The sequence below is a fragment of the Anolis sagrei genome, chromosome 3 (genome assembly GCF_037176765.1).
Source record: "Anolis sagrei isolate rAnoSag1 chromosome 3, rAnoSag1.mat, whole genome shotgun sequence".
NCBI classification, from domain to species: domain Eukaryota; kingdom Metazoa; phylum Chordata; class Lepidosauria; order Squamata; family Dactyloidae; genus Anolis; species Anolis sagrei.
Genome location: NC_090023.1, coordinates 15,886,319 through 16,382,890, shown reverse-complemented (window position 1 = coordinate 16,382,890; position 496,572 = coordinate 15,886,319). Strand labels below are relative to the sequence as shown.

Sequence of the window (496,572 nt, the reverse complement as noted above, 5' to 3'; positions counted from 1 at the left end):
CCCTGTACACCTCAGCATGGGGTAAAACTGAAAGGAGTTGCGGTCCAGCAGCAACAGGAAGCGCACACTTTGCCATCATCTACTTTAAAGGAAAGGAATTTCTCATATTATACATAGGATTTCTACCACACCTTTCTCTCAACTGGGATTTAATATAGTGATAAATGTTTCCAGGCAGAATCAGAGAATGTTAGAACCTTTTTGCTAAAATGAAAAAAAAAGCAGAAATCTTAAACATAAATGAATATATATGTGGCTGTCTTGAGGTTCCAGATTGAAAATCAAATGGGTTCACTCTATTACAGGATCCTATATTCTCTCATCTGAAACTAACCAAAGACTAAGACCCCATCTACACTGCCATATAATGCAGCTTGGAACTCATATGATGTGGTTTAATTAAGATGGATTTCTGACTATGCTTTGCATTGGAAGCTTTAAGAGCTGGTGAGAAAGCTGAAAATATTCTACAGTCAAAATATTCTACCACTTGCTCCCCCACTTACATGTTGGAATATAGGCTGCCTGAGCCAAACTCCAGAAATCAGCCCCCTCTTTAGGTAACAAATCTGGTGGGATGCCTGGCTGCATGCACTTCTCTTTACTAAGAATGGAGTTGTATTTCTTTCTCTGCTGAGAGAAGTGCAGCCTGGCGTCTGTTGCTTCTCTCAGCAGAGGAAGGAGACATACTTCTTCCTCAGCCAAAAGAAGAGCATCTGGACAAATTTGGCACCAATGGAGGGGTTGCTATCAGTTCTTCATGTTGGGCAAACTGATCTCCCATGGTCCTCATCTTCATGTATAACTGAACTTGTGTAATGCAAGCTTAAGTAAGTAATGCACAGATCTACTGTATTTAGGAGGAGCTCCCAGTGGTACAGTGGGTTAAAGCACTAAGCTGCTGAACCTGCGAACCAAAAGGTCGCAGTTTTGAATCTGGGAAACAGTGTGAGCTCCCGCTGTTAGCCCCAGCTTCTACCAACCTAGCAGTTCAAAAACATGCAGATGTGAGTAGTTTTTTTTTTTACGTAACTGCAAGTTGCTTCTGGTGTGAGAGAATTGGCCATCTGCAAGGATGTTGCCCAGGGGACACCCAGATGTTTTTGATGTTTTACCATTCTTGTGGGAGGCTTCTCTCATGTCCCCGCATGAGGAGATGGAGCTGATAGAGGGAGCTCATCTGCGCTCTCCCTGGATTTGAACCTGTGACCTGTCTTTAGTCCTGCTGGCACAGGGGTTTAACCCACTGTGCCACTGAGGGCTCCTATTGATGTGAGTAGATCAATAGGTACCACTTTGGTGGGAAGGTAATTGCACTTCATGCAGTCATGCCGGCCACATGACCTTAGAGGTATCTATGGACAATGCTGGCTCTTTGGCTTAGAAATAGAGATGAACACCAATCCCCAGACTTGGACACGACTGACTTAATGTCAGGGGAAAACCTTTACCTACTGTATTTAGGGGCTCTCATAACTTTACAATGGGCATCCATTGCACAAATGAATGCAAGACCTGATACAGTTCTCATTTGCCCCCCTTTAATGGTTATCTTATTGCATTATGGAACTGGAGAAACTGGTGGAGAGACTGATTCCCCAATGTGCACCATAATACCAGTTTGAAAATACCAGGGCATAAACAGAGTGCTTGAAGTGCATCAGAAGTTCCCAATGTGCATTGCTATATTCTTGCCAGCACCCATGTAGGCTTCTTCACAATTCACTAATAGAGCTTTTGTGGTATTTCTATGGCATGGCTATGGTTTCATAAAGTTACAAATCGAAGACTTTGATGTGACATCTCAGCCTTGCAACAACTGGTTTTTTTAAAATTGTTTTGCATAATAACAAAATGTCATAATGCAATAAGATAACCACTTTAATAAACAGGGCAAATGAGAAACAAATCTGGCCTAGTATTTATTTCACGCACACAATTTTTCACTTCCATCGTCCTTTTAGAGAGATACAGAAATGGCTGCTGTAACATCAGCTGATTCTTCCCAAATCGTTCTCCAGCTTGAACGAGATAGGAAAGCCCTGGGCTACCTCATCTCCTAGAAAGTGCTTACATACTTCACTGGGAAAACATTGCCTTTTTGGTGGCAATAAGAGGGCCGTCATATGATCCTGCTGAGAAACACGTGGAGCTTTAATCCTCTTGGCTTCGGGAAACCCAGACAGATTATCACAGGGTCTGTGTGCCTGCTTGGGGCTGCCTAAGCTATTTTGCTTCGGCTTCCCCCTCCTCTCCTTCTCTCTCACATCTTTGCCCTTTTAAAAGCTGACTCAAAAGTCACTCATGCATTCTCCATCACTTCTGTCTGCATATTCCAGGCTGAGCAGAGGCAGGTGATTCGTAACTGTATGTATGTCCTTGGATTTCCACTCTCATCATGCTTTGCTGTTGCTGGCTGGAGTTGATGGAGTTTCGGTCTGACAGCATTAAAAGAGCTGTAAGGTACTTAGCCTCAGATTCAAAAACACTTCTGTGGCCAGATAAATTCCAAACACAACTTAATATGGATGCAGAGAAGTAAAAGTGGAAAAAATATCAAGGGGTGCATCTGCACTGCAGAATTGATACAGTTTGACTACACTTCAATAGCCAAGGATCAATGCTATGAAATCATGATACCTGTAGTTTCACTTTGTTTCCTCTGCCAAAGAGTGTTGCTGCCTCCAAGGCATCGAGTACTAGAAGCTTAAAGTGGTGTCAAACTGCAATAATTCTAAGGAGTAGATGCACCCTGAGTCCTCCCTGTTCCAGAATAACCAATATAGTGAGCAGTGTTGAGGATCAGTGCAGTATAGTAGATTACGTGTTGAAGTAGGGCAGTATTTCTCAATCTGGGGGTCGGGACCCTTGGGGGGTCACCAGGGGGTGTCAGAGAGGTCACCAAAGACCATCAGAAAACACAGTATTTTCGGTTGGTCAATGGGGGTCTCTGTGTGGGAAGTCTGGCCCAATTTTATCATTGGTAAGGTTCAAAATATTCTTTGATTGTAGGTGAATTATAAACCCCAGCAACTACAATTCCCAAATATCAAGGTCAAATTTCCCCAAACTCCACCAGTGTTCACATTTGGGCATATTGAGTATTCATGCCAAGCTTGGTCTAGATCCATCACTGTTTGAGTCCACAGTACTCTCTAGATGTAGGAGGACTACATCTCCAAAACTCAAGGTCAGTGCCCACCGAACCCTTTCAGTATTTTCTGTTGGTCATGGGACTTCTGTGTACCAAGTTTGGTTCAATGCCGTTGTTGCTGTTCAGAATGCTATTTGATTGTAGGTGAACTATAAATCCCAGCAACCACAGCTCCCAAATGACAAAATTAATCCCCCCCAACACCACCAGTATTCCAATTTGGGTGTATCAGGTATTTGTGCCAAATTTGGTCCAGTGAATGAAAATACATTCTGCATATCCAATATTTACATGATGATTCATAACAGTTGCACAATTACAATTATGAAGTAGCAGCAAAAATAATTTTATAGTTGCGGGTCACCACAAAATGAGAAACTGTATTAAGGGGTCACAGCATTAGGAAGGTTGAGAAACACTGAACTAGGGTTATATTTTTTGCCCAAACTCAGAAACAGATTGAACCACTCACAACAGAGGAGTGAGGCTGTACCTACACTGCCCTATATCCCAGAATGTGATTCCCCATTAGCTGCTTTAAACTGGATTATATGTGTCTCCACTGTCATATAACTTGGGATAAGAAGATAATTTGATCAGATTTTGAGATATAGGGCAGTGTAGAAGGGCCCTGAGTTGTTAACATTGTGGACTTTAACCAAAGTTCATTTTTCTTTTTTGGCCGCAGGGTGGTGACCCCACTGGATGCGGCAGTCCAGTCAGGGATAAGAGAGGCATCAACTCCGCTGGACTGGCCACGTTGTCCGGATGCCCGACCACCGTCTCCCAAAGCAGTTGCTCTACTCCGAACTCAAGAATGGAAAATGGAATATTGGTGGGCACGAAAAGAGATTTAAAGATGGGCTCAAAGTCAACCTTAAAAACTCTGGCATAGACATTGAGAACTGGGAAGCCCTGGCACTTGGGCGCTCCAGCTGGAGGTCAGCTGTGACCAGCAGTGCTGCAGAATTTGAAGAGGCATGAATGGAGGGTGAAAGAGAGAAACGTGCCAAGAGGAAGGCATGTCAAGCCAACCCCGACCGGGACCGCCTCCCACCTGGAAACCAATGCTCCCACTGTGGGAGAAGATGCAGGTCAAGAATAGGGCTCCACAGCTACCTACAAACCCACCCCCAGGACACCGAACTTAGAGGACCATCATCCTCAGACTACGAGGGATCGCTTAATGCAATGAATTTTAACCAGATAAAAACAAAATTGGCTGTTTGCATTTATGGATTTGTAGTTTGTTAATACACTAGCACTCTTTGGCAAAGAAGGATAAAGGCCTTTCAAAATTACAACTCCCATGGCTTCATTGCATGGATCCAATGGCATCAAACTGCATGAATTCTACTGTGTAAATTCACCCCGTGTCTATATTTGGCATTTTCAACTATTGCATTTTGTGCAGGGAAATGTTATTTTATGTGCAGAAAGTGCTGTTTTTTGCACAAAAAGAATCTCATGCAAATTTTGTACAGAATGTGAAAACTCTTCATCAATTCAAGATTATTTCTGAATAATTAAAAAAATTAAAACATTTTCTCAATATATTTGAATTGTATTTCCATCCATATTCCCAAACCTGATCCCTTCTTTTCTAGATGTTATTTTATTTATGTAAATATTTATATTCTGCTCTTTATATCAGGATACTAGGACAGCATACAAATAAAATCAATTGTAAGGGGTTTTATGGGCTTCTTTGCTTCGTTCTGCTTTGTATACAAATATGCTGCCTTGATTATACATGTCACTGCAATATTTTCTTTTTAGCTCAGTGATGGGAATCAGGCATTTTTCCCAATGTTGCTCAACTGCAACTCCCAACATTCCTTACTATTAATTATGCTTATAGAACTGCTGGGATTAACAGATGGTGGCATGAATCACACCCCGGTTTTAGTGGATTCATTGTGCTGGATTGGAAAGTATTTTAGATGGTTGCTTTTGTTCTAATATTTTAAACTTGTTAGTTTTATATCCTAGCTTGTATTTTAATTGTCTATGTAAACTGCCTCGGGAGGACTTCTGGCTCTGAAAGGCCACATAGTAATACTGATAATAAATAAACATGTGAATATGTGAATGTGATTTTCCTGCTTCTTGGCAGGGGATTGGATTGGATGGCCCATGAGGTCTCTTCCAACTTTAGGATTCCAAGATTCTACATGCAATGAATTGTTGAAGGCTTTCATGGCCAGAATCACTGAGTTGTTGTAGATTTTTTGGGCTATATGGCCATATTCTAGAAGCATTTTTGCCTGGCATTTCGCCTGCATCTATGGCAGACATCCTCAGTGATTCCGGCCATGAAAGCCTTCAACAATACATTGCATTCAGGAGAGACGTTAGGAGAAAATGCGTCTAGAACATGGCCATATAGCCCAAAAAACCCACAACAACCCACTCTACATGTCATGTTTCTACATAGAAGTTTTCCTCAGGAAAGTGTTGGTATCATGCTCTGTGGTGGATGGACTTTGGAAATCAGTTTTTTTAGAAGTTATTGGAGTTGAATATTATTATTATATCCCCAAAGCCCCCAAAGTAGTTAGTGCCCTTGTACCCAAACAGTCCAAGTTTGGTGAGATCAATGCTAATTAATCCCCTGTCATCCTACTTTTTCTGTTCCTTTTAAAATGTCCCATTACCTCTCACCTCCGCCATCTTTCCCTTTTCACCCTTTCTTTCTTAAATCATTGTAAGAAAGAATCATTGTAGAATTAATGCAGTTTAAAAACACTTTAACTGCCATAGCTCAATGCTATGGGAGCTCTAGTTCTGTGAGGCACCAGCTAAAGACCATGTAAAACTACAACAGCTGTGATTGCATAGCATTGATCCATGGCAGCTAAAGTGGAGTCAAGCTGCATTAATTATACAGTGTAGATGCACCCTGAGTTGACAATGCAAAACTAATTTGCACTCATCTAACTACACAGTACCCACCATACAAAGTTAAAATCAATACCAACATCCAAATCAACAAGGCAAGCATGTGAAGCTGCTGCCTCATTCGGCAGCCCTTCAAATATGTAGAGCTATATTACAAACTATACATATACTGGGGAAGTACGGTTAGTCTATTGCAGAACAGAAAGAACCCTTGGAAAGTTTATCATGTCTCCTTATTTATTCCTAACATGCGTTGCACGACATTCCTATAACCCCCTCTATTTATATAGTTATCTGCTCAAACTGGCTGCAGGCAACATCTTCTTTTTTATCTTTTCCTCCCAATGACCATAATTAATACTGAATGAACGTATCACAAGTTATTTATTTATTTATTTATGGTATTTCTATCCCACCTTTCTCAGGCCAAAGGCGACTCAAGGCAGCTTACAAATTGGCAGCAGTTTGATGCCACAACAGTCATAAATACAATTAAACATTATAAATAAAACATTATAAAAATCCATACCAAAAAAACCAAACATTTTAAACTTATCATCGCCAATGTGCTTCAGTTAACTCATTTTCCAGTAGCATCATCTAAGCTGTTCCATCTTTCGTTCTTTCATAGTTCCATGTTTATCTATTACGCTTCATTTCCAAAAGCTTGTTTAAAGAGCCAGGGAGGGGCCTGATCTAATATCCCTAGAGAGGAAGTTCCACAGCCAAGGGACCACCACTGAGAAGGCCTTGTCTCTCATTCCCGCCAGACTCGCCTGCAAAGAAGGTGGGACCAAGAGCAGGGCCTCCCCAGGCAATCTCAAGTTCCTAGATGGTTCATAAGGAGAGATACATTCGAACAGGTAAGCTGGGTCAGAACCATTTAGGGCTTTATAGGCTAAAGCCAGCACTTTGAATTGTGCCCAGTAGCAAATTGGCAGCCAGTGGAGTTGGCGCAACAGAAGAGTAGTATGCTTCATGAGCGCTACTCCAGTTAGCAACCTGGCTGCCACCTGATGGACCATTTGAAGCTTCCGGACAGTATTCAAAGGCAACCCCATGTAGAGCGCCCTGCAGTAATCTAAATGGGATGTAACCAAAGCGTGGACTACCATGGTCAAGTCAGACTTCCCAAGGTATGGGCGCAGCTGGTGCACAAGCAAATGCTCCCCTGGTCACCCCCAAGACCGGTAAGCTAGGCTGGAACCTTTTAGGGCTTTATAGGCTAAAGGCAACACTTTGAATTATGCTTGATAGTAGACCGGCAGCCAGTGGAGTTGATGCAACAGGGGGTTGTATGCTCTCTGTACGCTGCTTCGGTGAGCAATTAAGCCTGTTTCCAAACAGTCTTCAAAGGCAACCCCACATAGAGCGCATTTCAGTAGTCTGTTTGGTATGTAATGAGAGTGTGGACCACTGTGACCAAGTCTTGACTTCCCAAGATATGGGCACAACTGGCACACAAGTTTTAATTGTGCAAAAGCTCCCCTGACCACCGTTGAAACCTGGGGTTCCAGGCTCAGCGATGAGTCCAGGTTCACACCCAAGCTGTGAACCTGTATCTTCAGGGGGAGTGTAACCCTACACAGGCTGTAACCCTATGTTTGTTGATTGCCATCTTGTGAGTCTGGACCAGATTTTTCCCTTTCTTCTCTTGCGGGTTTCTTCAATTGTCTTTCTGTGTGCTCACCTGCACAAGCGTATGTGTGCCAAAGGGAATACAGCTCTATTAGCACAATAACACCTTCATTCAATGTTCTGTTCCTTTCAATGGTGACTTGCATGACAATAGGATGGTGATTTTTTGTCTGAGATTTTTTTCTGATCTTCAGTGGAGCTATCCAATATGCTGAATCTATTTGGGTTTAGCTCTTTGAACTGTTATGACTGAAACCTAGAGTGACCTGGAATCCACGAGACCTGCCAAGACTCCTTTGCGCATACACACGCACCATACTCAGATGCCGTTGAAGTGTTTCAGATGGATTAATTGATCACTTAATCAGTCCCAACAGCTTGGCTAATCAGATAAAACATGAAGGCAGATGTAATTAAAATATTAGTATGTGTGATTATCATTAGAAACTGTGTGCTAAGCCTCCACTTCAAAGGGAAATTTAAGGTCAAGTGGCCAAATATACACCAGATACATCTTACTTCTTTGCTTTTTAAAAGTGGATATACTGTCTTGATTGGTTTATTTGGAAGGCAGCTCCCAAATTACCACAACTCATATTTGAAGAATAAGAAAGCTTGAGAAAGTTCCAGAATTCAGAAATGATTTGCCTCCTCCTATACTTTTATTATGTGTTGCAGGAAGGAGAAGACCATCTGGCACTGTGTCCTAAATAATCAAAATATCCCCTAAGACCAGTGGGTTTAATGTTCTCCAAAATGTTGCTGATGTCTTGATTGATGTAGCTGCAGGTGTGTTTCATAATGATAGTTGGCTAACCTCTGTTCAGATAGTCAAAGCAAAGGAGACCTGGCAGAGATTTGAGATGGAGATAAATTTGCCCATCTATTCAACCAAAGGAGACAGAAAAGCACTTGAGGGACAAAAGACATTAAAGGGACTGCAAATTATCTGAAATTGATATGTTTGCTTTCAAATGGAAGGATTTCCCAGAGACATAAATTTTAGCAAGTAGACTTGAAAATTGAGCCCAAGTTTATCTTCCAATAACTACCCACAAAGTGAAGACTATGTGCTATTGCAAAAAGACATCATGTGCTTCTATTATTTATTTATTTATTTATTTACTGTGCTTATACACCGCTGTTCTCAGCCCTGGGGCGACTCATAGCGGTGTACAACATATAGAGAATAAAGTACAATTACAAGACATAATCTAACAACAACTAGCAATATCAATATCTAGAACATGACCATACAACCTGAAAAACCTACAACAACCCAAGACATCAATTGCTACCTGAGGGAGAATTTCTTGTAAAACATGTTCAAGATTCGGGGTTCAATCTTATTGGCTACTTGGGATTTGAATATACAATTGACTCAACTGTTGAATAATTAGACATATATATATATATATATATATATATATATATATATATATATATATGGTAATTGGATATATACATACGTCCATGTCCATCCATGGTGGTCCACACTCTTGTTTCATTCAGGATAGACTACTGCAACATGCTCTATGTGGGGTTGCCTTTGAAGATGGTTTGGAAGCTTCAAATAGTCCAACAAGAGGCAGCCAGGTTAATAACTGGGGTGGCATACAGTGAACACAACTCTCATGTTTCGTCAGCTCCACTGTCTGCCTCTTTGCTAGCAGGCACAATTCAAAGTCCTGGCTTTGGCCTATAAAGCCCTAAATGACCCCAGCCCAGTTTACCTGTCTGAAAAAAAATCTTCCTTTACGAACCATCATGAAGACCAAGATCTTCTGGGGAGCCCTGCTCTTGATCCCGCCACCGTCACAAGCATGTTTGGGGGAGATGAGAAACAGGGCTTTCTCAGTGATTGCCCCCTGGCTGTGGAACTCCCTTCCTGGCAATGTTAGATCAGCCCCTCCCTCCTGTCCTTCAGAAGGGTGGTGAAGAACTCCTGTTGATTTCATAAACTGATGAAAATTCCCTTTACACATTCAGTTGTATTTTGGTGGTCACAGAACTGACATATCTGACTCATTGTTGCATAAGCAAAATCTCAACATTTCACAGGGGCCTAAAACCATTTGTCAGTCTGAACTAAAGTACAAATATTAAATTGGTTGGATTTACTTATGCACTGGCTTACTTTTCAACATAGGATTTGGATTTTTTTATTTATCTTATCAGAAGTGAACCAAGTGTACAGTTGTAATGTATTTTTTTTAAAAAAAACAACAACACAGTTTTTAAAACTTGGCATTATACTAAATGTCCTTTGACCAGTAGCTGGCCACTTGGAGTGCCTCTGGTGTTGCTATATGAGGGTCCTCCAGTGTGCATGTGGCAGGGCTTGGGTTGCATTGTAATAGATGGTCCTTAGATTGAATGGGTCCACGCTCCATGCTAGCCACATGACCTTGGAGGTGTCTATGGACAATGCCGGCTCTTCGGCTTTGAAATGGAGATGAGCACCAACCCTGTGAGTGGGACACGACTGGACTTAATGTCAGCCTTTACCTGACTCTAGTTGTTATCTAACTTTAAAGTTACATAACTTTAGAGGATGTAGTCATAGAAGCAGTTGAAGATTTTTCATACCTTGGCTTAGTAATGAATCAGAATGCAACTGCAGTAAGGAAATCAGAAGATTAGGACTTCAAAGGGCAGATATGAAGGATCTAGATAAGATCCTGGAGTGTAAAGATATAACATTGAACACTGAAGTTAGGATTATTCATGGTATCATATTTTCCATTTCTATGTGGAATAGTGAAAGTTGGACAAAGAAGTAAGCCGACAGTAAGGGAATCAACTCATTTGAGAAGTAGTGTGAGAGAATAGTGCTGTGGGTACCATGGTCTGCTAAAGAGATAAATAAATGGACCATAGAGCAAATAAAGCCTGAATGCTCTCTATAAGCCATGATGACTTAATTGAGGCTACTGGCCATATCCTGAAAAGTCATGATGTAAGACACTAATGCTTAGTAAGGTAGAAAGCAGCAGGGAAAAGATGAGTAGAATCTATGGACCTCATCACATGCTCCCACCTCCCCCCCACCCCCCCACTCCCCCACACACACTTGTGCCATCACCCAGTCGAGGCTGAAGTGTGCCCTTCCCATCTGCCAGAAGTTGAGGGATGTTGTGTCATGGGCTGCATGTCCATCCATCCCTCAACTGGCTAGCAAGTGTACTAGGATGCTTAAAGAGGTCCTATCATTCATGGTTCCTTGTTTAGCCAGATATGTAATGTAGAAGTATTTAGGATTTTGAGTTTCTAGTGCAGTAGATACATATGTTTATATATTGTGTTTTTGTTGTTTGATTGTTTGTCTACTGTTATATGTATTAGATCTTCTATGCAGTTTTATAAGGACTATTACTTTCTATATTTTTTTAAATAATAAGACAAAATTGCTTTCATCTTCCATTGACAGATAGCCTGAGAAGCCCTGATTCATGCCATACAGTTTTAGCTTCTTGTAAATCTGTTGTTTTCCCAATTCAGTCCTAGAAAATTAAATGAAATCTCTACGGTATTTCTGTATTCATGCCTCAAACTACTCTCCAATTTAGTAAAGTTAACCCTCCCACTTTTAAGCTGTTTTTTTCTAGGTTCCAGTTATTGCATTTTCAAAGATTGGGTGGCACAATCAGAATTTCAGTCTCCATCAAGAGAGGAACCAAGAGGGAGAGGAATTCATACATTAGCATTAATATTTGTCAAGCCTTGCTGCTGATGACCCTTGGAGCCATGTCAGACTGAATTATGAAAAGTTAATAAGTTTTTCAGAATGCAAACAAATCTGTCCCCCCCCCTTTTTCTTCTTTACTTACATATGCTGAGTGGCTTGTGGCAATAGCTGCATGTGTGATTATGCCTCTTTTTTGACCAAGGGTAATTTTCTTTTTCTTTCTTTCTTTTTTTTCTTGTCCTCATTACAGTTCAGAAATGGAAGAACACTGGTGTTTAGCATTAAGCTGAGAATGTTAAAACAAAGAGGATGATTTCATATATCAAGGGAATGTTTGGAACCCCAAAGGTTCCTTGATGCCTTGACTGGGACAGCAAATGGGGAAAAAATCCTTGCATTAAGATCTTCTGCAGATTTAACTTACACAATGCTTTCTTTAAAAAAAAAAAAAGGGTTCTGGAAAGATTTGGTCTCTAAGCTTCTCATCATTTTTGTTGCCCTGGGCATTTTAGTTCATTGAGATACTGGGACATGTTCTCCCACATTTAACAGATGAAAACTGGGACACTTGTGGCCAAATAACATTAGTCAAACATTAACAGAAATGACTACAAGTGGAGTATCTCTAATCCTCTAAAGTCCACATTTGCACTCACCAAACCCACTTATACAAAACTTGTTTCTTGTTCCAAAAGTATTTGAAATATTGTGTACAGAATTACATGCACGATAGTTGTAGAAGGTTTTAATGAAATATAAACTGATTTCATGTGTATCACCTTTGAACTAGTAGGGTGTCATTTTAAGGAGAAGTGTGATTGCACTAAGTTTTAAAGGGAGTGGACTAAGGGCCCTTCTACACAGGCCCTAAAATGTAGTAGAAACTGGGACAAAAGTGGGGGTCACTAAATAGTACACTTGGTTGATAAAAAATGTTTCAAAACTCATTTCAGATGTAGGGGACACTAGCAGTCCTCAAGTTATGAACAAGATTGTTTCTTTAAAGCCCTAAACGGTTCTGGCCCTACATACCTATCCGAACGTATCTCGGCCTATCAGCCCACCAGGACCCTAAGATCTTCAGGAGAAGCCCTTCTCTCCACCCCGCCTGCTTCACAAGTGCGGCTTGCGGGAACGAGAGATAGGGCCTTTTCTGTGGTGGCCCCCCGGCTTTGGAATGCCCTCCCTACTGAAATAAGATCAGCCACCTCGCTAATGGCATTTCGGAAAAAACTGAAAACTTGGATGTTCGAGCAAGTTTTCAACTAATTCCGATGTGATGATGTTTTGATCATGGACTAGCAATCAAGGATAACGAATTGGATTACGACTTTAACTATGAGATGTTCCGGTCTGTATTGGTGGCCCAATACTATGTATGTATATGTATGTATTTTTATATTTTATTTTATATTTTTAAAGTGAATATTGTATTTTTAAATATGTTGTAAACCGCAATGAGTCGCCGCACAGGCTGAGATATTAGCGGTATACAAGTGTACTAAATAAATAAATAAATAAATAATAAATAAGTTTGTTCTTTAATTGAATTTGTATGTAAGTCAGAACAGGTACATTTTCAAGTGTTAACTTGAGCTACACACAGACACACACATACATGCTTTGGATAGCATAGTGAAAGGTTGACACCCCTGTAACATTTGTTTTGCTGTCTGTGCCCCTGTTCAGTAGATTTTACCTCACTTTCTGTCCCTGTGAGAATTGGATTTTGAAAAATCAGTTTTGTTGTGAAAACAAGGATTGAAGGCAAAGCTTCAGTGAAGACATCGTTTCCCCCCGATAATAACTCTTTCAGCAGTGAATTTTCCTTCCAAGGGGTAGATTTCTCTCACTTCCCATTGTCTCACCCCCATTTTTCACCAGTAGTTGTTTGTTGTATGTTTATAACTCAGGGATTTCCTGTAGTTGTTAGTGTTGGTCGTTTTCTACCTCTAAAATGCCTAAGTGGGTTTTTTTTTCTTATTCCTGAATAAAGTTATTGGTGAAAAAGATTCTGTAGTCATGGATTTCACCATCCACAGCTTGAAAGTGTTTTTTAAAAACATCTCAAAAGCAAATGTTTATTTTGTCATTTTATACCAGGGACATGTTTTTTCACGAAAACAACCCCCAGCAGATACTAAGGTCCCACTGTGTCACGAGAAGATATGATTCATTAGAAAAGACACTAATGCTTCATAAGGTAGAAGGCAATAGGAGAAGAGTATAGGCAAAATTTCAGATGGATGGACTCAATGAAGAAACCCACAACCCTAAGTCTATAAGACTTCAGAAAGGCAGCTGATGGCAGGGTGACATGGAGGTCTCATTCATGGAACTATCACAAGTCAAAATTGATTTGATGGCAGTTAGAAACAGCAAAAGCTATCTGATACAAAAATAAACAAACAATTAACTAACCCATTCTTTTTAAAACACTAAATTAAAATACAGCCAGACTTCAATATTTGCTGGGATTAGGGGCACAGGACCCACACAAAACCAGGTCTGGCTAGTCTTTTGCTTACTTATTTCAAAAGCTGGCCTATCTCATCAAATTATCTTGAATCAAATAAAAATATCCTTTATCCAGCATTCAAAAACCCAAAATATTCCAATATTGTCTACATGGGTGGCTGTGATGGTGACACTTTTATTTTCTGGTGGTTCAGTACACACTTTTTATTGCACAAATCACAAATCTAGCATACAAAATACCTGGCAGGCTGTGTGTGTAAGGTGTATATGAAACCTAAATGAATTTGTGTTTGGACTTGGATCCCTCTCCAAAATATCTCATTATATATATAAACAGGTATTCCCAAACCTGGGGGGGGGGGGGGGGGGGGGGGAGGGATGTCTGAAATATGGAACACTTCTGTCCCCAAGCATTTTGGATAAGGGATGTTCAACCTGTAATTGCATTATTTTTTAATTTTTATTTCTCTTTTTTGAAGGGGTGTATGTGATCTAGAGTTAATAAACCATTTGAAGCACTGCAGAGTTCTTCTTTCATTTATGTGCCTTTAGATTAGGGAATGGAAAATGTAGGGCATTTTTAAGAGAGAGGGGTGGTGGGTGGGGGAGAGTTTTATGCCTGCAGTCAGAGATCTGTATATTGCTTGCACAGTGAATTCCTTTATGCAGAACAAATGCCATCTTAGTGAGGAAAAGCAAAGGATTTGGCTTTTCAGGGTTAAAACAAAAGGGGACAACTTTTTTTTTAAAAAGGGGGGGGGGTATCTGGAAATAATCCACCTGTCAATTCTATTCCTATTGGTGAATTATGTAACAGAGCTTCTCACAATATGGCCTCACAGGAGTACAGAGGAGCAGAAAACATAGTTATCTCTTTCAGGGTGGCCCATCTTTTTACTGGTTAGGTCTCTGAAACAGTCTTTTAGTCAGAGTTCAGAAAAGTTAGTTTTGGATGGCTGGTTTGGTGATGAAACTCTCTGGGTAAGTCCTACTGTCTCAATCCCAGAGGAAGGCAATAGAGTCACCTTAGGGTCATCATAGATTGAAAACTGTTGAAAGCAAACAACAGTTCCAAGGGACCTTTTCATAGAATCATAGAATCAAAGAATTGGAAGAGACCTCACGGGCCATCCAGTCCAACCCCCTGCCAAGAAGCAGGAACATTGCATTCAAATCACCCCTGACAGATGGCCATCCAGCCTCTGTTTAAAAGCTTCCAAAGAAGGAGCCTCCACCACACTCCAGGGCAGAGAGTTCCACTGCTGAACGGCTCTCACAGTCAGAAAGTTCTTCCTCGTGTTCAGATGGAATCTCCTTCCTTGTAAGGTTAATTCAGAAGATGTTTGCCTTCCATTTGCCTTCTGTCATCTGATGCTGAGAGAGCTTTACTTGCTCAAAGTGGGTTTCCATGCAGAATTTGAACTTTGAACTCCCAAGGTCCTAGTCCAACATTAGGACCTTAAACCATAGCTCTCTAAATATTGCTGAACTCCAACTCCCAGAATTCCTGATTGTAGTACCAAAGGCTGCCGAGAGCTGCTGTTCAAAAAAAGACTTTGAGGGCCATACAATTCCTATTCTCCCACTGTAGTGCAGAGGTTATTCTATCCAAGTCTGGTTTAAAGATAATGCCTGAAGTTGTGCAAAAGAGGCTATTACACACACATTTATTATAATGTAATTATGACCTTGACATGATACTCAACCCTTGCAACAATGAGTATTGGGGCACCTCACATAGTGACCATGAGCACTGGGGCCATGGTATGACGCCATTGCTTTATGATACCCATTGTGGATAGGAATTCATTGTGCAATGGGCACAGTGCTTGTTTTGTTCAAGCAATGGTCCTAGTATATCTTAGCTCCCCTCATGATAATACAAATGTTGCTCATTGTCATAGTTCACTTTTATATACCCACTAGCTGTGCCCTGCCACGCGTTGCTGTGGCCTTTAGTAAGAGTTTTGAAGTCTCTGCCTGGCCTCTCTTCCTTCCTTCCCTCGCTCTCTTTTCCTCTCTCTCTCTCACACACTCCTTCCTTTCCCCTCTTTCTCTCTTTCCCCCTTTCTCTCTCTCACACTCCTTCCTTTCCCCTCTTTCTCTCTCTCTCTCCCTCTTTCTCTCTCTCTCACTCCTTCCTTTCCCCTCTTTCTCTCTCTTTCCCTCTTTTTCTCTCTCTCACTCCTTCCTTTCCCCTCTTTCTCTCTCTCTTTCCCTCTTTCTCTCTCACACTCCTTCCTTTCCCCTCTTTCTCTCTCTCTTTCCCTCTTTCTCTCTCTCACACTCCTTCCTTTCCCCTCTTTCTCTCTCTCTTTCCCTCTTTCTCTCTCTCACACTCCTTCCTTTCCCCTCTTTCTCTCTCTCTTTCCCTCTTTCTCTCTCTCTCACACTCCTTCCTTTCCCCTCTTTCTCTCTCTCTTTCCCTCTTTCTCTCTCTCTCACACTCCTTCCTTTCCCCTCTTTCCCTCTCTCTTTGTGTGTAAACTTGAGTATTTTGGCCATAGTTGGCCATAGGGGTTCAGTGTGGCATGTTTGCCCTAATTCTGTCATTGGTGGGGTTCACGATGCTCTTTGAGTGTTGGTGAACTGTGAATTCCAGTGACTACAACTCCCAAATGTCAAGGTCTATTTTCCCCAAACTTCATCTGTGTTCATATTTGGGCGTATTGAATGCTTATGCTAAGTTTGGTCCGGATCCATCATTGTTTGAGTCCACAGTGCTGTCTGGATGTAGGTGAACTACAACTCCCAAACTCAAGGTCAATGCCCTCCAATCTTTTCCAGTGCTTTCTGTTGGTCATGGGAGTTCTGTGTGCCAAGTTTGGTTCATTTCCATCATTGGTGGAGTCCAGAATGCTCTTTGATTGTAGGTGAACTGTAAATCCCAGGAACTACATCTCGCAAATGACAAAATCATAATTGTTTGAGTGATGGTCACTCCTTCTGTTGTGAGACGTTGCGTTGTGTTGTGGAGCCTCCCCTTCCTCTCCCCCCCCCCCGCCTTTCCCTTCCCTTCCCTTCCCAGCACTCGCCTCTTTTGCTGTTCTTCCGTCGTCCCTCCCTCTGGCCGGAGTCGTCCAAAACGGCAAGAAGGAAGCGGGCGGCAGGGGCGCGGCTTAGGCAACAGAGGCTTTGTGCGGGGCCTAGCTTTGCACGAAGCCTCTCTCGCCTTGAGGGGAGGGGAGGAAGAAGGAGGGGGAGGAGGTGAGATTGGGGAAGAAGAAGGAGGAGGTAAGAAGGAGAAGGGAGGGGTGGTGAGTTAGCGGCGTGTGTGTTTGTGTGGAAGGCAGGGGGGTTTGTTACCGGCGTTTGGTTGTGTTGCGGAGAAGGGAGGGGGTGTGCGTTAGCGGCGTGTTTGTTTGTGTGTTGCAGGGAAGGGAGGGGTGGTGAGTTAGCAGCATGTGTGATTGTGTGGAAGGCAGGGGGGTTTGTTACCGGCGTTTGGTTGTGTTGCGGGGAAGGGATGGTGTGTGTGTTAGCGGCGTGTGTGTTTGTGTGTTGCAGGGAAGGCTGGGGGGTTTGTTACCGCCGTTTGGTTGTGTTGCGGGGAAGGGAGGGGGTGTGTGTTAGGGGCGTGTGTGTTTGTGTGTTGCAGGGAAGGGAGGGGTGGTGAGTTAGCGGCGTGTGTGTTTGTGTAGAAGGCTGGGGGGTTTGTTACCGGCGTTTGGTTGTGTTGCGGGGAAGGGAGGAGGTGTGCGTTAGCGGCGTGTGTGTTTGTGTGTTGCGGGGAAGGGAGGTGTGGTGAGTTAGCGGGGGGAGGGGTTGTTACCGGCGTTTGGTTGTGTTGCGGGGAAGGGAGGGGGCGTGTTTTACCAGAGCTGCGTTGGAGGAGGGAAGGAGTGTTTCAGGGCCGGAAGGGGTGGGAGGAAGTTGCGATGCGTGTGTGTGTGTTTGTGGCGGCGACGTGTTCGTGCTGGGCGAGGGAGGGAGGGAAGTGCCGTTCGGCCGTTCGGCCATGTGTGCGCGCGCGCTGGGGACTTTGCGGCAGTGCGCATGCTCAGTTGTTTTGCCACTTTGTGAGTGTGTTGTTGTGTTGTTTGTAATTGTGAGTGGATTAGTTTGTACCGAGTGGGTTGTCCTAGGGCCATGGCAATTTTGGTGCAGTTTCGTTGGGGGGGTTTAGAGTTTACCTGTCCGGTTGAACCAACCTAACAGATTTATATATATAGATAACTCAGGTTGTTCTTCTTGCTGTGTAGCTTTAAGTCATTTTTGATTTATGAGACCCTAAGGTGAATCTATGGAACACACGCAGCACCCTCTCTCCTGGCACCCATGCCATCATCTGCTCCTCACTTGCCATCCCACTCTTGCTTATTTACTTTGATTCTTATTTATTTATTTTTATCCCTCTTTTCTCCCATGAGTGGGTCTCAAAGTGGTGTACAAGGCTAAAACAGCAAATTAAACATAACATGAAAAATTCAACAAAAACTGCTCTGCTCATTAACTCATTTGCCCATCCCCTTGCTCTTTCCCTGCTTGCTCACTTGGCTCCTCCTTGCTCACCCGTCCCCACTTGCTCACTTGCCTGTCCCACACTCGTTCACTCCTCCACCCACCTGTTTGCTTGCTCACCCACCTTTCACTCACCCGTTCACTCACTCCCCACTCGCACACTCATTTGCCCATCCCCTCCCACTCACTCTTGTCCAAGTGGAACTCCATATCTAAGGTGAGCCTAAGAGCTGGCATGGTGTGGTGGTTGTTGAGTATTCAACTATGACTATGGAGACCAAAAATGGTTCCTTGCTTGGCCATGCAATCTTTTGAGTAACCGTGAGTCAAACCCTCTTGGCCCAAGAAATCCCCATGATAGGTTCACATCAGGGTTGTCATTAGTCAGAAATAATCTGAGGTTACCTAACAACAAACAAAAGTGAATGTATCAAATAGGCTTGGGTAACAATGGAAAAATTTGTTTCTAAACTCGTTTCGTTTTTAGGGGTCCATCGCGTTTCTTTTTTTAAAGAATTCCGAAATTTTCCTTTTAAAAATTTCTAAATTTACGAAATTTCGTAAAATTACGAATTGATTCGTTAATGGCGGAAGCAATTGCGCAATATGCTAAAAAAACCCTCCAAATGGGACAGGGGGAACTTCTGAAGCTTCCCTCTCCCTCTGTTGTTGACTGTTGGTGTGATAATTTATTTTTTATCACTGATAAAACAAACAACAACTATAAAACTTGCACCAGACATATGGAAATAATTACGAAACAATTACGAAACAATTTCGAAACAATTTTGGACCAATTACAAAACAATTATGAAACAATTACGAAACAATACGAAATAAATTGGAAAAATTGTTTCGATTTTTAATTACTCCTCACAGTAGTCCTGTATGGCCCAATATTGGATCGTAAGCTAATTTAAATACGAATTAATAACGAATTATGAAATTAACGAGCGAAACCGCCCAAGCCTAGTATCAAAGGTTTTCTTGGTACGTTTGGATCACATTGTGCATCCGACTTCACCAATGGGTTTCATGGCTAATTCAGAATTCTGACCCTGATATTCATGCTATCTCTTACCATACATTGGTTTTTCATGGTTGAAAGAGGATTCAAACCTCTTTCACACTTCAATGGAGTCATAGTTCAATGGACAAAACAATACACCACAGCGACTTCCAATGTCAGTTTACAATGATGCAAATACCTAGCCAGGGGCGGCTCAACCCGTTACGCAAAGTAAGCATTTGCAGTATAGTTGATTTTGCCCAGGGGTGCTCTTGAGGTAAAATGCACCTTGAAATATGCGAGTTGTAGTTACTGGGATGTATAGTTCACCTAAAATCAAAGAGCATTCTGAACTCCACCAATGATGGAATTGAACCAAATATGGCACACAGAACTCCCATGATGAACAGAAAATATATATATCAGTGATTGGTTGGGGAGGGGGGTGCCAAAATACTGTTTGCTTACCATTGAAAATTACCTAGGGCCACCTCTGTACCTAACTAGTTGTCAGCAAGAGAACCAACAGAAGGAGTATACCAGATTCCTTTATTGTGCCCATCAGCAGACTAAGGTGGCACACTCAGGCTCTGCTGGAGTTGTGGGTTCTGGAATCCAATACATCTGAAAGAATGGTGAGACAAGGTGAACCACCATTTTCTTGTTGCTACCTTCCTTTGGCTCTGGGGTGACATTTCAACTCATAGCTCTCATTCCCACAGTGTTGGTGATCGTTTCCCCTCTACGTGTGGGCACATGTTTTAGAACTTCTCGGACACCCACAAGGTTTTGTCAAAAATAAGATGCAAGCTCCCGTTGCCTAGGTGACAGGAGTGTTGGGCATGCATGCCATTCACCCTATATGCCTCCACACTCAGAAACATCTTTTTAACCAGTGTAAGTATATTTGTTGGATATCAATGGAATAAAACCTTCCCTGCGGGGCCATCACCTGCTGCTTACTATAGGCTAACAATGGCCATGCTGCTCTTACTTTGGTTCCCTGGAGATCTCTCAAAAGGCCAAATCGGGGCAACTTTCAGAAACATTGAGAGGTATTTTAGGTGAATCAAAAGGAAGCTTTTAGCTCATATATCAGAAGTATAACCTAGTCCTTGCTCTTTATGTTTTATTTCCTCCTTAGAGATGTCAATCTAGAAAGCTGTAATAAAGGCCACTACAAGTTCTTGAGGGTTTTTTCGGGCTATATGGCCATGTTCTAGAGGCATTTCTCCTGACCACTACAGTCAGGCCACTACAGTTTGAGTATCTTTAATCTGAATTTACCAGAAGTATTTTGAACTTCAGATTTTGGGGGGAATTCTGTGATACCTGAACAGGCAGCACTTTACATTTGCAGGTTTGGTTTTTGTGGATTGGATTCTTCACTGCTTGAATTGAAATATTCTCTCTGTGAATCTCTGGATCCTCCAGGGAAATGCTATGATCAACTTCCTCTGCTAGAGAACCAAGATATTTCTAGAGAGAACACCTCTCTGGGAATCTCTAGATTCTCCAAGGGCAACTTCCAGGGGAAAAAAAAATACTAGAGAGATATTCTCTCATATAAAAATAATTCTCAGCAATTTTACTGTTTGTATTTTTTCACTTTCATGGGCATGAGATCTATTTTTGTTTCATATACACCTTAAACTCATACCTTGAAACTAATTTTATACAATATGCATTAAACAAACTTTGTGCACATTGAACCACCAAAAAGCAAAAATGTCACCATCTCAGCCATTCATATGGACAATTTTGTATTTTGAATTTCAGAATTCAAAACAAGGAATGCTTAGTCTGTAGTAAGAATGTACAGAATGAGCACCCCTTATTTAGAATTCTGAAATGTTGGAGGGCAAGAAAATTGTATATTTAGCCACCCAGAGTGAGGACTTGTTTCAATTTCAAGTTTGAACTCTTGGATATGAAACCATTCTGAGTAGTGAGAGTCACTACTTCTTTTTTTTAACCATTCATTGTTTCTAATGCCAGTATGACAGGCAGATCTAACATGTGTCTCTTCATGCAAATAACAGTTATTGATCTGCACTGTTTTAAATGAGGGAAAGTTAATATAATTCTGAGTCAAAGTCTGTAAATTTATTCAGATTCAAGATAGAAATCCCTTAAGGTGGGTTTTTTTTTTTTTTTTAGATATGCAGGAGAATCCTTCACTTCCTAAATACCGGGGATGTTAGCCTAATATACCGTACATACTTGAGTATAAGCCGAGTTTTTCAGCCCTTTTTAAACTCAAGCCAAGGTTATTTCTTATCTTACTTTATTTTTAACATTATTTAATGTTATTTAACATTATTTAACATTTTATTACATTTATTATTTTACTCTGTTTATTATTATTATTATTACATTTATTATTTTACTCTATTATTGTTATTACATTTATTATTTTACCCCATTTTTATTATTATATTTATTATATTACTTTCTCTCTTTACTATTATTGGAAGGATTCGTGAGGACATTTACATTGAAGAAGGTTAGAATAATGGTTTATTCAGAATTGGACAGTTTTATCTCAAATTACACTTTTATGTAAATATTCAAAAAACATTTAACCTACTGATGCCTCAATTAATGTAATTTTATTGGTATCTGTTTTTATTTTGAAATTTAACAGTAGCTGCTGCATTTCCCACCCTTGACTTATACTCAAGTCAATACATTTTTCCAGTTTTTTGTGGTAAAATTAGGTGCTTCGGCTTATATTTGGGTCAGCTTATACTTGAGTATATACGGTAATCTAATGTTCTTCAGACTGTGTCTACACAGGTCAAATAAAGTGGTATCAACACTCATCTCCTGGGGAGAGTCCACATGATACATGGATGGATTTGCAGCAGAAATTCTTAGTACAAGTCAGTGGCCCAATCCGCTATCTACACCTCCATTTGACCCACTGTTGTGGTGCCACCAGCCCCTTGCCACAGGCATTCAAAAAGGCCACAGGGGAGAGAGTAGATGGGGCTTCTCCAAGGATGGACTACACAGAGAATGCGATGGTTCATTATTTGGTAAGAGTTAATGTATAGTACTTACATTGACCTGTGGATAAGTTGTTCCAAGATTTTTGGGTTGATTTTTTTTTACTTATACATGGGTATATAGGATAATGGTTGACTAACCATTCAACAATTGATGTAAGAAGTCTAAATGGTTAGAACTAACAAGCAGCATGCCTTTCAGCAATGGGAACCTTTTGAGCTCTCTTTATCGACTAGAAAATAAAAGTTAATATTACCAACATGAAATTCTCTCTGTTTCGGTAAATTTTTATTACTTCTCACAGTAACATGGCAGAAACCTATCTGTTGAATATATCTGCAATATTTCAGTAGCTCATGAGTTCAGGCACAGGCCTAGTGAAATGATTCCCTTTGTGTTCCCAAAGGCAATCTCCACTTGCCGTTTATCTCAAAAGCATTAAACTTGCTAGGAGGCTATAAAGTTTCATAGCCTTCTCATCCACCACAGGTTCCTTGTCATGGATTCCAAATCATTGTTGTTAATTTCTATCCTACGTTTCTTCCAAAATAGCAACAATGAAAGAACAGTTTGAATGTTCAGGGGTCTTTTGCCCATGAATGGCACATTAGACAATGGCCATTAAGGATCCATTGTTTTGTTTTGTTTTTTTTTTTGGGGGGGGGGGTTGTAACTAAAACCTAACAAAAGCCTCTTCTAAGCAAGTTTGAAATTGTGCCTTATTGGGAGGCATCCTCTCACCCCACTCAACCAGACCCTTTCTAGTTTATTTACTGCATTGATATCCTGCCCTTCTCACTTTGAAGGGGACTCAGGGCAGCTCACAACAAAGGTACAATTCGATGCCATGAATACATATATAGAATAAAACAACATATACTTTAAAATCACATAATTAAAACATATCAAACTTAAAACCACACAATTCAAAAGCATATTCCACAAGCCATTCCGGTTGTTACTTGCATTATTCATTACTTCACTGAGTAATCATTATTGCGCTGGAGATCAGTGTCCAAAGGCTTGCTCCCACAACCATGTCTTTAATTTCTTCCTGAAGGTAAGGAGGGAGGGGGCAGTTCTTATTTCACTGGGGAGGGAGTTCGATAACCAAGGGGCCACGACCAAGAAGGCCCTGTCTCTTGTTCCCACCAGTTGAGCCTGCGAAAGGGGTGGGACTGAGAGAACGGCCTCCTTGGACGATGTTAACCTCCATGATGGTTCATAGGGGGAGATACATTCGGACAGGTAAGCTGGGCCGGAACCATTTAGGGCTTTATCAACTAAAGCCAGCACTTTGAATTGTGCTCGGTAGCAGACTGGCAGCCAGTGGAGCTGGCGCAAAAGGGGGGTTGTGTGCTCCCTGTGCTTTGCTCCAGTAAGAAACCTGGCTGCCTCCCAGTTTTTGATTTATTTAATGAGCCATGGAGGGCAAGCAACGATGTGATGACTCTCAGCTGTCCAAGGATCCTGACACATCCTCAAGATCCACAAACTGAAAAGCACAAAATTACAAGGGACAATCAGCAGTTGAGGTTGCATCCACCAAAACTATATCAAGTATAGTATCTGTCAGATTGGTATCTGAGCAATTTTAATGTTTTAATTTACTTTCAAAAGGGTTTTCACTTATATACAATAATGTTCCAGTGTAACAAAAGCAGGAGTATAAGAACACAATAGTAGCGAGGAAATCACATTAGTCATAAGTGTCTAAAAAGGCTGAGTAAATGTCCAAATATGTGGACATGTGTAAATTTCATGAATACAATGCTCACAGCATTTCTTTCAGATGTTATGAGCATTGTTAGATCTTCTGTCCATTGTATCATGGGAGAAGGCAAACTATCTTTCCAGTCACAAAGTATAAATATTTTAGCAGTCAAAGAGTTGCAAAAAAAAATTCCACTTCTGTTAGCCACATTTTAATTTCCATGAAACTGATAAATAATTCAAAAGAGAATACACATTCATAAATATCAAGGAACTTTCTGATAAAGATCTCCTTTTGTAATTACTTCTTCCTTAATTGTAGCCACACTCAGACTCCACATTGTCTGGGTTACATTTTATGGTTTGGTTATTTGTGAATTTGAGTAATGCATTCTCTCTGAGAATCTCCCAGAATAACTCAAGGGTCAACTTCTGCTGGAAGTTAACTATATAATTATGCAGGAAGACCTAAAGATTTCTAGAGAAATGTTGTCTAAGGTTAAAACAAATCGAGTCTGTAAAAAATTCAGCTGTTCATTCACTTTCACTAGGATTCTTCACATCTAAATTCTGCATGAGTGGAAGACACCAAAAACATTAGCAGTATCACATCTTGAGGAATTTGCTGATTTAGAAAGCTCTTGAATAGACATTGTGAAAACCAATATACCCCCAAAAAAGCAAATTCTCAGGTGTAAAATGTAGTCTGAGATCTTTAGCCATAGCAGTTTGAGATGGCCATTGATTAGTTAGAATTTCCAATTTTCTGTTCCATCCTGCTATAAAACTCATGTTTTATATTTTTCTATAGATAACAGAAATGTATATATAGAGATTGTTGGCTTGGATATTTGGTTGGCCTCATTTAATGTTTCTAATAATATTCTGGGCACCACAATTCAAGAGAGATATTGACAAGCTGGAATGTGTCCAGAGGAGGGTGACTAAAATGATCAAGGGTCTGGAGAACAAGCCCTATGAGGAGCGGCTTAGGGAACTGGGCATGTTTAGCCTGAAGAAGAGAAGGCTGAGAGGAGATATGATAGCCATGTAAAAATATGTGAGAGGAAGCCACAGGGAGGAGGGAGCAAGCTTGTTTTCTGCTTCCCTGGAGACTAAGACATAGAACAATGGCTTCAAACTACAAGAGAGGAGATTCCATCTGAACATTAGGAAGAACTTCCTGACTGTGAGAGCCGTTCAGCAGTGGAACTCTCTGCCCCGGAGTGTGGTGGAGGCTCCTTCTTTGGAAGCTTTTAAACAGAGGCTGGATGGCCATTTGTCTGGGATGATTTGAATGCAATATTCCTGCTTCTTGGCAGGGGGTTGGACTGGATGGCCCATGATGTCTCTTCCAACTCTTTGATTCTATGATTCTATGATTCTATATTAAAGGAGCTTCAGATGTACTCCAAGCTACAAGACCAAATCTGGATTGCAGAAAATGTTTCTGTTGTAGATAAAGATATCACCATTTAGCTGACAGAAGCAGTTTAAACTGCTCTTTCAATGTGAAAAAGAAGCTGAGCAATTTCATCTGCAAAGTGCAGTGAAAATCCATCACAGTGGGCTATCAAGTTGACTTCATTTTCTCCTTGAGGACCAATGTGCAATAAGTCTCTGACCACTTGAAAGAGCTCTGTTGAATGGCTCCTCATAGAGTCAATAATGGCAGCTGGGAGAAAGGTAGGACATAAATTTAATTAACAAATTAAAATAACTAAAATGGATAACATGCCACTTGACAAGTCGCCACTATCAGGGCACAACATATATAAATATAATGGTCTCCAAAATGACAACCAAGTCACATAAAACCATATTTTTAATACTTTAGTTTAGCAGAGCATCACTAAGGACTTCATCACATTTAGTTGTCTAATGTGAGCAGCAGCAGGGGGATTCACCAGGCATCACAGCAAATCCATGGGGCAGCAGGGGAATTTCTTGTCCCACACCCTGCAGCTCCTGTAACACCACTTTCCTCATCATATGGGAGAAAGCATTGGTGCCCATCTTCCCCTTGCACTGTCCCTGTTGCTGGCAAGGAGAACACGGGAAGCCTCCCATGTTCTCCTTCCTCCATCGTAGGACACTGAGATCACAGTTCAGGGACAGAGTCTTATCAGAGGTAGCTGTGTGTCATGTGAAGGGATCTGGTGGGCTCCGTCCAGGAACTGTGCTCTTAGCATCCTATGATGGGTTAGAAAGCCTGTGTGAGGAAGTCATCAGTATGGATCTACACTTCATTGAACTGAAGTGTACATCTACACTAGCCATAGAAAACATACTCAGCCAAGGAAGTACAGCCTTAGATTTGCAGAACCTGAATAAGATTGATGGTGGCCAAAGCTCATGGAGATTTTCCATTTGTAGAGCTCCCACCCCCCCCCCCCCCCCCCAATAACTTTACAAAGATGTGATAGCAAATAGCAACAATCAAAGAACAGTCAGGTATTGTAAGGGTAGAATGATGGATGTCTCCCTCCCCACACCTGAACTACACAAGCACTATATTGTATTATTGTATTATATTATATTCTTCTAAAAAGACTAACATGCAGTTGAGCCAAAAGAAACTAAGTCATTTTTGGATCAATAAATGCAGTATTTGATACCCACGTAGTGTGTAGCAGCAGCAATAGACTTGCAGGACCTTTTTTTTTTTTTCATTTTTACGTCATTCCTAAATAGTCAGTATTTAGGAATTTTTAAAGACAGGAGGTGTTCATAAAGAGAAAGGGAGAAAAAGATTCTCATTAGAAGGCTGAGGATGACTTTAAGAGTTTGGATATTGTGAAACGCCATTGAGAAAGGCATGGGAAAAGTGTTTGAGATCTTCTGGCAGGCAATGATGTTTCTCTTGAATCAATGAAAAGGTTGTCCTGGTAAAACTCTATTGTTTCTTCAGTAAGTGAGGAAGGCTCAACTGGGTCAATGCGTTCAGGCATGGTTTGCTCTTCGGCAATGTATCTCTTGGAAATAAATGGGCATCAATGCATGTACTATCACATGAATGGGCATCAAGTGATCAGAGCAAGGGAGCAGTAGAAACCTAGATTGTCCCTGTTCTTTCTTTCCTTAGACCTGTGCCCTTGGGCCTTTTTCTTACACTACCTGTTGCCATGACTTCTTATTTTTTGAAAAAGGATAGCCAGTTCCCTTTGTCTTACCTAGTTATGTGGGATTCCAAATCCAGCAATGCTTAATACCTCAGTTCCATGGATAATAACCAGATTTAGGGTTTATTTATTTATAAATATTTATATATCACCTATATCCAAAAATTCAAAGCTGGGTGAATGAATGAAATGTAAAATAAACACATTGCCCAAATACATAGAATTCAATATATTCCTTTGAAGTTCAAACAAACAGGGAAGGTTTGGAATAGAAGGAAGGCTTATTTCCATAATGCAATTTTAATATGTGCCAAAAACTAAGGATAATTGGAGCACATTATGATGAAAGAGCATAACATGTGCCACTACAATAAATGGCTGCCCTCCCCCCAACCCATGTGACTTCAGCTCTACTAGATCTGCAGGTTCGAGGCCTGGAGTTCCAAGCTTCCAAAGGAGCAGATCTGACACAGATGGGTTGAAGGCAAAATTAGAGGCATTTATTCACCTTGGCCAAGATAGACACCAGTGGGGTCTGAATTCTAACAAAGGACACATCTCAATGCAAACATACAGAAATATTTATAGCACTTTGACAATTCTTCAAAACAAAGGTACATTGCCATCCAGATCGTTATTTTCGTTACTCGTTATTTATTCGTTATTTTTTAATAATTAGAAGTGATATTGAGGTGTTTCAGCAACCCGGAAGTGTTTTACCCATATCGAAGCCGCGTCACCCATCTTCCTTACGATCTGCCAGTGAATCGTAAATGCTGGGGGCGTGGCCTTCAGGAACAGCTGTTACTTCCTCCCTCTTTGCATCTGCGGCTTTGCGAGGCCACACCCACCTCATCCCCCAGCATCCATCGCCCTTTGCAGGCAGCCAGGGCAGGGGAACTGCAAGATTTCAAAAGTAATCTTACAGTTCCCTTGCCCTGGCTGCCTGCAAAGAGCGATGAATGGCTGGGGGATGAGGTGGGCGTGGCCTTGCCCGGCTCCTCCTGAAGGCCACGCCCACCTCATCCCTCTGTCATCCATCGCTCTTTGCAGGCAGCCAGGGCAGGGGAACTGTAAGATTACTTTTGAAATCTTACAGTTCCCCTGCCCTGGCTGCCTGCAAAGGGCGATGGATGGCTGGGGGATGAGGTGGGCATGGCCTTCAGGAGGAGCCGGGTGAGGCCATGCCCATCTTATTAACAAATCGATTCGTAATTAACGAAATTTCGTAAATTTCAAAATTTTGAAATTGGAAATTTCAGAACCCCCCCCAAAAAAAACCGAAACGCCAGTGCTCCCTAGAAACGAAATGAGTTTAGAACCAAATTTTTCCTTGATTGCCCAAGCCTAATTGCCACACTACTAGATTGGTCCAAAATGTTGCCAGATAGGATCTCTTCTCTGGCTGGTCTGAGACTTCATCCATTGTCATTGCTGATTGACTCCAGTAATGGCAGGAAATGTAATAAACTGTCATTGGATTCGCTTGAAGATTTTTGTCCACTTATTTATCTTCACTTCACTTCATTTCTTAATTAGTTACTCTCCACCAAGGTGCTCCGAGCAACTTACAATCTAAAATAGCATTTAAACAATATAAAAACATTCAACATAAAAACATTCAACAGTGCCCAGGAAAAGGGGTTAGAGCAGAAAGGAATGTGGTACAGCAAGAGAGAATGGGCTGAAATGGATTGTGATGTCTCTGTTTTGGTCAATACAATGGATGTCAGTCAGGTAGACAACAAAAATGTTCAGAGTGTTGGCATAGACAACGGAGATCTCATGGAAGGGGTTCTGGCACAACACTGTAGATGAGAAAATGTTCCCAGGATAACATTCCCTCTATGACTTTTCTAGAGTATTGTAAAGGGATTATGTTAAATATGTGACAATCTCTTGCGGTTTGGGGAAAGATTAGTCAAAATTCCAGGGAGAAGTTCACTGAAGGTTAGCTTAGAATTAAGGTAACCTTAATTCAAGGGTTTCATATTTTTGGGGTCCTATTTTCAGTAACACCCCAATTTGTGATATATGCAGGTGGAAGTCAGCCAGCCTGTGTATACCTTTTTTCATTACAGGGGTTGGTATTAACTTTTTCTCTCCAACTTACTGTACAGCCACTATGCCCACAATAGTGGAGACTGGAGAAGTATCAGACTGTATTACTCACTTTGCATTGGCAACTCTCCTGACATACTGTGTTTGTCACAATTTGCATCCCACCTGGTTCTTAAAATGCTTTAAAAAGAATGGGCTTTTAATCCTCATTCTGGTCAAAGATCCATATAAATTTTGGTTCTCTTTTTTTGTATAGTCATTTCCAAAAGATAGCTTCATGTGGCAACTGAAGGAGTTAGGGATGTCTTGAACTGATTGGTGGGAGGTAACCAAGACCAGCAGATCATGAGAGAGAATATATATCTGGATGAGTATTGAGTATACTAGTTTTTCACTATTTTGTTGTCTCAAGGCATTGAATAATTGCCATATGTAATGCTGCCTTGAATCCCCTTCAAGGTAGAGAAAGGTGGGATACAAATTGAGTAAATAAATAAATAAATATTAGTGCACTTTTGCATAACTGTGTTGTCCGAAATTTCAGATCCTCCCAGTGTGCTAGAGCTCCCAATTGAGCCAATGAAACACTCACATACCAAGGCAGATGATTACATAGGAAATCCTGGAACCAGTTTGAGGCCCAAAGGGTGATTACACAAACCACAGAGAACTGAGACATTTCTTTCGCATGCATTAAATGGTCAGTGTAGACAAGGTTGTATTTTGGCTGGTGGATGCTTAATCAACAGGCATCCTCCAGAATCTGCTAAGGTTGTTATGGCTGTGTATCCTGTGGAAAACAGATGGACTCTTCTTTCCTGTCTCCTTCCATTCTCTACTGGTATGGAAATGGAAATGGCTGTTTTCGGATAGGAGCTACATTGTCCTTACATCTCCTGAGCCAGGATGTGGCCACTATTTTAAAATTATTTAATACTCTAATTTTATTTGTTCTGTTTCACTGTAAGCCACCATGAGCCCCTCCCCCATGAAGAAAGTGGGGTTATAGAAATAATAAATGGACTATCATGGACTATCTTCAAAGAGATTGTGTGTGTGTGCAGGAAAACCCTTGCAAACCACACAGTTTTATTTGAACAATGGGGATGGTCTTCTGGGAAACTCCATGAGCTACAATAGTTGGGTTTTGAGGGCCACCCAAAGCCCTCAATCATACTTTCTTTACTCTGGGTTTCAAATCTAATATTTCACTTGTATTGGCAAAGCAAATGTCAGCAGCCTTCCTTTTTTTACAAGCTGTTTGATGAGAAGGTTAATAACACACATTAGGTAGCGAAGTGCCAGAGCTTTCCTCCTCCATTCGATTTTCCTGAGGCTTTAATCTTTGATCCAGCTGTTGCCAACATCTGGCAGGGGCACTCAAAGGGGAATCACTAAAGAGGATGAGACACACTTGGTAACCCCGATCCCATCTAAGGGTCTTCTTGAATTGAATGATTGTTAGGAGTTAAGTGTGGGTGGGTGTGTTGCGGAAATCCACATGAACTAGGCTGCATATATAATTGACATACACACACACTAGCCTTGTGCAGATGTACAAATTGTAGGCAGGTAAGCATAATGCAAGGAGGGTACATTGCCATATTAGGACAATGAGCCATGAACTTGTATCAATAAAGAGGAAAATGGTATGGATATATTTTGGGGTGAGGAAGCTAACTCGGTGGGATGATGAATCTGCTCTAGGTTTCAGTATGATGAAATGCAAAGGAAATATACAAAGCGCTGATTTACCCCCCAAAGAGATCCAGTTTGAAATAAGAAAAACCGGAATGGATTCTAAACTTGATATAGAGGTGACAGAGTTCCACCAATACATTCATGGTCTTGGTCTTGATTCCATTGCCTTTCTCCAATCCACATCTGCATTTCCTTCCAATTGCTTTGTTCATTTTGGGTTAATAGAGATATTTTTTCTTTCTTTCCATATGGACAAGTGTAAACATTATGTAGCCTTTCTCCACAAATTGTATTTTCATGTATGCATTTTAATCACATTTTTCTTTGGGGCTACAAAGTTCAGTCCACAACATGTGAGTGTGGAGAAGAGCAAACCACAGATAACGTATTACAATGCATGGCCTTATTTATCTTTTTAGCAGACCATGGTATCCACAGAACTATTCTCTCACACTACTTCTAAAATGAGTTGATTCCCTTATTGTCAGCTTTCTTCATTGTCCAGCTTTCATTACTCCACATAGAAATGGAAAATACGATACCATAAATAATCCTAACTTCAATGTTCAATGCTATATCTTCACACTTCAGGATCTTATCTAGATCCTTCATATCTGCCCTTTGAAGTCCTAATTTTCTTCTTGCATTTTGATTTATTACTATGAAAAGTCTTCAACTGCTTCTATGCCTACATCCTCTAAAGTTATGTAACTTTAAAGATATGTACCAAATAGAGTAGACCCACTCAATCCAATGACCACCTATTACAATGCATCCTGAGCCCTGCCACATGCACAATGGAGGACCTTCTTATAGCAACACCAGAGGCTCTCCAAGTGGCCAGCTATTGGTCAAAAGACATTTAGTATAATGCCAAGTTTTTAAACTTTTATTGTGTCTTTAAATACATTACAACTATACCCTCAATTCACTTCTGACACAATAAATAAATAAATAAACACCCACATTTTCCTATTGACTAAAGTATGCTTGTGCAAATTCAGTTTTATAGATTTTAAGCTCTTCACATGTTTTCCTAAAAGGAAGGATTGTTTTGTGTTTATGATGTCCCATGAATTAACACATTTCACCTTGAATACTTACTTCTTCCTGTCAGAATACAGCATGAAGAAGAGGGGGAAGGCGAGACACCTACAATGAGACACGGTTGTCAAAGCAAATGAAGTTGTTTTCCAATGTTATAACTGCAGTGCATGTGAAAAAACTCATGGCATGACAGAGTCATAGAACTGAAAGGGAACCCAAGACCCCTCTTGTCAATTTCTGGCCAATTCCTTATTATCAGCTATGTTACGTGGGGGGCAAAGGGCAGCCTTCGAGGTATACATGATCTCAAAGTGTATTTCTGTGGTCTCCAGTACACTTTGACTCCCTTGGACTACTGGTACATAAACGCAGAGTGAATCATAGAGTAGAAGAGGGAATATAACATCAAAGCACCCCTGAGAGATGACCACCCAGCCTCTGCCTAAAAGTTCTCTAGAGAAGGGGACTCTACCACACTCAAAGGTAGCGTACCCCACTGCCAAATAGCTCATACGATAAGGAAGTTCTCCCAAATGTTTAAGTGGAATCTTTTCTTCAATGTCTTGAATCCATTCCTCCATGCCCCAATCTTTAGAAGAGCAGAAGAAAAGCTTGCACCATCTTCAATATGACATTCCTTTGTTTATTTCAGTGATTCCCAACCTGTGGTCAGTGGGCCACCAGTGGTCCCCAAGAATGAAAATATGGTCCATGGCCTCACCATTGCAACACCGTTGCAACAGTGAGAGTGACTGGTCTCTGCAAAACCCTCTTATAGTGCTATTTATTTGTCGTGTCAGAGCAACCAGTCCATTATATTACATTTCTAACAGAACAAAGCAAACAAACAAACAGACAAAATACAAAACTTGTGAATTTGGTAGTTGGTTAAATGTCCTTTGACCAGTATCTGGCCACTTGGAGTGCCTCTGGTGTTGCTGCAAGAAGGTCCTCCATTGTGCATGTGGCAGGGCTCAGGTTGCATTGCAGCAGGTGGTCAGTGGTTTGCTCTTCTCCACACTCACATGTTGTGGATTCCACTTTGTAGCCCCATTTCTGAAGGTTGGTCTGCATCTCGTGGTGCCAGACCAAAGTCTGTTCAGTGCCTTCCAGGTCGTCCAGTCCTCTGTGTGCCCAGGAGGAAGTCTCTCATTTGGTATCAGCCATTGGTTGAGGTTCTGGGTTTGAGCCTGCCACTTTTGGACTCTCACTTGCTGAGATGTTCCAGCGAGTGTCTCTGTAGATCTTAGAAAATGATTTCTAGATTTAAGTCGTTGATGTGCTGGCTGATACCCGAAAGCTGACTGGCACAACCTGGGGATCACAACCAGATACAGTGAAGACATCTGCCCTTGAGCTGTGCTACTCTGCTGCTGAGTATGCATGCCCAGTGTGGAACACATCTCACCACACTAAAACAGTGGATGTGGCTCTTAATGAGACATGCCACATTATCACAGGGTGTCTGTGCCCTACACCACTGGAGAAATTACACTGCTTAGCTTGTATTGCACCACCTGACATCCGCTGGAAGGTAGCAGCCAATAGTGAAAGGACCAAGGCAGAGACATCTTATAGTGCTGAGGCTACAGGGATGCCGGGAGGGGAGACACTCACTATCCACCAAAGATTGCTACAACCACATCAGCTCTAGAATATTAAATATGATTTTCTGTGGGCAAACAGATGGCAACTCCTGGATGGCATATGTTCTGTATCAGAAACTAGAGCTGACGTAGTCTATCCAATGCAATTTCCTGAATCAGTACCACAAATAACCAAATCGAATCTAATGTTGACCAAAAGCTGATTCATAACCCTTTTGGTACTAATGTTGGAGCGTGGTCCCTGATCAAAGTGGTCACTGGTCAGAGTGGTCTTGGTCAAGGGGTCCCTGGTCAAAAGTCGTCCCTGGTCAAGTAATCCCTGGTCAAAAAAGGTATCATGTCCACTCCCAACCTTCTCTTCTCCAGGCTAAATACCTCCAGCCCCATAAACTGTTTTTCAGAGTTTCTAAGGCCTCTTCCACACAGCTATATAAAATCCACATTGAACTGGATTATATGTCAATGTGGACTACTAGGTTAACACAGTTCAAAGCCGATATTGTGGATTATCTGCCTTGATATTCTGAGTTACATGGCTGTTTGGAAGAGCCCATAGAGTTGTAGTTACACAAGGTTTCTAGCCTTCCTCACACAGAGGAAGAGTTTATAGCAAGCATGGGCAAACTTGGGCCCTCCAGTTGTTTTGGACTTCAACTCCCACAATTCCTCAGGTCCTTTCCTTTTCCCCCTCAGCCGCTTAAGCGGAAAGGACCGGAGGCTGTTAGGAATTGTGGGAGTTGAAGTCCAAAACACCTGGAGGGCCCAAGTTTGCCCATGCCTGGTTTATAGCATTGAGAGCCATGGCAATGAAATTGGTGTCAACCTGCATTAATTCTACAGTGTAGATACAACTTGAGAAAGAGAGAGAAAGAGAGGATCCATATGGCCGCAAGGGGGAGCCGTGTCACGTTTCCCACACCTTCGAGGCTCTTAATAGTAAGACAGCCACACAAGCACACACACATAAAATACACACACACTCACACAGGGAGAGAAAACCGGGGCGAGAGGCGGGCACTGCTTCCCTGGCACCGCTTTCCGCGTGGCTTTGGCTGAAGGACCCGCGTCCCAGGTTGCCAAGATGTGAAGAGGGCAAAGGAGGAGGCTGGTTGGAGTTCCTGGAGAAGGTCAAGCCTGGATCTTTTTGGAGGCGGGCAAGAAGGACTCTGCCTCCCCCCTCCTTCTGCCTCTCCTTTCTCCACCAGGGCCAGGTAAGCTGCTTCCAAACGGGAGGCGCCGTGTCTCCTCCTGCCACCCAAACCCTCATCCTTTGCAAGTTTGGAGAAAGTCACCTTGAGCGGATGGGGAGAGCGACGTGTTTCTGCAGAGAGAGACCTCCGCGTTTCCAAACCCGACTCAAGTCGCTTGGATGAATTCTGATGGAAAGATGTGGGCCAGCCTCCCTCTTTCCAGCCAGGAAGGAGGGAGGGGTGTGTGTGTGGATTTGGGGGTGGGGAAGAAATCGAAGGTTTGCATCGGAATAAATAATAATCGCTTCTCTAAAAGTCTGTTAATTCTCTAAAATGGATGTGCGCTGAGCGCTCGCTCTTTCTGGCTTAATCCTCTCTCCTTTTTGCAAATGCATGGAGGATGGGAGGGAGGGAGGGATGGACAGGCAAAGCCCCTCTCTGGCTTTTAAAAGCCAGATCAGCTCTTACTTAAAAAGGAGGTTGCTTCTCTCTGCTCTTTGGGGAAGGAAGAGATGTAATCTCTTGCCTCAGCTGGTTTACTCTGTGGTTGTTGTTCTTGTTGGTGTCCATGTCCAAGGCTTCCCAGCAACAGCTCCAACAACCTCTACTTGCAATGAAGACAAAGCAATGACCCCGCCTAACATCATGATCTGGTCCCAAAGCTAAGCCTGTTGAGCACCTGTTTGGGAGACCACCATAAAACACCAGAAATGCATGGACAGAGTAAGGAATGGGATTTTGGTGGGGGCCTGGCTGAGGTTAGGGCATTGTGTTGCTGTCAGGAAGCTTAATAAGGAAATCCTACTACTATTTTTTTTTTTACCAGGGAAGACTTTGACCAGAGACCACTTTGACCAGGGATCACTTTGACCAGGGACCTCTTCAGCAGGGATCACTTTGACCAGGGACCACTTTGACCAGGGACCACTTGACCAGGGATCACTTGGCCAGGGACCACTTTGACCAGGGACCTCTTGACCAGGGATCACTTTGACCAGGGACCTCTTGAGCAGGGACCAGTTGACCAGGGATCACTTTGACCAGGGACAACTTGAACAGGAACCAATTTAAGCAGGGGCCACTTGACCAGGGATCACTTTGACCAGGGACCTCTTGAGCAGGGATCACTTTGACCAGGGACTTCTTGACCAGGGACCACTTTGACCAGGGACCTCTTAACTAGGGATCACTTTGACCAGGGACCTCTTCAGCAGGGATCACTTTGACCAGGGACCACTTTGACCAGGGACCTCTTCAGCAGGGATCACTTTGACCAGGGACCACTTGACCAGGGATCACTTGGCCAGGGACCACTTTGACCAGGGACCTCTTGACCAGGGATCACTTTGACCAGGGACCTCTTGAGCAGGGACCAGTTGACCAGGGATCACTTTGACCAGGGACAACTTGAACAGGAACCAATTTGAGCAGGGGCCACTTGACCAGGGATCACTTTGACCAGGGACCTCTTGAGCAGGGATCACTTTGACCAGGGACCTCTTAACTAGGGATCACTTTGACCAGGGAACACTCTCCAACATTAGTCCCCAAAGGGTTGCAAATCTGTTTTTGTTCAGCTTTAGATTTGGTGTGGTTATTTGGGGTGCTGATTCAGAAAATGGCATTGGATCGATTACATCAGCTCTAGTTTCTGATACAGAGCATATGCCATCCAGTAGTTGCCATCTACTTGCCCACAGAAAACCATATTTAATAAGCCTTGGCAGTATTAGAAGGTTTGGTGAGACCAGTGACTCTCATTGCAATGGTGTAATAACAGTGAGGCTGAGGACTATATTTTAATGCTTGTGGACCACTGTTCAATGCTTGTGGACCTGTTCATGGACCACAGGTTGGGAACCACTGCTTTTGAGAAATGATAACATTCCAATACATGGCAAAACAATTTGGAAAGCAACAAGTTAGCCATTATCTTAATTCCCCAGGATCACCTTGAACACACCATGTTGTGTTTGATTTTGAAAGCTATCCAGGGTTAGGTCTGGTTAGTGTGTAGCAGAGATGTCCATGAAGACTAGAAAAGAAACTTGATCTTGGGTCAGAGTTGAGAGTGTTGGGCCAGATGGACAGTGTATAAGTCAAGACCCCTTTTCTCACTCTTCAACCCATCTGCTTCCCTACTGTTTACATTAAGGAGCTGAAGGTAAGGCTGAACTCCCTTGTAGGGCTCCTGCGAATCTGGTTGCAATTTCACTTCAGATTTTTGAATCATTTATTTTATTTTGTTTATAGGGTGATTGTGGTGCTTATTGTGAATTCAGAATTGGGATGCTAAACTGCTTTGTGATGGCTCTAAGATGTGAGAAAGCTGTTTTGGTCCTGAACAATAAAATAAAAATACCTTAAAGTGTGTGAAGATCGTCAACACAGAATGCTCTCTGAACATGGAATATGATTCATAAAACAGAGATGATGAAGATGAGGATGATAATGTTTTTATTTTAGGTGCACATGTATTCATTTAATGATTAGGTCCTAAGAATGGTCATAAAGATGGCCATAAAAGAAGCTCAAGCTGAGAGCCGATTGATGTGTGTGTGTTGAAACAGGCACTGTAAGAAAGAAGTATGTAAAGGGGTTGTCATTTAATGGCAGAGAACATATTTGGCATGTAAATTTCTTCTTCCAGAATCACTGTCATTTGCCTGTAGAAATTTCTTTCTAAGCCCCAGAAAGATGTTGCTAAGTGGTGTACAGAAACAGCAAGCAAGATCTAGATAACTAGGACTTGCTTGGGCTATATCAGCCCTCCTGAAACAGAACTCAAAGAAGCTGCAAGTCTGGTTTTGTCAAATACCTGGCGAAACAGGGAAGCTACATGTGAGCTACTTAGCTCACAAGTAATGCACCAGGGTATTATCTCAATAAAATCCCAACATTTAAACCAGTGGGTTGCTGTATGTTTTTCAGGTTGTATGGCTATGTTCCAGAAGCATTCTCTCCTGATGTTTTGCCTGCATCTATGGCAGGCATAGAATCATAGAATCATAGAGTTGGAAGAGACCATCCAGTCCAAACCCCTACCAAGAAGCAGGAAAATCGCATTCAATGCACCCCAGCAGATGGCCATCCAGCTTCTGTTTAAAAGCTTCCAAAGAAGGAGCCCCTACCACACTCTGGGGCAGAGAGTTCCACTGCTGAACAGCTCTCACAGTCAGGAATTGCTTCCTAATGTTCAGATGGAATCTCCTTTCTTGTAGTTTGAAGCCACTGTTCTGCATCCTAGTCTCCGGGGCAGTAGCAAACAAGCTTGCTCCCTCCTCCCTTGGACTTCCTCTCACATATTTATACATGGCCATCATCATGTCTCCTCTCAACCTTCTCTTCTTCAGGCTAAACATGCCCATCTCTTTAAGCCACTCCTCATAGGGCTTGTTCTCCAGACTCTTGATCATTTTAGTTGTCCTCCTCTGGACACATTCCAGCTTCTCAATATCTCTCTTCAATTGTGGTGCCCAGAATTGGACACAATATTCCAGGTGTGGTGTAACCAAGGCAGAGGTTGTGAGGTCAGGAGAGAATGCTTCTGGAACATGGCCACAGAGCTAGAAAACTTACAGTAACCCAGTGATTCCAGCCATGAAAGCCTTCGACAACACATATAAACCAGTCTTTCCCCCCGATGCAGTGTCCTCCAGATGTTTCAGTTGCAACTCCCACCCAGACCTATATCTGACATGATAAGAGTTGTAATCTACAGTAGTCACTCCTGGAGCTCCTCAGATTCTCCATTCCGGTGAAGACAGTAACAGACAAAAATGGACTATCTGTTTCTGATTTAGCATCAAAGAGAAGGAAACATTCTCTAGTACATTTAAGAACCTTTTTTTTTCCAGCCCACACTTTCATAGACTGGTTTAAGGAGGTTGTGCTCTATAGACGCCATCAAAACTTTGGTTGAAATAAACTGCCTGTTCTTAAAAGTGCCACAAGCCTTTTTCCTCCTCTTATGCAAACAGGGTAACTTGCTTTGAAAATTACTGCAAAATAGTTTCCTATATTCCCTCTTTTATCATTCTTGCAGTGGCTCATATTGACAGCAGATATATCGGGATGTGCAAGATATGTTATGGGAACTAGTGGTGCCCCCATGGATGTTCTGTGGACCTTGATCCCTTAAATATCCCAGATGTCCCTTTATTCAGCCAAATAGAAATGGGAAAGCCCAATGGGAAAGTTTTTCCTCTATGGCTGATCAGGGATTTTTCCTCTAAGGCCTTTAGTTCTGTTACTTTGGGGGTAATGTTTCCATCTGTCCTCTTTCCCATTTGTCACTGGGATGTGTTGTTGAAGGCTTTCATGGCTGGAATTACTGGGTTGGTGTGAGTTTTCTGGGCTGTATAGCCATGTTCCGGAAGCATTCTCTCCTGAAATTTTACCCACATCTATGGCAGGCATCTTCAGAGGCTGTGAGGTCTGTTGGAAACTAGGTAAGTGGGGTTTATATATCTCTGAAATGTCCATGGTGGGAGAAAAAGCTTTTGTCTGCTTGATGCAACTGTAAATGTTGCAATTGTTCACCTTGATTAGCATTTAATGGCCTTGCAGCTTCAAAGCCTGGTTGGTTGCTTCCTGGGGAAATCCTTTGTTGGGCGGTGTTAGCTGGCTCTGATTGATTCTTGTCTGGAATTGCTCTGCTTTTCTGAGTGTTGCTCTTTATTTACTGTCCTGATTTTACAGTACTACTAGCCAGATTTTGTTTATTTTCATAGTTTCCTCCTTTCTGTTGAAATTGTCCACATACTTGTGTATTTCTATGTGTACTTCATTGTGTAGCCTGACATGGTAGTTGTTAGAGGCTCCAGCGTTTTCTGTGTTTTCAAATAATATGTTGTGTCCAGGTTAGTTCATAAGGTGCTCTGCTATGTGCCTTTCATGTTCCTTGATTCAAGTTTGGGCACTGCTGTGTTTGGTGTTCCCTATGTAGACTTGTCCACAGCTGCATGAAATATGATAGATGTGCAAGGATCCCTCTTGTCACAGCCCAGAAAGCTCACAGCAATCCAGTGATTCCGGTCATAAAAGCCTTAGACAACACATCCTATACTCTGTTTAACCATTAATAAAAGAGTTAGAGAGTGAGAAATCCTTTTTTATTTCACATTTAGCAGTGGATTTCTGGCTGATTGTGAGTTTCTACCATTTGGGCCATTCAGGTTCAGGCCCTTGAGGGTCCTGCCAAAGCTGGCAAGCTGGATGAAACAGAAACACACATAAAGCTAGTTCCTCTGTGCAAAGCTGACACTCTGCCATTTGGCAGAAATCAGAAAGAGAGGCTTTAAAGGATGGGAACACCTTTTTTTGGGTGCCCTGATTTTCTGTGTGTATATGTGTTTGAGAAACAGCAAACAAGATTGTGTAACACTTCCATCTCCATTCATTCCTGCTCTCTCTCTCTCTCTCTCTCTCTCTCTCTCTCTCTCTTATTGTCTGTATTCTTGCTGGTAATTGCCATCATGTCAGCTTCAACTTATAAAGAGACCTATGGAAGAGAGATCTCCAAGTCACCCTGTCATCCAGAGCCCTGCTCAAGTCTTTTATACTCACAACTGTATCTTCCTTGACTGAGTGTTTCAACTGCCTGTACTGCTGTTTTTCTCATTTCCTTCTGCCTTTCACTTTACCAAGCATGATCATCATTTCTAATGAGTCATGTCATCTCATGAAATGTTCAAAATATGATAGGCTCAGTAATGGCATTTTGACTAGCAGTGAGAGTTCAGCAGTGGGTTGTTGTAAGTTTTCCAGACTGTATGGCCATGTTCCAGAAGCATTCTCTCCTGACGTTTTGCCCATATCTATTAGCCATCCTCACAGGTTGTGAGGTCTGTTGGAAACTAGGCAACTGAGGTTTATATATCTTAGGAATGTCCAGGGTGGGAGAAAGAACTCTTGTCTGTTGGATGCAAGTGTGAATGTTGCAATTGGCCATCTTAATTAGTTTTGAATGGCCTTTCAGCTTCAAAGCCCAGCTTCTTCCTGCTTCTCTACATTTTTTTATTGCCTCCTTTCTGTTGAAATTGTCCACATGCTTGTGGATTTCAGTGGCTTCTCTGTGTAGTCTGACATGGTGGTTGTTAGAGTGGTTCAGCATTCCTGTGAATTCCAGGCATGAAACAATCAGGGCCAGCTAACACTCCAGAGTGGGTGAAAGAACTCTCGTCTGTTTGAGTTCAGTGGTGGATTGTTCTAGGATCCATTTATTTCTCTTTTTGCAGTCTATGGCATCCATATAATTCTCCACCAGCTTATTGTTATGCGCCTTTACAATCTGAAGATGCCAGCCACAGATGCAGATGAAATGTCAGAATAAAATGCTGTTAGAGCACAGCCATGCAGCCTGGAAACCACACAACACCCCAGTGGTTCTGGTCATGAAAGCATTCGACAATGCTTTTACAATATTTCCAATTTATGACAATCCTGAAGTGATTGGTTTTATTATGAGGTTTTCTTGGCAAGGTTAGTTCAGAATTGAGTTTGCTTTTTGTCCTTTTGTCCTAGTTCAGTATTCAAGCCACAACACCAAGCTGGCTGTTCCTCAGCACCATTTCTCACATGAGCTGTTGGCTTTCTTATCAATCTTTCGTTGCTGTCCAACTTTCACAACCATACACTGACATTAAGAATATTATGTCAAAGAACAATAGTTCCTAATCTTTAGTCCTCCAAGTGTTTCAGACCTCAATAGAGAAGCTGCAGCCAGCTTGACCAGCTCTCTGAAAGTCTGGGAACTGAAGTCCAAATCCCTTGGAGGAGCAAAAGTTGGGAATGACTGTCATCGAAGATTGTGAATTTAGTATTCAATTGTATATCTTTAAACTTGGATATTGGTGCTGGATATTGATACTTCCCTTGGATATGAAATGTGTCAACAATGGCATTTCTTTCAATCTTTGAGGAGGAATGAACCTTGTTTGTAAGAGCTGTTCAGCAGTGGAACTCTCTGCCCCAAGGTGTGGTGGAGGCTCCTTCTTTGGAGACTTTTAAATAGAGGCTGGATGGCCATCTGTTGGGGGTGCTTTGTATTTTTCTGCTTCTTGGCAGGGGATTAGACTGGATGGCCCACAAGGTCTCTTCCAACTCTATAATTCTACGATTCTGTGATTCTGTATTAAGGTTTTGGAAGTTCTGGCTGTTTTATTATTTCAGGGAGGTTGTTGTTAACAAGCAGCGATTAATCAATTATTTTTGTTGCTATTATAAAAATAAACACATGAAGTGAATAATTTATAATATTATACATACTCTATTCTGATTATTTATTTATGCCCCACTTTTCTTTTGGTTTGGGGCCAGAATTAAAACAGAACACAGCTAAGGGCAATCAAAACACTATAACAATTCATACACTATCAGATTAACCAGTAATTGAAAAAGCATTTATGAACGAGTAATCAATCATTCCAAAAAAGCATATTATATTGAATGGAATAGCTGGCCTAGGCTGCTATGGCATCATTGTAGAATCAATATGGTTTGATGCCAGTTTAACTGCCATATTTCAATGCTATGGAGTCCTTGGAGTCATAGTTTGATGAAGCATCAGTAGACTTTGACAGAAAAGACTAAAGATCTTATAAAACTACAACTCCCAGAATTTTGTGGCATGACAGTTAAAGGGATGTCAACCTGCTTTCATTCTGCACCCATAGTGTTGTGATGACTTAGAATCAAACTGAAAAGATGCAAAGGAAACAACAAGAGAGAAGATCAGGAAAATGAGAAAATTCGCCTAGCAACTCTTATGTAATCATTGTATAATGGCCAAGTAGAGTGGCCCCCAAAGACAATTGCATTGTAATGGTGACCCAACTGTGATTTAAGAAAACAGAAAGCTGCCTGACTTTGTGCCATCTCCTTAGTTTGTCTAACCCAATATTTTCAGCTCAGACTTCCAGTAAATCTCCAAGTTTCCAGACCAGATTCATCCTGATCCCTAAAAGTTTCCCAACATATTTTAAAAGACTTCAACTGACATCATGTTTAGATATGATAGGGCAGGGCAAGGGCATGTGCAAATGCAAAACTGTAGGGCCGGCCGGAAGTAACGTAAAGTGTAATCTGCTCTGAGCCCCCTCGGGGAGATAGAGAATATAAATAAGGTTTTGTTTTTGTTTGGGTTTTTTTTTTTTTTTTGTCGTGTCAGGAGCAACCTGAGAAAGTACATCTGTCAGGGGTGATTTGAATGCAATATTCCTGCTTCTTGGCAGGGGGTTGGACTGGATGGCCCATGAGGTCTCTTCCAACTCTTTGATTCTATGATTTTCATGCAGAGATATGGGAGAAGCCTCTCAGAGGGTGGTAAAGCATCAAACATCCGGGCATCCCCTGGGCAACGTCCTTTCAGATGGCCAATTCTCTCACACGAGAAGCGACTTCTGGTGTGAGAGAATTGGTTATCTGCAAGGACGTTGCCCAGGGGATGCCCGGATGTTTGATGCTTTACCACCCTCTGAGAGGCTTCTCCCATATCTCTGCATGAAAATCATAGAATCAAAGAGTTGGAAGAGACCTCATGGGCCATCCAGTCCAACCCCCTGCCAAGAAGCAGGAATATTGCATTCAAATCACCCCTGACAGATGTACTTTCTCAGGTTGCTCCTGACACGACAAAAAAAAAAAAAAAACCAAACAAAAACAAAACCTTATTTATATTCTCTATCTCCCCGAGGGGGCTCAGAGCAGATTACACTTTACGTTACTTCCGGCCGGCCCTACAGTTTTGCATTTGCACATGCCCTTGCCCTGCCCTATCATATCTAAACATGATGTCAGTTGAAGTCTTTTAAAATATGTTTTTACTGTTTTGGCTTTATTGTTTTTAATTATATTTTATTGTTACAGTATATGTTCTAACTGTGTTATTAATTGCGTTATGCTGGGCTGCTCCCCATGTAAGCCACCCCTTCGAGGAGATGGTGGTGGGATATAAGAATAAAGTTATTATATTATTCTATTGGCTGCTACTTCCCGGCAGATATCAGGTGGTGCAATACTGGCTAAGCAGTGTAATTTCTCCAGTGGTATAGGGCACAGACAACCTGTAATAATTAATGAGCTAATGGTGAAAGGACCAAGACAGTGACATCTCTGACCCATCAGCCAGCACGCCCATACCTTAAATCAAGAAATAATTTTCTAAGATCAATAGAGACACTCACAGGAATACCTCAGCAAGCGAGAGTCCAAAAGTGGCAGGCTAAAATGCAGAACCTCAATTCATGGCTAATACCAAATGAGAGACTCCCTCCTGGGCACACAGAAGACGGGGCAACTTGGAAGGTGCTGAACGGACTGTACTCTGGCATCATGAGATGCAGAGCCAACCTTAAGAAATGGGGCCACAAAGTGGAGCCCATGACATGCAAGTGTGGAGAAGAGCCAACCAAAGACCATTTACAACAATGAAACCTGAGCCCTGCCACATGAACAATGGAGGACCTTCTTATAGCAACACCAGAGGCACTCCAAGTGGCCAGCTTCTGATCAAAGGACATTTAATATAATGCCAAGTTTTCAAACTTTGGGGTGGTGGTTGTTTTTTAAAAAATACTATACAACTGTATCCTTGGTTTGCTCCTGATACGATAAATAAATTATATTGTTCTAATTTCATAGATGCCTTATTTTGAAAATGTGTGTGTTTGTGCATCTAGAAAATAGGCGTACAAGATCGTTGGAAGTTAGTAATCAATTCTTTTCAGGGTTTTTTTTTTTACAATAGCCTATGGTTAAATTCAGTGACTTACTTGGACAATATTTTGCTTCTAGCTGAATTGAGAGAAGAGGAATGAAAGAAAAAGAGGGGGAGAGATATGGCACAAGGACAGAGCTTTAAAAATTCAAGGACCTTCCAGCCTTTAGGAATCAAAGACGGAAGGAGATGATTCATGGACTGAAGCCTCTCTGTATTATTCTTAACATTTTAGCTGTTGTTTTGATCCTAGCCGACATGATTTTGTCATGGTGCTCCTTTCCGTATGTTGAGCATGGTTGCTTGACTCAGATGTTTCCATTTTGATGAATGTTAGCTCTTCTGGATGCCTTTTGCTTAAGCATGAAATACTGTTTTGGTAATAAACCATGAAAACAACATTGTTACATTTTGGACTTTTGCACTTCCTCCGTAAGCGGCGTTCTGTGGCATACTGATGTCTTTATTTATTTGCTTGTTTAATTTATATCTCACCTTTCTGCTGGTCTGGGACTCAAAGTAGATTTTAGTGACATTCGGCCCTCCACATTTGCGAGTTTAACTTCTGAAGGTCTGATTATTTGTAATATGTTATCACAAGGAATTTCTAAGTCTTCCAGCACAATGCTATCATCGTTTGATAGATGTTGACTGCAGAATGACACTGGAGGATGTAAGGTAAAGGTAAAGGTAGTCCCCTGACATTAAGTCTAGTCATGTCTGACTCTGGGGTGTGGTGCTCATCTCCATTTCTAAGCCAAAGAGCCAGCGTTGTCCGTAGGCACCTCCAAGGTCATGTGGCCGGCATGACTGCATGGAGCGCTGTTACCTTCCCGCTGGAGTGGTACCTATTGATCTACTCACATTTGCATGTTTTCGAACTGCTAGGTTGGCAGAAGCTAGGGCTGACAGCGGAAGCTCACGCCGCTCCCTGGAATCGAACCTGCAACCTTTCGATCAACAAGCTCAGCAGCTCAGTGCTTTAACCCACTGCGCCACTGGGGGCTCCCCTGGAGGATTTAGAGATCCGTAAAGAGGTGTGTTCCCAGATTTTTTAAAAAGTACTTTGAAATTACAATTTTTTACATTATCATAGGAGTTCTGAACCCCTAGGACCCATGAAAGTGAAGGGCCGCCTGTATAGTTGCAGTGATATATAATGCAAAATAATCAAACTTAAACCATTATAAACACATAGAATCATAGAACCATAGAGTTGGAAGAGACCTTGTGGGCCATCCAACCTAATCCCCTGCCAAGGAGCAGGAAAATCACATTCAAAACATCCCCAACAGATGGCCACCCAGCCATCCTTCCAAAGAATGAGCCTGTGGCAGAGAGTTCCGCTGCTGAACAGCTCTCACATTTAGAAAGTTTTTTCCTAATGTTCAAGTGGAATCTCCTTTCCTGTTGTTTGAAGCCATTGTTCCGCATCTTAGTCTCCAGGGCAGTAGAAAACAAGCTTGCTCATTCTTCCCTATGACTTCCCCTCACATATTTATACATGGCCCTCATCATGTCTCCTCTCAGTCTTCTCTTCTTCAGGCTAAACATGCCCAGCTCTTTAAGCCGCTCCTCATACGGCATGTTCTCCAGACCCTTGATCCTTTGAGTCACCCTCCTCTGGACACCTGCCAGCTTGTCAATATCTCTCTTCAATTGTGGTGCCCAGAACTGGACACAGTATTCCAGGTGTGCTCTAGCCAAGGCAGAATAGAGTAGGGTAGCATGACTTCCCTGGATCTAGACACTATACTCCTATTGATGCAGGCCAAAATCCCATTGGCTTTTTTTGCTGCTGCGTCACATTTTTGGCTCATGTTTAACTTGTTGTTCATGAGGACTCCAAGATGTTTTTCCTAAATCCCTTTCACATGTATTGTTTTAAAGCAAGGTATCACCCATCCCATATGGATGCATTTCATTTTCATTGCCTAAGTGTAGTACTGTACATTTCTTCCTGTTGGAATTAATTTTGTTAGTTTTGGCCCTGCTCTCTAATCTGTTAAAGTCATTTTGAATGATGATCCTTCCCTCTGGTGTATTAGCTACTCCTCCTAATTTTGTGTCATCTGCAAATTTGATAAGCAATGTTTCCTGAACATCACAGCTTGATCTGAGTTCAAAGAGGTTTGTAGGTGCATAATCTTGCTGTTTTTGGTGAGGGAATGGCCAAGATTTGCTGTATGATTCCTTTGATCGGATTCGTCATCTTCAGCTACCCCAGAGGTAAACAAGGTTTGACAACAGATCGGTATAAAGCTGGAAGGAGAAGGTTTATGCGTCTCCTCCCCCTCCCACAAGCAGAATGAGGATCAAGAAGCTTTCTACCTGATGCATGTCATCTCTAAAATTAAAATTGAAGCAGGGTTGATTTGGATGTTTAGGCAGAGGGAGGCAACTGCCTCAGGTGGCACATACGAGCAGTCAGAAACACAAACCCTTGACTGTTCCTTTTGCTTTTTCAGCCATTCCCTCCTTTTATTTACTTTTATTTTATTTTTGAGGGTGGAGAGGTGTCTCTAAAGACAAATTAATCAATTGCATTGAGAATCCACTCAGAAAGTATGCACTACAGCCTATTTCCAGGAGCAGCTAAAAAAGCCAATGGGGTTTTGGGCTGCATCAAAAGGAGAATAGTGCCTGCCTAGATCAAGGGAAGTAATGGTGTCTCTCTATTCGACTTTGATCAGACCTCACCTGGAACATTGTCCAGTTCTGGGCACCGCAAATCAAGAGGGATATCGACAAGCTGGAAGGTGTCCGGAGGAGGGCAACTAAAATGATCAAAGGTCTGGAGACCATGCCCTAGGAGGAATGGCTTACAGAGCTGGGGATGTTTAGCCTGCAAAAGAGCAGTTTGAGAGGAGATATGATCACCATGTTTAAATATTTGAAAGGGTGTCACAAGAAAGAAGGAGCAGGTTTGTTTTCTGCTGCCCTGGAGTTCAAATGACAGGAAAGGAAATTCCACTTGAAGCTTAGGAAGAGCTTCCTGACTGAATCATAGAATCATAGAATCAAAGAGTTGGAAGAGATCTCACGGGACATCCAGTCTAACCCCCTGCCAAGAAGCAGGAATATTGCATTCAAATCACCCCTGACAGATGGCCATCCAGCCTCTGTTTAAAAGCTTCCAAAGAAGGAGCCTCCACCACACTCCGGGGCAGAGAGTTCCACTGCTGAACGACTCTCACTGTCAGGAAGTTCTTCCTCATGTTCAGATGGAATCTTCTTTGTTGTAGTTTGAAGCCATTGTTCCTTGTCCTAATCTCCATGGAAGCAGTAAACAAGCTTGCTCCCTCCTCCTTGTGGCTTCCTCTCACATATTTATACATGGCTATCATATCTCCTCTCAGCCTTCTCTTCTTCAGGCTAAACATGCCCGGCTCCTTTAGCCACTCCTCATAGGGCTTGTTCTCCAGACCCTTGATTATTTTAGTTGCCCTCCTCTGGACACATTCAGAGCTGTTCTACAGTGGACCTCACTGCCTCGGAGTGTGGTGGAGGCTCCTTCTTTGGCTTTTAAACATAGGCTGCATCTGTTAGGGGGTAATTTGATTATGGTTTTCCTCTATGGCAGAAGGGGGTTGGACTGGATTTTTTGTGTATGTCAGGAACAACTTGAGAAATTGCAAGTCACTTCTGGTGTGAGAGAATTGGCTATCTGCAAGGATGTTGCCCAGGGGATGCCCAGATGTTTGATGCTTTACCACCCTCTGAGAGGCTTCTCCCATATCTCTGCATGGGAAACTAGAGCTGAGACGGGAGCGCACCCTTCTCCCTAGATTAGAACCTCCAACCTGTCAGTCAGCAATATTGCAAGTACAAGGGTTCACCCATTGCACCACTGGGGGCTCCAGTTGCTTCTAATTAACACATTTGATTGTATTTAGATTCAGAAACTATGTTTAGCTGGGATGTTTTAGAACAGTGTTTCTCAACCTGTGGATCCCCAGGTGTTTTGGCCTACAACTCTCAGAAATCCCAGCCAGTTTACCAGCTGTTAGGATTTCTGGGAGTTGAAGGCCAAAACATCTGGGGACCCACAGGTTGAGAACCACTGTTTGAGAACAAAGACCCTACAAGTGGTATAAATTTATTTATGTTAGAATTCCTGTGACAACAGCATTATCAGAAATTCTAGCAACATAGCCAGAATGCTATGGAATTGGCAGTGTTTGCAGTGATTATGGTCCTTATTGCCTTGAAGTGGTAAACCAACATAGAAGCAGGACACACAGCACCATGTGCAACCCATTGCCAGTCCGTTATCTCTCCACAAAAAAGCATCCCCCTTGATCGTGCCATAGTGCTGCAGCCTACCTTTGCCAGCATGCCGGTAACATCAAAGGGTGGGCTTGTCCTCCTTTCCCCCTCACTGGAAAAGAAAATGTATCTTTCTGCTAGCCATCCCCTGCCACGTGTTGCCATGGACCAGTCTGTGTATATGTGTTGTGTGTGTATATGTCTGTATATATATTTGTGTATATGTGTATATGTGTGGTTTTGTGCATGTGTTGTAATGTCTTTTTTTTTTTGCTTTTAAAGTCTCTTCCGCTGTGTTTTTCAGTGTTTTCATGAGTGATGGTCACTCGTTGGTCTGTTAGGGGTGAAGTGTCCAAATCTGGTGTCAATTCGTCCAGTGGTTTTTGAGTTATGTTAATCCCACAAATGAACATTACATTTTTATTTATATAGGTTTATTTTTATTTCCACTTTTTGGATTTGCGAAATTTCTTTACAGCTCAAGCAAAGAAGCAGCAGCACAGTAGGCTTACATCACTTGCTTGGAAATATAGTCACAGGATCCTCCTATCACTGAAAAAAAATCTCAGATGTGGTGGAGGATGCCTTTGAATGGCTCCTGTTCAACCAGGACTCTCAATAGTTTTGTTTTGTTTTGTTGGGATGATGGATACTATTTTGCTCTTTGCTTCAATCACCAAAGCCTCTTGGAGAGCCATGAGATGACAGAAAGCTCTGTTTGTGCTCAAGACTTCATCTTCTTTCTGGGCACTGTGCATGTAAATGCAGATCCTTTTGTTCAAAAAAGATGATTTAGTGGGTGCCGTGTCGTGTAGCAGCTGACACTTCAAGCTGCCACATCCTCAGTTCAAATCTCACTGCAGCAACATCTCAGTAGACGGGCAGGTGAAGCTTTTGTCTCTTAGCACCCGCCTACAAGGGAGGAATAATGATATCAGTTCCCCTTATGGAGATGATGTGAAGATGACGGAGGTCATGTCTGGCATGCTTAACAAACTACATGCCAAGGGATGCTCTTCTTTATTGCAAAGAGCTCCACCGGCCATGCCAGTCAAATGGATAATGAGTATTTCAGTACGAAAAGCAACTTTCCCAATGTATTATTTATCTATTTGCGGTATTTATATACCACCCTTCTCAACCACAAAGGGGACTCAGGGTGGTTCACAGTGTTGGCAACAATTCAATGCCATCGATAAAAAATACAGTATAAAACATCAAAATTGAGCTTCCCTTGATAAAACATTAAACATTATTAAACACAGCACATAAATGTTGTGCTCACCATAGTCTTAGAAACAAAGATATCTGCTTGCACTAGCCATTTAAAACTCAGTGTTGTTTATTCCAGCTGGCAGAAGCTCTCTGGGATCACCTGTCAGAGATATATGTTACAAGTGGAGAGAAACTATTAACTGGAGATGCCCAGGATTGAACTTGAGATGATAGATTTTTAAAACAGGTGGTGTTCTACTTGTGTTGTTATTGTTGTGTGCCTTCAAGTCATTTCTAAGCTTTGAGACCTTAAGGCATAGGGTTTTCTTGGCAAGATTTTTCAGAAATGTCTTGGTCTTTCCTCCCTCTGAGACTGAGAGTGCATGTTTGTTTGTTTGTTTGTTTATAGTACTTATATTTTGTCCTTCTCACCCCAAAAGTGGACTCAGGGTGGATCACAAAACACATATACGCCAAACATTCAATGCCAATTATACAATGACAAGACAGACAACAGATAGAGGTATATATATACTATAGGGATTTTCTCATCATTTGGCATCTTTGGAGAGTGTGCTCGATTCCGGCCACAGGGGAGTGCTGCTGCTCCATCTCCTTGCCAAAGAGCTTTCTTTGTTTGTAAAGGCTGTGTCTAAAAATCTCCTTACTAAATGTGATTCGTATTCATCTACTCACATTGCTGTTTTAGATTCATTAGGAAGGCAGGGAGCTGGGCTGAAGGTCAAGAGCTCACAGTTTTGAACAGTCAACCTTTCAGTTGGTAAGTTTTACTGCAGCTGCAGCTGGTGGAAGAGGCTTTGTGGGTCACCCAGTCCAACCCCCTGCCATGAAGCAGGAAAACTGCATTCAAAGCACCCCCAACAGATGGCCATGCAGCTTCTGTTAAAAAGCCTCCAAAGAAGGAGCCTCCACCACACTCTGGGGCAGAGAGTTCCACTGGTGAACAACTTTCACAGTCAGGAAGTTCTTCCTAATGTTCAGATGGAATCTCTTTTCTTGTAGTTTGAAGCCATTGTTCCTTTGCGTCCTAGTCTCCAGGGCAGCAGAAAACAAGCTTGAACATGAGGAAGAACTTCTTGACTGTGAGAGCCATTCAGCAGTGGAACTCTCTGCCCCGGAGTGTGATAGAGGCTCCTTCTTTGGAAGCTTTTAAACAGAGGCTGGATGGCCATCTGTCAGGGGTGATTTAAATGCAATATTCCTGCTTCTTGGCAGGGGGTTGGACTGGATGGCCCATGAGGTCTCTTCCAACTCTTTGATTCTATGATTCTATTAGCTTGCTCCCTCCTCCCTATGACTTCCTCTCGCATATTTATACAAGGCCATCATGTCTCCTCTCAGCCTTCTCTTCCTCAGGCTAAACATGCCCAGCTTTTTAAGCCGCTCCTCATAGGGCTTGTTCTCCAGACCCTTGATCATTTGAGTCGCCCTCCTCTGGACACATTCAAGCTTGTCAATATCTCTCTTCAATATTCGAATCTGGGGAGAGCATGGATGAGCTCCCTCTGTTAGCTTGAGCACCCCATGGGGGGACATGAGAGAAGCCTCCCACAGGGATGGTAAAACATCAAAACATCCAGGCACCCCCTGGGCAACGTCCTTGCAGATGGCCAATTATCTCACACCAGAAGCGACTTGCAGATTCTCAAAAAACAAAACAAAAAACACCTTCTATTAACCATAAATAAAGCCAGTGGACAGGGATCTTGGTGGCGACAAAATCCCGAATTATCCTCACAGAGAGGGAGAGAGAAAGGTGGGGGTGAAGGGAGAGAAAGAGAGAAAGGAAAGCAGAGCTGGGAAGGAGAGGATTTTCGGGGGTCGCACCAGAGATAGGCGGCATTGGAGAGGCTGCCTGGCTCCATCACCCAGAGGAAGAAGAAGAAGAGAAGAGAAGGAATAAAGGAGGAGAAGAGAGAAAAGAAAGGGTTAGGGAAAGAGCCCAGCCACCAGAGCCAATGCATGTGCCATAGCAAGGGAAGGCAAAGGAAGAGAAGGGGGGGAGGTACCCGAAAAGGAGGCGGAGGAGGGCGCTTGCTTGCCTGCTTGCCTCCTTTGCCTCCTTCCTTCCCCAATTCCTTCCTACCCTCCAAGCAAGGGAGAAAGGAACCAAATCGCTGAAGGGAGAGCAAGCAAGAAGGACTCGTGGTCTTGGTGCCAACCTGCCCGCCTCGTGTTTGCAAGGCTTCTCTGCCTCTCTCGGCACTGAAGGAATTCCGCAGCCAGACGAGCCTCCTTTGCCATCCTTCCTTCCTTCCTCCCGACGGTCCGACGCGCCAGGGAAGGGGAGAAAGGAGAAAGGAGGACTGACTGAAGAAAGGAGGAGGCTGTGCACAGATCCTGGAATGGGATAAGGTAAGGAAGGAAGGCGGGCTGCTCGCTCAGGGTGTGCAAATGGTGTGTGTTGTCGATTGAGGTTGATGGAGGCTCTCCCTCTCTTCCTCTCCCTGGAAGGCTGCAGCCGGGGAGGAGAGGAGAAAGACCTCGCTCTCCGTTTCCTATAGGTTTCCCATAGAGAAACAGACCAGGGAGGGACATTGGGTTTTTTTAAGGGTGGCAAAACATCCCTCCGAAGTGACCTTTGGGGCTCAGGGCAAGGCTGGCTGGCGGACTTGGGCACCTTGGCATAGTTGGGATTCCAGGGCGCAGGGAAGAAGGTACCTTCCCAGGTCGAGGAAGAGAGAGGGGGGCTTAATGTTGAGGATAGTGGTGATGATGGCGATGTGAATGTGGTGAACGTGATGGTGAGGGATGAATGGGCTTCCCTTCGCAACCCCTGTGACCTTGGGGAGGGGGCGTAGCGCGGTTTGCATCCTCTACCTGGAGAGGGAGATGCAGGGGGTCCCTAAACTCTAAAACCAGGGCAGTAAATTAAAGAGCAACACTCAAAAAACAGGAATTCCAGACAAGAATCAACCCGGGCTAGCTATTATTATTATTAGTCGTGTCAGGAGCGACTTGAGAAACTGCAAGTCGCTTCTGGTGTGAGAGAATTGGCCACCTGCAAGGACGTTGCCCAGGAGACGCCCGGATGATTTGATGTTTTTATCATCCTTGTGGGAGGCTTCTCTCATGTCCCCGCATGAGGAGCTGGAGCTGATAGAGGGAGCTCATCCGCCTCTCCCCAGATTCGAACCTGCGACCCAGGCCCGTAGCCAGGATTTTGTTTCGGGGGGGGCTAAAAAATTTTCAGGGGGGGGTTCGGGGGGGGGGCTGAGTTTCGGGGGGGGGGCTGAGTCTGAGTGAAAGAGGGTCTAGCCTAGCAAACCTTTTGTATCATTACCCCAATACCCCCATGCATATGGGATATATTGAGAATGGTGATCAAATCATGATATTAATAAACATAACAGTTTAAAAATGCACCAGTAAGGCCTTTTCGCGAACCACCATGAGAATTTCGGGGGGGGCTGAAGCCCCCCGAGCCCCCCCCCTGGCTACATGCCTGCTGCGACCTGTCGGTCTTCAGTCCTGCTGGCACAGGGCTTTAACCCACTGCGCCACCAGGGGCTCCTAACACTTCCCAACAAATGATTCCCCCGGGCAGCAACTAGCCAGGCTTTGAAGCTGCAAGGCCATAAATGCTAATATAGGTGGCCAATTGCCACATTCACACCTGCCTCAAGCAGACAAGAGTTCTTTCTCCCATCCTGGACATTCCACAGATATATAAGCCTAACTTGCCTAGTTTCCAACAGAACCCTCAACCTCTGAGAATGCCTGCCATAGATGTGGGCAAAATGTCAGGAGAAAATGCTACAGGGACATGGCCATACAGCCTGGGAAACTCACAGCAACCTGGTCCCTAAACCTTTATATGGGCATATAGAAGACTGTATAATGAGTAAATGGGTAAACAGAAGGTCCATAAGGATCTATAATGTATTTAGTGTATGGACATACAAAGGACCTATAACCCTGTAAACTGTATGTAGGAGTATATAGGCATTTAAAGGGTCTATAAGAGTGTATAATAAGGCAAACAGCCATGCCAAGCACAAGCTTAGATTGTTCTCCAGCACACACAGGCGCACACTAGTTGTCATGGATTCCCAAACGCCCCCTTTCCACCCCTTGGAGATGCCAGCCTCCGTTCTTTGCCTGGGCTCACCCCATTCAGGCTGTTCAGCACCATGGACAGCACCCAATACAAAGGGAAGCTGTCAGGAGTAGGAGAGCTCCTGCAAGGAAAGGGACAAAGTTAGGCGAGCAGGAAGCAGAGGGAGAATGGACTGTGGGTTAGTTGTTTAGCTCATGTGTTTTTTGTGCTGGTTTTAACTGAGAGGAGTAATCAGTCACATCTCATTGGGGAGATCAGTTGAAATTCTCATGCCTTTTCTCTTGAGGTGGAAAGAGATGACATAGATGGGACCTTAGACTGGTAGGGCTGCTGGGTTTGAGTAAGGTTTTGTGGTTCTTTCTGCTCTTTCGCTATCCTGTTGTTGCATCTATCAGCCCAGCTCTTTGTAACCCATGCCAACTGCTTCACAAGTGGGTTGTTGTAGGTTTCTCAGGCTGTATGGCCATGTTCTAGAAGCATTCTCTCCTGACGTTTTGCCTGCATCTATGGTAGGCATCCTCAGAGGTTGTGAGATCTCTTGGAAACTAGGTAAATGGGGTTTATGTATCTGTGGTAGGTCCAGGGTGGGAGAAAGAACTCTTGTCTGTTGGAGCTAGGTGTGAATGTTTCAATTGGCCACCTTGATTAGCATTTGATGGCCTGACACTGACACTTGATTATTACAGATTCTGATTGGTGCAAAGCAAAGTTTATTGATTAGTCCATTGACCGGATCAACATTAAAAACAAAAACAGAAACGTGCACAAATAGACAATAATCACTATCCTAAGACTTCCATAATAGTAAACTAACATACATACATTCAAACTTGATTAAGTTAAAAGATAATTAAAAATATCATCATTAAAATGCCAAGGTAAAATTTTGAAATGCAGGATTTTGATTGGTCTTTCTTTAAGGATGGAAATCTGGGGATATTTGCATGTCACAACTGAGATGCAGATGTTCCCAGCTTTCCATCCTTAAAGAAAGACTAACCATAACCCCCCAATAATCAAAGCGTATGCTAAGGATTTAGAGAAGACAACAAAATCATCCTGTTGCGCATGCAGACTGGTGGGTAAAGAATGGGGAAGGGAGACTTTCTACTTGTGTGCCGCATGCTTACAGGTGAATTCACAATTCCAAATCCACATCTTCAAAATCAGAAAGCGTGGTTATTATTTGATGTTAGATAACAAGGATTTTTCAGACATAACTTCCTACCCCACCTCATGTGTTTGGATTGGATTTTGGATTCTTCATTGAGACGCTCTGCTTTTTCCATTTTTTTGTGCAGTTGCATAACTTTGCACCGCATATTTTGTGGAGAGCATAACCCATGACACCATGGAGGTAGTGCACAACTCTTTGAGATTTTATCAACAGATGGAAATCTAGATCAGCAGGAACATCTTGTCCATCGATGCAATGACCACAAACTCTCATAGGAGTATATGCTTTAACTGCTGTGCCAAGACTACTGCACCATGCACCTCCAGGTGGTTGCAAACCTAGCTCTCACTAGTCACTGCAGATAAACTTATTCATGCAAACCATCAACAGTGGGTTGTAGCAATAATACAATTTAGGGCACTGCAATTATTCTGTAATGAAAGCAGGGGTGACCTTGGGTTAAATATTGGGGAAAAAACATCACTGAACCCTGAAGCAGGAATATATCAAAAGTGTTTATTTCCAGAGCCGAGGAGTGCCAACACTGCTGTCTGCCAAAATAATGATTGGCAGTGATTGATCTCATAGCAGGAATCATAGAATTGTGGAACTGGAATGGACTGCAAGGGTCATTTTGCCCAATGCTCTGCCATACAGAAATTCACAGCTAAATTGTTCTTAACAGATGACGAACCAAAATCTCTTTCTAGAACCCCAAAGAATGAGAGTCTACTACTTTCTGGAGTAATCTGTTCCACTGCCAAACAACTTCCCATAGAATCATAGAGTTAGAAGAAACCTTGTGGGCCATCCAGTCCAACCCCTTGCCAAGAAGCAGAAAAATCACATTCAATTTTTGCATTGAAATTCAATTCAATTACAATTGGGAAATCTTTCATGATAAGTAAAGGTTAAGGTTTCCCCGGACATTAAGTCTAGTTGTGTCCGACTCTGGGGGGTGGTACTCATCTCCATTTTTAAGCTGAAGAGCCAGCGTTGTCCGTAGACACCTCCAAGGTCATGACTGCATGGAGCTCCATTACCTTCCTTCCAGAACGCTACCTATTGATCTACTTACATTTGTATGTTTTTGAACTGCTAGATTGGCAGAAGCTGGAGCTAACTGCAGCTCACCCCTATTCCCCGGATTTGAACCTTTGACTTTTTGGTTAGCAAGTTCAGCAGATCAGCAGTTTAACCTGCTGCACCACCGGGAACTCCATGTCTTTCATGATGTTTAGGTGCAATCTTTTCCCTGTAATTTGGACCTGCTAGTTTGTGTCCTAGTCTCTGAAGCACATAAAACAAACTTGATCCCTCATCTGCATAATATTCTTTGGGATATTTCAAGATGGATATCATATCACCTTTCTTATCCATGATCAACTGACCATTCCTCTTGGGATTTCATATCAAGACCTTTTACATCATGGTTGCCCTCCTCTGGACATACATGGGACCACAGAAGATGTGGTCTTCATTGAGTTTCCTCATCTACGCAGTATACGATCAATGCTATTTGATTGCTTGTTCACTGTCAAACTGTGGTGCTACATGCATTGTGTCATTCCCAGCCCCAAAACATTGATAGCCTTTAATCATAGTATCCAAAAACTTCTTCCTACACATATCAATGGACTATTGACAAATAAAGACTGACACCAAATTTAAGCCCAATTTCTCTACGCTTTGAGGTTCACCACTTACTAGATCACCTTGGTTCCCAAAGTTTAAAAAGTGGTATTGAGTCGCAACCACAATTTATCTGTCATCTGCTCTTTTTGCCTTTCTCATGTTGAGATCAATGCTGTAAGCTACTTGATGTTATCCTGACAATCACAATGGAAATCCTTTTGGAAAAGTATCTAAATAAAAGCTTCCCAGTGAAACAGTTCTTCTCAATCAGGGATATATGAATAAAAGTGATGTCTAAAAAGACCAAGCAGGGGTTGGGTGGTTACATTTCTATTTATCTTGATTGACTCAAGTATTGACTTTGGTCTCCTGAGCAGGCATTGCATCCTCTTGCTGGCATTATTATTTTTAATGTATCCTTTGGTACTCTTTCACCTCCCTATTCCGTAAGAATCTCTGCAGTCCCACTGTTTGTGGAGACAAATATTTGTGAGGAGAGACTACCGAACATTCATGGACGATACTCTTTTTAAAAATGGAAATATGCAGGCTAAGGGAAGAAATCCTACAGACAATCTAGCCATACCAGTTCCCTTAGCCATAGCTTTTCATAGCAGCTTGCACCCTCCACAGCTGAGTCCGGCTAACGGGCAGCTACAAAACATTGGTGTCTGGGTTCTAGATGATTGAAGTAGGGCTCATCCTACTGTTAGGAAGGGTTCAGTACCTACGACACATAAAAGGTTTGGGTTTAATAGAACCATAGCAAAATAATAATTGTTTACATTGTTGTTGTTGTTGTTGTGTTGTTGTTGTTGTTGTTGTTGTTGTTGTTGTAATTTCATAGCCAGGGATGGTTTTTTTTTACTGATTTATTACAATGATTCAGCTCAGGCATGGGCAAATTTTCTAACTTGGGGGCCACATGGCAGGCCGGAGTAGGGTGGGCAGGGTGGGCAAGCCGGGAGGGAAGATGTTCTCCCCAAGTCCCCTCCCTGCCCTTTCCTACCCGTCCTCTTCTCTTTCAGAGGCAGAAAGTGAAGGAAAGAGAGGAACCGTTTGAATCCCAAAAGGGTTAGCCTTCCTCAGGATGAAATGGTGGACAGGAGAGAAAAAGTGTATCCATTAGACTCTCATATTGCCTACTCCTGATATATAATCCTAGAATCCTAGAGCTGGAAGAGACCCCAAGAAGCCATCCAGTCCAACCCCTGCCATGCAAGAAGGCACAATCAATGCACTTTTGATATACAGCCTCTGCGGAAAAGCCTCCAGAGAAGCAGACTCCACAACACTCCGAGGCATCCTATGCCACTCTCCAACAGCTCTTACTGTCAGGAAGTTCTTCCAAATCTTTTCAGTTGAATCTCTTTCCCTGCCATTTGAAACCCTTGCTCCTTTGTGCCCTGGTCTCCAGAACAGCAGAAAGTCAGTTTTCCCCTTCTCCTCCTCAATGGGACACCATTTTATATCTTGAAACATGGTTCTCATGTTCCCTGTCTACCTTCTCTTCTCCCAGCCAAGCATCCCCCAGAAGGAAATGAGGAAGTAAAAAGAGAAGAAAGGAAGAAAGAAAGGGATGAAGAAAAGGAAGGAAGGGTGGCAGAGTGGAAGGGAATGGAGAGGAAAGGGGAGGGAGGAAGGAAAGAGAGAAGGAAGGAAAGACAAAAGGGAAGGAAGGAAGGATGGACAAAAGGAGAAAGACAGAAAGGGAAGGAGGGAGGAAAGAGGGAAAGAAGGATGGATGAAATGGTATATGGGAAGGAAGGAGGGAGGGAGAAAGGGGGAGGGAAAGAGGAAGGAAAGAGAGAAGAAAGGAAGGATAAGATGGTGTGAGAGAGGAGAGCCTGAAAAAAAAAGCCCAAGGGTCTGCATCTAGCCCCTGGGCCTGGGTTTGCCTTTACCTAACTTAGCTGATGGAGAAGCCAGTGGAGCTTTGAGCGCTTGCATGATGTATTTTTGTTCATTGCTCTTTTGTGGATTTTTGATATGGTTGTATTGGCTGACTTTCACTTGAGGTGCTGGTATCATTTATTGATGCAACCTTGGATGGCAAAACACTTTGCCCCATCCCAGGTTTAAAATGTTTTTTCTTCAATGTCTATACTTTTTTCTTCAATGTTTTCATGGAAGAGCTAGTGATCACCAACCATCAATGCCTATTTCTGGAACATAATCTAGCCCAATGGAAAAGTTATCTACTCAACACAAGCATTCTCATCGCAGCATTGCTGCTCTTGCTTTTTTTTTTTAAAGCAAAATGGTTATGCAGAAAAATGCTACATGTCTTTTTTTATGATTGATGTGACATTTCCCAAATGACCTTTTATATAATTGTCTTACAATTTAGTCGAACATAAAAATACATTCTGGACTAGAATGAATGTGGTTGGGTTTTTTTAAGCCACATAATAATGCCTAAGTAGGAATGATCTTGAACTTTTATAATGGTTGTAGCAGACAGTTTTACACTATGATATTTATCAGCTTTGAATGTAAGGATGGAGATAAAACAGCAAACACAGACAGCAATGCCTTAGCAGTATGAGAAATAGCAAGATACAGGCATAGTTTCTAGCATGAGTTAACCATTTACATTTGGACATTCACAGCTCCTGATAAATAATCTGATGGTTGCTTCACCAGCTTTATTTTCCTTTATTAATTTGCCAGTGGAAGTATCATAGTTTATATCCCCTCCATTCCTTTTCAGTATTCTCAAATGGCTGGTCATTAAAAAGGTCTAAACTAGAGCCTGTTAAAGTGTGCATTTGGTGCTTAGCGGCTGAAGGATTTTAGGGCATCAAATCCCTGATCGGACTGGCAAGAGTGATAAACTACATTCGTAGGTCAACCGAAAATGCTTCTCTTCTGCGATGTGTTTGTGTGTATGCATATGCATGTGCATAGTGGAAGTTATATTTTAAGGGTTTGCAAGCCTTTGTTTCCTGAATGGGACCCTTGTATCTAATCTCGTATGGTAATGTAATGTCGAAGGCTTTCATAGCCAGAATCACTGGTTGTTGTGAGCTTTCCAGACTGTATGGCCATGTTCCAGATGTATTCTTTCCTGATGTTTTGTCTGCATCCATGGCAGGCATCCTCAGAGGTTGTGAGGTCCTCACAACCTCTGAGGATGCCTGCCATAGATGCAGGTGAAACGTCAGGAGAGAATACTTCTGAAACAGGGTCATACAGCCCAGAAAACTCACAACAACCTAGTATGGTAAACTTTAACTGTTGATTTTTTGTTGTCTATTCATATGTTTTGTTTTGCACTTGTTGTATTTTACATGTCACACCTTGAGTGTTTTGTGAGCTGCTCCAAGTCCATCTGGGAGATGATGGTAGGATATAAATAAAAGATGACGATGATGATGATCTGTCAGCCCTGGGCTTTTAGAGTAGACTTTTGCTTAATGCTACCTGGAGATTCCTGATATTCCCTGGTCATCTTTTGTCCTAATATGTACCAGACTAGACCCTGCATTGCTTTTGAAATTGGATTCGATCTACTGCATTCAAGGTGGTTAGCCACTTCATGTAGCCTTCCCTTTAACGCTCACAGGGCTGACAACGGGAAACGGGAAAAAGGAGGTACATCCTCACAATGAAACAATGAGATTTCTTCCAACTCTATTATTCTATGATTCAGGAATCATTGAATGATAGAGCCACAGAGTTGGAAGAGACCTTGTGGGCCATCAAGTCCAATCCCCTGCCAAGACACACATTGGTACAATGTGTGTCTTGGTACAATGTGTTATTTGTTTGTGGCATTATTACGGTTTAATATGTTTAACAGTTTTAAATGGGATTTATATGCTTATTGTTTCTAGTGATTTTATGTTATGTTTTGTATGGTTATTGTATAATGAGGCACTGAATTTTTGTCTAGATGTATGATGTATGCCGCTCTGAGTCCCCTGAGGGGTGAGAAGAGCAGGATAGAAATGAAGTAAATAAATAAATAAATAAGAGGCAGGAAAATCACATTCAAAGCAGCCCTGACAGATGGCCATCCAGCCTCTGCTTAAAAGCCCCCAAAGAAGGAGCCTCCACTACACTCCAGGGCAGAGAGTTCCACTGCTGAACAACTCTTACAGTTACAAAGTTCTTCCTAATGCTCAGGTGGAATCTTCATTCCTGCAATTTGAAGCTTTTGTTTTGTGTCCTAGTCTCCAGGGCAGCAGAAAACAAGCCTGCTCCCTCTTCCCTATGATTTTCCCTCATATATTTATATATGGCTATCATGTCTTCTCTTAGCCTTATCTTCTGCAAGCTAAACCTGCCGAACTCTTTAAGCTGCTCCTCATTGGACTTGTTCTCCAGGACATAGTTGCTTTATCATGTAGACACTATTTCCTTGCATCTTATGAATGCCATTTTAAAAAATGAATCCCAGACAGGAGGACATACTATTTACTTGTTTGTCTGTCTGGTTACAACATAGTTTGCTTTTTCTCTGATGTATTCAGATTAGCTCTATCTGTCATGATGAGTGTGGAGGATGGGAGGTGGGAGTGTCTGTTTTTTGAAGGAAGGAAGGAAGGAAGGAAGGAAGGAAGGAAGGAAGGAAGGAAGGAAGGGAGAGAGAAAGGAAGGAAGGAAGGAATATACAGCCAGAAGAAGCTGGTAAATTTATCTCAGGTTTTCCGGTAGTTACTTGGGCCTTATTATGGGAGAGAACAACTTTGCCTTGTGATTGACTCTTGCCAACATCTACAGAGAAAAATTCCCATTTCTGCAGGCATCCTTTCTTTTATTCCTCGGCAATCTAGGATATTCTTGGCCTCTGTGTATGAAGTATAAAGATCAGATGTAAATATTGAAGATTGTTCTTGCTAGCTGATCCTCTCTATTTTGAGAGAACTCCACCAGATATATAGAACCAGGTCAGGTTGGCTAAAAAAAATCTATTAGGCTGGTGTAATAATTCATTGCTAGCCAAACATATGCTATTCAAGTGTAGAACCGACAGTAGATTAAAACAGCCCTTTCCAGCTTAGTACTCTTTTAATGTGTTGGATAACAACAAAATAAACTCCCAATGCACTATGGATGCCGGCCAGCTGAAAAATACTAATCCTATTATTTCCTGAAAGATACGGGGAGGAGTCTATGTGTCCTCATTGATAACATCACTACAGATTTTTTTTTTTTAAAAAAAAAGAAACACATGCTGTCACAATATCTAAAATAGATAAATGTGTGTAAATGAGTATGTGGACTTTGCTAAAACATTGTATTTCTTCAACCACAATGTTAGTCTGTTACAACAAAACAAGTCTAGTGGTTTTAAAGTGCACAAGAGTAGATTTTGATTGAACATTAAAAGGAACTTTTTGAAAGTAAGAGCAATATGGCAATTGGACAAATTGCTTGGAGAGGGGGCAGTGTTGCTTTCTCTTGAAGTCTTCAAAAAGAGCTGTTTGCAGGGGATGCTTTAGCTCAGTGTTTCACAACCTTCCTAATATCATGACCCCGTAATAAAGTTCCTCATGTTGTGCTGACCCCCAATCATAAAATTATTTTTGTTGCTACTTCATAACTGTAATTTTGCTACTGTTATGAATTGTAATGTAAATATCTGATATACAGGATGTATTTTCATTCACTGGACCAAATTTGGCACAATTCCCTGAAACGCCCAAAAATAATACTGGTGGGGTTGGGGGGGGGGGGGGGGGTATTGATTTTGTCATTTGGGAGTTGTAGTTGCTGGGATTTACAGTTAACCTACAACCAAAGAGCATTCTGAATTGAACCAATCTTGGCACACAGAATTCCCATGACAAACAGAAAATACTGGAAGGGTTTGGTGGGCATTGATCTTGAGTTTTGGAGTTGTAGTTCACCTGTATCCAGAGAGCACTGTGAACAAAAACTGGACCAAACTTGACACAAATATACAGTATGCCCAAATGTGAACACTGGTGGAGGTTGGAGAAAATAGACCTTGATATTTTTGGAGTTGTAGTTGCTGGGATTTATAGTTCACCTACAATCAAAGAGCATTCTGAACCCTACCAATGATAGAATTGGGCCAAACTTTCCACACAGAACCCCCATGGCTTGAAGGGACTCACTGGTGCCAACCTCTCTCCAGACTTGCATGCTCTACTTCGCCCACATATGCGCACTATGCTGCCATGTGCCGAATATGCCTGCTCTCCCCTCCCCATTTGGAGTCTCAGAAACAGCCCTCCCCTTGGCTGAGAGGCCAGCTAATCACAGCAGAGGAAGGCTTTTGGGAGGATTTGCCATCTGATTCCAAAAAGGAAGAGAAGGACAGGCAGAGAGATCTTCAATCTTCTCTGCCAAATATATGTTTTCTGATCATCTTTGGCAACCCCTCTGAAACCCCCTCACAACCCCCCAGGGAACGCATCTCACCACACTAAAATAGTGGATGTGGCTCTTAATGAGACATGCCGCATTATCACGGGATGTCTACGCCCTACACAGAGGTCCTACTGGTCAGTCGGAAGGCCGAACAGGGTATAGGGTTACAGCCTGTGTTAGACGGGGTTACACTCCCCCTGAAGACACAGGTTCGCAGCTTGGGAGTGATCCTGGACTCATCGCTGAGCCTGGAGCCCCAGGTCTCAGCGGTGGCCGGGAGAGCTTTCGCACAATTAAAACTTGTGCGCCAGCTGCGCCCGTACCTTGGGAAGTCGGATCTGGCCACGGTGGTCCACGTTCTTGTCACATCCCGGTTGGATTACTGCAACGCACTCTACGTGGGGTTGCCTTTGAAGACTGCTCGGAAACTTCAACTAGTCCAGCGAGAAGCAGCCAGATTGCTCACCGGAGTGGCGTACAGGGAGCACACCACCCCCCTGTTGCGTCAGCTCCACTGGCTGCCGATCCAATTCCGAGCACAATTCAAAGTGCTGGTTTTGACCTACAAAACCCTATACAGTTCCGGCCCAGTGTATCTGTCCGAACGGATCTCCCTCTACATCCCACCTTGAAGTTTAAGATCTTCTGGGGAGGCCCTGCTCTCGACCCCGCCAGTGGCACAAGTGAGACTGGCGGGGACGAGGAGCAGGGCCTTCTCAGTGGTGGCCCCCCACCTGTGGAACTCACTCCCCGGGGAGATCAGATCGACGACTTCCCTTCTAGCGTTTAGGAAAAAACTAAAGACCTGGATGTGGGACCAAGCTTTTGGCCATGCTGACAACTGATTAAAGGACCTATCGATAGACAAGGACAATGGAATGGAATGGATATATGGACTCTGATATATGGACTCTGACATGAGATAGTTTTTATGATTTTAATAGGTATTGATGTTTCATTTTAATTGTTGAACTGTTATATTTTGTATTGTTTGTTGTGTGATTTGGGCATCTAATTGTGCCTCCTTTGTAAGCCGCCCTGAGTCCCCCCCCCCCCCCCCCGGGGTGAGAAGGGCGGGGTATAAGTAGATGAAATAAATAAATAAATAAATAAATAAATACACCACTGGAGAAATTACACTGTCTAGCCGGTATCGCACCACCTGACATCCGCAGGGAAGTAGCAGCCAATAGTGAAAGGACCAGGGCAGAGACATCTCCAGCTCATCCCCTGTTTGGGTACAGCCAGCACGTCAATGACTTAAATCCAGACATAATTTTCTAAGATCTACAGAGACACTCGCCGGAACACCTCAGCAAGCGAGAGTCCAAAAGTGGCAGGCTCAAACCCAGCACCTCAACCAATGGCTGATACCAAATGAGAGACTCCCCCTGGGCACACAGAAGACTGGGTGACGTGGAAGACACTGAACAGACTGCGCTCTGGCACCACAAGATGCAGAGCCAGCCTTCAGAAATGGGGCTACAAAGTGGAATCCTCGACATGCGAGTGCTGAGAGGAGCAAACCACAGACCACCTGCTGCAATGCAACCTGAGCCCAGCCACATGCACAATGGAGGACCTTCTTGCAGCAACACCAGAAGCACTCCAAGTGGTCAACTACTGGTCAAAGGACATTTAATCAACTACCAAACTCACACATTTTTTATTTTCTCTGTTTGTTTGCTTTGTTCTGTTAGAAATGTAATATATTTGACTGGCTGCCCTGACACGAGAAATAAATACCCCCCCCCCCAGGAGTCCTGACCCCCAGGTTGAGAAACACTGCTTTAGCTGGATGTCCAGCATTGAGCAGTGGGATAGACTCAATGGCCCATGAGGTCCTCTCTGAATCTTTGGTTCAGTAAGAATCCTCTGACATTTTAGAAGAACAAGGAATTTATTGTGGCCTGAGCTTTTGAGAGGTATTTCATCATATCTATGAAGTGTTGCCTGGAACTTGATGTAGAGAAGTGTTCAAAGAGAGAACTGTGCATACTGCTTTAGCACAAAAAGACAAAACAGTATCCAGTTGAACCTTGTTTGATGTTTTATTATGGTTTCTCCTGTTTATATATTTCTGTTTGATGGATTTTATATGCTGGGTATACTGTAAACTGCCTTGGGTCCATGATGCAGAGAAAGGCAGGGTACAAATACGCTCAATAAGTAAATAAATAAATAAATAAATGCACCCTTTGAAAGTCCATGAAAGCTTACGTTGGAAATTTATTTTCCCCAGTTCCCTGCAACTGGATTTCTTTGTCTTTTGAGGCCTAGACTTCATGTCAAGCATCCAAGTATTTTTCACACCCAAGCTCAGCAATTATTATCACAACACCTTTAAGACAAATGTCAGAGAGTTTTGTCCCACCCCATTTTAAAATAATGGATTTCATCAAAAAACATATTGATGTTTTGCTTTGGTTTCTGGAATCTCCAAAAAAATGTCTACATGGGTTAGATATCTTACACATATGGAAGAAGAGCTTATTTTTGGGTTCTGCTGCTTAACTTTTTATGATTTGAAGTCATGTTTTTACATTAGCATACATTTTGTGTACCATACAATATTTACCTTCGATGCTGCACACTTCAGCTTTGACTTTTATATGGCTGCATTAGATGCATGAACATTGATGAAACCTTATTGGTTAGTCTTAAATGAAGCAACTGAACTGCAGTCTCTACTTCAATTATCTTTTTTTCATGTCAGGAGTGACTTGAGAAACTGCAAGTCAACTGCAATCTCAAGCTAAATACAAACGACAAACTGATCAGCTTCGATGTGGTATCTCTATTTACCATGGTCCCGGTAGCAGACACCATGGCACTCATCAACCAGAGGTTCCCAGAAGACATCACGGCTCTGTTTCACCATTGCCTCACCACCAGTTACTTTCAGTGGGACAATGAATTCTACGAACAGAAAGATGGAGTAGCTATGGGGAGCCCTCTCAGCCCAGTCATAGCTAACTTCTACATGGAACACTTTGAAGAACAAGCCCTGGAGACAGCAACGAAAAAGCCCACGATATGGTTCAGATATGTGGATGACACCTTCACCATTTGGGGCCATGGAGATGAAGAACTCAACAGGTTCCTGGACCATCTTAACAGCATCCATCCAAACATCCAGTTCACCATGGAAAAAGAAAATGAAGGAAGACTGCCTTTTCTAGATGTCCTAGTCATCCGCAAACCAGATCAACAACTGGGTCACACCGTCTACAGAAAACCCACACACACAGATAGATATCTACATAAAAACTCCAACCATCACCCAAGTCAAAAAAGAAGCACCATCAAAGCCTTGGCAGACCGTGCAAAAAGAATCTGCGAACCCCACCTCCTCCAAGATGAACTGAACCACCTCAACTGGGCTCTCCAGGCCAATGGATACTCCACCTCAGACATCAGAAGAGCTGCAAGACCAAGAACAAACCACGAGAGTAAAGATGAAGATCCACCCCGAGGAAAAGTGTTCCTGCCATACATCAAGGGAACCACTGACCGCATAGGGAAGCTGATGAGGAAACACAACATACAAACAATCTACAAACCCACCAAGAAAATCCAACAAATGCTACGTTCAGCAAAGGACAAGAGGGATCCTCTCACCTCTGCAGGAGTCTACCGTATACCATGCAGCTGTGGACAAGTCTACATAGGGACCACCAAACGCAGCGCCCAGACACGCATCAAGGAACATGAAAGGCACTGCAGACTACTTCAACCAGAGAAGTCAGCCATAGCAGAGCACCTGATGAACCAGCCTGGACACAGCATATTATTTGAGAACACAGAAATGCTGGACCACACCAACAACCACCATGTCAGACTACACAGAGAAGCCATTGAAATCCACAAGCATGTGGACAATTTCAACAGAAAGGAAGAGACCATGAAAATGAACAAAATCTGGCTACCAGTTTTAAAAAACTCTAAAATTTTAACAGCTAAACATCAGAGAGGAAGAAACCAGGCACAGATTAACAACTCCCAGCAACAGATTTTCCCAGACTCAGGCAGGCCTTCAAATGCTAATGAAGGTGATTAGCTAACATTCACACCTAACTGCAGCAGGGAAGAGCTCCTTGCCCCACCCCAACCATTCCACAGATATATAAACCCATTGTACTAATTGCAACCAGACCCTCTGAGGATGCTTGCCATAGATGCAGGCGAAACGTCAGGAGAAATGCCTCTAGAACATGGCCATATAGCCCGAAAAAACCCACAAGAACTGAGTGATTCCGGCCATGAAAGCCTTCGACAATACATTGAACATCTCTACGGGGAGAAACTGTTCCAAGACACACGGAAATTGGAGAAACTAAGGACCAGGAAAGCACATCTATTGTGCTCCCTGACTTTCCTTCTACGCTGCAGAGACACAGATACCATCCCACAATTCCTCGCAGCCAAAAGGACTTTCAAAACACCACAGGCTCACCGGATCTATGACCGCCTGGAACGCAACCTCTTAAGAGAGAGAATCCACACCATCCGCAAAGAACTCGCAAACACAGACAAGGAACTACTGCATCTCCATATCAATATCAGCCAGAAGATGAATTCCCAGGACTGGGACAAAATAGACAATCTCACTTACAGGAAAATGGAGAAGAACATGGTTGTCCACACCAACAGACAAAAACAAAAATTCCACAAACGCCAAAAGCAACAGCCGAAACCAGAACTGGATACATCACGGACCATCATCAACCTGACAGACAGACAACTCTCTGAAGACCAAGTATCCATACTAGCGAAAGGAGGAAACTTTGCTGTAACCGCCACCAGGATCCCAGTAGAAAACATCATTGCCAATGTCGAATCAGCAATTTACCGCCTACCAGAGGAAGAAGCAGAAGAAGTACGAGCGGAAGCAGCAAGGATCCTGAAAAAGGCAAAACTCCCCTCCAGTAACATTACTAGGAAGGAAAGAGAAGCCATTCGAGACCTAAATTCAGATCCTGATATCCTCATTCTGCCAGCAGACAAGGGGAATGCCACAGTCATCATGCATACGGAGCAATACAAGGAGAAGATCAGAAAACTCCTGGACCCTACTATATACAAAAAACTCAAGCAAGACCCAACTGCCAAAATAACCAGGAAAACCAACACCCTGATTAAGAACTCCTCAATAAACTTTGACATACGACAGCAGCTATGTAAATCGGAAGCCCATCCACCCAGGCTTTATGGACTCCCAAAAATCCATAAGGACTCCACCCCACTCAGACCCATCGTGAGTGCCATTGGATCCCCCACTTACGACCTAGCAAAATTTCTTGCTGCACAGTTACAAAGCCATATTGGGCTCACTACACACTACATCAAGGACTCAGCCCACTTCATAGAAAAAATCAGCAATCTCAAGCTAAATACAAACGACAAACTGATCAGCTTCGATGTGGTATCTCTATTTACCATGGTCCCGGTAGCAGACACCATGGCACTCATCAACCAGAGGTTCCCAGAAGACATCACGGCTCTGTTTCACCATTGCCTCACCACCAGTTACTTTCAGTGGGACAATGAATTCTACGAACAGAAAGATGGAGTAGCTATGGGGAGCCCTCTCAGCCCAGTCATAGCTAACTTCTACATGGAACACTTTGAAGAACAAGCCCTGGAGACAGCAACGAAAAAGCCCACGATAGGGTTCAGATATGTGGATGACACCTTCACCATTTGGAGCCATGGAGATGAAGAACTCAACAGGTTCCTGGACCATCTTAACAGCATCCATCCAAACATCCAGTTCACCATGGAAAAAGAAAATGAAGGAAGACTGCCTTTTCTAGATGTCCTAGTCATCCGCAAACCAGATCAACAATTGGGTCACACCGTCTACAGAAAACCCACACACACAGATAGATATCTACATAAAAACTCCAACCATCACCCAAGTCAAAAAAGAAGCACCATCAAAGCCTTGGCAGACCGTGCAAAAAGAATCTGCGAACCCCACCTCCTCCAAGATGAACTGAACCACCTCAACTGGGCTCTCCAGGCCAATGGATACTCCACCTCAGACATCAGAAGAGCTGCAAGACCAAGAACAAACCACGAGAGTAAAGATGAAGATCCACCCCGAGGAAAAGTGTTCCTGCCATACATCAAGGGAACCACTGACCGCATAGGGAAGCTGATGAGGAAACACAACATACAAACAATCTACAAACCCACCAAGAAAATCCAACAAATGCTACGTTCAGCAAAGGACAAGAGGGATCCTCTCACCTCTGCAGGAGTCTACCGTATACCATGCAGCTGTGGACAAGTCTACATAGGGACCACCAAACGCAGCGCCCAGACACGCATCAAGGAACATGAAAGGCACTGCAGACTACTTCAACCAGAGAAGTCAGCCATAGCAGAGCACCTGATGAACCAGCCTGGACACAGCATATTATTTGAGAACACAGAAATGCTGGACCACACCAACAACCACCATGTCAGACTACACAGAGAAGCCATTGAAATCCACAAGCATGTGGACAATTTCAACAGAAAGGAAGAGACCATGAAAATGAACAAAATCTGGCTACCAGTTTTAAAAAACTCTAAAATTTTAACAGCTAAACATCAGAGAGGAAGAAACCAGGCACAGATTAACAACTCCCAGCAACAGATTTTCCCAGACTCAGGCAGGCCTTCAAATGCTAATGAAGGTGATTAGCTAACATTCACACCTAACTGCAGCAGGGAAGAGCTCCTTGCCCCACCCCAACCATTCCACAGATATATAAACCCATTGTACTAATTGCAACCAGACCCTCTGAGGATGCTTGCCATAGATGCAGGCGAAACGTCAGGAGAAATGCCTCTAGAACATGGCCATATAGCCCGAAAAAACCCACAAGAACTGAGTGATTCCGGCCATGAAAGCCTTCGACAATACATTGAACATTCTGCATAATCTTTTCATAGTCCCTTTCACCCACTGCCATTACCCTCGTTTTATAGAGCTGTGTATCTTGAGACCTTGAGAAACTCACTTCATTAATTCACTGATTTACTTTTTCCTAAACAGATTCTGCTTGGGATTTATATCTTCATAAATGGCTTCATATACGTGCAAAAATGAATTGAGTAACTTTGCAATTTCTTTATTCACCTAGGCACTGCTGTAACATCACAACATTGTGTTGTCATAGAGAGTTGAATGACTGATACACCATGGTCCAATGTGTAATGACTTATGAGTACAGATTGTCCTTGTTGTAGTCTGACTCCATATCACTGAGGGCTTTAAATGAAGTTGGGTTGGAAATGATTCAGTACCCAATGCAGCTATGTTTTTTTCAAAATAGATGCAATTTGATTAGAGTGGTTAGCTTATACTAGTTTGCGTAAGGCTGTTGTTTACCATTCTCAGCAGGCAAAAAACCAGAATCAGGGTCTGCCTGATTGAGATTACTGTTTCTTAGCCACCATAACAGCTGGGAAGCTGAGGATGCAAGACAGTGGCTTTTCCACTCTTATTATTACTCTTATTACGTCTACATAATCAATGGATACTTGAATCAATGGAATGCATGCAGGGTCTAATTTATCAAATCCCATTGATCCAATGTGTCAGCTGTTGTTGGGACTAACAAATGGATTTGGGCCATTGTTTAGGCTTTCTCTTGTTCCTTTCAGTGTATATGTATTTGAAATTGCCATTTTATGCTATATTATAAGCACAATCCAGGGCTCTGGGGATCTACATAGTGAGATATACCCCCACACATGTATTCATAGGATGCCATATGTAGTACAGTTTCTGCCAGCATGACTACATAGATCTATAAGATTCAGGCTGTGAGGTTCAGACACCACTGCTATTCTAACAAAATATTTCATGTTGACAGTGTCTAGACCACAGAGGCACAACTCTTCACTCCATTTGTCTAATTTGGAAGATGCTAACCATTCCCCAATTTTGAATAGACACCTCAATCAATATAGAGGCCTAAAATACTTATATTAATTTAGAAATGTGATGGCAAAGTACTGTAGAAAGGATGATTATAATGGGATGCCACTAGTGGGCACTGTTACAATGCCATTGCAACATCTTAAAGAGTGGCATGAAAGCTAACAAGTCATAATAAATTTGTTGATCTTTCAGGTGCCAACGCCACAAGTTTCTTTGTTGTTTTCACTGTAACTGGGTTAGCTGGAGCCTAAAATATAGAATCGCTTGTCAGAATGAGGAAATGCCTTGTTTTGTTTTTAAATCCCTTTCCAGGGCTGCCGACTTGCTTCTGCTGTGATCAAATGAACAGAAGCGTTTCATCCAAATTTTCCCTCCTCTGTTCACATATAGACGCAAGTGCAAGCACTGATGAACAGTGAAAATACACAATACTTTAAAGATGGCAACACAAATCAATCAACAGTTTGCTAAACACATTTGGGTGGGGTGGGGAGGAACTCTCCTTTATACATCCACGTCAATGCTACTGCTCAAAATGGAGTTTTCTGACAACGTGGTTCCAAGATGGAAATCGTGGGTGGAATTCACTATTGCAGATATGGATGACCTAGAGCAGTGTTCTCAACCTGTGGGTCCCCAGGTGTTTTGGCCTACAACTCCCAGAAATCCTAACAGCTGGTAAACTGGCTGGGATTTCTGGGAGTTGTAGGCCAAAAACATCTGGGAACCTCAGGTTGAGAACCACTGACCAAGAGTTATGCATCCACAGTTCCTACATATACGGGAAAACAGACTCCATGTAAACATTAGGCATAACCTCTTGATGAGAAGAGATGTTTACAATGGCATATGCTGCTTTGGAGAATGGTGGGGTTTCCTTCTCTGGGTTTTTTTTTTAAACTGAGGCTAGTTGGCCATCTGTCAGGACTACTTTAATAGTGTAGCACAGGCATGGGCAAACTGGGGCCCTCCAGGTGTTTTGGACTTCATCTCCCACAATTCCTAACAGCCTCAGGACCCTTCCCTTTCCTTAAGTGGCTGAGGAGGAAAAGGAAAGAGCCTGAGGCGGTGAGGAATTGTGGGAGTTGAAATCCAAAACATCTGGAGGACCAAAGTTTGCCCATGCCTGGTGTAACATGAGGTGAGACCGGATGGCTAACTCAATGATATCAGGATGCATGACTGTGGCATTATAGCCCACATTTCAAAAGTTCCTTAGTCCTTCTTTCTGCTTTATCACATGAGTGAATGAATCCACTTTAAATACAGTTTCTGCTTACTGCAGAATTCTGGGGTTTGTAGTTTAGTGAGCCTGGTAAAGGCTCCTCCTTAAACCACAAGCCCCGGGATTCTGCAGGAGGCAGCAATCAGATTTAAAGTGGATCCATAGTGTGATGGGTAGCAGGTGCTGCAAGCAAATGATGGTGCCAGTAATCTCCAGTATAGGAAGACTTGCAATAGGGAATTTTCTTCTGATTGCTGCACCAGAGATTGCTGGAGGTAGTGGGATGGAAATGACAGCATACTGTGCCTCAGGGCACTTCCCCGACAGTTCTATTCAGGGGCAAAAACCCCCTGGGACATGAGAAGAGGTCCACATGTTGGCCCTGGGATTTCTGCCTCTGTTGTCCACACTTGCTGCTTTGTTGGGAGATTTTGTGGCCCCCAAGATGGCCACTGTAGGATGTCCACTGGAAAAAGGTGTGAGCACGTGAATAATTGTATACATTTGGTTCCTAGATTATGGAGGCTGCATAGCCATCTGTGCAGACAAGTTTGCCTGTGTACTTGTGCCTGGGAACTATGAGGTGTTGTTCCTGGGTTATGCATGTCTGTTCCTCATTGCTCTTATCATAAAAAATATGGAGAAAGTTGATTAAATGGCAAAACCTTTGTTTGTGTGTCACAAACTTCATTAAATGTATGGAGGATGAAGTTTCTCTTGCCAGGATAAAACTTTAACCCTCTAGTCAACTGTTGCATGTTTTTAGGATACAACCAATCAGGAAACGACATGTATAGCCCAGGAACAAACCCACATAAAATTCCATATTTTCTGAGTGTGGGGACATATAGAGATTTTAATATCCGCATTTTTGGACCAGAACTGGGATATTCCTGCACCTGAAAATCTTGCATTTTTTGCCATTTGTAGCTTTTGCTTCTGCGTTTTCAGGGAACAATGTTTGGCCACCCTCCATTTTGATGCAGGAGCTCCTGGGATAAAGGCTCCTGGATGGGCCCTCAGAAGACTGGAAGAGATTTTTGTTACATACAGTGTCTTCTACCTAGTAAATCAAGATGGGAAGGGGGTGGTCTAGGAATATGCTTAACTAAGTTAACTATGTAGTTTGGCCTTAAGGTGCATCCACACTGTAAAATCAATGTAGTTTGACACTTTCACGGCCATGGCTCAAAACTATGGAATCATGGGAGTTGTTGTTTGCAAGACTCTAGCACATTTCGGCAAAATGGCGGTTCCCATGATTTCATAGCATTGTGTCAAGGCAGTCAAAGTGATGTCAAACTGCATTTATTCTACAGCATAGATACACTCTCTGATGTTTTCTTTCTTTTTACAGTTGTATCAGCTGTGGCTGTATAGTCACGATAGATTTGGAGCTCTCTGGTTTCTTCAACAGGCAAAGAAGATAAAATCTGACAGAACAAAGACTTCCCCAAGAAACGGACAGAATTCGTGTAGCAAAGTAGCCAAAGCCCTTGAAGGGGGTAGAGAGGCAAACACAATTCTCAAAGAGGGGTTATACTTAGTAACTTCAAACGAGGCAGCAGAACATATTGGCTGTTTTACTGCCTTTGTTCTCAGTCAACCTGCAGACATGGGAGGGTAGTATAATTCTCCATCTAATCTGAAACGTCTTCATAACACCCCCAAGCAAAAAATGGAGATGCTGTGATGCCAACACCATCACTTTTCAAAGCAAATAGTTTTTGCTTCAAACACCAACATGATCTACATTGAGTTTTTGGGTTAGTCTAATCAAGGTATCACCATAAGATGGATTTTCAGTGTCTTGATTGCATGGTTTATTTTATGGTGAATGCAATGATTCCAGTAAACGTTGAAAGCAGGGAGGAGTCAGGTGGGTGGAATTTTCCTCTGCAATCTCTCTCACAGTGATGCCATTTCACTTACTGTCACTATTTGGGGATGAACTGCATAGAAAAGCGAACATTGTAGGATAGTGTTGGCTTCCTGATTTCTTGTGGGATGGAGTTAGGTCTTGTCTTTGGTGGAAATGACTATACAATTTGACTCTGGCCAGTATATGAGAGAGAGAGCGCACCAACTTTGTCTCAGTTGGAGTGTAAATAAATTACCAACATTTACAGATTTCTTTAAAAGATAACCCTTGACATTTAAAAGAAATCTGAATTCAGAAAAAAAACCAACTATCATGTTGTGGGGAGTGGTTGTGATGATTTTGTGTGTGTGTGTGTGTGTCAGGAGCAACTTGAGAAACTGCAAGTTGCTTCCGGTGTGAGAAAATTGGCCGTTTGCAAGGGACACCCAGATGTTTTGATGTTTTACCATTCTTCTGGGAGGCTTCTCTCATGTCCCCACATGGGAAGCTGGAGTTGACAGAGGGAGCTCATCTGCACTCTCCCCAGAATTGAACTTCTGACATGTTGGTCTTCAGTCCTGTTGCACAAGGGTTTAACCCACTGTGACACAGGGTGATGATGATGATACAAACTTGTACAAGGCAGGTGAATATCTGATTCCACACAATGATATATCTACATGCCTCCAAGCCACCTGTAGATTTATGGTAACCCCATAGGGTTTTCTTAGGCAAGGAATAGTCAGCAGAAGCACCAGCAAGCATTTACAGATATTCATCTCCCTTGTTTTCTACTCCAAAAATGGTGACCCAAAGCAGTATCATTGAATACAGAAGGATGGAATATCCTAACACCTCATTTCTATTTATGATAGTGAAAGCCCCACAGTGAGTGGCCTTTTTGTCAAGTTTAGACACCCTAGAACTTAGTCCTTCACCACCACCATCACCATCATCTTTTTCTTCTTCATCATCAAGTTGTCCTCAACTAATTTCAGTGACCAAAAACTAACTTCAATGTACAAAAGCAATTTGAATACAATTCAACAGCAGGGAGGAAAAAGGTAGGAATAGCATCTTTCCAATAGGGTCAGGCAAAGGAAAACTTCTAAACCCACTTGTAGCCTGGAAGTTCTTTCTCATTAATAATGTTTTACCAACTTGGTCATATTTTGATGACACTTGGACACATGTACTCCAGTTTCTGTCTGTGAAATGTTGGAGGGCATGCTATTTTTAGTATGTTTAGCTCTTAGGAATGGCTGCTGTTTGATAAATGTAAATGACATTCCGGCTACAATGCTAATTTTATAGTCTGTTTTTGATAGGTATTTTGGTTTGATGTTTAGAATCAGGATGACCTAAGGCTATGAAAAATAAAGTTTCTATGACAAACCCAAACTATCACGACATTTTAGAAAACAATTCCACGTAAAAATCCTATGAAGATAAGTCATTTTATTTGGAAGCCCACAAACGATGCACAAAACCTATCCAACTCTATTCTTCCAAAATTTGACATACTTGGGCTGGATCTACACAGCCATATAATGCAGTTCAAACACCCTGGTCATTCCACAGATATATAAACCCTTTTTCCTAGTTCCAACAGACCTCACTACCTCTGAGGATGCTTGCCATAGATGCAGGCGAAACGTCAGGAGAAAATGCCTCTAGAACATGGCCATATAGCCCGAAAAAACCAACAATAACCCAACAATATATGGGTCTACAGTGACCATATAATACAGTTCAAACTCCATTACATGGCAATATAGGCCCATTTGTGATCACTGCAGATTTCATTTTAATTGTCTAAGAAATAAAAATAGAATTGCCTTTAAAAAAGAAAATGAAACCTCCTGCATATATTTCTTAGAAATTTGCCAATCCCTTCTTAAAGGGCTACTGTGCTTGAAAATTCATCCTATCATGTGCTTGCCAATATCTTCCAATGATTTTATGTGCTGTCCAGTTGACTTTAGGCCCATCCACACAGTCCTATATGACAAAATATCAAGGCAGAAAATCCCACAATATCTGCTTTGAACTGGAATATATGGCAGTGTTGACTCCGATAACCCAGTTCAAAGCAGATATTGTGGGATTTTCTGCCTCGATATTCTGAGATACAGTAGAGTCTCGCTTATCCAACACAAATGGGCTGGCAGAATATTGGATAAGCAAAAAAGTTGGATAATAAGGAGGGATTTAGGAAATGCCTATTAAATATTATGATTGTACAAATCAAGTACCAAAACATCATGTTTTACAACAAATTGACAGAAAAAGCCATTTAATACATGGTAACGTTATGTAGTAATTACTTTATTTATGAATTTAGCACCAAAACATTGCGATGTATTGAAACAGCTGTGGATCTGGGCGGGAGGAGGTTGGATAATACAGAACGTTGGATGAGTGAAGGTTGGATAAGTGAGACTCTACTGTATAGGGCCGTGTGGAAAGGTCCTATTTTGCAATTCACTAAAAAGGAACCTTTAGCTACATATTGACTTGGCCACTAAATAAGGTCCAGCTAGACCTTAACAACTGTTTCTTCCATAGAATTGGTACAAATATCAGTAACCAGAGATTGCATTTTTAAAAGAAATAGACTTTGCATGTTGGAAACACTCCAGTTATTTTTTTTAAAAAAAAGGTCTTAAATGCTTCCTATTTCATTGATGATTTATAATTTCAGAGACTTTTACAATGTATGTGTTTTTATTATCCTGCATCCAACACAACATTTGCAAGCATCAGCCTTCTGCTCTGCCACTTTGCAAGATGAAATCTGGCCCTCAGGAGTTCCCCAGTTTGCTGGAGTAGAGTTTTGGATTGGTTTTGGGATGGTCTAGTTTAATGGGCTGTGGTTAGGGATGGGCAAGTATATGGGGGCCAGTAGTGAACCAGCCTTCCCCTTTGGCCCACCATGGGCTGTATCCCACCTAAACCCAAATACATTTGTTCTCCACTGAATCCCCTCCAAAATGGTGACACAAGGTGACATCCTGTTGCCATTTTTAGAGGGACTGCAGTGAAAAACAGATATGTGGAGGTCATATAGGATTCTGGGGCACTTGTGGTGTGACATGTTAGTATTCTTGTACATACTTCTATGTGTAAGATTTTTTCTGTGTTGGTTTATTTAATGACGAGGTTGGGAATATTTGAGAGTCTTGGGGGCTTCCCAAACTGGATCCCAGGGGCCACATGCAGCTTACTATATTCACTCCTGTTGTTGTGAGAAAGGGAGATTCCACCTCTTCCATTTATGCTGAATTCTTCTATTTCATCAGTGGTCACTTAGAGGTGCAAGTCAGAAAACCGGAGAGGGCTCCTGTATCTTTAATGATGGTGTAGAGAGGGAATTTCAGCAGGCGCTGCTTGTTATCTGGTAGACTGACACATCATAATTACTGCCATTTCCTTTTCCTCACAGTCATTAAAGTTAGAGGTCCTCTATCCAGTTTTCATTGTGGCAACTTTAGCTAGACCTTAAGGATTGCATGCATTACAGCATATTATATAATTGTTTATTTTAGCTTATATTTAAAATGTTTTTTTAGCTTGTGAGAAAGTGATGTAATGTCTTTAAATAAATAATGTTGCCTCAGGTGAAATCAGATAACAGGTTTTAGGATATTTACAGCCCAGTTTACAGATGCTATAACAGTATAGTTATATAGGCTAAAATGCTATACTAATTTAACTTCTGAACCTTCTAATACTGCCTCACGTTTTAGGATATTTGCAATCCCTTCTAAACATTAACCAGTTTTATTGGCATTCTTTTGTCAATCTGAAAGGTCTTCAGGTGTTTGGCATGATAAGACATGCAAAGGTTGCTTCTTATTGACTTCAGATGTTGTTTGTGTGTGTGTGTATGTATTTTTCAGAGCACTCATAAATGAAACCATGGATATCAAATCTATGGATAAGTGGGTAGGACAAGAATTCTAGATATGTAAGTTTTGTGCATGGATCTGCTTTGTGAATCCTGGAATGTAAAATCCAACACAATGCTGATGCCTGTCACAGAACATTATTGATTTCCTCTTCTCCTGAAATCCGAGGGAAATCCAAAGGGTTCCTTGCATTTTTGGTGCCTGGGTGGCAGACTGTGGTGTCGATGATTGTCCCCTTCTTCTTTTCTGCTGGTTTCCAGTGTTGTGCATGCCGAAGCTCAGCAATGCATATGCCACTTCAATAAAAAGCAGAAGTACATTCAACAAGCACCCATGTCCTAAATCAGCAATGGGCCTGGGGTCTGTATGCAGCCCATCAGAATTTTTTTGTGGTCCTGTGAGCCCCACCTGGTATAAAAAAGTCATTTTACCAAAACAACTATTGGCACAAAATATGTGGTTTCAGGTGCATTTTGCTCTCCTGGATCATTTTAAACCCAAGGGAGGACTTTTGTACAAACAAAGTAGCCTGGAAATGACTTCTGGTCACTTACAGGGTTTTACATTCCTCTCCTAGTCAATATAATACAAAACTTTATTACGGTCACTGACCAGCACAAAATGGGGCACAAGCGTCCTGAGAAGGGAAAAACAGATTCCCAAGTGAAGCAGTTATTAAAGAATAGATTAGAAAACAGTTTAAAATCATAGTTTAAAAACATAGGTTAATGTAACAGATATGGAACTGAGAGGTGGGGCGGTGGGGCAGGGCAGGGGAGAAGACTGGGGGGGGGGGGGGGGGGGGCTAAAGGAGATGGGAGGGGCACATTACAAGTCTAGTAGCATTTCAGCTGTAACATGTTGCTCTAACTAAATTCCCAACAGCGTGTTGCCTTGCGGGGGTCAATCGTCATCCATCTAATTTTAAGTGCTGCAGCACAAAACTTAGCAACACTGTAAGTTATTGTAGTGCTAGAGTCCGAAAGCAGCAGGGTGGAATAATATTTTTTGCTCTGCCCTGGGTATTTTAGAAGCCATGTTGTAATGAGATTAGTTCTAAGGTCTCTGTAGAATATGCATTGAAGAAGCATCACTTCTCAGCCTTTTGGCTAAGATGAAATGTATCTCTCCTAGTCCAGAAATGACCCAAAGAGGCCTAAAATCTGGCAAAAATGTTCTCACACCCCCCAGAGGAGGCTGAGGGGCATTGGGGAACATCTGTAAGGTTTTGAGCAGTGGGGTGTAGGGATGCAGCCACCTTGGGAAACTAGCATCCCTAAGCCTCCCACAGTTGTCTGACCTTGTCCTAGATAATACACAGATTGTCTTTTTTAAACCAAACTAAACCCATATTTCTATTTTCTTTCCCTTAAAGGTTGTGAAGACGATGCTTACATCCCCTCAGCTGAACAAACCAGAAGATGGCAGACATCATGTAGAAAATGTTTGGAAACATCCACTTGATCCTCCATTTGATTGCTTCGCTGCCTCCAAAAGACTTCTTCATCACTTTTTAACAACACTCTCACCTGGTCATCCCATCATGGTCCATGCACTGGCTTAAACCATTTCCTAAAATGCTCCTTCTGCTTGTTATCTTGTTATTGAAGGAAGATGTCTGTGGCAACGTTGGCCTTTTGGTTTCTGCACAGTCCAATGAAAGAAGGGTGGTGGCCCACATGCCGGGTGACATTATCATTGGAGCTTTGTTCTCTGTCCACCATCAGCCGTCCGTTGACAAAGTCCATGAGAGGAAGTGTGGAGAGGTGAGAGAGCAATATGGCATCCAGAGAGTGGAGGCAATGCTACATACCCTAGATAGGATTAATCAAAACCAAACACTCTTGCCAAACATAACTTTAGGTTGTGAGATCCGGGATTCGTGTTGGCATTCAGCGGTTGCTCTTGAGCAAAGTATTGAGTTCATCCGGGACTCTCTTATCTCAGCAGAAGAGGAGCAAGGACTGATGAAGTGTGTGGATGGATCATCATCTTCATTCCATTCCAAGAAGCCTATCGTTGGTGTCATTGGACCTGGGTCCAGTTCTGTGGCAATCCAGGTGCAAAACCTGTTGCAACTTTTCAACATACCTCAGATTGCCTACTCAGCTACAAGCATGGACTTAAGTGACAAGACCTTGTTCAAATATTTCATGAGAGTGGTACCCTCGGATGCTCAACAGGCTCGCGCTATGGTGGACATTGTCAAGAGATACAACTGGACTTACGTATCTGCTGTACATACTGAAGGTAAGAGAATGAGATCTTCTTCATTCAAATGTGATAGGAGGGTCCTCCAAATGAGAGTTAATATAACCACGCCGTCTTCCAGGTTATAGTATTTATTGTTGTCTTTTGCCGCTGCCTTGACTCTGAATCATGAATGTCATTATTATAATAATTACTATTCCATATGCAAACATACTGAAATTGTAAATATCACTGAAATCAACACAAGACACCAGACAACATAATATTCCGCATATTTTGGGAGCATTCTGCACATTTGAGAGAGAATAAAAAAAGATTACTGGCTTTGATGTTCTCTCTATATATTCCATGTCTTAAGCACATTTAAAAGAAACTAGCAATCAATGAAGGTTGTTAAACTAACACTGAATGGAAGGTAAGCCCTTTATCTCTTGTGGTTATTGTTGTGATTGTCAATTTTAAAGAAATCAATATTGTTTTTGGTTCTAGTTTATTTCTCATAAATTAATTTAATAATTTCTGAATTACAAAGGGATTCTTACCACTCTGATATTTGTTCATAGTCGTCAATGTTGCAGTTGACCCTCTGTATCCACTGATTTGAAATCCATGGAGTCAACAATCCATGGCTTGAAAATGAAGCAAACCTTGATTCTCTCTCCCCCCCCCCCCATTTTGTATAAGAAACACAATTTTACCATGCTGTTATACATAATGGGTCTTGAACAGCCATGGATTTTGGTATCCATGAGAAGTCCTTAAACCAAACCCCAGTGGATACGAAGGACCCACTGTTTTTGTGGGCAGAATCACCATATGCAGTAATCACCCCCCATCCATGGTGGATACATTCCTAACTTACTGCGGAAACTATACACTGTGGACAATTGTGAACCCTGTTGAAATGAATGACTTCTGTTGGAAGTAATCTTAAACTTGTTTTGGAGGACCAAGTAAATTCCTAAAGAGGACATATTTCTTTGGATATGTGTAGATGAAACCGTGGGTACTCATTCCTCAAATATAGGAGTCATACTGTATGCTCCATATCCATCATTACTATACAATTGCCATAATTTAGTATTTTTAGAACCGTTAGTTTATCTAATACCCAAGGTGGTTCAGTGCTACTATGTTTAAAATTACACACTGCTTCCTATTAAATTAACACACTGAAATATTTTATCCCTTTTTAAATTATAATTATATATTTCCATAAGGATTATCACTTTTCTGAGTGCAGATGAATTGCCCTGAACAAAATGGGTTCAAGACCATAATGTGTCCTAGAATTAGCAGGCCAAAGTCCCTTCTGTTTTGCTCTCGCACAAAAAGGAGAAGTCACTTTAAGGAACCATGGCTCCATCAGGAGAACAAGACATGCTTAAAACATTCTCCATAGTTTGTATAGACAATCTGCGCAAAACTACCATCTGCCCTCCTTGTGAAACAAAGCATGACACACACACACCAAGCACAGAAGGATGCCTGTTGGATAAAAAAAGATACAGAAGGCCAATTCAGTATTTTTAATCTTTAAAAGCCCATACACCAAGGCAGAGACTCTTGTTAGTACAGAAAGCACTCACAGAATTGGGGGAGAAATGGCTTCCCAAACGTAAGCATCCCCAGTGGGAGCATTTGGATGAGGAGAAGAAAAGAAGTATATTTCATGTTCGTATATGAGAAGAAAGATTGTGAGGATATTCATTCCCAGGTCAAAACAAGGTTTCCAGTAGATAGATACGTACATGGATACATACTTAGATAACTATTTGGGGAAGAATAATAGACCAACAAGAATTTTATGCAGTTTTCCCTGACTGGCAGCTGGCTGGCATGTTATGATGTTGTAAGATAGACTTACAATCTTGTAATTATTTCCTATTCACATTTATGATTGTGACACATTTGCCTTGATCATAAATGCCTCTGATACCCTTCCTAAAATGTATGCAACTAAACCAAGAGTTGGAGTTATATGGAGATGGCTACTAAAGAATAATGGGTTTAGTCCCTTCCTGCCAGTGAACTGTGGTGAGTTGCAGCATTGCGACAGGATCCTGCAAGAGTCCCTACTTCTGCAGCTTTCTGGGATATATGTTATAACTGCTAGCATCCCTTTGACAGCATTGCAGAATTCCATAACTTGAAAGTGGATTTGTGGGGGTTAGACCAGGAGACGGATCCTAGCCATGATATCATAGTTATATATTGGATTCAGGATCTCAGCTCACATGTTTCTCTCCTCACAATTTCCCCTTCACCATCTCAAGATTTCAACAACTGGGAGAAAATTGCACAAGTGGGGAGAGTCCTTCTGTAGCATGTTTGCATACACATTGGAATTTTTATGTACAATAGCAATACATTTTTATTAAACTATCTCTTTTTACAATGTATCTTAGAGTAAATCACTGACATTGCTTTCCTGCAAACAAACAAACAAATCCTTCATCTACAGTACCAAACTCCATAAAAACATGAGCTTATATTTATTACTTCCTCTTTAGAAGATTGAAACAGGAAACATAAACACAAACAAAAGCTTTCCCATAGTGCAAAAGGAAATATAGACAGATTTATTGGTACAACAACAACAACAACAACAACAACAACAAAGGTCAGGAGAAAGGTAAGACTGGCCAAGACATGTGTGGCTCTCTCATGTGGATTAGGGAATGCCCTCCATTACTCACCAGTTTCTTAACTGGGAAAAAGTCATCATCATGCATGAATTTCTTGTCTGTTTTCATAGCATCCTAGAGTTGGAAAGGATCTCCTGAGAGCAAGCAACCATCTCCCAATACAGCCGTTCATCCTCTTTTTTCTTACTAATATTAAGTGTGTGGCATTCAATTGGAATTGATAGAATTTAGAAGGTTACATTGCCAGATTCCTTGAGAGAGATGAGCCATAAAGTGCTCCATCTCAAATAGTCTCTTTGGGACAGCAGCTTGAGTTCACAAGTAATACAGAGAATACCAACCTTGTTACAATCATCTCCCATTTCTACTACTGCCATCACTGCCACCACTATCATCATCATCATCATCATCATCATCATCATCATCATAGAATTGGAAGACACCTTGTGGGCCATCCAGTCCAACCCCCTGCAAGAAGCAGGAAAATTGCATTCAAAGCATGTCCAACAGATGGCCATCCTCTGTTTCAAAGCCTCTAAAGAAGGAGCCTCCACCACACTCCAAGGCAGAGAGTTCCACTGCTGAATAGCTCTCACAGTCAGGAAATTCTTCCTAATGTTCAGGTGGAGTCTCCTTTCCTGTAGTTTGAAGCCACGAGGAAGAACTTCCTGATTGTGAGAGCCGTTCAGCAGTGGAACTCTCTGCCCCAGAGTGTGGTGGAGGCTCCTTCTTTGGAAGCTTTTAAACAGAGGCTGGATGGCCATCTGTCAGGGGTGATTTGAATGCAATATTCCTGCTTCTTGGCAGGGGGTTGGACTAGATGGCCCATGAGGTCTCTTCCAACTCTTTGATTCTATGATTCTATGATTCATTGTTCCATTTCCTAGTCTTCAGGGAGCAGAAAACAAGCTTGCTCCCTCCTCCCTATGAATTCCCCTCACATATTTATACATGGCCCTCATCATGTCTCCTTTTAGCTTTCTCTTCTGCATGCTAAACATACCCAGGTCTTTAAGCCACTCCTCATATGGTTTGTTCTCCAGACTCTTGATCATTTTAGTCACCCTTCTCTGGACTCATTCCAGTTCGTCAACATCTTCCTTCAATTGCAGTGCCCAGAATTAGACACAGTGGGATTCCAGAAGTAGTCTGACCAAGGCAGAATAGAGGGGTAGCATGAATTCCCTGGATCTTGACACTAGACTCCTATTATGCACGTCAAAATCCCAAGATCTTTTTTCACATTTACTGCTATTGTGAACCAGGCAGCCCCCATTCTGTATCTTTGCATTTCATTTTTTCTGCCTAAGTGGAGTATAATCATCATCATCATCATCATCATCATCATCATTGTTATCATATCAGGAATTTCCAGGTAGGTGCGAAAGAATCCTTCTTTTAAAAATGTATCTAATCTTCAACAGAATCTAATTCTCAATAAATTAATATATATTTAGAAAATGAGAAAACAGGGAAAAAAGGAAAACAAATGAAAAAGGACACATGTGCACCCACAGAGTTGATTCTCAGTGTCTGCTGGGATTTGATTCCAGGACCCCCATGAATACTAAAATCTTTATATGCTCAAATCCCTGTATACATGATAGGACAATAAAATGTTGTCCCTTATATAAAATGACAACAATCAATGTTTTATTTCAAATTATTTTTGAACCTGCATTGTTGATTTTAGAATCTGTGGATAGCTCCAAAAGACAATACTGAAACAGTAAATGTTGACTGAAACACAAAGGTCTCTGTCCTCTCACTCATCCAAACTCTAATGAAAGAAAGAAAAATATTTTTCCACCTTTATAGATCCAACTAAATAACCCTACTAGAATTGGTAGTAACTGTAACCACATATTATTGCATTGTTAGATTTCATATTGTTCAAAAGGTCCATAAACATTTTCAAATCTTTCAGAACAAACCCCTCAATTAGCTTACCCTTTGATTTGGCAATTTGGGTTGACTCAGCAACCTTAACATTCAATTCTTTCTCTGTAAAAAAAATATTTCTGAGATCCTGCAGGGCTTTTGCTGCCCATCTAACTTAACAATAATGGGTGAGAAGAAACAATGGTTTATTTCTACCATTGTCATCCCAGAATAATACATACACACTACATCTCTAGCCCAGGAAACATACTAATGTCACTGCTGAAGGAGGGTGATAATTGAGAAGAAAGAAGGGATCAAAAACAGAACAACAAGGGAAACATGTGAACCAAGACAATGTTTTGGCTTCATTCTTGTTAGTCATTTACATTCTACATTGTGGAATGATACAGTTTGACACTGCCATGGCTCAATGCTATAGAATCATAGGATTGGGACCTGCCTATCTTCGTGACCGCATCTTTCTCTAAGATCTTCTGGGGAGGCTCTTCTCTCCTTCCTACCCTCATTTCCAGCACGGTTGGTGGGGACAAAAGAAAAGGCCTTCTCAGCTGTGGCACCCTGGCTCTGGAACTCCCTCCCCAGAGAAATTAGGCTAGCACCCTCCCTATCCACATTTCGCAAAGAACTAAAGACATGGATGTTCTGTTGTGCATTTGATTAGAAAATTCCCTGGACAACTGGCCTTAACTATAACTTAAATCTTGTCCCTGCACTTTATCACTTTTCTATCCAAAGTTTGAATTATCTAGTTGTAATTCCTCTTATCTCTTTGCTGCTTTATTAGCTTTGCACTTTACTCATTAGACCTACCTTTAACTTGTTTTGCACCAGACTGTCCTCTTACAATGAGACTTCAATTATACTATTGGTGGTTGTTCCTGATTCTTGTTTTATTGTTGTTATAATGTCGTTTATGTTGTTTTTATATTGATTATTGCATTTTGTACATGTTATGTTTTAAGTGTCGATTGGGCTTGGGACCATGTAAGCCACCTCGAGTCCCTTCGGGGAGATGAAGGCGGGGTATAAAAATTAAGTTATTATTTATTTATTTACTTACTTACTTTATTTATATACCGCTTTTCTCAGCCCTCAGGCGATTCAAAGCGGTGAACAACATCGATACAAAAATCACGAGATAAGTGTAGGGCAATTAAAAACAATTGTAACATAAATAATTAAACATCAGTATAACAATCATTAGCGCCTCAACAGTAAAATCAGAATCCAGTCTCATCATCCATTATTACGTATTCCTATGTTCAATTACACTGTTTAATAAAATGCTTGTTTGAACAGCCAAGTCTTCATTTTCCTCCGAAACACCAGCAGGGAGGGGGCCGATCTGATATTTGCAGGCAGGGCGTTCCACAGCCGAGGAGCCACCACTGAGAAGGCCCTGTCTCTCGTCCCCGCCAAGCATGCCTGTGATGCAGGCGGGACAGAGAGCAGGGCCTCCCCAGATGATCTTAGTGTCCTAGTCGGTTCATAGGAGGAGATGCGTTCGGAGAGGTAAGTAGGGCCAGAACCATTTAGGGCTTTATAGGCTAACACCAGCACTTTGAATTGTGCCCGGTAGCAAACTGGCAGCCAGTGGAGCTGGCGCAACAGAGGATTAGTATGCTCCCTGAGTGCCGCTCCTGATAGCAACCTGGCTGCTGAACACTGGACCATTTGAACCTTCCGAGCAGTCTTCAAAGGCAACCCCATGTAGAGAGCGTTGCAGTAGTCTATACGGGATGTAACCAGAGTGTGGACTACTGTGGCCAAGTCAGACTTCCCAAGGTATGGGCGCTTGTAGTTTTACAAGTTATTTTACCTTCTCCGCCCAGAGAGTGTTCTTGGGCCTGACCAAACAAGGCATCACAGTATTTTGTAGCATCGTGCCATGGCAATTTAAGTTGTGTCAAGCTGAATTCATTCTACAGTGTAGATGCACTCGTAGTTCATTTGAATCAGCTGCAACATTTCAATGTCTCTCTCAGATGTCCAGCATGCACCTATAGAGCCTTTTCTTGACCCAATGTTCCAGACTTTTGGGAACAGAGCATTGTCAAAAGGTGAAGTAGATGACATTGTCTCTCTGGAAAGAATAACATGGACAGCTTTGTGTTGAAATGAAGAAGGCTTTCCACGTCACTTACCACATAAAGGAAATGCTTAACCCCAAAGTCTTTTAGATGACATTTTGAAAATGTCTGGCTGATTAGCTTAATTAAGCTGACACTCAAGGCAAGAGCTGAAATATCCATTGCATCAAAGGCTGGGCAGTCATAGGATGAAACCTTATCAAGGAAAATAATAGCAGATACTTGTTAGTGGATTCTTTGGATTGCTACAAATCCGTCCCTACTATTTCTTTTAAAATCTATGCTTTAATTTAGAAGTCAAAAGCAAAATGCTTCAAAAACACAACAAATCATTGTAAAACAACCAATATGTCCAGAACAACAGCACATGAATGAACAGATACTAGAATCAGCCCTCCAAATTAGGTGGTGTTGGAGCACAGGATCCCTGTAAAAGTGAAAAATTGCAAATAATAACAGTGCTATTTTCTTATCTGAGAGAACACCTATCTTGGAATATCTAGTTTATCCGACATGAGTAAGAACTTTCACCAGATCGTACAGAAGGACCTACCATTGTTTATTTTCTTCCATCCCTGCCTTGTATAAGGGACTTTACCTTTATCTTTAGCCTGCTTCAGGTTCTCAAGAGCTACCTAATATTTGGGTCATTCCAAGAATGTATTCTCTCTAAGAATTCCTAGGTTATCCAGAATTACTCTACGGTTAACCTGCAGCAGAAGTTGGCCATACAATCATAATAGAAGACCTAGATATTCCTAGGGAGAACATTTTAATCAAATCCACAAAAGTTTAATCCACAAATGTGGATGGCCAACTGTATTGTATTAGCTATTAAAACTTTCTGCCATACCTCCCAAGCTCTCTAGCATTTCAGAGGTGAACATTGTTATGTTCGGCCAATGCAAATGAGAGTGTGGTCAAAAGTACCATAGCTGGGGAACAAGAGGACAAGAGTTATTAATGAGAAGGACACACAAACAATCTTCCTCTCTCCCTCATCCCTGCTGAATTAATTGAGTTCGAAATACTACTGCCCTTTGAACTCAGTTTGCAGCAACTAAAATAAGATGAGGATGATCTTCAAATCCAAGTTTTCAAAACATGATTGTATCTTTTCCCTAAACTCACTCCTTTGTTTGAGATCCTTAAATACAGGAATGGGGAACCTTTTTCTGCCATATTCAACCTAGCCAACCATAACGTATTAAGGGAGTTGTCAAAATGCCAAAGAATCCAGGGCTCTGTCTTCAGATGAAGGCTGGCATCTTCTCCAGTCAAAGAATGGGCATTTCCAATTAAGTAGTCCCTCCTCAGAAGAAGATGTATTGTTATCTCTTTTTAAAATAAGTGAAGGGTAACAACATAATAAGTGGCCGCGGTTGTGCAGTGGGTTAAACTGCTAAGCTGCAGCACTTGCTGGTCGGTGGTTTGAATCCACAGGATGGAATGAGGTCCCTTTGTTAGCTCCAGCTTCTGCTAACCTAGCAGTTTAAAAACATTTATTTATTTATTCACTTACTGCATTTATATACCACTTTTCTCACCTCTAGGGGATTCAAAGCGGTGTACATCAAGTAATGGCAAGATTCAATGCCAACATATATACAACCAAAGCATAATAACTAAAATGATAACATAGAGCTATAAATTAAACAATTAAAATATTAAACTTAGAACATAAACAGACATCTGAACAGTTAAAACATAGAATTAAAAACATATTAATATAACACTGGAATCACATAATACAGAATCGTAATCCAAAGCCATTCCTACTGTCAATTGCACTTATTTCCTATTCATTTAATATAGCATGTAAATGTGATTAGATCAATAGGTACCGCTTTGGCGGGAAGGTAACGGTGCTCCAGCAGTTATGCCAGCCACATGACCTAAGATTCATCTGTGGACAATGCCGGCTCTTCGGCTTTGAAATGGAGATGATCAATGCACCCCACCCCCCAAGTCAGACTCAACTAGACTTAATGTCAAGAGAAAACTTTTACCTTTACCTAATAACATAATACAGGTTGAATATTTCTTATTTAATTTTTTGGATAAAAAATGCCTGGATTTCATTTATTTTGAAATACTTATATTAACACATGAGTAACATAATGAGATAACTTGGAGATGATACAACTTTCATATATACAACAGAAGGCAACAAAAGCAGATACACAAATGGTTGCAGAATGATGGCATAATGCAACAATGTTGTAATAACTTCTCCAATATCTTTATTTATTTCAAAGTTTTATATACCGAACTTCTCACCTCATAAGAGGGACTCAGCCCGGTTTCCAACCATAAAAACACATACAATCGGTAAAATATCAAAGTACACATTACAATAAAACATTAAAAAAACACATATATTTAAAACCACAGTGGTCAGTCATCATACTAAAATCTAATTACGAATATACACCGTCTTCCATCCAGATCGTTGTCTCATTCTTCGAAAGCCTGTCTCCATAACCACGACTTCACGTTTCCTGAATGTCAGGATTGTTGGGGCGGTTCTGACCTCTGGCGGGAGAGAGTTCCAGAGCCGTGGGGCCACCACCGAGAAGGCCCTGTCCCTCGTCCCCACCAGCCACGCTTGTGAGACTGGTGGGACCGAGAGCAGGGCCCCTCCAGACGATCTTAGTAATCTTGATGGTTCGTAGGGGAGAAGACGTTCGGAGAGGTAAACTGGGCCAGAGTCGTTTAGGGCTTTATAGGTTAACACCAGCACTTTGAATTGTGCTCAGAAGCTAATTGGCAGCCAGTGGAGCTGGTGTAACAGCTGAGTGGTGTGCTCCCTGTACCCAGCACCTGTTAGTAATCTAGCTGCCGCACGTTGTACTTGCTGCACCTTCCGGGTAATCTTCAGAGGCAACCCCACGTAGAGAGCATTGCAGTAGTCTAAACGGGATGTAACCAAAGCGTGGACCACCATGGCCAAGTCAGCCTTCCCTTTGGGGGTTTTAAAACAGAATCTGGTTGGCCATTTGTCAGGAATATTTTCATTGCATGGCAGAATGTAGATGGACTGGATGCCCATTGTAATCTCTCCTAACTCAAGGATTCTGTGGTTCTATGAACAAAAAGAGATTTACAGTGAAAAAGCACAATGTATGAGCCCAGTCTTTCAAAACAAGATCTGTCATTTTAACCTTAGACCCTGCTCTCCATACAAATGGAGAGAGAGATCTACACCATTCCCAGGGACCACAATTTTGAAGCTTACATTTGTTTTCTTTCCAAGTGTACATGTTAAAAACAAATTCAGATGTGTCTGAACTATGGAGAACTGGCTGCATGCAAGCACCCTTTGGAGAGGTGTGACATTTGGCAGCTAGGTCCATTCAGATTTGCACTTTCGTCTGAGAGGCTCAGATCAAATCAGCTCACACCAGGATTGGATTCCTCAAGCATCCCTAAATATAGCTTCCAAAAGCGATGCCAAGTATCTGCTGAATATATTTGAAAGGTGAACAAAGCATTAACCATGCTTAAAAGATGTCTCTGTAAAACAGAATGCTGCTTTGTATGATCACAGAGGAACAGGGAAGAGGAAATAAGGAATGCTGAAGCTTTGAATGTATAGACTTTGAATCTATATGCACCAGACTGGCATTGATGATGAAATAGTATTATTATACTATTATGAATACCTGAAGTGGTCTCAAAGCTCTTTACACTTTATGTACATTTTTAAAGCCTTTTTAGGGGACACGATATAAAAGTGCTCACATTTCCTTCATCCTCATCAGTCTTATTTCCATTTTCCTCTGTTTTCTTCTTTGCTTTTGTAGCCTTTGGCATGACCCAAGTATTCAACACAATGCACCTGAGGCACCCAATCCTGGTGACAACAAAGATATCCTTGCCTTCTGCATGCCATATGATCTCCCACAAAACCTAAACTCTTCCATGTGGTCAAGGTTGTCATTATTCAAGAAAAAAATCAGCTGTAGTTCTACTTGGCTCCCATATGCTGGCTTCACATCAGGCAAAAAAAAAAAGTCTTGGACTATTGTTATCATTTTAATATGGAGCCTCCAGTGGCCCAATGGGTTAAATCATTGTGCTGTCAGGACTGCTGACCGAAAGGTTGGTGGTTCAAATCTGGGGAGTGGGGTGAGTGCCCATCTGTCTGCTCCAGCTTCTCATGCGGAGACATGAGAGAAGTCTCCCACAGGATGGTAAAACATAATTGCAGACGGCCAATTCTCTCACACTAGATGCGATTTGCAGTTTCTCAAGTTGCTCCTGACATGAACTTTTTTTTTACATGTGCCCCACTTTTTTTCTCAGGATTGTGACACAAATTGGCTCACAACTTTAAAGCTATACAATTGAAAGCACACAAAAGATCAGTATTAAAATATAAACAAACTTGTTATAAGTAGTAAAACAATTCATCTAAAATACAATGAAAATAAATGTAAAACCAAAGGCTATTTAAAAATTCACTAAAATACTGCAACACATCCTGGCCTATTCTTTACAAGCTCTATAAATAAAACCTGCCTGAATAAAATGATAATAGTTTTCTTCCCAAACAACAGCAGGGGAGAGGCTGTCCTAGTCTACATAGAAAGGGCATTTCAGAGTCCACTCCAGGGGCAGACACCAAGAAAGCCTTCTCTTGTGTTCCTACCAACCTTGCTTGCAATGGTGGTGGGGCTGAGAGAAAAGCCTCTTCTGAGGATCTCAGGGTCCAGACAGGTTCATACAGGAAGCTATAACCTGGCAAAAGAGTCTGCACCACAGGTATTTATGGCTTTATAGGTCATAACCAGCACTTTGAATTATGCCCAGAAGCAAACTGGTAGCCAAACTGATCACTGGTAGCCAAACTGATCAGCCAAGCAAACTGACCAGTTGTAACAAGGGAGTTGTGTGATCCCTACAGCAACACCCATTTAACAATATCTGGTTGCAGCTTTTTGGACTATTAACTCATTGATCTCCTTCATTCTTGTTAATTTCCATCAAGCCAGCTTCAATTTATGAATCTGAGGCTGCAAAATCGTCCTGTTATCAAAAGGCATACTTGCAAATTCAGAGTTGTGGCTTTGGGGGTTGACACCTAACCAGCAACAATTACTTGGGAAGCTGCGTGCCTGATAAAATGCTAAAAAGTTGTAGGCTTCAGGTATGTGATTGGTCAGTTGACATAATATTGATTATTTGTTCTTATTTTACTGAGTTATTTGCTTCACTTGTGGATGGCAGATAACATAATTGTGCTTGCTGATTAATAAATCCTTGGGTTTTAACTCAGACAACATTGATTTCAGTTCTTGTGTGCCTTGAAATGTGACTCGGTCAATGTCACCCAGTTGGTTTCCATAGAAGCGCAGGGATTTGAACCTTGGCTTCCTTGGTTCCGTTAGATCACTGTTTATTTCCCCTGGTTTCTGTATTTTACAGGGACTTTACCTTTATCCTTCTCCTGCCTCATGATCTCAGTAACTACTGGATATTGGCATTATTCTAGGAGCTTTGGAAAAATTACATTCCTAAATATTTTCCCAAGTATGTTGGCTGCCTTGATTCCATTGCACTATGGTTTTATTTTCCCAGTCACTTACCTGAATATTATACTAATGTCTACTTTCCTGTGTCCCTGTCTTTGTGGGGACTTTATCTTTTTTCCCCTGCTTCAGAATAGTTGCAACGAAAGAAGGAAGGGGAAACGGATTTCTAGGATCTCTCTTTGGTAGGGTGCCAGAGCAATTAGGCCTCTCTTGCCCTTTCCACCCTCCGCTCAGCAGGAAATTGTGCAGGTGACAGATGTGTGCCCTGGCATTTGTTCTGCTGGAAAGGTCCTTTTTCATAAACTATTTGTTTACTATGGCAAAGCATTTTTTTCAGGAAGAATAGAGGAAAAAATGGATTGCTTGCTCTCACTGAAGCTTTCTTCCTCCAAAATTATAGTAAAGGTTAATCAAAATGACTGGTGACCGAGGCACTTTTAAAAAGTATGAATACAGTGAGAAGGTTTCTGGAATACCAGAACCTTGGGTTCACCCCAATGAAGCCAAACAGTGTGGTATGCAAAACACATTTCTAACAATTAGTTTCTGACCAGGGCAGTTGAACTCTCTGCCCTGGAGTGTAGTGGAGGCTTCTTCTTTGGCGGCTTTTAAACAGAGACTGGATGGCCATCTGTCAGGGGTCCTTTGAATGCAATTTTCCTGCTTCTTGTCAGAGGGTTGGACTGCATGGCCCATGAGGTCTCTTCCAATTCAATGATTCTATGTGTCTTGTTTGTTTTGATATTATAAGTTAGGTTTATGATGTTGCTTTTGTGTACCTTCAAGTCTTATAGAGAGAGAGCCTTATGAGGCTGTATGACTTTGCCCAGGGCCACCCAGTGGGTTTTCATGGCCAAGTTGGGATTCAAACCTTGTTCTCCAGAGTTGCAGTCCAACCTTTACCTAGTATTTACATTTAAACAATTTTAAATGTTCTGGAATGTTCCTAAGCCCACCTTAAAGTCTAACCAACCACCTGAAAGATTAAATGTTGTAGTTATGGCAAGAAGAGATGCGGAACAATGACTTGTTGAATCCCTTTTTGCCAGTGATCAGTATGCTATGGCAGTGGTTCTCAACCTGTGGATCCCCAGATGTTTTCACCTTCAACTCCCAGAAATCCTAACAGCTGGTAAACTGGCTGGGATTTCTGGGAGTTGTAGGCCAAAACACCTGGGGACCCACAGGTTGCGAACCACTGCTCTAGATCAAGGGAAATGTGCTTTTCCTGCATGGCGGGGGGTTGGACTACATGGCCCATGTGCTCTCTTCCAACTCTATTATTCTATGACTCTATGAAATAATGTTCTCCTTCATTTCTGCTTTGATCAGACCCAAGGAGTTCTAATGAGACCATATGGGTTTCCTGCTTCTCCTTCTCATACAACAGCTCATTGGAGGGAAGGGGCTGGATATGACATCCTTTAGTCATATCCAGCCCCTTCCCTCTTAAAATCCATCCCCAAGAGATAGAATTATGTAAGTGTTAGTAAGTAGGCATACTTACTAACACTTACATAATTCTATCTCTTGGGGATGGATTTTAAGAGGGGATTTGGGGCACAATGGGAAATGGGATATAGTCATGACATTGTGGCTACATGTATCCTGAAGGACCTTCTGCTTGTTTTAACCATTTGTCAGCCACTTTGAGACCTATCACTGTGAGAAAAGGTAGGATATAAATTAAATCGTCATCATCATAATCATCAGTATAATTTGTATATCCCATTCTAGAATCTTTCCAGTGGTTCACTGGTGAGCAGAAGATGACCTCTGGTAGTTAAAGGTGAAATGAAAGAACTTTGCTAAATCTCCCAAATAAAAATGCAAACATTGCTCTTGGCATTTGTCTTCTGTTATTTATCTGATATTTTATTTGAATTTTGGACCTGAAATATAAGGTCAGAATGAGATAATCAATCAATGAAAGAAGAACATTTTGCATATCACTGCAACCTTGCCATTTATAGCCATCGGCCATCATAATTTTGCACATAAAAATGCAGGATACGTATAAAAATATAAATTAGCTTACCACTTTTCTTCATATATATTCATTAAGACACTCTCACACAAGGAAAAACTGGGTCAAAATTAGAATAAGGAAGGCAAGAGGAAAAGGCTAACAACTTCTGTTACAAATAACCACAGAGCCTGGAAAGTTACTTTTGAGATAGAATGGGTAGAATCCATCATTCAGTAGAGCTTAAGGATAATAGGAGCTGTAGTCCGAAACCTGACTATTCCAAGCATTGTCACTGTCACATACTAAATAGTATTCTAGATTAGGTGAACAACAACCCCTCCAAAATTTGTAACAGACACATACAATGGCTACTGCATGTTAACTGTTGAATACATTATTAATTGATGACTGTGTCATCTGAAAAAACCCTCACAATTGATTGCTCTTGCTGTCAGATATTGATGGGTGTTACTCAGATACTGTCAAATGTTGTCTGCTGGAACTTGTCACCTATCAGTTGCTGTCACCTACTGATTGCTGCCAAAAAAAACCTTGTCCCTGAGTGTCAAATACTGGAATTGAATATTAAACATTCACTCAGTGAGGTGCGCTTGGGAAATGTTCACCTTCAGAAATGATCTTGGAAAGCTCTGTGGAGACCATCTATAGAAACTTTCGTACCAGTGGGATAGTGAGTCTTAAATGGGTTTTAAAATGTAAAAGAGCTATCCAAGGTGCTGAGGTCTGTCTTTAAAATCTGATAGCTTGCCTAGTTGTTGTGCATGACCCTAAGGCAAACCTGCTGTAGGGTTTTCTTGGGAAAATGTATTCAAGGGAGATTTTCCTTGCCTTCCTTTGAGAGGGTGACTTAGCCAATGAGTTTACATGGCTGAAGGGGACTCAAAGCCTGGTCTCCCACTCCAACACTCCAACCATTACACCATGCTAGGTCTTCCTGCTTCTTCCTCAACCTCAGCAGAAAGCCCAAATTGGGAGAAGCCAGAAACCTTTGCCAATTTACTGCAAATCACTCAGATCTACCAGGAGATCCCAAACCAGTCCATCCATAAAATCTGAATTTCGAGCTTCTGATTCACTAACATCCAGTTTCATCTTGCCTCTTCAAGCCTCTGTACAAAAGTGGGGGTGAGGGACCTTCAGACTACTTTTATGAATTAACCCAACAAATTCGTGAAACCTAATTTAAGCATTGGCTTAAGTCCTTTTGGTGGTCCCAGTTATAGGAGAGCCACCAAATCTGTTGCATTTGCCTACATTTTGACTAGTAATGTGAGCCTTCACTGGGCTATTTTTCAAATGAAGCCATGAGTGATTTTAACAATTTCCATCTCAGTGCAAGGAAGTCTTCAAAATCATGGTTTTCAAAGCCAATTTGCAATGTGTGTTATTCTGTGCAAATGTAGTTACTTTTCACAAGAAACAGTATTTTGTGTGCAGAAAATATTTCTACATAGAAATATTATCTGTGCAGAAAATATTGTTTTCTATGCAGGTCTAGTTTATGCCCTTTTTTTTGTTCAAGGAATAGCATAGAAACATTCTGTTTCCAGGGGTGTTATGTGGTTTACAGACTGTATGGCTGTGTTCTTCCAGCATTTTCTCCTAACATTTTGGCTGCATCTGTGGCTGGCATCTTCAGAGGATCGGAAGGTAGTAAAAAACACCCTGGTGATTCCAGCTGTGAAAGGCTTCAACAATAAATTTTGTTTTCTGTACAGGAATGGTTTGGTTAGCAGTCATAACAAAAAATATTGAGAAATAGTTGTACAGATCTGTACATTCATTGCAAGGACAGGACAGGTCAAGAAAGAAAAACTGGAATTTATATTTCCAAAAGTTTAGAGCCAAAGGTCTGCAATTGGGTGGGTGGACTCTGTTATAAACAGTTCCACAATGACTGAGGGGAAAAATACAGGAAGCTGTAAGTTTTGTATATTTTCTTCTTTCGTCATTTAAAGATGGATTGGACTGGAATAAAAATAGATAGAATCAAATCCATCATAAACTCGGCAGGAGTCCAGTTCATAATTGTACCTCAGACCCTTTGGGGCTATTTATATAAAGTTCACCATTTTCAGATCACTGTGGGATTGCCAGAAATGGACATTACTCACTGACGTTTTTAATAAGTGCATATGATGAGCATTTCTATTCACTTAATGGCAGACAGGAACAGAATTTGACCAAATATTATGGGTAAGGGTTCTGCAAATGGTCAATGGCATTACATTAACAGTTTGCAATTTTGCTGCTCTTGAAACTCCTTGTGTCCTTTTTTTCATGATGTATCAACAGAAGTGACTTTATTTTTGCTGTTAGGGTTCATCTATTGAGAAATGCAGATGAGTCCTCTATTTGATGACTACATTTCCATATCTCAGTTTGAAGGGTGTATCCACATTGCTGAATCCACTCTAAAATAGGTACAGCACCCTGGATAGCTCCATCAGCTTTGACTTTCTATAGCCTGCTGGTATGGGTGCATCTACGCTGTCAAATTAATTAAGTCTGACACTACTTTATCTGCCTTGGGCCAATGCTATGGAATCATGGGAGTTGTAGGTTTACACAGTCTTCATCCTTCTCTGACAAAGATGCATCACCTTGTAATCCCTCATAAATATCTGTTCAAATGCAAAAATATCCATATGTACAATGAATAATTTGCAAGTTCAAAAGCAATTATCTAAAAGAAGCAGTGTCCTCACAAATTGTTTAAGCAAATCATCCACAGTCACTTCCAGTTCCTTCCAGTTCTTTCTGATTTTCATAGTATGGACCCTTATATTCTGTAAAGTCTCCAGGCATTGTGGAATAACAACAACAACAACAACAATAATAATAATAATAATACCAATAGTAATATATTTCTTCAATTTGAAGACATTTTTCCCATATAAGCATTTCTAAAAAAGGGGTGAGTCATAGAATTGCAGGTGTTTTTATATATTTACTAGCATAGGCACTTAGCTGCGCCCAGGTTAAGTAATTTGTATTAGAAAAAGACTGTCTTTGCTTTTGTTTTTAATTAATGTGTCCATTAGAAAACGCATAAGTATGTTGGTTGGCTACAACTTCCAACATAATAGGTCAATTCCCCCCAGACGAATCCAGTTTTCAAAGTTGGCCATGTTGGGTATGTGTGCCAAGTTTGGTCAAGATTCATTGTCAGCTGGATTCACAGTGCTTTCTATATGTGAGTGAACTACAACTCCCAGAATCCAAGGCTAATTCCCCCACAACCCTGCTGGTATTCAAAATTGTCATGTTGGGTATGTATGCCAAGTTTGGTCCAGATCCATCATTGGATGGGTCCACGGTGTTCATGGATTTCTGGGTCAACTCCCCCCCCCAACCCCCCCCCCCCCAACTCCACCAGTATTTAAAGTTGGCAATTTGGGGTCTGAGTGCCAGGTTTGGTCCAGATCCATCATCAGTTGGGTTCACAGTATTCTTTGATTGAGGGTGATCTACAATTTCCAAATTCATGAATCAATCACCCTCAAACCCCACCAGTATTCAGAGTTGGCCATGTTAAATATGTGTGCCAAGTGTGGTCCACATCCACTGTGGGCAGTGGTCCAGAGTGTTCTTTGATTGTAGGTGAACCATAAATCCCAGCATCTACAATCAATTCCCTCCAAACTCCACAAGTATTCAAAGTTGGCTATGCTGGATGTGTGTGTCATATGTGGTCCATATCTATCATTGCTGGGGTTCAGAGTGCACTTTGATTGTAGGTGTACTATAATTCCCAGCATCCAAGGTCAAATTCCTCCAAACCCCTTTTGATATTCAAATTTGGCAGTGTTGGGTATCCATGCCACAGTTGGTCCAGATTTGTTGTCAGCTGATTTCACAGCACTCTTTGAATGGAAATGAATGATAACTCCCAAAGTTCAAGGTTAATTGAAATGGAGGCAAAATGATAGGATGAAGAATGGCTTTATATGAAATAAAAATAATTCTGTGCATTTAAGTTTGTTTCCCATGCTCCCCCAGTCTTCATGCCCAAATTACCCCCTTCGATATTTGCTGTCAAACTCTTCCTGGCAAGAGATGTTTCTCTCTTAATAAGATTTGCAGCTGGAGCCACCTAATTAAGGAAGCACCAGGGACTGTGTTCTCCAAAGCCTCCAGGGTATCCCTTGCAGATTTTCAGATTTGCTCTTCAGGCAGCTTGTCAACAGTAACACAGTGTTTGTGTTTGCAGGAAAATATGGTGTTGCACACCAAGTGGATGCTCACAACCCTCAGCGTCGAGCTCCATCCTCCCAGGTCCTTGAGAAATACTGACTTGACATCCAGATCTGATGGAAAGCAAACATCTTTGTTCATAATTCAGATTGAATTATCAGTGGTAAAATGTTGGTGAGAGGGAGACATGAGGGTGTTGGAGAAATGTTGCAACTATCATGAAAATAAGGGGGCTTCTGAATTTTCCCTGCAACACTCAAGAAGACAAGATTGTTAAAAGATCATTTAAAAAACTTACTCATTTTGCTGTTCTTTCTGCTGGGCTACAACTTGCTTTGGGTGGCACTGGTTACCCTTTGCGGAGCTTGGAAATGTTACTTTTGGGATGGCAGATTCCAGAATCCATGTGGGGTGTGGGAATATGGTACTTGTAGTCAAAAAGTGGCCTTTACGGAGCTATTCCAATAGGATACACAGATCTGAGTTATGTGCAATGTTCAAATGTCTTGAGTATGAACAAGGAGTGGGATTCTGATCTAACCCTTGCTCTTTCTGATCTAGGAGCTTTGAATTTCAGTTTTTTTTGTAATCGGTTCTGAAATGTATCAGAGTGATTCTCAGATGATGTCCAACTCTATCACTTCTTTTCACCTACTGCTAAGGAGGCTGTTCAGGTCCTGAATTGGTGCTTGATGTGGAGGTCTGGATGAGGACAAACAAATTGAAATTGAATCAAGACAAGACAGAGGTACACCTGGTCAGTTGTAAGGGTGAACAGGGTATAGGCTTACACTCCCCCTTTATTTATTTATCGTATCAGGAGCAAACCAAACAGTTGTATTGTATTTAAAAAAAATAAAAACACAAGTTTGCAAACTTAGAATTCTATTAAATGTCCTTTGACAGTTTTCTGTGTGCCCAGGAGGGAGTCTCTCATTTGGCATCAGCCATTGATTGAGGTTCTGGGTTTTAGCCTGCCACTTTTGGACTCTTGCTTGCTGAAGTGTCTCAGCGAATGTCTCTGTAGATCATAGAAAACTATTTATTAATTTAAGTCGTTGGCATGTTGGCTGATATCCAAACAGGGGATGGTCCAGAGATGTCTCTGCCTTCGTCCTTTCACTATTGGTTGCTACTTCCTGGCAGATTTCAGGTGGTGCAATACTGGCTAAACAGTGTAACAGCTCCCCCTGAAGATACAGATCCGCAGTTTAGGAATTCTCCTGTACTCATCACTGAACCTGGAACCTTAGGTTTTAGCAGTGGCCAGGGAGTTTTCGCACAATTAAAACTTGTGTGCCAGTTGCACTCATACCTTGGGAAGTCAGACTTTGCCATGGTAGTCCATGCTCTCGTTACATCTTGCATAGACTACTGCAATACTCTCTACATTGGGCTGTCTTTGAAGACAGCTTGGAAGCTTCAACTAGTCCAGTGGCATCCAGATTTCTAACTGAAGCAGCGTAGAGGGAGCATACCACTCCTCTGTTACTTCAGCTCCACTGGAAGCCAGTCTGCTACCAGGCCCAATTCAAAGTGCTACTAAGCTCTATATGGTTCTGGTTCAATTTACCTGTCTGAACATATCTCCCTCTATGAGCCTACAAGAGCTTTAAGATCAGCTGGGGAGGCCCTGCTCTCCATCCCAACCTCTTCGCAAGTGCAATTGTTTGGGACAAGAGGCAGGGCCTTCTCAGCCCCTCAGTTGGGGAATGCCCTCCCTCCTGGTTTTTAGAAAGAAACTGAAGACCTGGCTTTTTACACAGACGTATGGTGAATAGGAAACTATGGAATGAGACTTCAGCGACTTGAATAATAGACCATGGATTTTGGGAAACAATTTGGACATGAGATCATGACTTGATGTTTTATATGTGGTTTTAATTTGTCTGATAGATCGTTATGAATTTTAATTGTTTGTATGCTGGGATTGTGTATTTTTTATGTGTTATGTTTTATTGTTTACCTGTGCTGCAATGATTTTTTGCTGGATTTGTAAGCCACCTTGAGTCACCTCTCAGGTCAAGGAAGGTGGGGTAGAAATGAAGTAAGTAAAAAAAAATAATCCTACTCCATAGTCCATAAGCTTGCTTTGGCTCCCCTTTTTTCAGTAGTTGTTGTTGCTTGCCATCAAACTATCTTTGACTCATGATGACCCCTCTTGACTATTGCAAACCCTCATGATCACTGTAATAATTGTGATAATTTCTCTTGTGAATTCCCTCCTTCTCTATAATTATGGAAGACTGGTCTGACAGGCAATTGGGAAGTGCAGTATCTGGTGTGCATATTGCTTGATTCTCTGCACTTCACTTCTATCTCAGTCCTTGGCATCTGAGCGTAACAACTGCCGGATTCTCACTGGCCGTGCTCTTGAATTATTCATCGGTACTTCATTATCTCCCTCTTGTGCAGTTCAAAGGACAAGGAAGGCCTGATGAGTTGAGGCTCTTGTTTCTCAGCGGGGCGAACGGCATGCTACAATGTCAAGTTGATGCACTTTCTGATTATTTACCTGAAACGGTAAAGTGTTTGAGGGCACGGCTGGCTGAACCACCTGCCAGATTATCCAGGAGTTGGATTGGATGGTTAAATGGAAACAATACCAGTGCATACATTCTCCTTTAGCAAAACTGGGAAATGTCACCAGAAGAATAGATTTGTTTTAAATGCAGATAGGCAGCTACAAATAAAGCAAAATAAAAGCTACAAAAGTTATGCGTACAACATAAAAGGGTTAGCAGGATCACAACTACCTCTAAAATGCTCAGGAAAGTTTACAAAATGGCTTGAATCCTCTATCATGGGGTACATGTATACTGTAGTATGAATGCAGTTGGATGCCATTTAAACTGCAATGGCTTAATGCTACAGAATCATGGGAGTTGTGGTTTACAGGTCTTTAGCCTTCTCTGCCCAAAAGTACAAGTACCTCACCAGACTGTAACTCCTTGGTCCCATAGCATTGAGCCAGAGTGGGTAAATTGGTGTTGGATCTTGGCAGAAGATGCACTAAACATATCTGGATAGGAGAATAGTTAGATGCTTCTCAGATTTTGGCCCCATCTATACTGTCGAATATTGCAGTTTGAATCTGCATTATATGGTGAGATTACACTGAACTGCATTATGTCAGTCTACGTTGGACATTTATAATGCTATTTCTAACTGCATTATATGGCAGTTTGGAGTGAGTTGGGGATTATACATTCCCATAGCCCAATGCACACCAATGGCATAATTTCCTTTTTTTCATGTCAGGAGCAACTTGAGAAACTGCAAATCGCTTCTGGTGTGAGAGAATTGGCCGTCTGCAAGGACATTGCCCAGGGGACGCCAGATGTTTTACCATCCTGTGAGAGGCTTCTCTCATGTCCCCACATGGGAAGCTAGAGCTGACAGATGGGAGCTCAACCCACTCCCCAATTCAAACGCTTGACCTTTTGGTCAGCATTCCTGCTGGCACAAGGATTTAACCCATTGCACCACTGGAGGTGCCATCATTTTCTGAAACCTGTACAGAAATCTGTTGGATCTTGGAGTGGGGCAGATAGGCTGTGTTCCCATAGCAGATGCATACTGATGATGTCATCTACTGAGACTCCTAGAAAACCCTGTTTGAACTTGGCATATGTCAGAGAGGCTATGTTCCCATTGCCAGATGCACACAGCCATCTGTTGAGACTTCTAGAGAACCCTATTGGATCTTGGCAGGTGTCCTCAGTCATGTCTGGCTAGCCAGATACTTCTCTGATCCCTGGTGCACATTTTCACCAACCCTTGGGATGACCATTAGGGATGCTACTGCAGTAATATTGTGAGTCCTGGAGGTGGTGATAGGGGATCATAGCAAAGGTTGACATATGGAACTCTTCTGCTACATCTGTCCATATAGCATCTCATTGGTTGTATGTTAAGAAACCATTGACCAGAGCCCAACCATTTATACTAGAACTTATGAATGTACCCCAATTGACTCTTTTTCAGTCTCCTCTTGAAATCTTTGTGTTCCAAAATTGCCACTTTGAGATCACTGACATCAACTATTAAGCCCTATTTAGACAACACAGAGCATGCTTAGTTGTCTAAATGAGACACAACTGGCTATGTAGTTTGTTCTTTTATTCTCCATGGTTGGAGAGCACATCATGTTCTTAGATGTTTTTATTCTTTTCATGTTGTTTCAGTGTTGTTCTTTCTTTCCTTTTTTCCCTTTTCATTCTCACTCCTTTTGGTTTTGTTTACCCTTCTGCTGACTAATCCTTCTGGCTGTGGCAGCCCAGATGGTTTTGCTTGTGATGACACAATGTGACGTCGGACATGACAATGCTATCAATGCTCATAAACAAAATCACAGGGATGACCACAGCCAAGAGGATTAAACAGCAGTGCGGACCAATGAGACTGGCTGAAAATGGAATGAAGAAAAACCAAAACAGAGCCAAGAGGAAACACCAACTGGGGTCATTAAATCGCTGACTGGCATCAATTCATACAAATATTTGGCACTGTTTGTGTGTATGCACATTATCTAATTCATTGCAATTGAATGCACTTTTTAAAGAAGGAAAATATTTTTGAAATAAAATATTGGCAAGCAAAGCCTTCTCTATTAGAACCAGGTTTTTGCAATTAGTGGCTGTCAAAAAAAGGGAGCTTCAATATGTTTTTAATTTTTTTTCTACTTAATCACATGTTTTTTAACCTCAAAAATGGCTGGTTGTATTTTTGTCTTACAATTTTGTATGCTTTTATTGTTATTATTTAGTTTGTAAAATGAACAAACACAAGATCCAGATTTGGAAAGAAAAAAAAAGGAAATATGGTATACAGAATTCTATAGAATCCTGGGATGTACAGTTTCATCATATATTTTGATTTCTCTCCTAGGAAGCTCTATCATTGCAGTCTTAGTGGACAACAAGTTGAACATGAGCCAACAGTGTGATGCAGCAGCTGAAAAAAATGTGATTTTGGGCTGCATCAGAAGGAATATAGTATCTAGATCAAGAGAAGTCATGGTGCCTCTCTATTCTGCTTTGGTCAGACCTCACCTAGAATAACCCTGTGTCCAGTGCTGGGCACCACAATTAAAAAGGGATATTGACAAGCTGGAATGTGTCCAGAGACAGCAACTCAAATGATCGAATGTCTGGAGACTGTGTCCTATGAGGAGTGGCATAAAGAGCTGGGTCTGTTTAGCTTACAGAAGAGAAGGTTGAGAGGAGACATGAATGTCATGTTTAAATATTTGAAAAGTTTCATAAGGAAGAGGGAGCAGAACTAAAAACTAGTACTCAGAACAATGGTTTCAGATTACAGGAAAGGAGATTCCACCTGAACATCACGAAGAACTTTCTGACTGTAAGAGCTGTTCAGCAGTGGAACTCTCTGCCTCAGAGTATAGTGGAAGCTCCTTCCTTGGAAGCTTTTAAACAGAGGCCAGATGGCTTATTTTTTATTTTTATTTATTTACCACACTTTTATCCTGCCCTTTTCAGCCCGAAGGCGACTCAGGGCGGCTATCTGTCGGGGGTGCTTTGATTGTGCTTTTCATGCATGGCAGGGGCTTACATTAGATGGCCCATGTGGTCTCTTCCAACTCTATTATATAATTCTATGAAGTAGCTTTAGAGTTCTCTAGGAGGGAATCCTAAATATCTCACAAAAACGAACAAATCTCAGGATTCTATAAGATGGTACCACTGACATTAAAGTGCTATAAATGTGTAGTTTATATGTTCCCTTCTGATTATTTACAAAACACTCTACACAGTTATAGCACAGTGATTCAATATCTGGATCCTATAGGGCCCCATCTCCACTACTATATAATGCACTATATGCTCAATGTAGACCCATATTCAGTTTAACTGCATTGAACTGCATTGCATGAGTCTACACTGACCATATAATTCAATTTCAAATTGCATTATATGGCAGTGGAAATGGGGACTTGGACCATAGGGCTTGTAGTATTGGAGCTCTCTGGCTGGAAATTCTAGATATCCCAGAACTACAAATCCTTATATTCCAAAGGAGAGAACAATGAAACTCAAAGTACAGCCATTGTATATAATGATGGTTTGTGGATGAGCTCCATATTGTTCTGTTGTGAGAGCTGATTATTTGTGCCCCTTTAAATGCATGACAGCATGCTAGGAATGAACACAAAAAAGCTGTTTCTTTTGTTCTGCCAATCTTGTTCCTAGACCTACTTTCTTTCCCAGAAGCATTGTTTTTGCTCTGCACAGAAGGTCCACTGCAACTTAGAGAATTTCACTAATCAATTTTAACTTTCTAATTTTGCAAAGTTGCTTTGCCAGCTCCCTGTGTTTTATGGTCATGTTGATTGTCCTCAACTAACAGGCTCCTTTGGTGCAAACACTAAGTTAATTACCATGATGAAGTGATTTATTTTGCTGAAATTCACTCTGCTGGCTAAATGAAGCCTATTGTACAAAGTTGCTGTAATTCAGGGAGTGACTCTTATTACTGTTCTAGAATAAGCCATTACATGTTAGCATGTTTTCACAGCAGTGTTGGAGAACTTCATTTTCTATCAAAAGCTACATTCATTTGAAGTGATGTACGAGGGGCTGCTGATAAGTCTTTGGCTTTGTATTCTTGTTTTGTTTCTACGGTAATGAATGTTACATCACATGAAAGCCTTAGGTGTCTAATATATGTTTTCAAAATGTGTTTGTAGCTGACTTCCGGTCGGCGTCCAAAGAGGTAGGACGTGGTTAGCGGAGCTCCTGAGGCTCGGCTACCAACTCGCGTGGTGTGCCGTTGGGTAGAGCCCCCTGCTCCCCTCCCCTGGCAGACAGGACCCAGGGGGTACGCTAGAGCCCAGCTGGCTCTCCAGATGGAGACGCCCGGGCACGCGAACGGCCCCACGAGAAGCAGCCTTTTGGACTGTACCTACTACCTCTCGACACCGGCACAAACTTAAATACTTAAAGACCAACAAAGTTTTAGAGGGTCAACAACAACCCTCTACGGGAAAATTTGGTTACCAGCGATGGACGGTTGAAAGCGTCCGCAAGAGGCACTCCAAACCAGAAGCAAAGGCTCGGCAGCCAAAGGAACAAGAAGCACCAAATTCTTTTTCTGGAAGGACGTCTCTTCGGAAGAGCAAGAGAGCAGAAAGAATATGTAAGATACTAATTGCATTTCAAGCACGAGCACAGGTGTATCCATGTAAGCCCCATTGGACCTATCTGGCAAACGAACTGTACATAAGCCGTGAGTAAACGCCGAGTAAGCGATTTCCTCTTAACTCTCCTTCCGCGTTCCCGCTCCCCAACGTCCCTCCTCCTCCATCCGAGCTTACCCAATCTGTCGGGCGGGCCGAACGCTCGGCCGCCGCTTAGGGGGCGTGTGGAGGCTCGCCGGTAGTCCTTGGGTCCGCCGAGGAGGCTGAGGCCCCGGATAATTCAGAGACCTCGCAGCCTAGTGGTTCCGGCGACGAGAAGAGACCCGGGAGGGGTCGGACCAAAGGGAAGGTTGCGCACGGCCACACGGAAGCGGAAGAGACGGACGGAGGCCGGCAGGAGACCTCTCGGAAACTTTCGGGGAACCGAGCAGTCTTGCACTGCTTTTTTGCGCCCCCGCTCGACAGAAAGACCCAAGAGGACACTAAAGATCCCAACACTTCAGGGCTGTTCAGGGGGTTCACAAGAACACGGCGCCCCACTCCTCTGGCGAGTCCCTGCAGCGGCCCGGAGCCCCGGAGAGCTGGAGGTTGACAGGTCAGAGACTGGAGACGATAGCCAGGAGCCTGAAGCCTAACGTGAGTAACGGGTGAAAAAGAGACAGTAATCTAATAAACTCAAGAGAAGTAAGCTCCATAGAAACTGATGAGACTCTACTCCCTTCTCTACCTCCCAGTCCGGGTCTCTCAACCTACTTGATTAACTTATTTCAACTCATTATTTTGCCTCCCCCCACCCCCTTTCGATAAACCTAGTCCAGTGTGAGAAACAAGACGGAGATAAGGGTGGGGAGAGGCCTTATTAATTCCAACTTAAAGACAGGGAAAGTTGAAGGTCACAATGAACACTCCAAAAGTTAAGCTAGACAAGGAGCTTAAAGACATAAAAGAGATAAAGGACTTAAAGGACCCCAAAAACCCTGGGAGAAAAGGTTCAGGCCAAGAGGAGGTGAACATGAAAGATATTTGGAAAGAACTGCAAAAAATTACAGAAAAAATTACTGAAAACCAGGAAGAGAACAATAAGAAGTTAGAGAATATAAAAGAGAACCAAATCAAACAGCAGGCCCAATTAGAATTAATCAGAAAGGAATTTAAAGAGGACATTAACACCATTAAAAAGGACATAACGAAGGCATTTACTGAAATAAATGATATCAAGACGGAAAACAGCAAAATAGGGAAAGTACAAGGGAAATTACAAAAAGAACTGGACGAAGTATCATCCAGAAATGATAGGTTGGCAAAAGAATTGGAACGAAGTCAACAGGGGGAACTTGAGCACCTACTGAGACTTAGAAATCTGCAAGAAGAAGCCCAAGAGAATCTAAGGCTGAAAATTGCACAATTGCTAGCAAACCATATGGGCTGGACAGCAGAAAACCTAGAGAAAGAGATAGACCGTGTATATCGTGTCCAATCCGATTTTGCAAAGCAGAATAAGCTAACAAGAGACGTGATGGTGCGCTTTACGCGCAAGTATACCAGAGATGAAGTGCTCAGACATGCTAATAAAAACCCTCTAATAAACGAAGGACACAAAATTATAGTACTCAAAGAAATTCCAAAACCAATTCTTGATCGTCGTAAGAAGTATTCCTTCTTAACACAAGAATTAAAGAGGCTAAACATAAAGTTCAGGTGGGACAAATCTGAAGGCCTGATGGCCACATTTAAAGACCGTAGACACTGGATAAAAAGCGTAGAAAAAGCTAAAGATTTTTTGCATCTGATCAAAAGAGACAGCGGTGCATCAGTGCCAGAGTACTCACCGTCCCAAAGGAATACAAGAAAACGACCACGACCAGACACTCCCGTAAGAGAAGAGGACAAATTGGGCCAGGCTAGGGCCCTAACCACGGACAGAGAAGAGGACAGCACCGAAACAGGGATTTTAGAGGACATTAATAAACACAATCATGTATAATCAACAAATAAAATGTTATTCTTTAAACGTCAATGGGCTCAATTCTCCCTGTAAAAGGAGCGGGTTATTTAAGCGAATCATCAAAGGTAACTACCATATAGTAACACTTCAAGAGACACATATCATTCATAGACATGTGGCCCACCTGACCCAGAAAAAACTAGGTAAGGGGTTTTACTCAGCATATGAATCTAAAAGAAGGGGAGTGGTAACTTATGTAAGAGAGGACATTCCAGCAGAGCTAATGTTCAAGGACCAGGAAGGCAGAGTAGTTGCAGTCAAAATTAAATTGGGAAATGAGAGCATCTTAATCTGCAACATATACGCCCCCAACGGCCCTAAAACCAAATTCCTTCAATATCTGGAAACAAACATTCGCACGGTAGAATTTGACAGCCTGATGATCCTAGGCGATTTTAACGGGATATTAGACAAAAAACTAGATAAATGGCCTAGCAACACAAAGGATAACTGTAAATCCATTCTCCCCAAACAATTTACCTCGTTTATGGAGGAATTTGATCTCCATGATATTTGGAGACACTGCCATCCAGACGAAAAGGACTTTACGTTCTATTCGTCGCGCCACAAATCGTGGAGTAGAATAGATATGATTTGGGCAACAAAATCTCTTTTGACCAAGATCCATAGCACCCAAATAGAACCCAGAGATCGATCGGACCACTGCGCCTTAGTACTGACCCTCCACAAGAAAGAGGCCAACAGGAGATGGAGACTAAATGATAATCTCCTTAAAACGGAATCCGACATTCGGAAAAACAAAGAATTAATTAGGGAATACTTTAAGATAAACGACTCTGGTGAAGTGTCTTCCCAGATCGTATGGGACACCCTCAAGGCGGTGGCGAGGGGTTATCTTATTCAGCAGAATGCGGCCAAAAACAGAAAGAAGAATGCAGAGATAAAAATATTGGACAAGGAAATAACCGAAAAAGAACTAGAACTAAAGAGGAACCCGGATAAACGAGCTTTAGAACATAAACTCCGCAGATTAAAGAGCAGAAAACATCACTTGGAGGTGGAATCCCTAGAGAAGTTGTACAAATATATAAAACAACAGGAATTCGAAAACGCCAATAAGCCTGGCAAATGGATGCTGAGGAAAATAAGAAAGAAAAAACAGTCACAACAAATAATAAGAATTAAAAAAGGAGATAAATATCTAATAAAGGATAACGAAATCATGGAAGAATTTAAGGAATTCTACACAGCACTGTACAACAGAGATGAGACTCAAGAATCGGACATAACACACTACCTAGCTAAACTTAAATTAGATAAAATCTCAGATAAACAGCGAGAGGCTCTGAATAGGGAAATTACGGAACAGGAAATTGCGGAGGCTATTACCAACTTGCCCGCCAATAAAGCACCAGGCCCTGACGGCTTCACCGCCTGTTTTTACAAAACCATGAAGGAAGAACTTTTATCGCCCCTCCTCAATCTGATGAACTTAGCTTTATCCACAGGTAAGATTCCGGACTCGTGGAAAGAGGCGGAGATTGTACTCATTAAAAAAGCAAATGCAGCAGAAGAAGAAAAACAGAACTATAGGCCGATATCGCTGCTGAACACCGATTATAAAATCTTCACTACCATCTTAGCAAAAAGACTAAAAGGTTTTCTATCAGAGTGGATAGGTGAGGAACAAGCAGGCTTCCTCCCCGGCAGAAGCACCAAAGACAACTTGAGAGCAGTTGTAGATACTATTGAGTACTATGACATTAATATACAGAAAGAATTAGCTCTGCTATCCCTAGATGCCGAGAAGGCCTTTGACTGCCTGAGTTGGAAGTTTATGAAATTACTCCTAGCAGAGATAGATATAGGCTACTCATTTCGAAACGCTATATCAGCTATCTATTCGAACCAATCGGCGAAACTATCAATAAATTCACACCTATCGGGAGAAATTAAGATCACGAATGGAACCAGACAAGGCTGCCCTATTTCACCTCTTCTTTTTATTATGGCCCTGGAAACCCTCCTCAAGACAATCAGAGAAGATGACAACATCAAAGGAATGAAGATTGCAAAATTGGATTATAAACTAAGAGCGTACGCTGATGATATCATTTGTACTATCGAAGACCCCATAAGCAATATTCAGAACTGGACAGATGCCCTTGAAGAATATGGTAAGGTCTCAGGTTTCAGAATCAACAAAAGCAAGACGATGATATTAACTAAAAACATGAATTCGAGTAAGCAAAAAACATTAGAAGATCTAACGGGATTCACGATTAAGAAGAAAATAAAATATCTAGGGATCTGGCTTACGGCCAAAAATACGCAGTTATTTAAAAATAATTATGAAAACACCTGGAAGAAGGTGAAATCGGATCTAGCAAGTTGGAAATTTCTGAATCTATCTCTTCTCGGAAGAATCAGTCTGATAAAAATGAGTGTCTTACCAAGACTACTTTACCTTTTTCAAAACCTCCCTATCATAAGGAACAACAGAATTTACCAACACTGGAACAAAGATATAGAGAGATTTATTTGGAAAGGGAAGAAGCCCAGAATGAAACACCAAACTATGATCGATAAGACAGAAAGAGGAGGCTTCGGACTCCCGAGCTTGAAAATCTATGCCGAAGCCTGTGCCCTTTCTTGGGTAAAGGAATGGGCTACCCTCAGGAATGAAAAAACTCTAACACTAGAGGGATTCAATTTAAGAGTAGGCTGGCACGCGTACCTTTGGTACGATAGATCCAAATTGGAGAGAAGTTTCAACAACCACTTCGTCAGATCTACCTTACTTAAAGTCTGGATTAAATACAGAAGACACTTCTATTCTAAAACCCCTCTCTGGCTCTCCCCGACAGAGGCAACACACAGACGCCTCCTAGGTTGGCAACAGTGGCCTATTTACAAAAACATACTGGTGAAAAATAAAGAAAATAACTCATGGATGCTGAAATCCCAAGAAGAACTGACCCGGATATACAAAAAACTAACATGGTTGCAATATTTTCAGCTACGGGAATCACTAAAACAGGATGGTAGGGAGGGGTTTGAAGAAAAAGAATCCATGTGGGACATAGTTTTAAAAACGGAAAAAAAAATTATCACCAGGCTTTACAACCAACTGTTGATTTGGGAGACAGAGACGGAGGAAATTAAAACCTGCATGATCCGCTGGGCCCAGAACATCGGGCGCCCAATAAAGATCCAAGAATGGCAGACCCTATGGCGGAAAAAATTAAAATACACATACTCGACGGCATTAAAAGAAAACTGGTTGAAGACATTTCATCGATGGTACCTAACACCGTACAAATTGAGCCAGATGTATAAAAACCTTAATAACTCCTGTTGGAAATGCAAAACACACCCAGGCACTTATTTCCACATGTGGTGGACATGTGCAGTGGTGAAAAGGTTCTGGCAAGAGGTACAAGAACAAGCCCAATTAATTTTCAGGGCAAAATTTCCTAGAAAGCCAGAATACTTCCTGCTAGGGCTGACTGATGACGATTTTAAACTTAATAGCAATGAGGATATATTATGGATGTATATATCAACAGCAGCACGCATAACCCTAGCAAGGCATTGGAAGAAGGATAGTGTTCCGGAAACCACAGAATGGCTTGGTAAACTGGCGGAAATACGAGACATGGAGTGACTCTTATTACTGTTCTAGAATAAGCCATTACATGTTAGCATGTTTTCACAGCAGTGTTGGAGAACTTCATTTTCTATCAAAAGCTACATTCATTTGAAGTGATGTACGAGGGGCTGCTGATAAGTCTTTGGCTTTGTATTCTTGTTTTGTTTCTACGGTAATGAATGTTACATCACATGAAAGCCTTAGGTGTCTAATATATGTTTTCAAAATGTGTTTGTAGCTTATGGCAACAGTAATCTAGGCATGCGGTAAAACAAAATGGCGGAGTTTAAGACGATATTCACAGCAAATGAGAGCAGAGAAATGACAAAATTCTTGTTTCTGCAAGGAAAGTCCATGGAGGATATAAATGGTGATATGACGCAGACTTTGGGGGATCAATGCCCTTCATATTCTACAGTTAAGAACTGGGTTGCCTAATTTAAAATGGGCCACCTCAGCACCAATAATGAGGAATGTCCTGGATGACCAAGAGTGGCTGTTGTTCTGGAAATTGTCAACCTCATACTGGAGAATTTGTGAATTTCAGCTAAAGGAATATCAGACATCATAGAGATTTCTTGTGAACATGTTTGTGTCATTATCCATGAACATTTGAACATGAAGAAGCTCTCTGCAGAGTGGGTCCCCAAATGTTTGACAACAGATCAGAAAAGCATGTGAGTGAAAACTTCCCGGTCCATTTGTCAGTGTTTCTGGACTGATGAGAACTTCCTAGATCAACTGGCCACTATGGATGAGACCTGGATTTATTTTTATGATCCTGAAACCAAGGAGCAGTCAAAAGAGTAGAGGCACCATTTTTCTCCTTATCCAAAGAAGTTCAGGGTGAAAAAATCAGCCACTAAGGTGATGGTGTCTGTGTTCTGGGATAAGGAGGGTGTGATGCTAGTGGAATACCTTCAAAATGGTTCCACCATCAATGCAAGGTATCACACTGAACTTTTGGACCAATTGAAGGCAGCTTTGAAGGCCAAAAGGCACGGCAAGCTGTCCAAAGGAATCTTGTTCCTGCAAGACAATGCCTCTGCTCACATTGCACAAGCTACCATGGCAAAATTGGTGGAGCTAGGCTTCCAGCTGGTTGACCACCCACCTTATTCACTGGATCTAGCTCCCTCTGACTATCCTCTGTTTCCAAACCTGAAGAAACACTTCAAGGGTACCAAATTTCACATCATTTCTGCTACGGATGACTGGTTTGAGGCATAACTGAAATCTTTCTGTTTGCAAGGCTTACAGAACTTGGAATACTGATGTAAGAAGTGTGTTGATATCAGTGGAGAGTACGTGGAATAAATGTAAAGTTTCATCTTCCTATCTCATTTTTTTCTGGGTAAAGCCAAAGACTTATTAGTAGCCAGTCGTATCAGAGGCCACATGTGGGGTGTGTTTCCCAAAAGTACCAAGTCCATATGAACACATTTTATAGGAATCGAAAAATATTGGAAATTCCATAACCTTTGAAATTAACTGCACCATAAAGTTATTGAAAAGGTAAAAATGATGTCACATCTGTTTGGCAAATATGAATCTCCATGAATATGTGGAGACCACCTTTTGGAAGCTACTAGTCAGGAAAAGCATGACCTTGTTAGAAGTAAACCTTTTGAACAAGTGATATTCACAAGCATTCATGTAATGGCACACAGGTGTCTCAGCTGTTAAACTATATGCTTAAAGACACTGAACTATGGATTAGTATGATGAATATATATAAGAAGTTTGTTAGTAAACCTGATATATTATCTTTCAAAGATTTTTTTTTATCTCTGAGTGCATATTTTAACTAAGAAGTTTCAAGGGAGTGTATATCTTTTGGGCAACTGCAATTAGAATTAAAACTGCAAATTCTACTCCAAAGAAACAACCATCCTCAGGAAGAACTGACAGGAAGAACTGTTCAACAATGGAATAAACTGCCTAGTGGACAGACCTGGAAACTCTTGGAACAAAAGCACACTCACAAAGGGCAATATTTGGATATGGATACAGCTTTATCCCGTCTTACCACATCCATAAGAAAGACAGTTCTAATGGTTTCCCACCAACTCCCGTGCATATCATTCCCCTGTCCCATTCCCCTCTACTAGCTACATTCAATTCCTATAATTGCTATCCTACAATTTCATTTTCTCATAAGACCAGATGGCCTTATCTATAGTGTATTCCCATCCATCCTCCCAACCTCTCCTTCTTCATAGTGGCAGCTGTGTATGGACATCCTGGCACACTCCTTCTTTGGAGATTTTCAAAAAGAGGTTTAATGGTAATCTGTTGGGATGCTTAGGATGTGTGTCCCTGCACGGCAGAATGAGAGTAGACTAGATGGCCCTTGAGGTCTTTTATTTCAACTCTATGATTCTGTTGTATATTTTGGTTGCTTTCTGCCAACTCCTTTTACTCCTTTGCATTTGTGAAGGGGATGGGGGACTCCACTCCTCTGTAGAGAAAGGCACCCAGCATGGACCCTTGGCTGCCATTGATTTTTTTTGTCTGCCTTTCTCTTCTTACCAACCCTCCCTCCTTCCTTCCTTCCTTCCTTCCTTCCTTTCTTTAATCTCTCCCTCTTTATTTCTGTCTATTACCTCTTTATTGGTGCCTCTCAAATAAGCTTTATCTTTGCTGCCCATTCTCCCTTTTTCTTTTTTCCCCACCATCCCTTTCTTTTCACAATTTATCTTCCCTGTATCTACACTGTAAAATTTGACACCACTTTAACATCCAAGGCTCAATGTCATGGAATCCTGGGAGCTATAGTTCTACAAGATCTCTCGCCTGCAAAATAGTGCTGATGCCTCACCAAACTAACATCCCCATGATTCTGCAGCATTGTGCTATGGCAGTTAAAGTATAGTCAAACTGTATGAATTCTATAGTTCAGAAGATCCATTGTATACTTTTCAGTGATTACAATAGTGTGCATCTACATCTGGTTTATAAACTTAGAGACAAGCATATATGATACTATTTCAGTAGATTCAGGGTCCAACTGAGCATTCAAAGAAGCTCATGGGGTTTACAAATATTAACCATACCCCTCCCCAGAAATAACAACCCTGAAGTCAATGGATGGTTCAATGCCTGTGACTCTGGAAGGCTGACTATACACAATCAGGGTCCTCCGTTTTGGTCGATGGTGACATTTTACTGCCCCCATTTAAATAGTCCTGTGGGCATGATTTAATATGGCCAAGCCCTTACAGGTGAAGAGAAAATTACTGCTTCAGATTGACTATGCTCCTCCACCAAATCTTACAGAGGAAATGATTAAACAATGTTAATGAAGTGTAATTTGTTTGTGACTTGGTGACAGCTGACAGATTTGAAATGTGTTTACTGAAAAAAACTTCTCTCTTTGGGGGGGATAAAAACTCACTCAAGGAAAATTATTATCATATATAGGAAATAGGAAACAGAGGGTGGCCACACATTTTTACTTTGCAGAAGAAATCCTCTGAGCAGAATGCTCATTCACTTCTGATTTAAGGAATTAGAATGGAAAATAGAATCTCCATTTGGCCTTGTGGTTGGGAAAGTTTATTAGGGAACTACAGCTACCAGAATCCCCAAACCAGTGTGAAAATTGGCCATGCTACATGAGAGATTTTGCAACTCAAAAAGAGTGAAAAAACACTGATGGTGGTCTGCAAGAAGGCCTTACTGGTACATTATTTAACCCCCCCCCCCCCCCCGGCTACATGCCTGTCTTCTGATCTCCACACCATCATATAAATTATCCTTGCCTCTGTTGTTACATACATTAGTAAACTCTCCTCATTCTTATTAAAATAGATCTTTGTTAGGCCTAATAGATACATTTTTGGGCATATTTAGAATGACTTATTTCAGATTTTTTGAGCTTCTTCATGGATTTTGTTCCAATATTCTTTGGCCTTCCTGCACATCCACCACATGTGGTAGAACGAGCCTTCCTTTGAGTCACATTTCCAACAGTTAGTTTGCATCTTTTTATTAATTTGTTCTAATTATTAATTTGTCCCCACCCCCACTCCCCAAAATATTAAACAGTGGAAATATTTAGTCACCTCCATTGACTAATTTGGAGCATAACTCCCACCGTCACTGGAAGTTGTGGATTCAGATTTCATGGATCTGGTGGCCCACTGTACTTTTGTGGCACTTTTTTCACATGCAGATTGGTGCATTAGCCAGAGGAAGCTGATGTATGAATGAATGAATGCAAGTGAAGCCAATATATACTTGAAAGAGATTATACCATTCATCCCTAGCAAAAACCTTTCTCCCTCTTGCCTTTTCTCTCCTGGATCCCAAAGGTGAAGTTTCAGGTTATGGTTATACGTGACCTGATAGTTGCTGATGATGGCTGTATACTTGTTGTTCTTAAGCTTTGTTGGTTTAATCTCCAGGGAATTAGAAATCTATTATGTAAATTACTTTTTTACAATTCAAACCCATACTGCATGACTTGCAGAGTAATCTGCAATGGCACAAAAAAGCAAGGATTTGTGTTTGCTCTTCATCCCAGCCTACATACACATATATAACATATCACTGCCCTCGCCCCCTCAGAACAGTCCAGGCACAATGTATAGAAAATATAGTGTATAATGATAACTAGGGTTGCAAAATCAGGACTATCATATGATCTTAAATTTTGGAATGAAAACCTGAGTTCTGGGAATGACTTCTTGTGATGAGACAGATGCGAGCCCTGCTGATACCACAAAAATAACCTTACAAGTGATGCCCCTCGTAATGCCTTTGAGCATGAAGTCCTCAGTATCAGCTACATTTGCATGGAGTATTCCATTCAAATCAGACGGAGGAAGAGGCAAACACCCCTCCCTAAGAAATTTTGCCAAGAAAACTTTGTGATAGGCTCGCTATACGTCAGAAATGACTTGAAGGAAAGCAACAGCAGCAGCAACAACAGCAATAACAACAACATCTTCTAGATCAGGGCTGCAATAAGTTTTTCATATGCCTTCTTAGACATTTCTTGTATTCAACTCTTTGCTCTGATGTATCTCAAGGGACAGACAGATATCATTCCAGAAACTGTCATATTGATCTCTGTAGAGTGGAAGTCAAAGACATCTTTATTTTGAATGTTTGTTTTCCCCAATTTCTGTAAAATTCTTGTACTGTGCCTAAACTGCTAAATAGAAAAAAAAGTGGCCCTATTCAGGATAGGAGCTCTGCTATTTCACCTTCCATGATGTGCACCAAGATGTCCCTGCACTGTCTTTCTATCTGTTTGTCTCTTTCATATCCTGCCTTTGTGGGACCCCAGGTGACTTTTGACAGATTAAAACAAAATAGAAAATAATATTCATGCACTTTATTTATATTCCGCTCTATCTCCCCAAGGGGACTCAGAGAGGATTACAATATATACACATATATAGGCAAACATTCAATGACTTTTATACAGTAACAACAATGTCATACAATACAAACAAAGACAAATATTTCCCTTTCTTCAGTGTCTGGAGGATACTCAACTCTGGCCATGGGGAGGTGCTCTTGTTTCATTTTTCCAAGCTGAGGGGCCTGTTGTCCATAGACCCTACTGGTCATGTTTAACTTCCCACAGAGGTGGTACCTACTGAGCTACTCACATTGCATGTTTTTGAACTGGTAGGTTGGCAGAAGCTAGGGTTAACAATGGGAGCTCACTCCAACCTTTGGCATTGAGCTGCTAACCATCTGCTCAGCAAGTTTTCTGCAGCTAGCAGTTTAACCTGCTGTGCTACAGCTTGAGTTCTCATTAGAGTGAAGATGACTAAACTGAGGCTATTGTACATTGGATATATCATGACTCTATAGTATGTGAGACACTGGAAAGTTTGCAAGACTGAAACAATGTAGTTGGTGATGGGGCTTTAGGAGATCACTCATTCATAGGGATTTGACAGTAAATGACAATAGCAACAAGCCCATGCAATGCTTTCTTTTAAAAAAAGCCAGAAAACAAAGCAGCAGCTGTCATTATATTAGATATACAGAACTCTGAGAGTGTGCACAAGAAATAGGTCCTCACAAATAGAAAACACCTCTCAAGACTGACAGAAAATATATTGCCCATATCATGGGTGAAGTGGGAAAAAGAGAATGCACTTTCTCATTCTCACAGGTGAGAAGAAATGGGGATTTACATTTGCATGCTTTCCTATTATCATCCAAGCCTTCAGTTTCAAAATGTGTTTCTAGAGACAGCAAAAGGCAATAATAACAACACATCAAGAAAGTGATATGTAAGCTGTTTTGTAGAATGACAGCACAGTCATTACTTTTTTATGTCACTCACTCTGAAATGTGCAAACTTTTGGAGGATCATAAAGAGACACAATGATAATTAGCCATGAGTGACCAACTCTCCAAAGCCAGATTGAACATTTACAATAATTAAAGCATTATGTACAAAGGAAGATCTATAATTGATATGAAAACTGTGCTCAGAGAGGTGTCAGTAGGGGCTCTGCTTCAGAATAGAATAGAAGGAGGTCTCAAGTGAAATGCCACAAAGTTTTGCCTTGGATCCAAAGCTCGTCAATATTTTTATTAGTGATTTAGACATTGGTGTGGAGGGAATCCTTATCAGATTTGCAGACAACACGAAACTGGAAGATAAGGAATAGAATTTTAAAAAGCCTTGATAAACTAGTAAACTAGTCTGATATGAATAAAACGACATTCAATAGAGACAAATGCAACATTCTACATTTAGGCCACAAAAACAAAAATTATTTATTTATTTCCAGCATTTATATTCTGCCCTTCTCACCCCAAAGGGGACTCAGGGTGGATCACAGAACACATACGTGCCAAACATTCAATGCCGTTAAACAGACAGGACAGACAATAAATAGAGGTATATGTTGCCATTTTTCCCAGCTTCGGCATCTTGAAGGTGGTACTCAATCCCTGCCACAGGGGGGTGGTGTTGCTCCATCCTCTATGATGAAGAGCCCTTGATCACAGACTTCCTCCTTTCTTTGATCACTGGCATTTTCTGGTATTTCCTTTTTATGGTACCTAATTTTCGAACTGCTTAGGTGGACAATAAGCTGAGCTGAAGGTCAGGTGCTCACCCTGACCTGGGCGTCCAACTGCCAACCTTTTGATTGATGTGATCTATTGCTGCTAGTGATTAACCAGCTGTACTAAAACTCGTGCAGGTGTAGGAAGGAAGTTTCTTGTCTAAGCAGTATTGCATGTATATAAAAAAAATACCTTGAGGCAATAGTTGGTGATTAACTCAACATGGGACATGAGAGAAGCCTCCCACAAGGAAGATAAAAACATCAAATCATTCGGGCGTCCCCTGCGCAATGTCCTTGCAGACGGCCAATTCTCTCACACCAGAAGCGACTTGCAGTTTCTCAAGTCGTTCCTGACACAACAGGTCAACTCAATACAGGCCAGAAGTGTGGTGTTGCAGCAAAGGAGGTAACTGCAGTTGTGATCTCATTTATAGAAGCATAGCTTTTAAGTTGAGGAAAGTAATAGTCCCCCTATATTCTGCATTAGTCAAGTCTCATCTGGAGTATTGTGTTCAGTTCTGGATGCTTCATGTTTAAAAGGATATAAGAAAGTCGGTGTGAGTTCAGAGAAGCTATGGAGAACAAAATATTTGAGGACAGGTTGGAGGAGTTGGACATATTCAACTTGGTGAAGAAAGGACTAAAGGGTGATATGATCACACTTTTTCAATACATAAAAGGCTTCTGCAAAGAAGTGGTACAAACTTGCTCTCTGTTGCCTTAGAGAATTGGTTCTCAACCTGTGGGTCCCCAGGTGTTTTGGCTGACAACTCCCAGAAATCCCAGCCAGTTTACCAGCTGGTAGGATATCTGGGAGTTGAAGGCCAAAACATCTGGGGACCCACAGGTTGAGAACCACTGCTAAAGGGTAGGACCAGGTTTAACAGTTTTAAGTTACATGAGAGTAGATTTTGATTGCATATTAGTTACATTTCCTCGGATGCAAGACACATGCTGTGCACAAAATATGTGTAAATATGCTTCTGCAGTTTTAGAACTGAGCAAATGTTCATAATCAGGGAACAACATGAATCAGTTCATAATCAGTCCCATCTTAATAACCTTTATGGTGTGTTTGCATAGAAATGATACTGAGATCTTGGCAGCCATTCCTTCTGCAGTGAAGAAAACTGTTGTTGCTGATTTGTTTTGAAAGAACACTTATCTTGAGATGATGACTCCATCAAGGAAGATTTGTCCCTGAGTTTGCACGAATTTAGCAGGGCTATTAATAACAGGGTCTGTTGAAGGTCTCTCCCGCATAGGGTCACAATAAGATAAATCCAATAGATGGCACATAACAGTTTTCCCCATATCAAGACTTCTGCACTATTGATGGGGAAACCTGTGAATTTTGCTTTCTTCTGGATTTGAATTTTCAAAAAAAGGTTGAGTGGTTTGGTAGAAATTGACAAATTAATGTAAATTCTTTAAAAAGTGGCTGCAATTGCCATATGCACCCACATTTCAGCTGACCATCAAAATCAAATTGAAATTAAGTTCTTTTCTCATTCCTACTGTAAATGCAGCAGCTCTGATTTGGAGAGCAGACAGAAGGATACCCCACACAAGCTCCATTATTCCTTTTTGTGGACTGTATTCTCCCCAAATACATTAATCTGTTCCTTGCTCTAAAAGGCTGAAACATATGTGCTGCCTTTCCCTGCAAAACCACAGCTGATAGGATACAACTGCTTGACCATTTAGGACTGCTGTGACTATTCTTGCTTTTCTTTGATCTTCCCTTCTTTCCAATTATTCTAAAATTTTGTTCACATACAAGCCACTGTGAAGACTGGCCGATTAAAAGATATTGGTTGAAATCCTACAGCTATTTCACTGTTCATGAATTGCTTTGAAAGTTGGGAGGCATAACAAAATCTAGCAAATGCTGAGATTTTGTTTGAAACTTGTTGGTTGGCAGTCTGTTTCATCACAACTCATGTTGTTTATCAATGCAGAGGCTGAAATTCATCCTGACCACACAATGCTCAAATATCATAATGTCCTGGTAGGCGGTGAACAGGGAGATCAACAGACAAGAAGCCAGCTCTCTTGCGATAGCTCAGTAGTTCCCAACCTATGTTTCGTGGACCATCAGTGGCCCGCAAGATCTAAAATATGGTCCATGGCCTCACTGTTACTATACCATTACAATGAAAGCGACTGGTCTCATAAAACCTTCTTATAGTGCCAAGGCTTATTAAATATGTTTTTCTGTGGACGAGCAGAAGCCAACTACTGGATGGCATATGTTCTGTATCAGAAACTAGAGATGATGTGGTCTATCCAATGCAATTTTCTGAATCAGCACCCCAAATAACCAAACTGAATCTAAAGTTGACCAAAAACTGATTTGTAAACCTTTTGGTACTAATGTTGGAGTGTGGTCCCTGGTCAAAGTGGTCCCTGGTCAAAAACTGTTGGGAAGCACTGCTATAGCTGGACGTAGAGTAATAACATAAATCAAATAAATGCTCAGTATGCTCCTGAAGCAGTTTCCCTTTTGCTTTGGCTCAGCACTAAGATTACCATATTATGCAAATCTAATGCACACTCTAATTTTGGCAAGGTAATTTAGCCAAAAAAGTTGAGCATTAGATTTGAGTAAACTGACTCAGTCTGTAGTCAAGGAATCAGAAGAAGTCTAAGGCTTGAAGAAACCAGATGAGATCTTCAGGTGTAAAGATGTATCTAAGTCTGAGAAATCTGTAATAATTTTAATGTATTAATTACATCATTTTAAAGTTACGCAATTTGGTCACTATTTTTATCTTTTTGTTTAGGTGTCACCCTGCTTTAGCAGTCTCTTCCGTAACCTTGATCTGTAATCATTCCAACCCTTTCTGTTGGAATCCTAACTAATCTGGAATCCAGTTCTATTGTTCCTGTGTTCATTGTTTTCATGAGCTGTTTTTCATTGGTGTGGCTTCTAAATTTAAACTCCTGTGTTTTTGTCTTGTTTTGATGAGAGCTTGCTTATGTTGGACAACAACTCTTAGAATACACAAACTGGACAAAAAAAGTATAGATTTCCATTTTGTGATTAGAGCAATGTTGAAATTTCTGCCAACCAAGTTATGAACACACTATGAAAAACATCAAAAAGATAAAGAGTGATGGGTGGTAGTGTTTTAGACTCACTGGATTTGCCATAAAAGTCAACATCTGGCAGCACCTTAGTTTTGCAAAGTCTTGATACAAAGAGTAAATGCCAGTTTATCTTGACTAAGTAATATACTTACTCCTGGGACAGTATGGATAGCTTTCAGTACTTTTCTTCTGCTGCTTCTCTTGGGACAGCCCATGCTTATTTGGGAGTAAATCCCTCTTATTCACTGGGATTTAATTCAAAATAGCAAGCAAAGAATATGGGTTGTAATCTTATTTACTCTGAATCATTTAGTCTCTGAGTCAAAACATTCTGCTTTGTTTTGACCTCATATAAAATATGAAATCCACTTCTGGGCACCACAATTTAAAAAGGATATTGACAAGCTGGAAAAAAATATGAAAACCATGCCCTATGAGGGGTAGCCTAAGAAGCCATATACATTTTGTTTGGAGAAAAGAAGGTTAAGAGGGGACATTATGTTGTTTATTCATTCAGTCGCCTCCACCTTTTTGTGACATCATGGACCAGCCCACGGCAGAGCTTCCTGTCAGCCATGGCCACCCCCAGCTCCTTCAAGGTCAAGCCAATCACTTCAAGGATACTATCCATCCACCTTGCCCTTGGTCAGCCCCTCTTCCTTTTTTCTTCCATTTTCCCCAGCATCATTGTCCTCTGTAAGGACAATGTCTTCTCATTATGTGGCCAAAGTACTTCATCTCTGCCTCTAAAATCCTTCCCTCCAGTGATTGGTTGGACTTTATTTCCTGGAGTATGGACTGGTTGGATCTTCTTTCGATCCGAGGCACTCTCAGAATTTTCCTTGAACATCACAGTTCAAAAGCGTCTATCTTCCTTTGCTCAGCTTTCCTTATGGTCTAGCTCTTGCATCCATAGGTTACTACAGGGAATACCATTGCATTAACTATGTGGATCTACCATGTCATGCCAGAAGACATGACATGGTAGTCATGTATAAATATTTTAAAGAATGTCATAATTAAAATGGGCAAAACTTGTTTTCTGCTGCTCCAAAGACTAAGAAATAGAGCAATAGGCCCAAACTATAGGAGAAGAGGTTCCAATTAAATAGTAGGAAGAACTTCCTACAGCAAGAGCTGTTCAACAGTGGAGGTGGAGTCTCCCTCTATGGAGATTTTTAAGCAGAGGCTGGATGGCTATCTGTCAGGAATTCTTCAGTTGTGTGATCCTGCATGGCAGTTCAATGGAATGCAGGGATTTTGAGTTTGGTGTGGACACCAGCACTCTTTGGAAGAAAAAGCCGAAGAAGGCTATGACTCCCATGATTCCATAGCAGTGAGCCATGGCAATTAAAATTAATGCATTTGGGTTTCAGAGCTCAGAAAAAGTATGACCTCCATATCAACAAAGGAAGAATTTTCAGATTTCACATGGATATTTCTAGACTGGATAATAGCAATCTCTATTGATCTGAAGGGTTTTCTGCCTGGGAATGCCATAGAATTGTGCAAGATGACTTAGAGCAGGGTTTCCGAAATTGTGTTCCTCCAGATGTTTTGAACTTCAGCTTCCACAGTTCTTGACAGCTAGTAAACTGGTTGGGACTTCTGGAACCTGAAGTCCAAACTACCTGAAGGAGCACAGTTTGAGAAACTCTGGCTTAGAGGGAATATATTTTTTCCAGCGTGGATAAATGAAACTGCAGGTACCTTTCCTGTGGACACAAGGACCATACTCTGCTGATTCCATCACCAAACAGCTGTAGCAATTGTCTCTTCTGCCAGGATTCAAACATGTCTTTTGTTCTCCAAACTAAGACTGAAAAGGAAGCAAAAGCAGCCTTTGTTAAGCATGTTCCTTCTGAAATGCCTTGCCTTTAATTAGACCTAGCCATTTCAGCCAACATTAAGAAAAGTTCACATTCTCAATATGAATCAAGAATTACATTTAAATTGCTACCATCTCTTCCTGTTGCAGGGCTGCGATCTATTATTATGAACTTGAATGGCTATAATCAAAGCATCATTAGGTTCCCAAATTAACACACATTGACTAAATGGGAGGAATAGCATTCTGTGTTGCACACAATTGCACAGTCCCACAAAGAACACTCAAAGCCTACCCTGTTGTGACCTATATAGAACTGGTGGGGATTCAGTGATGGCAATGTGATTTGACATGAACCAAAAAGGTATCATCAGGCAAGGAGGGGAAGCAAAAAACAACAGTAACGTGTTGGAAAATCAACACTTGCTCATAAAAGAACACACTGTGAATTGGCAATGCCATTGAAAACTTCTGTATTCACTTTGGAATAGAAAAAATCAGAAGTCTTCTCTAATTTTAAATCTAAATCATATCCTACAGGATTTTACAAATTAAAATTGTGACAAGTTTGGCTAAGCAGCTTCGGACTGTGGTTATTAGTGAGGAGGAATACACAAAGTATGAGAGTTATCCCAGTTTGCTTTTGTCTGGGCCTACTGAGATGGGCAAGAATCCATTCCCTCCTTTCCTCTCCTTCTTGTTGGGTTAATTGCCAATAAGTTGCCAGGCCCAATTCAAGGGTCATGTTATGACCTACAAAGCCCTAAACGGTTCAGGCCTCACCTATTTCCACAATCGCACCTCCCCCTATGAACTGGCATGGACTCTTGATCTGCCGGGGAGGCCCTTCTCTTGCTCCCACCACCATCACAAGCACGTTTGGTGGGAATGAGGGAGAGGGCTTCTTGGTGGATGCCCCCTGACTTTGGAACGCCCTCCCCAGAGAGATAAGATAAGCCCTGTCACTCTCCTCCTTCTGCAGAGACCTGAAAATTTGGTAGTTCCAGCAGGCCTTTGAAAATGATTAGCCCCAGGCCCTTCCCTGGCCATCAGCTAGGACCCTCCTCTGCACTTTATCCACTTCCCCGGCCCTGTGCTACTTCGTTGTATTAGCCCTTGCCCAGCCCTTTCACAGCTGACTAGGTCCACTTCAAAATTCTGGCCATTGGTATTTTAAATCCCATCTGATGGAGTAAAACTGAAACTGGATTTTAAATGGTTTAAATGGTTTCACTGGTTTGTGATTGTTTTAATGGGATTGTGTTTATGTTTTATAATGGTCATTTTTGTATGGTTTTTGTGTTGTTTGGCAATTGAATGTTGGAAACCACCTTGATTCCTCTTGGGGAAATAGGACAGTAAATAAATAAATAAATAAATATTATTCAGTGTGAACTATTTTTGCACTCTGAACTTAGTTTGCAACAATTGAAGTAAGCTAAGCATCACATGCTGGGCTGATTTGGTTGCCAACATTGAGTCTTGAAATTGAATATAACTTGTAGTGTGTAAGATATAATGAAGAAAACTATGTATATCAAGGTATGTGTGTGTGTGTGAATGGGAACAAAGTGACAGCTTTTTTAAAGAACTGAATACCTACTCAATTATAAACAAGAGAACATCCAGAAGACTTGACTGATATCAAAACATAACAGGTACAATGGCTGGTGCAGTCAGGAAGGCAGGCAGCCAAAAATTTGAACTGGACCTTAGGTTATGTCACATCTAAGATCTCTGTTTTGTTTGGATGACACAAATGAGGCACTATTTATGTCTTTGTTTTGACTGAACAGCTGAATGGCTGGGTGGAGACGAGAGAGAGGATAAAAGAAGCCACAGAGAAGCTGAAATCAGGCTGCTTTTGGCAGTCTTCAAGATACAAAGAGAAGACTATAATACAGCCTCCAAGTGGTGTTGTTCCTGATAATTAATAAACAACTTAGACTTGCTAAGAGAAATAGCTAGTCTATGCTAAAATAGATATATTCCCATTCTGATATAATGGATGCACATTATGGATGTTTATAGCTATGTAACAAATATTCATAGCAATGGTCAAGGATATTAAGCCTTGAAATCCTGTAATGCAATGAATGTATGACAGCATGCTTCCATGCAGTGCACTACAATGAAAGTGATGTGCTCAGAAATGGAAATATCTCTGTTCCCTAATGGGAGTTCATATATTTATATTTATGACAGCATATCAAAAATGCCCTAAAAGATTACCAAAGCAGCTGCTTATTTTCCTATATAAAGATCCTGAGATTCCAATACTTAAGAATGCTTGACTGGAATGTTGATGTAAATAAACTCTGCATGTCTGATTTTCACTACCTTTACAAGTTGGATCCCTAGACAGCCAAAAGGTGATAATTGGACTTTCAGTGAGAATCCCTACTAGTAGGCAAAAGACCCCCAGTCTAAAGCAGTGGTTCTTTACCTTCCTAATACTGTGACCCTTTAATACATTTTCTCATGTTGTGGTGACCCCCAACCATAAAATTCTTTTAGTTGTTACTTCATAACTGTAATTTTGCTACTGTTATGCATCGTAATGTAAATATTTGATATGCAGGAGGTATTTTCATTCCCACAATGTGTGGCCGCTTTTCCCCAGCCTTAAAAGGGCTCGCTGGTGTGAGCCTTTCTCCCACAGCCTCTCCCTTGCCCGTGCATGTGCACCATGCTGCCTTGCGCTGAGCATGCTTGTTCTCCCTTCTCCGCTTGGAGTCTCAGAGACAGCCCTCCCCTTGGCTGAGGGGCCAGTTGAGAGGCTGGTCAATCACAGCAGGAGGAGGGCTTTTGGTGGGAAGATTCACCATCTGTTTCCAAAAAGGAAGAGAAGAACAAACAGAGAGATCAACCTTCTCTGCCAAGGGGTTCCTAAGATCATCAGAAATCTGTGTTTTCTGGTAGTATTTGGTGACCCCTCTGAAATCCTATCATGACCCCACCCATGGGTTCCAATCCCCAGGTTGAGAAATGCTGGTCTAAAGAGATAGGGTAGATAACCAGGCCTGTTTCATGTGGACAAAGACAGAAAGTGGGAGGAAGAGAAAGAACACGGGGCATTTTTTAAAAATAGGATTACTCAGGATGCAGGCATGTAGCCAGGAGGGGGGGGGGGCTTGAGGGGCTTCAGCCCCCCCCCCCCAAATTCTCATGATGGTCCGCAAGAATGCCTTACTGGTACATTATTTAAACTGTTATGTTTATTAATATCATGATCTGATCACCATGATCAATATATCCCATATGCATGAGGGTATTGGGGTAACAATACAAAGGGTTTGCTAGGCTAGACCCTCTTTCACTCAGACTCAGCCCCCCCCCCAAATCAAACTCACCCCCCCCCCCCCAATCAAAATCCTGGCTACAGGCCTGTCAGGATGGTTTCTACTAAATCTGTACAGTTGCAAGGAATACCACACAATGAATTCACGGTGTCTGTGGAAATTTAGTAAACCAAAAAGTTTCATTGATCCAGGTGTTATACTCTGGTTGGACATAGATTTCCAGATGGAAGGCAGATTTGCTAGGTATCCAGAATAGGTTTTCTCAAGTAATTTAAAGACCCACCTACTAAACTTCACCTCTGGACTACAATGCTACTCAGTCATGAGTGATCACCCATGATGATGATGACTCTGGTTAGAATTAACAATTGAATTTAGCCCATAGTCTAAAAAGCATATTTAAGCATGTATGTGCTAGCTGCTATCTCTTAAGTCCTCCCATCCTTCACCTGGAGATCATTGAATCCTCTTGGTGTCACACATCTGTGGTAGTACTTTTTTGGGCTATTGGTGAATAAACATTATCAGTCCATGCTGCTATAAGGCAGCACTAGGAAACTTTTGTTCTAGTTATGTATTATCTGCACTATTGCCACAACCATGAATATGTACTGATCATGAATATGAATGAGTTGCAAATGAGTAACACTAGGTTATGCATTTGTAACTGCGATTGCTAATTCCAGGTTTTATTATTTTAAAATACATGTTTTAATTTGATACTGTTTGGAGTATTGGGAGTGCTATCATATTGTATAACCTCATTCATTGCCAGATGAATACTGGCTTTACTTCTAAATTCAGTTATTGCTGTCATAGAAATATTTCATGACAGGTGTCAGGTCTGACTCAAGGTTGAAGCAAAGGTCAAAATAGTACTGATGTACATATACAGAAGCCAGCCTTATCAAACTCCCATGGTTCCATAGCATTGAGCCATGGGGGTTAAAGTGGTATTAAAATGCATTCATTCTGCAGTGCGGATATACCCTTAGAGAGGCAGAGGACAAGTTGTGAAGCCTGCACAGTACTCTCCTCTGGACAAAGTGATAGGCCAGAAATTTAGTACCAACAGTTTGGAAACATCCTCCATAGTCCTTCATATGATATCTGACATGATTCCCCCATTGTCCTTTATAGTATGGACACCAGCACTATAGTTTATGGATGGAGAGTCTATTTGTTATTATTCATTACTACGTTAAATGATAGATGGGAAAATCCATCAGGAAGAACAGTGGACCAGGAAAAATTTTGCACAATTTTCTCCCCAGATTTTAAATATTCTGGAGAGCTGTGGAGGAATTATGTTGGGGGGGGGGGGGCAAAAAATACAGAAAATACTGTTCCTTGTGCAGGAAATTTGCTTTCTGCATTGAAAATGCTCTTTCTCTATGTGTGTATGCTTCTTGTGCACACACGGACATATATTACAATCCCCATATTTACAGGATATGTATCTGCAGTTTCACCTTTCCCCCATCTAACAAAATATATCCTGTCTGGGAAGTCCTCCTGTCAATTCTATGGTATCTGTCTTCTGAAGGTTACCAGAGTCACCCTGGAAGTCCTGCCAAATTCTTAGAAAAGCTATATCTCTAGGAGTCCAACTCTCAGAAGTCCTAACTAGCTTGTGCAATGATCAGGAATTCTGGGAGCTAAAGTCCAAAACACCTGGAGAGCCACCAGGCTTGCTCAAGAACATATCCCCCATATATATACTGTATTGTAATTATTTATTCATACTTAAATGTGAGAGTGAAATATCCCATGAATTATATCCCTGCTATTCACTTCTGAGGAGCCTTCTAATCAAGGTGAAAGAAGAAAGCGCAAAAGCCGGGTTGCAGCTCAACATCAAAAAAACCAAGATCATGGCAACAAGAATGATTGACAACTGGAAAATAGAGGGAGAAATTGTGGAGGCCATGACAGACTTTGTATTTCTAGATGCAAAGATTACTGCAGATGCAGACTGTGGCCAGGAAATCAGAAGACGCTTACTTCTTGGGAGGAGAACAATGTCCAATCTCAATAAAATAGTAAAGAGTAGAGACATCAGACTGGCAACAAAGATCCGCATAGTCAAAGCCATGGTATTCCCTGTAGTCACCTACGGATGTGAGAGCTGGATCTTAGGGAAGGCTGAGCGAAGGAAGATCGATGCTTTTGAACTGTGGTGTTGGAGGAAAGTTCTGAGAGTGCCTTGGACTGCGAGAAGATCCAACCAGTCCATCCTCCAGGAAATAAAGCCTGACTGCTCATTGGAGGCAAGGATACTAGAGACAAAGTTGAAGTACTTTGGCCACATCATGAGGAGACAGCAAAGCCTAGAGAAGGCAATTATGCTGGGGAAAGTAGAAGGCAAAAGGAAGAGGGGCCGACCAAGGGCAAGATGGATGGATGGCATCCTTGAAGTGACTGGACTGACCTTGAAGGAACAGGGGGTGGTGACAGCCAACAGGGAGCTCTGGCGTGGGCTGGTTCATGAGGTCACGAAGAGTCGGAGACGACTGAACAAATGAACAACAACAATTGATCACTTACATGTTATATAATATGCTTTAGTTATTATGGCTTGAGTCCTCTTTGTAATACCAACTAGAGTAGTTGAGCTTTCAATTGTTAATGGATTGATTCATATGAATCCCACTGATTCAGCGGATTTACTTTCATTAGGATGTCCAGCAGGGTTCATGCTGATAAACCAATAGTTTCCACCTGAAACTATTTTCTCCGTTTCAATTCACTGGAGCAAAACACTGTTCTTGTGGGTCTGTATCTAAACTAGCCTTACAGTTGCTTTTGGTTCTGGCAGCTGCCTTTTATAGATCTATTCAGCATCCTATAAGTGCCGAGGTGGGTACTTGTGCATTTAGCAGGACTACAAAGCTGCAACAAACGAAGCACTGTGCCATCCCTCTCTGAAGAAGTTCATGGGGGTGAGGTTGGCATGAGTTCAATTTGCCCTGTAGCCATTTATTCCGCACATTACAGCTTTCCCCATTAAACAACATGAGTCAAAACTATTGATCTACAAAGTCATTTTTGAACTGTATGCCCCTCTTGGCTTGGCTCAGTCGTGCTTAAAAGTCTGAATGAAGCAGAGTTAGCTAATGTGAATGAAGTCATCACACATCAAAGCTCACCACACACAGCTGAAACTCGTGGCAGATTCCGCAATGCAGGAATACGAGATGGTTGGAAATTACAAGGGTGGGGATTGACATTAAAAATGGGTCTGTTGTTACCGATTGAACGGGAAGAAAACCTAGATAAAGGAACCTACATTTTCCACCCTGGTGCATTTATTTTGCAAAATAATTAGTCAGTTTAGTCCATCAGTGTTCTCTGAATACTCTGGCACTGAATATTCTGTGAGTATTTGATCTTGACATTTCATATTTGATAAACCAAGAGAGTTATCTTTGCAAACTGGGATCAGACAATGGAGACATATATTGCCATACACCTTAAAGAACTCCATTGTCTCCTGGTGTGTTGCTAAGTATAATTTGAAGCACCTTTGTAATCCTAAACACAGCATGGTGCCCAGTAATACATGGCAAATACCTGCAATGCATTACTTTGTTGGATAGAGAAGGCATAATCATGTTCCCTCTACACAATGGCATAGCAATTGCTAAGGATAATGTTCCCTCTTCACAATAGCGTAATAACTGGTAAGGTCCTTACATTTTTCAGTATAATGAGTCATAATTATGCAGTACTTTTAAAATATTGGTTTGGAGGGGGTCATTTCGGAAAACTTGGGAGCATTTTCTATTTTAGGAGAATATACACACATGTATAGATATGTGTATAATGAAGTAGTCCAAAGTAACAAAAGCATATTACTTTAAAACAGAGGAGGGTGATGTTCTTCTTATAAATAGACTAAATTTGTCACAATTTGGCCAGGATGTGCAGATGGATGAGACTTTTTTTCCATGTCAGGAGTGACTTGAGAAACTGAAAGTTGCTTCTGATGTGAGACAATCGGTCGTCTGCAAGGATGTTGCCCAGGGGATGCCCGGATGTTTTTGATGTTTTACCATCCTTGCGGGAGGCTTCTCTCATGTCCCTGCATGGGAAGCAAGAGCTGACAGAGGGAGCTCATCCATGTTCTCCCCAGATACAAACTTCTGACCTGTTGGTCTTCAGTACTGCCAGCACAAGTGTTTAACCCATTATGCCATCTGGGGCAACTAGAGTAGTGGTGTCAAACCTGTGGTTCTCCAGGTGTTTTGGACTTCAACTCCCAAAATTCCTGGCCATTGGACAAGCTGGCTAGAACTTCTGGGAATTGGAGGCCCAAACATCTGGAGGGCCACAAGTTTGACACAGCTGTTCAAGAGATTGACCAGGCCTGTGCTTTAGGCTAGTGCAATTCGTGCACAGGCTTTGGCTAGATTTTTAGTATCTACCATCAGAGCTGTGCAGTACAGGGAACATGTGCTTCTTAGAAGAACATCCTCCATAATCTATGGTGTGGCTGGAGGAGAGAAATAGAAATGTTGCTTTACTCCTTTGTGTAGACCAGGAGTAGTCATCCTACTCCGAGAAGCTTTTTGTTTAGGGCGGGTTTCCACTATACATCCAAAGGGCCCCTTCTACACAGCTGAATAAAATCCCACATTATCTGCTTTGAACTGGAATATATGGCAGTGTGGACTCAGATGACCCAGTCCAAAACCCAGTGTTGGATTTTCTGCCTTGATATTCTAGGTTATATGGCTGTGTAGAAGAGCCCTAGGTTTAATCAGTTCTGGCTGTAGTTCAACCAAGTCTCTATATATGCCTCTTTTTCCTGTTGGCTCATCATTCAACAACTGATTTAGTGACTCTACTATAGTGGAATTACCATTACAGTTCTCAATTTTTTATGTCTAATGGTTACAGATAATATTAAATAGTAAAGAGAGCTGAAGCTGCAGAAACATTTTTATATTTCACTTAGCATTGCCAGGATTTCAAGATACTTACATGGGATATTTGGCTGCCAAGTCAAGATTGACTGGGGCCCTTCCACAGCCCTATATCCCAGAATATCAAGGCAGAAAACCCCACAATATCTGTGTTGAACTGGGGGTAGTTCGAGGCAGGCCTTTATCCCAGAACCATCTGCGTTTAAAAAATTTAGTCCAGAAAATTTAATCTGGAAAACTGTGGGAATGGTGTCTGGACTACAGTCCAGACACTGGAAGTAGTGTGTTTATCCCACATCTTCCATGAAGGCACAGAATAAATCCACTATCTAATTCCTATACTACAAACCAGGGTTTTCCTGATTTGTGGCAAATTAATTCAGGATTGTGCAGGACGTCATCTGGACAGCCCCTTCTTTATTGTGGGAGTTACTGCAATAAAGGGGATATCTGGATGTGACCTGGGTTATCTAAATCCACACAGATATTGTGGGATTTTCTGCCTTAATATTCTGATACATAGGGCTGTGTGGAATGGCCCTGGGAATACATAAGGCAAATCTTGTATGTCTCTAGGGCCAGGATCTTTCAGGAGATCTGCAAACCTCTGCAAGATTTCATATCTTACAGCTACTCCAAGCCCAAGGAAATCTTGCAATGGTTTCTAGAATGACATCGGCAATATCCTGAGACAGACCCCTCCAACATTTGGTATGCATTGGAAGGCACTTAGTTGTATGGCAAAAGCTTGGGGTCAGTCAGTCAAGAATGCAACTGGTGCTGACTCATACTGGATTAAGAATTATGGTAGAAGGTATCAGATATTATCTCATGAATGACACATTTTCATCTCCAAACTATTGAATATCTTGTAAATAACGGGACGTTTGAGAAGAAATTTGTTTCTTGTCGGGTTCTTTTGGATGCTTTGACCTTCCATTGGGGAAAACATGTATTATACATTATGACACTGTACTAGATCTATACTTGTGGTTTTACTTACCCACATCTACCTATTTTCTAGGCCCTCCAGTGAATCGCTGTAGGCATTGTCCAGGTTTCCCAGCATGAGTCTACAACAGTGGTTCCCAACCTTTTTTCCATCAGAGACCATTTGACCAGGGACCACTCTCCAACATTAGTACCAAAAGGTGAACTTTAGATTCAGTTTGGTTATTTGGGGTACTGATTCAGAAAATTACATTTGAGAGACCACATCAGTTCTAGTTTTGGATACAGAACAGATGCCATCCAGTAGTTATCATCTGTTCACCCACTGAAAAACATACTTAATAAGCCTTGGCACTGTAAGAAGGTTTCCCAAGATTCGTTGTTCTCATTGCAACAGTGTAGTAATGAGGCTATGGACCATATCTTAGTTCTTGCGGACCATTTAGTTCTTGCAGACCATAGGTTGGGAACCACTGGTCTACAATAATCACTAGTGGAAGTCATTTCCATACCAATACAGTTTGCTATTATTTGTCATTTCCTGCTTTCATCCAGGAATACATCCTCTGTGGATGCAGATGTTGTACTTTATATATCTAATGAGTTAAATAAATAAATAAATGGTAATGTTTACATTTGACAGGCGCCTATGATGTGCATGCCTAAGGTTAAATATTTTAATCCCGAAAATGCAAAATCCAAAACAAGTAAAAAAAAAGAAACAGCACAATTTGATATTCCATGCCACAGCCGTGCTTCTGAAATGATCTCCTTTTTGTTCAAACCTCTACAGGTGATCTGCTTTCATCTATGAGGTGTGCTGTCTGACACCTGAATCAAATTTACCCTTGAGTTATATTCTGTATCCATCTAGATGACATTTCTTCCCTCTCTGTCCCTCCTGTTCTTTTATACTCTGCATTTCTCAGGCAGTTATGTAATAACTTTATAATTACTTGCCTGTGTTTTCCATGATTTTTAATGAGGGCCTCGCTAAAATGTAGCTTCTGTTCATGGTGTTTAAATACAATTAAATGCCATCTATTGTGCTGCTTTGTTTTTCCTGTTGATGCTGAGATGCGTTACTTTGCCCGCCCTGATAACTTGTTTTATTTGTCACTGTTCATCTGGGTTTCAAAGGAAATCCGGTCTCTTTCTGATAGCTGCAAACATCCCTGTTTGCATATTTCTCCCCATTTATCTTTGCCATTGGACTGGATTACTTCACACTCTCCTAATTTGGCCTACTTTAGATTATTTTGCATATCACGGATGTAGAATTCATCAAACAGGCGGTCTGCATGTTTATTGTGATAACCCAGCCTCCAAATATGAATTGTAGGGCATCTTCCCCCATTTTTTTCAGAAAAAAAGCTTAGTTGATTAATGGATGCACTTCAATCAATGAATTGAATCTGCATACATTTGAACATGAATTAAACATGGGTTCTGAACAAAAAGAGAGGGCCTATCTTTTATTTATATTTTGTGATAGTTGCCCTGTTCTTGGTAAGAATATACATTTATACATTTTGTCCTTGTAGGTAGGATCAGGATCCTGTTCGAGACGCCAATTTGTTATGAACCCCAAAAGGTTCCTGTTCTTTTGTGCAGAGTGTCCAAAGAATAGTAAGGCAGTTTAAACCAATGAGAGACTCTAGGGACCAAATTTGGTTTTAACATTATTCATGTAACAGTTGAAGGTCAAAACATCTGGGGACCCACAAGTTGAGAACCACTGCACTAGTGTTAGGGGCACAGGATGCCCATGAAAGTGAAAAAAAAATGTAAATTAAAAATGCTGGGTTTCTTTACATGTGAGAAGAACACATATCTGGGAATGTCTAGGTCCTCCATCATGACTCTACTATGGTAAACTTTCACTGGAAGCTTAGTTGCATGCTGCAATTGTGGAACACATTTCACAATGTTAAAACAGTTGATGTGGCTCTTAATGAGAAATGCCACATTATCACAGGATGTCTACGCCATTGGAGAAATTGTACTGTTTAGCCAGTATTGCACCATCTGTCGGGAAGTAGCAGCCAATAATGAAAGGACCAAGGCAGTGACATCTCCAACCCATCCACTGTTTGGATAACAGCCAACACATCAACATCTTAAATCAAGAAGTAGTTTTCTAAGATCTACAGAGATACTTGCAAGAACACCTCAGCAAGTGAGAGTCCAAAAGTGGCAGGCTAAAACTCAGAACCTCAATCCATGGCTGATGCCGGATGAGGGACTCTCCCGGGTACATACATGACTCGGCAATGTGGAAGGTGCTGTACAGACTGTGCTCTGGCACCATGAGGTGCAGAGCGAATATTGAGAATAGGGCTACAAAGTGAAGTCCACAACATGCGAATGTGGAGAAGAGCAAACCACAGACCACCTACTATAATGCGGTTTGAGCCCTGCCACAAGCACAGTGGATGATCTTTTTACAGCAACACCATTGGCACTTCAAGTGGCCAACTACTGGTCAAAGGACATTTAGTATAATGCCAAGTTTTTAACTTTATTTGTGTTTTTAAATATATGATAACTGTACCTTCAATTCACTTCTGACATCATAAATAAACAGGAAGCTTACAGAATTGTACTGGAGGCCTAGCATGACTCTCTGGTTAGCTTCCAGAGTTGTGCTGGAGGACTTAGATATTCCCAGAGATAACATTTTAATCAACTCCACAAATGTGGAATCCCGATTGTGCATCATGGGGCAGTAAATTCCATACTATTGAACATGTGTTTCTTTCTGTGTACCATCATAGCCATGTACTGTGTACCAGGAGCTTCCATGTGCTAGCATGCCAAAGATTTCAGCTGCTCAGTGCAGCCTTCTAAGCGTGGCATCTGTGAAAGGCATTAGCATTTTTAGAAGCACCAGCTGGTTCTGCCTACGTGCCTAGTAAATAACATAAAGCACTTTATCATCCACAATCTTGTTGATAGCTGCACTTCTGTGCTACTGTTTTAAGGGGAGACAATCCTCCATATGCATTAAAAGCACATAAGAGGGCATTGAGGTCATGGAGGATAGATTCAGCTGGCCTCTGAGGCATACAATATCCTCACACCTCACCAGCTGTGCATAAAGCGATCTTCTGGCTCGGGACGACCCATTGCACAGACCTTTTCAGTTACTAGAAAAGTAATTTTTGGATTGTAGTCTATAAAAAGTAGTGCTTCCAAAGTCTGTTCTCTATGCATGCTCAGAGAACATAAAATATGGTTGGGAACAGACAGTGGGATGTGGCTTGTGGGTGGGATCATGTTAGTGCCATTTGTTGTACCAGGAAATGTCACTAACATGATCTCACCTACTAGCCACATCCCACTGTTGTTGTTAACTGCCATCAAGTTGACTTCTGGCGAATGAATGAGAGACCGTAGTCACTCTATCATCAACAGTCCTGCTCAGATCTTGAAAACTCAGTGTTTTGATTGTATCTCTCAATGCAGCCTTCCTCTTTTCCTATTGTCTTCTATCCTATCAAAGTATTTTCTAGTGAGTCATCACTTCTCATGTTATGGTCGGAGCATGACAGTTTCAATTTAGCCACCTTAGCTTCTAGGGAGAGTTCAAGCATGATTGGCTCTAGGACTTATTCATTTGTATTTTTATTGGCACGCAGTATCTGTAGAACCCTTCCACAGCACCACTTTTCAAACATGTCAACATACTTCCTATCATCATTCTTCACTCTCCAGTTTTCATAACCATCCATCAAATTGGGAAATACAATGGAATATATTTTTATACTACAGGATCTTGTCTAGTTCCCTCAAAGCTGCTCTTTTGAGTCCTAATATTTTAGTTTTTTGACTCCTTTCTGAATAAGGACTGATCCAAGATATGGAAAAATCTTTCACTGTTTCAATGTCTTCATCATCTCCTTTAACATTATATAAATAATCTGTGGTCATTATTTTGGTAGTGACATAAACATGCATAAATAATGCTTTGAATTTTGTCCAGAGAAAGATGAGCAGCTATTGTAATTGTTACAACAAAGGAATTTTGCGCTTTGTAGCCAGCACACCATAGTGATCTGGTGGTAGCCTTTTGAATCCATCCCAAACCTCCCCTCCAACAGCTGGCTGGAGACACCACTGCTTCTTAGGAATGGAGGACAATTCCAATTATGAAGATTGACTGTTCTTTGTTTTAGGGGAAAGGAAAGCAACACCGTAATCCATCTGTGAATATACCCTTCTCTCAATCCCCCTCCAAGTCATAACCAGCTGGTTCTTCGTTGTTTGAATCACACTATCCCTTGCTCATGTTGGGTACTTCCAGACAGCGCCAAAATGCAGGTTTTTAAAATGGGCCAAAAATCCCAGGTCCTGACAGCAAGTCCACACGCAGACCTGTCATTCTTGGGAAATGCTCCCCCACTGTCCTCACACCTTCCTTTGGAGAAGATCAAGATTGAGGGTGGTTGGAGGTTTTTTTTTTTTAAAAAAAACTCTCTGTAAAGTGCTGGACCTCATATGTGCTTTTTTAAAAAAATGATTTTTATTGAAATAAAATAAATGGATAAGTTGTTTTATATAGAAAGTGGGAGAACAAAGATGCTAGAGGAAAGTAGGAAAGTATAGAAAGAGAAAAAAGAAAAAAAGGGTAAAAAAGAAAAATGGAAAAACCCATAGATAACTTCGATCTGATCTTCGGTGGTCGTTAAGTCATTCTTTAATAAAATCATGTGTGATACCCTATCTGCTTCCCCTTTGTATCATATTTTCTTATAATTTACTCTCTTCAATTTATAAGATTTATTTTCAATCTTATAAATTAAATATTTATCACACCGGTGGATGGTGATAAATTTGTGATTTTACTCTGACGACCTGGCTTTTTGTAATTGTATGATCCGTATTTTAATGTATTTTATGTATTAATGTATTACGATGCTATTATGTTTATCTTACTTGTATATGAATTTCCTGCTGTTAGCCGGCCTGAGTCCCTCTTCGGAGGTCGAGAAGACCGGGTTATAAAAGCTCTAAATAAATAAATAATTCAACAGTTTAAAATAGTCTTTGACCAGGTCCCAATTTATTTGTTTCTTTGGTAGACCTTGATTTGCAGATAACCAGTAAGTTAATTTATCCATGTTCATTTTCTCCAGGACTTTATTTTGCCATTCTTCTTTTTTGGTGTCTCCTTTGATCTCCATTTCTTCACATATACTACTTTGGCCGCAATGACTGGATAGTTAAATAATATCTTTATTTTTATCCTTGTCGAGGTCCAACATTCCTAAAAGAAAACGTTCTGGTTCCTTTTGAATATTTATCTTCAAGATCTTTTGAGTTTCTCCATGTATATCATTCCATATTTTTTTTTGCTTTAGAATAGGTCCACCAAATATGAAAGAATGTACCAATTTTTGTTCACTTTTCCAACATAAGTTTGAAGCATTTTTATAACATTTTGATATTTTTGTGGTGTAATATACCATCATAAATCTTAATTTGTATGTGTAGATATACGTCATACTTTGGTTTCAGATCCCCCCCCCATCCCCCCCCCCATTTTTCTTATTCTAATTGGTGGCCAATATTTGCTGCTCATTTAGTCATGCACTCTTTTATCCATTCTGTTTCTGTAGTCCATTCTAATATATATGTAGTACTTAGTATTTTTTTTTCCTATTTTTTCTTATCATACCAAGCATAAGCATGCCAGCCTCTTCTCAGATCTGCTCCCTCTAGAGTCAGGATGCTGCATTTTTGTAGAGTAGTCCAGTCCATGACCTCATACGTGCTTATGTGGAGATCCCAATGTACACACAAGCAGATTTCTTATCTCTCTCTGCACTCAACTGTTAATTCAAGTTCTGTTTAATATTGTAAGAAAGAAAGGAATAGTTGCAGAGGGTTCTAATTGCTTTCCAATTGTGCTTCTCTTTAGCCAGCTGCCTGGCTGTAACCTCATTGTTTGACAGCCAAATCAACTGTGTTGGGCTTTTGAAACACATGCACTGGAGCAGTCCACACAGGGGAATGGGAAGGAAGTCACATGCTTTTCATGACTGCAGGGATATACAGTCACACAACGATGCACATTTGGGGAGGGGGAGGGTAAGCATACCTTTTAAACACATGCTTTTCAGCTGTTAACTCGAACCCTCCCGGGCTTTCCCCAAATGTCATTTAGCTACCACCACCCCTTTTATTCCAGTTACTTCTGGGTTTTACTGCATGTGTAGAAAGGTACATAGAAGCCAAAGCAATATTTTCTGGGCTTATATCTGCCCAGACAGGAATAGGATATAAAAGAGTGTTGGCAGAGCATTATGCTACATCTGCTCAATATAAGATCTGGGCACATGGAACACTGAGATGCTCTGCATGTGTTTTTCAGTCATACTTAAGGGAAATGAGGGAACTCAAAAAACTCATTGTTCTGTCCTGATGTGTTGAATATTGGGATGAGTGTTGTGGGCATGCAATATAGTTTACTGTAGTGGACCTTGATCACCTCTTATAAGGCAATTTCATTTTGCTGTCCTCATATGCCCCTTATAAAAGGAAAGGCAATGTAAGCAAGCACACCTTGGTGATTTCATAGCAGAACTGAAGCACTTAAGAAATAAATCTTATGCTTATGGATTGAAAGGCATCTAATTATTCTCAGGTCTTTCAGTGTCAAAGAGAACACACAGACATTCATGCTCATAATGACACTATTTGTTTTGGGTTTCTCTATGTCTCAACCTCTTGCATCACTGAGAGAAACTCTTCAGAAACCATACTTTGATTTTTAGTGCAACTTTTTTCAATCATTTTTGGGGACTGAAACTGAAGTTTCCCCACTGAATATACTAGGTAGATATCTCTGAAATTTTGAAGGATGGTTCATTCCTATTTATGCTTCATTGTTGTTGACAATACTGGGATTAGGGAAGGCATTTGCTTGCTATACATTATAGATGCTTACTCTCCATTAAAGCTGTTTAGCAGGTATAGTCAATCACATACCTTGGGCTACAAAACCTATAAGAGTCTGTCAGCACAGCAAGTAATCTGTTTTTATGAGAAATATATTCCTATCTCACTACAGGTATGTAACCTTGGAGGTGGTTGTGAATGCATTGCTTCCCAAGTAAGAATTACAGACTCCCAAAGTAAACAAAAAACAAATCCTCCATTTCCTGTATTTCTAACATGCAGAGGGTAAAAGAGTTGGTGAGGTAGCCAAGGCTTGGGAAGGTATTGAAACTATAGTACAGATGTAGGGAAACATTTGTTTGGACTACAATCTGCATGCCAGTGGTTCTCAACCTTCCTAATCCCGTGACCCCTTAATATAGTTCCTCATGCTGTGGTGACTCCCAACCATAAAGTTATGTTTGTTGCTACTTCATAACTGTGATTTTGCTGCAGTTATGAATTGTAATGTAAATATCTGATATGCAGGATGTATTTTCATTCACTGGACCAAATTTGGTACAAATATCCGAAACACCCAAATTTGAATACTGGTGAGGTTGGGATGGATGACGACGACGACTGATTTTGTCATTTGGGAGTTGTAGCTGCTGGAATTTATAGGTCCACCTAATATCAAAGAGCAAACTGAACTCCACCAACAATGGAATAGAACAAAACTTGGCACACAGAACTTCCATGACCAACAGAAAATGGAAGAGTTTGGTTGGGCATCCAGAGAGCACTGGGGACTCAAACAGTGATAGATCTGGACCAAACTAGGCACAAATACTCAATATGCCCAAATGTGAACATTGGTAGAGTTTGGGGGGAAATAGACCTTGACATTTGGGAGTTGTAGTTGCTGGGATTTATAGTTCACCTCAAATCAAAGAGCCCCCTGAAGCCCACCAACAATAGAATTGGGCCAAACTTCCCACACAAAACCCCTATGATCAACAGAAAATACTGGAGGGATTTGGGAGAAATTGACAGTGATTTAGGGAACAGCATACCTGTTTTCCGCTTCCTGCTTGAAGTCTCAGAAACAGCCCTCCCCTTGGTTGAGAGGCCAGCCAATCATCAGCAGAAGAGCTTTTGGTAGGAGGATTCACCATCTGTTTCCAAAAAGGAAGAGAAGGATAGACAGAGAGATCTTCAGCCTACTCTGCCAAAGAGGTTCCTAATGAAGGGGTGAATAGAGCTTATTAGGTGAAAGAGGTGCTGGAAATGCTGAAAATGCAAGCCTAAGAAAGAGGTTTGTCCTTTGGCCTACAAAAAGAGCAAGGGCAAAAGAGAGATAGAGTTTTGGAAAGCACAGGATGCAGAGGTGAAGGATAAGGGACAGGATGACATCCAAGAATTTGAAGTCATAACATGTATGTTTGCTCGAAGTATGCCGAAGTGTGCCGAAGGTTATCAGTTTTGTCGGCGCCAAAGTGGAAGAAGGTGAAAGAACATGATTTTGGAAGGATTTTTGGAAGAGGGTGGATCTGTTCATGATCTGTTCATGACACCGCAGGAGAAAAGGGTATAAAGAATGGAACTGGAGAATCAAATGGCACAGGCAGCCTTTTGATAGACATCTGACTTGTCAGGCTGTTTCTGTCCTTGTGCGGCCGCACATGAAATAAAAGGAGTTTTGCTTCAAAACCTCACGGAGGCTTTTTAGAATCACCAATTTGCCAATTACAAAGAGTTCCCTTCACTAAGATCATCAGAAATATGTCTTTTGGGTGGTCTTTGGCAACCCCTCTGAAACCCCCCTTGTGACCATCTAGGGGTCCCGACCCCCAGGTTAAGAAAGTTTGCTGTATGCCATCCTGAGATCCTGTAACAGTGATGAAGGAACAGCTACAAGAAATTTAAACTGTTATGTTTATTCATATCATAATCTGATCACCATACTCAATATATCCCATATCCATGGAGGTATTGGGGTAGTGATACAAAAGGTTTGCTAGGGTAAACCCTCTTTCACTCAGACTCACCCCCCCCCCCCCCGAATCAAAATCCTGTCTACGGGCCTGCCCTAAAAACCATCCAGTCCAAGTGCTTGCCATGCAGGAATGTAGAATTAAAGAACCCCCAGCAGATGGCCATCCGGCAAACTAATGTGGTGTCAAAGAGAATTATGAAGAACTCTGGGTATGGCAATGCAACCTGAAAACCATAATTAAACTTAAAGGTTGTTGCCTCCATTTCATAGCCATATTATTATATCGTATGCCCTGAAGATTGTTTGCAAACAGAAGTCAAGTTGTTCACAATAGCATAGTGAAGGAAGGAGGGTGTATATATAAAATCTAAAAATCTTTCCTAGTGATATCACAATTGTATAATAATTCCATGTGAGTCAGAAAAAAAAGTCTTAGGCCTTGACTCACTCTCTCAAGAGATGAGTCAGAAACTAAATATACCAAGTAGGCTAAAGTTATGAAAAAATAATTTTTGACAGTAGGAGGGAAAAGGAAGAGAATGGTAGCTTTAAACTGTAGGACTCTTAACCTAATTCAGTCACTGGTTAACATGATCAAAAACCTTTCAAGAACCTCTTGCATGGAAATAACACCCTGGTATCTAGTCAGATGTTTTATGGTAGTTATTCCCATTTTAAAAAAATCTGTGCTGGAAAATTACTGCCTGAGCAGATGAGTCAATTTCTACATGGATGTGAAAAAGCAAAAGCAAAAGAGACCCAAGAACCAACAGAACATGTCTTTAGAGGGTGCATCTACACTGGAGAATTAAAATTGTTTAACATCACTTTAACAGCTGTGCTCAATACTATGGAATTATGGGAGTTGTGATTTGATGAGGCACCAACACTCTTTGGCAGAGAAGGCATAGCTGTGTTAGACAACTACCATGATTCTATAGTATTAGGGTTTAAAAGTGGTGTCAAACTGCATTAATTCTAAGATCTTGTTGACTAGCGCGTACCTTCCAACATTTCACAAATGAAAATTGGGACACAGGTGGCCAAACTAGTGTGTGGTAAAGACTAGATAGAGCATGACAACAGTGTGTGTCAAGAGTGTGGCATTTTTCTTTCATGAAGAACAGACACTTTGGGAGAGATTGCAACAGTTTTCTTTTGCCTCTACCTACTGAGAAGGACCAGATTTCATCCCATTCTTTCTCCTTTGCTGAATTATTCCCATGCAAACTGTTTGGTACTTTGAATACATCTTAAAGAAACTGATGTAATCTGAGTGCAAAAGGAGAAACAGAGTAAGAGGAGAAGTGGGGACAGTTAATAAGCTGCTGAAAAAGTGGGGTGACATGACTATCTCCACCAAATTGCTAGGCTATGCTAGGGGTGACCTACTGGATTAGTTGTTGAATGGTGAGCCAACATGTAAGTAATTGTGACTAGCATGGCTATGTCTTTCAATTTTATCCTGAAATTGTTGTACTGTGGCATATCATGAGAAGACATTACAGGCAGTCCCTGAGTTACAAACTTCCGACTTACAAATGACTCCTAGGTAATAATGGGGGTGAGACAACAGGATGTAAGAGAAATCTGTCCCTAGGAAGTGAAATTCACTTCTGAAAGAGATATCAAAGGTGTCTCCACTGAAGCTTAATCACCAATCCTTGTTTCCACAACAAGCCTAATTTTTCAAAATCCAATAATCACAGAGACAGAAAGTGAGATTACATCTTCTGAACAGGGGCGCAGACAGCAGAACAAACACCAAAGGGGTGTTAACCCTTACCTATGCTCTCCAAAGCTATGTCTTTGTGAGTGTGTGTCTGACGCTACACTTAAAAATGTACCTGTTACAACTTACATTAAAATTCAGATGAATGATTTTAATCCTTATGTATGTGTATGATTTATTTATGTCCCAGCATTGAATTCTTGCCGTTTTTATGTTATGCTCTGCCCTGAGTCCCCTTCAGGGTGAGAAGGAAGAATATAAATGCATTAAATAAATAAATAAATATTTTGTTCATAATTTGGGGACTGTCATATTTATTTATTTATTTATTTATTTCCTGCATTTGTAACCCGCCCTTCTCACTCCCAAGGGGGTCTCAGGGTGGCCTCACAGCAAGCACCATCCGGTACTGTCACAATTATATTTATTTATTTATTTATTATTTGCTTTATTTTTATACCGCATTTTTCAGCCTAAATCGGCGACTCAATGCGGTTTACAATACAATTTATATAACAATCACAATTAGTTAAAACACAACATACACGACAGACAATACAAGACAAAACAACGTGGTCATCAACGCCTCAGTAAAATCAGATTCCGTTCTCATAGTCCTTCTACCATTCCTTTGTTCATTTATGCCGTCTTCATGAGTTCAGTTGCCTTGTTGACCAAACGCCTGTTCATAGAGCCACGTCTTGACCCTCCTCCGGAACTCCAGCAACGAAGGGGCCTGCCTGATGTCTACGGGTAGGGCATTCCATAGCCGAGGGGCCACCACCGAGAAGGCCCTGTCTCTCGTCCCCGCCAGCCGCGCCTGCGACGTAGGCGGGACCGAGAGCAGGGCCTCCCCGGACGATCTTAACATCCTCGTCGGTTCATAGGTGGAGATGCGTTCGGAGAGGTAAGCAGGGCCAGAACCGTTTAGGGCTTTATAGGCTAAAGCCAGCACCTTGAATTGTGCCCGGTAGCGAATTAGCAGCCAGTGGAGTTGGCTCAGCAGAGGAGTGGTGTGCTCCCTATAAACATTCAACTATACAATTAAAAACATTAAACAATTAATTAAAACAGTTAGTTAAAACAGTTAATTAAGAACAGTAAACTAAAACAATCTAATAAAACACACCAATTAAAATCCAAATCCGGGTCCGGGTCAATTCATTAACGCGAGTCGCTTAAATCTTCTTCTCACATTGCTGCTACTCAGTGGTCAAATGCTTGGTCCCATAGCCAAGTCTTGAGTCCATACTCACTAGGAAAGACAATAATTCTTGGTAAGGTAGAAGTTGGTAGGAAAAGAGGAAGATTCTATTCCAAGTGGATAAATTCACCCAAGAAAGCCACTGTACTGGATCTGAAAGACCTTACCAGGGCTGTAGATGATAGGAGTGATCTAGGACCTCTTCAGATGTGCCACCAGAATCGCCGTGAGTTGTGGCAATTCTGGCAGTACACATTGAGGGGCATGGGAACCCATCACCCCATGGTCCGCACTGTCCTAGCTTCCTCCCTACCTTATCACATGTGGGGAAAGTGTCCACTGGCTGGGTTGCCACATTGTGGGCAATGCAACTATGGTAAACCTCCTGTGTTGCCACTGCCAGCATTGTGCAGCAGTTTTGCCACAGATCCTGCCCAGAAGTACTTCTCTAGTGTATGTGAGCCTGTAGGCTTTGTGGCAAAGCTGCTGTGGAACTGGAGTTGCTGCCGAAATTTGCCCTGTGTGAAGAATTCCCTGGAGGTCTCTCATTTGTGAGGCTGACATAACTTGAAGTCAACTTGATGGCAGTTAACAACAACAAGGACAAGATCATAGTTTTTTTATGTCTTTCATCAAGATGTTGTGAGAATTGGGCTACTACCAGAATACCTATTGTGCATCTGCTTTCTTTGCAATTAAAGTTGTAAAAATTCTTCTTGCTGTAGCACAAAAGGGCTGTTTTGGCCAGCACTGGAGAGATTTTGTCAGCTTTGAGACTCATTTTTGTGTGTTTCTCAAAATGTGCAGAATCTTAAACTGTGATAAATGTTGTCTTGTACCATGTTATGTTCAAAAGCTGCCACAATGGATGAGATATTTGTACATTTCTGATTAGTCTTTTATGCTCCCTCTCTCTATGTAAATGAAATAAATCTCATGTTTTGATAGAGAACAGGGAAAGATGCTTACTCTACACAGAGACTCTAATGGAAAATTGTAACAATATGAAGAATAAAGTGCTAGTTGCCTTGCTTTTGCATCAAAAGCAAGTGCTCTCTTAGGGAAGACTTCTGGGAAGGGTATTTTGTTCTTTTCACATCTCTTGTTGGAATAAAACAGAAACAATGGTGAGGGTTTTATTTCACATCCTTTTTGGAGTGTTTAAATATGTTTTCCCTTTAAGAGAATCAAACTAATTGTGCATAAATGACTTCCAGCTCACTTGTACTTGGGCACAATATGCTTTTTAGATACCTAGATCTTTAACATCTATAAACATATCAGAATTGAGTCTCATCACTCTTTAAATAAGTATAAATAATGGTTTAAATAACTATAAGTAGCATTTATTTGTACATTCTTTAAATTGTTGCTTCTTTTTGATGAAACCTTCCCACTATTTATTTATCATATCAGAAGCAAACCAAGGGTACAGTTTTAATGTATTTTAAAAGCACAAAATATAAAAACTTGGCATTATTTTAAATGTCCTTTGAGCAGTAGTTGGCTTCTTGGAGTGCCTCTGGTGTTGCTATAAGAAGGTCCTCCATTGTGCATGTGGCAGGGCTCAGGTTGCATTATAATAAGTAGTTTGTGGTTTGCTCTTCTCCACACTCGCATGTTATGGACTCCACTTTGTAGCCCCATTTCTGAACATTGGCTCTGCATCTCATGGTGCCAGAGCACAGTCTGTTCAGCGCCTTCCAAGTCACCCAGTCTTCTGTGTTCCCAGAGTCTCTCATTCAGTATCAGCCATGGCTTGAAGTTCTGGGTTTAAGCCTGCCACTTTTGGACTCTCAGTTGCTGAGGTGTTCCTGTGAGTATCTCTGTAGATCTTAGAAAACTATTTCTTGATTTAAGGCATTGGCATGCTGGCTGATAACTGAATGGGGGTAGGCCGGAGATGTCCTTTTATTGTTGGTTGTTACTTCCCGGCGGATGTCAGGTGGTGCAATACCGGCTAGACAGTATAATTTCTCTAGTGCAGGGCGTTCCCACTGTAGTCCATGATAAAAGATAATAATTATAATATCTTTATTTATATCCCACCCCATCTCCCTAGAAGGACTTGGGGTGTCTTGCAAAAGAGATGATGGGAATTATAATGCAGCAACAGCTGGAGAGCCATTCTTCACTCTTGTCTAGATTTACCTTGAGTGACAGAAAGCTGCGGAATTCTTTATATAATATACTCTCTCTTTAAAACTATACATCCCGGAATTCCTTAAAATCGACTAGTATTTCTTTTCTGGAAAAGCCAACAGGACTTGTCAAGCTTGAAGGAGAACAAGCATAAACAGCAACAATCTTCATTATTTTCAAAAGACCCAATTTGCTCAGCACAAAAAGAACAAAGCAGATTTATAAACAAGTGTGATTCCAGATGCATATGAACATGGGTAAAAACACTGGAAATATATACAAGACAAGTTTCAACCTGTGTCTAATACAAGAAGTTTCTTATCCTGGCCACCTCAGAGAGAAACTTGGCAACAGCCAAGGTCACCTGGGAGAAATTGTCACCTACTAAAAACTTGGGCTGATCTACTGGGAAGGTTTCAAATTCTCAGGAGTGGGTTAATAAATAAGAATACAGATTTCCACATTTGCTAGGGTTAGGGTCATTGAACCCTCACAAAAAATGGAAAAAAATCACCAAATGGAAAAACAATGTTTTTTAAAAAAAAATCTGTGAGAACACCTCCTTAGTAATCTCTAGATCCTCCAGTATGAGTCAACATCTGGAAGAAATTGAACAGGTAATTATGTTGGAAGACTAAGGGAATATCTGAATTGTAAAATTAATGTAATTTAATACCACTGTAATTGTCATGGTCCAATGCTTTGGAATAATGTGAGTTGTATTTTGGTGAGACACCAGCACAATTTGGCGGAAAACACTAAAGACTTTATGAAACTATAACTCCTATGATTCCATAGCACTAAGTCATGGCACTTAAAGTGGTGTCAAGCTGCATTAATGCTACAGTTTAGATGCATCCAGAAGATTCCCAGAGAGATGTTCCATCTAGGAATCTCTAGGTCCTCCAGCACAAATTTGTGGTCAACTTCCAGAGGATGTTGATTGTATAGTTACACTGGAGGACCTAGAGATTCGTATAAAGACCATAGTAATCAAATCCACAAATAATTAAATTTACAAAAGTTAAACCCACAAATGTAGAAGACTAAATATAGTCAGCAACAAATTTCCCCAAGGCAGTGGAAGTCAATGATGCTGATAAGACTGTAAAGACCCTAGGAAATATGAGATCAAAGGAGATCGGCATCTTCTAATGCCCAGAAGAAAGAAACTAACCCTACAAGCTATTATAGCATCTATAGATTTCAAAGGGAATGTGTGAGTCATATGTTCTTAATATACATCCATGCCGTGCTGCAATACTTAGCTATAAATACAAATCAGATGGGCAGAAACATGAAAGTTTAAAGAAAAAGCAATCATCATTCCAACAATGGACCTGCATTGCCAGGGACTTTGAATTATGTTTTATGCTACCTTTTTCAACTGCCTTTAAAATGCCACAATTCATATCTCCTCCTCTCACTTTTGCTCTTCATTCTCTCTGTGTAAGCAGTTACTTGTTATATGTCTTTGGGCTATTTCCAATTTATGGCAACCTTATGATGAACCTATAACAGGGTTTACTTGGCAAGATTTGTTCAGAGTAGGGCCTTTTTCTGAAGTTGGGTACTTACTAGGGGCGGCTCAACCCATTACGCAAAGTAAGCATTTGCAGTATAGTTGATTTTGCCCAGGGGTGCTCTTGAGGAGCTCTTGGGGAAAAATAAACCTTGGCATATGGGAGTTGTAGTTACTGGGATGTATAGTTCACCTACAATCAAAGAGCACTCAGAACTCCACCAATGATGGAATTGAACCAAATATGGCACACAGAACTCCCACGATGAACAGAAAATATATATCAGTGATTGGTTGGGGGGGGGGGGCGCACAATACTGTTTGCTTACTGTTGAAAATTACCTAGGGCCACCTCTGGTACTTACTTAGGTGATCTCTCATTGTCTGAGTAGGATTGTCTTCCAAGGTTAGTGTACTGGCGGTGACTGTGGAGCCCTATTCTTGGTCTGCATCTTCTCCCACAGTGAGGGCATTGGTTTCCAGGTGGAAGGCAGTGCCGGTTGGGGTTGGCTTGATGTGCCTTCCTCTTGGCACATTTATCTCTTTTGTCCTCCATTCGTACCTCTTCAAATTCTGCAGCACTGCTGGTCACAGCTGACCTCCAGCTGGAGCGGTCAAGGGCCAGGGCTTCCCAGTTCTCAGTGTCTATGCCAGAGTTTTTAAGGTTGGCTTTGAGCCCATCTTTAAATCTCTTTTCCTGTCCACCAACATTCCGTTTTCCCTTCTTGAGTTCAGAGTAGAGCAACTGCTTTGGGAGACGGTGGTCAGGCATCTGGACAACATGGCCAGTCCAGCCGAGTTGATGGCAGAGGACCATCGCTTCAATGCTGGTGGTCTTTGCTTCTTCCAGCATGCTGACATTTGTCTGCTTGTCTTCCCAAGAGATTTGCAGGACTTTTCGGAGGCAACACTGGAATCGTTCTAGGAGTTGCATGTGACGTCTGTAGATAGTCCATGGTTGGGAGGACAATAGCTTTATAAACAAGCACCTTGGTATCCCTACGGATGTCCTGGTCCTCAAGCACCCTGTGCTTCATTCAGAAAAATGCTACACTTGCAGAGTTCAGGTTGTGTTGTATTTCAGTGTCAATGTTGACTTTGGTGGAGAGGTGGCTGCCAAGGTAGTGGAAATGGTCAACATTTTCTATTGTTACCCCATTAAGCTGTATTTCTGGCATTGGAGAGGGATTGGCGACTGCTGGAAGAGCACGTTGGTTTTCTCAATGTTCAATTACAGTTGGGTATGACTTACCTAATGGCTAAGTTTCCATGGGTGAGTAGGGATTTGATTCTTAATCTGGCACTCAAAAGATTACGTTGCACTATAAAGTACTATAGACTCCACTAACTCAGACAAGAGATAAGAAAAAAGGGAATTTAGACATGTGCATTTGGGCCAACAGGCATGCTGTTTTCGAGTCCATTTTTATCTGACTCCACATTTCATTTACTGGAAAGCTACCCGAAAAGTAAGGGTGGGGGGGTTCAATTTCAGTCGGCAGAGATTTAGCCCATTGGCTACAATGGGAAATTTTAAAGGCTCAATCCTCAGTCATTGTAAGGCCTATCTGCATGAAACCTTCCTCAGTTGTAGACCCTATTTACAACTGCAAGCCTGCCAAGTTTCAAAATAATTCACCAATCTACTGATTTTTTTTTAGAATTACCATATTTTAAATTTTAACCGTAATATATTTTTTAAAAATAAGACATACTGCAAGAGAAGATTCTGGGAATTGTTGTTTCTGGTTGTGTCCATCCTCAGTCAGTCAGAGCATGGACACCACCAGGCTTTTTATTGGGTGAGAATCATACAGAAAAAAATCAACTTCCATCATGCTCCAAGAGGAACTTTTCAGTGGCCACCCTATGCTAGTGCCGTGAGGAAGGCGAGTTCCCAGGACCCTCTCTGGAGGAGGAGGAAACTTTCCAAGAAAAAATGGACAAGGCTTCTTTTGCTGGGGAGAGAAAAATATGCCACAGATCCCCCTGCCTTGGGTAATTTGTGGATTTAATTCTTTCTGACAATTTTGGTTCTCTGAATCTATTTCGCTGGTCTTTTAATCTCTCTCTTCCATTTCCTCTTTTCAGAAATCAAAATGAAAATGGCCCTACAAAAACTACCAGTTTTTTGTTAACTGTGATTTGGGGCCATGTCTAGAAAGGATTCCCCTTCTTTTGTTCCTCCCAGTAGGCTTAGGCAAAAGCAAACTGCTGCAATATCTCCTAGCTTATATGTTCCTTTTAATTTATACCATTTGACATTTGCACCACACTGATATTGCTTGGACAGACATGTCCTAGTTTTGACCTGTGAAAATGTGAAAAATATTATTCATCCCAGTTTTTCAATACAACTAGGTCTGTGAAAGGTTTGGAGGTTTATTCTTGGTTTCTACTCACCTCAGATAAAAAGATGTTTAACCTGGATCCTTCCTTATACCCTCCAAAAATTATCCCATATCCCAGATGACAACTGGGATATGTCTGGCCAAGCAACATCAAAGTGCTATCAAATTGGCAAAAGTGAGGCAGAATGCACAAGCTAGTAAAAAGTTGCAGCAATTTGCTTTTGCTTGAGTTTATAGGACAAGATTCTGCTCTTCCTTCTTTCTTCTCTCTCCGCTAAGTTAATACAAACTACTTTTCCTCTCTAACTCAGTTTACAGCAATTTATGCATTCTGAGCACAAAGGGGAAGGAGGAAATAGAAACCAGAACATTTAAAAACAGCTGAAAAAATAGAAAGACAGAGGGTTGATTGAGATTGTCCTTGCCAAATGCAGACTATAGAAAAGTTTTATTCCTTTACTTGGCATTGCTTGGCAGAGGTCGGAGAAAGGTCCCATCCAAACTATAAGAAAGCCTCACAACATTTTAACATATATGGTTCAACTGGGACCAGTATAGTGAGAGGAACTATCCCATGTCTCTTTGGGCATAAAAATATCATTTCGTGATGGTAAGGAGTCTAGACTTCTGAGTATTTTGTTAGAGTGACCTTCCCTTCACCCTGAGCCTTATTGTTATTATTTGCAAAGCCATATTCTCTACATCATGCTATGCCACTTCTTCTTAAGCTATTTTATGCAATGGACCAGAAGGCCTTTCTCCAAAATGAGCTATATATACCCCTTAGCACAACTGTTTCTTCTCTGGAAACTCTCCGCAGATTGTCAGTCAATGTCTTGTGGCTCAGCAATGATCCACAAACTACCACTTTGAGTAGCACTATACAGCTATATTCATTATTTCTCCCTTTCGTGCTTGTTATCCAAAACAGAAGCTGGCGTTTGAAGTGATCCCCAAAGGCTATCTTCGGTGAAGAAGAAAAAAACTTTATCAAAGTGAAATGCATTCTTGCTAGAGAGAGAAAAGATTCATCTCTTGCCTCCAGCTACTTGACTGAGAGATTAAGAAAAATAGAATTTCAAAAGTAAAAATATGTCTCCAAGACAAATAAACAATTATGTTGACCAATGCTTCCTGGGCTTTCCGATATAGGGGACCAGTAATATTTGTCCTGACATGTGTCAGGACCAGTCCCATAATTTTGACCATTGGCTACAACTGTTTCTTCTTTCTTGGAAGCTCAGCCCATGGCTCAAAGTCTGGCACTGGTTCGTGGACATTGTGTGCAATGCTTGTGTAGATGAAAGAAAGAATGTGATAGGAAACCTTTTACCTCTGTTGTCCTATAGTGCCACATACTAACTTGCACAAGGAGCCCCCAATGGAGCAATGGCAGTTGTGCTGGCAGGACTGAAGATCAACAGGTCGGAGGTTCAAATCCAGGGAGAGCGTGGGTGAGCTCCCTCTGTCAGCTCCAGCTCCCCATGCAGGGACATGAGAGAAGCCTCCCACAAGGATGGTAAAACATCAAAACATCTGGGCATCCCCTGGGCAATGTCCTTGCAGACAGCCAATTCTCTCACACCAGAAGCGACTTGCCATTTCTCAAGTCACTCCTGACATGGAAAAAATGCACAAATACAGTTGCTGCTTATTTCACTTCAGTCTTCTGCCTCACAAATGCTTCCAAGATTCTTGCCTGCATTTATTTCTCATATGCTCTGCTCTATACTCACAGCATTGGCCCTGCTGTCTGTCATGTAGATACAATGCGCTCAGGAAATGAGCCTGCCTTAGTATGACTGAGAGCTCCTTTATGGGAGGCTGCTCAAGCAAAGCTGGAGGACGTGTGGCTTTTCAACAGCTTGCCGAAGTCTAAATGCAACAGGATGAGGAATCCCACAGACATAAAGGATGCCCTGATTAACACACCAGGCCTTTAGGTACTCAGACAAAGACCCTCCTTGATGGAACTCTTTTGTCAACTGTATTAGAACTGACTGAAGATTAAGGTACACAAGTGTATTTTCCAAAGGCAATGATGTTGGGCTGAAATAGTTTGTAGGTTCAATGCAATAAAAGCAGCTCTCTGCCTGAGCAAAGCCAAGTTTTATTTTGAACTCTCACTTTTTGTTATTCTTTTGGTTTCTATGTTCTAATGTTGAAGACATTGTGGAGTCAGGGCTCTCAAGAGGCAACCCTGAGTCCTTTGGAGAAGATGATGACAATATCTGCCATTCTCTTGGACTCTCCTATTCCCTCTGAGTTCAGCTACATTCTCCATTGTAGGAAAATAGATTTTTCAAAAAATACATCTAGAGAGAAATAGAAATAAAATGCCTGAAGAGTTTTGTGAGTTCCTGGATTTATTTATTTTTTTGCTCTATTTGGTAAGCCACTGAACTGCTAGTCAAAACCTTTTTTAGGAAGTACCTGCCTGGCCCTATTCATTCAATCTGGCCACTGGATCTTTCTGGAACAAAAGGATGTAAGGATGCATTTACTTTGAAATATTAATGTAGTTTAACACTAATTTAACTACCAAAGCTCAGTGCTATGGAACTGTGGAGCTGTCATTTTTCAAGGTCTTTGGCATCTGTAAAAGAGTGCTGGTACTTCTCCAAACTAATTCGACAACATTCAGCTGATCTTTACCAAGTTCTGTTTCATATTATACAATTACAGAATTGGAATGCCTCTTTACAACTACAGAATCCTGGAATTTGTGTCTTGGGAATTCACTGCAGTCTGTGACTGAGAAGTCTCAATATCTAATGAAACCAGAAATCCAGAATTCCATAAAATGGAATATTGGAAATGTTGTGAGTTCTCCGGGCTGTATGGCCATGTTCCAGAAGCATTCTCTCCTGATGTTTTGCTAGCATCTATGGCAGGCATCCTCAGAGGTTTTGAGGTCTGTTGGAAACTAGGAAAAATGGGTTTATATTATCTGTGTAATGTCCAGGATGGGAGAAAGACCTCTTGTCTGTTTGAGGTGGGTGTGAAACTGCTAGGCTATTAAAAGCTAATCAAGGGGGCCAACTGAAACATTAACACCTACCTCAAACAGACAAAGAGTTCTTTCTCCCACCCTGGACAATCCACAGATATATAAACCCCATTTTCCAGGAACACTCCTGGTTAATTCTGTTATTCCCCCTTTTCAACTGCTTTTAAAATGTCCTAGTTTCTCTCTTCTATACCACTGTCCCCTTTTCTATCCACTTAATTCAATTGCTGCTAAATTGAAGTTGAAATTCAAATATAGTTTGCATGCTCCGCAGATGGGAGGAGAGCTGGGAATAGTCTTGCTCTTCAGGCAAAAACAAACTGCTGTAGCCCCTCCTGGTGTGCCCATCCCCATTAATAACTTTTGCCAACTTTCTCACTCTCTAATGTTGGGTAGTTTACATGTTCTGACATCTGTCTATTTATTTATTTACTTCATTTGTTGACCGCCGTTCTCAGCCCTAGGGCGACTCACGGCGGTGTACAACATATAAAAACACAGTTTACAATAGAGCAATAGCATAACAAAATATCAGTCTATGGCCACATCAACAATTTAACTGCCCATGGGATCATGGTGTTGTAGTTGTAGATATTTAGCCTTCTGTGCCAAAGTGTGCTGCTGCCTCACCAAACTCCAAAACCCATTATTAGCAATGGGCTATGACTGTTACAGTGGTGGCAAACTCTATTAATTCTGCAGTGTAGATCCACCTTATAATAATGTTTCACACGTGTGATTTGCCTCCAAGTGCCTTACACTCCAATCCTGCTCGACTGGGCTCATACATAGCTTTTCCTGAAGCATTGTGACACTAAAGTTCCAAAGGGATTTTAAACAATATTTTTTAAAACAGGCAAGAGTTGTGTATTGGTGTGAAGACTGGGTGAGGACTGGAAAGTGGGAACACATCTCGATGTAAAGTGAGGAGGGAGGGAGAGGCCCTTTGTACAGTCAGCCACATACACTGTGTACCAGCCTGTGCCGTACCCACACCCACAAATGGCCTGAATTGTGCCTCACTTAATAGTAGTTTAAAAATAAAGTCAGGGGTTCCTTCTGGACAAGAAGAGAGAAAAGTTGACAAGGAGCATCAAGAAGCAGTGTTAAATGGTGCAGCACAAACTGGTTCAAAATCATCAGCCTAGAAAGACTTCTATTCTGAATTCACAGGGTGTTTGCACCATGGATTTTCATGAACAAAGGTGATTACATCCTTTGCCTTTCTCCTTAGACCACCCAGTGGCTTCAGTTGCTGTCTTCACCGAAGGGGTAGATGGATTTTTGCCATGAACAATATGCTGTTGTGACCTATACTGGCTCTATTCCTATGGTATTTTAAGGTGTCTTGGTGTTGAATGGGTTTTTAAAAGTCATTAGTTTCACAAAGTCATTAGTTTCACAAAAGACCCAATCCTAACAAAGATGAAAAATACCAGAAGTGGTTTGAATCTTCATTTGGGATCCTGCTTTGAACTGGGACTGCTACATTGAATCCCAGTTTAATGTTTTTCAATGGCTCATGTAGTTGCACATTTAAATTCTTTCTATCTCTTCTATCTCTCCATGCTTTTTCATTGTTTGCGAGCTCTTGCCTGAAAAGTGTATCTTTGCTTTTGTTTTGCTTTCACAATTCTATGTATAGCCTTCATTTTACACTGTATTATCTAAAAAAAATCAAGAACCACAGCTGTCCTTATTGGTGATGTTTATTATACTAGAATGTATGCCAAAATAATGCAATTTACACTGAGAAGATGTGATTGGAGAGGACATCAATACCTTCAAGCCAATGTCTTCAACACAGATAATGTTTATTATGCAGACATATCTCAATCCCAGCTAAATGTAACCCTTATGTGATGACATTTTTGAATGCTAAATCCCATACGTTTAACAACATCTGAAAATAACAAATAAGCTTTTCTGAGAATAGAAAGCAGCCTTCTGAATAAGACATCAACATATTTTTTTCCTGATATAATAATGTAAATGTAGCTATTTACTTGTAGTAAATCTTTTTTTCCCAATAAGAAAAATGCAACTAAGCTTCATCATGGTTATAACATCATTCTTTCTGCACCATATCTTTAACTTTTAACATTATCTTCATGGTTATGAGAAGAGTGGTCTCAGTAGATAATAGAGAAAATAAATCACTTGGTTCAAATACTGGCTCAGGCATTTGTATATGTCTTGTTCATGTCTGTTCATGTCTGTGTCACTTCTGTTCTCATGTTCCATCATGTTGGATTCAACCTATTGTGATCCTATGAATGAAACATCCCCATCAGACATGGGCATCTTGAAGACTTGAGGTTGTGGCTTTTTTGATTGCATCAACTGACTATTAATGTGTTCTTCTGTTGCTTTTGTTGTAGTGGTGATGGTTATCATGTGCCTTCAAGCCATTGTTATTATTTATTTATTTATTTATTATTTAAATAAATATACCCCAAACTTCTCACCCCAAAGGGGACTCAGAGTGGCTTACAGAACACACATATGGCAAACATTCAGTGTTGATTATATAATTAACAAGGACAGACAAACACAAAGGCAGTTTTACCCATCTTATTTCTGGCATCTTGGAGGCTATGCTCAACTCCAACTTGGTAGGGGGTATGTGTTGTCATTCCATCTTCTATGTCAAGGAGCTTTTTCCTCTGACCCAATGTCTTTTAAAAGTGCCTTTATTACCTCCCACTAAATAGCAGTACCTATTTTATCTACTCCCATTTCTGCTTTTGAACTGATAGGTGGATAGATGATCTGGGGCTAATGGTGGGTGCTCACCCTGCCCAGGCTCAAACTTCTGACATTCGATCAGAAAAATCAGCAGGATTTTTCTGCATCACAGCGGTTTAGCCTGCTGTGCTAAGCCCAGCCCCTTATGGAAACCCTAAGGTTTTCCTATCACAGGGTCTTCTGGTGATGAGTGGGTGTGTGACTTACCCAAGGTCACCTAGCAGATTTTCATTACCCTCTTCTTCAGAGTCATTGTTCAGTAGCGGCCTCCCTCTTTCCTTACTGCCTTCCACTTCATCAGGTTTTGTTTTCTTCTTCAGAGAGTCATGAAATTTCATGAAATGGCCAAAGCATGCAAGCCTCAATTTAGTCATGTTGTCTTAACAGAGGAAAAATATGGAATCCAGTGTACACCTTGGTACAGCTTTTGGTGAAGGCTAGAGCTCTGGAATGGCCTCTTTAGGTCCTGGAACCCAGGATGATGGGGAAAGAGTTTGCCTTTGGGGCTGACCTGGAGATTGCTCTCTCTTGTAAAGTCCTGGGATTTTACAAGACTTTACAAAAAAAGGAGGGGGTAAATACCCTGGATTTGCTTTCCAGTAAAGAGTCAGCCAGGACAAGCAACCCATGATAGTGGATTGCCTGTGGCTGGCAACAGATTGCTCCCCACCCCCACTCCTCTTTTCTTTTTGCTCATCTTCAGGTTCAATTCATTTAAATAGGTTAGAGATCAAATAAAGTGATCCAATGTGGAAACCATGTTAATCACTTTTGTTTTCATTCCCATACCTCAATACAAATCCCTCTGAGACATTGACTACCACTTCAAAAAAATCAGTTACCTAAACCCTCCCTGCCATGTTAAAAAGTTTTCCCATGTGGCTCTCTTAAGCTTCAGTCTTGTCCCAAACCTACACAGTATCACGTACCTCTTTTCCTCCATATCACAGCTTGCAACCCACACCTTGCACGAATCCTCTGACTTGACTGCATAACACTCATGTTTAATCAAAATGACATTTAAACACGCACAACTGAGGTACCCTGGCCAATCTTTCCATCTGCCATCATTCTCAACCTGCATGGTGTCAAAACTTGGGTGTCTAAATTTAGGTAGCAAACTAGTTAAGGTGCATTATATCCAAGCACAGTAAATTAACTGCATTTGGCACATTATGTACAAGAAAACCCCCAGAAGGTCTTCTGCCTCTCTCTCCTGAGAAAGATGAAAACCCTGCCAAGGAGCTATATAGAATCCTATCAGCAAAAAAGATACATATAGTGGACTCTTGGTATGCACTGGGGTTTTGTTCCAAAATTCCCTGTGGCATCCACCTCTGTGGATGCTCAGGTCCCATTATATACAATAATACAGTAAATTAATATTGCTTATATAAAAAGGCAAGACCAAGTTTGCTTTTAAAACTTATTTTAGACATGTATTATCAGACCATAGATGGTTGAATCAATGGATGCAGAATCGATGGATATAGAGGGCTGACTAACTGTACATCAAACCAACAAAAATGTAGTCTCAAGATTCAACATACAACATAACAGAGATAATATAATATAAATCTTATTGGTTAGTCAAAACCATAGTTGTTGTAGTAGTTGTGTGTGATCAAGTATCATTTCTTTCTCATGGTGACCCTAAAGCAAAGCTTCTTGGCAGAGAGTTGGACAGGATGGCCCACGAGATCTCTTCCAACTCTATCATTCTATCACAGGGTTTTCTTGGCAAGATTTCTTCAGAGGTGTGGTTGCCATCATCTTTTTTGAGACTTAAGAGAATCTGACAAATCAAAAGTCACCCGTTGAGTTCCCATAGCTGAACAGTGATTGAGATCCTGGTCTCCAGAGTTATAGTCATAGAATTATAGAGTTGGAAGAGCCCACTAGACCATTCCACTTCAATCAACTGCCATGTAGGGATATACAATCAAAGCACTTCCCAGAGATGGTCTTTCAGCCTTTGTTTAAAAACCTCCAGAGAAGGAGACTCCATCATGCTCTATGGTAGCATACTTCACTGCTGAACAGCTCTTACTATGCGGAAGATTTTCCTAATGTTTCAGAAGAATCTCTTTTCCTACAGTTTGAATCCATTGCTCCGTGTCCTAGTCTCTTGCACCAGCTTCAATACAATATCCTTTTAATATTTAAACTTGACTATCATGTCATCTCTCCTCTTCTCCAGGCTAAATTACCTAGTTCCCTGAGCTTCCCCTCATAGGACTTGACTTCCAGACATTCCAGTCCAAAAGCACTACCTTTGAAAATGTGTAATAGTGATACCATAGTACTAGTGCAGCGAACCTACTCTTCATTTTAGCCTTGAATGGAGTCATCTGAGATGCCCAAAACAGATTCAGTACTATGGATAGCTCCGTAGAAGTTCAGCCACAAAGCTAGAATAGATCCACCAGGTAGCCACCACTGATGATGAGGTCACTCTTGTTCTTCTCTCTCTCTCTCTCTCTCTTTACTTTCATGGTTTGCATTCTCCTTGTCATCCAGACCATAATAAGATACAGGTGAATGGGCAGATTCTTTGCTTATGTTATGGTCTCAACCATGACTACACATGATGCCATCCAGGGATAGACGCAGGAATCTCTAGCCAAAGTCCAATTATTTTGAATTTTGTTAGCCTCCCCAGCATTGCCTGTTCTCTTTCTTCTTCTTTATTGAATCCTAGAGATAAAGAAGAAAGAAAAAGCAACTAATGATAGGCTTGCTTTGCAAGGGCCTGTGAATTATCAGCAGTGAAATTTGCTTGAAGTGTTCATGTTTCATTTACATATTAATACCTTTATGGCTTTTGAAAAACTAATGAAGTAATAAAGCACATTGCAGCAACTTTAAAAGGAATAATATAAAAGAGTGGCTGAAGCCCTGGAGAAGATTCTGGTAACACAGTCACATTGTTCTTGGAGTGTCTTTCTTCTCCTTTATTCTATGTTACTTGTGACTATCATATAGCCTGCATAGAAGAGTTATAAGCACTGTGTTAATGAGGCATTTAAAAAAGGTGAAAGCATGCTACATGATTAAACAGATGGGCCAAAGGAGAAAAAAACTTGCCTTCTCTCTGTATATAAATTATGTAAAAGTAAAATACATTTCAAGTTTTTTAAATAAAACATTTGTCCCTTCAATCATTTGTACAGACTTAATAAGCAAAAATGTTGCATTATGAAAAGGTATCACTATAAAGTTCTTTGAAGTTCTTCCTAGAGGCGCATCCTTTGGTTTGCCACAAGGAGAACTGATATAACTGCGTCTGTATTGGTTGTGTTTTACAATTGCATTTTTAATCAAATCGAGTATGCAGCCTCTATAATCTCTTGGTAGAGTCTTTTTATATGAGGGTATGATGACCCTAGGGTTCGCTTACTAAGCTGAAGACCTCATCCCTATGTCAAGAGATCTTGCAAATAGCATTAAATAGATTAAACAAAAAGATGATTTAAATGAGCTGAAAAAATATTAAACAATATAGGAGTTAAAAGCAGATTAAAATGTAAATAATTCAAAAATATAACATGGGTTGAATGAATGAGGCTCAGAGACTTTGGTGGATGACTTGGTGCTGAAATAACATGAATGTTGGCACCAGTCGGGCCTTCAGAGGATGTGAATTGCACAGTTGTGGTGCAACAGCTGAGAAAGTCCTCTGTCCACATGGTGCATTGGCCTCACTGATGGGACACAGAGGAGCCCTCCAAATAGGTGTTAATCTTTAGTCAAGCAGCGCATTGTAGTCCTCGAGCAAAAATGCATATCAGACTTCAGTTCAAGAAACATTGACAAGTTGTAATGTGTCCAAAAGAGGACAAAATGGTAAAAGTCTGGATGCCAAGCCATATGAGGAGCATCTTTAGGAGCTGGATATGTTTAGCCCCAAGAAGAGTTGTTTAAGAAGTCACGTGATGGCCATGTTTCAAACATTTGAGAGGATGTCATATTAAAGATGGAGGAAGTTTGTTTTCAGCTGCTCCAGAGACTAGGATGTGGAGTAATGAATTCAAACTGCAGAAAAAGAGCTTCCACCTGAACATCGGGAAGAACTTTTTGAGAATGAAATATAATGCCTAAGAAAAAGGTGGAATCTCTTCCTCTGGATATTTTTAAACAGAGTCTGGATGACTATCTGTTGGGAGTGTTTTGCATGGCAAAATGGGATTGGAGTCTCTTCCAGCTTAGGACTCTGATTCAGTAATTAAACTAAACTGGTATGAAATGAACACAAATTTTCTGTAGAAGTATTCCCATATACAACCAGAATGTTCAAATGCAATCAGCTATCCGTAAATCTAAATCCCAAAACTGAAACACAGAATGGCACCATAATTGATGTGGCTTAGAGAAATGACCTTCAGTGACTGACACTGAGAAAGATGGAAAGATTTTAATGGTAGATTGATTACCATTTCTTGGTGAATGAAGAGCAAAGCATAAAACAGTCAGTCCTAACATCTGGCTGTTTTTTGTGACCATCTTATAATTTAGAGCTGCCAATATGAAAATACTTTCCCGGCATCAAAACATGTTAAGTCAGAACTATGCTGAATTCTTTTAGAATTATCCCAGCCAAAATGTGAAGTCAGATAATGACCTTCAACAGGAGTGACATTTTTCCAGAGCTTCAAGGCATGCTATAAATTAACCCCTGGGCTCATAAACTGTCCTCAAGCTTTGTGATGCCTCAGCACCAAAAACTGGTCAAGAACACTGCCAAAATTGGTCATTTCAGGATAAGTTGGCACCTTTGAGTGCCAACTTAACCTGAAATGGGCCAAAATGAAGTGAAGCAAGCTTTTCAAATCCTAAAATGATTGGATATTTAGGAAAATCAGCCTTCTAAAAGGGCATGGTTGATGGACTTGGGACCAAATATTTTAAAGGTGAAGGGCATGGAGGTCACAAAACAATCTTGGGAGCCATGTATGAGCTGCTCTTCACTAACAAGGGACCTTGTCACACATGCTTCCAGAATCACCGTGGATAGCCGTGGACCTGTCACCCCACATTCTGCACCATCCTGGCTCCCCCCCCCCTCATGAAATGGTGGGGGGACATCTCCTTACGCTAGCTCGACCCATCTTTCCTTATGGAAAGATAGGGAGCCTTCTGTTGTCCTTGTCAGCATTTTTTTTAGTGGCAACAGAGTTTTTACAGCAGTTCAGCCTTGGAGCTGCACTGGAAGTACTTTTCCGGGGTGTGATGGGAGCCAATGAACTCTGTGGTTGGACCTATGAACACACTTCGCCACCAGCAGATTTTGGGCTGTCTGAAGAGGTCCCAACTCATATCTTCTATCTGTCCTGATTTTGCTGTGACCATCCCAATAAATCACTCATTTCTCCACTTCTTTCGAAGTATGCCAGTTTCTTTTTCCTATTTCAGCTTTATGAACATATATAAGTCATAATTCCATTACTGACATATATAAGCATAAGTTGTATTACTCATCCAGAGTGATATTTTGGGGACAATGTGTAAAAATTAGATCCCACTGATGGTTAGATAGGTAAAATCTTCCATATGTAGAGGTACATTAAAGCAACCATGCAGTTATTTAAAGGGTTATCAACTATATTTTGGGACCCCTGATACACCTACATTGCAGAACATACCAGAATTTGCTGTTGCTGTGTCCCTTCAAGTCATTTCCGACATGCCAATCTAAAGGTGAACCTATCACAGGATTTTCTTGGCAGGATTTGTTAAGATGTGTTTTTGTTTCCCTCTGAAGCTGGGAGAGAATGACTTGTCCAGGGGCGCCCAGTGGGTTTCCATGACTGAGTGGAGATTTGAATCTTGGTCTTGAAAGTTGTAGTCCAATACTTGGCTCTCATATTCAATATGAGTGTTGGCTGTTGACTCTCAATCTCATGAATTTTTTAGGGTTTCTTTCGACATGGAATACTCAGGTTGATTTGTTAGTTTCTCCTCTTAAATATATCCTACAGCATCTGGTATTCATTGGTGGTCTTCCATACAAGTATTAACCAGAGCAGATGCTGCTTAGTCGCCACAATCAACAGGATTTCGTGTCTTTAGAATATTTAAGCCCCTCATATTCCACAAATGCTTTGCGTAGTCCAGCTCCACCAGCCAATATTTTATGATGCTGAATTGAGGCAAGATCTTGACTGAGATATGATGCAATAACCTTTACAAAAGGCATGCCTGTTGCACCCAACAGTAATTAAATACTGACATTTCGGTGGCTATTTTTCAAAATTGACAAAGTTGAATGGTTGGCTTCCACATAAATCTAAAACTCTGGGGGAAGATACCATTTTGGAGGTATCTACAAATGGGGTTTTAAGAAAGTTGTTTGTTCCATTGCTTATTTTGACCAATTGGCTATTTAACCAGAAAGAGCTTTGGGATCTCAAATACCACTCTTTTCCTTTCTGGGCAGCATTAACAAAGACCACATATTTGCATAATTGCCTTTGAAGAGAGGCTCAAAAGGCAATTCAATCATCTTGTGTGGAAATGCTCTGAGAGTATGTTATGAGCCTGCTCAAAAGATGAAATCTCATCAAACTAGAAGAAATAATTTAAAATGATACAAGATTTCTTCCATCTCTCCTGGATGGCCGAAATGATGGGAAACAGTTATATGATTTCAACCTTTGGCCCATCAGATGTTTTGGACTTCCCAGAATCTCTTATCAGCCTTGATTTTGCCATTTTAAATCATTTTTATGCCACTATAAATAGTTTGCCATCAGCATCCATTATTATTATTATTATTATTATTATTATTATTATTATTATTATTTTAACTTTATTTGTACCCCGCTAGCATCTCCCAAGGGACTCGATGTGGCTTACAACAGGCCCAACACAATACAACAATACAATACATAGCAAATAAAACAGTAAAAGCAGAAAACAATAGCAATCGCAGTACAACAGGACATTATTAAAAACTGAGCCGGCCGGAGTAGGGTACAGGATTAAAAAGTGCTGAAGTGTCGGAGGGATATGGGATTAAAATATAAGTGCAGTGTGTGAGGAGGGTGATCTTGACTCTACTAAAGTGCTTCTGGGCTTTGGTAGTGGGGTTCCTAATCTGAGAAGGCATGTTGGAACAGCCAGGTTTTCAGGTTCTTTCTGAAAACCGCCAAGGTAGGGGCCTGTCTGAGATCTTTCAGGAGGGCATTCCAGAGGCGGGGGGCCACCACAGAGAAGGCCCTGTCCCGCGTCCCCACCAAACGCGCCTGCGATGCGGGCGGGATCACGAGCAGGGCCTCTCCTGATGATCGGAGTGAACGTGTGGGTTCGTAGACTGTGATGCGGTCACGCAGGTAGGGTGGTCCCAAACCGTTCAGGGCTTTGTAGGTAAGCACCTGCACCTTAAATTGGGCTCGGAAAATAAACGGCAGCCAGTGGAGCTCCTTAAACAGAAGGGTTGACCTCTCTCTGTAATGGGCCCCTGTTAACATCCTGGCTGCTGCCCGTTGGACCAATTGGAATTTCCGAGCCGTTTTCAAGGGCAGCCCCATGTAGAGCGCATTGCAGTAATCCAGTCTAGAGGTGACTAAGGCATGGACCACCCCGGCCAGATCAGCCTTAGCGAGGTACGGGCGCAGCTGGCGCACAAGTCTCAGTTGTGCAAAAGCCCTCCCGACCACCGCCGACGCCTGAGCCTCAAGCGTGAGCGATGAGTCCAGGAGGACTCCCAAGCTGCGGACCTGTGGCTTCAGGGGGAGTGTATCCACAGGAGATCCTGAAACTCAACTTCAGCAGATACGAAGGTCCCATTGTGGCCTTTCTATTCCTACTGTTTACTCTGATTTTTTCATGACTTATGACAGTGTCAGGCAGAAGGACAAAATGAGATTTCCAATCATGGAAATTCTGTTAATGATTTTGTCCAAATACACCTATAAGATTCTATCCAATTCTTACCCAGTGTACAAAGATCTGCAAAATAGGTGGTGGGGGGCATGATATGCAGAGCAAAGAAATGTGAACATGTCCGAATTTTGATTTTGCCAAGTTTCCAGACCAGCATTTTACCCTTTTTGTTACCTCAGGTTATGATTTTTGTGTTTTCTTCTCCACATTAAAATTTATGTGCACCTTGGCCAAATGCACACCACACAATTATATCAGTTTCATAACACTTTAATTGTCCTGTCTCCATTCTATGAAATCTTGAACTTTGTAGTTTTAAGAGATATTTAGAACCCTCTTTAGAACTCTAGATATTTAGAGCTCGAATTCTATGTCTCCCACCAGACTACAAATCACAGGCTTCTGTAGGATGTAACCAGAAAATCTATACTGGAATCAAAGTGCTATAGTAGAGTAGTCTGGATGCATCCTGCAAAGCTTTCCCTCCACTAACTTGCACGTTTATTTCTGTAGTTTCCTGAATTTAAGCTATGTTTAGCTGCCTTGAAAATTTGGGAGAAAACCAGGATATAAATCCAACAATTAATTAAATAAATAATGGGCATTTTTCTCTATTAACTAAAGTGTGGGGCTTGTTTGAGAGTTCTTTTTTTTTTTTTTTGCATATTTTGAAAGATATGCATATTTTACCTACTCAAATGTCAAAATATTTGCATTGCTTTGCATGCACTTTCTTTCTGGAAAATGCTCAGTCAGTATAGCAAACATCCAAATGCTTGAGGTAAGGTGTCCTGTTTCTCCTAAGAAGTGAGAAAATGCTAATTTCACTGTACGCTTTAGCTTTATCAACAGTTGTACTTATTTTAGTGTATCCATTTCTAGAAGGGCATGTCGTTGTAGACAGTTGGACTCACTTTAGTTATATGCACATGTTTCAGGAAAACAAAATTAAAATGTTATGTGATACCTTTAGCATTAACATTGATATTATTATACAAGTTTTTGTGGATTGCAGTCTAATTTGTCAGATACATGATGTGTTCTTAGAAGTCCATGTCTGTATGGCACTCAGAGATGGGAATTAGTCCATGAACACAACAGAGGTCAGGAAAGTTCCTCTTTAGACTATTATTCCAAGAATCCTCCAGTCTTTGGGATGTTTTGCTGGGACTCCAAGAGATCCAGAATCAAATGCCATGAAAATCTAGTGGGTAACCTGGAGCAAGATATACCCTCTCGATATTAGGCAAATCTTGCCAATCATCATCAGTGAAGTCCCATGATAAGTTTGCTTTAGGGTTGTTATGAGTCAGTCTTGACTTGAAAACAAATAACAGCAAAAAAGCCACCAAAGAAATTTTTCCAAGCCCTATTATGCTGAGAGCATGTTATTGAGCTTCCAATGCATGCTTACAATGAAGTGTATTAGTAATAAACTCTCATATTATAGGTCCATTAGTCAGGATTTGGGGCCTACATGGTGTAGTGGTTTGAACATTGGACTAGACTCTAGAGATCTCAGTTCTCTGAGCAGCCATGGAAACCTTCTGGGTCCATTTAGGTGAGTCACACACTTTCAGCTCCAAAGAATCCAGTAATAGGTTTGCCTGAGAGCCCTTCCACACAGTCATATAACCCAGAATATCTAAGTAGGGATGTTTTGCTACCATATCTGTCTTGAACTGGGTTATCTGAGTCCACACTGCCATATAATCCAGTTCAGTATGAATTTTATACAGCTGTGTGGAAGGGGCCTTAGTGTCACAACAAGTTGGAAATGACTTGAAGAAGGCATGCAACAAGAAGAAGCCTTAAAGCAGTGCTTCTCAGCCTGTGGGTCCCCAGGTGTTTTGGCCTACAACTCCCAGAAATCCCATTCAGTTCACCAGCTATTAGGATTTCTGGGAGTTGAAAGCCAAAACATCTGGGAACCCACAGGTTGAGAACTACTGCTTTAAAGGGTGCTGAGTTTAGCCAGTTCTTTGGCAAGTGAGATAGTTTTTTCTGCAATGCCTGAAGGTTCATGGTCTTTTAGTAGTCTTTCACATGTAATATCCTTGTGCATATGGATACACACTCTTGGTTAATGACTCTTGTTGAAATAACTGCTGGTCATCCTTATGCTGTAGATTCAGCATTGCTATTTCAACAAAAACTGCAGTGCAGAATCAGTGCAGAGATTTCTGCTACACAACCCTCATGTAGGATCTTCCTTTAGTGTTTCACTCTGCTTTGTTTTTGTTTCTTTTCCTGACGTCTGTATTTTTCCCCAAAGACAAGACTAGCTGGAAAGAACCTGTGCATTGCCCATATTTTCTGAGTTTATGAATGGCAAGAAGTTAGACAGGATGGCCCTTGTGATCTCTTTCACCTCTATGAGTCTATGATTCTTTGATCAAGAGTTCTTTTCTGGTTTCCAAAGCTGTCATGTTTAGTCTGCCATAACCTCATCAGTTTCCCTGAACTCACCTGCCCTGTCCTACTTTTCAGTCTCACCTGACATGCTTGTTTGTCTTCACCTCAGCCTCACCCTTGACCTGCAATCCTTATTTTACCCTTTGCACTGAACTTTGGTTTCTGTCTCTGATCTAAAAAGGGCTCTTTATTCAGCATGTGATGCCTTTCTAGCAGACCTCTTCTACGGTACATACTGGAGGGCAGAGAATGTACTTGACATTGATTTTAAAAAGAATCCAGAGAGACGTTAGTGCAGTTCAGTCTGTGTTGCCATTCACGTTGCTCAATTTAAAAGCCAAATTGAAAATAATAATAATAATAATAATAATAATAATAATAATAATGCACTTTATTTATATTCCACCCTTCTCACCCTGAAGGGGACTTAGGGTGGATCACAGTACACATACATGACAAACATTCAATGTCACTTCGTATAGACCATACACAGACAGACAGAACAGAAAGGAGGTGTCCAGCTGTATTGGTGCCATGGAAGGTTTGGCTCAAGTCCAGCCACAGGGGGTGCTGTCGCTCCATCCTCTATGATGAAGAGCAATCAGGACTTCCTCCTTCCTTTATGGTCGCCCAGCATTTTCTGATTTTCTTTCTTTGGTGTCGTAAAACACCTCCTCCCCCTTTTAGCAGTACCTAATTTCTCTAATTATAGCTAAAACTGTTTTCAAATATATTCCCTTGGTCACCATGAATATTAAGCAGAACAATTCTCATCAAAGAAAACTATAAGCCCAAATTGTGGGAGAAATGTGAATTCTTCCCCTAGGTTTGACAAGTTACTTTCGGGAGGCTACAGCCTTCAGAATTCACCAGCCACAGGATTTAAGGCGGCTTATTTTCAATCAAAATATGGCTAAAATGTTTGTACCAAATGTAAACACAATGAAACTACCCATTTTATTACAAGCTAAAACAAGGCTGCATCAATAGGAGTATAGTGTCTAGATCAGACATCCTCAAAAAGCGGCCCTCCAGCTGTTTGGGCCTCCAACTTTGTGAACTTGTTCATTTGTCAGGAATTCTTGGAGCTGAAGGCCAAAGGACCGCAGTTTGAGGATGCCTGGTCTAGATTGAGAGAAGTAATAATACAATGTTATTCATCTTGGATCAGATGTTGCCATTTCCGGGCACCACAATTCAGAAAGGATATTGACAAGCTGGAACATGTTCAGAAGAGGGTGAACAAAATGATCAGAGGTCTGAAAACCATGCCCTATGAGGAGCAGCTTACAGAAGAGAGAGCAAGCTTGTTTTCTGCTGCTCCGGAAACTAGGAGTGCACCTGTACTGTAGAATTGATATAATTTGACTTGATCCCCTGATACTTCCCTCCAGTTTCCAAAGACAATCCCATGTAGAGTTTATTACAGTTCTCCAAAGAGGTTGTAATCAAGGCATGAGTCATTGGTGCAACGTGTGGCATCTCCAGGAAAAAACACAACTGTTACAATCATTTTAACTTTGGAAATGCATTCTTGACCATAGCTGAAAACCAGGCACCCCGACTCATTTCTGAGTCCAGATGTACACTGCAGCTATCATTTTATTTATTTAATAAGTTATTTACTTAACTCATCCTTCTCAACCCGAAGGGGAGTCAAAGCAGTCTTTCAAATAGGCAACAATTTGATGCTGCATAACATACAATAAACATATACATTAAAAACCAAAAAGTTAAAAACATTTCAACATAGAAACCAATTATTAAAACCACACAGTCCAAAATCATAATCTGAAGCCATTCGCATCACCATTGCACTATTCCGCATTCACTTATGGGACTGAAAGATTGTTATGCAAAAGCTTGGTCCCATAACCACATTTTTACTTTCTTTCTGAAGGTCAGGAGGGAGGGTACAGATCTAATTTTGCTGGGGAGAGCATTCCACAGACAAGGGGCCACCACTGAGAAGGCCCTGTCTCTTGTCCCCACCAACTGCACCTGCGAAGGAGGTGAGACCAATAGCAGGGTCTCCCCAGATTATCTTAACCTCCAAGGGTTCATCGCAGATATCATGGGAAGTGCAACTTCATCCAGTAAGCAAGCCATCTAGATGTGGTTAGTGGTTCCATCATTAAAGAGTAGGGTATCATTGTTGTTCCTAACTTCCTTCTAGTCGACTTTTGTCTTATGGCGACCCTTCAAATGAGACACCTCCAAGTTACCTTATCCTCACTTGTGTTGCTCAGGTCTTGTAGACTCATGGCTTCCCTGACTGAGTCTATCCATCTGGAATGTGGTCTTCCTCTTTTTCAGCTGCCCTCCAATTTACCAAGCATTATAATCCTTTCCAGTGTTTCATGTCTTCTCATATTATGGCTGAAATATGACAGTCTCAGTTTCTTTATCCTGGATTTTGATGTCAGTTTTATTCCTAATATAGGCTCAGCATCTGAATAGCGCCTGTAAAATTTGAAGTAGCCGCAGAGGTGCTGCTGTTAAAACTGAGAACTGCAGTAAAAACGTAATGAGGAATTCCCTGCTCTCCAATAACAATCTTTTGTTGCAGTGAGGAGAGGTAACCCACGCTTAAGTTTTAGTTCAAACTTTAAATGAGGCAGTTCAGGCACCAAGCCTTATCTCTAAATTAGATTCAGCCATCTGGATATCAGCTTTAAAGTTCAGACTACAACTTTGCTCACTGCTGCTTAACTACCTATCTGCCATTGCTTTGGAAATCACAGGACAAAATAGCCTTAACTACAGGCAGAGTATAGGGAAAGTATATCCTAATGGGGTGCCTCTTTATTAATTTGATTCTTGAAGAAAACAGTGAGTAATTTTAGAATTTTCTTTCTATTGCAAGAAAGTCTGAAAACTGGATGGCTTTCATAGAATCATAGAATTATAGAGCTGGAAAAGACTCCAAGGGCAATCTAGCCTCTGTTTAAAGAACTTCAGAGAAGGAGACTCCACTATCCTCCAAGGCACCACATTTCCATAAATTGTTTTGCTGTATCTATACCAGGCATGGGCAAACTTTCTAACGTGGGGGCCACATGCTAGCATGCCCTGATAGGAGGACTGGCTGCCCAATCATGGAAGGAAGGAAGGGAAGGAGAAAGAAGGAGAGAGGGAAGGAGGGAGGAAAGAGGGAAGGAAAAAAGGAAGGATGGAAGGGTGGAAGCAGGGGCGGATCAACCCATACGCAAAGTAAGCATTTGCAGTATAGTTGATTTTGCCCAGGGGTGCTCTTGAGGCGTTCTTGGGGGGAAATAGACCTTGACATATGCGAGTTGTAGTTACTGGGATGTATAGTTTACCTATAATCAAAGAGCATTCTGACCTCCACCAATGATGAATTGAACCAAATATGGCACACAGAACTCCCACGAGAAACAGAAAATATATATCAGTGATTGGTTGGGGGGAGGTGCCAAAATACTGTTTGCTTACCATTACCTAGGGCCGCCTTTGGGTGGAAGAGTAGGATGGAAGGAAGGAAAAGAAGGAAAGAGAGAAGGCAGGATGGACGAAAGGGAGGAATGGAAGGATGGAAGGAGAAAGAGAGAGAGATAGAGGAAAGGAAGAAGGAAAGAGGGAATGAAGGAAAGAGAAAGGGAAAGGCACAAGGGAAAGGGAAGGAAAGACAAAAGAAAAGAAGGCAGGGAAGGAGGAAGGAAAAAGGGAAGGAAGGAAAGGAGGAAGGAAGGGAAAGATAAAGGAAAGAGAGAAGGAAAGAAAGACAAAAGGGAACGAAGGAATGAAGGAGAAAGAGGGAGAGGGGGAGGAAAGAGGGAAGGAAGAAACAAAGGATGGAAGGAGAAAGAGGGGGGAAGGGAGGGAGGGAAGGAGCAAGGAAAGAAAAAAGGGATGGAAGGGAGGGAGGGAGGGAAGGGAAGGAGGAAGGAAGGGAAGAGAAAAGGAAAGGTAGGATATGATGGTGTGAGAGAGGAGGGCCTGGGAAAAGAGCCCAACAGGACGCATCCGGCCCCTGGGCCTGGGTTTTCACATACCTGATCTACACTGATCTCATTTGAACTTTGTCCTGAGAACTCATTCTAAAAGAATGGAATATGTATGGGGTTGCTATGTTGTTTTATCATCACATATATATAATTTTATAATACCAGGGTTCAGATCTCTTCTTGGCCTGGGAAACCCATTGGAATACCATGAGTCCCACATTCTCAGCCCCAGAACTCCCTGTGATAGATTTTTCTTTGGGTTGCTATGAATCAATTTGAAGACACACAAGAACATTACTAATTGCATGCTTTTTGTGCTTTCATCATTTCACAGAATACTGTAGCAAATGGCAAGTTTAAAAAACTCCAGATGGATTAGTGACAGAAAAGTCCAAATGCCAAAGAGAAGAAGAATTCTAAAAACATCCACAGAAAGGATCACTATATCTTGCAAACTCTCCCCTCAAAAAGGAAATCACGTCTGCCTGGAGAAAATGATAGCTGAGAAGGCAGGAATTAACTATAACTTCCCTAGAAGATTTTGGCATTTGTTTTGTTCTGTTCTGTTCTTAAGATGCCCAGTGTTTGTATTCATCTCTGACGAGAACAAAAATGGCTTTGTTCATTGAAATTCCTTCTCCCATACATGCAGATCCATGATAATCTACAGTTAGGCGATTGCTCCTGAGGTGCTCATTTCTCTGCCTCCCAAGAAGAGTTCCCTTCCAATTGTCTTGCGTGTACGTCACATCAGATTTAATGGGGTTAGCTTTTTCCATTCCCTTTCTTTTTTGTTCCTTCGGTCTTTCTTTGCGTTCTGTTTTAATTATATACATGCAGAGTTCCTGAGAGTCAGCATGCTGAACAATTTTACGCTTCCCATACATGTCTTTGATGTTGGTCTTTAATCTGTGCCTATTTGTGACAATGACTTACTGCATCACTCTAGCTTGCTTCACAAAATAAAAATAAATAAATCTAGAAAAACAGCATGGGATGTTTTTTTTTAAAAAAATGCAATTTTTCTGTATTCCAAATTCTATTTAAAAACAAATTCAATAGAATTAGGTATATTTCATAGTTTAAAGAGAAGAATTCAAGATTAGCTACTAATTACAGAGATGTAGCTAAGGCCTCTATCACATTGTAATCATTCCCTATTGTGGTTAGGGCAAGTCTGGGTCAATTTCAACCCTCCGGGTGTTTTGGACTTCAGTTCCCATAATTCCTAACAGCCTCAGCCTTTTTCCTCCTCAGATGCTTAAGTGGCTGAGGGTTCAGCAGTGGAACTCTCTACCCTGGAATGTGGTGGAGGCTCCTTCTTTGGAAGCTTTTAAACAGAGGCTGGATGGCCATCTGTCAGGGGTGATTTGAATGCAATATTCCTGCTTCTTGGCAGGGGGTTGGACTGGATGGCCCATGAGGTCTCTTCCAACTCTTTGATTCTATGATTCTATGAGGGGGGGGGGGGAAGGAAAGGGCCCAAGGCTGTTGGGAATTGTGGGAGTTGTTGAAGTCTAGCAGCTTTTGGTATCCATTGAGTGTCCTAGAACCAAACCTCAGTGGATATCAAGGGGCTACTGCATACCTATATATAATCTTCATATTTCAGGATTATTTTATTTGTGTTGTCAAAGGCTTTCATGGCTGAAATCACTTGATTGTTGTGAGTTTTCTGGGCTGTATAGCTATGTTCCAGAAGAATTATCTCCTGACATTTTCCCCACATCTATGGCAGGCGTCCTTAGAGGTTGAGGGGTCTGTTGGAAACTAGGCAAGCAAGGTTTATATATCTGTGTAATGTCCAGAGTGGGAGAAAGGACTCTTGTCTGTTTGAGGCAAGTGTGAATGTTGCAATTGCCCACCTTGATTAGCATTGAATGGCCTTGCAGCTTCAAAGCCTGGCTGCTAACTCCCTGGGGGTCCTACGTGGGGAGATGTTGGGTGGCCCTGATTCCTGGTCCTGAAGCTGCAAGGCAATTTAATGCTAATCAAGCCAATTATTATATTTGATTATCACCTAGGACAAAAGTGGTGTTATCTGACAAAAATGTGCATGAGAGGCGAGGAGTAAAAGCCTGAAGCAATTGTTAGCCTATGTGCCAAAACGTCAAAGCTATTTTGGTGACACCTGATGCCATGTGCAAAATGATACACACTGAAATATGTGATCAGATGATAATGCGTTGGGTTATGTGAGAGCACAGAGCCAACACATGGCATTTTTGCTATAGGGGTTTTCCTATATAAGAGGAGTCTCATCATGGAATCAGAAGGATGGAAACACAAATAATTTTTAACCATGTGCAAATAATACACAGAAACATGTATGGATGGACAAACCAATCTATCTCCAGTCCATATTCCATCTGGCTTTCACATGTGTTCTGTTCTGTCTGGCTTTGCGTCCATCTGTGAGCCATAAAAAGCACCTTCACAAGCCGTCAAATTTAAATAGATGTGTTTTATTATCCACACATAAAATTGAAATGTACTTTCAACATGCACATCTCTCCATGGTTCTTTCAAAATGACCATATATAAACATATTGGACAGAATTCAGCTACTTAATTAAACACACAGACAACCTCCCAATCTCAGAGTCATTTGCCTGTAGGAGGACACACAATGCAAATGACGAGACTGGTACAAGTCTTTCCAACAAACCCAAATGCCAACTCTGCTCACTCATTTTTAGGTCACCACTGGACTTAAACACATCCTCTACAATATTGGGGTGCTTTCACTTGCTCATTTCTAATGTGATATATGAATTAGTTAAGGTGGTGAAGTAGGTAACTTCTCCAGGCCTGACCCTCTCACCAAATTTATTTTTTATTTCATATATTTATACCCTGCCCTTCTCCCCCCGAGGGGGGACTCAGGGTGGCCTTACAACAAGCACCGTACAATGCTAACACCCTCATAAACAATCAATCATTGAAATATTAAAACAATTCATTAAAACAATAGATTAAAACGCCATTAAAAATCAAATCCAAGTCTGGGTTAATTCAGTGTTGCGAGTTTCCGAAGTCTTCTTTACACTTGCCATTGTTCACTAGTCGAATACCTGGTCCCAAAGCCAAGTCTTCAGTAAAAGACAGGAGGGAGGTGGCCAGTCTGATGTCCCTGGGGAGAGAGTTCCACAGACGGGGGCACTGCCGAGAAGGCCCTATCTCTCGTCCCCACCAAGCACCAGGACTGTGGCACAGCTGCATGGGAGTCAGCTGCATTAAGATCACTACTGACCGAAAGATCATGAGTTCGAAGCCAGCCTGGGTTGGAGTGAGTGTCTGACCAATTTGTGTAGCTTACTGTCGACCTTTCCAGCCCGAAAGACAGTTGCATCTGTCAAGTAGGAAATGTAGGTACCGCCTTCGCGGAGAGGCTAATTTAACTAATTTACAATGCCATAAAAATCTCCAGTAAGCAAACAAAGACTAAGGAAGTACTTCATCAATGTCACAAATGGACGGTGAAGCAACAGCTCCCCTGGTGGCCAGAATATCCTCATGAAAAGTTGGAATGTTAACTTGCCTCTGTGTCTGTCTATATATGTTGTATGTCTATGGCATCGAATGTTTGCCATGTATATGTACATTGTAATCCACCCTGAGTCCCCTGCGGGGTGAGAAAGGCAGAATATAAATACTGTAAATAAAGAATCGTGTTTGCGATGGTGGTGGGATCGAGAGCAGGGCCTCTCCAGATGATCTTAAACTTCATGATAAAAGGAGATATGTTTGTAGTCTGGGCCAGAACCATTCAGAGCTTTAAAGGTTAAAACCAGCACTTTGAATTGTGTTCAGATGCTGATCGGCAGCCAGTGGAGATGTTGTGACAGAGGAGTTGTATGCTCCTTGTACGCCGCTCCGGTGAGCAACCTGGCTGCTGACTGTTGGACTAGTTGAAGCTTCCGGGCAGTGTTCAAAGGCAGCCCCACGTAGAGTGTGTTGCAGTAGTCTATTCGGGATGTAACAAGACAGATGAGTAAATCTAGATAACTTTTATATTCACAATTGGTATTTCCTCATGATTTTGACACTATGGCCATGAATGCCACCCCTCCAACCTACTTTATGGAGCTTCAACTGCATGAGGAGAAAGAGGCCCATTTTGACAGTGATCAGAGCATGGCTGAATGATATTCCTATCATTTTGGGGGGGGGGGAGTAGTTGGGCCAGGAGTAATTACATAGTTAAGTAAGTATACTTAACTGTGTGTCTTAACCAGCCTTCTAAAAATGTATTTCCCAACATTTTGAAAACGTGACTTTTGAATGAGTCACCACTGTGATGTAAAAAAGCCAGCAGGAACTAGTCAATTTGTGTTAGAATGAAGACAAGATCTAATTCTTCATGCATCTTCACCAACATCTACTCCAATTAGATTCACACAATTGTTAAATCAACAATCAACATATAAATAAGCCCTATTTCTTAAATGGCACTGTGCTAGCTGAGATTAACAGCCAGGGTTAGCCTCATGAGAATTATCCATTCTTTTGGATTATGTGACCTTGATATTTAAGGACTATAAATGTTAAAAGCTGACCTATGCCCTCCTATGTGTCCTACCAGTGGAAGAACTGAATTAAGAGAAAGCCTTCCCTGCTGTGTGTTCCCAGTTGCACAAACTTTGGAAGCTTCTAAATAGAGTCTGGATGGCCACCTGTCAGGGATTATTTGAATGCAATATTCCTGCTTCTTGGCAGGGGGTTGGACTGGATGGCCCATGAGGTCTCTTCCAGCTGTATGATTCTATGATTCTATGATTCTAACCCATTCTCTTTGAGGCCCATGAGTGTTGGATTAATTTTGGCACCACATTATGGTCTTAGTCAGTGGATCATTAGCTACCAGCAAGCAAGGGAGGGAAGGAGGGATATAGTATGGTGTTGGACCCTGGTATATTATCATAGAATCATAGAATTATTGAGTTGGAAGAGACCTCATGGGCCATCCAGTCCAAAACCCTGCCAAGAAGAAGGAAAATCACATTCAAAGCACCCCCAACAGATGGCCATCCAGCCTCTATTTCAAAGCCTCCAAAGAAGGAGCCCCACCACACTCCGAGGCAGAGAATTCCACTGCTGAATATCTCTCATAGTCAGGAAGCTCTTCCTAATGTTCACATTGAATCTCCTTTCTTGTAGTTTGAAGCCATTGTTCCATGTCCTAGTCTCCAGGGAAGCAGAAAACAAGCTTGCTTCCTCCTCCCTATGACTTCCCCTCACATATTTATAAATGGCCATCATGTCTCTTCTCAGCCTTCTCTTCTGAAGGCTAAACATATCCATCATATCACATACTTTGAGAACACCATTTAATGTTTTGAATCTTCAACATTTTAGACTGCAGTTTGCAGTTTGTATGGAGCCCTGAAGTATTGAGATATAAGGTGGAAGATAAATACTTTAATTAATAAAGTTAATAAAATATTCAGCTAGAAGAAAGCAAGGGGTAAGTGTTTCACAAGGCAGAATGAGTAGGTGGATCTCATTGCCACAGGATGTTGTGGCAGCAATGTGTGCAAGTGGCTTTTGAAATTTTAATTATAGGAAGTTGGCTAAGCCATTGCCATTGGCCCTTCTAGCCAACAGCATCCGTTGATTAGTAGGTAAAATGCACCTTTTGTTAAGAAAAATTCCAAGGTTCTACCTCTGCAGTCTTAGCAGTAATCTCACTTTGGGAAATCTACTACAAGCCAAAGTAAGACTTTGAACAAGATAGAACAACACTCTAACAAAAATTCCTCTTTCCACTTTTGTCTTCCTCTTACTTCATATCTGCAAACTGAGTTAAATGTGTAAAAGTAGTTTGCAGTCAGCTAACTCAGCAAAGGGGACTGAAGAGGAAGTGCAAAAACTTTGTCCTTTGCAGTAGGCACAGGTAAAACCTCCTGCTACAACCTCTTCTCCTGGCTAATCCATTCTTACTCATTTAATAAGATTTGCCATTTTTTCCAGGTTTTCATCAGTGAAATAGGCAAATAGTTGAATGTTCTTGGATCCACACAGTCAACATGGTTGCTGGTACACAGTTGTATCTATTGTTTATGTACAATGTGGTGCAATGGATGAGCCGTACTGATGTCTGCGGTTTGAAAGATGCACAACAGTGGGGTAATATTAGAAATGTTTTGAATATAGACATATGTATCAATTCTTATCAGCATTAATTTAAACTACAGCCTATGCTTTTGCATGGTGACCATAATGCACCATAAAGTCATACGCCATTGAGGTATGTAAATAGGATTCACGTCTGTATTGAAGTCTTCTATGGTTTTGAAAGAGGTTTGTTTATTGCAGTTGTGGATAGTAAACACTCAAGAAGGAGTTGGATCCACTCAGGGAAACTTTTAAACAGCTGTTTCTACACTTTGATCATAGAATCATAGAATCACAGAGTTGGAAGAAGTAGGAAAATTGCATTCAAAGCATCCCTGACAGATGGCCATCCAGCCTCTTCTTAAAGATGGAGAACATGACGTAGAACAGTGGTTCTCAACTTGGAGTCCCCAGATGTTTTTGGCTTACAACTCCCAGAAATCCCAGCTAGTTTACCAGCTGTTAGGATTTCTGGGAGTTGTAGGCCAAAAACATTTGGGGACCCCAGGTTGAGAACCACTGACGTAGAACATAATGGGCTGTAAAGGCAATAGTGCTTGAATGAGGGACATGTAACACAGCTGCAGATATTAATACATACAGGAGGAACACAAGTCTTCCTCTTCTAGTTTGTGAAAATCGCAGATAATGTGTCCCAAAGATGAAACTCTAGTGGGCAGGAGAAACAAGATAGAAATCTCAGGGAGGCTTAAATGGCAACCTTAGAAGCTGCAATCACGTGCTGCTTGTCAAACTTCCTGCTTGGCATCTTAGGAACAATTACTGATAACAAGTCCAAAGACAAGATATCTTTGCAGAATATACTTGTCATGACATTCTGCCTACTGACCCTTCTTGGTATGAGTCATCAAAGGCAAGTGGCTGAGCCAATCAGCCCAGAGTTAACATGCAATGCCTGCAAGGAGATATGCTGGCTGCGGAACTAATCATACATATGAGTCTCTATAGAACAGAACAAGGAAAGGAGACTCTCAGAGGATTGTTCCCCTGCAGTCCTGCTAATATCTCCTATGATTACTCACATTATCCCCTTCAGAAACCTTCCGATTCACCCTGCCGCTGGGTGCTGACAAAATCTTTCCATCCAATTGTCACTTTGGATGCATGGCAGTTCCACTTGAGACCTCATTGTGCTCATCTGTTCTTGTACCGTTCAGATCAGGAGAGTAATCAGATCCAGTTTTGCCCACTAAATGGGAAAGGGAGGGATGTGACTCACATTTTCTCTGGGCAATTAAGAGGAAAGGCTGCGATCCGTTGTGCCTTTGGAAAACAGGGCACTGAGCTGCTTTGAATAATGAAAAGAGCTGTAAATAATTGCACCGCTGCCACCAAGTTGCTAATTTGCCAAAGCGGCCAGCCGGCATTATTCAATTTGGCAACAGTGATCCCTTGCTGTGCATAACTGAGCAGAGCAGGTCTGTCTAGTTTTAAAGGTGGCTAGAGGTGTTGCGGCCATGCAAGGAAGGAGAATCCTGCACATTCCTTCCATTCTCTTTCTGCTAAAATTATTCCCAGTGAATCCAGAATGGTGTAGTTAGTTAGCCCTCCATATCCACAGATTTTACATTCATGGATTCAGCAATCTATGGCTTGAATTGTTTTTTAAAAACTTCCAAAGAGCAAACCTTGTTTTATCATTTTAGATCAATAGTTCTCAACCTGTGGGTCCCCAGATGTTTTGGCCTTCAACTCCCAGAATCTAACAGCTGGTAAACTGGCTGGGTTTTCTGTGAGTTGTAGGCCAAAACACCTGGGGAGCCACAGGTTGAGAACCACTGTTTTCAATAAAGGACACCATTTTACTTCACCATTGTATATGAGACTTCAGCATCCACTGATTTTGGTATCCATGAAAGGGTTCTGGAACCAAATTCCAGTGGGTACCAAGGGCCCATTACATTCATGTTTTGGGGGGAAACAGAGGAAACTTTGGCTGGATTTTTAGTGCAATTTTAGTTGGAGTTTCATCTAGATGTAGCAGTAGCTGGTTATTTTCACATCAGTTGAATGAGAAAACTGCTCTTTGCACCTGACTTTCAAAGGCAATATCCAAGGTACAGAACCCTATCCTCCAAAGTTTTAGCACATTGGATAGCTCATGTAAACTTCAGAGTAAAACCAGAAATGGGTTCACTGCCCCACTGAAAAGACAGCTGCCTGAGAGTTCGATACATAAATGAAGTAGTGAGGCTGTGGCATTTAATAGGGATTTTGCTGGAGACTAATATGCTAGAAGGAAGGGTCCATGTATCTATTTTGGAGGAAAATTTCTTTGTGTGCATTTACTAAAAAAATCTGTTCCATTCTGTGGCTGCATTAATTTAGTTCTCAATACAAGGAGAAAAATTTCACCATGAGAGATCAGAAAAAGTGTTTGCACCCCGTATTTCAGCAGATATTGGTCACATTCTTAAAAAATGCCAACACATTCCAGGACCGCTTCTTGAACCATTACAATATGTCTGCCTGCATCTCTGATCTGATTTGTTCAAACTTCCCATCATCCTGCTGCATACTTTCAAAAATGCATACAAGAAGGTACGACTGCATCATTTGTACTTTTTTGGTTCCACCCTTCATTCCCACTGGATGGTAGCTTTGGAAACTTAGATGTGAAGAGGGGGAATTCTATGAAAGTGAGAATTCTGGGCACTTTGGCATGTGCCAGCTTGAATGCAGTTTCATCAGGAGGGGGAAAAGAACAGAGTGTTCCTCTCCCTTCTTCTGCTTCACTCTCTCCCCCTCCTTTCCTTCTAAATCTTCTTAGATTTTTGAGCCAATCTAGTGTGTTTTCGGCTGACATATTTGGTGCAGCTTCTGCAATGCATGAGCCGTCAGTTGCTCCTTGTTGAAGCTAGAGATAAAGGAAATGAAAACCTGCCTAAATGTCATCTTACCTTATTTCACTCCCTTCAAGGAGTGAAGATATCAGCTGAAAATTCCCCTGACCAACTCTGACATACTTATTGGTGCATCCCCTCCAACAGTACTGATTTAGCTGGTTCAGTTCCAATTAATCCTCTATTGTTTCACTTTTTTGGTGTCTTTGAAAATGTCCCGATTTTCTCTCCTTCCACTTTCCTCCTTTGTTCTCAGCTTGTTATAATGTTTGCAAACTGAGTTCAAAGTGCACAAGTAGTTTCACTCCACAGGGTACAGAGGAAAAGAAAGACAAAGTCTTGACCTTCCCAGTAGGGTCAGGCAAAAGCAAATTGCTGCAGCTTCTCCTAACCCAGTGTTTCTCAACCTTCCTAATGCTGTGACCTCTTAATACAGTTCCTCATGCTGTGGTGAGCCCTAACCATAACATTATTTTCATTGATACTTCATAACTGTCATTTTGTATTGTTATGAATGCTTCCTAATGCTGCAACAAATGCCTGACACACCCTAGTTTGACTACTAGTGGTGTTGGAGGGGATTGATTTTGGCATCTGGGAGTTGTAGTTGCTGGGATTTATAGTGCACCTACAATCATAGAGCATTCTGAACTCCACTAATGATGGAATTGAACCAAACTTGGCACACAGAACTCCCATGACCAACAGAAAATACTGGAAGGGTTTGGTGGGCATTGACCTTGAGTTTTGGAGCTGAAGATCACTTATATCCACAGAGCACTGTGGACTGAAACAATTATAGATGTGGACCAAACTTGGAATGAATACTCAATATGCCCAAATGTGAACACTGGTGGAGTTTGGAGATACTAGACCTTGACATTTGGGAGTTGTAGTTGCTGGAATTTATACAATCAAACAGCATTCCAAATCCCACTAGCAATAGAATTGGGCCACCCTTCCCACACAGAACCCCCATGACCAACAGAAAGTACTGTGTTTTCTTATGTTCTTTGGTGACCCCTCTGACACTGCCTCATGACCCCCCCCCCCCCCGGGGTTCTGACCCCCAGGTTGAGAAACGCTGTACTAACCTATGTGTTCTTCATTATTAATAACATCTCTGATGGTACTTATTCATGTGCATCCAGATTTTTATCTGTGATCGGATGGCCTAGAAACACACACACACACACACACACACACACAGAGAGACTATTATATGATGGAAAGGGGTAACATTTGGAGACCTTTAAGCTGAACTGTAGTTTCTGTTTTATGCAGTGTTTTTACAATAAAAAAATCTCCCCGCAATTGCTTGCTGAAATAGTCATTAGGAGAAGTCTCTTGATACTTTCTAGTCTGCTCTACAATTTTTGGAAGATAGAACTAGTTGTTTACAGGAGAATGCAGTTGGCAAAACAACAATAATCACCACTTTTTCCATGCTGAATAACTGTCATTACTTCCTTCCATGAAGCTGACATTAAATATACATGTTCTTGCTATCAGGATAATTTATATGAAAAATTAATTAGGCAGAGCTTATTCATGATGAGTACTTTTTGGATGCAAAAGAGTGTTTTCATCCACATTCCCTCTGGTGTCTATATGTACTGCAAAACCATCCTCTTTCTCATTGGGATAAAAAGTTATGGGGTTCTTCTGCCTACTCCTTCCTGCTATCACCTCTGTTCCTTCCTTCTGTCTGTCCTTCTTTCCTTTCCTTAGTGTTGACAAGTGCAACGCATCAGTAAAAGAAGTTCTTAAATGTTTTATATGAGCAGCATCACTACCAACGTGATGGGCAAAATTGATTAATTAGCTTTCAGCTGGTTGGCACATGTGATGTGACAGCTGCATTCTCTCCAACCATCCCAAAAGATTCAAGTGGCCCAGAATTTGTTTTTTAAAAAGCAGATGCTAAGCTCAATGCTTAAATGCCAAAAGAAGTTAATAAGCCAATGGCATCTTTCCTGTTTTGAACTGTAGTGATTTGAAAACTACACCAATCAGGAAGTTATAAAATAATAGAAACAGAGTCAGAAAACCCAACAAGGACCATCCTGTCCAGTCCCCTACCATGTAGGAATGCACAGTAGAAGGACTCCTGACAGATGATCATTCTCTATTGAAAAATCTTCAAAGAAAGAGACTGCATCACACTCCAGTCCAGTGTCAGACTGTTCTTCCCATCAGAAAGTTCTTCCTAACCTCTTTTCCTGTAGCTTGAATCCATTATTCTGTCTCTTAGTTGCTAGTGTAGCAGAAAACAAGCCTACTCTATCTTCAACATGACATCCTTTCAAATCTTAAAATATGGCAGTCATATCCTCTCTTAACCTTCTCTTCTCCAGGCTAAACATACCAAGTCCCTAAGCCTCTCATAAAAGAATATGACTTCCAGACAAATTCTTTAATGTTTTCTCTCAACAAGAATAGAACACAAAAGCAAAACTCTATACTCCCCTCAAAAACAGCTGTGCCAAGTTTCAGGTACTCACTCAGTAAGTGAGGCAACAATATGTTCAGTGCAAGACAAAACTCTCCCAGTTGACCCAAGGAAGTTGGAAAGGACACCAACTGTCATTTAGCCCTACTACTGTAGTGCAAGAAAACAAAGATAAAACACTCCTGAAAGATAGTTATCCAACCATCATTTTTTAAAACAGCAACCCTCCAATGAAATAAAGTCTCATCACCCTCCAAGGCAATCCATTCCACTGCCAAAGCTTTCTTGCCATTAGGAAGTTCTGTTTAATGTCTAGGTGGAATCCTTTGTCTTTCATTTTGAATTCATTGGTTCATTAGTCCTCAACGGTTCAGGTCCTGCTAATCTCCATGACCATATCTCTCTCTATGAACCAGCACAAGTGCTAAGATCTTCCGTGGAGATCCTTCTCTTGCTCCCACCTCCATTGCAAGCATGGTTGGTGGGGATGAGGGAGAGAGCCTTCTTGGTGGTGGACCCCCAGTTCTAGAATTCTCTCCCCAGGGAGATTAAATTAGCCCCAACCATGTCTGCCTTTCAGAAAGATCTGAAGACTTGGATGTTCCAATGTACCTTTGAATAATAGTTCAACTACTGATCAAGCCTGCCTAGCCCTCATCTTTTGGTAGGATCTCCAGCATTTTATTCCCAGCCCCCAGCCTTACAGTTTATGTTGCACTAGCCCTATCCTGCCCTATTGGTCTCAAATCTGCACATGCACACTTTTCTTGGCCATTGGTAGTATGTTGTTTGGTTATGTTTTATGATGTCTTAGATTTTGTTGGCTTTATTGTTTAATATAGTTGGTTTTTATATGTTTTTAATTGAGTTACTTTGCTATCTTGTTTATATTGGTCCCCATGTAAGCCACCCCGAGTCTCTTCAGGGAGATGGAGGTGGAATATAAACATAAAGTTATGTCCTAGTCTCTGGAGCAACATACAACAAACTTGCTCCATCTTCTAGGTGACATCCCTTTAAATATTTATCTCTTTACCTCTCACTCTTCTTCTCAAAGCTATTCTCCTCCTTAAGCTGTTCCTGATACGGTTTTGTTCACAGAACCTTTACTCATTACAGCTTGTCAATAACCTTATTGAACTGCAGTACCAAGAATGGGACACTGCAGTCCAAGTGAGATTCTGCTCAAAGCTAAATTGACTGTACAAGGACATTTATGTGTATTAATTATCTTGACGGTATCCATGCCTCACATGTATGGGTGGTATTTCACAAGCATTTATCCATGGGAAGAAACAAAATAACATTACTGTTGGGATTTCATGGCCATGCAAGGATTTCAACCCTGTTCACCAGAGTCAAAATCCAATGCCCAAACCACTACACCACACTGGCTCATTATGTAAATGGAGATTATTACTGTTGTTTTCCTGTTTTACAAATGAGAAATAGATCACAAAACCGTAGAACCATGGCCCATCTAGCTCATGCCTAACCTAATCCCAAATAGGTAAATGTCCAAGCTGTTTTTAAAGATGTCCAGAGAAGGAGACCCTGCCACCACTCTTGACAATTGGCTTCAATGCTGAATTGCTCTTACGGTTAAGATTTTCCTTCTAATGTTTAATCAAAACCTACTCTCTTGTAACTTAAAACCATTGGTTCTGGCCCTGCTTTATGGGACAACAGAGAAAAGGACTTCTCCCTCTTCTCTGTGACAACCCTTCAGGTATTCAAAGTGGAGACTGGAACATTGGCTGATTGTTTTCCCCTCCCTTATCCATGGCTAAGGAATGTCTGGAATCCAGTTCATCCATTTTCAAATTACCTGGTCTCCAGCCAATAACATGTTCTAGTGATCACATGATCTGCTGAACCTAGAAGATCACCTCTTTGGGAATCCCGATTGCTAATATTTTTGTGGTTTGTGTTTTGCTCAGGAAACTATGGTGAAAGTGGAATGGAAGCCTTCAAAGACATGTCAGCCAAGGAAGGGATCTGCATTGCCCATTCCTACAAGATCTACAGCAATGCGGGAGAACAGAGCTTTGACAAACTGTTGGAGAAGCTAAGAAGCCATTTACCCAAGGCAAGAGTAGTGGCGTGCTTCTGTGAGGGCATGACTGTGCGAGGACTGCTTATGGCTATGAGGCGCTTGGGACTGGCTGGAGAATTCTTGCTCCTGGGCAGGTGAGTACACTTTCAGATCTTTGGATCCTTTTCCATATTGCCAGTAAAGAAATACATACATACAGATTGGTGTCTGTTGTTAATCAAATTTGGACTGTCTTCTGACTAAAGAAAGTTTGCTGGATTTACTATATGATATTTAATCAAATGTCCATATATTGGTGAAAAGTAGTAGATACTATTTTCTCTTTTGAACATTACCTAGAAATGGTAGTAAGACATTAAGAGAAAAGACATGCCTCTTACCTGATGAAACATATACAGTAATCTGTTGTTGTTTGTTTCAATGAGGAGAAGGAAGTTCTTCCTTCACTTTGCCAACTCCCACATGTGTGTCTGATGGGAACACAGGAGAGGATCTACTTTGTGGTTGCCTCCAGGCTTTGAGATTTTCTCCTCAGAGAAGTTAGATATGCACTTCTGTAACCCCTTTCCATTACACAGGTGAAGTCTTTTCTATGTCAGCCAACCTTTGGCAAATGATTGTTTAAGTGGGACAGACCTTGTACAATGTGCTGGATTTTCAATTGATTATTTTTGTTCTGCTGTTGTGTTTTTTATGGTTTTGTGGTTCATGTTTTTAACTAGTTTTTCATCATTCAATCACTTTTTAACTTTTGTATTTTGTCCATTTTAACTGTGTGTTTGTAACCCACCTTGAGTCCTCACCTGGGGAAATGGGAAGAGATACAAATACATCTCATAATTATTTTATAATTTAATGAGGCCTTTGTTGAGTAATACCAGTTGAAACCCCCTACCTGAAATGAAAGAGAACAAAATTGTTTTGGATTTTGGAATATTTGCATATATGTAATGAGATATCTTGAAGTCTTAACATGTAATTCATTTATGTTTCATATACTCAAATACTCCGAAAGTAATTTTATACACAAACATTTTTAATAATTTTGTGCTTGAAGTTGTGTACATTGAAACATCCACATTCAAAAGTATTTATTGCTTCCTCAGCCACCCATATAGACAATTTCAGATTTTGGAGGATTTCAAATTTCCTTTTATCAACCTGTAAAGAAATCATGAATTGGGAAAATCATTTCAGTCACTCAAAAGCTGTTTAAATAATTACTGTAGAACATATTCATCTGTTAATATTATATTAGATATGCCCAGTATCGAATATTATTAGATAGCTAATTATCTAAAGGTGTAAAGGCTAAAAAGCAGACAGAAATCCTTCTAAGTAATTCTAGAAATAGGGAATTAGAGCTTGAGAAATTTGTTTTTCTGAGACCAACACAGCCATCAACACTGGCTAGGAGATCATGATAATTGAGGTCCAATTTAAATTTCTTGAGTTCTGGAATGTGGAATGTGAACCAGTATGTACTATCTTACATTTGTTTTATTCTTCATCTGGATTTCCTTACTAGTGCAAATGTGCCTTTTGATGTGTTTAGCAGATTTATTTATTTATTTATTTATTTATTATTTAAAACATTTATATTCTGCCCTTCTCACCCCGAAGGGGACTCAGGGCAGAGCACAACGTACAAACAGCAAACATTCAATGCCAGGACATCAATTCATTATATGCATACATAAACATTATATTTGCCTAATGGTTATGTATGACTACAGCTGCATATGGCCCATTCACCTTTTTCTTTATTTCCACAAAGAGATTAACAATACATGTAGTAGAAATAAACATGTCAGCTAGATTTGCTTGTACCTTTGAAAAAACAAAGTGTATGCATAAAGCAGTACTAGTTGGCTGGTATCATGACCTTATCAACACAGATGCCCTAAACTATTCAATACTTTCCTTATAAGGCAGACCAATGACTTTTCTGAAACCCTTTAACTACTTTTTATGTTCCAAAGACTCAGGCATCAACCTCAGTGGTTTACAGGAATGTTTTTGGCTGTTTTTCCAGGGTAGGTCTACCAGCTTTTCTGTTTCTGATGAGAATCAGTCTCTTCTCCCCCTCATTCATTTGAAGAGGTCTCCATCAGGGAAAACATGGCAGCTTCCAACCTGACATGTACATGCAATAGGATCTTCCATAAAACACATTGGCCTGTCTTGTGGAAGTCTATGGAATTCTCATAAACATATGTCTAATATGCCATATTTCTGCCCCGTTTTTTTTTAAGTGCCCCTGTCTTTCACCTCTCATACCTCTGAATGATGCTATGTGAGATGTGGAGGAATCAATGGTAGCACGGATGTTAATGTAGTTTCTGCTTCTTGTTGTCATTGGTAGGAGGGCCAAATAAGCCAAAAGAAACACACAAAACCCAGCTACATTTCCACGAGCTCGGACTAGGCTGAACAATTATCACCCAAATAGAAATGGAAGGACAATGGTGGCTCAGGAAATTGTATTTTTAGAGGAGAAAGGATGGAATTGTACTACTATTAAGATTAACAGTGACCCCACACAGAACCTGCCTATATTGCCTTTTAGGACAAATTTGACAGTCCTTCAGACAGCATGGCTAAGAGATTTTAGGAGTTGTAATAAGAAAATAACTTTTCCATGTTCCCACTTGACAGCTGAGCAATGTTCAGAGGACTTTTCCTCCCCTGAATGAGTGACCATGGTGCCTTTTATTTCTCTGGCCACAAATCTTCAAATTATAAGAAAAGAAGTTTCACTTAAATATTAAGAATAACATTTTTTTTAACTGTAAGAGCAGTTCCCAAACTTTGGTTATCCAGTGGTTTTGGACTTCAGCTCTCAGAAGTACCATCCAGCTTGTCCAATGGTCAGGAATTTTGGGAGTTGACATTCAAAACACCTGGAAGACCAAAATTTGGGAACCATTGCTGCAAGGTCTATCCAGTAGTAGACTTGACTGCCTATAAGGTGGTTCCTTCTCCATCTTTGGAGATCTTTAGGCAGAGGTTGGATGGGCAGCTTTGAGCATTATGGTAGTTCTGCATTCCTGAATGGCAGAGGGTTGGGCTAGATGACACTTCAAGCTCTACAAATGTCAAGAGGCCATTTATTCATCCCTTCAGTTTCCATTATGCACTCTTATACTCATCTATGGCAAGAGATGGAACTACTCCAAGTTTCGTACTCTTTGGGAAAGTTAATGGACTCTTTCTACCTTCACTGAACAGATCCACATGAGATCATCAGCTTTGCAGAAGTTGTAATAGAGTGCAAGGCTAACTACAGAGGCTGGGAATGTTTCCAGCCTGTTTACAATTGCAGCTTCCAGCAGAATGGATGATACTTCTCCCTTTCTCTCCATCGGAGAACCAGGGCTCCAAGTCAACAAGAAACAGTGCAGTAGAATACCACTGTCTCTTCTTCAAGAAGAGACTAGTTTGAACCTTCTTATTCTCATGATTCCTTTAATCCGGTGTGTGTGCAAATGTATGTGTATGTGTCTTGTACCTTTAGGCTCATAAATTTGTTTACAATGCTTTTAAGCTATTTTAAATAGGATTTTTGTTGTTCTTGTTGTTCTTATTGTCATTCGACTAAATTTCAGCCATAAAAAGAGTGTTAGAAGATATTATCAACTACTTTGACTGTACAATTATATTACCTAATAAACAGGTCTTGATGTGGCTAAGCACACCTTTGTTCGTGTTTCAGAGTGCCATTCATGCAGAATTCACCTTAAAATGTCACTGGCTCTGATTAACCATCGGGAAGCAGATTCCTGGAACAATTTTTGCTATCTTCTGAACATATTGCTGAAGGAATCAGGGGCTACTAATTCAGTTAAACTAAATTAATTTTGCTTCTTGTTAGCAAGGCACATTACACTGTTATGGAATCCAGACCTCATTAGTCATTGAGATATTTCTCATTTCATTACCTGCTGTAAGACTACCCTCTAAAATAGAATGTCCAAATCTTTATAAAATGTTTAATATATAACCATTAATTTTTGTTTGTATCTTTATGTTGCAAGAAGATTTATTTTAGACCAGAGATTAATTTTCTGAGAAGATTTTTCCCCAATCTGAGAGTTTCTGAGTTTCTGGTTTTAATCCCCATTATATACAACATAGTGAACTTGATTGGGTTCAATTCACTTAAAATGAGGCACAGAAAGCATTTTATGGAAATCCTGCATTCCCAAAGAGATAAAGAAATGAGTCCAAAAGCAAATCAAATCAATCAAATCTGAGCTGCCCCTAGAGGTCAAAATGACTGAATTGAGACTGTTGCACTTTGGAGATACCATGAAACAGCATGACTGACAGGGAAACACAATAATGTTTAGTAAAGTTGAAGACAGTAGCAGAAGAGGATGACTCAATTATAAGAAGACAGATTCAGGGTGCATCAACACTGTAGAATTACTCCAATTTGATTTTAACTGCCATGATTTATTGTTATGGAATCATGGAGTTGTAGTTTTTCAAGGTCTATAGCCTTCTCTGCCAAATTATGCTGGTTTCCATAATGTTGTGTATGAAATAATAATAATAATAATAATAATAATAATAATAATAATATACTTTATTTATATTCCACTTTATCTCTCTGAGGGGACTCAGAGCGAATTATAGAGAATACAAACACACACACACAAACAATATACCATATATACTTAGAATCATAGAATCATAGAATCATAGAATCAAAGAGTTGGAAGAGACCGCATGGGCCATCCAGTCCAACCCCCTGCCAAGAAGCAGGAATATTGCATTCAAATCACCCCTGACAAATGGCCATCCAGCCTCTGTTTAAAAGCTTCCAAAGAAGGAGCCTCCACCACACTCCGGGGCAGAGAGTTCCACTGTTGAACGGCTCTCACAGTCAGGAAGTTCTTCCTCATGTTCAGATGGAATCTCCTCTCTTGTAGTTTGAAGCCATTGTTCCGCGTCCTAGTCTCCAAGGCAGCAGAAAACAAGCTTGCTCCCTCCTCCCTGTGGCTCCCTCTCACATATTTATACATGGCTATCTATCTACTTGAGTATAAGCCAACCCGAATATAAGCCGAAACACCTAATTTTACCACAAAAACCGCAAAAATGTATTGACCTGAGTATAAGCCGAAGGTGAGAAATTTAGCTTGTACTGGTAATCATCAGTAGGTTAAATGTTTTTGAGTGTTTACATACAACTGTAATTTAAGATAAGACTGCCCAACTCTGATCAAACCATTATTCTAACCTCCTTCAATGCAAATGTGCTTACCTATTACCAATAATGATAGAGTCAAATAATAAATGCAATAACATATAATAAAAATAATAATAGAGTAAATAATGGAAATTTGATAATGTTGGTAATAATAAAGTAATAAATGTAATAATAATAATAATAGAGTAAAATAATAAATGTAATAAAATAATAATAGAGTAAAATAATATAAATGTAATCATAATAATAGGGTAAAATAATAAATGTAATAAAATAATACTAATAACAGAGTAAAATAATAACTAACCTTGACTCGAGTATAAGCCAAGGGGAACTTTATCAGCCTAAAAAAAGTGGCTGAAAAACTAGGCTTATACTCGAGTATATACAGTGTGTGTGTGTGTGTGTGTGTATGTCATTGTACAATTAACAATGACAGTACATAAAGAGAGGCAAGGCTTCCCTCTTTTCTTCTGTGGCATCTGGAGCCTGTGCTCAACTTCACCATGGAGAGGTGCTGTTGTTCCATCTTTCCATGCTGAGGAACCTTGTTGTCTATGAATGCCTTCCTGATCAAATTGGTGGCATGTCTTCAGGGGCACCTTTTACCTCTCTGCCAAATCAGTACCTATTTATCTACTCACATTGCTGTTTTCGAACTGTTAGTTAAGCAGAGGCTAGGGCTGATGGGGGGAGCTCACCTCGACCCATGGCTTGAATGAGTTGCCCTTGGGGCTGAGAATTGTGGTATATAAGAGCAGTAAATAAATAAATAATAAATAAACCTTCCAGGCAGCAAGATTTTCTGTAGTAGGCTGTTTAACTCAATGTGCTAACCACGGCCCCTTGATTCCATAACATTCAGTCATAGCAGGTAAAATGGTGTCAAACTGTATTGATTCTACAGTTTAGATGAACCCTTGACAAAGAAAGCCATGGTTACCCTGAGTCTGCAAAACCTGAACAGGATGGGCTTTCTTGGAGGTCTCTTGCAGATAAGTCACAATAAATCAAAGCCAACTTCACAACGATTAACAATAATGGCTGTGTGTATTATTTTCTCCAGGACATATTGCAAATCTTGCTAATGTATACATTTTTGAGACAAGGTGCTTTCTGAACCATTGAAATTCCAGAACAGGTATTTCCATATGCAAATGCCTTCCCCATTTTTAGGAAGAGAGAATTATACATGGTGTCAAAACTGCAGTGCAGAGCTTCTGCTTGGGTTAACAATGTAGTAATGCTTGGTCTCATCTGCAGATTTTCTATGTAGGTTTGAGCTGCCAATAATACTCAGCTTTCATATCACATCTTCTGCAGAGAGAGAGAGAGAGAGAAAAGAGAGAGAGATTGTTTTACTAGTGAATATGAGCAACACTGGAGAAAAATCAGAAGATGACAGGAGAAGCCTGGAGGATATGCATAGCTCTTGAAACATTTCTCTGAGAAGGAACGCGTATCCTGGAAAGAGGAAAAAGAAAATCAAATAAAATCGAGACAGGAGCCCACAGCCTACTCAGTGTGACCAGTACAGAGAGAGTCATCTCAGTAATCAACTGCATAACCTTGTAACTTTCAAGTAATGTGGAACCAAATGTTCTGCAAGGAACATATCACATGAATATCAAGGAGCTGGTGGTATGTGAATTAAGGAAATGCAGAAGCAATAGAAATATTGTGATGTTCAGAGTGCTATCAATGGTAAAATGGCATCTTCCATGAGTTAGTGAGGCGCATTAATAATGCTCCCAACAGTGTCCATAGAGAGAGGCTATAGCACAGGGGTATCAAACTCAATTTAATTGAGGGCTACATTAACATTATAGTTGCCTTCAAAATGTCATTGAATTCATGGACCATTGAATCTATGGATATAGAAGATCCATTTTTTTACACAGTGGTCAGTGCTCTTTAGTTTTTATCCAGTTTGGGCTCTCAGATGTTATTGAACAACTCCCTTCACTTTTGATTATCTTTCATACAGACTGGGGATAATGGGAATTTAAACTCAACAGTACGCTTGGTTCTGAGGTTGGGAAAAGGTTAAAGGACATCATATCCACAATCCTTGCATCTCAATTCAAACCACACTATCCTGGCTGAATAGAACAAACAACAGATTTCCAAATGTTACAGTATCCCAACTCCCATCAGCTTTAGTTATGATGCCTAATGATGAGGAATGCAAGAGTTGGAGACCAGCATATGGAAGGCCACATGAAATGACACAGTGGGCCAGATTTGGACTGTGGGCCTTGAGTTTGACATGTGTATTAAAGCATATTGCAAATTGGGAGAGCCAATACTCCAGAAGACAGGAGCAGAATTCAAAATGATCTTAAGAGATTGGAGAGATGATTGGCCAAAACTAACAAAATGGGAACAAATGCAAGATACTCCACTTAGGCAGAAAAAATGAAATGCAAAGATACAGAACAGGGGATGTTGCCTGGCTCAACAGCAGTATATGTGAAAAAGATCTTGGAGTCCTCATGGACAACAAGTTAAACATGAGATGACAATGTGATGCAGTGGCAAAAAAAAGCCAACAGGATTTTGTCCTGCATCAAAAGGAGTCTAGTGTCCAGATCCAGGGAAGTCATTCTACCTCTCTATTCTGCCTTGGTTAGACCACACCTGGAATACTGTGTCCAATTCTGGGCAGCATAACATTGACAAGCTGGAATGTATCCAGAAGCGGGCAATTAAAATGATCAAGGGTCTGGAGAACAAGACCTATGAGGAGCAGCTTAAAGAGCTGGACATGTTTAACCTGAAGAAGTGAAGGCTAAGAGGAGACATGATAGCCATGTATAAATATGTGAGGGGAAGTCATAGGGAGGAGGGAGCAAGCTTGTCTTCTGTTGCCCTAGAGACAAGGACGTATAACAATGGTTTCAAACTACAGGAAAGGAGATTCTATCTGAACATGAGGAAGAACTTCCTGACTGTGAGAGCTGTTCAGCAGTGGAACTCTCTGCCCTGGAGTGTGGTGGAGACGCCTTCTTTAGAGGCTTTTAAACAGAGGCTGGATGACCATCTGTTGGGGGTGCTTTGAATGCAATTTTCCTGCTTCTTGGCAGAATGGGGTTGGGTTGGCTGGCCCATGAGGTCTCTTCCAACTCTGTGATTCTATGATTCTATGAATTATCCAAGTGAGACAGCAATACAGAAATCTTCTGGTTCCCAAAAGTAGCATTAGAAGTTAGAAGGCAGTGAAATGGATGGTGCTTTAAGAATAAAAATGACAACTAATTCATTTTTTTGTTCTACACCTCTAATATTACAGTTCCAACTACTTCTTACTGTCTGATCTACTACTGTCTGCTAGGGGTATAATGTGTGTTGCAAAAAGATTGGTTGTTTTTTGGGGGGCATTATCTAGCATCCATATTTATAGCGTTGGTCTGAACCAATTAATTTAAGCTGAGAACAAAGCCTGGAGGAAGGATAGACAAACTAGGATTATAGTAAGGCAGTTGAAAAACTAAATTGAGAGACTAGATTGCTGTGAGTTTTCCTGGTTGTATGGTCATGTTCCAGAAGCATTCTCTCCTGACGTTTCACCCACATCTATGGCAGGCATCCTCAGAGGTTGTAAGGTCTATTGGAAACCAGGCAAGTGAGGTTTATATATCTGTGGAATGTCCAGGGAGAAAGAACCCTTGCTGTTTGAGTCAAGTGTGAATGTTGCAATTGGCCACTTTGATTAGCATTAAATGGCCTTGCAGCTTCAAAGCCTGGCTGGTTGCCAGGTGATACAGTTGGAAGGTATGTAAACAACTCCCACCCCAAGTCCTTCCCATAAAACATTACAGAATGCATACTTCTCACAATGATACATAACTTCTGTTTAAATTTTTGCGCCATGCTTTCTACAGCTTCACTATTGTACAACCTATGATAATGGCTGTTATGCATCTTTTTCCAACTGACAGCACATTTGCAGACAATTAACGCTGCAATTAGGAACATCTTCCATTATACCTCTATCATGCAAGAAGCACGGTGTCTATTCATTTGGGGAAGCACTAAAAAGGGCTTTTATATTGGCTCTTTATTACATCTCGAATCTCAACCCCTTCCTGTATAATCACAATCATTGCCTAAGTAGAATATTTTACAAGTTTCTAGAAAGGAGGCACTCAGGTCTCAGCTCCATTATGTGCTGCTTTAAATTCAGACATAGAGGCATGACTTGGTTAAGGGCTTTTAAAAGTCACTAATCTGAATCAAAGAAAGAAGTGTAACATTGACCTATCAATAATAAAACACTCCTTCTCTTAGCTGTGTGAGAAGTAGAGGAGAGCAGGTAACGTGTTGCTGAGTATTTCCCTTTATGTTATTATTAGGATTTGAACCTGGGTCTCCACTCCCATTTTCTACTCACTACCCTATAAATATAATTGAATGCAAATCTGGATATCCCCTGATCTGTAAAACAGGAGGCATGATGAATTTCCCTACCACCAGATTCAAATGATGGAGTAGCAAGCCGCAAACACATTTCTCCCTCCGTCTGACTGACTGATGGTTTGTCGTGGTGAAGCTGCTGTGTCTCCAGAGGTTAAAGCTGAAGGCGACTGATAACGTGGTTGAAATACCAAAAACCTCAAAACCTCAATCTGCTCACAGGAGCTGGGAGGAAGCCTTGTAAATCCTGGCAGGGAGAGGCCATCTTTGGGAAGCAAAGCTGACACTGTGTATATTTGTACACACAAAATATTTCCCCAAAACAACTGGAGCCAAATGGTTGTTTAAATCTTGTATCCGATTAATTAGAAAACATGCTGTCATAACTGGAAAGGTGAGCTGAATGACACATTCGGATGCAGAATTGATTCATTGCACCTTTAAACTACCCATGAACCAAAGTTCCCGGTATGATACGTAATATATTTACAATAAAGATGCAGCACTAATGGGACAATAAAACAGTATCAAGAGACAAGAGATTCTTAGCGCAAGGTAAAGCACCATAGAAAATGATAAGGTAGATCTTTGCAAACTAGTTTGCATGGCCACCTAAGAATAGGGTACTCAGGTTGGCTCTGTGTGGTAGAATTAATGCAACTTCATACTGTTTTAATAGCCACGTCTCAATTATATGGAATCCTGAGAACTGTGCTTTGTCAAAACACCAGCAATTTTGGCAGAGAAAGCTAGGGTAAAGGTAAAGGTTGTCCCCTGACATTAAGTCCAGTTGTGTCCGACTCTGGGGGTTGGTGCTCATCTCCATTTCTAAGCCGAAGAGCCAGCATTGTCCACAGACACCTCCAAGGTCATGTGGCCAGTTTGACTGCATGGAGCACCATTACCTTCCCGCCAGAGCAGTACCTATTGATCTACTCACATTTGCATGTTTTTGAACTGCAAGGTTGGCAGAAGCTGGAGCTGACAGCAGAAGCTCACACCACTCCCTGTATTTGAACCTGCAACCTTTCAGTCAACAAGCTCAGCAGCTCAGCGCTTTAACCCACTGCACTACCGGGGGCTCCCAGAGAAAGCTACAGATGTTATAAAACTAAAACTTCTAGGATTCCACACAATTGAGCCATAGTTAAAGTTGTGTTAAGCTACATTCATTGTACAGTGTAAATGCACCCCAGAGTAGTAGTGCTATGTTACCTTGGCACTACTCAGCACCTCTATATTAAATGTGATTTATTAAACAGAAATTGAACGTAACACTACAGATTAGTGTTGTGCATTCAAGGTAAACCTTGTCTTGTTTCATGTCCCAACTTTTGTTGGGGGCCCTGATCCATTTTTTTGGAAGCCTCCCAAAATTGGGAGGGTTGTTTTTGGTTCGGGCCCCTGAAAATGGGACCATTATCGGGGGGGGGGGGGCGGGGGGCGCTGACTCCCCTTCCCGGCATGTACTTCTTTTCTTCTTACCTGGCACCTGCTGTTTCTACTCTCTAGAGGTGCTCAGCTGCAGGTGTGCTTGGGCCTGCCTACACTCCCCACCGCCACGCTCGAACTCTCAAAGAGTGTGTGTGTGGCAGGGTGTGCAAGCAGGCCCAGAAAGCACACGTGCCTGCCAGTGTCTGCAGTCAAGTGCCTCTTACTCTAGAGTAAAGGGCGCTCAGCTGCAAGAACACTCCAAGCCTGCCTGCACACCGCGCCACATGCACACACTCTTTCCAAGGCAAGAAGGCAATTTCAGCTGCAAACAAAAGCAGGCTTTCATGTTGAGCAGATTTTCATGCGCGGAGGGGGCTTCTTGTTTCATGCTCCCGAAGAAACGTAAGACACAAAAGAAATGATAGAAACAGTAGGAATGAATTCCGTGCACAACTCTACCACAGATTACTAAATCTAAACCCTGACATATGTTAATTCTAACTCAGCTCTCTCACTCATATCCTAACTAGGTTTGACACTGTCTCTAACTAATCTCTATATCTGATCCTGACTAACTCTCCTAATATCTTAACCTCCTCGATCACATACCAGCCTTCTGAAAAATCCAAGTCAGCCAATCACCAGCCAGTCCCAATATTGAATTCTCTTATCCTCTCCCAACAGATCTTTACCGACCTTAATTTACTTTGAAATCTTTTTAACTAACCTCACCCATTCTCAGAAGAGAGACTATCCAATTTTGGCTCACTTACTGATTAAATAAATGCTTATTCTGTGTCTAAAACAACTGGTGGGGGTTTTCAGTTTAAAAATCTGGAAATGTGGGAAATAGAGCATGGGAGGCCATGGTTTCAAAAGAAACAGGGAGGCTTATATGACCCATAAGCCACATTTTATCCACTGATGGGTTATTGGGATGTTTTATAAAAGTCTGGACTCACATGAAGATTTGCACAAATACAACTATATATACGTGAGCCTTCCCTTTGCAATGAGGGATGGGGCACTTAGGCTGAGTGCAATGTTACTTTATACGCAGTGCTACTTCTCTCCCCAATAAAATGTTGGAGAAAATGAATACAGCAATGCCCAAGGAGGGCTCATATATTTGGGCAGTAAGTAAAATGCTTTCAGTTGCATCAGGAAAGTACACAGTTTAATCCTAGTGCTACCGATATGGGAAGCTGGTGGCTTCTTGTATCAATGGAGCAATACACTTCAGGTTTTCGCTAGCTTAAAAGAACTATCCATGGTGCTGAACACATTTAGGAATAGAGTTTAGTACCTTGGAGGACTGCAGTATTAAAACAAAAATTAAATACACTTTCACAAATTGTCCAAAAGCCATCCACGGCTGCTGTTTTCTCTTGGACTCTGGCTTGGTATTTTTCTTTGCATTGCTCATCTTTTCTTGGTTCCTGATAGATTTTCAGCTTTTATGTGATAGAGATAGGATAGAAGGAACAGTATTTTTCCCCAGGTTGGTGAGCATTGTACAATATTTCCCTGTAAAAATCCCACTCCTACACTATGTTCTCCTACCCTAAGAAATTCAAACAACCAAAAGTTCTGTAGTTTTTCTCAAGCACAATGACAAACAGCTAAAATGTCAGACAGTTCTCTGGGAATGCAAAAAGATATTAAGGGGGAAATGGGGTAGCAATGCTGTTTAATTGGAAATGTATCAGGGTAAATGGCAAGGAAAACGCTTAAAAGAAAAGGATGAGTTTCAATCAGGGGGAAGCAATTTAATCTAATTTTGTCAGCACAAATTGACAGCAGGATGGGGTGAAAGGAATTGCAGTTCTATTTAAATAAGAGAAATGATTCCTAAATGTGTATCTGTGTACGTAAATTAGCATATGCGGAATGCATGCATCTGTCTGTACTTTTTTCAGAATACTTTTTTTTACAAAGGGGCAATGTATCATGGGCTACCCACATGAGAATCATAAGATGATATTCATTTGGACAAGCCTTATAATATTTGCCATCCTACCACCATAATAAGAGACCTGACAACAGTGTAGATTGAAATATGGGCAACTTTTATTTAAAATGTTACCTGAATTAACTTTTTGTGATTTGGAACATATAACTAAAGGGGCAAGAACCTGGTGAGTGTTTTAAGCTGAGATAGTGGCCCTCACCGATTTACCCTTTGGTTAAGCTGGGGGAAGCACCTGTGTCCCCGGATATGGTCAACCCTAATGTCTTCAGGGCATCCACTCAGGTAAATGTACAAAGAATTCTGCCCCAAATCCAAAGGCTTTTATGGAGACAGAACTCTCCCTGTTTCAAGGCCATTTCTATTTCCCCTCACCTGGTTACGTAAACACAAGTGAGGCTTTCTGTTCCTGGCCCACACCAGAAAGGGGTGCCTTAGATGTACACCAAATGTAAGCCTATGGCTGCTTTCTGCAGGATGGCCTATTTAAAGACTCCTGCTCCCAATTTGCCCTTGTAAAGCAAATAGGGTAGGCAAAAAAAAAACCCCCAAAAAAACCTAGAATATAGGAGGGGAAAAGATTCCTACCTGGCCCCAATAGGCGACCAATATCTTATACCATTAATGGCCAGTAGGGCAGGTCAATGTAAAACTCAATATGAGCTAGGAAGAGAAAGCTGCTCTCTAGAGCAGTCCTGTCCCTTAGAAATAGTTCCAAGAAACTATTTCCAACAGGACTAGTATTCCCTTGGTGGGGTTGACAAAAGGCTTCCCTATGCTAGCTGCAAAGGCTTGGAAATCTAAGTGAAGAACATCATGGAAGCTTAGAATTTGAAAGAACCACAAGGGCCGTCTAGACCAATCCCTTGCAAAGCAGCAAGGCACAACCAAAAGACTCATGAAAGCTGCCTACCCAGATTATATTTAGAGACCCTCAGAGAAGAAGAGTCCACCACCCTTTGCAAAAACATTTTAAAAAATCCTTCTAGAACTTCCAAGTGGGGTCTGACCAAAGCAGAATAGAGAATGGTCAATACTTTCCTTGATTGGAACATTTTGCTCCTGCTGATGCGATCCAGAATTGTATTACTTTTACTGCTGCATCATATTGTTGACTCATGCTGAGTCTGTTGTCTGTTGAGACCTAAATCCTTTTCGCATAGACTGCTTTTCAAACCAGGTATCATTTATATTTATGCATTTCATTTTTCCTGCTTAGAGGTTGTATCTGAAATCTATCCCTGTTGAAATTCATTTTGTTAGTCTTCATTACTCTCTAGTCTGTCAGATCATTCTGAATTCAGATCCTGTCCTCTGAGCTATGAGCTGCCCCCTAATTTGGTGTCCCCTGTAAATTTAATAAGCATGCATTGTCTAAGTCATTTATAAAAAAGATAAACAACATTGAACCCAGGACATAACCCTAAAATACATCACAAGTCAACTTTTCTCCAGAAGAGCAACCACTGGTGAGTAGAGCACTCTCAGAGCAAAATAGCTCATCATATGCATCTAATCTATCCTAGGAGTTCATTTTTTTTTCTATTGGTAAGCAATGTACACTTGCAGAGAAAATAAAATACATAGCAGTCCATGTCAGACTCCTGGTAGCTGACTTTATCTTTTGGAAAAAGACACGCATTGGCCAGACCTTCATATAATGTGAGAATCATTACTGAATCAGAACACTCTGTTGTTGTTGTTTATTTGTTCAGTCACTTCTGACTCTTCGTAATCTAATGGACCAGCCCACAGCAGAGCTCCCTGTCAACTGTGGCCACCCCCAGCTCCTTCAACGTCAAGCCAGTCACTTCAAGGATACAATCTATTCCTCTTGCCCTTGGTCGGCCCCTCTTCCTTTTTCCTTCAATTTTCCCCAGCATCATTGTCTTCTCCAAGCTTTCCTGTCTTCACATTATGTGGCCAAAGTACTTGATCTTTGTACACTAATATCAAAATATCAAAATACTCTATTTGAGATTAACTTGGATTAGGAAGGCGCATTCTGCTATACAGATAGTCTCTCTATCCTTAGATTCTACATCTATGGATTAAATATTTTCAAAATGTTCTGTTGAAAAAGCCTTGATTTTGCCATTTTGTGTAAGGGAGGCTATTTTGCTACACAACTGTAGCATCTATAGATTTGGAAATCTATAGGAGACCCTGGACCCAAGCCCTAGTGAATGCCAAAGGCCCACAGAATTTCAAGACTGGATTATTGTCTTTTCTTTTCCATTTTCTTAAATGAGCTTTTCTGATAGACTGAACAGTGAGGTCTTTGATTTATTTCAGTGTAATATTGTCATATTGGTTACAGGACAGAGCACTTTAACTTTAACCCTCTACAAATTAAGCATGAAGGGGGATCATAAAGCCAGATGAAGGTACCTTCATTTTCCAAACCCAAACCTATAGCCATAGAGGGTGAGAAGAACAGTACCAAACACTGCTGTATTCTCCCTGCCATCTTTCTCTCCATTAGGATTTCAATAAACACATTGCAAGTAGATTTCTATGGCTGAAATTTTGGGTCTAGAAGAAGATGAGACCTGATACTTTCATCCTGCTTGCTGGAGCTTTGCACTACCTTGCTCTACTGCAAGAACTTCAGAGTCAGAACTATGTCTTCCCCCTCATTGAACTTGCCAATCTTCTTTCAGTTGAGCTTTTTTAAAAGATTGATTACATCAGGGTGGTTTATTCCTAATGCATTGCTGACCTTGACATGTGAAATTCAGATTTAATAGATGTTGCACATTCTTTCTGATGGGAAGAGCCTTGCCCAAGATTGCCCATGTTGGGCTTTCGTTGTAGAGAATATGTTTAGTTCTGGATACATCAGTTTGAAATGGATATGAGTGAAAATCTCTGAAAGATTACGGTAGTCCAAGAATCTAGAGCAATGGTGGAAAACCTATAGGGCAAATGCAAAAAGGGGAACACAGCGTCCCCTCTCCAGGAATGCAAGCCATCACCTGCCACCTTCCTGCTCATTCATCCCTCTCGCTCACTTGCTTGCTCACCCTCCTTGTTCCCTCATCTGCTGTTCACCCGCCATTCACCTGCCACATGCCACCTGCCTGCTACTCTCCTGCTGCTTACCCACTTGCTTGCCAGCTGGCTTTCCTGCCCCTACTTGTCCCTACACTCACCCCCTCTCCAGTTCTCCATCACCCCGACTGTCCCCCTCCCCCAGTTTGGGCACTCCCATTCTAAAAGGTTTGCCATTACTGGTCTAGAGGCTCAGGGAAAAGGTAAACAAAACGATTACTATGAGCAGAAATTATTCATAATTTTTACTGTGCTACCTCTTCAAATAATAACTAAATCATGTGTGCCTTTTTATTTTATGTCACTTCACATGAGAAATGTGTGTATTATCTTCTCCCACACTGTGAATTGTCCCCACTTGCCCTCAATGATGTCACCAATTAGCTAAAACTGATAGGCTGGGTAGCACTTTAAAATCAGCATGTGAGCTCTGGCTGGAAAGGATCAGGGGTGACTAATCCAGAAAGGATTTTGAATAACCATGAAAGCTGTCATGTATGTGTATGTGTGACCAGAAAGAATAAACAAAAAACTATACATAATTGCACAATCTATCATTCCTCCCCACCCCCAATTACTGCTCCTAGGTTTGTCCTAGGGCCTCATCACACTCGAGCATTTATCCACTGTAATCCACTTTAAATGCTGTGACTTCCTCCTGCAGAATTCTGGGGTTTGTAGTTTAGGGAGGCCCAGGGCTTCTCTGGATGAGCTACCAACCCCAGAATTCTGCAGGAGGCAGTCACAGCATTTAAAGTGGATTATAGTGGATAAATACTTGTGTGTGATGAGGCCCTTAAATAGAGAAACTATTTCATTAGACTAGTTTCTGTAAAGCACAAGTTCTCAACAGTTGGCCTTCCAGATGTTTTATACTTCATCTTCCAGAATCCCTGAACATTGCTTAAGTTGGTTGAGTTTCTGGGAGTTGAATTCCAAAACATTTGGAAGGCAATGGCATAATACACCAATGATGCTAACTTCAAACCTGAATGGAAGAAAACACTCAACAAATGTATTCAAGTTGTTTCCAGGTGCCTAAAACAAGGATGGGAATAGTCTAGCTCTCCATATATTGTTGAATCGCAAGTCTCAGCAGCCTTATCCAGTGTAGCCAATGATAAGCAGTGTTAGGAACTGTCATTCGACAAGAGGTTAAGCAAATGAGCCTGAAGGTATTCACCAATGCTTCCTCTTCATCCTGGAAAGAAGTGATGAGTGGAGTGCTGCAGGGTTCCATCCTGGGTCAGTCCTGTTCAGCATCTTTATTAATGACTAAGATGAAGGGTTAGAAGGCATGATAATCAAGTTTGCAGATGACACCAAATTGGGAGGAATAACCTATACTCCAGAAGACAGGAGCACAATTCAAATTATCTTAACAGATTAGAGATATGATTGGCCAAAACTAACAAAATGAAGTTCAACAGGGACAAATGCAAGATACTCCACTTAGGCAGAAAAATGAAATGCAAAGATACAGAATGGGGGACACATGGCTCGAGAGCAGTACGTGTGAAAAAGATCTTGGAGTCCTCATGGACAACAAGTTAAACATGAGCCAACAATGTAATGTGGCAGCAAAAGAAGCCAATGGGATTTTGGCCTGCATCAATAGGAGTATAGTGTCTAGATCCAGGGAAGTCATGCTACCCCTCTATTCTGCCTTGGTTAGACCACGCCTGGAATACTGTGTCCAATTCTGGGCACCTCAATTGAACAGAGATATTGACAAGCTGGAGTGTGTCCAGAGGAGGGCGACTCAAATGATCAAGGTTCTGGAGAACAAGCACTATGAGGAATGACTTAAAGAGCTGGGCATGTTTAACCTGAAGAAAAGGCTGAGAGGAGAAGAGCTATCTAAGATACTAAACAAATTTGAAAGATTCAGCACCATGAACAGTTCCTTCCTAGTGTGGTGGGCAAAGTGAATTACATGTTGCCTTGGGACTTCAAAGTGTGCATCCTAAATACTATTTAGTAAATACAATTTAGTAAATAGTATACCTCAGAGCTCCACATCTAACCCTTGACCACCATGAAAAATGGGGGGGGGGGATTATTTCTCATGCAGGAACTGAACCAAAGTCCCCAATACTACCCTCCCTTCAACCCACACACTTCCCCAAAAAGGGGAAAAAATCCCCAAATCAGCTAAATTGGCAGCCTTAAGCAATGTTTGCCTCACTGGAATATTTTAGTAGAAGCTGCCGGGCAGGTAGAAGGGGAAAATGACACTCCCCCCTCTCTGAAGTTGCAGTTATTTTAAAGTCTGGAATAGCCTCCAGTATAAATTCACCAAATCCAGCCAACCGTGGTCCCTTTGGTCTGCTCAAATTCTGTGATTCTCTGTACAGTGACCTCCACATTTGTGGGTTTGACTGTTGCAGGTTTGATTATTCATGGCTTTAAATGTCCTTCAGTGTAATTCTATGGCCATCTTCCAGCTTAAGTTGACTGTAGAATCATGCTGGAGGACCTAGTAATTCCTAAAGAAGAGTTATCTCAGTTAAAATTGGTATTTTTTAATCTGTGGTTTTTCACTTCCATTTAGAGGACTGACTGTACTTCAGCAACTGCAACAGTCAAACCCACAAATGTGGAGGTCATTGTACAAAGAATCACAGAATTACTATGGTTTGTACAAGCACTTTTGAGACCATCCTCCCTTTTAGGAATTGAAACCATAATGAATAGTTATTTTGCATCTCCTTACCAGGTTACAAACTGAGAAAGAAATTTCACAGGTTCCAAGAAGCAAAAGATAGTTCATGAGGGAAGGTGGGGGGTGGGGAGGCATACCTGGACCCATCTGATGTGAAACAAGCTGCCCATCTAATCTCCCGCTCACTTGGCAGCTGCAGTAATAATCTCAATGAATGAAACAAGCACAGAGTCTCCAGCCACATTACCAAGCTGACAAATGGAAAGGGCTGCCTGCTGCCAAGAGGCCATCTGCAAGTATCAAATGTGTTCACTGATGGCGCAAAGCCCGGCCAAGGCTTGGCCAGCATTAAGGGAAATAGCACATTGTGTTGTACAAGCCTGTGCTTTCTGCCCCCCACCTCCAAATGCCTTTCTTCATACAAAGGCCGAAAGGCAGATATCTAACCTGCTGATTTCTGGAATTACTAAATATTACAAATTGCTCATGAGCTTATGGTAGTAGAGCAGAGTCGAGCAGAGTAACCCTCCATGACACCTTGGAGGTTTATAAGCTCCATTGTGCCTCCCTGAACACATAAAATATATTTTAAACTATGTGATTTTCCTGCTTCTTGGCAGGGGGTTGGACTAGATGGCCCATGAAGTCTCTTCCAACTCTTTGATTCTATGATTCTATTTTCAGGTAAAATGCATCCTACACCCACTTGGAAGTAAAAGACAATTATGCCACATGGAGGCCATTATAGACCCAAGAAAGACCCATTTCTAACTGGGAATTCAACCCAGTGTCCATTTAGGGGCTCATTACATATGAGGATCAGGTGCAACCCATGCATTTTGTATGATAGTGTACAATTCCAGTTTCTAAGTTCAATTTGTTAGCAAAGACAATAGTTGCAACAATGTGTTAAGTCCTTTTTCTTTGCCCATTTGAATCCATCCCCATTGGCCCCCAGTGGTGCAGTGGGTTAAACCCCTGTGCCGGCAGGACTGAAGACCATCAGGTCACAGGTTCGAATCCAGGGAGAGGCGGATGAGCTCCCTCTATCAGCTCCAGCTCCTCATGCGGGGACATGAGAGAAGCCTCCCACAAGGATGATAAAATCATCCGGGCATCCCCTGGGCAATGTCCTTGCAGACAGCCAATTCTCTCACACCAGAAGCGACTTGCAGTTTCTCAAGTCGCTCCTGACACGACAACAAAAAAAAAACCTTTCCAAATGGGGTTGGTTGTTCTGCTGCCTGCATCCCCGTTAAAAACCATTTCTCAGTGCTGGTTTTTGAGCTGGAATATCTAGTTACACAGTGCCAAAAATGACCTAAACAAATTCATCTCCAAAACAAAAGGATTATAGGACAGAAATGTACATAAATGTCAATATCATGGTTTAAATGTAGTGGTGATCTGGAAATAATGGTCTAACCTCAAAAGAAATGCAACACATCTCTACCCTTAGTGGGAACATTGTAGCTGACTGTCCTCCGCAAAATAGAGGCTCATTGACCATCAGTCAGGAGTGCTACAATTTACATGTTTCTTGCCAGGGGTAAAGGACAGGTGTTGGCATGGTGGTAAACAAAGAGTTGTGTTTAATCACATGATATAGGAATGTGACAGAGTACAGGAGGATTAGAGAATGACTGAAGGAGAAAATAATAGAATGTTAAATCTTGAAATCATAATAGCCAATAAAAATTTATTACATGCAAGGATACCGGGAGTATATAATGTGCAAAAGGAAAGAGTGGTTGACAAATTAATAATGTGTGCTCAAATTGTTTTAGTGAGGGGTTGGAAAGATAAAACAAAGTGGACTCTGATAAATTGGTATAACTATAAGGTAAATATGTTAAATGTGGAAATAACAAATTGTAAATTGAACAATATAGACAAAATAGAAAATGTTATAATAATTAAGAACAAGTGGGATCCAGTTAGGAATTATTTAAGGAATGTGTTAAGATAAGACTAAGACTGATATTTCAAGTGTAGTTTATTGTATAAATTGTGTGTTCATGGTGAAGGGGTGGAGGGTGGGAGTGGGGTAAACAATAAAATAATAATAATAATAATAATAATAATAATAATAATAATAATAAATTTTTTAAAAGGAGTGCTACAATTGTGTATTCCTGCCTTGTGTGGGATTGGATGGGATGGTCCTTGTTGTCTCTTCCAACGCTATGATTCTATGATTATATGATTATATGATTATATGTATATATGCTGTCAATGAGCAACTTGAAGACTCCACCTGCTTTTCCTTATAAATGTGTGCATATGTGCCTTGAAATAACCTGTCGATTTGTGTTGACCCCATAAATTTCCTAGGGATTTTTTAAAGCAAAGAAAACTCAGATATAGTTTGCTATTGCCTTTCTCTGAAATATAGCCCACAGCATTTGATACTCATTGTCAGACACCTTTCCAAATGTTAAGAAGGACTGACTCTGCTTAGCTTCCAAGATCAGACAGGCCCTAGTGCCTTGAGGATGTTTAGACATTTCTTTCTCATTAGGAAGATATGTCATTTGTCAATAACTTTCTTCTCAAAGGAAATAACAGCTCAAACACAGGGGAACCCCAGACAGGAAACAATCAGGAACAGCTAATCACCTCTCAACAAAGGGTTCCCCCAGGCAGTAACAAGCCACACCTAAAATCTGTCAGGCCATCAAATGCTAATCACAGTGGCTCCAACAGACAAGAGTCCTTTCTCTCACTTTGGACTTTCCACAGATATATAAACCCAACTTTCCTAGTTTCCAACAGACCTCACAACCTCTGAGGATGCCTGCCATAGATGCAGGAGAAATGTCAGGAGAGAATGCTTTTAGACATGGTCATACAGCCCAAAAAACCTACAACAACCTAGTGATTCCAGCCATGAAAGCCTTCGACAATATGAAGTAACAAGTAATTTTAGCAATTATATTCTCACTGTAAGAAAGTCTTCCAAAACATCCAGAAGTATTTTCCCCTGTCCACCTCAAAAATAATCCAACAGAAACAAAATGTTCACCACTCCATAACCTAAATAGTGAGACAAAGCAGCCTACCAATATATTGTTAAGGGGGGAAATCCCGTGAAATAGTACATAAAATAGTAACAATCCCATTTTAAGAGATCTAAAACTAGACAGCTATATAAAAAGTGAAAAAATATGAAGGAACATAAAATAAGTATGAGATCTGACAGGGACCTGGCAACAGACTTATTTCGGAGTCTTCTTTAGTCTGTTAAGGGCTGATAAACATGTTATATTTTAAATTCTATACAGTAACATCCGACAAATAAATTGAATTGTAAAAAAGCTTTCCTCCCATATATTAGGAATGTAATAGAGTCTGGAGATGTTTTTATTCTCAGTTCAAGAAACAAGGAATATAGATGATGCTTTATACTAAACCAGGCTATTTGTCCACAAGCCCAGTAATGTCTAGTCTGAGTAGCAGTGTCTCTCCAGGCTGTAAGTCAGAAGATCTTTCTCATCTTTCTTCTCCTTTTATTGGGAATGCCAGGAGTTGAATCCAGGATATTTGTGTATAGTTTATGCCATGTCCCCAACTATATTTTTTTCAATGTATTGTCGAAGGCTTTCATGGCCAGAATCACTGGGTTGTTGTAGGTTTTTTCAGGCTATATGGCCATGGTCTAGAGACATTCTCTCCTGACGTTTCGCCTGCATCTATGGTAAGCACCCTCAGAGGTAGTGAGGTCTGTTGGAACTAGGCAAAGGGGTTTATATATCTGTGGAATGACCAGGGTGAGACAAAGGACTCTTCTCTGCTGGGGCTAGGTGTGAATATTTCAACTAACCACCTAGCATACAATGGGCTGACTGTGCCTGGGGCAAACTTTTGTTGAGAGGTAATTAGATGTCCCTACCTGCTTCTCTGTTGTTGTGCTGTTGCAATTTTAGAGGTTTTTTAATACTGGTAGCCAGATTTTGTTTATTTCCATGGTTTCCTCCTTTCTGTTGAAATTGTCCACATGCTTGTGTATTTCAATGGCTTCTCTGTGTAGGCTGTGTAGTATAGTGTAGTATATATATATTTTTCCTTTTTAGAAAGGACAGTGTAAGTCCCAGGGCATTTGAGTCCAATTTCAAGGACTAACATTTTAGAGAGAATAGGAGGTATAGCCATCGATATTGAAATTTGACCCAAAGAAGCACCTGAGAAAAGAGGAAAATGGAACGGATTTTATATCTCACACAAGCATCATGAGCTGGGTAAATTCATCTTTGGAAATAGCACTGATATTCTTGCTCTGGTGTTATCTTTGGTCTCTCTTTCAGGCTGCGGAGCTAACTTGGCTCAGTCCCCTAAATCTTCTATTCCCAGGCATCCTTCAATATGCTGCTCATTTGCAGCAGATCCATATTGCTCTGAATGCTCTCTGTGGCACACAGCCATCATGGCATTGTCAGTTCACCCGGGGGAGCTGGGTGATTCTGGCTGGCTCTGTTTTGGCAAATGATGAAAGCTGTAGCTCATGCCATTTCAATGGCTTTTTTTCTTGACATTATATATTTTCGGATGGACTCCATTTTCAGAATATTATGGGCAACAGAAGAGGAACAGGTGAAAGAAGTGATGATCAAATGGGCAAAAGGGATAGGCCACACAATAAGCATGAGAGAATGGGAAGAAATGTGGATTAAGAAGTTAAAATACACATAATAGAAATTAAAGATAATTTTTTGTGGGTTTTTTCGGGCTATAGAGCCATGTTCTAGAGGCATTTCTCCTGACGTTTCGCCTGCATCTATGGCAAGCATCCTCAGAGGTAGTGAGGTCTGTTGAGGTCAACAGACCTCACTACCTCTGAGGATGCTTGCCATAGATGCAGGCGAAACGTCAGGAGAAATGCCTCTAGAACATGGCTCTATAGCCCGAAAAAACCCACAAGAACCTAGTGATTCCAGCCATGAAAGCCTTCGACAATATAAAGATAATTTGTATAAAATGTTCTATATGTGGTATCTAACGCCGGAACAACTGGCAAAATATAACAAAGGAGGAAAGGACGAGAAATGTTGGAAATAAAAAAGAAAAAATAAAGGAAATTTTATGCCAATGTTGTGGAAGTACAAAAAAATTAAAAGATATTGGCAAGTTTATAAGAAAATAAAATCAATTCTCCATCTAAAATTTGAGTTCAAACCCGAATATTTCCTCTTAGGAATGACAGATTTTGAGATGGAGAAAAACACAAATAAGATTTTTATTTATTTGATAATGGCAGCAACAATTAGCCTAATTATGAAAAACACAAGAAACACCCATCATAGAACAATGGATTTTAAAAGTAATGGCTATTATGAATATGGACTTGCTAACAAAAACAAAATAGCACAGAATGACCTACAACCACAAAGAACAGACTGGGGAAAGTTCAGGGAATTCCTAAGTAGAGAAAAGATAAAGATATATGTAAAAATGACGTAAAGGAAAGGCAAATTTGAAATCAAAAAAAAGAAAATCGACGCGAGGAGAACAAAATAGTAAATTAAACAAAGGAATGAGAAAGAGGGAGGGAAGTAAGGAAGGACGAAAGGGTGGAAGGGAAGGGAAGAGAGAGGGAGAAAGAGGGAGGGAGGAAAGGAGGAAGGAAGGAAAGAGAAGAAGGAAGGAGGAAAAGGTTGAAGGGAAGGAAAAAGGGAGAGGGAAGGAGGAAGGAAAGAGAGAAGGAAGGAAAAATAGAATGAGAGAGAGGAGGACCTGAGAAAGAGCCTAAGGGGTCACATCCAGCCCCCGGCCTGGGTTTGCCCATCCCTGATCCACTCAGACCAATGTCTCAGTGAGCTTTGTGGACCTTACTCCTTGGAGCCATGTACTCAGCCATGTATGCCTTGATTTGTGACACATTGGAAAATATGACAATGATGGAGAATCTTTGGTGAAAAATTCTACTGAATAGGTTTATTTTTCTTTGGAAAGATATGAAAATCCAGAATTTTCTCCAACAATGTGTTTTCTTCGTTACAACCGAATGTTAACTTAGCTTGAAGCAGGCATGTAGCCGGGGGGGGGGGGGGGGGGGGGGGGCTCGGGGTGCTTCAGCCCCCCCCCCCCCCGAAATTCTCATGGTGGTTCGCGAAAAGGCCTTACTGGTGCATTATTTAAACTGTTATGTTTATTAATATCATGATTTGATCACCATTCTCAATATATCCCATATGTATGGGGGTATTGGGGTAATGATACAAAAGGTTTGCTAGGCTAGACCCTCTTTCACTCAGACTCAGCCCCCCCCCCCCGAAACTCAGCCCCCCCCGAAACCCCCCCTGAAAATTTTTTAGCCCCCCCCCCCCCCCCCGAAACGAAATCCTGGCTACGGGCCTGGCTTGAGGTATAAGAATATTGTTGTTTTTCTGTGTGACAAAAGCCACATGTTGGCCATGTTGGCACTGTTATTCCCAGAATCCCCTTCCCTAGATGGATATCAAGGATTCTGCGAGTTTTAGTCCCCCAAACTAAACTTTGCAAGTTGTTTTCAAGCCAAGAAGTGTTATCACCATTTATTTATTTTGTTGAGCATGACACTTGATATCAATCATGCAAAAATGTATTGACTTGGTCCATATGATAAAGATTTATTGTAATTTCCAAAGGCTGAGAAACCTTGCCCTTTAGATATAAATCTCTGGAGTTAATTCAAGAAAACAAAAAGATCCATAAAAATGAATGACCTCTCCCCAGACAAGAATGATTAATGCTGTGTACTGAACTACAGTACTTGCCTTTTTAAAAATTGCCCTTTCTATAGTTAACATTTATCAGGGAAATTACACCTAAAATCAATTTTTAATGAGCAGCATCATATCCATGCTCATATAAGGTTGCATTTAATAAATAAATATATAAAATGAAGGTTCTACTTCATCTTTCATGACAAGCGGTCATCATTCACTCACTGTACCATTGTCTTAAATTCTTTTCTCTAATAGATTTTCTTTTCATGTCAGGAGTCACTTAAGAAACTGCAAGTCACTTCTGGTGTGAGAGAATTGGCCATCTGCAAGGACATTGCCTAGGGGATGCCCGGATGTCCTTGTGGGAGGCTTCTCTCATGTCCCTGTGTGGGGAGCTGGAGCTGACAGAGGGAACTCATCCACGGTCTCCCCGGATTCGAACCTCTGACCTGTTGGTCTTCAGTCCTGCCGGCACAAGGGTGTAACCCATTGTGCTACAGAGGGCTCCTATTTCAATCAGTTGTAAACTTGTCATCTTTGTGCCCTTTAAGGCTATGTGTTTTGAACCATTTAGGATGTTCAGGAAAGAGTAAAATCCTCAGGAGATATATATCTAATCAATAGTATTTTCTGGATTGTTGTAGGTTTTTTCGGGCTATATGGCCATGTTCTAGAGGCATTCTCTCCTGACGTATCGCCTGCATCTATGGCAAGCATCCTCAAATGTAGTCCTCACTACCTCTGAGGATGCTTGTCATAGATGCAGGCGAAACGTCAGGAGAGAATGCCTCTAGAACATGGCCATATAGCCCAAAAAACCCTACAACAACCCAGTGATTCTGGCCATGAAAGCCTTTGACAATATAATAGTATTTTCTCTCAAATGTCCATGGAATCCTCAATTCTACAGTTGGAATTGAGGCATTACTAGGAGTTGGGGAAAACCATCCAGATTATGGTAGATCTCTTGGGGAATATAAGGCATAAAGAACATGGAAGTATTACTTTTTTTTTGGACTACAGTTCCAAAGCCCTCAGCATGTCTGGACCATTGCTGTTTCTCCATCAGAAGGTGTTTATCTGAAGGACATGTTCAGTCCAGGTCCAATTTCAAGATTAAGTGCCCTAGAAAGAGAAAGCAATGTATTGAAAGCTCATGCTGAACCAGCTATTCTGATCATTTATTAGTTCTTTGTAAATAATGCAAAACTACGGTGCGTTTCTCATAACATGAGTACTGCATGAAGACTCTGTTTTAACTATCATGGCTGAAACCGATATGCTTTTTGGAAAGGCACCAGAACTCTCTTTTGTTTTCCATTGACATTTTTATTTTCTTCATTGCATTACTCAAATTGTATCCTTTGGTGCATTTCCTACACTGTAGTAATTCTACAGTGATGTAATGGAATTTGACACTATGTTAGCTACCTTGGAGCAATACTATGGAATCCTGGGATTTGTAGTTTGGTGAGGCACAAGCACTCTTTGACAAAACAGACAATTGACGTGGTAAAATTGCAACTCCCAGAGTTCCATGGCATTCAACCATGGTAGTTAAAGCAGTATCAGACTGCATTAGTTCTACAGCGTGAATGCACCCCTTATCTCCTCTTTGCTCCATATAGAACTGCAAGGCTTTTTTGTACTTTAATGAAAATGTGCCCATATGTGAAATGCATTTTCCCTAATGTATGTATTTAATGCATTTCCCCAATGAACAAAGTATATTTGTGTACATTTCACTATGTGCATTTTAACCTTGTACACTTTTGAAATAGATTCCTGGTTTTATACATTTCCTTTTCTTTGCCAAAATGCATCACAAGCACATATATTACAATGGCAAAATGTATTCTGCTCTATTGTGATGCTTCGGTGCATAACAGTTATTTTTATAGGGAAATGTGAGCCTGTCAAATTTATTTTCCATCCCCAGAAACACACTGAATGCATTGTATGCGATGTTTTCCTAACAGTTTCCTAATTTTGTCGAAGGCTTTCATGGCTGGAATCACTAGGTTCTTGTGGGTTTTTTCGGGCTGTATGGCCATGTTCTAGAGGCATTTTCTCCTGACGTTTCACTTGCATCTATGGCAAGCATCCTCAGAGATAGTGAGAGGATGCTTGCCATAGATGCAGGCAAAACGTCAGGAGAAAATGCCTCTAGAACATGGCCATATAGCCCGAAAAAACCCACAAGAACCTAGTTTCCTAATTTGCCCTTTAATTTTCCCTACACTCAAAAAGTATTATTTATTTTGTATTAGAGCTGTCAAGGCTGGTGTATGTAGATGAAGCAAGCTCAATAAATAACAATGTATATATATATATTATCCCTTGACTGGGCATTCAGCATCCCAAATATTAAAATACGGCAGAAAACTATTAACAGTTGACCAGATCTACAGAGACAGGAGAGAAAAACAAGCTCCAGTGTTTTGGATCCCACTCCCAACTCTTTTCTCTTTCCTTCTACCAAAACATAACTTGAAATAATTAAAACAAAACAAAAATGCTGTACCATTGTAACATTTGTAATTATATGCAATAACATCTGTTTAATGCCACTTGCACAACTGATTTAATGATTACCAAAGTACCGTTCTACTTTAGCATTGATATTATTCATAATTAATTGCTGCCACATCAGAGATTTTCCCCCTTTTTACATTTTTGTTTTCTTTTATTTCTGTAAAATGACTAAATCATATCTCCCTGCTTTGCAAGAGTGTGGTGGAGGCTCCTTCTTTGGAGGCTTTTAAGCAGAGGCTGAATGGCCATCTGTCGGGGGTGCTTTCAGTCAGCGAAGGTGTCAATTATCTCAGTTGCCTTGGTTTTTGGAATATTTTGGAGTTCCAGATAAGGGATACTCAACCTGTATAGAGATTCAAAGATGAACAACTCTAGTATATAATCAAAATTGCAGAAGATGCCATGGCTCATGAGGAAGAGCAAATGTGTAATTATGGCGAAAAATGTGGAAAACATAATGGTGAGAAAACGTAATATGCTTGCCATAGATGCAGCCGAAACGTCAGGAGAAATGCCTCTAGAACATGGCCATATAGCCCGAAAAAACCCACAAGAACTTAAACGTAATATTGTTTCCCCGTTGCTTTAATTTCCCATTTGCTTGTTTCTTTAAAACTTACAAGATAATCCTAAGCATAGGATACATCTGCTGAGTGGAGAGCTTAAGCCGATGTCCAGTTGACACCCCATTGGCAAAAGTGTCCTGTTTCCAGGGGCCATGTGTCCAAGAGAGTATATTTCGATCAAGAAACCACAAAGGAGAAATCAAAACAATCCAGAGTCATACAGAGAAAATTTTGAACAGTGTTTCTCAACCTGGGGGTTGGGACCCCTGGGGACATCATGAGGGCGTTTCAGAGGGGTCACCAAAGACCATCAGAAATCATATGTTTCTTATCGTCTAAGGAACCCTTTTGGCAGAGAAGGCTGAAGATCTCTCCACTTCTCCTTCTCTTCCTTCTTGAAACAGATGGTGAATCCTCCCACCAAAAGCCCTCCTCCGCTATGATTGGCCAGCCTCTCAGCATAGTGACAGAATGTTTCTGAGACTCCAAGTTGGGAGGGGAGAGCAGACATGTTCAGTGCATGGCAGTCTGGTGCGCATGTGCGGGTGAGGGAGTCCATGGCTGGAGGGAGGCTCATGCCAGAGAGTCCCTTCGAGGCATGGAGATTCTGCGTGGGAAGTTTGGCCCAATTCTATTGTTGGTGGGTTCAGGATGCTCTCTGATTGTGGGTGAACTATAAATCCCAACAACTACAACTCCCAAATGTCAAGGTCTATTTGCCCCAAACTTCACCAGTGTTCGCATTTGGGCATATTGGGTATTCATGCAAAGTTTGCTCTACATCCATCATTGTTGGAGTCTACAGTGCCCTCTGGGTGTAAGTGAACTACAACTCCAAAACTCAAGGTCAATGTCCACCAAACCCTTCCAGTATTTTCTACTGGTCACGGGAGTCCTGTGTGCCAAATTTGGTTCAATTCCATCATTGGTGGAGTTCAGAATACTCTTTGATTGTAGGTTAATTTAAATCCCAGCAACTACAATTCCCAAATGACACAATCAAGCCCCTCAACCCCACCAGTATTCACATTTGAGTGTATCGGATATTTGTGCCAAATTTTACCCAGTGAATGAAAATACATCCTGCATATCAAATATTTACATTAAAATTCATAGCAGTAGCAAAATTACAGTTGTGAAGTAGCAATGAAAATAATTTTATGATTGGGGGTCACCACATCATGAAGTACTGCATTAAGGGATCACGGCATTAGGAAGGTTGAGAAACACTGATCTAGAAGAAGAATAGATGTTGGCTGAACAGTCCAAGATCTAAACACAAGAATCAACACACACAAGCCAAGGTTCAGGAGACTAGAGAGCAGGTAATGCTGCAGAACCAAGAGAGTGGGGCTGTTTTTCTGCAGCACTGAATGAGTCTTAGCAGTGTAAATTTATAGCCAGCTGCAACTCAGCACAACCGCCTTCATTATTCCAGTATTTTCACATCACTGTCTCAATTTAGAAGGAAGAGTCTCAATTAATGCCCTGTTTCCCCCAACTTTTCTGGCTTTTTTATTATTATTTCCCAGCTTCTCTCTCATCTGTCTCCTCCTCTTTTCCCTCTTTGTCTCCTGCTTACTTCAGTTGCTGCTAGCCGAATTCAAATTACAAAAGTAGTTTGTGTTTAATGGGTAGAGAAAGCCGAAATTTGCATTTCCCTGTAAACTCAACCAAAAGCAACACCTCTTCACCTGCTGGTGGAAAAAGAGCAGAGACGAGGTCAATCAGATCTGTCATAGAGGGGAGTTCCACAGCCTCGGATCAGACATGGAGAAGGCTATCTCCCTAGTTCTCAGCCCCTGGTGGTTCAATGGGTTAAACCCTTGTGCCAATAGGACTGAAGTCCAACAGGTCAAAGGTTCGAATTCAGGGAGAGCGCGGATGAGCTACCTCTGTCAGCTCCAGCTCCCCATGCAGGGACATGAGAGAAGCCTCCCACAAGGATGTTAAGACATCAGAATAAATCTGGGCATACTCTGTGCAATGTCCTTGAAGATGGCCAATTCTCTCACACCAGAAGCAACTTGCAGTTCCTCAAGTCGTTCCTGACTTGGAAAAACAAAACAAAACAAAGCAATTATTCTGGCAAAGGTGGTGGGACTGCAATAAAGCCCTTCCTTGTGATCTTAATGCTTTCACTGACTTATGTAAGGAGATATCATATGCTCTTTCAGATAGTCTGGAGTTTCAGGGGGTTGAACCAGAGAGCCCTTGCCTTCCCTTCCGACTCTTGCTCCAGTATCCCATTCTGAAGTCTACTGAAATGGCATAGGATATAAACTTGAATAGATGGGAAAATGTACAATGTATTGAACCATAGTAACATCTCGCAGTTAATATTCACAGTGCCTTCAGGCACTTCTCTTCCCTCTTTGTCTCTTCTCTCCTGACTTTCAGTAATCCTCTTTCTTGTATTACATTGCTCCATTGAAAGTTTTAATAGGTTATGATCACATTCTCTCTGGAGGACCCTTCCCTGGAATTTGGCACACAACCTCATTTACTGGGGAGCTTCCCATGAGAGCATCCAAACTTTCTGGGAAGTGAACTTGCATCAGATGAGAAAATCAATCAACAAGGCTTACGAGTTTGTGTCCAAGGTTGCGACCAGTGGATACTTCAGACAAGGGAGAGCTTTAGGGGATTTATAGAATGGGAGGTGGAAATTGGATCATCAAATCACTTTGCTCAGTTTCTTTTCGCATGCCTTGCCATGGATTATAGGCAACTTTCCCCTGGAGTATTCTGCTTACATAAAGTGGCTGCTTTACCATGCAACCCATGTTCAGTTCAATAGGCCGTACTTCAAGGTAAAAATGCATTGAATTGTAGCTTTGAACATCTATCTAAAAGTATTTTTAAAGCAAGCTGCTTTACTTCTTAGATCTGTATATCTTCTATTGTTTTACACTTCCCCTTTCTCTATTTCTTAGGAGGTCTCTGGAGTAGCCCATGCAGGAGAATTAAAGAGAGTGTGCTGCATTTTTGTATCATCAGCATATCTTACAAGTATGCAAGGTGGAACATGAAAATGCAGACCTTGAGGAACAGAGCTATTTTAATAGCAGCCTCAGAAACTACAGAGATTTTTCCTGACTTGTTACATTTATTTAGAATCATAGAATCAGAGAGTTGGAAAAGACCTTCCATCACTGCCATGACTGCCACCACTATCATCATCATCATCATCATCATCATCATCATCATCATATAATCATATACTTGAAGAGACCTCATGGGCCATCCAGTCCAACCTCCTGCCAAGGATCACGAAAATTGCATTCAAAGCACCGCTGACAGATGGCCATCCAGCCTCTGATTAAAAGCGTCTAAAGAAGAAGCCTCCTCCGCACTCCAAGGAAGAGAGTTCCACTGTTGAACAGCTCTCACAGTTAGGAAGTTCTTCCTCATGTTCAGGTAGAATCTCCTTTCCTGTAGTTAAGTGATGCAACCCATTAAAAAACTGGGAAAAGGGGATGTCTTTATCAACAAGTAACAAAAAGCAATGCTTCCAGCTCAATACAAAGCATCTTTGATTAGAAGCAAACTCATTGCAAAAGTCATTGGGATTCCCAGGTTTTCTTGTTAGATGTTAGCCCAAAATGGCAATGCTTAGACTGTTGCATGATGATGTTTATTTATTTATTTATTTATTTATTTATTTATTTGCTTTATTTCTATACCGCATTTTTCAGCCCTTAACAGGCGACTCAATGCGGTTTACATGGTACAATTATCAAACAGTGTCAGTGCAATTAAAACATAACAATGCAACAACAGGATCAACAGCATCAATCCACAACAGTTAACAATCAACAAGACAGAACAACAAAACAGACATAACATAACGCCTCAGTTGAAATCAGATCCGTTCTCATAATCCTTGTGCCATTCCTATGTTCCATTTACCGTCTTCTTATGATTGGTTGCACTGCTTAACCAAACGCTTGTTCATAAAGCCAGGTCTTAACCATTCTCCGAAACGTCAGCAGCGAAGGTGCCTGTCTGATGTCTGCCGGTAGGGCATTCCATAGCCGAGGGGCCACCACTGAGAAGGCCCTGTCTCTCGTCCCCGCCAAGTGCGCCTGTGACGCAGGCGGGATTGAGAGCAGGGCCTCCCCAGACAATCTTAATGTTCTGGTCGGTTCATAGGTGGAGATGCGTTCGGAGAGGTAAGCAGGGCCAGAACCGTTTAGGGCTTTATAGGCTAAAGCCAGCACCTTGAAATGTGCCCGGTAGCGGATGTTACCAGTGGGGTCCATGTTGGTTGAGAGTTTTAGCCCAAACTTTAGAGGGTCTATCCTTTGTGTTCCACTGATAGGGGGAAATGCATCATAGGATCAGGGCTTTTCAGCAAAAAAAAAATTATTATTATTATTATTATTATTATTATTATTATTATTATTACTCTGCTGGCTGTTGTACTGCATCACACGTCGAACACTTCCCATGTGTCTAAGACTGTGTGATGTATGGGTGAATAATGCATGCAGATCCCAGTAAGGTGGCCTTTTGCAGCTGACAGATGGTAATTTTGTCAGCGCCGATTGTGTTTAAGTGCAGGGCAAGGTCTTTAGGCACTGCACCCAGTGTGCTGATCACCACTGGGACCACTTTTACTGGTTGCTTCCAGAGAATTATTATTATTATTATTATTATTATTATTATTATTATTATTCACTTCTCTTTGTGGGGTACAACAGGGCTAAAACAGAGCAATAAAACACTCCCATAAAGGGTTGTGGGAGTAGAGAAGGTAGGAGGAATGTGATGAAACACGCCCTCTTCCAGTTCCATACAGTGCTGCCTGATGACAGCCATCTTGATAGGTTGGTGAATCCACTTTATATTTTGGCCCAAATTTTAAGGGAGCTGTCCAAGGTTTGGATCTTATTTGGATTATTAACTGGGGTGAGTTTTAGCGAGCATACCACCCCCACCCCCTTTTTAAAGCAGCTCCACTGATAAGTTTCAGGGCCCAATTCAAAGTGCAGGTGATGATTACCTCTCAAGCCCTATGCGCTTTGGATCCAACCTATCTTTGAGACTGCATCTCCTTCTATGAACTGGCTCAGGCATTAAGATCTGCTGGAGAGGCCCTGCTTTCAGTCCCAGCACCATCTCAAACATGATTGGTGGGGGGGATGAGAGAGGGGATCTGCTCGGTGGTGGCTCCTCAGCTCTGGCATACACTCCCTAAAGAAATTAGATTAGCCCTGTCTCTTCAGGCCTTTCGGGTGAGTCTAAAAACATGGCCTTTGAGCTTGAGTAAGCCATAGCTAATGTGGTGAATCATTGATAGTATGGGTGCACACTTTGATTGATTATTATGACAGATAGCCAGCCCACAGGTTCCACTGCGTTTTAGGAATTTTGTAATTTTCAATTTTTCTTTAATTTTATCAGTGAGATTTTTATGATTGTACTAATGCCATTGTATTTATACGTATGTATTGTTTTCTGCATGTGGCACTTGTAGTGCTTCTGTGAGCCGCTCTGAGTTTCTTTGGGGAGATGGTGGCGGGGTACAAATAATTCTTAAAATCTAAATCTAAATAAATCTTATTTGGGATAAAGAGCAGCATCTTGTTTTTAGAGTTCAGACTGAAAATTAGAGTAGATTAATCTCAATGATGTAGTAGCCATTTCACCTCTGTGGGTCATAAAAGAGTGGATTATTCTCTCAGGTGAACAAAGAGTCCAGGAACAACATTCTCCACCCTCTAGGGATCTCACATCAAGGAATGTTGAACAGGTTCTGTCACTGGGGATCTCTCTTTCTTGCTTGTGGCCTGTCTTTTCTCATCAATCCTCCTCTGGGCAGAAGAAGCTACCAAGAGGTCTAGTTGTGTCCATCTTCTGTAAGTTGATATAAAGTGAGTTGATTTGTCTTGACTTTATTCCACACAGGACTGTCTGGCAATAAGACAGGATTTTTTTTAAAAATGCAGCCAATATCTCTTGTTTCTGGCCTTCTTTATGTAGGAAATTAATTCCCCATTTCCACTCTCTATGTCCCCAAACCATCATTTTCACTGGTACATTCCATCTTAATCACCTTTTAACATCATCCAGAAAAAAAGATTATTCTGAGATATTAATATGAGGATTCTAGAAAAAAAACCTATGACACCCCCCTTATTTTGGGGGAATATGCTCCAAGATACCTTGAGGGTATATGAACCCATAGATTATAGCAAATCATATAATTTGATTATTTGGGAGGGCAGAAAAAATACAATTGAATCATGCTGGAGAACCTAACAAGGTCCACAAACAATTCCAGCAGGATCGAATGAATGTAACTATGTATATCAAATCTGTGGATAACGGGTTTGGATTGTGTAAATTACATCCATTCTACGGATAGTTGGATAAGGTCGAAACAAGCTAATTGAAAACGAATTTTTTCACACATTCCTCTGTGAAGACCTCACAGAGGTGAATTTACTCCTGGTGAATTTACTCTGGTGAATTTACTCCTGGTTTTAGCGAGGCCCACAAACAATTCCAAGGGGATTGAACAAGTGTTGGATAATAGGGTTGGATGGATAACATGGATAATAGGGTTGGATTGTGTAAATTGCATCTACTCCACAGATAGTTGTAGAAGATTGAAACAAGCTTATTAAAAAAAGTTTTTCACACATTCCCCTGTGAAGACCTCCGTGCAGTGGTGAATTTACTCCAGGTTTTAGTGAGGCCCACAAACAATTCCAGCAGGATTGAACTAAAGATATCAAATCCATGGATAATTGGGTTGGATTGTGTAAACTGCGTCTACTCCACAGATAGTTGGAGAAGATGGAAAGATGCTCATTGAAAATAATTTTTTCATACATTCCTCTGTGAGGAATGTGAGGTAGTGAATTTACTCCAGGTTTTAGCGAGGCCCACAAACAATTCCATGGGAATTAAACAAGTGTAACTATGGATATCAAATCCATGGATAATGGGGTTGGATTGTGTAAATTGCATCTACTTCACAGATAGCTGGAGAAGATGGAAAGAAGCTCATTGAAAATAATTTTTTCACACATTCCTCTGTGAGGACCTCAGTGAGGTGGTGAATTTACTCCAGGTTTTAATGTACTTGTCAAAGGAGTTACCCAAGACCCAGAACCCAACCTCCAAATAGGGTTAGTATCTTGGAGAGCTCCTTTAAAGTTGTCCAAAACTCAGAGTGGGTTCAATGGCCCATTGTTATGGGAATCATCAGCCACCACTAGATGGAGATGATAGTGAATGGGAATGACAGGAAACCAGACAGCGCTAAGTTCAGCAGAGCTGATTTAGATATTTAAAGTTAGAATTATGTTTCCTGTGTGTTTCAAAAGTGGAGCTTTAGCTTTTTATTACCACACATATGTCTTGGTTTGCTTGCTTGTTTGTTTTGAGAACAATGCTACAAACTGCACATTTATCCTCTTTTTACGATCTCGGTTGTTGCTTTTTAAAACACTCTGAGGATGCCATAATTTTGACATATGTCCTCTGCGATTCAGCCAGCTCTGTAAATTATTGTTCTTTGAGCCACTCTGCAGAGACTTTAAAGAGCAGCGTTGCCTTTCTCTGAACAGTTGACAAACGCTAATAACAACATTATGGGAGGAAATTATATTCTCCCATGAAATGGAAATAAATCATACCTACAGTTTGCCATTAAAGTATATTGTCAAGGGTGGTGATGATGATTGATTCTTATCGACAGTGGTATGGTACGATTTCCAGAAGAGGCTTGGAGAAGGTCAAAGTTCAAACTGAGAAATTGGAGTTTGAAAAAATACAAATGGTTGTTGACGTAATACACAAGAAGAGCCTCTTCTGATTCCACCAGATTGTTAAAGAGACCTTCCCTCTAGAAATTTCTAGGTCCCAAAATCTCATTCTATGGTCAGTTTCCATGCTAAAAGACCTAGAAATTCCTAGAGAGAAATAACAATTTCTTTCTTTAAGGTTTTTCACTTTAGCTTTCACAAGGATCTTGTGCCACTAACCGTAATAAATGCGGAGGGCTGACTGTACTTTATCTACCATGTTCTATCCTATGGGATTCTGGGATTTGTAGTTTGACGATATACCTCCCCATAGCTATATTTTTGAACTCTTGTCCACTCCAATATGGATTCTCTGGTTTCAACACTTTGAACTAAAATAAGAGATGACATTGGGATGGAGCCACCAGCTGTCACTAATAGTATGAGTACAAGGGACAGCATTTCATGTTGGTGGGTGAAGAGTGAAGGCATCGTTGTTCATTCGTTCAGTCGTCTCCGACTCTTCGTGACCTCATGGACCAGCCTACGCCAGAGCTCCCTGTCGGCCGTTACCACCCCCAGCTCCTTCAAGGTCAGTCCAGTCACTTCAAGGATGCCATCCATCCATCTTGCCTTTGGTCGGCCCCTCTTCCTTTTGCCTTCCACTTTCCCCAGCATAATTGTCTTCTCTAGGCTTTCCTGTCTCCTCATGATGTGGCCAAAGTACTTCAACTTTGTCTCTAGTATCTTTCCCTCCAGTGAGCAGTCGGGCTTTATTTCCTGGAGGATGGACTGGTTGGATCTTCTCGCAGTCCAAGGCACTCTCAGCACTTTCCTCCAACACCACAGCTCAAAAGCATCGATCTTCCTTCGCTCAGCCTTCCCTAAGGTCCAGCTCTCACATCCGTAGGTTACTACAGGGAATACCATGGCTTTGACTAGGCGGATCTTTGTTGCCAGTCTGATGTCTCTACTCTTCACTATTTTATCGAGACTGGACATTGCTCTCCTCCCAAGAAGTAAGCGTCTTCTGATTTCCTGGCTACAGTCTGCATCTGCAGTAATCTTTGCACCTAGAAATACAAAGTCTGTCACGGCCTCCACGGTTTCTCCCTCTATTTTCCAGTTGTCAATCATTCTTGTTGCCATAATCTTGGTTTTTTTGACGTTTAGCTGCAACCCGGCTTTTGCGCTTTCTTCTTTCACCTTGATTAAAAGGCTCCTCAGCTCCTCCTCGCTTTCGGCCATCAGAGTGGTGTCATCTGCATATCTGAGGTTGTTAATATTTCTTCCAGCAATTTTCACCCCAGCTTTGCATTCATCCAGCCCCGCACATCGCATGATGTGTTCTGCATACAAGTTAAAAAGGTTGGGTGAGAGGATGCATCAATGGGCAGATATTCCATGAGGATATTTCCCAGCTATGAGCTTCTCACAGTGAGGACTTGACTCAGGAAAGCTATTTTTAAAAGTAATTTGTTCCAAGTAATCAATATAGTACAGGTAGTCCCCAAGTTACTGACAAGATAGGTTCTGTAGATTTGTTCTTAAGTTGAATTTGTTTGTAAGTTGGAATAGGTACATCTTAAAGTGTAACACCAGCCTATATATAAAATTTTGGCTTGTTATGGAAACAAGGAATGTTTCCATAATAGTTAAGACACTTTCCCCCCACAAACTCCTTCAGGGGTGAATTTCCCTTCCAGGGGTAGATTTCTCTCACTTCATAGAATCATAGAATCATAGAATCAAAGAGTTGGAAGAGACCTCATGGGCCATCCAGTCCAACCCCCTGCCAAGAAGCAGGAATATTGCATTCAAATCACCCCTGACAAATGGCCTCCCAGCCTCTGCTTAAAAGCTTCCAAAGAAGGAGCCTCTACCACACTCCGGGGCAGAGAGTTCCACTGCTGAACGGCTCTCACAGTCAGGAAGTTCTTCCTAATGTTCAGATGGAATCTCCTCTCTTGTAGTTTGAAGCCATTGTTCCGCGTCCTAGTCTCCAAGGAAGCAGAAAACAAGCTTTCTCCCTCCTCCCTGTGGCTTCCTCTCACATATTTATACATGGCTATCATATCTCCTCTCAGCCTTCTCTTCTTCAGGCTAAACATGTCCATCTCCTTAAGCCGCTCCTCATAGGGCTTGTTCTCCAGACCCTTGATCATTTTAGTCGCCCTCCTCTGGACACATTCCAGCTTGTCAATATCTCTCTTGAATTGTGGTGCCCAGAATTGGACACAATATTCCAGATGTGGTCTAACCAAAGCAGAATAGAGGGGTAGCATTACTTCCTTAGATCATTACTTCCTGTTGTATCACCTCTGTTTGTAATTATGCGTCATTTGTAAGTCAAATGTTTGTAACTCAGGGACTGCCAATATAACCATAAAGTTGAAAGAGACCATAAGAGCCATCTATTCCAACCTCAGTCTGTCATGCAGGAAGACACAATCAGAATGTTTTCAGCACCTGCCCACCCAGCCTCTATTTAAAAACCCCCAAAGAAGGAGACTCCACCACACTCTGAGGCAATGTATTCTGTTGCCTAACAACTCTTATCATGAAGACATTCTTCCTAATGTTCCTGATGGCAAGAGCTGATCAACAGTGGCATTGTTGGCATAAAATAAAACTTATAGGTTTCTCTGTTCTATTATAATTGACCTGGTTAATGCCACTTTCCCATATCTGACATAATAATAATAATAATAATAATAATAATAATAATAGATCTAGTTAATGCCATTTTCCCATAGCTGACAGCATATTATTATTATTATTATTATTATTATTATTATCTTTTATTATTATTATCTTTTATTATTATTATCTTTTATAATTATTATCTTTTATTATTATCTTTTGGGTGCCATGCCAAAAGATCTCAGCCGGCATTTAGAAACAATAAACATTAACAAAAATCACGATCTGTCAACTGCAAAAGGCTACCTTAATTGGATCTGCGCACATCATTCGAGAATACATCACACAATCCTAGACGCTTGGGAAGTTTTCAACTTGTGATTTTGTGATACGAAATCCAGCATATATATCTCATTTGCTCTGACATACTGTATTTTTGTGTCAGGTAATAATAATAATAATAATAATTATTATTATTATTATTATTATTATTATTTTAACCTGGTTAATGCCATTTTCTCATAGCTGACATTTTAACAACAACAACAATACAACCCATTGCCTGTATTGTTTTGCTGAGCTCTGCCATTTCTGTAGAAATGTTGTAGCTACAATGTTATGTGCCCATCTGATCTGATGGCGTGGCAATACTATCAGACCCTGAGAACATCCTTGCAAACAACAAGCATTAGATACTAAGAGATACTGATGCCTAAAATAAGCATTATCTATCCCAATCAGTGATGTTAGCATGTTGGACCAAAAGCACTCTTAAGCCCTAGTGAATCTTTTAGCCAAACGTATTGTTTGTTATTCCTGCCTGGTTTCAGGGCTCATCCTAGCTTTGTGTCCCACCTGAGAGGATATTGTTGGACTGATGTTTCAGTCCTCCAGACTGCCTGAAAGCATGTGAAGATCTTCTTTGGAAGTCTTTCAAAAGAGTTTGGATGTGCATTTTTCAGAAGTGTTGTGACTGGGTCTTCCTCCCTGACAGAGGGTTGGATTAAATGCTCAAGTCTAAGTTCGTGATTCTTTGATTCTTAAATGTATCAATGGTTTTCAGCTTAGATGTCTTTATCAAATCAGATTCCATGTTTTGGTGTTCATTGTATTTTAATATATATATTTAAATATCAAGAAAAAGCCACTGGATAAATTCATGGAAGATGAGTCTATCAATGGCACTTATTTCGTACAGCTGTATAGTCCTTCCACCATTCAAGTCTTTGTGTCTCTATGTATTATTTGTATATCACTTTTGGGAAGCATGAGATAGTATTTACATTCATGACCTACTCTGAGTAGGCAACTGGCCACAGTGGGCAAAAATGTCAAACTAGGATGGTATTTCATCTTATCCAACATAATTCCTCTTATGTTCTCATATTCTTATGAAAATGAAGAGTTAATCTTCATTACAGTCTATGGATGGCAGGACTAGGGTTTTAGTGATCCCTACTTGGCTGGAATCATATAATTTATTTATCCAAGAATAAGGAACAGAGTTATAATCTGGGAATGCAATTATGATGAACCAGGAAAAGAATTACTCCACATGTGAATGAAAACAATATTCCCACAAATAAATAAATCAGATTGCTTTCTAGAAGGTACTTCAGGCCCCCATCACCTTATTAATTTCCACAAATGGCAATATTTGTCTCAAGCTGGAACATATAATCAAGCTAAGTCACAAAGTAATTGCAGCTTTCCCTGGACTGTCAGTATTTACAAACCAATTTTTGTTTTGTTTTGTTTTTTCATTATACTGGAACAATATGCTCAGAATAAAAGAGACTTTTAAAGATGTTCCTCAGAGCGAAGATAATTTTAGAAATGGCTATTGACCCAACACAATCTTCTTGCCACTGTGTCCTGCCATTGATAACTACATCTCAGGCGTTGATGAAGCATACAGTATGACTCCAATCTAATCTTCTGAAAAGAAATTAGAAATTAATGAAGGGTGTGGGATGAAATATGAATTGTGTTTCCAAATGAAATGGCTCTGGATGGTCAGCACTGGTTCTTGCATGCTGCCTTCCCAAATGTATAGTATTTTAATCAGTTCTGGTCAAGAATTAATTGACATTACCAAGGCTCAATGGTGATGGGGCAGAGGGAACATCAAGTATTCAAATACTGATAGAAAGCCATCAAGGAGGGAGCAAATTAACCTTAAGGAAAGGTGTCTAATGGCTGTGTGAGGCCATTAATGAGATTATTTACCACATCCAGAAGCAATGTGTGACATATTGGTTCTTTCGGAGTAGGAGGTCAAGGCAAATTCCCTGCGAAAATAGGTACAACACTATATATGTCAAGCTTTTAAAGGTGATTAAAGGGAGATAATGATCACAACCCTGAATGGCCCAGCAATAGCATAATAGTACCACATGTGGAAATAATCCACACTGGGCCATATACCATCTCTAGTGAAGTCCCTGATGATCCCCTTTTGCCAGGAATTGATTATAGACTTGTACTGAAGGAACTAGAGCTTCCTACAGAGGTGTTCCTTCTGAGTTTTTAAAATAGTATTGTAATATTCATATTTTTATTATTATTATATATTTATTTATTTGTGATATTTGTATACCACACTTCTCAACTCCAAAGGGGACTCAGGGTGGTTCACAGTGTTGGCAACAATTCAGTGCCATTGATTAAAAAAACGGTATAAATTATCAACATTGACCTTCCCCAGATAACACAAAAGTTTTTTCCACTTTTGTGTTTATCCTGTGCCACTAATCACAATGAAAGTGGAAGCCCTACTGTAGAAAATAGACATTTATCTATGCCAGTCCATCTGTGTTACATCCCATGATGCTGTATTGCGCAACACTATCATGATGTTTTGCTTACCTACTTGAAAATAATCAGTTGGGCCCTTGTCCTCCTAGTCAAAAGTGTATGAGGGGCCTGTCCATGTCCAATGCTTGTGAACCATTGGCTGCATTAGGAACTGCATGTGCAACCTTTCAGAAAGCACAAATGCCAATGCAATAGTACTAGCATGCTATCCCAAGAGGATTGTAGCAAAGGTTTGCACCAAACTAATATAACTGATGAAATAAGGCAGAGAAGGATGTGAACAAACAACACATCAAAGACAGCTATTAAAAGAAACCTTTGCAGAACTGTAAAATTCTGAAAGAACTGAAAATTCTGGCAAAATAGAAAGATCTCATCTGCTTACTGTTGAACAAAAGTTACTGGTGACTCTTGAATTTCAGAGCAGGGAATTATTCAGCAGTTTAAATGGCAAATCTTCATTTTCCATGGTAGCTCTGTGGCAAATATATTACGCTGTATAGTAACAAAGCATGCACTGGACTCTGTTCTCAATGTAATTTCAGCACCTGGACAGCTCTCAGATGAATGGTAAGAAACCTGCTGTTAAATTCTAAAGAGATGCCATCAAAACTGCTACCCCAATGGCTGGGCAGATGCTTCTATATAAGATGGTCTTTAAAAAATAATATATTAGCCCCATATTGACATTCAACTGTTGCTAAGTAATAGCTCTGATGTAGTGCTTTTTTCCATTGAGTTTGTGTGGTATAGTGGTTAGTGTTAGGTTTCTAATCCAAAGAATGGTGGAAACCCACTGAGTGACCTTGAACAAATCCCACTTCCTCAATCTCAGGGGAAAACAAAATTTACCAGGAATCCCCCATGATAGTTTTGTGATGTATATACTGTGTCCAGTTAGCCACTTTGGGTCACAAACAAGAGAAAAGTGGAGTATAAATAATGGAGATCATCAGTGGAGGCCCTGCTCTTGATTCCACCCCTTCACAGGCGCGACTGGTGAGGATGAGAGACAGGACCTTCTCAGTGGTAGCCCCTCATCTGTGGAACTCCCTCCCCAAGGAAATCAGGTCAACCTCCTCTCTCCTGATCTTCAGGAAAAAGCTTAAGTCATGGTTGTGGGACCAAGCATTCTAGCAATAATTGGAACAGCGCAATAATGGTAATGAATTAATATGATTGATAAATGGACAGGCCTGGGACTACGATTTGAATTTGTGTGATTTTAGCAGTTGTTTTAGTAATTGATCTTTTAATTGTTTGGACTTTAATGTATTTGTTTATTTTCGGATTGATATGCAATGGCGTCAAATCGCTGCCTGTTGTAAGGCTGCCCTGAGTCCCTTAAGGCATGAGAATGGCGGGGTACAAAATGTGGAAATAAATAAACATCATATGATGATGATGATTATGATCTTGATACAGCAATTTTGAAAGCATGGTGAAACATTTTCAAAGGAAAGTGATCAAAATGGTGAAAGGTCTGGAAATGTATAAGGAGAGGATTTTTATTTATTTATTTATTTATTTATTTATCTAGGACATTTATAGCCACTTTTCTCAGCCATACGGCAACTCAAAGTGGGTTACAGATTGGCACAATTCGATGCCATACATTCATAAAAGTACAATTAAAAACACAGTCAACATAACAATATAAAACATATATTAAAGCCATTAGGGCTTTGGGAGCTAGGCATGAACAAGGTTGAGAGGAAACATGATAGCCAGGTTTAAATGTACGAAATAACTTGGAAGAGGGAGTAAGGTTGTTTTGTGCTGCTCCAGAGAGTAGGACACAGAGCAACAAACTCAAATTACAGGAAGAGAGATTCCACTTAAGCACTAGGAAACACTTACTGATGGATAGAGTTTTTCAACAGTGAAATATGCTGCCTTAGAGGGTGGTGAGGTCTATCTGTTGGGAGTGCTTTGAATGTGTATTCCTGCAGAATAGGGTTTGGGTGGATGGTGTACAGTAGAATAGGGTTGGACTGGATGGTGTTTGTAGTCTCTTCCAATTCTGGTCTTTCTATGACCTATCTATAACAACAAAACATGTATTTTTTTTCAGGTTTGCTTGAAGTGCTCAGAACACCAAATGTAATCTTCCTATTGCTCAGTTATGGAAAAACTGCCTCTTTTTTCATGGTGTGATTTTCTCTGAAATTGCTTAATGGGAAACCCATCTTGCATATCCTATAATGTATCCATTATTGCTAATCCCATGTAGCGTTCTTCTTTGTAGCTGACACATTTTTCTTTACTGGTAATTAGCTTGCTACTGAGAATGTGGTGTCTTTTGATTTCTGTTTTTAAAAAAATCTTCATCAAAGAATAAGTAATCTGACGTTGTAAGCCTGTGTTGTTTGTAACACATAATTGCCTTAGCCTGTGTATATCGAGGGCAAGGGGAGGGAAGCGAGGCTTTTCCGAGAAGAGTTTCACTGACACATGAAAGAAGCTAAAATTACTGTACCTGAATGAAAAGGAAAAGGGCAGTGCAATAAAGGAGAAGATGCATTATGTTTTAATGGTAGTGGTTTGAATCAACAAAAAGTGACTGGAAAGACCTTTCTGACTTCGCTTTGGTGCCATTGCAATCCACAGCCCACTTAAGAAAGCAGACTGACTTGAGGAATTATTCTTGAACAAACCATTCTCTTGGAGTGCTGCAGGGTTCCGTCCTGGGCCCGGTCCTGTTCAACATCTTTATTAATGACTTAGATGAAGGGCTAGAAGGCATGATCATCAAGTTTGCAGACGACACCAAATTGGGAGGGATAGCCAATACTCCAGAGGACAGGAGCAGGATTCAAAACCATCTTGACAGATTAGAGAGATGGGCCAAAATGAACAAAATGAAGTTCAACAGTGACAAATGCAAGATACTCCACTTTGGCAGGAAAAACGAAATGCAAGGATACAGAATGGGGGGTGCCTGGCTTGAGAGAAGTACGTGTGAAAAAGATCTTGGAGTCCTCGTGCACAACAAGTTAAACATGAACCAACAATGTGATGTGGCGGTAAAAAAAGCCAATGGGATTTTGGCCTGCATCAATAGGAGCATAGTGTCTAGATCTAGGGAAGTCATGCTCCCCCTCTATTCTGCTTTTGTTAGACCACACCTGGAATATTGTGTCCAATTCTGGGCACCTCAATTCAAGAAAGATATTGACAAGCTGGAATGTGTCCAGAGGAGGGCGACTAAAATGATCAAGGGTCTGGAGAACAAGCCCTATGAGGAGCGGTTTAAGGAGCTAGGCATGTTTAGCCTGAAGAAGAGAAGGCTGAGAGGAGATATGATAGCCATGTATAAATATGTGAGAGGAAGCCACAGGGAGGAGGGAGCAAGCTTGTTTTCTGCTTCCCTGGAGGCTAGGACGTGAAACAATGGCTTCAAACTACAAGAAAGGAGATTCCATCTGAACATGAGGAAGAACTTCCTGACTGTGAGAGCCGTTCAGCAGTGGAACTCTCTGCCCCGGAGTGTGGTGGAGGCTCCTTCTTTGGAAGCTTTTAAACAGAGGCTGGATGGCCATCTGTCAGGGGTGCTTTGAATGCAATATTCCTGCTTCTTGGCAGGGGGTTGGACTGGATGGCCCATGAGGTCTCTTCCAACTCTTTGATTCTATGATTCTATAAAAGCTGAGGTGATGTATGTTTTATTTTGTGTTTTCCTTGAATAAAGATTTATTATTATTATTATTATTATTATTATTATTATTATTATTACAGAAACAGAAAGAAAACTAATATGACAAAGATCACATTCAGGACTAGGGATGGAAGAGACACATGCTTTTTCTGAACTTCCTGAATTGTGCAAAGATGTAAATCAACGTTTGTTTTATTTTCTCACGTGTAAACAAGAAGCTCTAGAGCTTCTCTGTTTATCTCAATAATAACAGGATTTTGTGCCCTTTTTTGTGCTGAGAATGCTTATTTAAACTATTTTGCATGTTTGCAAATGGTACAATCATGCTCTTGCACAAAATTAATAACTTAATGTATTTCAACAGAATCACTAGGGGGTGCAAAGGATGGCAGACCACATTGGGTGACAGTATCATGTGGGGACAGCAAAGTAATAGGCTTGGGCGGTTTCGTTCGTTAATTTTGTAATTCGTTATTAATTCGTATTTAAATTAGCTTGCGATCCAATATTAAGCCATGCAGGACTACTGTGAGGAGTAATTAAAAATCGAAACAATTTTTCAAATTTATTTTGTATTGTTTCGTAATTGTTTCGTAACTGGTTCAAAATTGTTTTGAAATTGTTCCGTAATTGTTTCGTAATTATTTCCGTATGTCTGGTGCAAGTTTTATAGTTGTTGTTTGTTTTATCAATGATAAAAAATAAATTATCATACCAACAGTCAACAACAGAGGGAGAGGGAAGCTTCAGAAGTTCCCTCTGTCCCATTTGGAGGGTTTTTTAGCATATTGCGCAATCGTGTCCGCCATTAACAAATCAATTCGTAATTTTACGAAATTTCGTATATTTCGAACTTTTTTAAAGGAAATTTTCGGAATTCTTTAAAAAAACGAAACGCAAGGGCCCCCCTAAAAATGAAACGAGTTTAGAACCAAATTTTTCCGTGGTTACCCAAGCCTACAAAGTAACTGTCTGTAAATAAATATGTGCAACATTTATTTATTTGTTAAATTCATTTATATAATGCTTTTCTCAAACCAGGGGTGGACTCAAAGTGGTTCACAGCAAAGTAAATGGCAAAATTCAGTGCCTTACAAAATATAACTACATCACATAACTAAAATAGCACAAAACAATAGATTTAAACCAGTAAACAATAAAACATAAAACATTGGACAAAGTCAACATAAAACATAGAACATTCGACACAGCACCAATTCCAAAGTTATCTTGACTACTTGATCTCAGTCCCCAAATGCTTGCTTGAAAAGCTACATTTTAAGTTATTTCCTAAGCAACAGGAGAGAGTGGCCCAATCTGATCTCACTGGGGAGGGAGTTCCACAGCCAAGGGGCCACCACCGAGAAGGCCCTGTCTCTCATCCCCACCAGTCGTGCCTGCAAAGGTGGTGGAATTGAGAGCAGGAAATTCTTAGCTGATCTTCTTGCTCTAACTGGCTCATAAAGGGAGATATGTTTGGATAGGTAAGCTGGACTGGAAACATTTAGGGATTTATAGGCTAAAGCCAGCACTTTGAATTGTACTCAGTAGCAAATCAGCAGTCAGTGGAGCTGGCTCAACAGGGAGGGATTTGGCAGCCATTTGTTGGACTACCTGAAATTTCCGAACAGTCTTCAAAGGCAGCATTTCATCAGAAATTTATCATTTTAATTAAAAAATGTAATCAGATATAACAACAAATATATTTTTGTAAGTCCAGCGTGCATGTTGTTGTTATTAACTGTTGCCAAATTGATTTCAACTTAATGATGTTCTCACGAACAACAGACCTCCAAATCACTCTGTTATTAAAAATCCTGCTCAGATCTTGCACATTCAGGGCAACTATGCCTTCTTTGATGGAATCTATACATCTACAATGAGGTCTCCCTCTTTTCCTACTGCTTTCTACTTTACCAATGGGATTGGATGGAATAGCCCTTGTGTTTTGTTGTTAACTGCCTTCAAGTTGACTTTGTGACCTCATGAATGAGAGACCTCCAAGCCACTTTATCCTCAATATCCCTTTTCACATATTGCAGACCTAATGCTGTTTTTTCTTTGATTGACTCTATCCATCTGGAATGTGGTCTTCTCCTTTTCCTACTGCCACCTATGTTACCAAGCATTATTGTCTTTTTGAATGAGTTCTATCTTCTCATAACATGGCCAAAGTCCAACAGTCTCAATCTAGTCATCTAGGTAGAGTTTACTAATTTACTTTTTGAATCTGCATTAATTCTACAGTGTAGATGTAACCTTTGTCAAACTCTGGTTCCATCCAGTATAGTTTCCAATAACTATATTTTTAACCAAGGTGTGAATTAGATCTCTTTACTTAAAAAATGTGGGTCAAATGTCATTGCCCTCCAATCCCTACCATAGCTTCTTTAGGATGTTAAATGTAAACTCCTTGAAACTGAGCTTTGATACAGACCAGGAGCTGTGGAAGCTGTTTCAATTCAGGCATGCGGCTTTCCTGTTAACTAATATTTCCCAGAAAAATCTACAAAGTGCTTTTAGAACACCCCCTTCCCTGAAGAACAGATACCTTAATTAGATGTCATAATGGGTTGTTTTGGTACTTCTTATCTTTCCCTGTGGCCCCACTCAGCACAAAACGTTTCCCTTCCACTGCTCCGAGGCCACGGAGAGTTGGCATAACTAGCTCACTCATTGGTATGCAAACAGCGGCCTTCCTAGTAAACTGGGAGCTTCAAAGCAAAGTGAGATATTTGCTGTGCTTCTTTGTGTGCCAACCAGAAAAAGGAGGCATTCTCCAACCTCATACACTTTGAATTGGGTTTTCTGGTGACTGTGCTTGGAAAATAAACAGGATGGATAGCATATTTGCACCCAGCAATGGGGGCACCAGGAAAGAAGTGGGGTGGAGATGCAGAAAGGACATTTTATCATTTTGAAGGGCTGTTTTGTGTCCCACATGTTAAGGTTTTTCATATTCCATGCTTCCAATGATAAAAAGTCAGATTGATGAATGGGTGTGAGCCACCTTCATGTATCATTTGGGGCAGTTTTTGGGGCCAATTTATGAATTTTGATATCCATAGATAAGCTGAAACTCATTCCACATGAAGAGAAAAAGAGCCAGCGCTGCTTCAAGGAACCAGAAGAAGAGAAGGCTGAGAGGAGACATGATGGCCAAATATAAATATGTGAGGGCAAGGCATAGGGAGGAGGGAGCAAGCTTGTTTTCTGTTGCCCTGGAGACTAGGATGTGGAACAATGGCTTCAAAATACAGGAAAGGAGATTCCACCTGAATATTCAGAAGAACTTCCTAACTGTGAGAACTGTTCATTTAAAGCATCCACTTATCCAAATGCACCTGATTACCCATTATAGCCAGCCTAGGTGACTTACGTACATTCATGACGCATTTTCTGAATTAGAAAGATATCATCTCTATCATTAAAATACCGGCAGTTAACATTAATCAGTCATGAATATGGTAACATTTTAATTAAGCATAATTGTTTACATAACAGTTAAGGCGTATGTTGTGTTCTTTTAAAATGAGGATATTAAAAGGAATGTCTCTATAGCCAAACTGAGTCACTGAGAGGATTTATTTGAAAATATACGGAACGCTGCTTGGAGCGATTACCTCTTTCATCACAAACAAAATTGCGCCTCTTCTTCTTTCACCGTTTTTATAAGAGTGATCAAATTCCAATTTATTTACACACAGCTTACTCTCCTATTGCAATTTGACCCACCTTTTGGGACATCTCAGCAAGGTTTGGCTGAGATCCTGCATTGGGGTTGCATTGTTTAAAACCTTCCACATCTGGAGATCTATCGATCAATCTATCTCTCCATCCAGGAACAATGCAGTGAAGTACAGCTTTATTTATTTATTTATTTATCTCTTGTCAAAAGCTTTGCATGCATAAGCATAAAACTGATAAAAATGGAAGGAGTACAAGTGGATAAATAATTTTGACCCAAACCGGGCAACAGTAACTGCATTGTCTGTAACTTTAAACAATACTTTCTCTGTGCACGAGACAGGGCATTGTGGAGAAACATACAGGTGCAGAGTTGGACAAACATACAGGTGTTCTGCTCCACAGTTGCACAAGGTAGAGGATTCTTCTAGGTAGTGCCATCTTACCAGGTTGTCTTTTGATCTGCCCACTCCACTTCTGAGTCTGTTCAGGGACTTCCAAGTTGCCCATTCTTGGTTTGCCTCTGGAGGAAGACCCTCGTAGGGGGCCATCCAGATGGGATTTCATGGTTTAGCTGCCCAGAGTGATGCTCTTGCTATTGCTGGGGGAACATTGAGAGGAGTGATGGTTCTCGTGAAGATTTCCCTTGATTTGAGTCTACTGGGAGGAGGCTGATAGCCATGCAGTGGCTTTCACAGTATTCAACCTTATTTTTCTCACAATTAGCAGCAACTTCCAATCGCACATCGGGGGGCGAGGGCAGTAATGCCAGCTAGCTTGTAGTCTATCGACAGGTGTAGGTTAGAACATCCTGTGATTATTCTGCATGTTTTATTCAGTGCTATGTTCACCTGCTTCGTGTGAACAGACTTATGCCAAACAGGGCAGGCATACTCAGCAGTTGAGTAAGACAAGGCCAGGGCTGATGTTCTTATTATTTTGGGGTCTGCACCCCATACACAGCCAGTAAGTTTCCACAGGATGTTATTGCATGCAGATACTTTGTGCTTGGTGTTCATGCCGTGTTTCCTAAATGTTAGTGTTCGGTCTAAGATATTTAGGATGGAAACTGTTTGGGCTCTTGGCCTTCCCAGGTAACTTTCAATTTCCTATTGGCTTTGCAGTTGTGTAGGTGGAAGTATGGCTGATATAAATGGTTGGAATTTTGTATCAGCTACTTAGTTAACTATATTTATTTAGATTTATTAACATATAACTGTTTTATGAGGGCCAGCATGATATAGTTGTTTTAGCTTTGGATCAGAACTCTGGAGAACAAGATGAGAATCCTTGCTTGGCAATGGAAACCATAATGGAATCCAAAATTTCAGCCCCAAACCCTACCCAGGACTTATACATGAAATCAACTTATACACAAGTATATATGGTAGCTTTTCTTGATTCTGTATCCCTCCATGTTCTTGTTTGCTCCTTCCAAAATCCAACTCCTCATTTGCCTTTCAGTAACCTTCTGCCTTTCAATCACCTACAGTGGATGGTTTATGTAATGTTATATATGGATGCACATTGCCAAGTTTTGATGCACAATTCTAATATATTTCAGTTGAGTCTCAACACTACCCTCTATAGTCAGTTCAAGCTTTTGATGTGGAAAACATAATTTCCCTGCTCATTCCTGACTTTTTGCATGTTTGATGTTGTCATCAACCTCCCAATAAGTTTTGGGAATGAATTTTTGAGCTTTATAATCAGTTCCTTATCTCTGGGCCATGGCAGCTTATTTCTCTTGATTAAAAAACTATGAGGGTGGGAGGTGTTACCAGGTTGTTTCACTGTTTTCAGCTAGCAACTCCTGCAAAGTCACATTCTATCAGTATTTTCTCGACAACCCGTGCACTAATGAATGTTTGGAAATCTCATTTATTTCTTGAGAAAGCTGTCAACAGTATAACCTACAGTACAAAAAAATGAGAACCCTTTCAGATAAAGGGTGAGAAACAAATCTCTACTCAATTTCCATTACAAATAGTGACTTGGTTGTTTTCTAATGGGTTCTCTCTTTTTTTTAAAAAAAAAAAGCTTCCAATTTCACATACTATAAATGAAGTATCATTTTCATATCTTATGAAAGGGGGTAATCTTGAAAGGGTTTGATTTGCGGAAATATTAGAATCATAGAATAAGTCATTTATTTATTTGGTATGCTTGTATACCGCTAATATCTCAGCCTGTGCGGCGACTCATTGCGGTTTACAACATGTTAAAATATACAATTCACTTAAGCATATAAAATTAAAATTAAGAATACATACAAAAAACATACACAGTATTGGGCCACCAATACAGATCGGGACATCTCATAGTTAAAATCGCCATCCAATTCGTTATCTTGATTGCTAATCCATGGTCAGATAAAACATCACATCGAAGGTCAATTGAAGACTTGCTCAAACATCCAGGTTTTTAGTTTTTTCCTAAATGCCATTAGCGAGGTGGCTGACATGATACACAAATGTCAGTGGAATTGCATGAAAGAGAGTGAACCCCCAAAGACTGTGGTATTAGGGGGTGTTATCAATAATAATAATAATAATAATAATAATCTTTATTTATACCCCATATCCATCTTCTCAAAGGGACTTGGGGCGGCTAACATGAGGCTGAGTCCAATAGTTACAACAAAGCAAAATGAATACAACATACAACCATAAGAAAATGCATAAAATACAATACAATAAAATATAAGAAAAGGAAATAATGCAAAATAAGCACAGGATACAACAAAATAAACAAAAACATTATGCTGAGTGGGCAGGGCCATGTATAACAGATAGAATTTTAAAACCCTGGGTGAGGTGGATAAGGGTGATGTATCTGGTGGGAAGTTTGGATGGGGCAAACAGTGGGAATTAATTTCAACTGAAGGGTGAGATAAAGTGCATCGAAGGGCATTTTGTATTGAGTTGGTCAATGTATGGGGATTTGTTGTTCATTCCTCAAAGGCACATCAGAACAGCCAGGTTTTTAGGCTCTTCCTGAAGGCTGCCAGGGTGGACGCTTGCTGGTGTGTTGCCAGGGAAATGTTATAGCAATGGAAGGAAGCAACATGAGGGCATTGCCCTCCAAGAAGAATTCTGCACTGCCATGAGATTTTCCAAAGCTTCTACCATTGCAGTAATGGAAAACTTCAGTTCAACATTTTAAAAAGTATAGTTGAGGCATTGAAGTAATGACAGGCAACAGTTAATTGATAAGATAAGGAAAGCCTTCCAAACAAGGCAGAGAGACACCAACTGTGCTGCTAAGAAAAAGATCAAAGCTAGTGCAAAAACTGTGGTCCAAAGTAGGACCAGAGAACTCAAAAGCATCTCGTAGACAAAGAAGGCTGAAGAAATCCAACACTTTGCAGATACTCATGATGCTCAGGGATTTCTTTGAAGCCACAAAGGCCATCTACAGATCAAGAAACCGTGGCACACACCCTGTTTGCTCATCAAAATCTATCATGTGGTTTTCTGGGGCTGAGAGTGTTGGACTTTCCCAAGGGCAACCAGTGGGTTTCAATGGCTGAAAGGGGAATCAAACCCTGGCTCCAGAGTCATAGTTCCTATACCATGCTGATTCCCTAACTGTGGTTATTATTATTATTATTATTATTATTATTATTATTATTATTAGGCTTGGTTGATCCCCCCCCCCGCCCCCCCAAAATGGTTCAAAACTAGTTTTGGATGTAGTGATGGTGGTTTGATTTTAAAGTCAATTCCAATTTTCACAGAATTTTTTTTCAAAACTTCTCAAAACTTCCAAGACTTCTGAATCCTTTCATTAATGGTTTAAAAGTGCTATTTCCTGTTTCATTGGGTGGTCTTTACTTTGAAAGTGATTGTTTTACTCCAGAAGCAGGGAAACTCAAGCAAAGGAAATTCCTTCCTTCTCTGGTTGAAAACTAGCTTCTCTGGCTTAGCCAAGGCCAGGGACCAGAAGTGGGGGAAAGCAAATGGAGGAAATTCCTTCCTTCTCTGGTGTAAAACTGGCTTCTCTGGTTTTAAAACTGGCTTCTCTGGCTTGAGCTGAGGCCAGGAAATTCCTTCCTTCTCTGGTTTAAAACTGGCTTCTCTGGCTTGAGCCGAGGCCAGGAATTCCTTCTTTTTTGGTTTAAAACTGGCTTCTCTTGCTTTAAAACTGGCTTCTCTGGCTTGATCCAAGGCCAGGAACCAGAAGCAGGGAAAAGCTGAATCATTTCTGACTCACTTCCTGAGTCGTAACAAAAATGGCAGAAAAAGCTTTGGAAGGGCAAAGGGTCTTCCAATTTTTTTAAAAGCTTCAATATCACTTTGAAAAAGTTATTTTAAGAAAATTATTATGAGCTATGAGTTATCCGAGCAACTCTATCCATGCCTAATATTAATATTTTTTTATTTCTTACTCACCTCTACTCGAGGCAAATTACAGAATAATTAAAACACAGAAGCATTGTAAAAATACCACAAATACATATTAAAATCTATTTCTATAAGAAATACATATTAAAACATATTTCTATAATATATATACACAAAACAGAGATTAAACAAAGGAGTGGTCACATTTTCCAGATATTTTCACTTTTGGCAAGAGCCACTCTGGCTTCTGCACAGTTTAGAACTGTGCACTGTTCAATAACACTAGCAGAATATACTTCAAGTTCCTAGCAAAAATACTCCCTTATTGAAGGAATGGGGGAGACTGCATATAATCCATTCCACATTCCTTGTCTTGTGCAGTTAGCTCAGCTGCATTTGAATGTTTCTGCCATGACGTTAAACCGTTGGAGTAAAATTAGCACAATCGAAGCATCTATGGGAACAGGTGTTCACAGGAAGTGAGTCAAACTAGTAATGCCATATGGCAGGAGGGAGAGCAAACAGGGGTGTATCACCACACACACAGATGCTAGGCTCAGTGCTGGAGGAACCGAACGGTTATAACCAGGCCTCTGAATATTATTTATAATGCAGCAAAGAAAGGCTTACATTGCCTCTGTAAGTTGAGTGTGGGAGGAAGCAGGCAGCAGGGTAGGAATGGGGTGGGAGGAATGGCTTTCAACTCACTGGTAGCAATACAAAATCTTTTGCTTTGTGTGCTTAGAACAAAGCATGCTAATTTTTGCCCCAAAGATAGAATGAGGGCTAACAGTGTATGAAAATGGGAACAAAAGATTTAATTCTGAGTGTGTTTTTAAGTGAACTGCCCTATTTCACAGTACAGATTGAGTCTTCCTTATCTTGAAATCTGAAACACTTTGAACACTTTTGTCACCAACTACCTACTTATGCTCTTGGGGAAAGGAGGCTAGTCACACACCATAACTCACCAATGGCGATCAACCCCATTTGCCATGCCCTACATGCAGCTGAGAGAGAATGAAAAAGACAGATGAGAGCTGAGAGGGAATGAAAAATATTCACATGGTTGGACTAGATGTTCCTTGTGGTCTCTTCCAACTCTATTATTCTATGATTCTATGGGGAGGGGCAGGGAGAAGATTTTCCCTCCCTTCCTGGCTACTTTTCTAAAAGGGCAGAAAGTGTGAGGAAAGCCAAGAAAGTCTGGGTTTCTGCTTTTGACAGGGGTTTTTATATGCAGAATCCTCTCCCTATTCCTCCTTCTTCTCTTTCTCCCTCAGCATTCCTTACTGGACGTATAAGCAACTTCGCTTCACCTCATCCCTCATTCATTATGTATTGGTGAACATAGATATTCTAAATCTGAAAAAAAGAAAACTAGTCACAAAGTATTCCAGATAACAAAGACCCAACCTGCACTCGAGCTGGTCAGAAAGTGGCAGTCATTCAGGTGGTAGATTTCTCAAAACATGGCTGAAATACTGGAATGACTCCTATTCTTAGCCTCAGGTAGGGTACAGCTATTGAATCAATTTGATTTACATAAGGGTTGAGTTCCTCTGGTCCAACTTATCTGTCCAAACACATCTTCTCCTATGAGCCTACTAGAACTTTAAGATCATCTGGGGAGGCCCTGTTCTTGGTCCCACCTACTTCGCAAGGGTGATTGGTGGGGCCGAGAGACGGGGCCTTCTCAGTGGTGGCTTCTTGGCTGTGGAGCTCCCTCCCCAGTGACATTAAGCCGACTCCATCCTATCTGGATTTCAGAAAAAAAGCTAAAGACTTGGCTTTGCACACATATAATAATAAGTTACTAACACGTTTGAACTGAGGATTTGAATGAATTGAATTATGCACCTTATATGTTTTTAATTTGCACACTGTTTGTGTTTTATTGTTTTAACTGTGGAATACATTTTTACTGTTTATTGTTGTTTTTAATCGATTTTTTTCCAGAGCTGCAAGCCGCCTTGAGTCTCCTCAGGTGATAAAGGTGGGGTAAAAATGAAATGAACAAATAAATAATAAATAGGACTACAGCAGCTAGAACCATTAATAGAATTCAGGCAGGTGGATAGATTCAAGATAGTTTATAGTAACAGAAAGAACTACAGAGGTTACAGAATTATAAAGTTGGAAGATACCACTTGGGGCATCCAGATGAACACTCTGCTATACAGGAAAACCACAATCAAAATATCCCCAACAGATGGCCATCCAGCCTCTGTTTAAAAGCCTCCCAAGAAGGAGCTTCCAATGGTTCCCTTTTACTAAATGGGTGTAGAAAACTGAGAGAATATAACCACCAGAGAGAGAATGTAAAACTGTTCAATTAGATAACATAGATTTTTTTGTAGTTTGTAGTTACTGGTTTTTTGTGTTTAGGATGTAGTAGTCTTATTTTAGAAAAAAGTATTTTAAATTTTTGTTGTTGTTGATGATGTGTTTTTTGTGTGTGTGTTTTGTATGTTTGTATGTAGGTTTTGTGTCAATCTATCCAAATAAAAGAAATTTTACAAAAAAAAAGAAAGAAAGAAAGAAGGAGCTTTCACCACACTCTAAGGCAGAGAGTTCCACTGCTGAACAGCTCTAATGATCAGGAAGTTCTTCCTAATGTTCAGGTGGATTTTCCTTTCCTGTAATTTGAATCCATTGCTCTGAGTCCTAGTTTCCAAGGCAGCAAAAAACAATATTTATGCATGGCTATCATGTCTCCTTTCAACCTATTGGGAGGAGGTTCGCTCCTGCCAATTGCTTATGATTAGAAACAATTATCTTCCCTGTGGTTCTACTCCCAGCTACTTCCTGATGTAAATGAAGGAATTTCATACTGAATTCTCTGAGCATTAAGGTGAAACACTGAGACCTAGGAATAGTCCCTGTTGATGTCATGTAAGTGAGCCCCTTATGAACTTAGGGAGGAGAGACTGGGGAAAATGATGATAGAGGTACAGTACAGAAAGATAGAATAAGAGTTAAGAAGAAATCAATATGAATAGGAGATCTTCAAGTGCCTCAGTCAGCAAAAGTCATTTTCAGATCTTGCAAATTCAGGACCATGTCTTGTTTGATTGAGTCTATCCACTTGCAGAATCATGTTCCTTTTTCCTTAATCTTCCACTTTGCTGAGCATGATGATTTTTTATCTCCAATGAGTCACCATGGAATTCTGCAACCATCCCCTTAGCAAATTATGATGTAATATAAACTAATGCTCGCCCACATGTGTGCATACAATGTGCATCCAGGCTCATCCATGCACAATATGCAACCACATGCAAATGCATAACCATGCATCATGACACTCCACTTCTAGAGCATAGAACCAAAAATGGCTATTCCACATTTTCACTTCCCAGGGCCTGTTGAAAGGAAATGCTCACTTCTTCTCAAGTGCTCACATATTTGTGAGAGTTACAGGAAATAAGGTAGGCTCAAACCAATGAGCAGATTTGAAAATGGGAATGTCAATATAGACATAAACACTTTTCAATCACTGGGCAAATTCATGTAAATCAGCCAGATTGTGGAAATAAGTGTACAGGATTGCTGTGAGTTTTCTGGGCTGTATGGCCATATTTCAGAAGCATTCTCTCATGGTGTTTCACCCACATCTATGGCAGACATCATCATAGGTTGTGAGGTCTGCTGGAAACTTTATATATCTGTGGAATGTCCAGGGTGAGAGAAAGAACTCTTGTCTGCTTGAGTTGGATATTTTGATTAGCATTTAATGGAATTGCAACTTCAAAGCTTGGTTGCTTCCTGCCTGGGGGAATCCTTTGTTGGGAGGTGATAGCTGGCCCTGATAGTTTCCTATCTGGAATTTCCCTGTTTTCTGAGTGTTGCTCTTTATTTACTGTCCTAATATTAGAGTTTTTAAATACTGGTAGCAAGATTTTGTTCGATTTCATGGTTTCCTCCTTTCTGTTGAAATTGTCCATATGCTTGCGGATATTATTATTATTATTATTATTATTATTATTATTATTATTATCTTATTTATATTACACCCTATCTCCCCAAGGGGACTCAGGGCAGATTTAAGTGGCTTCTCTGTGTAGTCTGACATATTGGTTGTTACAGTGGTCCAGCCTTTCAGAAAAGAGATTCCACCCCAAATTTGGAAGAACTTCCTGATGGTAAGAGCTGTTTGGTAGTGGAATATACTGCCTCGGAGGGTGGTGGAGTTCCCTTCACTGGACATTATTAAGTGGAACTTGGGTGGCCATTTGTTAGGAGTGCGTTGGTCCGAAGGGGTGCAAGTGCCCTCTGTGCCCATACAACCATTCCCAGCAGAGGACTGGAGTGCGCAGCCTGCCACTGAAGACTGGTCTTTGATTGCATTTTCCGGCACAGCAGGGAGTTGGTCTCTTCCAACTCTATAATTCTGTGATTCTAGTTCTACATCAGTACTATTAACTGCAGCACTATAGTTTGATATAACCTTTGGGGCTTCTTTTTTAAATGTGAATCTTAAGAATCCCCAGAACATCTGTGTATTGATTTATCATGTGAAAGCAACCTGGAGACTGTATTGTCGAAGTCATTCATGGCCAGAATCACTAGGATCTTGTAGGTTTTTTGGGCTGTATGGCCATGTTCTAGAAGCATTATCTCCTGAGCACCTGATGAACCAACCTGGACACAGCATATTATTTGAGAACACAGAAATGCTGGACCACTCCAACAACCACCATGTCTGACTACACAGAGAAGCCATTGAAATCCACAAGCATGTGGACAATTTCAACAGAAAGGAAGAAACCATGAAAATGAACAAAATCTGGCTACCAGTATTAAAAAAAATGCTAAAATTATAACAGTAAATAAAAAACAACACTAAAAAACAGGGGAATTCCAGACAAGAAACTATCAGGAACAGCTAATCACCTCTCAACAAAGATTTCCCCCAGACAGTAACAAGCCACATGTAAAAACTGTCAGGCCATCAAACTCTAATCAGGGTGGCCAATTGAAACATTCACACTTGCCTCCAACAGACAAGAGTTCTTTCTCCAACCTTGACATTCCACAGATATATAAACCCCACTTGCCTAGTTTCCAACAGACCTCACAACCTCTTAGGATGCCTGCCATAGATGCAGGCAAAACATCAGGAGAGAATGCTTCTAGAACATGGCCTTTCAGCCCAAAAAACCTACAACATCCAACCAGGAGATGCTCACAATTGTTCTTTCAGCTCTCTTTTTCCTTTCTGTATATTGAGGTGAAAAGAAGAACTGGAGAGAAATATGTTTAATCTTCTACAGTTCCTTGAATCAAAGTTGGATTTGGTTTTGCCAGCAGTGATAGCCTAGCAACCTGTTTTCTCTTTTGTGTACATTTTGTTTTGTTTTGCAAGACATTTTAGTCAGAATAGCAAAAATACAAGAGTTAAGAAGAATGACAGCCCTGGGTCTTGCATACTCCATTATTGCCAGTGAGGATGTATAAAGATGTTGTGGGTTTTGCCACACTTAATGGCACAGGACATTGAAGAATCTAAGAGATGTAATCATCTATTCATTCTCTTTCCAGCTTTCAAAGATGTAATCAGCCCTTTTCTCTTCTCTTCTTTTCTCTCTCCCATCCTTGAAAGAGCTGAGCTGTGTTAAGTTGCTCTCAACTCCTACTGAAATCCTCAAAATAGAGCTTAATTTAGACTTTTTCCCTTGTCCAATCTCAAGTGCAGAATATAATACACACTTGTACGATTCTCGCCTCTCAACAACATTAAGTAGGTTGGACCTGGAAAAGAATTGCAGGATTGCATCTTCAGCTCGAAACTTGCTAAACCATAGTTAAGCAGTTGGGAGCAAGTGGTGGCACTCAGCCTCACAGTTTTGAAGCCAGAAGTGGCATGAGTAGCCACAATGAGTTGCTTTCCTTTTGTAACTAGAGCATAACTATTACATGTCAAAGGGAGCATAACAAGTAGGGACAAGGTTATCTTCTTGGTAGAATGAGTAATGTTATCTAGTCTGAAGTTATGCTTTAAGGGAATTTGAGTCATCTTTAGCAATTCTATATCCCCCACCCTCCAAGTAATGAAAACTAAGAAAAGCTGCCCTTTTCTGCATATAGGAAGCCTCACATTTGGAATTTCAACTTGAGTCGTACCAGGACAACTTAACTAGCAACCATACACACTCTAGTTCAGATTTTACATTGGGGGGGATAGAATATAACTTCATATTCATTGAGTTGTGTGATAGTTTCACTAGTGAATTGCAAAGTTGTGCAATTGTGCAATCAAATTCAATGTGCATTGGACATCAGCTCTAGCAATCCATCGTCCACACAAGGGAGGGCACTAAACTATTCCGTTTTAGGGAGATGGACCCTTCAGTTTGAACCTGGAATCTCTTCCAACCAAGGTATGCATTCTGTTACTGATCAGTCAGCCTTTGCTTTTGTCTTCTGTCTGTCTATCTGTCTAGCTCAGGTATGGGCAAACCCAGGCCAGGGGAGCTGATGCGGCCCCTTGGGCTCTTTTCTCAGGCCCTCCTCTCTCACACCATCCTATCCTATCCTATCCTATCCTATCCTATCCTATCCTATCCTTCCTTCCTTCTCTCTCTCTTTCCTCCTTCACTCCCTCCCTTCCTAACTTACCTTCCTCTTTTGTTCTTCCTCCCTCAATCCTTCCTTCCCTTCCACCTTTTCATCCTTCCTTCCTTTCCTCTTTCCTCCCTCCTTCCCTCTCACTCTTTCTCCTTACTTCCTTATTTATTATTTATTTATTTCATACATTTATATCTCTTCCTATTTCGACCTCCACAGAGAGACTCAGGGTGGCTGACAACAAAAAACATAAATATACATCTTAGGTAAAAACAGTATAAAACATTATAAAAACATCATGAAAACAATAAAACATTAGAACAATTGCCAGAATTAAATTGTCGTCCTACACACAGTCTACTCGAGTCCCTCAGAATCAATTAAACCATAGCTCTACCATCATGTCGGTCCAGTCCACAAAGGCCTGATCCCACAGCCAGGATTTTATCTTTTCCCGGAAGGTCGGGAGGGGATCTGGTTTCACTTAGGAGGGAATTCCATAGCTGGGGGGCCACCACAGAGAAGACCCTATCTCTTGTCCTCACCAGCCGCGATTGTGATGGTGGGGAAGACAGTAAGCAGGGCCTCCCCAGACAATCTTAAGGTCCTAGGTGGTCCAAACGTATTTCTCTTCCCTTCTTCCTTCCTTCCCTTTTGGTCTTTCCTTCCTTCTCGCTTTCCTCCCTCCCTTACCTCCCTTCCCTTCCAACCTTCCTTCTCTTCTTTCCTCCATGCCTCTCTCACTCCCTCCTTCCCTTCCTTCCTTCATTCCTTCCTTCTCTTTTTCCTTCCACCTTTCCTCCTAGGGGATGTTTAGCTGGGAGAAGAGAAGATAGAGAGGGAACATGAGAACTATGTTTCAGGATGTAAAATGGTGTCCCATTGAAGAAAAAGAAGGGGGGGATAACTTTCTGCTGCTCTAGAGACCAGGGCACAAGGGAGCAGTGGTTTCAATTGGCAGAGAAAGAGATTCAACTGAAAAGATTAGAAAGAAATTCCTGAGGGTAAGAGCTGTTGGAGAGTGGCATAGGCTACCTCAGAATGTGGTGGAGTCTCCTCTCAAAGCTTTTCTGCAAAGGTTGTCTATCAGGAGCGCTTTAATTGTACCGTCTTGGGGGTCTCTTCCAGCTCTAGGATTCTGGGATTATATATCAGGAGTAAGCAATATGGGGTCTAATAGATATACTTTTTTCTCCCATCCACCATCTCATTTTGACCAAGACCAACCCTTTTGAGATCCAAACTTTTCCTGACTTTTCTTCATGTTCTGTCTCTGAAAGAGAAGAGGAAGGGAAGGAAAGGGCAGGGCTTGGGCAGGGCTTGGGGAGAACCTCCTGGCCCGCCCACCCCACTCTTGTCCTCCATGAAGTCCCCAAGTTAGAAAGTTTGCCTATGCCTGGTGTAGCCCTATTTGGGAAAATGTGGATTATAAATCAAAGAAATAAAATAAGCATCCCTCAATTAAAACATTAGCTATCCATTAGCTATCTTCTGCTCTCATATTTATTTGGTGAGTTTTGAAACCAGTAACTCATCAGAGTTTATTGGTTGGTGTGTACTCTATTTTGAAAAGTCTAATATATATATATTTAAAATAACAATGCATTAAAGCAATGGGTGAGCTATGTGTTTTTGCAAATGGGAGCTGAGTAATTCAACACCCATTAAGAAAGCATGCTGCCTTGAGAAGAAGAAAGAAAAGATGGCCTTGGCACTCCTTTCAATGCTAAAGCAAGACATGTACGGCATATTATTCTCCTGCTATTGAATGGAGTCTGGATATGAGATAATTAGTAATTAAGCGTAGTACCTCATGATGAAGTCTGCTGTTTCCATTTTTCCTGATGTTGTACAAGTAATATTACCCTGGATTTTTGTTGTTACTGTTATTATATTTCTGATTAAATCAAATAATATGCAAGTGCAATTTGCTGCCTGAAAAGAAGGTGAACTGATAACCTCTCATTGTGCTTTATCAAACACTGACAAGGGGAAAACAGCTACTGCATCAAAACAAAACAAAAAAAGTATTGTTCACATTGTCAGGGAAAACCAAAACTCGGGTTTCATAACATCGATTTTCCATTCTTTCTGACATCTTTCTGACTGCTAATAGCAGATCCTTTATTTCCATGATCTGATTTGGGAGCGAAAGTGATAGGAAAATAGTATTACAGAAGAAAGTTATGTTGCATTACTGAACTGAAACAGAACCATCCATCTTGGAGTTGTCAGCCACATCTCAGAGCATCATTAGCCATACAATAATAGCTATGAATCATTTTTATTCCCTTCAAAATAATCTGGTTTTGAAAGATATTTCTGCACAGGAACCCCCCCCCCCCCAAAAAAAAATCCCATAAGCTTTTTTCTGGCCTGAATCTTATTAGTCCCAGATAGAATAGACCTATTGAAATAATGGCATTTGCTTATATATGAACTCAACATTCAGCAGTTGAGTCAATGTCTCTGCTGTTGTTGGAAATAGACAATAACCTTCCTTCGAATTAAAGAGTTGAAAAAGACCTCATGGGCCATCCAGTCCAACCCCATTCTGTCAAGAAGCAGGAAAATTGCATTCAAATTACTCCCAACAGATGGCCATCCAGCATCTGTTTAAAAGCCTCCAAAGAAGGAGCCTCCACCACGCTCTGGGGCAAAGAGTTCCACTGCTGAACAGCTCTCACAGTCAGGAAGTTCTTCCTCATGTTTAGGTGGAATCTCTTTTCCTGAAGTTTTGAAGCCATTGTTTCACTTACTAGATTCCAGGGCAGCAGAAAACAAGCATGCTTCCTCTTCCCTATGACTTCCCTTCACATATTTATACATGGCCCTCATCATGTCTCCACTAAGTCTTCTCTTCTGCAGGCTAAACATGCCCAGCTTTTTAAGCCGCTCCTCATAGTGCTTGTTCTTCAGATCCATGATAATTTTGGTTGACCTCCTCTGGGCACATTCCAGCTTATCAACATCTCCCTTCAATTGTGGTGTCCAGAATTTGAAACACTATTCCAGGTGTGGTCTCACCAAGTCAGAATAGAGGGATAGCATGACTTCCCTGGACCTAGACACTAGAATCCTATTTATGTAGCGCAAAATTCCATTGGCTTTTTAAGCTGCCACATGACATTGTTGGCTCATGTTTAACTTGTTGTCCACAAAGACTCCAAAATCTTTCTCACACATACTGCATTTGTCCCTGTTGAACTTCCTTCCTTCCTTCCTTCTTTCCTTCCCACCCCCTCCCTCCCTCCCTCCCTCCCATTGTTATTCCAGACATATTCCCTTCTATTGCAGATCAGAGCTATATTTGAGGTTTTTAGTACCTTGGATAGCTCTTTTACAGGTTGGACTAAAACCCAGAACATATTCACCACCCTATTGACATGGAAGCCAGAAGCTGTCCTACAACCTGAAATAACCCAATTGTATGTACATTTTATTGTGTACACAGAAAATACCAATATCCTAGAGTTTGGCTCCCCATGTGTACTGCTATTAAGTGAACTGAGGAGTATAATGATGATTCTTTTTTACATAAATTCATTGCAAACACCTGAGTCTGGAAAGGTTATATATTTGGACTCTAGTTCCCAGACTTTTGGAAAGTATGCCTACGGTTACTTTTGTTTCTGATCGGAAGAACAAAACCTATGTGCACAAGGTGGCCTGAATCCTATGAGTTAGCATAAATTACAAAAGACCCATGAAGTCAATATCTATATAAATCCTATTGAGTCAATGGGTCTAGTGTAGTTGGGACTAATAACAGGACATAAAAGAAAACAGCCCCTTCTAAAAAGTGATGGGCAAGCATGTTGATTTCCTTTAAGTTGTTAAGATGTACACGGAGGCTGGAAACATGATTGCTTTGTGAATATTTTGCATTCTTTTAAACTTCCAGAAAACAAGGGTGATCATGTTTAAACTTGTTAGGAGCAAGGAAGTAAATTTACAGTTTATTTAACAAGGAAGGATCTTTTTATTTCCTGTTCACAAATTTGTCATTTTCAGTGAAGTTTTAACACATTACCTCTGTGGACATCTTTGATGATTTACATATTTGTGGGGAAATTGACTTTTATGTTGTTTTATTGCCGTTGTAAACATGGTCATCATAGAAGCATAAAATTATAGAGTTGGAAGAGACCTCACGGGCCATTCAGCCCAACCTCCTCCCTTACAGGATTACTCAAAGAAGGAGACTCCAGCACACAGAAGGGAACATATGCAATTTTGAACAGCTCTTGCCACCAGAAATGTCTTCCTAAAGTTTAGGTGAATCTCTTTTTCTATAATTTGAATCTGTCACCCAAAGTTCTAGCCCTTGGTTTTAGTCTCAGGTTTAGATAGATAGATAGATAGATAGATAGATAGATAGATAGATAGACAGACAGAGCAACACAAGATTGAATCTACATAACATCTCTTCTAATTTCTTGTCAGTTGATCCATTGGCTAGATCTGCCAGACTTAGAATAGGTTCACTGAAATCAATAGAACAATACTCTTAAAACCCAATGACCTAGATTGTCAGATGACAGAGCTTCATTTTCATTGCTGTGTCTGTTGACTTCTGGTTGTGTGCCTTCAAATAATTTCTGGCTTCTGGCGGTCCTAAGGCAACCCTATGAATAGGGCTTCTTAGCAGAATTTCTTCATAGAGAGTTTACCATTGCCTTCCTCTAAGGCTGATGCCCCATCTACACTGCCATATCATGTAGTTTCTTGAATTGGATTATACGAGTCTACACCGCCATATCATGCAGTCCAGTGCACTTGAACTGCATTCTGAAACCGCATTGTATGGCAGTGTAGATGGGGCCTCCTAGTGTGTGACTTGCCCAAGCATGCTCAAGCAGGAATTTGAATGGCGATATTTCAGAGTCCTAGTCTAACACTGGCAATGAAGATCCGCATAGTAAAAGCAATGATATTCCTTGTAGTAACCTACAGATGTGAGAACTGGACCATAGGGAAAGCTGAGCAAAGGAAGATAGATGTTTTTGGACCATGAGAAGATCCAACCAGTCCATACTTCAGGAAATAAAGCCCGACTGTTCATTGGAGGGAAGGATATTAGAGGCAAAGATGAAGTATTTTGGCCACATCATGAGAAGACAGGAAAGCTTAGAGAAGACCATTATGCTGGGGAAAATGGGAGGAAAAAGGAAGAGGGGCCGACCAAGGACAAGATGGATGGATGGTATTCTTGAAGTGACTGGCTTGGCCTTGAAGGAGCAACAGGGAGCTCTGGCGTGGGCTGGTCCATGAGGTCACAAAGAGTGAGAAGCGACTGAACGAATGAACACTATACCATGCTGGCTATTTTTATGCCCTTCCTTCTCTTTGATGTTTTGAAGATGCAATTCCCTAAAAAGCAACACACAACAATAACATATATCAAGAATAATTTTGTTGTCTTCTTGGCAAGATTTGTTCATAGCAGACTTGCCTTTGATTTTCTCTAAAGAGGAATTGATCAGGATCACCCCATGGGCTTCATTGGCTAAGCCAGGATAGTTAAAATAAGAAGTCAATATAGCTCATTGATGGTGGGAGCCTGCGATCTAACAGCCAACCTTTATGAATCCTCTATTTTGAAATCCTTACTTCTGACGAGCAACTTTGATCCCCCTGCTCTTCTTTCTAACTTCTCCCTAACTAGATTTGGATTGGACAGTCCTTCAAGTCAAGTAGCAATGGAAATTGACCCTCCAGTTGTTGTTTAACAGTACCTTCCTGCTTTTCTCACTATCAGCTGTGCTGGCCACATGAGTCCCATCCCCAAAACAAATGGCTGATTAAGATTAAAGGGAGTCCCCTGTACCAGAGGACACATCACATGGTCACCTTCTTTCATGTCTCCTGTACTTTAGCACCTGAACCATCTATTTTGTTGAAACAGGAAGATAAATTGTTTAGGCAAGGTTTTCGCTTATCAGATCCATCTTGGCAACCCATTTTTTCCCTGTAGGTTCTTACCAAATTGAATTTTAACAGGCTTGTTGTCAGACTGAATTTGATTCAAATGCTCAAAGCAAAGTCAACACTGCACTTCTCTGTACGAGAGAGAAAGATTTACTCAGGTACTCAATCAAGTGGGATGTTGCAGAGATACCTTCTTATAGGAATTATTCTGTTTTAGGTTCTAACAATGCCTTCTTCCATAATACACAATTCCATCCTAATCTCCACCCCATTTTTAGTATTTCTTTTGTTTCCTCTGATTTTCAACCCTTCACCCATGTCCCCAAGGCTAGTTCGAATCTTTAATGCGCTGTTTGAGGATTTCCAGTTTTTGTCTCCTTAAATCTGATCTTTGAAAGGGATGTTGTTGTAATCCTGTAAAGCTTGGGCTTGTTTCAAATGTGTCTCTCTTTTTTTGTCACTGGTCTTATTATGGCTCAAGTCCTGTAGACAGACACTACCTGACTTTGATATCTTTTATGAAGGTTGCAAATGTATAACCTCAAGTTATACAGTTGTGACTGTTATGCTTTCATGAACCCTACATAGCCCCAAATTTAGAGTCTATGGAAGAACCTTCAAAATTCCCCAGTTCATAATTACTGCACAGCAGTAGCTGTCATTGACTGGAATCAGTTCCTCTATTGGTCAGGAAGCAAATGGCTAATAGTCAATAGCCCCCAACCTTGTGCAAATGATGGTTTGAGAGTGATTGCAACAAGAATTCTGTCTGTCTTTTGCACCAGAAATCACTCATGGGAAGTGTGGACACATGTAGTCACTCAGCTGTTTCTCAATCGGTGGAGAAACAGAACCCCATTGATTGCAGTGGCTGCTCCCCAGTAAGAGGGGATTGGTGAGCTGAGTTAGAATTTACTGCATAACCCAATAACTACAATCTATGTGTCATTCATAGAATTCATAGAATTATAGTGTTGCAAGAGATCAAAGTCCAACCCTCTCCTGTGCAGGAAAATACAATCAAGGCACTCCCAACAGATGGTCATCCAGCCTCTTTTTCAAAACCTCCATAGAAAAGACTTCACCATACTCACAGGCAGAATATTCCACCATTGAACTGCTCTTGCTCTTAGGAAGTTCTTATTATTATTTAAGTGGAACCACTTTCATGTAGCTTTACCTTTAGCAGCAGAAAACAAGCTTTTCCCCTTCTCAACGTGGCATCCTTTTAGATATCTAAACATGATCATCATGTCCCCTCTCGGCCTTCTTTTTTTCAAGGTAAACACACCCAGCTCCCTCAGTAATTTCTCATAGGGCTAGGCTTCCAGACCTTTTATCATTTTGCTTGCCTTTCTCTGGACACATTCTAGCTTGTCAATATCCTTCTTTAATGTGGTGCTCAGAATTGGACACAGAATTATTCTAGGTAAGGTCTGCTCAGAGCAGAATAGAATGGGACAATTACATGCTTTCAAGACATTGTCCTAGCTGCTTTCAAGAAAGATCTAAAAACTTGGCTCTTCCAATGTGCCTTCAGAAAGTGACCACTCAACCCATTTGGTTGCTTCCATCTACAGTTGCCCTCAGACTAAAGAACCTTCCCCAGCCCTCTATAAAGGCCAAATTTGCTTCTCTATTTCGGGCTCCTCTTTTATAAATGCAGTTTTACCCCTATCTTGCCCAGGGTTTTAACTTTTTAAGATTTTACCTCATACATCTGGCCCACCATCTGTGCTTGATTTTATTATGTTATTTTATATTAATTATTTTATTTGTTATTTTATATATTTTGTTATGATTTATTTTCCTGTCTTTGTCTTGTATTATTTTGGGCTTGGCCTCATGTTAGCCACCCCGAGTCCCCTTTCGGGAGATGGTGGTGGGTTATAAATAAAGATTATTATTATTATTATTATTATTATTATTATTATTGCTTGATATAATCACTATACTTCTATTGATAACAATAATAATTTGCCTCAGTAGTTATGTATGGTATTGACTTTTATCCAGAAAGGAATGATGCCCTTCTCTGAGTAGATTTGCAAATGGGGAGAACCTTATCCATTCTGGGAAGCAGGTTTTAGTCCCCACAACCCATCCAAAACCCAGACTTACCCAGGGAGGGTAGCTACATGCCATCCCTATCACTATTAGATGGCTTTCAACCACCCCAAAGCCCCCCCTCCAAAAAAAGCCCTTAAAATAAAAAATAAAAAAAACCTTATCCCAATGCCATTCCCTTTTTCTTGGCATCAGGAGGATGAGAGGAGGATGATAATGGCAGCCAGGTGAGTTTTTTTTTTACTTTTAGGGGCTTCTTTTTGGAGTTTTTGGAGGAGGAAGCCCTAACAATTAAGATGCTGTGGATTGGGCCCAGGGATCACGTGACAGAGTCCCCGGGCCCAATCCACTCAGTTCCCACACCTGATAAGACCTGGATCTTACCTAAGATTTGGGTCTTGACAAGTATTTAATTAATTAGGAACCCTGCTTTGTTCCAAGTTAATTCGATTTTACCAGAAATGTTGTTTGAATGCCTCCAATAAAACCATGACATGTCCTGAGACATGGGTGTGTCTGGATGGGCTCATAGTGATCTTTTGAAGGGAAACATCAAGGAGCCACTACTGCTTTTTTTCCTGCCCGTGGGCCAATGCTTCTTTTAGGCTCCCTTGAGATGGACTAAACTATTGCCTTTTGCCACTCCACTCAAAAAAGGGGATGCCACCTTTTTTTGAGACAATGAAAGCAGGTTTTTTGACATGTGAATAAGGCAACCCGGGTTTCGGGAGTTGATTTTTTGTGTTTCACTTTAAGATTATGCATGACTGTATAGTCCTATACATAAAAACATATGCAGGAGGCATGGGCAAACTTCAGCCCTCTAGATGTTTTGGACCTCAATTCCCAGAAATCCCAACCAGCTTACCAGCTGCTATATATTGTGGGACTTGAAGTCCAAAACACTTGGAGTGCTGAAGTTTACTCATGCCTGATATACAGTAATTTCTTTTCAAACATCATAAGGCAAGCTTTCCCTACCTTTTTAACCTCAAGGAACTCTTGAAATAATTTTCAGGCCTCAAGGAATTCTTGCTTTAAAATTGTTATATCTACAACTCACAAATGTTTGGGTTTTTTTAAAATTTGTGATCTCTTGGGCAACCGCAGGCAAACTTGCATGGAACCCAAAGGCTGCAAGGAAACCTGGCTGAGAAATGCTACTGTAATGAGAATCAGGATTGATTTACTATTTTAAAGCAACTTTCTAGATTTGCCTCTTTGTGCAACCCCAGGGTTTCATCATGCATAACAAGCTGTTAAATTGCAAGGGTGATGTATGCTGTTAATACCATTTCCCACAGCTCCTACTGCTTCCAGCATTTTAAAATGAAAATCTTTACTGCTGAAGCCACCACAAAAAAAGAGATTCCTTGTTTTGGTTAAATGGCATTTCAATTCATGTCCTAATCCTACTCTAATTCAGAACTGTCTCTAAGATCTCTTTATTACAGTAAATATATAGGAATATATTGCCTGCAGTCACAAAGCTTATTGGTAAGAACTATGTTGGGCTATCTAATGGAAAATCATTCCACAGTTGGCAGCTGTTGTATATCTTTGAGCCCACAGAAAACCAATTAAATGTGAGATATTTCCCCTCCCTCCTCCCTGCCAGATATAATGCAAAGAAACCATCCCATCAATCAAGCAGATATAAAATTAATCAGTGTTTGAAAAAGAGCATCAAAGTACAGTTGTAAATGTGTTGTGGGGAAATTGGGAAATTGCGTATTCCTGGATATATGAATTATCTGCAGCATTTGTGTTTGGCAACCATTTAGGGAGAAAGCTATGGAATGTGAGAAGCAAAAAATTAGGGTCTCACTGGTCCTGGATCAGAAAACTAGGCATATAGAGCGTCCAAGGACGTAGTTTAGACCAGAAGTGTCAAACTTGTGGCTCTCCAGATATTTAGGCCTCTAACCCACAAAACTAGCATAGCTAGTTAGCTACTTTTGCAATCCCATCTTCCAGGAAGGTGATGAAAGAGTGACAATTCATCCAGTACAAAACATGCCCAAACTTGAATTGAATCAACAACTGATTGAAAGGTAAATGCATTCAAATGTGCAAACATCTCAGAATACCAGCTGATCTTCTGTCAAGTCAGAGGACTGGCAATGCAATGATTTCATATGGGACTAAGAGTAGATTCCAACACAAGTTTATGGGTTATAAACAGGTTTCGGGTCAAGTAAAAAACAAAGATTGTACTGCTAACTAATGAATGAAGTCGTTAACCTTCATGACTTTAGCAAAATATTTTCATGGGCAATGAATTGGGAAAGGTCTAGGGAATGAAATAACATGCCACTTGCACTTCAAGGGAAGAGATAATGGCCCAGTTTCCTGAAATTGAATGTGAAACCTTCCAGAAAAGTGTCATTTATCATGTATGTATGTATGTATGTATGTATGTATGTATGTATGTATTTCAAAAACAGATTTGAGCCCATCCTGAAGGTTGGATTTGGTCCATTGGCCTAAGGCTACTGGTTGGTAGTGGTTCCCCGAGACTGCAAAATATTTACTTATTTTCTCTGCAGATGCAAGCACAGTTGGGTTCAAAATATTTGTGGTCCTGTGACCAAATCCCAGACTATAACAAGGGCCAACTGTAAATGAATTCAGCACTTTTTGGATGGTGCTTTATTACAGAGCCCTTCCCTAAGATTGAGGCCACTAAAATAGCTCGAGTTATACATTATAAAATGACACTCATCTGGAAGATTTCACATTCAATTTCAGGAAACTGGACAATTATATCTTCCCTTGGAGTGAAAGTGACATGTTATTTCATTCTCAAAACCTTCCCCAATTCATTGGCCAAAAAAATCTTCTGCTAAAGTCATGGAGGTTAACGACTTCATTCATTAGCTAGCAGTACAATCTTCTTTTTACTTGACCCAAAAGCTGTTTATAACCCACAAACTTGTGTTGGAAACTATTCTTAGTAAATGGGCCTAAATGCACATTAGAAAAGCAAGTATAACCCAACCCAGATGTTTTTGAAGTCTATTTGCAATTCTGGACTTATTTTTACACCAACATTGCCAGTGGTTCTCAAAAAAAAAAACCACAGCATTTTTTGTATAGGAAACAGCATAAACAAGTAAAAATATTATTTCCTCTTCAGAAAATGCAGTTTCCTGTGCAGAGTAACCATGTATGAGTTTTGCACTGAACTTCTATGATTCTCATAAGTCCAGGATTTTTGTCCTCAGGATTTCTTGGCACTAACAAAATATGCTTTTTGACTATATATATATATATATATATATATATATATATATTCAAATATTATTTATATCCCTAGTTGCTAGAAGCAAGTGTTTAAGCTCAAATATTCTGGTATGCTTTGAAATTTTTGGGGCTATCTTGCAACATGGTTTAAGCGATATAATTAGAACTCATGTTGGGTCATTAATGACCATAAATATTGAACAAGATTGCATCATTAACACAGTATAATCCCCTTATCCATTTGGAGTATATTTCTGAATGCACTGCAGAAACAGGAAACTATGGATAATAATGAATCCTACCAAAATGAATAACTTCTACTAGAAGTAACCATAGTGTTGTGCTGGAGGAACTGTAAAATTCCGTCATTCTTTGATGACAGAATTGTCTCGAGGACCTAGAAAATTGCTAAAAGTGGCATATTTTGATGGATACAAATAGATGAAGCCATGGTTACTGGTCCTATAGGTATGGGAGTCATCCTGTAAGACATTTTTAAAAACACAATAAGCAATGTGATTAAACCCACAAAGTTAAATCAGTTTAAAATGCAGCTAAAAAGATCAAAGCACACCCTATTAAAAAACTAAAGGCCTATTTATTTATTTTATTTATTTATTTAGTACACTTTTATACCGCTAATATCTCAGCCTAAAACGGCGACTCATTGCGGTTTACAACATTTCATTGCGGTTTACAACATTCTTCAGGCCTATCTGAAGAAGACATTCTTTGCCACTTGTGGAAAGGGAGTAGAGAAGGAAGAGAGTTCCCCCGACTGGGGACAGCCCTTGAAAAGGGTCAAGAGACAGCCCTTCTCAAAATCCTAAATTTCTGTCAGTCTTATATTGGAAGATAGATAGAATATTTCAGATAGTCTGAGTCCAAACTATTTAGAGCTTTGTAGATCATCACCAGGACTTTGTCTAAAATTGACAGTAGACACTGACCTAGATATATCAAACATCTAAACTCTTCTAAGATAGCTTCTTATGACTCTTCCTCTTAAAATAGAAAACCTAAGTTATACTGAGTTAGAGCACACACATGAGCTGAAGCCACAGCCTTGAATTTACAACATCTGATGTTGATAACACAGTGACTTAGAAGTCTCCCATTCATAGAGTCACTATCAGTTTAACTTGATAGCAATTGAGTACAAAACAAATACTCACATGCACAGTTACACATTCTTTGTTCTGCACAGTTGCATGGCAACACTGAACAACTGAACTGAGATAGCAAGTTTGGAACCTAATGCTCATTTATGCACAATACATGCTGCACCACTTCTGCAAAACAGTGTAAAAAAGTTCAAAACACACACTATTAAAAGACTAAAGGCCTATCTAAAGAATAAGTAGCATTGGACAAAAATGTTCAACTCTTTCCATAAGGGAATTTAGAATTATAGAATTATGGAGTTGGAAGAGACCCTATTTCAACTCTCTGCCGCCCCTGACAGTTGGACATCCAACCGATGATGATGATGATGATGATGATTATGTTTATTATGTTTATTTATATCCTTTTTCATTCCACAAGGACAATTTTCAAATATACAAATACCCAAACAGATGGAAGGACAGCAAGAAGGGGGTAATTCTGATTTCCCTGGGAAGAAAGGAGTTCCAGAGTCAAGGGACAGCCACTGAGAAGGAAGGCCCACTCTCTTGTTCCCACCAACTGAGCTTGAGATGGGGGTGGGACTGAGAGAAGGGCCTCTCCTGAAGATCTCAGGGCCCTGGGCAGGTTTATACAAGGGAATGCAGTCAACCAAATAGCCTGGACCTGAGCTGTGTCTAAGGCTTTAAAAACATAACCAGCTCTTTGAATTGTGCCCAGAAACAAACTGGCAGCGAGTGGAGCTGCTGCAACAGGGAGGTTCTTTATAAACCTCTAGAAATGGAGACTCTAGCTCATAAGTACCAAGAATTCCAGCCATGAGGTGCTTTACCATGGAGTGCCTTCTCTTACATTATGATAGAGAACAGGTCCCCAATAGATTTATTTATTTTTATCAGAAATAAACATTGCCTTTTCAAATATGTGTTTAGAATCCTGCAGAGGTTTGGAACACAGATTGGCAGGTACTGTGTGAAATGGCAAAGCAGTGTATGGATAACAGAACAAATCTTCCCCTCGTTTGGATGCTTCTCTGTTCCAAATCCAACTCACTCCTCCATAAAATTAAAGGGACACCTGGGTTGGGTTATGCTTGCTTTTGTAATGCGCATTTAGACCCAACTATAGCTGTATTTAAATGCACTTCAGCAAAAAGCACTATTCCAGAGCCAAAAAGATTATATAATGCTAATTGCTGTGTTCTTTCTGGGCGGGTGGCAAAATGGAAGGTAAAACAAAGAACTAAAAGCCATGTGCTGGCTGTTATATTTATTTTAATATTCAGCATTGAAGCATTCAAACTGAACTCCCACCCAATTTTATAACAACGATAAAGAAACCTTATAATTCTATTTTTTTAGAGAAATTTTCTGTACACTTAGTTGTCATGGTTACTTGACAGAATCCTCTAAATGCAGTCACATATTAGCAACCGTGCTTGTAAATTAAATAGATAACTTTTACAACAGTGATCCGGAGAGGGAGAGAGGTGGCCTGTACAGCCCACATTCGATGTTGTTGGGAGCATTGGACTTCTGTGAAAGTGGAAAAACCATGAATAAAAATACTTTTACATGAGAAAACATCTCTCTAGGAATCTCTTGCAATTCTTGGAGAATCTTAACATTCCTACAGAAGTATTATCTCCAGATATCTCTAGCCTCTGTGGTATAAACATTCACAGATTTCAGTATTTATGGATTGCTGTGTTTTCTGCCGTCTCTGCTGTGGCCCTATATCCAACTGAATGGCATATGTTCAATCCAAGCATTTCTGTCAGGTTCTCCCATGGAATTTTGTGGTTGACTCCTTCCAGAATCTTGCTAGAGGAACAAGAAATGTCTAGAGAGAACACATTTTTAGCATTTCTACATTGTTCAGAACTATTTTATGGTCAACGTCTGGCTGAAGTTGAGCATAGAAGTATGCTGGAAGACCTAGGCATGCTTAGAAAAGTGTTTTAAAAATAGAGATACTATATTAATAGTTTTCCCACTTTTACACTTCCCCATGAAAATTGAGGGCCAACTCTTCATTGCTTTCCTTTTGACTATTCTCAATCTTTGGTCAACTAAATATATGTATATTTATTTACTGTATTTATACCCTGCCCTTCTCACCCCAAAGGGGACTCAGGTTTTAATATTCACATCTTCAAAAATGTTGATACATTGGCCTCAATTCAATATTCCCCAGCATAGTGTAAAGGTTTGCTCATGGAGATACAATAAATGAGCAGTACAAAAACCTCTTTGAGAATGGCAATGTTGTACAACATACATCAATGATCAGGTGACATTTCACAATAATTGAATCATAGAATCAAAGAGTTGGAAGAGACCTCATGGGCCATCCAGTCCAACCCCCTGCCAAGAAGCAGGAATATTGCATTCAAATCACCCCTGACAGATGGCCATCCAGCCTCTGTTTAAAAGCTTCCAAAGAAGGAGCCTCCACCACACTCCGGGGCAGAGAGTTCCACTGCTGAATGGCTCTCACAGTCAGGAAGTTCTTCCTCATGTTCAGATGGAATCTTCTCTCTTGTAGTTTGAAGCCATTGTTCCACATCCTAGTCTCCAAGGAAGCAGAAAACACAATTGCAGCACAACATACAGGATGCACAACCACAAAGCAAAACATAGGGCACACAACCATAATGCAGAATACATGATAAACAACCACAAAATAAATTATAGAATACACAGCCACAATGCAAAATATAGACTGCAACCAAAAAGTACAATATGGAACAACAATATGCAAAATAAGCCATTTGCAAAGACAAACATGACTACATCAGAAAGCAATGGTGACTTTTTGGACCAACGTGGGGAGCACAGTTTACATATGAATATGCTCTCAACTGAATTCCTGATACTCTTTACTTCTTTATTTAGAACATATGTGTGTGTGTGCCTGTGTGAATGTAGAATTAAATATTTTAAACAGAGTCTAGTAGAGTTTTGTTAGTCAATCAATTTTAAGGAAGCAGATATTTTATTTTTCAATGTCAGGTCACTGTGATAAACCTGTTCAGCTTCCTAAAATGAAAAAGAAGTTAGTCACTTCATACTGAGTCCGACAAGGCTTCTGTAAGATAAAGAGTCAACTTGGCAGAGTATCAGGCTAAATATTTTGAATCTGCTCAGCGTTTTTAGGCAGTTTCTATATTCGGTTCTCATGTCCTCTCCAAACAACTGGAAATGATTCTAGCCCTGGGGCAGATGAGTAAAGAGAGGGGTGGGGGGATCTGCCAAAGTTTGTTCTTGTTTGTAAATTTAAGAGCATTAGCTACTGCCTCCAGCTTTTATTGAATCTCATGGGTAAATTTTCAAAGTACTACGTATGTGGCATTTCTCATTGAGAATGGCAAAAGAACTTAAATGCTTACCTACCCTTTCCCCTACACCAATTTGTTCATTGATTTCTTGGATGTTTGTATGAATTTTGCTGAAGAGTATTATTGAGTTCAAACTCAAGGTTGTCAGGGTTAGAGCTTTCAATTCCCACAGTGATTAATTTGTCAGGTATTTTGAAGTGAAAGTTGCTCATAGTCACCCAGAACCTGACACCATAGATATTGCAGAGTCTAGAGTTGATCCCCCACAAATTGACTAAATGGCATTTACCATCCCTTGGATCCACTCAATCTGTATCTTACTAACTAAGAAAGGAGTGAAGGGAATCAGTTTTGGTTGATCTGGACAAGATGTTTGAATTTATACAACCCAACACATGTTGTTGTGGACCTTGCCCATTATAGGTCTATAATTGGCAAGGTTTGAGTTGGTTGGTTGAAGTCAATATATGGGAAATACTTCAATATGTCAGGGTTATTTTTAACATCTTACATTTTCATCTTCTTCCATTGCTGTCTAATATTAAAAAGGTTTCTATGATTTTTTTTTTAAAAAAAGAAGAATAATTTTAAAAACAGATCATTTATTTTCTAATCTAAAACAGTAGGATAGAAAAGTCCACAGTTTTTTGGAACAAAGGAGATGGAAAATTTGAGACATGGAAAAGCCCTGATTAACGCTTCCTACCTTGTTTCTGCTGCCCTTTTCATAATAAAAAAAATCTATTCTTTTTGTCTTGAAAACTTCTTCTCTTTGGTAGCTTAACTTTCAAAGATCCCTTGGATTCCATTGGGGATCCTGTTATTCCTGTCACTGACTTCTCTATTTTGTCTTTTCTTGTTATTTCTACTTCCCTGTACTACTAATTTTCCCTTGATGCTATAGAAAACCCACATTTTCATTGTATTTTCTTTTAAATAGTCAATAAAAGGCTGCAATTCTTCTTCAAATTTAGAAGAATCTGGTGATTTTATAAGCCTAGAGTAAGTGACCTATTTTGAAGAGGACCTCCCTGGACTCACGGATATGAGAGGATTACCTCACTATCACTAATATCTTTTATTTGGTCCAAGTCTTGGACATGTGTTGAGTGGGTAGCTTCAGATTTTCTTGGAAGAAATGGATTATTTGGAACCATTCTAATTTGGTTTCAGGCCAGTATACAGTACAAAACAATCTTGGTTTCTCTGACTAACAATTTACTCAATGGGAGTGTTACTCTATTAATAAGGGGAGTGCTACCCTATTAATAATCCTGGATCTTTCAGTAGTTTTTCATACTATTGATAATAATATTTTACTGTTCTGGTGGGTGGAAGTAGGAGGCAGTGTGTTACAATGCTTCCGATTACAAGGGCAATTCTAGAGAGTGACATTAAAGGGCTCCTGTTCCGCTTCCTAGCCATTGTGCTGTGAGATGCCGCAGGGTTTCCATCTTGTTTCCCACACTGTTAAATGTCCATATGAGACTGCTGGTGGAGGTCATGAGAGTTTTTGATTGTGAGTGCCATCAGTAGGCAGAGGACTTTCAGCTCTACTTCTCCATGCTATCCAAGTCAGGTGGAACTGTAAAGGTGCTGGAGCAATGCCTAAATGGTGTAACAAACTGGGTGACATCCAATAAATTGAAGCTAAATTGTAATAAGATGGGAGCTCTGTAGATTGATGGTGCTCAAGTCAAGAAACTAGATAGGTTACTTGGTTTCAGATGCCCTGGAAGGAACATATAGTACATCATCCCCCCCCCTCCCCAAATGTACATATTTTGTGAGATGACAGTCAGAATTCTGTTGGGGTCACACATCTGTGAAATTTTCCTTGTATTGTGTGCTTGTATTTTTTGGCTATTGCGCAACAGATGTATTAAGCTCATGGTTTCATAAGCAGAGTTCCAAAAATTTAACCATTCCACATGATCCTAACTTTTATAGTAACTGAAGTAGGACCATTGAAACTGCTGGATTTAATTACATGTTGATTCACCATTCACTGATTTATTGTGTGACTCTAACTCTAGCTGGAACTAATTGATAGGATTCTAGCTATGCAGTTGTACATTTTTGGATGGCATCTATTTGTCAGTACCTTTAATATACCCCTTGAATCACTGGGATTGTAAAAGGAACCACTGTGCACAATGGAGAAAAATAAGCAGACATACAGGAAGATGCATGGTAACACAAGGCTGACATTCTGTAGAAGTGTATGGTTATGTAACCCAACCACAAATTACATGGGTGCAGATTGACATTACACATTGACAATGTAAAATCTTGATTTCTAACTCTCAGACTCCCTCGAATCCTCACCTCTATCACTTTTTTGGTCCATCTCTGTGTCTCTCCCCTGTTTCATCTAAAACCTTCATTCTCAATCCTCCTCAATGGGAGGAAACATTTGGTAAATCCTCATTTGCTGGTATAATTGTTGCTGATGGCATTTGGCTTTGGTGTAGTTCTCTTTTCAGTGCTGTCTTGTTGTTCAGTTTTGATCTATGGTTGTTAGCCATCGTAAGGCAGGTTTCATCTTATCAATCAGTCAGTCAGGATATGATTCAGACCAATAATTGCATTACATTTGAGCTGTCTCAGAATTCACATCCAGTTTTATTGGAGAGTGTCCTCAAGTACAAAAGAGTCCTACAGAGGTCTGTACAGCTAGAAAGGTCACTCCACAGCATGAAAATATCACTCTATGATCCATCTCTTAGCAGAGCTTGATTTCACTCTTAATGATCCTCATTCTGTCATATGTGTTGTTCTGTTGACACACTGTTTTTTGTACTACAGTAATATCCAGAGGAAACGGTGGATACAACAGGATTGATCTGATCAATAGTCATCTTCATCATGACCGTCATTTATCAGCTCCATCCTCATGATCATCTTCATCCCCATGGTCATCCTAGTCATCCGTTCCTCACATGCACATTGAATAAGGTAGTATTGTTCCAACCCTTCACATTCCATGGGGTTTCTGACCATGTTTTTCATCAGGTTGAGATGTATTCATGTTGTTGGGTAATCACTGTCCATTTCCCAATAATTAAGCAAAATAATGCAATTATTGTAATTTGGATTTTATTAAGCATTAGAGAAAATAATGTATGATATTTTTTGCTGTTAGTGCATGCCTTCAAGAGAGGTGGCACAGCATACAGGTTTTACTGTTGGACAGTGAGTTTAGAAATCAGGGTTCAAATCTCTACTCGGCCATGAACATCATATCAGTGATCCTAGGCTAGTCACATGCTAGTTTGTGAAGCTTCCCGAGACTTCCAAAACTTTAAATGTTTAAAATGTTTGCATTTTAAAATGCAAACGTTCCCTTGGAAGGCCAAAATCACCACAAAAATGAAGTCTTTTAAGTCAATTTATCTTCTTCTCACCATAAATAAACCAAAAATGATCAATTATGAGGTGAACTCCAAAACAAATGTGAAAAGGTCACAAAATCCTAATTAAAAGTTCCACATTATACTAAAGGAAAATGCCCCATTCCATCTGATATAGTAGTCAAAGCACAAAATAGCTACCATGAATGGCAGCATTTGTGTATCATCCCAAGGTAGCATTCAGTGCCCTGGGAATGCCTACACCTCAAAGGAGAAAGCTAGACCAGGTTGTGGCACAGTTGGTTGGGGGTTAGCTGCATTAAAATCACTACTGACCAAAAGTTCATGAGTTCGAAGCTAGCTCAGGTTGGAGTAAGCTCCTGACCATTTGTCTAGCTTGCTGTTGACCTTTGTAACCCGAAAGACAGTTGCATCTGTCAAGTAGGAAATTTGGGTACCGCTTATGTGGGAAGGCTAATTTATCTAATTTACAATGCCAAAAAACTATCCAGCAGCATGCAAAAGAATTTGGAAGTACTCAATTGGTGTCACAAATGGATGGTGAAGCAACAACACCCCCGGTGGTTGGAATTCAGAAAGCATACCCTTGCAAAGCTGAAAAGTTAAATAGCCTTTTTGTGTCTGTCTATATATGTTGTATGTCTATGGCATTGAATATATGCCATGTATATGTGCATTGAGATCCGCTCTGAGTCCCCTTCAGGGTGAGAAGGGCGGAATATAAATACTGTAAATAAATAAATAAATAGATCAAATTGTAAGCCTGATCTGTCCAAGGAAATGCAACCCCCTTCCAAATATAATGATCCCACTACTCCCCTGGATGTTGATTTATCTTTAACTGGCCTATATAATAGATTCAGGAAGAACAACTGAATCTTGTTGAAGTAATAACTTCTGCCACCCAAAATGTTTTGGTTGTCTTCTCTAAATAATGATTGTAACCTCAGTGGACATGGGAGACACCTGATGTTTCTTAGTGGTAGTTACATTTCAGGACCATAGACAGCTCTGAGCAGACATATTGTTCTTGACAGAGCTTAGAATATCAAATACCTCTCTTTGGCCAAATTACTCCTGTCAGGTTTTGGCCCCTTCCAGAAGTGACTCCTAAAAGAGTCCAAGGTAGAAATTTCAGCCTGGAAATGCCCTTCTTGAAAAGCCTATTTTAAAAGAACTCTGGCTCAAGGGGACGGGGTTGGTGTTGAATTTTGGATTTGTCATAGCACCTCCATATAATGATCTTTCTCATTGATATAATATAATGATCTTTCTCTCCCATCTGAACATGAGGAGGAACTTCCTGACTGTGAGAGCCGTTCAGCAGTGGAACTCTCTGCCCCGGAGTGTGGTGGAGGCTCCTTCTTTGGAAGCTTTTAAACAGAGGCTGGATGGCCATCTGTCAGGGGTGATTTGAATGCAATGTTCCTGCTTCTTGGCAGGGGGTTGGACTGGATGTCCCATGAGGTCTCTTCCAACTCTATGATTCTATGATTCTATGATTCTATGATTTGGTTGGTCAGCCATCCTTAGTTCAGAAAGGGGCCTGCTTTCTAGCATGGGGGTTAAGACTTTATCTCACAACTTGAAAAAGTTACCACTTCAGAGTACAAATTCCAGAATACTTCTAACCACTAAAGTATGCTGGGTGTTCTTTTGTCCAAAAGGAAAAACTCTGATACTTCTTGATAAGCAAGTGAGTTAGATAAACCTGACCCCCCCCCCCCCAAGATCATGCCATGTGTAACAGTGTATTCACACTATACAATTATAACAATTTCACACCATTTTAACTGCCATGGCTCCCTTCTATGGAATGTTAAGAGCTATACTTTAGTGAGTTACTCAGAACACCTTCTTAGAGACAGGCACTGCCCCCTTCCTCAAGTCCAGTGTAAGAGCTGCATAGCAGAGATTTCTCAACTCCAAACTTCAAATCCTAGGATTCTTGGCATGAAGCCATGAAAGCTCCACAAGTGTGTAGTGTACATAATGTAAAAAAAGAATTAAATCGGTTCTTAGCATATTCCTTGCTTGGTTGCCATGTTCTCACACTGAGACATCTTTTGCTATTCCTTAAGACATCTGCCAATAACTCCTTTGGATGATTATTAGTAGCCACATCTTCACTGTGAATATTCTCTTTTTATTTTATCTCCCCAGTGATGGCTGGGCAGACAGGTACGACGTGACAGACGGCTACCAGCGTGAAGCTGCTGGTGGAATTACAATCAAGCTCCAGTCTCCTGATGTCAAATGGTTTGATGATTATTACCTGCAGCTTCAACCAGATACCAATCACCGAAACCCATGGTTTCAGGAATTTTGGCAACATCGATTCCAGTGCCGACTACCAGGGTCCCCACAGGAGAATCCAAAATTCAATAGGACTTGCAGCAGTAAGCATCTTTATGTTCATATGCTTAAAATCAATTGTGTCCAGGCAGTTAATTGCTTGTGGGGCTATGGGGATTGGTGAATCAAATGGCAAGCTGTGGATACCATGGTTTAAAAAATGAGGATGATAACAGATAAATTGAAAAGACCGCCAAGAGGGGGCATGCAGGTTAAACATAATTTATATTTTATTATACTATTGTTTCTTTTTGACATCTTTGCTTTTGGGGGGAAAGAGATTATGGTGATTGTGATTTATTATATTTTATTTTCAGAGTGGCTAACATATGGCACAATTTGATGCCATTCAACAGTTTACCTAACATTCAAACACATAAAATCAATACATATAAAATCTATAATACCACACCCTGAGTCCTCTCGGGGAGATAGGGCAGAATACAAATAAAGTATTATTATTATTATTATTATTATTATTATTATTATTGGAGCCCTCGGTGGCACAATGGATTAAACTGCTGAGCTGCTGAACTTGCTGACTGAAAGGTCACAGGTTCGAATCTGGGGAATGGTGTGAACACCCGCTGTTAGCCCCAGCTTCTGCTAACCTAGTAGTATGAAAAAAACATGCAAATGTGAGTAGATCAATAGGTACTGCTCTGGCAGGAAGGTAACAGAGCGTCCATGCAGTCCTGCCGGCCACATGACCTTGTCTATGGACAATGCCGACTCTTCGGCTTAGAAATGGAGATGAGCTCCAAGCCCCAGTGACAGACACAACTGGACTTAGTGTCAGGGAAAAACCTTTACCTTTACTACTACTGGTAGTAGTTTAATGGATGCTAGGATCATCAATGACAGTTGGCCAGGACTGCTATACATGTATACTCCCAATAATAGAGGCAGCATAACTTTGTGTCAATTGTATTGAGTGTATAGTGGAATGTCACACTCAGGTGGTTTGTGCATTTCCCAGAGGCAAATTGTCAGCGAGTATGTTGAACAGACTGCTGTGCTTTTGGACTGATCAAGCAGGGCTCTTCTTATGTCCTTATACACATTTAATGTAAATTATGGGTTTTTTCTACAGATTTTACCATAAATTATACATCTTACATGTAATGTGAAATACGCACACTTTTATAAAATATGCATGTTGACATACATTTTGTTACATTTTAGGCCAAAAGGCAGTTGGTAGTTCCACACCAACTGGCTTTTTCCTCAAATTCTAGGCGAATATGTCACCTCGAATGAAATTATCCTTAGGATTTTGCACATCACTGACTTTTAAGGCGAGGTTTTGTGGTCAAAGAAAGTGCGGCAGACTGTGAATTGTAACAAGCTATTCAACCGCAAAATAGAGTGGCTTAAGAGAGGGGTGGATTCTCCTTTTTTCAGTCTTCAAGCAAAGTTTGGATGGATTTTTGTATATCTGGGCTTTGGACTAGATGACCTTACCAACCCTTAAATTCTATTATTTCAAGCTTTGTAGGATAAAATGGATGTAGAAAGGTACTTTTGGAGAAAATAAATTTTGGTAAACCTATATGGTTGGAAAATATGTTCCTAATGGCATATTTAAATGCAAGCTTTCATCTTGATTAAGAGCTAGCAGATTAATGAATATATGTGATGGAGTCAATTCATGAGTAGATGGTATAGTTTTCTGAGTGTTGAGTTGTTGTTATTATTATATGTTATTATCTTTATCTCTGAGGATGCCTGCCATAGATGTGGGCAAAACATCAAGAGACAATGCTTCTGGAACATGGCCATACAACCCAGAAAACTCACAGCAACCCAGTGATTACAGCTATGAAAGCCTTAGACATTGGATTTTCCATCTTCTAACTGAAATAGCAGTGAAATCAGCATTTCTCAACCTGAGGGTCGGGACACCTGGGAGAGATCACGAGAGGGTGTCAGATGGGTCTCCAAAGACCACCAGAAAACACAGTGTTTTATGTTGGTCATGGGGGTTCTGTGTGGCCCAATTCTATCATTGGTGAGGTTCAAAATTCTCTTTGATTGTAGGTGAACTATAAATAACTACAACTCCTAAATGTCAAACTCCAAACTCCATCTGTGTTCATATTTGGGCATACTCATGCCAAGTTTTGTCTAGATCCTTTATTGTTTGAGTCCACAATGCTCTACCTGGATGTAGGTGAACTAAAACTCCAAAACTCAAAGTCAATGCCCACCAAACCCTTCTAGTGAAAGTCCTGTGTGCCCAGTTTCATTCAATCCCATCGTTGGTGGAGTTCAGAATTCTCTTTGATTGTAGGTTAACTATAAATCCCAGCAACTACAACTCCCAAATGACAAAATCAATGTTTTTGAGTGATGGCCACTCCTTGGGTTAGTAGGTGTCTGTGGCCAAATTTGGCAGCAATTGACCCAGCATTTTTTGAGTTATGATGTGACTCAAAATTTATATATGTCCTAAGACATCTCTTGGTTTGATGTCATGGAGGTTGGTACGCTTTCACTAAACTCGGAAAGTGAGGAAATTCTACAGAAGCGCCATTCAACTTCTTTGTCACCCATTCCAGGGTAGTGTTAAAATTGAAACATCCAGCCTATTTCTGATTAGAAGTTTTCACTGCACTGAATTCAAACACTAACTGCTACCTCTGCGATGCGCATTGATTTTCTGCCCAGCTGAATCCTCGCAGCAAAAGCAATGTTTTCAGAGTTATCTGACTTGATTCTCAGTGCTTTCATTTCTATGTCACAAGAGAATTAGAGTGAGCCATCTTGATTTACAAATAGGATGTTTTATTTAAAAACAAGTGTATACCACCATCAGAAGAAGTAAAGCTTTCTGACCAGAAAACTTAGTCTTAACAAATAAAGCTTTTGGAGTAGGATGGTTGTGCTGGTTCTCCTGAATAGCTTTCAGTTGCCCTTGAGAACCATTTTGTGGATTCTGCAGCCCCCTGAGTTTTCCAATAAAGCCTGCAAATATGACATAATGCCAGATACATTTGGAGCTTACTACCCTTCAGGTTCATCTCTGATTAAAGTCCATCTACTCTGCCTTATAGATCTTAATGGGAACTTAGAAAAACCAGCGTTTCTCAACCTGGGGGTCGGGACTCCCCCCCCCCCCCGGGGGGGGGTCATGATGAGGTGACAGAAGATAAAATACAAAAAACAATATAAGAAGCACATCAAACAATATAAAATCACAATTAAACACAAAGAATAAAACACAGTGGACAAAGTAAAGTGCTTCCGAGGGCATCTTTGCAGGGTTTGGTCAGGTCATGGGTTATAATTCAGATCATAATTCCTTAAAGGCACACTGGAAGAGACAAGTTTTCAAGCTCTTCCTAAAGACTGCCAGAGTAGGGGCTTGACTAATTTTTCTGGGAAGGGAATTTCAGAGCCGAGGGGCCACTGCAGAGAAGGCCCTCTCCCTCATCCCCACAAGTTGCACTTGCAATGGAGGCAGGAGCACAAGGAGGGCCTCTCCGGAAGATTGAAGGGATCGTGTAGGTTCATAAAAGGAAATGTGGTCACAAAGTTAGGCGAGTCCCAAACAGTTCAGGGCTTTGTAGATAAGTACCTGCACCTTGAATTGGGACCAGAAAATAAACAGCAGCCAATGGTGCTCCTTAAAAGGGGCGGGTAGACCTCTCCCTGTAATTCGCACCAGTTAGTAGACTGGCTGCCACTCGTTGGACCAGTTGGAATTTCCGGGCTGTCTTCAAGGGCAGCCCCACATCAAGTGCATTGCAATAGTCCAATCTAGAGGTAACTAAGGCATGGACCACCATGGCCAAATCCGACTTCACGAGGTACGGTTGCAGTTGGCGCTGGAGCTTCAATTGTGCAAGGCCCCTCCCAGCCACCGACGACGCATGTGCTTCAAGCGTTAGCACTGAGTCTAGGAGGACCCCCAAGTTGTGCACCTGTGACTAGGAGTAAATGTATTTAGAGAGCCACAGTTCTCTTCTCGTTATCAATTTTATATGGATTGATAGATAAATTCTGTCCCTTAGTTTGAAAAGCACAGTTTTGTAGTTCAGCTAAACTCTTCTGTTTGGCTTCTTTTCCAAAACAGTTCTCAGGGGGCGGCTTCTGTGAAGTGTGAACAAAATCCCTTCTCAACTGAATTTCTGTTCACTTGATCTAGAATTGTCTTCTAAGAGTGTTAGATCAGGCCATCTGGAACATCACACAGCAAAAATCCCAATAGATCAAGAGGATCCTGTACTTTCAAGAAAATATAGATAATAAAACAGATGGATTATTCTCTTTGTTCAGGGGTGGGGTGGGGGATGACTGCAATGTTGTTGCTGGAGCAAGTTTGATTTGTGGTAAATGAATGATGTAATTACCATATATACTCGAGTATAAGCCAACCTGAATATAAGCCAAGGCACCTAAATTTACAACAAAAAACTGGGAAAAAGTATTGTTGTTGTTGTTGTTTATTCATTCAGTCGTCTCCGACTCTTCGTGACCTCATGGACCAGCCCACACCAGAGCTCCCTGTCAGCCGTCACCACCCCCAGCTCCTTCAAGGTCAGTCCAGTCACTTCAAGGATGCCATCTATCCATCTTGCCCTTGGTCGGCCCCTCTTCCTTTTGCCTTCCACTTTCCCCAGCATAATTGTCTTCTCTAGGCTTTGCTGTCTCCTCATGATGTGGCCAAAGTACTTCAACTTTGTCTCTAGTCTCCTTCCCTCCAGTGAGCAGTCGGGCTTTATTTCCTGGAGGATGGACTGGTTGGATCTTCTCGCAGTCCAAGGCACTCTCAGAACTTTCTTCCAGCACCACAGCTCAAAAGCATCGATCTTCCTTCGCTCAGCCTTCCCTAAGGTCCAGCTCTCACATCCGTAGGTGACTACAGGGAATACCATGGCTTTGACTAGGCGGATCTTTGTTGCCAGTCTGATGTCTCTACTCTTTACTATTTTATCGAGACTGGACATTGCTCTCCTCCCAAGAAGTAAGCGTCTTCTGATTTCCTGGCCACAGTCTGCGTCTGCAGTAATCTTTGCACCTAGAAATACAAAGTCTGTCACAGCCTCCACATTTTCTCCCTCTATTTTCCAGTGTATTATATATAGTATTATAGTATTATATATAGTATTATAGTATTATAGATAGTATTATAGTATTATAAAAGTATTATATATAGATTTTGTCTTATAGTATGGCCAGAGGTGTTGTAGTTTGCATGATGGGCTAGAAGAGCAGCGTTGAAATTCCAGCTCAGCCATAGAAATCCACAGGGTGGTCTGAGGTTTCATTGTAGCCTTCAGCTTCAGAGGCAAATCTTCAGTGAACAAACCTTGCCAAGAATTCCCCATTACTAGAAGGAAATGACTTGAAGGCACACAGCAACAGCAAGAAGAAACCCCAGTTACTCTATAAATTCCCATAAATCCAAACTGGTTTACAAATAAATAAGAAGAAGAAATTGCAGCCCCTGTACTACCGCTTACAAAGAAACAAGAGCATCCCTGTGTGGTCGAACCCCATGAGTCTGGAAGAAAGAACACCTGGAGCTGTTTTTCAAGGCAGTACTCTCATTCTAAAATTTCTCTCTCTCTCTTTAAGAATTAGTCTAAATTCTGAGACACAAGGCCAAGCTCTGAGATATGAGAATCCCTCGCCCATTTTTGGCAACCTCGCTGCTTATTCTTTTTATTCATATGATGAAATAGAAATAATTTTACCAAAATATAGACCTATATGGGAGTGGGACGTTGCCTCATGAACATTCCAGCATTTCAGGATTCTGTAAGAGGTGCTTTTCTATGGGACAGCAGTGCTTGTGTTGATTTAAATGAATATATTTCACACTGTTTTTATGCAACTCCTGCATGCTGTATAAGCTGGATTTCAACTGCAGAGCGGTTGCAAAGACGCATTCTGGAACTGCCACTTTGGGTCCATTTGAAAAAGTACTGCAGCAAAGCATAAAACACATTAATGGGATTTTTCAACAACAAAGAACTGAAAGCACCTCTTGGATGAACCATATGACCTTCAGCAAAAAGAGAAAGAGAGAGAGAAAGAAATACAGACTCTGTGCTGCAGAGCTTACATCTCCTTGGAGTGGCAGATAGAGAGGGAAGAATGGGATCACTTTAACAGTTAGGACTCTGTCCTGTGGCATCCTTGGATTTGTGTTTTCATGAGATACATAGAAATCTTTGCCAAAGAGCCTTTATTATTGAAGTACAGTAGGCCATCTCCTTTTGAGGGGTTAAGAGTACAGGGTCCCCACAAAAGTGGAAAAACTGCAAAGAATCTACCTCACAATCTCTAGGTTCTTGAGCACAAAGATAGAATTGTGTTGTAGGAACTACAAATGGCTAGATACATTTTCTTTGTTGGAAGGAATCTTTTGGCAGAAGTTGACCATAAAGTCACACTGGAGGAATTTAAAATTCCTATAGAGGACATATTGATCAAATCTATGAATCGCCAAATCTTAGGCCTACTGTTACAGCAATGGTTCTCAATGTGTGGGTCCCCAGGTGTTTTGGCCTACAGCTTCCATAAATCCCAGCCAGTTCACCAGCTGTTAGGATTTCTGGGGGTTGAAGGCCAAAACATCTGGAGACCCACAAGTTGAGAACCACTGTGTTACAGTGTGCTCCTCTTCTCCTGAGAGAGGTGCAGCAAAAGTTGACAGCAGCTCATTTTGCCATATAGGTCAGAAAAACTCGGTTAAATGGTCCACAAACAATGTAGTTATAATTGTCAGTGCACTTGTTACTAAAATCAGCTGTCTGCCACAAGGGGCCAGTGTAGGTTCATTGTCCACCATGCCATACTACTTTGAAATCCAGGAAAATGTGATGAGTTTGAAGGCAGTAACATGAGTTTTATTCATCTGGCCAAATGGATATCAGAACAGTGTAATTGCTCCAAAGAAACAACATACGATATAATATAATGGAAAGTATTTTATACCCTTTGACAGCCATTCATAAGCCCCATTCCCTCCCTGATTGGCTCCAGAATGGTCAAGCTAGGATCTGAGCTGTCATTGGCTGGGGATTCCCTGTGTCTTAGAAGAGGATCAAGTATCCCTTGCGGTTGGAAAATTGAAAGCTTCTATTTCTCTATTTGTAGCTGGAGCTATTTGGAAAACCTTTCCAGGAGAAAAAGGACAAGACTTGGGAAATGGTCTGAAATAGTCCAGGATGGGATTATGAGGTTTATAATAGGGGCCAGCCCCAGAGACAAAAGAGTTTATGTAAATAGGGTTTCTGTGAGTTATATAAATAGTACCTTGATTATATCTCTAAAACTGTCTGAAGAGATACCCTTTTAGTTGGCTATCGAGCTGGCTTCCTGGATGTTCAACCCTCCAACAGTTTCCCAAGCACATTTTATATAGCTCAAGTTTCTTTGGGTGCCTAATTCTTGTGCATATATATGTGAGCTCTTTCCCCCTGACTGTTCATTAATAAAGAAAAAATGTGCAAGGGTTCTCCTTCTGTGGCAGATTGGAAAAAGTAGTATCAAGCAAGGGCTTGAGACCCAGCCAAGCTCTAAAAAATATTTTATACATTTATAGTTATTATTAAGGAGGGGGTTGATTAACATACTTTAAAAAGTTATTTTATTTCATCTTCATAACAGCTTCTCTTTCCTTCCTTTCTTGTTTTTCCTCCCCCTCCCCTTCACCTTCTTCATGTCTCTTCCTTTAACCTTTACCCATCCTTCACACATTCACTCCCAATTAACCAGCTGATGTTAATTCACATGCTTTGAGTCAGGGTCTACATCTCTCCCCTCTGGATTCAGGGAGTATGCTGTCTTCCTTTCAAGAATGGGACCCTTTGCCTTGCTCTCCCTCTGACCCTCACCAATGTGGAAGACCAACTGTATTGTCAAACGATGGTCTTCCAGGTATTTTGAACTTAAACTCCCATAATTCCTAACCAGCATGTCCAATAGTCAATAATTCTAGTAGCTGACATCCAGAACATCTGAATCAATTAACTAACTGAAAGTATTTCAAAAAGCTACAAATCCCAGGACTTCCAGGAAGGAATCATGGCAACTAAATTGTCATCAAAGTGCTATAAGCATAGAGGACAAATGCATGCCGTTTTGGAAGGACAAATAGATAGGAACTAGACAAGAACCTAACATGTAAAGATATGTCATTGTAGACTTTGGATTGTCCATGCCATTGTATTTCCCATTTTTGTGTATGGGTGTGAAAGCTGGACAAATTTGCAAACATTGCATAAAAGATAAAGGGTGAAAAAAACCTTATGGGGTCCCCTCCTCAAAAGAATTTTGGAGAATATGAACCCATGCAATGTTTCCATCCTTATTTAGAATATGCTGCCACTCCTGTACCCATCAGCATATATTGATCAGAATCATAAAATAACCTTTGAAAAACTGGAAATAGCTCACCTTATTTTTCAAAGACAATTCAGTATTTCAGATCAGCAATCCACTGCCTACCTATTTGGCTGCCAGATTCCCTCAAGCTCCTCTTCCTGTCCTTCAAACAAGACTTAAACTAATGAATCTACAGTATTAGTTCACCAACCACTAGAACAGCCCATCCTTTTTTGATCATCTAATAAAGAAAGGTCATACCTCAGTTTATTGGTTAAATTAATCATAGACTGGTGAGTGTCTCTTGGGTGTTTATTGTGAACCTCTTTCTTTGGTAAAATCTTAAAGCTTATATCTGGACTGAAATATGGCAAGATTTGCTGACACATCTTAGCCTCAGCATAATAGCAAGTCACATTTTGGAAAGTTCTTCCTGTGTTAGAAACTCCCTATGCATTTTTAAAAAAACACCATAAAAGGCAACTTATTGGGCTACAATCTTTATTTTCCCTAGTTGAAAGGAGCTGGCTTACCATATAGTCATACATAACTCAACTTCATGTAGTAGTCAAGGGGAGATTTAGGGCCAAAATTATGGATTTTGACATGACCGATGGATAATTCCAGAGTCAGATGGGAAAGGGTCAATGTCATCTCATAGGATCGGTCACCCCTGGTGGTTGTCATAAGTTTCCAATTGAGACATTCAAAAAGACCATAAGTGGTGTAGAAGTGGTTGGTGCTGCTTTTAGCTTCTTAGGCAGAAAACTCCACTTAGGCAGAAAAAAAATGAAGTGCAAAGATACAGAACGGGGGACGCGTGGCTCGAGAACAGTACGTGTGAAAAAGATCTTGGAGTCTTCATGTTAACATGTTAACAAGTTAAGCATGAGCCAACAATGTGATGCGTGGCAAAAAAAGCCAATGGGATTTTGGCCTGCATCAATAGGAGTCTAGTGTCTAGATCCAGGGAAGACATGCTACCCCTCTATTCCGCCTTGGTTAGACCACACCTGGAATATTGTGTCCAGTTCTGGGCACCACAATTCAAGAGAGATATTGACAAGCTGGAATGTGTCCGGAGGAGGGCGACTGAAATGATTAAGGATCTGGAGAACAAGCCCTATGAAGAGTGGCTTAAAGAGATGGACATGTTTAGCTTGAAGAAGAGAAGGCTGAGAGGAGACATTATAGCCATGCATAAGTATGTGAGAGGAAGTCATCGGGAGGAAGGAGCGAACTTGTTTTCTGCTTCCCTGGAGATGAGGACGCGGAACAATGGCTTCAAACTACAAGAAAGGAGATTCCATCTGAACATTAGGAAGAACTTCCTGACTGTGAGAGCTGTTCAGCAGTGGAACTCTCTGTCCCAGAGTGTGGTGGAGGCTCCTTCTTTGGAGGCTTTTAAACAGGCTGGATGGCCATCTGTCAGGGGTGCTTTGAATGCAGAAATGGGACTTGGGGGTACTGCTTTGCAGTGGCTCCGGTCATTTCTTGAGGGACGGTCCCAGAAGGTGTTACTGGGTGACACCTGTTCGGCTCCACAACCATTGTCGTGTGGAGTCCCTCAGGGATCTATTCTGTCCCCAATGTTGTTTAACATCTACATGAAGCCGCTGGGGGAGATCATTCGGAGTTTCGGACTGCAGTGTTATCTCTATGCAGATGATGTCCAGATCTGTCACTCCTTTCCGCCTGTCACCAAGGAGGCTGTCCAGACCTTGAATCGGTGTCTAGTTGCTGTGTCGGACTGGATGAGAGCTAACAGATTGAAATTGAATCCAGACAAGACAGAGGTCCTAATGGTCAGTCGGAAGGCCGAACAGGGTATAGGGTTACAGCCTGTGCTGGATGGGGTTACACTCCCCCTGAAGACGCAGGTTCGCAGCTTGGGAGTGATCCTGGACTCGCCGCTGAGCCTGGAACCCCAGGTCTCGGCGGTGGCCGGGAGAGCTTTTGCGCAATTAAAACTTGTGCACCAGTTGCACCCGTACCTTGGGAAGTCTGATCTGGCCACGGTGGTCCACGCTCTTGTTACATCCCGGATAGACTACTGCAACGCGCTCTACGTGGGGTTGCCCTTGAAGACTGTTCGGAAACTCCAACTAGTCCAGCGTGCGGCAGCCAGATTGCTCACTGGAGCGACATACAGGGAGCATACCACCCCCCTGTTGTGCCAGCTCCACTGGCTGCCGGTTCAATTCCGAGCACAATTCAAGGTGCTGGTCTTAACCTACAAAACCCTATACGGTTCTGGTCCAGTGTATCTGTCCGAACGTATCTCCCTCTACGTCCCACCTCGGAGTTTGAGATCATCTGGGGAGGCCCTGCTCTCGACCCCACCACTCTCACAAGTGAGGCTGGTGGGGACGAGAAGCAGAGCCTTCTCAGTGGTGGCCCCCCACCTGTGGAATTCACTCCCGGGGGAAATCAGAACAGCACCAACCCTCCTCTCCTTCAGGAGGAGGGTGAAGACATGGCTGTGGAACCAGGCCTTTGGGCAACCAGGCAATTAGACAATGACAACCAAATAAGACAATCAGATGTGTAAGATCGGCAGGATTGTCGAAATGGAACCAAAACAGATCTTGAGTTAATTGTACACTGATGGGTAGGAGGAAGATCCAGGTTTGTATTGTTTTTACTGATTTTATCATTTTACTGATTTTATTGGATAATGTTGAATTGTGGGAATTTGTACTGTTATATTTTTTGTGATGATTGTTTGTGTAGCAGGCGTCTAAGTGCGCCTTGCAGCTGTAAGCTGCCCTGGGTCCCCTTCGGGGTGAGAAGGGCGGGGTACAAGAACCCCAAATAAATAAATAAATAAATAAATAAATAAATAAATAAATAAATGCAATTTTCCTGCTTCTTGGCAGGCGGTTGGACCGGATGGCCCATGAGGTCTCTTCCAACTGTATGATTCTATGTTTCTCCCACAATGGACTAATCTCTTGTGTTTTGCCACTCTACTTAGAGAAGGAAATTGTTCCTTTATGGCTAAGAGTTAAGGCATGATACTTACATTGACCTGTGAAGATGGCAACCAGGTTTTTGGGGTCAAAACTAATATTTGTAAACTTATACATGAGTATATGCAGTATTTTTATGAAGCACATTCAAAAGTTGTGCTTTTCATCTTTGCTACTGAGTGCTTCTGTTTGGCCAGCTTCACACGTTTCCCTGTAGTCTAAAATCGCTCTTTTCAGCTATCTTAACCTTCCTGTTACCTCAGTATTTTCTTGTTCTGCTGTCTGTGCAAACCAAACCATAGTGACACCCGGTGGTGGTGGATGATGTCCGGTGAAAGGAAAGCGGAAATGGTGGAACACTCCAGAGCATTCATTCCAGCAAAGAGATGCCGAGCAGTCAAGTTGATAGGGCTGAGATCCATTTCTCCATCCAATCCACCGCCAGGGATTCACTTCACCTCCTAAGAGAACTGACCCTGGAGATGCCTTCTCCCCAAACATGCTCAGAGTCTTGTCCCATTTCCATCATCCTACATTGTGATACACCACAATGATATTTTAGTCCATACTCAGAAAGAGCCGGGGAAAGAGAATGCACTTGGGGTTGCTTAGCAACTGCTTGTATGGTACAGAGCTGTATAAGGAGAATTAAACTCATTGGAGGTGGCAGAGAAATAGCAGAGGTGGCCAACATTTGACAAGGCTAATTGCCAAAGAATTGCCGAAAGTGCAAAGTAACAGCAAAGCAAGGATGAAGCCAGACCCAATAGGGGATTATGAGGTCTTGGATGATAAATGAACCCATGCACAATGGGTTATTACTAGCAATTAATGCACCTCGAACATTGCAGGGACAAACAAAACAGAATTTCAAATAAGTAATTTGAAACCAATATAGGAATAGATACAAGAATTGAAGCAATAAATAGGCATGATGAGGCAGTTGTAGGAGGGGACAATACCAAATTGCAGTTTATTTTTTAAAAATTAATTGATGCTTTATTTCTTCAAGCCATTTTAGAAAATGTATCTATAAGTGAAACTGTGTTCTCAGCTTTTTGTTACATTATAAAAAGAGATTAGCCTAGATTTTGGATCTGTAGATGCATCCAATAGAACTGCAATCTGTATCTCCTCTTCATTCTGCCCCAAACCCATTTTTAAGCTGCCCCATGCCTCCAAAATAGCCATTTGCTGGCCAGTGGAGAGCTGGCCAGTGGAGAGGCAGATGGTGGAGCAGTGCCAACTAATATGTTCCTGTAGCTCAGTGATTCTCAACCTGTGGGCCATGGCCCAGCAGTGAACCATGAGAATGAAAATCTGGTCTGCTTACTTCTTTCCTCTTTATTTATTTTGTTTTATTTATTTTATTTCCCCTCCTTTCCACAGACTTAACCAGCCCCACCCCTTATGGTACTAATGCTGGAGAGTGAGCCCTGGTCAAGTGGGGCCTCGTCAAAGTGGACCCTGTTCAAGTGGGCCCCGTTCAAGTGTGCCTTGGTTAAAGTGGGCTCTGGTCAAGTGGGCCTTGGTCAAAGAGGGTCCTGGTCAAGTGGACCTTGGTCAAAGTGGGCCCTGGTCAAAAAAAAGGTTGGGAACCACTGCTATAGCTGGATGCCCAGCAACAGACATGCTCTGGGTTCTGTTGACTTATGCCATTACTGTGAATCCTAATATAGGAACATATATTATTAATGCTCCCCACTCTCTGCCTTCCAGCAAAAGGTTGTGTTGGGAGGATCAGACTCCATTAGCTTATAAGGTGGGAAACAACTTGGTCATTGCACAGTTGTAGAGGATTACAAATTCTGTGAACACCCAAAATGTGAACCATACACATATACACTGGACTTAATGCTTTTCTAAGTCACTAACAAGATATCAGCCATGGGTGGCATATACAGTTTCATCCTATAAGGATCTTTATAGACTTCGGGATTAAAAAAAATGTGACACCAACCTATAATGGTTCATGTAGTGAGTTCCAGGGCTCATGTAAAAATTTTACAGGAATACAGGTCCATGCCTTACAAAACTGCTAAGGAAGATAAGTTAGGACAATGTTGTCATCAATGGTGCTTTGGGAGCTGTTGAGCCTGGTGTGATATACCAATGCTTATGAGATTTTTGGTAGACTATGGACTGCTAAACATAAATGGGACTTTGAACACACCTGGCCTGGACTCTCCTAGAAACCAAGTTGAATAATCTGAAGCTGTCGTGCTTTGGGCATATCATAGGAAATGACAATAATGCTTGGTTAGGTGGACAATAGCAAAAGAGGGAGAAAATTAGCTAAAATGTATAAAGGGGATAAGAACATTTGTAGAGGGTTTTGTGAAAAAGCAAAGACATTTTGGATACAAATTCATAGCGTCATTCTCAAATAAAAAATCTGTTTTAAACTAGAACTGGTATTGGGATGACATATTATACTAGTAAGAAAATTAATGTACAATATAAGAACACTGCAGCAATTGAGATTCCATTCATTGAAAATTTAATCTTTTTTTAAGAGAGTGGAAGTCTTTCTTGCATTTTATGTGAGGAAATTGTGAGAAGATTACATCTGGAGGTGTTGAACATTAGTTTTATTGTATATTAATAAAAATCAGATAGGTATATTAGATAACTAGACTAATAAGAAAGTTTTATCTATTTAATTATTTCATTTTTACAGCGCCTTTCTCACTCGAGGAGACTCAAGGTGGCTTACAGCTGCGGCAAGAATTCAATGCGAGTAAAAACCAACAGTAAACAGTAAAAACATATTCCACAGTTTAAATTACCAGCAGTTAATCGATAAACACTTAAAGCAGTAAACAAATTAAAAATATGTAAGGTGCATGGTTCCATTCATCCAAGAAACTTGCTCATAATCCTTGATTCAGACTGTGTCAAAACCTGTAGTAATTTATTCTTCAAACACTTGTGTGCAAAGCCAAGTCTATAGCTTTTTTCTGAAAGACAGAAGGGATGGAACCTGTCTGATATTGCTGGGGAGGGAGTTCCACAGCTAAGGAGCCACCACTGAGAAGACTTTGTCTCTCATCCCCACTTGTGAAGAAGGTGGGACCAAGAGCAGGACCTCCCCAGATGATTTTAAAGTTCTAGTAGGCTCATAGGATAATTGTTATAATTTAATAATAATTTAAATGATTGTTCTTGCTGTTATTATTACTATTACTATTACTATTACTATTATCATTGACTTAGTTACTTATTACCTGCCTCTCCTTATGGCTCAAGGCTGGGTACAAAATAGTTAAAATAGTGAAGTAGAACAAGACAGAATTAAAATACATATAACAAATGCACACAAAAAAATTGCAGATTAAAATGTACTGATAAAATGCAGGTTAACATTCACAAGTTAAAATTAACTAGGTATACTACTTATGCCTTTAGTAAGAAACCTGGGAGTCAACTTTTGATAGGTCTGTGTGTTTAATATGATAGTGTTATTTAATTAGTAGAGGTAAAAAAAATAGATGTAGCTGTAGTTCAGATGAAATAAGTAGGTATCATGTGTTTATTTCTTTATGTGTTGTTATTTTAGTATATGTATATACATGCATGCATACAGCAGTTCTAAGAATCCATTTTGGGGAAAAATATAAGAAAGTATACTTGCAGAAGACAGAAGTAGGAACAGTGACCTCTCAAGAAACTGGCCCACCCAGGTAAAAAAAAAATAGAGCAAATGGGAAAGCTACATAGACTGAAGCAGAGTTAAAGTGATCCCCCCCCCCCCCCTTCGACTGAGAGACATGAATAGTTTATTTGGCAAAACAAAGCACAACACTTTCCAGCTGAACACTATTCAGTAACTTGCAGCAGAAGTGTGCTGCAATAGGAATGACTTATAATGGCCATTGTCCCTTCGAAGGTCCTTGTATACTCAAGAGCTCCCACTGCTTTCAATAGAAAGCTTTTTTCTGTGCAACTCTTTCCAGCCATCACACAGCCAGGCTTGAAGCTACACATGTTTTTGAATGTTGGCATGCCACCACTGCAATCTCACAATATTTCATCGTCATGGTAATATATTTGGTGGCAGAGAAATTTCATGGTTCTTCACAGCTAATACGCCAGGGAACATTTTCTTCCTACTGTTCTTTTAATCTAACATCTTTGTTGAGATGCTAGTGACTTGGTTGGCAGCCACTTTATCTAGGAAACCCGTGGGATGACTTCTGTGAAAAGAATGGGGCTTTGTTGTTGACCTGATTGAAGAGGGAAGGTTGGTAACTATAGTGTTAAAGAGAACCTACAGCGTTGTCTGAATATGTTTTAAATAGTTCGCAAAGTTTGGAAGAACGGGAAATTATAATAAATATCACATTGAAGTTATTGCGAAGGACTTCATATTAATGTGTATGCAGTTGTACTTTTCTGACCATTGGTGCAACGATTCATGGTTTCAGAAACAAGTTTTGCAAAAGTAGCCATTTCCCATGCAGTTGTGCATTCTTGAACTATACTTAACTATTGGTCAATCTCCTTATTTATTATTGATTTCATTAATAACTTTCCTTTGTTTCAAATGGGACTCACTTGGATTACTGAAAGAGCCATTGTGCATTCTCCATTGAACAGTAGGACAACACTCAAGTACAATGACAGATATGTAGTTGGTTGCCCAATATTGATATTCCTTGGAATGATGGTGTAGAGCAGTGGTTTTCAACCTGTGGGCCCCCAGGTGTTTTGGCCTACAACTCCCAGAAATCCCAGCCAGTTTACCAGCTGTTAGGATTTCTGGGAGTTGAAGGCCAAAACATTTGGGGACCCACAGGTTGAGAACACTGGTGTAGAGTGATGATTGTCTATCTATATCAGTGGTTTTCAACTTGTGGGTCCCTAAGTGTTTTAGCCTACAAATCCCAGAAATCCCAGCCAGTTCACCAGCTGTTAGGATTTCTGGGAGTTGAAGGCCAAAACATCTGGGGACCTACAGGTTGAGTACCACTGATTTACATGAATGTATATTTATTCAAACACAATGTGGGATCTTAGGATCTTGGTTTGAAAACACTGACCATGGCAATATTTGCTTTCTCCTAACAGGTAATCTGACTTTAGAAACACAACATGTGCAAGATTCAAAAATGGGCTTTGTGATTAATGCCATATATTCCATGGCATATGGCCTCCACAATATGCAGACGACACTGTGCCCAGGCTACGCAGGTCTTTGTGATGCTATGAAACCAATCGATGGACGGAAGCTTCTGGAGGCTCTTATGAAGTCAAACTTCACTGGGGTTTCTGGGGACATGATCTCTTTTGATGAGAATGGAGATTCACCAGGACGGTACAGTAAATATTTATAACTCTAAATTGCCTGAAGTTCTGAATGACTGGATGGTTTAAATCTTGGCCATTAGTTGGGTCCAGACTTTATGGTAGACCCACTGCAATGAATGGGACTTGTTTGAATTTTACAAGGTTTATTCTGTATTTATCTATTTGGATCTCAGCACTTTGGCCTTAATCTATGGATAGTTCCAATGAGAGAAGACTCAGTTAATCAATTCGATTTACCTTCATGTTGACTCATGATTCAGTCATTTACTCATTGGGTATATTCTAAATGGGACTATCCCTTAGGATTCAGCCCAAAGTCTCTTTAACATAGATACCAATTATTAAAACACCAGGTTTTGGGGATTTGTTGTTTTGTAGAATATTTAACTTTCTCTGTCAGAGAGCTGTGGTGTCACAACAAACTACAAAGGGCAGAATGGCTCCATAAAGGGGTGTCAAACTGCTATAATTCTACAAAGTGGATGGTTTCAAAAACCTCATTTATCATTCTGTGCTTTGGATTCTGAATGATGAAGGAGCGGGCGGATGGAGCAATTCTGTCAGAAAATGCTTCCGATTGTTGCAAAAGAGGACATCAAAGGCCTTAAGCTTCTTCCTTGGCGGTCAGCCAAGCAAATTCTCTCCTCGACTCTGTCTGTCTTTCTCTCCCCTTAAATGCCCAGAAGAAGGTTTCACCTTGATTGTATTATGCACAACTGGAAAATTATATTTTCATATCACATTATTTCATTTGCATATATCTGAGTGTGAGAGAGAGAGAGGGAGGGAGGGAAGGAAGGAAAAGAAAGGAATAGATTCACCTCTGTACACATGTATACACTAATATTTCTGTCATCTGTCTGGGTGTGAATGAATAATTTTACACACATGCACACATACATACCACAAGGAAATATACACTGAATTATTTGGTGCTTTTTAATAAAATTTTATTAAGTCATTTTATTACGACTACTATAATTTTGCAGTGTCCCTCTCAGACCCAGGTTGTGTCTGAAAACAGTATCGTTCAAGTTTTTCAACACACGCAGAGCCATTCTAGACACTGTATCTATTCAGTTTTGTGTTCTTCCACCATTAGTGTATGTGTGCTATGTGGTATTTGTAGTTGTGACATAACCTACTCTATTTAAATTGTTATCAGTTCATTACAGTGACAACTGCTGATTCCAGGTTCGGTGTGGTGGGGAATCTCCTTCGGGTTTTAAACCAACTATTTAAAGCATTGTGCTGAATATTGTTGTTGTTGTTAGAATTGTTTTGTGCCTTCAAGTCATTTATGAGCTATGGCAACCCTAAAGTGAACCTATCACAGGGGCTTCTCGGCAAGTTTTGTTTAGAAGAGACCCTTAGGGAAAACATCTCTCTGGGAATCTCTGGGTCTTCCAATATGGCTGTGTGATTAGCTTCTAGTGGAAGTTCACCATAGAGTCATGCTAGAAGATCTAGAGCAGTGGTTCTCAACCTGGAGTCCCCAGATGTTTTTGGCCTACAACTCCCAGAAATCCCAACCAGTTTACCAGCTGTTAGGATTTCTGGGAGTTGAAGGCCCAAAACATCTGGGGACCCCACGTTGAGAACCACTGATCTAGAGATTCCAAAGGAGTTACACTCTCAAGCAGTTTTACATTTTCATTGAAGTCTTGTGCTCCTAATCCTGGCAAATAAGCTGTGCTGACTGTACTAAGATACTTGCATTAAGACTGAATATAAATCCAGTTGTGAGTTCTAGCTAGCTACAATAGACCCCCTTGAATCCACAGGAACCTGATGAATCAGCAGTTTGCAGGTTTCTCTGTTTCAAGAAATGTATTCTAATAATGATTAACAATTGGATTTCAATTGGCTCTAACCTTCTCTTCTCAAAATCTAGGTTAGCTGAGAGTTTGGCAACCAAATGTCCAATTCATTTTCTAATATGTTTAGCCCTGAAGCCTGTTATCTGTCAACATACTTGGTGCATTGAACATTTTTATGTTGAATAGGTTGCTCTTAACTCTGAATGGAGTTCAGACTAATGATTTTTCTTTTTGTTTGAAGGTATGAGATTATGAATTTTAAGAAAATGGGCAAGGACTACTTTGACTATATCAATGTTGGGAGTTGGGACAATGGTGAACTAAAAATGGATGATGATGAAATCTGGTCAAAGAAGGTTACCATCATCAGATCTGTCTGCAGTGAACCTTGTGAGAAAGGAGAGATCAAGGTATATAAATGTTATTGGAACTTTGTTGTGCTAGTCGTGTCCTAGCCTGACCACTATGCAATGACTAAGTTTTGAAGGCACCATTATATTCAGATCTTGAAAGCCACTGTTCAAAAATAATTATTTAAAATTACAGGTAGAAATGTGTTGGGGAACAGGGTCTTTGTTGGTGGATTTACATCTTCCAGGATTAGCAATGGGCAGTTCTGTAACATCTATATCTAGTAAAGAGCTGCTATTACATTACTAAGTAGAGGAGCTGGCAAAGAGACCAATATGCATTGGAACTTACAATGGGATGTATGCATATTGAGACCAGTGTACATTTGGTCTGATGCACATGGGTTACTTGTGCATTCAGCCCATTGAGAATCAGACACTGACACTCTTGCCAATGTTCCATTATGCATCACCACAATTTACTGACAATGATTTGTAGTGTCTCTGCTATGTAGCTAAGTACTTATGGTTACAAAATGTAGACCAGAATGAAAGATTTTGGCCATAATTTCAAAGCCGTCATGGAGCAATGTTTATAATAAGTGTTATACATGTTGAGAATATTTTTGATATGGGGAAAGAGGCTGGTATCCAGCACAGTCTTAGAAAACATTGAAAACTAATTTGAAAATGTGTAGTAAGTTTTAGCTAGAAGGAGATGTGTTTGGTCAATTTGTTTAACGATCCATTTGGCTCAAAATATAAGCATACATAGATAGATCAGAGGCGGCCCTAGGTAATTTTCAATGGTAAGCAAACAGTATTTTGCCCCCCCCCCCCAACCAATCACTGATATATATTTTTCTGTTCATCGTGGGAGTTCTGTGTGCCATATTTGGTTCAATTCCATCATTGGTGGAGTTCAGAATGCTCTTTGATTGTAGGTGAACTATACATCCCAGTAACTACAACTCGCATTTGTCAAGGTCTATTTTCCCACAAGAGCACCTCAAGAGTGCCCCTGGGCAAAATCAACTATACTGCAAATGCTTACTTTGCCTAATGGGTGGAGCCGCCCTGACATAGATAGATAGATAGATAGATAGATAGATAGATAGATAGATAGATAGACCGAGAGAGAGAGAGAGAGAGAGAGAGAGAGAGATCCAATGCAAAAAAGTGTATGAAATACATTGTGAACTCTATTGAAATGTTTCCCTCCATTCTTTTTAGGTAATCCGCAAAGGGGAAGTCAGTTGCTGTTGGACTTGCACACCTTGCAAAGAAAATGAATTTGTTTTTGATGAATACACCTGCAAGGCCTGTGACTTGGGTTCTTGGCCCAATGATCAGCTCACTGGTATGTAGATTATGCTTTTACAAGTTGGATCTGAAAAATATTTCAGCATTGAAAACTTCTATTCAAGGTTCTAACTAGTCGTGTTCTTTCTCATATATTACATCCAGCCATCAAAATATGCACATTTGAAATAAACTCTACGTTCTTTGGCTAGGGAGCATGTTCAGTCCTCTCTGTTCTGTTTTGAAATCTTAGGTTTTCTTTTTCCAAGTGAGTTTTCTTTGCTGCATTGTCGAAGGCTTTCATGGCTGGAATCACTAGGTTCTTGTGGGTTTTTTCGGGCTATAGAGCCATGTTCTAGAGGCATTTCTCCTGACGTTTCACCTGCATCTATGGCAAGCATCCTCAGAGGTTGTGAGGTCTTTCTTTGCTGTACTTGACATTTGATTAGGTACCACTAAGCCTGCTAACAGCTTCTGCTCATCTATAGGTGATTCTGTTGTACCTATTCAAGTATCCACAACATTACTGGGAAAAATGAATGTTCTGCACTAATACTCAAAACATTCCTTCCCAAAATGATCACCATATACAGTAGATCGATACATCATGAATCAACTGTATGAAGCAACAGCTTAAATAGTCAGCATGATTCTAGGCTACATCAGTGGGAGTATAATGTCTAGATCAGTGGTTTTCAAGCTATTGGTCCTCAGGTGTTTTGGCCTACAATTCCCAGAAATCCCAGCCAGTTTACCAGCTGCTAGAATTTCTGGGAGCTGAAGGCCAAAACATCTAGGGACCCACAGGTTGAGATGCACTGGTCTAGATTGAGGGACATAATAGTCCATTCTTCTTTAGTCAGATCTAACCTGGAATACTGTGCCCATTGCTGACTCTGATCACTGATTCAAAAAAGATATGGACAAAGATATTGAGCATGTCCAGAGAATGGCGACCAAAATGGAAAAGGATCTGGAAGCCATAATCTGCGTATGTCTAACATGGAGAAGAGAAGGTTAGGAGGAGACATGATGGTCATATTTAAATATTTGAAATGTTGAAGATATGTATTATCCTGATACCCCTTTGATTGCCACAGAGGTATCCTACAGAATCCTGGGGTTTGTAGTTTGGGAAGGCACTATGTTTCTCTGGTAGGGAACCCTAAATAGCTCAGAAATCCTAGGATTCAATAGCCATAGCAGTTAAAGTGGATTCAGATTGCTATACTTGTGTAATGTGAAAGAGACATGCATCTTTTTTCTTGCAAAACTGCCAGGTTCTCCACTGAACCACAGCTGACTATATATGTGTGCCAGGAATTTTGATAGTTTTATCTTTACTAAAAAGATATATGTGTATGCACAGTTGCCAGCTGAAACGGTGTTTCCATTCTGTTTCTTTCTCCAGTTCATTGGTCAAAATTAATTTTTCATATGCTGGCTACCACGGAAATGATTAATTGAGATAAATTTCACTTTAGGATGTTGCCAGGTTTGATAAAGCTCTTTGCATTCCCATATTATTATATTTAAAAAATACCAGTCCCAAATGAGATTCAGCAGCCATTTTGTACTTGGAGAAGTAAGAAAAGAGGGAGAAGTTGATATTCTCTCTATCCCACCACCACCACAGGTATATTTGATAGGAAGTAAGGAGAGGGTGAAGGGGACTTTCTTTCTCCTGTAATTCTAGAAGACATTAAAAGACCAGGGAAAGAAATGCATTTTTCTCCCTGCCTTGCAGGTTAGAATCTAAAGGAACTGGAAGTCCTGAACCACAGGCTTGTACACTTTAATATGTGTTGTCAAAGTCTTTAATGGCCAGAATTATTGGGTTGCTGTGAGTTTTCCGTTCTGTATGGCCATGTTCCAGAAGCATTCTCTCCTGACGTTTCACCCACATCTATGGCAAGCATTCTCAGAACTTGTGAGGTCTCTGAGGATGCTTGCCATAGATGCAAGTGAAACATCAGGAGAGAATGCTTCTAGAACATGGTCATATAGCCCAAAAAAAAAACCCCTCCAACAACCCAGTGATTCCAGAAATGAAAGCCTTCGCCAATACTTCATTTATGTATGTGTGTATGTAAAGTCTCTTGGCTCAACTTTCTCAAGCCCACCTGAAGAGCCAGCAACATACACTACATACACCAAGCTGCTAATTAGGATGCAAGGAAAGTGAGATTTCCAGTCCCCTCCCACAAGCAGTTGAGGCTGCAATCATCAGAAGCAAGATCTTTGTTGTATGTCCATTGCCAATTGGACCCAGACTGACTGCCGGCTAGTTAAGGTGAATTGAGGCTTCCAATTTACATAATTTTCCATGCACACGATGTAGTATCCGATTCTTCTTAATGGTTTTTTCAGTCATTTTTGTTGCTTAATGCTTTTTTGGAAATGGAGGAGAGAACTGGCAACTCACATTCTTTTTTTGCTTCTGGAGTCACTGAAACAAACTACCTTTAGTAATCTTTCATGCAAGTAGAGAGAAAGAGAGAACAGAAAGAGAATGCAATTAATTCCACCAGCTTTTAATTTATCTTCAAGCTATTTCTCATTTTTAATGTCCTCTAAATGTGTTGGCGGCTTGATTTTTGAGGTGAGAGAACAAGGAGACTGGGATTTAACAGTTCATGAAATGCCTTCAATGCTTCATTTAATGACTGGACAGTTGAAGTGTGCATTTTACTATAATTACATGAAAAGTGTCTAATTGATCTGTTGGAGTAAATTAAGAACAACCCTGCCATTCCCTCCTCCCTCTTCCCCTTAGATCATACTTGAGTCCTTTAGCACTATGCACGCGCAAGTAGTTCCATGACAAGGAGACATGGAAAGTATGCCTTCTGCATTCTGATGAGGCAACACCTTAATTGACACTTTTTTGATCTAGTCTGGGGAACATTCAGGCAGTTTTGTGGTCTCTGAACACTGCTTAGAAGTCCCTTGTTCAATCCTGGTCCATCCCCAAATTTAATCCTTTCCCAGTGTGATCTTCAGGTGATTTTTGCCCAAAAAAGTGAGACTAAGAGGCAGTTTTGACTTAGTGCCAGAAAGAAACAAGTGTTCACTGGACTTCCAAGGGGAGTATATTCCACAACAGGAATGCCAGAGCCAAAAAGAGCTTCTCCCATGTCCTCCCACATGATATTGTTCACAATGCTGAAACACAAAGGTGGGCTTTTTCCTTCATAGAATTAATAATAATAGTAGTAGTAGTAGTAATTGGAAAGACTCTGGCACAAACCAGTAAAGGTGGTCCCAGTGGTGATCGGCAGACTGGGTGCAGTGCCTAAAGACCTTGGCCTGCACTTAAACACAATCGGCACTGACAAAATTACCATCTTGTAATACATGATGGTTGTATATTGATGCCATGATTTTAATTGTTTTAATTGTTTTATGATGTTTAAGAATTGAATTTTTGCTACTGTAAACCACTTTGAGTTGCACAAGGGCTGAGAAAAGTGGTATATAAATGGAGCAAATAAATAAATAAATAAATCTGCCAGCTGCAAAAGGCCACCTTACTGGGATCTCTACACATTATTCGCCGATACATCACACGTGTGATCCAATACAACAGCCAGCAGAATGATCTTGTTTGCTGTGGACTCATCTTGTTGTGTTTCTAATAATAATAATAATAACAACAACAACAACAACAACAACAACAACAACAACAACTTTATTTGTATTCTGCCCTATCTCCCCAGAGATGGGGCGGAATTGTATAGATATGTGTGTGTGTATCCACACACATATACATAAACAAACACATACACACACACTTACACAAACAAACAAACACATATATTCACTCCCTATATATATTATGAAGACTGAGGTTTGTAGGAAGGGCCAATTCACGACATTCCTCGCAGTTCTTCATAAAGTTCTTCAGCCTTGTCTTAGAGTACTTTAACCTTTTCTTAGAGTTCTTTAACTTTACCTTTGCAGGTATATTTATTCTAATAGATTTTTTTAAAGAAATCATTTTTAGCACAAACCATCTAATTCACAATCAAAGTAGTATCAATTTCATGAAAAGAAGACAAAAAATAACCATATGAACTAACCAAAGCTAAATCACAGTACCAAAAACATGACTATCAAACAGTCATGTTTGACTAAGGTTGTGTCTTTATTAGCCTAGCCTAATAATAATATATATATATAAAGAAAAAATAGATCATTCTACTGCAGAACCAACTAAATAATCATTCTAAAATTACTAGTAACCATAGCCACAGATTATTTCATTCTTAGTTTTCTAATGGCTCAAAAAGTCAGCCATCTCCTTGTGTGTGTGTGTGTGTGTGAGAGAGAGAGAGAGAGAGAGAGAGATTTGAATCTGTACTGCAAAGATGATAGAGGAATGATTTCTGAAGGATAAGGTTTTAGCTTCAAGAAGAAGCAAGCTAGCATTCTTTTTAAGTGCCTGGGAATCATACAAACCATCTTCTACATGCTATCCCTCCCTGAGAATTGTTTTCCAAGTGCAGCTATTTTTCCCATAAACCCCCAACATATTAAGAAGATTGGGAGGTTATTTGTTTTGTTTTTTGTTTGTTTGTTTGTTTCACTGTAAGAGTTGTCCAATAGTGGAATAGACTGCTCTTCTCTGAAGGTCTTTTTAGCAGAGGTTAGATAGCCAACTTTGAAAAATGTTTTATTTGTGTATTGTTGCATGGCAGGGTGTTGGACTAGAGCAGTGGTTTCAACCTGTGGGTCCCCAAGTGTTTTGGCCTGCAACTCCTAGAAATCCCAGCCAGGTTACCAGCTGTTAAGATTTCTGGGAGTTGAAGGCCAAAATATCTGGGGACCAACAGCTTGAGAACCACTGGGCTACAGATAACATGTGATACCTTTAAACTTTTAAACTTCAGAGAACTTGAAAAGAAGCACTTAGACATATTTTGGAGATATGAATAAGCTATAGCTCCTAGAATACATGTGAACTTGTCTCAGTGAGAATCAGATAACCACACTTGTATCCTATGTGTTGCTTGAGGGTAGAAGTAATAAATACTGTCATTGCCATAATACCTTGTGAGGTAAGAGCAGAAAGAGTGTGTACCTCCTGCCATGTCTCGATATTAACATCAAAAGAAACATCTAATTTTTAGTGTCACATTGTCAGCTTCATAATTTTCACTCTAAAAGAACCAGAGCAACTTGGAATAGGTGTGAGAAAAGGATGGACAGTTCTTGCAATTGGCGACTGTGATTCATGTTTTACACGACGAAACCCCAGCTCTTTACTGTCACAAAAGCTCTGACTCACAAATCAAAGTCACATGACTGGTTTCTTTTCAACTTTTTCAAAAACTACTATGGTACTCTACAGTTATATTTATGTGAACATTTAAAAAAAACATTTGATACTTGAAACACTCCTGACAAGTCGCTATCCAGCTTCTGCTTAAAAACCTCCAAAGAAGGCAATGTCACCAGACTCAAGCAGCACATTCCACTGTTGAATAGTTCTTACTTTTAGGAAGTTCTTCCGAAATTAGGTAGAATATTATTTATTTATTTATTTATTTATTTATTTATTTATTTACAGCATTTATATTCCACCCTTCCAATCCCAAAGGGGATTTAGGGCGGATCACAGAACATATACACGGCAAGCATTCAGTGCCATTAAACAGACAAGACAGACAGCAGATAAAGGTATTATGTCGGCATTTTCCCCCCAACTTTGGCATCCTGAACGTTGTGCCCAATTCTGGCCACAGGGGGTGCTGTCACTCCATCCTCTATGATGAAGAAACTTGATCATAGACTTCCTCCTTCTTTTGATCACTGGTATTTTCTGGTATTTCTTTTATAGTGCCGTAAAGTACCTCCCCACTTAAGCGGTGCCTAATTTCTCCCAGCTGTTTTCAAACTGCTCAGGTGGACAGTTGGGCTGAAGGTCAATTTGACTCTTTTGCTCTTTGTGCTCATCTTTAGAGCAGCAGAAAACAAGCTTCATCTTCAATATGACATCATTTCAAATATTTAAACATGGCTATCATGTCTCTTCTTACCCTCCCTTCTCCAGGCTGAGTGTACTCAGCTTACCAAAACACTTCTCATAAGGTATGGTTTTCAGATCTTTTACCATTTTGGTTGCTCTCCTCTGGACATTTCCTTTCATTTCAATGTTCTTTCTGAACTGTAGTGTCTAGAATTTGATCTGGTATTCCAAGTAAGGTCTGACCAAGGAATAATAGAGTGAAATTATGACTTTCCTCTACTTAGACACAATACTCCTGGAAAAGAAAGAAATCAAATATATAATACATCTCAATCAATGTAGAGTAGACCTATTAATTTTATTACTCAGTTCTGTCAACATATAAAGACCGCCTGAGTTCCCCTCTGGAGTAAGAAGGGCAGGGTAAAAATGTGGGTAATAAATAAATAAATAAATAAATAAATAAATAAATAAAACACATTTATTCAAATGCTGTACTTAAGTTTGAACTAGTAATTTCATTTAGGCCAGTGGTTCTTAACCTGTGCATCGTGGACCACCAGTGGGCCAAGTGAACAAAAAACTGGTCCACGAGCATCCTTCCTCTTTATTTTATTTTATTTTATTTCCACTCCTTTCATGCCACCTGCCACTGACAATGGCATATATTCTGTATCAGAAGGTAGAGCTGATGTGGTCTATCCAATGCAGTTTTCTGAATCGGCATCCCAAACCGAATCTAAAGTTGAGCAAAAACTAATTCATAACCCGTTTGGTACTAATGTTGGAGAGTGGTCCCTGGTCAAAAAAAGGTTGGGAAACACTGATCTATATAAATAAAAATGTAATGTTCGTTTGTGGGATTAAAAAACTCAAAAACCACTGCACGAAGTGACACCAAATTTGGATACGATACACCTATCAGGCCAATGAGTGACCATCACTCATAAAAACAGTGAAAAACACAGCGGAAGGGACTTAAAAAGCCAAGAAATAAAAATACATTACAATGCATGCACAAAACCACACACGCACACATACATACATACACGCACACACATACACACACACACACACACATATATATATATACACACATGTATATATACACACAAAACACATATACACAGACTGGACCACAGCACAGACTGGACCACGGCTGGTTTAGGCAATAAATTTGAGCCTCTTAATATGAGACGCTTGATTGAGTATGCCATTCCATGTATACCATCGTACTCATTTTATTTAAAAGTAAATAGACACAACTGTAAGTAATAAACAAACATGAATGTGAGTCAGCATTTAACAGATAGGTTATATTCTGAAGAAGGAAATAACATTTGAAAATATTTGGAAAATGTTCAAATAGCATGTTTCTTGAGTGTCAGGAAATGCTGACAAGAGGAGTCCTGGACTAATGGGGATCTGTGCAGTTCACACCCAGTTGTTTTGTCCAGAAAACAGCATTGTTTTCTGTGATATAATAATAGAAAATGGTGTTTCTTGCAAAGAAAATGCCACATGTGAATTTTACAAAGAATGAGTCTTGAATGGTGAATAATCTCAAACAACTTCCACTTTCCAAAAAATTTCTGGCAAAGAAAACAAAAGTTATTTCAGAAGAAAATTAGAAAATAATTACTAACATTTTGAGAATTATAAAAGATGTCCAATACAGGAACTGGTTCAAATCAGTGAAAATAACCTCCATGAGGTATACAACTGGTATTAAAAGTATTAGACGTGATTAGTTGGTACTAATCAAAATATTATGTGATAAACATGAGTAAGGGTTGAAAAGTTATTTCTACTAAAGACCCTTTGTTTTTAACAGTAGCAATGTAGTCTAAAAGCCAACAAACCACCGTTTCCCTTCATAGCATGACATAAATATTCATAGGGTCATTTGAAAAGAGGAAATGTCAAAAATCCCAATCTCTTTGCAAACAGGGAAACTCCATCCAGTGCTCAATGCAAAGTAGGGCTTATTTTCATAAGACTGTTTGCCCGGTAATATTTGCACTAGAACACAGAAATGAGCACCCATCATATATATGAAGTGGGATACGTTTATCTGAAAGTCTTTGAGCACTTCATCGTGCTATAGAAATGCCTTCGTCGTCATTGTCATAGTACTCACAGCGGTGGTAGAACAATTAATTGAATACTGAAGTGAATGGCTATATGGATTAGCCTCTCCATAAGACTTCAAAGGGAGCAAGGGCAAAAGTCAACTGTTAATGAAGAATGTAATCATACCCATTGTGACAAGTGTGATTAGAAAAGCATGTGTCAGTTTTAATCATGAAAATGAAAGGTGGTTGGTTTGCCGTTATCAATTATCCTATAAAAGCAATCAAATGGAATGTGAGAACATAGGTAATATTTTTAAGCAGCTTAATGTTTGGCCAATGATCATATGATTTAACCTTTGGGGATAAGCCTATCAATTTAGCAGAACTTGACAGGAAGCTGTGGAAAGGGGGATTATGGCAACTACAAGGCTTAGAAGAGTCGTTGGATGGCAACCAGATGGACCACAGTCAAGGAACTGTGGGAGGATGAGTCACTCCAAGGAGGTTATTCAAAATAAATACTTGTAAGCAAATGATGTAGGTAAAGATGCTGCTCTACAGACATTGCAGTTCCACCTGGGGAAAGCACCTGGTTAGTGGTCTTTTGAATCATTCATAAGACATAGATGTTGGAATGCAAATCTTTACTTGTTTTGAGCCAGCATGCAAAAAATATCAAAAACATTCCATATCCTAGGTGTGATTACATGAGTATTTGGTTAGCTTTTCTTATTATAAGAGTTCTTTTGCAATATATTTGGTTGATATCCTACATCAATACCATGACTGTGATGACAGAGCTCCATCATTAGATCGGCTCCCTCCCTCCTGGCCTTCCAGAGGAAAGCAAAAAACTGGCTCTTTGAACAAGCCTTTCGAAATGCAGTGCAATAGACTAATACGGATCTATATGAAACTGAACCGTGGAATGGCTTAGATGATTTTTTTTGGACAATGAGATGGACATTGAAGGCATTGGTTCTGAATGTTTCAAATGGTTTTGTTGTATGATTTTTTTGAAATCTGTTTAAATATTTTACATTATATGCTGCATATTGTTACGGCATCGAATGGTTGCCAGGTTGTAATCCACCTTGAGTCATCTTCAGATTTGAGAAAAGTGGGATAGAAATAGTGTAAATAAATAAATAAGAAATAAATCATGATTATGTCCACCACCACCACCACCACCACCACCATCACCCCCCCCCCCCCCCCCGCCCCCAAATACCTGCACATCCTGAAGGCATCCCAACCAAAGCATTTTGAAGTGTTAAAGATCGGAGCACAGGGAATTTTGGTTTTGGGGTGACTCAAGGACAGGCAACTGAGAGATCCCTTGACATCCTGCCACAACTCTTTGTCCCAAAACACCTTGCATCCAGAAGCATGCTTTGGGTGTGATTTGCCAGCACTTCAGTCTCCAGCACCACAGAATATTTTGGTCAAGGTGCTGCTGGGCTGTGAAGGTAGGTTTTGGGAATTGCGTTACTGGCTGTGAACATTAATTCCCAGTAGTTAGAATAGCATCAGTCCAATTTTTGATACCAGTCAATTGTCTGCATAAAAATAAAGGGAAAATCTTGACTTTTGTGCAGAAAATCTTAGCAGATTTGCAAATAAATATATCAAAGAAAAAGTCCTGAAGTGCAACAATAACTGCTTTTATGGAGTGTTGTGATATATTGACACTTCCTGCCTCAATGAGGCCAAGAATATGTGTGACTACGTTTCACATCTCTTCACCAGATGGAAGTTGCATCTGGTTTTCTTTTTATCTCTCTCCCACTGAAATAACTACCTTGCCACTTAAGGATACCTTTCAGGGCTGGCTCTTCAGGGCATGGTGGGACAGGAACCTCAGCTAGAACATTCCAGGAAAAAAGCAATGGCAGCCCCTTGGAGACTGCCCTTAGGGAGGATGGCAGGATGCTGTTCCATTACTACTTTTTAACTGGAAGTCTGGTCAACAAGGTCTTTTCCAACTCAATGATTCTATTTTATTTATTTATCATATCAGGAGCAGACCAAACAGCTGCATTGCATTTTTTAACAAACAAACAAACAAAACACAAAGTTTGCAAGCTTGGTAGTTGATTAAATGTCCTTTGACCAGTATCTGGCCACTTGGAGTGCCTCTGGTGTTGCCTCAAAGAGGTCCTCCATTGTGCATGTGGCTGGGATTGATGCTATGATTCAATCCCTATATGTGGAATAGGGAAAGATGTCCACTTTCTCCCTTGCCTAAGATAGCAAAATGTCTTCAGACAACCCCGAGACCTTTGCTGGATAACTCTAAAGGCCAACAAGACCCAATTCTTTCTCAAGCCAGACTTGGCACTCAGTGGTATGATACAAAACTCATACCTGGTTGCCCCATATCTTGCTGGTTGCCTCATACCTTGTATACAAGGGGGAAAAGCCTTTCAGGGCTCTGTTAAAAGTGGACTCATACAGTTTAGTCACAAAGGTGGACAATAACAACCACATCAGACAGTGTTTGGAAAGGGTTCCCCACCAGCTCAGCAATGGATGGTAATGCTGCCCATCCCACGTTGTTGCTGGACTTCAGCAGAGCCCCGCCCACAATTGGAGTGGAACACATATGACACTTCCCTTTCAACACAGGAGCTTGCCCATGTTGTACTGGCTCCAATGGAGCCAGTACAGATCCTCACTTTTTGGGCAACACTTCCCACATGTGATGGGGGAAGCGTCGCCATGAGGAAACAGTATGTGGGGTGACATATTCGCTTCACTACCCTTCTGTTTCTTTGGCAAAGCCAGGGGAACTGGGACATCACCTTCCTCATGTGATAAGGTTGAAGTCTCATACGTGCTAGATAGGTTCTAGAAGAATGGTGAATGCAATGGATCGGTTATTGATTGAGGGTAGAGAGAGACCCTTTTGATCCTCAATGGCTTTGTGAGCAGCAAAAGTGTTTCAAGGGACCAGAAAGACATGAGGTTTGCTGAAAAATCAAGTACTGTAGCTGGCAAGTGAATGTGAGAGAAGGCCCTCCACCTGAAACCATATTGAGCTATTGATGAAATTTGTTGCAGACCTTCTTTATCTTTGCATTATATCCTAGACCTGCAAATGGGGATTCAAACAATCCTGGGAGCCATGTTTTTTTAATATCACCTCCATTTTAATTTTTGTAGGATCTGTTAATGCTATCTCTTTTGCCTAATTAACAGACTTATTCCCTGAAAAATACCATTATTTGCAAACCAAATGATTGTTCCTCTTTATCTCTCTCCATATCAGGTTGTGATTTAATCCCAGTCCAGTATCTGCGATGGGGTGATCCAGAGCCAATTGCAGCTGTCGTATTTGCCTGCTTGGGTCTCCTGGCCACCATGTTTGTTACAGCTGTGTTCATCCTGTACCGCGACACACCAGTTGTCAAGTCTTCAAGCCGAGAACTCTGCTATATCATCTTGGCTGGGATATTTTTGGGCTACCTGTGTACTTTTTGTCTCATTGCAAAACCTCAGAGGATCTATTGTTATCTACAACGAATTGGCATTGGTCTTTCCCCTGCAATGAGTTACTCTGCTCTGGTGACAAAAACCAACCGGATTGCACGGATCCTGGCTGGCAGCAAAAAGAAAATCTGCACCAAGAAACCTCGATTCATGAGCGCCTGTGCCCAATTGGTCATAGCGTTTATCTTAATAGGCGTCCAGCTGGGCATCATTGTGGCTCTCTTCATAATGGAGCCCCCAAATATCAAGCACGATTTTCCAAGCATTCAAGAAGTATATCTGATATGCAACACCACCAACCTGGGGGTCGTGACTCCCCTTGGATATAATGGCTTGCTCATTTTAAGTTGCACTTTCTACGCATTCAAGACCAGAAATGTTCCAGCAAATTTCAATGAAGCGAAATACATTGCTTTCACCATGTACACTACTTGCATCATTTGGCTGGCTTTTGTCCCCATTTATTTTGGGAGCAACTATAAGATTATCACTATGTGTTTTTCAGTCAGCTTGAGTGCCACTGTAGCCCTTGGTTGCATGTTTGTGCCAAAAGTGTACATCATCCTTGCCAAGCCAGAGAGAAATGTACGCAGTGCATTTACCACCTCAACCGTGGTTCGCATGCATGTTGGGGATGGGAAGTCCTCTTCTGCTACCAGCCGGTCAAGCAGTTTGGTCAACCTGTGGAAGAGGAGGGGATCTTCTGGAGAAACCCTAAGGTAATGCTTGCTAATATAAGAGGTTTTAGAAACATGGATTTCCTCATTGTGGGAGCGGGGAAAATAAAAGGGAAGGAGGTATCCATCCACATTGTGTTGTATCTCATCAAGTGGAATATATCAGAAGGGTGTGGGAGCCTTCATCTTTTGAAATTCCAAATCTAAATTGTATCCCAGACTGTAAGATGGGAACCAGATTATTCTGAATTGATATAATCATGACCACTTTTACCTAGATCTTTACCTTTACCTTTTATCTTCTTTTTAGTTTTCCTCCTATATCTTCTGTTCTCATAGTATTTCTCCTCCTTATAGCACTAATGCAATCATAAGCCAATGCTGGGAAAACCTGCTACTGAAAACGGTTTAGTCTAATAGACAAAATTCTTATGATACTCTTTTTTTTAAGCTGGTCACCTAGCTTTCTGCATATACTCCCACAATATTGTTGGAAACTATTATTTAATATCCAGTCTCTTGCATATTTATATATGGCCATTTCATCAGTAAGGCCAATCCTATGGGTTTTCCAAATCCAATGCAATCCTAAGACATTTTTGCATGAGACAAAGAACATAAATTTCTTGTGTGTATATGTGCCTTTAAGCTGTCTGTGGACTTATCTCAACCCCATGAATTTCATAGAATTTTCTTGGGCAAGAAATATTCAAGGGATTTTAGCAGCTCCTTCCTCTGAAATATAGTCTATAGCACCTAATATTATTTGATGGTCTCCCATCCAAACCAGAGCTGATTCTGCTTAGCTTCCACGATTAGGTGGGATCTGTTGCTTTTATTATATTTAGACTCCAATATTTCCTCCGTTCTGTACTCAGAAGGAAATTGGATTTGAAACAGTGTCTTATTTCAGCACTGGCAATGGTTCAGTGGAGTGCCCTTCTTTGTAACATTGGAAGGGAATTAGTTTAGAGCAGTGGTTCTCAACCTTTGGATCCCCAGATATTTTGGCCTTCAACTCCCAGAAATCCTAACAGCTGGTAAACTGGCTGGGATTTCTTTGAGTTGTAGGGAGTTGTGTGGGGACCCACACATTGAGAACCACTGGTTTAGAGCAACTGGTGCCATTTTGGATGGGACCCATATTTGTTCCTGGAATACAGAATGCCAGAAATATACCGTACTCCTCACCCCAAAATCTGTATACAGAGAAAAACCTACTTCTATATTTGAAAAAAACAAAGATGAACAGCAGCTCCTAAAGGATTCCAGGGAAGGCAATTCATCTCTCTCTTGCTTTTATCAGAGAGTGGCCCTTCAGGTAGCCTGGAGTTGGAGACAAGAGAATATTTGGAAAAATAATTAAAACGTGTTCCTTAAACATTGAGAAACCCCGCTGAACAAGTCCTGCACTAATTAGAATCTTCTCAGTTTCAGACTTCTTCTATACAAAATTCACTCATGTCTGTTTTTCCTTTCTATACATTCTGTTCTGTACAGAATGTGAAGCTTATTTCTGCACAAAAATACTATTTTATGAGCAAAACAACCAGGTATTTTGGATTTTTTCTTTTTTCTTCTTTGCACAGAAAAGTTATTGAACTGTGTATACTCTTCAAAAACTGCACAATGTTCAAAGAATTCCTTGCAGTGAGAAGAAAATGGCTGAAATTACTTCATACTTCCTTTGAGATGAAAAATAGCAAAGAATTTCATTCCTATTTTGGAGGGACTGAGGTCTACAAAGCCATATCCATGCTCAAGGCTAACATTGCCCACCATGGTTTCAGGCTTCCAGAACCATTATGAACTGAATATAGGTCTCTTTTCCAACAGGGGACTGTTGGAAAATAGCCAGGGGACAAAGGAAGATGAGGTCTAAACCTGCAGGCTCTTCCTTCATCCAATGACAAGCCTAGTACAGCTCCCATGCAATTAACATAATTTTTGGTAGGGGTTGATCTCCATTGTCCCTTTTGTTCTAGCATTCCCACAAACACTATAACTGTTGACATTCACTGATTCTTTTATCGTGAGCTTGACTTCTTAAAGAATATGGGATTTCTCTATCTCACAAGTACCAGTGTGAGATAAAATGTGTCATCATCCTTCCACCCCAACCCTTAATACACAGCCTATGAAGGAAAAATGAAATATAGCTCCTGCATAATCAGTGGACTGTTATGACCTGTTGAGTCAGCTGCACATGTGCCAGAAAAAGAAAAATGAGAGCTCATCCAAAACAAGAAGTGCAAATTACTTCCTCTTGTCTTTGAAGCTGTTAATACAAAATTCCTTTCTCTCTGCTGATAGTCAAAACTCACTGCGGGCTTCCTGGAGATCTCCGCACAGTGAAAAGACAACATAATTGCTTCATAACTAGAAATTAATCACGCGCCATTCAGTAGATAGGATGGTATCATTAGGAGCTATCTTTGGAATTTCCACAAGTGTTTTCCAAGTGAGTCAACCAGTTTACATTTTGTTCTTCATATGGTTCTCCTTCCTACTCTTTTCTGTTCTTCTGTGGCCTTGCATTATGCTGATACCTTACGATCTGCTGTACTTTACCCATTGTTATAGTGCCATCAATACTCTTAGTATTGCAGGTTCCATATTGTTAGAACTGGTACAGAATCTTTCATATTGGAGGTGGAATATCCAATAGATCCTTACATCAAGGTGTGTAGTGCCAACGTGGATCAATTTATCTTTCAGCAGTGAGATCATAAGCCACAAGTACAAATACCAACCAGATTATCTTGTCATCTGAGATAGAAATTACAGCCAGCATCTCTCCTTTGTCCAGTTAGCAAAGCTATAAGGATGATGCATTAAATAATACTTGGGTGTACCCAAAATCACCTGCCAAAGGTGACTACCTCACTCTTTCTAACAGTAAGGCTGCTTGCTATTTGTCATACTCCTGTCCATATCTGAAGCTTATTCTTCTGTAAGTTCCTTATAAGCATGAGAGGAGTGGGAGATGCAAGAATAATAAAGGATAGGCGTGACAAATAAGTCTCTATTTATGATTTTATCATCATGAGAACCAGTGAGTTCAAGAAAGAGCCAAGTACAAAAGTTGAGTTCCTACAGTGGAGATCTGAAAAAAGAGCATCTCATTTTGCCTTCATTTGATGCAGATCATATGTACTGCAGACCATGATGGGTTTTGAAAAGGGCAACAAGGATGCCCAACAGAAAAATAGGTTCTTTGCCCCCAAGTTTATGGCTCTGGATAATATTTTCTTAAATAGGGTTAGACATGTTTGAGGTAGGAGGGACACAGTAATTCTCTTGATTACCAAGTGCAGATGTCAGCCTTGACTTGAACATCTCTTTGAACAGTGGGGAGTGAAATTATATTGGTTAGGTTCCTGTCTCCTAGGAAATTCTGAAACTATCAGGGACTTCTAAAGAAGGAGAATGTGGAGATTAGAGCTGTGCAAATTTTCGGACAGGGTTCATAAGTCATAATAAATTTGGCAAAATTCATGTCTTAAAACTCAATTTATGAACCTAAATTTGATGCCCCCTGAACCCAAATAGAACAAAACAGGCACCACCCGAAATTCAGGAAAAAGTTTGTATTTATTTATTTATTTTATTTAGAAGTTTTCTATACTGTCCTTCTCACCTCGACGAGGGACTCGGGTCGGTTTACAGCATATATAAAATACAATCATATAAAGAACAACAAGTGCAAAGTCATTACATATTAAAATAGTACAATACAGTACAATAAAACATCATCATTACAATTACCTAAGCCAAATCGTCAATCCAGTCATGGTCATAGTCATACTCGTAGTCATAGTTCATCATAATTCATCACAGGGAGAGGTTCTAGGTTCAGTCCTCAAGTAAGTATGACCATTTGTTTTGCAAGCACAAGCAATTTCTCCATGGTTGGGGAGATGGGACTGGGTGGCAAGCAGCCAAAGGGTATCCAGCCAATTAAAAACATCTGGACTCAAAACTGAAGACACAGTGGGCCAGAGGGGACATAAACACTCCCCATGAAGCTCACATGCTCTTTCTCGGCTATTCACATGGCTGTTTTTCCTCTCCGTTCTTCACTCCTCATGTGGTGCTGTTTTGGACTTCAAGTCCCAGAAGTCCATGTTGTAGTTTTTAAAAAAATGTTATTGGTAAAAACATTTTAAAAATTCCCAAAGATCAGTGGATGAGTGAAATGTTTGGAAACTTTGAGGGCTTACAGTGGTAAATGTGTCATACAATTGTAGCAAGTTTCATCTTGATAGCCATAAAAAAGATGGGCAAACGAGCCCCGGAAGTGTTCCCATTGGCACAAATGGGCAGACTAATGAAACAAAATATTAACAAATGTTGTTTTTTTGAATTTGAAATGAAACATACCCTTCAAGATAGTTTAGAAACATTTACAAAACAACATGGGGCATACCAAATTTGTTTTTTGAAACCAAGTGGATTTTTGGCATTTCACACACCTCTAGTGGAAATGTGAATCCATATATAGTGCATATATAACATAAGTGTTGTCTTGCATTTAAATATCAGATATGCATCTCTGTGTTCACTTGTATTTCAATCCAGCCAGATTACTTCATAAATCCAGGAGCACAAGCTACATTTTATCTGAAGATCTGTTTGAATAAAATGGCCCATCACGAAGGATAAATCTTGATTCCCCTTCATGTTTGGCAGCTGGCTCATGAATCTATTCAAGCCAGCACTGAAGTGACTGGAAGCCAAAACAAAACAATGCCAAAAAAGACTATGATTTTTGAATTGGAGCGATGTAGTTATATTTAGATAGTACAGGGTGTTGTATAGAAGTGAGTCATGCCAGTTCTTAAAGCAACACGCTGCTTCAGCTGTGCCAGGACATGGAAGGATCTCTGTCATTAACACCATGCTCTTTTGATGCTAATTGATGGTCTGCCAGGTGCCATATGTAGGAATGTTTGGTATCTATATCAAGCAGGGTTCAGCGTGGCCAATGCAATATGAGCATGTGGTAGAAAACAGAAGAAAATGAAGATATATATGGTATTTTGACTTACCTGAAAAAAAAACATGTCTCTAGGAATCTCTAAGGGCCTTTCCAGACAGGCGCTATATCCCAGAATCTGATCCCAGGTTTTCTGCTTTAAACTGAATTATACGAATCCACACTGCCAGATCATCTGAGATTAACAGAAAACCTGGGATCAGATCCTGGGATAAAGGGCCTGTCTGAAAAGGCCCTAAGTCCTCTAGTGCAATTCTGTAGTCAATTTCTCCTGAACATTTAGTGCAATTTCTCCTGAACATTTAGTGCAATTTCTCCTGAACATCTAGTGTAATTCTGTAGTCAATTTCTCCAGAATAGAGGTGGAAGACCCACAAAGGTCTAGAAAAGTATTCTCTCTTACCACCTCATCACATCGAGAGGGGAATGGAGGGTCCCTTTAAGAGAGATAATCGTCCCTTTAAGAGAGAGAATCCCCACCCCTTAGGAGTTCTGTCTCCCTGTCAGACTCACAGGTGGAAACTTAGGCGCTGACAATACATTCATCTTAGGTTCATCATAAGATCAGTCCTACTTTTTAAAAAAAAATCAGGAGAAACCACAATATCCAAAATTCAAGAGGTCCCTTGTCCTGCCCAAAGCCCCATAAATTAAAGCAGGCTGAGACCAGTTTAAAACTAGTTATTTCCATAGGCTCCTATGGTTCTGCTCCAAACTCCGCAGGATGCAAGAGGCAGTGACCCAGGTTATAATCATTGCTTTCCATGGGATCCCATCGTTCTGCACTAAACTCCATAGGATACAAGAGACAGTGCTTCAGCTTAAAACCATTGCTTTCCATAGGATTCTATTATTCTACATCAAGTCCCATAGAATGCAAGAGGCAGTGACCCAGATTAAAACTATTGCTTTCCATGGGATCCTATGGTTCTGCACTAAAGCCCATAGTGTATAAGAGACAGTACTTCAAGTTAAAATCCATGGCTTTCCATAGGATTCTATCATTCTACATCAAAGCCCATAGGATACAAGATGTTGCACAGCAGCGGATTTTACCCAGCGCCTAAAGTCCAAATGCAATAGACTCACAAGCAAAAGGAAAAATGAACAGAAAAATCTGAGATGAAACATAAACTTGCAATATTGCATACAAAAATCAAACTGTGCAAGAAACTTACGGAGTCCTTGTAAGTAATACAAAATAAGGCATCTTCATCTTAAATCAAATGAGAGAGCAAAACCAAACCTTGAGTAAATAGCTATTCCACCATAGCCTCCTTCAGAGTAGCTTCTCCATGCTGCTCCCCAGAGCAAAGCCTTCTTCTCCTCAGAGAAGAAGCTCTTCTCCACCCACACCCACGCTGTATTCTAAAAAACCCATATAATTATACCCTATCAGGTGTGACCCAAGTTTGCTGATTGACCTACATTACCAGCTGCACATAATAATTACTATCTTAAGGTTTTTCTTCAACACATACACTTGGTCTGGCTATGACTTACCACAACACAAGTTACAGTGATCCAGGTTAAAACCATTTTATTCCATGGGATCATATTGTTCTGCATCAAACCCCATAGGATACAAGAAACAATGCTCCAGGTTAAAATTATTGTTTTCCATGGGATTATATTGTGCGGCATCAAACTCCATAGGGTACAAGAGACCGTGCTCCAGGTTAAAATCATTGCTTTCCATAGGATCCTATGGTTCTGCACCAAACCACAAAGGATACAAGAGACAGTGATCCAGGTTAAAACCATTTTATTCCATGTGATCATATTGTTCTGCATCAAACCCTATAGGATACACGAAACAGTGCTCTGGGTGAAAACAATTTCTTTCCATGGGATCCTATGGCTCTGCATCAAACCCCATAGGATACAAGAAACAGTGCTCCAGGTGAAAACCATTTCCATGGGATCTTATGGCTCTGCATCAAAACCTATAGGATACAAGAGACTAGTGACAGTTGGGCAATGAAACAGGACAGGAAACTTTTGATGGTTCCCATCCCACCTGTTTTTCAGTTTTGTAAAGATGTGAGTAAAGTGTGATAAGAGGTAGGTGCTCTGGAAACGATTGCTTTCAGGACAGTTCTGCCTCGTTTCAACCCTGGAAATGTGATGATCTCAGACACTCTCCATTCTGAAGTGCCCTACAAGAGGAAATTTTCCAATGTGATAAGGTGGTAAGAATCTCTAAATTGTGTCCCATGTGACTATATTGTCAGTGTCTGGCAGGCCTTGACCACAGAGTCACACAAGCTTTTAAACAGAGGCTGGATGGCCATCTGTCAGGAGTGATTTGAATGCAATATTCCTGCTTCTTGGCAGGGGGTTGGACTGGATGGCCCATGAGGTCTCTTCCAACTCTTTGATTCTATGATTCTATGATAAGAGATTCTTAGAGAATGCCTAGTAATCAAATTTAAGAAGAATTAAACCTGCAAAAGTGAAATCTGTAAAGTAAAGGCCTCGCTGTAAGTCATTCTGAAGCCAAAGCCTCATGGATGTTTCCTTCCCAGACAAAGAAGGACAAAAGACTAACTTTAGGAAGTGACCTCCACAAGAAGGAAGCAAGCAAAAAGGCTTGAGTATGTAGATCAATGAAAGGAACAGAGAGGTGAAACAAAAGGGCAGGCATGCTCTCTCGAATCCTCTCCAGCTAATCACTTTGTTCAAACATTGATGCCTCTTCAACTTCCAACAGCATCAAGGGACTGTCAAAGAAAGAACGCCAGGGCTCAGCTCAAAATCTTTGCACGTTATTAGCTTTCAAAATGAGAGCAAACAAAAGCAGGACATTTCTCACAAACCCACATCACTTTTCCATTTTGTTTGTGTGTGTTTTGCATCTCATGCTACTTAATGACACATTTTTATTTTTAATTTTTTTTTATACTTGATGAAATATGTCTTCCCATGCTTATTGATTCTTTAAGCATGTGTTTTTGGTTAGCCTTTTTATATACCATATATACTCGAGTATAAGCTGAGTTTTTCAGCCCTTTTTTAAGGCTGAAAAAGCCCCCATGCCTTATACTCGAGTCAAATTATTTATTATTTTACTCTGTTATTATTTGATTACATTTATTATTTTACTCTATTATTGAGTTGTTGTAGGTTTTTTCGGGCTATATGGCCATGTTCTAGAGGCATTCTCTCCTGACATTTCGCCTGCATCTATGGCAAGCATCCTCAGAGGTAGTGAGTACGTCTGAGGATGCTTGCCATTGATGCAGGGGAAACGTCAGGAGAGAATGCCTTTAAGAACATGGCCATATAGCTCAAAAAACCTACAATAACCCAGTGATTCCGGCCATGAAAGCCTTCAACAATACTCTATTATTATTATTATTACATTTATTATTTTTCTCTATTATTGTTATTACATTTATTATTTTACACTATTATTATTGTTATTGTTACATTTATAGTATTTTACTCTATTTATTATTATTATTATTATTATTACATTTACATTATTTTACTCTATTTATTATCATTACATTTATTATTTTACTTTATTATTGTTGTTATTATTACAAGCTGCCCTGAGTCCCCCATGAGGGTTGAGAAGGACTGAGTACAAATGTTTGGAATAAATAAATAAATTATTTTACTCTATTATAACTGTTATTATTACATTTTCATTATTTTACTCTATTATTATATTCATTATTTTACTCTCATTATTATTGGAATGAGACATAAGCACTTTATATTGAAGAAGGTTAGAATAATGCTTTAATCAGAGTTGGACCGTCTTATCTTAAATTACAGTTTTATGTAAATATTCAAAAACATTTAACCTACTGATGCCTCAATTAATTTAATTTTATTGCCATCCATTTTTATTTTGAAATTTACCAATAGCTGCTGCATTTCCCACACTCAGCTTCTCTGTTTTTTGTGGTAAAATTAGATGCCTTGGTTTATATTTGGGTTGGCTTATAATCAAGTATATTGAATATATATAAAGCCCTTCAGTCTTTATATTATTGATTGGCCTTCTTCAGAGGCTACACATTCAGTCTGACAATAGGAAAAATTTCTGGAGTTACTGAAAAAGAAGAGAGGTTTCCAGTACTTTTGCATTGTTACACAATAAGATTGAATTGTGGGGTTGCATTACAGGGCAACCCCACAATTCAAGGCAAGGAGATTTTGGGCATCACAGTCTTGTCTAATTGGGACCTCATGTTTGTTTCAAAAATGTCTAGGGAGCTGTGTGAGTATTTCTTTTGAGAGTCTGCAAAAGCCTGACAATCTCAGTGAGTCTTTGAAATCACTATGGAGACAAAATAATCTGACTCTATTGATCACAATGAGAGAAGACAAACTTCATCATTGGTTTAAGCAAACCAATTGATTTGAATTACAAGAAAAAAATGTACCAGAACATTAGGAAGAATGCTCTGAAGCTTAGAGCTTTTTGCCAGTAGAGCTGACTGCCTAGAAGGTGGTAGATTCTCCCTTTTGGAAGCCTTTAAACCAGTGGTTCTTAACCTGTGGGCCGTGGACCATGAGTGGGCTGTGAGGATGAAAATCTGGTCCTTGGGTCTCCTTCTTCTTCATTTATTTAGTTTATTTATTTTATTTCTGCTCCTTTCACGCTGCCTGCCACTCCTTCCCTGTCATGAACCATGGCATATGTTCTGTATCAGAAACTAGAGCTGATGTGGTCTATCCAATGTAATTTTCTGAATCAACACCCCCAAACTGAATCTAAAGTTGACCAAAAACTGATCTGTAATACTTTTGGAACTAATGTTGGAGAGTAATCCCCGGTCAAAGTGGTTCCTGGTCAAAGTGGTCCCTGGTCAAAAAAAAAGGTTTGGAATCACGGCTTTAAACAAAAGTTGGATGGCCTTCTCCCAGAAGTATTCTTGCATAGCCAGAGTTGGATTAGATTTATTTATTTATTTATTTATTTATTTATTTATTTATTTATTTAGAGGATTTCTATACCGGCCTTCTCAACCTCAACGAGGGACTCAGGTCGGTGTACAATGCATATCAAATACAATCATATAAAACAGCAAATACAACTCATTACATATTAAAATAGTACAACTCAGTACAATAAAAACCTCATCATTACATCATTACATTAGATGGCCCTTGTGATCCTTTCCAGTTCTTATATAAACAGTGAGTCAAAATATAGATAAATCAGATGGCTACAATATTTCTACTCTGTTTGGAACTAAATCTCCTCCTACATGTTCTCCAGTTTCTTCTTGTGTTGGAAGGAAAACAATCCACCCTTGAAGATACTTTAGGAAATAGGGTATCTAGGGGAGTTAACTTTCTTCCTGGCAAAGGATTTGGGAGCAGAAGTGGAATTAATGAAGATTTCCACCTGTTGATAGACTGCAAATCCCAGTAGCCCTAGACATTTTTGCCAATGGAGAAGAACGCTAGGGGCTGCAGTTCAAAATATCTGGAGAACTTCAGGATTCCTACTTGTGCTTTATTGACTGGCTAGAACTTAAAATGGGTAGCTCTGTCTCCTCTCCACATACATTTTTGAAAGACATTTTCACCCATTTGCACAAGCTAAGGTACAACTATTTCCAGCATGTTAAGGACTGTTCTACGTGCGTTGCTATGGAGCTCTGAAAGACAAGTTTCCTCAGGCTCTGCCAATAAGACACAAGCTCTGCCAATAACAGGAAAGAAGGACTTTCCCAGTTCACCTGAAATCTGCCTGAAATCATAAAATGGAGAAGTTCGGTGGGGTTACCATTAAAACAGAAACTTCGGATGCTGGACTTGTGACTTCTCCTTCCCACTAGCAATCTCTGTTGATGAAGGGACCCTTTGCAACATGCTGAAAGTTACATTGTGCATGAGATGAAATAGAAATTGTTCTGAATAGTGGTGCATAAATTCTGCAAAGTTTAAAAAACTTTGGGTGCTTTTGAAGAGCTCCTTCTCCTATTGTTTTTTAGCTATATTTGCTTCTACCTTTAATCAAAGGCATGTGTTGTCATTTTAGATTTATGAACTGGAAAGCAAATGAATTGGCTTAAGCATATAGCAATTGTTCAACTTAAATTTATTTGCTCAGGTAAACAAAAGTGCCTCTTATTAACTGAGCAATCAAATTAATGGAAAAGGGTGATTTGGAGAATGCTGCCACTATTTTGGAAGAAGTTTGGGAAGGTCTAGATCAGGCATGGGCAAACTTCAGCCCTCCAGGTGTTTTGGACATCAACTCCCAGAATTCCTAACAGCCTACTGGCTGTTAGGAATTCTGAGAGCTGAAGTCCAAAACACATGGACAGGGCAAAGTTTGCCTGTGCCTGGTCTAGATTCACCATTCTGCTCTAAAATTATGCATATAAACTTGAGCTAGTTGCACTCCCTGTCATCCTGACCTACCTTAAAGAGGATAAAATTGGGCTGAAGTGAGACTCCTAAAACTCACATTTGGAGATTTAGTGAATCAACCCTGTCTTTAAAGAAGCCACTGATTGCTAAATAGGTTCAGATAACCTTGGATTTCTCCTTTATACTTCAGAGCAAAACCCAAAGACTGCTGACATGGAACAAACCATAAGAGACAGAAAGTGAAGGCTTGGATCATAACTAGATTTTTGTAAATGGAAGAGGGCCTTGCATTCAGTGATGGGACCAAGATCTAACTGATGGAAAAGCAGAAGGAAATTTTTGCTAGCTTCTCTTCCATACACTTTTCCATTGAGACGGCCAAAAAATGAACAAATTTTCATACACTTAATGGGATACTGAGAACCAGTGTGGCATAGTGGGTCTTAGCATTGGATCACACCTGTGAGGATCAGGGTTTGAATCCTCACTCAGTCATTGATGCCCACTGGGTGACCTTGGGCAAGTCACCATCTCTTAGCCTCAGAGGAAAGCAATGACAAACCTGCTCCAAACAAATCTTGCCAAGAAAACAAAACAGCAGAGGAAAAATAATCAGGAACATCTAATCACTTCTCAACAAAAGATTGCTCCAGGCAATTCCAGGCTATCAAATGCTAATCAAGGTGGTCAGTTGAAACATTCACATCTAGCTCCAGCAGACAAGAGTCCTTTGTCCCACCCTGGTCTTTCCACAGATATATAAACCCATTTTCCTAGTTCCAACAGACCTCACTACCTCTGAGGATGCTTGCCATAGATGCAGGTGAAACGTCAAGAGAGAATGCCTCTAGAACATGGCCATATAGCCCGAAAAAACCTACAACAACCCATAATAGTTTTGCCTTCACTTTGGAGATGTCTGAGGTTTGGAATCTATTCAGTGTTGCAACACAAGTGCCTTTGAGGATTGTTTATTTTCCAGGCAACTTGCCCTACCACAGTATCTAAGATCTGGAAGGGTAGTTAGATGGCCTGACTCATTCATTCTGCTCAGATAATTTATTTCAGGTACCTCTCTGGACAAGTTTGATAATATGATTAATTAAAATCTACGGGTCACAAAGGGATAGCTGGAATGTCTTTGTGAAATTCTGTGAAGGAGATTAGATTTGAACAACTTTGATGAATTGCTCTTCTTAAAATGCTCCTTCGTATAATGAATTGAGCTCCATGTACACTGTGATTACAATAGATTTAAATTTGCACACAGAGCTCTACAGTTTCCTTAGGGGACCATTCTTGTAGCATCAGTTTGATTAAAGGGGTTTTGACAGAGCAATACAAATTGTTTGGTTGCATGAATGAAGCATATTGTTTAAAAACCAAGATGCAGAGTTAGTTAGTAATTTTCAGTTGAAACACCATTAGCATCTCAAACAGGCACGTTCTCATTAAAGGTCCTGTTTATGCATTATTTCCTTGAAACCCTTCCATGATGGACATAAGATAACTCTATAGATTGCTGGGACAGAGGGGGCGAAATTGATGAACTACAATGTGATTATCCAGGACCCAAACATCAATATTTGAACCATTACAAACTTGTAAACTGCATTCACTCTTACACACACTTTGGAAGAAATGTGTTTGACTATAACCAGTAACATAGAATCATAGAATCAAAGAGTTAGAAGAGACCTCCTGGGCCATCCAGTCCAACCCCCTGCCAAGAAGCAGGAATATTGCATTCAAATCACCCCTGACAGATGGCCATCCAGCCTCTGTTTAAAAGCTTCCAAAGAAGGAGCCTCCACCACACTCCGGGGCAGAGAGTTCCACTGCTGAACGGCTCTCACAGTCAGGAAGTTCTTCCTCGTGTTCAGATGGGATCTCCTCTCTTGTAGTTTGAAGCCATTATTTCGCGTCCTAGTCTCCAGGGAAGCAGAAAACAAGCTTGCTCCCTCCTCCCTGTGGCTTCCTCTCACATATTTATACATGAATATCATATCTCCTCTCAGCCTTCTCTTCTTCAGGCTAAACATGCCCAGCTCCTTAAATCGCTCCTCATAGGGCTTGTTCTCCAGACCCTTGATCATTTTAGTTGCCCTCCTCTGGACACATTCCAGCTTGTCAATATCTCTCTTGAATTGTGGTGCCCAGAATTGGACACAATATTCCAGGTGTGGTCTAACCAAAGCAGAATAGAGGGGTAGCATTACTTCCCTGGACTTAGACACTATGCTCCTATTGATGCAGGCCAAAATCCCATTGGCTTTTTTTGCCGCCACATCACATTGTTGGCTCATTTTTAACTTGTTGTCCACAAGGACTCCAAGATCTTTTTCACACGTACTGCTCTCAAGCCAGGCATTGTCTCCCATTCTGTATCTTTGCATTTCATTTTTCCTGCCAAAGTGGAGTATCTTTATTCTGTTCGTTTTGGCCCATCTCTCTAATCTGTCAAGATCATTTTGAATTCTGCTCCTGTCCTCTGGACTATTGGCTATCCCTCCCAATTTGGTGTCGTCTGCAAACTTGATGATCATGCCTTCCAGCCCTTCATCTAAGTCATTAATGAAGATGTTGAATAAGACCGGGCCCAGGACGAAACCCTGCGGTACTCCACTTCTTTCCAGGAACTGTTTGTAAATGTGTATAATAATTAACCTATATTGGACACTGTATTGCAGGTGTGGTCTGACCAAGGCAGAATAGAGGGGTAGCATGACTTTACTGGAAGGAGAATCCATTATCATCAAGTTTTTCTTGATATACAAGTCAAAACTCTTTTCTTTTAATTTAAATCCTCACCAGGACATCCACTGGCCATGCTAGCTGTGGAGTTCTGGAAGCTAAAGTCCAAATTGTATCTGCTCAGGTGACATCACTCCTTCAATATGCCAACTGTTGCTTTGTTTCAATTTGGAATTAGCAATACCATCTTGTCAGAGCTTTTCTTCTGTCTGCAATATGTTCTGACGGTGCCCTGTTCGAACTGGTGTGAGGCTAGTTTTATGTCAGTTCTGATCCCCTTTGAATAAGACTTAGAAACTACCTCATTGACAGTGCCTCTGTTCAGGGAAGATAAATGTGAAACGGTGTCAATCTGCTCTTATCCAGTATCCAGACAGACCTTTTTAAACTCTCTGCAAGATTACCACTTTGGGAACATTCATTTCTGCTTGCATAAAGTGCTGGTTGCAATTACATGCAATTGTCTAATTATAATTGCATTATTTTGTTTAAAGAAAAGGTTGCTCCCATAGATGCAACTAAATAGTGGAATAATGAAACACTAAGCTTTGCTTTAAATTAAGCCTGTTGAAACAACACCAGTGTGTGGAACACTCTGTATTTTTCTCCTTAACACTTGTGTGAGATGGCAAGGTAATGCTGTCATTCTGGTTGTGCTAAAAATCCATTGGAAAGGAGATATAATTCTAATTAGGGAAACTGTTCTGAGATGTCCCCCCTCCAACTCCAAAATGATTTGTAGGTTGGTAAAGTGGAAACAAACAGGGTCAATTTGTACAATCCCATTGTATTCCACACTTGCTAAAGGATGCCCACACTCCTTCTTCAGGCTCAAATGGGCTGTTATAGGGACAGAAATTCATCCTGACCATGTTATAGAGAGAGGTTAGGTAAATGGTCCAAAAATAAGCATATTTACTATACATCTGGTACCTGAATGAGTCCAAACAATGAGTGTTGTTGGGTTTTTTTTTCTTTTTGCTTAAAGCTCCTGTTATCAGTAACAACCTATAAGAAGTATTTCACTGTTTGACATAGAAAAACTGGTGGCATCCATGTTAATGAGGCAATAAAAGCCACACTAGGGGTCCCTCCAGACCTATGAGGTAGCTCTTCCTTACAGGTTTTGCAATGCTTTTACAATGTCCAAGGTGCTTAACCTACTTTGAAGGTAGAGTTCAGCACCATGGACAACACCATTAAAACCCTTCCAGATAGGCCAAATATCCCAGGATCTGATTCCAGGTTTTCTATTTATCCCAGATTATAGTACCGACTCATATAATCCAGTTCAAAGCAGAAAACCTGTCTGGAAGGGCCCTAGGTTTTAATGGTGTTGTCCATGGTGCTGAACTCTACCTTCAAAGTAGGTTAAGCACCCTGGACATTGTTAAAGCAATGCAAAAAGGCAGAACTGCACAATATATGTGCTGCATGCGGTCCACCAAGGCATTTTGGGTGGCCCAGAGAGGCTGCCAATCCCATTGGTTTCCCTGCCACTAGTCATTGGAGTTGTAAGATTATAAAGTATTTAGCCTTCTCTTAAGCCTCATAAAATTACAAACCCAAGAATATGTCCCCAGAGGAAGCAGGTAGGCTTTGAGCACACCTCCTGCCCATGTGCCTGAGTCCAGCGCATATTTAGGCCAACCACTAGGTGGAAGCAGACTGTCAGGCCATGGGGCAGCAGGAGGGGGAGGCTTTGATGTGCCACAACCACTAGCAGACCCAAGGAGGGAGTAGGCTCTGATTGGATACAGCTGCTGCTGTTGAGGCTGCAGCCAGCCCTTTTGAAGGGGGAAGTGCTTGGCTCTTGGGGCCACAGGGTTTGCCTGCATGTATCTTTGAAAGAGGCTGCCACGCAGTGGCTAGGGAGGAAAGGAGGCACATGAGCTGACTTTAGTGCGTAAAGAGACTCCATTCTTCAGAATGAGGGGACAATTGGAAGAGAGCTAGGGATGCTTTAAGTGAACCATATCCCTTTGGGGCTGCAATAGGGAAGACAGAGGGAAGAATTGTCAGGGAAAACATTTTTCTTGCCTTCCAAAGATTTGGTTTATTTGCAAAATAGTTTCATTGTTCTTTATACCCTTACTTGGAAGAACTTCCTGACTGTGAGAGCTGTTCAGCAGTGGAACTCTCTGCCCAGGAGTGTGGTAGAGGTTCCTTCTTTGGTAGCTTTTAAGCAGAGGCTTAAAGGAGTGCTTTGAATGTGATTTTCCTGCTTCTTGGCAGGGGATTCGACTTGATGGCCCACAAGGTCTCTTCCAATTCTTTGATTCTATGAAAGGGAGGTGCAAAGAAAACTATTTGTGGTCTATTTTAATTTCTGCTTTGTCCTATTGCCAAATTGTGCAGGCCTGTTATTATGGATTCATCACACCACTGACAAGGAATCACTGGTGGCCACTACTTACAAAAAAGTTGGGTGTGCACAAGAAAGTATGTGGGAAAGGAGGCAAAGCCCAGAGGAGCAGAACAACTCCCTTGAATTTTATTTTAGAAAGGGCTCAAGGGGCTGGAAAGAGGGTGTTGAGAGCTACATGAATTAAAATAATAACAATAATAATAATAATAATAATAATAATAATAATAATATTTTTCAGGCTATATGGCCATGTTCTAGAGGCATTCTCTCCTGATGTTTCACCTGCATCTATGGTAAGCATCCTCAGAGGTTGTGAAATCACCTCTGAGGATGATTGCCATAGATGCAGGCAAAATGTCAGGAGAGAATGCCTCTAGAACGTCAGGAGAGAATGCCTCTAGAACATGGCCATATAGGCCAAAAAAACCTACAACAACCCAGTGATTCCAGCCATGAAAGCCTTTGACAATACAATAATAATAATGACAACAACAACAGCAATAACAATAACATCACCTTCCTCTTCTCTCTTGATTGATATTGAGACTCATAGTCCTCATTTCCCCCGCCCTACAATGTAGTGTTGTTGAGGGTGCTGTGATCACTATGAAGCCAATTTGGAACAGTGTCAAGGCTTTAAGGGATTACTGTGACTTTAGCTTCCTTCTTGCAAGTTCAGTCCGTTTTACAATTTCACGTTCTTCAGGGCTGAGACATTAGCTTCACCCAGAAAAAGCTTAAATCAGGTATGACCAACTTTTTGAGATTGTTAAATTGCAGCTCCTGTAATCTGTCACAACTGACTGTGTTGGCTAGAGATGAGAAATAGTGCCAAGTGCATCTGGAGAACAACACTTGCCTGTCTTTGCTTTGATTATTCTTTACCATACTTATTCTCCCTTGTCTTGCTTTTATAATGAAATACCACTATTTCAGCAATCAAACACATGACTAGAGTTTGGTAGTATATGATATAGTAATCATCTTCATAGGAACCCAAACATGTTTTAATTTAACATTTTCCCTCCTTAGAGAAAATACCAACTGATGCTCTTATTCTTCAAAGAGAGTCCTCTCGGGGCATTTTTTGCTTCACAGACTTAAAACAGGTTTAACAACTGTGTTTCCAATAGATAGACCAGAGCAATCTTCTCTTGCCCGATGCCTTCTAAATATTTTGAACTCTCATCAGCCCCAAAAGAATGGAAGTTGGGGACTGTCATACTTACAGATTGCTAGGTTGGAAAATTTCTGGTAGTGGAATATAGCCATAAATGGTGATAACCAGAATTCTTAAGATGGTTTGAGCAAATAATTACAGCCACAAAAAACGGAAGGTTGCCACAAATCTGAAGTACAAATATCCATTTGGGACCTTGAAAGAATTCTAAAAGAGTTCTCCTTTGGGCTACTCACAATACACAAATACAATGTCATATTCTTATTTAATTGTCATGGCAACATCCCATAGAATCCTGGCATTTGCTATTTAGGGAGGAGGTATTATGAATTCTCAAAGAAAGAGGAATCAAACTTCACCAAAGTACGAACCCAGAATTCCACAGGCTGTTCCCATGGTAACTAAAGTGGAATATAGCACTATACAGTATGTGTGCAATGGGAATTGGCTTTTTGAAGAAATTATGTATACATAGCAGACTCTAGAGGAAAAAATAAATAAATTGAAATAAGAATTTCAAAAAAACAAATCCAAAAATAAAATGAATTCACTGTCAAACAGCTCTAACCATCAGGAAGTTCTTCCTAATGTTTAAATGGAATTTCTTTTCCTACCATTTAAATCTATTGTCCCATATCCTAATTTCCAGATCAGGAGGGAAAAAAATTATCTCATCCTCAGTATGACATCTTTTCAAATATTTAACCATGACTATCATATTCTTTCTCAACCTTCTTCAAGGTATATCTACACTGCCCAAAATGCATAATTAAGCAGCATTAAAAATGCCAGTTCGAGCCACATTTTGAGACCTCACGCAGGTGCAAAACCCTTCCTCATTGGTGGGGGAGTGGCCATATAGACCCACCGTGCTGACACCAGATTGGCACAGCTGGCAAGTGTCTCCCTTCCATCTCTGCTTCCATCTCTGCTCTACACACACATGCACACAATCCATAGAAAGCCACTTTACTGTTCCTGTAGGTTATCCATTTCCTTCTTCACTCCCCTCTCCAAAGCCCTGTGCCATCATCAGGATGGTGATCCCAGATGGCAACCTTCACTGCCTCAACACCCACAAACATTCTATTATTCAAGGAAGACCTGGCATTTTTTAATCCACATATAAACTGCATTAAAACATTTACCCTGGGACAATCCGCTTTGAGAATGTGCCAGGGTAATGCAACATCTACACTGCATTTTCTGGAAGTGGAGATGGGTCCCAAGTTAAACAAACCTGGCTACCTTGTATTGCTTGGAACCCAAATCTTTGATCGTTTTGGTCACCTTTCTTTGGACATGTTCTAACTTGTCAAAGTCTTTCCTAAATTGTGGTGCCCAGAACTGGACACAGTATTCCAGTTATTTATTTAATCGTGTCAGGAGTGAACCAAACAGTAGTATTGCACTAAAAACAAACAGACAAACAAAGTATTCCAGTTGAGAGCCTGGGAATGTTCAAGCTCCCGTATGGTGTAGTGGATAGAATGCTGACCTGAAAGATAGAAAATCCAAGTCCAAATCACACCAAGCCACAGAACTTACTTGATGTTCTTGAACCCATCCCTCTCTTCTGACCTGGCTAGAAATAGAAGAAAATATTCAGAAAATGGTTGAAAAAATTACTTTTTGATTCTTTCCTGATACCTTTACTCCCCTCCCTTACTGAGAATCTATACAAGAGGAGAGGACTTGCATGACTGAGTTTTACTTCCTTTGTATTTTTCAGTGGTTTCAGCTGCTGCCCAAGCCTTCTGTTTTTTCATTCATAGCAGGAACCAACCTGTGTTAGTATGTACAGATACATCAGTTGATCTTTATTGCATGGTTCTTAGTTGCAACCTGCAATCTTGGCACCACTTTACACAGACACAGCTTTTTTTTTAACTGTTCCAAAATGTTACTTCACAAATGCCACTTGGTCATGCATTCTGAATTCATGCTAAGCTAATATTTCAGTGGACTGGGATGCATTGGCTTGTCACATTAGTGTTTTGGAAGTTTGAGATTCTTAGTCAATGTTTATGACATTGTTATGTTTAACTCCAACAGTATTTATAGTTTTGCTCTTTGGAATGCAACATGAGCACCTCAACTTTTATTTTATTAAAATAATATAGGGTAAAACTAGAGATTAGACAAACATGCATGCACAGTGTACAGACACTTATCCAACATAAACGGGCCAGCAGAACATCAGATAAATGAAAAAGTTGGATAATACTGAGTCTCCTACTGTTACCCATCAGATGTGGTACTACACCCATAGAATACTAACAGGGACTCAAAGTGTTAAGACAAGGCAATGCCCCAGTGCTAATGCAGCCCAGCAAGAAGTGTCTGGATGCAGAAGAAGAGCATGGAAATCACAGAAGGGAGGAGGGAGGACGCTTCCACTTCTGGTCATTCCTCTTTTCCCTCTTTCCTCCCACCTTCTCCTCCTTGTCTTGCCTTTTTTACTTATTGGGAATGGGGAGAGAGAGTTAGGGAACACCCTTTTAATTGAAGGGAAAATTCTGGAGGAAAAGAGGGGGGTGTCAGATAAGAGCATCAAATAAGATGGAATGTCGGATAAGTGAAGGTTGGATAAGTGAGACTCTTCTTTTCCACAGTAGGATTTCTTCAAAGATAAATACCTCTCCAAATCACATGTTATGGCAAACAGGTGTCTTTAACCCCTTGGGAGAACCCCTGTACATTTATCATCTAGTATAAACTTAAGAAAAGATGGCAAAAATAGCAAATTCTGCCTCTGTAAGTGTTGGGGGTGCATGTTGCAATTTATCATTTAAATATAACTCTTGAACCCACTTGTTTTAGGCTAGAAAATGCTTTATTTAGAGGACATGACTTCTGGGGCTCTAATTTGCCATTTTATGAGCAAAACAATCATATTTAGGGGTCAGGGTTGAGGCCTAAACCTGTCCTAACATTTAATGTTTCTGGTAATTCCTTTCATTAATCCTTTACATTAACATCAGTAGATGAATGGTCTGATTATTACATTGTCTTACTTAGCAACTACAAATGCAAGCAGAATGTTTATGTGCATGCTTAAAAAACATACAAAGTGGACACTGCCTGCATATGAACAGGCATCTATTGAACATGGTTTGCACTTTCCACATATATCACATGCCAAAAGTCCAATTATAATAAGCAATACAATTTGGAAGAAATGTTTGTCAGGTTACAATGCTTAAACTTTATCACCCACTGCTCTCTCTCTACAATTTTTGCTCCTTTTGGGTTCACAAAGTTAAGCATGCTAAGTGCAAAATACATAGTTGAGGGAAATCACATGCCATAATAAACAGATGTTTTTTTTCACCTCTGCAGAATACACAATAAAATAATTGCCTGCTTTGATCCAAAGAGATCCCAGTCTTCTATTTTCAGACCAATTTGTTAAACACAAGTGCACAGTCAAGTTGCACTCATGAGACTCTGCTTCTGGTAGGTTCTTTGGATGGCTCACCATGGTCAATGCATGCACCTTCCCCTCCTTTCTTACACACCTCCTTTACAACAGGGATGTGATTCTCAACGTTTGACCCCGGAGATATTATTGGCTTCAACTCTCAGTATCCACAGCCATTGACCTTGCTCTCTGGAATTCTTGATAACTGAAACCAGAACCATCTTTGGAAGAGAGAAGGCAAAGGTTGAGAACCACCGCAGTAAGGTTAACTCCTGAACAGACAGTCACTTCTCTCTGTTTTTGTTGCTCCTGTCCTTGTCATAATTTGTTAGGTACAAAGGCAGGAAGCTGGCCCAGCACAAGTCCGAAATAGAGTGTTTCACTCCAAAAGGGAGTATGGGAAATGGTGGGCGAGCGACAATGAGCAGGTAAGCGAAAGCATGAGTGTTACAGGTGTCCTCCCTTTTGTCGGGGGGACAGTGTGAGATGTTTGTCAGCCCAAGGTCAATCCCTGGGCCTATCTCCCCCTCTATATGTGATCACTGTACATCTCATACAAAATGTGTGTAGGAGTGTGGACATCACCTCTTTGTTTTAATGTTGTCTGCCCTGCAACCAGGGATGGGTTGAACCAGCCTGGCCTAATCTTATTCTTGCACATGCTTGATTTGTGGCAAGGGATGCTTTCTACAACAGCTTGTTTCACAGCAGGCAATACATTTGGCTGCATGGAGAATATAAGCATTACCACCTAATGTTTATAAATCGTGCTGTTCTTCATGGCAAAGGAGCAAAGGGGTAGCTTATGGGGGAAAGTTGGCAATGTTACTTACGAAAATAGGCAGGATTTTCCCTCCACATCCAATTCCGCTTCTTGTCTGTTCTACACATTTTCCCTACCAAACAGGGGAGACTCTTTGACAAAAAATTGCTCCCTGCTGTCATCCATTTGGACTATCTGTGATGGCCAAGAAAATAGCATTAGTCTTCAGCATGTCTACCTTTTGCCTTCACAGCCTTTGAATTTGTATTGCTGTCCCTGGGGTACTGGTAGCTTTACTGAATTGCGCTCTGGCATGTAGAGCCTGCAGGGAGTGCTGAAAAAGATGCATGCTTTCAGAGTGGAAACAATGCCTGAACAACCAGAGATTTGCCACTAAAAGGCCACCAAATTTTTATGATGACAATCAGAACAAAAGATTATTCAGTCTGCATTGTCTCACAAATGAACGCAATCACAATCACAACAGCAAGTGGCTTTTATCCATCAAGAAAGATAATCTGTTCCTTCCAATTGTGAACATGAAAAGCTTTGCAAAGCAATTTCCTTTTTGGAGTATTGTGTGGTTTCTGGGTTGTATGGTAGTATTCTAGCAGCATTTTCTCCTGACTTTTTGCCTGCATCTGTGGCTGGCATCTTCAGAATATCCTCTGAAGATGCCAGCCATATATACAGGCAAAACATCAGGGCAAAAATGCTTATAGAATACATCCATACAGCCCAGAAATCATACAACACCCCAGTGATTCCGGCTGTGAAATCCTTCTGCAATATAATTTTTTCTTTGTTACAAAAGGTTACATTCAGTCAGCCCTCCATATCACAGATACCATATCTACAGATTCAACCATTCTTGACTTGAAAATATTCCTTTAAATATATACATTTGCAAAAACAAAGCTTGGTTTTTCCATTTTATATAAGGGACACAATTTTGCTGCACCCTTGTATATCATAGGAGTTAAGTATCCGCTGATTTTGGTATCTACGGGAAGTCCTGGAACCAAACTTTAGTTGGAACCAAGGCCCCATTGTATATCACCTTTCGCAGATCGTAAATGAGGTTTACTGGCATCTTTGACACACTAACAAGGTGGTTCACAACAATACAAACTATCGTGGTACTGCCAAAATTGAAAACATACAGTTAACACTAGAGCTTGAGAAAGATATTTTTGGAAGAAAAATGGGATCTGGCAACTGTAGTTTAAAAAGTCTTCCAAGCTCTGGTTAAAATCCATTAAAGGTCTGCTGAAATGTAAATATCTTAGCACCCAGGTCCAAAATATAATTTTCCAATATTAAAATAATTGGGTATCCTGTTTAGAACAGGGAATTTCTAAGCTAGATCCATTTCCCAAGGCAATGAGTAGAGCTTAGTCTGTGTTGGGAGAACCTGAAAGAAGCACCTATCATCTCTACTCTCTCTGCCATAATGCTAATATGCTACTTTCAAATGCCTGAAGGAAAAATGGCAACAGAGAACCTATGGTGCTTTTCTTCTTGAAATTGATTTATACATGTCTATATGTTAATTCCACTTTTGGGAATGGAGAGAAAGCGATGAGAGAGATCTCATACTGTGGGTATATATTTGTACTCCATCGCTGAATTTTTTTTCCTCTAGATACTTCCAACACTTTTTAGAACCTAACTTCCCAAAACTGTCTGGCAAATTCTAAACTTTTGAACTGCTGTCTGAAGAACAGAGTGCCAAAATACTCCTGTATTTTGTCTAAGCTAAAGGACATCCTTATTCATTATACAGTATTTTCAGCCACATATACTCCAAAATGCTCAATGTGACATCCTCCACTTTCTAGTCATGTGCATTCAGGACCCACCTTGATCCGTTTCGTGTCCCAGCTTTTGTTGGGTGCCTGATCCATTTTCGTCTCTGCCTCCCAAAATTGGGAGGCCATATATTTGACTTTTTTTTGTTTGAGCCCAAAAGATCAATTTTCTTTCGGCCCATTATTGGGTGGGGGGACTTCACCCATAAGCCCAAAGTTTCCAGGCCTACTAGTGCACAATTTGTCCCTACACACCGGGCTTGCAGGGCCTCCAGCTGTGCACCGAGTAAGGAGCACTCCTTATTCGGCGCTCAGCTGCAGGCACCCTGGTGCTTTTAGTCTATGTGTCTGGGCCTGTCAGGGCCTGCAGCTGAGCGACGCGTAAGAAGCACTCCTTACTCTGCAATCAGATGCAGGCCCTGCCAGGCTCCAGGCAATAGATTCGAAAAGCAGGCTTGCAGCCACTACCTGCTCCCGCCTGCCTTTTATATGATTGCATTTTTGTTCCAGGAAGGGCTTTTCCATATTGTGCCATCTAAATGGATGGAATGAAATGTAAACATGAATCAAATGAATGGAACAAATTTCAGGCCCATGACTACCACTTTCCCAATTTGATTCTTCTCTGCAAACTTGTGATACAAATTAAGTGGGGAAAAAATAGTTACTGATCTACAGATGCACACTTAAAACATCATGGTTAAGTAAAGGCTTGAACTTGGGACTTCCCAATCCTAATCAGAAATCTCAGCCACTATACTGTAGTGATTCTTGTGTGATATTCATTCAACTAAACTTAAGTCAAACATAAAAGTGGTGCTTATTTATGGATGCCAAGATGGTGGTGAGTTCTGAGTTGTTCAGGTGATCCATTCAATGACTGTTTTCCATTTTTGGCCTTGTTGGGGTGAAGTAATATCTGCAACAGTTGATCTCATCCACACATCTGTTCTGGACTGAACAGCAGCTTCTGTTTGTTTGTCAAGCTCTGGATCTCCATACAGCCCTCCTTCTCTCTAAATCTCCCCCACCCACCAACCCATCCACCCCCAGTTTCTCTTGTTTCCTCTTTCTTGTTGTGTCTCTTTTGAACTTTAACTAGATCAGTTTGTTCTGAAAAAGCAATTTAGTTATTGAATACAGAGCAACTTGTTGGGGTAGAAAATATATGCAGACATTAATTAATCTATCTCTAGATAGTACAGCTTTTGGGGGAAATATATTTGTCTCTTCTCTCTTGTATGCACAATCTCCATTACCTCTGAGGATGCTTGCTATAGATGCACGTGAAACGTCAGGAGAGAATGCCTCTAGAACATGGCCATATAGCCCGAAAAAACCTACAACAACACAATCTTCATTTTGTTTATTATTTTTCCTCACAGAAGAATTAGTATAATAATGCTGCAATAAATTCCATTTTGGTAAAGCTCAAAAACAGCCTGCTAGCTAGAAAAATGGAGTAGGATTGGGGGTGGGGTTCCATTTAGATGGAAATAAATGTGTCTAAAATGAATGGGGCTTCTGAAACATTTCATGCAAGAATCACATAGGGCAAAGTTTGTTCCAATGACTATCACTTATAACAGGGTTTTAGCAATGTAATTATGTAGTCCTTAATTTGAGGGGTGTCTTCACTACTGCACTTCCTGAACCTTTTGTGAAAGAAATGTCCTTATCTTCAATACATATAGGCAAAGAAGGCAAAGAAGGGGGCAGAGATACTTTATCCTCCAGATATTCAGTATTACAACTCCAGTTTCCTAAAACCATTGGCACTGTAGGCTAGGAATTCTTGCAGTTGACATTCAGTTCATCTGAAGGGTCCATTTGGAGAACTGGCATTAGAAAAGAAGAAAAAAGTTGGCCTTCTTCACACAGGCACCAAGATTTAACTTGCACAGTTATAATTATTTCCCTTCCATACTAATGTGGGCAACATGGGGATAATTTAAGATCTACAGCTCCAGCAACTTAGCATTGCAGACACAATGCTTCATTGAGAATGTAGGTTATTGGTGAATCAAACATGAATTATTAATCAGTGGCTTATTTGTTGCATTTAATTAAGTCAATAATTTCAAGATGAAATCATGGTACTGCTATCAAGAGCTCTCTCTGTTTTGACAGCTTCATAAAACATCCCATTGCATAATTGATTTTATATGATGGAAGGGGAACACGATTAGTGGGCAGCTGACAGTTGATTGTTTCTCATGCTCAAAAGTGCATTGCAATCAACATCATAAATGGATTGGTCTCATATTGGTGCAGTGCCTGCCATGTCGTACTTTCCATTGGTTTTCTTTGGAATGATGGCCTCAAAAGGAAATAAGTTGCTTTGCCAAATCGGTTTTATGACATGGTGCAAAGTCAAATCTTTTCATCATAGAGGATGTGAGTATTAGAGAGACAGATTAGTTTTCCTTGTGGCATAATTTCCAAAATATGTTCACACAGGGAAACATCTTACCCCATTCCCTCCCATCTTTCCCTGTCTTCTGGAGTGGCCAGCCATCCCACATGCTTATTGCACCATTCCCTGCCTTTCCCCTTTTTTCTGCCACTTTCTGCCACTTGGAATTAGGTATCACCCAACTCCTGAAAACAGCTTCTAGGATCCGTTTCCATGCACTGCAGAAACAGAGTGTTGCAGAGTCCCACCCGAAGTGCCCTTACATCATGTGATGATTTCCGTGTGCTCCAGAAATGGAGCTACACAAGTGTCCCTTGCAAGGAAATGAAGCCAGAAGTCTGTCTGATGAAATCCTTAGTAACTAAGAACAGTTAGCCAGAATTTTCCCAGGACACTCTACTGCCTGCAGTAGAGAACAAGATGGTGCCTTTTCCCAATATGGAAGAACTGGTGGTTTAACCTTCCTCAACACTGGTGATACAAAGGAAGGTAGCCTACATGTCATTTGTTACTGTGTATCTTCAAGTCATTTCTGGTTTATGGTGACCCTAAGGTGAAACTATGGTGGGTTTTTTCTTGCAAAATTTGTTCAGGGCAAGGAGGTGCTTTTGCATGCCTGTGATGCTCAGCAGCATGACTTGCCCAAGGTCACCCATTGAGTTTCTGTGGCTATACAGGAATTTGAACCCTGGTGTCCTAGAGTTCTGTTCCTAAACCAACATGCAAACCATGACACCTCTTGGAGTCTACCTAAGATCTGGAAAGTAGCAGCCTCAAAGGAACAGTATAAACCATGTACTCATCCCACCAAGCTAAAACTGTCCTTGTAATGGGACAAGGTACAAGTGGCATGTTCAGAGGAATGCTGCAATAGCCACCTAAGTCAAATGCCCTAGCATGGGGCAGAGCCCAACTGAAATCTTATCAATAGCATCAACCTCCTTGCAGAGACAGAAATTATAGGATGTCTGTTCTCTTCTCTGAGAACCTATCCTACATTCAAATGTCTTTGTAGTCCAAGTCTGATGTAATGATAAAGAACCATATATAAGAAAGGTCATCAAGAAGGGCTGTCAACCTTTTTTCATGTGGACAGCAGGCTCAATAGACTATGATGCAATCAGTGCTTGGAAAATGTCCTTTTGAGATCATACCACCTAGAATCCTCAATGGGTAAGGCCTCTTAAGAACTGTGCTCCAAAAATTGAAAATTCCAAGCTCTAGATTTAATCTATAGCATTTCTGTCCAAATCACGTCTGCCTCTATACACATAAAATAATATGCACTGATTTTATGCAGATCAGCAGCCTCTTTATTCCTGTTTTTGGGAAGATCGGTTTCCTCTTCTTAGTAATGCAGAAGTGAACACCTTAATGTTTGAGAAAGCATGTTGGATTTCATGTTATTTGTCATATGTCATTTCTGGGTTCCACCTTGAAGAAAAAGCCAGCGATGGATCTGACTGGCTCTCATATAAAACACTCCATCCCGGCTGCTATGGGTAACATGAGTGACAAATGGTTCTTGAGGCCATAGTGAACAGGGGCAGAAACAAAATTCTCTTTCTGCCTTTGGTTTTCTGGAAATGCTTCCATTGTTTTATGACTGATGCACTTGGGGGAAGAATAGAGGCTAAATGTGCTACATGAATGTGACATGAGGAGCTGTAATGAAACACACATTGGCTCACATTCTATATGTTTGAGTGGCAAAATGCCCAGTTTCTGATTGCAGTCTCCAACTGGAGACTCAGTCTGACACCACCAGTTATTAAATGTCACACTTCTACAGAGTCTAGCAGGTAGTCTGTAATTAAACAGTTAGCTCCCAACAAGACCAGAATTGTTGTTAACCAAAAGATAATATCATCTGAGTATTATAAGCTCTCTTTTTAAATAAAAATAAACAAAATCTCAAACTGCAATTATAGTCAACAGGTATAACATTTGCTGATTTAATTATTCACAGATGTAATTACTATGATCTCTCTAGGAATCTCTAGGGCTTCCAGTGTGGCTCTGATTGACCATCAGAAAGTCCTGGAAGACCTAGAGTTTCCTAGAGAAAACATCTGTCTAGAATTTTGCAGTTGTGTTTTTTCCATTTTGATGGGGGTCCTATGCACTTAGCCTCCACAAAAGTTATGAGAGATGTGTAATGGAATTGCTTATCGCAAACATTAGACAATAGTGCTCCAAACACCATCAAGGTGGGAATCATGTTCCTGAATTATGTTCAGTTCAGGATCATTCCAAACTCATTAGGAAGAATAGTAGAACTCTCTGCCCTGGAGTATAGTTGTAAAAACACCCAGTAAACTGTCCCCAAAAACAAGCATTTGCAAAGGTAATTTCTGTCACCCTCCAAAGCTTGTTCTATCCTTCTTTGGAGGCTTTTAAGCAGAGCCTGGATGGTCATCTGTTGGAAGTGCTTTGAATGCGATTTTCCTGCTTCTTGGCAGGGGTTGGACTGGATGGCCCACATCTTCCAACTCAATGATTCTATGATTTTATGGTTCCATTATTCAGAGATTTCAGGGCCAAAACTTGAGCTCTAGAGACAGCTCCTGGTAATGCTATTGAAGTGTTATCCATGGAGTACCACAGATGCGCACTGCATGTCATTCATACACATGTACAGACAACATATTTTCCTGATTGGAAAATTATGACAGAAATTTTAGCCAAAGGGAACATTCCTTGATCAAGGAGAAATGAAGGGATTGGTCTTTCTTACTTAAGAAGATAGGATAAGGAATTTTTAATCTAGCCTATGTATTTCCGGCCAGAAGGTGGATGAAGACCAGGGCAGCATGTGAGCTCTAACATTACACAACCACTGAAAGGGACACATAGAAAGGCAGAACAAGACTAATTTTGCGTTGATTATTTGATTGACTGCTTTCAGGCAGCGGGAATCCTTTGGGTAAAATGATATGTTCATTTCACAGGAAAAATAGATCCTGGTAAAAAGCTAAGGAAATGTCTAAAGAGCAACATGTTCACTAACCTTTGTAAAATAATGCAGTAGAAGGAAACTGTGAAGTTATTGTTGTTTTGATGGAAGAGGCCAATTAAGTCTTGCAAATTGTTGCAATCAGTGTTCTGCTAGCTGAGCTGGGAATTTCCTTTCATCATGCCTAGAGCTGAGACAACCAAAACTGGAGACCTGAACCAATATGGAGATGCTTCATGGACACTGGAAACTTAGAGCCAAGCCCTAAGACATGAAGTGTAGCTCCCATTAGTATTAGACATAGAGCCAATAGGAGGAATGGTGGAAGTTGCAGTCCAACACTCATTGAGGGCCTCATGATTTCTATTCCTGTCTGCTCTTATGACCTAGCACCCATTCACACTATATATTGATAGTGCTGCAGTTTAAGTGCCAAGATAAACTCCCATGGAATTCTGGGATTTGCAGTGAAGGGAGGTATGTTTAGAATTTTTAGCTAGATCATTTCAGTGCCTCACAAACTGCAAACTACAGAGTTGCCATGACAATTACAATAACATCATAATTGGTTATTGAGATTGCCACCCTCTGAAGACGTTTGATTTTTGTTCTTAAAATGCATTGAAGCAGGACCAGCCATAACCTTCCTATGGTCTGAAGCACAGACAAGCGGTCCCTTTGACATTACACATTTATTTAACACATGCATTCCACTTCAAGTGTGTTAACTGTATTCTATCAGATCCGAGGGCTTGTAGTTTGATGAGACATTAAAACTCTAAAAACTTTTTCAAGCTATAGTCAAAAAATGCTAAGTCTACTGATACTCATAACTGAAGAGAGACTTTAAATTCTTGGGTTGCTGTAGGCTTTTTGGGCCGTATGACCATGCTCTAGAATGCTTCTAGGACATGGCCATACAGCCCAAAAAACCTATAACAACCCAGTGATTCCAGCCATGAAAGCCTTCAATGATACTTTAAATTCTTCTTCACTCATTCCTCTTTCTCTTCTTTACTCTTTTCCATGTTGCAGTTCCAATGGGAAATCAGTCACTTGGGCCCAGAACGAGAAGACCACGAGCAGAGGAGCCCACCTCTGGCAACGACTTTCTGTTCACATCAACAAGAAAGAGAACCCCAACCAAACAGCTGTCATCAAGCCTTTCTCCAAAAGCACAGACAGTAGTCGACACAGCAGTAGCAACACTCTTAGCCCAAACTTTCCCGATACCAGTGCCAAAACACTATACGATGTCTCGGAGGCAGAAGAACACTACCCAGCTCAGTACCGAGCTCAGACCCCTTCCCCTATCAGCACGGTGAGCCAGCGGACTGCCTCGCTCAGCCGAACTGAAGACGATGCCCCAACGTTCCAGTCTGAGCAAGCCCAGCAGAGCAGCTCCTCCCAAGGTTCTCTTATGGACCAAATCAGCAATGTGGTGACACGTTTCACTGCCAATATCAGTGAACTCAACTCCATGATGCTTTCCACTCCAGCGCAGGGGAGCATGGGGACAACTCCTCTGTGTTCTTCCTACCTGATCCCAAGAGAGATCCAGCTTCCGACCACCATGACAACTTTTGCAGAGATACAGCCTCTCCCTGCTATTGAGGTCAACGGAGCATCCCAGTCATCACGCAAGCCATCTTGCGGCAGCGTCAAAGAAGGTCCTTCAATGGAAACTCCAACAGTGGCAAAGCCAGAGCTGGAAGATTTGGTGGCTTTAACGCCACCCTCTCCTTTCAGGGACTCTGTTGATTCCGGGAGTGCTTCGCCCAGTTCCCCAGCATCTGAATCTGCCCTTTGTATGCCCTCCTCACCGAAATATGACTCACTTATTATAAGAGATTATGCTCAGAGTTCTTCTTCTTTGTGAATGTAGTTGACATTCAACCCCGGATCTCGACAGCTTCAGGTCAATAGGGAGGGGAGGCTAAGCCTCCGGGTTCTCCAGTGTTGATAGACACAGTGAAAGTAATGGCTCATTTTTGGGGGGAAATGTGGAAGAGAAAATAGAAATGACAGATGGATTATGCTCTTTCCAACACACACATACAAAATAAAACTTTTAGCAGATTTTTGTGGCCTTAAAAACATGGGCTTTTAAAAGGAAAAGAGAAACACAGCTACACACACAGACACACAGAACCCATTTCCTAGGGCTTATAAAGAGTCTCTGAAATTACTTACATACTAAGTGCTTTGCATTAGTGTCTACGATGACCCTCTCAACACACCCTGTGGTGAGGCGGGAGGAAAGGAAGTCAAGGTTAAGCAGTTGTCCAGTGTTTGTTTACTTGGATTCCTTAACCCCTAAGTGAACCTTGACCTTTTATCAAGACATGAAAGACCAAAACATTGAATGTACATTTTCTAACAGACTTTTAAGACCTGGGACCAAACAATCCAGCTCCTATTTTTGTGTGTGTGTGTCCATTGAAGATTTTCATTTTAAAAAAAAACAAAGATCTCAACCCATATTAGTAACCTGTTGTGTAACTACGAAACTTTTTGCTTTGGCGAAAATGAGTTACGTAGATGGCGGTGGACCAGGCGTTGATCAACTCAGTTCTTGCCGTGTTGCAGCCGTTGACAAAAGTCACCGAGGGCTTTCCAACAGACATTTTGCCCAACAGATATGTTTATGAGGGAATCAAAATGAAATCTCTTCAGTTAAGTATCTAATTTCATTTCTTTGTTAACATTGGATTCTCTTCCAGAGCTACAGAAATCAAGGAGGATTTCCTGACTATTTCACCATGTTGCCAGCCAATAATGGAGTAGCAAAAAACAAACAAACAAACAAGCAAACAAATAACAATAATAATAACAATAATATTTTGTGGAGTGCTGTTTTATAATTCCCAGATCAGGGCAAATGCTGAGGTGAAGATTTTCTTTATAGTGACATTGTGGAGCTATAGCTATGTTTCCAAGTGAGATTCATGCATTTTTATGGACAATTCTTGCATTGATGTTGCCAGCTTGAAACTTTGATCAGGCTCAAAGTTCTTTTGTTATGAAAGAGGACAACCATTTGGGACTGTTCTCCTGACCAGCCTCTCCAAGGAGGCAGATAGACAATGTAAGCACCTTCCCATCAAGTCCCTCCCACTATGTCTTTTGATTGGGAGACAAGAGTACCAGCCTCTGTCAATCAGAGGAAACTGCAATACAGGAGGCTGTGGGCTCCCTCTAGTTCAGTTCTCAAGGTGGTGTGGCTAAGCGGGTAAGCAGAACATAGGAATAAGAGCCTTTTGGATTGAAATTCCCAGAATCCTCCAGATACAAAGCTGGGGATTTCTAGGAGTTGTAGTCCATAAATGTTACCTTTCTAAACTTTGGGAAGCACCGTGAGTATTTCAAAGTTTTTTTAAAAGCTTTACTAGAGATCCTCCCTTCCCGCAATACGCACAGACAATGTTTATTTTATTTTATTTTATTTTATTTTATTGGATGTTTTAAAGGCTATGTTTCGGTTTTGTTTCCTCTCTATATTTGTTCATCATGGATCGTTCAGAAGAGTGAGCAAAGGTAGGAAATGCCTTTGAGGATGTGTTTGTTACCTTAGAGTCCACTTTCTTGTAAATATAGGATTGGAGAGAAGCTGCTCGAAATTGCCTAAGCATAGAGACTGCTTTACATAGCCATCAGTTTTGGTGGACCATCCAACATGTGGCTAGAAGTGTGGATGTTAATCACAGGAGTTGCCCAGGTAAGTCCAACTCTAGGAACTGCCTGAAAGGCTGAATCCGTTGATCTGAGATGAGAGCTTGAAAAGGAAACTTTGGGGTGGGGGGGACACTATAGCACTCAGAAATCCTGCAGACTGACATATTGTGGAATTTGTCAAGCAAAGGGTCACTCTTCTAAGCTCTGAATGAAGTCCCCAGTGGAAAAAGGACAGAGACAAGCAAGAAGCACACATACCTATATCACATCTACATGCATTATACTGGGCTCTCCATATGGAGTCAGGCACAGTGAGGTGTCCATCTCAAATAGGATGTGCTGGAGAAGGGTAAAGAGCACCTTGGTGTTGGAAAGGTGTATACAGCATGTCACCAGACCTGTGTCCTCCTAAGTTGGTAGGCTTCTCTCAGCTTCAGTAGAAGATGTTGCACTCCAGCATGCTGTTTCATGATGCACTTGAACTCTCAGAAATTCTGGCTTATAGTTCTTTTCCAAAGCTGCCCACAGGATGAAGACATTCTTCATTCTGTCTGCTGCCAATCAATTTTATGGGATGATACTATGAGAGATGTTCCCCTTTCGACTAGTCCAAAAAAGGACTATAATGTCTCATATTGAGAGTATGGTCTCCTGCAGGCATTGTCCAGTCAATGAAAGTGTCTCTAAATGAGAAGAAGGAAGAAAATCATATATCACATACCATCCTTGATGAAGTGTCTGCAGGTCCCTGAAAACTGCTCACTTGTCCCGAGTGCCCAAGGATCCTGGTTAGATCAAAAGCCTGCATACTTTTTCATTCACATATTGATCCTCTTGCAAATGTTCAAAGGAAACTATTCCACTGTTACAGAGTGATTGGTGGCACATACACACCCATCAAATGAGTCAATTATTTTATATTATGCCTTTCTCTCAAGAGTTAGAGTCAAGGTAATTTATACAGTACAAAAGAGATACAGGTACAGTATGGCCACTATATAGAACTTTGTGTGAATATGCAAAACAGAGAGCAATAAGGAACCTATTGAACAAATGATTTATTAATTGGAATACTTAGGCATTGCTCTATGGCAAGCATGGACAAGCTTCAGCCATCCAGGTGTTTTGGACTTCAACTCCCACAATTCATAACAACCTACCAGCTGTTTGGATTTGTGGGAGTTGAAGTCCAAAATGCATGGAGGGCCAAAGTTTGCCCATGCCTGCTCTATGGTAAAGTTCTGGTGGACGAATACTACGGAATCACTTGGAGAATCTAGTAAATGGCTAGAGATGACATACTTTATCAGATGCACGTAAATGAAACTGCATCTGCATGTCCTACAGATGCAAAGTTTGCGCTGTAGAACTATATATAACTAAAACATGCAAAAAACTAAAGTTAAAAATGTCTATGGAATTAAGCAATAAATTGAAAGAATATTCTCATATTAAAAACAATACACCACTAAAACTGAAAACTTATTATATAGAAGAGCACCATATATTTTGAATTTAGAAATGGGGCAGATCTGCTTGCCTGAAAAGGACAGTCACTCTGACCAGTCTCAAAGCTTTAAAGGGCCCATAAAGGGAAATATTGTCCTTCGAATAGCTGGAACACAAGCTATACAGGGCTTCACAGGTCATCATACCAGCACTTTGAATTTGACAAAAGCTTTCAAAGCAATACAGAAGAGCTTCTAAGATAGAAAATACACAGTGTAGTACATAGCAACAGACTCTTTTCTTTATTATAGAACTATCTTACTGATTGGCAAAGAAAGGCAATTTCCTTAGTGACAGCTTACTTTATTCTACAATTCAGAATTCCAAATCTGTATTGTCTATTTTCTTGGACACACATTCAGTTAATGAAATAAGATCCAAAGGTGCAACAGATTTGATCAGTGTGACTTATGTGTGTATCCTAAAATATGCCCCACAAGCCTTTCATCAAGAGCAGTAGAACTCTGCCCCAGAGTGTGGTGGAGGCTTCTTCTTTGGAGGATTTTAAGCAGAGAATGAATGGCCATCTGTCAGGAGTGCTTTGAGTGGGATTTTCTTGATTCTTGGCAGAATGGGGTTGGACTGAATGGCCCATGAGTTTTCTTCCAGTTCTATGATTCTATGATTCTAAGTGTAGAAGAATTCATGTCAGTTGTTGCTTAGCAGTCAAGTTGGTCTGTAGAGGGATCTCTGAATGTAAAAAGCTTGAAAATGACTTCTGTGCATGACCCCATCAATTAAAGTTAATATTCAAAGCAACAGACACCTAGATTTTGACAGCCAATCTTTACAAGTTGTGATTTCTCTGGATTGCACCATGTGTGAGATAATTACTGTTTTTAATGAGGTGTCTATCTCCATTCCTGGTGATAGCTCAAGGATAATTTGTGATTGTTTACTCAAATGACTGAGTGCAGGAGCTGAGATGTTTCTCAACATGTTCTGAATAATGAGAATATCATTAGCCATTCTCTTCAGGTGTTTGGATTAGAGTTTGATTCAACTGAAAGGTGGTAGGTAGGTTTCAGCACTTTCTCATGTTGGGACAAAGGAGAACCTGGGCAGTCACATAGTGACATAAAGCCCAAGTTATGGACTGTGGCTTGAGATTCCCAAATGTCAAGGCTTCCTTGTGAACCTGATGATCAGCACTGGGAAAAAGAAGTCTTCCATTTGCGCAATGGGATCAGAGATGCCTCATTGTATGAGCAGCAGGAATGTGAAACAATGTCTACACCAATAATGTCAACTTTGATCAAGATTCACTTGGGTCTAGCTTTTCACATAGAATCATTGAGTTGGAAGAGACCTCATGGGCCATCCGGTCCAACCCCCTGCCAAGAAGCAGGAAAATCATATTCAAAGCACCCCCGACAGATGGCCATCCAGCTTCTGCTTAAAAGCCTCCAAAGAAGGAGTCTCCACCTCCACATGATGAACACTAATGCAAGCAGTTTGACATTACCGATGTGCTTGGAATGAGACAACCCCATCTTTACTAGATGTTTACAACATCGAGTGTGGGGATATATCACTACTACATTTACAGAGTTTTCCACTCCACCATCATTCAGTAGATTGTGGCCATGATACGCAGTTTATGTGCAGATGAAAAACACAGAATCTTAGAAATGACTGACAGAAGCATAAGAATGATGTGATGAAAATACAACTGCTGTGTAGCAATTCGAGTATTAGAAAATTTGGTATTGGGGATGGAGAAAGAGTGAGGGCAGCAAAGGTGCAGATTGGGGCCGAGGAGCTAGGTCTCTGAGGTGGCTAAGGATTGTAAAGACAGCTCAGTATTATTGGAGATGATGTGTTTTTACATTGATCCCACAACATAATAGTAGCTCAAACATAGACAATGCTATGTCTGCTGCAGTTACTGAGAGATGGATAAAAAATTGTGAGCCATCCATTAGACTTTTGTACAAACTTTAAAGGGTTTCAACAAAAGTCCTACTTCCTTTATCATGTATTGAGCATTATGCTAACATTGATGTAGGTTAGAAAATTCTTAGAAGTCAATCAGAGAAAGACTGGCTTTTTAATTGTTACCTGGTAATTGGATGTGTGCATCGGAGCCTTTGTTTTTATAAGAAAACCTTGGGTTGCAGATGTAGAGTTTAGAAAGCTAAGTATTAGCTAAGTATTATTGAACGTCAACTTGTGGATCGGAAATACAGATTGTATTCTGAATGTAGAAATCATCAGAATGTAGATGTTTCTTCGTGATCACAAATGCAAATTTATTTTGTGTCAAAAGCATTGCATACATAAGTATAAAACTGATAAAAATAGAAGGAGCACAAGCGGCCAAATAATTTTTGACCAAAACAAGGCAACAGCAGTTGCATTGTCTGTAGCTTTAAACAATTCTTCCTCTGTACATGAGGCAGGGCATTGTGGACAAGCATTCAGATACGGAGTTGTTTGTTCTGCTCCACATTCACACAAGGTGGAGGATTCTTTGATTCAAGTTTGCCAGGTTGTTGTTTGATCTGCCCACTCCACTTCTGAGTCTGTTCAGGGACTTCCAGGTTGCCCATTCTTGGTTTGCCCCTAGAGGCAGCCCCTTGTGGGGACCATCCAATTGAGATTTCTTAGTTTAGCTGCCCAAAGGGATGCTCTTGCTGTTGCTGGGGAATATTAAGAGGAGTGGTGGTTTGCATGAAGCTTTCCCTTGATTTGAGTCAACTGGGAGGAGGCTGAAAGCCACGCAGTGGTTGGCTTTCACAGCGTTCAACCTTATTTCACTCAGTTACCAGCAACTTACTGTTGCACATCAGGAGATGGAGCAATACAAGCTAACTTGTAGAGTCTATCAACAGGTGTAGGTCTGAGACATCCTGTGATTATTCCATATGCTTCATTCAGTGCTATGTTCACCTGCTTTGCATGAACAGACTTATGCCAAACAGGGCAGGCATACTCAACAGCTGAGTAAGACAAGGCCAGAGGTGATGTTTTTATTAATTTTGGGTCTGCTCCCCATGCAGTGCGAGTAAGTTTCTGCAGGATGTTACTGTGTGCAGCTACTTTGTGCTTGGTAAACACCAAGCATGCAGTGTTTCTTCAATGTTACTGTTCGATCTAAGGTGACACCAAGATATTTATGATGGAAACAGTGTTCGTGCTCTTGACCTTCCCAGGTAACTTTCAATTTCCTGTTGGCTTCACAGTTATGTCAGTGGAAAACATACACTTGTGTCTTGGCAGGGTTAGTTTTCAGGTGGTTATTGTTATAGTAGCTGAAGTGATCTTACAAGGCATTAGTAAGTTGATTTATTACTGTTTCAAAGTCTTTTGCTTGTGTTATTAGGCCAAGGTCATCAGCATATATAAAGTGCTTTGTGAGTGGTGGCTGTGGCTGAATGAATGCAAATACAATGACAGGAAGCATATGAGATGTCGCATACATTTGAGGATGTAAGTTGTTGAGATTCCCACCTATGTATTCTCAAGAATAAAAATCTCAAATCTGATCAGAACATCAGGTTCAAAATTTCCTAAAACAACACAGCATTGATGTTTGAAATTATGAATGTACCATTTTGAAGGTATTAGTGTTTCTTCTTTTCTTTCAGACGAGTGAGTTCACAGCAGAAATACACGTTGAGTTACAAACCTTCATTTTGGGTATGGCATGAAAAGTAGCTGGATACATGCAAAAAGTCAGCTCTCCACCTTTGCTGGGGTTAGAGGCATAAGAGCTCTCATGAAAGTGAAGGAAAATTATTATACATACAAATTCATCTCAAGTCCAAATGCATCTACATCAACTCAGACAAGATCGTTGTGCAAACCTGTTCTATTTCAGTTTCATTCAGCAAAGATTTGGTTCAAGATTATGTAGGAGGAAACAAAACCTAATAAACTAGCCACTCTATCTCTGTTTATTTTATTATTATTATCTATTTATTTTTTGGTTTTTCAGACTTTTTAAAGATTAACAGGAAGTGAAGTGAACGGCTGAATCTTTCAAAATATATGAAAATATCATTTCCAGAAGAAGTCACTGAGATAGGCATTCATCTTAGGCAGCAGGAGAAAATGAAACAGCCAGTGCTCAACATGAGCCATGGTTTGTTTGTTTTATGGGGACAGTTCTATCTGTTTGTCCTTATTATGGCTGGTGGATTGGCATGGGACAAAGTTTGGCCAGTTTGGCTAGATGGTGCCCTGGGTTTCTCGCGGGGTTGAAGGGGTACCACTCTTGGTTTTTGCTGGCATGTTTCTTGCTCATTTGATGATGTGCTAGAAAGTTCAACATAGGGCACGGGGCGAGCCCTAAAAAGCAGCTCTTGATTCTACTACAGTTTCCTGATTCTCACTTCAGGACTCCTCAACCGCTGCATTGTCCACAGAGAAAAAGCACTCCTGGGCAGCTGAAGGCTTTGATTGAATTTTGCAACTTTGCTTTTACGCAACAGCTTCCCCCCCCCCCCCCTTGCCCCCTGCACCCGAACTATCCAAATCTCTTCAATTTTATACTGTGAAACAGAAACATATATACCAATTGCTTTGTGTAGTTCAAAACAAACGTTGCAAATCAGTGAAGGGAATTAAAATATATATATGTATATGTTCATGTTGGTGAGGAATCAGTCTGCATGACCAAGTCTATCTTGTCCAAATAAGGAGAGCGCCACAATATCGGATGCAGCGCCACCTTGTCAATACCAACCTGCTCTGATCTGCCAAATGTGAACAAATATACTATGTATATTATGTGTACTAATAGGATTCAATGGCAGCTGCTGGTGATATTTGTATAACTAGAAATCTATATAGGATATAGACGTTTTAGAGAGACGGTGCCAATTCTAAACAATATTGTGTGGGCTACAAGTGCTTGTAATTATTTTTTAATTTGCTAATAACTTATTATGACAACTTGGTTTTGGAACATTCTGTGAGTGTTTGGGGTTATTTTTTTTTAATTTTAAAAAAGTTGTTGCGCTTTAAAAACTATTAAAAACAATAGAGAATGTAAAGTTATTCTTTTGATGTGAACTGAGACTGATTTTTCATTAAAAACAAACAAAACTTTAACCTTTTTATCAGCTTTGTTTCTGCTTTCTTACGTGTACTTAAAATGTAATTGATCTTGAGCATTTTAAGGAACTACGTTTGCTTGTTTCTTGGTTGCCTACTACATCATATTATAGTTGGTGTTTATGTAGAGTCAGGTACTTTTTGAACAGTATTAAAACAAAAACTGTGATATGAATTCAGCTTGGGTTGTTCTTTTGAATGTATATTTTTGTTTATTGAATTTATCCGTTCTCGCTTGGGGATCATAGAGAACTCTTATTTACCCTACTTAAATGTCAGTCAAAAACAACATTTTCCGGGCAGTTTGTATTATCAATCTATATAAATAAAAATGTCATGTCTGTTTATTCAAAACCTCAAATCTCACAAACTATTTCACTGATTGCTTTGAAATTTTAACACAACGTAGGATTCGAATAGGTGCATGTTTTTATGTTTCCAGATACCTACTATTATATTGATGTCACATCTGTGACAGGTAAAAATATGTTTTTTCTAAAAAACAGCGCCATCTGTAGGACATCAAAGCAACAAATGCTATACTACATATTTTACTATACAATTTCAGTCTTTCCGAATGCATTGCTACATTGAATTTTCACAGATTTTGATTTAGTTTCATTTTTATTTCATTGTGTTGAATTGAGATGTGCCATTTACCATAGTGTTCTTTAGGTGAGTATAGTTTACTGTTGTCCTTCTTCACTTCGGTGCTGCTAGCTCTGCCCTGAAGGGGGCAGGATTGCATAGGGGCACACAGTAGGGACGGGCCTTGGAGGTGCGCCTTCACCTTCCTCCTTCAATGCTGCTTCTCTGCCTCACTCTGAAGTTGTGCCTGGGGGAGAGGGAAAGGGAGCGTGCCTTGGCCACTCACCCACTTATCTTTGGGCAGATAAGGCAGGCCTCACCTCTTGGGCTCTGTGTGTTTATTTGGTTGCGCAGACATGCACATCACACCTCCTCCGTTGGGTTTCTCTAACTTCAATCCCCCCCCCCCTTTTAAACAGCCGTCGCTGTCAATCATTGTCTCATCTGAGCGGGGTGGGATTTCCTCCATCCTTCCCTCCTCCAGTGTCAACACCACCATCAGGAATGCCCCCGTATATTCACTGGGGCTCCTATGGGTGCCCTGTGTCTTTCTTTAGGCCCCTTCCACACAGCTGTATATGATCCATATACATAGCAGTCTGGACTCAGATTACCTAGTTCAAAGCAGACATTGTGGATGATCTACCTTGATGTTCTGGGTTCTATGGCTATAAGGGAGGGCCCTAAGTCTACACTGGCATATAACCCACTACAAAACAGACATTGTGGATTATCTGCCTTGATATTCTGGGTTGTAGATGTCCTCATTCCTCACATTCCTATGACTCCAAATGATATGCCATTTCTATTTAAGAGATTGCAATTCCCAATTCGATTGGCCTTTGCAATCACCATCAACAAAGCTCAGGACCAATTTTTAGAATTGTGTAGTTCAGATCTAGACACGAATTGCTTCTCACATGGACAATTATATGTTGTCTGTTCTTAAGTCAGCAAACCTGACAATTACTATATCTGTGCAGACAGTGGAACAACAACAAATATTATATACCCACAAGCATTGTGAAATTCTCTTTCTCTTTTCTTTCTTTTCCATTTAACCAGATTGGACCACAGCAATGCATGGCTGAAGACAGCTAGTAAAATATAAAAATGTAATAATCAAATATAAAACAATAAAGCAGAAGTTTTAAACAGAAAATAACAAAAAGAGGTTGTCAGGATGCATGGCATGCATGGTTGACAATCAGGATGTAGTTATTAACAGGTTTGTATTCTACCTAAATACCAAAAGATATTGATTTCAGTGAACTTTGCCATGAAACCAGATGGTTCTGTAACATTGTGGCACATGATCTCCGAATCTTCCTTGCCAAAGAGGAGGAGGAGGAAGAAGAAAAAGAAGAAGAGGAAGAAGAGGAGGAATGATCTATGAACTTTATGGAAACCTGAACACAAAAACACGCAGTTATATTTTTCTCTGTAAAATCAACACATTGGCCACCTTCATAAATTGAATGTTACACACACGTATCAGTCTTATTGAAGGTCCCACACATTTAAAAACATGGGATTGGGGCACCTTTTTCAGACTACATGAAAGGAAAATCTTTCCTGCCAGAGAGCACCCCCATATTTGTTTTATATTGAGGATGGGGGGTTCTGTCAATGTACTGTTTTATTTCTGCATGGAATTGGATTTTAAGAAAAACACCTAGTAAACTGTCCCCAAAAAGAAGCATTTGCAAAGGTAATTTATGTCACCCTCCAAAGCTTGTTCTATCCTCCTTATTTGGAGGCTTTTAAACAGAGCCTGGATGGCCAAATGTCAAGAATGCTTTGAATGTGATTTTTCTGCTTCTTGACAGGGGGTTGGATTGGATGGCCCACGAGGTCTCTTCCAAATCTGAGATTCTATGATTGCTCATCGGTTAGGTGGCCAGTATGCCATCGTCCTGATAAAATACTTAAAATATAATGTTATTGCAGTCTTTACTATATAGCTAGATATTTTTTAAATTCTGTATTTGAGCTGCAGTTTTTAGCAGGTCCAGGGGTTTTTTAAAGCAGTTTAGAAAAACTGCATCATTCACATCACTGTAGTTTCACCTGTAGCTTGGTCTTCATATCACTTTTACACAGATGCTCCAGAGTTGTGTTATTAAATAAAGAATCTTTCACAATTGACATGTAACACAAGAATGAAAAATGTAAACGAGACCAGTTTCCTCATTTGGTTGTTATTATCCTCTAGAATTTGTCAGAATACAGGCTGAGCATCCATCCCTTATTCAGAAACTCAAAACGTGAACTGCTCCAAAATCCAGAATTGTCCATGTGAGTGACTGAGATAGTAACAGTTTTGTTTTCTGGTGGTTCAATGTACACAAACTTTGATTTGTATACAAAATAATTCCAAATGTTGTGTATAAAGTGATCTTCAGGCTATCTGTTTAAATTGTGTATGGAACCTACATTAAGAAGGTTGAGAGAAGACTTGATAGCCATGTATAAATATGTGAGGGGAAGTCATAGGGAGGAGGGAGCAGGCTTGTTGTCTGCTGCCCTGGAGACTAGGACATGGAGCAATAGCTTCAAATTGCAGGAAAGGAGATTCCACCTGATGATTTGGAAGAATTTCCTGACTGTGAGAGCTGTTCAGCAGTGGAACTCTCTGCCCTGGAGTGTGGTAGAAGCTCCTTCTTTGGGGGCTTTTAAACAGAGGCTGGGTGGTCATCTGTATCCTGATTCTTGGCAGGGGGTTGCACTGGATAGCCCACTAGGTCTCTTCCAACTCTATGGTTCTATGATTCTAAGTCACATCTCCAGGATACCTCATTATGTACATATATGTAAAAAAAAAAGATATTTCAAAATCCCCCCAAAATCTGAAATCCAAAATACTTCTGGTCCCTAGCATGTCATCTAAATGATAATTCCACCTGTACCTTCATCTTCTCTGTTCTATTTTCTACTTGCTCTTGTGTTATTTGGTTTAAAGCACAGTGGCCATTATACAATTTGTAATTACTAATGTTAATGTGGAATGTGGAGCCCCCAGTGGCGCAGTGGGTTAAACCCCTGTGCCGGCAGGACTGAAGACCGACAGGTCACAGGTTCGAATCCGGGGAGAGCATGGATGAGCTCCCTCTATCAGCTCCAGCTTCCCATGCAAGGACATGAGAGAAGCCTCTCACAAGGATGGTAAAAAAAACATCAAAACATCCAGGCATCCCCTGGACAATGTCCTTGCAGACGACCAATTCTCTCACACCAGAAGTGACTTGCAGTTTCTCAAGTTGCTTCTGACACAACAAAAAATGTGGAATGCTTGGCAAGAGTCTTCATATCTGTTCACTTCCATCACTGTGAAGCGAGAGTTGTATTTACATTTGTTTCTCAAAGGGGATGCTCCAATATCATACCATTCTCCAATTAATCAACGCACAATTGTATTGTCGAAGGCTTTCACAGCTGGAATCACTGGGTTATTCTCTCCTGATGTTTTGCCTGCATCTATGGCAAACATCCTCAGACCTCACAATCTCTGAGGATGCCTGCCATAGATTCAGGCAAAATGTCAGGAGAGAATGCTTTCGGAACATGGCCATACAGCCCAGAAAACTCACAACAACCCAAAGCACCATTCTCAGTATCATCTAGGATTCCTTTCTGGATTTTCTGTTGTCGGCTTGAAACACATCATTTGGAATTACCAGGGTTGACCTTCTATAGATTGTCTCTCTTCTAGTTTTGGACGGAACCTTCCATGGTAACATAGAATTCCATGGAGGTGACATTGTTACGTTACATTTTCTGCACAGCATCTTGAAAGATTGCCATCGTATTGTGCAACAATGATATAACCAAGAGGGGGAGATTTGTGTTCTTCCTCTCTGAAAACTGCCTACACAATGTTCACACATTTTTCATGCCTCTGAAAGAAAAAAGTATGCTGTCAATGCAGTCCAGCCTTGTAGCATGCGTTCTATAAAAGTAGAAGTGACAGCCAGCTTGTAGGTACATGCCAAAGTACATCTTTGTATTTGATTTCTACAGACTCAAAAAGGGACAAAAGACATTTTGAGCAAGAGGGTAAATTTATTCTATACCTTGAGGATAATATCAAAACTCATAGCCTGCATCCTGGATTTGAGACCATTGTGGTATTTTTACCCTAGCTGTATCAGTATTTTAGTTTCTGAAACACTAATTTGTGTTTTTCAAAATGTATAGAGGTATTGTTAACCACATACAAAAACACATTGTTGATACTGACAGCATTCTTTGCTAGCCTACTGGAGTTTTGAGTTACTCGTGCCTCCCTTGCCTTATCATTGCTACTGCAAAAAGCAAACAAGATAGGTTTAATCCTCTCTATCATAGAAAAGAGCATATAATTTATAGGAAAATTTCCCAGCCTGCCTTGTTGGATGCATCAGACCCAAGTGGGGGAAAAAGAGGGTATTAATCGAAGTCTGTAAGAAAAAAATGTAGTGCTTTCGGTGGCAAAATATCTTCCAATGTGATAGTTGCTTTTGTCTAGTTGTATTTGTGTGTGCAATCATATTATTTGGCTTGACCCACGTAACTCAAAATCTGTGGTACCGATGCTTCTTACTTTGGAAAGAGTCTTTTCGGCATGTTTTGGTCTGATTTTTAATTCCTTCTTTTTTATGCTTTCATCATGAATTCCTGTTGCTTTTCTACCCTGAATATTCTTGGATGCATATAATGCATCCGCTATAAATGTGTTGAGTTTGTGAAACTAGTTTTTAAAATTTCCATTCATCACACCTGTGCCGTCGCGCCTAGGGGCTATTATTCTCAATAAAGGAGGGATGGACGTGGCATCTTTCCCCCAGGGGATTGCTTCTTGCCCTCCTATAGGAAACTGGAACTCCCAAAAACCCAAAACACTGTAAATAACTCAAAATAAGTTTTATTTATCACAAAGTCATTTCTTTAAAGCAATGAGCTGGAAAACTTCAGAGGGGTGAAGGAAAATATACGTTACAGTCTTAACTAGTCCTGGGTCCAAGGGATTTGAAGCTGAGAAGCCTCACCAAGTTTCCTCTTTCCTCAATGGCTGTGAATGCTGGAGCAAACCACCACCCTAGTTCAGATGGCCTATGTTTTGAAGACTCAGGATCTTCCTTTGATACCAAAAGAACCAGTTTGAAGGTGCTTGGGTTGTCCAGGATGATCTGGACATAAAGCATGAGCCCCAAGGGTAAAAAACCTCAGAGTTGGTGCTAAGAGGTAACTTAAATCAGGGTCCTTTAGAGTCTCTTACTCACGTCCATATGGTAGGAACTCTGATGGCAGAATGAAAAAGAAAGGAAGCACTCCCCTCCTGCAGGAAGAGGTGGAGCCAAACAGTACTGATTGACAGCTATAAGTAACCAATCCATACAACTATACATAAGCAGGGTAAAGGGGGCAGGATTAAGCATGACACAACAGTTTAAACCTTGCAACTAACAGTTTTTCACATAGGTGGCGCCACTTGCGCCGTCACAACACCAGAATATACATAAAGCTGCTGGGAGAGATCATCCAGAGTTTTGCAATAATAGAGTTGTATGCAAATGATGTTCAGCTCTATCACTCCTTTCCTGCTAAGGAGGCTGTTCAGGTCCTGAAACAGTGCTTGAAAACTGTGATGACCTGGAGGAGGCTGAACAAATTGAAACTGAATCCAGACAAGACAGGTACACCTGCCTGAGCATGGTATATGGTTACAGCCTGTGCTGGATGGGTTTACACTTTCCCTGAAGACACAGGTTCACAGTTTGGGGGTTCTCCTATATTCATCACTGAGCCTGGAACCCCAGGTCTCAGTGGTGGCCAGGGGAACTTTCATACCATTAAAACTTGTGCACCATTAAAACTTGTGCACCAGTTGCACCCTTACCTTGAGAAGCCAGTCTTGGTCATGATGGTCCATGCTCTTGTTACATCTTGGATAGACTACTGCAACATGCTCTATGTGGGGTGTCCTTTGAAGACTGTTCAGAAGCTTCAAGTGGTCCAACAGGTGGCAGCCATATTTCTCACCGGAGTGGCATACAAGGAGCATACAACACCTCTGTTACGTCAGCTCCACTAGCTGCCAGTCTGCTACTGAGCACAATTCAAAGTGTTGGATTTAGCCTATTAAGCCCTAAATGGTTCTGGCCCAGCTTATTTGTCTGAACATATCTCCCTCTATGAACCATCTCCGAGGTTAAGATCTTCTGGGGATGCCTTGCTCTCAGTCCCGACTCTTTTGCAAGTGCATTTGGTGGGGACTGAGGACAAGGCCTTCTCAGTGGTGGCTCCCTGACTTTAGAACTCCCTCCCCAGTGAAATTAGATCAGCTCCCTCCCTCCTGACCTTCAGAAAGAAATTAAAAACATGGTTGTGGGACCAACCCTTTAGACAGTATTGCAGTACAATAAGTGAAGATGGAACATATGCAATCACGACTGGAACAGCTCCTGACAGTGATTTTGGATTGCATGGTTTTCAATAATTGGTTTTAATGTTTATGTGCTTTTAATTTTATGTTCTTAATTGTACATGTTCGTTTTGTTATATGACTGTTTTATGTAGCATCGAATTGTTGCCTATTGGGGTAAGAAGGGCAGGCTATAAATGCAGTAAATAAATACATAAATATACTGTAAGCAGTCGATGCAGAATATTAGCAAATGATTGTTGTTATTTTCCCTGATAGGATCTTTAAAACTGCATAACAAACAGATGTTTCATAAGGGAAATGCCTCCACTCACTGGAAAAAGGTTGGGAATAGTACACAGGTGGCACAATCCCCCTACTTGGAGGCCCCTCCAAACAACAGAAATTTAGCAAATTCACCTTCCTTTTAAAAAGCACTCTCTTTCATCTGCTTTCCTTAGAATTATCTTCTCTTCTTCAAGCAAAGCAAGGTAATTTCAGCAGTCATCAAGAGCATCGTAATTGCCATGTATGTATCACTTCAAATTATTAACATGGTATTTAAAATGCTTAAGACAAGGGGAGAAGTCGAAGCGGAAGAAAGGCATGAGGTATTCAAGATGTTATCTTCCCTCTCCTATTACTTGACATTTAAAACATGTAATCAGCCACAGTCAGAAAGAGGACTGCTAGAAATGCAGTCAACTGGCAGTAGACTTTATCCTGCATGTGATAGTCTCCAGAAAGAAAATGTTGAAATATCTTCCTTCATCAATTTTTCGAAACATCATTATGGCTGCTACACCTGCCTATATATGTACCTTAATAAGTATCCATGAACAGGTCAGGCCTCACCTGGACCACTCTGCTCAATTGTGGGTGCTACAGTTCAAGGAGGATATCGACAAGTTAGAACTTTTTCCAAAGTGGGCATCCAAGATGACCAAAGGTCTAGAAACCTGGCCTTGGGAGGAATAATTTCAGAAATTGGGCATGTTTAGAACTGAAGACAGAAAGGTACATGATAACCATTCCAAAATGGCTGAAGGGATATCACATAGAATCATAGAATCATAGAGTTGGAAGAGACCTCATGGACCATCCAGTCCAACCCCCTGCCAAGAAACAGGAAAGTCGCATTCAAAGCACCCCCGACAGATGGCTCCAAAGAAGGAGCCTCCACCACACTCCAGAGTAGAGCATTCCACTGCTGAACAACTCTCACAGTCAGAAAGTTCTTCCTAATGTTCAGATGGAATCTCCTTTCTTGTAGCTTAGAGCCATTGTTCCATGTCCTAGTCTTCAGGGCATCAGAAAACAAGCTTGCTCCCTCTTCCTTATGCCTTCCTCTCACGTATTTATACATGGCCCTAATCATGTCTCTATTCAGCCTTCTCTTCTGCAAGCTAAACATGCCCAGCTCTTTAAGCCGCTCCTCATAGGGCTTGTTCTCCAGACCCTTGATCATGTTAGTTACCCTCCTCTGGACACATTCCAGCTTGTCAACATCTCCCTTCAATTGTGGCACCCAGAATTGGACACAGCATTCTAGGTGTGGTCTAACCAAGGCAGAATATAGGGGTAGCATGACTTTCCTGGCTCTAAACCCTATAATCCTATTGATGCAGCTTGTTTTCCACTGCTGAAGAAACTAGGGTTGTGTCTATACCAGGTGAAATACTCTGCTCCAGAGCCAGGTAGTCAATGCATCAGCGCTGGTGCCCTGTCCTCTTTGGGGCTGCTGCTCTCTGACAGAGTCTTGCTGATGATATCACTTGTGGTTCCCAGCCATCTAATTACCAAAAGTGATGTCACCAATAAGACTCTGCCAGGATGCTATTTATGACCAATGAAGCAATGATGGGTCTTTTTAACCTATGGACAATAGACCCAGCTCGATCCAACTATCCACATATTAAAAACGTAGGGTGGAGTGTCATTTCAGAGTTTCCTGAAAGGTCTAGAAAAGTCTGCAGTTCTTCCTGTGCCAGATTAATGGCTGGAAGCAACACTTCCCATGCATTGTCGAAGGCTTTCATGGCCGGAATCACTCAGTTCTTGTGGGTTTTTTCGGGCTATATGGCCATGTTCTAGAGGCATTTCTCCTGACGTTTCGCCTGCATCTATGGCAAGCATCCTCAGAGGGTCTGGTTGCAATTAGTACAATGGGTTTATATATCTGTGGAATGGTTGGGGTGGGGCAAGGAGCTCTTCCCTGCTGCAGTTAGGTGTGAATGTTAGCTAATCACCTTCATTAGCATTTGAAGGCCTGCCCGAGTCTGGGAAAATCTGTTGCTGGGAGTTGTTAATCTGTGCCTGGTTTCTTCCTCTCTGATGTTTAGCTGTTAAAATTTTAGAGTTTTTTAAAACTGGTAGCCAGATTTTGTTCATTTTCATGGTCTCTTCCTTTCTGTTGAAATTGTCCACATGCTTGTGGATTTCAATGGCTTCTCTGTGTAGTCTGACATGGTGGTTGTTGGTGTGGTCCAGCATTTCTGTGTTCTCAAATAATATGCTGTGTCCAGGCTGGTTCATCAGGTGCTCTGCTATGGCTGACTTCTCTGGTTGAAGTAGTCTGCAGTGCCTTTCATGTTCCTTGATGCGTGTCTGGGCGCTGCGTTTGGTGGTCCCTATGTAGACTTGTCCACAGCTGCATGGTATACGGTAGACTCCTGCAGAGGTGAGAGGATCCCTCTTGTCCTTTGCTGAACGTAGCATTTGTTGGATTTTCCACCCCGAGGAAAAGTGTTCCTGCCATACATCAAGGGAACCACTGACCGCATAGGGAAGCTGATGAGGAAACACAACATACAAACAATCTACAAACCCACCAAGAAAATCCAACAAATGCTACGTTCAGCAAAGGACAAGAGGGATTATTTGAGAACACAGAAATGCTGGACCACACCAACAACCACCATGTCAGACTACACAGAGAAGCCATTGAAATCCACAAGCATGTGGACAATTTCAACAGAAAGGAAGAGACCATGAAAATGAACAAAATCTGGCTACCAGTTTTAAAAAACTCTAAAATTTTAACAGCTAAACATCAGAGAGGAAGAAACCAGGCACAGATTAACAACTCCCAGCAACAGATTTTCCCAGACTCAGGCAGGCCTTCAAATGCTAATGAAGGTGATTAGCTAACATTCACACCTAACTGCAGCAGGGAAGAGCTCCTTGCCCCACCCCAACCATTCCACAGATATATAAACCCATTGTACTAATTGCAACCAGACCCTCTGAGGATGCTTGCCATAGATGCAGGCGAAACGTCAGGAGAAATGCTTCTAGAACATGGCCATATAGCCCGAAAAAACCCACAAGAACTGACTTCCCATGCAGAACTGGCCATATGTCATGTGCACTGGTTTGAGGTGTGTTCACTTTATTTGGTCCATGTAGAAAATGACCTTGAATGGGTTCAAATTACAGGAAAATGATTCCACTTAAATATAAGGGGGAGCTTTTTCACTGTTTGAGAGTGGCATCAATGGACTCCTATGGTGGTGGACTCTCATATATCAGAATTCCGTAAACTCAAAAAGTAGGTGGCTTTGAGAGTGCTTTAGTTGTATATTCTTTCATACCAGTGAATGGACAAGATGGTTCTTGCTGCCCCAATTCAATTCAGAGATCTTATGCTTTCTGGCCACTTTTTTGGACTTTTGCTTTCTTTTCCATTTCTGGCACTTTTGATTTTCTGCAGGGCCTACATGGCAGCAAGCATTCAGACGACATGGCTTTTGCAGTCCTTTCCAGCTCCGTGATTCCAGGTATTAATATAAATCCTTATGTTGTCAAAAGATTCCCCTAAAAGTGGTGCAGCTGTTATGGGCATGGGACTAAACCAGACTGGTTTGTTTTCCAAGGTAGCTGACAGTTCAACTTGGGCATTACAGATTACTCATTTACCATTTGTCTCTCCGTGTCTCCCACTTTCAAATACCAGTCACCTTATTTCAAATTCCTCTAATCGAAGCAGGATGGTGGCGGAAAGCTGTAAGAATAAAAATGGGAATAGTTCTTAATGTGCATGAGATTTTTAAATAATAATAATAATCTATATAAATAAAAATGCAATGTTTGTTTGTGGGATTAAAATAACTCAAAAACCACTGGGCGAATTGACACCAAATTTGGACACATCTTATCAGGACAACGAGTGACCATCACTCATAAAAACACTGGAAAACATAGCAGAAGGGACTCAAAAAGCAAAACCAAAAAACCAAATATACATTACAACTCATGCACAAAACCACATATATACACAAACACACATATATACACATATACACAAATACACATATACACAAAACACATATACACAGAAAGGGGGAAGGAAGGAAGGAAGGAAGGAAGGAAGGAAGGAAGGAAGGAAGGAAGGAAGGAGAGAAGGAGGAAGAGAAAGAGAAAGAGAAAGAGGAAAAGAAGGAGGGAAGGAGAGAAGGAAATAAAAAAGTGAAAGAGGGAAGGAAGGAGAAAAGGAACAAAAGAGTAAAAGAGGGAGGGAAAGAAGGAAAGAGACAAGGAAGGATGGAACCAAAGAGCAAAGGAAGTGAGAAAAGAAACAGGAAGAAAGAAGAAGGGAAAGAAAAAGAGGGAAGGAAGGAAAGATGGAGGGAAGGCAGGCAGGCAGGCAGGCAGGCAGGCAGGCAGGCAGGAAGGAAGGAAGGAAGGAAGGAAGGAAGGAAGGAAGGAAGGAAGGAAGGAAGGAGACAAGGAAGGATGGAACCAAAGAGCAAAGGAAGTGAGGAAAGAAACAGGTAGAGAAGGAAGAAAGAAGAAGGGAAAGAAAAAGAGGGAAGGAATGAAAGAGGGAGGGAGGGGAAAAAGGAGAGAAAGAAAGAAGGAGAGAAAGAGGGAGGGAAGGTTGGGCACAGCAACGCTTGGTGGGTACAGCTAATAATAATAATAATAATAATAATAATAAACAAACCAGTATAATAATAATAAACAAACCCAGTGGTAATTGGCAGATCTCAGTCAGCATTTGAAAACCATAGACATTGACAAAATCACGATCTGTCAGCTGCAAAAGGCCACCTTACTTGAATCTGCTCACATCATTCGAAAAACACATAATGCCCAGTGGCACAGTGGGTTAAAGCACTGTGCCAGCAGGACTGAAGACCGACAGGTCACAGGTTCGAATCCTTGCAGATGGCCAATTCTCTCACAACAGGAGCGGTTGCTCCTGACACAACAAAAAAAAAATTGAAAAACATCACACAGTTCTAAATGCTTGGGAAGTGTTCAACTTGTGATTTTGTGATACGAAATCCAGCACATATATCTCATTTTCTGTGTCATACTGTGCTTTTGTGTCAGAATAATAATAATAATAATAATAATAATAATAATAATGTATTGAAGATTTGTGGCCTTAGTTTGGATACTAGAAAAAATAGTATTGCCAGAGATATAACTGTATTCCTGATCACCATTTCTTTTTCTGGCAAGGAGAAGTCCAGTCCAGCTGGAGCTGTTTTACCCACCATGGTGGAGCTGTGAGATGCAAAACCTCCAGCTGTTAATAATTGTCACATAACAATTAAAATTGCAAACCCCTTTGTGTAGAAAGCAATTAGCCAACTGCAATATCCTGGGAGCAATATCTTTTTTCAATAAAATCCTTGTTTGAGTCAGGAAATAGCTGGGTAAGTAGCCTGCCTGGCAACTTAAGCAGGAACAGTCCTGGTTTGAACTAGGTTTACACTGCCAAATTTTGTCAAATGGAAATATGCACATATCAGTCTGGTATCTGGCTTAGCAACTTGGCTAAAGGATGATTTCTAAAGATACCAATGCAATTGGAAAAATTGAACTAATAAAACTGCACTTGTGTCCATGTGTTTCTCTCTTTGCTATAGCTCCTGTTCCATGAATCCTGGACATCTGAAACTGAATAGAAAGGGGGTCCTAGGAATCTGCACCTCAGGGATGCTTTATTTTGAAATTGACAGTTTATTTATTTACAGCATGTAATCCCGCTCTTTTCAGCCCAAAGGTGACTCAGGGCAGCGTACAGATTGGCAACAATTAGATGCCATAAACATACATACAAACAATCAATTAAAACATTTAATATCACATAATAAAAATCCATATAAAAACCAATTTAAACTATAATAATCAATGTCTACCGGTTCGACTCCTTATTCATTTGCATCATCTAAGCCGTTCCATGTTCGTTATTTCATCATACTGTATTTATCCAATTATGCCGTGTTACCAAAAGCTTGCTTGAAGAGCCAGCTTTTTAGTCTTTTCTGAAAGGTCAGGGGGGAGGGGGCCAATCCAATGTCCCTGCAAAGGGAGTTCCATAGCCGAGGGGCCACCTCTGAGAAGGCCCTGTCCCTCATCCCCCCCCCCCCCAAAGGCGCCTGTGAGGAAGATGGGATCGAGAGCAGGGCCTCCCCAGATTATCTTAAATTCCTGGATGGTTCGTAAGGAGAGATACATTTGGAAGGTAAGCGGGGCCACGGTTTTTCATGTTTCTGAATTGCAGTACCATCTTCAGCAACTAGTTTGCAAAATTTCCTAACAGAGAGGAAACTGCAATCATCTCAATCCCCTAAATGACCTCTAGGTGTCTCCGTGTGGGCCAATGACACATTTGGCGGGGAGGGGGGGTCAACTGTGGCCCCTTCCATACAGCTGAATAAAACCCTGCATTATCTGCTTTGAACTGGAATATATGGCAGTATAATATATGGCAGTATAATATGGCAGATAATCCAGTTCAAAGCAGATATTGTGGGATTCTCTGCCTTGATATCTAGGTTATAGGGCTGCATGGGGGGGACCTGTGCTTCCCTGTTTATTCAAAATGTATTGAGGAATGCCTTGCTGACTGGTTGCTATCTCCCTTCAAGTAATTTCTGACTAATAGGGTTTTTTTTTGGGGGGGGGGGTCATGTCAGGAGCAACTTGAGAAACTGCAAATCGCTTCTGGTGTGAGAGAATTGGCTGTCTACAAGGACGTTGCCCAGGGGACGCCCAGATGTTTTGTTGTTTTTTTCCATCCTTGTGGGAGGCTTCTCTCATGGCTACACATGAGGAGCTGGAGCTGATTGAGGGAGCTCTCCCCGGATTCGAACCTGCAAGCTGTCAGTCTTCAGTCCTGCCAGCACAGGAGTTTAACCCACTGCACCACCAGGGGCTCCATTGACTAATAGTGACCCTAAGGCAAATCTAGCATGGGATTTTCTGGGACTGAGAGTGGAGCTCACCCAAGGTTGCTCCATGGCCAAAGATGGAATTGAGTCCTGGTCTTCATAGTCATAGTCCAACTCTCAAACCACCATTCCATGCTGGCTCCCTATTTGATAACAGGGAAGCAGAGAGTAAATACAGGGAAAGGGTTAACTAACCTGCAAGTGGAAGGGGTAAATATGTGAGAAAGAAACAAAAATGGACATGGAGAAAGAAAAGGAAAAGCAGAGGGTCAGGAAATATATTACTCAAATAAATCTCTAGTAGTAGGACTTAATATCTATTAAAATGGCTGTATATTTTCTTCCCTTTTGTATTTATTTGTTTTCTTTTACATCTGATATTTATATATCAGTGTGAATGTGTTATACTGTGCTGAATCTCAGCTGTGAATGTTTGCAGAAACAGCACTTGGGTCTTATGGGATCTGGCAGTCTCTAGAAATGTTCACTTTCTTCCTGGAAGAGAGTCATTAACTCTAACATGAAAGAAGGGAAGGCCCCATACTCAGCTTCTTCTCTTTGCAGCCACCAATGCACAAACCTATTTACAATATTGTGTATGTATGCCTTAGATGCCTAGCCTGATGGTAATTGTATACACAATATTTTTAATAATTTTGAGCCTGAAACAAAGTTTGTGTACACAGTAAACCATCAAAAAGCAAACGTGTCACTATCGCAGCCATTCATCTGGACAGTTTTGGATTTTGGAGTGTTGTGGATTTTGGAATTCTGAATGAGGGATGCTCTCTCTGCCTGTAGTAAAAGTGTGTGTGTGTGTGTCAAGAGCGACTTGAGAAACTGCAAGTCAACATCTTTATTAATTACTTAGATGAAGGGCTAGAAGGCATGAACATCAAGTTTGCAGACGACACCAAATTGGGAGGAATAGCCAATAGTCCAGAGGACAGGAGCAGGATTCAAAATGATCTTGACAGATTAGAGACATGGGCCAAAACTAACAAAATGAAGTTCAACAGGGACAAATGCAAGATACTCCACTTAGGCAGAAAAAAACAAAATGCAAAGATACAGAATGGTGGACAATGCCTGGCTTGAGAGCAGTACGTGTGAAAAGATCTTGGAGTCCTCGTGGACAGCAAGTTAAACATGAGCCAACAATGTGATGTGGCGGCAAAAAAAGCCAATGGGATTTTGGTCTGCATCAATAGGAGCATAGTGTCTAGATCTAGGGAAGTCATACTACCCCTCTATTCCGCTTTGGGTAAACCACACCTGGAATATTGTATCCAATTCTGGGCACCACAACTGAAGAGAGATATTGACAAGCTGGAATGTGTCCAGAGGAGGGCGACTAAAATGATCAAGGGCCTGGAGAACAAGCCCTATGAGGAGCGGCTTAAGGAACTCAGCATGTTTAGCCTGAAGAAGAGAAGGCTGAGAGGAGATATGATACCCATGTATAAATATGTGAGAGGAAGCCACAAGGAGGAGGGAGCAAGCTTGTTTTCTGCTTCCATGAAGACTAGAACGAGGAACAGTGGCTTCAAATAGGCCTGGGTAACGACGCAAAAATTTGTTTCTAAAATCGATTTGTATTTGGGGGGTTTTTTTGTTTCGATATTTAAAATAATTACAAAATTTTCCCTTAAAAAAGTTCGGTATTTACGAAATTTCGTTAATATTTACAAAACATTTTGTAAAGATGGCGCCCTTTTTTTTCAATATTTTTTAAATATTTTTTTAATTTAATTATTAATTTAGTAGAATAAGGAGGAGAAAATATTATTAAGGAGGGAAGGCAGGCACTCACTCTGGCGGGCCCTCAAGCGCTGCCGCCGAGTCGGGCCCGGCTCCTCCGAAGCAATGCGAAATTGGGAGAAGGGCTCCCCAAAGGCCATCTAGCCCAGCCCTCCGCTAAGGAATTGGGAGAACGAAGCACAGCCCTCCGCTAAGGAATTGGGAGAATGAAGCACACCCACCGCAAAGGTGAGGAAGGCGGGACGGGCCGCCTTCCCGTTGAGGGTCGCTCACCCTCTCGCTCGCCCTCTTGCTCGCTTGCTCAGCTGGCGCCTTCCCTGCCCTCTCCTCCTCCTCCTCTTTCAGGCTCTGCCTCTGACTGGCTAAGAGAGGAGAGAGAGGAGAGCTCCCAGCAAGCATCGCCAGGCCATCTTACGTATTTCCGAAATGGACAGAAATACAAAAATTTTTGGCGCCTGCCGTTTCGATATTTAAAAACACTTCCGGGTTTAAAAATAAGTTTTGTAATCGTTTTGTAATTGCTAAAATTAACGAATATTTAACGAATTACAAAATTAACGAATGAAACCGCCCAGGCCTAGCTTCAAACTACAAGAAAGGAGATTCCATCTGAACATGAGGAAGAACTTCCTGACTGTGAGAGCTGTTCAGCAGTGGAACTCTCTGCCCCGGAGTGTGGTGGAGGCTCCTTCTTTGGAGCTTTTAAACAGAGGCTGGATGGCCATCTGTCAGGGGTGATTTGAATGCAATATTCCTGCTTCTTGGCAGGGGGTTGGACTGGATGGCCCTTGAGGTCTCTTCCAACTCTTTGATTCTATGATTCTAAGATCTTTTTCAGATGTACTGTTGTCGAGCCAGGCATCATCCATCCTGTATCTAAGTCACTTCTGGTGTGAGAAAGTTGGCCATCTGCAAGGACGTTGCCCAGGGGACGCCCGGATGTTTTGATGTTTTACCACCCTTGTGGGAGTCTTCTCTCATGTTCCTGCATGGGGAGCTGGAACTGACAGAGGGAGCTCATCCACCCTCTCCCAGGATTCGAACCTCTGACCTGTCGGTATTCAGTCCTGCCAGCACATGAGCCACCGGGAGCTCCTTAGTAAAAGCATTTAAAAAGCATTGGAAATAACGGTATGAGAATTAAATCAATGGGGCACACTTTTTAAAATCCTTTCTTGAACATCTTAAACATATGCATCAAAAACAAATACCTGTGTTTGTGTGTTTGAAGCATTTGTCGATTTCTGGTACACAAGTATTAACAGTTTTCTGATACAGAAGCACAACAAATATTTTCTCATTCAGCCAAGAAACCAAACAGAAACAACAAGTGAATGTAGCTGTGATAAGACTTTTTCAAGTACGCAATCAATGCCTTGCTGAACTCCAAAGCAATTAGCCATATCATGTTGAGCTAAAGCTTAAATTTGAGGTCTTCACCCTTCTGTCAGGGGACCAAAGGACTCACTTAACAGCTCTCTGTAATGTTGACAAATATGCAAATATTTCCTTTTTGTCACCATGATGAAAAAGCGAGAGGAAACGCAGGACTTGAGCATGAAGTAGTTGCTAGATTAATTCAGTGTATCTTCATTAACAAAATCGGTCAGGCTTCCACTCCAGAATCCTTGATCAGGCCCATTGCGTCATGTTAAGTATAAGGCAGGCGATTCTTCTGACTGGCTCTGAAGTGGCTTAGAGGACTTCTGAGCAGCTGGCAGAAAAGCACATCGAGACAGCTGCTCTGCATTTTAATTTTAGAGAATAATAAGCTCATAGCATTGGAAGGTGTCTCAGAGGTCATCTGGAGCAAATCTACACTAATCACTTAGGCTGATGCTTTGAAGTGGTCCCAGTATAACTTATGGGGCGGGTCATACCCAGCTGAACCCAGTGCAGTGCCATGTTGGTGTCCAAGTGGTCCAACTGGGCCAAGACAGTATTGGCCTTGTATCACTGCTGCTTCTTCCTGCTAGCAATGGAGCTCCCTGCAAGTGCATGAGACTGGGCTGTGGCACAGCTAGTTAGAAGTCAGCTGCATTAAATCACTACTGACTGAGAGGTCATGAGTTTGAAGCCAGCCCAGGTCGAAGGAAGTTCCCAACCATTAATAATTGATCTATGCAGCCCGAACGACAGTTGCATTTGTGAAGTAGAAAATTTAGGTACTGCTTTTTGCGGGGAGGCTAATTTAACTAATTACGATGCCATAAAACCTTCCAGCAGTGTGCAGCAGAATGAGGAAGTACTCCATCAAGAACTCGGTGTCACAAGTGGACAGTGAAGCGGCAGCTCCCCCTGTGGCCGGAACTAAGCATACCCTCATGAAGCCGGAAAAGCTGGAATATTAAATTGCCTCTACAACACCAACAATAATAATAACAGTTGCATTTGTTGATGTCATGATGGGGTATCCACATGACCAGCAAGGTGAGGTAGAGGATCCACTCTTTCTGATGCATCAGCAGATGCATCTGATAGGCAGACATTTGCAAGGGAACTCCATGCCTGATGGGGAGTAGTGGCAGCTACCCTGGAATGATCCATCCCCTTCCCCTTCTGATAAGCACAGGGAAAGGTGATGCAATGGACTCCATCTACAGTGAATCGAAATGAAACAGACCTGATCCAGCTGTTCAGACTGCCATAAAGCCCCAGGATAATTCAGACTGTCCTGGAACCTCTGGAGCATCTTCAGACTAATCTACAATAGAATGCAATTTCAGAATATATATGAATTGCATTGAACTGGATTGTGTGTCAGTGTAAACTCATATAGTCCAGTTCAATGTAGTTTAATCTGCATTATATGAATCTACACTGACCATTGTAATGCAGTTCAAACTGCATTTATGGCAGTGTAGATGGGGCCTAAAATAAAGGAAAGTCAGGTTAAGGGCAGAAAAGGGCAGAAAAAATTGGCAAACTCAACCATAGATTGTTGTGCAACATAAAAACAGCAAGCATTGGATTTAAGGTGAGCCCGGGTTTGTTTGTGTAGATATGCCCCTAGCAATTTCAGGCTACAGTTCCCATAATCTCTAAGACAGCATGGTGGCTGGCGACTCTGGGAGTAGTAGTCCAAAACTCAGGCTCTTTCTGGCCATCTCTCAGTGCAAGAAATCCATGAGTACAGCACCCATACAGACAATGCAACCTCATAAATCATCAAGGGACTATATATATGGCCAAAGCCACTTCCTTTTAGGCTTCCTCTCTCTATTCAAAGTGTGGTGATAGGGGTGGAGGTGAGGTACACATTTTTGGTGAGCCAAATAAAGTTTTAAATCAATTTCCATGAGAAAATAATAAGAATAGCTTGCATCTTTACAGGAGCGATAGGCAACTTGTTGTCCTCCAGATGTTCCTGACTATACCTTCCCTAAGCCTCAGATAAGATAAACAAAGCAGGTTGGCTATCTGTCAGGGATACTTTGATTGTGTTTTTCCTGCATGGCAAGGGTTGGATGAGATGGTTCATGTGGTCTCTATGACAAGCAGAATCATAAAATCATAGAGTTGGAAGAGACCTCATGGGCCATCCAGTCCAACCCCCTGCCAAGAAGCAGGAAAATCGCATTCAAAGAGTTATCATTCAAAACCTCTGGAGGGCACCCATTTGTTCATTCTTAGTTTAAATGAGACTTTAGCCCTGGGACAGAGAACCTGTAGCTTTAGGATGTCATCAAGCATGTAGCCAGCCAGCCAGCCAAAATTCTCATGGTGGTCCGTGAGAAGGCCTTACTGGTACATTATTTAGACTGTTATGTTTATTCATATCATGATCTGATCACCATGCTCAATATATCCCATAAGCATGAGGGTATTGGGGTAACGATACAAAAGGTTTGCTAGGGTAGACCCTCTTTCACTCAGACTCAGCCTCCCCCCCGAACCAAACTCAGCCCCACCCCCTCCCCCCCAAACAAAATCCTGGCTATGGGCCTGGATGACATTATGCCACAACTCCCAACCCTGCCTTTTATCTATGACAGTGTGCATATGCTGTAATGGACTATGTTACTGAAATGTTTTGTGAGTTACAATGCCAAATGGGCTTTTAGTAGACATATTAGAGAGGAAGGACATTATTACACCAGCCTGCCATTTTGTTGTAATTGCATTGTTTAAGAAAATGAAAATACACTGTATTAGACTGATATTTTTACACCATGCTGCAATTACACATTGCTGGCATTTTGTTGATGTGAATTCATGCCATTTTTCTTCTGCCAGCCTACTTGTGCTTGCCCTACTCAGTGCATAGGAAATGTGTTTTCTCTATTTTTCCCACTCTGCCCCATTTTGTTGCAATTGCACAATCACACAGCTTCTGCATTCTTGCAAAGCCTTCCTCCACTTTGTAATATCAGGACTGGAGTGGGCGAACATTATTGCATAAGGAATGTTGGTGGGAGAACAATAATATTGGATTAATTGATGGGTATTTTCCATCAATGAAAAAAGACAGTCCAAGTGTAATATGACTACAGGAGATACACTCCATCCATATGAGGTTTTATCCTGCTGTAATTGCGCTTTATCAATGTCATGTGATAAAGTCCGAAGATTGAAAGCTCAGACGTTTCTCCCATCTTTATTTTGTTTAGGGTTCAGTGATATATCCTCCAGATGACACAGATCCCTGTGTCTAGAGAAAATGCAGTGACTGTGAGGTAGTATTTAGTTGATGCAATGAACTTAGACATTTATGCAGTGCCTAAAAGATGTTACACAATCAAGACTTTTAAGAGCTCTTGGCCCTCGTTCCTCAGCATAATAATTAACTATTAAATGTTAGACTTGCTTAATGAGTTGGAGACATTTTTACATTGCTCCATGCTAATGAATTCCTACAGAATATTTCTTGCGCAGGTTAATTGATTTCCCACCATCATTGGGATTCAGTGCCATAGAATGATCAAACCTGACATTTACTCCTGGTTATATTGGAAATGTGTTAACATTAGCCGGGAATTAAGTTTCCAACGGGACTTTGGCACTTCTTAATTAGGCGAGGTGGTAACCATCACAGATAATTCTGTTTAATGCAACACCTCTGACAAGATGCTGATGAATTAATGACATCCAATTGCAGCAATTCATTCATTTTCTTGGTAAAAGGCACTTGGGATGCTAAATGAATGAAAAATGGGTGTGGAGTGATTTCAAATTCCTCACTTTGACAGCATTTACAATGTTCCTTTGGTATACAAGGAACTTTCTGAACAAACAACACCATGATAAAGAGCCAAGAAATCATAGAGAGACTGACAAACATTTCTGGTACTGTTTCATTACCCTGGCAGAGGCCAAAAGAAGGCACTAGACCAGTGTTTCTCAACCTGGGGGTTGGGACCCCTGGGTGGGGGGGTTGTGAGGGGGTGTCAAAGAGGTCACCAAAGACCACCAGAAAACACAGTATTTTCATTTGGTCATGGGGGTTCTGTGTGGGAAGTTTGGCCCAGTTCTATCATTGGTGGGATTCAGAATGCTCATTGATTGTAGGTGAACTATAAGTCCCAGAAACTACAACTCCCAAATGTCAAGGTCTATTTCCCCCAAACTCTGCCAGTGCTCACATTTGGGCATATTTAGTATTCGTGCCAAGTTTGGTCCAGATCCATCATTGTTTGAGTCCACAGTGCTCTCTGGATGTAGGTGAACTACAACTCCAAAACTCAGGGTCAATTCCCAACAAACCCTTTCAGTGTTTTCTGTTGGTCATGGGAGTTCTATGTGCCAAGTTTGGTTCAATTCCATCATTGGTGGAGTTCAAATGCTCTTTGATTGCAAGTTGTTTACAAATCCCAGCAACTACAACTTGCAAATGACAAAATCAATCCCCTCCCCCAGTCCCACCAGTACTCAAATTTGGGCATATTGGGTATTTGTGCCAAATTTGGTCCAATGAATGAAAATACATCCTGCATATTAGATATTTACATTACGATTCATAACAGTAGCACAATTACAGTTGTGAAGTAGCAATGAAAATAATTTTATTGTTCGGAGTCACCACAACATAAGGGACTGTGTTAAGGGGTCAAAACATTAGGAAGGTTTATGTATGACTATTGTCATGCATAAGCACCATGATTGTATCATTTATTTTTTCTGCATCTTTAATCATTTTTGCTGAATTCACCCAAAGCTGTGTGTAATCCGATGCTTCTTTTAGCAGATAAACTGGAATCTCTCTTGTCAAAACACACACACTCGAGTTCTTTTGTTAGACAGAGAAGTATAGTCTATTTTACGGGGAGAAAGGGGTTGAAGGAGTTAAACAATTTCCCCCAGTTTTTGCTGGTTATTCCCTCCACCCATGTTATCATCGTGGAAATAACCCTCCTTTATGAAATAGGGGAGGAGAAATAACCAATGAAAATGGGGAAAATGGGTTTCCTCCTTCCATCAAAAGGGCTATATCTTATTTGTTTCACTGATAGAGAGAGGTAGGGAACCCACTGAATCTAAGACAGTGAAAAAGAAAAGAAAATACTCAGCACTCAGCATGTTATGTGCCTCTCTTTTGAATTTATCTTTCCCCTTTCATGTTACACTCTTCTACAGCAGTGTTCTCTCAAGGTCACAATGAGAGCAAAAGCATGCCAGAGGAGGAAGAGGCTGGGGAAGAAACACATAAAAGTAAAGTACTCTGCAGAAGTTATGGATAATATTCTCCTAAAATAAATCAGCAAAGAAGCATGGGTTTTTAAAACATTTTGAAAAAATACTCTTATAGGACCCTTTCTTTATTCAGCTGTTATAAAGGCCTTGTATTCAATATTTATGCATGCTGTGGCAACGCTATTGCTTTCAGTGGCAAATATACAGCAGGTGAAAATCCATTGTTCATCCCTAGATAGATACAATGGAGGCATGTACCATTGTTATTATTGCATTTGTATTCTCAAGAAGTTAAATGGTTCTCCTCCTTATATACCATTTTGTCCTCAGGGTATTCCCATAAAGTAAGCAAGGCTCAAGTTATCACTGCACTAAAAATTATATTGGTATCATACTATTTTTTCATGTTTCCATCCTTGGGAATCCTCAGATTTGCAGTGTGGTAAGGCCATAAAAACCCACTGGGGGCTTATCTACAGGGACAAAAATTGAGGATTCCCATCAAATTCAGTTCTGGCTCCCTTCATGACACACAGCAACCGCTGGTGAGTATGATGGGTTTTTTGTCCTTAACCCAATTTCACTCCATTTCAGGCAAAGACTGCTTCTATGCAGCTGGAGCCCCAGGTGGCGCAGTCGGTTAAACCCCTGTGCCAGCAGGACGGAAGACCGACAGGTCACAGGTTCGAATCCGGGGAGAGGCGGATGAGCTCCCTCTATCAACTCCAGCTCCTCATGTGGGGACATGAGAGAAGCCTCCCACAAGGATGATAAAAACACCAAATCATCCGGGCATCCCCTGGGCAATGTCCTTGAAGACGGACAATTCTCTCACACCAAAAGTGACTTGCAGTTTCTGAAGTCACTCCTGACATGACAAAAAAAACTGGATTCAGATGAGGATTAAATAAATCCTATTTCCTGCAGAGTGCCTACAGAGGCACCCCAAGTATTGGCTGGAAGCTGGGATGGATGGTGGCCACACAAAACTGTTGATTCCAGCTCAATCTGATCTAAGGAAATTTTTATCCCTACTCATCCAGTATGATGCACTGATAAAAAGCAGCCTGTTCAATGAAGATTGGTGCTGGATGATAAAAAGGTAAAGGTAGTCCCCTGACATTAAGTCCAGTCATGTCTGACTCTGGGGTGTGGTGCTCATCTCCATTTCTAAGCCGAAGAGCCAGCGTTGTCTGTAGACACCTCCAAGGTCATGTGGCCGGCATGACTGCATGGAGCGCCGTTACCTTCCCACCGGAGCAGTACCTATTGATCTACTCACATTTGCATGTTTTCGAACTGCTAGGTTGGCAGGAGCTAGGGCTGACAGCGGTAGCTCACGCCGCTCCCCGGAATCGAACCTGCGACCTTTTGATCAACAAGCTCAGCAGCAGAGTGCTTTAACTCACTGCGCCACCGGGGATGATAGGAGAGCAAAAAGAGAAAGCAAGCATTCCCATGGAATGAACCTAACTTGGGGAAGGTGTTTCTTTACTTTCTGACCAAGCTGAGAATCCAGTTTCTTTCTCTGAATGCTTCAGCACTAGCCTTGTCCACATAAGTGGTCCACATTTTGGTCTTCATTTCCTGCACTTCATACACTGATCAGCTTCAGAAGTTTTTATGGCTTATTCTGGACTTTCCAGTGAGTATTTTTAATACACTGTTATCAGCTGGATGTCTGTTGCAGAACATAATTGGGGACACATGTTTTGTGGACAACTCAATCTTGAGCCAGATTCAAACTGGATTTTAGTACCTGTGTAGAAGGATGGAAAGCTGAGGGATACGTGTCAGCTTTTCCAGTTGTTTCTCTTCAATCTTGCTGTCACCTGGGATTGCAACATCGATGATTGATACTTGGTTTTTTAACACGATTGTGAGGTCAGGAATATTGTGCTCCAAAACTATGTCAGTCTGAATTCGGAAGTCCCAGAGTAGTTTGATTTCTTCATTTGTTGTAACCTTTTGAGGCTTGTGATCCCACCAGTTCTTTGTCACAGGCAAATAGTATTTGTGGCACAAGTTCCAATGAATTGTTGTTGTTGTTGTTGTTGTTGTTGTTGTTACCACCTATGTCTGTATAGGGCTCGATCAGCCCCATGTCAGTCAAAAACCATATATAGCTGATCCAGGGTAAAGTGGGGCAAAGTCACCTTAACGTGGCACCACCATGTATTAAGCTAAGTCAGAGGATAGCCTATATTCTGGCCCAGAATTTACTGTCCCCCAATTATGAGCTGTCTGTTCCTGTATCCATCCATTCAATGGTTTCCTCGCTTGGCAGCCAAGGGACTTGGGATGGCTATTACTGTCCCCTCCTGGCCTTTGTATAACGTGGTCCCTGGCACAGGTTCCACTTATCAGTCTTGCCTACAGCAATGTCAACCATGGTAAAGGAGTGCTCTGCAAAGGGAGGGGGAAAGGAGGTGGGATTCCTCCTCTCCCCTCTCTTTCCCACCCGCACTATTGCCCCATCACCTTGGCTGACATCACCACAGGTAACAGAAGATAGGTAGGACAATTTCATAGTCAGAGACCACTGTGATATGGAGGATAGAAGGAAATGGTTGGGGTAACCATTCAGAGGCAACAAACCACATTCACTGCCATTGGGTGGTCAGGACTAGCTTCCACCTCCACTGTGGCTGGGAGAGTACCTGGGCAAATCCCTGGGGGCAATCTGTCACATGATATGCTGGATTTGCTCCAGATTATTGGTAGATTCACTTTGAGTGCAGGTTTGTGATGCAAACATTTGAACATACAAGGAAAATGTGTAGATGCATCTTGGGTAAAAATGGGTTTTGACTTGCAATTCCCAGAATACTATATTCAGCTTTTTCAGTGGCCAAGGAGCAGTTGAGCTCCCTCCGTCAGCTCCAGCTCCCCATGAGGGGACATGAGAGAAGCCTCCCACAAAGATAGTAAAACATCAAAACATTTGGGCATGCCATGGTCAACGTCCTTTCAGATGGCAAATTCTCTTACACCAGAAGCAACTTGCAATTTCTCAAGTTGCTCCTGACACAAAAAAGTAGCCAAGGTAGATTGGGGGGGGGGGGGTGCTAGGACTTGTAGTTAAAAGAAGGGAATCTTCCAAAATCTGTTCTGGATACTTACTTGTTGGCAACTTGGACTCTGCCCTATGAAATAAAAGTAGAATAATATCTGAGAGAGTTCACTATTTTCCCTATTACATGATTTTTTTCCCATGGCATCCTGCTAATTCCCCATAGGATATAATTCCTTCAAAAACCGATTTGCTGGATATCGTTTTAATTTTCCTGTGCATTTCCATGAAAGCTTGGCTTCCTTTATACTGCCCATCCTGGTGAGATTTGTCGGTCATGTTGTTGTCCTTGAGTGCTTTTTAATTACGTGTTCTACAGCACTTAGGGTGATTTGCTAATACTGCATCCAGTGATTCCATGTGAATAGCTTCCAGTAGATATCTTTTCCTTTTTCTGAAAAAAAAAACTCATTAAAAGTAATTGACACAAACAGATCTAGGCAACAAACACAGCAAAAGAACATTGTGGGGAAAAACATTAATTGCTCCCAAATTTTTAAGCGGAAAATGATAAAATGGCTTAATGCTGTGGAATCATGAGAGTTACAATTTTATAAGATACTAGCCGTCCCCTGCCACGCATTGCTGTGGCCCACATGGGGGTTCTATGAGGGAGGTTTGGCCCAATTTTATCGTTGGTGGGGTTCAGAATGCTCTGTGATGTAGGTGAACTATAAATCCCAGCAACTACAACTCCCAAATGTCACGATTCTATTTCCCCCAAACTCCACCACTGTTCACATTTGGGCATATTGAGTATTCTTGTAGAGTTTGGTCCAGATCCATCATTGTTTGAGTCCACAGTCATCTCTGGATGTAGGTGAACTACAACTCCAAAACCAAAGGACACTGCCCACCAAGCTCTTCCAGTATTTTCTGTTGGTCATGGGAGAACTGTGTGCCAAATTTGGTTCAATTCCATCGTTGGTGGGGTTCAGAACGTTCTTTGATTGTAGGTGAACTATAAATCCCAGCAACTACAACTCCCAAATGACAAAATCATTTTTTTTTTTGCATGAAGGACATACATTGGGTTGTTAGGTGTCTTGTGTCCAAATCTGGTGTCAATTCGTCCAGTGGTTTTTGAGTTCTGTTAATCCCACAAACGAACATTACATTTTTATTTATATAGATTTAGCTTTTTCTGCCAAAGAGTGGTAGTGCCCACCAAACCGTAACTCCCATTATTCCATACAATTGAGCCGTGGTAGTTAAAGTGGTTTCAAACTGCATTAATTCTGCAGTCAAGATTCATCCCGTTTGTCTATTCTCTTCCTACTCTCTCCCATGATCGTTGGCTTAGTTTCATTTGTGCAGACTTAGTTTGAAGACCAATGAACTCATCATGGGGAAGGGGGAAGCAGAGACTTCTTTATTAATGACTTAGACAAAAGTTTAGAGGATGTGATGATCAAGTTTGCAGATGACACCAAATTAAGAGGGATAGCTAATACTCCAGAGGACAGGATCAGAATTCAAAATGACTTTGAGAGATTAGAGAGCTGGGCCAAAATTAACAAAATGAAGTTCAACAAGGAGAAATGTAGGATATTTACTAAGGCAGGAAAAAAAATGAAATTCACAGATACAGGATGGATGATGCCTGGCTCGACAACAGTACATCTGAAAAAGATCTTAGAATCATAGAATCAAAGAGTTGGAAGAGACCTCATGGCCATCCAGTCCAACCCCCTGCCAAGAAGCAGGAATATTGCATTCAAATCACCCCTGACAGATGGCCACCCAGCCTCTGTTTAAAAGCTTCCAAAGAAGGAGCCTCCACCACACTCCGGGGCAGAGAGTTCCACTGCTAAATGGCTCTCACAGTCAGGAAGTTCTTCCTCATGTTCAGATGGAATCTCCTTTCTTGTAGTTTGAAGCCATTGTTTCGCGCCCTAGTCTCCAGGGAATCTTGGAGTCTTCACGGACAACAAGTTGAACATAAGCCAACAGAGTGATGCAGCAACTAAAAAAGCCAATGGGATTTTGGGTTGCATCAAAAGGAATATAGTGTCTAGACCAAGGGAAGTCATGGTGTCTCTCTATTCTGCTTTGGTTAGACCTCACCTGGAATAATGTGGTATTGACAAGCTGGAAGGTGTCCAGAGGAAGGCAACTAAAATGATCAAAGGTCTGGATGTTTAGGCTACAGAAGAGAAGGTTGAAAGGAGACATGATAGCCATGTATAAATATGTGAAAGAGTGTCATAAGGAAGTGGGAGCACCAGGATTGTGGTGCAGCTGGCTGAGTGTCAGCTGCATTAAGATCACTCTGACCAGAAGATCATGAGTTCGAAGCCAGCCCGGGTCGGAGTGAGTGTCTGGCCAATTGTGTAGCTTGTTGTCGACCTTTGCAATCCGAAAGACAGTTGTGTCTGTCAAGTAGGAAAATTAGGTGACACCTGTGTGTGGGAAGGCTAATTAACTAATTTATGAGGCCATAAAAAGACTCCAGCAAAAAAAGCACTCCAGCAAAGCATGCGGGGAATGCAGAAGTACTTCATCAGTGTCTCAGATGGACAATGAAAGCGACAGCTCCCCTGGTGGCCAGAAAAAGTTAAATAACCTGTGTGTATGGCTATATACGTTGTATGTCTAATTGGCATTGAATGCTTGACATATATGTGTACATTGTAATACGCCCTGAGTTCCCTGCAGGGTGAGAAGAGTTGAATATAAATGCTGTAAATAAATAAATAAATAAATTTTCTGCTGCCCAGAAAACTAGGACTTGGAGCAATGGGTTGAAATTACAGGAAAGGAGATTGCACATGAACATTAGGAAGAACTTCCTGACAGTATGAGCTGTTCAACAGTTGAACTCTCTGGCTCAGAGTGTGGTAAAAGCTCCTTCCTTGGAAGCTTTTAAACAGAGGTTGGATGGCCATCTGTCAGGGATACTTTGTGCTTTTCCTGCATGGCAGGGGTTGAACTAGATGGTCCATGTAATCTCTTCCAACTCTATTATTAGATGATTCTATGACTTGCCAATAGGCTCAAGAAAAAGCAAATCGCTGTATACATGGCTAGCTTCCTTATAAATATGTTTGCCCATCTTAACCATATTCTGATATTACTATGTATCCCAGTTTCCATTTGAGAAATGTTGGAATGTATGTCTCTGCTCAGAAGTAAGCCTCATTATATTTAATGAGGTTTGCATAAGATCACATGCTTAGGTAATATTTTTAAAGGGGAAACAGCTCTCTGTGTAATGTATAGAGATAGCTTTAGTGAGTTCACAACACAGGCTTCTGCTGTGGCTTGGGCAGTTTCATTAAACGACATATCTTTTCTGGTGAGACATTCACAGTCAGCCTGATCATGATTACAGGGCACGTTCCACAACTCAGCATGGAAGGAGGATTCAAGGAAAGGAGATAGCAAGCATAAGAAATCAATTTTGTGGGAAAGAGACAACATTCAGGGACAAGAAAGCACAGCTTCGGTGATGCAACTGAGCTTGTTTAGATCGTGTTTACAGCATGACAATAGTTCAAAAGGATGTTGTCACTCTTCAAAGGGGAATGCATTTCTTCTCCTTTGTTGTCCTAAGAAAGTGCCATTGGCAATATACGTCTGGGAACAGATATCCCTTGATGAAAAAATATTAGATCGTCTACCTTTATTCCTCCTCCTTTTCCTCTTTTTCAATCTTCTTTCTGTTTCTCTCCCACACCCTCCTCCAGATCTGATAATTGTACTCATATCAGTATATGCTTCCAAGGGGAGATGATCTGCCAATTGCAGGGGTATCATATGGTGATAGGAAAAATATATTGTCTCTGAATCCAAAGGATAAATAGTGACCCAAACAAAAACAAAAAATTGGGTATAAATGATATAGGATATTTATAGGAACTTATTTCCAAACGTATCTCACCTTATGAACCATCTAGGATGTCAAGATCTTTTGGGGAGGCCCTGCTGTCAGTCCAGCCATTCTCACAGATGTGTTCGGTGGGGACGAGAGACAGGGCCTTCTCAGTGGTGGCCCCTCAACTGTGGAACGCCCTGCCTAGTGATATAAGATCACCCCCTCCACACCTGAAATATTGTGTCCAATTCTGGGCACCACAATTCAAGAGAGATATTGACAAGCTGGAATGTGTCCAGAGGAGGGTGACTAAAATGATCAAGGGTCTGGAGAACAAGCCCTATGAGGAGCGGCTTAAGGAGCTGGGCATGTTTAGCCTGAAGAAGAAAAGGCTGTGAGGAGATATGATAGCCATGTATAAATATGTGAGAGGAAGTCACAGGGAGGAGGGAGCAAGCTTGTTTTCTGCTTCCTTGGAGACTAGGACGCGGAACAATGGCTTCAAACTACAAGAGAGGAGATTCCATCTGAACATGAGGAAGAACTTCCTGACTGTGAGAGCCATTCAGCAGTGGAACTCTCTGCCCCAGAGTGTGGTGGAGGCTCCTTCTTTGGAAGCTTTTAAACAGAGGCTGGATGACCATCTGTCAGGGGTGATTTGAATGCAATATCCCTGCTTCTTGGCAGGGGGTTCAACTAGATGGCCCATGAGGTCTCTTCCAACTCTTTGATTCTATGATTCTATGATCCTGACTTTTCGAAGAAAGGTGAAAACCTGGCTTTTTGAGCAGGCCTTCCCAAGTATGGCATAGTTATATGAAATCATGGAACCACTTAACAACACAATTGAATAATGACTTGACACAGAGATGCTCACGATAATGTTTTTAAGGCTTTGTACGGTTTTTATATTCTTATATTGTGCGCTAATGTTTTAACAGTATTTTATGATTGTTTTATTTGTTATAATTGTTGAAGCATCAAATTGTTGCCAATTGTGAACCTCTCTGAGTCGTCTCTGGGCTGAGAAGGTCGGTAAATAAATGTGGTAAATAAATAAATAAACTTTGGACAATCTCATCTGTGTATTAAAGCACGTGTTCCAAAATATCAACCAAACAGGTTGATATTTTGACTAACATTCCCAGCAGCTTTGGGAAATAGTATAACAATGTTTGTTCTGCCAGAATCACATTCAAAATTAGTATGATTTTTTTCATCCATGTAGACAACCACTTAGCCATCTTGTCTAGTGAGTCTGTAGATTAAAATGAAACTGACTTTTTGGAGCTAATTTGTACTTTTTGATGGGGAAAAAAGCCAGAATACTAGAGCTTTAAAGTTAATTGGTCTAATGTTTGCAGCCACATTGGTCCATTAGAATAAAACATTCAAGGGATTTACGGGATAATCCCTTTGTCTATTTATGGCCCAATATTTTCTAAGTAAAGTCATAGCACTCACAGGCTTGATGTTATTTTTAAACAAAAGTAGTAAAGGCAGGCTTCCTTTGCCCCCAATAAAAGCAAATTCCCCCAAAGCAGCATATTCCACTGCTAAACGGCAATAACCATCAGGATATTCTTCCTAAACATTTGGAGGAATCTCTCTTCCCATATCTTGAATCCATTGCTCCATGTCCTTATTTCCGAAGCAGCAGAAAACAAGCTTGCTCCCTAGTCTTTTTTCTACATCCTTTCAATATTTAAATGTGGCTGTCATACCATACCTTCTCTTCTCCAAGATAAACATAACCAGCTCCCTTAGCTGTTGCACGGGCATGTGCGACTCCTGCTTCCTGCCTGCAAACCCAATTACAACACACACAAGGTGTTGTGATGACAAAAGGCCACAACTTGTTTACTGCTTACAGAAGAGACTCAGGGTTGGCTGCCCTGCATAGGTCCTGGATCTGAGATCAGGCAGCTCATTGCTGACCAATACCATTTGACCAAACCAGGGTGCTGTTGTTACCAACCCGCACAATATCGGGACACTGTTACAGTTGCACTCCTGGAAACCACCAGACACTCCCCCTCCAATGGGGAGAGGATAAGAAAGTAAGATTCAGGGCCCATGCCACATGCCACCAAAAAAGGGGGGGAGCCCCCACTCCGCTGCCACCAGCCTTGCTCCTCTGCAACCAACCACTCCCATTGATCCTGACAGACCCCAAGGTGGACACCAGAAAGTCCCAGCCTTGAGCAGCTTTAAGGGGGCTTCCTGGGGGCAGAAAATGGCCTCCTCCAGCCAATCAGGGGGCAGCAGAGGCCTCCACTGTTTGGACAGCTGCCCGTCCAGTGGGAACTTTTCTCGCCACTGAGGGGGCTTCTGGGAAGGAGAACCCACCCTGCAACATCTCCGCCTAGTAAGTTGGACAGATGATCTCTTCATAGGGATTGACTTCCAAGACTTTAGCCATTTTGGTTGCCCTTCTCTGGACACATTCCAGCTTGTCAATATATTTCTTGTATTGTGATGCCCAGAACTGGACACAGTCTTCCAGGTGGACAATGCAGATATCATCTTCTATAAATAAACATTGTAAAAAGAACTTTGCTATCACAGACTTTGTGCTGGTACGGCTGTACCAGGAGCTTCAGCTTCATTTTCTTTCTATTGAGTGTTTGCATATATTTCAAGGTTCCATGCATTTGCAACAAGGTGGCTTCCCTTGGTTTGCAATCATAGGGCTAGCCACCTGTCTATCATTGTTAAGTTTTGGTTCTGCCCCTTTCCCCAGGGCCCTGGGAAGAGAGGGAGCCATATTTAGTTCAGTCTTATAGTGGAAAGCTAAGCTACAGGACATGGATTAGCTCCATCCATAGAAAGGCTTCATTCCCTACAGCATTCGGGGCAGAAATTCCGGGGGAAAACAGTCCCAAAGCTCTGGCTGGGAGCTTACAGCCTCTCAGCTTTACAGCATCTGAGGAAAACAGTCCTAAAGTTTCGGAAGAAAACAGTTTTACAGACCCAAAGAACTCCAGCTGGAGAATCTACATAGCCTTGACTGGTAGGTCTACTCGGGACCCAAGACGCAGATTGGAACCGGTAGTAGAACCCACATCAGCAAAGCTCAAACAGTAGATTGCCTGGGAGGGGTTAAAAAAGGATTTTCCTTGTTAAAGAAAGAAATAGTTCTCCAAGCAAGGTGCTGTCCATTTTGGAGCAAGTTAAGCATTTGTTTAATCTGTTGAAGGTCCAAGAAGTGTTTGTTGTTTTATTGAAGACCAAAGCAATAATAAAGAACTTTGTTAAACATTTCAAGCCCTTTAAAGACTGTGTATGGGAAAATCCTTGAAGACCTCTCACCCGTGGCACCCCAGCTCCCCGCGGGGCACAAAGAGCATGTCCTGTTTAAAAAATCAATTATTACAGACCCAGCGCATGGCAGCACAGACTTTCTTAACAGAAGTACATATGCTCGCATTTTCTTTCCAAATGTAGTATTAGCATGTTCAGCTTTTATGCCAACCTTGCCCTACTTTTTGATCTTCTTTGATGCGTTTTCTGCCTGATTTCAGTTATACATATGCCACTAATTTATGTTTTATCTGTTCCTTCCCCTAGTTTTCTACCCCAAGTATGCCTAGCAGTTTCATCTCCATTGTTTTGCAAGTCACCTACCCACTCCCATCTCGATATCCTTCTGCTCCTTTTGGTCCTCAAAGTTACTTTTTCACTCAGCTTCTCCACTCTTCTATCAACTTTCTCCCACTACTTCTTGAACAAAAACACACCTTTCCCCTCCAAATGGCTCCTAAAGACTGCCTGTGCAAATACCCGACCAAAACCCACTCCAAAGCAAAGACGGTGGAAAGGATTTATTCAAAGCAATTGAGAGGTAAGAGGGGGAATAATATTGCTCTGGACACTTTCCTCTCTCCCCAAACCCTTGCAAATGTGCAATGAAGGTCACGGAGGGGTGGTTGCTGAAATTAATTCGATTCTTAGCAAGCTTGTCACAGTGCAATAATAATGAACGATCCATAGCCCTCCATGTGACCGCCCACACACACAGAAAATGCTCACTTAATAGAACTCTGTCCCGGTTGACTGCTGGGTGATAATGGCAACCTCTCGCAAACCAATGACTTGTGAGAGAGCTCCTAAGGAGCAGTGGGTGTTTCAGAGGGTACATTGCTGCTTATTTCTCCTCCTTCACAATTTCCTCTGCAGTCAAGCGGGTTGTGCCTCCCAGACCACCACTGGCTTCTTTGCCCAGTTTCTACAAACAGCTCTTGGCAGTTCCAATTGTATTAACACTACATGCCATCATATCAGCTCCTCCTATGAGAGCGTGGGTAGCTAAGGGTGGCAGAGTCTGATCACATTACCAGTATTTCAGAGCTAAGATGCTACATTCATATAATCATAGTGCTGGAAGAGAACAAAAGTGCCATCCAACCCTCTGCCATGCAGGAATACACCATCAAAGCACTCCTGATGGATGCCCATCCAGCCTCTGTTTAAAACCCTCCAGAGAAGGAAATTCCACCATCCTCCTAGGCAACATAGGCCAAACAGCAATTGCCATCAGGAAGGTCTTCATAATGTTTTAGTGCAATCTCTTTTCCTAATTTGCATTTGTCGCTCCATGTCCTAGTCTGTAAGTGTACAGTAAATCTATGTTGACGTAGTTGCATGGTGTTTGCATTACATCCATACACGCCAACATTTTACAGATGAAAACTGGCTCTGTGTCTACAGAGACACAATAAGACATTCCTACTTTGACCTTATTCTGAGCAGACCAGTTGGCATACTGCCAGTTCAGCAGCAAAAGTGCATTTTCTAGCCTTTAATCCTTTACCGTTTATAATCTGGCACTTCCACCAAACTCCAGCATAATTCCAGGCATTATTCACATATAGGTCCCTTCCACACAGCCATATAACCCAGAATATCAAGTTGGATATTCCACAATATCTGTTTTGAACTGGATTTTATACAACTGTGTGGAAGGGCCCTAGACCGAAGAATCAGCTGGATTTGGGGCAGAATATTATCTACTAGAGTTTTGCATGGAATTATTTTCATTCTTTTGTTACTTTAGTTACCTTTGGGAGCATGTAGCGGAAAGGTCCCTCCTGATACAAAAATCAGCTCTACATGAAAGCAAGCAGGAGCCAATCCCAGCTCCTCACCTGATTTTTGTGAGCACGTGGCACTTCTTGCCCTGGAAAGAGTGCATGTGTGGTATACAGGCCAAAAAAGCGTGTGCACCTACCAGTAGCTGAGCGCCTCCTCTAGAGTAGAAACAGGTAAGAAGCCTCCTTAAAGTGTGCACCTGCCTGTAGCTGTGTGCCTCTCCTACAGAGTAAAATAACTTTAATGCCTAAAAGGATGGCAAGGGTGGCCTGGGAAGCCCCCTCTCGTAATGGGCCAGTAGAAAACTGATATTTCAGCATCCCAGATATCTGTCTTCCCGATTTTGGGAGGCTCTCATGGGTCAAGGTTTACCCCAAATGCACAAGCATAGTGTCCACACATCTGAAAGACCCATTATTTCATCGGTTAGAAGCAGCCCCCTGGCCAAGCCTAGCTGGTGACATCGGTTCTTCTAATCCAATGGTTCCCAACCCATGGGCCATGGCTCTAGATCAGTGGTTCTCAACCTGGGGTCCCCAGATGTTTTGGGCCTACAACTCCCAGAAATCCCAGCCAGTTGACCAGCTGTTAGGATTTCTGGGAGTTGAAGGCCAAAAAACATCTGGGGACGCCAGGTTGAGAACCACTGCTCTAGATTATTAAATATAATAAGGTCCACAGCTCTAGATGATCAAATATGGTTTTCTGCGGGTAAGCAGATGGCAACTACTGGATGGCATATGTTCTGTATCAGAAACTAGAGCTGATGTGGTCTATCCACTGCAGTTTTCTGAATCAGCACCCCAAGTGATCAAACCAAATATAAAGTTGACCAAAAAACTGATTTGTGACCATTTTGGTACTAATGTTAGAGAGTGATCCCTGGTCAAAGTGGTCCCTGGCCAAAGTGGTCCCTGGTCAAAAAAAGGTTGGGAACCACGGTGCTCTTCACAGGGTTGGGACCTCACCAGAGGAGATGACACCAGCAAGGCTTTGTTAGGAGGCTGTTTTTGGCTTGTGGAACAGCAGAAATGGTCCCCAGGAGGACAGAACATCTGTGCTGCTGTCTTTATTACCTTATCCAGAGTCCAGACTGTAAAAGTGGTTTGGGGCCCTCTCATGATGCTTCAGGGCAGACTATTCAGGACTGAACCTGCATTATTTCACCTGGGATACACATAGCTAAGCAACTTCAGAGTATGGTGAGGGTGACAAAAGACATGAAAGAAAAAGAACACGCAAGCTAGGGCAAAGTGGAACACTTTGCTTTTGCCTGAGTCTATAGAGGTGGGCAGGATTCTGGTTTAACTTCCATTATCAGAAAAGATCTGGTACTTTAGGAAATTTTGACCCTACTCTTCTTGTTGTTTGTTTGTTGTTGTTTGTTTGTTTGTTTGTTTGTTTATTTATTTATACCCCGCTTTATCTTCCCAAAGAGGAATCACAGCGGCTTGTTAGTTAGTGTCTACCAGTTAGGTCCATTAATCAATTACGAAATAGTAAATTAACATATAGACAAATCTAATTAAATGTGTATCTTTACTCTAACCAGGAAAAGCAATGGGATTTAGGCCCCTTCCATGCAATTTTTTGTTTTGTCTTTTGTTTCTGGTCTCCTGTGTGGAGCCAAGATTGAGAAAAGCCAGAGAGTGAGGCAATTTAAGAAGAAGAGAAGTGAAAGCAGCAAAAAGAGTAATATATGTTTGTTTGGTTGTTACAAAATATGGGCTAATAGGAATTGCTCATGGTTGTTGTTCCTGCTACTGTTAACAGCTGTTAAGTTGATTTCAATTTACAGTGATTCTCTGAATAAGAAAACACAAGGGCCCCTTCCACACAGCTCTATAACATTGAACTGGATTATATGGCAGTATGGACTCAGATAACTGAGTTCAAAGCAAATATGGTGGATTATCTGCCTTGATATTCTGTGTTATATGGCTCATGTAAGTAGGTTATACCTGAAGAGGTTTCTTTATCCAGTGGTTCTCAACCTGTGGGTCCTCAGGTGTTTTGGCCTACAACTCCCAGAAATCCCAGTCAGTTTCCCAGCTATGAAGATTTCTGGGAGTTGAAGTCCAAACAATCTGGGGACCCACAGGTTGAGAGCCATGCCTTATGTGTACACTACAAAAGGTGAACTAGGATGTTCATATCAAGATTTGGGATTGAGGGACAATATTTCATCAATATAAACATGCATTTACTTAAAGCATGTTGTGTAGCTTAGGACCCTTCTACACAACCATATAATCCAAAGCAGTTGCTCTACTCCCAAATCAAGAACGGAAAACAGAATGGAAAAGAGATTTAAAGATGGGCTCAAAGCCAACCTTAAAAACTCTGGCATAGACACTGAGAACTGGGAAGTCCTGGCCCTTGAGCATTCCAGCTGGAGGTCAACTGTGACCAGCAGTGCTGTAGAATTTGACGAGGCATGAATGGAGGATGAAAGTGAGAAATGTGACAAGAGGAAAGCATGTCAAGCCAACTCCGACCGGGACCACCTTCCACCTGGAAACCAATGCTCTCACTGCGGGAGAACATGCAGGTCAAGAATAGGGCTCCATAGTCACCTCCAGACCCACCGCCAGTACACCGATCTTGGAAAACAATTCTACTCGGATAACAAGGGATCACCTTAAGTAAGTAAGTATAATCCAGAATATCAAGGCAGATAATCCACAGTATCTGCTTTGAACTGGATTATCTGAGTCTGCACTGCCATATAATCCAGTTCAATATGCATTTTATACAGCTATGTGGAAGGGGCCTTAGAAGCCCTCATACTTGATCCCAATGCTGAATCCATGCAATGCCTATCTTGCAACCATACAAGACTTAAAAAGTCAAATGATTTCAGCAAACTGTGTTCTTGCTTCACCAAAACAGAAACATAACAAAAAAAACCGAGTGTGTGTTTTGACAAGAGAGTTTCCAGTTTCTCTGCTAAAAGCATTGGATTACGCACAGCTTTGGGTGAATCCAGCAATAATGCTTAAAGATGCAGAGAAAATAAATGATACAATCGTGGTGCTTATGTATGACGATGGTCTAAAGCTCTCCTCATCCTTTGCTTGCAAGAAAGCTGTGGACTGATCTTTCTCCCACATGCTGGGTGCCTTCAGATGAATTTTATAAAAAACACAGAAAGTATCAAGATTTTGACATTATTTTTCTATCAATTCATGGCATATCACATTGACTTGGGTCAGTAACAACTCGATGGGAACTCTCATGAAATCATAGCATTGAGCCATAGAATTATAGAATCATAGAGTTGGAAGAGACCTTATGGGCCATCCAGTCCAAACCCATTCTGCCAAGAAGCGGGAAAATCACATTCAAAGCACCTTCAACAGATGGCCATCCAGTCTCTGCTTAAAAGCCTCCAAAGAAGGAGACTCCACCACACTCTGGGGCTGAGAGTTCCACTGCTGAACAACTCTCACAGTTAGGAAGTTCTTCCTTGTGTTGGAATCTTCTTTCCTGTAGTTTGAAGCCATTGTTCCACGTCCTAGTCTCCAAAGCAGCAGAAAAAAAGCTTGCTCCCTCCTCCTGATGACTTCCCCTCACATATTTATACATGGCCATCATGTCTCCTCTCAACCTTCTCTTCTGTAGGCTAAAAATGCCCAGCTCTTTAAGCCGCTCCTCATAGAGCTTGTTCTCCAGACCCTTGATCATTTTAGTCGCCCTCCTCTGGACACATTCCAGCTTGCCGACATCTCCCTTGGACAGTATTCCAGATGTGCTCTGACCAAGGCAGAATAGAGGGGTTAAAGTGGTTTCAAACTGCATTCGTTCTACAGTGGAGTAAACCAAAATGAGTAAACCAAAACTCAACCAAAATGATTAGGGTTAACAAGCCAATGTTTATGAAATCCAGCTACAAACAATATCTATTTTGATCATGGATCCCTGGCAAATTGTCTGCCAATTAAATGAAATGCAAGAGCATACAAATGACTGTCAATGCAGCATTGAAGATGGAGTACTGAAACTTGGGGGGAAAGCCAGAATTCAAATCCCCATTTTTGCTACAAACACGCAGAACACTCAAACTAAAGCTTAAAGGGAAGGTGAATTACTTGACATTAACATTTTCTACTCCATTTTAGTGATGTCACTTGTTGGCCACTGAACCACCTGGCTTGTAACAAATGGCAGTAATTTTAATTATCTTTTCCTCATCTATTTGTTTTAGGAAATAACTATTGATCCTGATAAAAGCCTATACTGCTGATTTCACAAAAGCCTATTCCGTACCTCACATTTTCTTCTGCTGCTGCATCAGACTTGTCCAGCTACACATTAGAATAATATGACTAACTTGAGTCATTGCTGTATTCATGATTGTAAGCCACACACAGTCCTAAATAATTACTTTTCTTATAAAATAATTATTTGTGTTTTACCTACCTTGAGGAGACACTGCATAGACAAAGCTATGCATAAAGTTTGGAAACACGGAAATAATGTTTGAAAATATTCCCAGGGAATGGTAAAAAAATAAAATGCTTCTTAAGTCTTGGAAAAATCTGATGAAGAGAATTCTTCCCAGCTTGTGTTTAATTTGGTGCAAAACCTGTATTTTCCATATATAAGGCATAAATAAAACATAGATGGATTTTATGTTTAGACTTGGTCCCATCCAAGATATTTCATTATGTATTTATTTATCATGTCAGGAGTAAACCAAAACAGTTGTATTGAATTTTTATTGTTGTATTGAACAAACAAACAAAACACAAAGTTTGCAAGCTTGGTAGTTGATTAAATGTCCTTTGACCAGTATCTGGCCACTTGGAGTGCCTCTGGTGTTGCTGCAAGAAGGTCCTCCATTGTGCATGTAGCAGGGCTCAGGGTGCATTGCAGCAGGTGGTCAATGGTTTGCTCTTCTCCACACTTGCATGTCATGGATTCCACTTTGTAGCCCCATTTCTGAAGGTTGGCTCTGCATCTTGTGGTGCCAGAGCGCAGTTTGTCCAGCACCTTCCAAGTCGCCCAGTTTTTTGTGTGCCCAAGGGGAGTGTCTCATTTGGTATCAGCCATTTATTGAGGTTCTGGGATTTAGCCTGCCACTTTTGGACTCTTGCTTGCTGAGGTGTTCCAGCGAATGTCTCTGTAGATCTTAGAAACCTTTTCTTGATTTAAGTCGTTGATGTGCTGGCTGATACCCAAACTGGGGTCCTTTCACTATTGGCTGCTACTTTCTGGCGGATGTCAGGTGGTGCAATACCAGCTAAACAGTGTAATTTCTCCAGTAGTGTAGGGCAGATATTTACCATGTAAATACAGGTTATCCAAAAGATATCAGGTCTCAAGCATTTTGGATTAAAAAGCTCAAGCTCTATGAGGCCGAAAGGCTGTTTAAATGTGTTTTACTCTAGCAGTTAAAACTACATTCAAGGTTTGAATGTTAAGCCCCTTCTACATTGCCATATAAAATCCAGATTATCTGCTTTGATAATCTGGATTATTTGGCAATGTAGAAGGGCCCTGGGTCATTTTGCATGAAAATTCAATCCAGTCTCCACATTCACTACAGTTAGGACCCACAGAGCATTATTATTATTATTATTATTATTATTATTATTATTATTATTCAGGAATGGACACCCAAAGCAGTAGTATTGCTATTTCTTAACCTGAGTGAGTGGTAGTCGTGCATTTGTATAGGATGGATATCCATTTCTCTTTGTTTCATTTGTAAGGTCTCATTTTTGTTTTCGAGTGCATCTTTCCAAATGACCTTTTTTTGTTCTGTGTCTGAAAGAACAAAAAGTTTTGGACTGTTGACTAACATGGGTGGCCTTCCCAGGCTCCCCTTCCCCTCAGTTTTAGGGTGGTCTCATGGGTGGCCTCATGTAAGCCACTCCGAGTCCCCATTGGGGAGATGGTGACGGGGTAACAAATAAAGTTTATTATTTTTTATTATTATAGAGGAGTGAAAATCACCACACATGGAAGTCACATTTGCAACTCTTAGCCCATCACGTTTTATAATGTTTGGGACATCCCCCAATTTTTAGCTATTTTTCTATAAATAAAATCTCCTTAAAAACATTCCCTTTCCCTCGCTGGCCATGCCCTCTAACTTCTCCAGGAGCAGCAGCAGGAGGGAGGGAGGGCAGGGAGGGCACAATTCCTTCCTTCTAAATGTCTAAGATGCTCCATACACCACACACACACACCACCCAGTGTCCAGCCCTACTATTTCACTTCTTCTTTAATCAGTGGCAATGGGGGCAAATTCCCTTCCCATCATTTTTGGCAATGGCATGGTTTGTCCTTATATCCTTCCTTACGACCTGGATTAAAAGCACCAGAGTTACTTAAGATACCACTATTTCTGTGATGCTTTCCCCTTCACCTTCAGAACTGAGGTTAGAGTTAGGGCTTAAGATACCACTAATTCTGAGATGTTTCCCCACCCATCTGCAGAAGAGAACTGAGGTTAAAGATAGTACTTAAGATACCACTATTTCTGTGATGCTTTCCCCTTCACCTTCAGAACTGAGGTTAGAGTTAGGGCTTAAGATACCACTAATTCTGAGATGTTTTCCCATCCATCTGTAGAACAGAACTGAGGTTAAAGATAGTACTTAAGATACCAGTATTTCTGTGATGCTTTCCCTTCCATCTGCAGAGCTGGTGAGGTGAGGCAGGCTGCAGGCGAGACTGGCGGCGTTCTCATCCTTCTATTGGCCCAACAAACAGGGCTCAGAGGTAAATAAATAGCACACAGCAGTTCTCAGTGGGCCCGCATGAGGAGCATCATGTGGCCCAAAAATAAGTTGAATAGTCGGTAACAGTTTACACTTTATTTCCTTTTTGGGCCTATTTTCGTACCATAGAGGGTGTTAATGTTTCGTGCACAATGAATGAAACAAAAGGAATGAAACAACAAATGAAACAAATGAAACAAATACCGCACACATCACTAGTGAATAACTACAAATTTGTAGGTGAAATAGCATAACCCTATAGTGAATATCTGCACCAGAGGACCTAGAAATTACTGGATGGCTGAGTGTATATGCTTTTGAGATCATTTCCCTCCTCTTTTTATTATCCACCTTTAATTTGGCTAACATCTTTCTAGTTTATTGTATTATTAGATGCTTGCAATTTTGTGTAGGGAACATATACAGATAATACACATCACCATGTCATTAGCATGGTACCTGAATAAATCCCCCTCCTCTGCACTTCCTGGAAAATCCTTACTTGTTCGGAGCCATTTGCCTCTGAATCCAACCATCTCCCCCACCCCCTTGTCTAATTTAGCAATGTTTACTCTAATTAGTCTAATTGCTACACTGTGGGATTTGCACGAAACGGCAAACTCTGATACCACCTAATTGTACCTGTTACGTTCATTAGCTGCACACTGTTTTGGGCAAGTCCTTTTGAATGCATTTTCCCTTCTTTCACCTTGGGGGAGCTTGTTCCAAAAATTAACTTCTGCAGAGCGGAATCTTGAAACTGACAATTCAACATTTGACAGGTGTCTCTCTCACACACAAACCCCTGCTCTGCAGAGAAACAGGCTTCCTGAGTCCCTTCTAAGATAAATAATATGATAGTCTGTATCTTCCAAGCTTACAATCTAAATAAGCCAATAACAAGAAAAGGAGAGGGGAGAAGAATCACTTGCTAAGTGCAACTGTTGTATTTGCTGCAGTTGCAGCTAGAATAAACTACTCGAACAACTCCATGGATACATTGTATCATTAATGTAGAATTAATGCAGTTTCATAGAATCATAGAATCAAAGAGTTGGAAGAGACCTCATGGGCCATCCAGTCCAACCCCCTGCCAAGAAGCAGGGATATTGCATTCAAATCACCCCTGACAGATGGCCATCCAGCCTCTGCTTAAAAGCTTCCAAAGAAGGAGCCTCCACCACACTCTGGGGCAGAGAGTTCCACCGCTGAACGGCTCTCACAGTCAGGAAATTCTTCCTCATGTTCAGATGGAATCTCCTCTCTTGTAGTTTGAAGCCATTGTTCTGTATCCTAGTCTCCAGGGCAGGAGAAAACAAGCTTGCTCCCTCCTCCCTATAGCTTCCTCTCACATATTTATACATGGCTATCATATCTCCTCTCAGCCTTCTCTTCTTCAGGCTAAACATGCCCAGCTCCTTAAGCCGCTCCTCATAGGGCTTGTTCTCCAGACCCTTGATCATTTTAGTTGCCCTCCTCTGGATACATTCCAGCTTGTCAATATCTCTCTTGAATTGTGGTGCCCAGAATTGGACACAATATTCCAGATGTGGTCTAACCAAAGCAGAATAGAGGGGTAGCATTACTTCCTTAGATCTAGACACTATGCTCCTATTGATGCAGGCCAAAATCCCATTGGCTTTTTTTGCTGCCACATCACATTGTTGGCTCATGTTTAACTTGTTGTCCACGAGGACTCCAAGATCTTTTTCACACATACTGCTCTCGAGCCAGGCGTCCCCCATTCTGTATCTTTGCATTTCGTTTTTCCTGCCAAAGTGGAGTATCTTGCATTTGTCACTGTTAAATTTCATTTTGTTAGTTTTGGCCCATCTCTCTAATCTGACACTGCTTCAACTGCTATGGTTCAATGTTTGGGAATCATGAGAATTGTATTTTACAAGGTCTTTAGCTTTCTCTGCCATTGATTGTTAACACCTCAACAAATTACCAATTGTAGGATCCCTTAACGTTGAGCCATGGCAGTGAAAGAGGTATAAAACTGCACACTTTTTACAGTGTAGCTCCACACTATGTGAGGTTTTATTTCAACTGGTACAGTGTGGTGTAGTGGTTTTGTTATTGAGCCACAGTTGAAAAATAACCAAAAACTTATAGTTCACCAAGGGCTCAAAATACATATATGATTTCCCCTTTTTTAAAAGATCCTTTCCAAATTTGGAAGGTTCAAAATATCAGAAAATTGAGACTGAACCAACAGCAGCTGTAAACCCCTATCATATCTAACCCTTTAATAAATTCTATCTATTTTTATGACTTTTTGTATGACTTGTACCTTTCTGTGTGCTGTATCTATTTCTTTATATAAAATGTATAAACTTATTTACCAAAATATAACCAGATAAACTCAGAGACCTCTACCCAACCCTGCTGATGAATTTCCCGAGAACAAGAAGCTTGGGCATACACTTCTGGCTGTTTCAGTAAGTCCTTTGACAAGGTCCCCCATGACCTTCTGGCAAGGAAACTAGTCCAATGTGGGCTAGGCAAAACTACGGTTAGGTGGATCTGTAATTGGTTAAATGGACGAACCCAGAAAGTGCTCACCAATGCTTCCTCTTCATCTTGGAAAGAAGTGGCAAGTGGAGTTCCATCCTGGGCCCGGTCCTGTTCAACATCCTTATTAATGACTTAGATCAGGGGTCCTCAGACTTTTTAAACAGAGGGCCAGGTCACAGTTCCTCAAACTGTTGGAGCGCCGGGTTATAATTTGAAAAAAAAAATGAATGAATTCCCATGAACACTGCATATATCTTATCTGTAGTGTAAAAAGCACTTAAAAACAATACAATTAAAATGAAGAACAATTTTAAGAAATGGGTTAAATCCTTGTGGCAGCAGGACTGAAGACCAACAGGCCAGAGGTTTGAATCCGGGGAGAGTGCGGATGAGCTCCCTCTGTCAGCTCCAGCTCCCCATGTGGGGATATGAGAGATGCCTCCCACAAGGATGGTAAAACATCAAACCATCTGGGCGTCCCATGGGCAACGTCTTTACAGACAGCCAATTCTCTCACACCAGATGCGACTTGCAGTTTCTCAAGTCACTTCTAACACACACACACACATATATATACTAGCCGTCCCCTGCCATGCATTGTTGTGGCCCAGTCTGTGTATATGTGTTTTGTGTGTGTACATGTGTATGAGTGTATATATGTATATATGTGTTTTTGTGTGTGTATATATATGTGAATACTTGTGTATATATTTGTGTATTTCTGTATGTGTATATGTATATTGTATATATGTGTGTGCTTGTGTAGATGCATATATGTGTGTATATATGTATGAATGTGTATATGTGTACTGTATATATATGTGTGTGTGTGTATACGTGTATTTACTTGTGTATTTCTGTTTATATGTGTATATGTATATTGTATGTGTGCTTGTGTATATGTATATATGTGTGTATGTGTGTATATGTATAGATGTGCATGTGTGTATGTATACATGTGTATATATTTGTGTATTTCTGTGTTTATATGTGTATATGTACATTGTGTATATGTGTGTGCTTGTTTATATGCATGTGTATATGTGTGTATGTCTGAATATGTGTGTATACATGTGTATATATTTGTGTATTTCTGTGTTTATGTGTATATGTACGTATATTGTGTATATGTGTGTGCTTGTGTGTGTGTGTATATATATATATATATATATGGTTTATTTTGGGGGAGGGGTTAAAGTCATTCTGCTGGGGTTTTTTGGTATCTTTAGGGGTGATGGACACTTGTTGGACTGATATGTGTATTGTGTCAAAATGTTGTGTCAATTCCTGCAGTGGTTTCTGAGTTATGTTTCTCTCTCTCTACATAATATATATATATATATATCTATATATATATATATCTGAGGGATATTATTCAGCTTGTTCTATAATGCTAGCTTCCCCCACTATATACTAGGATTCACAGCCTATACAAACCTTATGGATTGTCCTCACTCCTGCTTCACAAGAATCCTGTGAAGTAGGACAAGGAGTGAAGGAAGGTTGTGGGAATTACTGTCCTGAGGCCATATAGCAGGCATGGGCAAGCTTGGGCCCTCCCTCCAGTTGTTTTGGACTTTAACTCCCACAATTCCTAACAGCCGATGTGGGAGTTGGAGTGCAAAACACTTGGAGGGAGGGCCCAAGCTTGCCCATGGCTGGGACCAATGCAGTTTGCAACAGGAATCCCATAACACTGAGCCAGGGAAGGCATCCAACTGCATTCATTCCACGCTGGAGATGTGGCTTGGGATCTTTGCAGCCCAAGAGGAGATCCTACGAGCTTGTTTTCAAGGGAGACACAGCCCAGGAGTAGAAGCAGGCGCCGATCCCATTGGAGCAAAGGGACACGGGGTTCCCCTTTCACACGTGACGCTCAGGGGCGGGCATTTCCGAGCACCGTTGTTCCGGTTGCTGCTTTTTTAAACCCGCGCCTGGCCCCTTCCTTCCAAGCCCCAGAGCCACTTCTTTGGCCGGCTGCACCATGGGACACCTGGCGCCTTTCACGTGTCTTCTGCTCTTTTTCTCCCACCTGAACCCGGGTGTGGCAGACACGCCGGCCAACTGCACCTTTGAAGACCTGCAAGGCAGCTGGCTCTTCCGAGTGACCCGGGCCCAGGGGGGTCCCTACCGGCACGTTAACTGCTCCGTTCCGGGTAAGTCAGAAGAGAAACGCCTCTCCCCGTTGTTTTGCGCTCTTCCTCCAGAAAGGAAAGCAAAAAAGTTTCCCAGCGGCTCATCACACTAGAGAGAAAAATCCACTTTAGAATCAGGTTTGTGCCTCCTGCAAAATTCTGGGGTTTGTGGTTTTGTGAGGCTGTTTCCTTCCTAAACTACAAACCCCAGAATTCTGCAAGAGGCAGAAACCGGATTGTAAGTGGATTCTTTCTCTAGTGTGATGAGGTAGCCAGGAAACAAACCCCTCCTCCAACTCCCCCGAATTTAGGAACTCTTCCACTAGGGGTGGGACACTGAGGAATGGATGCAGTTTGACACCACTGAGTCTACACTGTCATTTGTTGTTGTTTCTTCAGTCGCTTCCAATTCTTTGTAACTTCATTTGTAACCCTCCATTACGCTTTGGTTAGACCACACCTGGAATATTGTATCCAATTCTGGGCACCACAATTCAAGAGAGATATTGACAAGCTGGAATGTGTCCAGAGGAGGGCGACTAAAATGATCAAGGGTCTGGAGAACAAGCCCTATGAGGAGCAGCTTAAGGAGCTGGGCATGTTTAGCCTGCAGAAGACTGAGAGAAGACATGATGAGGGACATGTGTGAGGGCATTATTTCCTGAAGTATGGACTGGTTGGGTCTTCTCGCGGTCCAAGACACTCTCAGAGTTTTCCTCCAACACCACAGTTCAAAAGCATCTATCTTCCTTCGCTCAGTCTTCCTGACTGTCTTCCTATGGTCCATCTCTCACATCCGTAGGTTACTACAGGGAATACCATTGCTTTGACTATGTGGATCTTTGTTGCCAGTGTGAGGTCTCTACTCTTCACTATTTGGCAGCAAAAAAAGCCAATGGGATTTTGGCCTGCATCAAGAGGAGCATAGTGTCTAGATCTAGAGAAGTAATGCTACCCCTCTATTCCGCTTTGGTTAGACCACACCTGGAATACTGTGTCCAATTCTGGGCACCACAATTCAAGAGAGATATTGACAAGCTGGAATGTGTCCAGAGGAGGGCGACTAAAATGATCAAGGGTCTGGAGAACAAGCCCTATGAGGAGCGGCTTAAGGAGCTGGGCATGTTTAGCCTGAAGAAGGGAAGGCTGAGAGGAGATATGATAGCCATGTATAAATATGTAAGAGGAAGCCACAGGGAGGAGGGAGCAAGCTTGTTTTCTGCTTCCCTGGAGACTAGGACGCAGAACAATGGCTTCAAACTACAAGAGAGGAGATTCCATCTGAACATGAGGAAGAACTTCCTGACTGTGAGAGCCATTCAGCAGTGGAACTCTCTGCCCCGGAGTGTGGTGGAGTCTCCTTTGGAAGCTTTTAAACAGAAGCTGGATGGCCATCTGTCAAGGGTGATTTGAATGCAATATTCCTGCTTCTTGGCAGGGGGTTGGACTGGATGGCCCATGAGGTCTCTTCCAACTCTTTGATTCTATGATTCATGGACCAGCCCACGCCAGAGCTCCCTATTGGCCATCACCACCCCCAGCTCCTTCAGAGTCAAGCCAGTCACTGCATGGATACCATCCATCCATCTTGACCCTGGTTGGTCCCTCTTCCCTTTTCCTTCCATTTTCCCCAACATCATTGTCTTCTCTAAGCTTTCTTTTCTTCTGATGATGGGCCAAAGTACTTCAACTTTGTCTCTACTATCCTTCCCTCTAATGAGCAGTCGGGCTTTATTTCCTGGAGGATGGACTGGTTGGATCTTCTGTCAGTCCAAGGCACTCTCAGAACTTTCCTCCTACACCACAGTTCAGAAGCATCTATTTTCCTTCGCTCAGCCTTCCCTAAGGTCCAGCTCTTACATCCATAGGTGACTATGGGGATCATTGCTTTGACTATGCGGATCTTTGTTGCCAGTGTGATGTCTCTACTCTTTACTATTTTATCAAGATTGGACATTGCTCTCCTCCCAAGAAGTAAACATCTCCTAATTTCCCGGCCACACTCTGCGTCTGCAGTAATCTTTGCACCTAGAAATACAAAGTCTGTCACGGCCTCTACAGTTTCTATTTCCCAGTTATCAATCAGTCTGGCTGCCATAATCTTAGTTTTTTTATGTTTAACTGCAACCCGGCTTTTGCCCTTTCTTCTTTCACCTTGATTAGAAGGCTCCTCAGCTCTTCCTCGCTTTCGGCCATCAGAGTGGTATCATCTGCATATCTAAGGTTTTTAATATTTCTTCCAGCAATTTTAATTCATCAAGCCCAGTATATTGCATGATGTGTTCTGCATACAAGTTGAATACACTGCCATATTATTTATTTATTTATCTACAGCTTTTTTATCTCACTTTTCTCAGCCTGAAGGAAACTCAGGGTGGCGTACAGGTTGGCAACAATTTGACGCCACAACATACATACATATTAAAAACATTTAATATCACATAATAAAATCCACATAAAACCATTAAAACTATAATCATCAATGTCTTCCAGTTCAACTCCTTGTCAGTTTACATAGAATCGTAGAGTTGGAAGAGACCTCGTGGGCCATCCAGTCCAACCCTCTGCTAAGAAGCAGGAAAATCACATTCAAAGCACCCCTGACAGATGGCCATTCGGCCTCTATTTAAAGGCCTCAAAAGAAGGAGCCTCCCCCACACTCTGGGGCAGAGAGTTCCACTGATGAACAGCTCTCACAGTCAAGAAGTTCTTCCTCATGTTCAGATGGAATCTGCTTTCCTGTAGTTTGAAGCCATTGTTCTACATCCTAGTCTCCAGGGCAGCAGAAAACAAGTTTGTTCCCTCCTTCCTATTATGTCCTCTCACATTTTTATCCATGGCCCTCATCATGTTTCCTCTCAGCCTTCTCTTCTTCAGGCTAAACATGCCCAGCTCCTTAAGCCGCTCCTCATAGGGCTTGTTCTCCAGACCCTTGATCATTTTAGTCACCCTCCTCTGGACACATTCCAGCTTGTCAATATCTCTCTTTAATTGTGGTGCCCAGAATTGGACACTATGACAATTCTCCATGGCAATTCAAACGAACCACATCTCTGATGTTAGTTGAACCAAAAATTACAGTTGTGAAGTAGCAATGAAAATAATTTTATGGTTGGGGGTCACCACAACATGAGGAACTGTGTTAAGGGATCATAGCATTCGGAAGGTTGAGTACCACTGACCTTGGAATGTGGAGATATACAGTTGTTGCTCTGATTTTATATGCTACTGATGACATGGCTCAGTGCAAAGACTTAGCTGCTTTTTCTCTAGTAGACAGTTAGGGAAATATTAAAAGATGATTCTCCTCTTACAGCAATATCATTGCAAGATAAAAGGAACTCATTTCCTTTTAAAAAATTACCACCTGTGCCACTATGCTCTGTGCTAGTAAAGAAGCTCTTTGTTGTCACTGTTGTGTGCCTTCAAGTGGTTTCCAAGTTGTGGTGAGCCTATCACAGGGGTTTCCTGGCAAGATTTGTTCAGAGGAAGTTTGCCTTTGCCTTCTTCTGAGGCTGGGGGAGTGTCATTTGTTCAAGATCACCAAGCAGGAAAAAAGTTTATAGCTCTAAAAACTTTAGTCAGTTCAACCAGGCCCAGCTTTTGCAAGAATTTTGAAGGGCACAAAAGGAATAACACTATATTTTTCTGATTTGGTTTGGAAGCCGAAGGTATGCATGTATGTGTTCCTTTCTTTGCCTCCAGTTTACATAATCTTTTTTTTGATGCAGCAGACATAGGCATTTTGGGATCTTCTAAATATATTCCATCTGAACATTAGGAAGAACTTCCTGACCATGAGATCTGTTCAGCAGTGGAACTCTCTGCCCCGGAGTGTGGTGGAGGCTCCTTCTTTGGAGGCCTTTAAACAGAGGCTGGATGGCCATCTGTCAGGGGTACTTTGAATGCAATTTTCCTGCTTCTTGGCAGAGGGTTGGACTGGATGGCCCATTAGATCTTTTCCAACTCTATGATTCTATATTTGGACTTCCATTTCCCACCAGCCCTATTTGGCCTAGTCTGTGGTGAGGGATGATGGGAGTTGCAATCTAAATACATTTAATTATGTAAGAATATTGTACTAATGAGCTCTTGGAGTGAGCCATATCAAGTCCAATGTTTTGTTTTCCTAGTAGACAATCTGAGAAGTCCGCTAGCAACCATGATCCCTATCTTGCAATCTCAGTAACTGAAACACAGAGGCATGTTGCCTCAATATGGAAGGTTGTATAAAGCATCCCTAACTAGTACTTACTGGTAGCCCAGTCCCCCATGTTTTATCTAGACCAGTGTTTCTCAACCTGGGGGTCGGGACCCCTGGGGGGGTCACGTGGGTGTGTCAGAGGGGTCGCCAAAGACCACCAGAAAACACAGTATTTTCTGTTGGTCATGGGATTGTGTGTGGGAAGTTTGGCCCAATTCTATCTTTAATTGGGCCAAGTGGGGTTGGTGGGGTTCAGAATGCTCTTTGATTGTAGGTGAACTATAAATCCCAGCAACTACAACTCCCAAATGTCAAGGTCTATTTTCCCTAAACTCTACCAGTGTTCATATTTGGGCAAACTGAATATTTGTGCCAAGTTTGGTACAGATCCACCATGGTTTGAGTCCACACTGTTCTCTGGATGTAGGTGAACTACAACTCCAAAACTGCCCACCAAACACTTCCAGCATTTTCTGCTGGTCGTGGGAGTTCTGTGTGCTAAGTTTGGTTCAATTCCATCATTGGTGGAGTTCAGAATACTCTTGGGTTGTAGGTGAACTATCAATCCCAGCAACTACAACTCCCAAATGACAAAATCAATCCCTCCCAACCCCACCAATATTCAAATTTGGGTATATTGGGTATTTGTGCCAAATTTGGTCCAGTGAATGAAAATACATCCTACATATCAGATATTTACAATTAACAACAGTAGCAAAATTACAGTTATGAATTAGCAACGAAAATAATTTTATGGTTGAGGGTCACCACAACATGAGGAACTGCATTAAGGGGTCGCGGCATTAGGAAGGTTGAGAAACACTGATCTAGACTTTCCCATCCAGCTATCCAAGCTGGCAAATATCTACTACCTCTTGTGACAGTGGGCCCTTCCACACGGCCAGGATTTGACCCAGGTTATCTGTTTATCCCAGGTATTCTGGCAGATAATATGGGATTACATCCTGGGATAAAGAGTGGTGTGGAAGGGCCCAGTGAGGTCTGGAGTTGAACCCAATGCTGTGTGAAGACATCGTTCCATTTATTTTTCCCGAATCACCCATCATATGCATAGTTAAATGACCCAGATTTCCAGGATTATGAGAAAGGAAAAGTTCTTCCCAAACTATTTTTCTCCAATTCAGCCCTAAATTATCCCAAGGTGCCAGATCTGTCTGGTCTTGGAAGGTGGTCAGGATCAGGCCTGGAAATATTTAAATGGGACTTTCCAAGGAATACCAGATACTTTGCAAGACCTGAGCGAGGCTTCCGATAAAAATACAACTTGGAGGTCAGCCATTTTCACAATAAGTCAAAATTGACAGAGTTAACAGCAACAAAGTTCAATGGAACTTTTCCTTTCTTTAGAGAATAATAATATTATAATAAACTTTATTTATACCCCGCCTCCATCTCCCTGACGGGGACTCAGGATGGCTTACATGAGGCCAAGCCCAAAAGACATAAAGAAAAATAAAAACAAAACACCAACAGCAACGTAATAAAAATACATACAATAAACAAAGTTTAAAAAGACATGTTTCAGTACAGTCTTCTATTACATTTGTGATCATAGTAGCGGAGGCTAATGTATTAATGCAGTTTGGCACCATTATTACATTATTATTTCATTATTGTACCATCATAGAGAGTTCTTACCTCATAGTATATAGTTTTGTTTTTTACCTCAGAGTTGTACCTTATACCTGTTCCTTATTCTAACTCTATATCATAATCAAACTGCACCTCTGTATACCTTGTTTGATTCATCTTGATTGTTTAGTAAACTCAATTGTTTGAATTTAGTCTTGTTTGTAGAGTTTTATTTTGGGGGAATTACAGTACTTATAGGGCATACCGATGGTCACTGGGAAAATAGCCAGACACATTTAGTTTTCTCATTAGATCTTCCTGGTGTGCCATCATAACTACCATGGCTCAATGTCATAGATTTATGGGGACTGTAGTTTTGCAAAGTTGTTAGCCCTCTGCCAAAGTGTTCTGCCATCTCACCCAGTTACAAATCCCAAGAATCCACAGCATTGAGCCATGGCAGTTTAAAAAGTTGTCAAACTTTATTGATGCTATGGCAGGCATGAGCAAACTTTCTAACTTGGGGACCACATGCTAGCACTCCCTGCTAAGGGAAGGATGTAGGGAGAGAGGGAAGGAAGGAGGAAGAGAGAAAGAAGGAGGGAAGGAAGGAAGGGAGGGAAGGAGGAAGGAAAGAGAGAAGGAAGGGTGGAAGGATAAGGAGGGAGGGAGGAAGAGAAGTTTGTAAGGAAGGAAAGAAGGAGGAAAGGATGAAAAGGAAGGAAGGGTAAAAGGAGAGAGGGAAGAGGAAAGGAAAAAAGGATGAAAGAGTGGAAGGGAAGGAAGGAGGGAGAGAAAGAGAGAAGGAAGGATAGGGTGGTTGAGAGAGAGGAGGGCTTGAGAAAAGAGTCCAAGGGGCCACGTCTAGCCCTCAAGGCTGGTTTTGCCCATACGTGCGCTAAAGTGTATGTGCACCCTGCGTCTTCCAGTGCAAATGAGAAAGTAGACGGAAGTAGACGAAAAAGCAAACCAAATTGCCAAAGGCAGATTCATATGTGGAGAAGAACGGTGGTGTGGTTTGAAGCCCTGTGATTGTTCTTCTTTTCTCATCAAACATCGCCACTTCCTGCTTCTGGGGATCATAGTCACAAGTTCAGAAGGCTATGGTAGAAGGAGCAAACAATGTCATTTCCCCACCTCGAGGCTCTCACATGATGGGAGCCAGCAAATCATTCCTGTAAAAAATGTGGTTCTGAATGCTGTCGCTTAATGCCACAGAAGTGGAAACATCTTTTGGACTGGTATGATTATTATGCGATGCAGAAATAACAATGTTCCAGGTCCTCCTTACAGGCTCAACTGGTGGGGACAAGAGACAGGGCCTTCTCAGTGGTGGCACCTCATCTATGGAATTCCCTCCTCAGTGAAATCAGGGCAGCCCCCTCCCTCCCAACCTTCAGAAAGAAAGTGCAGCGAAATAAGTAAAGATGGAACATGTGCAATAATGACTGGAACGGCTTTTTGACTATGATTTCCGATTGCGTGGTTTTAATAATGGGCTATAATGTTTATATTGCTTTTAATTTTATGTTTTAATGAATATGTTTATTTTATTATATGTCTGTTTGATATGGCATCAAATTGCTGCCTTTTGTAAGGCTGCTTTGAAACTCCTTGGGGATGAGAAGGGTGGGGTATAAATACAGTAAATTAATTAAAAAATAAATAATCACATGTTTGTATTGTCAAAGACTTTCATGGCCAGAATCACTGGGTTGTTGTGGGTTTTTTCGGGCTATATGGCCATGTTCTAGAGGCATTCTCTCCTGACATTTCGCCTGCATCTATGGCAAGCATCCTCAGAGGTAGTGAGGTCTGTTGGAACTAGAAAAATGGGTTTATATATCTGTGGAAAGACCAGGGTGGGACAAAGGACTCTTGTCTGCTGGAGCTAGGTGTGAATGTTTCAACTGACCACCTTGATTAGCATTGCCTGGAGCAATCTTTTGTTGAGAGGTGATTAGATGTCCCTGATTGTTTTCCCTCTGCTGTTTTGCTGTTAATAATCACATGTTTTCTGTGGGCATTTCTAGTTTCTCCAGCATGACTGTTATCAATTTACAGTCCAGAAGCTGATAATAGAATCTTGAGATTTCTAAAGAAATATAAAAAGTGGGGTTTTATTCATATTTTCGCTATACTTTGGAGGGAACATTATACATGTTTTAAACATTACTGGTGTTCTTGGCCCAGTTGGCTTCAGTTTCCTGACCTCTTTGCTCCTTCTTTTTAGGACCGGTGGAAGAGGAAATAACTGTGAACCTTCAAAAATTTGATGTTGCCCTGGACAGTAAAGGGAACTACGGCTTCTTCACGCTAATTTACAACCAAGGCTTCGAGCTTGTGGTGAACAACTACAAGTGGTTTGCATTTTTTAAGGTAAATAGGGCATTCATCCATTCTTGGTACTATTTTTCTTCCAGATTGCAGCAGGGTTAAAATATAGCTTCCAAGCCAACTTGTTTCATATGGCTGCCAAGCAATTTCGGCTTTCTTTCTACAATTGTGGAATAAGCTGTCAGTTGTAGCGAGCTGAGGAGCAATTGTTGCTTAATCCTTTAAAATATTTATTTTGTTCATATTAAAAATGTAGGCCAGCAATCAAGAACAATGCATAAAATCTTTAGGGTGTTCCAGGGCTAACTGGATTGGGCAATAATAAGAAACATAAATTGCATCTTTTCCAAACTGGATGTTTTTGTGTTTAATTGGATAACTTCAAAGGTTGGCAGTAGCAAATGGGATCGGCTTGGAGCAGCCTTCCTCTATTTTGTGCACTTTGAAGGTATTGAACTACAATTTCCATAATTCTTTAACAGAGTTTCTCATTCTGGGGGTCGGGACGCCTGGCGGAATCGTGAGGGGGTTTCAGAGGGGTCACCAAAGGCCATCAGAAAACATATATTTCAGATGGTCTTAGGAACCCCTTTGGCGAAGAAGGCTGAAGATCTCTCCACCTGTCCTTCTCTTCCTTTTTTTGGAAACAGATGGCAAATCCTCCCACCAAAAGCCCTCCTTTGCTGTGATTGGCCGGCCTCTCAGACGAGGAGAGGACTGTTTCTGAGACTCCAAGCAAAGAGGGGAGAGCAGGTGTGCTCAGAGCATGGCAGCATGGTGCACATGTGCAGGCGAGGGAGAGCATGTGAGGCTGGAGGGAGGCTCATGTCACTGAGTCTCATCAAGGCATGGGATGTTGGAAAGTTTCACCCAGTTCTATGGAGTCCCCGGTGGCACAGTGGGTTAAACCCCTGTGCTGGCAGGACTGAAGACCGACAGGTCACAGGTTCGAATCCAGAGAGAGGCGGATGAGCTCCCTCTATCAGCTCCAGCTCCTCATGTGGGGACATGAGAGAAGCCTCCCACAAGGATGATAAAAAACATCAAATCATCCGGGCGTCCCCTGGGCAACATCCTTGCAGACGGCCAATTCTCTCACACCAGAAGTGACTTGCAGTTTCTCAAGTCACTCCTGACATGACAAAAAAAACCAGTTCTATCATTGGTGTGATTCAAAATTCTCTTTGATTGTAGGTGAACTATAAATCCCAGAAACTACAACTCCCAAAAGTCAAGGTCTGTTTTCCCCAAACTCCACCAGTGTTCACATTTAGGCATGTTAAGCATTCGTGCCAAGTTTGGTCCAGATCTATCATTGTTTGAGTCCAAAGTGCTCTCTAGATGTGCGTGAACTACAACTTTAAATAATTGAGGTATTTGAAATTAAAAAATCACCTCTTTCAGTCTTTGAGCTGAAGAGGGGAAAAGGAACAAAGTGGTTTGGATATGGCTGGGGGAAAGATTGGCTGTTGCTAGGTGAAGTGGCCCTCTGATGGACATGCATATGAGGAAAAGGAGGAGGGAGAGAAGGGAAGGAAGGAAAATAGGGGGAGAAAGGGGAAGGGGGAAGGAAGAGAAAGAAAGGGGGAGAAGGTATGAGAGGAGAGGAGGAAATGGAAATAAGAGAAAGGAAGGTACAAAGAGGAGAGAAAGGAAGGGAGAGAAGTAAGGAAGAAAAACAATGCAAGAGAGAGGAAATAAGGGGGAAGGTGTATGAGGAAAAAGAAAGAAAAGAGAAAGTTGTGAGAGAAATAGAGGAAGGAAAGAAAGAGCCACAAAGAAAGGATGCACAAAGCGAGTGGCAAGGTGTTGCCCTGCAGACACTGTGAGTTCATGCCTTTTCAGAGCTGGAGAAGGGAGAAAGCAGGGGGGCAGCAGCCCCTTCAACAACTGGGCAACACTGGGCATAGGATAAAGGTAAAAGTGTTCCCCTGACATGAAGTCCAGTCATGTCTGACTGTGGGGTGTGGTGCATGCTCATCTCCATTTCTAAGCCGAAGAGCTGGCGTTGTCCATAGACACCTCCAAGGTCATGTGGCTGGCATGACTGCATGGAGTGCCGTTACCTTCCCACCGGAGCGGTACCTATTGATCTACTCACATTTGCATGTTTTCGAACTGCTAGTTTGGTAGAAGCTAGGGCTGACAACGGAAGCTCATGCCGCTCCCTGGATTCAGAACTGCAACCTTTCAGTCAACAAGCTCAGCAGCTCAGTGCTTTAACCCACTGTGCAACTGGGGCTCCACTGGGAATATGTAATAGTAATAATGGTAATAATAACAGGTGTATAGAATCAACCAAGCCCTGGCTTTGCAAGACCTGAGCAGCTCTGCTAAGGATTTGGGGCTCTTGCTATTCTCCAATTGAGAGGAGTACTATCAGTTGACATAAACTTAACAGGTATTAACTGCCACAACAAAAGCAACCTTGAGAAACTATACTATTGAGCCCTGCTAATTTAAAATTTGATAGTAATTTTTATTGCTTACTAGCCGTCCCCTGGCCCACATGGGGGTTCTGGGTGGGAAGTTTGGCCCAATTCTATCATTGGTGGCGTTCAGAGTGCTCTGTGATTGTAGGTGAACTATAAATCCCAGCAACTACAACTCCCAAATGTCAAGATTGTATTTTCCCCAAACTCCACCAGTGTTCACATTTGGGCATATTGAGTATTCTTGTAGAGTTTGGTCGAGATCCATCATTGTTTGAGTCCACAGTGATCTCTGGATGTAGGTGAACTACAACTCCAAAACCAAAGGACACTGCCCACCAAACCCTTTCAGTATTTTCTGTTGGTCATGGGAGTTATGTGTGCCAATTGTGGTTCAATTCCATCGTTGGTGGGGTTCAAAATGCTCTTTGATTGTAGGTGAACTATAAACCCCAGCAACTACAACTCCCAAATGACAAAATCAATTTTTTTGAGTGAAGGACATACATTTGGTTGTTAGGTGTCTTGTGTCCAAATTTGGTGTCAATTTGTTCAGTGGTTTTTGAGTGCTGTTAATCCCACAAACAAACATTACATTTTTATTTATATAGATTTTTGCTGCTTTCACTTCTCTCCTTCTTAAATTGCCTAACTCTCTGGTTTTTGCTCAATCCTGGCTTCATCTGGGAAATAGAGAGGATCTGAAACTAAAGAAACATCTGCTCAGGGGCAGCCTTTGTGCTTCAGTCTCTAAACTGAAGATGACAGCAAGGCAGAGCTTCGAAAGTTACTTTTCTGGCGTAATCAAATTCCTGTCCTTGATTTTGAGCCTAAATTCAACTGGTTGGTGTGTTTTTATGTGTCTCTTCAAATCACCAATCAATGTATTCTGACTCCATTAAAAACCATAGGGTTTTCCTAGGTAGTTTTTCCAGTTCCTGCTTCTGAAATAGGGCCCAGAGCACCATATATTCATTGTATGGTTGCCCAGTCCAAGAATTAATTAATCTCATGCTACTTAACTTCTAAGACCAGATAGGATCTGGTGGCTTAGGGCCTTAAATCCAGGTATTAGCCCAATTATATAATGAGTTACTTTTAGTCACTTGAATAAGTAAGGATGCCTTCCTTCTTAAATACTATGGCCTAAATCCAATTGTTCTTCTTTACAGAGGAGATCTACTAAATCAGAGCCTCTCAAACTGGGTTACCTGCAAACCTAGGATCCCACAGATATTCAGGCTTGAACACCCCACAGTATTTTTGATAGAATGATTTATTTTTTTGATATGATTATTTCTATGTGGGGGTTCCCTGAACATTGTTTCAAGGGTTTCCCGATGGTGAAATGCTTAGGAAAGGCGATACCAGTTCAACAATAATTTGGAAACATATCACTTAAGTTCCATTTAGGCCAGTGTTTCTCAAACTGGGAGTCAGGACCCCTGGAGGGGTCGCGAGGGGCTGTCAGAGGGGTCACTTAAGACCATCAGAAAACACAGTATTTTCTGTTGGTCATGAGGGTTCTGTGTGGAAAGTTTGGCCCAATTCTATCATTGGTGGGGTTCATAATACTCTTTGATTGCAAGTGAACTATAAATCCCAAACTCCAAAATGTCAAGTATCATTTCCCCAGACTCCACCAGTGTTCACATTTGGGCATATTAGATCTGTGTTTGGTCCAGATCCATCATTGTTTGAGTCCACAGTGCTCTCTAGATATAGGTGAACTACAACTCCCAAACTCAAGGTCAATGCCCACCAAACTCTTCCAATATTTTCTATTGGTCATGGGAGTTTGGTATGCCAAGTTTGGTTCAATTCCATTGTTGGTGGAGTTCAGAATGCTTTTGATTGTAGGTGAAGCCTAGTAACTATAACTCCCAAATGACAAAATCAGTATTCAAATTTGTGCATATTAAGTATTTGTGCCAAATTTGCTCCAGTGAATGAAAACACATCCTGCATACTGGATATTTACATTCTGATTCATAACAGGAGCAAAATTACAGTTACGAAGTAGCAACGAAATTAATGTTATGGTTGGGGGTCACCACAACTTGAGGAACTGTATTTAGGGGTCGCGGCATTAGGAAGGTTGAGAAACACTGGTTTAGGCTCAGTTTGAATTGGACTAACAGTTCTTTGCATTATGTGTCCCTTTTGGGAAAAAGAAAATAGAATTGTATACATTGTAACAATTCCTGTAAGAAGACACTTTTTAAATAAACATCAAAAAGAAACAAGAAAAAAGTGTTTCCTCTTGTTAAAGTACTTTATAAACTCAAGTATAAGCCTAGTTTTTCAGCCCCTTTTTGGCAGAAAAAGCTCCCTTCAGCTTATACTCATGTCATGGCTATTTATTATTTTACTCGGTTATTAGTATTATTTTAATGATATTTTTATTTTATTTTCTTTATTACTATTATTACAGTTACATTATTTTACTATTTTATTTATTTATATAATAAATAATAAATATAATAAATTTATTTATATAATAAATTATTTTATTTATTATTTTATTGCATTTATTATTTTTTCTATTATTATTATTACATTATTTTATCTATTTATTATTGCTATTATTCCATTTATTTTTTTCTCTATTATTGTTATTATTACATTTATTATTTTCCTCTATTATTATTACATTTATTATTTTCCTCTATTATTATTACATTTATTATTTTACTCTTTATTATTGTTATTATTACATTATTTTACTTTATTATTATTGCATTTATATTTTACTCTCTGAAATTAAATTACAGTTTTATGTAAGTATTCAAAAACATTTAACCTACTGATGCCTCAATTAATGCAATGTTATTGGTATCTATTTTTATTTTGATATTTACCACTAGCTGTTGCATTTCCCACCCTCAGTTTATACCTGAGTCAATACATTTTCCCAGTTTTTTGTGGAAAAATTAGGTGCCCCGACTTATATTCAAGTCGGCTTATATTCGAGTATATACGGTAAACACAAAATGTGAAAGTGTATATTAAAATTAAAGTCATTGTTTCTTGGAGGACTAAATGAAGGATTTGATCTCCCACTTTTGTAAATTTACTCAAAACTCTTTGGATTCAATAATAATAATAATAATAATAATAATAATAATAATAATAATTTATTTGTATTCCGCCCTATCTCCCTGAGGGGACTCAGGGCAGATTCCAGCATATACAGACACAAAGCAAACATTCTTTGGAAGTTTTTAAACAGAGGCTGGATGGCCATCTGTCAGGGGTGATTTGAATGCAATTTTCCTCCTTCTTGGCAGGGGGTTGGACTGGATGGCCCATGAGGTCTCTTCCAACTCTTTGATTCTATGATTCTATGATTCAGTGCCTAGAAACAATGAGACACAGATAAAGGTATAGACTTCCCCTTCTGGCTCTGAGAGTGCTGCTCATCTCAGTTTCTAAGCCAAAGAGTCTGTGTTGTCCATGGAATGCCGTTTACCTTCCCGCCGAGGCAGTAGCTATTGATCTACTCACATTTGCATGTTTTCAAACTGCTAGTTCGGCAGAAGCTGGGGCTAACAGCAGGAGCTCACCCGTCCTGATAATTTGAACCACTAACCTTCTGGTCAGCAAGTTCAGCAGCTCAGCAGTTTGCCCCATTGCACTTCCCCTTTTCTCCCCACCCAACTATTTTTTTTTCTGGTCATCTATTTTAAAAATGTTTCAAAAAACTTTAATTCCCTAGAACTGAATTCTAAATATCTCATGAAATTACCAATCCCAGGATTCTGCAGAACGCATTAAAAGTGGTGTCAGCATTCCATAATTATGCAATGTTCTCATTAACCAGCCAGTTCTCTCCGGATACCACTGCACAGGCAGCCCTCCACATTTGCTGTGGTTGGGGGCACAAGACCCCTGCAAAAGTGGGGAAAATGAATAAAAATCACATTCTTTTGACTGGAGAGTACACTTCTCTGGTGGCACAGGGGGTTAAACCGCTGAGCTGCTGAACTTGCTGACCGAAAAGTTGGCTGTTTGAATCCGGGGAGTGGGGTGAACTCCCGCTATTAGGCCCAGCTTCTGCTAACCTAACAGTTTGAAAACATGCAAATGTGAGTATATCAGCAGGTACCACTCCTGCAGTAAGGTAATGGCACTTCATTCAGTCATGCTGACTACATGACCTAGAAGGTGTCTACGGACAATGCCAGCTCTTCAGCTTAGAAATGGAGATGAGCACCAGCCCCCAGAGTTGGATACGACTAGACTTAATGTCAAGGGGAACCTTTACCTTTACTTTACACTTCTCAGGGAACCTATGCAACTATATGGTTATGTTAGAAGACCAAGAAATTCACACAGAGAAGATATTACTCAAACCCCCAAATGTGAAACTCATAAATGTGGAGAACTGACTATATTGTGAAAGTGGAATTGCTTTGCCTGTTGTTCTTTCGTTTTCTTTTATATATATATTTTTTGCCGCTGCTCACCTTGGGCGGTCCCTTCTCTCCTTTCTGTTGTTTGTTCTGCTCGACTGCTCATGTCTTGCTCAAGGCTCTTGGGTTTGCCTCTGTGATGCATTAACATATCTCATGGGGGCTTTCCTTCTTCTGTCTCTGTGATAAGCAGAGGAGAGTGGGTAGTGATGGCTTGTGTCAAGTTCCCTTTGCATGTGTTCTACAAGCCGTTCATAACAGAATTGTGGCCATACACCAAACTGGCCATACACCAAACTTCACTTGCCATCCCTTGATCTATATAAATAAAAATGTAACATAACTCAAAAACCACTGGACAAATTGACACATAATTTGGATACCTACACCCCTAAGAGACCAATGAGTGACCATCACTCATAAACCCTGCAAATGAACATTACAATTTTATTTATATAGGTAAAGGTAAAGGTTGTCCCCTGACATTGTCCAGTCATGTCTGACTCTGGGGTGTGGTGCTCATCTCCATTTCTAAGCCGAAGAGCCAGTGTTGTCCATAGACACCTCCAAGGTCATGTGGCCAGCATGACCGCATGGAGCGCCGTTACCGTCCCACCGGAGCGGTACCTATTGATCTACTCACATTTGCATGTTTTCGAACTGCTAGGTTGGCAGAAGCTAGGGCTGACAGCGGAAGCTCACGCCGCTCCCTGGAATCGAACCTGCAACCTTTTGGTCAGCAAGCTCAGCAGCTCAGTGCTTTAACCCACTGCGCCACCGGGGGCCCCTTATAGATTTATATATATAGATAGAGATAAATAGTAGGTAGCTAGATCAATCAGGAGGACTGCTGGGAGTTGCAGTCCAGGAATAGGTAGAGAAAGAAGAAAAGAGAGAAAGAAAAGGGAGGGAAAGGAAGGAAAGAAGAAGGAAGGAAGGAGAAGAGGAAAAAAGAAAGAAAGAAAGAAAGAAAGAAAGAAAGAAAGAAAGAGAAACAGAGAGGGAAGGTTACTATACAATATGCCACAATGTGGAAAAGTTACTTTTTGGTAACTGAATCTTTCAGAACGCTCCAGCTGGCATGACTAGTGGTGAGTAATAGCTTCCATATTGGTGGACTGGGTTTTGCCTGAACTTGTAAGATATGTGCTAGGAGCAAACCTACTTTTGAAAAAGGATGCAGCATCTTAAATACCAGGAGCCCCCGGTGGCACAGTGGGTTAAATCCCTGTGCCAGCAGAATTGAAGACTGACAGGTCGCAGGTTCAAATCCAGGGAGAGGCAGATGAGCTCCCTCTATCAGCTCCAGCTCCTCATGCAGGGACATGAGAGAAGCCTCCCACAAGGATGATTTAAAAAATCAAATCATCTTGGCGTTCCCTATGCAACGTCCCTGCAGACGGCCAATTCTCTCACACCAGAAGCGACTTGCAGTTTCCCAAGTCACTCCTGGCACGAAAAAAAACCCTTAAATAAATCATTTATGATTTGTATTAAATTAGACAGCAAATTTCATTACTCCACTGAAAAGGAAACAGTCTACTCCACCTGGTCATGCTGGATGGGAGATACTAGAAGCTGTGGAAAAAAGGTAATTTCCCCATGCGATACATATATTAGGAAGGTTGCTGCACTGCAGCTGAATTGCTCAGAAACATGACGATGATGCCTCTCTACATCTGACTGCACTGCAAGCATTTTTTTCCTTGGGAGCTCAGTCTAAGTATTATTTCTGACTTGGAGATAGTGGCATTGCTATCTTGCTTTGGAGGCCCACCAATGTTCCCAAAAGCCTGATAACAAGGTGACGGTTGAAAGATATGACTAAGCTGATGCTTATTAGCACATATTTCACTGCTAGCTAGAGAAGAATATGTCTCCCCCGCAGTGCCTCCAGGCATGAGGACATGACCTGCACACATATGTTTGCTCTTTCACATTCTTAACAGCAGAGGAAGAAGTCAAGACCCAGTTGAAAGATTATACTTGCAGTGGACAGGGTGTGGTAGCATGCACCTTTCCATACAAGAAGAATATGGGATACGGACTAGTAATATGAAGATGTCTTAATTCCCCCTTTTGTCTTCCAAGAATTCCTCTTCTAGTTTTGAAACAGTAGTCTTTCTCTGTCTTCTGCATTCCTTAAATCACCAAATAAAATAAGATGGGTGGGAGCCTTTGATGACTGCCACCTTTTGGATTTCATGGGATTATATTCACTTTCTTTATTGCTCCTTGTAATAAAGATCCAGCGATAACCCTGACAGAGGGGAACACAAACCCACCACTGGACACCAGTGTACTAAGATCAAGGCTATCTTGGCAAGGGAGAACGAGCAATCTCTCCCACTGCCCTACAGCTTACAGGGTTATCGTTCAGCTGGACACTACATTAAATAAAGATATTTAACTACAACCAGGGGGGAAATACTCTCTTGTCCCACCTTAGTAATTTATCTAATAAGTGACCAACTGTGTTGTAGTTTTAGACCGATGTATTAATTAAATCACTGCCACCACCTCAATTTAATAGGTTTGAGGAAAACCATATGTGTGAAGGTGAAAAGAGGAAAAGTTGTATTCAAGCTCTTTGTTCTTCTTTGACCACTGTTATTTTTTTGCTGACTGGACTGAAAGAAATCTTCTTTAAGTTAGCTGAGATGTAAAGGTTGTGATAGACTGAGGCAGACACCAGATTAAAGGTGAAATAAGTAACAGGTTTATTTTAGAACTTAATGAACAGGTCAACTCTTAAAAAGAGTGGTACAATAATCTTGATGCAGTTCGGGTTCTTGAGGCTTAGCTGGTTTTAAACAAGCAGTCTTACTTTAAAGGCTTCAACTTTTGTTTCACAGTGAATTCCTTGTCCCCACACTGATCACTAACTGACACAGTGTGTCTTTGAGCACAGTACACAAACTGCCTCCTAGAGCAAATCAGGCTTCCCTTTCACTGTCCCTACTCTGACCAGTGAACCCGGATCCTTTGCCTATCCCTTGCTCTAATTCTCAAGGCTCACACAAAAGCCTTCCCTCCCTGCCTAAGATCTCCACAGCTCTCCCTTCCTAAAATATACGTCTTTACTCCACGATGTCTAAACTCCAACTCCCTCTCTTGTCAAATAAGCCAGCCTTCTTTCCCTCTAAATCCTAACTCCATCCCTGACTGTCCTAACCAATCAGGAGTCAGCTGACTCCTCCCTCCTGCCTCTGGTTCTCTTGCCTAATCCAGAACATGTCAGCTACTGACTTTCCAGGCTTCGGCCTTCCTGCCAAAAAGGTCAGTTTCACTACACTCCTACTAAGGAATTAAGAGAGACTGTTAGGCATAGAAATGGTTCCAAAACAGGGCAGGGATGGGCTTGTCTACAGGAACCAGAGGTCAATAACTTCAGGCACTGGGGTTGACTCTGTCTTCCACCTATCACACTCTGTTCTGCTAAGGTTCCTAACTTGGCCATGCACTCTTTGCTAAGACCATCAGAAATATATGTCTTTGGTGACCCCTCTGAAACCCTCCTGTGACCCTCTCAGAGGTCTTGACCCCAAGGTTGATTGACTTTTCCCAAGCTTGTTGGAAACACTGGGAAGAACCCTCCTCTGCTGGGAGACCTATCCCCACCAGCAGTTGAGCCAGGCCAAACGGACTACTGGCCATCACACCCATCCCGGCACAATATCCTCATGATTTAGAACAGTGGTTCTCAACTTGTGGGTCCACGGGTATTTTGGCCAACAACTCACAGAAATCCCAGCTATTGGGATTTCTGGAAGTTGAAGACCAAAACATCTGGGGATTCACAGGTTGAGAACCACTGGTTTAGAACATACCTGACTTCTGAATTCCAGCCTAGCATGGTTTGTTGCAACAAACACATGACAAAGATAAACTGGAATTAAACCTTGGTATTTGATTTTGATTTATCATGTAACTTTGAGTAGAACAAACTACAGTTCCTTGAGGTCAAATGCAACACACAATTCATTTGGTGTGAAAATAAAAACAGAGGCTTCTGTGTGTTTACCTAGAGAGGCACTAGAGGCCTATTAGATTTTAAGTGTAGCCACAAACAGTTATTGTGTGCTCAGGTAGTTTCTGTTTTGCCACGCCTGGAAGATTCATTTATTCGTGTTTCGATTTTTCTCCCCCATGTGATTCTGACAATTTTTGCCTGCAGCTTTAATGCTCTGCCTGGTTGGCATGAGGGATGTGTTCAGGGAGGTCTCTGTTGCTTCTGTATTTTTTAAAAAGGTTATAATTTAGTTCCTAGACATGATGCAAGTGGTCATCACAGTTCTAATGTGTAAACGTTCCAAAAGCCTTTGCCCTGAAGCTCCACTCAGTTGCCTTTGGTTGATCTTGATGGATTTGGAATGGCATCCTGGAACTTCATACTGAGAAAGCCATCACATAAAACATGACAGCTTCTCTTCTCTGTGCTGTAGGCCCTTTTATTTGCTTGTTGGTCTCAGACGTGATGAACGGTAAGGTTGGCGATTGAAGCTTCTCTCTCTTGTGATAGTATTAAAGTGTGAACTCCAAGCTGTGGTAACTTCTTGAAAAAAACATTTACATGTAAATTTTGATAGAAACGTCTACTTGAATCATACCTTAGATGTAGAGCAAGTGTGAAGAACCAAACTTCGCTAGAAATTTATTTATTTACAGCTTTAATATTCCGCCCTTCTCACCCCGCAGGGGACTCAGGGAGGATTACAGTGTACACATATATGGCAAACATTCAATGCCAATTTTGACTTACAACATATACAGACATACACAGGGGCTATTTAACTTTTTCTGGCCGCCAGGGAAGCTGTCGCTTTCATCGTCCATCTGCGACGCTGATGAAGTACCTCCGCATTCCTTGCATGCTTCCCTGCTGGAGTGCTTCTTTATGGCCTCATAAATTAGTTAATTTTAACCTCCCCACACTTTGAACGTGGTACCTTATTTTCCTACTTGACAGATGCAACTGTCTTTCGGGTTGCAAAGGTCGACAACAGGCTACACAATGGTTGGAAACCCACTCCAACCCGGGCTGGCTTCGAACTCATGACCTTTTTGTCAGAGTGATCTTAATGCAGCTAACACTCAGCCAGCTGCGCCACAATATTATACCTTGCCTCAACATCTTCAGATAAATGTATTTTTGCATATACATAAATATGCACACATACCATAGACCTTCAGGTGTTTGGGACTACTATTTCCATGATACTTTACCATTAGCCATACTGACAGAAGCTGATGACAGTTTAAGTCCAACACAGCTTGGAAGACAGAATTCCTGCTTTAGTGGGTTTTCTTTGACCTCCTTGCTGGGCAGATCATTCACAAGAGAAGATTTGGAAAGAAAGGCAAGAATTCAGAGCAGTTTGGGAATTTGAGGAGGTCTCTACAAGATTGGAATGAAGCGCAACCCAACCCATCATTCTGTTAGCCAGTTAGCTGGCTGCAAATTTTCCCTAACTCAGGAAGATCTGAAAGTCCAGGAGCCAGTTTTGTCTTCCCCAAGACTATTGTATGCAATGTGAGCTTCATATCACCAGGACCGATACCCTGCTTTCGTTTATCCACTACCAACAAAATATTATCTCTCTAGGCATTGTTTAGATCCTCTAGCACAGTGGTTCTCAGCCTTCCTAATACCTTACTTACTTCCTTACTTAGGTGATCCCTTGTTGTCCGAGTAGGATAATCCTCCAGGGTGGGTCCGTAGGTGACTATGGAGCCCTATTCTTGATCTGCATCGTCCCCTGCAGTGAGGGCATTGGTTTCCAGGTGGAAGGCAGTCCCGCTCGGGGTTGGCTTGACGCGCCTTCCTCTTGGCACGTTTCTCTCTTTCTCCCTCTATTCGTGCCTCTTCAAATTCTGCAGCACTGCTGGTCACAGCTGACCTCCAGCTGGAGTGCTCACAGGCCAGAGCTTCCCAGTTCTCAGTGTCTATGCCAGAGTTTTCAAGGTTGGCTTTGAGTCCATCTTTAAATCTCTTTTCCTGCCCACCAACATTCCATTTTCCATTCTTGAGTTCAGAGTAGAGCAACTGCTTTGGGAGACGGTGGTCAGTCATCCGGACAACGTGGCCAGTCCAATGGAGTTGATGGCGGAGGAAGGGAGCTGATCTAATATTACTGGGAAGGGAGTTCCATAGCCAAGGGACCACCACTGAGAAGGCCCTGTCTCTCGTCCCCATGAACCGTTCCTATGAGGAAGGTGGGACCGAGAGCAGGACCTCCCCAGAATCTCCACAAAAGTTCATAGAGATACGTTTAGACAGATAAGCTTGGCTGGAACTGTTTAGGGCTTTATAGGCTAAAACCAACACTTTGAATTATGCTCAGTAGCAGACTGGCAGCCAGTGGAGCTGACGTAACAGAGGAGTAGTATGCTCCCTGTATGCTGCTCCAGTGAGGAACCTGGCTGCTGCCCATTGGATCACTTAAAGCTTCTGAACAATCTTCATAGGCAATCCCATGTAGTCTATTTGGGATGTAACAAAAGTGTGGACTACCATGGCCAAGTTTGACTTCCCAGGGTACAGACACACAAGTTTTAATTGTGCAAATGCTTCCCTGGCCACCACCAAGACCTGGGGTTCCAGGCTCAGCGATGAGTCCAGGAAAACACCCAAGCTGTGAACCTGCATTTCCAGGGGGAGTGCAACCCTGTTTGTAACCCTATCTACTGTCCGGCCTTGTGACTGACCAGTAGTGATTAGAGTGTAGTGATTAGATTGTTGGACTAGGAATCTGGTAGGTCAGAGTTCAGATCTCCACTCAGCCACAGAAACCTATGGGGTTTCAAAGGAAGGCAATGGCAAAATTTCTTGGAATAAATCTCACCAAGTAAACCCCATGATATAGCATTGTTATACACCAAGTTTAATTTGAAGGCATATAATAACAGCTCTTGTCAATGAATATCTCTAATTGGATGCTGTTGGATTGTGAAGGATAGCGACTGTCGTATCTTTGTACGACACATACCAGGCTGTTGGGGCCTGACTTTGTATGAACTAGTCCCCAGATAAATGTACAGAAATTACCACATTTATCTGGAGAGACGTTTTGGTTGTCTCTCTGTGGTTGTATATAAAATGATATAGAGGACTGCCATAGTTAAGCTTTTGGTCCACCTGGACAAATATTGTATGTACATCAAAGTATGAACCATAAAGGCCCGCAAGGATTGTTGGACTGCAAGTCCCAGCAGCCCTTGCCAATATGACAAATAATGGGAATGCTGATAGTTGAAATGTATTGTCGAAGGATTTCATGGCCAGAATCACTGGGTTGTTGTAGGTTTTTTCAGGCTATATGGCCATGTACTAGAGGCATTCTCTCCTGACGTTTAACCTGCATCTATGGCAAGAATCCTCAGAGGTAGTGAGGTTTGTTGGAACCAGGAAAATGGGTTTATATATGTGTGGACTGATCAGGGTCCCCATTTTCCTAGTTCCAACAGATCTCACTACCTCTGAGGATGCTTGCCATAGATGCAGGAGAAACGTCAGGAAAGAATGGTTCTAGAACATGGCCATATAGCCCAAAAAACCTACAACAACCCACTGATAGTTGCAGTTCAATAAATGAAGAACCGCCTGATTCCCAGCCATGTGCTGAAGTGATCAGTGGTGGCTTCCCAGGGTTACATAACATGGTCTTTGTCAGCTATTGAACCTGGAACCTTTTACCTGCCAAGCATATGTTCACTTGTATTTTAAATCAAATCTGAATAATATTCTTTTTCCTTCTCTCTCCTAGTATAAAGTGGAAGGCTCCAAAGTAACCAGCTACTGCAATGAAACTTTACCAGGATGGGTCCATGATGTGCTCGGCCATAACTGGGCATGTTTCACTGCACATAAGATCTCCCCTTCTGCCTCCAGTGTTCGTGTAAATCCGCTGCCTCTTGGGAAACAACACACAAAGTGAGTAAAATGTTTTATTGCGCCTATCTATATAAATCTATATGAATCTATATAAAGCTATATAAAGCTATATAAATAAAAACATAATGTTCTTTTGTGGAATTAACATAACTCAAAAACCACTGGACAAACTGACACCAAATTTGGACACAATACACCTATCAGGCCAACGAGTGATCATCACTAATAAAAACACTGAAAAACACAGCAGAAGAGACTTAGAAAGCCCCAAAACAAAAAAATACATTAAAACACATGCTCAAAACCACATATATACACAAACACACATATATACACATGTATACAAATATATACATACACACAAAACACATATACACAGACTGGGCCACAGCAATGCATAATAATAATAATAATAATAATAATAATAGACTCCTAGAATTCAAAGGGACCCCCAAGGGTCATCTAGTATGTTCATAATTTTGTAATTGAAATCCAAAGATCTTCTAAAAACCAGGCACCTCTGATTAATCATGGTATGTGTTTTGAATCTAGTGGTCACAGAGGATGTAGTAAAATCAGATATCTTCTTTTCAAGATACAGCTAATATCTTGCATGCCACTGAAATTCATCCTTCCCCAAATAGTTGCCTCCAGATATGTCAGGCTACAGTTAGAGTTGGCTTGAATGGAGCTCACAAAAATTGAGAAAACAACAATTATCAGCAGCGTCAAATCTCATAACTTTTCAACCTACTGAACCTTAGCCAAGATATATATCATTGCATATGGTGTTTTTGCTGCTTACCACAGATCTCTGCAGAATGCCTATGTCAACAATTTCGACTTTGTGAAAGCCATCAACAATGCCCAGAAATCATGGACGGCAACAACCTATAAGGAATATGAAGCCCTCACCTTAGAAGATATTGTTCGGAAAGCTGGTGGGTTGAGTTCCAGAGTTTCAAGGTAAATTGATGGTTATAATCATAATTTTCTTTTTATAACCCACCTCTTCCTGCAGGGACTCGGGATGGCTTACATGAGGCTAAGCCCAATCAACAGACTTTTAACTTAATTGGGAATAAACGAGTGGCTGAACTCTACTGTTTTAGATAGCTTCCATAGACCCCCATGAGTTAATTTTCTTCTATTCAAGATGGTTGCTAGCTTGGATGACTTTAAAATGTGTAAGAGCCAGTCTACAGTTGTATCAGATTTATTCTCCAACATCATCAAGTTGAAATCTCTCCTGTGGGTTCCTGGGAGTCATAGTTTGGTGAAGTGCTTACAATGCTCTGCTAGAGAGCTCTAGTCCATGCAGGAGAGCACCGGTCCACTTCCTTGAACTGTAGCTCTGGTGATCTCTAATAGAGATTTCAAAGTCTCTCACTAAGCTACACATTCCCAGATTGGATAGAGCCCTGATAGTTCAAGTGGTATCAAACTGCTGTGACTGTAATGTAGATACAAAAATGTGTTAGTGACCACAAGCTGGACTGGTGTCTGTAAGGCAGTGGTTCTCAGCCTTCCTCCTGCCACAACCCCTTAATATAATTCATCATATTGTGGTGACCACCAAACATTAAAAAAATGCTATTTTACTACTTTGCTACTATATTGCATCACGGTTTGTGTGTGTATTATAGGCACTTAAATGTCTTGTTGGCCTTGCCTATTTCATTGTCTGTCTATCTATTTGCCTGTCTGTCTCTGGCATACATATGTGTGTGTGTACTTTTTCTGACTGCATTTATTTTTATTTGTCGTGTCAGAGCAACCAGTCCATTATATTACATTTCTAACAGAACAAAGCAAGCAAACAGACAAATACAAAACTTGTGAGTTTGGTAGTTGGTTAAATGTCCTTTGACCAGTATCTGGCCACTTGGAGTGCTTCCGGTATTGTGGCAAGAAGGTCGTCCATTGTGCATGTAGCAGGGCTCAGGTTGCATTGCAGCAGGTGGTCAGTGGTTTGCTCCTCTCCACACTCGCATGTCGAGGATTCCACTTTGTTGCCCCATTTCTCAAGGTTGGCTCTGCATCTCGTGATGCCAGAGCGCAGTCTGTTCAGCACCTTCCAAGTCGCCCTGTCTTCTGTGTGCCCAGGAGGGAGTCTCTCATTTGGTATCAGCCATTGGTTGAGGTGCTGGGTTTGAGCCTGCCACTTTTGAACTCCCGTTTGCTGAGGTGTTCCAGTGAGTGTCTCTGTAGATCTTAGAAAACTATTTCTAGATTTAAGTCGTTGACGTGCTGGCTGATACCGAAACAGGGGATGAGCTGGAGATGTCTCTGCCTTGGTCCTCTCACTATTGGCTGCTACTTCCCGGCGGATGTCAGGTGGTGCAATACCGGCTAAGCAGTGTAATTTCTCCAGTGCAGTTGGTGTAGGGCGCAGACACCCCGTGATAATGCGGCATGTCTCATTCAGAGCCACATCCACTGTTTTAGTGTGGTGAGATGTGTTCCACACTGGGCATGCATACTCAGCAGCAGAGTAGCACAGCGCATAAGTGTATATTAGTGTTTTTCTGTGTGACTCTGCATCCATATGTACCTCCTTCTCCATTAATGCGAGTGTCTCTGCTCCTGCCCATCTGTTGTTCTTTATCTCTCTGTCCATTTGTATATTTGTTTATTTATTTATTTATTTGCTATATTTGTATACTGCCCTTCTCAGCCCTTATGCGACTCAGGGTGGTTTATCCCTATTGGTATCTTTCCTTCACTCTTGCACATTACTCTGTTTGTGATTAAGACTCCCAGATTGTCCACACCCTTATATTTTGGGCCCTCATCATCTTCTGCTGTATCTTTATGTTAGACTTCTGATGCTGTCACTTTGATTGATTGATTGATTGATTGATATCTCGCTAGTCTGCCCAAAGTAGTGCTTAAGGCACAGAAGCAGCGTACAGATTAAACACATGATTTTGATTAAATTATAACACAAAAACAAGTTACGAAACCAGTTACAAGCATGGCAACAAAAGTCATAGACGGCACCCAGCTGTTTAGACTTTTTTTTCTGTCACAGATCTTCCTACACATCTAAGGCCTGACTAAATTGTAAAGTTGCATTTGCTTGCTGGCAGAAGAATAAAAGGGATTATACTCATCTGAAGGGACTGATCTATCTCCTAAGTTTAGGTTCAAGGATACATTGCAGTAAGCTGTAGAGAGTACAATTGGTAGCTTTACTGGTGACAAATGAATATAACAGAGTAGAGAAGCAGAAATGAATGGGCATACAGTAGGCACACCACTTTCACATAGTTTATGAGTACAAAACCACTGCATAATTGTGAAAAAGGAACTAATCTCTCTTAGCAGGAAGTTAAGGAGTGAGTGGGAGCTGAGAAGACTCTCCATGCCAGTTCCCACGAACCACATCTCTGATGTTAGTAGAACCAAGAGATGGACCTCTTCTCAAATCTTACAACCCAGACAGGCTCGAAGGGGAATATTTGGACTTTCAAGTACCATGGCTCCAAACAGTGCATGGCTTAGAATCAAAGAATCTTAGAAAGGACAAAAAAGTTCCATTGTCTAATCCCCCTGCAACGCCAGAATACGCAACCAAAGCATTTCCAAAAGGTGCCCCTTAAACCTTTGTTGTTGTTTATTCGTTTAGTCGCTTCCAACTCTTCATGACCTCATGGACTAGCCCACGCCAGAGCTGCCTGTTGGCCGTCACCACCCTCCAGCTCTTTCAGAGTCAAGCCAGTCACTTCAAGGATACCATCCATCCATCTTGCCCTTGGTCATCCCCTCTTCCTTTTTCCTTCCATTTTCCCCAGCATCATTGTCTTCTCCAAGCTTTCCTGTCTTCTCATTATGTGGCCAAAGTACTTCATCTTTGCCTCTAATATCCTTCCCTCCAATGAACAGTTGGGCTTTATTTCCTATCTTTAAGGACCTTCAAAAAAGAGTCTCCGAGGCAATTCATTCCACTGTCAAACATTTCTTACATTCAAGACACTTCATTTAAGCAGAAAAAATGAAATGCAAAGATACAGAATAGGGGGTGCCAGGCTCAAGAGCAGTATGTGTGAAAATATCTTGGAGTTCTCGTGGAGAACAAGTTAAACATGAGCCAACACATCATACAGCAGCTAAAAAAGCCAATGGAATTTTGGCCTGCATCAATAGGAGTCTAGTGTCTCGATACAGGGAAGTCATGCTACCTGTCTATTCTGCCTTGGTCAGACCACACCTGAAATCACTGTGTCCAATTCTGGGCACCACAATTTAAGGGAGAGGTTGACAAGCTGGAATGTATCCAGAGGAGGGCAACTAAAATGATCAAGGGTCTGGAAAACAAGCATTATGAGGAGCGGCTTAAAGAGCTGAGCATGTTTAGCCTGCAGAAGAGAAGGCTGAGAGGAGACATGATGAGGGCCATATATAAATATGTGAGAGGAAGTCATAGGGAGGAGGGAGCAGGCTTATTTTCTGCTGCCCTGGAGACTAGGGCGTGGAACAGTGGCTACAAACGACAGGAAAGGAGATTCCACCTGAACATTAGGAAGAACTTCCTAACTCTGAGAGCTGTTCAGCAGTGGAACTCTCTGTCCCAGAGTGTGGTGGAGGCTCCTTCATTGGAGGCTTTCAAGCAGAAGCTGGATGGCTATTTGTTGGGGATGCTTTGAATGTGATTTTCCTGCTTCTTGGCAGGTGGTTGGACTGGATGGCCCATGAGGTCTCTTCCAATTCTTTGATTCTAAGACATTCTGCCTAATGTTCAGCTAAAAATCATTTTCTTGTCATTTGGATCCATCTGATCCATTTTAATCTCTGGAGCAGTAGGAAACAGGCTCACCCCATCTTCTACATAACATCCCTTCAGATATTTAAAGATAGTTATCAGGTCCCCTGTCAGTCTTCTCTTCTCCAAGTTAAATCTACCCAGATCTCAGAAGGCTTAATTTCCAGAACTTTTATGGTCTTGGTCTCTCTTCTCTGAACGTGTTCCAGCTTTCATCATGCTCTGCCCCTTTGCCCTCTGTTGTCATCACTGGCATTCTCGGAACAAAGTATTGCCAAGGAATTGTGCCTGGCTGTAAACGCCCAGAAGTACACAGCCAGACAGTCTGTCCTCCAGTTGTCCCCTTTGGCAGGTGTTAAGAATTTCAATACAGTAATTCAATACATATCTATGGGACCAATACTCATAGTTTCAGTTATCCACATCCAAGAAAATATGCCCACTATAGACATTTTCAAGATCCTCCAACAGCACTTTGTGTTATTCTTTGGCCGGATGTCCTTCACTTCAATTGCCTTTGCTATTATCCATGATTATACATATCCATGCAAAGTTCAGGGACCTTTTTCTCCTGCAGATATGGAGATTGTATTGGATACAAAACCACATGAGTCTTATTTATTCTTGCAGGCCCAAGCCTGCTCCTCTGACAGTGGATGTGATTAAAGAAGCGTATAGTCTGCCAAAATCGTGGGACTGGAGGAATGTGGATGGTGTGAATTATGTCAGCCCAGTACGAAACCAAGGTAGGACACACTCCTTCCAAAGCCTTCTTATTGAAATTTTAATCTGGAGTGGGCTGAATATGAAAGTAAAGAGTGCAATTGGAATGATCAACTTAGGTTTGCATATTGGATCTATGATGCAAGGAGAAGTTAGTTTATTTTTTAAAAAAATCTTCATATAGTTGTATGATTTCTTTACACTATTATTTATTTATTTATTGCATTTATATACCACTCAAAATGATTCCCAACATAATCAATGACAAAATTCAAGACCTTACATGGATAAAACAACACATATCGAAACAACAACAATGACAGTAGATTAAAATCATTAAAATTATAAAACAACAGCTCCATGTCACTCTTGGGTACCTCTTATGACATCAGGACTGAGTACACAAATGACCTATATTGGAGCCCTCGGTGGCACATTGGGTTAAACCAGTGTTTCTCAACCTTCCTAATGTTGCGACCACTTAACGCAGTTCCTCATATTGTGGTGATCCCCAACCATAACATTATTTTCGTTGCTACTTCATAACTAATTCTGCTACTGTTATGAATCATAATGTACGTAAATATCTGATATCCAGGATGTATTTTTATGCACTGGACCAAATTTGGCACAAATACCCAGTGCGCCCAAATTTGAATACTGGTGGGGTTGGGGGATTGATTTTGTCATTTAAGAGTTGTAGTTGCTGAGATTTATACTTCACTTACAATGAAAGAGAATTTTGAACCCCACCAATGATAGAATTGGGCCAGACTTCCCACACAGTCCCCCCATGCTTCGAAGGGACTTGCTAGCATGAGCCTCCCTCTCACCTCACACGCGCTCCCTTACCCACACATGCACACCACGCTGCCATGTGCCGAGCACACCTGCTCTCCCCTCCCCACTTGGGAGTCCCAAAAATAGCCCTCCCTTTGACTGAGAGGCCGGCCAATCACAACAGAGGAGGGCTTTTCATGGGACGATTCACTGTCTGTTTCCAAACAGGAAGAGAATGACAGGTGGAGAGATCTCCAGCCTTCTCTGCCAAAGGGGTTCCTAAGACCATCAGAAATATATGTTTTCTGATGTTCTTTGGCGACCCCTCTGAAACCCCCTCGCGACCCCCCTCCCCCCGGGGTCCTGATCCCCAGGTTGAGAAATGCTGGGTTAAAACTTTGAGCCAGCTGAATTGCTGACCAAAAGGTCAGTGGTTCGAATCGGGGGAGCGGGGGGGGGGAGCTCTTGTCTGTCAGCTCCAGCTTCCCATGTGGTGACATGAGAGCAGCCTCACACAGGGTGGTAAAACATCTGGGTGTCCCCTGGACAACATCCTTGCAGTCAAATCTCACACCAGAAGTGACTTGGAGTTTCTCAAGTCACTCCTGACACAGAAAAAAAAGTATTAAGAAAGAGGGGGTGATGTCTCATGTGTCTTTCTGATCTCACAATGGTCAACTAGGAGTAGCAGTGATGAGGAGGAAAGAAGCATGCCATCACAGCAAAACCACTGTGTTCCCTCACTGGGTAAATAAATAACAGAGCTGCTCCAGGGCACACTTATATTGAGATAAACTTCCTGGCATATATGAGCCTTAGAATTCAGGAAATCAGGGTTCAAATTCCGACTATAGGAAGCCACTGGGTGACTTTGGGCAAGTGACACTTTTTTAGTCTTAGAAGAAAGTAATTATAAGACAAGCCATAAGTCCATTGACATGAGGGCACATAACCACTACAATATGAAGGCTTGCATAAATGTTTGCCCACTATTCAGGAAGTCTTCTTTAGCTGAGCAAACCAATAAGATCTAGTCCTATGTGATTACCGTCGAAAAGATAAATTCTTGTTTGTTTCTTTGCTTTGTTGAGAACCCATTTTGGGACCTACCGCGCCGTAACTAATGCAGCCTTGGAGACTCCCCTTGGCAGACAAAACTGGATAGTTAGAGGAACAGACTTCTTGAATCATGGCTTTCGAAGACTGCTTTAAGCTTTTTAATCAGTCTTTATGGTTTTCAATGATCTTGTTTGGCCATGGCGCATGTGGTCTCTAATGTAATTTAAACCCGGTCACAATTGAATTTGTGAGGAACATCAGAAACACAGTCGCATTTATAAATCGGCTGAGATTGCTACTGATAACTCTGTTGTGCCCCCCTCCCATTCACCAAATGCCAATATTATCTAGTTAATAAATAAGTGTACCGCCATGCTGAAAAACCAATTTGTTTTGTTGATACGAGAAAATCGTACTGTTTCAGATTTGTTTGTCTCCGCAAAATGAGTTGAAACTTGACCAATTGGCAAGGTAACTGGGGAAATGACAGGGGGCTTCAGGACTCCCCCCAAGCATGAGAAATTAATTTTATTGGACTACAAATCCCAGAATTTTAAAATATGAGTAAATACATCCAGCTTTTGGAATGTTGGAGTGAATCACCCAATAAATCAACTTTTCCAAAGTTGTGGGATTCTTAAGTAGCCAACTATATTGTCATAATAATAATAATAATAATATAAAAGAAGTTTGAAAACATGCAAATGTGAGTAGATCAATTTTTTCCAGATGTTGACCATAGAGTCTTGTTGTGTAGAGAAAAAGTGAGGTTGTTGTTGTTGTTATTATTATTACTACCATTGCTCAGATTTCCATTGGAACTTGTGTCACAAATACCATCTGCCTGCGGCAAAAAACTGGTGGGCTCACAAGCCTGAAAAGTTACAGAAAATAATCATGATTTAAAGATCAAACTGCAAAAACTCTGGCATAAGCCAATCAAGGTGGTCCCAGTGATGATCACAACACTGGGTGCAGTGCCTAAAGACCTTGGCCTGCACTTAAAAACAATTGGCGCTGACACAATTAACATCTATCAGCTGCAAAAGGCCACCCTACTGGGATTTGCAGACATTATTCACTGATACATCCCTTGGGAAGTTTCTGACATGTGATCCAATGCAACAACCAGCATAGCTATCTTGTTTACTGTGTCCTAATCTTGTTGTGTTTCAAACAACAACAACAACAACAATAATAATACACTTTATTTATATTCCGCCCTTCTCCCCTAAGGGACTCAGAGTAGATTACAGCATTTACATACATAGGCAAACATTCAGTGCCTTTACAATCATATAGAATGAGACACACAAACAAGGGCAGAGGCTTCTCCTTTCATTTCCGGCTTCTGGGGTCAGTGCTCATCTCCAGCTCTGGGGAGGTGCTTTTTCTGTTTTCAAGCTGATGAGCCTGCATTGTCTCCTCCTGGTTGTCTGGCCAGCAAGATTGCTTGGAGCATTCTCTGCCTTTTCCCTCCAAAGCAGTACCTATTTATCTACTCACATTTGCATGTTTTCGAATTGCTAGGTTGGCAGGAGCTGGAGGGCAGCTTGGCAGAAGGCTGAGAGGAGATATGATAGCCATGTATAAATATGTGAGAGGAAGCCACAGGGAGGAGGGAGCAAGCTTGTTTACTGCTTCCATGGAGATTAGGACATGGAACAATGGCTTCAAACTACAAGAGAGGAGATTCCATCTGAACATGAGGAAGAACTTAATGACTGTGAGAGCCGTTCAGCAGTGGAACTCTCTGCCCTGGAGTGTGGTGGAGGCTCCTTCTTTGGAAGCTTTTAAACAGGGGCTGGATGGCCATCTGTCAGGGGTGATTTGAATGCAATATTCCTGCTTATTGGCAGGGGGTTGGACTGGATGGCCCATGAGGTCTCTTCCAACTCTTTGATTCTATGATTCTATGGAGCTGACAGGTGGGAGCTCAGCTGATTTCCAGCTGCACAAGGGTTTTAGCCATTGCACTACTGCAGCTCATGGGTTAAAGCCGCAGTCATCTGTTCCTTAAAACAAGGAATAGGGAAGAATTTTATCTCAGTAGGATCTGAGGCAAATTTGGTTGGGGATAAAGCATTTTAAGGGAGTATATTAGCACATACAAGGGGGGGGGGGGAATCTAAGTACCCCATGATATTTTAGATCCAAAGATTCTATAGGATGGAAGTGAAAGTGATATTGGTTTACTATCACTGTTGCAGCAGCTGTGTGCCGTTAAATCATATCTAACTTATGGTTACCCTGAGAAAAATCATTTGGAATAGTGGGATAGAGAAATTCTTCACCAAAGTACAGATCCCAGGATTACATATATGTAGCCATGGCAGTCAGTTCTTATATAGTTCAGTGGTTCCCAACTGTTGGTCTTCCAGGTGTTTGCGATTTCAACTCCCATAAATTCCAGACATCATACCAGCTGTTAAGAATTGTGGGAGCTGAAGTCCAAAACACTTGGAAGACCAAAAGCTGTGAGCCACTGTTGTAAAGCAATGTGAAGATACACCGGCTGCTATTTCTTTTCCATAGCTTGACAAAATTGTATTATTGAAGGCTTTTATGGCTGGAATCACTCAGTTCTTGTGAGTTTTCTGGGTTGTATGGCCATGTTCCAGAAGCATTCTCTCCTGATGTTTCACCCACATCTATGGCAGGCATCCTTAGAGGTTGTGAGGTCTGTTGGAAACTAGGAAAATGGGGTTTATATATCTGTGGAATGTCCAGGGTGGGAGAAAGAACTCTTGTCTGTTGGAGCTAGGTGTGAATGTTTCATTGGCCACCTTGATTAGCATTTGATGGCCTAGTGCAGTGGTTCTCAGCCTGTGGGTCCCCAGATGTTTTGGCCTTCAACTCCCAGAAATCCTAACAGCTGGAAAACTAGCTGGGATTTCTGGGAGTTGTAGGCCAAAACACCTGGGGACCCACAGATTGAGAACCACTGGTCTAGTGGTTTCAAGGTCTGGCTTCTTACTGCCTGGGAGAATCCTTTGTTGGGAGGTGACTAGCTGGATCTGATGGTTTCTTGTCTGGAATTCCCCTGTTTTCAGGATATTGCTCTTTACTTACTGTTAAGATTTTAGAGCTTTTTTTTTTAATACTGGTAGCCAGTTTTTGTTCATTTTCATGGTCTCTTCCTTTCTGTTGAAATTGTCCACATGCTTATGGATGTCAATGGCTTCTCTGTGTAGTTTGACATGGTGGTTGTCCAGAGTGGTCCAGAATTTCTGTGTTCTCAAATAATATGCTGTGTCCAGGTTGGTCCATCAGGTGCTCTGCTATGGCTGACTTCTCTAGTTGAATTAGTCTACAGTGATTTTCATGTTCCTTGATTCGTGTTTGAGCAATGCTGCATTTGGTGGTCCCTATATAGACTTGTCCACAGCTGCACAGGATACGGTGTAGACTTGTCTACAGCTGCCAAGGTGAGGGGATCCCTCTTGTCCTTTGCTGAATGTATCATTTGTTGTATTTTCTTACTGGGTCTGTAGATAATTTGTAGGTTGTGTTTCTTCACTAGCTTCCCTATGTGGTGAGCAGTTCCTTTAATGTAAGGCAAGAACACTTCCCTCTGGGTGGATCTTTGTCTTTACTCTCATGGCTTGTTCTTGGTCTTGCAGCTCTTCTGATGTCTAAGGTGGAGTCTCCATTGGCCTGTAGAGCCCAGTTTAGGTGGTTCAGTTCACCTTGGAGGAAGTGGGCTTCACACATTATTTTTGCACAATCTGCCAGGGCTTTAATTGTGCTTCTTTTTTGACTTGGGTGATGGTTGGAGTTTTTATGTAGGTATCTATCCGCGTGTGTAGGTTTTCTGTAAACTGTGTGGCCCAATTGTGGATTGGGTTTGTGGATGACAAAATTAACAATGTATATCTAAACTTTACACCTAAACATGCTACAATTTGCTTTGTTTCAACATCTATTTGGAGCAGGTGGTTATAGCAGGATCTAGAGGAGGCCAGGGTCCACACACGGCCAAACAAAAAAGTTACACCCTTGCTTTCTCATACAAGCAAGAATCTGAGCATATAAATTGTGTAGCTGTGGTGTAATTTTAGGTGGTTTGAAAAACATTTGTCTTGGCCACCTACACTTGCTTTTACACGACAAGAGGCAGTTCGGCTGCTTAACGCCTCTCCGAGATCACAATGCCCTTTCTTCGGTATCCATGGGCAAGGTACTTAGAAATAGAAAGGGAGTTGGAATTAAGCTGCCTGCTAGCCAGCAGGCCACCTTCCCATTTGATCACAGGGTTACTTTTGCTTTCAAAAGCGCTTGATGAATTACAGGAAATTCTTACAGCGAGCAAAGAAGGACTGTGAGCGGATCGGTTTTTTGGCACAGAGTCGTCTTGTGTAAGAAAGTGGTTCCACGTGGCCCTTGTTGCTAAGCAGCTGATGCTTAAAATATATGTTTTAAAAATCCCTCTGAAAAGCCAGAAAATTATGCCTGCTTCTTTGCAGTGAATGGTAAGAAAGGAAAAGAAGGTCCAGGAAGAAGAATGGCGGGTGGGCGTGGGCTCTAAAATTAAACATGTTTAGAAACTGGTAATATGGAAAGTGGGTGGCAGGCAGTCTACAAAGCAATTACTCTGAAGTTAAATGCATTTGTAAAGCTCGGTTTCCCAACTCTTTGCTCAGGCATGAGGAACCTTAGGTCCTGAGACTGAACCCATCCTCAAAGTGTACCAGTATGGTCAATTCTCATTTATGCCATGCTTTTTAGTGGTTTTCTAGCTTTTGTGCTGTTTTTCACCAGAATTTGTCGCCTACTTACAGATAAAAGCCCCATGTTTATGGATTTTGTATCAACAGATTCAACCACCCAGCGTTTGAAAATATTCCCTAAAGCAGTCGTTCCCAACCTGTGGGTCCCCAGATGTTTTGGCCTTCAACTCCCAGAAATCCTAACAGCTGGTAAACTGGCTGGGATTTCTGAAAGTTGTAGGCCAAAACATTTGAGGACCCACAGGTGGAGAACCACTGCCCTAGAAGAATCCTCCACTTTATGCAACTGTGGAGTAAACAAACAACTCCACATCTGTACGCTTGTCCACAATGCCCCGCCTCATGTACAGAAGAAGAATTGTGTAAAGTTATAGACAATGTGGTTGCTGTTGCCCGTTTTTGGTCAAAAATTATTTAGCCACGTGCTCCCTATAGTATATCCGTTTTATGCAATTTTTTTGACATGAAATAAAACCTAATGGTGAGGAATACAGAAGCGCAGCATATGGAGGAGCTACATAAAATGACTTCGTGGCCGGATTCAGACCACAGGCCTTGAGTTTGACACATGTAGCCTAGAGGACCATGAGAGTGCACAGAGAAGATGCAAAGCCAACCCTGATTTTACCATTTTATATTGAGGACATTATTTTACTACACCGTTTTACGGTAAATATGACTTGGGCATTCATAGATTTGGGTTTCCATGGTATCAGTTTGAGGCCATTTTGACAAAAAAATGGGAATAGATACAGAAAACAATGGTATGGACCCAACATAGTTCTGCAAAGAGCCCAGTGTATTTTGTGCAAGGTCTTCACTGTTTTTTTGCACATGATGATGATGATGATGATGATGATGATGATGATGATGATGATTGAAATTTCTTGGTGGTTGAGCTTTTTTTCACAAGGTGACTGAAATTGTCAAGACATCCTTTCCCATCAAGAAGTGAAAATACAAGTGCAGCACAACCTCCGTATCCACTGGGGATCCATAGCAAGAGTCCCCATAGATATCTGAAAACATAGATAAAAGCAAACCCTATGGTTTTATTATTCTTGGGGTGAAAGCATGCCATAGAATAGCATTGGAAGACAGAGAGGCCTGTAAACTACTTCCAGGAGGTAATCCCATTTGGAGCATGGATAAGTGAAACCATGAATATTGTGTCTGCAAATAGAGTTGTTCTGTATTCATTTCACCCTAATGATAAGATTCCTTTATATCCCATGTTTTCCTCCAGTGAGTTCAAGGTGGCATACCTGGCTACCCTTCTGTCCACTGAAATAAGTCAATCTGAGAGAGAATGGCTAGCTTTAGGTCAGCTGGTAGAGTTATGGCTGAGTGAGGACTCTAATCTGGATTTCTTACGTTGCAGCTAAAGTAGCATTGACACTCTGTGCCATCCACATTCTCATGAAATACTACTTAAGTTCCTTCCCAACAAGAAGTTACATCCTGGTCCAGAGAGGTAGGAAATAGTAAGTCTAGAAAATATGTCTGCTGATCAACTAATACTATTCTCCCTCTGGTCTTCAGCATCCTGTGGCAGCTGCTATGCCTTTGCCTCCATGGGCATGCTGGAAAGTAGGATTCGGATCCTCACTGGCAATTCACAGACTCCAACGCTCAGCCCCCAAAAGGTTGTGTCCTGCAGTCAGTATTCCCAAGGTAAGCGATCTCAACTTGCTTTGTTTTGAAGGATGGTCAGAGCTTGGAGAGCAGAATTTCTATGGGGTGGGTAAAATATGGACAATGGCTGCATGAAGTCCCCAGAGTCATTTTTGTGGCCCCTAGGGGCCCCCAGTGGTGAAACTAAAGTTTTGCAAAAAGTTTTCCAAATGTTTTGTTTCTAAATGGCTTCTGGGCATGTGAGACATTTCAACCGCATTCTTGTCACTGGTTAGTTGAAGTCTGGGAGAGTTTCCCCTCTCCCTGTTCATCCACACTCTCCCCAGACACAAACTTGCAATCTGTCCATCTTCAGTCCTGCCAGCACAGAGGTTTAACCCACTGCGCCACCGGGGGCTCCAAACTCTCCGTCTTAGAAATGGAGATGAGCACCAGAGTTGGACATGACTGGACTTAGTGTACCCAGAGGTACTCAGGGTGTCTCACAAAAGCACTCAATAGTGCGCCAACACCCAATAATAATAATAATAATAATAATAATAATAATAATAATAATAATTGTTGTGTTTCAAATAATAATAATACATGCAAAAATACTGTGGGACTTTCGAATCCAGACCGACAAAGTTTTGGAACACAATACACAGACCTCACAATTGTGGAAATGAAAATTTTTGGATTATTGGTGACAGACAAATTAACGAAAAACAACAGGAAAAACTCAGCCATTTTGAGGACCTCAAAATTGAACTGCAAAGGCTCTGGCATACACCAGTCCAGGTGGTCCCAGTGGTCATCGGCACATTGGGTGCTATGCCAAAAGATCTCAGCCGGCATTTGCAAACAATAAACATTGACAAAATCACAATCTGTCAACTGCAAAAGGCCACCTTACTTGGATCTGCGTGCATCATTCGAAAATACAAACTTGGGAAGTGTTCGACTTGTGGTTGAAATGTCTCACATGCCCAGAAATCCAGCATATACATCTCGTTTGCTGTGTCATACTGTATTTTTGTGTCAGTATAACAAGAATAATGATAATAAATGTTACACCTTTTTTTCAGGTTGTGATGGAGGCTTTCCTTACCTAATTGCTGGCAAATACGCTCAGGATTTTGGTGTGGTTGAAGAGGACTGCTTCCCTTACACAGCCACGGATTCGCCTTGCAATTTTAACCACAGCTGTTACCACTATTATGTGGCTGACTATTACTACGTTGGTGGGTTTTATGGTGGGTGCAATGAAGCTCTAATGAAACTGGAACTTGTGAGGCATGGACCCATGGCCGTTGCATTTGAAGTATATAATGACTTCCTGCATTACAAAGGGGGGATCTACCGTCACACGGGGCTGATGGATCCATTCAATCCTTTTGAATTGACCAATCACGCTGTCCTCCTGGTGGGTTATGGTAGTGATCCAGAGACCGGGGAGCCCTTTTGGATATGTAAGAACAGCTGGGGACCGGCTTGGGGTGAGCAGGGTTTCTTCAGGATCCGTAGAGGCACGGATGAATGTGCAATAGAAAGCATAGCAGTGGCTTCCACCCCAATTGCTCAATAGTAACTGGCATGAATTTCATGTGATACCTTCCCAGGAAGCAAGCGTCCATCATAAACATGGAGCAAATTATGATTGTAATTCAAAGAATTCAGCTTTTGCAGCTTTAAAGAATCAGTTTTTCTCCAAGAATTCAAGAGACATGAAATATATGGTGCAGGTTCAAAAGGATATTAAAGGCAGTGTGCTCTTGAAGGAGCTGTGGATAAAGAACATGTAGATGTGAGTTCTATAGGTGCTCAAGCATAGCACTTGTGGGATGATCTTAGCCACTGTGATTGAAGGTAAATATCACTCTTAACTTTTGCTGAACTGTGGTTTTGTGGGACAGCTTGAAAAGCCATGGATGGTATGTGATAGGTGCTAATTATAGTTTGGCATTGTGACAAATTAAAATGGCAATGGTTCCATCTCTTGAGGTTATTATCCATGAAAGAAAAAGACTGAACAGATTGGAAATATAGTAGAGTCTCGCTTATCCAACCTTCACTCATCCAATGTTCTGTATTATCCAATGCAGTCTACCTCCTGCCCGGATCCACAGCTGTTTCAATACATGGCAATGTTTTGGTGCTAAATTCGTAAATACAGTAATTGCTACATAACGTTACCATGTATTGAACAGCATTTTCTGTCGATTTGTTGTAAATTTTGGTGTTTTGGTGCTTAATTTGTAAAATCATAATGTAATTTTACATTTAATAGGCGTTTCCTTACTCCCTCCTTATTATCCAACATTTTCGCTTATCCAACGTTGTGCTGGCCCATTTATGTTGGATAAGCGAGACTCTACTGTACAAGCAAGAATAGTATATTTAATATCTGGGCATTCAGGCTATCCTCAGCCATGTTAGCACAAATTATGGTTTGGTGCACTTTGAACTGAACCTTTCTTCAAGATTTACCTAACATGGCTTGATAAAATAGAGCAAACCCATGTTTAACTTTGTGAGTTTCATCGAAGAGATGCAAGGAACAGAACAGGTTAAATGTTTACAATCCAGCTGTAACATTCCCTAATAGTTATAATATGCAGTAAGTGTTGATATTCACTGACTTGTTCTCACTGGACAGTCTTTTTATGCTTGACTTCTGCCAAAAAATATTTTCACCTCATATTTTAAAATTTGAATTTACTGTGCCTTAAAGGGAAAATGAAGAAATTTGGAAGTATAATACAAAGCAACTGTAATAGACATGATTATAATTGCACTGTGAGCTCTTTAAAAAGGGAAACTTTCTGAATCAGTCTCAGACTTGGGATGTCAATGTTCGCCTGACAATCATTTCGTATTATCTTTCTATTCTGAACCTGGCTTACTTCATATTCAACTTTTGTATGTGATTCTGAAATAAAAGAGATCATCCTCTGTTGGTGTAGGAGTTCTTCGTTTAGTTGTCTTGTTGCATGTCTTTACAAATGGAATTGGAAGAAAATAGAAGGTGTGACCTGAAGCTTGAATTTCTATACTGGAGTCCACTACCTTTCCAAAAGCATATAGCTAACTGCAGTGTTGCTTCTGGTGTGAAGAAATTGGCCGTCTGCAAGGGGACTCTCGGATTTTTTTTTTATGTTTTACTATCCTTGTGGGAGGCTTCTCTCATGTCCCCACATGGGAAGCTGGAGCTGACATAGGGAGCTCATCCGCACTCTCCACGAATTGAACCTCCGAACTGATGATCTTCAGTCCTGCCAGCACAACACATTGCACCACTGGGTGCTTCAATCTGGGGAGACTTTCTCAAGTTGCTCATGACACGGGGAAAAAAATCTCCAGTGTTAGTCCTTTGTAGAAGTGACCCATTGAAATAGATGGAACTTGTGAGGCATAACCCAACTCTAAGCACCCTTCTACACTGCCATATAATCCTGATTATCAAAGCAGATAATCAGGATTTATTATAGGAGTGTAGAAGGGGCCTTAGAGTTGGGTTGTGCTCATATGAGTTGTCTTGAAACATATCCCCTACAGATACAGGGGTTGGATTATACTGTTCTTCCATTTCAGATACATTTATTTTCTTTATACTCATTTCTATAATAGTAACATATAAGATGAGGTTTTTAAAAATCTCTGGTTACTAGGCTTGGTTGATCCAAAATAAATTGGTTCAAAACTTGTTTCAGATCAAGGGGGGCACTGGTGGTTTGATTCTAAAGTCACTTCCAATTTTTTTTTTTAAAAAAAAGTCGGAATTTGCCGAAACTTCCGAATCACTTTGTTAATGGCAGATGCGATTGCGCAATACATGGTGCTGGGGAAACTCCAGGGCTTTCTCCCTCCCTCATTTTTACACCAATCTTGATGAAAGTTGATATACCGCTACAACACATCCTCCTCTGTTAAAGGTAAAGGTAAAGGTAGTCCCCTGACATTAAGTCCAGTCATGTCTGACTCTGGGGTGTGGTGCTCATCTCCATTTCTAAGCCGAAGAGCCAGCGTTGTCCGTAGACACCTCCAAGGTCATGTGGCCGGCATGACTGCATGGAGCGCTGTTACCTTCCCGCCAGAGCAGTACCTATTGATCTACTCACATTTGCATGTTTTCAAACTGCTAGGTTGGCAGAAGCTAGGGCTGACAGCAGAAGCTCACGCCGCTGCCCGGAATCGAACCTGCGACCTTTCGATCAACAAGCTCAGCAGCTCAGTGCTTTAACCCACTGCGCCACCGGGGGCTCCTCCTCCTCTGTTAGTATACCAAATTTCAACATGTTAGGACATGTGAGCAAAAAAAGTTTCCAGAAATGACTTTATTAATTTCACCCTCTCCCTCCCTCCCAAACACACCTTTCCTTCTTCTTTGGAACAGGACTGTTAGGGCATGTTAAAAATATAAACCCCAGAAAAAAAGGGGGAGACCCTAATAAAAATAGCAAAGTTTAGTGGTGAGCAAAAAAGATGTTTCCAGAAATTACTTTATTAATTTCACTCTCTCCCCACCTCGCAAACAAACTTTTCCTTACAACAGCAAAACAACAGAGGGGATACAAACAGGCACATAAAATCACTCTCAACAAAAGATTCCCCCCAGGCACTTCCAAGCCATTGAATGCTAATCAAGGTGATCAGCTGAAACATTCACAGCTAGCCCCAGCAGACAAAAGTCCTTTGCCCCACCCTGGTCATTCCACAGATATATAAACCCATTTTTCCTACTTCCAACAGACCTCACTACCTCTGAGGATGCTTGCCATAGATGCAGGCGAAACGTCAGGAGAAAAATTGCCTCCAGAACATGGCCATATAGCCCGGAAAAACCTACAACAACCCAGTGATTCCGGCCATGAAAGCCTTCGACAATACATTAAACTTTTCCTTCTTTCTCTCTCTCCTCTAGCTCCAAACCCTTGCACTCAAAATCTTCCCTTCTCCCTTGCCTTCCTCCATTTTCCAAAACTCCTTTCCTATGGCTCCAAACCCTTTCTTCCACCCCACATCCAACAGCAACAAGCAGCAGCAGCAACAATGGTTCAGGCTGCCCTCTCCTTTCCCTGGCTGCCAATGAGCCTTCCAGGCATGTGGTTGGGTTTATACAGCAATGGCTGCCGGATGCTGCAAACCACTTTCCTCCCCAAAACGTAACCCCTGATTGGCAAGGAGGCTTCACCACCCAACAAGCTTAGTTGCATTAAAACTGCTTCATCATCGTTCCAACTCATTCTGCATCCCTGAAATCAATCGTGCAAGGCGAGTCAGAACTATAGGGGACTACAGCCTCACGGAAATGTGGCGTAAGTCCCTTCGGAAGGCAAAAACATCATTTTTTTTCCGATTTAGACCACATCCAAGTAAAGCTATCCAACCCTACTGGCTACACACACACACATATAGATGAGAAAAAAATCATTTAACCTCTTTATATATGCTCTGGATAGTCCTGCTGCTTCGAAGTGATGTTCTACAGCGGTGCAGAAGTGTGTCTACCCTCAGAAATCCAGATTTATTTATTTATTCCTTTGATTTCCCAACAAAAATGTACTTAATCAGTGCAGACCCAGGACTGGATTCTCTGGCAACAAACCTTCCCCTCCATCTCAGAGCTCTTCAGCCTGTTTAGCTTTCAGGCTGATCTGCTATGCTCTAATTATCCAATTTGAATGATCATAGCAGGAATTAATGCCACTTTGAAGAAAGGTCTTTTTAGTTCGCCCTTCTGAATACATTTTCCAGGTACAACCAGAACTGGAGCGCCCCCGCAGCCTGCTTGGGATGTTGGGCACCACTTTTCAGAATGATGAATATGCACGATTTTAACCTGCAGCCTCAAATCCCAAACGTGCAAGTATATCCTCACCCTGCCCAGCTTTGAACCATCAGAGTTCAACCATGCAAGGGTTGGTGCTAATGTGTTAGCGTTCAAGTGGGATGTGAAGAATGGTTGCCTGTTTTCTCATCCTTGTGGTGTGGTGGGGTGTTTTTGGTTTTCAAGACTTCCCACTGAGTGAATTTGGAAACAATAATATTCTTGGTTACTGTGAGTTTTCTGGGCTGTATGGCCATGTTCCCTCCTGACATTTCACCCACATGTATGGCAGGCATCCCCAGAAGTCTGTTGGAAATTAAGCAAGTGAGGTTTATATATCTGTGAAATGTCCAGGGTGGGACAAAGAACTCTTGTCTGTTTGAGGCAAGTGTGAATGTTGCAATTGGCTACCTTGATTAGCATTTAATAGCCTTGCAGCTTCAAAGTCTGGCTGCTTCTTGCCTGGGAATCCTTTGTTATTATTATTATTAACTTTATTTATACCCTGCAAAATCTCCCAAAGGACTCGATGCAGCTTACAAAGACCAAGGCTGCCAACAATCAGCAACATACAATACACAATAAACTCATAAGCAAATGATAAAACATCAAGCAAACAATAATACAGTGAAACAATGACACCGTGACACAATTAAAACCTTTGTTGGGAGGTGTTAGCTGGTCCTGGTTGATTCTTGTCTAGATTCTTGTCTGGGGGATTTTTAGTGTTTTTTTATTGTCCTGATTTTAGAGTTTTTTAATACTGGTAGCCAGATTTTGTTCATTTTCATGGTTTCACCCTGATTGTTTCCTGGACATTCCACAGATATATAAACCCCACTTGCCTAGTTTCCAACAGACCTCACAACCTCTGAGGGTGCCTGCCATAGATGTGGGAGAAACTTCAGGACAGAATGCTTTGGGAACATGGCCAACCAACTTGGAAAACTCACAGCAACCCAGTGATTGCAGGTATGAAAGCCTCCGACAACACAATCATATTCTTCACAGTACGGAATTTTTGTGTTTGTATGTGAATCTGTCAGTACGCAAACACCTGGCTATATGTATAGAAAACATTTTTTTTTCTATTCGTAGTAGTAGTGCCTGCAAAACGTAGACTGTCTACAGATGTCACATGCAATTCCTGGAATGATTCCATTAGCGCTGCCTCCGGAAAATCCTGCAAATCTCTTGGGAAGACAGGCGGACAAACGTCAGTGTGCTGGAAGAAGCAAAGTGTGCTGGAAGAAGCACCAGCACTGAAGCGATGGTTCTTCGCCATCAACTCCGCTGGACCAGCCACCTTGTCTGGATGCCCGACCACCGTCTCCAAAAGCAGTTGCTCTACTCTGAACTCAAGAATGGAAAATGGAATGTTGGTGGGCAGGAAAAGAGATTTAAAGATGGGTTCAAAGCCAACCTTAAAATCTCTGGCATAGACACTGAGAACTGGGAAGCCCTGGCCCTTGAGCGCTCCAGCTGGAGGTCAGCTGTGACCAGCAGTGCTGCAGAATTTGAAGAGGCACGAATGGAGGGCAAAAGAGAGAAACGTGCCAAGAGGAAGACGCGTCAGGCCAACCCTGACAGAGACCGCCTTCCACCTGGAAACCAATGCCCTCACTGCGGGAGAAAATGCAGATGAAGAATAGGGCTCCACAGTCACCTACGGACCCACCAGAACACTGATCCTGGAAGACTATTCTACTCGGCCAACGAGGGATCGCCTAAGTAAGTAGAAGTAGTATCATATCCTGGCTTTTTCATAAGTTTGGGTCTCAAGGGGATTCGCAGTCTTAAAAAAAAAAAAAAGAACAATGCAGTCCGTTCTCCATATCCATAGATTCTGCATCCACAGATACAACAATCTATGGTTTGAAAATATTCCCAAAAGACTTTCAAAAAGCAAATCTTGATTTCGCAGGTTTACATAAGGGTCTCCATCTTACTATACCACTGCATGTAATGGGACTTGAGCATCTACAGATTTTGATATTCAGGGTCAGTCAATACTAAAAGCCTACCATATTGAAAAAAAATGTCAAAAGTGAACATTATAATAGAATTAAACTGTTCACAATATTTTAAAAAATTAAGACCACATTTAAAATGATAAAATATAATTAAAAAGACATTAAATTAATTTAGTTGAAAACAATACAGAGAAATACATAGGAAGCTTCCCTGCTTCCTCCTAAGGAGGAATACCCAATTTTCTGTGCAATACCACCTTCCTTTTCTGAACTCTGAACAATTTTCCTGCTTTCTCCCCCAACACAGAGACAATTGTTGCTATTATTCATTTTTGCGTTCAAGACTGAAATAATTGAAGATTTAACATCCTTAACATCAAGCCATTAAAGAGGGGAAATTAATTAGCATTAAAATATTAAGAATGTATAAATTAATTTCTTCATTAAGTTATTAAATTGTTATTAAAAACATTTTAAGTGACTAAACATGACCTGCATTAAGTTAAAGTGATGAGATCCCCGGGTTGCTACATAGAAATAATACTAACAGTAATGAGTTTAATGATGCATTTCCAAATTGTTGTCAAAACTTTGAAATAGCTGCAGGGAATTAATTAATGTTGGACTATTTTCTTTTAGTGACACTTTGGAGACATTGGTCCTTTCCACAAGAGGGCAATGGATACCATAAAACCTAACCTATACCAGTTCTATGTTACCTGAATTCAGGTTACCTTAAAGTATCTCATTGGTTATAATGGTAAAGGTTTCCCTTTGACATTAAGTCTAGACATGTTCAACTCTGAGGGGTGCTCATCTCTATTTCTAAACCAAAGAGCCAGCATTGTCCGTAGACACCTCCAAGGTCATGTGGCTGGCATGATTGCATGGAGCACCACTACCTTCCCGCCGGAGTGGTAGCTATAGATCTACTCACATTTGCATTTTTTCAAACTGCTAAGTTGGCAGAAGCTGGGCCTAACAGCGGGAGCTCACTCCGCTCCCCAAATTCGAACTGCCGACCTTTTGGTCAGCAAGTTGAGCAGCTCAGCAGTTTAACCCACTGTGCCACCGGGACTCCACATTTGCTGATTTAACTTTTCCTAGTTTTACTATTCACAGATTTGATTCTCCCTAAGAATCTCTAGGTCCTTGTCTCACCTCGTCTCATGGATTCAAACTGCTGACCTTCTGGTCAGCAAGTTCTGCAGCTTAGCAGTTTAACCACTGCGCCACTGCGACCACCTTATGTATATGGGCAGCTTATAAATAACATTAAAATAACAGTTTAACCATTTCAAACTATAAAGATAGCCTATCCAAAACATATTAAAACATAACGATTAAATATGAGAAACTTTGGAGTATCCCCTGACCTTGTCCAAAGCAGGGCAAAGTTGATTTTACCATACACACACACACACACAACAAACATAATACTCAGTGGAAATCAACAATTGTTGTGGGGACAACTGATATCGAGCTCTTTTGTGGGGGTCTCCCAGTGGGTCCTTTGACCTCGGTGAGCAGCCAGCGAAAGCCAATCCAAAGAACGAAAAATATTAAAAATTAATCTCACCAGAGGCTGAAGAGGTTCAGTGACTGAGGCGTTTATTTCTGCGATTCAGCTGAAAAGGATGCGATTGCAGTGATCATTCACATACAAGCATGGTTTTACAGAGTTTTCTAGGCATTTTTATAGTGTACAGACAAAGGAAACATTTTCAAAAAGCCCGCCCGCCCTCTGCCGGCTGGCTTCGCCCCGATTGGCTGGCCACGGAACAGCTGGGAGGAGGCTTGGCTGTGCGTCCCGCCTCCTGTCCAATCAGCGAGCTCCGCTGCCTCTAGGGGGCTAATCGGCGCCTTCCTAGCGCCTCCGAAGATGGTCCAATCAGCAGCCAGGAGGCGGGACGAAACTTGACAGCTCAGGGGAAATGGTGTGCCCAGGGGGCATCCGCCAGCTGTTATTTGAGGCTTTGTCCTCACCGGCGGGGTGACAGATAAGGGGAACAATGAGTTTCCTGGTCTATGATTGGATTTGGGAGGAAGTATGAAAAAGGAGCTATTGATGGTATTTGGACCTCAGGGCCTTGTAAACAAGGGGGATCAACAAATACCTAAAAATGAGTCAATCAGCCTTTTTTCCCTAAGTTTCTGTTGACCCTTCTCTGGCTTACTGTCTGCTCTGAAAGTTAGCAAGGAGAAGGGATCAATCACGGGCCCATGCAAATGTAAATATGAACCATTTCGGGAGGACAAAGGGTGGGGCAATGTCCTTTGGGAAACTACATTTCCCTGATCAGAGGCCGTGACCCGTGCCCGGCCGCCTTCCCGGGACTCCTGCGGGTGGCCGCAGTGGGTCCCTGGCTGCCGGATCCGAACGGGAGCGAGCGCTGCCGAGGAGAAGCGAAAAGCCTGGCCAGTTTGACAATCAGCTGTTTCTCTGCAAAATAAAATACTCAAAACAAAACTAATTTTTCCCCGGGTGAAGGAGCCCAAAACGAGAAAAAGGAGATGGCAGTTAGTCTTAGAATTAGTTGTAGAAAAATATAAAATTGGAACGGCGGCGATCTGCCATTTTAAGTATTTTCGTGGATAAGGGGGTCTGAAATGGCGGTTTCCGTATCCGCGGTTTAGGTGAACGCAGATTCGGGGTCCGGGGGGCGCCCAGAGGCGCCTCCCGCGGGCTCACGGCTCTCCGGAGCCCAAAAAAGGTCTATTGCAATGTTATTCTGTTTGAGTCAAGAAAGGATACAAAAGTAGCATGCAGAAAGATAAAAAGTTGCAAGTTTCAAGTACTTTTATTAGGGAAAGGATACAAAGTAAAGGGAAGGGGAAAGCAAGGTGAAACTGCAAGCATTCCTGGTTTTGAGCTGGCTGCTGGGGCACATTTCATCTGCTGGTCCCAAAAGCTTGGTCCAGGAACTGCGGAACTCTCCGCTGCAGCTCACACCAATGTGAAGGCGGGGCTCCCCACTGCGCTCGGGCTCACAACCAGCAGTGGATTAGTTGTGTGTCTGGGTTTTCTTGCCTTTCCACTAAAACTTTTGTCTTATGAAATGTTTGTGTTTGCAAAATGTGTGTGCACATTTCTGTTTGGCAAACTGTGATAAACTGCAATTGGTACTTGATGCATCATGTTTAATGACATTACTGGGGCTCTTCTTAAATTTCAGGTTTTGGTCTGGAAACCTCAGAGCTGGTAACCCTGAGCTCTTCAGATGTATGGCCATCAGCAAACATTCACAGAAGTGTTTGCCATAAGAAATGTAGAAGCCCTTAAGATGCCTGAAGAGTACTGTTTTCACTGTAACAGGACAGCATGGCTAGACCTCTTGAAATTCAGGAAATTAAGTATTTCTCTAGGTCTCCTCCAACCCGCTCTCCCACACAGGCTCCATGACTCATACCCATATAGTAGCATCTTCTCGGAGCTGAGACTGAACCCTTTGCTTGTTGTTTACACAGTTTTACATTTCATTTTCTACCGAGGACTTGGCACGATGTTGCTGTTACTACAAATAGTAAATTATGCATAACAGTGCCACCTGGTGAAGCGTGGCCTGTCGAGCAAGCAGGGAGAAGAAATGAGGCATCTCGCACATATGGATGGGTTTAAATACAGTAACACTGAGATAATGTGATTTGAGGAGTGTTGACTGCACAGGTCGCCCCTGAGCACAGCCCAATCCTGGGTGTGTTTCCTCAGAAGCAAATCTCCATTGTGTTTGGTGTGTTTTCATCTTCCCGCATTATGTCTAGAATTGCAACCCAAGTATTCTGCTCATTGGAACTATTTATAATGCCATCTGTCATCTGCACTTGATATCAGCAAAGAAAAAAAATATGGGAACTGTTTTCAATATGGTTCTAAATATGGTTTCCATGGACACCTCCCTTGATGCCCTTGATGGCCACCAACTTTTTCTCTGGGTTTTTTGAACCAAACCTTTAGATTAAAAGGGAGAGGTACCTGGGAGGCTGGGAGGTATCTTTGGATGAGAAGCAGAAACCAAGGAACATCCAATTGGATGCTGAGAAGTTAAAGAGACATGCTTCGAGACGTTCTAAAGATGGTTGTTTTATTAATAGAAAAGCCTGGTGTTTTCTTCAAATGCAACGTGATGCACCAGTCTTTCTTTAAAAAAAATCCAAGCATACATCTAAATAACATATAGACTCCCAGTGGTTGGTTTAGAAAATACAGATGGATGCAGCCCAGTGTTTCATCTTGAAGCATGCCCAACTTTGGTGTAATAATGGTGACTTGGGGCCCATCCAGACAGTACCTTTATTGCGGTATCTACCGCAATGAAGGAGGGGCTGTCCTGACAATGTTCTGGGCAGTCCCGAATTAATTCGCTACAAACCAGGAAAACCCTGGTTTGTAGCAAATTAATTCAATAATGGATTTATTTATTTATTTAGAATATTTATAGCCCGCCTTTCTCAGCCATATGGTGACTCAAAGCGGGTTACAGATTGGCACAATTCGATGTCAGGCCATATAAAAGTGCCATTAAAAACAATCAACATTACAATATAAAACATAAACAAAAACTGTTAAAGCATATAATCATCGGTGTCATCTTATTAAGAACATTATCCAGTAACGTTTTTAATAAGATGGCCATTCCATGTTCATCATTCATAGTTCCGTGTTATTTATTCCACTGCATTCTCAAAAGCTTGCTCAAAGATCCAGGTCTTAATTTTTTTCCAGAAAGCCAGGAGGGAGGGGGCCGATTTAATATTTCTGGGGAGGGAGTTCCATAGCTGGGGGGCCACCCCTGAGAAGGTCCTGTCCTTCGTCTCTGCAAATCACACTTGCAAGGCAGGTGGGATCAAGAGCAGGTCCTCCCCAGATGATCTTAAGCTCCTAGATGGTTCATAGGAGGAGATATGTTCAGACAGGTAAGTTGGAAGGCACGGGATAAACTCATTATTTCTGGTTCTGGACTGCAGTAATCTGCAGTCTAGACAGTATCCCCACAGTTTACCAGGCTAAATTGTAATTTCAAGAATTTTTGATTTTCTTATAGCCACTGTTTGTTCCTTTTTATTACCCCCCCCCCCCCAATTGATATAAATTGAAAAAAGATATAAGAATACCACTTGAGAGAGGAACGTAAAGTGTTTGTCATGGGAATGTACAATTGTGAGTATTTATACCTGATGTATAACTGTATTTATATGAAAATGTTATACGCTCCAGTTACAGTATTCTTAGACATGGTTGCCTTAGGAAAACTAAAAAAGTCAAAACCGGTTGTGTGTTCTACAGACTCTTCAGTTCAACTGACTGACTTCACAAGCGGCAAATGTATGTTTAGTTTGATATTCATTCTGATGTACGGACCATCAACATTATATTGTAAGTTGTGTATTTGTTTATTCGATATGAGTTTATATTTCATACTGGTTTATTGATTATTGACCTATACATACTGTTGTACTTGTGGGTATTTAATAGTTTGGTGTATAATCAGGAACTTATTTAATTTATACTAGCCGTCCCCTGCCACACGTTGCTGTGGCACACATGGGGGTTCTGTGTGGGAGGTTTGGCCCAATTCTATCGGTGGTGGGATTCAGAATGCTCTGTGATTGTAGGTGAACTATAAATCCCAGCAACTACAACTCCCGAATATCAAGATTCTATTTTCCCCAAACTCTACCAGTGTTCACATTTGGACATATTGAGTATTTGTGTAGCGTTTGGTCCAGATCCATTATTGTTTGAGTCCACAGTAATCTCTGGATGTAGGTGAACTACAACTCCAAAACCAAAGGACACTGCCCACCAAACCCTTGCAGTATTATCTGTTGGTCATGGGAGAACTGTGTGCCAAGATTGGTTCAATTCCATCATTGGTGGAGTTCAGAATGCTCTTTGATTGTAGGTGAACTATAAATCCCAGAAACCACAACTCCCAAATGACAAAATCAATTTTTTGAGTGAAGGACATACATTGGGTTGTTAGGTGTATGCTGTCCAATTTGGTGTCAATTTGTCCAGTGGTTTTTGAGTTCTGTTAATCCCACAAACGACAATTACATTTTTATTTATATAGATAAATACCTCCACGTGGTCAGAATCGAGCACAACCTCCAGATACTGAAGATGGAAAAAGATGAGAAAGCCTATACCTCTGTTTCTGTATTGTCTGTCCTTGTTAATTGTATAACGGCATTGAATGTTTGCCATATATGTTTTCTGTAATCCGCCCTGAGACCTCTCAGGGAGATAGAGCAAAATATCAATAAAGTATATTATTATTACTAAATGCATCCTAAAAAAGTATGTGCCATTAATCCTTGTTGACAACCACACCTTGAACTTCTTTCCAAGATGATCAATATGGTTGGAGACTTGAAGGCTTCTATGTAATTAACTTTTTTTTATAGTACGTGAAACTGTGGAGTGGAAGCTGATTAATTGGGACTTTCCTGCTAATAGGTTTGGGATAGTTGAAGGGTATGAAAGTTTTGCTCCAGTCGCTCAGAATATTTGAACTGAAATGTTTGATCAGAGTGGAACATTACTCAAACCTATTTCGTTATTACATTCAATTATTATATTATATTATTTTATTCAAACATAAAGTCAATAAAAGGCACACAATGCCATTTCAATATTATATTCAAACAAATCAAAAGATTTACTTTGTTTCCTTTTTATTAAAAGTACAGTAGTGAAATATTAATGCCTCCAATTGGCAGCAATCCTGTGCTCACTTTTCTGGGAGAAGCTTCCTGATACTTTTGTCTTTACTTTTAAGCATACATATATAATTCTACACAGTTAAAATGGGCTATGTCAACAGCCTCTTACGTCTTTTGCAGTATTCTAACTTCAAAAGGAAAAAATAGAGGCACTGAAAGAGAGCATGCTAATTTTAGCTGAAAGAGCTCCGAGTTTCCTTTTATTCTATCTGAATGTGCACACGATGTCTAGGGTAGTCACTTGATAAAGAAAAGGTTAATTATACATTTGGAAGTACCTAGCTTGACTAGAACTGTATCCATTCTTTTTTTGTGCTAATTTGCTTTATGAAACAATGAGCTTTAAGACATGGGGAGGAGTGCAAACTCATTTTTGAAAGCATGGCTTGGAGATGATAACTTCCAGAATGCCCTAATCAGCCTGTTGGATTTTGGAAACTGTAATCCCCAATAGTAATCTTCCCAAGATTTGTGCAAATCTGCTTTTTCTACCTGCCAAACATGGGCTAAGGAGGGAATGCTGTCAAGCACTTGGCAGGCTGCAATGCAAATCTAATAAGCTCTATCTGGCTTGATGAGTTTCTTTGTTTCTGCCTGTACCTATACATTATTACATGCAATTTTATTACTCAGGAAATGAAAATCTAGGAAATAGGGAAGCATTAGTAGTTCTGGGATGATCAAGGGAACAGAAACACCTGGAAGAGGAAGATGATGCACTAAACCTGAGGGCCGTCAAGACAGTATGTTTATCCCAGGAGCTTCTGCAGCAAACAGATGCTGTAGCTTGTAAACACGGAAGCAATCACTACAAAAAGCAAAAAATGCGAGATTTCCAGGTGTGGAAATATCGTGTTTCAAGCTGAATATCTGCATCTTCGAATGTCTGTATGTCCCTGCAATCAGAAATCACAGGACTTTTTTATCTAGGTTTGGTCTCGGGTTTTAAGTGTCTGTTCCTGATTGGTCAGTTTCTAAAAAGAAGATGATAGTTGAGTAGATTGTGAAAACATTGTTTGTGTGCCAGAAACTTTATGAAATTTGTGGAGGGCACGTTTTCTCTGGCCAGGAAAAAAAAACAACTTTTGCAGACCTCACTACCTCTGAGGAGACTTGCCATAGATACAGGCGAAACGTCAGGAGAAAATGCCTCTAGAACATGGCCATATAGCCTGGAAAAACCTACAACAACCCAACTTTTGCAGTGATTCGCTGCAGTAATTCTCCACATATCTGCATCTTGAGAGTTGAAAAAAACCCCTGAACTTTCTGGTGGAAGACCCGGGGCAGCCATCTTGGAAACCTCTAAATCTCACAACAAAGCATCAAGTCTGGACAATGAAGGCAGAAATCCTGGGACAAACAGGTCTGTATGTGGACCTCTTTTGAAGTCCCGGGATTTTTTTTGCCCTTGTTTAAAACCCGTGATTTAGTGCTGTCTGGAATTGCCCTCAGTTTCATTATTGCTCCATGAATTTGGAACTCACTTGATCTAAAATTGAAATTGACAACTGTATCAAAGTTGGGGGTCAATTCCTCTCCATGAACTGCATCCTTCCCCCATTCCCACCCCAGGACCCAAACTTTGGCAATGTCCTTGTCAAAATGGCAGACAAAAGTTATGCTGTGCCACTTCCGGATGTCATTTGACTCAGATATTTATTTATTTATGTATTTACTGTATTTGTATACCGCCCTTCTCAGCCCTCAGGTAACTCAGGGCAGTTTACAATGGCAATGATTCAATGCCCCCAAAACATCATAAAACATTTAAAAACTTTAACACATAATATAAAACCATAACAAGAATATTAAAACATAGATCATTTGTGTCTCTTAATAAAAAAAGCAGCCAAAAGAGAGAGAAATTTGAAGAAACATGGAGGTTTCTGGGGGCATTTTTGATGTGCTGCTCTTCTTGCAGCTGGGGTGCTTTTGTTTGTTTGTTTTTAATTTAGGGTTTTGAGAACTTCAGAGGACTGGCAAAGGTTCAGGTATCAGCAAAGAGAAAGAAATGGGTTGCAGTGGGGTTGTTTTTTTTTTTTTTTACTGTATGTCTATGTTCCAGTAGCATTCTCTTCTGATGTGTCTGCTGTGGACTCATCTTGTTGTTGTGTTTCAAATAATAATAATAATAATAATAATAATAATAATAATAATAGTAATAATACATCAGGAGAGAATGCTACTGGAGCACAGCCTTACAGCCCAAAAAAACTCACAACAACCTAGTGATTCTGGCCATGGAAGCATTCGACAACACAAAGAGAGGAATGCTGGGATCTATAATACATCCCTTAATGTCTACAGGTATCTATAACATATTTTGGCTAAGGGCTATATCGCACAAAAGTGAAAACTGCCACGGAAGGAGGATCATCACCCTTGGTTAAGATCTTTATTGCACAGTGTTGCACTGTCTCTTGTCACTGGAAAGTGGCCACAATCCCACGTTGAGAGAACACTGCAGGACAGCGGCTCCCATGTGGCAATATCCTAACTTTTCTCAATATGGCTGCTGAGGCTGCAAATTTTTATAGACAATACATTGCAATTTCATGCACCATTCCTCAGTGCCTTTGCACTAAATCTGGGATTTATATGCTGATGTTTAAACCTCAAGCAGAATGGTAATAGGAAGAAAAAGCATCCAGTTATGGAGAGAAAACAATTACAACAAATTGGCTCGAAGGTTAAATCAGAAACATTAAACCTCCACTGTGGGAGGATAAAGCCTAAGATACATGGCAGTTTTCTCCCCACAACATCCTGATTTCATTGTTTAAGCCTTGGAGGGAAAGCTGATTAATGATTTGCAAATATTACCAGCCCCGTGTTGTAGGCATCAAATGAAAAGTAGGAGGATTGCATTCTTAGAAACAGTAATAAAGAACATACATAACCTCTCCGATTCAGTGATTGTTCATGAGTATAGCAACTTACCTGGAGCTCTTTTAAACACAATGGTCATCAATTCATTCAATATATCTAGAACGCAATGGCTAGAATCCTATTGATATCCTACAGCCATATACATTTCTTTAATGTGTGTGAGATATATATTCAGTTTATGACTGCATAAGTGGAGTTTCATAAGTGTAACCCTTTCACATGTGCCAAAATCTCTTGTTATCCATAATGTGAGTAATAGCAATACAACCTCTGTATATCTAAGGCATTTCCAAACGTTATATGGCTACATGAACTCATGGATAATAGTGAGCCTTAATGAAATCTGGTCCAAGAATATTATAGAGTCATGCTGCAAGATGTAAAAGATGTTTAGAGAGGATCTATTCTATCAGATGTGGATAAAAGGAAATAGAGGTACCAGTCCACATTCGATATCATGCTCTAAACTAAATTATTTATGTGTTGGCTCATCATCCAGCAATTCATAGAATCATAGAATCATAGAGTTGGAAGAGACCTCATGGGCCATCCAGTCCAACCCTCTGCCAAGAAGCAGGAATATTGCATTCAAAGCACCCTGACAGATGGCCATCCAGCCTCTGTTTAAAAGCTTCCAAAGAAGGAGCCTCCATCGCATTCCGGGGCAAAGAGTTCCACTGCTGAACGGCTCTCACAGGAAGTTCTTCCTCATGTTCAGATGGAATCTCCTTTCTTGTAGTTTGAAGCCATTGTTCCACGTCCTAGTCTCCAGGGCAGCAGAAAACAAGCTTGCTCCCTCCTCCCTGTGACTTCCTCTCACATATTTATACATGGCTATCATATCTCCTCTCTTCCTTCTCTTCTTCAGGCTAAACGTGCCCAGCTCCTTAAGCCACTCCTCATAGGGCTTGTTCTCCAGACCCTTGATCATTTTAGTTGCCCTCCTCTGGACACATTCCAGCTTGTCAATATCTCTCTTCAGTTGTGGTGCCCAGAATTGGACACAATATTCCAGGTGTGGTCTAACCAAGGCGGAATAGAGGAGTAGCATTACTTCCCTAGATCTAGACACTATGCTCCTATTGATGCAGGCCAAAATCCCATTGGCTTTTTTTGCCGCCACATCACATTGTTGGCTCATGTTTAACTTGTTGTCCACGAGGACTCCAAGATCTTTTTCACACGTACTGCTCTCAAGTCATGCGTCTCCCATTCTGTATCTTTGCATTTTGTTTTTTTCTGCCTAAGTGGAGTATCTTGCATTTGTCCCTGTTGAACTTCATTTTGTTAGTTTTGGCCCATCTCTCTAATCTGTCAAGATTGTTTTGAATCCTGCCATCCATTTGCACATTCATGGAAGCTACATAAATCTTTGTCAATAACTTCAATGTGCTGTATTATTAACTGAAATTGTTGTGGATTCTTGAAGTCACGGGATCAGAGAAGGCACAAGGAGTATGAAAAAATGGATTTGTCCTGGTGAAAATAACCAAAGTTTTATTATGCCTTGCCAGACAGGTGAAACAGTTTCTGCTCATGGAGGGAAGTAGCTGCCCACCCCAAGCATACAATGAGTGGTTTTTTATACCTTTTCTCCAAGTAAGCTTCTATTTCTCTACATCATCAATCAGGTGGATTCTTCCTTACTAGCTGATTGAGTGTGTTATGTGCTCGTGTGTGATAGTGAATTTCTAGTTAACATAAAGTTAACATAACTTTCATTTCTCTACAAAGCTCATGACTTCTAGGAAATCATGTGTGCCTAAAAGGCCAATTAGCTTGTTTCTACAATATTATTAATTGTGAGTTATATGCTCCATCAATTAACACGGCAACCTTGCTGAATAATGTATCAAATTTTCCTTTCAAGCAGTTTCTTAGCTTAGCTTTTCAAATACTTCTAAAAATCATTTCTTGAAGGTGGTGGTTCCCAACCCGTGGGCCATGGGCCACTGGTGGGCCTGAAGACCTAAAATAAGGTCCACAGCTTTAGATTATTAAATATGGTTTTCTGTGGGTAAGCAAATGATGACTACTGGATGACATTGTGTTCTGTATCAGAAACTAGAGCTGATGTGGTCTATCCAATGCAATTTTCTGAATCAGCACCCCAAATGACCAAACCAAATCTAAAGTTGAGCAAAAACTGATTTGTAACCTTTTTGGTACTAATGATGGAGAGTGGTCCCTAGTCAAAGTGGTTCCCTGGTCAAGTGGTCCCTGGTTAAAGAAAGGTTGGGAACCACTTATTTAAGGTGTTGTTGAAGGTTTTAATGGTTTTAATGGATTGCTGTGAGTTTTCCAGGCTGTATAGCCATGTTCCAGAAAAATTTTCTCTTTTGCCCACATGTGGGCGAAAAGTCAGGAGAGAATGCTTCTGGAACATTACCATACAGCCTGGAAAACTCACAGCAACCCATTTTTTTAAGCTTTCTAAGCTCCCTCAGACTGACATAATAAGAGAGTAAGCAGTAGAGATGCATTATTGGTCGTCCATATTAAGAAGAAGTATGATATAGTATAACCACTGTGTAATTAAATTAGCTAAATGCCACACTGGGCTGATCTGTCTTAACCCAGGGCAAGGTTGTCTTAATGCCTTGGATTAGCTAAATTGGGTGAAAGTCCAAATCCTGGAACATATACACGGCAGATTCAGGGGTAATCCTGCACTGACTCTTTCCTTGAACGTGTTCTGCAGTTCATTGCATGCAATGATCAATATCATTCCTATAAAGTCTTCTAATGAGTCAGGATAGTTCAACAGTTTGAATGTTGGTCCAGGAGGCTATCCCCATTCTGCCATGAATAGCCACTGTATGACTTTGGGCAAGTCACACTCCTTCCGTTTTAGAAGAAAGCAATGCAGAAGAAGGCCTCCTCCAAATTAAACCCATGATAGGTTCATCTTAGGGTCATCGTGAGTTGGAAATGAGTTGAAGGCACAGAATAAGAACAAGAAAGTCCTTCAGAGCTCTAGTGTATTTTTATATTTTCCAAATTAAGACCATCACCATCAATACTGTCAGAAAACATTGGAGGAAACGTGATGTATCTTCACAGTCAGCAGATTTACAGGCTTTTTTGGCAGCTTCAAGAGTTGCTTAAAACAGTAGCCTTGTGCATTTCTTGTACAGCATCCCAACCCAGTCAATAACTCCGAATGCTGTTTGATATCCAGATTATTATTTTTTTTGCTGCAGTAGCTATATTACAATTCTGAATATCCCAATATTTTAAAGATAACATCAGTATGGAATCATGGCAGCTGGAATTTTAGCCCTCTCTGCTAAAGAGTGCTGGTGCCTCACTAAACTACAAATCCCAGTATTCCACATCATTGAGCCATGGCAGTAAACGTGATGTCAAACTACATTGATTCTACAGTGTAGAATTAATCAGGCACTTGCAGACTTCAGCCCTCCAGGTGTTTTGGACTTCAACTCCCACAATTCCAGCTGTTAGGAATTGTGGGAGATGGAGTCCAAAACACCTGGAGGGCCAAAGTTTGCCCATGCCTGGTGTAGATGCACTCTGAGTATGTAAGAATGTTTTTTTCATGTCTATATACTGTATATGGAGCCCCCGGTGGCACAGTGGGTTAAAGCCCTGAGCTGCTGAGCTTGTTGATCGAAAGGTCACAGGTTCAATTCCGGGGAGCGGCGTGAGCTTCCGCTGTCAGCCCTAGCTCCTGCCTACCTAGCAGTTTGAAAACATGCAAATGTGAGTAGATCAATAGGTACCACTCCAGCGGGAAGGTAAAGGCGCTCCATGCAGTCATGCCAGCCACATGACCTTGGAGGTGTCTACGGACAACGCTGGCTCTTTGGCTTAGAAATGGAGATGAGCACCACACCCCAGAATCAGACATGACTGGACTTAATGTCAGGGGACTACCTTTACCTTTACCTTATACTGTATATAAATCTGCAACTGAACTGAAGGGTCAACTCTAGAATACCTTTGGAATAAATAGGCTTTTATAAATCTGTTTAACACACCTATTCTAAAAAAGAAAGATGTGCAATTCTTCACCAAAATAAAAATATGCCTTTAACTCAAGTATAGCCACAATTGTGTGTGTCATTATCAAATGGAAGTGGTGATGAAAGTGATAGAAGAATGAAATGTTTACATCAAGTTCTTACGAAACCAAAGCTTGCACATCACAAATGTGTCTTTTATGACAGATGCTCCGTTATAGGACTGAGCAATTAGTTTGTCAAAATTTAAACTGTAAACAGACACTGAAGATATCTCAGATGTTATACTTTGAGCATAAGGCGAATGAAGCTCCACCACGACAACAAATCTCTCTGTTGGTTTTTCATGCTTTCAAGGTATCAGACAGCAATTGCTCCATTGTCAATGCTTTCTTTGTCCTCATCTTGTCATCCAGCAATGCAATGTAACTATTTTCATTAAACTGCTTCATAATAATTTCTCAAACTGTTTTAGCCATGATGTTGATAATTTCATTTCAGATTTCAGAACAGGTGGAATATTTTTCACAATCTCTTGCCACTTTTGATCTTTCCTAAAGCAGAATGCAAGTGGAGTAATTCTCCATCCATCCTTATCCATGGATTCTCCATCTATTGGAGTCAACCTCTCATAGCTTGATAAACTTTTAAAAATATTCATAAAGCAAACTTTGATTTTGTCATTTTCTACAAAGGGGAATATTTTACTATGCCTTTGTGTATAATCGGCCCTGGAAGCAAAGTCTAGTGGGCAGTAAGTGTTTGAGGATTGGGACATCCATAAGGATACCAAGGTGCTTGTTTATAAAACTGTTGTCTTCCCAACCCTGTTATATGCCTGTGAAACATGGACTATCTACAGACATTATGCTCAACTCCTAGAACGATTTCATCAGCATTGCCTCAAAAAACCCCTGCAAATCTCTTGGGAAGTCAGGCAGACAAATGGAAGAAGTAAAGACCACAGCATTGAAGCAATGCTCCTATGCCATCAACTCCACTGGACTAGCCGCATTGTCCAAATGCCCGATCACTATCTCCCAAAGAAGTTACTATACTCCCAACTCAAGAATGGGAAATTTAATGTTGAAAAATGGCCTTAAAGCCAATCTTAAAAATTGTAGTATAGACACCAAGAACTGGGAAGCCTGGCCCTTGAGCACTCTAACTGGAGGTCAGCTGTGACCATAATTCAAAGAGGCATGAATGGAGGGTGAAAGTGAGAAACATGCCAAGAGGAAAGTGTGTCAAGCCAACCCTGACTGGGACTGCCTTCCATCTGGAAATGAATGTCCTCACTGTGGGAGAATATGCTGATCATAATAGGGCTCCACAGCCACCTACAAACACACCTCCAAGACACTACACTTGGAGGACCATTATCCTTGGGCTACAAGGGATCACCTAGGTAAGTAAGTCATACTATGATCAGCACTGATAGGCAGATAATTTACAAATAAAACTTGTGTTGTAGCTCAGTAGCCAAGCGCTGATGGGCTCACTAATTATTCAGAAGGGCATGAGGGATCTCCTGGGATTCAAAGTGATGCAGATTCAGGCTAGGTTCAAAGTGTTGATGCAGGCCAGGATTAAAGTGCTGAAGATTCAGGACAGAGAAATGAAACTGGCTCTGATGATGCCGAGTTCCAAGGTCAATCACAGAAGCCAGAAACAACATCCTTAGATAAGAGGTTGAGTGAGGATGAAACAGAAATCTCTCAAGGAAAAGCACCTGGTGTTATGGAAATAAGCAACAATCTTCATTTAAAGATTAGAGCAGAGAATCAGCTCCATAGGTCTGAGAGACTGTGTGGGAAGGAGATAGAGAAATTCATGGGAAACAACATGATTTCATGACTGTTTATTAACAGGCAGTTACGTTATAGTCAGTTCAGGCAACCTTGGCTTTCAAGTGAAAAGTCATACCTGAGTTCTTGTGCCAAGTCAAGTCCTGGGTTTTAGATTCAAGTATCTTGGAAGTTTTAATATTCTTGTTTTATGAATCTTGCTCAAGTTTCTTAAGTATACCTTTTGTTTATGGATTTCTGCTGTACTTGTGAGTTTTGGCTATTCCTGGACTGTGTTACCTTTGGATTCTTATGCAACATTTGGATTCTTGTGTGACTATCATCTATTGCTAGATCTTTTTTGGATTGTCCCTCTCCTTTCTTGATTTCTGCTTTTTTGGTATAATTTATGTGCTTTTACAATGAACTGTTTGATTATACTCTGGACTCTTGTCCGGTATTATGATCATAGGTGGCTCCAGGCCTGGGGTGCAACACACTGGGCGGTTGGGACTCCCACTTCTAGAGCATCGAGGGGTGGAGTCGCTGCTGCAGAAACCAACTTGGGGCGGAAAATGGGTCAGCGCAGCTCCGCCCTAAACTATATTTACACCTCAAATTAGGAGTTAAATTACACCTTGGGGTTACAGACTAAGTGCTTATTTGGGTTCTATTCTGACAAATGTAAGCCTCTTAATATAAAATAAAAAGTATGTTGTAGAATGTGTGTGTAATACTAAAAGCATAAGCTCTTTTTTCAGGGTCATGCAGAAGGCAAGCAACATCTATTGGCTCCATGCAACCTATTTCTACAATGCTACTTTTGAACTCAAAGTCTATGTCTTCATGCTGCCACCACTTGCGCAACATACTTAACACGTGTATCAAAAGGATTCTGGTATCAGTCCACAATCTTCAAACCATTTTCTGTAGAAACTGCCTTTTTTTGCTTCTAAGAGGCATCCTTAAGATGGCTTTCATAATTGTACTGAAGTCAGTAATCATGTGGGCTACATTCTGAAAATTTCATAAATCCACTAGAGCATGATGAATGTTATATAAATGAGGTTTCCTGGCTTCAGCCCTCACTTACACTTTCTGATAAAGATTTATCAGGCTGGGCAAAGTATAAAACAAACAAAAAAGTTTTGTTTCAAAGTTCATGATCCAATGTTCTTTGCACATCCACAATATGTTACTCAAATGACTTTTTTTAAAAAATATGTAAGGATGTCTCAATATGAAGAGCCAAATTGCCTCAGTTGGCAGCGTCCTCGAATGGGTCTACACATCTGTAGTGAGATCTTCCTCTTTTCATACTCCTTTCAACTTCTCTACCGAACCATGTTGTTCATGGTAGCTATTGTGAAGTAGGGATGGACTGGATGTCCTTTGTGGTTTCTTCCAGTTCTATGATTCTATGAAGGTGGCTACATTAGGGTCTTCAAAGGTTCTTGATCATTTTCGTCGCCCTCCTCTGGACACATTCCAACTATTGACAAGCTGGAATGTGTCCAGGGGATGGCGACTAAAATGATTAAGGGTCTGGAGTACAAGCCCTATGAGGAGCGGCTTAAGGAGCTGGGCATGTTTAGCCTGAAGAAGAGAAGGCTGAGAGGAGACATGATAGCCATGTATAAATATGTGAGAGGAAGCCACAGGGAGGAGGGAGCAAGCTTGTTTTCTGCTTCCCTGGAGACTAGGATGTGGAACAATGGCTTCAAACTACAAGAGAGGAGATTCCATCTGAACATGAGGAAGAACTTCCTGACTGTGAGAGCCATTCAGCAGTGGAACTCTCTGCCCCGGAGTGTGGTGGAGGCTCCTTCTTTGGAAGCTTTTAAACAGAGGCTGGATGGCCATCTGTCAGGGGTGATTTGAATGCAATATTCCTGCTTCTTGGCAGGGGGTTGGACTGGATGATCCATGAGGTCTCTTCCAAATCTTTGATTCTATGATTCTTCTTGTCCCAGCAATAGTACCAAAGATGATTTGGCACATTACAATGCTACTTCTCCAATGAGAAAGTGTTGGGTTTTGGAATTTTTTCAGTGCTTTGACCACCTTAATCTAACCTCATATAGAAAAGATTAGGTTAAAATTAATGAGAATACAAAGAAGATAAGGTGAAATATTGGGATTTCAAGCCTATTGCTGCAGACTGAATCTTGTGATGTTTGCATTTTGTCTTGAACAAAAATGAATGGAGTCATGGATTTGTCTGCAGGATACAGACGGCGCTTGACAACCAGCTGTTTTCTCCCCCATTATCTCCTCTAGTCTTGGTTTTCCTTTAATCATTTTTCTATACTTGAAAGGAGAGACAGATTCACAGGAAAAGACTTGGTCTGAAGAACACAGTGTGGGACAATTTGGATGATTACAGAGCCTTTAACTAGTTGGACACTTCCGTAGAAAATGGTTGGACTGGTTTTTACATCTCGGTGAACACTCTCCTCTTTACCTCATGGGACTGGACTAAGATATTTTGAGATGGAACAGCTAAAGGTATCTTGTTATGCCAAGTCAAGTGGATTCAGTGTTATTTTGTCAGAAAGTGTCACAAGTTCCTTCCTTGACATATTGGTTAAAAACTAAAAAATAAATTATATAGCCAACAATTAGTCACCAAAGCCGGCCTCCACAGTCAGCAACTTCATTCTTCCTGGAGCAGGGGCTGTTACTGTGGCCCCAAAGTCCTCAACCATATCAATTGTATTTGATCTGCCACTACCACTCCTCCCCCCCCCCCCCGAAGGTTGCAAAAGCAGATGTGCTTTCTGTTTTATTTATTTATTTACTTAGGTAAAGGTAAAGATTTTCCCCTGACATTAAATCCAGTCATGTCCGACTCTGGGGTGTGGTGCTCATCTCCATTTCTAAGCCAATGAGCCGACATTGTTCGTTGGCACCTCCAAGATCATGTGGCCGGCATGACTGCATGGAGTGCCGTAACCTTCCCACCAGAGCAGTACCTATTGATCTACTCATATTTGCATGTTTTCAAACCGCTAGGTTGGCAGAAGCTGGGGCTAACAGCGGGAGCTCACACCGCTCCCTTGATTTGAACCTACAACCTTTCGGCCAACAAACTCAACAGTTCAGTGGTTTAACCCACTGCGCCACTTGGGGCTCCTATTTATTTACTTACTTACCACTTTTCTCACCCCGAAGGGGGCTTAAGTCAATTTACAGTCTCTGGTAATAATTCAATGCTACATCACAGACATAACAATAAAACATACCCTATCAAACTATAAAACAGTTAAAACATATGAGCAATTGAAACAAATAAATACAATAAAACAGATGAAAACATATAAAGTGCTGAGTCTTGATTTCCGTACTTTGATATTCCATAGTCAAAATTTGAACTATTGAAGTCGATTTCCGTATTTCCTACTCTCTGAATGCCTGTGTACAAAGCCAGGTCTTTAGCTTTTTTCCTGAAAACTAGGAGGGATGTGGCTAGCCTGATGTCACTGGGAGGGAGTTCCACAGTTGAGGGGCCACCACTGAGAAGGCCCTGTCTCTCATCCCCACCAGTCACACTTGCGACAGTGGTGGGACCGAGAGCAGGGCCTGCCCAGCAGATCCTAAAGCTCTAGTTGGCTCATAAAGGTAGATACATTTGAAACAGAACCATTTAGGGCTTTATAGGCCAAAGCCAGCACTTCGAATTGACCCCAGTAACAAACTGGCAGCCAGTGGAGCTGATGTAACAGAGGGATTGTACGCTCCCTGTACACGACTCCAGTATTGCTGTATTGGTTTGGCCTTTCTAGCATTCTGCCCCCAAAGAAGCAAACAAAGCAATGGGACCAGCCCTACCATTCGGCCAGGAATGAGCTACTGTGGCAATTGGAAAGGGTTAGTTTCCTGGGCAGAAAATTCCTTCCTTCCACCTCATACTAATAACCCATTCCTGGCCTAATGGTAGGCAAGCCCCATTGCTTTGTTTGCTGGATGATCTGAGTGGAAACCCCTCCATAGAAGAAGACCCTGCCATACAACAAAACCACACATTCAATTGACAAACAGCTACTAATTTTAGAAAGTTCTTCCTAATATTCTGATGGAATGTTGTATCTTCAATATGACCTTTGTGGTCCAACTCAAGATTCAATGTGTCTATGAAGTTGGCATCCAAGTTTTCATATCTGTCAACAGGCATGTGGCTGGGGGGGAAGGGGGCTTGAGGGGCTTCAGCCCCCCCCCCCCCCAAATTCTCATGGTGGTTCGCGAAAAGGCCTTACTGGTGCATTATTTAAACTGTTATGTTTATTCATATCATGATCTGATCACCATGCTCAATATATCCCATATGCATGGGGGTATTGGGGTAACGATACAAAAGGTTTGCTAGGATAGACCCTCTTTCACTCAGATTAACCCCCCCCCCCCGAAACTCAGCCCCTCCTGAACCCCCCCCCCCTGAAAAAAACTCACCCCCCCCCCAAATCAAAATCCTGGCTATGGGCCTATCTGTCAAGTATATTGCAGAAGAGCCCTCTTTAGCCAAGAGTATTAGCTCAAAAGCCTAAGGCTGTCTTGAGGTGGACAGGATGTGGTAGTGACCACATCAATCCAACCAAGAGCATATGACAGAGAAAATCAATATACACAAAGACATTTTATAGTATAGCAGAATCAGTCTGTGTGCTTTCCCAAAAGTCATCAATCTATCCCTCCTCCCTTCAGCTTTTTCAGAAAGTGAGCTATTAAACAGGATAGAATTAAATGTCACTATTTGAGCATAATCCTCCTCCCATGAAAAGACTGACCACTCCAAGCCAATATACATCACATCAACATTTTTTTTAACTTTGTTAGGAATACTTTTTAACATATACACAGATAACTTAAATGAAATGATACCCACACAAATACATACATATCCACATTTAATGTTTGTGATGGGTGCATTTGTCTGTCATACAGACCATGAAGTTAGAGGTTGGAAAAATGCTGTTTAGGATTATACAAGAGCTCCATTGTATATTTATTTATGCAGATTTTCTTTTCTCCCAGAAAATTCATAAAGTGCCCATTTAGTGATTCAAGGGCCCTTTCACTGTAGTTATGTTTGATGAATCACAGCAGGGGAATATTTTGATCAAAAAGTGGGCAACAGGTTAAAACCTTCCTGAAACTGGTTCAATATGTTTTGTTACAAAAATATGATGGCGGGTGAGTATTCTGTATGCATACCCTGAAACTGTCCCAATTAGTAAAAAAACAGCCCTAATGTGGTCCTCTGTCATCCTATTTTTGTGCTCCTGTTTATGTCCTCATTTCTTTTTCTGACACTTTCTCCCTTTGTCCTCAGTTTAGTGAAGTTGCTACAAAAGTTGTTTGTGCAAGGGTGGTGGGACCGAGAGCAGGGCCTCCCCAGATAATCTTAACCTTCTTGATGATTCATACGTTTGATACGTTTGAACAGGTAAACTGGGCTGGAACTGTTTAGGGCTTTATAGGCTAAAGCAAGCCAGCACTTTGAATTGTGCTCAGTAGCAGACCAGCACCCCATGGAGCTGGCATTAACAAGCAGTTGAGTGTGCCCTGTAACCCGCTTCAGTGAGAAATCTGGCTACCACCCATTGAACTAGTTGAAGCTTCCTAGCAGTCTTCAGAGGCAACCCCACATAGAGTGTGTAGCAGTAATCTATTCAGGATGGAACAAGACAGGACAGGGCCTTCTCAGTGGTGGCCCCTCACCTGTGGAATTCACTCCCCGGGAAATTAGGTCATCAACATCCCTCCTCTCTTTCAGAAGGAAGTTAAAAACCTGGATATGGGACCAGGCCTTTGGGTAAGCTGGCAGATGGATAAAGGACAATGACGACCAGAGTAGGAAAGGACTATGATAATGCTGGATGGACTATGGATTTATGAATTGGTGAACACAGACCACAGGATGATTTTATTGCTGCTATTGTATTAATTTGATTGTTTTAACTAGTTATAATTGTTGTTATATTGTATTTTGTATATTGTATTTTGTGAATTGTTAGGCATTGAATTGTGCCTTTTGTAAGCCACCCTGAGTCCCCCCCCCCCAGGGGGTTGGGAAGGGTGGGGTAGAAGCACTCGAAATAAATAAATAAGTAAATAAATAAATAAATAAATAAGAGCATGGACAACCATATACAGGCTCCCAGCAACTGAATAAAATTTCTCTGTAATACATTGCAGTATACTAAAACTTCCAAAATAACTAAAAATCCCACTGTTTTTGCAGTACAGGTTTTTCATGAAAAGTTAGCCTACCAATGGGATAGAGATCAATATGACATCTTCTTTGGTGAAAGGAGCATCCACCACACTCTGGGGCAGAGAGTTTGAGAGCTGTTCAGCAGTGGAACTCTCTGCCCCGGAGTATGGTGGAGGCTCCTTCTTTGGAAGCTTTTAAACAGAGGCTGGATGGCCAACTGTCAGGGTGCTTTGAATGCAATATTCCTACTTCTTGGCAGGGGGTTGGACTGGATGGCTCTTCCAACTCCATGATTCTATGAAAGGAAGAGAAAAGCTTTCACTGCATTACATTAAAAAAAAATGAAATGCTGACATATTATACAACCCTGCTGTATCTATTAGCAGAGAGCTAATTCTTTATGTTTTTTTTCACTAGAGACAAAACTTTGCCTGATACTAAGAATTATACTTTAGCCCTTTGATAGGCTAGCTGATTTCAGTAATAAAATTGAGCCTCCCTGGTTTACGGACTCAGAACTGAGTCCATTTCAAAAGACTTGATTGCATTTCCCAAGGTCTTGTAAAACAAAGTAGGAAGCAAACAAACAAGCCCGTCCTCTCAAGATGTTTGATACCAGCACGTTTTGTTCTTGGGAACATCACGTTGTGCAAAATTAAGCAAACACAATGTTGGCTTTCATGGCAATTTTATCTTTAGCATGGCTTCTATAGCATCAGCAGCTGCTCGTAATAAAATGGAGCATGATGTAAACATCAGTATAAAACAAATCATATTCAATCAAATGCCATTTCTGGCTGGTATGTACCTCCCTGCCTAATCCACCTTTCCCATAGTCCAGAGCAACTCACAACTTTGGGCCCATGTAAATAATTTGGCTGGTTACATGAACCTGGTTGCAACTGTTGACTTGGACATCCCATATTGCACCCAATGTCCCCTCCTGTTTTCCTTGTGTGGCAGCCAGTGAGTGTGGCATGGGTCCTGTTGACAGCTTGCTGATGAATTGACAAAGTGATAGGAGAAGAAAGTGCAGTGACAAAGGGACAATATTTCCTCTCCCACCTTCCTTGTCATTCTGGCACCCTGGTCATAGAATCAAAGAGTTGGAAGAGACCTCATGGGCCATCCAGTCCAACCTCCTGCCAAGAAGCAGGAATATTGCATTCAAATCACCCCTGACAGATGGCTATCCAGCCTCTGTTTAAAAGCTTCCAAAGAAGGAGCCTCCACCACACTCCGGGGCAGAGAGTTCCACCGCTGAACGGCTCTCACAGTCAGGAAGTTCACAACCTTCCGCAACCTTCTATTGCCAGAAATTCATAGCAACTCTTTATTTTAGCTTCAGATTAATGGTTCAAATCAGTCGATGTGAAAAATAAAAGACTATATCAGTAGAGTAAGGTTACTTCTATCATATCATGCATAGATAGTCCAGTAGCTGTCAAAGAAATGAGTTAGAGCAATTGAGGCATTACTTTTTGACCCACCCTCCTACTTTGTGTGTGCCTTCACGTCTCCTGTGGATTTAAGGAGGCTCCATGCCTTTCCTTATGCAAGACTTTGGGTGCATCAACATTGAGGGATGAATACAGATTGACACCTCTTGAACTTCCATGGGTCAAAAGGGTGAAATCCTTGTGGTTGTTTTTTGGTGAAATGCCAGGGAAAGCTGAGGGGTTTGTAAAAGTACAGCTGCCATAGCATTGAGCCATGGGAGGGTGGCATGGGCAAACTTTTTGACTCTCCTGAGTGCATTTACAATGCACAATTACTGCAATTTGACACCATTTTAACTTCCACAGCTCAATGCTATGGACTCTGTTGGGTGAATGAGCTTATTAACAAAAGACCTTTCTCGTGAATGTACAGCAGAGTAAATTATTAGCAGTAACGTGACCCAGCACTAGTAACCCAAACTGATAAAAAGAAAAAAAGAAAAAACACAGTCCAATGTTACCACTTCCATAGCAGGCTTACCTTGGTAGGAAAATAATATGGTTGTACTATTTACAGGAACAAGGTTTCCATAACACAAATAAAGTTCTTTATACTTCCTTCTTTGCTTCTATGCTGGGCTTCTTTCTCATGCTGATAAACAGCTTTGCTCTCACAGAGCCTCTCCTCACACCAAAGTTACATGGGAGCTTCACAAAGTAGCTTTTTACACACAGTGACAGTAGCCTTCACATTGGAGCTTCATCTCACAAGGCCTTCTCATACTGAGGCTTACCTCACACTCAGACCCTTCTCCCACTGAAGCCTTCTCACACTGAAGGATCTCTCGGACAGAGGCCTACTAACACACTGAAGCCCTACTCCCACAGAGACCTCTCTCAGACTGAGGCTACTAAGCTATAACTCTTTCAGTGCTTGACTTGTATTTTTGTAATTAAACATTTTGTTGTTTATTTGTTCACTCTCTTCCAAGTCTTTGTGACCTCATGGACCAGCCCATGCCAGAGCCCTCTATCAGCTGTCACCACCCCCAGCTCCTTCAGAGTAAAGCCAGTTGTTTTGGTACAGCCGCACCAGGAATTCCAGCTTATCTTGCTATTTGTTCATTGCTGCATGCATTTTGAAGTTATATGCCTTTGCAGTTAGATGGCTCTCCTTATTTTGCAGTTATTGGGTCAATTGCTTGTCAATTATCCTTAGGTTCGCTAGTCCCACCCCCTTTTTGGGTTTCGGTAGGGAAGTGAGCCATTTTGTGTTTAGTTTCAGCCAGGTTAACCAACGTATAGGATGTGTGTTGTTTCCCCTGTACAAAGGCTTCAACCTTTAAGAATTCCAGGGTCACAGAAACTCTAACAGAATTTCCAGGGAAAGAAGTTCCAGGGGAGAACAGCTTTAAGAGTCTCCTAAGAACTCCAGGGAAGCCTTCCACAGCCTTCAGAGTTTCCAGGAAGACAGTCTTAAGGTCTAAAGAACTCCAACTGGAGAACATCCATTGCCTTGCTGGTAGGTCCTCTCAGCGCTCGAGAAGCAGTTTGGCCTGGCAGCGGAACCCACACCAGTGAGGGTTGGATTTTAGTCAGCCTTGGGAGAAGTTAAAAAAAGTGAATTTTCCTTTAAAGAAAGTTATTGAAGATAGTGCCTGTCCCCTGTGGGCAAGATTGAGAGAACTAATTCTTTATCAAGAAAGCTTTGAAGTACCTGTTAATAAAAGACTTTGTTGTATTTTTCAAGCCATATGAAGATTATTTTGTAGTGGAAACCTCTGAGAACTTCTTCTTAGGCCCCTGGCTTCTGGCTGGGCAAAGGTTACACATCCTATATTTAAAGCCAACCAAATACAGGCCCAGCGGTGAAGGAACACCAGTCTTTTCAAGGATGCCATTGATCCACCTTGCCCTTGGTCAGCCCCTCTTCCTTTTTCCTTCCTTTTCCCCCAGCATCATTCTCTTCTCCAAGCTTTCCTTTCTTCTCATGATGTGGCCAAAGTACTTTATCTTTGTCTCTAATATCCTTCCCTCCAATGAGCAGCAGGGCTTTATTTCCTGAAGTATTCACTGGTTGGATCTTCTGGCAGTCCAAGGCACTCTCAGAATTTTCCTCCAGCACTACAGTTCAAAAGTGTTTATCTTCCTTCGCTCAGCCTTCCCTATGGTCCAGCTCTCACATCCATAGGTTACTTCAGAGAATACCATTGCTTTAACTATGTGGATCTTGGTTGCCAGTGTGATGTCTCTACTCTTTACTATTTTATCAAGATTGGCCATTGCTCTCCTCCCAATAAGTAAATGTCTTCTGATTTCCTACTCTAGGATTATATGATTCTATGACAGTGTAGATCAGGCATGGGCAAACTTCGGTCTTCCCTCCAGATGTTTTGGACTTCAACTCCCACAATTCCTAACAGCCAGCAGTCCAAAACACCTGGAAGGAGGGCCAACATTTGCCTATGCCTGGTGTAGATGAGCCCCAAGTGTTCATCTATATCAGGGGTCCTCAAACTTTTTAAACAGAGGGCCAGGTCACAGTCCCTCAAACTGTTGGAGGGCCGGATTATAATTTGAAAAAAGCATGAATGAATTCCTATGCACACTGCATATATCTTATTTGTAGTGCAAAACACTTTAAAACAATACAATAATTAAAATGAAGAACAATTTTAACAAATGTAAACTTATTAGTATTTCAATGGGAAGTGTGGACCTGCTTTTGGCTGATGAGATAGGATTGTTGTTGTTGTTGTTGCTGTGTGCTTTCAAGTAGTTTCAGACTTAGGTTGACCCTGAGCGAGTGCCAGGTAAATGACCTTGGAGGGCCGTATTCCACCCCCGGGCCATAGTTTGAGGACCCCTGAGCTATATAAATAAAAAATGTCATGTTTGTTTGTGGGATTAACATAACTAAAAAACTACAGGATGAATTGACACCAAATTTGGACACAAGACACCTATCAGGCCAACAAGTGACGGAAAAACACAACAGAAGGAACTTAAAAGTCCAAAAAAAGCAAGAAGATGCTACAGTGCATGCACAAAAGGACATTCCCCTGGCAAACAAAACACATAATAGCATATCCACACACCCTTCTGGACTACAGTTCCCAGCATCCCCTAGACTAGGCCTATTAGGAAAGGAGGATGATCCAAATGCACAGGTTCCAAGATGCAAGCTTTCTTCTCCTTGGATTTCTTGGAGAGCATCCCAATCCCTGCATATTTCCACTTTCCTATTCCTGGACTGCAATTCTCAGCAATCCTCCAGATAGAGTAGTCAGTGGTTTTCAACCTGGGGTCCCCAGATGTTTTGGGCCTTCAACTCCCAGAAATCCTAACAGCTGGTAAACTGGTTGGGATTTCTGGGAGTTGTGGGCCAAAAAAATCTGGGGACCCAAGGTTGAGAACCACTGGAGTAGATAGATAGGTAGGTAGATAGATAGATTGATCAGGAGGAGTGCTGGGAGCTGCAGTGCAAGAATAGGTAGAGAAGGAAGAAAGGGGAGAAAAGGAAGGGAAATAAAAGGGGGGAAGGAAGGGAAGAGGGAGGGAGGGAGGGAGGGAAGGAAGGAAGGAAGGAAGGAAAGGAAGGGAAGGGAAGGGAAGAGAGGAAAGAGAGAAAGAAAGAAAGAAAGAAAGAAAGAAAGAAAGAGAGAGAGAGAGAGAAAGAGGGAGGGAAGGTTGGCTACAGCAACGCGTGGCGGGTACAACTAGTTAGTAAAATGTGGAAATCTTCTCTTGAGAGTGGGCTCTCCAAAAGTAGGGAATCACTCAATGTCGGGCTATGTGTCAGGCGTACACACAAGCTCCCATCCACTGGAGGAGAGTGGTATATAAACAAGGGCACTGATTCTGGAGTGTAGAGTGACCCACCCTTCCCGTTGGCTGCTGCCCCTCCTGCTCGGTCCGGCTTGAGAGGCAAGGCAGAGGAGAGGTCCAGGTCCCTCCCCCGGGCGCCTTGAAGAGGCTCCTTCTTCTCCTCCTTCTCCTCCTCCTCCTCCTCTTCGGCGGGGAGAGGGACAGAAGCGTCCGGAGAGCCGCGGACGATGCCGAAGAAGCCGCCTTCTCCCCCTCCTCCTCCTCCTTCGCCTTCTCCTCGGCCTCTTTCCCCGGCTCCCCTGCCTCCGTCTCCGCCGAGGGGCCCCCAGGAGCGGCTTTACAAGCTGCTGGTGATCGGCGACCTGGGCGTGGGCAAGACCAGCATCATCAAGCGCTACGTCCACCAGAACTTCTCCCCGCACTACCGGGCCACCATCGGGGTGGACTTCGCCCTCAAGGTCCTGCCCTGGGACGCACGCACCGTCGTCCGACTCCAGCTCTGGGACATTGCCGGTGAGGACCAGGGAACATGGGAAAGGGTTGCCCGAGGAGGACCTGAGCTATGCAGGAGGACCCAGGCAGAAAGTTCTGGGAAAGTTCCTAGGGTAGAACTTCTCAACCTGGGTCGGGACCCCTGGGGGGTCACGAGGGGGTTTCAGAGGGGTCACCAAAGATCATCAGAAAATACAGTATTTTCTGTTGGTCATGGGGTTCCTGCATTGGAAGTTTGGCCCAGTTCTATTGCTGGTGAGATTCAGAATGCTCCTAGGTTGTAGGTGAACTATAACTTCCAGGAAATGTCAAGGTCTATTTTCCCCAAACTCCACCAGTGTTCACATTTGGGCATACTGAGTATCCATGCCAAGTTTGGTCCAGATCCATCATTGCTTGAGTCCACAGTGCTCTCTGAATGTTTGTATGCGAACTACAACTCCCAGAATATAGATAAGTGTCTCTCAACCTGGGGGTCGGGACCCCTGGAGGGGTTGCACAAGGAGTTTCAGAGGGGTCACCAAAGATCATCAGAAAACACAGAATTTTCTGCTGGTCATGGGGTTCCTGCATGGGAAGTTTGGCCTAGTTCTATTGCTGGTGAGATTCAGAATACTCCTAGGTTGTAGGTGAACTATACATCCCAGTAACTACAACTCCCAAATGTCAAGGTCTATTTCCCCCAAACTCCACCAGTGTTCACATTTGGGCATATTGAGTATCCATGCCAAGTTTGGTCCAGATCCATCATTGCTTGAGTCCACTGTGCTTTCTGGATGTATGTATGTGAACTACAACTCCCAAACTATAGATAAGTGTCTCTCAACCTGGGGGTCAGGACCCCTGGAGGGGTTGCACAAGGGGTTTCAAAGGGGTCACCAAAGATCATCAGAAAACACATATTTCTGATGGTCTTAGGTGCCTCCTTGTTAGGTCTGATTTCTGATGGTCTTAGATGCCTCCTTGTTAGGTCTTATTTCTGATGGTCTTAGGTGCCTCCTTTCTGATGATCTTAGGTGCCTCCATCTATCCTTCTCTTCCTTTTTGGTGTTGGTGAACTTCCAGAACTCAAAAACAGCCCCCCACCCCAGCCCTACCAGTATTAAATGTTGGCAATGTCAATAGTGTGACAAGTTTGGTGCAGATCCATTGAGGGCTGGGTTAAGAGCGCTCTTTGATTGTAGGTGAACTATAAATCCCAGTAACTACATCTCCCAAATGTCAAGGTCTATTTTCCCCAAACTCCACCAGTGTTCACATTTGGGCATGATGAGTATCTGTGCCAAGTTTGGTCCAGATCCATCATTGTTTGAGTCCAAAGTGCTCTCTGGACGTAGGTGAATTACAACTCCCAAACTCAAGGTCAATGCCCAACAAACCCAATATTTTCTCTTGTTCATGGGAGTTCTGTGTGCCAAGGTTGGTTCAGTTCCATCATTGGTGGAGTTCTGAATGCTTTTTGATTGTAGATGAACTATAAATCCCAGCAACTACAACTCCCAAATGACAAAATCAATCCCCCAACCCCACTAGTATTTAAGTTTGGACATATTGGGTATTTGTGCCCAATTTGGTCCAATGAATGAAAATACATCCTGCATATCAGATATTTACATCACGATTCATAACAGTAGCAAAATGACAGTTATGAAGTAGCAACGAAAACAATGTTATGGTTGTGGACACCACAACATGCGGAACTGTATTAAGGGGCCATGGCATTAGGAAGGTTGAAAAACACTGGCATAGAGGTAGTGAAGCAAGTGGAGTGTATACATATATATCTGTGGGATGATGTCCAGGGTGTGAGAAAAAAACCTTGTCTGTTTGATGCAAGTGTGCATGTTGCAATTAGCAAGCTTGAATAGCATTGAGTAACCATGAAGTTTCCATGCCCACTTTTTAGGACACACATTTTAGAATTACATGGCATTATATGTTTGCTCAAATAATGTGAAGGCAAAGGTACTTCTTGCCATTGTTTCTTATAATTATTACTGCTACTATTACTATTACAATCATCAACCACATCATTTATCTCCCCCTCTTTCCCACTTTCAGGTCACACATTTTAGAACTGTGTGGGATGATATGTTTGCTCAAATGTCAAGGAGGCAAAAGTACTCCTTGCTTTCATCATCATCACCAACACCTTCATGATTTCTATCCCTCCTTTTCCCCATTTCAGGACTCAGATTTCACAATTGAGTGGAGTAATATACTAGCTCAAATAATGTGGAGGTACTTTTTACCATTACTACTAGGAGCCTCAGGGGCGCAGTGGTTTAACCCTTGTGCTGGCAGGACTGAAGACCAACAGGTTGCAGGTTCAAATCTGGGGAGAGTACGCTTGAGCTCCCTCTGTCAGCTCCAGCTCTCCATGTGGGGACATGAGAGAAGCCTCCCACAAGGATGGCAAAAACATCTGGGCGTCCCCTGGGCAACATCCTTGCAGACAGCCAATTCTTTCACACCAGAAGCGACTTGCAATTTCTCAAGTCACTCCTGACATGAAAAAACAAAACAAAACATTACTACTACTACCATCATCATCATCATTTATCTTCCTCTCTTTTCCCATTTGGAGACACACGTTTTAGAACTGTGCAGGGTAATGTGTTTGCTCAAATAACATGGAGGCAAAAGTGCTTCTTGCTTTGATTATCAACAGCTCCTTCATATTTTATAGTAAAGGTAAAGGTTTCACCTGACCTTCAGTGTAGTCAGTGGTGCACATCTCCATTTCTAAGCCAAAGAGCCGGCATTGTCCGTAGACACAGAACAATGGCTTCAAACTACAAGAGAGGAGATTCCATCTGAACATGAGGAAGAACTTCCTGACTGTGAGAGCTGTTCAGCAGTGGAACTCTCTGCCACGGAGTGTGGTGGAGGCTCCTTCTTTAGAAGCTTTTAAACAGAGACTAGATGGCCATCTGTCAGGGATGATTTGAATGCAATATTCCTGCTTCTTGGCAGGGGGTTGGATTGGATGGCCCATGAAGTCTCTTCCAACTCTTTTATTCTATGGTTCTATGACACCTTCAGGGTCATATGGAGTGCCGTATATCCCTCCTTTTCTCTATTTCAGGATTCACATTTCAGAACTATGTGGAGTAATATACAGTATTTGCTCAAATGGTATGGCAGCAAACATACTCCTTGCCTTCATCATCACCTCCTTCATCATTTATACCCCCATTTCTCCATTTCAAGACACATTTCAGAGCTGTGTGGAGTAATATACTTGCTGAAATGATGTGGAGGCAAAAGTACTTCTTGCCTTCAGCCCCATAATCTTTTTCTTTGAGGTGCCCCTGGTGGCACAGTGGGCTAAACCCTTGTGCCGGCAGGATTGAAGACCGACAGGTCGCAGGTTCGAATCCAGGGAGAGCGCGGATGAGCTCCCTCTGTCAGCTCTGGCTCCCTATCCAGGGACATGAGAGAAGCCTCCCACAAAGGATGGTAAAACATCAAAACATCCTGGCATCCCACGGGCAACGTCCTTGCAGATGGCCATTTCTCTCACACCAGAAGCAACATGTCAAGTTGCTCCAGACATGGAAAAAAAATCTTTTCCTTCATCATCATCACTTATATCCCTGCTTTTTCCTATTTCAGGACCCACATTTCAGAACTGCGTGGAGTAAACCGTTTGCTTAAATGACATGGAGGCAAAAGTACCCGTTGCCTTCATCATCACCATCTCTCTTATCATTTATATTTCCTCTTTTCCCCATTTTGAGACCCACATTTCAAAACCATGTAGAGTAATCTGTATGATGAAATAATGAGGAAACCAAAGTGATGTCGAGGCAAAAAGCACTACTGGAGACCATACCACTGCTCTAAGCCTCCTTCACTGACAACCAGAGTAACAGCTTAGCCAAAATGTAGACTCTAATATCTTTTCTTCTCCTGTCATCACTACCTGTAGTAGTAGTACTGTCGTCGTCATCATGGTCATCCTCTCTTCTTTTTCCCATGTAAGGACACATGTTTCAGAACTGTATGCGCTAATATATTTGCTTCAATGAAGTGCAGGAAAAATTGATGGAAGGTTCAGGCAAAAATACTTCTTCTAATTATTATTATTATTATTATTATTATTAGTAGTAGTAGTAGTAGTACCATCTCCATCATCCCTCCTTTTTCCAATTTTAGGACACACATTTCACAGTTGTATGTGTTAATATGTATGCTTCAATGATTTGGAGACAAAAGTGATGGGAGATAGAGACAAAAAATACCTCTTATCATCATCATCATCATCATCATCATCATCATCACCATCATTATCATTGCTGCTGTTGCCATCAAAATCATCCTTCTTTTTCCCATTTTGAGAGGAAAAAAATCAAAACTTTGTGCATTGTGTTTGCTTCAATGATGTGGAGACAAAAGTGATGGGAGTTGGAGACAAGATTGATTTTGCCTTTATTCTCCCGTTCCTTCTTCTCGTATTCCTTCTCATTCCCATTTCAGGACACACATTTCAGAATTGTATGCAATATGTAATATATGTTCTTCAGTGGTGTGGAGACAAAAGTGATGGGAAGTAGAAAAAAATCTTTCTTGCTTTCATCCTCCTCTGCCTTTATATCCTTTCTTTTTCCCATTCTGGGACTTAGATTTCAGAACTATAGTATGTATGCTTAATTAATGCGGAGACAAAAGTGATGCGATGTGCAGGCACAACTACTTCATGACATCATCATCATCATCCATCCATCCTTTTCCCCATTTTAAGACACAAATTATTAATATCCCCCCTTTCCCTCTTTTTTGAACATACATTTAAGAACTATGTGCATTGAAATCTGAGCCCCAAAATGGGGGAAATGAGAGACAACAACAATAGCACAACAACAACAACAACAACAACAACAACAACAAGCCAGCATGTTTATTATTATGATTATTATTCTATTTATTCTATTTATTTCCTTATACTCTGCTTTATCTCTCCTGAAGGAGACTCAATGCGGCTTTAGTGGTTTGAGTGCTGAGCTATGACTATGGAGGCCAAGATTTGAATCTCTGCTCAGCCATGGAAACCATTTCACATATGCAAGATACATTTTTAAAGATCTTTTAAATGGAAGTGGTCTATGATATTGTGTGTGTGTATACATTTTGATGTAAGAATTATATTAGAAAATGTAATACATATATTTTCTTATGATGGACAACATACCTTTCACTAGTCTCTGTTGCTATTGTTATGTGCCTTCAATACATTTACAGGCTGACCTTAAAGCAAACGTATTACAAGATTTTCTTGACAGAATTTGTTCTGACCAAATTCGCCTTTGCCTTCCTTTGAGGCTGAAATGGTGTGATTTGCCCACAGTCAACCAATGAGTTGCAATGACCCAAAGGGAAATTAAAAACCCTCGTCTCCTGTTGTCCAAGTTGTCCAAGTCCAACACTTCAGTCCCTGCACAATGCTGACCCTATATACATTTCAGTACATTAAGGGTTTTTTTAATATGTAAAATGTTAGACCTATTTTCATACATTAATTAGCATATATTTTAATATACTTATTTTTTTAATGTAAAGTGTATTTCTGAAATTACGGGTATGCAAGCCTAACCAGTAGTGTTATTACATTGAGTTGAACCTGATTTTAGAACTTTAATCTTAAGTATATTCAAACCTCATTCAGAAAATAAGTTCTGAATTATGAACATGATCCTACCCAGTCAATTTTAAGTTGTGAATTTTCATCTGCATTTCATCAGTGGATTTTAACTTGTATTTTAACTCTGTGTATCTTGATATATATCTTTTAATAGTGTTTTATCTCTTGTTTAATGATATTGTATCCCACCTTGAGGGGGAGGCAGGCAATACATTCATCATCCAACCTAATTTAGCAAAGTTGGAGCAAGTTTAATTGGGAACCCTCTTTAGTTTTGAGGGGCTGACTTCCAAAGAAGTACCTCACACTATGGAGTCACAATTATCAGCTGGTTATAAAACTGAACTATGCAATCCTATATTTGTGTTTATTTGGAAATTCAATTGATAGAAAAGATGCATAGATGTTTTTAAAGTTGCATTTCTATCAACATTTGCTTATAAGTTTATCTCAGGGCTTTGCCTCTGAACAGACACATATAGGGTTGTGTTATATTCTATCCTCATCTGCCCATAAATATTTAATGTAAGTATTTAATTTAACAGAAACTCTAAACATTGGTTGAATGGTGTCCTGTGAGTGTGTGTGTTTATTGCTTTCTGCCTCCCCTTTTTATTTATTTATTTATTTCAAATATTTGTACCCCCTCCTTCTCAACCCCTGAGGGGGGACTCAGGGCAGCTTACAACTGGCAACAATTCAATGCCAACACATATATCAAAACAATATAGCACAAGCAAAGCATTAATTAGAACATTAAATTATAAAATATCCATTTTAAAGGCAAAGGGCTAATGAAAAATATTGGAAAGCAGAGTAAGGATTTCCAGTAATAAAGATTAGCCTCATATATTAAGGAAAACATTGGAGGGGTGGAGATAGCAATGTGGAAGATATATATTTGGCAATGGAATATGCTGCCACCTCTGGGTGTCTTTAAGCAGAAGCTGGATGGCCATCTGTTGGGACGACCCCAATAGTGTCCTCTTGATGTCACAGCTGAGTTGGACTGGATGCCCTTTGAGGTCTCTCTCAACTATGCCTCCGTGCCAGACTGTGACTCCCATCATCCCCATCTGATGATAAATTTGTATACTGCCCTGAGTCGCCTAAGGGCTGAGAAGGGCGGTATACAAATATAGTAAATAAATAAATAAAAGTGGGTGGGAGTATTCCTGGAGAATAATGTCAGAACAGAATATTATTTAGTAAAACCATTGGGAAAAAATCTCTGTTTCAACCCCAAATGAAATACTTCCAAGTCTCTTGGATTTCAAATAAGGTGTTCAGCACATTGTTAAATCGTTTACACCAGTGCTTCCCAATTTTTTTTTAACTAGGGACTACTTTGACCAGGACCGCTTGATCAGGGACCACTTGACCAGTGACCACTCTCCAACATTAGTATCAAAAGGGTTATGAATCAGTGTTTGGTCAACTTTCGATTTGGCTTGATTATTTGGTGCTGATTCAGAAAATTGCATTGGATAGACCACATCAGCTCTAGTTCCTGATACAGAACATATGCCATCCAGTAGTTGCCACCTGCTCGCCCACACAAAACCATATTTAATAATCTAGAGCCACAGACCTTATTTTAGGTCTCACGGTCCACCAGTGGGCCATGGCCCACAGGTAGGAAACCACTGTTTTACACAGAAATTGAAAAGATTTTCAAGAACTTAACTTTAGCTGTGCCCTCATGGTCTACAGTTTGGTTTGAACATAAGATGAGGGATGCATTTGAATTAAAACCATTAACTCATACTCATTTTAAACTCATACTCATTTCAAATGTAAACTTGTGTAGCTCATATATCAGCTCACGACACTACTTTTGAAATCAAGGTTTCAGTTCTATGTCTGTTTTCTTAAGAGAAAAGCTAATTGAACTCAGTTGGCTTCCTGAGTAAATTATCATAGGACAATAGTATAACTATACTCTTTTATATCCATTTTCTGTTGCAAATCCATGTTTCTTATGTACAGGGGCTTAAAAAATAAAAATGAGTAGTTGTGATTTTTTGCTTCCAAAACTTTAAAATATTTTGAATATTTTTCAATAGCTGGTTGAATCCTGTTTTTTTAAAAAACTCTTTCTTTATAGCTGCCACCCCCACACACAAGAAAACCTTTCCTTGAGACAATGCCAGCTGCTGTTTTTTATTACATAGGAAAGAAAAAGAAATAAATTGGGGCTATTTTCCTTTAGCCACTAAGCCCGCATTAATTCTTTCTGCAATGTTCTGAAGTTCTTTAGACAAAGCATGAGTGAAATAATTTTTCAACCAACAGCTTTAATCTCTAAACTTTGTTATTGTTTTGCTTCCTCTCAAATTACATAAAATGATAGCAAAAGAATAAAATTCCTAAAATAGTTTTGGAATTAAAGGATTTGAGATGCTTGCACTGGCTGTTGGCACAGCTGATATTGGTAACATTTACGCAATGAATGTCTTTGTGTTTATTAAATTCACCGGTGTCCAAATTTCCAGCTCACTAAGTCGCTGCTACACTTTTAGAATCTGGTATTCTTCCTTCGCAGAATGTGTAAAACTCTTTGATCTTATTTATATGTGTAATTAGGACTTCTGCTGCCAGTTCATGGGTTGTTGAGTACTTGTTTGCAACATGACCAAATACAAGAACCCCACAGCCATGGCGGATATGTTCCTGGTCAGACCGTGGTTACCTAAAGCTGTGAATATGACTGTCTCCTTTTAATTATCTGGCTCCCAGTCCAAGCACAGAGTTGCACTGGAGTGTCTAGAGCAGTGATTCTCAATCTTCCTAATGCCACAACCCCTTAATACAGTTCCTCATGTTGTGGTGACCCCCAGCCATAAAATAATTTTCTTTCCTACTTCATAACTGTTATGAATCGAAATGTAAAAGCCTGATATGCAGGAGGTATTTTCATTCATTGGACTAAATTTGGCACAAATACCTGATATGCCCAAATTTTAATACTGGTGGGGTTGGAGAGGGGAGGGGATTGATTTTGTCATTTGGGAGTTGTAGTTGCTGGCGGCAAAAAAAGCCAATGGGATTTTGGCCTGCATCAATAGGAGCATAGTGTCTAGATCTAAGGAAGTAATGCTACCCCTCTATTCTGCTTTGGTTAGACCACATCTGGAATATTGTGTCCAATTCTGGGCACCACAATTCAAGAGAGATATTGACAAGCTGGAATGTGTCCAGAGGAGGGCGACTAAAATGATCAAGGGTCTGGAGAACAAGAGCTATGAGGAGCAGCTTAGGGAACTGGGCATGTTTAGCCTGAAGAAGAGAAGGCTGAGAGGAGATATGATAGCCATGTATAAATATGTGAGAGGAAGCCACAGGGAGGAAGGAGCAAGCTTGTTTTCTGCTTCCTTGGAGACTAGGACGCGGAACAATGGCTTCAAACTACAAGAGAGGAGATTCCATCTGAACATGAGGAAGAACTTCCTGACTGTGAGAGCCGTTCAGCAGTGGAACTCTCTGCCCCGGAGTGTGGTGGAGGCTCCTTCTTTGGAAGCTTTTAAGCAGAGGCTGGATGGCCATTTGTCAGGGGTGATTTGAATGCAATATTCCTGCTTCTTGGCAGGGGGTTGGACTGGATGACCCATGAGGTCTCTTCCAACTCTTTGATTCTATGATTCTATGATTTGATTCTATGAGTCTATGACCAACAGAAAATACTGTGTTTTCTGAAGGTGTTTGGCTACTCCTCTGACACCCCCTCGCAGCCCCCCAGTGGTTCTGAACTCCAGGTTGAGAAACACAGGTCTAGAGATTCATAGAGATGTATTCTCTTTAGGAATTTGCTAGGTCCTCCAGCACAATTCTAAGGCAACTTGACAAGAAAAATATCTGGTTGTGTTTAAGGAATGTTTTTGATTTTTCTTTCACATCCCCCTGTTGACACTCCAAGAAAGGAGCAGGGTAGTAGAATAGAGGAAAGGCATTACCATGGTCTCCCTCCTCACACCTTTAAGCTCTTTCTTCATGCTCGATAATTGTCATTCAGGAATAAACAAGAGCCCTGGTGCACAGCAGGCTTCCACATCATCAGAGTAAAATGAGATGGAAGCATATGTAACAGTGCTGCAGACTATTATTCATGCTTGTTCTTAGTGTTTACAATAAAATTTAATACTTTTTGTTAGAAGAGCTGCAGCAAAGGGTAATGATCTGCATGTGTATTATAGAACACACATTTTATGAATTCTTTACTACTATTATTTAATAATAAATTGAGCAGCGTATAATGGGAGATTTCACATACCTCAGTGGAAAGGAAAGGTTGCACAGCAAATCATGTGTGGTGTGATCATATGATGTAGCTTTCAGGCAGACTGTTGAAGATTTGGAAGTAATTGGGGGTGGAGAGCTGTGGGTTTTAATGAGAAGCACAACTTCTAAATTATGCCGCAGGACAGAGAGAATTGAAGTACTGTAAGTTGGGAAATGGAGCCTTCCTGAACCAAGCTTGATGTGCAAGGTTCAAAGCAGGTCATTCAGTGGAGGCTCCTTCTTTGGAAGCTTTTAAGCAGAGTGCTGGATGGCCATTTGTCAGGGGTGATTTGAATGCAATATTCCTGCTTCTTGGCAGGGGGTTGGACTGGATGGCCCATGAGGTCTCTTCCAACTCTTTGATTCTATGATTCTATGATTCTATTCTAAGATGAGCTGTATTAGGGTCTATACAGATATGTTTGATTTGCACATATGGTAATGAGGACCATCCAGGGAAGTTCTGGATGGGAAAACCTGTAACAGTTGGAAACAGAGTACATAGAATCATAGAATCAAAGAGTTGGAAGAGACCTCATGGGCCATCCAGTCCAACCCCCTGCCAAGAAGCAGGAATATTGCATTCAAATCACCCCTGACAGATGGCCATCCAGCCTCTGTTTAAAAGCTTCCAAAGAAGGAGCCTCCACCACACTCCAGGGCAGAGAGTTCCACTGCTGAACAGCTCTCACAGTCAGGAAGTTCTTCCTCGTGTTTAGATGGAATCTCCTCTCTTGTAGTTTGAAGCCATTGTTCCGCGTCCTAGTCTCCAAGGAAGCAGAAAACAAGCTTGCTCCCTCCTCCCTGTGGCTTCCTCTCATGTATTTATACATGGCTATCATATCTCCTCTCAACCTTCTCTTCTTCAGGCTAAACATGCCCAGCTCCTTAAGCCGCTCCTCATAGGGCTTGTTCTCCAGACCTTTGCTCATTTAATGTTTACCAGTCAAGTTCACACACTGGCATTTCCAAGTAGAGCTGGGGATGGCTCCAATCAAGAATCTTGATTATATGTTGCTAGTCAGTAGAATCATAGAGTTGGAAAGGATCCCAGGGCCATCCCACTGCCAGTATAGCAACTCACTCCCAAAGTCTTGGCCTCTATAATTCTGTCTAGCCTGATGTAATAATATATGTAGTTCTTCCCAATCCTAATCTATAGTGTAGAATACATCAGGGATCATGTGCTGGCACCAAGGCTTTTTTTTGGTGGGCCCCATGTCCGTAAGATTTGTCAGTCTACATATTCTCCAACCCACAGTAACCTATGGATGTGAGAGCTGGACCATAAGAAAGAGAGATGCTTTTGAACTGTGGTGTTGGAGGAAAATTCTGAGAGTGCCTTGGACCACAAGAAGATCAAACTAGTCCATACTTCAGGAAATAAACCCAACTACTCACTGGAGGGAAGGATATTAGAGGCAAATATGAAATACTTTGGCTACATCATGATTAGGCAGGAAAGCTTGGAGAAGACAAGTTAGTTGCAAAAGGCCACCCCAAGTAGCTGCTGACAGATGGTAATTTTGTCAGTGCCAATTCTGTTTAAGTGCAGGCCAAGGTCTTTAGGCACTGCACTACCTTTACTGGCTTGTGCCAGAGTCTCGATCTTTAAATCCTCATATTGTGTCAGCTTTTCCAGTTGTTTCTCTTCAATCCTGCTGTCACCTGGTATTCGAGCATCAATGATCCATACTTGGTTTTTTAACACGATTGTGAGGTCAGAAGTATTGTGCTCCAAAACTCTGTCAGTCTGTATTCAGAACTCCAAAAGTAGTTTGATGTGTTCATTTTCTGTAACCTTTTCAGGCTTGTGATCCCATCAGTCCTTTGTCACAGGCAGATGGTATTTGTGGCACAAATATGCTGGGCTTGATCCCCATGTAAGCCACCCCGAGTCTCTTTGGGGAGATGGTGGTGGAGTATAAAAATAAAGTAGTAGTAGTTGTTGTTGTCATATAAGTCAAAGGCAGGTTATGGGATCAAAAATATGGATTATGATGTGACCCATGGGTAAGCCAAGGGCCCTTTCCCAGAGACAAGAAAATACCAATGCTATATCAGAACAGCTTTTCTTGGCTGCCATTGCAGCCATTTCTCTGCATAAGCATTCAAAGAGGACAGAAGCAGCACCATGTCAGAGAGAGTAGAATGGCTTAGGGCTTGTTTTATGTTCTTCTAGAATGGACTAAGCTTTTGCTTTTCATCACTCTACTCAGAGAAGGGGATGGTTCCTATTTTTATAAGACTTCAGAGTATTTTCCTTACATTGACCTGTTGATGAGTCAGATCAGTTTTTAGTTGATTTTTAAATTAAAAATTCTTGGTTGTTGTAGTTTTTTCGGGCTATATGGCCATGGTCTAGAGGCATTCTCTCTGACGTTTCACCTGCATCTATGGCAAGCATCCTCAGAGGTAGTGAGATCTGTTGGAACTAGGAAAAAGGGTTTATATATCTGTGGAATGGCCAAGGTGAGACAAAGGACTCTTGACTGCTGGAGCTAGCTGTCAGGAGAGAAAGCCTCTAGACCATGGCCATATAGCCCGAACAAAACCTACAACAACCCAGTGATTCCGGCCATGAAAGCCTTTGACAATACATTAAAAATTCTAGTTATACATGAGTATGTACAGTACTCTTGATAGCCATTGTAGTCTTATTGATGCAGGTTAGGATTGTATTCACATCACACTATTGAGTCTTGTTTAGTTTGTAGTCTACAAAGATCTATGATCCTTGCAGAGCAAAATTTTGCTCATTCTGTATTTGTGGATCTGATTTTTCATGCTTATATGGAGTGCATATATTTCTCTGTCCTGAAATATATTGACCATATCCACTGGAGGGATGCAAGTTTGTCAAGTCTAAGTTTATTTATTTATTATTTATTTATTTAGAGCTTTTATAACCCGGTCTTCTCAACCTCCGAAGAGGGACTCAGGCCGGCTAACAACAGAAAAATTCATACACAAATAAGCTAAAACATAATAACATCATAATACATTAATACATTAAAATGCATTTTAATATTTATTATTTATTTATTTATAACTTTTATATCCTGTTCTTCTCTACCTCCGTGGAGGGATTCAGAATAGCTAACAGCAAAATTCAATACTATACAATAAATAACGTCATAAAACAACACACACAATAAATAAGTTCTAAAATTCATGTAAAAGTCATATAAATTGTCCAAAAGAACCTTTCAGCCATGATCACATGATGGAAGCATGTAAAATGGAAGCTATCTCCAATGTTCAGGTTGAGAAGAAACGTAACTATTAATATGCATGCTCCTAGTTTAGCATTGGCAGTATTTGTGTATTTCCCCCTCATTTTCCGTCTAAGCATGCTAATCTCAGGGTTTCACATGGAAGACAGAAGCAGTAATGAATGGATAGATTCATTTTCCATTCCTGCCAATTCCTGTTTTAGAAACAGAGTCCTTCAGGAATTGAGTGATATTATTCAAGTGTTGAAAAATCTGTCAAGGAAAATATGCGGATTGTGCACCAGTGCTGAAAATATTGGAAGCACACCTTTCCACGAGGTTCACATGTAGAAATGAGATTATCAGGGTGAGTTCTTGGCTATGTTCCCTTGACAATAAAGCACAACAGTTGTAAAAGGGGGAGAGATGTTCTTTCTTACCCCTCATGAATAGGGAGGTAAAGAATGCTCACAAAGATTCCTGTACACAATTGGAAGGATGCGTCAACACTTCACAACAGTCAAGTCACTTTTTGGGATTCTTATGCAACAATTTTACAGAGCACTAGTGATAGTTTGAGTGGTAAACTAGTGTCTGGAAATATTTTGAGTGTCCACTAATCCTTTGTATTTTCCAAGATGTTCATAAATCAGGGTTATTAACAGGATTGGCTATTTGCAGTTTTATAAACATTTCTGTTTTTATTATTAGCTTTTTCAATTGCGTTTTATTTTAACCTACACAAGCCAGATTGCATTTCTAGTTCTGCAAAGAAAGGCTTTCTCTGAATCCTGTGCTGGTACGTCTGTACCAGGATCTCCAGCTTTATTTTCTTTCTGTTATCTGTTTTGCAGTCATAGGGCAGGGCTCCTGTCCATCATCGTTAAGTTTTGGTTCCGCCCCTTGCTCAGGGCAATTGGGAAGGGAAGGGAACCATTTTTTAGTTAGTCTTAGCAAGGAAAGCTAATGTACAGGACGTGTGCAAACTTCCCCTGTACAAAAGCTTCAACCCTCAAGACTTTCCGGGGGAAAACAGTCTTAAGAGCATCAAGACTTTCCAGGGGAAAACAGTCTTAAGAGTCTCCAAAGATTTCCAGGAAAACAGCCCTAAAGACCAAAGAACTCCAGCTGGAGAATATCTAAACCTTTACTGGTAGGTCCATTCAGTGCTTCGAGACGCAGTTTGACCCAGTAGCGGAGCCCACATCAGTAAGGGTTAGATTACAGTCAGCCTGGGAGAAGTTAAAAAGGGGATTTTCATTTAAAGTAAAGGAGAAGTTATTGAAGACAGTTGCCTGTCCTTCATGGGCAAGATTAGGAAGTCACCAGTTGCATAAAACCTGGAAGCATTTGTTTAGCTTTACTGAAGACAAGAGAAGTTTCTGTTTGATTGTTCATTAATAAAAGATTTTGTTATACTTCACAAGCCATCTAAAGGTCATTTGTGGTGGAAAACCTCTGAGAACTTCTCCTTGGGCCCCCTGGCTTCCCGCTGGGCAAAGGTTGCACATCCTGTTCTAAAGGAAATTCTTTACAGGCCCAGCATGTGACAGAACACTACCATCTTCAAAGGAACATTTGGAGAGAACATCATCGTGAGCCTACTTCAAGGCTGCTACTAGGATGTGGAACGTAGAGCCAGATGTATATTTGGGTTGTCTACACTAACCAGAAAACCTATACTCATCTCAAATCCACTACTGTCTGTCTCCATGACATACAGGGACTTCCAGTGAGTATCCTGTATATTATGGCTTTAGCTCAACTTTGCCATGCTTTAGGCAGTTGGCAGATATGACAGAGTTTTTAGCAAACTCTGCAGTATCCTGGGGTTTACAGCAGTCTGGATAGCTGGACCATGTTCATTTCAGCCTCTTCACTTATCCAGATGGATGGTGTGACCATCAGCTTTTCCCTATGTTGATCAGTAGAAGGGAAGGTGATGACTTGTCTCCACATTGCTGCTGCTCCCCACCAATCACTGAGTCCTCTGTGATCACCTGGGCATTTCCTGTCATATCTGCTGATATCAAAATGTGGTGCTCAGATCATCATCATCATCAACAACAACAACAACAACTTTATTCTTATATCCTGCCACCTCCCCAAAGGGATTTGGGGTGGCCTACAGACTGCACAAAGTGCCTAGAAACAAACAACTAGAATAATAATAATAATAGTAATAATAATAATCATTATCATCATCATCTTTATTTATACACCGCAACCATCTCCCCAAAGGAGACTCGGGAAGGCTAAGCCCAGAATTACAGTACAATAAAATAAAATAAAATACAAATAATAACATCAAAATAAAATACAGAAAATGACAGAAAATGCAATAAACAGATGCAAAATAACATGATGAAGAAATAAAATAAAAGCACAGTGGGCAGGCCAAATGAACAGAGTAAAATTGATAAAACCTAGGTGAGATAAGTAAATGGAGAAGTATGTGTCTGTGGGGGAGCTCAGAAGGGGCGAACAATGGGATTGAGCCTTCATTAAAGACAAGGGAAAGTGCATCATGAGGACAGAACTATAGTTGGGACCGACATGATATGGGGATATGTATTCACTCGTGAAAGGCACGGCAGAAGATCCAGGCTGCCAGGGTGGGAGCTTGCCTAACCTCACTAGGTAGCAAGTTCCAAAGCCAAGGGGCCACAACGAAGAAGGCTCTCTCCCTCGTCCCCACAAGTTGCACTTGTGATGGAGGTGGGAGCGAGAGGAGAGCCTCCCCCAAGGATCGAAGAGATTGTGTAGTATTGTAAAAGGAATTGCAGTCACGAAGGTAGGTGGGTCCCAAACCCTTCCGGGCTTTGTAGGTGACAACCTGCACCTTGAATTGAGACTGGAAAATGAACGGCAACCAATGGAGTTCCTTAAATAGGCATATGGATATTTTTTCCATGTTCAGGAGCAACTTGAGAAACTACAAGTTACTTCTGGTGTGAGAGAATTAGCTGTCTGCAAGGATGTTGCCCAGGGCTTGCCAGGATGTTTTACCATCCTGTGGGAGGCTTCTCTCATGTCCCTGCATGAGAATATGGGTCAATCTACTCCTTTCTTCCTGACTGCAAAGGCACCCAATTCTGACATCAGTAGATGAGCCCAAGATCAAGACTGCTCCAGGGCAGATATACACCTTTGGCATGCCCCTCTTATGCATATATTCCTGGAAGTAAGTCTTAACCAACTGAATGAAGCTTGCTTTTGGGTAGCCATGCAGAAGGTTGTGCTGTAATGATAGAAATTTAAGAAGTTCCTCCTGATATGTTGAAACTCATCATGGATTTGCAGTGGAGTTCTGTCGACAGAGAACTAAACCTCAACAAGGAGACGATTGAACAACACATGATTTGGCCACACATCTGATTAGTGTGTTGAGGCAGATCATAAGGCCTTTTTACAGGAAATGTCCCTAAGAACTGCACGGGTTTTCAAAGAAATGGCTTTCAGTTTTCCCTCCAAACCAAAATGCTCGAGTACAGCATTATCAATGGAGAGCAGTGTTATGTAGAATAGAGAGAGGAAAAGAGAAAGGTTCACCTCTGGGGTTTGGAATCATGTGAATGAATTTGCCCTTTCTTTTTAAAAAAAATGAAAAGAAAGAGAACGTCAGTCTATTAAACAATCAGTGTCACAAGCCTGCAATGTGGTGCATATAATGAAATAATCCATTCTGCATTTAGAAATATAAAAAGGGAAGTTAGGAAAATGAAAGCAATTCGCCCAAGAAGTGGGAGATCTAGCTATCCTGAAATGTTCATAGTCCTGACCTTTGAAAGTTCAAGATGTTGTAGTATTGCTCTACTCACAGAAAGCTTGGATAGCAAAGGATATCTTCCCAATCTTAAACAACTACCTGCCACTCTTAAATAGAATCATAGAATCATAGATTTGAAAGAGATCCTGGTCCATCCAGTCCAACCCCATGCCAAGAAGCAGGAAAATCGCATTCAAAGCACCCCTGACAGATGGTCATCCAGCCTCTGTTTAAAAGCCTCCAAAGAAGGAGCCTCCATCTCATGCCGGGGCAGAGAGTTCCACTACTGAACAGCACCCACAGTTAGGAAGTTCTTCCTAATGTTCAGGTGGAATCTCCTTTCCTGAAGTTTGAAGCCACTGTTTCATGTCCTAGTCTCAAGGGCAGCAGAAAACAAGCTTGCTCCCTCCTCCCTATGACTTCCCCTCGCATATTTATACATGTCCCTCATCATGTCTCCTCTCAGCCTTCTCTTCTGCAGGCTAAACATGCCCAGCTCCTCATAGGGCTTGTTCTGCAGACCCTTTGTCCTTTGAGTCACCCTTCTCTGGACACATTCCAGCTTGTCAACATCTCCCTTCAATTGCATTGCCCAGAATTGGACACAGCATGATTCCAGATGTGGTCTGACCAAGGCAGAACAGAGGGGTAGCATGACTTCCCTGGATCTAGGCACTATAATCCTATTTCTGCAGGCCAAAATCTCATTGGCTTTTTTAGCTGCTGCATGACATTGTTGGCTCATGTTCACCTTCCTGTCCATGAGGACTCCAAAATCTTTTTCACACGTCCTGCTATCGAGCCAGGTGTCTCCCATTCAGTATCTATGCATTTCAGTTTTTCCGCCTAACTATTTAAACACATTGGAGAATGTATCCACCTTAAACCCGGTTTCTACCTCCTACAGAAATCTGGGGTTTGTAGTTTAGTGAGGCTGTTAAAGGCTCCTTCCTAAACTACAAATCCTAGAATTGTTCAGGAGGCAGAAACCAGATTTAAAGTGGATTCATTCTCTAGTGTGATGAGGTGGTAAGTGGAGTATCTTGCATTTGTCACTGTTGAACTTCATTTTGTTAGTTTTGGCCCATCTCTCTAATCTGTCAAGATCGTTTTGAATTCTGCTCCTGTCTTCTAGAGTATTCCCAATTTGGAGGGATAGTAAATTAACTTCTTGTTAGTTGGATATAGTTTGGTTCTGGGCCACCAGATTCTATCTAAGTCATTAGATTCGTTGCCAGGCAAAAGCACAAAGTGTTGGTTATTACTTTTAAAGACCTAAATGGGTTAAGTCCAGATTACCTACAGGATGGCCTTCTCCCCTACAATCTGTCCCATACACCCAGGACCTCTGAGGGACATTTACTTCAACCAGCCAAGACTAGACTGGCAGCTGTCACCCAGAGGACCTTTTCGCTGGCTGCCCATAGACCTGCTGGAAGGGATGCAACAGCTAAACATGTTGTCTGATTTTTTAAAAAGCATTTAAGACCTATCCCTTCTGTCAGGCCTATTCAGTCAGTTTTAAACTATGCCCTTTAAAGGGACATTTTGTTGGTATGGTTACAAGCCATTGGGATGTATACTAAATCTGGGTTTGCTTTCAGTGAATTCTTTTGTGAACACCTAGCTCAGCCCCATTTCCCTAGAATCCTGATTAGTTACATCATTCCAATGGAGGATGCCATCCACTCATCAACCCTTAAGGTTGCTTGTTAACAACATCTCACTGCATGCCCAGTCCAGAATCAGCTGTTATTATTCTGTTTCCATCACAAACAGTGTTAATTCATTTTCTCAACATCTCAATGCATCTAGCAGTGTTTTGCCATACAGCTCTGTTGATGGATTTTTTTAAAAAAATCAACCAATAAAATTGATCTTAAGATGAGGTTTTCCAAGTAAATAGTCTTTTCAATTATTTGTTGTAGAGCAAATATCTGTTTACAGCATGATTTGCCTTGGTGATCTGACCTGGTCTATTTTCTTCGTGTACTTACAAATGTTGTCTGTGCGCCATAATATTCCACCTTCCACCACCTGTAAAATGGGGCAAGATAAGTCTGTCCTTGTTTAAAAGAAATTGTGTCCTTATTTGAAAAGACACCGAGAAGAGATGAAAACAGGGGTCTGCAATCTTGTTTAGTTTGTGATGTCAGAAGCTAAGGTTACGTCATAACTACAGTAGTCTCCCATAAGTGTCAAAATCTGTGGATGCTCAAATAATGTTATATACGAGGGGTATTTTTAAAGTAAGGTCCGTTGAAACATAAGTACACAACGAAAGTTTATTTCAAAAAAGTAAATTTATTTTCACTCTATTTTTCAACATAGTTGCCAAGTTTGTTCAAACACTTATCATACCTCTGAACCAATTTTAAAATACCCTCTTCATAAAAACTTGCTGCCTGCTCCAATAACCAAGAGTTCACTGCCGTCTGTAATCAAAGAAGGAGCGGTCCTCAACATGGACGTTGTCACGGCCATCTTTGAATTGTCGTACCCACTTACGCATTTTGCTTTCACTCATAACAGTATCACCGTACACTTCACAAATCTGTCAATGAATTTCTGCAGCAGGCAGGTTCCTTGCTGACAAAAACCGTATCACTGAGCGAACCTCTCATGCGGCGGGTAAGTTGATAGTCTTAAACATTTTTAAAGCACAGAACAGAACCGTACAGGTTAGCTACAGAGAGGAAACTGAGCACAGTTGTTCCCGAGTCATGCCGGTACACCACACATGCGCTCGTTGTGGTATGCGCACGAACTACTAGTGTCTACAACAAAACGGACCTTACTTAAAAAAATACCCCTCGTACAATGGTGTAGCATAATGTTATCCCTTATATAGATTGAGCACCCTTAACTGGAAATCTGAAATCCAAAAAACTCAAAATTCAAAAATTCTCCACAATGGTGACTGAGTTTGTGTCACCTTTACTTTCAGACAGTTGATATACGCACAAAATATTTAAAATGTTGTCTGTAAACTTACCTTTAAGCTATGTGTGTAAGGTGAATCCGCAAAAGTGAAATCTCCAAATATGGACAGCTAACTTTATTGCCTAGAATCCTGATTAGTTACACCATTCCAATGGAGGATGCTATCCACTCATCAACCCTTAAGGTCGCTTGTTAAAACAACTTCACTAGCTACCAGTTCATTTCTGGACCCAGTTTAACGTGCTGGTAAAGATATATAAGGCTCTATACAGCTTCGATTCAGAATATCTGAATATCTGTGTCTCCTAATACAAACCTACAAGACGCTTCAGATTCATGCGGGAGAGTTTTCACTTGTGTCTGCCACCATTACACTGACTCTTGCTGGGGACATGGGGGACAGCCTTTTCAATGGCTGCTCCTATCCTATGGGATTCCCTTCTTTTCATGTGTAAACAGGGAAGCATCTTAATGGTTTATTGTTAACTTCCACCAAGCCAGCTTTAACATGATGGCCTCCCAAGTCTCTCTATCATCAACTGTCCTGCTCAGGTCTTGCAAACTCAGGACTTCCTTGATTGAGTCAGTCCATCTGGCATGTGGTCTTTCTCTTTTCTGATTGTCTTATAACTTTCCAAACACGATTGCCTTTTCTATTGAGTCTCGTCTTCTCATGAAATATCCAAAGCATGGCAGCCTTGGTTTTGTCATCTTGGTGTCTAGAAATAGTTTGGCTTCATTTGTTCTAGGACCTACTTAAATAATTTTGTATTTTATTTTTTGAAACTTGTATTTAAAATTAATTTCATATTTTCTTAAAGTTGGTATTTTTGCAATTTAGTTGATTTCTTTTGTAAACTGTATTCGTAAATGAAATAAGTAAGTAAAGGTAGGTATGTTAGAAAATGATTACATTGGGTTAACCATGAACTAACAAATTACTGTGAAACAGTATGTTTGTGAACATCTGTCTTTTAAGAAGTGTGGCATCACTTTCTTTCTTTTTAAATAACAGGTCAAGAAAGGTTTGGGAACATGACACGGGTCTATTACCGAGACGCCATGGGAGCATTTATTGTCTTTGACGTAACCAGGCCGGCAACGTTTGAGGCAGTAACCAAATGGAAAGAAGATTTGGACACTAAGCTGACTCTCCCCAATGGCAAACCTGTGCCCACAGTTCTGTTGGCAAACAAATGTGACCAGACCAAGGAAGTGCTTGTGAACAACGGCATCAAGATGGAGCAATTCTGCCAAGAGAATGGCTTTGTGGGATGGTTTGAGACATCAGCTAAGGTAATCCATTCTTGACCTCCTTAAGAGCAGAAGTTTCAAAATTGAGGTTCATTAGGGTAGCCAAATTTCTCTTTGCCAATTATTCATTTGATTGTTTATTAAAATAGTTATATCCCATCGTATTGCACAAGATCTCAGGGAGGCATATGAGTAAAAATCAATCTAAGCAGCCCTTTAAAACAATTGAAAACTGAAAGCAAGAACAACAGGCTAAAAACACATTAAATAGTTTATCAAGTGTAAGCAAGTTTATAAATAGGTTGAAGCCATCTGTGTAGGTATAATTTCAGACAAATTAGTTAGACCCCAAGTGTTTACTTTTAAGACATTGGGGTTTCACCTGGAGGTGGAATCAAGCACCGGGATTGTGGCACAGCTGGCTGAGTGTCAGCTGCATTAAGATCACTCTGACCAAAAGGTCATGAGTTCGAAGCCAGCCCGGGCTGGAGTGGGTGTCCAGCCATTGTGTAGCCCGTTGTCGACCTTTGCAACCCAAAAGACAGTTGCATCTGTCAAGTAGGAAAATAAGGTACCACCTTGTGTGGGAGGCTAAATTTAACTAATTTATGAGGCCATAAAGGAAAAAGACTCCAGGGAATGTGGAATGCGGAAGAACTTCATCGATGTCGTTGATGGACGATGAAAAGCAGCAGCTCCCCTGGTGGCCAGAAAAAAAAAAGTTAAATAGCTTCGGTGTCTGTTAAATGTTGTTTGTCAAACTGGCATTGAATGTTTGCCATATATGTGTTTACTGTAATCCGCCCTGAGTCCCCTGCGGGGTGAGAAGGGTGGAATATAAGAACTGTAAATAAATAAATAACAGTGGCCAAAGGACCCTCCATTGGTAGGTCTTTCCACAACTGGAGTGTCACAGGAGAGAACTTCCTCTCCACATTCTCACATGATGTATTTCTCATTTTGGCAGAGCACCAAGGAGGGTCCCTAAAGCATGTTATAATTGCTTATTTAGGAATATTGGCTTCTTCATCTCTCCAGGCGCACAGACCTACAGGTCTGTCTCCAGTACCGGTAACTGCTTATCAGGACTTGGTATCCACACTTCAGGTTTCCCTATCCATGGCTTGGATCTCATTATCCATGGCTATTTTAAATTGCTCTTTTTCAATTGGTATCACTGTACTATTCAAAATTTCATTTATATGTGGCATTCATGTGAGAGCCAAGTGGTGTAGTAGTTGGAATGTTGGGCAACAAAGAAGACGCAAGTCCCCAACATGATTCCTGTCATTTTTAAATTTATTTTGGCATAAATATGGTTTTTACTCAAATATATGTTTTTGCTATTGTTTTTGTTGACTGAGAAGTGAAAATTGTCTTTTTTCTCTCATGTAGAAGTAAATCAGTTCTTGATCAAAGTTGAGAGGGAAAAAAATCTAGATTCTTTATGTTTCCAATTGGAAGGGTCTAGACCAGTGGTTACTTAGTTCAAATACAGTTTTACACTTAAACATAAGGAAAACAAAAATAATGACTACATATCATTTATATAACTTTAAAGTAGACTATAAAGACATTGAAAGAGTTAAAGATTTTCCATACGTAAACTCAGCCATTAATCAGAATAGAAACAGCAATCAAAAAAGGCAGCTATGAAGCAACTGGACAAGATCCCAAAGGTTAAAGATATGTAATTGAATATTAATATTAGGATTATTCATGGCACTGTATTTTCCTTCAATGTGTGGTTGTAAAAACAAAAAAAATGGATAGGAAGAGAATCGACTCATTTTAAATGTGATGCTGAATGATAGAGGATTGCTAAAAAGACAAATTAATGGGACCTAATGCCAATCAGTGATCAATGAGTTCCCGGTGGCACAGCGGATTAAACTGCTGAGCTGCTGAACTTGCTGATCGAAATGTCCGTGGGGAGCGGTGTGATCTCCTGCTGTTATCCCCAGCTTCTGCCAACCTAGCAGTTCAAAAACATGCAAATCTGAATAGATGAATAGGTACCATTCCCACAGGAAGGTAACAGCGATCCATGCTGTCATGCCACTCACGTTACCTTGGAAGTGTCTATGGACATGCTGGATCTTTGACTTAGAAATGGAGATGAGCACCACCACCCAGAGTCAGACATGACTTGACTTAATGTCAAAAGGAAACCTTTACCTTTACTAGTGCCAACCAAGTCTGAACTATCCCTGGGAGTCAAGACAATGGTCATACTCACTAGACTATGACTCATCAGAAAAGAAATCATGGAATAAGGTATAAGGAAATTTGAAAAGAGAAAGACTGCATTCCACATGGATAGGCTCATAACAAAGCTGAACAAAGCTGACAAAGTTGAAGTACTTTGGCCACATCATGAGGAGACAGCAAAGCCTAGAGAAGACTGGAGATTGTGCTGGGGAAAGTGGAAGGTAAAAGGAAGAGGGGCCGACCAAGGGCAAGATGGATAGATGGCATCCTTGAAGTGACTGCACTGACCTTGAAGGAGCTGGGGGTGGTGACGGCCAACAGGGAGCTCTGGCGTGGGCTGGTCCATGAGGTCACGAAGAGTCGGAGACGACTGAACGAATGAACAACAACAGGCTCATAACCCTGAGTCTGTAAGACCTGAGCAGGACTGTTGATGATATGGTGACCTGGAGGTCTCTTATTCATGGGGCCACCATAGGTCAAAATTGACTTGATGGTAGATTGCATAAAAGCATCTTCAAAGTTGTGATACTAGGTGAATGAAATTTCTGACATCTTTGGGAGGGCATTTAGAATGTATAATAGCAGGAATGAGAAATAGTGACATAATCCTTAGAATAAAAGTAGGAGCATTGTAGGGAAACCAGATCTATATTTCTCTTTCCTTGCGTACAGCATTGGAGGCTATGAGCTTCATGCCTGAGAGAAGATTAAACCCACACTGAATTCACTCTTCACTTCACTACCCTATTTCTCTGTGGAAGTGTTTCAGCTCAACTCTACCGATGTTTTCAGAAAGTAGCAGTTGAGAGATAATGGTTGCTGTCTTCTAATGATCAGATGATAACTTGTGGGCTAAGACTCAGGAAACTGGGTTTCCTTTGAAGTGCCCCTTTGCTTCCTGAGCACTACATGAAGGTCATTTTGCTGTAACGTTGATTAAATGTAGTGCAAAGGTTTAATATATAAGTGTGCCCCATGAATGCACCCTTTTGTCCCTTGCTTTAGTTGGTGGATTTTAGAATACTTCATGAAATCCTGGGATTTGCCTACATCTAATCCTGGGTTCACAAAAAAAATTACTGCTTTTTAGGAAAATGGAAATGTTTATTTTGTTGACTAATTTTAAACTCCCAAATATATCCTAGGGCAGTGCACATGATACCAGACAGTGAAAGAATCCGCTTCATAAGTGTTATGCTGAAATTGAAAATAAAGTTTATTTAAAAAGTAGTCAATTTGTCCAAAGGATTTACTTTAACAAACTGGATAATTATTGGTTTGTTGTTCTTGTGTGTCTTCAAGTATTTTCTCATTTATGGTGGCCCAAGGTGAACCTATCATGAGGTTTTCTTGCCAAGATTTGTTTGGAGGGGGTTTGCCTTTGCCTTCCTCAGAGGATGAGGGGATTTTTGACTTGCCCAAGATCACTGAGTTGGTCCATGGCCAAGCAGGGATCTTGTGATGGCCTGCCCAAGCCTTTGGGGAAACAATATTGTCTGGCTCTACTCGGGGGCAATCTGTACACCTTCTGTTAACATTAAGACCCTTAGCAGACAGAGGTACTTTAGGTAAGGTGAAAAGATAACCAAATGAGTTTACTAAAACAAGATGAATAAAGGGTTAACTCCCCCTGGAACTATATAAGGTAACTTAAAACAATACAATACAAAAGGAGAATTTGCTGGTTGCAATCACCTTTTAGGAATCTTCTGCCTCTGCTGCAAAGTGATGGATTACAAGTTGTTGCTAATAAATTGTCTTAATCTTATTTCCTGTGAAGCTTAAGCTGGCCAAAAGCTTCTGTTGTCCTTTGGACTGTTGGTATAAAAATACTGCTAAATGCAGCAGGCGCTAAGAATGCCTGTTTAGATTGCTTGGGCCTAGGATTCCAGACAATATCCAAGCCACTAGTGACTGTAGAAAAGGGAGGTGTCAAGCAAGAGAGCCCTATACAGGGAAATGGAATAGACCAACTAAGACTGGCCTGTGGGGGAATTTAAGCTCCACCCAAAAACTAATATAAAGGAAGGTCTCTACACTATTGGGAAGGCTTATAAACAGGGGGAACTTAAGCACAGGAGAGCAAAAGGCAGAGCCAAGACTTCACAGGTCCAAACCGTGGTCTCATCAGTTGCAGCACAGTACTCAAATTGATACATCACACTGGCTCAAACTGATGCCTTAGAAGAGTGGTTCGCAACCTTTGGATCCCCAGATGTTTTGCCCTTCAACTCCCAGAAATCCTAACTGCTGGTAAACTGGCTGGGATTTCTGGGAGCTGTAAGCCAAAACACCTGGGGACCCACAGGTTGAGAACCACTGCCTTAGACAAACCTTTCTTCACATGGGGTACTATCACCAATTGGCCCCTCACCTATTTGTTACCTGACATTATGAGAAGTTATCCAGAAATTGCCCCAGTTATCTACAATGGGACAATTTCTGTTTTTGATTTCATGAAAATAGAAATTTTTATTTACTCTTGCTCTCATCTGCTCCTCTGACATGACTGATTGGCAAGGTTGATCAGAGTTAGAGTCTGCACAAGCATTGGTAGTTGGCAAGGTTATCTCGGATTAAAACAGGTAGTAGTTAGTGTACAAAGCTTGGAACATTACTGTTTAAAAGCTGTTCACTTTTCACGATGACTTTGTGAACCTGTACTTTAATGCATCACTTGTTCCCGATAAGGCTGCCTAATCAATTGTTTTCCTCCTTATTGAGGGATTGTTGGAAATGTTGCCTCTTTTCAAGAGAGTCTTATATCTTCTTTCATAGTGTAGTGGTTTGAGCATTGGACTATAACTTTATAGCTCAGGGTTCAACTCCCCATCCGGCCATGGGAGCCCCCCAAGTAACTTTGAACAAGTCCCATACTTGCAACCCCATATAGTTCAAAATACTATACAGTGATGGAGAACTTTTAATGGTTAGGATCCACGTTAATTCAGAGAGGACCTTGGAGGACCATTTGTACACCCCTGGAAAATGCTCTCAAAATGTTGCTGCCCTCCCCCCCCTCCAGCAATGTGGGAGTGTGGTAATAATGTTGATCTCTTTTTGGTGGAGTTTCTGCTTTGAGCACAGCAGGGTCACTTTTTCCACTCTTTAATAGTTATGGGGAAAGTACGAAGGCCACATCAAATTCTCGAGGCCATTTTGAGCCAGAAAGCCATTTAGACCCAGAAGTAACTCCTTTTGGAAAATAGCCCTGTCCTTGGCACAGAACATAACAGAATTGCTCCTCATGCCTGGAAGGGTACATAGGGGAACAATAATAAAATTGGAGAAAGACTGTGGAATGGGGGGATACCTTTAGGAGGTCCACAAGGCTCTTATGCTACACTTTCCCCACCCCTGCTATAGAGTGACAAAAGGCAAGCAACTCAAAATGTAATGTAACCACACTTTTTACTCCTTCATGTCACTCTTTATTATTTTGAATGGATGGAATGCATACTTTCCCACATTTTATAGATGAACAATGGGACTTATGTGGCCAAGCCATGTCAGAATGTGGTCCATTGAAGTTATTAATGAAGGACACATAAAGTAGGAGAGGCTACTGCTTCTGCCTGAGCCTACTGGGAAGGATAAGATCCCATCTTCTCCTCTGCTGCCCTCCCCACTGAATTAAATTGCAGAGAACTACTTTTGTACTTCAAACTCATTTTTCAGCAATTGAATTAAACCAAGAGGGGAAAGTGGAAGGAGAAAAAAAGAAATTGTGACATTTTAAAAGCACCACAGAATGTGGGATGACAGAGGATTAATCTGGGCAATTTCTTAAGAATCAGGATAGTTGGGGTAGGGGAACTGAAGGGACTTTGGAGGGCAGTCCTTCAGTGATAAAAGTGGAATATGATGCTTGTTTGGAGGTTTTAAAAATAGATTCCCACTCACAGTTCATAGAATGAAGGAGAAATGTGAAATATTTTTTTTTACCAAGTCTCCAGATGAGCAGAAATAATGAATAATCTCTCAAAAGTGTAACTTCACCCCTCAAAAGTTGCAGCCGATCAGTCCCTACATCATTTTGGGGAAAGGAATGATGGTATGGCACTGTTAACACAAAAAGTAATATTTGTTGGAGTTAGAAAGCAACATTAATTCCAAGATCTGTAATGTGTTACCTCCAAGCACCGATAATCTACTAGTAGCAATTGGCAAAGGATGCTCTGCTTTGTGCCAAAGAAGCCACGAGTTTCTAGTCCAAGAACAAGATTAATAACGTACAATTGGCAATGAACTAGATGCTTTAGTGAGGGCTGAGGCCTCATTTGAGCCATACTGCTGCTGGTTATATGTGAGGGGAAGTCAGAGGGAGGAGGGAGAAATCTTGTTTCTGTTGCCCTGGAGACTAGGGTGCAATGAAACAATGGCTTCAAACTACAGGAAAGATTCCACCTGTACATTAGGAAGAATTTCCTAACTGTGAGAACTGTTCAGCAGTGGAACTCTCTGTCCCAGAGTGTGGGGGAGGATCCTTCTTTGGAGGCTTTTAAACAGAAGCTGGAGGGCCATCTGTTGGGGGTGCTTTGAATGAGATTTTCCTGCTTCTTTTCAGGAGGTTGGACTGGATGGCCCTGGACTGGATGGCCCACAAGATCTCTTCCAACTCTATGATGCTATGATTCAATGATTACATATGTTATCTTCTCCAAACCAGTAGAGATGCCCTGCTATGAAAGACTGAATATTGGGCAACCCAGTGCTGGGTTTCTGAGCACCTGGGTTTTGAAAGCCTCCACATTTCATAGACTGATAGGGTCATTCATTTCCAATCTTAGTGTGGCTTGCATTCATGGAAGACCCAATATTATTTTTCACATGTACTACTGTAAGTGACATGCCCTTATCCTCTATTACACTGCTTCTCAACCTTGAGTCCCCAGATGTTTTTGGCCTACAACTCCCAGAAATCCCAGCCAGTTTACCAGCTGTTAAGATTTCTGGGAATTGTAGGCCAAAAACATCTGGGGACCCCTGGTTGAGAACCACTGCTCTATTAGGACATCTCATTTTTTCATCCTCAATACAGACAGTGTCCGAACATCCAACATCTATACAGGTTGTTACAAACATCCAACTTACTAATGACGCATAGTTAAGAATGGGGATTAGACAACAGGAAGTGAAATTATGGTTTCTTTTCCTTCAGAAGGGAAATTCACTCCTGGAAGAGTTATCATCCAGTTTTTCAGGATTCAGCTCCAGGAAAGAGCAAAAGACTTCATGCAAATATTCAGCTCAATTAATACAGCAGCTTCTTTCTATAGTCTACAAAGACTGATTTGTTACTGCAATTTGGAACAACTATCCAGGAGGATTGTGTGTTTACAGTTGGACCTTAATTTTTGTGAGAGTTGTTGGTACATGTTCACTGCAAAAGTGCAAATACAAATACTGACCCACAAGATATTTTTTAGGTCTTCCAGCATAATTCTATGGTAAACATCGTGGTAAACATCTAGAGGAGAGCGACTAAAATGATAAAAGGTCTGGAGAACAAGCCCTATGAGGAGCGGCTTAAGGAGCTGGGCATGTTTAGCCTGAAGAAGAGAAGGCTGAGAGGGGATATGATAGCCATGTATAAATTATGTGAGAGGAAACCACAGGGAGGAGGGAGCAAGCTTGTTTTCTGCTTCCCTGGAGACTAGGACGCGGAACAATGGCTTCAACCTACAAGAGAGGAGATTCCATCTGAACATGAGGAAGAACTTCCTGACTGTGAGAGCCATTCAGCAGTGGAACTCTCTGCCCCGGAGTGTGGTGGAGGCTCCTTCTTTGGAAGCTTTTAAACAGAGGCTGGATGGCCATCTGTCAGGGGTGATTTGAATGCAATATTCCTGCTTCTTGGCAGGGGGTTGGACTGGATGGCCCATGAGGTCTCTTCCAAATCTTTGATTCTATGATTCTATGAAATGGAGGACCTAGAAATGCTGAAAGAGAACATATTTATTCGCCACATATGGGGAAAAAACTAAAGAGCATCAACCACTAGGTTAAAAAATTATAGTTGACTATGTCTATGGATTCTCCATCCATGGTTTCAATGACCCTTTGAAGGCAACCATAAGGCTTATGTGGCCCTCAATGAAAATGAGTTTGATGCCCTATCTTATGTTAAGACTTGTATCTTTCCAAATATGAAGAAAGGTCCACCCACTTCCTGTTTGAATAACAGGTTATGAGCAACAGTGGCTGCATATGTAACTCATAAAACTTATTAACATCTCTAGGGGCCATTTCTAGGTCTCAGATCTTGGACCATAAACTTCACGGCTATGGACAGTCCTGAACAGGCAACCCTAATAGCACAGCAAGTAACATATTTCTATGTCCAGCCAATGTCACTTTCAAATATGTTATTTCTGAAACTCATGCTGACTCATTTAGGTTTCAATTGGCAGTTTGTTATCATTCATCCTTATCAAGATGGCCCACCATTTCCTCACTGTGATAGCCCCTCCATGGGTGGAGACGGCAGCTATACTACAAGATTGTTATCTCTATAGTTGCTAGTTGATTCACTGTCAGATGGACAGTTTTCTCTTGATAAATTTCTCTCAGCTAATCTTCGGAGAGCAGGCATACAGTCTTGTTGCTGGGATGTACTCACGAGTGTTACCAGCTTCATTGAACTTGCTAGATCTTGCACTATCCTGGCATGGCCTTCAATACTCAGGACCATAGTTCCTCCATAATTAAATGGCAGTGAAGGATTTTGAGGAATTCTTTACCATACCATAGAATTATAGAATTGGAAGAGACCACAAGGGTCATCCAGTCTAACCTTCTGTCATGTAGGAATCAAAGCACTCATGACAGATAGCCATACAGTGTCTGCTTAAAAATCTCCACAGAAGGAGATTCCACCATGCTCCAAGGCAGTTTGTTTTACTGTCGAACAGTTCGTACTATCAAGAACTTCTTCCCAATGTTTGGGAGGATCTTCTTTTCCAATACTTTGAATCTATCACGTTATCTTTGGAGCAGTAGAAAACTAGCTTGTTCCTCCAAAATATGTCTTACCATCCTAGTAGTCTACCAGGAATATCTGGGGGAGAAGATGGTTGCTTTCTTAGGGTCTTAGCAACTATCTTGGTTTGTAGAGTGCCAATTAAATTCCAAAGGAACCACTAGAGCAGTGTTTTTCAACCTTCCAAATGCCATGACCCCTTAATACAGTTCCTCATGTTGTGCTGACCACCAACCACAACATTATTTTGGTTGTTACTTCATAACTGTCATTTTGCTACTGTTATTAATCGAAATGTAAATATCTGATATGCAGGATGTATTTTCGTTCACTGGACCAAATACCTGATAAGCTCTAATTTGAATACTGATGGGGTTGGAGGGACATTGATTTTGTCACTTGGGAGTGGTGGTTGCTGGGATTTATACTTCACCTACAATCAAAGAACATTCTGAACTCCACCAACGTAACTGAACCAAACTTGGCACACAGAATTCCCATGACCAACAGAAAATACTGGAAGGCTTTGGTGGGCATTGACCTTGAGTTTGGGAGCTGTAGTTCACCTATATCCAGAGAGCACTGTGGACTCAAACAATCATGGATCTGGACCAAACTTGGCACGCATACTCAATATGTGAACACTGGTGGAGTTTGGGGGAAATAGACATTGACATTTGGGAGTTGTAGTTGCTGGGATTTATAGTTCACCTACAATCAAAGTGCCCCTTGAACCCCACCAACAATAGAATTGGGCCAAACAGAACCCCCATGACAAACAGAAAATACTGGAAGTGTTTGGTGGGCATTGACCTTGAGTTCTGGAGTTGTAATTCACCTACATCCAGAGAGCACTGTGGACACAGTACCCCATGACCAACAGAAAATACTGAGTTTTTTGATGGTCTTTGGAAGCCCCTCTGACATCCCTTCATGACCCCCAAGGGTCCCAACCCCCAGGTTGAGAAACCCTGCACTAGAGTATTCTTTTGAGATTCACAAAAGCAAGCTTTTTGGGAAGCTACTCAGAGCTTAGAAAAGTTACTCTTTGGACTATAACTTCCAGAAACTAGTTGTGATGACTGAGGAAATTTTGAAGCTTTAGTCCAAAAACTAACATTTCCAATCTCTGGTTTTTCATAAGAGTCTTTTTTCCCCCTTGTTTTTCTTGAAAAAATATGCTAGAGCTTGATCCCTGAATCTTCTAGAAGCACAATAGGTACTTATCTACTGATAAAAATGAGCCAGTCTGAACACTTAAATTAATAGAAATCTTTCATTTGTTTCTACTTCATGCTAGGAAAGGACTTCAAAACCACTTCATCATGGTTTGCTTTATTTGTTGAAATGCCATTTTACAGCACTCTGCAAATAACTTCTTACAAACCAGAGGAATTTGCACGGCCGTTCAGAATGTCACATTATGGACTTAAACTTCTCTGTGGCTTGGCACTAAGTTATTGGTGACTATTCTCCATTCAGTGCCAGCCTCAGTTAAATTCTGAGGCACTTAACACTGGGCTGGCAAAATAACAAGTATTTAGATTTTGCTTTGTACACCCATAAAATCTCATGGAGACACCTCTTACAAATGCACCTCTTTATCAATTAGATTAATTAACCTGGAATAACTATGACGTTCTGCTTTTATGAGTGTGGATGAATGTCTCTACTGCAGCTAAAAGATCAACCAAATGAAGCAGGGCTGATTAACTGTTATTTCATGTGTTTTTACACTGTAGCTCCCATAATTCTTTACCTAATCTGTGTTGGTAAAGGTGATAGGAACTGTAAGAAAAACATATCTGAAGGACCACAGTTTTTTGTCCTTTGGTTAAGGTTACAAGGTTCCTAAGTATTTCTCATGGAAGGAAATTCCCAAGATATTAGTACCATCACTAGAGATGTAATTCATGATTACCTTTCTTCTCCAAAAAGCATTGAGTAGTTTTAGTAATTTCCTTCTAGTTGTGGGAAAGTTTGTTCACTTGTTCTACAGAAAATAAGCACATAGAGGTTTTGCATATGAAATAGCATCATCTGTGCAGAAAAGGCTGTTTTCTGGAAGAAAAAAAAGAGGTATTTTCAGTTCGAAACAACCACACAAAAATTTGTATAGAATAAGTCCTAAACTATGAAAATTCTTGGCAGTACTAGATTTTTCTGATAGTTTTCTCAGTACAGTACTTTTTGTTCCTTGTGCAGGAAAAGCTTTGTATGGAAATATTCTCTGTTGCCTTTCTAGCCCTATCTGGCTCCTGCACTTTTTCCAAGTACCTTTTTCCAAGTACCTTGGCCTTGCAACTTTATTGCATAAGCCCTGCCCAACTGAGTATTTGATAACTATATCAGTGTATTGATTGTTTGATGATGTTATCTTATGTTGCTTTATTATGCTGTTCTTATAAATTTTACTGTGCTATGTTTTAATTCTATGTTTGACTGGGCTTGGTCCCCATATAAGCCACCCCAAGTCCCTTCGGGGAGATGGTGGCAGGATAGAAAAATTAAGTTATTGTTGTATTGTTGAAGGCTTTCATGGCTGGAATCACTGGTTTGTTGTAGGTTTTTCCCGGCTATATGGCCATGTTCTAGAGGCATTCTCTCCTGACGTTTTGCCTGCATCTATGGCAAGCATCCTCAGAGGTAGTGAGGTCTGTTGGAACTAGGAAAATGTGTTTATATATCTGTGGAATGACCAGGGTGAGACAAAGGACTCTTGTCTGCTGGAGCTAAGTGTGAATGTTTCAACTGCTAATCAAGGTGGTCAGTTGAAACATTCACACCTAGCTCCAGCAGACAAGAGTCCTTTGTCTCACCTTGGTCATTCCACAGATATATAAACACTTTTTCCTAGTTCCAACAGACCTCACTACCTCTGAGGATGCTTGCCATAGATGCAGGCGAAACGTCAGGAGAGAATGCCTCTAGACCATGGCCATATAGCCCGGAAAAACTACAACAACCTAAGTTATTATTATTATTTTCTGCATGGAAAGAAATCCTATGCAAAAATACTGTTTTCTATGCAATCAATGATGTGTAGATTTTATGTAGAATATGCCCCAACTGCAAAGATTCTTTTCAGAGTTTCTCAACACTTGAGGAGCATGTGTTTCACCATTTTTGAATCAATTTAATGCCAACAACAGTAATAAATAAATAATAAAACGATTCATTGATGAATTAAAATACTAAAACATTGTTTAAAATCACACAGTCCAACCCCATTCTGCCATACAGAAACAAGCAATTGAAACCCTCCCACCAGATGACCATTCAGTCTCTGTTTATAAACCTTCAGAGAGAGACTCCATCACATTCTGAGGCAGCATATTCCACTATCAAACAGCTGTTGCCATTAAGACTTTTTTTCCTGATGTTTATGTAGATTCTCTTTTTTCTGAAATTTGAATAAATTACTCCATGTCCACGTTTGCTCCCTCAATATGATATCCTTTCATATATTTAAATATGGCTGTCATGTCCCCTCTCAAGGTAAACATAGGGCTTGACTTCTAGACCTTCTCTGTCTCTACATTCCAACTTGTCAGTGTCCTTCTTGAATTGTTTTGCCAAGAACCAGACACAGCATTATTCCAGGTGAGATCTGACCAAAGCAGAATAGAGTGGCACTAGTAATTCTCTTGAGCTAGCTGCTATACTACTGTTGATTCTCTGTGATTGGTTTCAAAATGTTTTCATCTCATATGTATTTTTTTCTTTCCATTCACCCTCCCTCCTATCTCATCACTCATCTATCTTCAGGAAAACATAAATATTGACGAAGCTTCCAGATGTTTAGTGAAGCACATCATGGCCACTGAGAGTGACCCTGTGGAGCAACCTGTTGAACCTGATGTTGTCAAGCCACACTTGAATTCCTCCAAGTTTGCCAGCTGTTCAGCTTGCTTCCGGTCCTAAGCAACCTCCAAGCTGTTTTGGACATTGGGACTGAGCAACACATAACTCAGGAAAGAAAAGTGCCTCCAGAGCATGTTGCTGTGCCTGGGCATAAAAATAAAATCTGCATTCTTGCCAAACACTTGGCTGTAAAAGAAAATCCAAAGTTTCAAAAACTTTTCTGATTATTATTATTTTTATTGTGGTTTTATGACTAAGTTGTGGATGCTTCTACAAATTTTGATACTGATTTTCTAACCTGTTTCAGTTAATTGTAGTTGCTCCAGCCAAAGTGCTCTTTTTAGGAAGGCAGAAGCATCCAAACACGACATTTTGGGATAGGGTTTTATATGTATGTGTGAATTGGGAGTCTACCTTAGGAACTATATCACCTTCCAATTTTTGCTGAACTTCACTCCCAGCAGTCCTAATCGGTATAGTTAATGGTGAGAAATACTGGAAGTTGCAGGTAAAATTACTATGTGCAGCACAGGGAAAATACTATTTGCAGCACAAGAATGGCATTTACCTTTGTCATTGTTTGCCACCACAGTGGAAGCCATGGAGCTCCAGAGAGCTACTGTGTTTGCCAATGTCAGGTGTGTTTGCCAATGTCAGCAAAGGCATGACTTGTAGAAAAGAGGGGGCTTTCCACCCACCTTTCTTCCCTCTCCAAGTTTCATGAACACCTTAGCAGATACCAACAAAGGCTCTTGGTGATGGTCAAGAGCTCTCCGGAGTTCTGTCACCACGACTGCAGTGACAAAAGTAATACAGGTAAGGATGATCTTTCAGCAGAGCTGAACCAGATTTAGCCCAGCCAGGTGGTCAGGACTCCACTCCCACTTCTGCAGCAGTTTGAGAGCAGAAAAATGAAAATATTTTGGCACAATCTGGGGCTGGTCCAAAGCAGCAATGAACCCTAAAGATATTAATCAACAAAACAAATAAAGTCAGTAATGCACTAAATATGTAATATGCTTTGTCATTTGAAGTTTGTTTTTCAGAGGAAAACGTCAACTCCGCAACCAAAAACTATACATTTGCAGCCAACATTAATTCCAACTTATTTTTCATATGTTAGAACAATTGCCCTCTTGTAAACCAGGCTTGAAACTATTTCCTATTTGTATCTAATGTACAAATGTCTTGTCCGATATCCCCATATCAACAACGGAAATGTTATTTGATGATTAACACCCTGGAACTTCTTTTCATAAATGGTTTTAAGTTGCTTTCCATGCTGATTTTGTATTTTGATGCAAGAGACCTGATTTAATTGTGTGTCAACACAATGAGTGTATATGACACCAAACCATAGACTGATGTTACATGAGCATAGACCCCTTCTTCCCATAACCTTACATTTACAACTTATTGCTTATGTAGTCCAGTCACATTTCAACAGAATTTTCTTTCTATCAATTTTCCTCACAGTCCAGCTCTCAGAACCATACATAGAAATAGGAAATGTGATAGCATTCACAATCCTAACTTTGTGATACAAACATACACACATATTATTTTCATATATATATGAAAATATGTGTGTATGTTTGTATCACAATGGCTCTTACATGGCTTGGTGGATCTGGATCACACTTGGTACAATTACCCTTCATTACCCAACTTAAAATATGGGTGAGATTTAAACTCACCCATATGGGTGAGGATTATCTATCCATTGTGTTGTACACACACACACACCAGTTCCCAATCTTTTTTTGACAAGGGACCACTTGACCAGGGACCACTTTCCAACATTAGTACCAAAAGGGTTACAGATCGGTTTTTGGTCAATATTAAATTTGGTTTGGTTATTTGGGGTGCTGATTCAGAAAATTGCATTGGATAGACCATATCAGCTCTAGTTTCTGTTACAGAACATATCTCATGCAGTAGTCACCATCTGCTTGCCCACAGAAAACCATATTTAATAATCTAGAGCTGATGTGTTAGTAGTACTCTTTTGTGGGTAGTCAGCCTCTCCCCTCCTGAAATCCCCATTGCCTTGGCACTGTAAGAGAGTTTTGTGACATCAATCGCTCTCATTGCTGCATGGTTTTGAGACAATGGTGTAGTAACAGTGAGGCTACAGACCATATTTTCATTCTTGCGGACCACTGGTAGTCCACGAACCATAGGTTGGGAACCACTGATATGGATTAATTGCCCTTTACAGCCAACATTTCCACGCAAAATAATTTCTGTGCGGCACTTCAGGAGTTTGAATACTGAGAGAAAGCTACACAAAATCCTTGCTTATCTTACTATTCTTCCCAATGGATCCCCCAACTGTTCAGAAATCAATTTTTCCTCCTGGGAATAAATAATTATGAATATTCTTTCCATCTGTAGAAACGAGGAGGTTCCCATGAGATCTTGCGGTAATCCCTCAGCATGCTCAGCTACTCTCAAAAGGGAAAGATTTTCTCCCCTGCTTTTGAGTGTTGTTGTTTTTTTGTGTTCGCATCCCTCATTAATTTTAACTGGGAAAGGAAAAAAAATAATTTCATTTCTAGAAGAAAACATGTAGAAGTTGGAGCAATGATCCCTCTGCTGTGCTAGTTTTGTACTTGCAAAACTATTTATATGCAGGGACTCAGCCAAAAATGTGACTACTACTTGCAGCTCGAAGATATATTGTGCAAACCACCACTTCATCACTTCCAACTCTTTCTGCTACAAGTGCAAACCAAGCCTGCATATCTAACACAACTTGGAAAATGTGTTCTTTGTGTTTCTGTGCCTTCAGATCACCTGCTGAGTTAGGGCAATCCTGTAAATTTCATAGTTTTTTCTTGGGCAAAGAATACTCAGAGGTGGTTGTCTTCCTCAGAAATATAACCTGCAGCATCTGGTATTTCCTGGCAATCTCATCTTTCACATTTGGCAGGAAAGAATGGTGCCCTAACCTCCCTACCGCTTCTCCTGGAGAAGTTAGAGGGTGGGGCCAGTAGGGGAGATAATGTTTTTAAGGAGATCCTATTTTTAGAAAGAAAAAAAATCCTAAAAATCAGGGGATGATCAAAACTTTATAAAACTTAGTGGGCTAACAGTGGTAGATGTGCCCTCCAAGTGTGGTGATTTTCATCCCTCTATCCCTAAAACTGAGTGGAAGGGGAGTGTGGGAAGCATGCCCATTGCTGCTGAAAAGATCTGGTTCTTCATATGCAGACCAAAAACACCGTTTCAGGAGTACAACCATTTTTGGGAGGCACACAAAAATGGATATGGGGAAATGCTATCTATTTCCAGGAAGCAGAAATAGATAGCAATTCTCCCAAAATGCACAAGCCTACCAATCATTAACCAGATAAGACTAAAAATCCCCATTTTCATAGTTACTGGCTCCCATGTTACTGTGTGATGGTTTAATGTCTCTTTTATTTCTCTCCACTCATTTTGTTTTGTTCACTTTTTTTTGTTGGATTTGGAAAACACAATTAAACTTACTCTATTAAAACAAATTAAAATAGTATTCAAGAAACATTACTTCCTGCACATGTCTGAAATTTTCCAGCATACACACCTCCTAAGGCACCGGGATTGTGGCGCAGCTGGCTGAGTGTCAACTGCATTAAGATCACTCTGATCAAAAGGTCATGAGTTCGAAGCCAGCCCGGGTTGGAGTGAGTTTCCAACCAATTATGTGTAGCCTGTTGTCGACCTTTGCAACCCCAAAGACAGTTGCATCTGTCAAGTAGGAAAATTATGTACTACCTTAGTGGGCTAAATTAACTAATTTATGAGGTCATAAAGAAGACTCCAGCAAAGCATTCCAGCGGGGAAGCATGCGGGGAATGTGGAAGCACTTCATCAGCATTGCAGATGGATGATGAAAGCGACAGCTCCCCTGGCGGACAGAAAAAGTTAGCCTCTGTGTATGTCTGTATATGTTTGTATGTCAAAATTGGCATTGAATGTTTGACATATATGTGTACACTGTAATCCGCCCTGAGTCCCCTGTGGGGTGAGAAGGGCAGAATATAAAAGCTGTAAATAAATAATAAATAAATAAATACCCAGACACTTCATTCAATTGTCAGAAGCAAAAAGGAGTTCTAGAGTATATCTTCATCACAGTATTAATGCAGTTTGACACCACTTTAACTGACATGGCTCAATCCTATGGAATAATGTCAGTTGTAGTTTTACAACATTTTTAGCCTTCTCTACTAAATAACACTGGAGTCTCCCCAGACTATAAATCTCATAATTCAGTAGCATTAAATCATGGTAGTTAAAGTGGTGTCAAACTGGATTATTTCTATAGTTTGAATGCACCCCTAGTTGTTGATTTCCAACAGTATTCATTGGAAGCAAAGGATATAGGCATTTCTGGCCCGAGATGCAGATACAGAACTAAGCCGAATCATGCAGGCTTCATATCAATCCAAACTCAAGTGGCTTGTATGCTGAATCAATAAATAAAGACCGGAAATAAATCTTAGAGTTCATATTGCCTCCTACTTGCTAGTCTTCAGAAACCAATTTTAGCACTGTATTAAAAAGTATTTCTAAAGGCGTTGTGTTAAATATTTATACGAATGTAAGAAAAGCAGGGATGAAGGGGATAATCCTGAAGAACTGAAGTCTATCGTTAAGGACTTTATTGACAGCGTTCCCTTCACAACTCTTTTGTATCAGAGATCTTCTGTCTCTTACAGTTTTGTGGGATGTATTGATTTGTGTGCCACTGCTAAATGGATTTTTCTCTTCAAATACTCTGTGGAATACACAGGGTTGGTTTAAAACAGCATCATCTGCTAGGTATTTGACATGAGCTATTTGAAACTTGATACGTTGATTGCTGGTGGTATGTTGCTTTGAATTCCACAATGGTAAATGGGAGGTATATAAATGATCTCAATAAATAATATTGAAATAGCAATCTGTGGAACAATCAAGTTTAAAAAGAAACACTGGAAGACACAGTGTAAGAGCCATGTGTACAATTTTTTTAAAAAAAACAAGAATGAGGACAATGTAGCTTGTGAACCACATGCTGTTTCTAGACCACATTTTAATGGTCCTAAAGCCTCACAACCTCCCCAACCACACCAAAAACTATATTAAAATGCCATTATCAGAAAATATTTTCCCTAAATGTGTGAAAACATGCATCGCTTGTTGTTGTTCATTTGTTCAGTCATCTCCGACTATTCGTGACCTCATGGACCAGCCCACGCCAGAGCTCCCTGTCGGCCGTCACCACCCAGAGCTCCTACAAGTATCCTAAAACATATACTACTTTCCCTTTTCTGTATAGTGTCTCTCAAAGTGATGACAACATCACTTCCAGTTGCCATTTGGAGAAGGACCTAAGAGGAAAATTGAAGTATTTGGACTTGCCTTGGGGGGGGGGGGGGGGGCGTGGCCATGTGCGGATGTGAGAGTACCTATAGCCTCACTTGTCTTAAACCATGGGTCATAGACAGACTTTAAGAACCTTCCTTGTAGCCTATAGCCATACCCAATTTTGGCTTTTCACCTATGTAACCATTTATTATTATTATTATTATTATTATTATTATTATTATTGGGTTGTTGTAGGTTTTTCCGGGCTATATGGCCATGTTCTGGAGGCAATTTTTCTCCTGACATTTCGCCTGCATCTATGGCAAGCATCCTCAGAGGTAGTGAGGTGAGGATGCTTGCCATAGATGCAGGCGAAATGTCAGGAGAAAAATTGCCTCCAGAACATGGCCATATAGCCCGGAAAAACCTACAACAACCCAGTGATCCCGGCCATGAAAGCCTTCGACAATACATTATTTATTTATTTATTTATTTATTTATTTATTTATTTATTTCAGACATTTTTATCCCGCCCTTCTCAACCCCTGGGGGGACTCAGGGTGCCTTACAATTCGCAATAATTTAGTGCCGCATCATAAAATACAGAATAACAAATATAACAATTAAACATGAACATTAATAAATAAAGATTAAAACCGTATACTTACACTCTGATTAGCTATTGCCCGTATGGTGGCTGTTTAGCTAGCCATCTACTAATGATTACTCCGCTTAACTTATCCAAATCCTCTTCCATGCTATAGTCAAACATTATCAATTGTCCTTTAACCTGATTGCCTGAAGGCCTGGTCCCACAGCCACATTTTAACCTTCTTTCTAAAGGTGAGGAGGGATGACGATGACCTAATTTCCCCGGGGAGCAAATTCCACAGGCGGGGAGCCACCACCGAGAAGGCCCTGTCCCTCGTCCCCACCAGTCTCACTTGTGATAAAGGTGGGGCCAAGAGCAGGGCCTCCCCAGAAGATCTTAAGCTCCAAGGTGGGACGCAGAAGGAGATACTTTCGGACAGGTACGCTGGACCAGAGCCGTATCGGGTTTTATAGGTCAAGACCAGCACTTGAAGCCAACAGGAAATTGAAAGTTACCTGGTAAGGCCAAGAGCTCAAACACTATACCAATCCAAAATATCTCGTTGTCACCTTAGATCGAACACTAACATTTAGGAAACATTGTATGAATACCAAGCACAAAGTAACCGCATGCAATAACATCCTGAGGAAACTTACTGATAGTGCATGGGGTGCAGACCCAAAATTAATAAGAACATCAACCCTGGCCTTGTCTTGTTCAACTGCTGAGTATGCCTGCCTAGTTCGGCACAAGTCTGTTAATGCGAAGCAGGTGAACATAGCACTGAATAAAACATGTAGAATAATCACAGAATGTCTCAAACCTACACCTGTTGATGGACTTGATGTGCGATGGGAAGTTTGTTTGTTTATTTATTTATTTATTTATTTATAGCATTTATATTCCGCCCTTCTCACCCCGAAGGGACTCAGGGTGGAGCACAACGTATAAACAGCAAACATTCAATGCCGAAACATATTAAACTATACACATACAAAAGCATCAAAATCACTTATCTTGACGTTAAAATCCACTAGTTAAAACTGTCTCAACAACCATATCGAATTTGTTTGGCATACTAAGGGTTACTATCGCTGCCTCATTGCACAGTCTCAAAGGCTCGTTCCCACAGCCACGTTTTTATCATCTTTCTAAAGGACAAGAGGGAGGGGGCTGACCTGATCTCATTAGGAAGGAAGTTCCATAGCTGAGGGGCAATTACTGAGAAGGCCCTGTCTCTCGTCCCTGCCAGAGTTGCTGCCAACTGTGAGAGAAATAAGGTTGAACATTGTGAAAGCTACCCACTGCATGGATATCAATCTTTTCCCAGTAGACTCAAATTAAGGAAAGGTTTTATGAGAACCACCACTCCTCTTAATGTTTTCCTGGCAACACCAAGCATATCCCTCTGGGCCGCTAAACCAGGAAATCCCAAATGGATGCCTCCCCACAAAGGGCAAACCAAGAAAGAGCAACTTGGAAGTCCCTGAATAGACTCAGAAGTGAAGTGGGCAGATCAAAAGACAACCTGTCTAAATGGCACTACCTAGAAGAATCCTTCACCTTGTGCAACTGTGGAGCAGAACATACAACTCAGCATCTTTATGCCTGCCCACAATGCCCTGCTTCATGTACAGAGGAAGAACTGTTTAAAGCTACATGCAGTCACTGTTGCCCATTTTGGATCTAATATTATTTAGCCGCTTGTACTCCCTCTATTTTATCAGTTTTATTCTAATTTATTTATCCAATGCTTTTGACACGAAATAAATAA

General features: G+C 41.1%; 3 protein-coding genes across 5 annotated transcripts; all 3 read left to right on the top strand.

Annotated features, from left to right (window-relative positions):
- Positions 1 to 34,543: 34,543 nt before the first annotated feature.
- On the top strand, positions 34,544 to 337,059 carry GRM5 (glutamate metabotropic receptor 5). Of its 3 annotated transcripts, none has more exons than XM_060771130.2 (10): positions 34,544 to 34,803; positions 79,534 to 80,408; positions 183,895 to 184,144; positions 265,299 to 265,534; positions 281,873 to 282,119; positions 284,174 to 284,342; positions 285,516 to 285,642; positions 296,902 to 297,841; positions 319,199 to 319,294; positions 327,848 to 337,059. In XM_060771130.2, exons 2-10 carry the CDS (start codon positions 79,709 to 79,711, stop codon positions 328,689 to 328,691), a joined length of 3,609 nt encoding a protein of 1,202 aa, XP_060627113.2. In that variant the 5' UTR covers positions 34,544 to 34,803; positions 79,534 to 79,708; the 3' UTR covers positions 328,692 to 337,059. The 3 variants fall into 3 exon arrangements, with proteins under 3 accessions (XP_060627113.2, XP_067322613.1, XP_060627114.2); XM_060771131.2 differs by lacking the exon at positions 34,544 to 34,803 and adding an exon at positions 51,768 to 52,360; XM_067466512.1 differs by lacking the exons at positions 34,544 to 34,803; positions 319,199 to 319,294 and adding an exon at positions 51,767 to 52,360.
- Positions 337,060 to 382,732: 45,673 nt separating this feature from the next.
- CTSC (cathepsin C) lies at positions 382,733 to 422,494 on the top strand. The gene is made up of 7 exons (XM_060771133.2): positions 382,733 to 383,014; positions 391,024 to 391,169; positions 405,741 to 405,907; positions 406,679 to 406,834; positions 411,264 to 411,379; positions 419,468 to 419,599; positions 420,628 to 422,494. Exons 1-7 carry the CDS (start codon positions 382,843 to 382,845, stop codon positions 421,125 to 421,127), a joined length of 1,389 nt encoding a protein of 462 aa, XP_060627116.2. The 5' UTR covers positions 382,733 to 382,842; the 3' UTR covers positions 421,128 to 422,494.
- Positions 422,495 to 454,240: 31,746 nt separating this feature from the next.
- RAB38 (RAB38, member RAS oncogene family) lies at positions 454,241 to 489,881 on the top strand. Its single transcript, XM_060771134.2, has 3 exons — positions 454,241 to 454,724; positions 475,568 to 475,848; positions 488,771 to 489,881. The coding sequence occupies exons 1-3, from the start codon at positions 454,439 to 454,441 to the stop codon at positions 488,924 to 488,926; spliced, it is 723 nt and encodes a 240-aa protein (XP_060627117.2). The 5' UTR covers positions 454,241 to 454,438; the 3' UTR covers positions 488,927 to 489,881.
- The last annotated feature ends 6,691 nt before the right edge of the window (positions 489,882 to 496,572 follow it).

Bases quoted from the DNA above. Each gene is read 5' to 3' on its own strand.
- GRM5 (XM_060771130.2), top strand. From the start codon at position 79,709: ATGCACTGGCTTAAACCATTTCCTAAAATGCTCCTTCTGCTTGTTATC. The intron at 184,145-265,298 runs GTGAGTACACTT...TTATCTCCCCAG, and splicing joins GAATTCTTGCTCCTGGGCAG to TGATGGCTGGGCAGACAGGT. The intron at 319,295-327,847 runs GTAAGCGAAAGC...TCCATGTTGCAG, and splicing joins GGGCGAGCGACAATGAGCAG to TTCCAATGGGAAATCAGTCA.
- RAB38 (XM_060771134.2), top strand. From the start codon at position 454,439: ATGCCGAAGAAGCCGCCTTCTCCCCCTCCTCCTCCTCCTTCGCCTTCT. The intron at 454,725-475,567 runs GTGAGGACCAGG...TTTAAATAACAG, and splicing joins CCAGCTCTGGGACATTGCCG to GTCAAGAAAGGTTTGGGAAC. The intron at 475,849-488,770 runs GTAATCCATTCT...ATCTATCTTCAG, and splicing joins GGTTTGAGACATCAGCTAAG to GAAAACATAAATATTGACGA.
- CTSC (XM_060771133.2), top strand. From the start codon at position 382,843: ATGGGACACCTGGCGCCTTTCACGTGTCTTCTGCTCTTTTTCTCCCAC. The intron at 406,835-411,263 runs GTAAATTGATGG...TTATTCTTGCAG, and splicing joins TTGAGTTCCAGAGTTTCAAG to GCCCAAGCCTGCTCCTCTGA. The intron at 411,380-419,467 runs GTAGGACACACT...TCTGGTCTTCAG, and splicing joins CAGCCCAGTACGAAACCAAG to CATCCTGTGGCAGCTGCTAT.